This window comes from Hypanus sabinus, chromosome 17, assembly GCF_030144855.1.
Source record: "Hypanus sabinus isolate sHypSab1 chromosome 17, sHypSab1.hap1, whole genome shotgun sequence".
NCBI lineage: Eukaryota > Metazoa > Chordata > Chondrichthyes > Myliobatiformes > Dasyatidae > Hypanus > Hypanus sabinus.
Window position 1 is genome coordinate 48,839,052 of NC_082722.1, and position 576,716 is coordinate 49,415,767.

A 576,716-nucleotide genomic window follows, 5' to 3' on the forward strand; every position below is an offset into this window, starting at 1 on the left:
CAATGTGAATGATCATGTGCCAGGAGCATCTATATTCATGTTATTTGGTGCCTCCTGTACCTAATAAAGTGGTTACTGAGTGTAAGTTCATGTTCTTCTGCTGCTGCAGCCTGTCTTCTTCAAGGGTTGACATGTGCGTTCAGAGGATGCTCTTTTGCACACTATCGCTGTAATGTGTGATTATTTGAGTTACTGTCACCTTCCTGTCAGCTTGAACCAATCTGGCCATTATCCTCTGATCTCTCTTATTAGCAAACTGTTTTTGCCCTCAGAATAGCCATTCACTGATTTTTTTTTGTTTGTCACACCATTCTCTGTAAACTCTAGAGACTGTTGTGCATGAAAATCTCCGGAGATCAGCAAATTCTAAGATACTCAAACCACCCTGTCCAACACTAACAGTCATTTCACAGTCAAAGTCACTTAGCTCACATTTCTTCTCCATTTGGCTGCTTGGTCTAACCAATAATTGAACCTCTTGATCATGTCTGCATGCTTATATACATTCAGTTGCTGCCACGTGATTGGCAAATTTCATGACACATGCCGGTTGTATTAAACCTGATTCTGATTTAATGAGCGGGTATACTTAATGAAGTGGCCACTTGAGTATGAAGCCAGTGCTGATGTTGCCCCTTTTCCAAGGAGATTTTGTGAATGTCGTTCAATAACGAACTAGTGCTCCCCCCGGTGTGTAGGACAAATAAATTCCTCTCAGGCTCCCAGCTGGGTACAGGCATCCTTGAATAGTTTTCTCCGTCCATTGCACAATCTCTAAGAGTCTGTTTTGGAAATCTGGTGTTGAGCCTGCTTTTCAGATAGACTGGGAGAAGACACTGATGTTGGTTGGCTTATCCAGTCAGTGAAGTTCGGTATTGTACATGTAACTTTTCAGTACATTGGGATGTATAGTAGTGCAAGAGGAGTTGCTGGTGCCTAGTTCATGAGTTTTGTGATAGGTTCACCGTGATGATCATGTACTGTTCAGTCAAAGTCTGCTGGCACACTGAAAGTGATGGTGAATATCATTATCAATATTCACCTCCATTGAGAAATATTTCTTGAAATCTGAGCAACAGTCCACATTTTCCTCATGTGGGCATTTGTTGCCAGTAGCAGTGCTGTACATTGGAGCAAATTGGTGGGGGGTCCTGATTTTTTTTTCGTGGACTTTAACAGTACGGCTGAATGTCTCATTTGCTTCAGTGAGCAAATTGAAAATGACTTGGTGTGTATATGCAAAGGTTACCTATATGTATCAGTTCAATGACTGAAGTTGACCTTGGTTCTTCAGAGGAGGGTGAACAGTTTCCCAGCAGTCCTAGAAATCAGCACTACTGCAGTGGTGGACTTGTTGGTAAGGGGCAATATTACAGGGAAAGAAATTGTTGCAGAGGTGAAGCTATTTTGTTTGACTGCCGGTTGCACTGAGATTAAGGTTAAAGTTTGCATACATTTATGAAGCAGACAAGATGAATATGTCATGTGTATGCTGCACTTTGATTTGACACTGGTTGAAAGTGTAGAATTTGTAGGGTACAGGAAGCTATCAATGAAATTCCAGGGAGGTGTTCCGATGTCCGGAGCGGGGGCAGGTGGACAGAGTGGAATTATGACTACTTTCTGCTATACTTCTGAATGAGAAGGGGGAAGAAACAAAATGCTGCCATCCTGTGGTTGATGCTGAAAAACGTAGGGACTTGTTAAAGGTAACACACACCAAATGTGGAACTCGGCAGGTCAGGCAGCGGATACAGAAATGAGTAACAGTTGATGTTCTGCACCAAGACCGGTCTTAGGAAGCGTTTCAGCCCGAAACATTGACTGGTTATTCATTTTCATAGATACTGCCTGACCTGCTGAGTTCTTCCAGCATTTTGTATGTGTTGCTTTGGATTTCCAACATCTGCAGAATTTCTGTGCTTCTTACTTGCCGAAGGTAGTAAAAGCCTAATTTGAGTGTGCATGCACACAATGACAGAGCTCTAAACCATCAAAGATTTCTTCACTGAAATGTGTGCAAGATTGAGCTTTAAATATCTATAAGACAAAGTTCCTTTATCAATCTGCTCCTGCATTAAAAATGCTGCTTAACTGCAAAAGACAGAAATATTTGTAAACCAAACCCCACACGATTTCATCCTCAAACAGGCAATTTAAAGCACTGGAGTAGCACCACCAATACTGCCTCTGCAAAACCCTTTGAATCCACCAACAGAAGAGTGCTATCAATATCTGAGGCTAATATCCCAAGAATAAGGTCTTGACTATGTTCAAGCATATTGTCTATTTGTATAACATTAGACTCCTGTTCTAATTTGACCGTTTTCTGTTCATGATTTCTTATTCTTCCTTTAAAATATTGAAAAAAAACATTGAGAGGTCGATTGTTCACCTCACCAGCATATTGAAATAAGTTATTTAAAAGATAAGAAAGGTGTGGCATAACTATTCTTGTTCTCCATTCTGTACCGAACTAGATTTTGCTAGAAATGCAATCAGTTCCAGGTAGAACTGAAAACATATACCTGTTTACAGGAAGCCCAGTCTTTCCTCTTGAGCAATGAAACAAGTAAGTCAAAACTTACTGACAGATTCCCCGGTCTATCAGTTTACTCTGGTGTCTGGTAGAGTCCAGTGGCACACCTTAAGTCTGCTTATATTAAGATTTTCACTTCTATAAGCAGGTATCATAGATAAGGTAGATGACGTTTGTACACACAACAGCAATGTTGTAGCTGTTACAGAGACTGTTAAATGAAGGAGAGGACTGACTGCTTGACTTTCTAGGGCTCAGATGTTTCCTAAATGATAAAGAGGACTATAAAAGAGAGTCAAATTTTAGAAAGCTGAAATCAGACATGACCTTTAAAAAAACAAAGGAAGCAGGAGAGTACCGAAACAGGGAACCTAGAGGCATTAAAGGTGTTATGCAAAGTCTTTGGCAATTAGGATTAATGAGAATCCCAATACATATACCAAAAATAAAAGAGGGTAGGAGGGAACTTAAACCTGGACCTAGAGGAAGAAGGCAAGGCATAAACAAATACTTTGCATCAGCATTCACCAAGAAGGTTGTGGAAAGTGAACCCGGGGAGATGTATGCTGATATTCAAGGGCATATCAAGAATGAAATGTTGCAGCTTTTATGGAACATTAAGGTGAATAAGTCCCCAAAGCCTGATGGGGTCTATCTCAAGGATTTTGAGAGACAAAAGGCCTTCTCATAAAGTAAGGTCCAAGACAACTAGAGAATAGCCAATGTTGTTCCTCTGTTTAAAGACAGTAGAGACAAACCAGGAAATTTTAGGCCAGTGAGCCATACATCAACAGTAAGGGAAATATTGGAGAAGGTTCTTTAGGATATGATCTACTTGCATTAAGAAAAGCATAGACCAGTTAGTCAGCATGGCTTTTTGTGGGGTAAGTCATGGCTTAGAAACTTGATTGAGATTTCTTGAGGTGATAAAGATAATTGATGAGGGCAAGGCAATGTATGTTGTAAACATGGACTTAAGAGTTTTAACAGGATCCTTTATGGTTTGCTGATCTATGGATTAAGGCATTTGGGATCCATGGAGACTTGGTAAATTGGGTTAAAAATTAGCTTGACCAGAGAAGATGGATTGGTGTAGTGCAGCAGTGTTTCTCTGTGATGTCTAACCGGTGGTGTTCTGTAAGGATGAGTTCTGGAATGTCTGTTGTTTGTGATATATATGTAGGTTGATTAGTAAGTTAGTGGGATTGTGGATTTCCTGATAGAGGCAACATAACTAGACAGTCAAAAATCAAAGTTAAAGTAAAATTTATTATCAGAGTATGTATATGTCACCATATACTACCTTGAGATTCATTCTCTTGTAGCCATTTACAGGAAAATAAAGAAATACAATAGGATTATGAAAAACTGACAACCAACTTGCAAAAGAGGACAAACTGTGCAAATAAAAGTAAACCGAGAGTGTGAATTGTAGAGTCCTTGGAAGTTCAGAGTTGAGGTGAGTGAAGTATCCATGCTGTTTTAGGAGCCTGATGATTATAGAAACATAGAAAACCTCAGCACAATACAGGCCATTCTGCTCACAATGCTGTGCCGAACATGTACTTACTTCAGTTCTAGGGTAATAAATGTCCCTGAATCTGGTGACATGGGACCTAAAGCTCCTGTACCTCTCGCCTGACAGTAGTAGCAAGAGAGCATGGCTTGGATGGTGGGGTCCTTGATAATTGATGCTGCTCTCTTGTGGCAGTGCTCCTTGTAAATGTGCTGGTAAGAAGATACATGGCATACTTGCCTTCATTGGTTGAGATGTTGTGTATAAAAGTCAGGAAGTCATGCTAGGATGTGGAGACTTTGGAGAAACTAAGAAGATATTCATCAGAATGTCACCTGGATCAGAGAATATTAACTATAAAGTGAGGTTAGACAAACTAGGATTGTTTCCCCCCGCTGCATCAGAGTCTAAATGGTGACCTGATAAAGATGTATAAAATAATGAGGCATTGGTGGGGTATACAGCAAGAATCATTGTCGTGGAAGTAGCTTCAAGGTGAGAAGAGGAAATGTTTATAAGTTTTTGTTTCTTACTGAGAATGGTAGGTACCTGGAACATACTAGCAGAGACTTTTAAACAGGCATGAAACTGAAACGATATAGATCATGGGATTAATTTGCATCATGGTCAGCACAGACTTTGTGGGCCAAAGGGTCTGTTCTGTACTGTTACCAGCTGAAATAGACCTGGTTCAAGATTGCAAATAAATTTAATATCCTTAGTTATTAGTTTTAGGGCACTTTCAGATTTTAAAAAAATAGCTTATTTTTCTTTCTTTCCATCAAAAAATGTATGAACTGTCTGAGCTCTCTGGCCGTGGATCTAGAGTTAAAATGTAGGTTTAGGCTGGGTGGCCCTTTTCAACCAGCATTAACATAATGGCTTATACTGATCATCTTATGTCATAAAACTTTCATTATTCTAGTAATTTAAGTTCTTTTCAAATGCTGAAGGATTTAATTTTTTTTAAACCCTCTCACATTGTCCAGTCTGTAGATTGGTGGATAAAGTTTTGGAGCTGTCATGGCCTTCTGGGTATTTTGAGGGCAAGAGTTCTTCAGCATATTGTATGATATCCACTTTGATCGATCTGGACATCAAATCTGCACCCAGTAATTGCAAGCCTTACAACATCAGTTCGTGAATAGTTTTCGAAATTCAATCCAAGAATTTTCCAATCCCCAAGTTGTCAGTGCCAAATATAAATCGGTAGCATTTCCGATCATGTTTAATTAGAAATATTAAGTAGATGATCAATCTGTTTCCTCCTGAGATTTCCATTGTTATAGAGACCTATCTTCAACTAATTTGATTTGCTCTTTTTGATACAAAGGACATTGGATACAGAAGAGACCATTCAAATTCTAATACTGAAGATATTCAGTACAGAATTAACTGTATTTCTAGTTATTTTAGTTACAGTTAAACAATGGGACCTACGTGGCAGGTTTATCCTGTACATAAAATCTCAGGCAAATACAATTTGGGCAATTGTCACGCTGTCTACTCACAAGTTATAAAATATATTGACAAAACTTTCAAGTCGCACTTGATTACCTATACACTTACTCATTGATGCACAATTTGTTTTAAAAATCAATGGAATTTTGCAATAGAAAAAATAACAGCATAGCCACCATTTTCAAAACTTCTGCAAGCCCAGAAAGCTCCAGACGGTACTAGGGTATATGCGTCCTGGACGATTGTGTCCTGGTCATTAGCGTCCCTGGACATTTGCGTCCGTTTTTTTTGCATTCCACTATATGTAACTATTACTGGGTAATAACCCTGTGTTATATATGCTAAGCCTCTTATCTCAGCTCAAAAAGCAACTGTCTAATCAATTAGGGTAATTGGAGGCAAATGAGGGGTGCCTTGTTTGCTACTGAGCTACTTATAAACAAACCCCCACATTTCCTATTGCAATTTGGCTTTAAATTTACATTTTTTCAGAAACTAAGCTATGTCACAGTTCTTGAAATCAAGCAAAGGTGGAAACATACTTGTTGATGACAGAAATTATATCTATCATTATCATTAGAAAAATGCTGCGGACACGAAAACTTATTGGAGTTGTGTGGTACGATCCTGCAAAGCAAGAGTTCATACCAAAAGTGATGTAATAACAAATTAATGAGCATTACCATGGTTCTTCTGCTGCTGCGATTAGAACAAAAGAATCTGGCAATTGATACTGGCATAAATAATGAAAATAGAATGCTTATCTTTGCTTCTGAAGAGGATTTGGATGACTTGACACGATTTCAGAACTGGGCAGCAGATGGCACTTTTAAAATTTGCCCACAAATCTATTATCAATTGTACTGCATCCATGCCCAAGATGGTACATTCAGTATTCCCCGTGTTTTTGCTCTTTTACCCAATAAGACTAAAGAAACATATGACCGCCTATTCACTCTTTTGTTGCAGACTCGCCCTCAACTGAATCCCAAATTAGTGCTGACGGATTTTGAACAAGGAGCAAGAAAGAGTATAGCAGAAACATATCCTAATGCAACAATAAGCTCGTGTATTTTCCATTTGTCAAAATCCATCTTTTTCTTTTTTCCAATATTTTTAATAATTAATTTACATATAAGAATACAGAGTACAGGTTAAAATATATATATCAGTACATTATACTAAATCACATACAAAGACTCCTTATCCTATATTCATACAGGTTAATTAATTTGTAACAGTGAAATACAGTAATTTTATTATATATAAAAAAATCAAACCCACTACCAAGACCGAAGCTGATTGGTAAAGAGAAAAAAGGGAAAAAAATTATTAGTCATCATATGTGCTTTAACAACAAATTAAAGGTTTTGAAAATAATTCAGAAAAGGTCCCCACAATGTTTGAAAGTCTTGACTAGATTCAGAGATTGAACATCGAACCTTCTCCAGATTTAAACATGATATCACATCACGTAACCATTGGGCATGAATAGGAGGGTCATAGGAGAAATAAAAGCCAAAGTGTGCAAGTCAGATGACTCCAAAACAATATCCTTTCCTCCAACAATACTAAATAAAGCAGTCAAAGGATTAGGCTTAAAGTTTACTTTAAAAAGTATCGAGAAAGTTTGAAATACTTCTTTCCAATATTTTCCAAGACTTGGACATGTCCAAAACATATGAATGAATGAAGCTTCTCCATTGTTACATTTATCACAATATGGAGATATATCTAAATAAAAATGAAACAACTTATCCTTGGTCATATGGGCCCTACGGACCACTTTAAATTGTAGGAGAGAGTGGTGAGCACATAACGATGAACCAATTTAAAAATTTGATTCTAAGTTTCCTCAGAAACTGAAGCCTGTAAATCTTGTTCCCAAAGATTTTTAATTTTATCTAAAGGAACACTTCTCATTCCCAGCAGCATATTATAAATATTAGATATAGATCCATTATAGAAAAGTTTTAAATTAAAAATTCCATTTAGTAGATTCTTATCAGGACTTTTAGAAAATGTACTTATTTGAGACCATAAAAAATCTCTTAATTGTAGGTATTGAAAAAAAAGTTTTGGGTAAACTATATATAGTTGACAGTTGTTCAAGTGAATAGACTTCCCTGTACAAACAGGTCCTGAAAGCATTTAATACCTAATCTATCCCATTCTTTAAAAGCCACATCAATCACAGAGGGTTTAAAAAAATTAGGAAAAATGGGACTCGAAAGAGAAAATCTCAATTAGCTAAAGTATTTTCGAAATTGTATCCAAATTCTCATAGTGCGTTTAACTACCAGATTATCAGTTAACTTACTCAAAGACAAATGGAGTGAGGATCCAAGAAGAGAGAAATAGAAAATTTATTAACAGAATTGGCTTCTGAAAAAACCCACATCAGGCAATCCTCATGATTTATGTACTATAACCAGAATGTAAGATTTCTTATATTAACTGCCCAATAATAAAATCTGAAGTTTGGTAAGGGTAGTCCTCCATTCTTTTTATCATTCTGAAGATGAATTTTATTTAATCTAGAATGCTTATTCTTCCATATATAAGAAGATATAATAGAGTCAAGAGAATCAAAAAAAGTTTTAGGAATAAAAACTGGCAATGCCTGAATAAAAGATATAAATTTAAGTGATATATTCATTTTGATAGAGTTATTCTGACCAATCAGCGATAACGAAAGAGGCAACCAATTTAATAGCATCCTTCTTACATGATTTGATAGGGTAAGAAAATTTTCTTTAAATAGACATTTATAGTTTTTAGTGATTGTTACACTTAAGTAAGTAAATTGGTTTCATACAATTTTAAAAGGAAGGTTAAAATTTGTTGGTATCAAATTGTTCAAAGGGAAAAGTTCACTTTTGTGTAGATTTAATTTTTATCCTGAGAAGTGGTTGAAACAGGAGAGTAAAGAAAGCACATAGGGTAATGAAGTCTCAACATTAGAAATAAATGGCAGCAGATCATCAGTGTACAGCGAGACTTTATGAATAGTGTCCCTCCTTAAAATATCAGTGATAGCATTAGATACTTGAAAGACAATGACTAAGGGTTCTAAGGCCAGATCAAAATGCAAAGGGCTCAATGGACAGCCTTGTCTAGTGCCACATTGGAGCTTAAATGGTTTGGAATTATGAGAATTAGTGATAATCCTATGGGAAGGAACAAAATAAAGTAATTTAACCCATTTAAAGAAAACGGGTCCAAAATTGAATTTTTCTAAAGTTTTAAATAAATAATTCCATTCAACTCTGTCAAAAGATTTCTCAGCATCTAGGAATACCACACATTCCGATATCATGTTAGAAGGAGAATAAATAACATTTAATAGCTAACAGATATTAAAGTGAGAATATCGGTTTTGATAAATCCAGTTTGGTTATCATAAATGACAGATGGTAAAATATTTTCAAACCTCTGGGCCAAAACTTTAGATAGGATCATAGTATCAACATTAAGTAAAGAAATTGGTCTATAAGAAGAGCATTCAGTTGGATCCTTATTCTTTTTCAGAATAAGAGAAATGGAAGCCTCATAAAAAGATTGAGGGAGTCTGCCCGACTTAAGTGAATCTGAAAAAAAAAACAACATAAATGAGGCATAAGCAGTGAGGAAAAGGTTTTGTAAAATTCTCCGGAAAATCCATCTGGACCTGGAGCTTTCCTCAAACATAATGAACACACAGCCTCAACAATTTCCTCAAAAGGAATAGGTTGTTCCAACAGTTTTCTGTTGTTGGCAGAAATTGTAGGAATGTTTAGTTGATCTAAAAAAATGTTCATCACAGTGTTATCCTTCAGAGATTCAGAACTATAGAGTTTAGAGTAAAATTCTCTAAAAGTATAATTTATTTCTAAATGATCAGCTGTCCTATCACTGTTAGCTTTGAATATTTCTTTAATCTGTTTAGCTATAAAGGTTTTAATTTGATCAGTCAATAATTTACCTGTTTTACCTCCATGAATATAAAATTGACTTTTATCTTTTAGGAATTGGGTTTCAATCGGATAAGTTAAAAGGAGATCATATTTAGTTTTAGTTTTAGTTTCAACACATCTTTTATATAAGGCAGGTTCTGGGACCAAGGCATACTCTTGGTCTAACTGTTTCAGCTGATTAGCTAAATCACTTCTCTCTTTAGTAGCTTTTTTCTTAATACTTGCAGTATAAGAAATAATTTGTCCTCTAATATATGCCTTAAAGGCATCCCATCTGATAAGACTAGAAGCCTTCTCTAACATATTCTCTTAAAAAAAAGTAATTTGTCTCTCCATAAACTTTAAAAAATCAGATAACAAAGTTAGATTAAATCGTCAAAATCTATTTGTCTGAAGAAGACCTGGGAGATTTAAAGATAGAAACACAGGAGCGTGATCTGAAACAGCAATCACTTTATATTCACAGGATCAAACTAATGGAATCACTTGGCTATCGATAAGAAAAAATCAATCCTGGAATATGTATGGTGGACATGAGAGAAAAACGAATATTCCTTGTCTACTGGATGAAAGAAACATCAAGTATCAACTATCATTAAAAAAGATTTAATAAACACAGATGATTTATTTGGTAACATTTGTTTAGAAGATGAATGATCTAAAACTGGATCTAAGTAACAATTAAAGTCCCCACCCATCACCAATAAGTATAGACTTAGACCTGGCAAAAATGAGAAAAAAAACACTCAAAGAAATCTGGGTCATCTATATTCGGAGCATTTACATTAGCAAATACCATTAATTTGTTTTTTTTTTAAAGAGTTTCCCTGACACTATAACAAAATTCCCATTAGTATCAGAAATTACTTTATGTTGAACAAAGGGAAGCTATGGAGAGGGTGCAGAGGAGATTTACCAGGATGTTGCTTGGTTTGGAGAACAAGTCATATGAAGCAAGGTTAGCAGAGCTGGGACTTTTCTCTTTGGAGCATAGAAGATTGAGAGGGGACTTGATAGAGGTCTACAAGATTATGAGAGGCATAGATAGAGTGGATAGTCAGTACCTGTTTCCCAGGGCACCAACAGCAATCACCAGAAGGCATATGTACAAAATTCAGGGAAGGAAGTTTAGGGGAGACATCAGGGGTAAGTCTTTTTTTACACAGAGGGTTGTGAGTACCTGGAATGTCTTGCTAGGGATGGTGGTGGAGGCTAATACATTAGGGATATTTAAGAGCCTCTTGGACAGGCACATGGATGAAAGAAAAATAGAGTGTTATGGGGTAGTGTGGGTTTAGTACTTTTTTAAAGGATTATATGGGTCAGGACAACATGGAGGGCTGAAGGGCCTGTACTGTGCTGTAGTGTTCTATGGTTTCAATCCTTATAGATAATAAAATTCCCTTTGTTCAACATAAAGTAATTTCTGATACTAATGTGCATTTTGTTATAGTATTAGGGGAAGTAAATAACAAATGAGATCCCCTCCATCAATTAGAAAAGTGTGAATTGTCACACTTATGTACATGGGTTTCTTGAAGAAAAACAATTGGTACCTTAAGTTCTTTAATATAGGCAAAAATCTTATTCCTTTCCACGGGGTGATTTAGCCCTTTCACATTAAAACTAAGTAAATTAATACTTTGATCCATTTTAAAACTATTTATAAGAAAGGTTAAAGTAGCAATCAGCAAAATGTATATTAAACCCAAATAGTAAAACTTGAGATATATTAGCTAAGCAACAGAATTGACTAGATTCCCAAATCAGCTTCAAGAAAAAATAACTCCCCATCCCCCTCCCTCTTCCCAAAGAGAGAAACTGGGTCAAAGAACAACCGCTATCTACAAACCCCATTTCCAGAAAAGCTGGGATATTTTCCAAAATGCAATAAAAACAAAACTGTGTGATATGTTCATTCACATGAACCCTTATTTAACTGACGAAGGTACAAAGAAAAGATTTTCAATAGTTTTACTGACCAACTTAATTGTATTTTGTAAATATACACAAATTTAGTATTTGGTGGCTGCAACACACTCAACAAAAGTTGGGACACAGTTAAAATAACATTAAAAAGTGCACAGAATATTCAAGTAACACCGGTTTGGAGACTCCACATTAAGCAGGCTAATTGGTAGCAGGCGAGGTATTATGAATAGGTATAAAAGTAGCGTCCATCAAAGGCTCAGTCTTTGCAAGCAAGGATGGTTCCTGGCTCACCCCTTTGTGCCAAAATTCGTGAGAGAATTGTTAAGTCAGTTCAAAAGGAACATTTCCCAACACAAGATTGCAGAGAATCTAGGTCTTTCAACATCTACAGTACATAATATTGTGAAAAGATTCAGAGAATTCAGAGACATCTCAGTGCGTCAAGGGCAAGGTCGAAAACCACTGTTGAATGTGCGTGATCTTCGAGCCCTCAGGCGGCACTGCCTAAGAAACCGTCATGCTACTGTGACAATTACAGCCACCTGGGCTCGGGAGTACTTCAGAAACCATTGTCACTTAACACAGCCTGTCGCTGCATCCAGAAATGCAACTTGAAATTGTATTATACAAGGAGGAAGCCATACATCAACTCTATGCAGAAACACCAGCGAGTTCTCTGGGCCCGAGCTCATCTCAGATGGACTGAAAGACTGTGGAACCGTGTGCTGTGGTCAGATGAGTCCACATTTCAGCTAGTTTTTGGAAAAAATGGGCGTCAAGTTTTCCGTGCCAACGATGAAACCAACCATCCTGATTGTTATCAGCAAAAGGTGCAAAAGCCAGCATCTGTGATGGCATGGGGGTGCATCAGTGCCCACGGCATGGGTGAGTTGCATGTAGGTAAAGGTACCAGTGACCCCGAGGTGTATATTAGGATTTTAGAGAGACATATGTTGCCATCAAGGCGACATCTCTTCCCTGGATGTCCATGCTTATTTCAGCAGGACAATGCCAGACCACATTCTGCATGGGCTACAACAGTGTGGCTTTGTAGATACAGAGTGCGTGTGCTTGACTGGCCTGCTGCCAATCCAGATCTATCTCCTATTGAAAATGTATGGTGCATCATGAAGAGGAGAATCAGACAACGGAGACCACGGACTGTTGAGCAGCTTAAGTCTTATATCGAGCAAGAATGGACAAAATTTCCAATTGCAAATCTACTACTATTAGTATCCTCAGTTCCAAAACGATTAAAAAGTGTTATTAAAAGGAAAGGTGATGTAACACAATGGTAAACATGCCTCTGTCCCAACTTTTGTTGAGTGTGTTGCAGCCATCAAATTCTAAATTTGCGTATATTTACAAAATACAATTAAGTTAGTCAGTAAAACTATTGAAAATCTTTTCTTTGTACTTTTGTCAGTTAAATAAAGGTTCACGTGAAATAACATATCACAGATTTTTGTTTTTATTGCATTTTGGAAAATATCCCAACTTTTCTGGAAATGGGGTTTGTACTTCCCCTAAACACATTCCCTTAGAGAGCATGTTGGAACCGCTCCAGATAATTCAAGGTTATTTACTGTTTCAAACAAGACTAAATAATATAACCATATAACAATTACAGCACAGAAACAGGCCATCTTGGCCCTTCTAGTCCGTGCTGAATGCTTACTCTCTCCTAGTCCCACCGACCCACACTCAGCCCATAACCCTCCATTCTTTTCTGTCTATATACCTATCCAATTTTTAAAAAATGACAATACCACTTCTACTGGAAGCTTGTTCCACACAGCTACCACTCTTTGAGTAAAGAAGCTCCCCCTCGTGTTGCCCTTGAGCTTCTGCCCCCTAACTCTCAACTCATGTCTTCTTGTTTGAATCTCCCGAACTCTCAATGGAAAAAGCCTATCCACGTCAACTCTATCTATCCCCCTCATAATTTTAAATACCTCTATCAGGTCCCCCCTCAACCTTCTATGCTCCAAAGAATAAAGACCTAACTTGTTCGACCTTTCTCTGTAACTTAGGTGTTGAAACCCAGGTAACATTCTAGTAAATCTCCTCTGTACTCTCTCTATTTTGTTGACATCTTTCTTATAATTCGGTAACCAGAACTGTACACAATACTCCAAATTTGATCTCACCAATGCTACAATTTTAACATTACATCCCAATTCCTATACTCAATGCTCTGATTTATAAAGACCAGCATATCAAAAGCTTTCTTCACCACCCTATCCACATGAGATTCCACCTTCAGGGAACTATGCACCATTATTCCTAGATCACTCTGTTCTACTGCATTCCTCAATGCTCTACCATTTACCATGTATGTCCCATTTTGATTAGTCCTACCAAAATGTAGCACCTCACACTTATCAGCATTAAACTCCATCTGCCTTCTTGCAGCCCACTCTTCTAACTGGCCTAAATCTCTGCAAGCTTTGAAAACCTACTTCATTATCCACAATGCCACTTATCTTAGTATCATCTGCATAGTTACTAATCCAATTTAACACCCCATCATCCAGATCATTAATGTATATGACAAACAACATTGGACCCAGTACTGATCCCTGAGGCACACCACTAGTCACCAGCCTTCAACGTGACAAACAGTTTTCCATCACTACTCTCTGGCATCTCCCATCCAGCCACTGTAGAATCCAAATATAATACAAATAATATACAGTGAAAAACAAGCTTAGACAAGTTTATTGAACAGAAATAGCAATTATTAATACTGAAAAATATTAGTTATTTTTTAATATGTAGTATTTCTATTTTTGCAAGATTTTAAATCTATTCAATATAAGTAGTTATTTTTTGAATTTAAAAATTCTTGCGCCTGCTCCTTCATATAAAACCATTTAAATGATCCATCTTCCATTGTAATTCTCAGCTGAGCCGGAAAACGAAGAGAAGGTTTAAAATTTTGCTTGTATAGCTCGGCCATAACTTCTTAAAATTTAACACGTTCTGCCTTAACTTCAGATGAAAAATCTTCAACAATACAAATCTTTTGATCTTGGTAGTCAATCACACCTTTTCCACAGGCAGCACAAATCATATGATCCTTTATTTGAAATTCATGGAAATATATAATGACTGATCTTGGTTTTGATTTTGACGTCGATCGGTAGATTGGCGACCTGTGGGTGTGATCAATCAAAGGCAGAGACTTTATAATATCAGGGAATAATTCCATCAAAAAGGTTTTGCAAAGAATTCTTTAGGATCATCTCCTTCCGTTTGCTCTTTAAGTCCCGAGATTTGTAAATTGTTCCTCCTACTTCTGTTTTCCAGATCAAAAATCTTCCTTCTCATTATTTCATTGGCCTTGGATTGCTTTTCATACAGCTTTTGCAAATAATCCATTCTCTCATCCAGTTAAGTAATAACATCTTTATGTTCCTTTATCTTATCATGCTGTTAGAATTGCTTCAATAGCTTCTAGTTTCATGCCTATTTATTTAATTTCAGTGCTGATTTCTTTTCTGAACTGTTGAAACTCCTCAGTAAGCTTTTGAATTGAGCCCGTAATAGCTTCCAAAGTTGCTTTGGTTGTCATAGTAATATAATAATCCGTCTAACAGTAGTATTTCAAAAGGTTGGAAAGAAAAGTAAGTTAGGAGCCCCAGCAGAGAGCTGTTACTCCATCAGCTGCCAGCAGGCAAATCCTCAAAATCCATCTTTAAGAAAATTGCGATTTCAGTTTAAGTCAATCACGAAGATCAAGAATTCAAATATTAAAATTAGACGTTTCTCTGCATTAGCTTCCCTTCCAGTAAGTGATGTGGTAACAGGCTTTTTGGATCTGAGTGATGATCACGACCTACCTTCCAAATGCATCACATACTTTGAAGTTACATACATTGGCCAAGCAAGAGGTAGAAGTGGGCACAGGATTGCAGTAACCTTTTCTACTGAATCTTGGAATATTCATGAACAAACAGTGAATGACTTGCTGAGATCTAACAATTGTTTATAGGGGTGGCATAATGCTATCCAAAATTCAATTACTTGTCAACACCCCTGTTTGGAAATTAATTGATGTGTTGAAGAAAGAGGAAGTTATGGCCACAAAGAAGAAAATTGACTACCAAAGAATATAAATAAGCGCCTTCAATCATTTATTGCACATTACAGACAGACAGACATACTTTATTGATCCCGAGGGAAATTGGGTTTTGTTACAGTCGCACCAAGGATAGGGTAGAAATACAGCAATATAAAACCATAAATAATTAAATAATAATAAGTAAATTATTCTTAGTGGAAATAAGTCCAGGACCAGCCTATTGGCTCAGGGTGTCTGACACTCTGAGGGAGGAGCTGTAAAGTCTGATGGCCACAGGCAGGAATGACTTCCTATGACGCTCAGTGTTGCATCTCAGTGGAATGAGTCTCTAGCTGAACGTACCCCTGTGCCTAACCAGTACATTATGGAGTGGATGGGAGACATTGTCTGAGATGGCATGCAACTTGTACAGCATCCTTTTTTCAGACACCACCGTCAGAGAGTCCAGTTCCACCCCCACATCACTGGCCTTACTAATGAGTTTGTTGATTCTGTTGGTGTCTGCTACCCTCAGCCTACTGCCCCAGCACACAACAGCAAACATGCATTACAATCCCTTTTATAATTAATAGAAGTTTTTGATTAAAAAATTACATGAATATGTAAATTTATATCTTTTATGAAATATACATATATTGGGACACAAATCTAATATGATATACATATATTGGGACACAAATGTCCGGGACGCAAAAGAACGGACGTTCATGACCAGGACGCATTTGACGGGACACAGTTGTCCAGGACACAATTGTCCTGTCACCGCTTCAGACTTCAAGGACATAAGAGCATAATGTTTAAGGGGAGGTAGATTCCTAAAAGGAGAGAGGGCAAGAGTGACAACTTGCTACATTAAGGCAGCATCTTAATAAATGTGGCAGAGGATCACTAATACAATTAAGGTCAATTGAATTCAAAAGGGAAAACACCTCAATGGTCAAAATAGAGTTTACTGCTGTATATACAAGTACATACACAAGGCAATGAAAAAAATTACTTGCAGCACCACTACAGGCACATAGCGTAAGCAATATTTACATGAAAAATGAATTATACATAATTTTACAAGAAAGACAGAACAAAAAACTATGTAATTTAGTGCAAACTGATCAGTGATTACATAACTGTAGCAATTAGAGTTGTGTTGGTTAGTTGGTTCAAGAACTGAACGGTTGAAGGGAAGTAGCTGTTCTTAAATCTGGCAGCGTGTATCTTCTGCCTGATGGTGGCTGCAAGACACATGGCTGTGATGATGGGGTTCTTTGATAATGGAAATGATATCAGCACCTCATGCAGATATTACCAATGGTGGGGAGGGATGTGCCCATGATGTGTTGGGCAGAGTCCACTACTCTGGCATCTTCTTACATTTCTGCACATCCAAACTGCCATACAAGACTATGATGCAGCCATTCTTGATACTTTCAACAGTTCATATGCAGAAGCCTGCTGGAGTGTTTGGTTAGAAGCTAAACTTCCCAAGAAGGGAAATGCATTGGCATATCTTCCTAGTTTATGTTTCATCAGCACACCCAACCACATCACTGAACATGTTCTTCAGTACAAGATACTTAGTACCAAAGGAAACTATTATAATGCTGCTAAGCAAAAACAAAAGCCTGTGGATTAGAAAAGAATCAGAATGTAGCAAAGGAAGATGAAAGCACTGATGAGGAAAGGGAAAATTAGATCACAAGATTAGTTTAATGAGAAAAAAACCATTAAAGCTTCTGTATATGTAAAAATAAAGGAAAAGATGAGCTAAAATTGATGACAAATAAAATCACCTGGCTAAAAATAAAAGCAACGGAGAAGATAATGGGACTTAAAACCTAAAAATACTGGGACTCTAACTTGGAAGTTAGAGTTTCAAAAGTAGTACCTTTGAAGTTGGTGAATGCATTGGTTTTCATGTTTTAAAATTCCATACGTTCTAAACCAGTTCACACAAATTTGAAGCAAGTGTACCTCACTACTGAAGACAGACTGAGAGGAAACAAACTGGGAACTATTTAGGCTTGCATCAGAAGTGAAAATACTGAAATTCATAAAGGAAATGGTAACAGGATGTAGACAGTCCTACTCCTGCCAACTATCTGTAAACAGATTTAAGTCAGAAATGTCTATGTGGTGAACTATGTGCCTGTCTGGACACGCCCCCTTCTGACTGCTCCTGTGGCTCCTCCCACAGGCCCCTGTATAAAGGCGATCTGAGGCCTATGCTCTCTCTCAGTCTCCAGGACGTAGTATGATGGTCACTCACTCCTGGTTCCTTCTTCCAGTCAATAAAAGCCGATATCTTGCCTTACGTCTCAGAGTGAGTTATTGATCTCACTCCTGGTTCCTTCTTCCAGTCAATAAAAGCCGATATCTCGCCTTACGTCTCAGAGTGAGTTATTGATGATGCATCAGTCTACTAATTTTGGTAACCCATATTGTATTCTACATGCATTTGCCATAGTTCATTTCATTGAATAATCATCCTAACGTTAGCCATAATTAAACTAATTGAATAAATATATCTAGTCATTAATAAACACCATGAACCAAATTTCTAATACTGACTTTTAAAAAGTACGAGAGAAATTTTGCAAAGTAAGATTTCCACAAGTCAGGTAATCCATAACCCTGCAAGTTTCTATACTTCAAAAATGATGGTCGAACATGGCATTGTGTTACAAGGAGAGAGGCAGAGAGGCTCTAGATAAATATAAATAGGTTAAGTGAATTGGTGAGAATATTGTAGGTGTTAAAATGTGGAAAAATATTACCCACCTTATTTTTAAAAAAACTTTTTTTCTAAGTTGAGAGTCATTGAAATGTTGCTACCTTTGTACACAAATCACAAAGTCTGTTCTCTGTATCTAGAGATAAACCTGTGATGGAGGGAGTGCAGCAAAAATTCATGATTGATTCTTGTGATTATGAACTTGACATATGAAAAGTGATTAAGCAGAATCAGACCTGTACTCTTGAGTTTAATGAGATCTCTAATTTTTCTAAAGTGCAGGTGTAGAAAAAAGGATAGGTGTGGAGTTCATATTTTCCATTGCTTAAGATGACTTTGGCTTTTCAGGATAGAGAAAAGAAATTTCACTGAAATTCTCTGTCCAAGGGAGCTATGCATATTCAGCTGCTGAATACTGTATATTCAGGTAAGATCGATAGATTGTCATATATCAAGAGAATCAAGACATATGGTGGTTAGTGCAGGAAAGTGACACAAAGACAAGAAATAATTTATGATCTTGTGCACGGCAGAACAAATAGGAGTCAAATGGCCTGCTCTTGATACTGGTAGAAGAACAAGAGGCAAGTTTTCATCCAATTGGCAACAGTGATTGCTGTAGCACCATTCTATCATGCACCTTTGGATGAACTAAACAGTTCCAGTCAACATTTTCTTCAACACTCTATAATTTTGAAAAAAATCCTAAATATTATATGAATATAGTTTATAAGCAATGTTCCACTGATAAGTATGAGACCAAGGTTTAGCTTTTATTTAGTGTTCTTTATAGAACATTGACATATTGTTCTGTCATTCTAAATGATACAAGCTCCCTAATAGATATAATTTTCATCATCAAATAATAAAAATTATAAATTTTAACTGTATCAAATTATAAAATACACTCAAATATATAAACATATTCTGAATTATGTCTAGCTTTTGATATATATTAGAAGATCCTCTATGTAAACTTTGAAGTTTAAGTTATTTCTTTTTCCAGTTCACCCAACCATAGAAGTTATTTAATGTGCATAAAGTATAAGAAAGGCGCTCAGGTATATTTGTTTAAACAGTTTTCCACATTCATGGATGTCTTTTCTGTAGAGATCTATTTTCATGGGATTGTTGTATAAACTGTGCGTTTCAACAAAGGCTGCAATTGTCTATAGTTGTCCACCATATGTTTTTGCTTTTCCCCAGGAGCTGTGCTAAACAAACTACGAAACACAGCCAGCTGTTGAAGAGAAAAAGAACAAATAAAACAATTGTATGGCACAATGATCCCCACTATGGGGATAATTTCAACAGGAAAAAAAAACAACCAGTTTGTATTTTTCAAGAAAAAATGGACAAAATACCCCAAAATAAAAGGAATTTCCATTTTCTAATTATTAATACAGTACGCAGCTGTGAATATGTCACAAAGTGCTCAGGTAACTATGTTATCAGCAGTAAATAATCATTGCATCTAAAGCACACATACCTCAGAATCACAGAGATGAAGAGAAAAAGATAAAAGTTTTATTCAAAGATTTATAGTCTTTTATACAGATAGTACTCAATTCTGCAGATAGCACAACACTATACAGTGTTATGAAATTTGGTTTTGATTATATTAGAATGATTTCCTAACACAGTAGTTAACAACTTACTACAACTTTATAATGGCCTAGAATTATTTTTGGTTAGTAGCAAATTTGAATGAAACTTTATATAGCTAAATGAGAATACAAATTAAAAACAGTACTGATACAGAAGTCCCAAAGGGTTGGAAATATTAAGCAGGGTTGGTCAATAACCATGGAGAAACAAACAACTATGAAGTTAACGGTGAGCTTTGATGACACATCATCAACCCAAGACATTACAATTTATTTCCCTGTTTATTGCTGTAGCTCAAAAGAGGGGAGCCATGGAGTCATAAGTAGCTAGCCATCACTGAAGATGTCACCAGAGGCATCAGTAGATGTATGTACACAGCTTAATCAAATTTTATTTTAAAACTACTGATGTCTGGTTCCATACAGCAACATTTTTCCATTTGAGATTCAGCGCAAGTTGTGGAAAAATTCTGCAATTCTTCTCTGGTTTCCACAATTGCAATGTTTGAGTGTAGTCATGAAAAATATTGCCAACAGTGCAAAGTGGTTTAGAGACATCTGCATTCATGCAATATCCTGAAATTTCTGCCACTTATTTGGGGAACTGTAGACAAAATCTGGACCAAAACAAAGTATCTATAAAAGTATTCACCCTTCTTGGAAGTTTTCACATTCTATTGTTTTACAACATTGAATCACAGTAGATTTAATTTGGATTTTTTGACACTAATCAACAAAAGACTCTTTCGTGTCAAAGTGGAAACCGATCTTGACAAAGTGATCTAAATTAATTACAAATATAAACAAAATAATTGATTACAAAAGTACTCATCCCCTTTAAAATGACACATCAAATCAACACTAGTGCAGCTAGTTGGTTTTAGAAGTCACATAATCAGTTAAATAGAGATCACTGTGTGCAGTCAAGGCATTTCAATTGATTGTAGTAAAAATAAACCTGTATCTGGAAGGTCCAACTGGGTTGGGAGGGTATAGACGGACTCTTTTGCTCTTGGCTCGGCTGGAGGTTGGAGGAATGGCGAATGGTGGTGCTGGACTGTTAATGGTGTGGGAAAGTTGGGAAATAGTGTAGGTTTGGGTTGGAGGAAGGATCTGGAAAAGGAACCACAAAAGGCAGGTTTGAGTGAATGTGGGTTGGTGGGAGGAGATTGGAATGAAGTTGAATCTTGATCTGTAACATGGATAAAGAAACATAATACTGGAGTGATTTCAAGTGATGGAGAGGAAGGGCGGGATATTTTGAAAAAAAGGAAAGACTTCAAAGTATTGTTTAAATTTGATCCAGAACAGCCTTCTTCTACCAATCCCATTAGATTAACTACAGAGTTAAAGTCGGCTATAGGGAATATTGTACTTTAAGAGGAGGTGATGTGTTAATTATTTGTAATGATAAGAAAGTGTAAGAAAGCATTACCTTTGAAGGTGTTACTTGGCAAAAAGATAGTATCTACATTGCCTAATGAAAATAGAGGTATTAGGGGGTATTATAATAGGTGCTGCAGTAGAGATTTCGATACAAGAGGTTAAGTCTTATTTACAGGAGGCAAGGTTAAGGAAGTAAAGAGATTGCAAGTAGTCAGAAATGGGGAAAGGATGGATAGTTTATCTGTATTGATATTTTTGTAAAGTGAAGCTCCCTGATAAAGTTAGTTTAGGGTATGTAGTCATAATGTATAACCTTATATTCCACCTCCACTTAGATGTTACAAATGTCAGAGGTTTGGGCATGTTGCGCAGTATGTCCTGGGAAACTAAGATGTAGTAAGTGTGCTGGGGCACATAAATATGAAGATTGTGAAGGCATAATGTTTTATTGTTGTAATTGCAGAAGAGAACATGGTGTAGCTTAGGGGGTGGCACGGTAGCTTAGTGTTTAGCACAATGCTTTATAGTACAGGTAACCCGGGTTCAATTCCTGCCACTACCTGTAAGGAGTTTGTATGTTCTCCCCGTGACTGCGTGGGTTTCCCCCAAGATGCTCAGGTTTCTTCCCACAATACAAAGACATACTAGCTGGTAGGTTAACTGGGTATTATAAATTGACTCATGAGTAGGCCAAGATTAAGTTGGTGGTTTGTTGGGTAGCGTGGCTTCAAAGGCCAGAAGAGCTTCCATCATGCTGTATCCCAATAAGTAAATAAATAAAAAACAGAGGATGTGAAATGTTGAAGAAGGCAGCTGAAGTTCAACAGGTAAAAGTACAGTTACATGTCTTATGCAGAGGCTGTATGTTGGCATCACATTTCTCTTACTAAAGACACTTGACTAGTTGATAAAATGAAGTTTGTGATGGTTATAATATTAATGGATGTGGTGAATTGTAATGCTTGGACACCTAGTCATACTAAGAAAATTAAAATCATTGTGAAAGCTGCTGAAAAGCTTCTGGGTATAACTGGTGTTATATGTGTAGCTATAAATAAACCTCTGATGATGGGGTATTTGTATATTTCAGTCTCCTTGTGAAGGTACATAATGGGTTTAAGAATATTGGAGTGGAATGCGAGAAGCCTGATTTGTAATGGTCAAGACTTTCAGAAGTTTATTTCTGATTTATCAAATCTACCCGATGTTATATGTATTCAGAAAACCTGGTTATTACCACATTTAAGTTTGTTCCTTGCAGAATTATATTGTAATTAGGCATGTTAAGTTTTTTGTTGGTAGAGGGCAAGTTTTATAAGTAAAGGTATAGGACATAGACCTGTAGATGTGAATGAAGTATATGAGGCACTTGTAGTAGAAGTATTTGATTCAGCACGCAGGGGTGGTAAAGTGGTAAATTTTTACAACCCTTGAGAAAAACTTTCAATTGATTTATTGGTAAGCATACATAGTTCTAACTAAGAGTTCCATGGTGTGGGGATTTTAAAGCACATAGTTCACTGTGAGGTTGTTCGCAGAATGATTATAATGGTTTGGCTGTAGAAGAATTTTTAGATATTTCCTATTTTATGTGTCTTAATGATGGGATGAGTACAAGACTTAATGTTCATAATAGTTCTGAAACTGCTATAAATTTAACTTTAGCTTTGAACATTCTGGCTGGAGTGAGTGAGTGAGTGGGATGTCATGGGAAATGAAACATTGGGGGATGATCATCTGTCAGGCCTGAATGTTGATGATTATGTGGATTTCTGCAATGAAAGGTTATGCCACATTATTCAAACTGTGGTGGAAGTGATCCCTATTAAAGTGGGCACTAACAGAAGAAAGGCTGTATCATGGTGGACTGGGGAGTGTGCAGAAACAATTAGGAGAGAATTAAGGTGTTTAGGAAAGTTAAGAAGTATCGCTCTCCAAGTGACCTTACTAAGTATAAAAGGGCATAGGCCATGGGGAGCAAAGTAGTGAAGGTTACAAAAACGGTTTACTGGAAGTCATATTGTGATAGACTTATTAAACTTGGAGATGTTGGGGAATGACTGAAAAAATGGAGAGGAGGATTTGTAGGGATAATAACATTCCAGTATTGATTAAAGAAGGTAATATGATTGTTACTGAAATAGAGAAGGTTGGGTTAACGGCTTGTTCATTTGCTGCAATTCATAATCAAGCTAATTTAAGTGAATATCCTGATTTGTTGGAACCCAGCTGTAGCAATTATAGTATTAGTAATGTGGAGTTTTCTTAGTATGGATTTAAGAAAGCTATTAATAGTACAGGTCAGACAGCTCCAAGAAAGGATAATACATGTTATTGTATGTTTAAACATATGGCCGACAACTCTTGAGATAATATTAAAATTTTTGAATCATATTTTGAGTTTAGGCCAACTTCCCTCCCATGGAGACTGGCAGTACTAGTGCCTACTCTAAAACCTGGGAAACCCCTATCGGATCCTTCTAGTTATAGTCACAAACATCCACTTGCATAAACTATGGAACATACTGTAATTTTGTAAAAAAAAGGGAGTGTTTTATCAGAGAGGATCCCCCACCCCCCCAAGGCAGTATTTGTAGCCCTTTATTGTTTAATATTATGATTAATGTTACTTTCTCTGAGATAGGGACTGGGGTGGATAAATCACTTATTGCAGATGATGGAGCTTTATGGATTCGGGTTAGAAATTTCAATTTAACTGTATATAGGATACAGTTAGTGATTAATAGGATCGAACAATGAGCAAAAAGATGGGGTTTTAAGGTTTCAGTAGCTAAAACACAAGTTATGTGTTTCACAAAGAGGCTTAATAGACCTGCATTTAACTTGAAATATGGTAAAACTCTTGAAGAAGTGTCAATGGTAAGATTTCTTGGCATGTGGCTGGATAATAATCTGACATGGAAAGACCATGCTGGTAAAATAATTGACAAATGTAAAGGGTCATTAAATATCCTTAGGTGTCTATGTGGGTATTCTTGGGATGCTACACAAAAATCTCTGTTGACCATTTATATTTGTTTAATTAGATCTGTACTTGATTATGGCTGTGCGGTTTATGGATCAGCTTCATCTTCAAATTTAAAATGTTTGGATGTGGTACAAGTGTTTTTAGTTTTGGGTGGCTGGGTTCTTATCACGCTAGCTATATGGGTTTGCTGGATGACACAGAAACTTTTTCAGTAACCCCACCACAGTTTTTTCCAACAACTTTAGTTGATTTTAGGTTGCATGATTTAATGAGGTCCAGGTATCCTGTTATTCCCGAGAGTCTGTTGGTTCATCAAAATATTAAGGAAAATTATTGTGGTATGTTAACCATTTAACAGGAAATGTTGGTGTGGCTGTTTTTGCAGCTGAGTTACAAGTAACAATAAAGAAGTGTCTTACTAACCATTTATCAGTATATACAGCAGAACTAGTTGCCATCATTTTGGGCTTACAGTGGGAGGAGGAACTTTGTCCTTGTAAAGTTGTAATTTGTTCAAATTCTTTTGGTTTCGACCAGTCTTAAAACAGGTCATTCCAGCAGGAGGTCAGATTTACTGCTGGAAATTCTTCTAACTTTATTATATATTCAAAGTATTGGTTTACATGTCTGCTTCTTATGGGTCCCTTACCATAGAGGTGTTGAAGGAAATGAACAGGTTGATTGGCCAAAAAAGCTGTTAAAAATTCATCTGTGGATAAAGATCTTCCACTTAGCAAATCAGAAGCTAAGGGGTTGGTGGGGCTAAGAATTAGGGGATAATGGCAAGATCTGTGGGATAATGGGCGTAAGAGGAGATGCCTTTACAGAATACATAAAACTGTCAACAAATTGATGGGAGAAGGGGGTAAAACATGAAGGGAAGGAATTATAAACAAGAGAAAATCTGCAGATGCTGGAAATCCAAGCAACACACACAAAATCATGGAGGAACTCAGCAGGTCAGGCAGCATCTATGGAAAAGAGTACAGTTGACATTTTGGGCTGAGACCCTTCGGCAGGACTGGTGAAAAAAGGCTGAAGAATAGGTTTAAAAGTGGGAAGAGGGGAGAGAGAAACAAGGTCACAGGTGAGACCTGAAAGGGGAAGTATGAAGTAAAGAGGGCTGGAGAAGGGGGAGTCTGATAGAAGAGGTCAGAAGGCCATAGAAGAAAGGGGTGAAGAGGAGGAGAAGCACCAGAGGGAAGCAATGGGTAGACAAGGAGATAACGTGAGAGAGGAAAAAGAGGATAGGGAATGGTAATGGAGGTGTGTGCCTTTACTGGAAGTTCAAGAAATTGATGTTCATGGCATCAGGTTGGAGGCTACCCATATAGAATATAAGGTGTTGTTCCTTCAACCTAAATGTGGCCTTGTCACGACAGTGGAGGAGCTCATGGATAAACATATTGGAATGGGAATAGGAAGTGGAATTAAAATGGGTGGCCACTGGGAGATCCCGCTTTTTCTGGTGGATGGAGGGTAGGTACTTGGCAAAGCGGTTTCCCGATCTACAATGGGTCTCACCGATATATAGGAGGCCAAAACTGAGAGCACTGGACACAGTATATGACCCCATCAGACTCAACAGGTGAAGAGTCACCTCACCGGGAAGGACTGTTTGAGCCCTGAATGGTAGTGAGGGAGGAGGTGTAGGGGGCAGGTGTAGCACTTGTTCCACTTCCAAGGCTAAGTGCCAGGAGGGAGATCAGTGGGGAGGGACAAATGGATAAGGGAGTCGCATAGGGAGTGATCCCTGTGGAAAGCAGAAAGTGGGGGGGGGGGCAGGGAGGGAGGGAAAGATGTGCTTGGTGGTGGGATCCCATTGGAGATGGCGGAAGTAGTGGAGAATTATGTGTTGGACTCGGAGGCTGGTGGGGTGGTAGGTGAGGATAAGAGGAACCCTTTTGCTGGTAGGAAGGCAGGAGAATGGGGCAAGAGCAGACATGCATGAAGCAGAAGAGGTTTGGTTGAGGGCAGTGTTGATGGTGAAGGAAGAGAAGCCCCTTTCTTTGAAAAAGGAGGACGTCTCCATTCTAGAATGAAAAGCCTCATCCTGAGAGCAGATGCAGCGGAATTGAGAGAAGGGGATGGCATTTTACAAGTCGGACGAGGCAAGTCCAGGTAGCTGTGAGAGTTTGTGGGTTTGTAACAGACATCAGTGGATGAGCTGTTTCTGGAGATAGGGACAGTGAGATCGAGAAAAGGAAGGGAGGTGTCTGAAATAGACAGGGCAGGGTGGAAGTTGGAGGCAAAGTGGATGAGTTCAGCATAGGTGCAGGAAGCACAATCAACACAGCTGTGGATGTAGCAAAGGAAAAGTGAGAGATGGTCACCATTGTAGGCTTGGATCATAGACTGTTTCACATATCAGACCAACAGGCAGGCATAGCTGGGATGCATGCGAGTACCCATGCCTTTTGTTTGAAGGAAGTGGGAGGAGTCAAAGGAGAAACTATTTAGAGAGGACAAGTTCTGCTAGGTGGAGGGAAATTGGTTGGACCTCATGTCCAGAAAAAACAGAGAGCTTTAAGGCCTTACTGGTGGGCGATGGAGGTATATAGGGACTAGACATCCATAGTAAAAATATGATAGGGGTCAGGGTACCTGAAATCATTGAAAAAATCCAGAGCGGGTGAAGTGTCATGGATGTAGGTAGGAAGGGACTGAACTAGAGGAAAACAGAATTGAGGTATGCAGATATGAGTTTAGTAGGGCAAGAACAAGCTGAAACAATGGGTCTACCTGGACAAGTGGGTTTGTAGATCTTGGGTAGGAGATAGAAACGGGAGGTGTGGGGTGTGGGAACTATGAGGTTGGTGGCGGTGGATTGGAGATCCCCAGAGTCAATAAGGTTGGTGATGGTGTAGAAGACAATGGCCTGGTGTTCTTTAGTGTGGTCCTGTTTAAGGGGCAAGTAAGAGGAGGTTTCTGAAAGTTGGTGCTGGGCCTCAGCAAGGTAGAGATCAGTACGCCAGACTACAACAGCACCTTCCTTATCTGCGGGTTTGATGGTGAGATTAGGGTTGGTGTGGAGGGAGTGGAGAGCAGTGCGTTTGGAAGGAGAGGCTGGAATTGGAGAGAGGAGTGTTGAAGTCTAGATGGTTGATGACCCGTCAGCAGTTAGCAATGAAAACATCCAGAGCAGGCAGAAGACCAGGGCTGGGTATCCAGGAAGAAGAGGGATGAAGACGGGAGAAGAGGTCATCCGTGCAGGGTGGAGAGTCCTTGCCAAAGAAATAGGCTCAGAGATGTAGGCGGCGGAAGAAGAGCTCAGTTTTGTTGCGAGCGTGGAACTCACTGAGGTGTGAGCGCAGGGAAACAAATGTGAGGCCCTTACTGAGAACAGAATGTTCTGCCTCAGAGGGGAAGGTCAGAGGGGATGGTGACCCCAATAGATGACAGCTGGGATTGGAGGGAGGAAGAGGGCTGAGGGTAACTGAGGTTGGAAGTGTTCAGGCATGGTGGGGTGAGAGGAAGATGGAGCCTCCGAGGACCCAAGAGCTAGTAGTGGAACCTGAAAGAAGCAGGTTTGTGGAGTGGTGGTGGAAGGAGGAGAAATGGGGGATCCAGTGGCAGTGCGTGAAGACCCGGCCTGGAGGTCAAGGTTGGAGTCACAGTTGGAGGTCGCGCAATCAGCACTTCAGAGGTGTCCAAGGTCGTTGGAACTGTCATTGATGATGGTAGAGTCTTTGTTTGAATCTGCTCTGGATCGTTAAAGCTGTTGAGGTCAGCAGCAGGGATTGTGGTCTGGAGACTTTTGGGCCTGCTGGCAGTGGATACAGCAGATTCTGTGGTCTGCGACGGGTGATTTTCCAATCCATGCAGGATTTAAGAAAGTCAAAAGAACCGGTGATTGAAATCATGGATCTGGCAGAGAATAAAGTAGCATACAGGTCTATTACAGATGGCAGAGAGAGAATCGTGGAGTTGACAAAGTGACTGGGATAGGGACACCAAGTACCTCCTCATTGCGGAAAGTGTGGCATGTAGAATGCAGTGGGAGAAGCACTCAATTGAATGTGAGTAAGATTTAATGTTGTAAAACAATTAAAAATGAAAAGTCCTGCAGGGGTGTTGGGGGAGGGGTGGGTTGACTACTTTTTAATCAGCATGGTATATTACCATCATACACTTGGTGTTGAGTTAGTGAGGATGGCCAGTTCTGCTTCTCCTTGGCCTCTCACCAATTAACAATCTGAGCTGGAATCCCTCGACTTTGCATTCAATAGAATCTCCATTGATTCTTCTGCTCCCAGTACAGGTAACTTCTAATATCTAAATGGGTTCTAGATTTAGATACAATATAAGAGTTTCCTAGTTCTGCTAAATCTAATTAAATAATGTATGAAATTATCTAAATCCAGTCATTTTGTTATTTCAATCAAATTGCACTGTTCTCAAATTATAAGCTCCTATTCTCTCTATATCTAATGGCAACCAAAGATCTTAAATATTTAGAATTATTAGCACTCTTTAATTCCTTATGATGGCTTTTGCAATTGACTCTCATGCAGATGACAAGCCATGTTCAACACAACTGTTCATGATGCTCCTGGCATTGCACTCCAATGTTCTATGATTCCCTTTGTTTATTTGAGAAACTATGCCGTTTAACTGGTGCAGGAGACTGTTGCCGCACAGTTTCTAACTAGTGTCAATTGAGTGCACATTGTATGGCCATTAAACACTACACTGCTTAGACTGAACGGTTTTTAAATAGCATAACTTACAGGTGCTTGTGTTCAAAAAGCAGTGTCTTTTGTCACTGATAGTTGGCAAATAATAAGCCGTGAGAAAATTCCAAACCGTTTTGTTCACTATGGTTTTAAGCATTCAGGCTTGGAGATGGCTAGGAGTGAAAATGAAATGATTTCACTATTTCAACAAGTTAGGAACTATGAAGAATTTGAAGACATCCAACAATCATTTTGAATGTTAGATTTGGAGGATGCAATTGTTGAAAGCATTATTTGAAGATAGTCCTTTATCTATATTAGGTGTTAATTCCTCTGTCGACAACTATTAGGAACTAATACACAGTTTTATAGTATTGTAGTGGTGTTGGTAGTGTTGTAATTCGTTTTGTATTCTATTTAAATACATAATTTATTAATCAGTTGAACGGTAGTTTGTCTTTTTTAACTATTTCCATGAAACTTTGGTTAATTGTTGCAGCGATTTAATTGGGCCAAAATGTAGTGGCCCCAGTGTCCCAATTAACCAGAATTCACTGTATTGAGTAGACATAGAGCCAAAAAGCATTGCAAATGCCACCAATTCTCAACGAAATACTGAGATATAATATACAAAATGAACAAATGGAAACTTTAGTAAATTAGATATCCTGATTTGTCTCAGAACATCAGGTGATTATGTATCGTGACCTTGACAAAATTATATTTTGCAACTGGTTGGCAGAGTCAAATGAAATCATGCTATAAATAGTGAAACAATTGTGTACATTTAAGTACAGCATTAACACAAACAATATTTTTTCTGATTTGGCATTAATATCACCTTTGGAAACACAGACTTGCAATTGTAAATATTAATCAATTTTGCTTAGCATCTTTTTTTTAAAGTTTGTTCCTTGCCCATGGTTATTTCTTATTCTAATGCTACTTCAAGTATGTACCAGGATAAGAAATGGATTAAAGAGCTTTAAGAGTTCAATATGAATGCAGCCTGATAACTAAATTAAATTTCATTAAGAATATTTATAACTTGGAGAGAGCCATTCTGTCTAACACATTCAATTGGGCTTATAGCCCTCCCTTTCTCTAGTCCTAACACTTCTATTTCTTTGTCCCTTGTGATGACTTAACTTTTCTTTGCATGCATTATTGTTACTTGTCTCAACAACTCCTTATGGTATTCTCTCACATTTTAAGCTCGCATTCAGAATGTTAATCATATCATTATATAATGAGGCATGATATGATTAGGAATAGTCAGCGTGGCTTTGTGAGAGGCAGGTTGTGCCTTATGAGCCTGATTTAATTTTTTGAAGATGTGACTAAACACATTGATGAAGGTAGAGCAGTAGATGTAGTGTATATGGATTTCAGCGAGGCATTTGACAAGGTAACTCCATGCAAGGCTTATTGAGAAAGTAAGGAGGCATGGGATGCAAGGGAAAACTGCTTTGTGGATCCAGAACTGGCTTGCCCACAGAATGCAAAGAGTGGTTGTAGACGGGTCATATTCTGCAAGGAGGTTGGTGACCAGTGGTGTACCTCTGGGACCCCTATTATTCATAATTTTTATAAGTGACCTGGATGAGGAAGTGGAGGGATGGGTTAGTAAATTTGCTGATGACACAAAGGTTGGGGGTGTTGTGGATAGTGTGGAGGGCTGTCAAAGGTTACAGCAGGACATTGATAGGATGTAAAACTGGGATGAGAAGTGGCAGATGGGAGTTCAACCCAGATAAGTGTGTGGTGGTTCATTTTGGTAGGTCAAGTGTGATGGCAGGATATAGTATTAATGATAAGACTCTTGGCAGTGTGGAGAACCTGAGGGATCTTGGGGTCTGAGTTGTGGTTAAGAAAGCATAAGGTGCATTGGCTTTCATCAATCGTGGGATTGAGTTTAGGAGCTAAGAGCAGCTATATAGGACCCTGGTCAGACCCCACTGTGCTCAGTTCTGGTCGCCTCACTATAGAAAGGATGTGGAAACCATAGAAAGAGTGCAGAGGAGATTTACAAGGATGTTGCCTGGATTGGGGAGCATGCCTTATGGGAATAGGTTAAGTGAACTCTGCCTACTTTCCTTGGTGCAACGGAGGATGAGAGGCATTGACCGTGTGGATAGTCAGAGGCAATTTCCCAGGGTTGAAATGGCTAGCACAAGAGGGCACAGTTTTAAGGTGCTTGGAAGTAAGTACAGAAGAGATATCAGGGGTAATTTAAAAAAAACACAAAGAGATATGAGTGCATGGAATGGGCTGCCAGTGATAGTGGTGGAGGTGGATACGGTAGGGTCTTTTAAGAAACTCCTGGACAGATATATGGAGCTCAGAAAAATAGAGGGCTATGAGTAACCCTAGGTAATTTCTCAGTTAAGGACATGTTCAGCACAGCTTTGTGGGCTGAAGGGCCTGTATTGTGCTGTAGGTTTTCTATGCTTCTGTATTGTGCTTTGGAATATAATATGGAACTAATCTCTCTGTCTGTAAAACCTTTTAACAATCCTGAAATGCTGTCACATTTCAGTCTTTAATCCAGAGTGAAATCCAATTCCTGACAGGTAGGAACTCTCTGTTCTGATATCATTCCAGCACATTTTTCATACTTCTTTTCTAATTTCATATATAAGTTTGCAGATGATACTACCATAGTGGGTCATATTTAAAATAACGACTTGTTAGAGTATAGGAAGAAGATAGAGAGCATAGTAACATGGTGTCAGGGCAACTTTTTTCTCGTTAGCAAAAGAAGTGGTCATTGACTTCACCAAGAGGGCAGTCTACATGCTCTACCAACATCAACAGTGATGAGGTTGAGAGGATTGACAGCTTCAAGTTCCTAGGATGGAACATCACCCGTAGCTTGTCCAGGTGTAACCGCATAGTCAAAAAACCTAACTAATGCCTCAACTTCTTCAAAAGGCTAAAGAAACTTGGCATGTCCCCTTTGAGCCATTCCAATAAAAAAAAATTGAACTATATTTTATTTGGATGCATAATGGCTTTGTATGGCAACTGCTCTGAATATGACCACAACAAACTACAGAGAACCACCCGCCAGCTTGTACTCCTTTCCTTTCCCATCTTGTTCCGGCTTCTTCCTCCTTCCTTTGTAATCCTGATGAAGGGTCTTGGCCCAAAACTCTGAATGTTTATTCCTCTCCATAGATGCTGCCTAATCTACTGAATTCAACCAGCATTTTGTGTTGTTCTGCATTTTGTTGTTTTACTTTGTTCTATCTCAATGCATAGTGTAAGGATTTGATCTGTATGAACAGTATGCAAGACCAGTTTTTCACTGTATCTTGGTACATATGACAATAATAAACAGATTCTAATTGTGCCTGTATACTCTTCCTTATTTTGTTAAAGAGATTTGAAATTCCTGTAAGGTAAATACTAATCAAGCAATTTCCTTCAGGGAATAATTTCAAGGAGATATAGGCAGAGTTGTAGAATGGACTGGCAAGTGAAACAGTGCTGAGAAAGTCCAACTGTTACATTTTGGTAAGCAGAATGACAACAGGTCTTTCAGAGTGTACAATTTGAAAAGGGCAAAGGGACAAAATCAAGGGCTGTGATGTGCAGAGTTTGTTGTGACAGGTAGGTTGAAAAAGTGGTTTAAAAACCATGGGGTAGTGGGCTTTACAAATAGAGGCATAAAGTGCAAGAACAAGAGTTTCAAGATAAACCATCATTAAACACTACATCAGCTACAAATGGGCACCATTCTTTAGTGAAGATGTAAAGGTTTTGGATAAAGAAATTTACACCAATGACTCCAAGAATGAAAGATTTTATTACATGAATAGTCTGAGAAAACCAGCAACTAGAGAACAGTTTTTGTGAGGGAAAGTGACAGAAGATTGAGCCTGAAAGGTTGCAGAAAAGATTCAGAAGGCTGTTGCATGGACTAAAGCGCTTGAGTTATCTTCTGCTAAGATGATGGGTGTGCTTTGATTGAACCCAGAATGACCACGGCATCTAAGGTGTATTTGTTCGTCCTATACATCTCTCTCACAATTGCAAGTCACTGCTGGATACTAAGAATATCAAACACTGCAGGTCCACCCCATCAACGAGTTACTTGACAACCATGGAGCTGGACTAATTGTTGTTTTGTTGCCTGGGCTTGTTGTATATTGTCGTGCCGAGATGGTGCATGGTTTAATAAAAGGTGCAAGCGATTGTTTTGGTTAATTTTATTGTAATCACTAGACCCTGATGGAGATTGATAATATAAAATGCTGCCAAGTCCAGTTCAGGATAAGGGAGTCTAAAACTCAATGACACAAGTTTAAGATGAGGGAGAAAGATTTCAAGGGATCTGAGGAGCAAGATAGTTCCACACAAAGGGTAGTGGATATATGAAACAAGCTGTCAAAAGAAGTGGTATTGGGAGATATCATTGCAACATTCAGAAAATGTTTTGACATATGTGGATATGAAAGATGCACCAAATGCAAGCAAATGGGATTAAGACAGATAAGCACCTTGGTCAGCATGGATGGGCTGTATAACTCTTGTGATTCCATGGAGAACCAAAGAAGGTAGTAAATTCAGATTCAATTATAGGTTAAAAAAAAGACCAAGTATTTTAGAGTATTAAATTTGCACAAGTGTGGGTCAAAAGAAGAGAAGAAGATTAAATTGATTTTTCTTCAGTAAATAGTTTGGGTTCTATGAGTAACATCCTTTGCTACCACAACTACTCTGTAGAAGTATTTTTGTTTAGAACTTAGCAGAAGGGAGTTTTTAAACTCGTACATGAAATTTGAATTCAAGCATGTAAAGCCACAGAAAATGTGAAATGCCAGAATTCTTAGAACGCATTATAGATCAATTCATAGTCTGAACTATAACATTTACAGTTCTATGACTTCAAAGTCCTTTGTAGAAGAAGATGCACAGCTGCACACTGCTATGATTATAGAGGCTTGGTATATTTGTTGTTAATATAAAGATTTAGAATTAAATGTAGTTAAAAGACAGTATAAAACATTACCTGTTCAAGACCAATTTCAATTGGATCCTTCATAATGACCCAGGTAACAGATTCGGTCAGTGGTGGTGTTGTCAAAGAACCAGGATATGTCCAGTATTCAGAACAAGATGGAATGAAACATCCAGGATCAAAATTAAAGAAATCAATTGCTGAGTCCTGCAGATACACATAATTATAAAGAAATAAATAACATTTCACATTTGACTTCTTGACTTTAAAACATTTAACAATTAGGTCAATTCAGTTGACCTTAAAAATACCCAAGAGATTGGTGATTTTCAGGGAAGTTAACAATTTAAGTTTCTTTTTGCTGTACTTAAATGACAAGGCAAAGTAGACAAGGTCTTTTGACCTCTTTGCAGAAAATGTACTTAAAACACAATATTATAAACAAGTTCATCAAATGAAGGCATCATCAATTTGCAAAGCAAAATATCTTCCGCTGGAAATAAATTTGTAGCACAGACTGTCATCAATCTACTGAATGTCTGTCAACTCTTTGCTAATTCTTTTTTCATGAAGTGAAACATAATATACAAACATAGATTAGTTACGGTGGAACTATACAAAAACATTAGATAACAGCATTATGAAGAGTTCTGTTCATATTACAGGAAGGCTGTGACTTTGAGAAAGATTTGCAAGGAAGTTGCTAGGTCTGAAGAACAACCAAGAGGAAAGATATCTATGCCATTGGGTATTTTTCTTTGAAATAGTGGGAGATTTAATTTGAATGCATAATTTAATAGATCCCCAGAATAACTAGAAAATATTTTACTTTTTATTGTAGAGGTTCCAGAGCACAGTTTTGGAGTAAAATGGCAAAGGAATCCAAAATTCATCCTCTTAGAGTATTGGCAAACACTTTCATGTTATTGAAAAAGTTTGTGGATTGTGTGTTGTGCTGTAACATGTAAGATTATCGATCAAGGTTTGAAAAATTAGGCTTGGCCAGGGAGCTCATTTTCATCTCTTAAGGCCACAATGGACAAATGACCTTCTTCCATGCTATTCTAAGATATCATTGCCCAGCAAGAATGATATTCTAATCATATATTGTTTTAAAGATACAATGCAGAGGTTATTGGTAGAAGTTGCCAGATTGTGAATTTATTTGTAGTTGTTCTTCAACTACAGATGAAACACAATAACAGATTATGCAATACTTCAACTTCAGATATGTACTGTACTAACCTCTAACCTAGAATGGGACAGAAAGTCAGATGGAATTTGGAAACGTGAGAGTTAGGGTGATTTTTAAAAGAATGACTGAGTGTAAATGGCACGACGAGCATTCTAGGTCCAAAATCCTGAATGTGCTGCTGAAAATTATTTCTCCACAAATGGCAGCGCCACTAGTCAAGAAGTTACAATGCAGCTACAACACCAGTCATTACAAGACAATGTGGAAAGCTGTCCAAGCAAAACACAATCAGAAAAAGCAGGGCAAATCCAATCTGACAATTTGTTTGTCTTTTCCCTGGCCCGAGCATCAGCAAACTGAGGAATGCAGACTCAACAAGTTCTATCAAGCACGAACAACTCACCAAGAACCCTTTAACTGATACTCAGTTTGGATTCCAACTTCATTACAGCTTTGGTACAAGTACAGAGCAGCTGAATTCTAGAGGGAAGATCAGAATAATTGCCATCGGCTTCACGGTAACATTTAAATGTGGCACAACGGAGGAATGGTAAAATGGAGGGGAATTGAGGGCAGGAGAAGCAGCTAGACTGGGATTGGTGATAGAAAAAAGGGAAAGGTTATCCTGCATTAATGCTCCTACTCAATGGATGAATAAAACAGTATTAAGATTTTTTGTATAATCGAAGTACAAAATGGTAGTGTTACTTGCATCATAGAAATTGGGCAAAACACTAAACTGATTCCCCCCAAAACAACGGAATTGAATTGCTCAAGTACAGTCTTTGCTGTCCTCTAAAGTTTGATTCATCCATGTTTCACAGAAAATCATCACAGAAAAATAATATTCATTAGGTAAATGAAGCACTGGAAAAAATAACATTAGTCACTTTACTTACCTTATATTTAATAGCTGGTAATGCATCCACAATTTTCTGCAGCCTATCATGCCTTCTGCCGAGCTTTCAATAAAATATAATAAAAATTATATAAATAAAAAACATATATACTGTCCAAATATTTGAAATATTGATATACACTTCCAATGTTCAGATGGTTTTTCAGAAGGTTGAATTTCTTCTTCCACAGTGAATGGTAGGACATTAAAGCAGTTAAACAGAGGCATCTGGGAATTCTTTGAAAGCGGCCTCACAAGTAGATAGGGTATTAAAGAGAGCTTTTGGCACATTGGCTTACATAAAACAGTGTACAAATATAGGAGTTGGGATGTTATACTGAAGCTGTACAAGCTGTGAGACCCAATTTGGAAAATGTGTTCAGTTTAGGTCACCCAAATACAAAAAAAGATACAAGAATGAAAGAGTACAGAGAAAATTTACCAGGACATTACCAGGACTGGAGGACCTGAGTTATAGGGACAGGTTGAATAGGTTAGGACTTAGAACTATGGAGCTTGGGAGAATGAGGAGTGTACAAAATGATGAGGTGTATAGATGGGGTAAATACAAACACGTTTCCACCAAGGTTGGGTGAAACTAGAATTAGAGGCCAAGGGTTGAGGGTGAAAGGTGAAATATTTAAAGAGAACCTGAGGGGGCAATTCTTTACTCAAAGGGTTGTGCAAGTGTGGACGAGTGGCCAGCAGAAGTGGTGAATGTGGGTTTGAATGCAATATTTAAAAGAAACTTGGAGAAGTACATAGATGGGAGGGCGATGGAAGGTTATTGTTTAGATGCAGATCGACAGGACTCAGCAGAATAATAGTCGATATGGGCTGAGGAGCCTGTTTCTGTGCTGTAATGCTCTATGACTTTATGTACGAAATTATATCCTTGGTTGAAGAAAGTAGGAAAGGGGATGGAAGATATTTGCATTTAGCTTGGTGTATTCATTGCAATAAAATTTCATAGAAATTCTACACAGTGAAAATCCAGTATAACCATCATTATTCTTTTAATCCACAGGAACCCTAGCAAAAAGGGACTTCCATGGAGATGTGCTTGCTCCAACTGTTTGATTTGTGAGTGGGGTTCTTGAAGCGAGGCTGAAAGCAACTCAGAGTGATTTTCCAATGTTCTTTTCTTCTTTCCAGAAATTAGCAGTTCCCAGGATCCTTGGCTGCTGCCTTCCATAGTCCAAATCTCAAGCCCCAGATTTGTGGCTGTGCTTAGATTTCCCTTCTAACTTCCCAGCACTCAGGTGACAGAGTATGTATGGGCTGTACAGCTGATTACAGATAGGTAAATCAGGGATACCTTACAACAAAGGCGTTGGTTAGTCTAGACAGCACTGAGACCATTTGAGGGAAAAAAACCCATCATGGTTACTTAGACAAAACACATTACTGATATTGCTGTCAATTCGGCATTTCTCTGCATAGTCACTGCCTGGTCTGCTGAGTATTTCCAGCATTTTGCATTTTTCTTTGCAATATTTGCAACTACAGTATTCAGCCTTTTAACAATTACTGTACACTTGATTTACCTTTAAGAATACTCCTATAACTGCAAGACCACCTTCAGATAGAATAGCTTCATCACAGTTCTTGTATTTCACTGGATTCCAGTGAACCAGATGAAGCTAAAAAAAAGAAAACAAATGTGGTAATTGATAGAATTTTAAATGTTAATATATTAATGACTTAAAGGAAGTTATAAGACCATGAGATATAGGAGCAGAAGTAGGCCATTGGGCCCATCAAGTCTACTCCACTATTCAATCATGGGCTGATCCAATTCTTCCAGTCATGCTCATTCCCCTGCCTTCTCCTCATACCCTTTGAAGCCCTGGCTAGTCAAGAACCTATCTATCTATCTCTGCCTTAAATGCACCCAATGACTTGGCCTCCACAGCTGCTCACGGCAACAAATTCCACAGATTTACCACCCTCTGACTGAAGTAATTTCTCCGCTGCTCTGTTCTAAATGGACGTCCTTCAATCCTGAAATCGTGCCTTCTTGTCCTGGACTCCCCTACCATGGGAAATACCTTTGCCATATCTAATCCGTTCAGGCCTCTTAACATTCAGAATATTTCCATAAGATTCCCCCCTCCCCCCATTCTCTTGAACTCCCAAAGAATACAGCTCAAGAGCTGTCAAGACGTTCCTTATATAGTAATCCTTTCATTCCTGGAATCATTCTCGCAAATCTTCTCTGAACCCTCTCCAATGTCAGTATATCCTTTGTAAAATAAGGAGCCCAAAGCCCAAATACCTCTAGAAATGAATGCCAACATTGCATTTTCCTTATTCACCACCGACTCAACCTGGAGGACAACCCAAGTCCCTTTGCATCTCTGCATTTTGAATTCTCTCCCCATCTAAATAATAGTTTGCTCGTTTACTTCTTCCACCATAGTGCATGACCATACACTTTCCAACATTGTACTTTATTTGCCACTTCTTTGCTAATTTCCTAAACTAAGTCTCTCTGCAGGCAGTTTCCTCAACACTACCTGCTCCTCCATCTATCTTTGTGTCATCGACAAATTTAGCCACAAATCCATTAATCCCATAGTCCAAATCATTGACATATATCATAAAAAGCAGTGGTCCCAACACTGACTCCTGTGGAACTCCACTGGTAACCAGCAGCCAGCCAGAATAGGATACCTTTATTCCCACTCTCTGTTTTCTACTGATCAGCCAATGCTCCACCCATGCCAGAAACAAAAAAAAAACATCAAGTATTGTTCTAATCACAAGCAAGAGAAAATCTGCAGTTGCTGGAAATCCAAGCAACACACACAAAATGCTGGACAAACTCAGCAGGCCAGGCAGCATCTGTGGAAAAGAATACAGTTGACACCCGAAACAATGACTGTACTCTTTTCCACAGATGCTGCCTGGCCTGCTGAGTTCTTCCAACATCTTATGTGTTGCAAGTATTGCACTAGCTCACTTTCAAATATCCATTTCATTTTCCTGTGAGGCACTGCCAAGAAGAGTAAAATACTCTCTAAAGAAGAATAGAGAATAGTGAATAGAGGCTGTCCATGAACCCGGATATGTCCTTGTTAGCTGGCTTCTTGAGCAAACAGAAGCTGTTTTGAAAGTTTTGTCATATTTTTAATATAATTAACATTTACGTTAAAAGTATTCTATCTCCACAACTGCTTTCACATTTATGTCTCATTTTCTAAATTTAAAATATATTGCAGTAGGATTTTTGAGCTAATCTACAGAACATTATGCATCATGTCAAATCAAAAGAAAAATTCCAAAACCTGTCAATTTATTAAAAATTAAAAACCAAAATTGAGAGGCTGAAAAAGTATTCATCCCCTTTGTAATTACTACAGTCTTTCCTCAGGTGCACTAATGTATATCACCTTACCAACTCACCCAACTTGTTGATGTAGAAAATTTAAAGATTACCTGTTTTCAATGAATTTTTTAAGAATAAATACACCCCGTCTCTCTAAGGTCTAACAGTATGATAGATTTTCAACAGACCAAACCAAAATAAAGACAAAAGAGCATTCAAAATAAGTCAGGGAAACGTTAATAGAGAAGCATAGATCTGGGGAAGGGTACAAGACCGCCTCAAAGGCACTGAACACACCTTGGAGCTCAGTGCGTCGTAAAAAAGTGGAAAAAAATATGAAACCATAGCCATATTGCCTAGGTCAGCCACCCCTTTAACTTAGTTGCTGAAGAATGGCTCTTACTTGTATGAGAGGATACTATGACACCAAGTTACACTAAGTGAGTTGCATAAGTTAATGGCTGCAACTGGAGATGAAGTTCATGGCTCCACAATCTCTTAAACTCTTGCACAAAAAGGTTATTTATGGAAGAGTGGCAAGGAGGAAGCTCTGGCTTAAAATAAAGCAAATTGACCATAAAGACTTTGCAAAGCTTCACTTAGAAGATACTGTAAAGATGTGCTGTCCACCACCGCTCCCCAACTAACCTGGCACAATTTGAACAATTCTGCAAGGAGTAATGGGAAAATCTTGCTTCATCACATTGGGGAGAACTAATACTTATCCAAAAAGGACTATTCACTTTAATAGTTGCGAGAGGTGATTCAACTAAGTACCGAGCAGAAGGGATGAATACTTTTGAACTGCTGACAATACAGTTTAGTTTTTCATGCTTTACAATTTTTCCTGTTGTTTGGGTCCTTCTGTGAAAAAAGGAGCATGTGAAATGCAAATAAAAATTCTCAGTTAAATTGATTAAAGTCCCTGGTTGTAATACTCATTTATGTAGATAATGGGTTGGGGGTTGAATACTTTTTCAAGGCACTGTACAATAGAAAAGCTATGTTTTTTCACTGCAGTGAGTTTTGGTCTTGTCAATAAATCCCAGTCTCGAATACATAATTAAAGGCTGGATCAGCAAGCACATGGATATTGGGCCAGAGAATGTTGAGAATTATGACATCGGCAATTGTGAACTTTGAATGTTTGAATGAGCTTAGCTTGACAAGCAGTATTAAATAGGAGTCTGGCCAGGTAACTGTAATCAAAGCTAAAGGAAACAAAAGCACAGGAGAAGATTCTGGCAACTTTTTTTTCTATTATTAATACACTGTGTGTGAAGATCACTGGTAAGATTGCTAATTGCTGTTTAAGCTTAGTGGTCCTCTAAAGCAATTCAGATACCAGTTAAGAAGTAACCACATTCTTAGGTGTGGTCACATTTAGTGAGGCTAAATGGCAAAAATGTATCAGCTGGCTTTCACAACAACCCCACAGTTTTTGCTTACCCTTAATGATGCTTGTGTTTGTTCCAAATTTATTTACAATTTACATTGAAGTTCCCCAGCTGCAAAGGTGTCAACATTACTGGCAAATCATCCGATTACTAGGACAATAACATAATTCTACAATCCAGGAGCTGAGCACCAGATACCTGTCACCTTTTAAATGCAAATTAATACTCAGTACATGTCTGCATTGCAGAAGCCATTAGTGTTAACATGGTGTGTTATGCAGGACACAGGATTTCTCCTTAAGTCCTGGTCAACATGAGCCATCAATGAATTATTCCAAACTCAAAGTCATGCCCTAGTCATAGAGAAGTACAGAATCAGAATCATGTTGTGAAATTTGTTAATTTTACAGCAGCAGTACAATGAAATACATGTTAAATAAATAGAGGAAAAAATGATAGTTAAGTTAAAATAAGTAGTGCAAATGACAAAAATATTAAAAAATTTAGTGAGGTAGCATTCAGGGGTTCAATGTCCATTTAGATATGGGATGGCAGAAGGAAAGAAGCTGTTACTGAATCATAGTGTGTGTGCCTTCAGGTTTCTGTACCTCCTTCTTGACAGTAACAATGAGGAGAGCATGTCCTGGGTGGCAAGGATCCTTAATGATGGATGCCGCCTTCTTAAGGCACTGATCCTTGAAGATGTCTTTAGTACCCATGATGCAGCTGACTAATTTTACAAGTTTCTGCAACTTACTTCAATTTTGTGCAGTAGCACTCTCCACCCCATACCAAGACGGTGATGCAGCCAGTCAGAATGCTCCCCAAAGTATATTTGTAGAAATTTGAGTGCTTTAGTTGACTAACCAATTCTCCTCAAACTCCTAATGAAATCTAGCCACTGTCTTGCCTTCTTTATAGCTGCATCATTATGTTGCTTCCAGGTTAGGTCCTCAGAGGTACTAACACCCAGAAACTTGAAATCGTTCACTCTCTCCACTTCTGATCTCTCCAGAGGATTGGTTCGTGTTCCCTCATCTTACACTTTCTGTAGTCCAGGATCTGTCCTTTGGTCTTGTTGACTTTGAGTGTAAGGTTGTTGCTGTAATACCACTCAACTAACCAGTGTATCTTGCTCCTGTATGCTGTTTTGTCACCATCAGCACAGGAACTGACCCTTTGACCCATTTAGTCCATGCTGAAGCCAGTTAAACTGCCTACTCACATCTACTTGCAAACCAGAACTATGGCCTTCCATATCCCTAATATCCATGCACCTATCCAAACTTTTCTTAAATGTTGAAATTGAGCTCACATACACCACATGTACTGGCAGCTCATTCCACACTCTCACTACCCTCTTAATGAAAAAGTTTCCCCTCATGTTCCCCTAAACTTCTCACCTTTCACCCTTCACCCATGACCTCTGGTTGTAGTCCCACAAACCCTCCGTGAAAAAAGCTTCCTTGCATTTACCCTTTCTATATCCCTCACAATTTTGTATACCTCTATCAATCTTCTACATTCTAAAGAATATCCTAACCTATTCAATTTTTCCTTATAACTCAGGTTCACCTGACCCAGGAGCATCCTTGTAAAATTTCTCTGTACTCTTTCAATCTTATTTATATCCTTCCTGTAGGTAAGTGACCAAAACTGAACTCTATACTCCAAATTAGGTCTCATCAACATCTTATACAACTTCCATATAACATCCCATCTCTTGGACTTAATATCGCAAGCTCTTTCATTGGAACTTTTACGTACTGATGAAGGAAACTTTCCTGAACATATTTGACAAACTCTACCCCATCTCGTCATTTTACTGACTGGGAATCCCAATCAAAATGTAGGAAGTTAAAATTATCTACTATAACCACCTTATGTTTCTTGCATCAGTCTGCAATCTCATCACAAATTTGTTCCTCTAAATCACTAGGACAGTTGGGTGGTCCATAAAATAGCCCATTTAACATGGTCATACCTTTCTTGTTTCTCAATTCCACCTATAACACTTCACTAGTTAAGTTTTCCGATCTGTCCTGACTGAGCACTGCTGTGACATCTTTCCTGACATCACCCCTTCTCCTTTAATCCCTCCAGCTCTGTCATGTCTAAAACAATGGAATCCTGGAATATTGAGCTGCCAATCCTCCCCCTCCTGCAACCAAGTCTCACTAATGGCTACAACATTATAATTCCAGATGTTCATCCATGTCCTGAGCTCATTCGCCTTTCCTATGATACTCTTTGCATTGAAATAGACGTAGCTCAGGACACTAGTCACACCATGCTCAGTCTTTTGATTCCTGACTTTGTCGGCGATCTTAACAACACCTCCTTCCTCAACCTCCCCACTAACTGTTCTGGTACACTGGTTCCCATTCCCCTGCAACTCTAGTTTCAACTCCACTGTGCAGTATTAACAAACCTTCCCACTGGGATATTAATCCCCTTCCAGTTCAGGTGCAAACCGTCCTTTTTGTACAAATCCCACCTTCCCTGAAAGAAAGCCCAATGATCCAACAATCTTACTCCCTCACTCCTGCACTAATTCCTTAGCCACCTGTTAAACTATATGATCTTCTTATTTCTGGCCTCAGTAGCACATGGGATGGGTAGCAATCCTGAGATCACAACTCTGGAGATCCTGCCCTTTAACTTAGCATCTAACTTGCTGAACTCCCTATGCAGAACCTCGTCACTTGTCCTACCATGTCATTGGTACCTACATGGGCCACTATTCTGGCTGTTCACCCACCCACTTGAGAATGCTGAGGACTCAATCCAAGATGTCCAGAACACTGGCACACAGGAGACAACATATCATCTGTGAATCTCAATATTGCCCACAGAACCTCTTGTCCATTCCCTAACTAAAGAATCCCCTATCACCACAGTGTACCTCTTCTCCCCCACTTCTATTCTGAGTCACAGAGCCAGTGGCCTGACTGCTGTGACTTTTTTCTCTAAGGTCACCCCCCCCCCCCACAACAGTATCCAAAATGGTATACCTGTTGAGGGGGATGGCCACAGGGGGACTCTGCATTGGCTGTTTAACCCCCTTCCTGATTTTCACCTAGTTTCCTGTGTTCTGTAGCTTGGGTGCAACTACCCCTCCACATGTCATATGTGTCACCCCCATCTGACTTCCAAATAATCCCTAGCCTAGTTCATCCATTTCCAGCTCTAACTCCTTAAAACAGATTGTTAGAAGCTGCAGCTGGATGTACTTCTCATTGTTGTAGTCATCAGGGAGACTAGAGGTTTCCCTGCCTTCCCACATACTGCAAGAGGAACATTCAACTACCCTACTTGACATCTCTACTGTCTCAACTGAGCAGATATAATGAAGGGAAGGAAAAATAAACTTTACCTAGAACTTTTTTGCTTTCTCTGACTGAGCCTTAAGATCACCACTCTAACTCTGTCCACTCAGACGATGGCCGCAGTGCTTGCCCCACCTTCCTTTAATCTGCTCTTGCTAATCAATCCCAAATTCCAATTGGTTGCTGGTCAGAACTCAGTTACGTTGCCGCGATCCACCACTGCCTTTTTCTACCCAGTCAGTGGACCTGAGTGAAACTCCCTCTCGTCGTTTGTGGGGCTGGACGTACAGCTTGGTTTCTATACTGTGCTATGTTATATTCTTATGCTGTTAATTGGTTGCGGTTTTTTCAATGCTGCAATGTTGTGCAATTTTTAAAAAATGAATGCCAGCTCTAACAAAAGGTCTTTAACCTGAAATATAAACTGTGTTTCACTTTCTGCTGAGCACTTTGAGCATTTTCTATTTTTATATAATCTGAACTTCAAAACCATATCTAAATTCAAGATATACTGTATGTCTACATAAGAAAATAATCCCAGCCATCTCTATTACATTCTGTAAACAGCTTACAACAATGATCAATGACAAGAGCACAGTCCAAAAACTGAATGAACAATTGTTTTTATCGATTATTAATTTTGGATCTCAGTATTCAGTCTTGTCCTATGATAATTGCCTTTCTTGATTACCTTTTATGTAGGAATAGTGGCAGAATCTGTACCCATGCTTGCCCTGTTGTTTGGATCTTGGACAGCATAAGGAAGGAGAAAACAAATTCAAAATGATATTTTTCAGGCATATTCTCTTCAACTTTTCTGAACTAAGTTTTATCAATAAAATTTTAGACAACTGTGGAACTGGAAAAATCATACCTCAGCAGGATAGACCTGATTATTAACTGTGTGCTCTGATCCACGATCATTTTCTGCACCCCAATGAAAATGGAATTGGTTTAATCTGTAATGGTTTTGCAGTGGTCCATTGCTTATAACTAGAAAACAAAAAAATCCGAAGTATATTTGAATACTTACTGTCGTAAACATTAAAAGAAAATCAATCAAGTGTGAAGCAAAGTCAAATAATACTTTTGAACTCCCAATTTGGTGTTGCTAATGGATTATCTGGACCTGGAGCACAGATTACCATAAAAGATATATCATAATTGGCGTGGATCATGTTCCTAAGAATTGTATGTGCCTTGGCAAGCTAATTATCTCCATGGCTTACATGGTTTCCCCCCAACATTATTCTGCCAAGTTTGAAAGAAAACACTGATGAATGAGCCATTCCATTCAATGTTTAAAATTTGTGTAATATTATAAGTTAATGTCAGAAATTTCACTTTTAATAGACATGAAAGACAATGCATTCAAAATTACCTATGGAAAATTACTCCTGGATTTTTACTTATTCTTAAAATGTGATGAATTCTAAAAGACCAGATTACCAGACAAACCAAAAAATTGCCAAGTTATTTTCTCAAAAGCTTCAAACTTACTCTTAGGACCAGAATATACCCATTTCTCAACACAAATATGAAGCTAAATCTATATACAGTACTACTAAAACTCTCACGCTCTGTCTGTTTGTCACCTCCAATTAGCGCAAATAGTCATTACAACGGCACTATTATTTTGGCTAAATTGACTTAAAATGCACTAACTTACAGAATGCAGGCAAAGGTCAGGGTTATATATTTGTATAAGATTGTTCACACGCCAAAATCAACTGCTTCGTTTTCACCCGAGAGCACAGCCGCCATCATGGAAATCCGAACGTGACACCATGACGCACGGCCAGCCTCAGCATCGACACCAAGAATGATGCTAATCACTATCACCGTGTGCAGGATTGGGATAGATCTAACTGCCACCCATCAATAAGAGATAAATAAATCTTATTGCAATGACATGCTTCAAGACACCCATAAAACCCTTTGCTGCAGTCAAAGGACAGCAGTCACGTCCATTTAGGAGAGAGCTAACCACATCATCAAGAATAATCAGCTTTAGTGTTACTGCTTTGTATCTGAATACAGTGAAAGGTTTCAACGGGACATTCAATCATGTAGAAACACTATCAGGGCGGCTGGAATCCATCGATGCTAGCTAATTATTGTTAGATATGTAAGCGAAAGGACTCACTCATTGAGTACAAACGAAAATGATCAACATTTTTAGCTTAGTTGAACTATTACAAAGCATCAGCATCATTGTGCAATTAAACACATTATATTCAATGAAAGTTAATTTCTTGTTTCTCTTAATTCCTATGCAATGCAAGTGGTCTAAAATTATATTTGTGTTCAGCTTCAAGCCGATTATCATAAACGAAAAAAATCTGATGGGACACCACTTTTAAAAAAATTGATGTTGGAGCTGCAGGGTAGAAATGGGTCCATGATTGAAAAGCAGACTGCATTCGGAGCTAGGGACAAAACGTGGAAAAACTGAACAATTTTCCCAAAAGTTTAAACTGGGAAATGCTCAACTTCTCCAAATTTATCACGTGATAACCCGTCAACACCACCCACCCCTACCAGCGGAAAGGGACTATGTCTGCATTTGGTCCGTAACTCCCGACGTGCATTGTAGGAGCTGTAGTTCATATGGTTGAGTTGAAACCCGGGTTAGACGGTAAATAGGAATGGTTGATAGCGGTTCCACAGAGGGAGGGGGAGTTGGGGTGAGCTGTCAGTCGAGCCTCCGATCCGTCAGAGGAAAACTAGAAATGTTGCCATCAGAAGTGTCCGTCGATAAACCAGGAGGAGCTATATTTGCCTATATTCGTCTTTCTCCTTTAATAAACTGAATTTTTCATTTTCAATTTCCAAAGCAAAGCAATACCAATAGCATTCTTGAAAATTTAACGTTCATTCTGGTCACATCAGACTGCAATACCTTTCTCTAAAAGGATGCCCCGACGGGTTACCCCGTTGTCTAGGATATGACTAAACCTTGTTTTTTAAGCTTGAAGCTAGTATAAATTACCATTATTCTATCAATGCCAGTAAGATCTGCTGCAATGTATTCCTAGAATTATTAGCATGCTAAGAATTATTACAAAGTACACCTAATTTAATTGCTGAACCTAGGAACCAGAAGGAGGGAGTACACAATGTTCAATTATATTCACAACTACTAAGAATAAGTAGTTCATCATATGTGTAAAGAACCAGAGAACCTATTCAAACATAGGCTGATCAGTAGCAAGCAATGTTTATGCTCTCCGTGCCAAGCAACTACCATCTTTAAGAACAAATCAAGTCAAGTTTATTGTCATTTAACTATATATATTATATATAAAACCATATAATGTATATAAAAATGAGCCAACCTTTCACTATACCAGAGTGTCAAGCACAGTAGTACACATAACACGTGATAACCTATGAAGGCAAGGATAAAATCTACAGGTGAATCATACATAAACAAATTAAAATACATTAATATGAAATATTGTAAGGTACAGAAAAGATTAACCAGTAATACTTTGAATACTTTGAAACCTAATCGCCTTGGAGAAGAAACTGTTTCTCATCCTGACCATTTTTGTTTTTATGCACTGTAGACTCCTGCCTGGTGGTAGAAAGTCAAAGAGGATGCTGGATGAATGATTGTGATCCTTAAAAAATACAAAAACTCCTGCATATGCAGCACTCCTGATAAATGTCCTTGATGAATGGTAGGGAGACACGCATGATCCTCTCAGCTGTTCTCACAGTCCTTTGTAGGGACTTCTGGTCCGACACTTGATTACTCCCATACCTGTCAGGATTCTCTCAATGGTGATCCTGTAAAACACAGTTGAGATGGGGGGGGAGATGGCAGGGAAGAGAGCCTTGCTTGGCTCAATCTTCTTAGGAAGTGGACGTGCTGCTGCACCTTCTTGTCAGGGAGATGATATTAAGGGACCAGGTTTAGTCAGCCTTGTTATTAACTCCCAGGAACTTGGTGCACTTAACTCTCTCTATGGAGAAGCCACCTATTGGTAGAGTGGGTGGTTCATCTGTAGTTCATGAAGTCCACAATAATTTCCTTGGTTTTATCCACATTCAGGCTTAGGTTGTTCTTCTCACACCAATCCACCAGCTGATCCACTTCCTCCCTATACTGTACTCTGTCTTGTCATTGTTCTTGATAAGGCCAACCACTGTTGCGTCATCTGAAAACTTGATGACACGGTTTCAGCTAGATTCTGGAACACAGTCATGCATCTTCAATGTAAACAGCAGTGGTTGAACACACTTAGGAAGCGCCAGAGCTTAGTGTAATGGGATGAGAAATATTGCTGCCCACATGGACTGATTGGACTATGCCTGTTTGATGTGCAGGACAAAATGCTGGCGAGGAAGGTCTTGTGACCCTGGTATGCAGGAGTGGCTATAAATTCTCAGAATGCTCCCATTTTGCTTTCCTGGTGGAGCACGAAAGCACAGTTCTTGCTTTCACGAAAGCTGTAGCATTCCGCGATCTAAAGGCAGCATTACAATCCCTCAGCAGTAAGCCATGGCTTCTGATTTGCCCTCACATATGCCTCTGAGTACCTAAAATGGTCATTCAATGGCATTACCATTTTCTCCACCACCAAAATCAGAAATTCAACTAGATTAGCCAAAACAGTATGAGCAGAATCGAGTCTGAGAGTTTGATTCACCTACTGATTCCTAAACCTTTCCACCATAAGTCACAAGGTAGGATTGCGATGGAATAGACTCCACTTGTCTAAATGCATGCAATTTCAGGAACTCAATACCATTCAGAATTAGACTTCTCCTTCTGGCCAATACCCAGAACACCAGTCTAAACATACAATCTCCCATCAAAGGATGGGATGTGGCCATCACTGAGACGTGGCTAAAGGATGCATGTCTCTGGGAGCTGAACGTCTAAGGATACACAGTGTATCGGAAGGATAGCAGATAGGTAGAGGGGGTGGCATGGCTTTAATGGTAAGAAATGATATTAAATCATTAGAAAGAGTTGACATAGGATCAGAAGGGTACAGAATCTTTATGGGTTGAGCTAAGAAACTGCAGGGGTAAAAGGCCCCTGATGGCAGATATCTACAGGCCTCCAAACAGATGCTGTGATGTGGACTACAAATTACAACAGGAAATAGAAAAAGCTTGCCAGAAGGGCAGTTTTATGATAATTGTAAGGGATTTTAACATATGAGTGGATTGGGAATATCAGGTCAGCACTGGATCTCAAGAGAGAGAATTTGTAGAATGTCTACGAGATGGCTTTTTAGAACAGCTTGTTGTTGAGACCACTAGGGAATTGGCTGTACAGGATTGGACATTGTGTAATGAACCAGAGGTGATTAGAGAGATGGAAGTGAAGGAACCTTTGGAGGCAGTGATCATAACATGATTGAGTTCATTGTGAAATTTGAGAAAGAGAAGCCAAAATCCGATGTGCTGGTATTTCAGGGGAGTAAAGGAAATTACAGTGGCATGAGAGAGGAACTGGCCAGGGTTGATTGGAAAGGGACACTAGCCGGAAGGACAGCAGAGGCTGGAGTTAATCCGAGAAGTGAGGAAGGTGCAAGATAGATATATTCCAAAGAAGAAATTTTCGTATGGAAGAAGGATGCAACCGTGGCTGACAAGAGAAGTCAAAGCCAAAGTAAAAGTAAAGCAGAGGGCATACAAGGAAGCAAAAATTAGTGGGAAGACAGAGGATTGGGAAGTTTTTGAAAAGCTTACAAAAGGAAACTAAGGAGGTCATTAACAAGGAAAGATGAACAATGAAAGGAAGCTAGCAAATAATATCAAAGAGGATACTAAAAGCTTTTTCAAGTATATAAAGAGTAAGACAGGTGAGTGTAGATATGGGACTGATAGAAAATGATGCTGGAGGAATTGTAATGGGAGATAAGGAGATGGCGGAGGAACTGAACGAGTATTTTGCATCAGTCTTCACTGAGGAAGACATCAGCAATATACCAGACATTCAAGAGTGTCGGGGAAGAGAAATATGCACAGTCACAATTACGACAGAGAAAGTACTTAGGAAGCTGAATAGTCTAAGGGTAGATAAATCTCTTGGACCAGATGGAATGCACCCTTGTGTTCTGAAGGACGTAGCAGTGAAGATTGCAGAGGCATTAGCAATGATCTGTCAAAAGTCAATAGATTCTGGCCTGGTTCTGGAGGATTGGAAGATTGCAAATGTCACTCCGCTATTTAAGAAGGGGGCAAGGAAGCAAAAAGGAAATTATAGACCTGTTAGCTTGACATCAGTGGTTGGGAAGTTGTTGGAGTCGATTGTCAAGGATGAGGTTTCTGAGTACAGTACCTGGAGGCATATGACAAGATAGGCAGAACTCAGCATGGTTTCCTTAAAGAAAAATCCTGCCTGACAAACCTGGTGCAATTTTTTGAGGAAATTACAAGAAGGCTAGACAAGGGAGATGCATTGGATGCTGCGTATTTGGATTTTCAGAAGGCCTTTGACAAGGAGCCACACATGAGGCTGCTAAACAAGATAAGAGCCCATGGAATTACGGGAAAGTTACAAACGTGGATAGAGCGTTGGTTGATTGGCAGGAAACAGAGAGTGGGAATAAAGGGAACTCATTCTGGTTGGCTGCCGGTTACCAGTGGTGTTCCACAGGGGTCCGTGTTGGGGTCGCTTCTTTTTACGTTATATATCAACGATTTGGATTATGGAATATATGGCTTCGTGGCTAAGTTTGCTGATGATACAAAGATAGGCGGAGGGGCCGGTAGTGCTGGGGAAACAGAGAGTCTGCAGAGAGACTTGGATAGATTGGGGGAACAGGCAAAGAAGTGGCAAATGAATGACAATGTTGGCAAGTGTACAGTCTTGCACTTTGGTAGAAGAAATAAATGGGCAGACTATTATTTAAATTGGGAGAGAATTCAAAGTTCTGAGATGCAACAAGACTTGGGAGTCCTCGTGCAGGATACCCTTAAGGTTACCTCCAGGTTGAGTCGATGGTGAAGAAGGTGAATGCAATGTTGGCATCATTTCTAGAAGAATAGATTATAGGAGCAGGGATGTGATGTTGAGGCGCTATCAAGCACTGGTAAGACCTCACTTGGAGTACTGTGTGCAGTTTTGGGCTCCTTATATAAGAAAGGATGTGCTGATATTGGAGAGGGTACAGAGAAGATTCACTAGAATGATTCCGGGAATGAGAGGGTTAACATATGAGCAATGCTTGACCGCTCTTGGACTGTACTCCTTGGAGTTTAGAAGAATGAGGGGGGACCTCATATAAACATTTCGAATGTAGAAAGGCATGGACAGAGTGGATGTGGCAAAGTTGTTTCCCATGGTGGGGGAGTTTAGTATGAGAGGACATGACTTGAGGATTGCAGGGCACCCAATCAGAACAGGGATGCGAAAACATTTTTTTTAGCCATAGGGTGGTGAACCTAGGGAATTTGTTGCCACGGGCGGCAGTGGAGGCCAAATTATTGGGTGTTTTTAAGGCAGAGATTGATTGGTACCTGAGTAGACAGGGCATCAAAGGTTATGGTGAGAAGGCAGAGGAATGGGACTAAAGGGGAAATTGGATCAGCTCATGATGAAATGGCAGAGCAGACTCGATGGGCCGAATGGCCGACTTCTGCTCCTTTGTCTTATGGTAATATGTCACATCTGCAAAAATGCACAGCAGTTAATCATTGACTTCAATACCACCTCTCAAACTCACAGCCAACAGCACGAGGTCAAGGTCAGTAAGTAACCGGGAACACAACTGCCTACGGAGTCCTCGCCATGTTCAGCATTCAGTCATAATCACCAGAATTGAATTCTGCAATTCCCTCCTCAACAGTGGAAACCCTTAAAACCAGAAGTACTGCAGTGATTCATTGCCATTTTTGGAAGGATAAACATGAACAACTCACAATGATGACACATTCTCTTATTTTAATAGTCTTGTTGTTATACAGCAAAGCTGATCTAATATAAAATGACAGGAAGTAGAATCATGGCAAATTGTAGTTTATTAAAGTGATAGGAGTAGACAATGACCCAGGGACCGTTGCTCTTATTAATAACTTGGATTGGGTGAGCCAAAATTTCAAAATCTGTAGATCACACCAAACTTGTAATGAGCTGTGAGGAGGATAATTATTGACTTCAGATGAAATTTAAAGAGAAAACGTGCAGTGATATCTTTATAACCCAAATAATACAAACAGGACAATATAATCCAAAGAGGACAATTCCAGTCAGATTCTGGAATAATACAAGAACAGGGTAATAAAGTAGAAAGGTTACACTACCAAAATGGTACTTAGGCCACAACTATCGTACTACATTCAATATTGGATATCACAATTAAGAGTGCAAAAGGCCTAATGAATTAATGAGTATTTTGTTAAGAATGGCCCTAAGATAAAGGATTACAGTTACAAGGTTAGACCAAAGAATCTGGGATTGTTCTCCTGGGAGAAACAGGTTGAAAAGAGATTTGATGGAGATGTTCATGATGTCCAGAAATTGTTGATAACAGGTAAATAGGAAATATTGTTCCAATAGTTGTAAAGCAAGGACCAGTGGCACGGATTTAAAATGGAAGCACAATACATATCCAAGGGAAAAATATGGGTGGAGCTTAGTATTGATTGGGCACTCTTTATGTCTACATAGACATATGATATATGAACATAGTACAATATTAAATACAAAAAGGTTTATCGTTGAGAATAGTCTTCCCACGCAGAGTAATAGATTTGAGGTTGATGGTTTTGAAGTATAAGGGATGTCATTCCCATATGCATTGATTTCATAGTTTAATTAAACAAAAGCTGACCATCCAGTAAAAGGTAGCAGCTTTCTCCTCTTCATTAAAATTAAATGTGGCAAACATTTCATTTTGTCTGCAGTGCTTCAGCCACCATGCGGGGAATAAACATCCAATCAATCAGTATGGAGATTACTGGCAGAATGAAAAATTTAGTTTTCTACCAGCCCAAAAAGGCAAGACATCAATTTTGTCTTTGTGTTGGTAACCAATATTTAGATTGTTAATCTGCTTTGCGCCAATGCTCTATCCGTAACCTTTGACGAGATTCATTTTTTATATTGTTACTTTTGCCAGTACCCTCAAGGCCAGGTAGACAGAACTACAGAGGAAATGCAAGAAACATCCTTTCAACATATAATAAACACAAGCGAATCTACAAAAACTGGAAATCAAGAGCATCACACACAAAATGCTAGAGGAACACAGCAGGTCAGGCAGCATCCATGGAGAGGATTAAAAGTCAACGTTTCAGGATAAGACTCTTCATCAAGGCTCATGATGACAGGTCATGGCTCAAAATGCTAACCATTTATTCCTCTCCACAGAGACTACCTGACTTTCTAAGTTCTAATTGTGTGTGTTGCTCCTTTCAACATTTGCTAGCATTAATACAAATAAAGCTACTCAGTGGAAATTATATAAATAGATCAAGAAGGAACACTGGGTGAAGGAGTCAACATTAGCATGAAGCACAATGTAGGAAAGGATTCGATCCACAAAGTGATAAAAAGGAGGTTTATTCGGAATCTACACTGTCAAATTTTACAGCAGTCCAATTCCAAATTGCTTTATATCCACCTAAAATTGCTTAATTTTTATATATACATATTTGGGAATTTTTGGTGTTTACTGCACAGGTAATACAAATGCACATGTAATACATTGGTTTAAGACTATGCTTTATTGTATTAATACAGTTATGCTATTGATTATTTTATTTTCTGTAGATTTTCATCAGTTGATTAAGTTAGGCTTGTTGTAATAGCCAATAGGAGTTGTCTTGTTAACACCTTGTCTAATAAGATGCCCTGGAATAATCTAGAGATTGGGGGGGGGGGGGTTACCATTTTCTGGGGAGAGGCAGGAATTTTGGAAGAAGAAGGAGGAGAAAGATGAAAGAATGGACACATAACAAAAGTGAACATGGTGAAACACAATTTGGAATGACAGCTACTGCTGTCAGAAAATCTTCAGGGGGACAATGGTCTCAAAGAACGTACAGATAACTTTAAATTACTTAATTATCACACAACCTTAGAAAATGTTTGATGCCTTGTCCTTGGAGTGGATATTTATTTATGTTTTTGCATGAACTGTGTTTTCAGGCAGAATTGTTCGGTATCATAAGTAAACAAAGTGAAGCAAACCGCATTGATAATGCAATGACATCCAACAATTTTAACCATATAACAATTATAGCATGGAAGCAGGCCATTTGGCCCTTCTAGTCCATGCCGAATGCTTACTCTCACCTAGTCCCACTGACATGCACTCAACCCATAACCCTCCATTCCTTTCCTGTCCATATACCTGCCCAATTTTACTTTAAATGACAATACCGAATCTGCTTCTATCACTTCTACTGGAAGCTCGGTCCACACAGCTAGCACTCTGAGTAAAGAAATTCCTCCTCGTGTTACCCCTAAACTTTTGTCCCCTAACTCTCAACTCATGTCCTCTTGTTTGAATCTCTCATGCACAGTTAGACTAATATACATGCAAGGGGCTCTTTTTCTTTATTTTGTTCATTATAGTTTAAAATGTTTTGTCAGTACAATTTTAATCTAAGTTTATACTGGTGTGAGCTAAATTATTGCTTCCTGACAAATGGTAAATCTGCATACAAGTGATAGACTCATTATTGATCATGTCCTCCCAAAGTATGTAATTTCCAGGAACCCAGCAAAACCTCAGAGCTTTGGCTTTGTTTAGTCTAATAAAGGAATAAGGTTCAGAATAGTTAAACTTTCTGTGGAAGTAATGTCTTCAAATATAGTAAAGATAACATTTCCACAAAATCAAATAAACAATCCAGTTCTTTGAAGAATACAATCCACCCTACATACCAACTCTAGGTCATATATAATACCAGACAACTGTTACACAGTTACACAGTTGTCTCTTAATTGTCTTTTGAACTAGTAAGTATGCAGATGATACTAAGGTAGGTGGCGTTGTGGATAATGAAGTAGGTTTTCAAAGCTTGCAGAGAGACTTAGGCCAGTTAGAAGAGTGGGCTGAAAGATGGCAGATGGAGCTTAATGCTGATAACTGTGAGGTGCTACATTTTGGTAGGACTAGTCAAAATAGGACATACATGGTAAATGGTAGGGCATTGAAGAATGCAGTAGAACAAGGTGATCTAGGAATAATGGTACATAGTTCTCTGAAGTTGGAATCTCATGTGGATAGGGTGGTGAAGAAAGCTTTTGGTATGTTGGCCTTTATAAATCAGAGCATTGAGTATAGGGGTTGGGATGTAATATTGAAATTGTACAAGGCATTGGTAAGGCCAAATTTGGAGTATTGTGTACAGTTCTGGTCACCGAATTATAGGAAAGATGTCAACAAAATAGAGAGAGTACAGAGGAGATTTATTAGAATGTTACCTGGGTTTCAACACCTAAGTTACAGAGAAAGGTTGAACAAGTTAGGTCTTTATTCTTTGGAGCATAGAAGGTTGAGAGGGGACTTGATAGAGGTATTTAGAACTATGAGGGGGGATAGATAGAGTTGATGTGGACAAGACTTCTTCCATTTAGAGTAGGAGAGATTCAAACAAGAGGACATGAGTTGAGAGTTAGGGGGAAAAAGTTTACTGGTAACATGAGGGGGAATTTCTTTACTCTTTAGAGTGCTAGCTGTGTGGAATGAGCTTCCAGTAGAAGTGGTAGAGGCAGGTTCGATATTGTCATTTAAAAAAATTGGATAGGTATATGGACAGGAAAGGAATGGAGGGTTATGGGCTGAGTGAAGGGCAGTGGGACAAGGTGAGAGTAAGCGTTCGGCACGGACTAGAAGGGCCGAGGTGGCCTGTTTCCATGCTGTAATTGTCATATGGTTATAAATACTAATCTTCCATCTTGGAATTAAACAATAATTATCGTCATGTACCTCAAAGCACAACGCCCCACAAAAAAAATGTAATATCTTATCAGCTAACTGCATACATAGTCTGGAGTTCTTAAGACAACAACTAGAGTTTAAATCAATTAGTTTCACATGAAATTATTTCTCTAATCTGAATGTTCAAAAATGGGAGCAAGTTGTCTTGAAAACCTATATAAATTTCAGTGTAATTGAAGTTTTCATTTGCACTCAACAGTCAAAATTCAGAAAAGTTGATAGTTTTTGGAAAGTGTTGACATTTGCTTTGAAGAGAGAAATTGATGTTCAATCTCCAAATTCTATAAAGGACATATTACGCTGGTGAAACCAAAGCAACTGGCCATAATTACCACCAGATAACCTTGGCCAGATTCTCACACAGATACAGCTGGCAAAAATCACACTAACGTCATCATGCAGCTTGGTCAATTTGTCAAGGACACATTACAAACTCATATGCTCTGATAAAATATTTTTCAACCAAGTACACATACAAGTTAATTATTCACATTGCAAGTTGTTTACATAATTGTGCCATCCTAAGTTAACCATTAAAACGAGCAGGACAAATATTTGAGAGCAAGATCCATAATTCAAGTTACATTTGATAACGAACCATATAAACACAGAAGTCCTGAACTCTGATAGGTTCATGATGTAGGCATGAAGTGTTTCATAATTATAGAACTATAATCAATAAACACATTGATAATTAAACTTCATGAAGAAGTTGTGAACTTATACACTTAGTGGTCACTTTATTAGGTACACCTGCTTGTTAATGTAAATATCTAATCAGTCATTCAAGTGGCAGCAACTCAATGCACCAAAGCATGCAGCTATGGTCAAGAGGTTAAGTTGTTGTTCATACCAAACCCCAGAATGAGGAACAAATGTTACTTAAGTTACTTTGACCGTGGAATGATTGTGGTGCCAGATGCAGTGGTTTAAGTATCTCAGAAACCACAGATCTCATGAGATTTTCTTAGACTGCAGTCTCTAGAGTTTACAGCTTATACTGCGAAAAACAAAAACAAAATCCAGTGAGCAGCAATTCTGTAGGTGAAAATGCCTTGTTAATAGGAAAGGTCAGATGCTAATGACCAGACTGATTCAAGCTGACAGAAAGGCAACAGTAACTCAAATAATCATACATTACAACAGTGGCGTGCAGAAGAACATCTCTGAATGCACAACATGTTGAACCATGAAGTGGATGGACTACAACAGCAGATGATCACGAACATGCACTCAGTGGCCACTTCGTTAGGTACAGGAAGTACCTAATAAAGTGGCCACTTAGTGTATAATAACAGACACAAGGAAATCTGCAGATGCTGGAAATTCAAGCAACACACACAAAGTGCTGGTGGAATGCAGCAGGCCAGGCAGCATCTATAGGGAGAAGCACTGTCGACGTCTGGTCTTGGCCCGAAATGTCAACAGTGCTTCTCCCCATAGATGCTGTCTGGCCTGCTGCATTCCACCAGCATTTTGTGGGTGTTGTATAATAACAGAGTTGTTTAACATGGAAACAGGCCATTTTACACAACTTAATACTTTCCTGAAGATATTAAGTAGTAAAATATCCTAATGCTAGAAATGCCAAGCTAGGTAGCATCAGTGAAGAGGGAAAAACTGAGTTATTAGTACTGGCCTGTCCTGATACAAACTGGAAAAGCCAGTAATCTGAAACTGTTCAATGTTGATCATCAGATTATGTTTCTCAAGCTTGCACTGGATTTTGTTGCAATAGTGCAAAGGGCCAAAGGCATAGATTAGAGTAGGACAGGAATGATGAATTAAAGTCACAAGCAAATTGTATAAAAATACCTTGCTTTATTACAACAGTAAGAGAATATTAAAAAAAAGTTGTGAATTTGACTTGTAATTATTTGGAAGAATGACAATTCTACCAGCTCTTGAGGAATCAAAATGTGATTCCTGTCAAATTTGAATTATGCCAATTCAGTATTAAGCTAATTATGAATGGCTATTTTGAAATAATACTCAGGTTTGTGATTAAGGATAAGATATGGGCCCAAAATTAAATCATTGACAGAAGACTGACTTTAAATTATGAGATTAGTGGTTTTAAAAAAACACAATTTCAGCAACAGCAAATACTTGAAAACATTGTGCCATTTAGCCTTTTCAAGTACAAAGCAAATTCTGAAATGTACAGTATTGTGCAAAAAGTCTTAGTCTTAAGCCTAGGGCTCCTAAGACTTTGCACTGTAGTGTATTTATCAACGTAGTGCAGAGATAATAATTTGTAAAATCTGGTGGGAACAAACAACATTAGGAATGGCAAGGGCGAAGTGCTGCAGGAGGGATGTGGGATAGGTGGCAGAGGAATGCCGGGCATGGGACAGGTAGCATAGGAATGCTGGGTGTGGGATGGTGCAGGTGCAGACACACCCAAACCTGAGACACCAGGCAAGGTATCTTGATTCCAAACATTTGGTTTATTGATTAATATAGAATGTCTCGCTGGCACTTCCACTCCATCCCCATTTTCCCAACCACGATTGCCCTCTCTCTGCCCCATTCCCAGTCTCAGTTCACAATAAAGACCCATATCAGAGTCAGTTTTATCATTACTCACGGCATGAAATTAGTTTATTTTTTGCAACAGCACTGTAGTACAACACATGAAATTACTACAGTACTGTGCAAAAGTCTTAGGCATCCTAGCCATATTTCTGTGCATAAGATACTTGCACAGTACTGTAATTACTAAACACATGTAATTTAAGAACATTCAACTCATTACATATTTTTGACCACAAATTTAGCTTTGTCCAGCTTTATTACTTACAGCACAAAAATAGGATGATCAAACATGCATAGAGAAACCCTGAATTTAAAAATATAAGTCTAAATTTTGTTAACCATATTCATAATAGTTTGTGAAGGACTCTAAAATACGTAAATATAATCCTGTATATTAATTGGCCCATAAATTTATATGTACCTACATTTTGGGTAATAATAATGGCAAAATGAGTGTTTTCTATTAGTACTCCATTAAATCAATTGCGACATTCAATTCTGTATGTGTATCTTAATGCAGCAATGTCCATGTTACTCTCAGTGATCCACTGCACATTCACTACATGTACTGTTACATGCTCTTACGACAAAAATTAAACTAAACAACACAAAAACAATATGAATCTAAAGTACTTATAAATGGTTCTACTGTAAAATGTTTGGAAAAATCATGCTAAATTAGTGATTTAACAATCTATTCCACCAAATCTAATTTTTTGAAATGCGACTTTCTTACACCACTGCAAAACAAAAATTAAAGTGTTCAAATCTAAACATTCGACATTCTGTACAATGTTTAAAATATTAAATGTAAATTTATTCCATTATGGATTTATTGAGTATGCATGAAAAAAAATGAATCTCAGGGTTCTATATGGTGATATATATGCACTTTGATTATAAATTTACTTTGAACTTTGAGTTCTTTTATGTGAATGGCTACTCTGTGATATTAAAGCTACTTTGAAAGAGGCACCTTCTTTGATCCTATGTCCATCACCACAAGTTGGAGAATAGGGGTTGTCAATGGGGTTATCTCAACCTTGTATTGCTAGGTTAGATAAAAATACTCTTTGGGCACAACACTCAAGTTACAGAAAAAGCAATCCTTCACAGCTGATGTAATAAAGATCATGCAATCAATGCATTGATTAGTAGTTTTGCACAAAATCTGTTTGTAAATATGCTCTCATTAGAAATAAGCATGCTGCACAACCTGTTCTACTTTAAGAAATAACTGTTTAAGCTTGCAAAAAGAATTTTAATATTCTTCTGCATTCACAGGTATTGTGAATAAAGTGAGAGTCTGGACTTGAGGGTTCCTAAACTGAATAGTCTAACAACACCTCATCTGCTTGGATGGCTTACAATCCAATGGCATGAATACTGAATTTTCAAATTTCAGGTAATGTAGGAGAGTCCTTAAGTCAGGCATGGTAAGACTCGCGGTGGCGGTGTGTGTGTTTACATGACATGGAATGGTGTAAGAACTCTGTGCTGGTTTCCAGACACTGCTCATCATTAGTGGAGTTTGTGACAGTTCGATGCAGACCATTTTATTTGCCACGGGAATACACCTCTGTCCTTATATTCGGTGTCAACATTCCCCCCAGCGCTAATGCTAAGGAGGTGCTCTGTGAACTGTACGGGGCTATTAGCGAACTGCAGAACGCACACCCTGATGGTCTGTTTATTGTCGCTGGTGATTTTAACCACGTGAACCTTAAGTCAGTGCTCCCCAAACTCCATCAGTATGTGGACTTTGCAACGAGGGGGGAGAACGCATTGGACCTGGTTTACACAAACATCCCCGACGCATACTGGCAGAGCCCCGCCCCCACCTCGGATACTCAGACCACTTCTCTGTTATGCTAATCCCAACATACAGACCGCTCGTCAGGCGCTCCAGACCAGTTCAGAAGCAGGTGAAAACCTGGCCAGCAGGAGCCATCTCTGCTCTTCAAGACTGCTTTGAGAATACAGACTGGCACATGTTCAGGGAGGCTGCAACCGATGGCGACTCTATCAACTTAGAGGAGTACACAGCATCAATGACCAGCAAGTACACTGATGATGTTACTCTGTCCAAGACCATCACTATACGTGCCAACCAGAAGCCATGGATGACCGCAGAGGTGCGTGCACTGCTGAGGTCCCACGACTCTGCCTTCAGATCAGGCAACAAGGCAGCTTTAACAACAGCAAGGGCCAAACTGTCCTGAGCCATCAAAGGGGCAAAGCGTGCACATGCCCAGCTAATCCACAGTTACCTCCAGGACAGCGGTGACACGCGGCACACGTGGAAGGGCATCCAGGACATCACCAATTACAAGACAACATCACCTGTCTGTGCAGGTGATACCTCCCTCCCAAATGCACTGAATAACTTCTACTCTCGGTTTGAGGCAGAAAAAGACGTGGCGGCGAAGGGAGTCCACCTCTCCTATGAATGACCAGGTGTTGTGTCTCTCCGTGGCCGACATGAGAAGAACCCTGTGCAGGGTCAACCCACGGAAGGCTGCTGAACCAGACAACATCCCTGGTAGAGTGCTAAGAGGATCTGCAGACCAGCTAGCAGATGTTCTCACTGACATCTTCAACATCGCCCTGAGTAGCACCACCATTCCAATGTGCTTCAAGGCCGCCACCATCGTCCCCGTGCTGAAGAGGTCTTCAGTGTCCTGCCTAAATGACTACCACCCTGTTGCACTTACATCCATCATCATGAAGTGTTTCGAGAGGCTCGTCATGAGGCATATCAAGACCCTGCTGCACCCCTCACTGGACCCCCTGCAGTCTGCTTACCATCTCTACTGCTCAACAGATGATGCCATTGCCACCACCCTCCACCTGCCCTAACCCACCTGGACAAAAAAGACCTGGTTCGGATGCTGTTCATAGACTTTAGTTCAGCATTCAACACAATCATCCCTCAGAAACTGATTAGAAAGCTGAGCCTATTGGGACTGAACACCTCCCTCTGCAACTGGATCCTAGACTTCCTGACTTCCTGATCCGTCAGTCCGGATCGGGAGCAGCATCTCCAACACCATCACATCGAGCATGGGGGCTCCCCAGGGCTGCGTGCTCAGTCCACTGCTGTTCACTCTGCTGACCCACAACTGTGCTGCAACACACAACTTGAACCATATCATCAAGTTCACCGATGATACGACCGTGGTGGGTCTCATCAGCAAGAATGACGAGTCTGCTTACGGAGAGGAGGTGCAGCGGCTAATGGACTGGTGCAGAGCCAACAACTTGTCTCTTAATGTGAACAAAAGAGATGGTTGTTGACTTCAGGAGGGCACGGAGCGCCCACTCCCCACTGAACATTGACGGCTCCTCGGAAGAGATCGTAAAGAGCACCAAATTTCTTGGTGTTCTCCTGACAGAGAATCTCACCTGGTCCCTCAACACCAGCTCCATAGCAAAGAAAGCCCAGCAGCATCTCTACTTTTTGCGAAGGCTGAGAAAAGTCCATCTCCCACCCCCCATCCTCATCACATTCTATAGGGGTTGTATTGAGAGCATCCTGAGCAGCTGCATCACTGCCTGGTTCAGAAATTGCACCATCTCGGATCGCAAGACCCTGCAGCGGATAGTGAGGTCAGCTGAGAAGATCATCGGGGTCTCTCTTCCCGCCATCACGGACATTTACACTACACGCTGCATCCGCAAAGGAAACAGCATTATGAAGGACCCCATGCACCCCCATGCAATCTCTTCTCCCTCCTGGGAAAAGGCTCTGAAGCATTCCGGTTCTCACGACCAGACTATATAACAGTTTCTTCCCCCAAGCTGTCAGACTCCTCAATACCTGAAGCTTGGACTGACACCTTGCCCTACTGTCCTGTTTATTATTTATTGTAATGCCTGAACTGTTTTTGTGCACTTTATGCAGTCCAGTGTAGGTCTGTAGTCTAGTATAGCTTTCTTTTTGTTTTTTTTTATTAAGTAGTTCAATCTAGTTTTTTGTACTGTGTCATGTAAACCATTGTCCTGAAAAATGTTCTCAGTTTTACTATTCACTGTACCAGCAGTTACGGTCGAAATGACAAAAAAAGTTGACTTGACTTGTAGTCCAGGGATAACATGTACAGTTAAGATGCAATTAAAGTCACATATTTGAGTAGTTGACTTCGGTATCAGTTTAGTTAAAAATTCTAAACTGTGAAAATGGTATCACCCTTCCACTAATAATGGCATTTCTTCAAAATAACCAATTAGGAAGATACAGCCGGGGGCTATTAGCATTGTTACTTTGTGCCAGTTACAACCGCTCTTGAAATAAGTCCAATGCTCCCTCAAACAAGTTGCACAAGTACAAACTTGAAACCTACCCAAACTAAGCAGATAAAAAACATGGAAAAAAAAAAGAATTACAAAACAATTAAAAGATGTCTTGGCCTGAAATATTGACTATTTATTAATTTCTATAGATGCTGCCTGATATGCTGAATTCCTCTAGCATTTTGTATGTTTCTACAAGCAAGCTAACTGGACACTGATTTCCTTTAACTATTTATGTAATAAACAAATTATGTAATACATTTTGGAAAAATAATCTCAACAGTTCAAACAAAGATATATAACCCTGTAAAGGGATTTTGAAACATTTTAATCATTCACTGCCTGCACAATCTGACAATTCTTCAAAATTGAGAATTTCAAATACACTTAATACAAATATACCAACTTCAAATGAGATAGCATCTTTAAATTTGCTGAAGTGATCTGAAATGTTGCAATGGTAAATTCTAGTAATTAATTTTGCTAATGTAATTTCCTCTAATATTTTTTAAACTGACTACATTAAGAGATAAATAGCATATTTTATACCCAGAATCTGCTTGGGAATGACAAATAAAAAAACCGGGAACTCTCAAAAAGTTTGGCAATAAATGTGAGGAAGGGCTATCTTAACATTTCAAATGCATGAACTTTAATAGAATGACAGATTATATTCTTTGGAATTTTACCCCAAAACTCTGATCTTTGCATTCAACGGAACTATTTTTACACATTAACAACTCAAGACGACCAATATAGGTAGTTTCCCATACCTGAGTTGTCTTTTGAGTCTTCAAATTCTACCTGGAAAAAGTAGCCGTTGTTCCTGAGTAGAAGACAACTACTGGGGTCATAGGAGATCTCTAAAGGTTTCAGTTGCGGGTCGTACACACTCTTGTCAGAGCTTAAGTTAATAGGAGACTGTCGGGTTCCATTTGAGGCAAATGTGCAATTCTGCCAATCTTGTTCTGGAAAGAAATATGAAACATTAAAGATGACGACAACGGCAGAGATCAAATAAGTTTGGTAAACATATCAAACAAAAGCGCTGAAGATACACAGATTTTACGATAAAACAAATGCAATGAACTTAAGGAGGTTGAAATCCAGGCTTTGGGTCAGTTTAATTTATTATAAAGACCATGTTAAAATTAGAAACCAACTGAATAATGATTTAACATGAAAACAATATTTACCTACTGTAACCTGAAGACAATTAATTGCAAATGTAAAATGATAGGAATGCTAAGGCGAGTGCTTACCTCTTGGTTTTGTGTTCCGGGTGCAAGAAGCAAGATTGCAATTTCTAATCGGGGTCCAGATATGCCTTTTTGGGAATCGTTTTGCAAAAGCAAAAATTGACTTGAAAGCCATTTTGGTTCAACGCTGCTACAATTCAGTGCAAAGCGGATGGAAATCTGATTCGAAATAGTCAAAGCAGAATTGTAACTGATACAACCGGTTTGTGCAGGAATATATCTATTGCAAAATATTTTGCTCTTCTATTGGTTTCGTGTTTCATCGCCCGGCTAAACTGCTTCTGTCACATGAACCCACCCATTCATGTTTAGCGAGATAACACGGCGCATGCGCTTCTCCCTCAGCGAATCGAATTACGAAGCCCTTAAATTTCAACATAAAGGTCTTTCGTCGCCGGGAAAAAGAGGGTAACATTTGTTGTCGATGATTTCATGTAGCCTGAAAGCAATTAAAAGCAATATGAATTTCATTAAGGTAAACAAACCGCTAAGAGCAATGAAGGCGAAATTATGTTGATGTTTGTTAACTAGTCCACAGTGAATATATATTTATCAATACTGCATTGTGCCAAAAACTTGATGTATGACTAAACTTAACGTAAGATCTGCTAGAGAGCCATCCTTTGTACAACTGAGTGTCAGCATAACTGAACTACTAAACATCTGGATTGGGTCATGAATTTACAACTATCAAAGGTGGGCGTGTAAGCTGTCATCCAAGGCTGTTTTCTTAGCCTTGTGCTTTAGTAAACATCTTATTTGTGGACCAGAATTGTCAACTTGCTGTTAACAATTCACACAACCGAATTGGGTGGTTATGAAATACTTACAATTCTGCCTCAACCAATTAAGTAAGTCTAATCATTAATATTTTTTAAGGTTTCTGACCCAAAAGGATAACTGGTTTCTTTTTCCACAAATGATGCATGACCACCTGGGTTCTTCCAGCATTTTCTGATTGTTAGATTCCAACATATGTTTATTTATTTGTTGTACTTTCTTGTCTATGAACATATTTTGATTCTCCCCTTTTAAACATGACAACTAGATATTATAAAATGTAGATCAAAGTTCAAAGTAAATTTATTATCAAAATACATATATATCACCATATAAAACCCTGAGATTCATCTTCTTGAAGACATACTCAATAACCCAACAACAGAATGAAAACTGTGATAAAATAATTATAGAATAGTAAATGGGATTAAACATTGACTTTGCATGAGAAGCCAGAGAGTGCAAGTAGATGGTTGCCTCCCTGACTTACCAGTGGAGTGCCGCAGGGATTGGAGCAGGGTCTGTTGTATTTTGTCATCTAGATGTATCATCTAGAATGTTTTATTTTGCTTGCATTTACCTTATCTATACTCTTCATGATTTTGTATACTTCTATCAAATCTCCTCCCATAATTCTATGTTCTAAAGAATACAATCCTAACCTATTCAATCGTCCCTTAAAATTCAGGTACTCTGGACCCAGCAACATCCTCGTAAATTTTATTTGTACACTTCCAACCTTGTTTACATCTTTCCTGACCAAAACTTCTCACAATACTCTAAATTAGGCCTAATCAATGTCTTGTACAACTTAAACATAACATCTCCATCCTCAGGCCTTCATAAATCAATGTATTGAGCACTATGTGCCAAAAGCTTTCTTCATGACCCTAATTATCTGTGATGCCACTTTCATTGAATTATGAACCTGTATTCCTAGATCCCTTTGTTCTACCACACTTAGTGCCTTACCTTTTACTGTGCAAGACCTACCCTGATTGGTCCTACTGAAGTGCAAAACCTCACACTTGTCTGAATTACATGCCATCTGCCACTTTCAGCCCATTTTCCCAGCAGCTGCATATCCTCTGCAAGCCATGATGGTCTTCCTCACTATCCACTACACCCCTAATCTTCATGTCATCTGCAAATTTACTGATCCAGTTAACCACATTATCATCCAGATCATTGATACAGATGAGAATCAAAGGACCCAGCACTGATACTTGTGGCACACCACTAGTCACAGGCCTCCAGTCAGAGAGGCAACCCCCTATCACTCTTCGGCTTCTCTCACACAGCCAACGTCAGACAATTTACTACCTCATCCTCAATGCCGAGCGACTGAACCTTTTTGACCAGCCTCCCATGTGGGACCTTGTCAAATGCCTTGCTAAAGTCCATGTAAAAACATCCACTTTACTGGTAACTTCTTCGAAGAACTCCAAGATCAGTTAGACATGATACCATGCACGAAGCCATGCTGACTAACCTTAATCAGTCAGACTCTATCCAAATACTTACATATTCAATCCATTACAATACCTTCCTATAACTTTCCAAAACTGATGTCAGACTCATCTGCCTATAATTTCCTGGTTTTTGTTTACTTTTTTTAAAAAAACGCAGAAACAACATTGGCTGTCCTCCAGTCCTCTGGTACCTCTCCTGTCGGCGAGGATGTTTTAAATATCTCTGCTAGGGATCTGGAAGTTTCTGCACTTCCACCCTCAGTGTCCAAGGGAACACCACAAAAGGCCCTGGGGATTTATCCACCCTGATTTGCCCCAGGGTAGGAAACACCCTCTTCCTCTGTAATCTGTACAGGGTCCATAAAGTTGATGCTGCTTTGCGTCACTTCTACAGAATCTGTATCCATCTCTCGAGTAAATAAAGATGCAAAGAATTCATTTAAAATCTTCATCTGTTTTGGCTCCACATACGGATTACCATTCTGGTCTTCCAAGGACCAAATTTGTCCCTAGCAATCCTTTTGTTCTGAACATATCTGTAGTATCCCTTAGCATTCTCTTTCACCCTGTCTGCTAGAGCAACTAGCAGGGGAAATTTGATATGAATGGGTATAGATAAAGTAAATGCAAGCAGGTCGGGTGAGGTCATGGATTAAAGATGTCACAACCTCAATCAGTGTATGACCCAGTCTTAACACTATGTTCTTAACACGATAGGAAACTACCTGTAAGAATCATTTTACTGATATCATATGTGTTCCTCTTTTACAGATCTTCAGAAGTACTATTTATTCACTAAATACCATATCTTCACCCTCTTTTATCTGATTCCTTTTTCTTATTTAATCTCCACCATCCTTCACATTTCATTTCCTCCTACGCTGGACCCTTTCTTTGAATCATTAAAACTTTTTTTAATCATAGATAATCACAAAGTCATATAGTCCGCCTGCTTGGCGTCTTTAAACTAATCTTACATTCCATCAATTACCTACGCACTGTGGTTATTTATAGCTAATCAACCTCCTAACCCCATACTTCAGGGATATAAGGAGGAAAGTACCCAAGACATCTTCAAGGAGCGGTGCCTCGGAAAGGTGGTGTCCATTATTAAGGACTCGTATCACCCAGGATATGCCCTGTTACCATCAGGAAGGAGAACCAAAAGCCACCCACTCAGCGATTCAGGAACAGCTTCTTTCCTTCTGCCATATGATTCTGAAATGAACATTGCCATGAACACAACCTCACTTTTTAAAAAAAGTGTTATTTCTGTTTTGCACTATTTTTAATCTACTGTAATTGATTTATTTATTTTTTTTCTTTCTATACTATCATGTATTGCATTGTACTACTGCTGCTAAGTTAACAAATTTCATGACACATGCTGGTGATAATAAACCTGATTCTGAATTAAACTTAGTAAGGAACATAAAGCCAAGTAATTTCAAAGATTAAGTATCCTATAAATGATACAAAAAATACTGCTACTTAAAATTGCTGGCACTAAAAATTGATTACTGTAAGTATGAAATCCAATTACTTTTAATTATTAACTTTAAGATAAATTTCATTGAAATTTAAATTTACCAGTCTTGTTTTCTTTCCATTTGAAACAAATCTTCTTTCCTCTATTTCTTTTGTAGCTGATTTTACATATAATTCCCCTATTCAAATCTGCACCATCTCTTTTTACCTTCTATCTTTGTTTTATAATTGTTCAACCTAAATAAATGTTTCAGATCCCACGGCATTCAGTTCCCTCAGTGTATAATCTTCAATTTGCACTTCCAACAATGTGACATTAAATATTTCAAAATCTAAAGGTTCAAGGGCAGTCTTGCTAAATGGAAGCTTGTTTGAATTTTCCCCTTGCTGTCCTTGGCTGAACCTGAGAAAGTTTTAGAAAGCTAAGGGTTAATCTGATGACCTTTGCCAAAAATATATTTACAGACCTACTTTGTTCCCCTATTACGCAAGGGAACTAGAACAAAATTCAGATGTCAACTTTGAAAGAGAAGGTTGCAAGGTTAAATCCAGCTCCAGAAGTCAAAGCAAAAGCAATCTGGGGTATTACACCATTCTATCAGATTAATTCTTTGTTTTCTAATGGCTGGGGTCACCTGTCTTGCAAAGACACTGCCCAGAAGAAAGCAATGCTGAACCACGTCTGTACAAAAATTTGCAAGAACACTCATGATCATGGAAAGACCATGACTGCCCATGTGATATGGCATGGCACATAATGAATGAACAATCACCTGCATTGCCATTTTCAGGTAACTGTGAAAATAATATATACAGTAAATGGCTTGGACCTTAGGATTGTATTTCAATGCTCCTAATGTACAGCAAATAGTAGGGACATATCCTGCTACTATTCAGCATCACACAATGCATTACCTCACACTTGGCTGGATTAAATTTCATCTGTTGCTGCTCCGCCTGACTCCAGTTGATCTATGTTTCATTGCATTCTCAATCTTCCTTGCCATCTGATTCTAGCAATTTTAAAATTGTCAGCAAATTTACTGATCAGACCATGACAAACAACAAATATCTTAACTCCAATCCCTCCAGTACAGCACTGGTTTTAGACTGAGTTAGAAGATCAACTTCCACCACTACTTTCTGCTTTCATTAAACCAATTTTGAATCCATTTTGCCAACACATCTTGAATCCCATGTGCTTTAACCTTCTGGATCAATGCATCATGCAGAACACTTTTTGACAATCCACATATACCATGTCTAGTGTTCCACCTTCATCAATTTTCCAGGTTAAAGTCATAAAAATTTATAGCACCGAAACAGGGCCTTCAGTCCATCTAGTCCACTTTGAACCATTTAAACTGCCTACTCTAATCAACCTGCACCTGGACCATAGCTGTCCCTACCTCTACCATCCATGTGCCTATCCAAACTTTTCTTAATGTTGAAATTGAGCTTGCATGCAGCACTTGTGCTGGCAGCTTGTTCTACACTCATGACACTATGAGGAAACAAGATCCCCTCATGTTCCCCTTAACTTCTCATCTTTCACCCTTAACTCATGACGTCTACTTGTCCCACCCAACCTCAGTGGAAAAAGCCTGCTTGCATTTACCCTATCTATAACCCCTCAATTTTGTATACCTATGTCAAATCTCTCCTTAGTCTTCTACATTCCAAGAAACCTACTCAATCTTTCTTTCACTCAAGTCCTCCCAATGTGCCAAAAGCTTTCTCTATGATTTTAACTACCTGCACCACTTTCTTCTTTGGCTGTCCATCGATTTCGATGTTGACTGTGCTGAGAGTTTAGTCTCTGCAGGCACGTTTATGGGCCACAAGATTGGCACTGTCTCCCACATTGGTTGCATTCGTGATTTGGCTAGTCTAGCACCGAATGTCTGCGTGCATGACCTGCTTCATATTTCATCTGCCTTTTCTCCTCGATAGCTGGGATTGACTTATTGACAATGCAGCGCCAACTTCTTCTGTCAAAGCATCTTTCTCCCATGTGTTGACATTCATGTCAGTGTTCTTCATATGGCGCTCGAGCAAATCTTTGTAACGCAGCTTCTGACCACCATGCTTCCTCTTTCCTTCATGTAGCTCGCCATAAAAAACAGTTTTGGGTAAACGATCATCGCTCATTCTTGTGACATGACCAGTCAACACAGCTGAGAAGTTGGGATGAGTGATTCTGCGCTGACTGTCCCAGCACTTTTGAGCACCTCCACATCTGGTACCCTCTCTTGCCACCTGATGTGTAATATTTGGCGTAAATGCCTGAGCTGTGTCTTCACCACTTTCAATGAATTGTGGACCTGTATTCCCAGATCCCTTTGTTCCACCGCACTCCTCAGTGTCTGACTGTTCACTGTGCATGACCTACCCTGATTGGTCCTACTGAAGTGCAAAATCTTGCACTTGTCAGCATTAAATTCCACCTGCCCCCTTTTCCAGCTGGTCCAGATCCCTCTGCAATATTTCTTCATCGTTGTCGACTAAACCTCCAATTTTGGTGCATTCCACAAATTTGCTGATCCAGATAACCACATTGTCAATATAAATGTTAAACAATAGACCCAGCACCAATCCCTGCGGCATTCCACTAGTCAACGGCCTCCAGAGAGGCCCCCATCTACTACTGCGTTGACCCTGCCTTGTGCAGCTGGATCCTGGACTTCCTGTCAGATCACCAGCACGTGGTAAGAGTGGACTCCCTCATCTCCACCCCTCTGACTCTCAACACAGGAACCCCTCAGGGATGTGTACTAAGACCCTCCTTTACTCCCTGTTTACCCATGTAGCCACCCACAGCTCTAATCTGCTATTTAAATTTGCCAATGACACTGCATTGATTGGGCTAATCTCAAACAATAACAAGGTGGCGTACAGGGAAGAAGTCATCTCCCTGACACAGTGGTGTCAAGAAAACAACCTCTCCCTCAATGTTGCAAAAACAAAGGAGCTGGTTGTGGATTACAGGAGGAATGGAGACGGGCTAACCCCAAAGGATCAGGGGTTGAAAGGGTAAACAGCTTTAAGTTCCTTGGTATCCACATCACCAAGGACCTCACATGGTCTGTACACACTAGCTGTGTGGTGAAAAAGGCACAACAGTGCCCCTTTCACCTCAGATGGTTGAGGAAGTTTGGTATGGGCCCCCAAATTCTAAGAACTTTCTACAGGGGCACAATTAAGATTATCCTGATTGGCAGCATCACTGCCTGGTATGGGAACTGTACCTCCCTTAATCGCAGGATTCTGCAGAGAGTGGTGCGGACAGCCCGGTGCATCTGTAGTTGTGAACTTCCCATGATTCAGGACATCTACAAAGACAGACGTGTAAAAAGGGCCCGAAGGATCACTGGGGACCCAAGTCACCCCAATCACAATCTACTGGGAAACAGTACAGCAGCATAAAAGCCAGGACCAACAGGCTCCAGATCAGCTTCTTCCACCAGGCCATCAGACTGATTAACTCACGCTGATTTGAGTGTATTTCTATGTTACATTGACTGTTCTACTTATTATAAATTACTATGATTGCACATTGCACATTTAGATGGAGACCTAATGTAAAGATTTTTATTCCACATGTATGTAAACGATGGAAGAAGTAAATTCAATTCAATTCTCTGGGCTCTCCCACAAAGCCAATGTCTAATCCAACTTACATCCTCACCTTGAATGCTGAGGAACTGAACCTTCCTGACCAACCTCCCAGGCGGGTCCTTGTCAACTATCTAGCTAAAGTCCATGTAGACAATGTCCACTGCCTTGCCTTCATCCACTTTCCTGGTAACTTCCTTGAAAAACTCTATTAGATTAGTTAGACATGACCTACCACACACAAAGCCATGCTGACTATCCTTAATCAGTCCACATCTATTCAAATACTCATATATCCAGTCCTTTAAATACCTTCCAATAACTTTCCCACAACTGATGTCAGGCTCAGCAGCCTATAATTTCCTGATTTATTTTTACAGCCTTTTTTAAACAGCAGAAAAACATTAGCTATCCTCCAATCCTATGGTGCATCTCCTGTCATGAACAGTGATTTAAATATCTCTGCAATTTCTGCATTTGCCTCCCACAGGGTCTGAGGAAATATCTTGTCAGGCCTTTGGGATTTATCCACCTTAATTTGCCCCAAGACAGCAAACACCTCCTCCTCTGTAATCTGGAAAGGGCCCTGGCTGCTGTTTTGCCTCACTTCTATACACTCTGTGTCCATCTGTGTCCTAGATTTAGTGTTGTGCAATGAACCGGATTTGATCAGGGACCTCGAGGTAAAGGAGCCATTAGGAGGTCGTGACCATAATATGATATGTTTTAACCTACAATTTGAGAAGGAGAAGGGAAAATCAGATATGTCAGCATTACAGTTGAACAAAGGGAACTATGGAGCTATGAGGGAGGAGCTGGCCGAAGTTCAATGGAACAAAACCCTAGCAGGGAAGACAGTGGAACAACAATGGCAGGTATTTCTGGGAATAATGCAGAAGGTGCAGGATCGGTTCATTCCAAAGAGGAAGAAAGATCCTAAGGGGAGTAAGGGGAGGCTGTGGCTGACGAGGGGAGTAAAGGACAGTGTAAAAATAAAAGAGAAGAAGTATAACAACATAGCAAAGGTGAGTGGGAAATCGGAGGACTGGGAAGCTTTTAAAGAGCAACAGAAGATAACAAAAAAGGCAATACGCTGAGAAAAAATGAGGTACAAAGGGAAACTAGCCTAGAATATAAAGGAGGATAGTAAAAGCTTCTTTAGGTATGTGAATAGCAAAAAAATAGTTAAGACCAAAATTGGGCCATTGAAGACAGAAATGGGTGAATTTATTATGGGGAACAAGGAAATGGCAGATGAGTTGAACAGGTACTTTCGATCTGTCTTCACTAGGGAAGACACAAACGATCTCCCAGATGTAATAGTGGCCAAAGGTACTAGGGTAATGGATGAACTGAAGGAAATTTATATTAGGTAAGAAACAGTGTTGGATAGACTGTTGAGTCTGAAGGCTGATAAGGTGGTCTGCATCCCAGGGTACTTAAGGAGGTGGCTCTAGAAATCGTGGACGCATTGGTAATCATTTTCCAATGTTCTATAAATTCAGGAACAGTTCCTGCGGATTGGAGGGTGGCTAATGTTGTCCCACTTTTCAAGAAAGGAGGGAGAGAAAAAACAGGGAATTATAGACCGTTTAGGCTGACGTCAGTGGTGGGAAAGATGCTGGAGTCAATTATAAAGGAGGAAATTACGACACATTTGGATAACAGTAGAAGGATCAGTTCGAGTCAGCATGGATTTATGAAGGGGAAATCATGCTTGACTAATCTTCTGGAATTTTTTGAGGCTGTAACTATGAAAATGGACAAGGGAGAGCCAATGGATGTAGTGTACCTGGACTTTCAGAAAGCCTTTGATAAAGTCCCACATAGGAGATTAGTGGGCAAAATTAGGGCACATGGTATTGGGGAGAGAGTGGTGGATATGTGGAATGCTCTGCCCCAGAAGGTAGTGGAGGCCAAGTCTCTGGATGCTTTCAAGAGTTAGATAGAGCTCTTATAGATAGCGAGGTCAAGGGATATAGAGAGAGGGCAGGAACGGGATACTGATTGTAGAATCAGCCATGATCACAGTGAATGGCGGTGCTGGCTAGAAGGGCCAAATGGCCTACTCCTGCACCTACTGTCTATCTCCCAAGTAAATACTGATGTAAAAAAAATCTATTTAAGATTTCCCCCATCTCTTTTGGTCCACACATTACCATTCTGATCTTCCAGAGGACCAATTCTTGTCCCTTGGAATCCTTTTCTCTTAATGTACACATAGAATCTCTTAGGATTTTCCTTCACCTTGTTTGCTAGGGCAGCCTCATGCCTTCTTTTAGCCCTCTTGATTTCTTTCTTAAGTGTTCTTTTGCATTTCTTATACTCCATAAGTACTTCATTTGTTCTTATCTGCCTGTACCTGCTATGCACCTCATCTTTTCCTAAACAAGGCCTCACAATCTCTGGAAAATCAAGATTCCCTATTCCTGTTATCCTTACCTTCTATTCTGACAGGCTCATACAAGCTTTGTACTCAAGATTTCACTTTTGAAGGCCTCCCATTTACCAAGTGCACCTTTGCCAGAAAACAGCCTGTCACAGTCCACACCTTTCTGACACCATCAAAATTGGCCTTTTACCAATTTAGAATCTCAACCTGTGAACCAAATTCTGTATTTTTCCATATTTACTTTGAAACTAACAGCATTATGATCACTACAATGGGAGAGATGCAGTGTTCCTCTACAGTGGGACTTTATGTACAGATTAAGAAAACTTTCCTGAACACATTTGACAAATTCTATCCCATCTAGTTCTTTTAGAGTATGAAGTCCAAGTTCCAAACATAAAGCCTCACTAGACAAGTTGTCCTGACTAAGCACTGCCATATTTCCCCTGAATAATTATGCTAGCCATTCCCCTTTTATCCCTCCTGCTCTGTTGTGCCTAAAACAGCAGAACCCTGGAATAATGAGGGGCCAGTCCTGCCCCTCCTGCAACTGTCCCACTAATGGTTACAGTATCATAATTCTATGTTGATCCATGCCCTGAGCACACCTGCTTTTCCTACAATACTTCTTCCAGTGAAATATACACAGCTCAGGACATTTGCTGTACCATGCTCAACATTTCAATTCCTGACTTTGTCTGAGGTCTTGACAACACGTCTCCACAACCTCACCATTATCTGTCTGGCACTCTAGTTCCCATAACCCTGGAGCTCTTGTTTAAACATCCCCATGCAGTATAAGCAAACCTTTCCACTAGGACATTAGTCCCCCTCCAGTTCAGGTGCAAATCGTCTCTTCTGTACAGGTCCCACCTTCCTTGGAAGGGAGTGCAATGATACACAAAAAAAAATCGGCCACCCTTTCTCCTTCACCACCTTCTCAGCCATGTGTTAAACTGTATGATCTTCCTAGTTCTGGCCTCGCTAGCACGTGGCATGGCCAACAATCCTGAAATCACAATTCTAGAGGGCCTGCCCTTTAACCTAGCACCTAACTCCCTGAACTCATTTTGCAGAATCTCATCTCTCTTCCTACCTATGTCATTCGTACCTACATGGACCAGGAGCTCTGGCTGCTCACCCTCTCATTTAAGAATGATGAGGACTCAATCCAAAATGTCCCAGATCCTGGCACATTGGAGGCAAGCTACCATCTGTGAATCTCGTTCTCACCCTCAGAACTTCCTTTCTGTTTCCCTAAACAAAGAATCCCCTATCATCACAGCTCACCTCTTCTCCCCCTTGTCTTCTGAGTCATAGAGTCAGACTCAGTGCCAGAGATCTGATGGCTGTGACTTTCCTCTGCTAGGTTATTCCCACTCCACCCCCAACAGCATCCAAAGTGTAGACCTGTTGTTGAGGGGAAATGGCCACAGGGTGACTCTGCACTGGCTGCTTATCCTTATTCCCCTTCCTAACTGTCACCCTGTGTTCTGTGTTCTGCACTATGGGTGCAACTATCTCTTTTATGTCCTATTCATCACCATCTCAGCCTCCTGAATAATCCAGAGTTCATCTAGTTCCACCTCCAAATCCTTCACACAGAATGTCAGAAGCTGTAGCTGGATGTAGTTTCATAGCTGAAGTTGTCATGTACACAGAAGGTTTCCCTGCCTTCCCACATCCGCAAGAGGAGCATTCAACTATCCAACCTGGCATCTCTATTATTCTAACTGTGCAAATACAAAGAAAGAATACAATAAATAAACTGGGGGGGGGGGGGCAAAAAAATCCACCTACGACTTTTTTGTCTTCTTTCACTCAAGCCTCTTCTCACTAAAGCCAAGAGCCAAAGCCTCAAAATCCCTACCCTAACACTATCCACTCCAACAATGGCCGCTCCACTTGTCCCTCCATTATTTTATTTTGTTCTTGCCAATTAATTTCGATTGCTGACTGACTACTGCTCAAAACACCAAACTGCCATGACTCAATGCATTACGTACTCAATTGGCGAACCTGAGTGAGCTGCATTTTCTCATGTTTTGGATCACGGACTGCCAATGCTCACAACAACTTCTGAAATAAACTCAAATTTGACTTGAGATATAGGATTTGTCTCGTAAAACAAAACACATGCCAACTCTCTCTAATTATTCCCAGCTTTGCTAAGTCAACAACTGTTTGTTAATAATTTTCCTACTACTAAAAGGAGGCTTTTGGTCTGTAGCTTCCAGTTTAACCTATATATTTTGAATTAAAGAACAATCCCATTTTATAAGCAGTTGTGTACCATTTATAATCTTCTAATAGCTTTGCTACTATCCCCACATTACAAGGCAATTAGAAGATAATGTCTTTGGCCTCTGGCATTTCCAGTTTATGTAATTCAATAATCTAGTGAGCATTACAGCTTTTTCAGATAATTCCGTTTGAGGACTTTAAACATTTAAATATCTCAATCTGTTTTTATTCAATCCAACATTGCTACTGCTTCCTCCTTCACTGTTGCATCAGCAGCACCCTCTCCTAGTGAAGCAGATAGAAAATACCAAAGTGAATATTGTGGATGCTAGAAATCTGAAAATAAAACAAAAACTTGGTAAATATTCAGGTCAGGTAAAATCCACAAAGAGGGAAATCGACTTATCGTTGGAAGTTATCAGAATAAATGCAAATTAAATCATTGACCACCCGTTTCTGGTTTGTATAATTACAAAATTCATTCATTTTATCTTGTATTTTAGCTACTATTTTCATTTCCATTTTAAAAAATCTTATATTTTGTCACTGTCTTACTTTTTCTGGCTTAGTTTAATCTCTGGGAATAAACCTCAGTTAGTCTGGGCTTGGATGTCATTTGCTTCTCATTAACTATGTCAATTCTCCTCTGCAAAATCCACAATTTGCCTTGCAATTTTTGTTTCTCATTTTAACTGAATCATATTTTCTTTCCAACTCACTGGTTAGTTCTTCTTTATATTTGTATTTGTCTGTCCTAATTATTCTGAATGTGATTATATTCTAACCGAAACCCTCTCGAGTACTGCTCCATTTGGCTTTTCTGAATGCCTTTCTTCCTCTTTGAGAGATAACCTATTTCAAGAACATAAGAACATAAGAACTAGGAGCAGGAATAGGCCATCCAGCCCGTCGAGCCTGCCCCGCCATTCAATAAGATCATAGTTGATCTGTCCATAAACTCAGCTCCATCTACCTGCCTTTTCCCCATAACCCTTAAACCCCTTACAATGTAAAAACCTATCTAACTGTTTCTTAAGTATATTTAGTGAGGAAGCTTCAATGGCCTCTCTGGTGCAGAGAATTCCACAGATTCACCACTCTCTGGGAAAAACAGTTTCTCCTCATCTCCATCCTAAATCTTCTCCCCTGAATCTTGAGGCAATGTCCCCTAGTCTAGTCTCACCTACCAATGGAAACAACTTTCCTGCTTCTACCTTATCTATCCCTTTCAAAATTTTGTATGTTTCTATAAGATCCCCTCTCATTCTTCTGAACTCCAGAGAGTATAGTCCCAGGCGATTCAATCTCTCATAACTTAACCCCTTCATCCCTGGAATCAACCTGGTGAACCTCCTCTGCACTGCCTCCAAAGCCAGTATATCCTTCCTCAAGTACAGAGACCAGAACTGCACACAGAACTCCAGGTGCGGCCTGACCAGTACCCTGTATAGTTGCGGCATGACCTCCCTGCTCTTGAATTCAATCCCTCTAGCAATGAAGGCCAACATTCTGTTTGCCTTCATAATAACCTGTAAGCCAACTTTTTGCGATTCACAAACAAGCACTCCCAAGTCCCTCTGCACAACAGCATGCTGCAATCTTTCACCATTTAAGTAATACTCTGCTCTTCCAAAGTCGATGATCTCACATTTACCAAAGTTGTATTCCATCTGCCAGACCTTGGCCCGCTCACTTAACCTATCTATATCCCTCAGCAGACTCTCCACATCCTCTGTACAATTTGCTTTTCCACACAGTTTAGTGTCATCAGCTAATTTTGCTGCGCTACACTCAGTCCCCTCTTCCAAATCATCAATGTAAATGGTAACCAGCTGTGGTCCCAGCACCAACCCCTGCGACACCCCACTCACCACTGACTGCCAACCAGAGAAACACCCATTTATACCAACTCTGTCGTCTATCGGTTAACCAATCCACTATCCATGCCAAAACATTTCCTCCGACTCCATGCATCCGTATCTTATTTAAAAGTCCCTTGTGCCCCTCCTTATCGAACGCCTTCTGGAAATCCAAGTATATGACATCCATCTGTTCCCCTCTATCCACTGAACTTATTATGTCCTCAAAGAACTCCAGTAAGTTTGTCAAACAGGACCTGCCCTTTCTGAATTCATGCTGCATCTGTCTAATGGAACTACTCCTTTCTAAATGTTCCACTGTTTCTTCCTTAGTGATAGCTTCAAGCATTTTCCCAACTACAGATGTTAAGCTAACTGCCTGTCTTTTGCCTACATCCTTTTTAAAAAAGTGGCGTGACATTTGCTGTCCTCCAATCTGCCGGGACCTGCCCAGAGTCTAGAGAGCTTTGATAAATGATTACCAACGCGTCTACTATAACCTCCGCGAATCCCTTCAGCACCCTGGGATGCATCCCATCAGGACCAGGGACTTACCTACCTCCAGACCCTTCAGTTTGCTCATCACTATCTCTTTAGTGACAGTGATTTTATCAAGGTCTTCTCCTCCCATTTCATCCCTAACATCCTTCTTTGGCATATTAGACATGTCCTCCACCGTGAAGACTGACACAAAATAGTCGTTCAATGCCTCAGCCAGTTCCTTATCACCCAAAGCAATTTCCCCTTCTTGTCTTCCAAGGGACCTACGTTAACTTTAGCCACCCTCTTCTGCTTTATATATTTATAAAGACTTTTGCTCTGTTTTTACATTTTGTGCTAATTTACTTTCATACTCTATCTTCCCTTTCCTTATTTCTTGTTTAGTTGTTCTCTTACACTTTTTAAAGTTTTCCCAATCCTCCAGTCTCCCACTACTCTTTGCGACTTTGTACTCATGAGCTTTTAATTTGATACTATCTTTTATTTCCTTAGTTATCCAAGGCTGGCTCTCCCCACACTTACTGTGCTTTCTTTTGACTGGAATATACTTCTGTTGAGTACTGTGAAAAATCTCTTTGAAAGTATTCCACTGTTCCTCAACTGTCCTACCAAATAGCCTGTGCTCCCAATCTACATTAGCCAACTCTTCCGTCATCCCACTGTAGTCTCCCTTGTTCAAGCATAATACACTAGTTTTAGATCTAACCATTTCATCCTCCATCTGTATGTGAAATTCAATCATACTATGATCTCTCTTTCCAAGAAGATCCTTGATTACAAAATGGTTAATCTTACCTGTCTCACTGCACAGGACTAGATCTAAGATAGCATTTTCCCTCGTAGGTTTACTAACATGCTGCTCGAGAAAGCAATCACGGATGTATTCTATGAAGTCTCCTCAAGACTTCCTTGACCAACCTGATTCACCCATTCTACGTGGAAGTTAAAATCCCCCATGACAACTGCTGAACTGTTCTTGCAAGCCTCAGTTATTTCTTGGTTAATTGCCTCTGCCACTACAATATTTTCATTAGGTGGCCTTTAGACAACTCCCACCAGTGATTTTTTCCCTTTACCATTCTTAATCTCTACCCAGATGGATGCAACATTCTGCTCAGTAGATCTTCTATCATTTCTCACAATTGCCCTGACCTCATCCCTAATCAAAAGCACCACTTCTCCTCCTCTGCCTTCTTGCCTATCTTTCCATATTACCAGAAATAATTGCCATCTTCATTCATGATACTGTTACTAGGACAGTCCATTGAAGAATAATCTCAATTACTCATTTTCACAATCATGTTCTTGTAGTTTGCATTATGTCTTTTCTCTGCTTTTCACTTTGGAATCTTATTGTATAGATAGCTCCTTAGTCATTAAAAAATTCTGTTATTTTTAATTCCCCATCTACATTAATTCTTTTTCTACTATTGAACACTTAAACTAATTGATTTAGCTTATTGATAATATGACAGTGTTAGGCAAGTATTCCGCCCAGATTCAGAGGACATACCAGAAAACATTTCTGACAGGTCTTTTGGACCCAGGAAAGTACCAAATCAACTAACAATTGATAACGTGTATCGATAGATTTATCCGTTAAGGAACTGAAACAATATAACAAGTTTAACCTAACCAAATTTATGAGGAAGTAATCCTTCAAAATGAAATTCTAAATGTCACATTTCAGAATCTAACGGAACCACATCAAACAAACACCAATATAAACAAAAAAAAATCGGCAGCATTCATTTAAAATGGTTCGGCACCCGCTGCGTTTATTAAAGTTCCCCGATGAAATGCAAACCGGAAATAAAACAAACAGAACAGTGAACATCACTTCAAACAAAATCTCAGTTCAGTAGATTTAATGACAAGAGAAGGAAATGAACCTACATTTCATTTTTTGTTTTGTGAGTGTGCTGCTTCATGATTTTTCTTTGATACTTATAAAGGATTTTTAACATATTGGTGGGGACGAGGTGATAAAACAAGTCTTAACATAAAAATTACCAGTAAAGTTCAGCTCGCACGCCGCCGAGGTTCGCTGCTTGCGCCGACTGTGGGCAGGCAGCCTCGCTCTCCCCCTGCGGGAGCGTCGGGCAAAGCACAAAGAGCGAGCGAACGCGCGACCCGCAGCCCGCCCGCCCGCCCGGCCAGCCGGCCGCCATTTTAGTTGCCTGCCGCCAAGCCGTTGCTGTGCCGGAGCGATTCTCTCGCGAGGAAGGACGCCATTATCGGATTTTAACAAGCAAGAAACGAGAACTGAACGGTAATAACCACCGCGATAGTGCGGCTCTCGTTTGTAAACTGTGTCTGCTCTGTTCGCCTGTCTTGGCCAGGGAAATGACTGGAATGTGCCGATTTTTATTAGAAATATGCCTATACGAGCGCCGCATTTTCAGGTGGAGCGGCCTACAGGAGATACGCCCGATTTTAATAATTCTTGGCTGTAGTCTTGTTTTATGTTTCATGTAACAAACAAGGTAATAATGATTGAAGACGGTAATTACGGCTAGGGATAGCTTGCCGATTGCGTATTCGTTCATTCTCTATTAGTGAAAACTGTTACGGTACCACAGAATTCCAATTTCGGTCTTTTGTATTTTACATCGGTGGAACTAGAAATAATGTTTCATGAGGTGAAAAGTCCAGGTTGGCGTTAAACATTATTTTTTGAATGTGTATATATTTCTAACTCGGATCATGTATAAATTCGAATAAATTCGGTAACTGCATTATTATTGTACACAACTAAAATGGTTTGATAATGTGCTGAAATTTAAAAAAAAATTAAAACCGCAGATTCGTCAAGGATTTAAATACAATGCTCTTTTTATAGATGAAGCACCGAGGAGTTGTATTAGTACCGGAATTCAAGTTATTTGAAATGAACAAAATAATTTGCCAATTTTCACATGACGAATGATATGCTAATACAGTCCATGAAGACAGAAAGAGCCATGTCCGCTGATGCTTTTATGTTTATGCAATTATGAATCCTCTACAGTCTATAACTATATATAGTATTTTGTAACTACCGTAGTTTGGTGCTCGTAGTATCGGCAATTTCAGTATCATTCAGAAACCAGAGACCAAAGGAGAACATGTGCTGGTTTTGCATGGCCATGACAGCGAAGGCTTACAGGCCTTGAGAGTAAAGTTGTTATTCCTGCTTGCAGTTGCAGATATCTGAAGTGGGTCTTGAAACGCTTCTCACTTCTAATGTAAAAATATCTTAAAACATTGGATTAATTGCAATTAGAAAATAATGAAAAAAAGATATGTTTAAAAAAAGCCCAAGATTGCAATTTGTTTTGAAAAAAACAGCAAACTGTGAACATGAGTTGGTGCACCAATCCTTTCGACCTGGCATTGCCGGTGTTGGAATTTGAAAAGGATGCGTTTGTTTCACTTGGACGATTTTACTGTTTCAAACACTTTCAGTTTTTTTTAATGTCTGTATTTCTTGGATTAGTCTTTACAGTGATGAGAAATCTTATTCCCAATGCACAACGAGTAAACACTTTGTGTTTACGTTCTATTGAGAAATGGGTAGTTCCTGTGAGAAATGCCACTTCAATTAGTGTGCATATAATGTTTTAGGTATTTGAATGCAGATATTAAATTGCAGCCTGACTGGTAAATTTTTAATCTATTGGTCCCATTTTTAAAATATTCAAGTGAATATCTAAAATTGGATGGCTTTGTTTGAAATTAATAAAAAGCAGACTTTTGTCTACATTGTGATATTAATTGTAACATGCAATAAAATATCCTGCATTAGAACTGGGGATTTATTTTCATTGACGGTTAAACAGGATGGTGAAGAAACTGATTCAACAGGTCATGAAAATCTCTATGCTTTCAAATCCATTTGCTTCTGATTAATCTTTTTCTTCATCCTATTCAACCCTGTCTCAAATCCATCTATAAATTTTAAAAAATGAGCTTTAGTTGCCTACAGGTTTGACTTTTCAAATGTTGCATTTATTAGTACTTGTTTTATTTCATTTCCAAAATTGTTGGTCCAGTGCATGACTATTTGATCTACCAAAGACCTAAAACTCTGGAATTCTTACTCTTGCCTTGCCTCTGGAATGCCTCTCTTTTCCTGGTTTGGACAAAGGGTTGAACAAAATTGGAAGCTGGAGATCTGTAGAGTATTCACTACCATTTATTAGAAATACTCACAGCACCTTCCATTTGTTTATTGATGAATGAAGGTAGACTGATTGGGAATTGTCTAGTTTAGCTTTGTTCTACTCTTTGGATCATTGATATTCTTCAAGAAAGGAAATCAGAATTTCTATATTGGTTTAATCTATGTGATACTGTAGAGAGAGGTGGAGTGGCTGACAACACTGTTTCTTTATTAATAGACCTGGTGGGCTAAATCTGAAAAGTGACAGCTGCATTGTTTATCTTAGTGTAAAGCTGATCTTGAAATGGAGAGAAAATATGAATACAGTCAAGTTAGCCTTGAGTCAATTCATTGGGAAAATGTTTGAATGTATTGGTAAGAAGAATTACAACATGTTAAAATATAGCTTCGTGAGTTTGGGTTAAATAAAAAAGCTTAATGGACAAAAAAAATGAGGAATAAAGCAGTCAGTTTTAAGTTGATCAGTACTTACTAGTAAGTGATATCAGAATCATAAGCTATCAATAATTATAAGATGATAAGGATTCTGAGAAAGATTGGGTAGATGCTAGGGGGTTCTGAATGGAAATTGTTGAACTAAAATCCTCAAGACTGAATCTAGAATTGGGCCATTCACCCCACTGAGTATGTCATTCAGTCATTCATGGTTGATTATTTTCCCCCTCAACCCCATTCCCTTCCCTTCTCCCCATAATATTTAACATCCTTATAATAAAGAGTTTTTGCTCCATTTTATAATTTGGTTCTTTTGCTTGGTCAATAAATTGGTTCGTCTAATGGAACATGGACTATTTTGACTTCTATTATGATTCATGTTCTTTGTAAGTTCTCTGTATGAGAAGGAGTTGTCTAAATTAGTGCAAAACTAGCCAATCAATATATCAAGAGTATTTTGCAATAGTTCAGGAAAAATTGTTTTGGAAGCTAGTATGAAATCAGCCATACTTACAACTAAAGTTAAATATATTTGATGATCTGCTGCCTTTGTAATTTATAGGAAATCGAGGAGACCCCTGAATTTTACACAGCAGGATTTAGGAGCTTTGGTTCAAGACTACTGATGGGTTTTAAAAGTTTCGAGAGGCTTTTATAAATATCTGAAATGATAATGAACTCCTTTGTTTAACCAGCCTTTCTATTCAGTGACTGTTAATGCAATCAGTTGTTGTATATCATTTAACAAGTTTTCAATGATTAGCCAGACAAAAACCACATAGTTATTAAGTTAGAATCGTGGATGTATGAATAATTATGTAGTAGGTGGTGGATTTCAGGAAAAATGTAGCATTTGGAAAACAGGAAAAATTTAGTAAAACTGGGGATGGTAAATCTATGTAATCGCCAAATTGCTTTACTGTTAAGAAAGCTCAGTATTTACAGGAAGATGCTGATCTGGGCGGAGCTAAAGCTAATGAAATCAGTGGACTTTTGGTAAAGTCAACAGATAGATGTTGATTTGAGCAGTCCTTGTTTCGGGATATAGAACACACAACACAGGAGCAGGTCATTTGTGCTGATCATGATGCTAATTAAACTGTTCACATTCCTGTATGTGACCTGTATCCCCCAGTTCCTACCTGTTCATATGCTTGTCTAAATGCCTTTAAATATTGCTATTATAGGATTGAAGGCTAAAGTTAAGCACATAAAAGATAACACCAAAAACTTAAAAAATGTTTGTACCTCAATGTGCTTAGCCTTTTTTTCCCCATGGTATGGAAGTCTAAAACTCAAGGGCATGGTTTTAAGCTGAGGGAGGAATTTAAATAATTCAAGATATGAACTTATTTATCAGGCGTACATCGAAACACAGTGAACATACCAAAATGCGTGCTGGGGTGGGGGCAACCCGCAAGTATTGCCTGATATTGCGGCACCAGCATGGTATGTCCAGGAGACTCGAGGGGCACACAGTGTAGCGGTTGTATTGAATAAGCCTACCGGAAGTTGTAGAAACAATATACATTGATATTGTTTAAAAGGTATCTAGATAGGAAAGGAGTGGAAGGAGACAGCCTAATGCAGTAAAACGGAATTAGTGTAGATGCATCACAGTTCCCATAGGCAAGTTGGGCTGAAGAGTCCATACTTGCACTGTACAACTCTGACTCTATATAATGCTGGTTTAGATTGGGGTGCCCAAACTTGGGCAACCATTTCTGGTTGAGCAGAAGGCCACGACCAGATATTCTTCTGATAGGTCTTGGTGCATGTTACAGAAGTGCACTAAAGCAAAGCATATGCCTAATTTATGTGTTGCCCTTTGTACAAAATTCTACAGTACAAATGAGGCCTTGAGAACATGAAAGGGGGTCTTGGTTGCTGAGACTTGCGTGTTTATTATTTAAAGGACATCACCATAATTTAACAATTGTTACTGGTCCAAGGTACCCATTATCCTTCAGATATATTTTACAACAGGGGTTTCCAATTGTTTTTATGTCATGGAACCTAACCAGGTTGGGGACCCCTGGTCTACAGTATTAGTTTGCTCCCACCTTTCCTGCTGCTGATTTCCTCAGCTTTTCTGTTCTATCTTACCTCTTCAGTGATCGGGCATCTGTTAAGACCATCTGTTAAAACTATCAGTGATAGTTTTTAAAATATTCTTTTCCAGGAAATCAATTAAAATTGGAAAAATAATTCTCTATGAACTCATTTTAGTCATTTTTGTGGTAAATGTGTTGCTTTATATCATTTGTAAGAATTATTTGTGCTGTTTTATTTTACTATCCATTTTACAATGTCCTGTATATTATTATCAATATTGGACAAGAACGTCAATAAAATTTAAATTGATTTGTGACTTGTTTTGCAATTATTACCACAATTTCATTTTACTATTCCTTTTTATTTGTTCATTTTGGTATTGATCTTGTGATTGGGGAAGTTAAACTTGTCAATTCTTCTTACTGTTGTTTAACTTTTTTAATTCATCAAAAGAAGTGTGCAAAGCCCCAGTTGTCCATCTGATCAATGGGAAATCCTGCTAGTTGTATATCTGACTCAACTGATACTTCAATATGAGCTGGGTTATTCAGAGCACACACAAGTTATATGGTTGTAGTTGGGGTTGTGGTCTGAAACACGAGTCAATCTAAAACGAGAAAATCTGCAGATGCTGGAAATCTGAGCAACACACACAAAATGCTGGCGGAACTCAGCAGGTCAGGCAGTATCTATGGAAAACAGTACAGTCAACATTTCAGCCTGACCACTGTTTTCCATAAGCTGCTGCCTGGCCTGCTGAGTTCTCCAGCATTTTGTGTGTGTGTGTGTGTTGATTGAGTCAAGAATTTAAGTAGGTTTGTAGCCAGAGCTGCTCCCTTTATTGGGTTCACTAAAGAACATATTATCCAACTGTTCTGTTTTAATAGTATCACCCAATGTGTATGGAAGTTGAGCTAATGTACACCATCAAAGTTCCAAACATGCCAGATTATCATAGTTTTACTGTATATTGGGATGTTTTTGCCTGTTGTGCTATCAGTTGATTTGGGATTGGTTGCCAGTACTTAAGGGACCTGAGAAGAAGAGTGTATAAAGCTGTCCTGAGCAAAAAGCTTTTGTTTTAGAGATTCTTGGTTTGGAGTCTGTTCCATGTGTAAGTGGAGTGTGAGAGATAGTGGTGTTGAGACTGACCTAGAACTGAGTCACAAGGAAGCTGTAACTGGGAAATCTAAAAGTATTCACAAAGCAAACCTTCAGGAGAGAGCCCAAAAAATCGCTCTCCTGACAACGTTTTGTATTTCTTCAACTAAAAGCTATGAACAATAAGTCCTTAACTACAGTTCAGATTACTAGAATGTTGAGACGAAATAGCTGTCTGCACTACATTAGGAAGGGGTGCACATTTTAAAAATGTGCGAAGAGCAGGAACATTCATCTTTTGTCTTACCCTATGTAATTTCAATGGGACAGAATTAGTGTTTCATTAAATTGTGTACAACTTTTATTTTTGCTGAAGGGTCTCTGCCCAAAATGTCGACTGTTTACTCCTTTCCATAGATGTTGCCTGGCCCGGTGAGTTCCTCCAACATTTTGTGTCATTTGCTTTGGATTTCCAGCATCTGCAGAATTTCACATGTTGATGATTTGATCACATCCTCTTCAAACTTTTGACCTGTGTCAACCAGTCTTTAAAATGCTGCTTTCTCATTCATGGCACTTGGTTGCCTCCTTTCCTGCTGACTCATTGCAGTGCATATCATTCCATATCTGCTGAAGTGTTTGGGCCAAAATATCGATTGTACTTTTTTCCATAGATGCTGCCTAGGCTGCTGAGCACCTCTAGCATTTTGTGTGTTGCTTGGATCTCCAGCATTTGCAGAGTTTCTCTTGCTTGTCATTCCATATTTTCACCCCTTTGTCTTTGCTAACTAAAACCATCAGACATGGATGTTTAGTTACCATGCAGGTGGCCCCTGCCCACAGAGTAACTTTTGCTTTCTATAAAACTCTTACTCCAAAGTTTGAAACTTACTCTTACTGTACACATGCACTCACTAATATCTATACTACTATACAGCCACCCGAACAAATACACAAGCATCCCTCTGGTGTCCTGAATGGACAGTAACCATCTTTTGCAACTGTTGGCCCTGTTTCACCAAACTACCCAATATGGTTATTTAACCAAACACAAATGCACATACGCCACACTTTCATATCTACCAGTTCAGATCACCAGCGTGTTCTTAGAAATTTCATGGTTTTGCTAACCTGAACAGATCTAAGCATGGGGTACTACTCTTTAAAATAAATAAATTCAACCCCTTAAACTGTTAAGGTCGCTGGCCAAGTAGCGGCTCACAACTGTATCTAAGGCGAGGCTGCAAATCTGACTGCCTAAAGCTGAGTCACATGGAAGCTCTAACTGAAATATAGAAATCTTTGTTCACACAGTGAATCATCAGGTGAGCAAGTCTCAAATTAAATACATCACACAAACCAATCTTTCATCCTTGGACTCACTTTACACCGCATGCTGCCAGGATAATCAAGGACACGACCCACCCAGCCAACGCACTTTTTGTCCCTCTTCCTTCCGGGAGAAGGTTCAAGAGCTTGAAGATTTGTACGGCCAGATTTGGGAACAGCTTCTTCCCAACTGTGATACGACTGCTGAACAGATCCTGACCCGGATCTGGGCCGTACCTTCCAAATATCCGGACCTGACTTGCACTACCTTACTTCCCCTTTTCTATTTTTTTAATTATGATTTATAAGTTAAATTTTTATTATATTTACTTTGATTTGTATTCCAGGGATCTCAGAGCACAGAATCAAATATCGCTGTCTTGATTGTATGCTCTAGTGTCAATTGCTTGGTGACCATAAAGTAAAGTAGAAAGTAGTAGTAGTAAGTATTTACTGCTGGTGTCTTCCAAAACCTAGACACCCAAAGTATACCCCTTTTGTTACAGTGTTGAGGGATGGCTCTAGGATTATACAAATAACCAGAACAGGCTAAAGGACAAAACAGATCTGTCCTGCACTGCATTAAGTGGCACGGATACACCTTTAACAATTCTTTAACAATGTGCTAATAGCTAGAACATTCTATTGTCTTATTCTATGTAGTTTCAATGGGATACTGATTCTTATTTTAGGTAACCTATAATTATGCTATCTTTAATGTCATAACTTCAGAATGATCTCTAACAGTAGCCTTTCTTTGGATACTTAATGGGATGCTCCTTGATCTTGTTCAAGTTTATTATAATCTGACTCCACATACTGTATATACAACCAAAATTTAAGTTGTAATACCATTTAGAAAATTTAAATCAAACAAAGCCCTGCTTAATCTGTAGAAATCCATTTAGGAATGCAGAGCTTTTGCACCTTGTAGCTTCCAGAGGACGTTCATCTGTTTTTACAGTTTTTTGACTCTATCTGCTGTTTTGATGTTTTCTGATTCCCCAAGATCACAGTGTTTTATGTGTATAAAGCGAAAAATGACAAGCTTAATTGAACAACATTCAATTGATTTGGACAATTTGAGAAAATTATTTGTATCCCTTCTCTTTGGCTTACAACACTTTATTTCTGAAGTTGTATTTTTCATCTGTTTCAAAAGCAATTCTTAAAATATTGGTCAAACAACCAGTCTTTTTAGGCACCCTTCCACATTCCCAGACCAACTAGTCTGTCCTCGGCCTCCTCTATTACGAGAGCACCTCATATTCCACCTGGATAGTCTACAGTCCTATGGTGTGAACATTGAATTACCTCATTCCCCCTCTGAACCCACTGTATCAGTCCATCACACACATTCTCTTAATTCAGCATCTATGGAGAGGAATAAACAGTCAACATTTCAAGCTGAATCATCGAAGTCAAAGGACTGATGAAGACTGGTTTCCAGGAAGGATTTGTGGTTGTGATATTGAGTCTGGGTAAGCATATTGTCGAAGAGTCGGAGAGCAACCAATACCACAGAGGGAGAGCAGTGAGAGGATCTCACATAGTTCCTAAGTAAGAGATTTAATCTGCAGGGTGAAGGGCTTCTTCAGCCCTTTACCTTTTACACCGATTACCTCCCAGTTTCACTTTATTCCCCCCCTCCCCCATCTTCCCTCACTCACCACCATCTCCCTCACCTGGCTTCAGCTATCACCTGCCAGTTTGTACTCCTCCCCCTCCCCCCACCTGCCTATTCTGGTTTCTTCTCCCTTCCTTTCAAGTTCAGATGAAGGGTCTTGGCCCAGAACATCCTCTATTTATTCCTCTCCATATATGTTGCCTAACTTGCTGAGATCCTCAAGCATTTTTGGGTGTTCCTCTTAATTCTTCAATTAGGATTCCTTTAACTCCACTATTTCCATTTTCCCATCCCACCTGATTTCATGCTGCCTTCCTATCACGTGGCAGTCATCTGACTCAGCTTGTACTCTTCTTCCATCTGCCTATTACTCTTCCTTACCTGGATATTGCTTGTCAAATCTTGCTCTTCCTCTTTGCACTAGCTATTTCTCCTTGGTTCTTTCAGTCCAGGTGGATCAACCCAAAAAGTTGACTGACTGTTTGCCTCCAAAGCTGCTTGACCCACCAAATTCCTCCAGTGGATTTTTTTCCCTCCATATTTTAGCATCTGCAGTTTTTTATGTGTCCTTTTGTTTGCTTTCTTCCTGTTTCTACTTTTGAAAATAATCTCATTTATTTTCTATTTTATTAATAAGTTATTGCCAGTGATAGCTATTTTTATTGCCCATCTTAACTGCCTTTGAGAAAATTATGGCAGGCTGCTGACTTGACCACTGCATAATTTTTGAAAAGAAAATTTTTTGAAAACTGAAAACAATTGTAGAGTGAAACCACATGGAAATGGTTCTTTAGCTCATTATTTATGCATAGACTACCAAATATTTATCTATATAAATACTGGAGTGGCCAATTTTAACTAACCAATTGCTGCAGATGGCAACCCCCACAGATTTGTTATACTTGTATGATGTGCCCTCCAGTTACTCCAAAAATGATTGTTCCAAAAGTCAAAGGTATGTATTCGATATTTTATTGGCAATTAGCAAAGATACAATATTGAAACAATGAAGCTTAAGCATACTTCAATGTAATTAAGCATAACTAAGAGGCCAATAAAAGATATGACATCCATCGCCCATAGCTCCAAAATGCCCTGAACAAAGCACAAATATGAAACTTATTCCCTTTGCTTTTCCCACATTCCCATTCGTGACTAGCTACCATTATAAACATAATAAATGCACAACACAGAATACAATGCAGATAGAGAACAGATACATGGCTCCTACATTCCAGCCCCCTAATTATTATAGTATAATAACTACAACTATATGCTACTGTGGCACAGGTTTCAGGAAATCTCAACATTCATACAAATGTCCTCTCTTTTGGTAAGCAGTCTTAAAGTCTTACAAGTCTTGACAAACCATGTTGTTCCAATTGACCACATTCAGGAAATTCTGTCTTGAATGGCTGCTGCCGAAGCTAATTTATTTTTAAAACTGGAATCCTGTTGCCTGTCAGTTCTGTCTGAGCGTAGTTTCTTCAACCACCATGGTATTGGTCCATTAATAATCCAATCCAGTATTGCTCTGATTGCATAGGGTCCATCATTAACACAATGAATCACTTGGAACAGCTCCAATGCCTTGGGTACATTCACCTGGATCAGCAGCTCGATTTCTGACTCAATTTCCAGCAAATGAATCTGCTTCAGGTGAGACCATACCTAAAGATCTTTCTGATGAGGAACGTTCTCTTTCTAGACGCATACTTTATTGCTTATAGATGCTAAGCAGTTCATAAAATTTACACTTTATAAGCCAGCCATTTCTAAACCTGAAACGACGTAGCTACTCACGACCTTCTCTTCACCCATGGTGCGTAAAAGAATGTGTGTTTCTTTTTCCTGTCTGGCTAAGCTTGTCCGTGAGCGTGCTGTATAGAACGTTGCTGTAGTACTTTGATCTAGGAAAGCGTAAGGAGCCACTGTCTAGTTAGACTTGAACTGGAATTGCAGCAAGTTTACAATCATGATCACCAGCCCCTGTAAGGGCATCAAATACCAGGGCTTACTCACTGCTGTGTTTGATTCTGTCATGCTTGTTTCAAATTTGTATCAGTTTCATCATTCCTGAGCTCATTTGTAGCTTCATTCTTCACAGTAGCCGCACTAATGGTGTGACAGCCTGTCCCAGTTCATGCTTGCCAGATCCTTTTTGATACCATCAAAACTGGCCTTTCTCCAATTTAGAATCTCAACCTGCAGACCAAACCTATCCTTTTCCATATTTGCCTTGAAACTAATGGCTTTGTGAGCACTAGATGCAAAGTGTTAACCTACACAAACTTCAGTCACCTGCCCTATCTCATTCCCTAATAGCAGATCAAGTATCACACACTGTCTTGTTGGGACTTCAATGTACGATTAAGGAAACTTTTCCTGAACAGATTAGACAACCTATCCCATCTAATCCTTTCACTGTAGGGGAGCCCTATTCACTGTGTGGAAAGTTAAAATCACCTACAATACCTTATGTTTCTTACAGTAGTCTGTAATCTCTCCGCAAATTTGTTCCTCTAAATCCCTTGGACTGTTGTGTAGTCTGTAATTTAGCCTCATTAATGTGCTTATTCTTTTCTTCTTTCTCAGTTCCTCCCATAGCACTTCACTGAGTACTCCAGACTGTCCTGACGGAACACTGCTATGACACTTCCCCTGACAAGTAACACCACCTATACTCCTCTAATCCCTCCCACTCTTTCGCACCCTGGAATGTTGAGCTGCAAATCTTGTCCCTCCTGCAACCGAGTGTCACTAATGGCTGCCATATCATAATTCCAGATATTGATCCCACCCTGAGCTCATTTGCCTTTCCTACTATTCTTCCTGCTTTGAAGTATACATAGCCTTGGACACTACTTGCTCCATGCTTAACAGTTTGGTTCCTGTTTTTGGTTGAGGTCTTACCTACGTCTGTCTCCACAGCCTCTCCGCTAACTGTGGCATTCTGGTTTCCAACACACTGCAACTCTAGTTTAAATTTCACTGTGCAGCACTAGCAAACCTTCCCACTAATCCTCTTCCAGTTCAAGTACAACCCTTTCCTGGAAGAGAGCCCAATGATCCAAAAATCTCATGTCATCCCTCCTACACCAACTCATTAGCCACATTATTAGGTACTTGCCAGTGAAGTGACTTTACTAGAGGCACAACTAGTTTTGAAGAGCAGGTTTCCAGTACTACAACAGCAATGTTGTCAGATACTATAGCCAATTCCACATGAAGTGCTATCAGCCATTTCCAGATATGCAAGAGAAAATTAAAGTAAGGCGGGGGCCAGTGCCATGGCCGTTGTTGGATGGGACAGAGTCAGAGAGGTGACCTTGAGGCTTTAGCTCTTTGAGGTTTCAGTCAGAGAAAGCAAAGGAAAGAAAAGCTCAAGGTTAAGTTTTTTTTCCCTTCCTTTCTTTATATTTGCTCAATTAGGACAGTAGAGATGCCAGGCAGGATAGTTGAATGCTCCACTTGTGGGAAGACAGGGAGACCTCTAATGTCCCTGATGACCTCAACTGCAAGAAGTGCATCCAGCTGCAGCTTCTAACAATCTGCATTAAGGAATTGGAACTGGAACTGAATAACCCCTGAATCATTTGGGAGGCTGACAGGATGATAAATGGGACATATGGAGAGGTAGTTACACCCAAGGTGCAGGACACAGGAAGGGGAAAGGGTTAAGGAGCCTGTGTAGGGTACCCCTGTTGTCATTCCTCTCAACAACAGGTATACCACTTTGGGTACAGTTGGGGAAAAATACCTTACAGGAAAAACACAGTAATCGAGCATATGGCACTGAGTCTGCCTCTGTGACTCTGAAGGGAGAAGAGGCACACTGTGGTAATAGGGGATTCATTAGTTAGGGGAATGGACAGGAGGTTCTCTGGGTGAGAATGAGATTCCTGGATGGTATGTTGCCTCCTGGGTGCCAGGGACTGGGATATCTCAGATCATGTCCATGATATTCTTAAGTGGGAGAGTGAACAGCCTGAGGTCATGCCAAATTTAGGTGCCAGTGATATGGGTAGGATGAGGGAGGTTCTGCAAAGGAAGTTCAGGGAGTTGGGTGTGGAGTTAAAAGGTAGGACCACCAGGGTTGTGATCTCAGGATTGTGATCCATTTCATGTGCTAGTGAGACCAGAACTAGGAAGATTATACCATTTAATATGTGGCTAAGGTGTTGGCTTAGGAGGGAGAGCATAAGATTTTTGGATCATTGGGCTCTCCTCCAGGGAAGGTGGGACCTGTACAGAAGGTAAATGAGAAAATCTTCAGTTGCTGGAAATCCAACTAACACACAAAATACTGGAGAACTCAGCAGGCTGAACAGCATCAATGGAAAAAAAGTACAGTCAACCATATAACCAAATAACAATCACAGCACAGAAACAGGCCATCTCGGCCCTCCTAGTCCGTGCCGAACTCTTAATCTCACCTGGTCCCACCTACCTGCACTCAGCTCATAACCCTCCACTCCTTTCCTGTCCATAAACCTATCCAATTTTACCTTAAATGACACAACTGAACTGGCCTCTACTACTTCTACAGGAAGCTCATTCCACATAGCTATCACTGTCTGAGTAAAGAAATACCCCCTCGTGTTTCCCTTAAACTTCTGCCCCCTAACTCTCAAATCATGTCCCCTCATTTGAATCTCCCCTACTCTCAATGGAAACAGCCTATTCACGTCAATCTCCCCTACTCTCAATGGAAACAGCCTATTTACGTCAATCTCCCCTACTCTCAATGGAAACAGCATATTCACGTCAAATTTACGGTTCTTCCAGCATTACGTGTGTGTTACCTGTACAGAAGGGACAGTTTGCACATGAAATGGAGGGGGGGGGGGGGCTAATATCCTAATGGAAAGGTTTGTTAATGCTGCACAGTGGGTTTTAAACTGGAGTTGCATGAAGAAGGGAACCAGTTAGTGGAGACATGGAGGCAGATGTTGGTAAGACCTCAGATAAAGTTAGGAATCAAAAGGTTGAGCATTGTGTGACGGTTGTCCTGAGCTGTGTATATTTCAATATAAGAATTATCGTAGGAAAGGTGTATGACAATGCTGAAGATGAGAAAACTAGTTTACAAACAGAAGCACTTAATAGTGAGGGGAAGCTGTTGATGGGTAAGATTGTAGTCAACAAGATGAGTTGCAACATAAAAAGTGGACAAAATCACAAACAGTCAATACAGGACTGAAGGTGTTATACTTGAATGCATGCAGTACTGTGTACAGAATAAGGTAGATGAACTTGTAGCACAGTTGCAGATTGATAGGTATGATGTTGTAGTCATCACTGAGTCATAACTGAAAGAAGTTTCTAGCTGGAAGCTTAATGTCCAAGGATACACATTGTATCGAAAGTACAGAACGGAAGGCAGAGAGGTTGCTCTGTTGGTAAAAAACAAATCATTAGAAAGAGATGACATAGGGTCAGAAAGTGTTGAATTATTGTGGACAAAGTTAAGGAACTGCAAGGGTAAAAAGACCCTATGGGGCCTGTATACAGACCTCCAAAACAGTAGTAAGGGTGTGGGCTAGAAATTACAAGAGGAGCTGGAAAATGCTTGACAAAAGAGCAATGTTAAGAGTAGTCATGAGGGATTTCAATATGGAGGCAGATTGGGAAAAGCAGGTTGGTGCTGGATTCCAGGAGAGGGTATTTCTAGAGTGCCTTAGATTGTTTTTTTTAAGAGCACCTCATGATTGAGCCCAGTAGGGGTTCAGCTATTCTGGATTGGATGTGGTGCAAAAAACCAGAATGGATTAGAGAGCTTAACGTATAAGAACCTTTGGGGCGAGTGATTAATATTGAATTCACCCTGAAATCTGAGAAGGAGAAGCTAAAGTCAGATGTATCAGTATTACAGTGGAATAAAGGGAATTACAGAAGGCATGAGAGAGGACTTGGCCTGAATTATTATTCCACTTTTCAAGAAGGGAGAGAGGCAATGCAATAGATAATGTAGAAGAAGAAGAAAATATTAGTAATAAATAAGTAAATCTATTACAGTATATGTATATTGAATAGATTTAAAATTGTGCAAAAACAAATAATATATATATTTAAAAAGTGAGGTAGCGTTCATGGATTCAATGTTCATACAGGAATTGGATGGCAGAGGGGAAGAAGCTGTTCCTGAATCGCTGAGTGTGTGCCTTCAGGCTTCTGTACCTCCTACCTGATGGTAACAGTGAGAAAAGGGCATGCCCTGGGTGCTGGGGGTCTTTAGTAATGGACACCGCCTTTCTGAGACACCACTCCTTGAAGATGTCCTGGGTACTTTGTAGGCTAGTACCCAAGATGGAGCCAACTAAATTTACGACCCTGTGCAACTTATTTCAGTCCTGTGCAGTAGTCCCCCCCCCCCCGTACCAGACAGTGTTGCAGTTTGTCAGAATGCTCTCCACGGTACATCTATAGAAGTTTTTGAGTGTTTTTGTTGACCAAATCTCTTCAAACTCCTAATGAAGTATAGCTGCTGTCTTGCCTTCTTTATAGCTGCATGGATATGTTGGGACCAGGTTAGGTCCTCAGAGATCTTGACACCCATGAACTTGGAATTGCTCACTCTCGCCCTTCTGGTCCCTCTTTGAGGATTGGTATGTGTTCCTTTGTCTTGCCCTTCTGGAAGTCCACAGTCAGCTCTTTTGTCTTACTGACATTGAGTGCAAGGTTCTTGCTGCGACATCACTCCACTAGTTGGTATATCTTGCTCCTATATGCCTTCTCGTCTCCATCTGAGATTCTACGAACAATGGTTTTATCACCAAATTTATAGATGGTATTTGAGCTATGCGTAGCCACACAATCATAGGTATAGAGAGAGTTGAGCAGTGGGCACCAGTGTTGATCGTCAGTGAGGAGGAGGTATTATCACCAATCTGCACAGATTGTGGTCTTCTGGTTAGGAAGTCAAGGATCCAATTTCAGAGGGAGATACAGAGGTCCAGGTTCAGTAACTTCTCAATCAGGATTGTGGGAATGATGGTGCTAAATGCTGAGTTATAGTCGATGAACTGTATTTTGACCTAGGTGTTTGTATTGTCCAGGTGGTCTAAGGCTGAGTGACGAGCCATTGAGATTGTGTCTGCTGTTGATCTATTGTGGTGATAAGCAAATTGCAGTGGGTCCAGGTCCTTGCTGAGGCAGAGGTTCAGTCTAGTCATGACCAACCTCTCAAATCTCAAATCATTTCATCACTGTAGATGTGAGTGCCACTGGATGATAGTCATTAAGGTAGCTCACATTATTCTTCTTAGGCACTAGTATAACTGTTGCCTTTTTGAAGCAAGTGGGACCTTCTGCCCGTAGCAGTGAGAGGTTGAAAATGTCCTTGAATACTCTTGCCAGTTGGTTGGCACAAGTTTTCAGAGCCTTAATCAGGTACTCCATTGGGACCTGTTGCCTGATGAGGGTTCACCCTTTTTAAAGACAGTCTAACATCAGCCTCCAAGACAGAGATCACAGGGTCACCGGTTGCAGCAGGGATCTTCACAGCTGTAGTTATATGCTCCCTTTCAAAGCTGGCATAGAAGTTGTTGAGTTCATCTGGTAGTGAAGTATTGCTGTCATTCATGCTATTGGGTTTCACTTTGCAGGAAGTAATGTCTTGCTGTAGTTGTCATACATTCATACATGTCGCCTCCAATCTCATTCGAAATTGTCTCTTCGCCCTTGAAATAACCCTCTGCAAGTCATTCCTAGTTTTCCAGTCCAGACCTAGGTCGCCAAACTTGAATACCACAGACCTAGCCTTCAGCAGACGACTATCTCCTGGTTTATCCATGGCTTTTGGTTTGGCAATATCCAGCAAGTCTTTGTAGGCACACACTCTTCCTTACATGTTTTAATGAAGTCGGTAACAACTTCAGCATGCTCATCCAAGTTTGAAGATGAATCCCTGAATATGGTCCGGACCACTGATTCAAAGCAGTCCTGTAAGCACTCCTGTGCTTCCCTTGTCCATACCTTCTTGGTCCTCACTACTGGTACTGCAGTCTTCAGTCTCTGTCTGTACTCAAGGAGTAGAAGTGCAACCAGGTGATCAGATTTCCCGAAGTGGGAGCGTGGTATAACACGGTAGGCATTCTTGATGGTGTGTAACAAAGGTCCAGTGTCTTGTTTCTTCTGGTATTGTAAGTGATCTGTTGATGGTAAAGAGTCTATCTTATTGTGATAGGGGACCATTCAATCATCTTGAAACAGTGCTGTAGAAGCTGTCCATGAGCCTGGTGGTACATGCTTTCATATTTTTGTATCTTGAGTCTGATGAGCAGGAGAGAAGAGAGAATGTCTGGGGTCAGTAGGACCTTTACGTTGGCTGCTTTACTGAAGCAGCAAGGTGTCGACAGAATGTATAGCATTTCCTTGATGTTCTGAGCTTTGTCCACAACTCTGCTCATTCTTACGATCAAAAGTTCAGAGCAGTTCAAAAGATCAAAGTAAATTTATTATCAAAGTATTTATATGCCACCACATATTAATTTTTTTATGGGCATACTCATTAAATCTATAGAATAATAAGCATAACATAATCAATGAAAGATTGCACCAACTTGGGCGTTCAAGCAGTGTGCAAAAAAACAACAAAACTCAAATCCAAGAAGAAAGTAAAAAAATATATGAATGAATATTGCAAAGATAGATGAAATGTCCTTGAAAATGAGTCCATTGGTTGTGGGAATATTTCAAAGATGGGCAAGTGAAGTTGAGTGATGTTATTCCCTTTGGTTCGAGAGCCTGGTGGTTGAGGGGTAGTAAATGTTCTTGAACATAGTTGTGTGGGTCCTGGTGCTTCTGTCCCTTCACAGCGAGAAGAGAGCATGTCCTGGGTGGTGGGAATCTCTGGTGATGGATGCTACATTCCTGTGATAGTGTTTCATGTAGATGTGCTCAGTGGTGGGAGGGCTTTATCCGTGATGGACTGGGCCATATCCACTCATTTTTATAGGATTTTTCATTCAAGGGCGTTGATGTTTCCATACCAGGCTGTGATGCAGCTAGTTAATATACTCCCTAGTACGAATCTATAGAGGTTTGCCAAAGTTTTAGATGTCATGCTGAGTCTCCACAGGCTCCAAGGGAAGTAGAAGTGCTGCCGTACTTTCTTGTAATTGCACTTAAGTGCTGGGCCTAGGACAGGTCCTCCGAAATAATAACACTAAGGAATTTAAAATTGCTGACCCTCTCAGCCTCTGGTCCTCCAATGAGGACTAGCTCATAGACCTCTGGTTTCCTTTTCCTGAAGTCAATAATCAGCTCCTTGGTCTTGTTGCCACTGAGTGAGAGGTTCAATCACAAACAAGAAAAAAATCTGGAGGTGCTGGAAATCGAAGCACCACACACAAAATACTGGAGGAACTCAGTAGGCCTGCTGAGTTCCTCCAGCAATTTGTGTGTATTGTTTGAGTAAAAGATTGTTGTTATGACACCCCTCAACCATATTTTCAGTCTCCCTTCTGTATGCGGTTCCTCATCACCTTTGATTCGGCCTACAACAGTGGTGTTGTCAGCAAACTTGAATATAGCTTTGGAGGTGTGCTTAGCCACACAGTCATAAGTGTAAAGTAAGTAGAACAGGGGACTAAGCACGTGGACCCACATGGATCCATGGTCCCAGGTTGGGAACCCCTGATCGAGATGATCCGGGTAATAATTCTCTAAGATCCCTTAATTTGACTCCACTGTGCTAATCTTTGTTTTTATTTGATGTGTTTCAGATCCTAGTTGATTTTGAAGTTAGTAGATGCTGGATGATAACTAGATGATGTCCGAACACGATTTGACAGACGTGGTTCAAATTGCTGTTGAGGATTTGACACAAGATCAAACAGGTAAGTGCAGTGTTACAGCAGAAATTATTAGACAAATAAGTAATTTTGGAAAAGCATTTACATTTTTATTCATTTTGAGATATGGGCAGTGCTATCAAGGCAAAATTTATTGCCCACCCAAAATTGTGTTTGAAAATTTGTTTGAATTGTTGCAATCTCTGTAGTGGAAAATGGAATTTCCAGGATTTGCACCCAGCAAGGATGAAGAGCAGTGATATATTTCCAGGTCAGGATTTTGAGTGATTTACTGAGGGAACTGTAGGTACTATTGTTTTCATCTACCTATCACTATCAGCTTCATTTTCCAGTGGCCTGATATCCACTTCTTGGTGGTTGAGCTTGCAGATTTGACCCTTCTCATGAGCTGTTCGGATGAGTAACTGCAATACATTGGTAGATAGTAGATACTTCAGCCCCCATGCTCTTTGATAGAGTGAATTAATGTTAAGGATGGTTAGTGAGTTGCCAATCAAGAAGATGCTTTATCCTGGGAGGTGTGATCCTCTGTGGAATTGTTGATGTTGCATACCTCCTGGGAAGTAGAGAGTATTCCTGACTTGTGCCTCATAACAAGTCTTGTGCAATCATTGCAAGATCCCCAGCCTCTGACTTACTTTTTTAATCTCAATCTTTATGTGGTTGGTCCACTTGAATGGCTTATTCCTCTCAACCCCATTCTCCTTGCCTTCTCCTTATAACATTTGAAGTCATGATTAATCAATAACATATCAAACTCCTCTAAATATACCGAATAATGGCCTCATATTGTGGTTCTAAATTCCACAGATACACCCCCCTCTAGTTAAGGAAATTCCTCCTCATCTCTGTTCTAAAGGGACATCCTTGTATTCTCCTGTGCCCTCCTGTGCCCTCTGGTACAGACTGCTCCACTACTGGAAATGTGTCTTCCATGTCCACTGTCAATATTCTTTCAATATTCTATAGGCTTCAATGAAATTTTCCCACATTCTTTTAAGCTCCAGTGAGTACAAACCCAGAGCAATCAAATGTTCCTCATTTGCCAAACCCTTTCATTCATTCCTGGGATTATTCTCATGAGCCTCTTCTGGGTCCTCTCCAATGCCAGCATTTTTTTAGATAAGAGGCCCAAAACTGCTCACAATATTCCAAGTGCTGTCTGATCGATGCCTTATAAAGCCTCAGCATTACAGGCTTGCTTTTATCTTCTTGTCCTTTGAAAATGAATGCTAACATTGTATTTGCGTTCTATAGTAAGGTGCATGACCATACGCTTCCCTACACCCTGTCTGCCACTTTGTCCACTCTCTTAATCTGTGCAGATCCTTCTGCAGACTACCTGCCCCTCTACCTATCTTTGTATCATCTGTAAATCCAACAATTCTGTCATCTAAATCATTGACATGTACTGTGAAGAAAAGCCGTCCTAATACCAATCTGTGCGGAACACCACTAGTTGTCAGCAGCCAACCAGATAAAGTCTCATTTATTTCCATTCTTTGCCTCCTGGCAGTCAGCCAATCTTCTATCCATGCTAACAAGAGCATGTTTGTGATTGGATTACTACACTGAGAAGTCCCTTCTAGGGATGCCTACCCTGAAGAAGTTTAAATCTTCTCTTCGATGGGAATTCAGAGAAATCCTCTCTCACTGCTCCCCCTCTGTGATCTCTGTGGCCCTCCTGTCCTGGTGAAGGGTCTTGGCCTGAAATGCCGACTGTACTCTTCCATAGATGCTGCCTGGCCTGCTGAGTTCCTCCAGCATTTTGTGTGTGTTGCTTCTATCCATGCTAATATATTTCCTACAATACCATGGACTTTTATCTTGTTTAGCAACCTCATGTGATACCTTCTGAAAATCTGAGTAAACAACATTCACTCTATCTATCTATCCTTCCTGTTATTTCCTCAAAGGATTCCACCAGATTTAACAGGTAAGATTTCTACTTGAGGAAACCATGCTGACTTTGGAGGCATGTGATAAAATTAGCCAAGTACCCTTAGGCCTCATCCTTAATAATTGATACCAATATCTTCCCAACCACTGAAGTTGGGCTAACTGGGCCCTGATTTCCTTTCTTTTCCTCCCTTTTTTAAAGAATTGTGAGGCATTTGCAATTTTCCACTTGTACATAAACATTACAGAATCTAATGATTCTTAAAAGATCACTGCTAATCTTCCACAATCTCTTCAGCTACCTCTTTCAGAACCATGAGGTGTAGTCCATCTGGTCCAGGTGTCTTACCTATTTTCAGATCTTTTAGTTTCCCAGGTACCTTCCTCTTAATAATGATACTTATTCCTACCCCTGACATGCTTAAATTTCTAGCATTCTGCTGGTATCTTTCATGAAGACTGATGCAGAATATTTATAAGTTCATCCACCATTTCTCAATCCCCCATCACTATCAGCTTAATTTTCCAGAGGCTTGATATCCACTCTTGACTCTTTTTAATTCTTTATATATCTGATAAAAAGTTCTGTTTTTAATATTATTGACTAGTTTACCTTCACACTTCATCTTTTTTTTCCTCATTTAAGGCTTTTGTAGTTGCCTTCTTTTGATATCTAAAAGCTTCCCAGTCCTCTAACTTTCCATCAATTTTTTTGCCATATTATATGCCCTCTCTTTTGCTTTTATACGGTCTGACTTTCTTTCTCATTCATGGTTGCCTCATTCTCCCTTTAGAATATTTTATCTTTGGGATGAACTAATCTTGTGTCTTCTGAATTATTCTCAGAAACACTAGCCTGCCATCATCCCTGCTAGTGTTCCTTGCAAATCAACTTTGGCCAGCGTCTCTCTGATGCCTCTGTAATTCCATTTACTCCATTGTAATACGGATACATTGAAATTTAGCTTCTCTATAGTATTTCTGTTTTCGCACATTTTTAAATGACCTATTCAATATATGTAATTGATTTACTTGTTTATTTGTTATATATATTTTTTTATTTATTATTATTATTTTCTCTCTCTCTGCTAGATTATGTATTGCATTGAACTGCTGCTGCTAAATTAACAAATTCCACGTCACGTGCCGGTGATGATAAACCTGATTCTGATTCTCAAAATGCAGGATGAATTCTATCATATTATGATCACAGCCTCCTAAGGGTTCCTTTACCTTTATCAAATCTAGTTCATTATATAACATCCATTCTAGAATTGCCTTTCCCCTAATGAGGTCAACCATAGGCTGCTCAATAAAGCCATTCTACAAATTCCCTCTCTTGTTATAGAGCACCAGCTATCTGCATATCCCAATCCACCTGCATATTAAAATCCCCCATGACTGTCATAACATTGGCCTTTTTACATGCATTTTTTAATCTTCCTTTGTAATTTGTACCCCACATCCTGGCTACTTGTTCAGGGGCCTGTATATAACTCGCACTCCCAACTGTGATCTTCTTTCAGCCACAACTGCCAATCTGCCATACTGCCAATCTCTGACTGTGGTACAAGATTATCTACTTGGGTCAGAAGTAGTTAAGATGCTGTCTTGTTGGAGGTGGTTTTCATCAGCAGTTCCTTGCAAAAAAGTTAATATGGTGCTGTTGACTGTTCAGCTTCGGGACTAGGTTAAGAAACTTACTACACAATGCTTAATTAATTGAACCTTGCACTTTATTGTCTTTGCACAAACAACCACATGACAATGTTGATCACGAGCTAACAACTTAGAACATCAATTCTACTGTTCCCTTTGTACCAATACTTACTCAGTCCACTTTTCCAATTTGTAATACCAAAATAGGGGATCTCCATTGGCCAGATGATCAATCCTTTCTTCTCCCACCCCCTGGCATGGGGGTTCTTCCTTGTGATGGTTGGTCTTTTAAGAGAGTTATTGTTGGTAGCACAATATTCATTCGTTATCAATTTAAATGTAGCGTTCTAGTGTTATTGGATATACATCACCTGGTCAATTCTTAACACCTTTTTATTAGCTCTGATTCATGGCTACAACCCACATTGTTCTATGATTTCTGCCTTTCCCACCCCACCCCCTCCAGTCTTATGTATTTGTTTCTTTCAACTCCACGACTGGTCCAAACTAGTCAAACTAGGGGACCTAGACATTAACAAGATTACAGATTGCTTCTCTGGTATGTCTGGCATTTTATAAGAATTGAAAATACACTTGGACTAAGACGTTAACTGTTCTGTGCTATCACCAGTGGGATCATCAATTGATCTGCAACCTGTCTTCAGGAGTTTCGGCCCACTTATGATCAGACTCCCTGGAACTGGTGGGCTAAAGCACCACCTCCCACTGGTGAGCTTAAAAACTTAACATCTGCCTCTATCACAGTTGTTGGTCGCTTCCATCCACCAGATAGTCTACTTTTCAGGTGTCTATGCAACTACTGAAGGGTTTGCAAAAGATGGTACCCTGTCCGATTATCTGCCCCTCTGGACATTCTTGGCCCACACCCATAATGATCCTGCCTCTGCTGTCTCAGCTACAGGCCTGCTGGTTGACTTGATCTCTCTTCTAGTGAAGCCAAAGTCATGCAGCCACTGGAAGGGGGGAAGGGGGACTGCAAGGACAGTCTCACAAAATGGGTGTCTCTATCCCATTGTCCTTGACCCATTTGAGTTTGATATTTTCTTTCATATTTCAAATATGCCATGACCAACAGCACTACCGAATGCGTGTGACTACTCTCTGGTAGTTTAAAAAAAAGATAAGAAAACTGACTAAAAATAACCTTTTCTGAGGTAATTTCTGTTAAATTGTCACTGCAAATTGTGAAGGGGCAAGCGATGGTAAAGTGAGTTCAGGGGATGATCTGAGATGGTGCGGTGTAGAATTGTTGCAGATGGAGTTACAATTGGCCCGGGTGTGAGATTGAATTGCTCTGGGCACTGAAAGGAGAAGTCAGGACCCCGGCAGAGGAGATTCAGTGTCTGTATGAAACTCCGCTGGTTTCCTTGACTGTGTAAGTCTAGGGAATACACACCACCGATCCTGTTATACCCATGACATTGACACAGCTCTCCCACCCCAAACTCCGGTTTGTGTGGATGCTGTGCAATTTACAACTCAGTGCCAAGAAATAACAGACAATAGACTGCATACAATTAAAGGAATTATATTTATGAATTTTAACTTAACTAAAGGGTTAGTAAAGACAAGAAAAAAACAAAGAAAAAGGGCCCATTATAATTAAACAGTCAAATGTGCCCAAGTTGGAGCTTAACTCTTCCGAAAGTCACACATATTCACCGATGCTCAGTAGTCCCTCGGCACCTTGCTCCATCGAATTGTGGTCCCCACTGGGTTGAAGCCTATTACCGATTCTCTCCGGCGTATTCTCTCTTCATCTCCTGCTGAACAAAAAACAAACCCAACATCGACCTTGGTGTCCCTCACTAAAACTATCAGTTCCACCAGCCTAGTTGGATGACAGCATCCCTCATCTTCAACAATAACCCAAACAGGCTGAAAGCAGGACAGGCTGCTCTTACAGAACTGCTAAAATGAAATACCTACAGCATAGCAGTAAAAATTTTAACCGGGGTGTTACACGTACAACTGGCTGGGGTGTGAGGTTGGATTGCTTTGGGCACTGAGCTGATTTGAAGAGCTTGGGAGTGGCTTTGAGCTGGGTGACAAGATCTGGGTCTGGAGTGAGTCACTGGGCGACATCTAGGCCAGGGGCCTTTTACGGCAGCTGGGTTCTAGTGTGAGGTGCGATTTGCTTTTTAGACAAATTAAACACCGGCCCAGATTAGAGGTGAGAGCCAATTTCACTCACTCTCTATGATGTTCACTCTGCTGCTGTCAAGGGACTTCTGCTGTTTGGTCAATTTAAACAGCAGCCCAGATAGACTGAAAAGACAGGATGTCAGTGTCCAGGACGAGAGCTGAATTCACTCCTTCCCTGTGATGGTCACTCCTCTCTCCATGGTGCTAAGCTATGAAGACTGCCCCGGCTGCTGTGCCTGCTAATATGATGAGATAAGTGAGACTTTGGGCTTAATCCAGGGTTTGGATCTAAGGACTCAATTTTGGTTCTGAATGTTGTTTTTTGCTTTAATTGTATTTTTGCTTAAATTTGTATTTTTTCTTTCTTTTGCTGTTGCTGAGTGCTGGTCTTTTCTCTTCCTTTTTTTTAATTGGTCTCTTTCAAATTTTTGTGGCTCCCTGTGAGCAAGCAAATCTCAAGGTTGTTGAATCTATACAGTCTTTGATAATACATGTACTTTTTATTGAATCTTGAAAGTTACTTGCCACTTCTTGGCCCTTGCCAGAATGTTATCTAGGTTTTGTTGCTTACGGGCATGGGCTGCTTCATTTCCTATGGGATTGAAATGCCAACTAAACATTGTGCATCCTTAAGCTGGAAGGAAAGACATTTTCACATTGTCAGTTATATGCCAGTGTCATAACAACCCAGGGAAGAGCTTGGCTTGAGGCACAGCTATCTCTGGAGCTCAGGTCTTCATAACTGCAGCTGTAAGTTGTCTGTCCCATAGTATTCACTGATTCCAGATATCATCTGGAGTGAAATATATCTGTTTTGGTGGGGAGCTCAGGAAATTAATCATCTATCCAGCATTTTAAGCTGAAAATTGTTGTGAATGCTGTAGCCTTTTCTTTTAATGCTCACATGCTAGTTCTGTTGTAATTGAGAATCCGCCCAGAGCTGGATGTAGTCGAACTGCAGAGGTTTGTTCTAATCCTCAGTTTTGAGCTGCAGCTTTGCTAGGTAGGTACCTGATTATTTTAATGGACTGTATGCTCACTGCTACTCCTGAACCAGGTTTGATACCAATAGTGGAGTGAGGAATATGCTGACAGTGTGACATTCTGCTGCTTCTACTTTTAGGTCACAGCTCCTCATGGATGCTTATTTTTGAGCTGTGAGACCCTTCTATCCCATTTATCACTTTCATCGTGTCAGATAAATTCTTATTTGCCAGGCATACTGTACTTTCTTGGGTCTTAGGAGCAAGGAAAAAGAGACAAGTCAATGAAAGAAGAGGGCAAGGGAGTGTTCACCTTTGGATAAGCGATGAGGGTTTAGGTGGGATTTGAAAAAGAAGTCTTTCAACTCCAGGATGTTTGGATGTGTGTGAGGAGCTGGTGTCTGCAGTTACTCTCAAAGCTTAGAAGTACCTCGACAACTCTTAAATCATCAAAGCATTTATCAGTTGAGTGTAGGTAATTGGGATTTGTACTTGATGGTCAATATAGAAATGTTTCTATGCTGTGAAAATCTGATTCCATGACTAAGCTTTCCACATTGGGTGTAAAGGCCACTGCTGCATTAAATCTGTGGCAATTTTTTATATAAATTAATGAAAGCAATTAATTTTACGTAATTTCCCAATATTTAACATAATTTATGAAATCACAGGGTAAAGATAGTTGGACATCCTTTGGTCACATCTGCAATTTTGAGCATGTCTATCAAATTTCATCTATTTCAGATGTTTTGGAGAATCATCAGCCTGAAGATGGAGCTGTACAACCAGCTATTAAACGCCCACGTGTAGAAATTACAAATGGGCAGCCTATCCAAGATGCCACAATAAAGGTATCCTTATGTTAATGCAAGACTTTAAGATTATCTTTTTGAATTATTGTTCAAAAATATGAATCTGTGCATGTCCCTGGAATTTTCTTAATTTTGAAACAGGTGCAAAATAGCTTTTTGATTCATCTTTATGTGTATGTTTCTTCAGAATTTAAATAAAAATAACCTAATAAGTTAGTCACCTTTTTCTGGATTAGAGAAGGCAGTGTGTTATTGATTTTTAGCTAACAGCTCCTTTTAGCATATTATTGTTACCCTTCTCTCTCCATCTAGAAGCATTCATTCAATCCACAAATGCAGTGATATCATTGATTAAATATTACCCATGGTTTAGCAGTCACAAGTGAATGGTTTGGTTGTGATTTTCTGTGTAAAAGTGGATAAAAAGGATAATTGGCCTTTAATTGGTTTTACTTTGGCTAATTTCTGTAACTAATCCCTATTACCATTCCTGGCTGTCCTCAAGTGACATAACTTTTCTTGTAATCATATTTATTAATATATCAATAACCCATAATTTGTTAAAGTAATATATTAATTTTTCTTGCACATTTGTAGATTTATTTCCTCAGTCTTAAAGCTTAAATTATTTGCATCCCAGTTGTTTGATAATGTGAATTGTTTATGAAAGAACTGGATGTATCGGATAAAGCAAGACCAATGGTTTCTGTTTAATCTATTCACATTCTAGATGGGTAAAGTATCAGAAACATGACAAAGAACTGGAATGAATTAGAAAACAAAAAGCAAAGGGTGGATGTTTGAAATAAATTTACAATTTTTAGAAGTGAAACACCACAGTTTCATTTGTTCATTTTGTGGGTTGAGTTGTTTTGCAAGAATATTAATCTCATTATTAATTCACAAAATGTCCCTTTCCTGAGGGCTTTTCAATTATATAACTTGTGCTTTCGTAGCAAACTCTGAACCCATTATTATTTTGATTGTAACAGTGGTTGAATAAAGGTGCGGTGTTAAATATGAGTCCACTAGATGGCGACCTTGCTCCTATTCCAGATTAGTTTTGCAAATATTTTTTAAAAGATTTCTTTCCTTCCTAAATATACTATCTTCTGTCATATTCTATGAAAAGTAATTACAAATTACTATTATTTTTGCTGTCATTAAAACATCTAATGGGCTGTAACTGTTAAAAGAAAATTTAAAACCTGACAGTTTTGCATTCTACGTTGCAAGTAAGTTAAATAGTTTGCAATATTTATGATCATCAGCAAATATTTATCTTTTAATTATTTTACTGGCATATTTGGGCAAATGTTATTAGACCCTTAACCCTTTATTGTGCATTTAACATTGCTGAGTAATGAAGAATTTTCATAAACATAATAGCTCAAAATAATATTTCATGTTTTAATTTTGAGAAATTAGATTTTCTCATGTTTTATTCTCATTAGTTTTGTTCTGGTTTATGAATAACTGTACCATTTTGAACACTTTAGGGACATTAATGTTTGCTTCCTATTTTTGGCTCAAAGTTAAGAATGTTGAGATACCTTTAAACTAGCAAAATAGTCGATGAACACAATTTGACACTAAATAACAGAAGTGAACTTTAGGGTAAATGAAGATGTAGTGTTTAAAGAAGAAAACAAATAGAGGGCCGTAGAAGTTTAGGGAAGGTATATAAAACCGAGCACTTTAGCAATTAGAAGAACAGCAATCTTTGGTGAAGCCAGGAAATGAAAGAAACCAAGAAATGGAGAAGCACTGATACCTAAGAATTGCCTTGCAATTGAAGCAGAAAAAAAAGCACAGAATCAGAATTAAGTTTAATATCACTGGCATATGTTGTGAAATGTGTTGTTTTGCAGCAGTAGTACATTGCAATACATAAAAAAAACTATGAATTTCAGTATATGCATGCACTCAAGCACTCATACATTTACACACTCATGCACACAATTAAATAAATAGTGCAAAAGGAGAGCAAAAACTAAAAAATATATATATTTATATATTCAGGTAGTGTGCGTGGGATCATTGTCCATTCACAAATCCTATGGCAGTGGGGAAGAGGCTGTTCCTAAAATGTTGAGTGTGTGTCTTTGTCCTCTTGTACCTCCTTGATGGTAGCAATGAGAAGATGGAACGTCCGGGGCGGTTGGGTCCTTAATGACGGATGCCGCTCTTTTGAAGCATCGCCTTTTGAAGATGCCCTGGGCTGAATGGCCTAATTCTGTTCCTATGTCTCAAGGCCTTATGGCTAGTGCCATGATGGAGCTGGCTCAGTTTGCAACTTTTTGCAGCTTTTTCTGATCTTATGCCATGGTTCCTCCATACCAGACAGTGATACAACCAGTTAGAATGCTCTCCACAGTACATCTGTAGAAATTTGTGAGAGTCTTTGGTGACATACCAAGTCTCCTCAAACTCCTAATGAAATATAGCCTCTTTTGTAATTGCATCAATATATTGGGTCCAGAGTAGATCTTCAGGGATGTTGACACCCAGAAACTTGGAACTGCTCATTTTTTACACTAGCTGATCTCTCAGTAAGGACTGGTGTCTGTGATCCCTCAACTTTTTTTTCATGAAGTCCACAGCAACTCCTTGGTGTTACTGACATTAAGTGCAAGCTTGTTGTTGTGACACAACTAGCTGATCTGTCTCACTCCTGTATAATCAAATACACCATCCACCCTGGACTTTCTCTCTCTCTTCTCTCCCACTAGGCAGAAGGTACATAAGCCTGTAAGTACGTATCACCAGGCTCAAGGACAGATTCCGCCCCACTGTTACGAGACTATTGAATATTACCCTAGTGTGATAATTTGAATTCTTGACCTCACAAGCTACCTCATTATGATCTTGCACCTTATCATTTACCTGTAATGCCCTTTCTCTGTAGCTATGGCACTTTATTCTTCATTGTTTTCATTTTACCATGTTCTACCTCAGTGCACTGTGGAATGACCTGGTCTATATGAACAATATAAAGAAAAATCTTTCACTGTATCTTCAGTACATGTGACAATAATTAACCAATAGCAATTCTAGTTGCAAAGATGACCTTGCATGATATCTGCTCAGATCTAATACAAATAGGGAAGGCTGGTAATCTGAAATTGTGGAATTGAGAATCAAAACGACGAACAACTGAAATTCAGGAACATTCTTACTGAAAGTAGTTCCCAGAAATGTGCTTGATATCACCAAAAGTATTTGCCACTTAAATTCTCCATTCCATTCCCATTCTGATCTGTCCATTTTCAGATTAATGCTTATCTGACCCATGGAGGCTTGGTAGATTGGATACAAAATTGGCTTGGCTATATAAGACAGAGGGTAGTGATGGGTGGATGTTACTTTAATTGGAGTTCTGTGATGACTGATGCTTCCCAAGGATCAATGCTTGAACCTCTGTTTGAGATATATTTGGATTAAAATGTAGGTGGGCAGATTAGTACATTTGTAGACTACATAAACATTAGCTAAGTTTTAGATAGTGAAAAAGGTTGTCAAATGATTCAACAGAGGTAAGTGGAAGAGGAACATGTACAGCTAATGGCAGGAACACTGATGTACAGGGGTGCAACTCCAGAACTTCCTGCAAGTGGCAACATAAATTGGTTAAAAAAGTGTATGCCATACTTGCCTTCACTGGCAGCAGGTTGAGTTTAAAAGTCAGGAACTCATGTTGCAGTTGTGTAAAACTTTGGTTCGCCTACATTTAGAGTAAAATGTACATTTCTGGTTGTGACAAGGCAGGAAGAATGTACAGGCTTTGGAGAGGGTGCAATAGGGGTTCACCAGGATGTTGCTTGGATTAGAGAGTATTAGCTATAAGAAGAGGTTGGACAAACTTAATTTGTTTATTCTGGAACATGGAGAAGTTGAGGAGCAACCTGGTGGAAGCATATAAAAACATATGCATATGAAAACATAGATGGGGTAGATTGTCAGAGTCTTTGTAATGGCAAGTACTTGATGGCATTGGTTTAATTTGCAAGGGAGCAAGTTTAAAATGGATTTAGAGCATAGACCATAAGACAAAGGAGCAGAAGTTGGCCATTCAGCCCATCGAGTCTGCTCCACCATTTTATAATGAGCTGGTCCATTCCCCCATTTAGTCCTACTCCCCCACCTTCTCACCATAACCTTTGATGCCCTGGCTACTCAGACCTATCAATCTCTGCCTTAAATGCACCCAATGACTTGATCTCCACTGCTGCCCGTGGCAATAAATTCCATAGATTCACAACTCTGTGGCTAAAAAAGTTTCTTCACATCTCTTTTCTGAATGGGCGCCCTTCAATCCTTAAGTCATGCCCTCTCGTACTAAACTCCCCCACCATGGGAATCAGCTTTGCCACATCCACTCTGTCCATGCCTTTCTACATTCGAAATGTTTCCATGAGGTCCCCCCTCATTCTTCTAAACTCCAAGGAGTACAGTCCAAGAGTGGTCATATGTTAATCCTCTCATTCCTGGAATCATCCTAGTGAATCTTCTCTGAACCGTCCAACGTCAGCACATCCTTCCTTACTATAAGGAGCCCAAAACTGCACACAGTACTCCAAGTGTGGTCTCACAAGTGCCTCATACAGCCTCAACATCACATCCCTGCTCCTATACTCTATTCCTCAAGAAATGAATGCCAACATTGCATTCGCCTTCTTCACCATCGACTCAACCTGGAGGTTAACCTTAAGGGTATCCAGCACGAGGACTCCCAAGTCCCTTTGCATCCCAGAACTTTGAATTCTCTCCCCATTTAAATAATAGTCTGCTATTACTAGGCAGTTTTTTTTTTTAACACAGAGTGGTAGGTGCCAGGGGAAGTCTTGGAAGCAGATACAAGGGTGGCGTGGTAGTATAGTGGTTAGCACAACGTTTTACAGTACAAGCAACTGGGGTTCAATTCCTGTCACTGCCTGTAAGAAGTTTGTACCTTCTGCCCATGGCTGTGTGGGTTTCCTCTGCTCAGGTTTCCTCATACGTTCCAAAGACACGATGGTTGGTAGTTTAATTGGTCATTGTAAATTGTTCTATGATTAGGCTAGGATTAAATCAGGGGATCACTGAGCAGCACGGCTCGAAGGGCTAGAAGGACCTACTCTGCACTGTATGTCAATAAATAAAATATCAAAATAAGCATTTTGCCGGTCGTATGAACAGATAGAGAATGGAGTGATGTAGACCATTAGTTCTGATGCAGTGTTTCAACCTGAAACATATAATTGCTTTCTCTCCCACAGATGCTGCTTAACCCACCGAGTTTCTCTAGCAGATTGTTTATTATTTTATTATATTACCTAAATTAACACTGGTCTCCACTCTTTCATAGACATTCCATCTCTCCCCATACGACTGTCTGATATATAATTTGCTTTTTTTTCTCTGATGAAGGGCTATTGATCTGAAATGTTCATTCATTTTTACTTTTCTTACTCTTATCTTTCTTAGAAGATTGTAATATTTAAGTCAGGACAGATCAGTAAACTCACAAATGATTTGTGAACCAAACATGCAAGTTGGGACATGGTCATTAGAGTTTCAGATATGATCGTATCAGAATGACTGAGGCAGACTAGGTTTTACATAGGCCAAAATTTCCATCTAAATATATGGTCTAAAGTAGTGATTCTCAACTGATTTTTGGCCATGACCCCCTTAGGAGCTCTTCTCAGGTTCCAGGGCCCCCCTTTCAAACAGGGATACAACACAAACAGATAGACAGAAAATCATTTATTATTGAACGCCAAGAAAACTTGAACATTCCAACATACTGGACAAAACTTAAAAGGAGACTGTGTGAAATTAAACATCAATCAGGCCTAATGCGATCCTTGAGCTTGGTGCTTTTCTGCAAGTTTCATGATATCGGGCTCCAAATAGACAATGACAGTCGGAGGTCACCTCTTGTTGCGATATCAATTCTGTTCCTGGACTTTGTCAAGGAAACTACCTTGCAGAATCCGCTCTCAACCAAATATGTTGAGGGAAATAAAAAATCTTTGGGCTTTTTCAAAGTGTTGTAAATTTATTCGGCAGATCACTCTTGATCCAAAAATCTTTCTGAAACTGACCGAAATGACGACGTACAGTTATATAACCATATAACAATTACACCTCAGAAACAGGCCATCTTGGCCATTCTAGTCCGTGCTGAATGCTTACTCTCATCTAGTCCCACTGACCTGCACTCAGCCCATAACTCTCCATTCCTTTCCTGTCCATATACCTTTCCAATTTTACTTTAAATGACAATACCAAATCTGCCTCTACCACTTCTACTGGAAGCTCTTTCCACACAGCTATCACTCTCTGAGTAAAGAAATTCCCCCTCGTGTTACCCTTAAACTTTTGCCCCCTAACTCTCAACTCATGTCCTCTTGTTTGAATCTCCCCTACTCTCAATGGAAAAAGCCTATTCACATCAACTCTATCTATCACCTCATAATTTTAAATACCTCTATCAAGTCCCCCCTCAACTTTCTACGCTCCAAAGAATAAAGACCTAACTTGTTCAATCTTTCCCTGTAACTTAGGTGCTGAAACCCAGGTAACATTCTAGTAAATCTCCTCTGTACTCTCTCTATTTTGTTGACATCTTTCCTATAATTTGGTGACCAGAACTGTACACAATACTCCAAATTCGACCTTACCCATGCCTTTTCCAATTTTAACATTACATCCCAACTCCTGTAATCAATGCTCTGATTTATAAAGGCCAACATACCAAAAGCTTTCTTCACCACCCTATCCACATGAGATTCCACCTTCAGGGAACTATGCACCATTATTCCTTGATCACTCTGTTCTACTGCATTCTTCAATGCCCTACCATTTACCATGTATGTCCTATTTTGATTATTCCTATCAAAATGTAGCACCTCACACTTATCAGCATTAAACTCCATCTGCCATCGTTCAGCCCACTCTTCTAACTGACCCAAATCTCTCTGCAAATTTTGAAAACCTACTTCATTATCCACAATGCCACGTACCTTAGTATCATCTGCATACTTACTAATCCAATTTACCACCCCGTCATTCAGATCATTAATGTATATGACAAACAACATTGGACCAGTACAGATCCCTGAGACACACCACTAGTCACCGGCCTCCAACCTGACGAACGGTTATCCACCACTACTCTCTGGCATCTCCCATCCAGCCAATGTTGAATCCATTTTACTACTTCAATATTAATACCTAACGATTGAACCTTCCTGATTAACCTTCCGTGTGGAACCTTGTCAAAGGCCTTAATGAAGTCCATATAGACAACATCCACTGCTTTGCTCTTGTCAATTTTCCTTGTAACCTCTTCAAAGAATTCAATAAGATTTGTCAAACATGACCTTCCACGCACAAATCCATGTTGACTGTTCCTAATCTGACCCTGTCTTTCCAGATAATTATATACCATCTCTAAGAATGCTTTCCATTAATTTACCCACCACTGACGTCAAACTGACAGGCCTATAATTGCTACGTTTACTCTTAGAACCCTTTTTAAACAATGGATCCACATGAGGAATACGCCAATCTTCCGGCACCATCCCCGTTCCTAATGACGTTTGAAATATTTCTGTCAGAGCCCCTGCTATTTCTACACTAACCTCCCTCAAGGTCCTAGGGAATATCCTGCCACGACCTGGAGATTTATCCACTTTTATATTCCTTAAAAGTGCCAGTACTTCCTCCTCTTTAATCATAATAGTTTCCGTAACTTCCCTACTTGTTTCCCTTACCTTACACGATTCAATATCCTTCTCCTTAGTGAATACCGAAGAAAAGAAATTGTTCAAAATCTCCCCCATCTCTTTCGGCTCCACACATAGCTGTCCACTCTGATTCTCTAAGAGACCAATTTTATCCCTCACTATCCTTTTGCTATTAATATAACTGTAGAAACCCTTTGGATTTACTTTCACCTTACTTGCCAAAGCAACCTTGTATCTTCTTTTAGCTTTTCTTATTTCTTTCTTAAGATTCTTCTTACATTCTTTATATTCCTTGAGCTCCTCATTTACTCCATGCTGCCTATATTTATTGTAGATATCTCTCTTTTTCCTAACCAAGTTTCCAATATCCCTTGAAAACCATGGCTCTCTCAAACTTTTAACCTTTCCTTTCAACCTAACAGGGACATAAAGATTCTGTACCCTCAAAATTTCACATTTAAATGACTGACATTTCTTTATTACATCCTTCCCATAAAATAAATTGTCCCAATCCACTCCTTCTAAATCCTTTCGCATCGCCTAAAAGTTAGCCTTTCTCCAATCAAAAATCTCAACCCTAGGTCCAGTCCTATCCTTCTCCATAATTATATTGAAACTAATGGCATTGTGATCACTGGACCCGAAGTGCTCCCCAACACATACCTCTGTCACCTGACCTATTTCATTCCCTAACAGAGGATCCAACAGTGCCCCTTCTCTAGTTGGTACTTCTACGTATTGCTGCAAAAAACTATCCTGCACACATTTTACAAACTCCTAACCATCCATCCCTTTTACAGTATGGGCTCCCCAGTCTATGTGTGGAAAATTAAAATCTCCCAAAATCACAACCCTGTGCTTACTACAAATATCTGCTATCTCCTTGCTAATTTGCTCCTCCAATTCTCGCTCCCCATTAGGTGGTCTATAATACACCCCTATAAGTGTTACTACACCTTTCCCATTCCTCATTTCCACCCAAATAGTCTCCTTAGACGAGCCCTCTAATCTACCCTGCCAGAGCACCACTGTAATATTTTCTCTGACAAGCAACGCAACACCTCCCCCTCTTGTCCCTCTGATTCTATCACACCTGAAGCAACAAAATCCAGGAATATTTAGTTGCCAATCACAAGCCTCCTGCAACCATGTTTCACTAATAGCTACAACAACATATTTCCAGGTATCAATCCTTGCTCTAAGCTCATCCACTTTTCTTACAATGCTCTTAGCATTAAAATAAATGCATTTAAGAAATTCTCCACCTCTTCCTCTCTGTTTATCCCTAACAGTACAAAGAACTACTGTCTTCTTTTTCTTCCTTCTCCCATACATCTGTTCCTACACTCTGGTTCCCCTCCCCCCCATATCTAGTTTAAATCCACTGGAGCCTCTCTAGCAAACCTACCTGCAAGAATACCCACCAGAACTGGTCCCACCTTCCCTGGAAAACTGCCCAATTATCTATAAATCTGAAGCCCTCCCTCCTGCACCATGTCTTCAGCCAGGTGTTGATCTGCACTATCTTACTATTTCTAAACCCACCTGCACGTGGCACTGGAAGCAATCCTGAGATTGCTATCCTGGAGGTCCTGTCCTTTAACTTGGCACCTAGCTCCCTAAACTTGCCTTTCAAGACCTCCTCACTCTTCCTACCCACGTCATTGGACCCTACATGGACCACGACATCCGGCTTCATCCTCCTTCTTGAGAATACTGAGAACTCGATCCGAGATGTCGCGGACCCTGGCCCCAGGGAGGCAACAGACCATCCAGGATTCTCGATCTCTTCCACAGAACCTCCTATCTGACCCCCTAACTATCGAATCCCCTATCACTACTGCTCTCCTCTTTTCTCGCCTTCCCTTCTGAGCTGAAGGTCCAGTCTTGGTGCCAGAGACGCAACAACTGCAACTTGTCCCTGATAGGTCGTCCCCACCAACAGTATACGTATTGTTGATGGGAACGGCCACAGGGGTGCTCTGCTCTTCCTGTCTATTCTTCTTCCTTCTCCCGACAGTCACCCAACTACCTGTCTCCTGACACCTAGGGGTGACTATCTTCCTGAAACTCCTGTCGATTTTTGCCTCTGCCTCCTGAATGATCCGAAGTTCCTCCAACTCCAGCTCCAGTTCCCTAACACGGTTTGTCAGGAGCTGCAGCTGGATGCACCTTTTGCAGGTGTAGTCATCAGGGACAACAGTGCTCGCCCTGACTTCCCACATACTCAAATGGAGCACTCAACTGCCCTAACTGCTGCCTCCATTACCTACTCCTAAGCTAATTAGATTAATTAAAGGAGCTTACCAGGCTTTACCTCACCCGGAGTGAAGCTCGTACTCAGCCTCTGCTTGCTTTTTGAACTCTCCCGCTGCCTCACGGGCTGACTTTCACACATTTGCGCAGTTGTGCCCTGTTCAAACCTCACCTCTGCTTGTTCTTGCCGAAGCCTGATTGAACCAAAGCCGACCCACTCTGCCTCAGTCCACTCCGACAATGGCTGCTACAACTATGGCGGCTATATATGGTGATCTTCCTTTTTAACTCTTTGGCGTGCTATGTCACGCGCTTGCGCAGTCTAGCCTCTTTGCTGCGATCAGTTTTTAAAAAAAAGCTTCTCTCCTGGCTTCTTTTACCTCTTCCCTCTCTGCCTCTTGCTGTGATTTAAAGTTATATCATTCTGAAGATCAATCAAACTCTCTTGACGTTGTGCCTCAATCCGGAGCTAGGGATTTCTTTTTCAGTGATTTCATATGCAGTAATAAACACTTTTCACAACCTACCTTAATGTATGATATATCCAAACACATACACTTTAAAGTTACTAGGCTAAAAAAGGCCTAGCAAAACACGCTGACCTTCGGAGAATGAAGTATGGCAATAATGGATGTGAGAACCCTTGATTGAATACCTTGACCCAACAGTCTGATTCGCGACTGACTCTGAAATGAGGTTGTGTGGGAGGAGCTTAAGCAATTAATATACCAGGTGCACCAAATTCAAATGGTGTATTGGAAAGATATTATAAATAGGAGGGAAACTATTGACTCCAGTGAAGGTTGCTGCTTGGGTATTTCATCAGTTCAGTTACCAGGACCCCCATAAACATTTGGGGCTCCCCTTTTCACAGTTTTTAGTCAGTGGCCCCCTTCAAATGTGCCAGGGCCCCAAGGGGGCCATATGACTCCCATTGAGAATGGCTGGTCTGAAGCACAATCTGTAGTCAAAGCAAACATTTTGTCAAAATTTGTCTGTATAAACAAAATGAGCTGCTTTGCGATTATTTTAAGTGAGCATGTAACTTGGACCAAGAAAATACTAACTTTTGCTAGTATGCTGAATTATATATTTAATCATTTTTATTAATTCAAAGATAAATTGTTGTAATATGCAATCTTGTTTTTCTAACAAAAGCACTTGTTGATTTTTTGTTCTCTTTTTTTCTGTTTTTACAGTCCATTCTCTTTGACTTTAATCAGGCCATTTGTTTCCGTCTTGATAGTATTGAAGCCAAAATTCAGGCGGTCGAAGCAACTTGTAAAGCTATTGAAGAAAAGATAGATTTGGCTCTTAATAAACATAATACCCCGATCCAGGTCCCGATGGTGGCAGGGTCACCTCTGGGAGCAACACAGACATGGAACAAAGTACGCAGGTGAGCTGCATATTTTGGAGGGCAAAATATTGAAGTTTTTTTTAAATGTATCTTTATTATAGTGTGAAAGTGGGAGCTCTTACCATGAAAAATGATTATATATGGTGAAAAAAGTGGACACTGTCAAAATAATGGCTACGACTTTAAATTTAAAGCATGTGAGATCAAATTCTGTTCCGTTCATTTGATTCAGATTGGCAACTTCCAAAAAGTTGAATCATATAAGTTTTTATAATGTAATATAAACATAAATTTTCAGATGAATTTTTAGTACATAAAATCTGTGATTTCCATATTGGTAATTTTTGCTAGAAGTATAAAGAAACAGGTTGTAGTCAATAATTAAGATAATTATGAAAAATATTTATGATGCAAAGTGCTTTCATATTTTCCAGAAGTTATTCTAATCTTCTAATTGAATGCCTGACAGAAAACATGCCAGTTTACATGGGCCTTATTATTCCTAAACACATCTTCGTATAGTTGCCAGCTGTCTATATTTGTAGTAGGCTATGTGCTTTTTTGAGATCCTGGTTTAAATGTGAATAGTTATTCCACAATACTAAATTACTGGTTTTGTCTTAACCTAAGTATTACTCCCAAATATTTGAAATTTGCTGTTTCTGCAAATAGGAAGTGTACTCACTAAGGGGGGCAGTCTTCTGAGATTTGATTTTCTCTCGGCTGACAAATAGTTAAGGAGTGGAATGAAAATGGTTGAAATGAAGAGGAAACAGCTAAAAAGGAGAAAACGTGTTTTCTGTAGAGTTCTGAATTAAAGGTTGCCCACTAGGGCAAAAATGATGTGCAAGAATGATTAATAGACAATGATTAATAGAGAGTCTAGGTGAAAAAGACTGAAAACATCCTATTAAGTTCTTTGGTTTCTTGGATATTTTGTGTTGTTTTAAAATGAAAATCCTGTTTAGATCTTCTGGTTGGACAATATAAGTTCTGAATTTTGTCTTTAAAACTTAATTAAATTTACTTACAATAAAACTGGAGATCTGGAACCCTTGAGTAATGTCAGACCAGCAGATTTTCAGCCTTCTGGATATTTATTCCTATTAATGTCCAAACATCATTTTGTTTCTCTAAGGTTGTTATAGTTGAGGTGGGAGGAGGGTAATGGGGAAAAATTCCCACTACCTATTAAATACTCCTGATAGCATGAGGCTCAAATAGCCTCTGACAACCAAGTCCAGCTCCTGGCCTTCAAGTGTGACTTGGTTACTAAGCCCAGCAGAACTGTTTCTACTGACAGGAGAAGAGGCAAAGGTGGGTTACTGGTGCCTTAAAACCAGTTGCTTGGGGCAGATGGAGCTTGTGAGCTGTGATTTACAGCTCGCCTAGAAGAAGGAAATCTCTGATCTCAAATCTCTGCTACCTTGCGGCTATACCCACTCATGGTGAAGGCTTCAGGAGTAAACCCCGAGGGAAATATCAGGAGCTGGAGACCCTGAGGCAGTCCTACATTGAGTTCCATGTTGACTGGCAGTTCCTGTGTAACTGCTGGTACCAAACTGTATTAGTCTCTGTCGTTCCTTGGGTTCGTCAGATGTGTAGAGAGGGGGAGCTTGCTACATGGGCAACAGCTTGCTCTGCACATTGTACCACCCAGGCTTGCGTATCTAGACAGCTAGGACACACTATCTATGATCAACTCTGAATGAAGGTGGCCCTCACCTCCCAGATTTGTTTCACCCATTTTTCCCATGTTCTGTAGCAGTATTGTAAATTTTCCAGAGATCAAGTTCAAGTTTAAAGAGAATGGGAAATTCACAAGCACTTTGGATTCTAGCTCTAGCTGCAAACCTACTTGTTCCCGTAAAAAGACTGGTTAGCCTGTATCAGAGGATCATGCACAGTTCTGGCTGAAACATTATCAGACTTTGGGGAAAATTGTTGCCTCAATAGGAAGTATTAGCTACCAGGAGAAGTTGGACAGATTTGGTTTATTTTCTCTGGCTTGTCAGAGACTGAGGGGAGACATGACAGCAATTTAAAATAATATGAGAAGCATAGAAAGTGTAGATTGTCAGTCTGTTTTCCAAGATAAAAATTAAAGGTTAACTTGATTTGTCTCATGAATATTCCAGGATGGGATATCATATACTGGAAGCCATAGCTATAAGGAAGTAGGTTCATGTGTTTTGTGAGTGAGACGGAAGACACTGATAGCAAATAAGCACATTGATAATTTATTTACTAACTGTAAAAGATTTGACCAAATATCTGAGTGCCTCAAGTTACACAAACTACAAAATGAAACAGATACTTAGCTAAAAGTGCGTGTGGGCCCTTTAATATCTGCAGCATAATTTTCCAATGGTTCTTTAGCACTGGTGGTGACTTCAGTGTGAAAATGAGTGCCTGGGGACAAAAGGAAAAGAGGCTCACCCTCTGGCACGTGACATTCTTATACCCCTGAGGTGGGTGAAACCAGACACCAGTACTGTGGCACACAAGCCAATCAATGGGGAAAAGCAAACTTCAAACAAGATAGAAGTGGCTTTTGACCAACAAGTAAACTACCTCCAACCTTCACCACATAACAGGAGAATGTGCAAGGCTTGTTTTTTTTTGCACAGTAATAGATGCCTGGAACACACTGCTAGGAATGAAAGCAGATAGATTAGTGATATTTAAGAGACATTGAGCAGGCGCATGGCCATGCAGGAATGGAGGAATATGTATTATGTGCAGGCAGATAGATTTGATTTAATTCTGCATCATGCTCAGCAGAGACAAAGAAGTGACAAAGGCCCATGAAGTGCCTGTTCCTGTGTTCTATCACTCTGTGTTCCATGTTCAAATCTTTGCTGAGTGGGCAGTGTCTATTCCATTTGCAACTCTTCAGACAATGGATCTATTAGTGCCAAAATGAGGCATGACGTGGGCAATCTTCTTGCTTGAGTTGATATTGAGTTGAGTTGATATTTGTCAATGAATCATTTTACTCACATAAAAACCAGCTAAAAATAAAAATTTTCATTAAGAATCTAGCTACTTTCTATTGAAATTCAATCATATTGACTATTTGATTTGCTCTGTAGTTAGCTGTTCTGTGAGATCCTTTGAAGATTAAAAGGCTCTCAAATTTCCATGCAGTAGATAAATGCCAGATAGCAGTGCCTTTAACCAAGATATTCCAGCATAGCTACAATACTGCAACCCGGTGCAGACTCGAGGGGCCGAATGGTCTACTTCTGCACCTATTGTCTATTCAATGAAACAGAAAGTTGTGTTTTGTTCACAAGAAGAAAGCCAAATATAGTCTAGCCGATTACTACATCATCACCTGTAACATGCTTACCAAAATGCCATTTAACTTCTTTAGCCTTCAATTGAAGAATTTGTGAGGAGAATGTAGAGATTATGCAAAGGAATGTAAACAAGTTAAATGTTTGGACAACAAATGATATGTGGAGTATAATGTGTTGAATTATTCAGTTTGGTTGGAAAAATTAAAGAAAGGAGTTTTTAATGGTGTAAAGTGTTGGTGTACTGTAGTAGGCTATTTGGCCCCTTGAGTGTCCTTTGCCATTCAATAAGATGATGACTGAGCCAATTTTCCTCAAGGCCACTTTCTTGCCCTCTGCCTATGACTCTTGAGTCATACTCTAATGATTAAAAATTAGTGTTTGGGTTTTGGAGGTTCCTTGATGATGGATGCTGCTTTTCTGCAGTAATGCTCCTTTGTAGAGTGTGCTGCAGCTTCCCACTCTTCTTTTCCATTTACGTAATGGCAGTTGGAAAGAAGCTGTTCCCAAATCTGGTCGTACGAATCTTCAAGCTCCTGAACCTTCTCCTGGAGGGAAGAGGGACGAAAAGTGTGTTCGCTAGGTGGGTCGTGCCCTTGATTATCCTGGTAGCACTGCAAGATTGGTTTGTGTGATGTGATGGGCTGTGTTCACAATCTTCTGCAGCTTCTTCTGGTCTTGAACAGGACAACTTCCATACCAGGTTGTGATGCACCCTAGAAGAATGCTTTCTACAGTGCACCTTTAAAAATTAGTTAGGGTTTTAGGGGACAGGCCAAACTTCTTCAGCTTTCTCAGGAAGTAAAGGCGCTGCTGGGTCTTCTTGGCAGTGGACTCTGCTTGGTTAGACCAAGTTAGGTCATTTGTGATGGCCACCCAGAGGAACTTAAAGCTTTTGACCTGTTCCACCTGTGCACCACCAATGTAGATGGGGTCGTGCGGTCCACTACTGAAGTCAACAACCAATTCCTTTGTCTTGCTGACCTTGAGGAATAGGTTATTGTCTTTGCACCATGCCACCAGGTTCTTAATTTCCTCTCTGCACTCAGACTCATCATTACCCAAGATACGGCATACATAGATACAGTGATTGCATTGGAGGGGGTGCAGGGTAGATTCAGCAGGATGATGTCTGGGATAGAAAATTTCATTTGTGAGAAGAGACTGAATAGGCTTGTTTTGTTTTCGCTGGAGCAGGGGAACCTGAGGTGGCATACATGATAGAGCTATATAAAATTTTGAGGGGTATGATAAGATAAATAATGAAAATCCTTTCTCCCAAGGCGTGGTGCCTAAAACTAGCTGGCACAGATTTGGGTAAAAGGCGAGACATTCAGGGGTGACAATGAGGAATTTATTCCCCAGTGGTTGGACCTGGAAAGCGCCCCTCAAGGGGTTAATGAAAGCAGAAAACTGCTTGTTTGGGATGTACCTAGCCAAGCACATTCTGACTGACAGGTCAGTCTTGTCATGCTTTTTGTATTGTTAACTTGTTGCATAGGTCTAAGCTGGCAGCCTGGACCTGTGCCTCAAGATAGCAATGAGATTGTTTATATGTGAGTAATTGGTCTTAGATGGCAATGTTTATGACTATATTGATCCCTTGGGTATGGCAAGTTGTCTGTTATCAATAAAGGGTTGATATAACTTAGAACAAAATATTCTGATGTTTTTCTCTAGAAATTTCCTACAGCTGAATTTCTATAATTTTAATGTTTTCTCTATTTGTCCATTTTTATGCAAAAGGATACCTGGACTGTTAAGTGTCTTTGTGCTTATAACTTAGACATTTCAAATAGGCAATCCAATTGGCTAAAATGGACCTACCTATTTGTTCTTACAAATATAGCAGCAAAGATATGTTACTAACATTTTAAGGGACAAAAATATCATATCACCTTCAAAAGCAATTTTACTATTACATTCCCAGAACTTTTGAATTCCTTGCTATATCTTGTTATTCAGTTGAGTCTTAATTGCCTCCAGTGTATGTTCTTTCTAAAATTGATGTTAAATTGAGAAAAACTAAGTGTGTAGAAAATTATTTCTCAGAGTGTAAGTTTTTTTTTATGACATTGGGTGCTATCTCCCTTTTGAATTTCATTTCCCTTAATTAGGTAGGATAATTTGCATTGTTTCCTCTCATTCCCCACTGTATCATGACATACAACCAAGCGCCTTTCAGTTATGGCATTCAGAAAAAATGGGATTTAGTTGTTGTATCTGTTCAAATATATAACTCCTAAATTGCACATAAAATAGATTTCGAGGCATTCCTTTTGTCTCTTTCCCTCTAACCATGAAAACATTGTTCATTACTGCTCCTATCTGCTTGAAAATTTATTTTTCTTCTTTTATTGGGGGAAGGATTTTATTTGGTGCCACAGTAGCATAGCATTTAGCATGGCACGGTTGCATCTTGGGGCGTTGGAGTTCGGAATTCAATTCTGGCGTCCCTATAAGAACGTTTGTGTGTTCTTCCTGTGTGCATGTGGGTTTCCTCTTACAGTCCAAAGCCATACATTGTCCTGTGATTAGGCTTGGGGTTAAATTGGTGGGTCACTGGGCAATCCGGCTCATTGGGCTGGTTCTGTGCTATATCTTTAAATAAATAAATAGTTCAGTTTTGTCACTCCAAGCTTTATTCAGTATTGCCAAGCTTTTGAGTGAGAAGATAAATCATACAGCAGTTTTCAGATATTCATGTTTAATTGAGCATGTACAGACTCTGGTTGTTGCTCTTCCATATTCTAGTAGGGATAATTTCATAGCTGCTAAGTTCCAAATTTAAGCCATAATTACAGTTTACAAAGTACTTTCCAGAGGTATATTCCAACATTTCAATATCTAAAGCAATGAAAACTTTTGACTTGTAGCTTCGGTCAATATAAAACAGATTTGAGCTCATCTTTCATTACACCAGTCTGAAGAAAAACGAAGTATTGACCATAAGTGGCCTAGTAGCGAATGTTCTTTTTTATTTTTTTGAAAATGTATTCAAATATGATTTGGAGATGGGCTCCATGAGACTTTTTCTCAACAAACAACTTCTTAATCACAAAATCCTGATCCAATTACTAATATTAAGGAAAACTGCCAAGTCATGAATGGTTTGCAAATTCAGTGTACAGGTGAGATAAGAATAAATCTTGGGTTCTCACCAGTACTTGAAAACTGCTTCAGAACAAGAACAAATGAACTGTTGGAAATATTGCTTAATGTTGATCTATATATTTAGATATTTGTAGTTTGTTTTATGATAATAAAATAATCATAGATATTTCTTTAGTGTTTGTACCATACTAAATATATTGAATTATAATAATTAAAGGAAGATGATGCCTTTATAATATGTAATTTTAAAGAGAATGTAATTCATAATTTGTGTTTTGGTACAGCTTTTTAGTTTAGACTTGGTAATGAATGTAGCTTAAAAGCACAAAGCATTCCGGATTGTCATCAGCATGAAGGCAAAGGATGAACTTGTGTTTGAGGAGTAGATTTATACTGGAAGTTTTACAACTGGTAGCAATAGGTACCAACCACAAAAAGTAAGATGCTCTTGAGTTCAACTTGCTTTCTACTTTCTTCATAACAAGTTTCATGCACTATTAAAAGATGTTTGCTTGGGAGAGGACACTAATGTTCTTTTGCTTATCTTGCCAGTGGATTTGGAAAGTTTTATGAAGACTGTATTTTGTCACTACCTTGACTGTAGTTTGCTACCGTCATTTGTCACCAGCAAGAGGCCTTCATGATCAACTGTGCTACACCTACAGTAAAATACAGATCGTGCATAATAAAACTGCATGAACACCCCCCCCCCCCCCACCATACACACATACAAACTTTTGCTCCATCTAGCTGATAAATGGAACGTAAGCAGATGTCTTCAGTGTTGCCAAGGCCACTGTGACCCAGCCAATAACAAAAGAAAACCTTTGAGAATGGTGTGGTAGCTACTGCCTGCAGAAAGAAGAACTTCTGAACCAAGATACTACCCTTGACATGAATGCCCTTGGTTCCAAAATGCCATGGTTCAGTTTTGCTAGCACCCTAGGGTGATGAGAGATAGAAAGGCTATATCCCATTCTAAAAATCAATAAGATTGTTGGAGCAGGAGTTTTAAAGCTTGGCATTTTCATTGCCTAATTTCCTTAGTCTCGGAAGAGGGGATATATATTCACAATGCTACTGGCTGTGGAGTTCCAGTATTTAGGTTGAGTGATGAAGACATCATACCAGTTCATTTTAAAGTTTAGATGGTTTGTGGGAAGGAACATGCTGGAGAAGTTCCATGTTTTCCCACTTATTATTAAAATATATATGTATATCATGTAGAGCCTTTCAATTCATCTTCCTGCAGGCAACCATAAAATAAAGAAACACAATAAAATCCACATTTTAAGAACAAAAACCCACACAACAAAGGCTGTCAAAAATCTAATGTGCAAAGAAAAGAACAATTGTGCATAAAATTACAAAAAGCAAATGATACGCAGAACAAAATTGCATAATTCCCGAAAATGAGTCCATAGCCATGGAGCCAGTTCCGCGCTGAGGCAAGTGCTGATGGCTGCATGCAGCAGCTGTCATTTCAGCACTGAGGCAAGTAAAGCCGGAGTAGTGAGTTGAACACTGATTCATCCTTCGCCTTTAGTCTCAATGTCTTAATCTTTTTAATCTGGTTTGGCGCTTAAATCAGCTAACGTCCGTTTATTTTCTGCTCTCGAGCCCAAAGTTTCAATCCAGCCCAAAGTCTGCTCCAGCAATGGCTGTCCCTGCATTTTTGAGAGTCCAGTTTGCTAATTCCTTGATACCGTGAAAACACCAAGTCATACAGACAGTTCAAAAATACAACTCCCAGTAGTGCTGGTAAAGTAAATTGAATGCATTTTATAGTTGGAACGCTGGGTGGTGGTAGTAGATCACAGTTAGTAAAGATTCACCATCTTTTAATCCAACATTTGAAGATGGCCTAGGTACTAATTACATACATGAGTGAAAAGTATTGTGGAGTCAGGAAATGTATTGGAAAGTGGCTTCATATTCAAGTTCTTAGTAGAAGACTCAGATGAGGAATTTAATGGATGGATTAAGGAAGATTACCCAGTGGTTTTGCATTATGGAATACTTGGTGTATTAATGGGCCTATCCAAAGGCATGTGTACATTTTGTAGTACTGTACAGGGAATGATGCTGGAACCAGCTTTGCACAAGACTTTTGGCATGACTTGGAACTTGCCCTTTCCTGCATAGAATTGAAATGCAATTCAAATAATGTTTTAAAAAATACTTTGCCGTATCAGGTTACCTGATACCTAATAATCAGACTGCAGGCATAAAGTATCGAGCAGTTCCCATCCAAGATTAACACATACAAACACGCTGGAGGAACTCAGCAGGTCTCGGCCCGAAACATTGACTGCTCGTTTCCACGGATGCTGCCTGACCTGCTGAGTTCCTCCAGCATGTTTGTAAGTGTTGATTTGACCACAGCATCTACAGTGTACTTTGTGTTCCCATCCAAAATCAGCTTGCTGTCATGCAAGACTACTACCATTATAGCAGTTGATAGCCATGTTCAATAGAGCTTTCAGGGCAAAGTTCGAAGTAAAATGTGTTATCAAAATATGTATATGTCACCATACATATTCAGCAGTAGTAACTATAACAGGATCAATGAAAGATCAACTAGAGTGCAGAAGAGAACAAAATGTGCAAATGTAAATATAAATAAATAGTAATAAATAACAAAAACATGAGAAAATGAGATGGTCCTTAGAGTGAGAAATTGATTGTTGGAACATCTCAATGGATGGGCGAGTGAGTGAACATGGTTGTGGGGTAGTAACTGTTCTCAAACCTGATGGTGCCAGGCCTAAGCTCTTGTACCTTTACCTGACGGCAGCAGTGAGAAGAGAGCATGACCTGGGTGGTGGTGATCTCTGATGATGGATGCTGCATTCTTACAACAGCATTTCATGTAGATGTGCTCAATGGTTGAAAGGGCATTACCTGTGATGTAATGGGCTGAATCCACTACCTTTCGTGGGATTTACCATTCAAAGGCATTGATATTTCCATACCAGGCCATGATGTAGTCAGTCAGTGTACTCTATACTGCACATTTATAGAAGTTTGTTAACGTTTTAGATGTTATGTAGATTCTCAGCAGACTCCTAAGAAAGTAAAGATGCTGTGGTGGTTTCTTCACAATTGCATTTAAGTGCTAGGCTCAGAATACATGCTCTGAAATAGAAACACCCAAGAAATTAAAGTTGCTAACCCCTGTCTACCTCTGATCCTCCGATGAAGGTTGACTCTTGGACCTCTGGTTTCTCTCTCCTGAAGTCCACAATCAATTCCTTGGTCTTCCTGACATTGAGTGAGAGGTTGTTGTTGTGACACCACTCAGTCAAATTTTCAATCTCCCTCCTATATGCTGATTCATCACCTCCCTTGACTTGGTCCACAACAGTGGTGTCATCAGAAAACTTGAATATGGTATTGGAGGTGTGTTTAGCAACAGTGCTGATGGAGATCATGGAGAAGATCTCCAACATTGGAATCCAGCAGTCTGCATGTCAATAGTTTTGGATTGCTGATGTAGTGCCCTGGAGGAGTAGTAGTACTTTGTGCAGCACAGATTTACTGTCCTGGTTTTGGATGTCAGCATTTATATTTGTATTGTAGATTATTCAATGTGTGGTGTCCAGATATAAAGGTGAATTATGGGACTGCTAGTGAATTGGGAACTGGGTTTGCTTGTACTGATTTTGTTGCCTGCCCAGAAAAAATGAATCATCTTTTTGCATTCTAGCTCTCTTTGCTATTTCATGGATCTTGCTTGTCAGCCAGTCAACCTTGCTAGTCTTTTTGGAAAAAGTAGACTTTAGACTTCAGCCCAGAACTACTAATAGTCACCTTCAGCTACAATCTGTTCAATTGAGCCAGTTACCATCAATTTGACACACTTCAGCCTCTGGAGAAAAAATGCAGTGAAGCATGAAACAGATGAATTCTGTGAGAAATGGGCACTAAGGAAAAGCATAAGGTTACTATTTACACCCACTGTATCTGCAGATGTGCTTAATCTACATGGTGTCATGGTTTTCTGTGCAGCTTAATTGACAAATGTGCATGATTGCTTATTGGACAATACTTTACAAAAGGCAAAGCCTGGAAAAACAACAATTCACTATTCTCTTAACATTAACTGGAAAACCGAGGAATGAACTGTCTTTTAAGTACAAGATTTTAAGGATTAATATTTAACTTATGAATGTGAACCATTTTTGTTTTCTAATTTGAATCTTTTAATAGAACCTGACGAAAGTCACAGATTCTTTTTAGTCTTCAACTACCAATTATACAAGAATGCCGTAACACCTTGCATTTCCTACAAAGTGATAGCATGCTTCCTGTAAGCTAAAGAATGTTTTCTTAGATTTCCTATCTTCATTACAAAAATAAATTTGAGAATATCAGTTTATACTAGATGCATTTATTCTTCTTGCAGGTTTAATTCAGGATCACACCTGAGATCAAAAGTATTTAACACCAAGCTAGAACTGCCTGGCAATATATGATCCCAAATTAGTAGAGATGAAATGCCTCAATGGATGCATGCTCCAGATGATTTGAGATTATTCCAAACACTGATTATTTCTCTTTAAATTTTGTAACTGTGTGTACTTAGAATAGAATTTTTACCCATGAAAATTAAATGATGCCAGATTTGTCTTAGGAATACATGGTATTTAAATTGAAGTTGCTACCTGTATGAAAACCTCAAGGAAGTATTTTGTCAATTCATTTTACAGTCTTTAAATGTGAGAAATCGAGAAAGCAAACAATTTGTAACTAAGAACAGCAGATCTTTTTGAAATTTTTTTTTCATAGCTGGAAATCATTAAGTCATGCCACGCTTTGTGCATTAGAAAACATAAAGTTTTAAGGCAAACACGAGGAAATCTGCAGATGCTGGAAATTCAAACAACACACGCAAAATGCTGGTGGAATGCAGCAGGTCAGGCAGCATTTATAGGGAGAAGCGCAGTCGACGTTTCAGGCCGAGACCCTTCGTCAGAATTCTGACGAAGGGTCTCGGCCTGAAACGTCAACAGCGCTTCTCCCTATAAATGCTGCCTGACCTGCTGCGTTCCACCAGCATTTTGTGTGTGTTGCACAAAGTTTTAAGAGGTTTGAGATGAGTAAAAGGTAATATGCTGTATAATTTATGTTTTATGAAAAACATTAATAATTCATCTATGCGTCATGTGAAGAAAATATATTTAGTCACGAAAAAGGTTTTGTGAAAGTAGCACATAGGTTAATTTTGCACCTTGTCACTATTGTGGCTTTGAGTTTAATAGAAACCACTGTGTACAAAACAAAACTGAAATAGAAGTATGCTGTGTATTAATTCAGAGTAACTGGAAAATTTGCCAGTCCAACGCTATTAAAATCCGCATGGTGCCAGATAATCGGAGTTTTACTGAATTCTTAAATCAAATGCTTCTTGGTTATATAATATACTAGACAACGGGATGACCTGTTGGGGCATCCTTTGAGAGAAAGGTATTGCAGTCTGATGTGACCAGAATGAACATTAAATTTTCAAGAATGCTCTTGGTATTGCTTTGCTTTGGAAATTGAAGATGAAAAATTCAGTATATTAAAGAAGAAAGATGTGTAGCAAGGCAAATATAGCTTCTCCTGGTTTAACGATGGACTTTTCTGATGGCAACATTTCTAGTTTTCCTCTGAAGGATTGGAGACTCGACTGACAGTTCACCTCAACTCCCCCTCCCTCCGTAGAACCACTACCAGCTGTCCCTACTTACCATCTAACCCGGGTTTCAACTCAACCATATGAACTGCAGCTCCCACAATGCACATCGGGAGTTACGGACCAAATGCAGACACAGTCCCTTTCCGCTGGTAGGGCTGGGTGGTGTTGAAGGTTTATCACGTGATATATTTGGAGAAGTTGAGCATTTCCCAGTTTAAACTTCTGGAAAAATTGTTCAGTTTTTCCACATTTTGTCCCTAGCTCTGACTACAATCTGCTTTTCAATCATGGACCCATTTCTATACTGCAGCTCCAACATCAATTTTTTAAAAGTCGTATCCCCTCAGATTTTTTTCGCTTATGATTGTTGGGTTGAAGCTGAACACAAATATAATTTTAGACTACTTGCATCAATTAAGTGAATTAAGAGAAACAAGAAATTAACTTTCATTGAATATAATGTGTTTAATTGCACAATGATGCTGATGCTTTGTAATAGTTCAACTAAGCTAAAAATGTTTTTTCGATCATTTTCGTTTGTACTCAGTGTGCGAGTCCTTTCGCTTACATATTTAACAATAATTAGCCAGCATTGATGGATTCCAGCTGCCCTGATACTGTTTCTACGTGATTGAGTGTCCAGTTGAAACCTTTCACTGTATTCAGATACAAAGCAGTAACTCCAAAGCTGATTATTCTTGATGATGTGGTTAGCGCTCTTCTATATGGACGGGACTGCGGTCCTTTGACTGCAGCAAAGGGTTTTATGGGTCTTTACGCATGTCATTGCAATAAGATTTGTTTATCTCTTATTGATGCGTGGCGTTAGAGATCTGTCCCAATCCTACACATGGTGTTGGTGATTAGCAGAATCTGACCGCTCGAAATCGAGCTTTTGTTCTAGTTAGTGTCACTGCTGAGGCTGGCCGTGTGCATGCGTTGTGGTGTCGCATCCCGATTTCCATGATGGCAGATTGGCTCTCGGGTGAAAATGGGGCAGTTGATTTTGGTGAGTGAACAATTTTTTTACAAATATATAACCCTGAACTTTGCCTGCATTCTTTAAGTTAGCTCATTTTAAGTCGATTTAGCCAAAAATAGTGCCACAGTAATGCATCGTTTGCGCTAATTGGAGCGTGAGAGTTTTAGTAGTATACTAGACTAGACAACTGGGTGACCCGTTGGGGCACTCTTTGAGAGAAAGGCAGTGCAGTCTGATGTGATGTGCTTTGGAAATTAAAGAAGAAAAACTCAGTTTATTAAAGAATAATGATGCATAGCAAGACAAATATAGCTCCTCCTCGTTTAACGAAGGACACTTTTGAAGACAAAATTCTGGTTCATCTGCCACCCTTCAAGAATACTGGAACATTTTCATTTCTTTTTCCCCGGCTTAAAGCCACATACAGCTGACCATGCTGGAATACCAGTTTCTCCAGATAAATCAACACACTGTCCATGGTTTGGCCTTGCGCCTTATGTATACTCATAGCAAAGCATGACTGTATCGGGAACTGGCTCCGCTGAAGAGGGACATCTTCCCCTTCTGATAAATTGAGAGTAATTCTTAGGATCATGACAATGTCATTATTGAATGCACCAATGTTTATCTTTGCTACGATGAGATTGTCATGCAGTTTTTCCACCATCATTCGCGTTCAATTGCAAAGCCTTGATGGATCCAACTTCATCATTAGCCATGCGTCTAATGTATGTGAAGATAACTTTTCGCAACATTTCATTGAGAGGAACCAGGATAGAATTCCTCAAGAACAGTTCTGCAGGATTGTCGAATGTCCGGTAGATGAAATCAATGCATTCTTCCATAGTTTTTGCTGGCAAAATCATATCTTCATGTAATTTGATTTCATCGTTTTCATTTTTCTTAATCTTGTCTTCTCCAACATCCAATAAGAACTCAGAATATTGTCCTTCTCCCTCACTTAATCGCATGTTTCTCTTCAATTGAAACTTGAAGCTTCTCCATAAGTAGGATTTTTTATGCATGAATTCTCCACATCAGCATCATTTCCACGTTTTACAACTGCTAGAAGCTGACAGAAATCGCCACAGCAAATGGTTAAAATACCCCGAAGGCCTCATTCTTGCCACATACATCACGAAGAGTCCGGTCCACAGCTTCGAAGCTCTCCCTCCTAATCATGGGGCACTCATCCCAGACAATAAGCCTCGCATTTTGGAGTAAATTTGCAGTATTGGTGTTTTTATTGATATTATAGACAATAGACAATAGGTACAGAAGTAGACCATTCAGCCCCTCGAGTCTGCACTGTCATTCTGAGATCATGGCTGATCATTCACTATCAATACCCAGTCCCTGCCTTGTCCCCATATCCCTTGATTCCCCTATCCATCGGATATCTATCTAGGGTATCTTCATTGACTTTGAAAGGTATCTTGAATGTGCTGTCCTACCACCAGGCATCAATGTTGCTGCAAAACCTGATGATGCTACAACAATAGCAACACCTCCATCTCCCCTAACTTTAGTGAGGATCAAGTTGATGATAAATGTCTTGCCTGTTCCTCCTGGTGCATCAATGAAAATCACTGAAGAGAGATTCCTTTCCAAGCAGTCGATCACATATTCATATACTTCTCTTTGCTCATTAGTCAATAGGGGCTCTTTCTGCGAAACAAATTCCTGCTGTTCATCTCTGTTGTATTGCAGTTCATGCAGTAATTCCAGATTGCTAGTACTTTGAGTAATTGTACCATTTGTTGGTGTTGACAAGTTATATTCTTCAAGTGTTTTGCCCAAGTTCTCAAGTTTCTCTTGGAAATACAGAAGGGCTTGTTCATGATGCCTCTCATCGATCATGATACTAGGATCATTGATAGTTCTGCTTTCCATTTGTAAGAAATCTTCAGACATTGCATTCTTGAACCAGTTCCATAATTGCTGTGGATTGTTGATTTCAGTGTTTGTTAGCAAGACAAGAAGCAAATCTGTCATTGCTCTGGGCATTCTTGTTCTCTCTGCTTCTTCCATACTTTGCTGCCAATGATCGTCAGCTTGCAACACTCCTCTCTCTCTCTCTCTCCAGATGTCTTTGAATGATGAAAGGATATCTCCATCATGTGTTTTCAATGATTTGAAAGATACTGGTTCTTTTATGTGATGAAGAACATGTGTCAGAGTACTCCTCCACTCTTCTCCCCATTCTCTTTCTTTCCCATCTGTTATTAGTCCAAGTGTAGAATCTGGGAATATCCGCATAGTTCTTGCAAGTGGATCGTGAGTGCAAAGATCCATGAATTCCGTTAAAGTGGTTCTTGCCGCATCGTTATTGAGTTGCACAGCAGCCTTATCTTGAAAGAATAGTTGATGCTTTTGGGGAAGGTGTACTTGAAGGCGAACAATGGCTGGTTCCCTCTCGTGAGTTGGAAATCCAAGTATCGATCCGACAGCTTCAGAGGGCCCGATATATCTGCCTGTCAAATACTGTGTGATTTCATCTTCTTTATTCGCTGCAAAACTTGCCTGATCACTCAAGGGTGGAATTGGCTCTGTGAGCATCGTGAGGCACTGCTGAGGCTGGCCGTGCGCATGCGTCTTGGTGTTATATCCGGATTTCCATGATGGTGGATCGGCTCTCAGGTGAAAACAGGGCAGTTAATTTTGGCGAGTGAACAATTTTATACAAATATATAACCATGAATTTTGCCTGCATTCTGTAAGTTAGTGCATTTTAAGTCAATTTAGCCAAAAATAGTGCCGCAGTAATGCATCGTTTTTGTGCGAATTGGAGGTCACAAACAGACAGACAGAGCATGAGAGTTTTAGTAGTATATAGATATATTTTCCAGTCCGTGCCTCAGTCACATGTTTGAGCTGAGTGGATTTCACCTTTCCTGATTTCATTTGTTGTCTTGTGTCAGTTTGATGTCATATGTCTCATGTCTAGTAACAATAAGGCTATTAAGCAAATTCTGTAGTCATTGACAGGGAAATTGTTATAGGTGCAGGTCAATGGGACTAGGCACAACAATAGTTTGATGCAGACAAGGTGGGCCAAAGGGCATGTTTCTGTACTGTAGTCCTCTGCGACTAAACAAGCAACTAAGTCTCATTGTGCTGTGCGTGAACATATATTAACAAAGATTTAAAGATTTGTTTTAGTTTTGGGATGAGCAAAAGCATGAGATTGGCATGAAAGCTGAAATACATTTTTAAAATTTAAAAATTTTGGTAGACGGTATTTGTCAAAGGTAATTTTTAAAATAATATCAGACCAACATACAGTATTTCTTTTGGATGTTAACATTCAGAGAGGTTGTTGAGCAATGATTTTGACTCAGTAAGCCATTTAAAGATTTAAATAATCTTTCTGGGATGATGGGCAGCATCTTCAATGGCACATTCATTAATAAACTTTATCAACCCAACAACTACCAATCTGAACACACCCCAGCCCTAGTGCTTAAGACTTCGTCCACAGCTGACTGGACAATAATGATGAATATAACAATTTCACACATGCTTTTAATCTGTTTGGGAATTAGATCCAAATATTGAGAGGGCATGGCAGGAATTCAGATAAATCACTATGACCTTGATAAACTACTGACCTAGTCAGCATAGCATAGTTTGACCTGACCTATAATGGTTTTTCAGTATAATGCCCAACCCAAATGTGACATGTGATCTTTTGAATTAAGTCTGGGAATATGTTCTTAAACACTTTAAAAATTCATGAGTTTTGCGATGAGAATAATTGGTAAATAACTGAAGTTCTATTTTGTGCAAATTAAAGGAAAAAAAGAATAACTAACAACAAATGAAAGATTTCTTTGTTTGTGTATCTGCACATCTTGGAGTTTGCTGCTAGATCTGTGCTGCGATTGCAAACACAAACCCTTTTGTCGAGATTGGAATTGCTGTTACAATATCAAAATTTAAAAACAAAAGCACTTAATTTTCATCCTGCTTATATTGGAATACAGAGCACCACTGAATGATGTGGCATGAGATTTAAAGTCACTTTTCATACTGCTCTATTCATAAATTTAGTTGATTTTCTTCAAAGGGAAAACAATTTATTTTCTTAGAAATTGGAACAGTTTTGATCTTTGAAATGTAAACTACCCATTAATTAAATAATTATAGATTTGTGCACAGAAGGAAGCCATTTGGTATATTTGCAGTTACTTGCAAAATGTAGCTTCATTCCTAGCTGGAAGAGAGTTCAAGCAGCTTCAGGGCAGTTGCAAACATTTGGTTTTTGTGAGTATAAAGAACCAGAATCTACTCTGCATACATTAATGTTATTGCAAGAACTTCAAGTGGCTTCCTGTAAAAGTGGATGCGAAGACCAAAACCCAGCTGGATGAATGGAAGGCTAAAAGGAAAGGAGTCAATGGAGATACGAAAATGGAGGATTTGTCAGATGATGTGAATTGTAAAGAGTGCAATAAAAGGATTATTAAGAGAATACTCCTGTGAATTGAATGGACTTTTCCAAGATCAAGATGTGCAAATTGAAGATAAAGTAGGGACGAGATGGAGAAAAAGAATATGAACAGGAAAGAAAAAGGTATAATAGGGAGAAGGAATGTGAGAAAGTAAAAGAAAGGGATTGAAGTAGATCCAGAGAGAGAAAAGGAGAAGAAAGGTGCCCAGAGCTATCAGAACCACTTCTTACGGTCTCAGAATCAACTGCTATAACCACCACAGATACAGCCCTAGGGCCTGAGATTGCTTTCACAGCTACAAGTCTCACCTGCCAAGCAGGGTGATACCCCTTGTCATGAAATATGTTGTTTCACATGAGTAAGAAAGCCTCTGCAACTATTAAACCTTTAAGCCTGAATGGTACAAGTTAAATTACTATGCTGTGGATGTCTATATATAGTAGTTATGTTATCTAGTATATTGTGTTAAGTTGCATTCTGTTTTGAGATAGAGTTTCTAGTTAAGAAGGGAGGATTGTTGTAAATTTCATATTTCAATAATATTTGAGTAATCTTGTAAATACGTTGATTAAGCATTCTTGGTTATTTAAATAATTCATTACAGTTATGTGATATGTAATATACCTCACTTAAAGTAAACATGAAGTTTGTCATATTTCAAACTCCTGAATCTTCCTTTGAGTTAGTTTAATGTTTTGAAGTTACAAAAGGCAGCACATAAGATGAAAAAAAAACATAGTTCCCCTGAAATTGATCAAACTAATGATACTATAATAACTCATGTTGGTTGAAAGCAGGTTGGGACCATGATATTGTATCCTTTGTAAATATTGTACTTTATTCTGTTAGTACTTGTCCTTGTACTACCTCAATGCACTGCTGTAATGAAATGATCTGCATGGATGGATTGAAAAGCAAAGTTTTTCACTGTACATATGATAATAATCAATTTACCGATTTAGCAATTTTCATATCAGAGGTACTGATGGAAATGCATTTGTTCTCAACAAAGTGCAAACAAAATTCTCTTTATATTGTAATAACGTTTAAATTTACCAGATGTGAACAGTTTTCTAGAATTATTAGAGGCCACCAAAGTTGGAAATCTGGAGAAGTACACAAAATGCTGGAGGAACTCAATAGGTCAGGCAGCGTCTATGAAAATGTCTATTTATCTTTAGAAGCTGCTTGACACATCAGTTTCTCTGCCATTTTGTGTGTTGCAAACAGTTGTTGCTCATGTTTCTAAACTTGTAAACATTGTAGAAAATGTCAAATTCACGAGTAGAAAAGCAATTACTGAAACTCAGCAACTTTGAATAGTACAACCACTATTACATGAGACCTAATGATTTTCCATATTTTGATCAGAGTAATGTGGCAGTATTGCCATTAATTGCATCCTGTATCATGGTACTCTGATACTTGAAGGGAGCCTGAGTGCTATGGGAATTTAAATTCACATTTGTATGTTACAGTTAAGTTTGAATCTTACCAATAAATTGCTGGCCAGCCTAATACTCACTGCTGTAAATGTTAGCAACAGAATGGAAAAATGTACTCTCTTCATGTTTATTGAATGCTACAACACAGAAGAGGTCAGCAGTTCTGTAGTCGTACTTGCCAGCAATACTCTTCCTGTTGTTCTTTCCCCGTTGCTCTATCTACATTTTATATTGCAGATTAGAATAATACAATTCATTTGCAAGAAGAGTTAAGGATTTGATTTTAAAGTCATCATCTTAATCATGTTTCCTCTGGTTGTTGATCCCCCCCCTCATAGATTATTTATGATTTTGAACACCAATATGAATATATTCTGCTCGAAGGAGAGCAACTCTAGCTTTTCTGGTCTTTCTACAAAACTGAAATCCTGCTAATTCTGTTTCAGTAAGTTTTTTTTGTATTTCCTCTCTAAGGCCTTGACATACTTCCTTAAATATGATGTCCAAAGTTGACCATGATATTCCAGTTTTGACTTAATTAATGTTTTTATAAGAACTTGACTTAATTTCCTTGCTTTTCATCTCCTAATTCCTTTAAAACAAATCTTTTCTCAACCTGTTTCATCAATTTGAGACACTTTATGTAACCTGTTAAAACTATGTCATTCTGTTTATAATTACTCTCATGACAGTCAAATGAAAGAAAAAGTTTCCTACACAGAACTGTTTGAAATTTCATTTGCTTATTTTACATTTGATCTTCTGAAATTTCTTGCTTTTTTTTATTTACATCATCCCACAAAATTGTTTTCAGCTTTAAAAATTGTGGTTCTTATTTATTTGTCTTGATCAGTAATATATTTAAAAAGATCAATAATTATGATTTGTTTTAATCTGAATATCAACTATTTTGCTTTTTCTTCCATGGGAAATTTTATATCGACGTTTATCACTATTGCTTTAACTGCAAATCCTCGAGGACTCTGGTTAAAGGAATACTGATGGTGTAAAGATAAAAGCTAGAGGCCTATTACATGATACTTAGTCAGGCAACTTCTGGAAGACTACACACGTACCTAATGCATTACTTTAACCCATTCTATTACTTTGAACAACTCAATCAGGTTTGTCATACACAAACTGCTAGTCAATCCTCGACTAAATCTGTGTGATTTTCACCTATTAGGCAAATGTTGAACTGACTGGCCTAATGTTACCGGGTTTATTCATCTCACAGTTTTTAAGTAGAAATATAATATTTGCAACTCTCCAATCCTCTGGTGCTTACTTCTTACTGAAGAATGTATGGAAAGTTGCAAGAAGAGCATATCTACTTTTGTTTTCTTCATTAATTCAAATGAATCTCATCATGGCTTTTTTACCTTTAGGTATCTTTATTTTTAATAAAAAATTTATCCAACATTTCTGCATCTGGATCTTCACTGGCATGTTATTGGTATTACTTTCACGAAAAAAAAGCTTAATTTATCTCCAAATCATACCATTTGCCTCCAGCAGAATAGAATCAGAATCAGGGTTAATATCACTATATGTTATGAAATTTGACATTTTGCAACATCAATAGATTGCAATGCACAATAATAAAAAAAACTAAACTATAAAAAATACAAGATGTAATATTCTGACACCAGGAACTTTGGAGTCTGACACCGCAGGGGTCAATGGTTCAGGTCCCAGTGGTGGTGGCCCATTAAGCGTCTTGTGCTTATGCTATATCTGCTCACAAAAATCTCTGGATGAGAGTGACAAGAACAAGAAGAGTCATGCCAGATTGGATGTCGCCTGGATTAACAAGAACTGCACCAGTGGTTTGGGAGCTGGGACCATCCAGTGATTGGTTACTGGAACAAACCATAAATGGACGAGACTGGACAGAATGGAATTAATGGAATGCTACTTTCACAGTAACCTACCTGAAAGAGGATACATCAAGCGCATGCGGGCACTCTGGCAACAACGAAGACTGTTGTCCACATTCACGGGTCATGGGGGTCCTTAATGATGCAGCCTTCTTGAGGCATCATCTTTTGAATTTGTCCTTGATGCTGGGGAGACTAGTGCCCATGTTGGAGCTGGCTGAGTTTGTAGTTTCTGCAGCTTTTTCCGATCCTGTGCAGTGGCCCCTTCACACCAAAAGGTGATACAACCAGTTAGAATGCTCTCCACGTTACAGCTATAAAAAATTGTGAGAGTCTTTGGTGGCATACCAGGTCTCCTCAAACTCCTTTGTAATTGCATCAATATGTTGGCCTAGGATAGATCTTCAGAAATGTTGACACCCAAGAACACCCTTTCCACTGCTGATCCCTCAATGACAGCTGGTGTGTTACTTTGACTTCCCCTTCCTGAAGTCCACAGTCAGTTCCTTGGTCTTACTGATATTGAGCACAAGCTTGATGTTGCAACACCACTCAACCAGCTGATCCATCTTGCTCCTGTATGCCTCCTTGTCACCATCTGAAATTCTGCAGACAATAGTCATGTTATCAGCAAATTTATTGATGGCATTTGAGTTGTGTCTTGCTGCACAGTTGTGGGTATAGAGCAAGCTCCTCATTTGTTCCCAATTGGCCCCATCCTATACTTTATAAATAAAGTTCTGTCTTCCTTTTATGTTGTTTGTTCATCTTTTCTCATATTTCAGGTTCCTTGAGATTAATATATTCATACTTTGTCTGATTTGCTTCTCTATTTTTTAAAATATAACCTTACTCTTTGGGTCTGATCTTTCTATATCTGTTAAATAACTGTCGTTTGGAAAGCAAGTTTCAGTAGTAGTGATTATGAAACTTCTGGATAATTGGAAAAATGCAACTGGTTCACCCAAAAAGAAGATCTACCACTCCTACTTCATTCAGCCTGTATGTGACGCTATATGCATCAATGTGGTTTATTCTTAACCGCCCCTGAAATGACTAAACAAGGCATTTAGTTCATGTGTAAACTTAAGGACAGTAATTGATAATCTTGCCATTGATGTCCACCTTCTGTGAATGAATAAATGGTTTTAAAAACCAACTCTTCTGCCTTTGAGACAGGTCAAGCATCACTCACCCTGCCTTTCACTTTAATTTGAGTGTTCTATTGTGTACTTGAATCTTTTCCTATTTGGAAACCAATGTCTGTTTCAGTGCGTTTTTGAGTTCTGTGTTTCTGTCTATCTGTCTATTGGTCAGTTAGTGACAGGAGTCCTCTGAGTATAGAGAAGCAATGTCTAGAAACTGGTTTCGTTTATGAACCTTCAGCCATCTGAATTAAAGAAAACTTGCAATCTGTGCAGAACAATTATAAATTCAACAGTTGCAGATTCCTCTGAAACTCGGTTTGGAGGTAATTTTTCATACCTGACAATCAATTGATTAAGTTAAAAGTTTGATTTTGTTCAAATGTTAGATTTAAGGAAACTTCTTTGGATAACGACGAAGCTATGAATCTATTCAATTTTAATTTGCAAAGATGTTGGCATTAATCAACAAGTAATCTATATTATGCAAAGCAAATGGGCGATCTCATTACTGATATCAACATCATTAGTTAAGAATACTTTGTACATCTGCCGTAGAGAAAATCTGCTCCGGCATGGGTGAAGGAGAAATCTTGCATTCTTTTTCCAGGAGATGGAAAATTACTTTCATCTTGAATAACAGACATTTTAAAAAGAGCTTAGAAGTTATTATTTTTAATATCTCTGGAGATCCTGATTGTGACACTAGACTGATCATGTGAACTTTGCCTGTTTCATTTGGTGATTCAATCTGCCTTTTACTGGTGTAGTGGTTTGCTAGTTCAGGCTACAGTCATTTTAACATAAAGGTTAATGCTTCATCATTATTACAAAAAGAAAATTCTAAAAACCCTGAAAGGCAAATGAACATTTACCTGAATTTTTAATAATTTGTTTAATCACCCTGCAGTTGGTTTAATTGTGCTGCAAATAGTAAAGTAATAGTTGACTGAAGTTGCCTCATTGCTTTTGTGGTAGTAAAGTTAGCTTTCTTCAATGTGTTGAGGTATTGATATTAATTTGACTACTTTGCATATACATACTGTAAGCTGAATGGAAAAAGCATCACATGCAAAAGCATAGAGTAGAGTGATCAATTGTAAACAGTGGTGATTGCAAAGGAAATAAATTGCATATCAGATTAAAAGTTTAATTGGGCAATGTATTATTTTAGTTATTTCTAACATTCTTCAACTGTAAAAATAGTGAATGCATTAAGGAAAGAAAAGAAGATCTTGTCAAATGCCAAAAACTGCTCTGGCTGACCACACGTCTATGTCATTTTCAGTTGAGTTTAGAGTGGTTAAAGATCTGAAATAATAGTGGTAAGGATATCAAATCAGGGATTAATATGCACAGTTTTCAATGATAAACACATTTCTCAAACTGTTGATGTCTATGTACGTGGGGTTTTATATTATGATCTTGTACATATTTGGTGTTCAAGTGTCCTCTTTAATTTTCTTTGCAGCACTGTACCACAGACTACTGTAATATTAAATAGTGATCGCCAGAACCCACTTCCTTCCAAGATTTCCGGACAGGAAGAAGCTATACCCCGAGGAACAGACACTATTGATAATATTCTCAGCAAGTTAGTAAACCTTTTTGTTTCTTCTACAGTTATTATTTAGATAATTTAGATTATTTACTGTCCAACTTGTTGAACTCCTTAAGATTGTTCCATTCTTTTTTAGTTCATCAAAGTTGTTATCTAACTTGTTAAATACAACATATTGGCATCAGTTAGAATGTCTGTAGATGTTACTGTTGATATTTCAAACCTGACATAAAACGAATTGCACTTTTAAAGAGAAATAGGAAAAAAAGTAAATTAAATTAACATAATAAAAAGGGAATGTCAGATTGATATAAGCAGGGAGTTATTACTCCTTAACTTGGCTGCTTGTAGAACTAGTGTCAGGAAAAAATGACATAATTTAAACCAAACTATACATTTTCCTTATTCTGCATCTGGACTGTGATTGCAAATGCCTTGTTATCTGAGAGAAAGTTCATAGGGAGTAAAAGTCTTAATAAAGAAATCATTGTTAAATAGGATGACATTAGTGAAATGTAATTTTGTGTGAATTTGAAGAATACTAATTTGCTATTTTTTGTATTATTTGGCTATAATTTTTGAATGATCTTTTGTTGCCAAAGTTTAAAAAAAAATGAATTGTGTTTTGTAAAATGAAACTTAAAGGAACCAAACTTGAAGTAGCCTAAGTCGGTTGTGTCACAGATTGTAATGATCTTTGAAGAGTATACAAATATCCTCAGGAAGACATTCTTGTTAATTACTCAGATCCTTGAATTCTACCTGTAATGTATGATAAACAGTCAGATCGATGTTTTCATTGAACAATACCAGATATAACTTGTTCTAGTTTACCATTGATAAGTGAGCTTATAAAATACAGATAATTTCAGTTAGAAGCAATTTTGAACTTAACTATAGATTAATTTTAAATTATTTGATCAATGATTGAAACAAAAAGTCTACCCCATTCTAGTTCCATAGTTCCAGAATCATATGGAATAAGCCTATCTTGCAGGTATCTCTGCAATCATGTAGATATGTGCCCTGCTTGCGAAACGGGTCTGCCAGAACATCCAGTGTTTAATGGCCTTTCTTCGAATCATACTCAGACAAAAAGAAGAGCAAACTTCACATTTTGTGGTGTTGTTGTTCATCCTGAAATACTGTTTTGAAATTACAAAGAAGTCCACAATGAAATTCAGTTGTGTAAGAAATGAGCATGCATGAAGAAACTGAAGAAGTGTGTATTTAAGTACATTTTTGTTGATTCTTGGGTACTACTTTCAAATTAGGGTAATTCACCTTGGAAACTATGCCATCCAGCCCAAGTCCTCACTGGCCAGTAAAAATCCATTCATATTAATCTGATCACCCACCACTTGATCTAAAGGCTTCCATGCCCATCCATCCAGATACTACTTAAATGCTGTTGATGACTCTACTTCCACCACTGTCTCAAGCAGTGCATTCCATCAAATTGCCACTCTCTGGGTGAAGGACCTATTCACATCTCTAAATCTCTTCCACCTTAATTGAACCTTTGTCCTCTAGTTTTATTCACCTAAAATAGGGAAGAATTTTCTGCAGCCTTCCCTATATCTACCCTTTATAATTTTATATACTTCAATGACACCCTCTCTTAACCTCCTCCTTTCTAAGGAAATGCAACCAATTTCTCTAGTTCTCCTCAGAACGGAAATGCTCCATTCCAGACAACATTCTGATAACTCTCATCTGCACTCTCTTCAGCCTTATGAGAACTGCATGCAATTCTTCAGCTGAGATCCAAAATATATTGATCTAAGCCTTCTTAACCAAATTACGCACCTGTGCTATCAATTATGAGGACTTGCTGTTCTTCATTACTTAATACTACCATTCATGGTGTATGTCCTATCCTCATCATTACTTCTAAACTGCATAACCACACATTTATCTATATTAAACAGCATCTGTCATTTGTCAGTCCATTTTACCAGCACATGGTATTGCCCTGTAGCCTGAGACAATCCATCGTCAACAATTCTACCAATCTTAGTGTCTTATGAATTTACTGATCACATCATTTTGGGTGTACATAATTGTATGTTAATTTTAACAGTATCTTTCTCCAGAAAGCTACTTCATTCACTCTATTTGTTTTGTGGATTTATTCACACTTAATATTTCTCTGTAGACTATGAATATGTTCCTTAGTTATGAACTTAATATGCCATTATTTTTATGAAATACCAATATTTCTTTCTGTTATTCTTCCTTTTGCTGTAATTCAAAGGGAACAAAGTAAAACAATAGTACCATGTAGAATCTGTAACGTTCTGATGGTATTATCATCTTAACCAGTTGTCAAAACTTTGTCATTTGAGTTTAAAAGTTTGGTATGAAATACTTTTGCTGGTTAAGTGGAATGTGAAACAAGTAGAATGCTTTATAAGAATGTTTGAACTTCAGTGCATTGTACTGTCAGTGCCTGTAATTTGAAACATTCAGTATTTGAATATATTTTTGCAGGTGTTTTATGAAGGTGAAGTGAATTTAATTATGTTTATTTTCATAAGGTGATATATAATTTCTATGCTGCCCAGTGAGGAGAGAATTGAAATGGCACATTAAGAGAGAGTTCAAAAATAAGGTTGTGTTGCCACATACAATTTTGGTTAATATGTAATGTGAAATTTGTAAAACTTAGGTATACTAATGAATGTAAAAAGTTGTAAATTGGTTGTCATTGATTTACTGTACAGCTGCATTGATTTATTTGTTTCCTATTTATTCTAATGTAAGATAGCGACTTTCGGCCTAGAAAATTTCCCTAAATATTTCTGCATTTTTTTCCTATTTTGGGTACCAAGTTCTATGCCAGGGAGGAGACAGAACACAATAATTGTGAAGGTTCCTGGCCATGAAGATAGCCATACAGAAGATATTGAAAGTGGATCTGAAACAAGTGACACCATCTCTAATAGTGGTCAATCAGGAGGTCAGAATTTGGCACCCAATGTCACACTCATCACATTGAACTCTGAAGGTAGGCAGGATAATATAAACTTTCAAAGAGCATAGCACAGTCAATGCAAATAATAACAATAAATACAAATAAATTTGCTATTTAATAAATTATTAAGACTGCAGAATAAGTTCATTTGGAAAACCCTGATCAATGTTCAGTGTGCTATAGTGAACAATTCATAGAATAGAATGATCTGCTAATGCATAAATTATGTAATTCTGTTGTTTATTTTGTTTCTCCATTCAGAAGTTTCCTCTGGCTATCCATAACCATAAGGCAGTATTTCAAAATAAGTAGTTAGTTATTCCTTTCTGTTTTGATTTCCCCAAATAATCCTCTAGCCAGAGTAGTTGTGTTTTTTTTTCCCTATTCTTCCCATCAATTTTTTTTCCATAGTTGTTGAGCCCATCTATTTATAGACCTTTTTGGTTCTCCTATTATCTTGCTTTCTCATTTATCTTTGTATTGTCAGCAAAACTGGCTATAATACACTTGATTCTTCCATCCTGCTATGAATATAGATTGAAATTAGTTGAAGTCCCAGTATCAATTCCCATGGAATCTCTTCAGTTACAACTTTTCAAGCTAATACAGACCCATTTGCCAATAATTGGTCAGTTGGTCCTTGCAGATATATTTTTAATTTGCCTGTCCTCAGAAATTCATTTTCATTTTATTCAACTACATGATGACATGAAAGCTGCATCCACACTCCATGCTTTTACCACTTTCTTGATCCCAGTGTAGATTGGCACTCCAATAAAATGGATGTAAATGAAGAAACTATCCTGAAATTAAACAAGTCCAAACATCTTCAGTAGAAGCAAGCAAACTCAGATGATGTGTACATAAGTGCAAGCTCAAAGGCCAAGCATTATTTCTTCAGTGAACCATTTAAAAGGAAAAGCCTTGCAGTAAAAATTAAAAAGACATTTTTCCATCCTGCCTGACTGCACAATACAGTTCATGGCAATCAAGGCCCATGACAATTGATTTCCATATTTTGGGTGTCCCATGCTGGCAAAGGTAAATAATGATGCAAAATGTCATCACTGCACCTGAAGTGTACACAGTTCTGGTCATCAAGGCAGAGGAAGAATGAGATGGCACTGTAATGGGCGCAGAGGGTATTCACAACGTGGATGGAATTTTATAACGACACACTGGAGAAGGTGGGCCTGTTTCTGTAATGGAAGAGGTTAAGAGGAAACTCTATTGATGCATTTAAAATTATGAGGAGTATCGATAGAGTAAATGAAAAATTCCTACATACCTGTGGTGGATAAAACTGAAAGATATAAGGTTAAGGTAAATGTTTAGAGATCTAGGGACCTGCTCCATGGTGTATGATTGTTCTAAAAAGATGAAAATGCAAGGAAAGAAGAACCTGCTGTACTGCACTCTTATTGACTCAGGTAATTATTTAAATTAGATACCTCTTCCAAGGGAAAGGAACAGAAGTAAAATCAGTACAGGATTCTTGTCTGAAAAATTTAATGAGAGCATCCCAGATTTGTCTGTCCAAAATGTTAAATGCAAATTACCTGGTTGCAACAATGGCACGTTAAGAGTGCAATTTTCAGTTGGAATAAACATCTGATCAGACAGAAATCCAGCTCACTTTTGAATTGCCAGGTGTTATTTTCACATAATTTTGTGATGTGTAGTACTGTCTGGGTGTCTCAGACTTTTACATTATTTACACCCTTGGGTACTGAAATTGTTTGCCAGATGTAGGTTTTGGATCTTGGCCTGGTTTTCATTTCCTGATCTGTACTTCATTTGGATTTTATAAAGGAAAATATTAACCCAATGCTTTCACTCATTTTTTATTTGCTGCTTCTATGATGAGGTTTAATATAACTACCTTTCCTTTCACAAAAGTATCCAGTGAAGATTCTCTGGAGTAGAAATTCAGCTTTCTACCTAGAAATAATACGGGTGCTTTCAGATTTCTATAAAGAAGACAGGGATTGTAAATGGGAAAAAATATAGACAAGGTCAGATGCCATGTAGGATGAAGGATAAATAATTTGAAAAACAGGACATTCTGATATTAAGAAGATAATGTTGGTATCTTGAAAAACATTAAAGTGGATAACTTTACAGGACCTGATAGAGTCTATCTGTATACAGAAGGAAGTAAGAGAGTAAATTGCTGTGGGTTTGACAGAAGACTTTGTATCTTCTTTAGCCATGGACAAAGTGCCAGACAACTGGAAAATATCCCACATTGTTCCTTTGCTCAAGAAACAGATAAAGGACAATCCAGGGAAATTATTGGAGAGGATTCTTAGGATGAGATTTACTTGCATTTGGAAAAGCTTTGACTAATTAATGATAGTTAGAATGGCTTTGCAAAGGGGATGTCCTGTCTCACAAATTTGAATCAGTGATGAGGATGATTAATAAGGGTAGAGCTATAGATGATGTCTGCATGGAATTCAGTAAAACATTGGACATGGTAACCTGGTCCAGAAGATTAAGTCATTTGGAATCCATGGTGAGTTGATAAATTGAATCTAAAGATGGTTTGGATAGGAAAGATCAAGGGTGATGGTGAAAGTGTTCTACAGGGATCAGTGCTGGGTTATCTCATGTTTACAATATATGTAAATGCTTTAAACAAAAATGTAGATAGGCTGATTAAGTAAGTTAGCAAATGACATAAAAATTGGTGGAATGGTGGATAGTGAAAACAATTTTAAAATGATGTAGCAAGATCAGAAATTTGGGGAGAGGAATAACTGATAGAGTTTAATCCAATCAGTATGAGGTGTTGTATTTTGGAGATCAAATGCCAGAGGAAAGCATATAGTAAATGGCATGGTCAGTGAATTTAGATTGACATTTAATTTACTGACATGTGCTCCGACAATTGGCCTGACGTGGCAGTGTAGTTTTTGCATCCTGCAGCTGTTGTGTTGTCTTGATGATTCAATGGTGCTATACTTCTAGAATTGAGCAGGTCTTATATTTATCCTTTGGCAATTAAAAGTGTCTTTATGTTTACAGGAACTGAATTAGAAATATTTAAAATGTGAAATATTTTTGTATTGTATAGTACCTTTGGTTAGAGGGGAAAAATGAAAGGTCTAAATTGCCACATCTGTGGATTTGTGCAGATCCACTGTAGATCTGGGATATACTAACTATAATGCTTTTGTGTATCTTACTCTCATTCATTATTGGAATCCACAAGCAAATCCATGATAGATCCCTTTTGTTTTGGTGATTCCCAGTATAATGCTCAGGCTTCTCCTGCCCTTTAACAGCCTGATTGGAGGGGTTTGTAAGCCAGAAGTGTAGGAGGAATAAGTTGATAATTATTCTTTACCCATTTTGTTTTAATACTATTAATTGAGTTTGAAATTTTTAAAAATCATGTTTTAGGGTCATACAGTTGTACAACTTGCAAATAGGCCCTTTTGTCCAATGTGCCTATACTAAGCATTGCACCTATTTGTACTAATCTCACTTGCCTAGATTAATTCCATTCCCACGATTCCCACTTTTTCAAGTGCCTATCTAGATATCTGTTACCGTTCCTGCCTCCAGAATCTCTGGCAACACATACCAGGGATATAAATGGGATATGTCAAGGAGCCAGTATTTCAAATCCACACATCTTTGTAGTAAGATGTGGAAAAAAAATTGGAAATTCAATAAACCTCCAAGCTAGGGAAATGCTTTGGCCTTTATTACAAAGAGGTCTCATTGTTCTCCTGGGTCCTGGTTTCCCTTTCTGCAGCTTTATAGAGTTCTGGTTACAGTGAATTTATTGAATTAGAACTGGCATCACACTATATTTTGAACTGTGGAAGCTGCTGATACTCTATAAAACATTACTACCTGTGATGTTGAACAGTCATCAAGTTGACTTCAGTTTTTCTACTTTTTGTGTAAATATTTGACTTTGCACAGAATTAAATTATATTAATTACAGCCACCCTGTCATTTGTCCAATTAAATGAGTACATGTATGCATTGCTAGCCCTCTCTGAGAGAGGCTATGGCTCATCCCTCCTTGTAACTGTTATGCCCAAGCACTCATGCACACATTTTTTTTCTTGTTTTGCATTTTCTGTTTGGGCATTGAGTAAATCTACTATTGTGATGTAGCCATTCTTTGTAGCATTCTTTTTTGCAGCTAACAGGAATATGTGATAATATTATAATAGAACGTGAAGTACTGATCTAATAGTAATAGCCTATCTTCTATTTGTAGCTCAATGGTTTTAAATTGGGTTCATGTATGTTCAGTCCTTTTCATATGGAGAAATTTCAAACTCTTCTCAATATCAATTAATGTGAATCAAGACAGAATACTGATTGCATTTAAGTGGGAGAGTTTTACAAATCAGGGCAAGCCACGGCAGCATGACATTCATAAATCATGACCAGATTTTGGCTCTTTGGTGTTTTGAAATTTGATACCTGTTACAGAATCCTTTGAGAAATAAGTGACTGAATGACAAGATAGATGTTATTATCCTTGAGCCATTCCTTTGGCTCAAGGATGACTTGCTTTCACTCCAGCCATGCTTATTTTGAGGTGACTCATGAGACTAGTGTTGGGCTGATGGATTTTACTAGTTTGGTAGATGTGAAACGCCTACATGAAGCTTCAGTATACTCCTGATGCATGCACTGAAGAGTCTACATTCCATCCCAAATGCTCTTTCTCCAATTCCAATGGTTATAGGCCAGGAATTCCCAAGAGTTAGTAGGATGTTGAGCTTTTTCAAAGATAATATCTTTGGGTCTTCTTTCGTCCACCTGGTACTCTTGCTTTGGGATTGAGTCATTGTCCTTATAAATGACATATACTCTCCAACAGATCAGTGCAAGTACACGTAGGATCTTAAAACAAGAACTGTTGGTCTTAGAGAGATCACTGACATTGATTTACCTTCTAAATAGATTCAGAGAATTTTGCCGAGGTAGTATAGTGCTCCTCTGCATTGACTGGAGGTGTTTGCTGTAGGTAATGCACAGCACACAAACAGGCTTTTCAGTCTATCTAGTCTATGCCAAACTGATCTTCTGCCTATTCCTATTTACCTGCATCTAGATCATATCCCTCCAAACCACACACCCTATCCATGTACCTATCCAAACTTCTCTTAAATATTAAGTTAACCCACATCAACCATTTCTACTGGAAATTTGTTCCACACTTGCACCACCCTCTAAATGAAGAAGTTTCCTCTCAGATTTGCCTAAATATTTCATCTTTCACCCTAAACCTATGACCTCTAGGTCTTCCAACTTTGGGGAAAAAGGTCTGCTTGCAAGTCCCAACAACATTCTCAAAATCTTTTCTGTGCTTTTCCATCTTACATTTTTCCTGTAGGTTGGTGATCAGAGCTGCAGACAATACTGCAGCTTCACCAACATCTTATACAATTTCAATATAACATCCAGATGGCTGTACTCAATACTTTGATTTGTGAAGGCCAGTGTGTCCAAAGCTCTCTTTAGTATCCTATTTGTGACACCACTTTCAAGGAATTATGGATCTGTATTTCCAGATCCCTCTGATGTAAATCTCCTCAGTGCCCTACTCTTCACAAAGTAAATCTTAGTGGTTTTTCCTCCCAGAGTGCAACAACTCACACTTCTCTGCATTAAGTTCCATTTAGCAATTTTAGCCTATTTGTTCCAGCTAGTGCTGATCCTGCTGCAAGCTTTAATAGCTTTCCTCACTGTCCACTACCCTCCAGTCTTGGTGTCATCAGCATATTCACTGATTCCATTTACTACTTTATCATCCAGACCATTGATATAGATGATAAACAACAATGGACCTAGCACTGATCCCTGTGGCCCACCACTAATCAGCAGCCTCCAGGCAGAGAGGTAACCATCTGTTACCGCTTTTTGGCTTCTCCCCTGAAGCCAATGTGTCCCCTGAGTCCTCCTGGGATATGGGTTGTGATCCATGTTTCTTGGGTCTCCTTGTGACCTTTATTTTCAAAATGCAGCTTTGAATGTTGATAGGTGACTTTTGTATTACCACTGCATCTGGGAATAAGTTGATGAATTATTTGAATCTTGGACTCTGAAATGCATATATGCATATATTGTCTGCACATGAGTTACTGAGATCATGGTTACATTGGTTTTGGAGTGGAGTTGTAAGTTTCCCAAAAGTCTGTAGATTAGTTTCACTCTGAAGGAAGGTTTGTTGAAGATGAGTTAAAGCCCTGGTGAGAAAACCTCAAAGTTATCAGAGTAATACTGCAGCGTTGTTTGATACTGGACAATAATCTGTTGTAGACATTAGTTAGGATCACAGTTTGCTTTCATTCATGAATCAAAGCTGAAGTTTAGTTATTATTCCACCATACATGGAAAAAGGTAAACAAAACAGTGTTCCTCCAGGGCCAAGGTATAAAATGCACTCGGCATACTGCACTGCTAATAGCACAAATAGCACATATGGTTACAATTGCAGAAAAATTTGCATCACAAAGAAAAAATATACAGTTCAAGTTCTTGAGTGCTTGACTGCAGATTGATGGTTATGTCTTGGTCCAACATGTTCTTACACTGAGCACTGGAGGGCAGCAGTGATGGGAAGAGCCAGCCCCAACCCAGTCCAGATTCCAGCATGCCCACAGAGGGATCTGCTCTCTCCCACTCTGCCTCCAGCGTCTCTTCCCTGGGTGACCCCGCAGTGAGAGCCCAGTCCTCACCACAACCGAGGAAACAATTGTCGGTCTTGTCAATGAAACAGCGAGCCAGACTTGCGGTATTCTACGTTACCTGTGTTCATCAGGGTCTTGTGATCGCAATACAAACTCCAAGACACACACTCGCATCATGCACCATCTTGATGCAACAACAGTACACAACAAATGCAGGCGACAACACAACAATATGTCGCAATAATTTCAGCTCCATTGCTACCAAGCGGACTTCAGTTGAAGACAATTTCTGCAGGCAGCTGAATTTATCAGTTTTGCAGTATTTTATTTTTGGTTAAACTAATGCCTTGGAACACAAGTAATGCAGATATTTTAATGGACAGCATGCATTGGAGCACTGGAGGTAAAAGGTGATTGGGAGACATCCTTCAAAGCCTGAGTTACTTGCAGAATGCAAAATGATAAAACTAGGCAGTTAAAAAGTTTCTTTCTTTCAAAGTTCAAAGTAATTGTTATTATCAAAGTACAGATATGTCACTGTATATAACCCCGAGATTCATTTTCTTGTGGGCATACTCCACAAATCTATAGAGTAAAAACTACATCAGAATCAGTGAAAAGCTGTCTAACTATGGCATTCAATCAGAGTACAAAAGACAACAGACTGTACAAGTACAAAAGCAAGAAACAACAACAAAAAACAAACAAACAAATAAATAAATAAACAAACAAGTAAACAAACAATATATACCAAGAACATGAGATGAAGAGTCCCTGAAAGTGAGTCCCTTAGTTGTGGGAAAATTTCAGTGATGGAGTGAGTCAAGTTATCCTCTTTGGTTCAAGAGCCTGGTGGTTGAGGGGTAGTAACTGTTCGTAAACCTGGTGGTGTAAGTCCTGAGGCTCTCAAATGAGTTTATACGGCTTCACAAGCTGCAGTATAAAAAGAAAGATATTTTTCTGTGTGGGCAGCTTACTGAATATCTGCCTAATTCATCCAAATCAGAAAATGAATCAGAAATGCTCAATCATATCAACAATTTTAATAAAACTTCACAATCCTTGCTTTGAATACAACAACTCAGTACCTAGTCTCTATCATAATTTGGTTAACTGGACCAATTTGACAGTGAAAATAGTTTAAATTAATTTCATACCAACTTGAGAAACAATGATAAAGTTGCTTGAAAATACTTAAGATAGTCTCCTTGATTAAATTCCATTTTGTGTTGTTATTATCTTGTTTCTTCCTATTCCAGATCATAAAATATGAAAATTGGAAATGCTGGAATCACTGAGGAGATCCCACTATCCCCTTCTAGGCACTCCACCTCCCTTATTTGCTCCAACCTCCTGTCGGATTTCATCATCCAAAGATCTTTGTTGCCTCCACCTTTCACCTACCAGCTTCCATTGCAATTTCACTATTCTTCCTTCATCTGCTTATCACTCCTCTCCCCAGCAGCTACCTATCACATGCTAGCTCTTGCTGCAGCCCCTCCCTTCATCTTTATATGCTATCTCCTCTCTTTTTTTTTAAGTCTACTTGAAGGGCTTTGACTTAAAACTGTGACTGTCATTTCCTCCACAGATATTGCTTGACCTACTAAATGCCTCTAAAATTTTGCTTTTTGCTCCAAATTCTTCCATCTTCAATCTCTTGTGTCACCATTCAGCAGATCGGGCAGCATCTGCTGTAAGAGAAGCATAATTAATATTTCAGCGTTAAGACCCTTGGCAAAATAGTTCTAAGGAAAAATGAATCACTTGAGCCATTAACAACAATAAAATTAAGAGCAATATTTCTGGTTCATATTTTGGACATCAAGTGATCCATTGAGATGAGGTACATTCCTTAAACCATCTGTATTATTGTCAACTGAAGTAAAACAATGCATCAGCTTCTTGCTAGCAGCGATATTTTAGTGGTTTAGCTCTTTTTCCAGTGCTTGAGGCCAATAGGTACAAAATGAATTTACAGGAATTTTGAACCCAGTAATATTCTCTGGATACCAAAATTAATATCCGGAGCAGCTGAATACAGGGACTAATCATAATGTGCACAATTCTGCACCTTTTTGATTATGCCATTCACATTCTTCAGGGAGCAATACAATTTATGATGTATTTATTGGCTGCTGCTGTACTTGTGATTAACAATAATTTTATTTTGCGTTGTATTTTTGACAGTAAAATGTGCTCGATTTGATATGAAATTATTGCAATCTCTATAGAAAAATACTCTTCGCTTTTGAAAAAATGCTATATTATATGGTATGTATTTTTCATGCAGTATTTTTAACTGTTGAAACTTCAAAAAGAATTCTTTCGTCCTTTTGGTAGATTATGGGTGATGGTTCATGTTTGACCAGCCCATTGTGACAATAGTTATCAATATCTAATGTAGATATATATGAGTATAGTATTGTATCACTCTTTGGTACCAAAGTAATTTGCCTATACATGTTTATTATAGTAAATCGGAATGAAAAATATTACGGCATATAAATTGTTTGAGGTGATGGATTATTGCCAAGGTGTTTAAATTGTTTTTACATCTACTAGTTTCCCTTATCACTGTTAATATTTTTTCTTCAATATCTCTATAGAACTTAGTGTTATGTTAATTTTAAACACACTTGGCTAATTTTTATCTACTTATCTAATTGAGACACAAGATAAAACTCAATACATAATTCTAAAATGACTTATTTAATAGAAATATGTATTTATGAGCATTGAAAACTTTTCATTGTTATACATATTTTATTTCTTTACCTTAAAGTAATGTACTGTTTTATGTTGACCTGTTGCTATCATTTCACCATAACTTAGTGATGAATCTTAAAAATGTATGGGTTAATCATGATTCTTTAAAAAAAAATCTAACTTTTATAGGTACCAAGGTCAAGTTAGTCTCTAGTGAGTGGAAGATATCAGAGGGAAGTCTGTTTGGGAAAAGTTGTGGAAAACTGCCAGAAAGCCTTTAGCAAAAGCATGGAAGGAAGTTTTAGAAAAGCTATGCAGAAGGAGGTCATTTAGATTTTTGATTCTGGATCAGCTGATTCACTTTTAACTCACTCCTTCTACCCACAACACTTACCCCGTATCCCTGTATTTTTTTTTCTCCAACAGATATTTATCCAATTCTTTTTGAAGTATACTACTGAATATGTTTGCATCACCTTGTGCAGCAGTGCATTACAAATCTCCATGAAATGTGGAAGACAATAAGTATCGCTATACTGTATAAGATATTTTGAATAAACCTTGGAGTCTTGAGAGAGTAAATGACACTATTCTCCTCCCTCTTAGGTATTGTGAAATGATTTCCACTATAGCAGTTCTTCTGTAGTCAATTTGTTCTCAGAATTGATCCCTTTTAATATTCATCCATTGTCATTGTTGTTCCTTTTCGCACCTTGTGGCACACCGGGCGGCATTCTTAATGCTGTTTCCTTAGCATTTCTCTGGGTTTTTTAAAAACAAGACTGAGTTGCTAGCTTGACACTCAACCCAGCTGTATTATTATAAGGCAGCAATTCCGTGAAATTGTGATTTTTGTCTTTACGTACACACTACAAAAGTTCATAGGAAACTATATTTCCCTATCAATATACTCATTGTAAATATCTAACAGCTAATTAACTGCACACCTGTAGGATCCAATATTCATCACATCTTAATTAAAACAGGTATGACATATCCTTTATAAGGTCACATTAGTTCTTTCTGATCAGATGATAATTTTAAAAGTGTTCAGTCATTCTATCCAAGATTCTAAGCAAAGACTAATTTTCCAACAAAATGGCTTTAAGCCAACTTGTGTGTGATTTGTGGCTCTGTCCTTGCCCTTTTTAGAAAGAGGGGTGTGAATAATGTTTTAAAATATAAAGAATATTTCCTGCTTCATAAGACATTGGAAGATTATAATTACTCATCTGCGTTATTCTCATCTGCCTCCTTTTATATTCTGGAAAATCATCCTATTTTTGAGATATGGCACTTATTAGTGCTATAGTTTAGAATCAGTATCAGATTTATTATCACTGGCATATGTTGTGAAATTTGTTGTTTTGCAGCAACAGTATTTTGTAGTACATAATAAAACTATGAATTACAATTAAAAAATATTTATATATAAAAAGAAAACTAAGTAGTGCAAAAAGAGAAGGTAATAATACCAAGGTAGTGTTTATGGGTTCATTGTCCATTCGAAAATCTAGATTGTGCAGGGGAAGAAGATGTTCCTGAAACATTGGGTGTGTGTCTTCAGGCTCCTGTATCTCTTTCTTGATGGTAACCGTGAGAAGAGGGCATGTTCTGGGTGATGGGGATTCCGTAATGATGAATGCTGCTATTTTAAGGCATCATTTTTGAAGGTGTCATGGATGCTGGGGAGGCTCGTGCCCATGATGGAGCTGTCAGAGCTTACAAATTATTTCAGCTTCTTCAGAATCTGTGCAATCATCCATCCATACCAGACAGTGATGCAACCATTTAGAATGCTCTCCACAGTAGAAATATAGCTGCTGCTGTGCCTTCTTTGTAATTGCAATAATATGCTGGGCCCAAGGCAGATCCTCAGGGATGTTGACACCCAGCTTCTTGAAACTACTGACCATTTCCACTTCTGAACCCTCAATGAGTACTGGTGTACCTTTCCTCGGCTTCCCCTTCCTGAAGTTCACGATCAATGCCTTGGTCTTATTGACGCTGAGTGCAAAGTTGTTGCTGCGACACCACTGATCTATCTTGCTCCCGTATGCCATCTCTTCACCATCTGACATTCTGCCATTAATAGCTGTGTATGATTGTGTTGAAAGCTGAGCTGTAGTTAATAGACAACTGACTGATGTAGGTGTTGCTATTGTCCAGGTGGTTTCATTATAGCTTTCATCTATGCTTTGTTTTAGCTAATTTTAGAGAATCTTAGTCCTTAATTTAGTATTAATTTGCTTGGGATATTTGACAAGATTTTAGACAAATTCTTATGCACGGTAATGATCCAAAATGGTTGCCATTATCTAAATTTCAGTTTGGAGAGTTGAATTAGACACACATGAGGTGTTACATTTACCAGTGACAAATTAGGGCAGGACTTGCACAGGAAATGGTTGGGCCCTGGACACTATCAAGTCAAGTCAACTTTTATTGTCATTTCGACCATAACTGCTGGTACAGTGCATAGTAAAAATGAGATAACGTTTTTCAGGACCATCAGTGATATGAAACAGAGAGACCAAAGGCTGCAGGTGCATATTTTGTTGAAAATGACAATCCAGGTAGACAGGGCAGTAAAGAAGGCATTTGGCATGCTTGCCTCCATTGGTCATGTTAGTGAGTACAGGAGTTGGGATATTTTGTTAGAGCTGTATAAGACATTGGTAAGATTTGTAGTAAAGTTCTGATTATCATGCCAAAGAATGGATGTGATTAAACTGGAATGGATACTAAAGAGACTTACCCAGATTTTACCAGGAATGGATTGTTTGATTTGTAAGCAGAGGCTGGATAGGCTAACAGTTTTGTTCCTGGAGCACAGCAGGGTGAGGGGTAACTTTACAGAGGTTTATAAAATAATGCGACGCTAAGATAGGTGAATAGCCACTCTTCCACAGGGTTATGGGAGTCCAAAACTAGAGGACATATTTTGTAAAGTAAGAGGGAAGAGACTTAGGAATCTGAACTTTTACCACAGACAGGGTGGTGGGTATATGGAGCAAACTGTCAGAGAAAGTGATAGAAGTGGGTACAATTACAACATTTAAACAGCGTTAGAGCAGGGTATATATGGATAGGAAAGGCTTGGAATGATATGGGCTAAATATAAGCAAATTAGGCTAGACAACTTGGTCGGCATGGTTCAGCCATGGTGAAATGATGGAGCAGACTTGAGGGCCCAAATAGCCTGTCTTATGGCGTAGACAAGTTGAGCCAAAGGGCATATTTTCCATGCTGACTCTGACTCCACAGTACCTCTCGAGCAGACTTGATATTTAATTTGATTTTGACCTTTTTTTAATAGAATAATAAAAATGTTAAAAAATTCTATTCATTATCTACTTCTATAGCTCAAATTATCTGTTGTCACTTTTTACGCCCTTGCCAGTCAAGGATCAGTGCAAACTTAGGCATTTTTGGGTATCTTTTCCCTCTGTTTCTTTTCACTTTAGTTGACTATAGCTGTTTACTATTGCACATTATCATATTTATACTTTGTGGTCCAATGGATTGTATTAAAGAAGCAAGTTTTAAAAAAAAGTTTACGTTCCTGAGCAGCAGATAAGGAAAGAAAATTGCTGAAAATCCATGTCTGAATCAGCCCATTCAAGAGTTTTTCATGATAAGTTTGCAACTCTAAGTACCACCAACTTTCAAATAAAGTAGTTGTCATTCTATACTTAAATCGTAACTATTAACTTGTGTTGCATTCTATTATTGCCCCTTTCTTCTCTTGCCGTAATAGCTCAATTTCACTTAGAGAACCTCTCTAGCATTGCAATTGGAGTCATTTTTGTGGATCTGATTGAAAGAAGAACATGACTATGTTTGTCATTGTGTGATTATAGCACCTTGTGTCCAGTCAAATTCTGCTATTGATCAGCATACTAAAGCTCAATTTTAAAGCTGGAAAACATTTACCCTGAAGATTTGTGTATATCTTCAGTGAATAGTCTAATTTGTCAGCTGTGCAAGTTGAGATATTTCTGCTATTATTAAGTCTTAAATTATTAACCTGTTACTTGCTCATAGCACACTATTGATAGATTTATATGTAGTCTGATTGAAAGTTTTCACATCTTTTAAATGAAATGTCAGTGACTTACTGTATGTTTACTCTTTAAATATCTAACTGTTCAGGGTTTCTTATACAACAAATTCTGGGCTACGGAATTAATATAGCTGTGCAATGTTTATTTTGTTAGATATTTGCTTAATTAAAACTGAAGTAGTTACTTAATTTTCATTCAGTACCAGACACTCTTTTCCAGTAATTTCAAGGTGAGCTTCTTTGAGAGAATATGCTCATTCTGAATCGCTTGTGTTTATGTACTTGACACAATTTTTTTTTCTATGAAGATATTCATAGATGGTTTCATTTCATTTCCGAGTCACAACTCTTTGCAGGTATATATTCTAAATATTTTTTCCATTGAGGATTGATGTGGATTCCTAACTGGAGGAATGAGAAGCACAGTTGCCTAATTTCCAACACTACTTCCTCTTATGGCAGTTGCAGCAAATGTTAGATCAATAAAAATATATTTTTTTCCATTTAATCAACTTAATGAAGTTGGGAGTTTTTGATCCACTTCTGACACCTTTTTTTGTTACATCTAATGTAATTTACACAGGTATTGAATGAACCCACTAGGTTTAATGATACTCTTCATTTGTTCTTGCAGCCCTCTGACCCAGGTGTACATTGACTGAATAACAGCCTATTTTGCCCATTGCCAGTGTATTATTTTATTTCCTCCCAGTTTATTTAAAAAATATTTACAGCAATTTCATATTTAAATGTCTGTTTATTATTGACATTAGAGCTTTTCAAAATAAAGCCTCCAAGCTTTTGTGTCCTAGTTATGGAATCAATGCCATAATTTCCATTGATGTCAGTGTTTGATGTTTCTGCATAAGCCTTTAATGGATTGTATTAAATGTATACAATTGAGACTATTTTCAATACATGATCAGATTTTATGAAGTAATATTTGTGAATGTTTAAAAAAAATTTTAACTTGCACTGTTGTATATTGCTTCTGCATTCTGATTTTTTTAAATGTACTTTTTTTTCCAGAGGATTTCCCTAATGGAACCTGGTTAGGTGATGAGAATAACCCTGAGATGCGAGTCAGGTCTCCTATTACACCAGCAGATATGCTACATGTTGCCACAAATTGCAGAACAGCTGAAAAAATGGCATTGACACTTTTGGATTACCTTTTTCATCGTGAAGTTCAAGCTGTATCCAATCTCTCAGGGCAAGGGAAACATGGCAAAAAGCAGCTGGATCCTCTAATGATCTACGGAATTAGATGTATGCATAATGACATTTATTTGTACATCATCTGTGAAAATGTTACTTTTGTTGTTAGTTACTTACCTTTAAATTTATTTAGCAGAAGTGAAGTACAGTATTTCATGCCAAGTTTTTGTTAACATTTCAATATATGTTTAATGTACAGAATGTTAGTAACTATGTTTACAGCAGTACAAAGAATGAATTATTTGTTATCAACATAATTTACGTGTCTTATAAGTGTGAAGGACCATTTGCTGTGATAAGTAGCTGTATTGCTCTAGATATTTGTTATTGTTTATATCTATTAATCAAATAGATGAAAACTGAAAGAAAGAAAGCTGTTTGGCTTTAAATGATTTCAGAAAATTTATGTTAATCTGCAACCTGCTGAAATATTGTCCTAATTGGCAATTCCTGTGTGGTAGAGTTTAAAAAAAATAGTTGTCCTCTTGTCTTGCCTACTAACTGGAATCATCATATTTCATGTGGATGTAAAAGATGTCTTAGCAATTTTCAAGAAAAAAGCAGGGGTTTCTTGTACAGTTTATTATTCAACCAACACAGAAGTGGATAACAGGTTCACTTATCAGATTTCAATTTGTTGGATCTTGCTGCATTAAAACAAATTGGTTTCAATGTGATTTGGGCATTGAGATTATGAAAGGGAATATTTAGATTCAAATCTTCCTTTTTGTTTTTCATTTAATTCTTTAGGTAAGGTGCAACGTAATTAAATCATCTTATGTAAAGTGCCTATTTTAGACATTACCAATGGCGGTTGATAAAAACCTGCCTTAGTATCGAGAAGATGGAATGGGTTCAAATTTCATGGGAAAATAACACCAAGGATGCTTGTACCTGTGCAATTAAGTCTCAAACATCAATTGACCACCAATTGGATTTTGTAGACAGCATGCTTTTCCCAGAACTAAGCAACTGGAGAATCTTTGACAGTATATCTTAAACATCCAAATCTCTGGATTGAATGTTCTTGAGAGACGATTGAGCAGCAGCAGCCATTTGTTAAATTTGTTTCTGTCCACGGGATTTCCATTGGCTTTAGCATGCCAAACCTTAAACAAAATGCAACTGATTTAAGGTTTTGGACCTTTTTCATCTTTCTTGGATGTCTTAATGTTAGTTAAATTCCAGAAACAAAACATCTGATTGATATAGATATTGACAATGTGATAGAACAACACTAACAATAAGTGCGTTATTAAATGAAGTTGATTGACAATATTAAGTTGTTCTAATTTCATACTACACATCAAGTACCAAATGACTGCACACTGTGGCTGGCATTTAAATATCCATTCTTATTCATGGGGTGAGCTGGCATGGTGGTTAAGATACTGCTCCAGTACCCACAATAGCGGATCATTAATCCAAACGTGTGAAATCGAATTGCATCATGTTAGATGAGGTATTTAAATAAATCATCTTCTTATCAATGTTATTATGCAACTTTTCAAAAGTAATTTTTGTTTTAGTGTGATTTTTGTTTGGGTGTGAAGGATAGAGCAAAAGATGGGTTGAAATTTACCTGCTTATGTGTGAAAATTGGTGACGATACTTTGCACTGATAGGGAGAAGGCAGGGGAGTGGGGATGACTGGAAGAAGATGATTAGCCCATGATTGAATGGCGGAGCAGACTCGATAGGCTAAATAGCCTACTTCTGCTCCTGTGTCTTATGGACTGATCAATTTTATGTCAATTTACAGGTTTTCATTTAACCCATACAATGTTTAATTTTCAACATACTTCTTAACATTTGTAGGTCATCTTTTCCACAAATTTGGAATCTCTGAATCAGACTGGTATAGAATAAAACAGAGCATAGACTCTAAATGTCGAACAGCATGGCGCAGAAAACAGCGTGGGCAAAGCCTGGCAGTAAAAGGTTTTGCACGAAGGACACCTTTATCATCAGTAACAAATGGAGCAGGTAAGAGAAAGATTAGGTAAATTTTAGCTACTTATTGAAATAATTCCATAATATCTATGTTTTAGTACCATTTTTACATGAAGTTCTTAAGTGATTTTTCCTTGTGACTGACTTCCAATCTACCCATGCTATTGAGAATGACTTGATCGGAGACAGTTGCTATTCCTCCTAGTCTCCCTGTTGACAACATTGTGACTTTTACATCATCAGCAGAAAGAAAATAACTAAGTTGCTGTCAACTGCAAAGGAAATGTTAGTAATCAAGTCCGTGTTGGACTGATTGGAAGAACTCAATGGGTCAGGCAGCATCTTTGGAGGCAAAGAGATTTTGAGTTAAGACCCTGAATCAGGATTATAGAAGCGAACATGTTAAACCTTATAGATGGACTCCCAGTGCAATTAGGGTGCACATATGAGAATGCAGGAAAGTCTTGCCAATTCTAAATGGCAATCCTCCAGTGAATCCTCCAGGACACTGCTCTATGTATTGACAATCACAGGACTCCAATCCCTTATTCCACCATTGCTTCTCACTGAGGAAAGACACTGCATAGCTGTGCTTGTCAGGATAAATACTGGATAGCAATCATGCAGTATAGGATGAGTGTGGGAATTTATTTGGTTATGACTGCAATGGCCTACAATCTGGTTCATTGTTAGTTCTACTTCTGGTATCAAATTCCCACAAAGCAGTTGGCCTGCAGACCCAAATGTGTTGTAAAAAGTTGGATAGAAATTAATTAATTGCTTCCTTTTAGTGATTCCCAAATACACAAAATCTAATATGTTTTTAGTAAAAGATGTAATGTCTAAAACATACTAAATGGGATTTCTGTCATTAGAAACATAGAAACATAGAAAATAGGTGCAGGAGTAGGCCATTTGGCCCTTCGAGCCTGCACCACCATTCAATATGATCATGGCTGATCATCCAACTCAGAACCCTGTACCTGCTTTCTCTCCATACCCCCGATCCCTGTAGCCACAAGGGCCATATCTAACTTCCTCTTAAATATAGCCAATGAACCGGCCTCAACTGTTCCCTGTGGCAGAGAATTCCACAGATTCACCACTCTCTGTGTGAAGAAGTTTTTCCTCATCTTGGTCCTAAAATGCTTCCCCTTTTATCCTTAAACCGTGACCCCTCATTCTGGACTTCCCCAACATCGGAAACAATCTTACTGCATCTAGCCTGTCCAATCCCTTTAGAATTTTATACGTTTCAATAAGATTCCCCCCTCAATTTTCTAAATTCCAGTGAGTATAAGCCTAGTTGATCCAATCTTTCTTCATATGAAAGTCCTGCCATCCCAGGAATCAATCCAGTGAACCTTCTCTGTACTCCCTCTATGGCAAGAATGTCTTTCCTCAGATTAGGGGACCAAAACTGCACACAATATTTTAGGTACGGTCTCACCAAGGCCTTGTACAACTGCAGTAGAACCTCCCTGCTCCTGTACTCAAATCCTTTTGCTATGAATGCCAACATACCATTTACCTTTTTCACCACCTTCTGTACCTGCATGCCCACCTTCAATGACTGGTGTACAATGACATCCAGGTCTCGTTGCATCTCCCCTTTTCCTAATTGGCCGCCGTTGAGATAATAATCTGTTTCCCTGTTCTTGCAACCAAAGTGGATAACCTCACATTTATCCACATTAAATTGCATCTGCCATGAATTTGCCCACTCACCTAACCTATCCAAGTCACCCTGCATCCTCTTAGCATCCTCCTCACAGCTAACACCGCCGCCCAGCTTCGTGTCATCTGCAAACTTGGAGATGTTGCATTTAATTCCCTCGTCTAAATCATTAATATATATTGTAAACAACTGGGGTCCCAGCACTGAGCCTTGCGGTACCCCACTAGTCACTGCCTGCCATTCTGAAAAGGTCCTGTTTACTCCCACTCTTTGCTTCCTGTCTGCCAACCAATTTTCTATCCACATCAATACCATACCCCCGATACCGTGTGCTTTAAGTTTGCACACTAATCTCCTGTGTGGGACCTTGACAAAAGTCTTTTGAAAATCTAAATATACCACATTCACTGACCCTCCCCTATCCACTCTACTAGTTACATCTTCAAAAAATTCTATAAGATTCGTCAGACATAATTTTCCTTTCACAAATCCATGCTGACTTTGTCCGATGATTTCACCTCTTTCCAAATGTGCTGTTATCACATCTTTGATAACCGACTCTAGCATTTTCCCCACCACCGATGTCAGACTAACCGGTCTATAATTCCCCGGTTTCTCTCTCCCTCCTTTTTTAAAAAGTGGGGTTACATTACCACCCTCCAATCCTCAGGAACTAATCCAGAATCTAAGGAGTTTTGAAAAATTATCACCAGTGCATGTTATATCACTAGTGCATATCACTATGTATATTAACTAGCGGAGGGGCAAGTAATGTTGAGGAAGAATCTAGTCTGCATTAGGAATTGGACAGATTAGGAGAATGGGCAAAGAAGTGGCAGATGGAATACAGTGTAGGGAAGTGTACAGTCATCAATGTTGGTAGAAGGAATAAAGGTGTAGCCTGTTTTCTAAATGGGGAGAAAATTCAGAAATCAGTGATGCAGAGACTTTGGAGTTCTCATGCAGGAGTCCCTGAAGGTTAACTTTCAGGCTAAGTTCATGTCAGAAAGGCAAGTGTAATGTTAGCATTCATTTTGAGAATACTAGAATATAAGAGAAAGGATGTAATGCTGAAGCTTTATAAGGCATTGATCAGATTACGCTTGGAGTTTTGTGAGCAGTTTTGTTCCCTGTATCGAAGAAAGAATGTGCTGGCATTGGAGGGAACCTGGAGGAGGTTCACGAGAATGATTCTGGGAATGAAAGGAGTGTTTGATGGCTCTGGGCCTATACTCACTGGAGTTTCGAAGATTAAAATGTGCCAAATATTGAAAGATTGCAATATAGTGGGCATGGAGAGGATAGTTCCTAAAGTGGGGGAGTCGAGGACCAAAAGCCACATCCTCAGATTAGAAGGATATCCTTTTAGAACAGAAGTGAGGAGGAATTTTTTCAGCCAGATGGTGGTATTCCGTGCCACAGATATCTGTGAAGGCCAAGTCATTGTGTATATTTAAAGAGGAGGTTGATATGTTGTTGATTAATAAGCATGTCAAAGGTTACTGGGCGAATACAGTAGAATGGGGTTGAGAGGGATAATAAATTAGCCATGATGGAATGGTGAAGCAGATTTGATGGACCAATTGACCTAATTCCGCTCCTATATCATTTGGTTTTCTGTATTATCCAGCATCCTTTTGAATGCTGCAGTTGGATCTAATTCCACTGCCTGTCAGATTCTGATCATTTGATTCATAAAAATGTACTGATGTTAGTTTTAGTATGTTTATTATATATCTTTGTTATATGATCCTGTGTCCTTGACAACTCTGCAAATGGGAACAGTTTCTGTCTACACTATCTATACCCTTCATGATTTTAAACACAAGATACCTTTGCAGCTTCCTCTGTTCTCAGGAGAGTAACCATAGTTTTTCCAGTTTATCTACATAATTTACATCTGTTACCCCTGAAATTATTTTAGTAAATCTCTTTTGCACCCTCTCTGATGCCTTTATATTTTTCCTAAAATTTAGCATCAAGAACTAAGCACTATTCAAGTGGTTAGACCTATGTTCATCATGACTTCCTTGCTCTCGTACTCTATTCCTCTATTTAAAAAACCAAGAATACCCAATGATTTCACCTGGTTAATTAACATTTCCTGCTAATAGCCATAAGTGGCTTCCAATTTCCCTGTTCTTGTACCCCATTATGACTGCCCCACTTGTTTATATTGTCTATTCTGATTCTTCCAACCAAGATGTTACACTTTTCACCACATTAAATTACATCTGCTATATGACTGCCCATTCTACCAGGTTTCCATACCTTCTTAAAGCCCATTACTCTATGGCTCATTTTGTGGTTTTGTGTCACCTGCAAATACGAAATTGTACCCTTCAAGTTATAGTATATTAAGGACAACAATAGTGTGATTGTGTTAAGTCAAACATTCACGAAGACAAATAACATTGTTAAAACTCAACATTATTTGTAAAGCAACTTTGTATTTAAAGTGAAGCATTTGACTATTCAACCATCTTTTTTAAATTGATGATGTGGTAGAAAACAGTACTAAACAGTTAATCACAAACAAGAGAAAATCTCCAGCATATTGTGTGTGTGTGTGTGTGTGTGTGTGTGTGCGCGCTGCTAAACAGTAATCTGTGAAAAGGCATTAATATAGACTGGAAGTTATTAATGGCTTTATTCTATTCGTCTCATTATCAGTTTAAAGAAAGAAATAGTTTTCTTCACCAGTTTTGCAAAGGTCTGGGGAAAAAAATCATTAGAGAAGCTGAATGTTGCCTTGTATACTTCTGAACCTGCAATTATTTTATGAAAGGTGATATTTGAAATATTAAAGATGGACAAGTAAGGACAGATGGAACTTTGCTTTGATATTTCATTTAATAACACTGGCACTCCATAAGTGCTGTGTTAGTTACAGCTTAGATTATCATTTTAAATATTTGAACTAAGTTTTAAACCATATGATTCAGCAATTCTCCAACCGATTCTTTCTTAAAGATGTGAAATTGGATGTGTATTCGTTTCCTTACTACAGAAAGTAATGCTGAAAATCCATTTGACATTTAAATTTGTACTTGAGAAAATGCAAAATACTAAAGTGTCAGGCGTACAAATAATCTTGTTCACATATGAAATGATACTACTTATTTCATCCCACATGAATTTGAACACTGTTTTGCTTTGTTGAAGATGGAATGCAGGAATCAGTGCCATCATCAGGAGATTTGCAGCAAAACCAGGCCCAAACATTGCACTATGCATTGGCAAATGCTCAGCAAGTTCATATCCATCGCATTGGAGAGGACGGACAGGTTCAACAAGTAGTGAGTATTGTCAGGCTATACCACAGTAAAACTTATAAATGATAAGATAGATTCCTACCAATCCTTATCAGACCAATCACTTGGCATTTCAGTGCTGTGGCCTTATATTTGATCTGTTGCTCCTTGAATTTCGGCAATCCACTGAGAAAGTGCAAAATAAGTGACACAATTCCCCAGGCTAAATAGATTTCCATCTCTGGGTTTTAGACAAATATGAGAACATCACTGATCATCACTTGTGATCTTTAAGGTTCTTTTGATTTTAGATGGTTCATTTAGATTGGAAAGTCATCTTGTCAATTCAGTGTTTACTTTATTGAAAATTAATTAACAGGATTCAGAATCACGATGACACATGGACAGCTGGCATTGCAAATCACGTAGATGGGAGCATTTCAATCATAAAGAGAGGTTAATTGATTGAGAAACTAGACAAAACTGACATTGTTGTTAAATGTGATGTCATTGAATCACATTGGACCTTAATAGGAGCGAACAAAATTGCAAAGTTAGATGTGGTGGAAGCCAAAAGATGGTCCATTGTATGTAGATTATTAAAAAGATCATGATGGGAAAGTAATTAGAAATGCTGGCCTTTATATTCAGAGAACTGGCATTCAAGTGGATGGAAACTATGGTGCAGGTATCCAAAGCTATAATTCAAGTGGTACTTTTGGCCGTAAATCCAAGCACTCAGAGAGATCCCATGTGTTTTTTTTAAGGACATCCAATTGAATATGCACTGTTATGCCAGGAACCTGTTGTGTTCCTACTGCTGCTGCTCGGTGCTGTGCTGAAGACCTAGTGTGAACCATTGTTGCTGTTGAGGCATCTCCTTCACATGGTTAATTACTAGCAGTTGGTGGGGTCCAAAGGACCCAGGTATTTTTTTAAGCATATGAAGCAGTCACTGCCAGTCCCCAGTTATGCCCAGAGCCTAACACTTCAGTGCTGAGCAGTTGTATTGCATCGTTTGCCCCAGCGTGTTTAACACCAGTCCTTGTAAGTAACCAGGGATGATTTATTACTAGAGGAAAGTCATGTTCCTAGCACAAGACCTCACAGCAATGGATCTCTCATAATAGTGGTTTGTTCTACAAGCCTCCAAGAGGCAATTTTCCAACACACCAGTGTGTAGTAAAATGAAAGGCATGGACTTCTGCTCGGTTACTGGTACAGTAACAGTATCCCATTTTAATATTGAATCTACTAGTACTCTGATACTTGGGAACACAACCTATCTGCTAACTGAGGTACCAGTACAGAAAGAAGTGAATTCTTCAGTTTTAGTAGTCTAGAGCTTGAAGTCAGAGTCTGGTCTTTCAAGAGTTAGTTGTCTGCAGATGGTAAGAGAACTCTGAAACACTCCTTAGAATACATCCAATCAACTGTTAATTTTAAATCCAAAGTTGATCCATTTATGTTAACCAAAGCTATTAAAGATTTAAATGGTGAAGAATCTGTTACAGATCAGACATGTTAGAATTGGCTCAGCAGGATAAGAAACCAATTTGTATTTTTAAGTTCCAAATCAGTTAAGCAGTAGCCTTGAATTGAGCATTACTGGGAATACTGCCATTTACTATCCAAATTAAATTGTCATTTCAAAGGATGTTGCTGGTTTTCATTTGTACCATGAATGGCATTTGATCAAATGGACAGTTTATTGAAGGAATGCTAGGGAATTTTCAAGATATGTTTTCCAAAAACTGAAATTCCCAGAATTGGCGTTTTAACTTGTACCAATCTAGACATTGTTCATAACCTTAAATTAATTTCATTTTGGTTTATTTATTCTTTTAGTATTTCTCCTATTTTAAGCAATTAATGCCTGAGGTATTTTATGAATCAGTAATACTTTTTCTCATCCTTCGTCGTGTCTTTTCTGTCTACTGGCTGTACAGGGGCACCTGCATATTGCACAGGTACCACAGGGGGAGCAAGTACAAATCACTCAGGATAGTGAGGTAAGGCTGCAGAGAAAATCTTATGATTTATGTGATCACTTTTCTCCAAGATCTTTAATTTGACCTCATTGCTAAACCCCAAAAATCTAGGTAATGAATGTTGTTTACAATAACGTTCATGAGGACTATCTGTAGATGTTGTTGACAGATTGGTGTATATATAACAATTATACTCTTAGTATTGGTGTTAGGTATGGTCTTGGGTATTCTCTGTGGCACTGGCATACATGAGGTTTATTGATTTGTATGGGTCACAGTATGATTCACAGTGGAGTGATTTTTACTTAATATTTGAATGTGCTAAAGGTTATGATATATTTTAAACTGATGAAATTCTATAGTATCTCCTTGACTGGACATAATTACACTATTTTAATATTCTGTTTGAGGCACGGAATAGTAGGCATTGTACGAAATCTATATAATATTCAGTTCACATGACTTCAGTGTTTGGCATCATTGCTGATTGTAATGGATCACATGCACAGTATATGAGTCATGTTGGACATCTCTTTTTCACAGATCTACTTCAGAATCAGTCAAAATCAGAATCAGGTTTAATATAACTGGCATATATTGTGAAATTTGTTGCTTTGCAACAGCAGTACAGTGCAATACATCATAAAACACTAAATTACATTAAGAAATATATTAAATTATTAAGTTGTGCAAAAAGAGATGGAGAACAAATAGTGTGGTTATATAAATGAATTAATTGACCATTTAGAAATCAATGGTGGACGGGAAGAAGCTGCTTCAAAAATGTGTACTGTGTGTCTTCATGCTCCTGAACCACCTCTTTGATGGTAGCAATGAGAAGAGGGCATGCCCAGGTGATGGGGTCTTTAAAGATGGATACTGCCTTTTTTTGAGGCATTGCCTTTTGAGATACCCTTGATGCTTGGGAGGCTAATGCCCATGATGGAGCTGGCTGAATTTGTAACTGCAGCTTCTTCTGATCCTATGCAATGGCCCCTCCATATCGGATGGTGATGCAACCAGTTAGAATGCTCTCCATGGTTCATCTGAAGAAATTTGCTAGTGTCTTTGGTGACATACCCAATCCTTTCAAACTTGGAATGAAATATAGCCTCTGTTGCATCTTCTTTGTAATTGCATCAATATGTTGTGCCCAGGAAGATTGTCAGGGATGCTGACGCCCAGAAATTTGAAACTGCTCACTCTTTCTACTGCTGATTCCTCAATGAGGACTGGTGTGTGTTCCCTCAACTTTCCCTTCCTTAAGTCCATAGTCAATTCATTGGTCTTTCTGACGCAGGGTGCAAGGGTCCTATTTTGTTTTATGTTTGAATGTTTTAAGGATCAATGGTTTCTACATAACCTTTTATATAAGTGTTTGAAGTACTGGGCCTGGAATACACATTAATGCTGTCAGATAGTTTATCAGACAATAAGTGTAAAAAATAATAATAAGCACATTACACTAAGTTAGGGATCGAATGCTCACAGAAGGACTTTTATGAAGTCAATGAGCTAGTGTTTCTGCTAATTAGGTATATTACTCTAAAGCTTTTATTTACTTGCATCACTATATATTTCTGTAGAAGTGATAACAATGACTTGTTATACCAGGATGGGAATGATTGTTATATTTAACTGGGTCAAATTTATATTGCAGCACAATCCCTGTCAGGAGCTCTCAGTGCTTTGTAACTGTACCCTCAGTTTAGCTGATATTTTCCACTGTCACTTTCCTTTATCTCATGCTAAGTTATAAGACATTTTACTAGCCACTGTAAAGACTAATACATGAAGTAAAACTGCATTTTAATTCAGTTCATGTTTATATGTTCACCTTTTACATATTATTGCATTTTTTTTACATTGTGGTAGATAGAAAATTATTTTGTATTATTTCAAAAAGTGTGTGACTCTTATAAGTTAAAGTAATTTGAATTCTTCATCCACCAGGTAATGATTATTCTAACTTTGAAATTAATTGCAATTACAATTGCTGAAATAATGATCTTTTGTGATGCTTGATGGAGCAGTAATTGTACATTTTATGATGGTATTTATTTAATTTTGCTTTCATTTTATTTGATAGAATTTCTATTGTTGATGAGTTTTAATTCAGGAAAGTTCCTTCTTCTAGTGGGTGTCTACAGATTTCCTTCATTACTATTTCACAAAATACTTAAATATTACAGATGATGGCTACTTTTTCAACTTTTACAAACACAATTGTATCATCTGTGGTTCCCCTCTTTCTCTGTTTCTTTCTCTCCCACTCTCCCACTCTCTCTCTCTTCCCCCCTCTCTCCAACCTATCATTATTTTGGTATTATCAAACTACCACCAGTTTTAGTACATAAATTGAAATCAAAAATGGAAAATACAGTGCAAAGTCTTTTTAATTAAATTACTTCATATGGATATATTCCTTCTTAAATATATTCCAAAGTTCCTTCTCGTTTTTGTTAATTTTTACACTATTATAGCCAGAGGCAGCTAATGGGACAAGCTCTCCCTACCTATTAAATGTTCCCAATGGTGTGTGACTCAAATAGCATCTGACAACCAAGTCTAGATCCAAGCCTTCACATGTGACTTAGGTTGGTGGAATTGTTCTACTGACGGGAGAAGATGGAAAGGTAGGTTACTGGCACCTTAAAATCAGTCGCTTTGGGCAGATAGGGCTTGTCAGCCATGGTTGGCAGCTCATCCAGAAGAGGAAAACTCTGATCTCAAACCTCCACTGCCTTGCAGCTAAATTCACTCACCAAGAAGGCTTCAGGAGTAAACTCTGAGGGAAAAATAAAAGCTGAGGTCCCTGAGGCAGTCCTACGTGGAGTTCAGCATTGACTGGCTACTCCTGTGATGCAGCTGGTAGCAGATTGTATCTGTCTCTGCTGTTCCTTCGGGTTCAACAGATGCGTGGAGAGGGGGAGTTTGCTACAAGGGCAACAGATTGCGCTCCATATCGTACTGCCCAGGCTTGAGTATCTGGACAGCTAAGATGCAACATCCATTGTCAACCTGACTGACAGGGGCCTCATTTACTCATACAAGTAGCAGCTTTTGTCAGGTTTTCTCTTGCTCAGTAATTCCACACATTTGATTTGAAAGTTTTACATTACTAGAAGGCTCTGTAGACTTACTAGTTGGTTATCATAGTTGTAACTAATATTTTTGTCTCTGACAACCCAAGGAAAATATGTATTTTTTATATACAGTGGATTTTGGTTTTCTGGGCCATTGGTTAACTGAGGCAGCCATTTATTTGGAACAGCTCTTAAAGAACAAATACTAATTGAGAAAAGGAATCTATAACCATTAGGAACTTGTGCACAATTTTATAGTACTGTAGGGGTATTGGTAATATATATTTTTTTCTCTGATTAAAATTATGTGACAGACAATTTAGATTTGGTTTGGAGATTGCACTTGCTCCTCTTCAATGGAATGAGAATCAGGTTTATTATCTCTGTCTTATATATTGTGAAATTTGTTGTTTTGCTAAAACACAAAATAATTATAAATTACAAAATAAATAATGCACATAAAAAGGAATGATGAGGTAGTGTTCATGGACCAGATGACAGAGTGGTTGAATCAGTATCCTGTACTTCCTCCCTGATGGTAATCCTGGATAGTGAGAGACCTTAATGCTTGATGCTGCTTTCTGGAAGATGTCCTCCATATTGGGGAGGGTTGTGCTTATGATGGAGCTGACTGAGTCAATAATGTTCTTCAGCTGATTCTGTGCTGGCCAGGCTGTGAGACAGTCAGCCAGAATGCTCTTCACAGTATATCTGTAGAAATTTGCAAGAATCTTTGGTGACGTAGGAAACATCCTCAAACTCCTAATGAAGTAGTACTTCTGGTATGCCTTCTTAATGACTGCATCTGTGTTTTGGGCCTAGGGCAGATCCTCAGGTATGTTGACCCAGGAGACTGGAAGCTGCTCATTCTTTTCACACTGACCTCTCAATGAGGTTTGGTGTGTGTTCCCCCAGCTCCCCCTTCCTGAAGTCCACAGTCAATTCTTTAGTTTTGCTGACATTGTTTCTTAATCAACTGATCTACCTTACTCATGTAGGGTAGATTCTTGTTGCCATCTGTGATTTTAGCAACAACAGTGGTGTCATTTGTGAATTTATAAATGCTGTTTGAACTGTGCTTAGAATGAAGAGAGAATAGCATCCTTGAGCTGCACCAGGTGTTGATTGTCAGCAAGGAGATGTTATCACCAATCCATTTTGACTGTTGTCTGATGAGGAAGTTGAGGATCCAATTGCAAGGGGAAGTACAGAGCCCACTTTAGAAGCTTCGTGATTAATATTGAGGGGATGATTGAACTTAATACCAAGCTGTAATCAATAAATGGCAGCCTGACATGTTTTGCTTTTGTCTGTGATGCACCATCAATAACTCACACTGAGACGTAGGCGAGATATCGGCTTTTATTGACTGGAAGAAGGAACCAGGAGTGAGTGTCTATCATACAAGGTCCTGGAGACTGAGGCCGAGCGTCAGGCCGCAGGTCTCCTTTATACAGGGGCCTGTGGGAGGAGCCACAGGAGCAGTCAGCAGGGGCGTGTCCCGACAGGCACATAGTTCACCACAGTCTGGATGCCCTAAACTTGACTGAGGAGCCAGTGAGATTGTGTTCGTTATTGACCTGTGTGACGAAGTAAAATTCAGCATGTCCAGGTCATTGCACAGACAGAAGTTAATTCTAGCCATAATCAACCTCTCGAAGCACTTCATTATGGCAGATGTGAGTGCATTAAGGTAGCCTCCCTTGCTCTTCTTGGACACTGGTATGATTGATGCCCCTGTGAAGTAGCTGGTCACCTTAGACCACAGTGAGAAGTTGAGGATGTTCTTGAATGCTCCAGTGAGTTGGTCAGCACAGGTTTTTAAGTACGTACCCGGCCAAGTACACCATCAAGGCCTAATACCTTGCAAGTATTCACCCTTTTTAAGGATATTCAGGCATTGGCCGTAACAGAGATCACAGGGTCATTGAATGTTGTGGGGATTTGTGAAGGTGTATTATTCTCCCTTTCAAATTGTGCATAAGATATGCTGAGCTCATCGGAGAGTGAAACATCACTGTCATTTATGCTGAAAGATTTTGCATTATAGAAAATAATGGTAATCAAACCCTGGCACAACTGTCGTGCATCCATGTGCCTCTGAGGTTTCACATGGTTTCGCCTTTTCGCTCTCATGATGGCCTTCTGTATGTCTTACCTGGATTTCTTGTAGGCTTCTGAATCACTGTTCTTGAATGCCACAGATCCAACCCTCAGCAGATTGTGAATCTCCTGATTCATCCAGAGTTTCTGGTTTGGGTATGTTAATTGTGTTTTCGAAGGCACACGCTTATCCACACAGGTCTTGTTGATGGCTTTGGCATATTCACTCAGATCTGAAAATGAGTCCTTGAATATGGTCTAGTCCACTGATACAAAGCAGTCCTGTAAACACGCCCCTGCCCCTTTCGCAGTCCTCAGTACTGATGCTGCAGTGTTCAGTCTCTGTATGCTGGGAAAGGAAGTACAGCCAGATGTTGCACAGCCTACCGAGTTCCTGCAGCAGATTGTTTATTGCTTCAGATTTCGACATCTGTAGTCTCCTGTGGCTACATTTATCTGCTTGTCATACTGCCAGATTTATCCCTCTGCTTCCAGCTCCAGTTCCTTAAAATCTATGTTCTATTTGCAACCTCACAAATAATTCCTCCATTGCCTTCATCTGAATCTTTACAGTGAAGGCATTCTTGTCCCTCAGTAAATTGCTGCCATTGATAGCAATTTTCTCTCTAGGAAAGTAAAATGTTTTGGCTTCAGTCATATTTACCCTTAATTTAGCTCTGTACTTTCTGTGCTCTATATTCTAGGTGTTGAAATGAATGAGGGGGGCTTATTAAGATTCTGTTGGAGCTGTGAGTGACAAGACTTTGGATCCTGATGGACTTTACATTCGCATCTTGAAAAAAGTAGCTAATGACAGAGTTGATGCATTGGTTTTAATTTTTCAAAAATACTAGTTTTGGGAAAAGTTCAAATAATTGGAAAATAGCAATATAAACTTTGTTCAGAAAAAAGAGCAAGATAAAATAAAGGAAACTGCAACTCAACTAGCAATGTCTGGCAGGGATATGTTAGTGGCTATAATTTAAGTCGGGTTGTTTTTATGAAAGGAAATTAATTTGATTATTTCTTTAAATTGCTATGGATAAAGTGGCCAGCTGGTGGCGTAGTGGCATCATTGCTGGACTTCGGAGCGAAGGCTCCTGAGTTCAAATCCAGCCAGCTCCCGTGCACACTTTCCATCTGTGCTGGGTTGAGCGTTGAGCTAACATCTAACTTGGCCTTGTAAAAATAAAAAAGCCTGCTAAAAACAACGGCGTCACAACGTCGTCCCGATGTCTCCAACCAGAGTTAAGGGCTTTCTTATTCTTGTTCTTCTTCTGCTATGGATAAAGAGAACCACTGAGTGTACAATTAGATTTCTCAAAGACATTTGATCAGTTGCTTCTGTGATTATTGTGAAAATGTAAATTCGTAGTGTAAGATAATATAGGTGTCAATAGAAAATTAGTTCGCAACCAGGAAACAGTAAATAAAATAGCTTCTTCAATGGTTGACAAGAAGCAATGAGTGGTGTGCCGCAAGGCTTAGAGCTGGTGTTTCTACTTCTTACTATTTATATAGATGACTTGGATGAAGGAATGGAAAGTTTTGTTGCTAAATGTTGATGACATAAAGATAGGTAGGAAAATATCTCAAGAGACCCATCCTGAGGAAGGGTCTCAGCTTGAAAGATTGACTGTTTAACTCTCCATAGATGTTGCCTGACCTGCTAGGTTCCTCCAGCGTTTTGGGCGTGTTGCTTTGGAATTCCAGCATCTGCTGACTTTCTTGTGTTTGTGATAGGTTAAGTTGTGGCTTTAGACCACCTAGACAACAGAAACACCCACGTCAGGATGCTGTTCATCGACTGTAGCTCACCATTTAATAACATCCTTCCCACAATCCTGATTGAGAAGTTGCAGAGCCTGGGTCTCTGTACCTCCCTTTGCAGTTGAATCCTCGACTTCCTAATCGGAGGAGGACCACAGTCTATGCAGATTGGTGATAACATATCCTCCTCACTGACGATCGACACTGGCTCACCTCAGGGGTGTGTGCTGAGCCCACTGCTCTACTCTATATACCCATGACTGTGTGGCTAGGCAAAGCTCAAATACCATCTACAAATTTGCTGACGATACAAACCGTGTTGGTAGAATTTCAAGCGGTGACGAGAGGGTGTACAGGAGTGACATATGCCAACTAGTGGAATAGTGCCGCAACAACAACCTGGCACTCAACGTCAGTAAGCCGACCGAGCTGATTGTAGACTTCAGGAAGGGTAAGATGTAGGAACACATACCAATCCTCATAGAGGAATCAGAAGTGGAGAGAGTGAGCAGCTTCAAGTTCCTGGGTGTCAAGATCTCTGAGGATCTAATCTGGTCCCAACATATTGATGTAGTCATAAAAAAGGCAAGACAGAGGCTATACTTTATTAAGAGTTTAAAGAGATTTGGCATGTCAACAAATACACTCAAAAACTAATATAGTTGTACCGTGGAGAGCATTCTGACAGGCTGCATCACTGTCTGGTATGAAGGAACCACTACACAGGACCGAAAGAAGCTGCAGAAGGTTGTAAATCAAGTCAGCTCCATCTTGGGCACTAGCCTACAAAGTACCCAGGACATCTTTAGGGAGTTGGGTGTCTCAGAAAGTCAGCGTCCATTATTAAGGATATTCAGCACCCAGGGCATGCCCTTTTCTCACTGTTACCATCAGGTAGGAGATACAGAAGCCTGAAGGCACACACTCAGTGATTCAGGAACAGTTTCTACCCCTCTGCCATCTGATTCCTAAATGGACATTGAAGCTTTGGACACTACCTCAATTTTTAATTTACAGTATTTTTTTTGCACATTTAAAAAAAATCTATTCAATACACGTAATTGATTCCCTTGTTTGTTTATTATTATGTTTTATTTTTTTTCTCTCTGTCTGCTAGGTTATGTATTACATTGAACTGCTGCTGCTAAGTTAACAAATTTCAGTCATATGCCAGTGATAATGAACCTGATTCTGATTCTGAATAGGATATAGAGGGGCACTTAAGGGTTTATTTGAGTCACTTGAGTTGGCAAATACTTGGTGAATGTGAGGATAATTTGGGAAAATGTGAAATTGTTCATTTTGACATGAAAAGTGAAAAGAATAATATTTAAATAGTGAGTGCTCTAAGAAGCAGAGTATACAAGTGTATGATTTGCAAAAGTTGAGTATCTACTTACAGCAAAAGTTAGGAAAGCTATCAGAACTTTGTTGTTTCTTGATAGGAGGTTTAAACACAAAAGTAGTAAAACAGTATACTTTATTTCGACAAGATTTGCCTGAAATACTATTCTGATGATTATTCTCTTGTTAACGGAAAAATGTAAATGTTTTGAAAGCAATTCAGAAGTGTAATATACTGATCTCTGGAATGGTCAGGATAAGACTTGTAGCTGCTAGAATTTAGAAGAGTGAGAAGAGATTTGATTGAAAAATAAGTGATCCTGAGGGTTCTTGACAGGGTAGCTGTGCAGGAGATGCTTCTTATGGGGAGAATCTAGAACCTAGATTACTATTTAAAAAAGTAAAAATAATCTATTTAAAACAGAGCGGAGGCAAATTTTTCTTCTGTCAGAAGATTGTGAGTGTTTGGGGCTACTTCCTCTAAGTGCAGTGGAAACAGTCTTTGAGTATTTTAAGGCAGAAGTAGAAAGATTTTGATGAGGAGGTGACAGATGCATGGAAACATATATTTGATTATTTAATTAAATCAGTTATGATCTCATTGACTGGCAGAGCAGGCCAGAAAGGGCCAAGTGGCCTTCTCCTCAGCATCCAGATAAATATTGGAGAGAGTTTCCGTGTTGATTATGTCATTATCCACAGCCTACTGAATCAGTCATTTCAAGTTGAGTTGTCATTACACTAGGGCTTTGTATCTATTTTTGACTGGTCTGGCTGGTTCTATTTGTTCATGTTTATTGGGGGGGGGGTTTGTAACTGGTATAAAATGGTTGATTGTATTATAACATATGTTAATAAAAATACTTTGAATAAAAAAGTATAGTAAAATCTGATTCAATTAAGTGTAAATTTTTAGCAACATTGGATTGAATGATTTAAGTTTGATTTCATACTGTTATGGTGTAACCAGAGAGCTGTGCCTGTCACGTGACAGACTCGCCTGGTCGGAGGTCACACCACCTGCCAGTGAACATTTCACCCTCCCAACTAATCAATGCACACTTAACCATTGGCCACCTTAATTGGATTAACCTGTCTAGCACCAAGCCGTTGGCCCCCTGACTTATGAAGGGTGCTACATGTGCTTGGCTCGCTCTCTTTTTGCCATCCTCGAGGGACTACCCTGCTTCACTCCAGGCTGAAGACTGCAGAACAGCGCTGGAGACATGTGGTAAGGTGTGCAATGAATAGGGTTTTGGGAGCGTTTGTTGTTGTCCCTTTAGCAAAGAGCCGTGCTTTCCCATAGCCAAGGGGGGCAAGTATTGTAGTTACTTTTCCCTTGCTTGTATTGTGTACCTGTACACATCCCCACATCCCCACATCGTTTTCCCGTGTATTGTACTACAGACCCGACTTTTCCCATGCTCCTCTATTCTAAGCGCATTTGTACGAATACTAAAGCCGCTTATGTTGTTCCCAAGCTTTTTCTCCCCTTGTAAATAAACTCCTTATTATTAAAACTGTGTGTCCAGTGCTCTTGCCTATAAGACCCAAAGAATCTTTCTCATTTCCATCACAACATATGGATCTGTTGTCCAAGTGTGCCCCCTATAAAGGTCACTACTAGATGCTAAATAAAATCACTGATCACTTTAGTTTCTTCTTGGCATTTTGTACAAGGAAGTTATTTTTAAAAATTACTAGTACAAATTATTTGGCTATCTATTCCTCTATATTAGATGATTCATGGAGTATTAAAGTGAATGGTAGTCATTTGTGAGAATAAACCCATCTTATCCAATCTCTCCTCATTGCTATATGCCTCCATTTCAGGCAAGATCCTAGTTCATCCTTCTGTATACTCTTATCGAATGCTACCATATCCTCTTTGTAGTGTGGAAACCAGAACTGTGCACAAAAAAATCCTAAAGTTGTTTAACCGATGTTTTGTACAGCTGCAACATAATGTCCCAGCTCTTATGCTCAGTGCCTTTATATTTGAAGGCAAGCATACCAAATTCTGGCTTCAGTATTCTCTCAACTTGCGTCAGCATTTTCAGTGAACTATGGATTTGCATCCCAAGATCCTTTGGTACATTAACATTTCTAAAGCCCCTGCTATTTATCTCTGTTTTACTAGACTTGACTACCCAAAGTTAATTACCTCACACTTGTCTGGATTGAATTCCATTTGCCATTGCTCCATTTAATTTTCAGCTGTCCTGCTGAATCCTCTGATAAACAATTTCACTGTCTACAGCTTCAATTTCTGTACCATCTGCAGATTTACTAATCAGGCTACCTACATTTTCATCCAAACCCTTTCTATATATTAAATCAACAAAGGTCCCACCATCGACCCCTGTGGAATGCCACTCACTACAGACTTCCACATATACTGTCTACCTCCTATCACTAAATGAGCTGATTGGGCAATCGAGGTCAGGTGACCAAGCAGTTAGAAAAGCTCAAACAAATAAATATAGGGTTACCTCAAGCGGAGCGGCCTGTGGAAAGCAGCCAGTGAGTGAGTGGACCAGTGAAGGAGTGGAGATTTGAGGCTTTGACTCAAGAGGCTTCGACGAGAAGATGCTGAGGACGAGCTTCACTCCAAGTGAGGTAGGGCCAGGTAAGTTCCTTTCAAAGGAGAAAGTTTCAAAAGTTTAGGCAAGTATTGGGTAGGTCATGGCAGCTGAGATCGGCCCCATGGTTTGTTCATCCTGCAGCATGTGGGAAATCAGGGATACTTCCAGTGTCCCTGACGACTATGTGTGCAGGAAGTGTGTCCAACTGCAGCTTCTGGCTGTGATTGGATTCATACTGGAGCATCCGTGATGCTGAGAAAGTCGTGAATAGCACGTTCAGTGAGTTGGCCACACTGCAGGTAAAGGCTACACAGGCAGAAAGGGCAGGGGTGGCCACTAGACAGCATAGCAGTAGGCAGGTAGTGCAGGAGTCCCCTGAGGTCATCTCCCTCCTAAACAGATATTGGGGGAGATGTCTCATTAGGAGAAGGTAGCAGCAGCCGAGTTCATGGCACCATGGGTGGCTCTGCGGCACAGGAGGGAAGGAAAAGGAGTGGGAGAGATATAGGGGATTCGATTGTAAGGGGAATAGATAGGCGTTTCTGTGGCCACAAGCGAGACTCCAGGATGGTATGTTGCCTGCCATGTGCAAGGGTCAAGGGTGTCTCTGAGCAGCTGCAGGACATTCTGGAATGGGCGGGTGAACAGCCAGTGGTCGTGGTGCACATAGGTACCAACGATATAGGTAAAATACGGGATGAGGTCCTACAAGGTGAATTTAGGGAGTTAGGAGATAAACTAAAAAGTAGGACGACAAAGCTAATAATCGCTGGATTACTACTAGTGCCACGTGCTAGTCAGAGTAGAAATAGGAGGATATTTCAGATGAATACGTGGCTTGAAAATGGTGCAAGGGGGAGGGATTCAAATTTCTGGGGCATTGGAACCAGTTCTGGGGGAGGTGGGACCGGTATAAACAGGACGGTCTGCACCTGGGCTGGACTGGAACCAATGTCCTAGGGGGAGCGTTTGCTACTGCTGTTCAGGAGGATTTAAACTAATGTGGCAGGGGGATGGGAACAAGTGTAGAGAGACAGAGGGATGTAAAATGAGGGTAGAAGCAAAAAGTAGTAAGGTGAAAAGTAAAAGTGGCAGGCAGGCAAATTCAGGGCAAAAAGCAGAAAGAGCCACTTTTCAACATAATTGTATAAGGGCTAAGAGTGTTGTAAAAACAAGCCTGAAGGCTTTGTGTGTCAATGCGAGGAGCATTCGTAACAAGGTGGATGAATTGAGTGTGCAGATAGTTATTAATGAATATGATATAGTTGGGATCACAGAGACATGGCTCCAGGGTGACCAAGGATGGGAGCTCAACATCCAGGGATATTCAATATTCAGGAAGGATAGGGAAGAAAAGAAGGTGGGGTAGCATTACTGGTTAGAGAGGAGATTAATGCAATAGAAAGGAAGGATATTAGCCTGGAGTATGTGAAGTCGATATGGGTAGAGCTGCATAACACTAAGGAGCAGAAAACGCTGGTGTGAGTTGTGTACAGGCCACCTAACAGTAGTAGTGAGGTTGGGGATGGCATTAAACAGAAAATTAGAAATGCGTGCAATAAAGGAACAGTAGTTATAATGGGTGACTTCAATCTACATATAGATTGGGTGAACCAAATTGGTAAGGGTGCCGAGGAAGAGGATTTCTTGGAATGTATGCGGGATGGTTTTCTGAACCAACATGTCGAGGAACGAACCAGAGAGCAGGCCATTCTAGATTGGGTATTGAGCAATGAGGAAGGGTTAGTTAGCAATCTTGTCGTGTGAGGCCCCTTGGGTAAGAGTGACCATAATATGGTGGAATTCTTCATTAAGATGGAGAGTGACATTGTTAACTCAGAAACAAAGGTTCTGAACTTAAAGAAGGGTAACTTTGAAGGTATGAGACGTGAATTAGCTAAGATAGACTGGCAAATGATACTTAAAGGGTTGACGGTGGATATGCAATGGCAAGCATTTAAAGATCGTATGGATGAACTACAACAATTGTTCATCCCAGTTTGGCAAAAGAATAAACCAGGGAAGGTAGTGGACCCGTGACTGACAAGGGAAATTAGGGATAGTAGCAAGTCCAAAGAAGAAACATATAAATTAGCCAGAAAAAGCGGCACACCTGAGGACTGAGAGAAATTCAGAGACCAGCAGAGGAGGACAAAGGGCTTAATTAGGAAAGGGAAAAAGGATTATGAGAGAAAGCTGGCAGGGAACATAAAAACTGACTGTAAAAGCTTTTATAGATACGTGAAAAGAAAAAGATTGGTCAAGACAAATGTAGGTCCTTTACAGTCAGAAACAGGTGAATTGATCATAGGGAACAAAGACATGGCAGACCAATTGAGTAACTACTTTGGTTCTGTCTTCACTAAGGAGAACATAAATAATCTTCCGGAAATAGTAAAGGACCGAGGGTCTAGTGAGATGGAGGAACTGAGGGAAATACATGTTAGTAGAGAAGCGGTGTTAGGTAAATTGAAGGGATTAAAGGCAGATAAATCCCCAGGGCCAGATGGTCTGCATCCCAGAGTGCTTAAGGAAGTAGCCCAGGAAATAGTGGATGCATTAGTGATAATTTTTCAAAACTCCTTAGATTCTGGATTAGTTCCTGAGGATTAGAGGGTGGCTAAAAAAGGAGGGAGAGAGAAACTGGGGAATTATAGACCAGTTAGTCTAACATCGGTGGTGGGGAAAATGCTAAAGTTGGTCATCAAAGATGTGATAACAGCACATTTGGAAAGAGGTGAAATCATCGGACAAAGTCAGCATGGATTTGTAAAAGGAAACTCATGTCTGACGAATCTTATAGAATTTTTTGAAGATGTAACTAGTAGAGTGGATAGGGGAGAGCCGGTGGATGTGGTATATTTAGATTTTCAAAAGGCTTTTGACAAGGTCCCACACAGGAGATTAGTGTGCAAACTTAAAGCACACGGTATTAGGGGTATGGTATTGATGTGGATAGAGAATTGGTTGGCAGACAGGAATCAAAGAGTGGGAGTAAATGGGACCTTTTCAGAATGTCAGGCAGTGACTAGTGGGGTACCGCAAGGCTCAGTGCTGGGACCCCAGTTGTTTACAATATATATTAATGATTTAGACGAGGGAATTAAATGCAGCATCTCCAAGTTTGCGGATGACACAAAGCTGGACGGCGGTGTTAGCTGTGAGGGGGATGCTAAGAGGATGCAGGGTGACTTGGATAGGTTAGGTGAGTGGGCAGATTCATGGCAGATGCAATTTAATGTGGATAAATGTGAGGTTATCCACTTTGGTTGCAAGAACAGGGAAACAGATTATTATCTGAACGGTGGCCAATTAGGAAAAGGGGAGATGCAACGAGACCTGGTTGTCATTGTACACCAGTCATTGAAGGTGGGCATGCAGGTATGGCAGGTGGTGAAAAAGGCAAATGGTATGTTGGCATTCATAACAAAAGGATTTGAGTACAGGAGCAGGGAGGTTCTACTGCAGTTGTACAAGGCCTTGGTGAGACCGCACCTAGAATATTGTGTGCAGTTTTGGTCCCCTAATCTGAGGAAAGACATTCTTGCCATAGAGGGAGTACAGAGAAGGTTCACTGGATTGATTCCTGGGATGGCAGGACTTTCATATGAAGAAAGACTGGATCGACTAGGCTTATACTCACTGGAATTTAGAAGATTGAGGGGGGATCTTATTGAAACGTATAAAATTCTAAAGGGATTGGACAGGCTAGATGCAGTAAGATTGTTTCCGATGTTGGGGAAGTCCAGAATGAGGGGTCACAGTTTAAGGATAAAGGAGAAGCCTTTTAGGACCGAGATGAGGAAAAACTTCTTCACACAGAGAGTGGTGAATCTGTGGAATTCTGTGCCACAGGAAACAATTGAGGCTGGTTCATTGGCTATATTTAAGAGGAAGTTAGATATGGCCCTTGTGGCTGAAGGGATCAGAGGGTATGGAGAGAAGGCAGGTACAGGGTTCTGAGTTGGATGATCGGCCATGATCATACTGAATGGCGGTGCAGGCTCGAAGGGCCGAATGGCCTACTCCTGCACCTATTTTCTATGTTTCTATGAGTTCTGAATCCAGTTTACCAACACACCTCATGCCTTGTGTCTTAACCTTTTGGATCATACTACTAAGTGAGACATTTACCAAGTTTAACCAGATTATTGTCACAAGAGATTCTGCAGATGTTTGAAGTGTTGAGTAGCATACAAAATGCTGGAGGAACTCAGCAGGTCAGGCAGTATCTATGGATAGAAATAAACAGTTGATGTTTTGGGCTGAGACTTGTCATGGGGTGCGGGATTGTATGTGTAAGTTTGATTGTTTGGGGTGGTTGGAGTAAAGGGTTTTCCTGTGAGATTAAATAGAGTGAGACAATAAGTGACAATCGAAGAATGGCAAATAATCTCATTGAAGCTTTCAGAATTCTCCTGGGGTCTAACAGGGTAGTTGTGGTGACGATGATTTCATAGGCTGGATTGTCTAGAACTTGTGGGTACAATCACAAAATAAGGGGTTGGTCATTCCGGGCTAAGATGAGAGGAGATTGTTCACTCATGATGCTGAAGTTTTGAATTCATAACTCAAGGGAACTATGAAGGACCAGAGGCTGAGAATATTCTAGAGAAAGATGAATAGAGTTTTAGAATTTAGGAAAAATCAAAGAATATCAAATTAGTGCTGAGGTAAAAGATCAGACATGATCCTGTTGAATGATGATTCAGCCATACGGACTATTCCTGCTTTTATTCTTGCTTTCTTGTATCCTTAAAAAAGCTTCTTTTGTACTTCCGATGGATTTTCTTAATGAATATCTCCTAACAATACCTTCTGGTTAAGTTGCTCACTTTTTCTAAGAATCTGCTCTAGCTAGTTAGTTCTCTACCAAGTCTCTCCTTTCCTTAAATAATATTTAAAAAAAATAAAACTTCTGGCACTTGTACATCTTCTATGCACTCTCTCCAGTGCTTCCATTTTCCTTCTGTGATATGGTAACACAGAAATGTGTACAGCATTTTAAGTGTAGTCAAGTCAAAGTTCTTTCTGTATAGTATAAATCACTTCAAGGTTGTTCAAAGTGTTCTCCCATTCAGTAAGGACTATAATACTCATTTAGTCTTTCAATTCTGCATTAATCCTGAGGACTACAGTAGGTTCAATTCCACTGGCTCCCCACTCAGCCTTGTATCACCTCGACAATAGCAAACACTGCTGCTGTTTTTTGATTACAGCTCAGTGTTAAACATGATCATACCCTCAGTTCTAACCAACAAGCTCCAAAACCTAGACCTCTGTATTTCCCTCTGCAACTTGATCCTTGATATCCTTACTGGGAAGTTTTAGGCAGTGCGATCAGAAATAACATCTCCTTGCTGATAATCAACAGTGGCACACATCGAGAATCTATGCTTAGCTCACTGTTCTATTTTTTCTACACTCACGTCTGTGTGGCAGTGTACAGCTCAAATGTCAATTGTACATTTGCTAATGACGCAACTATTGTTGGCAGAGTTTAACATGATAATGAACTGGCATACGGAAGTGTGATAGATCAGTTGGTTGAATGTTGTCGCAACAAAAACATTGCACTCAACATCAGCAAGACCAAGGAATTGATTTTGGATTTCAGGAAGTGTAAGTTGAGGGAACACACTAGTCCTCCTCAAGGGATCAGCAGTGGAAAAGGTGAGGTGATCTCTGAAGACCTCTCCTGGGCCCAATGTATTAATGCCATCACAAAGGCATGACAATGGCTATATGTCATTAAGAGAATGAGGAGACTTGGTATGTCACCAAAAACTTCCATAAATTTCTGCAGGTTTACACTGCGAGGCATTTTAACTGGTTGCATTACAATCTGGTGTGGATAGACCACTGCACAGGATCAGAAAAACCTGCAGAAAATTATAAACTCAGATATCGCCATCATGGGCACCTTCAAAAGGTGATGCCTCAGAAAGGCGGCATCCATCATTAAAGACCCCTATCACAGAAGATATTTCCTCTTCTTATGGAGAAGGTACGGGAGTCCAAAGACACACAATCAATATTTCAGTAACAGCTTCTTCTTCCCCATCAGATTACTGAATGGACAATGAACGCATGGATTTTCCCCTCTCTCTTTGTACTGCTTACTTAATTTAATTTTTATATTAAATTAAGGCCACAGTAAATTGGGTGCTTTGATAATGTAGAGTTTAGTGCGACACTATTACATCTCATGGTGTTCTGGATTTCCAGTGACATTCTATAAAGAGCCTCTGTATGTTATCCCTGTGGAATGTGTGGGTATTCTACAGGTGCTTCAGCTTCCTCCCATAGTCCAAAGACGTGCTACTGGATGCTTAATTGGTCATTGTCAATTGTCCTGCAGTTAATCAGGGTTGTGGGGATGCCGAGGTAGCATGGCTCAAAGGGCTGGACAAGCTTACTAAACAAATAGATAATAAGTTTGTGTGTATTTATGTGTGTGTACATGTGCGTATTAATTGTGCATATGTGTGTTTGTGTGTGTGTATACACACACACAATTTATTAATTTATTGTTTTTAAAACTGTTTATTGCAATGTATTGCTGCTGCAAACAACAATTTACATGAATATGCCAGTAATATTAAACCTGTTTCTGATTCTGACTGTACATGTGTATGTATGCACAGGAAAGCAAAGACAATAGATATATAGAATCTCTAAATTTTGCAAATTTGCTTTATTTTCTGTTGTGTCATTTTTAAAGTGGATTTTGCCTATTTCTCAGATTGATACACCTTGCCTTAAATGAAATCTGGCAAGCTTTCTTAAATGATTCTGTATACTTGAAGTTTGCATGAAGTACATTTACAGGAAAGTGCCACTATCTGTACATTCTCCTTCAAGCTTCATTCCATCTTTACTGAGAATTATTCTGATTGCCTTCTTTGTTAACGGATCCCAATCATGGAAGTCTCTACTGGGCTGGTCAAAATGAATGTTTTTCACTGTACCTGGGTACATGATAATAAATCAATTTACCAATCAATGGCATACCTTCAGCTGAAGAACTTCAGCTTGTGAAAGTGGCACATCACTACTTTCTCAAAGGCATTTGGGAATGGGTGATTTTGTTAGCCAGTAATGTCCACACTTTTTAAATGAATAAAAATATACTTAAAATAACTTCTCATGAGAGTATTCTGGGTTTATATAGTGAACGTAGCCTCTATGGTGCTGCCAGGAGCAGACAAGTAGTTTCAGCATCCTAGGATTCCAAAACGATTAGGCGAAGGCATTTGTTTTCAGTTATTGTTGAGAAGCTCAGGCTGGAGTGACTGGAAACAGGATTGATCTCAGCTTTGACAATTTTGATCATTGCTGGGCTGTGTAGTTTTGGCACTCTGTTGAGGTTTGCATATGAACTTGAGGGCAGCTAAACCCAAGGAATAATAATAGAATTAAAAACAACAGGGGAAGAAATGAGAAAAAATCCTGGCTATTAAACACTAACAAGTAAAAAGGTATTGTTTATTTTAATTTAGACTACTCATGCCTTTTGTTCTTGATTGAACAAAAATTTTAAAACTTAAATATTTTAAACATCAGAATTCTGATATTCTGATTTGGCTTTATGACATTTTAACTTCAGTTAATTCCAATGTTCGGTCCCTGTTACTTTGCAGCATTTAAACTAGATCAGAGGTACTGATTTTATAACTTGCATTTTACAGCATTGTTGCCTCCAGGTACTTCCGCAAGTACAGGTAAGCAGACCTAATGTTAGGACATTGGGTATCATTGATTTAATCAACTTTACATAAAAAATATATTTTTTGCATTACCAATTATTATTTTTTTTACCATGAAAGTTAAAATTTTTTTTTATATATTGAATTTTCAAATAGTTACAAAAGGAAAAAAAATATCAACCCTTCCCCCCTCCCCTTAACCCCTCCCCCCTAACATATCCTTGTAGAGAGAGAAGAAAAAAGAAAGAAAGAAAGCGTACCTGGATATCGGAAGATCCCCACATGCTCCACGGAGTTCGTAATAACTTTTGTATATATATTTCTTTCCCCAAATAACCAATAATTTTATCTTCGGAGCACCTATATATTTAATCCTATCTTTTGTAAATAAGGGCGCCAAATTTTCAGAAATATTTCATATTTATCTCTTAAATTATAAGTAATTTTTTCAAGTGGAATGCAGCTGAAAATTTCATTCTTCCAACGATCTATACTTAAGTATGAATCTGATTTCCAAGTAACTGCAATAGCCTTTTAGGCTACTGCCAATGCAATTTTTATGAATTCTTTCTGATATTTATTCAGTTTGGATTTTGGTTTTATCCCTTCAATATCGCCTAGTAAAAATAATGTTGGATTATGTGGAAGTTGTGTTCCAATAATTTGTTCCAATAAAACTCTTAAATTTGTCCAAAAAGGTTGAATTTTAAAACAAGACCAAGTAGAGTGTAAAAAAGTACCAATTTCTTGATTACATCGGAAACATTGATCAGAGAAATTTGGGTTTAATTTATTTATTTTTTGTGGTGTAATATATAATTGATGTAAAAAATTATATTGCACTAATCTTTCTTTCTTTTTACAATATTTTTATTCAGAAGAAAAAAGATTTACAGAGTGCAACACATAGCTACATCTCAACATAACTTGTGTACATTCATATATTGTAATAAAATTGATCAAAATGTTATAGCATAACACATAAAGATATACCACTCTGTAATCAAAAATTTAAAGATAGGTCATACATCATAAAAGAAATTTTTATATATATATATATATATATATATATATATATATATATATAAAAAAAGTCAACCCCTTACCAACTACCAAAGAAAAAAGCTGATGGATGACAATGGATAATTAGGAAAAAAAACATATTCACTTAAGAAGAGAAGATAAAAATATACATAAAAGTCTGTGCACTGTTAAACTTTATAGATTGGAAAAGTAATTTAGGAAAGGTCCTCTTTGTCCTTTACTTTTTGCTTTAGCTATAGAACCCTTAGCAATAGCACTTTGAGAAACTAAGGACATTTCTGGTATACTAAGGGAAGGTATGTCTCATAAAATTTCTTTATACACTGATGATATTTTACTTTTTATCTCTAACACTGAAACTTCTTTACCTTTGGTTCTTTCTTTAATCTCCCAGTTTAGTTCTTTTTCAGGATATAAGCTGAACCTACATAAAAGTGAGCTATTTCTTTTAAATGACTTCATCTCATCAAATGCCAAATTTCCGTTCAAAGTTGTTACAAATCAATTTACATATTTAGGTGTAACAATTACTAAAAACTTCAAGAATTTATTCAAAGAAAACTTAAACCCCTTATTGAATTATGTGAAAAAGATGTTTTCTAAATGGTCCCCTCTTTCTTTATCCCTAATTGGCCAAATTAATTCGATTAAAATGAAGATTTTTCTGCAATTTTAATATCTTTTTCAGGCCTTACCTATTCTTATTCCTAAGATGTACTTTGATTCTTTAGATTCAATTTTAACCTCTTATATTTGGAATAATGAACAAGCTCCTTTAAGTAAAGTTTACTTACAAAGAAATAAAGAGATGGGTGGACTAGCTCTATCCAATTTTAGGTTTTACTATTGGGCTGCCAATATAAGGAATATTACTTTCTGGTCCTATTATATTTATCGTAAAGATTGCCCATCATGGGTCTCCTTAGAAGTTAATTCTGTAAAAAATTCCTCTATTGTCTCTCTTCTTGGATCATACTCTTCTTTTTCAGCAAATAAAACAACAGATAACATAATTGTTAAGCAAACTTTAAGGATCTGGTCTCAATTTAGAAAATTTTTTGGTTTAGCGAATTTTTCATTATCATCTCCCATTCTCCTTAATTTTTTTTTATTCCTTCCATGACTGATAAAGTCTTTAAAGATTGGGATGAATTAGGTATTAAGTGTTTTTGGGACCTGTTTATCTCAGGATCTCTTGCTTCATTTGACCAATTGGCAAATAAATTTGCACTCCCAAAATCACATTTTTACAGATACCTTCAAATTAGAGATTTTCTACATTTCCAATATTGCATTAATCTTAACCGGACATTTATTGTATTTGTCATACTGTCAAGACATATTCTTGACCAACTTGTTAATTCAATTTTAATATTCAAATCACTTTCCCATTTTTGTCTTGACTTATGAATTCCTTGTTTAATTGCCTGTTTTTGAATTAAACTATACATACAAGAAATAAATGTTTTAATTTTTCCTTTTTGAATTAAAGTTTCTATTTCATTAGGTTTTGGCAATAACATTGTTTGACCCAATTTATCTCTTAAATAAGCCCTTAATTGGAAATAACAAAAAAGTGTTGTTTGATATTTTGTATTTATTCTTTAATTGATCAAATGACATTAATATACCTCCTTCAAAACAATCTCCTATATATCTAATCCCTTTTTGAAACCAATTGTATGAAAGTTGGTTATCCATTGTAAAAGGAATAAGTTTATTTTGAATTAAAGGTCTCTTTGCTAATAAAGATTTCTTTATCTCATCATCAACATTTATCTTATCCCATAAATCAATCAAATGTTTTAATATAGGAGATTCTTTCTTTTCCCGTAGCCATTTAGATTCCTACTTATATATAAAATCTTCTGGTATATTTTCTCCTATTTTATCTAATTCTATTCTAATCCATGCCGGTTTATCTTCATCAAAAAAAGATGCAATAAATATAAGTTGATGTACTTTATAATAATTCTTAAAGTTTGGAAGTTGTAACCCTCCTAGGTCAAATTTCCATGTCAATATTTCCAACGATATTCTTGACATCTTGCCTTTCCAAAGGAATTTCCTCACACATTATTTAACTCTTGAAAAAACTTCTGTGGTAATTGTATTGGTAGTGTTTGGAATAAATATTGTAATCTAGGGAATAAATTCATTTTTACAGCATTTACTCTGCCCTCTAATGTTATTGGTAATGTAATCCATTTATCAAGATCTTCTTGAATTTTTTTCAATAATGGTAAATAATTTAATTTATATAAATTCTTTATATCATTATCAACTCTTATACCATTTATCGGCCATCTAAATTGAATTATTAGTTGACATTGACTATAATCTCCCTTAGTAAGGGGGTAGAATTTCACTTTTATCCCAATTTATTTTGTAGCCTGATATTTTCCCATATTCTTCCAATCTAGAAGATAATTTGTGCAGCAAATACAATGGGTTTGTTAAATAAAGCAAAACATCGTCAGCAAATAAATTAATCTTGTATTCCTCCTGGTTAACTCTGAAACTCATAATACCTGGGTCTTTGTCTGTTCGGTATGTCTGAATATTGTAACTTCATGTTAACAAGTTGTCTTTGTTTTTCTTCTGTCATATATCTTTGAGATTCTTTTTCTAATTTTGTAATCTCTTTTTCCAATTGATCTATTTCTACCATATATTCCTTCTTAATTTTAGAAGTATAACTTATTATCTGGCCTCTCAAATATGCCTTCATTGCTTCCCATACTATAAATTTATCATCAACTGAATGTAAATTTGTATCTTAAAAAAAACTGAATCTGCTTTTTCATGAAATCACAAAAATCTCGATGTTTTAATAATATTGAATTAAATTCCCAACTGTAAATCGATTCCTCTTTATCCATCATTATCATTGCCATTGTCAAGGGGGAATGATCTGACAATATTCTTGCTTTATATTCGATATTTTTCACTCTGTCTTGAATATTCGTTGATAATAGGAAAAAATCTATCCTTGAATAAGTTTTATGTCTATTTGAATAAACAGTAATCTCTTTAATCTCTAATAAAATGAGGGGGGTGATGTTCTGTTTTTTTTATTCACAACATTAGTAGGGGTGTATTTTGTTATTTTTTTCTTTATAATCTATTTTTCTTTAATCCTTCTTTCTTTGCCTGGACAATCGGGCGGGTGGGGGGGGGGGGGGGCGGGGGAGAGACACATAGCAACACGGAGAATTTTAAAAAGATTCCCCAAGGTACAATGAAAGTTGAAAAGTTAGGTATTACTATAGACTGGAGTATCCCTGTTAAAAATAATGACTAATTTACTGAATTTTTAAAGTTTTAATATTAATGGGATTAATGGACTGGTGAAAAGAAAAAGAATTTTAACATGTAGAAAATGAAAATAGAGATAGCTTTTTTTTATAAGAAACACACTTAACAGAGATAGAACATCAGAAATTAAAGAGAGATTGGATCGGAAATGTTACTTCATTTAATTCAAAGGCGAGGGGAGTTACAATTTTGGTAAATAAAACTTTACCAAATAAAGTACAAAATGTATTAATTGATTCTGCAGGGAGATGTGTAATTATACATTGTCAAATTTTTTCAGAACTCTTATGAATATTTATGAATGGACTCATGAATATTTATGCACCAAATGAAAATGATGTAAAAGTTATACAAGAGGCCTTTTTGAATTTGGCTGACGCACATGACAAAATATTAATAGGTGGAGATTTTAATTTTTGTCTAGACCCAGTTTTAGATAGATCAACAAAGGTTGTTACAAAATCAAAAGTAGCAAAATTAACTTTATCATTGATGAAAGATTTAAATTTGATTGATATATGGAGAAGAATTAATCCAAAAGAAAGAGATTACTAATTTTATTACCAATTATTCTTAAATGCATAACTAGTTGTTTCATTGCATACTCTATTTCTAAATACATTTATTTTAGAAGCTACTGTGATCCCCGTCTATGTCAGTTTACTTTATTGAACAATAAAGTTAAACCCTTCAAAACTTTGTGTACTTAATCAGCTGTAATTTACAATTTTTTGACTTGGTGTCTGTGAAAAATAAAATCTCCACTACAGTAAATCAGACTCAAATTATACACAGTATGTTTAACTTCAACTTGATGCCCATCTCTTTTGGTGTGGTTGTAAAGAATTCACAGATAATTTAGAGATAGGCTATAGCTTGAATTGCATTAGAAGTATACATGAAACACTTTTTCAAATGATTCAGAAGCATCTTTAATTAGTGTAAAATTTAAATATTTGTGAGTCTGCTGTGCACATCTTCTGAGTTGGTGACATTAATGATTAATAGCCTATTCATTGTCTATTTCAGAATGATAGCAACTTGTAACATCAAGAATCTGATTTAATTTATATTTGTTTTGAAGCTTATGATGCAAAGGAACTCAGATAATTGACACGTTGAATCTTTTTGAATGAATTGTCTTTCCTTCTTTTGAATGTCTTGAAAGGTCCACCTCAGTGTACCTAAAATAAATATAATATGTATATATGTCATTGTTCACATTGTTTATGAAATCAAGTTGATCAGTTTTAAGGAAAGGGGATTGTAGTTTCCCCTTCCATTAATTACAAAAAAGGAGAAGCCCAGTGAAATAGTGCGAGTGTGTATGCGTGTATTACATTTTGGTAATCATTTTTGTTAGTCTGTCAAGCTACATGACAATAAACAAACTTGGATCTCAGCATGTCAAGCAGCATCTGTGGAGGCAAAGAGATGGTCAACATTTTAGATTGAGGCTCTACATCAGGACTGTGAGTGTAGATGACAGATTGCTAGTGTAAAGATGTGAAAGGGAGGAGTGAGGCAGGGCGGGAGTGCAATATGTGAAACCAGATGTAGAGGCAGATGTTGCCAGGTGGGGAAGAAAGGAGGGGTGGAATTGGTTGACAGTGGTGGTTGGGCAATAGGTGGAGATAAAGAAAGAGAAAGATAAAAGGAGGCAGATAGAGCCAGTGGCCTGTAATGGTGTGCAGATGGGAGGTCAGGATGGCCATTGCAAGCATAGCATAGGTTTCCACAAAGCAGTTGTCTAGTGTACAGCTGGTTTTACCACTATAGAGGGGACCACATTAAGAGCACCAAATGTAGTAGCTGAGTTTGGAGGAGGTGCATGGAAAGCTTTGCTGGACCTGGAAGGGCTGTTTCTGTCCCTGGGTGGTGGTGAGGGAGGAAGTGGAGGGTCACGTGTTCATCAGGAGATTACACAATTTGCATAACATTTTGTAGTTCTCTGCCAGTGTGTAAAAGAGATGAGGGAATATTTTAGCATATATTTTGTATGAAGTCATGATGAACAGGATACTTTGTTACAGGAAAAAACAGTAGCTGTTAATGCAATCTGTTTCTTAAGATTCAATAACAAGTATCTTGTCCTTTATTTTTCTTTACCTGTGCGATTTTACATGACTATATATGTCTTTATTATCTCTTTTTTGATCATTATCATCTTTTCATCTTGCATTTGATTCTCCATTCCAAGTCTGCACACCATTTGAAACCTGCTACAAGTTGCCTGTTGAATGATTTTAAGTTCTAGTAATTTTTGAATGTTCATATTTACATGTTGGTCTATCATTTTATAATTACAGATAAACTTAATTTAATGGCATCTTAATTGTACCAGTTATGCAATATAATTTCAATTTCCTCACAACTATTCTTTCCACTTAGTGTGTGGTTCTGTTCCACAGCTGGAAGCACCGAAGGAACTTATTGTCTTATTTGGGTTTGTTGCTTAATTCAAAATGCAACTTTAATGACTGACACCCACTTCTAACTGGCTAGTGCTTTATCTTTATAAACGCTGATTTACTTGCTGTGTATTTCCAATGTGTTCTTTTTTTATTTCATTCCAGAAGTTGCAAGCTAACAGCTGGCTTGTCAGTGTTACACCAGAGTTGACTCACCATTATAGATTAGTGATTTGTGTTGTAGCTTCTTGAAATGTTGAAAAATTGAATACATTGATGATATTTATTTTAAGTTTAATTGTGATTCATTAACAATCTGGTCTGAATGATACTTGAATTTTTCATCTTTCCTGCTCCCAAGATGCAGGAAGATTATTCTCCAGGAGCAGGAAGCTTCTAATGAGATAGAGCAAGTGTGGTCCTGCACAGGTTTTGCCACCAGAATACTTTGACAGGAGGCAAGGTTTGGGATGGAGCTTTGTGACCTGTCAAAATCCATAGGCTTCTATTTTAAATTTTAAATGGCTCTGGACATATGAAGTTATAGAGAAATAGAGCAAAGAAACAGGCTTTTCAATTCAATCAGAGACTATAAAGGACATTAAAATTGTTTATAAACCCTTGAAAGCATTTTAATTGCTGAAAAAGTAATTAAAATGCATTAAATCATTTAGAAATCAATAAAATTGTGAAAATAATACATGCTAAGCTTTCTCATTCTCCAGGCTGAGAAGGCCAATTGAAATATTACTATAGTAGATTTGTTTGGTACAGGCTCAGGGAGGCAGATTCCCCAGCATAATGGTGACTTCCAGCAGGACAAGGCAGTGCCACTGTATTCTTCATGGTGACCAGAACCCAGCATTGTGACAGATGCTTGGCATCCACAACTCAGTGCTTTTTATACCCACAACATGAGAGTGGCAGAACACCAACTGTTACTTTTGGAATCACCAAGCACTGCCAGCATTATTTAGCCCATTGTCCTGACAGTGAACGTCTTGTTCATTCTGAAATGATTCCCTTAACTTTGTTTCCCATGTGTCTTTTTCTGATTAAGTTTATCTAAAGGGTAAATAGACTGCCAAATAAATCACAAAAAGAAGAAAACAATGGTTTGATGAATAGAGCAATATGCACACAATATGAATGTTAAAATAAGTATTTTTCCTTTCTTTATCTGTAGGGTAATCTTCAAATACATCAAGTCCATGTTAGTCAAGATGGCCAGGTAAGTTCTTTGAAAGATTATTTTTAATATTTTGAAGAAATACTCCACAGTAAATAGTTCATTGTTTCAAAATGTATTTTGCCAATTGTTTAAGTTTTCTATTTGAATTTCCTGGGAAGTCACTCACATTTATAGACTGAAAATGACAAGTTAAATGAAATGAGACTTCATCATAGCCTTGGTGCAACCTTGGATTAAAAAAATGAATTTTCAAAAGAGTGTCATGTACTTGCCTTCAATGTCAACTCATTATTGGATTGTTTTTTGGCTTCTAATGAAATTAAGATCAGCAAAGATCAACAGGAAAGCTCTTCACGTGGATTTTATGTGTAGAAAGACGATTATAATTGTCAGAAGACAATAATATTAGCTCAAGTGCATCACTGCGAGTGTTCTTTTCCAAGGTATGCCATGTGTAGGTACCCCCAGCTGCTTAGTCCAAGACAAATTGATCATAAAAGTTGCTTTTATTGTATATATGCATAAGTACAGGCGCAATGAAAGCCCTACCTGGAGCACAGGCACGTAATACTAGTGACGTAGTATTCACAAGTAAAAGAAAACATGGATTGTACAAAACTGTACAAGAAAGAAACACAATTGGAACAAAAAATCAATTATTGTACAAAGTGATCAAAATGTTGCTATGCAGAGGTAGTGATTAGGGTTGTGCTGACTGGTACAAGGACTGAATGGTTGAAAGCAAGTGGGGACCCAGGAGAATTGTGATTGATCTGTGTATGGAGCTGTTAATGGGGAATAGTATGGTTGGGCAGTAAGTAGTGAAAGATGGAATAGATGTGTGTTTGAAGATCCTTTCTTTCTTTATTTCCATCCAAAGAGTGAGTCAATAGGTTCTTTATTTCCATTCAGAGTGAGTCATTTGTGCTAAGAGAATATGCATAATGTGAATGGGGCATTAACAGCAAGATAAAAAGGCAGTATTTATATGTATTATCAAGTTATTTCAATGTTTTAGTGAAGAGTTCTACTACTGTTTCGAAACTAGGAACTTACTATTTTAGGCAGGGTGAAAAGAATACTGAAATACTTGATCAAGTGTAGAGTATATGATCCGTAAAGAATGTGACTTCATCCCTAGAGGTGTCTTAGGCTACATCCACACTAGACAGGATAATTTTGAAAACGCCAGTTTTGCGTAAAAAAGATAGGCATTCACACCAAGCGTTCTTGAAAATATCTCTATCCACACTGAAATGGAGATTTCGGCGAATCTCCTCCTACTGTGCATGCGCAGGACGCATCTACCGAAAACAAGCCATGTGTTTGGTGTCGAATCTCTCTGTGAAAGACGGTGCAGGTTTGTTCAGTTACAGACTAGAAAAACTTAAATGATGGACAGCTGTTGGATCTTGCGCAGGGGGACTTAAAACTTAAAATAAACGAATACTGGAGCATATGGAGGCAACCGACAGGGAGTTCAAGGACAGTATGACCTGGCTGATGACGAACATTGAAAAAACTGACTAACTCTGTTGCATTAATAAAGCCCCTTGTTAAATATATAAAGCATGACTGCATCAGTGTTATCTTGTTACATTAGGCTGTTACACATCTATTGTCAGAGAAGTGCTTGCATAAATAGGTAAATCACCTTCATACGAGCAAGGACAGAAGACAGGGCAAAGAGAGTATACTTATTTATTCGATAAGTTGTGGGTCAAAGTATTTGGTGAGTACATTTTTAACTCTTCTGACTTCAGTCTCGTTGCCGTCTATTCTGAAATTGTTAGGTTGCATTCAAGAAAACAATGAAATAGCGCGCTGCTGCCAGCATCTATTCCGGCACGTCATGACAGCGTTTTTAGATTTCTCCAGTTACCCTGTCCACACTGCTTTGGCTGATCCAGTGTTTTCAAAATTACACACCCTGGAGAGCATTTTAGAAAAGCTCCATTTTCGGTGGATGAAAACACCGTTTTAGTGTGGATGGAGGGTCAAAATGAAGAGAAAAAGCTTTGATCACAGATTTATCCAGTGTAGTGTGGACGTAGCCTTACTTTAGCCATTGAGGAATTTTTTAAAAATGACATTGAAAGGCTGGAGGGCACAGAAGTGAATTGCGTTGACTTTATTACTTATATCCTTCACATACATGAGGAGTAAAAATCTTTATGTTACATCTCGTGTCTAAATGTGCAATATGCAGTTTATAGTAATTTGTAATAAATAGTATGTACAACAGGACAGTCAATCTAGCAATATAGGCTGCAGCTCCAGTGTATTGAATACTGAAACAGGCCCTTTGACCTAGCTTTCACTACTTACTGTTTGACTATGCTGCTCATAGAACATAGAACACTACCGTACATTACAGGCTCTTGTGCTGACTTTTTAACCTACTCTAATGTCAATCTAACCCTATCCTCCTACATAGCCCTCCATTTTCTTTCACCCATGTGCCTATTGAAGAGTCTTTCAAATGCCCAATGTGTTTGCCTCCATCACAACCTTTTGGTAGAGTGTTCCATGCACCCACCACTCTCTGTGTAAAGGGGGATACTCTGGTATGTACTTTCCTCCAATTACCTTAAAATTATGTCGTCTGCTATTAGCCATTTCTGCGCTGGGAAAAAGTCCCTGGCTGTCCACTCAATCTATGCCTCATCTATAAAGTCACCTCTCATCCCCTTTCATTCCAAGGAGACAAGCCCTAGCTCGCTCAACCTTAGATCATAAGACATAGGAGCAGAATTAAGCCATTGTTTCTTGACTGATCCCGGATTCCACTCAACCCCATACACCTGCCTTCTCACCATATCCTTTGATGCCCTGACCAATCAGTAAACGATCAACTTCCACCTTAAATATACGCATGGACTTGGCCACCACCGCACTTTGTGGCAGAGCATTCCACAGATGCACTGGCTAAAAAAATTCCTCCTTACTTCTGTTCTAAAGGGTTGCCTGTCAAGTTTGAGGCTGTGCCTTCTGGTTCTGGAAACATCCTCTTTGCATCCATCCTACCTAGTCCTTTCAACATTCAGTAGGTTTCAATGAGATGTTGACACATTCTTCTAAATTCCAGAAAGCACAGGCCCAAAGCTGCCAAACACTCCTCACATGTTAACCCTTTCATTCCTGGAATCATACTCATGAACCTCCTCTGGACTCTCTGCAGTGACAACACATTCTTTCTGAGATACGGGGCCCAAAACTGTTGACAATACTCTAAGTGCAGCCTGATAAACTTATAAAGGATCAGCATTATCTCAGAATCAGAATAAGGTTTATTATCACCAGCATGTGTTGTGAAATTTGTTAACTTGCTTTTATATTCTAGTCCCCTTGAAATAAATGCCATCATTGCATTTGCCTTCTTTACCACAGACTCAGACCTGTAAATTAATCTTCTGGGAGTCTTGTAGGAGGACTCCTAAGTCCCTCTGCACATCTGATGTCAGCGCCTTCTCCCCATTTAGGTAATAGTCTGCACTGTTGTTCCTTTTGCCAGAATGCATTATCATACATTTGCCAACACTGTATTCCATCTGCCTCTTTTTTACCCGTTCTTCCAATTTGACTAAGTCCTGCTGCAATCACATTGCTTTCTCAGCACTACCTAGTCCTCCACTATCTTCATATCATCTGCTAACTTTGCCACAAGGTCATCAATTCCATTATCTAAATCATTGACAAGCAATGTGAAAAGCGGTGGCCCCAATACTCACTCCTGAGGAACACTACTAGTCACTGGCAACCACCCAGATAAGGCCCCTTCTATTCCCACTTGCTGCCTCCTGCCTGTCAACCATTCCTCTATCCATGCCATAGGATTTTATCTTGTTAGTAGCCTCATATGTGCCACCTTGATCAAAGGCTTCTGAAAATCCAAGTAAATGACATCCACTACCTCTCCTTTATCCACCCTGCTAGTTACTTCCTTGAAGAACACTAACAGATTTGTCAGGCAAGATTTCCCTTGGCAGAAACCATTGTGAGTCTAACTTACTTTATCATTAGTCTCCAAGTACATCGAAACCTCATCCTTAATAATAGACTCCAACACTTTCCCAACCTCTGAGGTTAGGTTAAATGGCCTATAGTTTCCATTTTTTTGCCTTCCTCCCTTCTTAATGAGTGGGGTGACATTTGCAATCTTCCAGTCTTCTGGGATCATGCCAGAATCATGTGATTCTTGAAAGATCATGACCTGTGCTTTTGCTCTCTCTTCAACAACGTCTCTCAGAACTCTGGGATGTAGTCCATCTGGCCCAGGCGATTTATCCAGCTTAAGACCTTTGTGTTTGCCTAGCACTTTTTGCTTTGTAATAGCAAGGGCACTCACTCCTGCTCCCTGAAACTCATGGACCACTGACACACTGCTAATGTCTTCCACAGTGAAGACAGATGCAATGTACCCATTAAGTTAATCTAACATTTCTTTGTCCCCCATTACTACCTCACCAGCATTATTTTCCAGTGGTTTGATATCAACTCCCTTTTACTCTTTATAAAACTGAAAAACCTTTTAGTATTTTGCTTTATATTATTGGCTAATCTGTCCTCATATTCCACCTTTTCCCTTCTTATAACTTTTTTAGTTCTCTTTTGTTGGATTTTAAAAGCTTACCAATTATCCAACTTCACACTCACTTTTGCGACCTTTTATGCCCTTTCCTTGGCTTTTATGCAGTCCTTAACTTCCTTTGTCAGCCATGGTTGCCTACCCCTGCCAATTGAGAACTTCTTCCACTGTGGGACATATTAATCCTGTGCCTTGTGAACTATACCCAGAAACTTAAGCCATCTCTGCTCTGCTATCATCCCCTCCAATATCTTCCTCCAATCCACCTGGGATTGGATCCTCCTCTCTCGTGCCTCTGTAATTCCCTTTATTCCATTGTGATTCAGATACATGTGAGTTATGCTTCTCCCTCTCAAATAGCAGTATAAATTCAATCAACCTTTCTTCATAAGACATATTTTCTAATCCAGTTAGCATCCTGGTAAATCTCTTCTGCACCCTCTCAAAAGCTTCTGCATCCTTCCTAAAGAATGAGGCAATCAGAACTAAACACAATATTACAAGTATGGTCTAACAAGGGTTTTATGGATCTGAAACATTACCTCATGGTTCTGGAACTCAATCCTCTGATTAACAAAGGTCAGCATATCATATGCCTTCTTAACTACCCTCTCAACTTGCACAACTTTGAGAGATCTATAGATATGAACCCCAAGATCACTCAGTTCCTCCAATCAGAGTGTTAACTGCCATTAACCCTGTACTCTGTCTTCAAATTTGACCTTCTTGGTGAATCAGTTCACACTTCTCCAGGTTGAACACCATTTGCCACTTCTCATGTCCATCAGTCCTTTACCCACACACTGTTCTTCTGCATTCACACCATCAACCGACTCAGTATCACATTTATTATTGCTGACATGCCATGAAATTTATTGTTTTATAGCAGCAGTACAAAAGAGGAATAAAGAGGAATATGTTCATAACATTTTCAAGCAATCTTACGAGAAAGAAGGAATTATTTATCATATCTATTCCTCAATAGAGGAACAACAAAGTGGTGTTCATGAGTTCATGGACCATTCAAAAATCTGATGGAGCAGGATAAGAAGCTGTTTCAAAAATATTGAGTGTGGGTCTTTGGGCTCCTTTATCCCCTTCCTGAAGAGGAGGAGGGGTATGTCCAGGATGGTGAAGGCCTTTAATGATGAGTGCTGTTTCTCACATTTGTAAATGTTCTCTCACTTGTGCCCTGGGACATGTGTTGAATTCTACATAGTTCCATCACAATATTGAGAAATTACTTTTTACACTGGGTAGTGTTAAGTGCCCTTTATCACTGAAGATCATCCATTAGTCAAATATCACACAAGTATGTCCCCTGCAACCAGGATAATGTCAATCGGAAAACTGCTCAGAAAAATAAAAAATTCTTGTGACTGCGGTGTGCATTCTGATTATATGATAGCACCCGGCCAGCATCCTCCCAACCACGTGAAACAATAGAACAAATAATTAGCAGAATCAAGTGGGACCTACTGTGACTCATCAAATTATGTAGTGTCTGCTTCAAAAACATATTAATACCTCTTTTTTTTCCTCTGGTAAAAGAGTCAAGACTGAATGATGTTAATATCCTCTTACTCTTTAGTGTTGAGTCACACTGCACACAGTCTGGAGTGAGATATGGTAGATCTAAAACCTATAGGGAATTTCTGGTTGGCCTTAAATTAAAATTAAATCTAAAATTTGTTTTGATGCCATTCTGATTTTCCAGACAAATCAGGAAAATGGTTGGAACATTGCATTGCCTGACTTGGCAATTGTTCATGCAAATAATTCCTTCTTTCTCGTAAGATTGCTTGAAAATGTTATGAACATATATGAGCCCTTGTGCTTAATAGAGTGCTAAAACGATGGAATGTTGATGCATTGCTTGACTAATTTTTTTAACAAACAAAATTAACTGATTTTGCTAAAAACTAATAAAACCTGAAAGCTGAAATGAACCAAATATTTAAAAAAAAAATTGGCAGCCCTGAAAATCATTGAATATTTTTTACTTACTACTGATCAATAGAATCAACCTTCAAGGATGCTTTATTTCATGTTCTTGACGCTTTTTCTTAATTATTTATTATTATCGTTTAATCTTTATGTATTTACACAGTTTGTTTTCATCTGCATTTTGGTTGATTGCCCTGGTTGGGTGATCTTTTACTGATTCTGTTATAGTTATTGCTCAAAGGTTTCAAAGGTACATTTAATGTCAGAGAAATGTATACAATATACATCCTGAAATGCTTTTTCTTCACAACCATCCACAAAAACAGAGGAGTGACCAAAGAATGAATGACAGTTAAGTGTTAGAACCCTGAAGTCCTTACCAGCTCCCCTCCCTCCCCCATGCGTAAGCGGCAGCAATCAACGATCCCCCCCCCCCCCCCCCACCATACCGGCAAAAAAAACATCGGCACCCACCATCGAGCACTCAAGCGTGCAGGTAAAGCAATAGCAAAGAAACAGACTTGCAGTACTCCAAAGACTACATGTTCACCTGGTATACAACATACCACAGGCTCTCTCTCTGCCTAATAAGGAAGAAAGAGTTGTCTCCATTTCACAGTGAGAGGGGAGACATAACAAACAGCTTGCTGGTTTACGATGTTAAAAGTCCTTAGTGTTACTTTTTCCGTTCTCTGTGCCCAAAGATCTCAGGTCTCTAGGCACACAGCCAAAGATCTTCCTGCTCCCACAACACATCAGACTGTCAGGACACCAACCTTTGATCCGCCCATCTCCAGAGCCCCCAAAGGCAAGCCGAACTCTTAGGCTGAGCCCTTGGCATGTTGGATAACGGTCAGTCATGAAACCCCGAGAGTGGGTCCCATTCCTGCAAAGAACCAAAGTCAGCGTGTAACTCCAGGTCAGGGTCTCCAAAAGAACCCTGAAAGAGAAACATAGAGATATTGAAGACGGAACTAAACTATTTCTGAACATGCAAGCAAAGGAGTGCCGTTTAGGGCTATTTTGGCTAAGCTCTGCCCTCCAGATTTTTCTATAGATTTGTTGAGTATACCACAAGAAAATGAATCTCATAATTGTATATGGTAACACATAGATACTTTGATAATAAAATTTATTTAATACTTTGATCTTGAAAAAGGCAAGCTACAAATTAAATGACTTGGAGGAAAATCTGAGTAGTCTGATTGGTAAGTTTGCAGATACCACAAAAGTTGGTGGAGTTGTAGACAGTGAGGAAGGTTGTCAAACGATACAGTAGAGATTAGATCAGTTGGAGGTGTTGCATTTTGAAAGGTCAAATGCAAGTACGCAGTTCGGGTAACGTAGCAGTTAGGGAGACTCTATTACAGCTTAGAGTGTCGGAGTTTGGAGTTCAATTCTGATGTCATCTGTAAGGAGCCTGTACAGCCCTCCTGTGGAAAATGTGTTTTTTTTCTAAGTACTCCAGTTTCCTCCCACAATCAAACACATACTGGTTGGGAGGTTAGTTGTCATTGTAAATTGTGCCATGATTAGGCTAGGGTTAAATTGGAGTTTGCTGGGTGACGTGGTTCGAAGGGCTGGAATGGCTATTCTGTGCTATCTCAGTAAATAAATAAAAATAAGTGGCAACACCCTTTAGAGCACTGAAGAAAAGAGAGAAGATGAAAGTGGCAATAAAACTTAGGATAGGTTGGTAAAGAAGATGTTTGACATACTTGCTTTATTGGCTGGAGGAGTGAGTATAATACTTGGAACTATAATAATAGTTGTTGCAGTTACTTTTGGTTTGGGCCATTTGTAGTGTTGTACCCAGTTCTGGTCTCAGCATTATAAGAAGGTTGTAGAGAATGCAGATGTAGTTTGTCATGATACTTGTTGGATTTGTTAGAATTAGTTATAAGGAGAGTTTGGATAAATGTGAGTTGTTTTCCTGGAGTGTAGGAAGCTGAAGGGCAACTGATGAAGTGCTTAAAATTATGAGAGGCATAGATATAGCGGGAGATCAGAGATGGAAATGTCACTGAACTGTGCAAGTTTAAAGTGAGAGGAGAAAAGTTTGAAGCAATTTACGAGGCAGGTTTTGTATGTAAAGGTTGGTAGATATGTGGAATGCACTGCAGAGGAAGTGGTAAAAGCAGATATGGTTTGAGAAGTATTTAGGGAGACACATAAATTGCAGGGAATAGAGGAATCTTGCCCTTGTGCAGACAGAAGGGATTATGGGATTAGAACTCCTAGGCCTAGGACTTAGCTCCCCTTTCTGCAACTGGTTCCTTAACTTCCTTATCAACAGACCACAATCACTCCAGATTGGCAGTAACACCTCTGTCACGATTATCTTCAATATCAATGTCCTCCAAGATTGCATCTTTAGCGCCTTACTTTGCCTTCTATGCAGTTACAACCACGTGGCCAGATTCTGCTCTACCTCCAACAATTTTGCAGATGGCATGAGTCATGAGCGATATCTGAAACAATGATGAGACAGAGACCTGGTGGCATAGTATCAAGACAAGAATCTTTCCCTCAGCAAAACAAAAGAGATGGTCATTGACTTTAGGAAGTGGGATAGAGTACATACCCCTCTCCATAGCAGTAGTACTGAGGGGGAGATGATTGAGAGCTTCAAGTTCCTAAGTGTAAATGTCACTAACACTTTGTCCTGGTCCAGCCACATAGATGCTATGAGCAGCAAAGAATTCCAGCATGTTTACTTCCTCAGAAGGGTAAGTAAACTTGGCATGTTCCCGATGACCCTCAGTATTTTTTACATATACATTGGATAAAGCATCCTATCCGAATGCATCAGAGCTTGGTAGGTAGCTGCTCTACTTAAAATCACAAACATTGCAGAAAAATGTGAATGCAGCCTGGTCTATCATGAAAATCAGCTCCCCCCCGCTCCATTGACTTCATTTTATACCTCCTGCTTTGGGAAAGCAGACAATCTAAGAACCCTTTCACCGCAATCATTCTCTCTTGTCCACCTTCCATTGGGCAGATGATAGAAAAACTTGAGAACACATACCATCAAGATCAAGGGCAGCTTCTGTCCTGGAAGTACTCAACAGGATAGGCTGCATCTGCAGGAAGGGAAACTGATCTTAATCTGAACTGGGAAGGTTGCAGAGAGGCTGGGTGAGGGGCATATTTCTGACAGAATAAAACTGAGTTGACCATGGGAATAATCTGTAAACAAGGTTACCTGGTACATGAGTGAATGGGAGTAGTGAGAGAATAAGAGCGTAGACAAAAGGATGTAGAAGTTGCAAAATGCAGAGCAGGGAAATATATTTGTATGTCAGGCAGAGCATGTTCTTCAGCAACAGAACTAATATCTCAGATGACTGATAGAGACATAGATTAGGTTACTTGAAATTCTAGAATTCAGTATACGTCCAGAGAGTGCAAGGTGTCCAGATGGAAGATAGGGTGCTTGTTCTAGGTCTTATTGTAACAGTAAAAGGGGCAACAGATGGAAAGGTTAGAGATGGGAATGAGATAGAGATCACTTCTATTCCTATTTGGACACATTATTGTTTGCTGCTCAGTTCTTCACTACAGTGGAGAATGGATTGTATTGAAGAGTGTTGGTACATTGACAATCTTAGTTCCTGTTGCAGTCTCAAGACATCACCAATATTAGAAGTGAGAGCTAGCTTTAAATAATACTGCTGAGGTACCCAGCCACTCTACATTGTACACTGTTGTTAGCACTTACTGCACACAGTTATTGTGTAAATAAGCAGGCAGCACAAAACACGGATGGAGGTTAATTGCACACTGCCATCACTAGGGCTATTTCAAGAAGCTAACCGGTTTTGTGTCTCATGTCAGATTTGCATTTGCACATCATTGTTTGAGTAATACAGAAACTTAAACTGCCACTAAAGCATTCGGGTTGGGAGGTGAGTGGGGATGGGAAGCAATGGGGATGTTATGACTGAGGAGCAGAGATCCAAAAACCAGATTGTTCTTGAAATAGCTAATCTGTCTCTGAGGTCTGAAGTCTGATCCTTATCCTCCTATGGAAAGACACATTCTTCATAATGCCAAGGTCGACAGGTCAATTGTTGGCCTGTCTGCAACTCCGTCCTTGTATTTTTGTACTTGTATCTCTGTTAATAAGTGCTTTGATTTCTGCATATCCAAAGTTATGTAGAAAATGATGACCCAACAGTAAAGCTGGAGAATTTCAGCTGTCATTTCCAGATAGCTCATCAGTCACTCTTATCCTGCTTGAACCCAAATTGTATTAAAAGATGAAAGCCACTTATTCTAGAGTTTCTATGAACATTGTTGATGCTAAAAAATGGATTTTAAATTTTGATTATGCTTTTCTAATTTTGACTAAATCTGTCCGATCTGAATCTAGACCGGAGCAGGAATCTGAGTTTGCCATTCTGATGCAATTTAACTTACAAGCTTTATTTAAAAGTTGCCAGAGTTAACCCTACCTGAAGTGAGGGTGTTATGGAGATAGACTGAAGGACTGGCATCACAGGTACTAATAGCACTATATAAGGAATCTATGGTACAGTAGATCCAGAGCAAATTTTCACCACGTTTGCCACAATTGCTTACCTGGCGCTTTCTTTTGACTGTTTGACTTGTTGCCTCATACTGGAGATAGGGATTATACAGGTTATTATTCAGGTTATAATATTATAGGATATTATACAGGCCTCATACTGGGATTATACAGGTTATTCTCTACATACTCAGCGTAATCACATCTTTCTCATTGTGTTCATTCGTCCATTATTCAATGATGAAATTTGTAGGGGCTGGACTGGTCCGTGGGTATGCAGATGGTGGGAGAGGCCAATTTACACAAAGGTCTTCGGCAGTGTGGACAAGATTGCAGCTATGTTGGGTTGGGGTCACTAGCTCAGGCTTTCCTGGCCAGCCTATGTCTCTCTGCTGGAATTGTCCTTTCTGTTTCATGTGTTGCTCTGCCCTTATGGAGGGAGGAGCGCCACTCAACCCAATCTTGGGTGATATGTTCCCATGTGCCTTTGATGCCAAAGGCTTTTAGTAAAGTTTTCGGAGTGTCTTCATTGCATTTTACTTGGCCTCCATGTGAGCATTTTCCTTTCTGTGGTTCACGGTAAAGCAGTATGGCGTATGAGCGACGTGGCCTGAGCAGCATAACTGGGACTGCGTCAGGATGGTGCAGATGTTGGGCAGGTCTACCTTGGTAAGTATCTCAGTGTCAAGGATTCTAATGTTGTGGAGCTTTCTGAGGCAAACTGAATGGAAATGGTTTAGTTTCTTGGCATGCTGTTGCTACACTGTCCACGTTTCGCAGAGTAGAGTGGGAAATACTATGGCCCTATTACCTTCAGCTTCGCTTGTAGACTCTTCTTTCCAGACTTTGGTGATCCTGGTATTTACTTCATCATTATTGAAAATGTTCTAGGACAGTGCGCTGTCAAGATATGTCAACCTGTTTACTGGGTTGAGTATTTTAATGTTAATTGTGATATTTGGGTCAACATAAGATTTCTTGGGAAATGGCTGATGCATCACTTCAGTCTTTGTGTTGATGGTAAGCCCAAAGTTGGTATATGCATCAGAAAACTTGACAACACAGTGCTGCATATCATCTTTTGAACCAGCATTAAGGGCACAATCATTAGCAAAAAGGAGATCTCTGATAATGTGTGTCATAACCATAGTTTCTGTTTCAATGTAGAATCTGCTGCCAATGCCCATGTCACCATCTCTAATGGCATCAGTCAACATGGTGGAAAACACTAGACTGAACAGTGTTGGTGCGAAGATGTAGACCTGCTTGACCCTATTTGAGACAGGGAAGGATTTGGATGTCCCACTATTGTCCTGAATTACAGCTTGCATGCCATCATGAAATTGCTGCCCCATGGTGATGAATTTCCTTGGTGAACCGTACCTCACCATGATTGTCCATAGACCCTTTCTGCTGAAAGTGTTGAGGGCTTTAATCAGATCAACATATCAGGAGGAAGGTTAGCGGTTTGCTCCTGGGATTTCTCTTGCATCTTTCCTTGTCGCAAACACCATGGCAATAGTCCCACACTCTTTCTAGAATCCATACTGGCTCTCTGATAGCAAGGAGTGATGTGAGATGGTTGAGAAGTTGTCTGGAGAAGATCCTGCCTGCAATACATAGCAAGGATATTCCCTGCTAGTTGTTGCAGGACTGTCTGTTTCCCTTTCATTTGTACAGGTAAATCCTTTAAATTCTTGTGGAATTGTCTCTTGTTGCAACATGAGTTGGAAGAGTTGATGACGCTTTTCTGTTTGCACTGCATCATGTTCCTTGTAGGCCTAGCTGGTATTGCATCTGATCCTGCCTCTTTGACACTAGAGAGCTGATGTATTGCTTTCTGGGTCTTAGCCAAGATCAGTGGAACATACAGTGGTTCATTGACAGGAACTTGGGGCAGGTGATTGATGGCTTTGTCATTTATAGTCAAAGGACAATTCAGAACACTGTTAAAGTGCTTAGCCCACCTATGAAGAATTTTCTCTTTGTCCACGATCAGTGTGTTTCCATCAGCGCTAAGTAGAAGGGATGATCCATGATGATGTGGAGCTGTAGATTTCCTTTAGTGCAGTATGGATGTTCTGTAAATCATACCTATCTGCATACACCTGGATTTCATCAGCTTTATTGCTCTGCCAGGAATCCTGCATCTGGCACAGTTTGTGTTCTACAATCCCCGTATGTTAATGAAGGCATCCTTCTTTGAGATGGACTTGGGGTCGCTGAGGAAAGCTTTGACGAGACAATATTTCTCATCCAGCAGTTCTTTGATTCAACACAGTTTTCTTCAAATAAGTCCTTGGGCTTTTTGGTAGCAGATCCCAAAATCTGTTTTAGATCAGCTCTTGAAAAGTTGACTGAGCATTTTCCACATTCTGATTGTCCAGAGTGGTGGATTTCAAGCTGTCCTCCAGTGTTTCAACTAAAGATTGCTTTATGTTGCTGCTTTTCAGCTTGGAGACATTCAGCTATCTTTGTGCTTTCTTTCCTTGTGGGCATCTCTTGGGCAAATATGGATGTTCAGTTTAGAAACGATGAGGTGGTGGTCTGTCCAGCATTCAGCACCTCGCATAGATTATGTCACCCTTACATCTAGCTTGCGAATGATGAAGTTAATTAGATGTCAGTGTTTAGAGTAGGGATGCAGCCAAAAAATTCTGCTAATGGTGGGAATCCAGAAGATGGTAGTGGTGATCAACAATTCATGTTTGGCACATGTCTAGAGTAGTAGAAGACCATTGCTGTTGCAGCAATGTCGTATTTCCCAACAACTCTATCCTAGGAGGTGTTGCCAGAGCCTAGCGTGTCCCATTTTGTGAGCAATGGCAATAACTGCGTGCAATTCCTCATAGAACTAGTCCTTGACATCATCTGGGCTGGTCACACATAAGCATTGATGATGGTGACATGCTTCCTACCATGTGATAGGGTAGGCTTCATGGTCACAAGCTGGTGATTCACATCCTTTGGAGGTCCAGCAAGCTTGTGAGCAATCTGTCTTCACTGCAAATCCAACCCCACACTCACGTTGGTTTTGATCTCTTCCTCTTCAAAAGAATGTATTCTGTACTCCTCTCACAAAGTTCACCCTCTCCTGCAAGCCAGGTATCAGTAAGGGCTGTGACGTCAATGTAATAAACAGCCAACTCTCTGCCTATTAGGCTATCTTCCCCTGAGGTTTGTCAGCATTGACTCTAACCAACAGCGTGCACACATTCCATGTATTGAGTGTGAGATGAATAGTCCCTAATGTATTTTGTCTGCTGTGGTAGGCTCTGCTGTGGTAAACTGGCCAGGGAAAGAATGGAGCAGGCAATGTTCAATGCACTTTTTGTAGCTCCTTGCTCATACCATGGGAGCGAACAGTGTATTCCTGGAAAAGGCTACTCAGTCACTCAGGTGGCTGCCGAAGGTCACTGATGCTCCTTGTCAGTGGATGACGACCCTGTGGCCTGATCCAGTGTGCAGATTTGTGGTACAGCTGCTAGCGTACCCACACTCGCCACTTTGTCGCTAGCCTGTCATCACAGGACTTAACTACTAGTTAAGTCCTGTGACGACAGGCTAGCAACAAAGGATGAATGACAAGAATGACTTGTCAACCATCCTTCCAAGTTGAGGAAGAGTTACATAGCATCAATCTCACTAACTCGTCTGGGATCATCTGTATTCAGTGGTAAGACAGAATCAAGACGGCTGGAGATGGAGTCAGATGTAGTGGATGACTATGAAGTCCTTAGTGCCTTGTCACGCTCTAAGCCCTCCATGGCGTCTTGCTGGGTCTGCCTTTCTGCCTGTTGAGCTAAACTAATGGTTCCCTCCATGCAGTCTGCTGGGTCCAGTTTTCACAATTGTGCCCAAACTCAGCAAGACTTTAGGATCTTTCAGTTACCTTCACCTGCTTTAGCCCATTTGTATCCTCTGCATGCTCTCCAGCACAATTGCACTTTTCCCATAGTAACCAGACAGCAGACATTACTTCAGCTGAAGTCTTGACAAGGAAAAAGTGCTTTATCAGACATATTTCTTTGTCTTAACAATTTTCCTCCAATCTTCTGCAACCAAAAACTAACCTGTTTTCTCTCTTTCCCAGATCTGAAACAGTAACTTTTCTTTTATCTTTCAGGACTTGCTGATGGATTTTCTGACAATTCCCTTCATTTACTGTTTTATTTCACTTCATATATTTGTACTTTAATTGTATACAAATAGCTTGAGAATAGTGTAGAAAGAGTGCAGAAAAGACCTACCAGGATGTTGCCTGAACTTGGGGCCTGAGTTGCAAGAGGAGGTTATTTAAACTAGGACTATATTCCTTGGAATGTAGGAGATAGGAGGGTGACCTGATAAAGGGATTTATGATCGTGTGAATCATAGGCAGCGTGAAAGCACATAGTCTCTTTCACTAGGAGGGGTGCTACAAATATGAGGACATGGGTCTAAAATCAGATGTAATAGATTTAAAAGGGATACAGGATTCCCCCGCAATTCGAAGGTGGAGTGTTCCTATGAAATGGTTCGTAAGCCGGAATGTCATAAAGTGAAGAAGCAATTACCATTAAGTTATATGGGAAAAATTTGTGAGTGTTCGCAGACCCAAAAAATAACCTACCAAATCATGCCAAAGAACACACAAAACCTAAAATAACAGTAACATATAGTAAAAGCAGGAATGATCTGATAAATACACATCCTATATGAAGTAGGGATACTTTTCTGCAATTATTGCAGCACTGTCCACCGCAGCAAAAATCTCACGCAAGCAGTCTCGGCAGCACTTGCGGCAAAAGCACTCGGCACAAGCGCTCTCAGCAGAAGCACTGTTTCCAGTAATCTTTAAGCTATGAAGCTGCCAAATCATACCAAATAACACATAAAAATACACTGTCTATATAAAATAGAAATAATGTATGTCCAGTGTAGTTTCACTTACCGGAATTGGGAAGACAGTGAGCACACTGATGATGATGTGTTAGGCTGAGTTGTCAGAGGTTGGCATGGTGGGACTCTGGGGTGTCGTCTCATTGTCATCTGCTTCCATCAGGGCAGGCAGGTCACCTTCTTCTATGTCTGCCTGCCTCGATGTCAAAGGTTGAGGTTCGTCGTCTGCTGTGGCTGGAAGGCTTGAAAAACAACAGTATGCTTGACTGCTTAGCCTCGCGCATTTTTCTATCATACAGTTCTTTGTAAGCACTCACACCATCCTGCAAATATGCTCTAAACCTACGTACCCTTTCAAAATTAAAATCATACATACTTTTCTGCAATAATTGCAGTGTTGTCAATCGCAGTGAAAATCTCACGCAATTGCTTCACGTTCATTCCTGGACAACTTCACTTTCGGGCTGTTTGCTACTGCGTTCAGCTTCAATTGTTATCCTTTCCTCTTCATCAGCTCTTCATCTGTCAGTTCTTGGTCATGGGATGCCAAAACCTCTTCAACGTCATCTTCGTCAACTTCCACAAACCCTTAGCCAAACTCACTATATCCTTACTTCGTTCACCATGATCAAAATGTTTTATTATGTCTAGTTTTACACAAAGTGTAACACCCTTACGTGCTCTTTTAGGCTTTTCCGATACCTTAGAACAGTGAAAACACCTTCTGTTACTGAAAACAGGTAACTAATGTAGGTCTTTCATAACAGTGAGGTGTTGTAAAGCGAATGTTTGAAAAATGGGGGACACCAGTATCAAGAGCTGCTTTTTCACATGAAGTGTGATATGCATTTGGAATGAGCTGCCAGAATAAAGTGGTTGGGGAGTAACTAACAACATTTAAAACTCTCATCTAGATCTAGGAGAGGTTTAGAGGGCCATGGGCCAAATGCTGGGAGATGGGATTAGTTCACTGGGCAATACAATTGGCATGGGTGAATTGAACCAAATGGCTTGTCTCCATGTTATATATCTGATGACTGACTGACTGACACGTACCACCAGGCTCAGGAAGAGTTTTTGTCCTACTACTATTAGGCTCTTGATTGGGTGTTTTATACACCGAAGATGATTTTTTAATAACATCTACTCCATTTTGGCCTTTTCACTTCTTTTGTCTATCAGCACTGTGCTTTCTCTGCAACTGTAGTACAGGTTGAGTACTACTTATCCAAAATTCCAAAATCTGAAGACCGAAATTTTTTTTGAGCACTTACTTCATGTCACAGATGGAAAATTCCACAAAGCGCTGGGAAATGCAGGTCTCTGCGTAACACAGACAGTTCTGAGAGGTGATCTCATATGTAATGAATAAAAATAAATGAAAAATAGAAAAGCACTGCATAAAGTGAAAAATGAAGATCTTGAGAATGTATTGAAAGAGTGGATTCATCAGCGTCAAAGTGAACATATGCCACTTAAAGGTATGCTGATCATGAAATAAAGCTAAGATTGATCCTGGAGCTAATGGAAGGGAAGTGGCATCATCAGCCAGAGGGGTTTGTCTATTCTTTTAGGGTGAGCATACTTTGCATACATGTCCTCAGCTGGAGAAAAAGGCTCCTACTGAGAAGATTGCCTTCCTAAAGGAAAATAGTGTCTGCTTTTGGTTGCTTCTGTACAGGCCACATCAGCAAGGATTGTAGGAAGTGTCTTTCATGCAAGATATGCAGTGGCAAGCATCCCAGCATACTTCATATTCATTCTGATGATAGGGTTGCAGAACCAAAACAAGCTGTGAAAGAATCAGACATAGCAGTAAGTAGTGCCCTGGTCTTATAGGGGCTGATTATAAACCTCTCATATTTCCAGTACCAATGAAGTCCAAGAAGGGTAACAGGACAGTGGTTGTTTTTGCTTTGCTAGATCACTGAAGTACAGCAGTGTTCTGCATAGTGGGTCCTGTGAATAAGCTCAGCTTCACAGGAAAAAGGACATGCATTCTCTTATGCAACATTGTTCAAAAGAAGGTCATGACTAGGTACATTGTATCAGGATTGTGAAGTACTTAATATCTATATGAAGGAAGGTATTTCTGTCCACAAAGGGAACATGCCATGTTGGATGGATCTCTAAGGATGGTCTTACCTGAAACATGTTCATTTGCAAGGGATTGATTCAGAAATTGAGCTGCTGATAGGAACAAATGAACTAAAGCATTGAAGCTATTGCAAGTGATTGCAGTGTTAATAATGGACCCTATGCAATTTGAACAATGTTGGGTTGGGCTGTGAATGGGACCACTGAAAGGAGACCGTGGTTTTTGGAGAAACTGTGCTCAGTTTGAGCTGACAGCTAACAAGATTTCAATTTTGAATTTGGATGAGCTTTGGCAACAGCAATTCAAGGCAGACTTCCTGGAATGCAGTCAGAATGAACAACCTGGTTTGTTAAGAGAAGACCAAAATTCATAGAGGTGGTTGCAAATTCTTCAAAACTGGTTGATCTTCAGTACCAGTTTAATTTACCTATGAAAAAGGAGGAAGTTAACATGACTAATAATAGGAAGGTTGCTGAACAGTGTGCTCTAAATCTAAGGAAGAGGTTTAAGAAGGATTCATCATTGCACACTGATTACACAGATTTCATGAAGGATGTCATCTCCAACGGCTATGCTGAAAGAGTGTCAGCAGAAGACCTGGAATGCATTGAAGGGAAAGCCTGATGAATTCCACATCATGGTGTTTACCACCACCAGGAAAGGGAAATTTTGTGTTGTGTTTGACTGTGGAGAGACTTTTCAGGGAATATCACTTAATGCTCAGCTTTTATAGGGACCACATCTTACTAGTTCACTGACTGGAGTCGTAACCACATTCAGAAAAGAACCAGTGGTGACCATAGTGGATATTGAATCAATGTTTCATCAGGTTAAAGTACCAGTGGAAGATGCAGATCTGCTGAGGTTTCTCTGGTGGACTGTTGATTCAACATATCGTGGACCTTAGAATTGTGATACATCTCTTTGGAGCAACTTGATCACCAGGCTGTGCCAATTTCATTCTTAGAAAATGTGGAGAAGACAATGAAGAACAATTTAACCACGAGACAGTGGATAAGGTTTTGCATTCCAATATGTCTTGTGTAAGTGTCCTCGGAGGAAGAAGTGGGGTCTCTCTGTCATGACTTTGTATTCATTTGTGCTAGAATCGGATAAGCAACAGACATAGTGGGCAATCTGTGATACAGAAAGAGCAAAGAGTGGAAGATGCAAAGTTTTTGGATTTGGATCCAGATATACCTTCAGTGGAAAGAGCACTGGGTGTGCGACGGTGCATTCAGACTGATACTTTCAAGTTCAAGATCACAATTCAAGGTGGACCATTCGCCAGAAGGGTGATCCTTTAGGAATCTTGAGTCTGGTGGTGCTATCTGCTGAGAAGATCCAGCAAAATTTAAGTAAGAATGGGTTTGGCTGGGATGACACTTTACCAATATCAGTTGCTCATAAGTGGACAAGATTGCTGGAAGAACTCTGCCAGTTGGAAGACTTCAAGGTTACCAGATGTTTGAAACTCTTGGGATTTTGGAGGAATTACTGCTGCACATTTACACCATTTTATAGATACAAGTGAAGATGTCTATGGAGCAGTGACTTGCCTGTTGTTGCACAACATGTGTTCTCAGGTGTACAGTGCTTTTGTCACTGGAAAATCTAGAGGAGCTCTGTTGAAGTCAGTGTAGAAGAAGGAAGTGCACATGCAGCAGGTTCAGGACTCAATTTTTTGAACTGATAGTACTTCTGAGCTGAAGTATATCAAGAATGAAACTTACAGGTTTCAAACCTTCATTGCTAACAGAGTTTCAGAAATTCTTAAGGTCTCACAAGCATCCTTCGATCCCAATGATTTGGAAACATTACACCCGACTATCTGTTGCTGCTGAAGACCTCACCATGCTTGCTACCAGGAGAGTTCTAAAAGGGAAACATTTATGTTCATCGTAGATGGAAACAAGTCCTTTACATGTCAAGCAGCACACCAAAATGCTGGAGGATTTTCAGCATCTGTAGATTTTCTCTTGTTTGTGATTGAACCAATACATGTTAAACCTGCTTTGGAAATGGTGGGTCACGGAGTTGTAACACTTACCCAACAGGCTGGTATATGTCTAGGGGAAAAGGAGATCCAGCCACTCACCAACCCCACCTCCTGTACACGCAGGTGCTGTGAGAATCAAGTTTATGCCGTGCGTACCACACAATATCAAACTCACACTAGATACCATTACAGAATACACTTTAAAGATTTTACTAAAACTAAAAGAGTACTATGCAATACAGTATATATGAAGGAAAAGAAAATAAAGCAAAAGGTGCCAACTTATCAAAGTTCAGTCAGTTTAGTGCACATCGTTGGAGCTCAACCATCGAACCATTCGACCCTTCGTCGCTTCCCTCCTACCTCCATGTCCTCGCACCTGGGACCACCCCGGTGGTCAACCAAGCAGTGCAGCGCACGTCCACCTTCCTTGGCATCTTCCTCCCGACTCCCTCAAAAGACCACGAAACCCTCCAAGCTCCCAACCCCACAAGACAAAATAACATTCCCCATTGGTTAACAAATGAATATCAGCAAGTCCAAAGCTAAACAACTGCGAGAAAAAAACACTTTTTAGACATAAAAGCATTCCTACTCTAGCAAACCAAAGAAGCCATTTTGATTACATACACAGTACATTGTACATTCTCCCCCCACCAGCAAATGTCATGCCCTCATGACATTACCAGAGTTCCCCAAGGCTTCTTGCAACACACAAAACCCAACCCAGGTGCAGAAAGCAGCAACATAACTACCCAGAGCAGTAGAAATCATACTCGGTTTTCCTGGCACCACATATGTCAACTGCTCTGGGGGGACACCTACTCCTCTGAGATCTCCGTACCCCTTCTGCCGACCCTTCCACCTCACTGGGCTCCCTCTTCACCTGCGAACCCTCTGCCTCGGACACCCCAGGTCTACCTGTCAGATCCTCAGTCCCTCCCTCACGGGGTTCCCCCTTCAACTGAGAACTCTCTGGCTCATGTTCGGGTTCCACCCTCTCTCTGCCCAATGCTGGCTGCCTCTCCCTCTGACCATCAACACCTTCCCTCCACTCGCCCAACTCAGTAGTATTTACCGTAGCTGCAGGAACATCAGAAATGGTCAGGTATAAAATACAGTTTTCTCCCAGAAGACATTGTACTTATAGTTGACAACACAGCACTTCTAAACTTATGGGATGAGTGATTCAAGTCTTTCCAGACAGAAGAGGATTCAACTGACCTATAACCAAGATCTGTCTTTTACAGGAGGCAGACATTTGAGGAGGTACAGCTCTAGTAGCTTCATGATTTTGACTTACTGACTTGGCAGTAAGAGCGGTGGTAAGATCACTCTGTACTGGGATTAGTGCTGGTCAACTCTGGTCTAGGTGACTTGCATGATTCATATGGAAGAAGAAAGAACATTTGTGTGAATGTTAAGATGTTTATCCTTGAAGGTTTCATTTCTCCTATTTTTAGTAGTGCGTAGTTGTAATTATAGTGTAATAATTAGGGGCTGGGATATAGGAGCCATGTACAGTATCTATTTTCTGTCTGTATTGTATTTTGTGTTGTGCATTTATTATGGGTAATCTGTCATTTTAGTTGGGGCATGGTAGACGTGAATGAGTATAGTTATATGTTCATGCTTTGTCTAAGTTCAGTTTAGTCTGATTAGAGCCAGGGAGTGAGCTGGGAATGATAGTTTTTGGTTGACCGCTAACGCTTAGTACCATTAATGCTACCACGAGATTGCTATTATATTGTTATTAGGCTGTTTATTTCCTTATTTCATGTTTTATTTTCATTAGCTTTTTTTTATCATTGCAAGATTGTTTGTTTTGGGTGGTTTCTTAATAAAGGACCAAATGTACTCTTTTGAACTTTGGAGCTTTGTTAGCGTGGATAGCGCATCATACAGTGTCAATCCCCAAGCTTAGTCTGAATGCTTTTGGTTTGTTTTTAAGTAACCACTACATCTATATTCCATCTACCACTTTGCCCATTCTCCTAATCTGTCTAAGTGCTTCTTCGGACTCCGTTTCCTTAATGCTACCTATCCCTCCGCCTGTCTTCGTGTCGTCAGCAAAATTGGCCACAAAGCCATCAATTCCATGAGCCAAACCATTAACATACAACTGGAAAAGAGGTGACCCCAACACCGAACCACACAGAACACCACTAGTCACCAGTCTCTTCAGCCCCTCTTTCATGTCCTGATGAATTATCTTTCCACAGATCTTTCAGCTTCCTGAGCACCTTCCCTTTAGTAATAGTAACTCTACTCAGTTCTGCCCCCTGACACTCTGAATGTCAGGCATACTGCTGGTATTTTCCACAATGAAGACTGACACAAAACATGTATGAAGTTCGTCTGCCTTTTCTTTGTCCCCCGTTGCTACCTTTCCACCATCATTTTCCAACAGTCTGATATCCACTCTCACCCCTCTTTTAGTCCTTACATATCTGAAAAAACTTTTCATATCCTCTTTTATATTATTGGCTAGTTTGTCTTAATATTTCATCTTTTCTCTCCTTATTGCTTTTTAGTCGCCTTCTGTTGGTTTTTAAAACTGTCACAATCCTCTTAGCTTCTCATTAATCGTTGTGACATTGTATGCCCTCTCTTTTGCTTTGCTTTGACTTTGACTTCCCATGTCTCTCTCTCGGATACTTCTGATAGCTTTCTCCCTAGTGGGCTCCATCAGAAGCTACTCTTAAAAAGCCATCTCATAGGTATTTTACAAATTACTTCACTTGGTATCCAGCACCAACAAGATTTCCCCATTCTACTTGCATACTGAAATCCCCCATGACTATCATATTATTTTTACATGCCTTTCCTGTCTCCCTTTGTAAGTTGTAGCCCACATTCTTGCTACTATTCAGAAGTCTGCCTCTAATTCCCATCGTTCTTTTTCACCCTTGCATTTTCTTAACCCTATCCTCAGGTATTCTACATCTTCCAATCCTTTGTCACCTCTTTCTTAGGATTTAATTTCACTTTTTACCAACAGAGCCACCCTACCAGCTTGTCCTTTCAATGTGACATGTATCCTTGAATGTCAAGCTCTCAATTCTGATCTTCTTTCAGCCACTAATCAGTGATGCCCTCATTATCATACCTGCTAATCTAACTGCTACAGGATCATATACCTTATTCAGTATACTGCATACATTCAAAAATATAACTCCTCCTGTCCTGTATTCATTACCCTTTTCACTTTTACTCCCATGTTACTGGAAGTTAAATTCTCATACTTTTCAAAACCTTTGGTCTTTCTATTTATTCTGGAGACTTCTGTAACTTCTCCTGCACTGTCCTTTTACTTTTCCCTCACTTTTCCAAACTGTTGAATTGTTGAACATACTATTTCGTTCAACCCATCCCACTGGCTGCAATTCTGCCCTTTCATCTTCTGTCCTTCTTCACAGTTTCACTACACACTGCATCTACTTGCATACCAACTGTTCCATTCTGTGCTCTATCACTCTGGTTTCATTCTCCCTGCCAAATTAGTTTAAAACTTCCCCAAAAGTTTGAGCAAACCTACCTGCAAGGATTTTGGTACCCCTCCGGTTCAGGTGTAATCTGTCCTTTTTGTTCAGGTCATACCTTTCCCAGAAGAGATGCCAGAAATATGAAACCCTGTACCCTGCACCATTTCCTCACCAAGTCATCCATCTGTCAAATCATTCTACTCTTACCTACCTCACTGAGTCTATCATAGGGAGGACTTCAGAGATTACTACCCTGGAGTTCCTGCTTTTCAACTTTTCCTCATCCATTTTCCCACCTATGCCATTGATGCCCATATATACGATGATTTCTGGCTATTTCCCCTTTCCCTTTAGAGTGCTGTTGGCCCAATCTGAGGCGTTCCTGACTGTGGCAACATACAATCTAAGAGTGTTTTTCATGTCCTTAAAATCTCCTGTCTCCTTTAAGCCACTACTGTACTCCTTTGCTCCCCCTTTCCCTTGTGAGCCACAGAGCCAGAGACCTGGTTGCTGCAGATTTCACCTGGTAGGTCGCCTATACTGTTATTTGTTTATTATTATAGATCATGTATCTAAGGATCACCTCGGTCTACATATAAACATAGAAAACCTGCAGCACAATACAGGCCCTTTGGCCCACAAAGTTGTGCCAAACATGTCCCTACCTCAGAAATTGCTAGGCTTACCTATAGCCTTCTATTTTTCTAAGCTCCATGTACCTATCTAAAAGTCTCTTAAAAGACCCTATCATATCCGTTTCCACCACCGTTGCCGGCAGCCCATTCCACTCACTGACCACTCTCTGAGTAAAAAAAACTTATCCCTGACATCTCCTCTGTAGCTACTCCCCAGCACCTTAAACCGGTGTCCTCTTGTGGCAACCATTTCAATCCTGGAAAAAAAGCCTCTGACTATCCACACAATCAATGCCTCTCATCATCTTCTACACCTATATCAGGTCACCTCTCATCCTTCGTCACTCCAAGGAGAAAAGGGTGAGTTCACCCAACCTATTCACATAAGGCATGCTCCCCAATCCAGGCAACATCCTTGTAAATCTCCTCTGCACCCTTTCTATGGCTTCCACATCCTTCCTGTACTGAGGCAACCAGAACTGAGCACAGTACTCCAAGTGGGGTCTGACCAGGGTCTATATAGCTGCAACATTACCTCTCAGCTCTTAAATTCAATTCCACGATTGATGAAGGTCAATACACCATATGCCTTCTTAACCACAGAGTCAACCTGCGCAGCTGCTTTGAGTGTCCTATAGACCACAACCCCAAGGTCCCTCTGATCCTCTACACTGCCGAGAGTCTTACCATTAATACTATATTCTACCGTCATATTTGACCTACCAAAATGAACCACTTCACACTTATCTGGGTTGAAATCCATCTGCCACTTCTCAGTCTAGTCATGCATCCTCTCAGTGTCCCGCTGTAACCTCTGACAGCTCTCCACACTATCCACAACACCTCCAACCTTTGTGTCATCAGCAAACTTACGAACCCATCCCTCCGCTTCCTCATGCAGGTCATTTATGAAAATCACAAAGAGTAAAAGTCCCAGAATAGATCCCTGAGGCACTCATGAAAGCAAATTCCCTTTAACTAATTCTAAATGATCTTTCTTTTATCCTGTGATAATGATCCCTATTTCTTAGCCAGGAGAAATGTCCTCCTGACATCCAGCCTATCCCCCCCCCTTACAAAAACATCATTTATTTCAATAATATCCCCTTTGCATTTTTCTAAGCTCTAATACATAAAGGAAATTCTCCTCATACAGCAAACCTGCTAGCTAGGGAACCAGTTGAGTGAATTTTCACTGCACTCCCTCAATGTAAGCAAATACTTTTTTATTTAAAGAGAACAAAATTAATACCAAAGTCCAAGTCTGCTCTATGTAATGTCTATAAGGCATCTTTACTCCTGTAGTCAAATCCACTTATAATAAAGGGCAACACACCATTTCCCCCCGTATCACTTTCTGCATCTGCAAGATGGCTTTCAAAGATTTATGTTTACGCACATAGCTTTACTCAGTCACTTAGAGCAGATTGAAAAGCTTGAGCAATGAATTACAGCGGGCTGAAAGGCTTGAGCATGTAGATATTAAGAAAGAGGATACGCTGGAGCTTTTGGAAAGCACCATGTTGGATAAGTCTGTGGGATCGGATGATTATTATTCAAGAAAGGCAATCATTATTCAAGAAAGGGAATAGAGATAGCCCAGCAAATTATAGGCCAGTGAGTCTTACTTCAGTGGTTGGTAAGTTGATGGAGAAGATCCTGAGAGGTAGGATTTATGAACATTTGGAGAGGCATAATATGATTAGGAATAGCCAACATGACTTTGTCAAAGGCAGATTGTGCCTTATGAACCTGATTGAATTTTTTGAGGATGTAACTAAATACGTTGATGAAGGAAGAGCAGTAGATGTAGTGTATATGTATTTCAGCAAGGCATTTGACAAGGTACCCCATGCAAGGCTTACTGAGAAAGTAAGAAGGCCTGGGATCCAACGGGACATTGCTTTATGGATCCAGAACTGGCTTGCCCACAGAAGGCAAAGAGTGGTTGTAGATAGATCCTATTCTGCAAGGACCAGTGGTGTGCCTCGGGGATCTGTTCTGGGACTCCTACTCTTTGTGATTTTTATAAATGACCTGGACGAGGAAGTGAAGGGAGGGCTTAGTATATTTGCTGATGACACAAAGGTTGGAGGTGTTGTGGATAGTGTGGAGGGCTGTCAGAGGTTACAGCAGGACATTGATAGGATGCAAAACTGGGCTGAGAAGTGGCAGATGGAGTTCAACCCAGATAAGTATGAAGTGGTTCATTTTGGTAGGTCAAATGTGATGGCAGAATATAGTATTAATTGTAAGACTCTTGGCAGTGTGGAGGATCAGAGGGATCTTGGGGTCAGAATCCATAGGACACTCAAAGCTGCTATGCAGGTTGACTTTGTGATTAAGAGGGCTTACGGTGCATTGGGTTTCATCAATCGTGGGATTGAGTTTAGAAGCTGAGAGGTAATGTTGCAGCTATATAGGACCCTGGTCAGACACCACTCAGTTCTGCTCGCCTTACTACAGGAAGGATGTGGAGACCATAGAAGGGGTCCAGAGGAGATTTACAAGGATGTTGCCTGGATTGGGGAGCATACCTTAGGAGAATAGGTTGAGTGAACTCAGCCTTTTTGCCTTGGAATGACAGAGGATGAGAGGTGACCTGATAGAGGTGTATAAGATAATGAGAGGCATTGATCGTGTGGATAGTCAGAGGCTTTTTCCCAGGGCTGAACTGGCTAGCACGAGAGGGCACCATTTTAAGGTGGTTAGAAGTAGGTACAGAGGAGATGTCAGGGTTAGTTTTTAATGCAAAGAGTAGTGAGTGTGTGGAACGGGCTGCCAGCGATGGTGGTGGAGGTGGATATGATAGGGTCTCTTAAGAGACTCCTGGACAGAAAAATAGAGGACTCTGGGTTACCCTAGGTAATTTCAAAGGTAAGGACATGTTCAGCTCTGCTTTGTGGGCTGAAGGGTTGTGCTGTAGGTTTTCTATGTTCCGTGTTCTATTTACCATTTAAAAAGGCCTTACTTTTTATTTTCTATGCCAAAGTGGATAATTTCACATTTTTTCACATCTGCCATGTTCTATTCCATTAACTCAGCTTATCTATAAACCCCTTAAAACCTCTTTACTTTATTCTCCCTACTCAGAATTACAGCTAATTCTGTATCACCAACAAACTTGGAAATGTGACATTGTTGATTATGGATCATGAATAGCAAGGGGTCTGAGTAAAAAATCTCTTTGGTACCACTGGCCATAATTTGCTAAAATGAGAAAGATCAGTTTATTCCACTATTTGTTTCTTGTTCAATGCTGTCTAAGCAATTAATTAAAAACTGTTTTTGTTATTGTTTGTGAGGATGCTTTAATTAATTGGCTTGATAATGTTACATCTACATATAAAAAAATCCTTTTTGTAGAATATTTTGACAGATGATATATTTTGCCTGGTTTTAGTTTTTGGCTAACTTCTAATGCACCAGAATGTGAAAAATATTATATGGTAGTCAATTAACCTTTCTGAAATATGTTGTATTGCAAAATGTCATGAACACAAAAGTAACTTCAGTAATCAGAGTGAAACAGAATTCATACCAAAGAAAACCATAACTGAAGAGTTGAATGTTTTGTTCACTCTTATCATGTTGCAGAAGAACTTCATGAATTCCATTAATTTTCTTCCATCTCCTTCAATGGTCATGTCAGTAGTGTCTATAGCTTGTCCCTTTGGTAAACCTATTCTGTCCAAATGCAATCATATAACATAGAACATAGAACTGTACAGTAAAGGCCTTTCAGCCCACAATTTTGTGTCAATCTTTTAACCTACTCCAAAATAAATATTTCCTTCCCAGCCCTTCCTTCCCACATAGCCCTCCATTTATTCTGACAGCAAATCCAACCATATTCCAGACTTCGGCATTCTCTCATCACTGACTAGTTCTTCATCACATATTTTTCCCTTTTTCCCTACATCACATATTTTTCCCTTTTTCCCTACTTCACATCTGGCTTCACCACTACCTGATCATGCGTCTGAACACCCATCATCACTCTGCTGCAATCCTAACCAAGTGCCTCTTGACCTCTTGAATCTAGGCAATATCTTATGTACTGTGAAAAATTATTTCTGGAATTTTAATCATAATTAATAATGGCCTCCTTAATTAGACCCACATTACACATTTTCCAGGAACAGAGAAGTTTATAGTCTAGAATTTATTTGCTTCATAATCAGTACTACGTAATAAATTCTGAACTTTCTCCAACTTATGATTAAAGTTATATCAATGGCTAAATGATATTTTATTGTCCATTCTTAATTAGTTCTGTAGAGAAAATATACATTTACAGTGGATTTTGGTTAATTGGGACACATCGGCCCAGTTTTTGGCCCAATTCAACAGCTGCCCCAATTAGCCGAAGTTTCATGGAAGTAGTTAAATATAAAAAAAAAAGGTATTGAAATAAAATACAGAACCAGAACACTACCAATAACACTACAGTACCATTAAACTATGAATTAGTTCCTAATAGTAATCAACAGAAAAATTTATCCGCTGTACGCTGATGTGTTCTTTTAATTGACTTTAATTGAATAAAATCAGCGCAGACACCTAATGCAGATAATAAACTGCCTTCATACAATACTTTTGACAATTGCATCCTCCAAAACTTCATTTTCATTGTAATGTTGTTCTGAATTGTCTCACTGCTTATTTCTTGCCAACTATCAGTGGCATAGAAATTACTGCTTTTTGAACACACATACATGCAATTAATGTTAGTTAGAAACTGTTCGACAGCAATCTCCTGTCCCAATTATGTGGCAGAGTGTCACAAATAAATGAAGGAAATCCCAGCTATTTTCTCGATTAGCTTTTGTTCCTTAAGATTTACCCCAAATAAACTGTTGCCCTGACTAACTGATGGTCCAATTATCTGGAATCCACTAAATCAAGTCAAAGATATTAGTAATTTTTAATCATGGAAAGGTAGTTTTACCAAAATTATATGTTCTATAATTAGAATTGGATGAAAATTACATTGAACGTGGAACAGTCTATGTCCTAAGCCTACACTGGTGTCACTCCCCAACTCTTCCTATGCTACATCAACGGCTACATTGGTGCTGTCTACTGCACCTACGTGGAGCTCGTCAACTTCATCAACTTTGCCTCTAACTTCAACCCTGCCCTCAAATTTACCTGGTCCCTTCCCCACACCTCCCTCCCCTTTCTCAAATCTCTGGAAACAGCTTATCTTCTGATGTCTATTATAAACCCATTGACTCTCACAACTAACTGGACTAACCTCTTCCCATTGGGTTACTTGTAAAAAGGCCATCCCCTTCTCTTAATTCCTTCATCTCGGCAGCGTCTGCTTGCAGGATGAGGCCTTTCATTCCAGAATGAAGGAGATGTCCTCCTCCAAAGAAATGGCTTTCCTTCCTCCACCATCAATGCTGCCCTCAACTGCATCTCTTCTATTTTGTGCATATCTGCCCTCATCTCATCCTCTCGCCTTCCCTCCAGAGGTAGGATTCCTCTACTATCACCCCACCAGCCTCTGCGCCCAGCACATAATTCAACTTAACTTCCACCATCCCCAACAGGATCCCACCACCAAGCACATCTTCCCCAGCCCCACACTTCTTGCTTTCCACAGAGATCACTCCCTACACGACTCCCTTGTACATTCAACCCTCCCCACTAATCTACCTCCTGGCACTTATCTTTGCAAGTGGAACAAGTGCTAGACCTGCCCCTGCACCTCCTGCCTCACTACCTTTGAGAACTTCAAACAGTCTTTCCAGGTGAGGTGACATTTTACCTGTGAGTCTGTTGGGATCATCTATTGTATCTGGCGCTCTAAGTGTGGCCTCCTGTATATCATTGAGACCCGACGTAGATGGGTAGACCGCTTCGCCGAGCACCTATGCTCCATCTGCCAGAAAAAGCGGGATCTCCCAGTGGCCACCTGTTTTAATTCCACTTCCCATTCCCATTCTGATATGTCAGTTCATGGCCTCCTGTACTGTCGCAATGAGACCACACTCCGGTTTGGAGGAACAGCACCTTGTATTTTGTCTGGGTAGAGTCCAACCTGATGACATGAACGTTGATTTCTCAGGCTTCCAGTAATGCCCCCCCCTTTCACCATTCTCCATCCCCTTTTCTCTCTTGCACCTTATTTCCTTACCTGCCCATCACCTCCCTCTGGCTCTCCTCCCCTTTATTTTCTTCCATGGCCTTCTGTCCTTTCCTATTAGATTCCCCTTTCTCCAGCCCTATATCTTTTTCGCTAATCAATTTCTCAGCTCTTTAACTTCACCCCCCCATCCCACCATCCCAGTTTCACCTATAACCTTGTTTCTTTCTCCCCTTCCCCTTCTAATTCTGACTCCTCACCTTTTTTTTTCTAGTCCTTATGAAAGGTCTTGGCCCGAAATGTCGACTCTACTCTTTACCATATAATGCTGCCTGGCCTGCTGAGTTCTTCCAGCATTTTGTGTGTGTTACTTGGATTTTCTGCAACTTCATATTTACTCTTGTTTGTGAAAATTACATTCATTCCTTTTTGTTTCTTACGGTTATGTAAATCATGGTTATTTTGTGAAGGCAGAATTAGGCCTTAGTATAGATTATATTTGAAGTTCTTGAACAGGATAGTGAATTCATGATTCAGTGCTTGTATTTCAATATAGAGATTGGGGTCCAGTAGTATCAACAAAGAGTGGTATCACAGCTCCCCTGTCTTAGCTGATTAAATCATAGAAATACTCTTTTGGACCCAACATCTAGGTTCCTCTTTAGTTTGGCCTAAAACCCTTCCATTTACTCAATTGCCAGAAACCAGTCCTGAGAATGTTAGGTTGTAGCTTTCTGTTGTCTGATTTCCAGCTCTACTTCCAACCAAGTACTTCATATAGACTTGTTTGGGAATGAGAATTTTTGAAGTGTTATTTTGACTACTCATGTCAGTCAGATCAGCAATAAGCTCTATAAGCTTGTGCTCATGGTACTCATTTCTAGTTTAAAATCTGGACTTAAATATGTACTGATTAATTAAAATAAACCTGACATATTTTAGTGTAATAGCGGTAACCTAGATTTAATTGCCTGTTATTAAGGTTTTGAAATGGTAACATTGTCAGATGGATGAAGAAGAGCAAGGTTATTCTAACCAAAATATCCTTATGCTAGTGTTGGATCTCAGCTGATGTATAGGAGGCCACATTGGGAATGGGAGCACTAAATACAATAGATGACCTTAATTAACTTGCAGGTGAAGTATCACCTCACCTCGAAGGACTGTTTGGGACCATGAATGGTGGTGAGGGATGAGTAGTCAGTTGTCCCACTTGCAGGAATAAGTGCCAGTAGAGAGACCAGTGTGAGGGACAAGAGGAGAAAGGGGTCATGTAGAGAGTGATTAAAAGCATTTAACTGATGTAAGATAACTGGAACACCATTTTATCCTTAGTTAGTGATCTTTATAACATGAATCTGCAAAAAACTAGCATGAGAGGGCACAGTTTTAAGGTGCTTGCAAGTAGGTATAGCGGAGATGTCGGGTAAGTTTTTTTTTATGTGGCGACGGTGGTGGAGGCAGATACGATAGGGTCTTTTAAGAGACTCCTGGATAGGTACATGGAGCTTAGGAAAATAGAGGGCTATGGTAACCCTTGGTCAATTCTAAGGTAAGAACATGTTCGGTACAGCTTTGTAGGCCAAAGGGCCTATAGTGTGCTGTAGATTTTCTATATTTAAAAAAAAGATGAAGCAGAGTGGAACAGACATTTGATTGTTTTGTCAGGATCTCCAAGATTCAGCTGTCTATGGCCTGGACTTGAGTGTGACTTGGGTTCTCATTCACCACCCAGCATTCTTGTAGCATTCCAATCATGCTGTATTCCTCAGGTTGTGATTGACCCTCTAAGGTGATTCCTTACAGTCAATGCCAAATATCCCAGGAGGTCATACAATTTCCTCATAACTGCCTATCAGCTTTCATGGAGCACTGATCTCTTAGAAAATGAGGCATTAATGGCTATCTTCTTAATGAACATCCCACCCCAAGTGCTGTACACTGCAAAACTTGAAGACACTACAGTATGAAGAACTTAGTGGAGACCTCTATTGGCTTTGCCTGAATCAGATTTCATATTGCACAGCTCTATTTTCATGGCACCCTTGGGTATCTATCAGTTGGAGAATGCTATTCCTCAAAGTAATAAAAGCAGCAGATGCTGGAAAAAATACTGGAACCACTCAGTAATTGGATAACATCTATGGTGCTGTACAGAGAATTAATATTTCTCGTTTATATTCCTGAATTTTCAGAAAAAAGATTTAAAAAGCAACAAGTGTTTAGTAAGTTACAAAGAAAGATGGAGGGTTAGTGAAAACAAAGGAAACATCTGTGATGAGGCAGAGACAAAGTTTATATGGGTAGCATTATTTTCAGTGCTGGTAAAAGGAGACACAAAAGAAAAATATTGTTGTTTAGTTTACCCGTACCTTGACAAGTTAACAATGTAGTGATGGGAAATCAATGGAGCATTTTTTGATAGCGATTTTTATACAATTTGTCTGTGTCAGCTTTGGAACAACTACTGCTTCGAATGAGCACTCATCATTAAATTCCAGTTTTTAAATTTGATAAATGGTTATCAATGCTTATAAGATGTATTTTCTCCAAACCCAACCAATAATGTGAATTGCCTTTTTTCAGTCAATATCAGCATATTAAACTTTAAGAAATAATTCTCTTTAGTTCATTTTCAGGATGTGGTGTCCTTATTTATCTTTGCTAGGTGGTGTTGAGCAGCTTTCCTGAACAATTCTGAAACTGTTCTGAAGCTGATAGGTTGAAGGTTCTTACACACTTCGATAGGAAGTTCCTAGATATAGACCTAGCAGCAGTAAAGGTCAGATGGGTGATATCTTTCCAAGTCAGTATTGTTCATGACTTGCAAGGGAATCTGCAGTTTGTGGAGTTTCCCTGCATGGGCTGCCCTTGTCTTTCCAAGTATCAGGTTGGGATGTGATTTTGGAGTAACCTTAGTGATTAATGGCACATACAGTAGTTCCTGTGGAGGAAATGGATGTTTAAGATGGTTTATAGGATGTCTTTCGAGTGGACTGCTTTGTCCTGGATGGTGCTAAGATTTTTGACTGTGTTGTCACTTCACTAATGCAGATAAATGGAGTGTATTCCGTCACATATGGAGTGTATTCTTGACTTATGCATGGTAGATGGTGGAAAGGCAGTGAGGCTTAGACATTGGGCATTTGCTATAGGATACCCAGCCTCTGTCCTGCTCTGGTATTGGTGTGGCTGCTCCAATGGAGTGTCTGGTTAGTGGTGACTCCTAGGATATTGACTATGTCAATTCTGCAGTGATAATGCCATTGAGCGATAAGGACAGATGATTATACTCTGTCGGGAATGATTAGAACTTGGTTCTTTTGTGGTTAGAATGTTACTTGTTGCTTATCAGTTCATGTCTGAATGTTGTTTAGACACTGTTGAATGTGGGCACTGGCATTTTCATTTCCTGAAGAGTTGCATCACTTCATCATCAGTGAACTATTTTGGCTTTATACAGGTGGATCATTGATGAACCAGCAGTGGCTTGTTGGCACTAGTACATTGTACTGACGAACTTCTGCAATGATGTCCTGAAGCTGGAATGATTGAACTCCCGTCATCACAACCACCTTCACTAATTGTGTTTTCCCTTTGGTGAACAATGACTTGAGACACTTCAAATTCTTTTTTTCTTTCATTGTTTTAATCATCTACTATTTCAACAGAAGTCACCTAATGAAGAGTAGCCTAAAACTATAATAAATGAATTATGCTAATGACTGTTAATGAATTTGTATTTTGTAGGTGTTGCAAGGTGCACAGTTAATTGCAGTAGCTTCTGCTGAACATCAAACCAGTGGAGTAGATGGATCACCATTGCAGGGAAGTGACATCCAAGTGCAATATGTACAGCTTGCACCAATAGCAGATCATGCTACAGCAACGCAAGTGAGTAAGAATGTGGATGAAGTCAGCTGATAACTTTTCATTTTTGTTATTTGCCTTAATGAAGAAACATTGGCTCCAGTAATGTAACTTAAGTTTAAAATATACTGACTAGATGGGTCAAATGGGTTGTTTCTGTGCTGCAGTGTTCTGATTCTTTCCAGATTTGAATTGTATGATGATCGAGTGATTATTAGTACTGATTTGTAGGTAAAGGAGCATTCTTTTTAATCTTCTGGGAAGAATTCTGAAAAAAATATTATTTTAATGAAAAGAGCAGAAAAAGAAGCAGAGGGAAGGGAGTTGGCCCTACTCCTCTTTAGACAGAGACCTCACTATCCTGGAAGAGATTTATAACAGGAGGGAGGACTTTTTTTGTTTTAGTTGCACCAGAAAACAGTCGACAGGAACAATTACACTCTCCTAGGAGGAGATGATGATAGAAACGAGCTTTAAGAAGTTCTGGTACAAAATGACGCAAGGTAGGAAGAAATCTCATAACTTGAGCAAACTGTGAAAGGGAGAGCTCAACACCTATACTTGCTGTACAGCTTTTAGCCACAATATCATGACCAATAAGGTACCATACTACCTTCATCTGATTACCACTCACCACCACCACCATCTTCAAAGACAAGCAAGCAGTCTCCTCCCTTCATTTCACAGTCAGAACCAGGGAGAGGTACTTTCTCTTCCTCTCCAGCATTTACAGAGAGACATGTCCTTTCTCTTCCCTCCCACAGATGTGGATAGAACCCCTTTCCTTCTTCCACACATGTTTGGAGACCCATTCAAGTAAGACAGCTTAATTTTATAAATGTACAGTCTTTATCTTAGCCTCAGGTGGCAATGAAATCAACCTTCGTCACTTTGGACAGAATGAGTAGCCTCAATGGGGAATGCAATGGACATTGCCAAAATGGATTTGGGAAATTTAAAAAGCTGGTTGACATTTTTGTGAGTTTTATGTAATAAGAGATTTTCTGTTAGCATGGATGTTTGGAATCTTAGCACATCCCCTGGTTTGTGAAATTTTCAGTTTCATAACATTAACTCCACCTTTCAATTTTTTGACCTCATTGAGCTTTATGTGTTTTTAAATGAACCCTCTTTGAGATGGAGCTAGGTCAACAAATTGTTCCGTGATCATTTAAATATGCATTAGGACACATCAGATTTAAAATTCACAACTCTCCATTTCAAACCAGTCATCAAAAGCACTGGTATGAATTAACTTACTGGTCAAGTGTGCTGGCTCCTTGGGTTCCACAGGTGGATATATTGGTGGTAGTTGTACCACTATCAAGAAAACTTAGCATGTTATCCCACGACTGCACTTTGCAAAGTCTGATTATCTGTCTGTACTTGCAATTCCCAGCATTTAGGCAGAGACTAAAGACCGCAACGTTAGAGTCAAGACTAAGAAGGTAACATCAAGGGAGACAGAGGGACACTTACAGTCGGTGGACTGGATAATATTCAGGGATTCGCCTTTGAGTCTGAATGGATATGCTACAGTTGTCACTGATTTCATTAAAACCTGCGTAGGTGAAGGTGCCTTCGAGAACGTACTGGACATACCCAAGTCAAAAGCCATGGATGAAGGAAATTTGTAATCTGCTGAGGGCTAGATCTGTGCATTCAAGACTGGTGATCTAGATCTACAGTATACAAGGAGTCTAGGTATGACCTGTGGAAGGCTATCTTGAGAGCGAGAAATAATTTTGGTTGAGGATGCACATCAGCTCTAGCATGGTTTGCTGGCCATTTCTTCCTACAAAGTGAAACCCAGCATCATGAACGGCTGTGATGCTTCACTCTCAGATGAGCTCAGTGCCTTTTATGCATGCTTTGAAAGGGCGAATAAAACCACATGTAAGTGAATCCCTGTAGCATCCAGTGACCCTGTGTTTTCTATCTCAGAGGCCAATGCCATGGTAGCATAGCAGTTAGCACAACATTATTACTGCTCAGGCCGTTGGAGTTTGGAGTTCAATTCTGATGTTCTCTGGAACGAAGCTCTGTGCATCCCCCCATGGAATATGTGGGTTTTCCTCTGATGTTCCAGTTTCCTCCCTAAGTCCCAACATGTACTGGTAGGGTGGATTAATCAGTCATTGTAAATTTCCCTGTGATTAATCCTAATCCCCTAACCCGGATTATATCAGGGTTGTCAGGGGTTGCTGGGGCTGCGTGGCTCAAAGAGCCAAAAGGGCCTATTCTGTGCTGTACCTCTAAATAAATAAACCTCTTTCAAGAGGGTGAACGCTCGCAAGGCGTCAGACCCTGATGGTGTACTTGGTAGGGCTCTGAAATTCTGTGCCAATCAACTGGCAGGAGTATTCGAGCATATCTTCAATCTCACTGCTGCAACTGGAGGTTCCCACTTGCTTCAAAGAGACAACAATTATACCATTGCTCAAGAAGAGCAGTGTGGTCTGCCTCAATGATGATCACCCAGTGGCATTCACATCTACTATGATGAAGTGCTTGGGTCATGGCTAGAAACAACTCCTGCCTAAGCAAGGACCTAGACCTGATGTAATTTGCCTATCACCACAATATATCTACAGTGGATGCAATCTCACTGGCTCTCCATGAGACCTTGGACGACCTGGTCAATTATGTCATGCTGCTGTTTATTGACTGTAGCTTGGCATTCAACACAATCATACTCTCAGTTCTAATCAAAAAGTTTCAAAACCTGGGCCTCTCTGTACCTCCCTCTGTAACTGGATCCTTGACTTCCTCACAGGGAGCCCATATTCTGCAGATCAGAAATAACATCTCCTCGCTTTCACCTCAAGGATGTGGCTTAGCCCACCGCGCTACTCTCTCTACACCCACGGTTGTGTGGCTAGGCACAGATTAAACACCATCTATAAATTTGCTGATGACACAGCTTTTGTTGGCAGAATTTCAGATGGTGGTGAGGAGGTGTATAGGAACAAGATAGGTTAGTTGATTAAGATAGGTCACAGCAACAACCTTGCACTCAGTGTCAGTAAGACCAAGGAATTGACTGTGGACTTCAGGAAGGGAACATCACAGAAGTACACAATTCATCCAGGGATCTGAAGTGGAGAGAATGAGCAGTTTCAAGTTCTTGGGTGTCAACATCTCTAAGGATCTATCTTGGGCCCAACCTGTTGTGGAAATTACAAAGAAGACATGACAGTGACTATATTTCATTGGGTGTTTGAGGAGAAGTTGTATTCACCAAAGACTCTAACAAATTTCTACAGGTGAACCGTGGAGACCATTCTAACTGGTTGTATCACCACCTGGCATGGAGGGGCCATTCCACAGGGTCAGAAAAAGCTGAAGAAAGTAGTAAACTCAGCCAGCTGCATTGTGGGCACTACCCTCTCCAGCATCGAGGGCACCTTCAAAAAGTGATGCCTGAAAAAGGGTGGCATCTTTCATTAAGGTCCTCCATCACCCAAGACATGCCCTCTTCTCATTGCTACCATCAAGGAGGTGGTACAGAATCAGAATCAGACTTTAATTGCCAAGTACCTGTGCAGATACAAGGAATTTACTTCCGGCAGATGTTGTCTCTCTGCTCATAACAATAAAATGATAAATATAAATGAAAATATAGATTATACATACAGGTAGTGCAATCCAAGTAATATTTAGCCGACAGTTAACTGGCAGTTAACTGTTCAGCAAAGTGACTGCAGTAGGGGAAAAACTTCTCCAGTGCCTATTAATCTTGGTCTGGAGGGATCTGAAGTGCCTACCAGACGGAAGCAGTTCAAACAGTCCGTGCGCAGGATGGAAGGAGTCCTTTATGATGTTCCCCGCCCTCTTCTTCAACCTGGAAGAGTACAGGTCCACAATAGAGGGCAGGGAGGCTCCAATGATGCGCTCGGCAGTCCTCACTGTGCGCCGTAGTCTGGTTCTATCCTGCTTGGTGGCGGCTCCAAACCACACAGTGATGGAGGTGCATAGGACAGACTCAATGACTACAGTATAGAACTGCAGCAGCAATTCCTGAGGCAGACCATATTTCCTCAAGAGCCGCAGGAAGTACATCGCTGCTGGGCCTTCTTCAGGATGGAGCTGATGTTCTGCTCCCACTTCAGATCCTGAGAGATAGTGGTTCCCAGGAACCTGGAGTTCTCCACGGTGGACACTGGGCTGCTGAGGACTGTGAGGGGAGACATAATGGGGGGATGTCTCCTGAAATCCACTATCATCTCCTTTGTCTTGAGCGTGTTCAGCTCCAGATTGTTCCGACTGCACCCGAGCGCCAGTTGGTCCACCTGCTGTCGATATGCAGACTCATCATTGTTCTGGATGAGTCCGATGACGGTGGTGTCATCTGCAAACTTCAAAAGCTTCACATAGGGGTTGGAGGAGGTGCAGTCATTGGTGTAGATGGAGAACAGCAGTGGAGAGAGGACATACCCTGGGGGGCGCTGGTGTTGGTGATTCGAGTATCCGAGGTGACCTGTCCCATCCTTACCTGCTGACTTCTGTTGGTCAGGAAGCTGTAAATCCAATCACAGGAGCTTGAAGACACACACTCAATGTTTCAGGAACAGCTTCTTCCCCTCAACCATCAGATTTCTAAATGGACGATGACCCATGAACGCTATCTCACTTCTTCACCCTCTCTTTGTGCACTATTTATTTATTTGTTAATATATAAAATATATTGCAATTTATAGTTTTTATTACCATATATTGCAATGTACTGTTTCTGCAAAACAACAAATTTCATGAAGTATGCCAGTGATATTAAACCTGATTCCGATTGAGATTTATTTAATGTAAAATGATTATGATAAATACAGATCTTTGTTTCCCATGCATTCTAGTTCTCATCAACATATTAAGAAGGTGACAAATTGAATTAGAAAATCTAGATTATTGTTTTCCACCTATTAAGTAATTGAATTAGTTCAGCAGGTAAACTATTTTAATATTTCACAGGATTAGGAATAAACTTCATGTACTAGGTGTGGGCATCCATGGTGAAGCTAGCATTTATTGCTCACCTCATATCAGCTTGAGGATGTTGCGGTGAGTCATCTTGATTCCTTGCAGTTGATCTGTTGATGGTACACTTACATTGTTGTTGGGTAGTAAGCTGCACAACTTGGAGACACTGATAATGAAAGAGCAGCTACCGTAAATGTTTCCAAGTCAGGACTTTGTAGATCTTGAGAGGGATATTAATAGTCTGTAGCATATTCATGTACCTGTTGTCATGTACTTTTAGATAGTAGAGGTCATGCGTTTGTGAGAGAGTGGATTAATTTTGAGCACAGCTTTAGCTCTATAATCATTGCTTATAGTACCTTTCTGTTTTATTTTCTTAGCCTAATCTAATCATTTGCCCCAATTCACCCTCCAGTCACCCTGTGATTTCTCCCCAAATTTATTCCTCCTTGATATTCCCTCTCTGTAATGGGTGTATTCAATGGGCCAAGCTGTGCATTGCCTAAGGTCCTAGAGTGACAACTTGAACATCCCTTGTTTAGAGAAAAAGCAAATCAGTTCAAGCAGCATACGCATTCTTTGATAGGGTGATTGACGCACTCAATAATGGGTGCAAACAGGAATTAGAAAAGTACTTAGTGAAACCATTGCTGATATGGGGAAAATACAAGGAAATTGAAGTGCAGAGGGATTGACTAGATTATTCTTTGAAAGAACCAGTGCATATAAGATGTACTGAATACCCTTAATCTTTTCTGCACCATTTCATAATGTGATGTTTACAATTAAAGGAAAATTATCACAATGAATAAAAAGTAAAATCTCTCAGAATTGGATAAGTCTATGGATTATAGCAGCATTGACTGGTTCTATAAATAAACAAGCTTTGGGTCTTTGACAGAAAATTAAAATGGTTTATTTTTGTAAACCTATAATTTACCCTCTAGCTAATATACGTTTAACATTTTAAAGATATATATTTAAAGTAATGCTTATTTGATGAATAACAGTTGTGGTTTCTATCAAATCCATCTGTATGGTAATGTGGCCATGTTTTTTTTGCAACTGAGCTTAGTGTATTTCAAAATATAGATTTTTTTTAGGCTACTGCTTTTGGCATGATTTTATCAATAAAGAACAGAGAGTACAGATTACTGGCAGATGTAGCAGACGTGCAGTGTTCCAAAGTCTGTGGAGGTGATTGTAAGCCTTTGCCAAAATACTGAGCCAATTGGAATTTCACTAGTTTGATTGTACTTGTGCATAGTCAGCTTATCTTGGTGTGAGGTTTGGATTAGTTTTCAAAGTGATTAAACTCTGTCTTTTCTGCCTGGAATCTTTTTTTTTGCTTTTGTTACCTTTCAGGAAAAGAAATATAAATGCATAAATCTGATGACAGTATTTTTATATATTCTGTAACTTCACTCTCTGGAGTTTAAAAATGAGTCTATAAGTTCAAGATGAACCCCAAAACACCTTACAAGTTTTTTGATAAGGATTAACTTTTGTATTACAGAGGTTAGGAATGTAATTCAAAAACAATGCTCAGTCATGAATTGGAATTGGTTTACAGTATTATTGTCGCATGTATTAAGGTACAGTGTAAAGCTTGTCTTGCATACTGTTCATATCATTACACAGTGCATTGAGATAGTACAAGGAAGACAAATAACAGAATGCAGCTACAGAGGGAGTGCAGTGCAGGTAATCAATAAGGTGCAAGATCATAACGAGGTAGGTTGTGAGGTCAAGAGTTCAAGAATGAAGTCTTGTCCGACGAGGGAACCGTTTAATAATCTTATAATAGTAGAGTAAAACATGTCCTTGAGCCTGGTGCTGTGTGTTCTCATGCTTTTTGTATCTTCTACCTAATGGAAGAGGGACGAAGAGAGAATGTGCAGAGTGGGTAGTGTCTATGATTAATGTAGCTGCTTTACTGGAGTATAGGCAGAGTCCATGGAGGAGAGGCTGGTTTCCCTGATCCGTTGAGCTGTGTCCACAATTTCCTGCAGGTTTTTGTGGTTACTTGCAGAGCAGTTGCCATGCAAAGCCATTATGCATCCAGATAGGATGGTTTGCATGGCACACAATTAAAATTAGTATGGGCTGTTGGGACACGATAAATTTCTGCAGCCTCTTGAAGAAGTAAAGGAATTAGTGAGTTTTCTTGGCTGTGACATCTATATGGCTGGATCAGGACATGCTATTAGAGATAGTCAGTCCTAGGAGCTTGAAGTTCTCATCGCTCTCAGCATCTACAAAGTACAATGTTGATGTAAACAAAAACATATACAGTGCCTCCTTCCTGAAAACAATGACTGGCTCTTTTGTTTTGCTGACATTGAAAGAAGGGTTTTCTCATAGCACAATATTACTAAATTCTCTATGTCCTACCTGTACTCCCCGCTTATTATATTTGAGATAGGCTCCACTACAGTGGTATTATTTGAAAGTATAGGTAGTTTAAACCGAATTTGACCATGCAGTCATGAGTAGAGTAGGGGGCTGAGCTTGTAACTTAGTGGATCACCCGTGTTTAGAGTAATCAAGCTAGAGGTGTTGCTGTGTATCCTTACTGACTGTAGTCTATTGGTCAGGAAGTCAAGGATCCAGTTGCAGAAGGAAACCTTGACTCACATGGTCTGGTGCTTGGTGATATTTGGAATTATAGCATTGAAGGCAGAGTCCATAAACAATGGTCAGTGTTTTTACTTTTCAGATACTCCAGGGATGAGTGTAGTGCTAGGGAGATTGTGCCAGTGAAAGATCTGTTTTGGAAGCAGGTGAATTGCAATGGGTTGAGGCTGTCTGGAAGGCTGGACCGAATATGTTGGGATGGGTGATCTTCATCTTAAGCCCCCCCCCCCGCCCCCACTGACAGCAGCTCACCAGAGTCCTCTGCCCTGTAACAGTCTTTCAAGTTGTCCTCAGGTGAAGCTCTTCTTCAAAGATCCTCCTTCTCCCTGGGCTGAGGTGCTTGGAGCTTCTGTTGGCATTTCAGTAACTGGGATTTTGCAGGATGGGATTGCTAGCCCCATGCCCAACCATCCTCCACTCCCAGCCTGGATTGGGACCATCCATGGAAGAGTTGGGATGGATGGTGACAAACCCATTTCCTTCTGTTTGAAACATGCATAGAATGTGTTGAGCTCATCAGAAAGCTTATAAAATGCTTTAAGCACAGAAAGTGTTAAATTACTCCAATGTGGTAGAGCATATTGAGTGTTGGTGAGAGGGATTATAAAAAACAAAGTGGTGTGTTGGAATAGTTTTAACGGTTTTGAAACTCTGGAGGGGTAGTAGAGTTTAGAGAGTACAGAGAGCCAAGGCAGGATGGTGGCACTCATATTGACTTTTAATGCAGTATCCTGCTGAAGTCCCATTTTCCATGGCTGGTGATGGCTGCCCCTGTAATGCTCTCTTTGTGGAGTTCAATGCAGAAGCTGATTATTTCCCAGCTTAAAAACTGTCAGGCAGGGAAACCTGCTACTGAGTCGTCTACTGCTAGAAAAAGCCTGGTGTAATTACATTCAATATGGAAATTCAGATGCAGGAAACGTGACAGTTTATTTATTTGTTAATTGAAATTAGTGTGCAAATATGTCTTTAATGTTTAAAATGGTCAGACATTTGTAATCAATAAGAAAATACAAATGGCTGAGCACGTGGCTGACTGGGCAGTGGTTGCTGCATTCCTTTTCCACTCACTGTGGCTAGGTTTCCCACACTACCTACCCCCTCACCAGGGCCCCAGTTACCCTGCTCCCTTTCCACTCACTCGGCACTCTGTTCTTGCACTCCCTTCACTTGCTGGAGCCCTGGTTTCTGAGCTTCAATTTCTTTGATTCCAGAGAGGAGGGATATTTTTGATAAGATTAGCTTGGAGAAACTGAGCTGTTTCCTTTCATATGAAGAAAGTTGAAAAGAAATGCAAGAAAGATATACCAGATTACTAAAAAAATGGATTACAAAAACAAAGAAAAACTATTCTCAATAACTGATTGTACAGTGCCTGGAACACAGCTTTAAGCTTTTGTTGACGAGATTATGGGGAGTACTGGCTCTTGGAACTCTTGGGGAGTTTCTTGGAACTCACTGCCTACAAACTGGTAGAAGCGAAGAAAAGGAAACTGGATGTGCATGAGCAAAATAAACTTGCAAGGCTGTGAGGTTTAAGGGAGAGAATGGAACCAAAATACACGAGAAGACTGTAGCATCTGTAATGATAAAAGGATTGGCAGAGAGACAGACGTAGACTGCTTCATATTATTAAGAAATTTGGAATATTGGGAGCAATGTATTCAAGATTGAATGTAGGAGAAATAAACAAGTAAGTAAGCCAAAACATTTTACAGAGAGAATTTTGAGCTATCATATTATTCCATTTCTAAAGTTAGTGGTTGAAGCAGAAGCTTTACTAAAGTTCATATTAATTGAATAGTCAAATAAAAGGGAACAGGATAAATGGATATAGGAATGGAACACAAACGACTCTGAAGGTCTGTACAAGGTGGTGGCATGCTTGGACTCAGCAGCCACTCTGGCTCCAACCAACGGTGAAATTTTTTGTCATGTTCACCTTTTCCATGACCCCAAAACAATCTGCAAATCTACTTCACCAGCAAGTGGAGTAATACAAGTGCTGTTCAATTGTGGATGAACGCAGGGAGCGGGCTCTCACTGCACGACTTACTACAGCTACTTGTGAAGAGCCCATTGGAAGCAGCGTGCTCGAACACTAAAGCACAGTAAGTGCACCAGAATTAAAGTGAGTTTCAAAACAAATCCCTGCAAGCTTGCACTCTCACCAATTCTACTCGCTAATGTCCAATCGCTCGTAAATAAACTGGATTACCTGCGTCGGAACCAGTAGGAGATGAAGGACTGTTGTACAGTCGTCCTGACAGAAACATGGCTTTAAGACACTATTCCATATTCAGCCATCCAGATAGAAGGCCTAATCTCCTTTCAGGCGGACAGACTGGACTCGTGAAGGGGGACCGTGTATCTGCATAAATAAAACACTGGTGTGTGAACAGCCAGGTAGGTGGTAATGTCCCACTGCTTATCATGTTAGAGTTTTTAATGGTGAAGTGCACCCCTCTCCCCACATGCTAGTGCCTGGGAATTGTTGCATTGCAGGAGTTCTCCAGTGCAATCTGCAATCTTGAAGTCACTCACCCTTCATTGTCGCTGGTGACCAATCATGACAGTTTAACAGTCCTGCCAAAATTCTACCAGCACAAGGACCTTGCAGCCAGAGGAGAGAATATACAGTATTAGACCTGGTTTATACCAACATTCGTGGAACCTACAAGGTTATCTTCCACCTTCACCTTGGATACTCAGACCACATATCAATTTTGCTAATCCTTCAATGCAGACCACTGGTTAAACAAGTCAAATCTGTTGGCAGGGAGATCAGGACATGGCCAGAAGTTGCTACCTCAGCACTGCCAGACTGCTTCAAAGGCTCAGACGGGAGCATATTGAGAGAGGTGGCTACCTATGATGATCACGTCAACATTGATGAATTTGCGGGATTGGTGACTGGCTACATAAAGTGCATTGAGGACGTTACCGTGATTGAACACTACTGCACTGCTTCGGGATCGGGATGCTGCTTTTAACTCGGGACAGGATGACTAAAGTCAGCAGGAGCTGCACTCTCCTGTGTCATCAGGGAGGCAAAGGCACTTTTATGACACCAGGGACACATGGTGTATGTGGCAAGGTATACGAGCCATAATTGATTACAAGTCCACAGTGACGACACCTCACTTCTTGATAGGTTGAATGCCGATGTTTTTGTTGAGTGGTTTGCCAAGCTGGTTTGTTAGCTTGCAGACATTTCATTACCCAGCTAGACAACATCATCAGTGCAACTTCGAATGAAATGTTGGTAATTGCTTGTCTTTTATGTGTCCTGTGATAGTCAGTTTGCATGTGTGTGCAGGTATATGTGCCCTTTCTATTGGTTACCGATTATGTAATCTGTGATTGGTTGGTTAAAATCTGATTGGATGATAATTGTTGTCCGAGCTGTGTTAGTTAACCGTTATGTAGGATTAATGTCATCCTCTTTAATTGACGTGTGTTATCAGTTGTGAATTGGCTCTTGGCTCTGGACTGATGACTTAACGCTGAAGTGGGACGTAAACTGGGTTCATTTCAACGTGCTTGTGGAGAACAAAGCCTCTAAGAATTCTCGGGCTTCTTGTTGATGGGCTTGGTCTGGGATAGTCACAATGGTCCAGTCGAATTGATGTGCTTCGCTGTCACAATGTATAGATGCGAGGGAAAGCTGATCATGATGGCTTACAGCTAGTTGGTGTGTTGATAGCTTCCGACCAGTCTATCCAATATAATGCTTGTTGCATTAAGGTTTACATCCCACTTCAGTGTCAAGTCTTCAGTGCAGAGCCAAGAGCCAATTCACACCTGATTACACACGTCAATCAATGAAGACAACATTAATCCTACATAACAGTTGACTAACAGAGCCTGGACAACAATTATCATCTAATCGGATTTTAACGAACCAATTACAGATAGAAATGGCACATACACCCACACACACATACAAACAGACACTGGACACATAAAAGACAAACAATGTAGATCACCAACATTTCATTTAAAGTTGCACTGATGATGTTGCCTAGCTGAGTAATGAAACGTCAGCTCGGCGAGCCATTTAACAACAACATCCTCAACCCGAGCTACAAATCTTTTCCAACATCTTAATGATTGAATGCTTTTTATGCATGATTTGACCAACCAAGTGATGTGACATTGAGGAAAGCCCCCTCTCTTCCTGAGGACCAGGCACACTGTCTGACCACATCCAAGGTGAGGAAGACCTTAGCCAGGGTAAACCCACACAAAGATTTAGGGCCAGACAACCTACCAGGTTAGGTGCTGAGGGACAGTGTGGCCCAGCTAGACGAGGTCTTAATAGACATCTTTAATATCTCTGAAATAGTTCACTCTTCCTGCAGAATGCAAGGCAGTCACCATCATTCCAATATCCAAGAGAGCAATGGTGGCTGGTAATGGATAATATGAAATACCACCTTCCAGCTACATTGGACCATTTCCAGTTTGCCTTCTGCTCAAACTATTCCACTGATGATACCATAGCCTCAGTCTCCTACTCCGTCCTGGCTCACCTAGAAAATGATGCCTTGTATGCCAGGATGTTGTTCATCAACTTCAGCTCGGCATTTAACACAATCATTCCTTGGAGGCTAGTGGGTAAACTGAACTTGTTGGGATCCAACATCCCTCTTTATAAATGAATCTTGGACAACTTATTGACAGAAAGACCCCAGTCAGACCTAGTTGGCAGCAGCATCTCAGTGCTTGTTACCCTGAGCACTGGTGCCCCCCAGGATTGTTTGCTCAGTCTGCTGCTGTTCATGCTGCTGACTCATGATTGCACTGCTAGAGGTGGGAGAGAGTCTTGTCAAATGGTGTGAAAACAACAACCTGAGTCACAGTGTGGATTAGACAAAAGAGATGAGTGTGGATTTAGGGAGGGTGCGGGTTGATCACTGTCCATTGCATATCAATGGTTCTGCTGGCAGAAAGAGTAAAGACCATAAACTTCCTTTGTGTGCACATAATGGACGATCTAATGTGGACCCACAGCATCTCCTCACTACTCATGGCACATCAGCGTCTACACTTTTTGAGGTGACTGAGACGTGAAAGGCTCCCTACCCCCATTCTAACAACTTTCCATAGCAGTACCACCTAGAGCAGGCATGGGCAAACTACGGCCCAGGGGCCATATGCGGCCCGTTAAGCTTTTTAATCCGGCCCGCAGAACTTGATGAAATTATATTAATAAACCTTGTTAACGTTTTTTTCCCCGCAATTCTGGCGTTTTCCCAATAGATGACGCACTCTATATACATTGACCTTTGTTGAGGTGCAGCGTATTACTCCACATTTGCGCTTTACTCTTTGTTCGGCTCGACCTATTTGTGTGAACAGGCGTTCAGCGTCATGAACATCAACAAAGCCAGCCACAGATCCAAGTTAATTGACCAACACCTCAGATCCATCCTGAGAATCGCCACAACAAAACTAAATCCAGACTTTGATGCGCTGGCTAAAAAGGGAGACCAACAACACTGTTCCCACTGAAATTAAAAATAAGTTTCTTCGTTGTGTTATGTAAAAAATGCATTTGAAAATATTTTTTTTCAATAAGCCTTACATGTTACATGTCATTTCTGTTAAGTGATGGACATGAGTAGTGCGCAGGTGTACGTACGTTCTCAAAATAAAAAATGCGCTCCAGATCAAATAACGTGCTCCGCATACTGGCGCGCTATCACTGTTCTGTCCTTGTGCTGGTTGTTGTTGAGTTTTGGCACAGGGGACAATTGAATAAGAAGGAGCAGGACAAGTAGACCTGCATCTCCTACCATTTTTGAAATAAAAACAGTCAGGAGGAGAGTGATAATGATAATATCCTGAAGGATAACAGAATTTTCAGTGCTTTAAAATAATAACTGTTACTATTAAAAAAAAGCTGTATCTTATTCATTTAATTTTCAGTGTTTTAAAAGTCATTTCAATAAATAGCTAAATACCATGGGACTTCAAAGACAAATATTTTGTTGTAATGCATTTGTTCATTTTCAATTGAAATTAAAGCACATGTTTTCTACATATCCCATGATATTTTATTTTCTCTTATGAAGTGTATTACCAAAACATTCCGTCCATCTGCTCCTGGTCCGGCCCCCCTGTCAAATTTTAGAACCCTTTGTGGCCCACAAGTCAAAAAGTTTGTCCACCCCTGACCTAGAGTGTCCTGTCTGGCTGCATCATTATGTGGTATAGAAACTGCAAAGCAGTGGACTGCAAGATCTACAGAGGACGGTAAAAAAAAACACTGAGAGGATCATTTGTGCCTCCTTCCCCTTTATTTGTGACATTTACTGGGAGTGTTGCAGATGAAGGACTCAAAACATTGTTGAAGATCACTACCATCCATAATCTCTTTGATCCATTACCATCAGAAAGAAGGTTTAGAAATATCATCGCTAGGACTACCAGACTATGTAACAGTTTATTTCCTCTGGCCGTGAGACTAATGAATACCCTACCACCACCAAGGTCTTGTCGCTAGAAAAGTGAGCTGTCTGCTGATTACTGTGCTGTGCTTTTCTACATGCATTCTGAATTATATTTTATTCTTATTTATAGTATAATATTTTGGTGTATGTGTGATGGGTGTTGTGTGGGTGCACTGTAGTCCAGAGCAATGTTGATTCATTTAGTTGTGTATGTTATGTACAGTCAGATGGCAAAAAACTTGAAGAACTGACAGGAGAGGGATTTGACTTGTGGAAAATGGCCCATATTACAAATTTCCAGGTCATCCATTCATTCATCAAGAAACATGAGTTGGAAAAATAAAACTTTTTGTTGATATATTTGCTTTTTTTCTCCACGAGTTCCTCGAGAAGAATTTTTATTCTGTACATCAAATATTTAATGATTGTGAATTCTATAAGGGTGAATTTCCACACCCTGAAGGCTGTAACACAGGAGTCACTTATTGGTAATCATCATGAACAGTTATTCAAGCACAAGGAAAACATCGATTTGTTTTTTGAGCAGAATGGCCAGCCTCTTTGTTGCAAGCTTAGAAATTTCCATGTGTTGGGGATAATTTCTCATCTCTTGTTATTCTGATTATAAATCTTGCTAATAAGTGGAAAACATTCCCTGAAATGAATTGTAAGTTCAGAAACTTTGAATTTCTTAATGTTAAAGAGTGAATCTTAAATTAATCACCCATTGTGCAAAACAATACTTTGAAATGGTAACAACACAACAAAATGCTGGTGGAACACAGCAGGCCAGGCAGCATCTATAGGGAGAAGCGCTGTCGAAGTTTCAGGCCGAGACCCTTCGTCAGGACTAACCGAAAGGAAAGGTAGTAAGAGATTTGAAAGTAGTGGGGGGAGGGGGAAATGCAAAATGATAGGAGAAGACCAGAGGGGGTGGGATGAAGCTAAGAGCTGGAAAGGTGATTGGCTAAAGTGATACAGAGCTGGAGAAGAGAAAGGATCATGGAATGGGAGGCCTCAGGAGAAAGAAAGTGGGGGAGCACCAGAGGGAGAAGGAGAACAGGCAAACAACTAAATATGTCAGGGATGGGGTAAGAAGGGAGAGGAGGGGCATTAATGGAAGTTAGATAAGTCGATGTTCATGCCATCAGGTTGGAGGCTACCCAGCTGGTATATAAGGTGTTGTTCCTCCAACCTGAGTTTGGATTCATTTTGACAATAGAGGAGGCCATGGATAGACGTATCAGAATGGGAATGGACGTGGAATTAAAATGTGTGGCCACTGGGAGATCCTGCTTTTTCTGGTGGACTGAGCGTAGGTGTTCAGCGAAACGGTCTCCCAGTCTGCATCAGGTCTCACCAATATATAAAAGGCCACACCAGGAGCACCGGACGCAGTATACCACACCAGCCAACTCACAGGTGAAGTATTGCCTCACCTAGAAGGACTGTCTGGGGTCCTGAATGGTGGTGAGGGAGGAAGTGTAAGGGCAGGTGTAGCACTTGTTCCGCTTACAAGGATAAGTGCCAGGAGGGAGATTGGTGGGAAGGGATGGGGGGGGACAAGTGGACAAGGGAGTCGCATAGGGAGCGGTCCTTGTGAAAAGCAGAAAGGTGAGGGGAGGAAAAAATGTGTTTGGTAGTGGGATCCCATTGGAGGTGGCGGAAGTTATGGAGAATTATACGTTTGAAATGGTTATTTGGTTACTTATTTTAGAAATTTATGTGAAGGAATCCTTTTAGAGCATTTTGAAATTTGCAGATTTGAAATTTGGAAAAGTAATTCTTGATGTTTGTCTCTAATGACCAGTCAACTGAATGATGGCATTGGTAGATGTAACTGTAGATCTTTAAAGCACAGGAGGTGAAAAATGGTACACAATCTATTTCCTGATTCTATTCCTGCAAAGAACGGGTCTATTTTATTGTATGGAGGTAATATGCTACTGAAATAGGCAATATAGTAATTTGATATGTTTTGGTGGAGCTGTCATGAATTCTATTCTTGTCTGCAATAAAGAGAACTACAATTCATGCCTTCTTTTCATTCCTGCAAAGGAGAACTATGCATTCCAAACTGTTAAATGCTACATTTTCTCAAAAACTAATGTTATGTTAGTATGTAGGTGTAAAATCATGAAATATTTCATTTTGTACAGGCAGTCCCTGGGTTACGTATGAGTTATGTTTCTGAGTCCGTCTTTAAGTCGGATTTGTACGTAAGTCGGAACAAGTACGTCCAGTATTATTTAGCGTCAGTTCGTCACACATTTGTCTTAGTATATAGTATATATTTTACCTTTCTATGCATATAAAACACTTAAGAAATGTATGTATTCCAATAATTAGACCACTGAACTGCATAGTAATAATTGTAGCTTTCATTGGGGCAGGGTGTTTCACATGCTCCATTATTCTCACTTTATCTGTTATCCTTTAAAATTGTTCTGATTGTTGACTGACTGTAGCCTGACGCTTTTCCAATGACCAATGGTGTTTCACATCTTTCCAAACGCTTTATTATTTCCACTTTATTTTCAATCGCGATCGCTTCCCATCAATGGAACAGAAACACTGCAGGCGGCGGGTCCCAACCTGCGCCGGCTCCCGAGGTCCACTGGGTCCTAAGGTCCACTGCACTGAGACAGGCTAAATGGGACAAGTGGGGGTTGTGCTGAGTTTGGGTATTTGATCCTCCACAATATTCCACATGGGTATTTAAACTGGAGGTGGCAGTGTTTTTTTTTACGAGGTTGAGTTGCAAGCTCGACATCAACCCGGCACAGATGGTAAGGGAGTCACTAGATCGACATCAACCCAGCACGGGAGCAGACTGTCACTGGATCGAACCTCCGTTCTCGAGCCCGACTCTGATCTCATTGCGCCACCAGCTGACCAGAACGGGGGGGGGGTCAGGTGAAACTTACTGAGAAAAATTTAAGCCAAATGCAAAATTAAACTCTTAACACAGTGTCAGTGGCAATGATTTAAAATGGCGGATGGGGTTCTCCTTCCTCGGTTCGTAAGTACGAGTTGTCCATAAGTTGGGACGTTTGTAACTCGGGGACTGCCTGTATTTAAGTATTCATGAATCCAAAGCCTTTGACATTTTCTGTTGGTCTTCACTGAAAGTTAGCATATGCTTACTCTGTCCCTGTCATTTTGATACTCTGAGTAACTTAGTGCAACATGTTTGGTCATATCATCTAATAATCTATGAATTGATTCATAGAAATGATGTGGTGTGATAAAAAGGACTGAGGAACTGAATAGATTTTTGTTCCATGGATTTTTATTCAGTGCATATTCAGCATCCTCTTTCTTTATCTCTCTATTGTCACCAGTGGTATTGTGCTTCCCTTGATTATCATTATTTTCTTCCAGATAGGAGCCAAGTTCAAATTTAATAGTCACTGAACCACACTCATGAATACAGCCAAATGAAACTGTGTTCTTCTGGGGGTCAAGATGCAAAACACAGAACCATAGTCACCCACCTCACAAGCACATAACATTATAATAGCAGAAAACCATACAGTTCCAAAAAATACAGAAAAAAATAGCCCTGAGTGTAATGGCCTGTATATTGATGATGCGTGCATGTTCTGGAGCCATGTTTCTGCAAGAACAGCCTACAGCAGGTCCTCTTATTGTGCAGTGTAGCTGCAGTCAGATACAATCCAGCTTGTCTCCCTCCGAGTGAAAACTGGACAGTAGCACTGATGGGGGCAACAAGCCTTCAAACCAATGTGGAATTCAGTGGCATACAGCTCTGGCATCCTCTTCCTCAGCAGCTGCAAAAGGTGGCCACCAAGGCATGAATGAGGACCAATCCGCACTATAACCGAGGCAATGCCGCTTCCCCGCCTTTGGTCTCATCAAAGAACCCGTGAATCAGGCTCGCAGTTTTCTACATTACCAATGTCACAACAAAAATGTTCAAGTCAATCACCCTCTTCCATTGGATCGTGCACCACCAGTGATGCCTTTTACCTTGGATGGCTGATGCAGGCTTCAATATGGTGCGCAATAGTCGCTATCCAGCAGCTTGCTAGTGGACTAGACCTGCAATTCTTTGTGTCTTTGATATCCAACAGTGTATTATGATTGTGAAAAAGGCATAAAGGATGATCAATCACCTTTCTTTGGATCCAGAGAAGCTGCTGTGTCTGAGCGCACCATCATCTTATGGATATAGACTCGACCATCAGTGGCATTTCACTGAAATTACACACCTTTAAAATAGTCTCTAATTGAAAATACATAGATTTATACATTATGAAAAAAGTTAATGAGGCTGAAAGTTTGAAGTATCAAATGAAAATAGTGTAAATGGGCAAGAGATCAGGCAGCAATTTTAAGTTGAGAAACAAGCTTGATCTGTCAAGTCAATGACCTATCATTGGAATTTTGTAATGAAAAGTCAACAACATTAAAAAAAATGGCATACCATCCACTTGCATGCTGGTGTCTCTAGCAAAATTATCTATATTTATTCATTGAAGCCCCAAATCCAGTATTGCCATGGGCTTAAGCAAGTATCAACATCTTCTACTGTGCATGCATGTTGCCAGCTCCACTTCTGTCACACTGGTGGACTTATGAAACCCTGCACAAATTACTGTAGACTTCGAAGTTTTCATCCTGATAATCTGACTCATGGATCCTGTGCCAGGTTTAGCCTGGTTCAAGTACAATGAAATTAAACAGAAACAAAAAAAAATTTTTTCATCCCACTTCCTCTTGCAATTTGATTTATGGCTTTCTCATGTATCAAGTCCTTTTGTTTGAGTAGTCTGATGGTTAGTTTGAGGCCACTTCACTCCAGATTTCAAGTGATTTTCAGAGTTGAGTTTGTTTTCCACTTAATTATAATTCGGAGGGTTATTTCAGTGAAGCCATGACAGAAGCATTAAAACCTATGACAAGTGCCCTGTCTGCCCCTCTGCTTCAGAAGCATTGTTTCCTTCCTCAGTGCAGAAAAACAGTCTACTCTGGTGACAGTAGGATTTGAGAGTAGATTGCCTACCAGCCTCAGTCCTGGAGGCCAAGATGCATGTTATTTTCTTGCCATGCTTTTGAGACATACAATCTGTCATAATACCATCCAGGTGTTAATGAATGGAGTCAAGAGTCCAGATATATGAAAGTTAGACATTAGACATGAGACATAGGAGCAGAAATAGGCCAGTTGGCCCATTGAGTCTGCTCCACTATTCAATCAATGCTGATCCTTTTCTGCCCTCCTTAGCCCCACTCCCAGCCTTCTCCCTGTAACCTTTGATGCCAAGTCCAATAAAGAACCTATCAAGCTCTGCCTTAAATACACCCAATGACCTGGCCTCCACAGCTGCCTGTGGTAACAAATTCTACAAATTCACCATCCTCTGTAAAGATATTTCTCCACATCTCTGTTTTGAATGAACACCCTGCTATCCTGAGACTGTGCCCCCTTGTCCTGGACTCCGTCACTATGGGAAACACCCTTTCCACATCTACTCTGCCTAGGCCTTTCAACATTTGAAAGGTTCCAATGAGATCTCCTGTCATCCTTCTATATTCCAGCGAGGGCAGACCCAGAGCCATCAACCGTTCCTCGTATGATAATCCTTTGATTCCCCAAATCATCCTTGTGAACCTCCTCTGAACTCTTTCCAATGGCAGCACATCTTTTCTTAGATAAGGAGCCCAAAACTGTTCACAGTACTCAAGGTGAGGCATCACATCCTGCTCTTGTATTCAAGGCCTCTTGAAATGTATGCTAACGTTGCATTTGCCTTCCTCACCACCAACTCAACCTGCAAGTTAACCTTTAGGGTGTTCTGCACAATGATTCCCAAGTTGCTTTCATTAGAGGTTTTTTGATTTTCTCCCCATTTAGAAAATATGCACATTTATTCCTGCTACCAAAGTGCATGACCATGCATTTTCCAATATTATATTTCATTTGTCCTTCCTTGCCCATTCTCCTAATCTAAGTCCTTCTGCAGCCTACCTGTTTCCTCAACACTATCTGCCCCTCCACCAATCTTCAAATCATCTCCAAATCTGGCAACACAGCCATCTATTCCATCATCTAAATAATTGATATATAGCATAAAAGGAAGTGGTCCCAACACCAACCCCTGCGGAACACCATTAGTCACTGGCAGCCAACCAGACAAGGATCTTTTTATTCCCACTCGCTGCCTCCTACCAATCAGCCAATAGTCTAACCATGCCTGTAACTTTCCTGTGGTACCATGGGCACTTAACTTGGTAAGCAACCTCACGTGTGACTTCCTGAAAGTCCAATTGTATGACATCCACTGCATCCCCTTTATCTATCCTACGTGTAAACTTCTCAAAGATTTCCAACAGGTTCATCAGGCAAGACTTTCCCTTAAGGAAACCATGAGGACTTCTCCAATCTTGTCCTGTGTCACCAAGGTTACCAAGTAACCTGATCCTTAACAATTGAGTCCAACATCTTCCCAACCACTAAGGTCAAGCAAACTGGTTTGTAATTTCCTTTCTGCTGCCTTCCTCCTTTCTTAAAGAGTGGAGTGACATCTCCAATTTTTCAGTCCTCTGGCACCATGCCAGAGTACACTGATTTTTGAAAGATCATTTCTAATGCCTCCACAATCTCTACCACTAGCTCTTTCAGAACCCTAGGGTGCAGTTCATCTGGTCTTGGTGACTTATGTACCCTTAGGTTTTCAGCTTATTGAGTATCTTCTCCCTTCCACAGTGTCTTCCACAGTGATGCAAAATACATATGTAGTTCATCTGCCATCTCCTTGTCCCCCATTATAATTTCTCCTGCCTCATTTTCTTACTGTCCTTTATCCACTCTCATCTCTCTTTTATTTTTTACATACTTAAAAAAAGCTTTTACTATCCACCTTGATATTATTTGCTAGCTTGCTTTCATATTTCATCTTTTCCTTTCTTATGATTCTTTTAGTTGCTCTTTGTAGGTCTTTAAAAACTTCTGAATCTTCTTTCCACTAATTTTTGGTTTGTTGTATGCTCTCCCTTTTGCTTTTGCATTAGCTTTGACTGTCATAACATTGAATGTTTCTTCATTTTTGCAATACATCAATCCTGCACTTTCCTCATTTTTCCCAGAAACTCACACCATTGCTGTTCTGCTGTCATCCCTACCAGCATGTCCTTCTAATTTACTTTGGCCAACTCTTCTTTTATACCACTGTAATTCCTGTTACTCCACTGAAATACTGCTATGTCAGACTTTACTTTCTCCCTATCAAATTTCAAGTTGAACTCAATTATATTGTGATCACTGGTTCCTAAGGGGTCTTTTACCTTCAGCTCCATAATCACCTCCGGTTCATTACGTAACACCCAATCCAGTGTAGGCGATTCCCTAGTAAACTCAACAATGAACTGCCTTAAAAAGCCATCTCGTAGGCCTTCAGCAACTTCACTGCCTTAAGATCCATTATGAATCTGATTTTCCCAATTGACCTGCATGCTGAAATCCCCCATGACTACCGTAACATTGCCCCCTTGACAAGTCTTTTCTATTTCCCTTAGTAGTCCACATCCCAGCTACTGTTGGGAAGCCTGTATATAACTATCATCAGTGTCGTTTTATCTTGCAGTTTCTGAACTCAACCTGCAAGGATTCAATATCTTCCAATCCTAGGTCACATCTTTCTATAGATTTGATGTCTTTCTTTACCAACAGAGCCATGCCACACCCTCTGCCTACCTTCCTATCCCTCTGAAACAACGTGTAACCTTGGACATTCAGCTTCCAAGTACAACCATCCTTCAGCCATGAGGCAGTGATGTCCACAACATCATGACTGACGATCTGTAATAGTGCAACAAGATCATCCACCTTATTTCTTATACTCCATACACTGAGATATAACACTTTGAGTACTGTATTTGCTACCCTTTTTGTTTGCCCTGTCATCTGCTTGTCCTTCCTGACAGTCTGACTGCATGCTATCTTTGCTTTCTACTACCTGTGCTATCCTGAGTCCAGTTTTTCATAGACTGGCATAGTTTTTCAGCCACTCGTCCTTTTTCCCCAGAACGCCAGATGTGTCATTACTGTAATGATAAAATTGTAGACAAATTATATTTCAGTGACAACCTTTGACAGACAGTGAAATTGCAGTGAGAATGGCCATGGGATACTGTACAAGATCAGAATGCTAAAAGCAAATCCTTCAAGCAGAAAATGACGTCAAGGACCCCACATTTAAAAAAAAAACAGCGTCATCCAAGGACAGACAACTGGTAGTCTAAGGCAGCAGCAAACCTACAAGAGTATTTGAGTGGGAGAGTGGAAGTAACCTGGGACAATGACCCGAAGGTCAAGTCACCTTCTGCAATTGGTTTGCTTTCTCTGTCCATTGATGCCCATTTATTGAGAATATTTCTGAACTTAATTCTACACTTACATTTTCTCAACGAAATAAGCAATCTAATCAGCAAGGTGAATTTTATGCTGAGAGCCAGCTCACTATATTGGAACCTTGCAGTGAGAGATTTAATGGCTATTTTGACTGCGGTTACAAAACAGCCATAAGTTCATTAAGTGGCATTGATCGTGTGGATAATCAGAGGCTTTTTTCCAGGGCTGAAATGGTTGCCACAAGAGGACACAGGTTTAAGGTGCTGGGGAGTAGGTACAGAGGAGATGTCTGGGGTAAGTTTTTTACTCAGAGAGTGGTGAGTGTGTGGAATGGGCTGCTGGTAATGGTGGTGGAGGCGGATACGATAGGGTCTTTTAAGAGACTTTTGGATAGGTACATGGAGCTTAGGAAAATAGAGGGCTGTGGGGAAGACTAGTAATTTCTAAGGTAGGGACATGTTCGGCACAACTTTGTGGGTCAAATGGCCTGTATTGTGCTGTAGGTTTTCTATGTTTCTATGTTTGACTCTGAAGACTAAACAACTTAAACAGCACAGAAAAAGGCCCTTCATCTGGAAATGTTTAGGCACTTAATTAATTGTAATTAATTAATTATTCTGTTATGATTATTATTCTAATGATTTATTGTGTATGTCTGAAAGAAGATGAATCTCAGGGTTGTATATGATGATGCATATGTACTTTGTTGATAAAATTTACATTGAACTTTGAATTAACCCAATAAATGTTTAGATATTTCAAGTTCAATATGCTGTAGCATGGCCATCTTTCAACAACTTTTAATTTGGAGCAACTAAAATGAAATTAAAGTCAAGGTCCTGGCTTTCCAGAATTTTTTCATTAGTTTGTAAGGATGGCTGAAGGGACTGGCAGAAGACAACCTCTGTGCTGAGTAATCATACTTTTTCAGGCTCAGTGGTTTTATATATTGTTTTATGTTTAATGCTGGTATGTCAAGGTGTTCTGGCTTGCAGGTAAATAAAAGTACACCCAACTTATATTCTCTGAAGTTTCTTTGGACCTTAACAATGTTAGCCTGATTTTGAAAGGTACCAAAGAATGTTCATATGGTTATCCTGTCAGACACTATGCCTCTGCTCTTCACTTGGCCGTCAATCAGCAGTGTGTTCTGCGTAGTGGAGGAAGTGTGGTTCCTAAGATGTACAAGCAATGGCACAAATTACTTTCATCTGCTTGCAGATGAAGTGTTTTTGAAATGACCAAAGACAATGATTTGTTTACACTGGGCACAGATAACAAAATGGGGACATGGAATGCAATGATCATTTTTGGGGTGAAGGTCCTTTACCTGTGGTGTATGACTCAGTGTGAACAATACTAAGTCATTTACATTTAGAGTTCTGTCATTTAAACATCTTATGGCTTTTTTTGTAACCTGCCTGCAAATAGTTAGTAAGAACTTTGGTTAAAATCGATCCATCTCAGATTTGAAAATTGAAAAATAATTATACATTCGTATTTGATTGCAGAAGAGAGATTCAAGCCGCTAATACCATATATGGGTCTAAATGTTTCCTCTTGATTATGCCCCAAATCCTAAACACGCCAATGAGCAAAAATCGAAACACAAATCCAGTTTCATTAATTACTTTACAATTTAAACTTTGAGGTCTTCGTAGGCTTCTGAAAGTGTAGTCCCTCTAATGTCAAAATATCCCACCAAAGGTGCTCACCTAGGTTCATGTAATTTTGTGTATTTGAATCCAAATGTTTTTGTTCTTGAATAGTACTGCACAATCAGTCATCATCAGGTGTCATTATTATGTTTTTAATTAACTAAATTTCATATGTCAATAATTTTGGATCTTTTCTTGAATCAGCAATGTTTAATCTTCATTATTCAGGAAATGAATGAAAAGTAAAGCCAAACACATTCACAATATTTTGTAGTCTGTGTAAACTACATTCTGTAGTTTTTATAGCAGAATTCTTCAGGTATTTTTGGTACATTGAGGATGGAAGGATTTTTGTTTGTAATTTTTGTTATTCTGTAACTTAAATATACCATTTATAATGTGGATCCTATAGTACTTCAATTATTTATGAAAAGTAAAGGGAAATAGAAAATATAATTAAATTTGTATTTACTGAAATATACTTTGTGTTTCATCATATTTAGCAAGATATATAAAACACAAAATTGCAAAGTTTAAAAACACTGAGTTATATACTTATGATTTTGAACTATTTTGCGAATAATACTGTAGAAAATTGACTTAACTTGCATTTTCTACCTTTTTTTCCAGGGAACAGAAGCTCTTGCAGCCACAATTCAACCTGAAATAAAGATTGAACATGGAGCAATCCAAATTCAACAAGGAGAGAATGGAGAAGTTGTTTCAATCCAGATGCCAGTTAATACTGTCAGCAGTTAAAAATAAACAAGTGGAACTATAACAGAGGGAGTAAGAGCAGCATGTAAAAAAAAAAGTTCAAGCAACGGAAAATCTACAGATTACATAATATAGCAGCCAAATCTGAAGCTCCTGACATGACAAAAAATAAAGCATTTATATGCTCTGTTGAGAAGAATAAAAACATTTTGTATCATTTGAAGAATTTGCTTTCTGTTTGAAGTTGCACCTGTTTTGAACATTGGGATCAACTGTACAAAGCAAGAAAGGTTCTTGTATTTGAACAGTACCATGTTAGTTTTTACTATTCATTATATTTTCAAGGAGTCTGGTTACAGGTATAAAATACTGAATTATACATATGCTTTGAATTTTTGAAGAGATATTTATGAATTATATACATTATATCCAGAATTCAGGGAGTTTATTTTGTTATTATTTTCAGTTGCATAACCTTGGAGGCAAAACCCGATAAAGTTATATTGGTAACTAAACCAACACACACAAAATGATCGAGGAATTTGTCAGGTCAGGCAACATCTACGAAGTGTAGTAAACTGTTGACATTTCAGGCCAAGACCTTTCATCAGGACTTCATTGAAGGATCTTGATCCAAAAGGACAACTGTTCATTTCCCTCCGTAGATGCCTCTTGACCTGCTGACTTCCTCCAGCATTTGGTGTGTTTTGTTCTAGATTTCCAGCATCTACAGAATCTCTTGTGTTTATTTTTGCTATTGTATCTAATTTTGTTCAGAAAATATGGCAGTTCATTGAGGAAAGTCATTTCAATTATTATGAAGAAAGTGTTAACAGTGTTATGGCAGTTATCTCTGCCTTAAGTGAAAAACATTTTTTTGCTTGTTTAGGTGTAGCAACAAGGTGATACTTTCAGCCCAAATCATTAAGAAAACAGCAGATACTGTTTTTGCACTATTTGGCCTTTTGACTTAATGGCCACTGTGCTGTAGAACCATTCAAGTAAAGAGCCAATTATATCAGTGGAAGCACAGGCTAATGATCTTGACTTTTTAACATGGATAACCTGGAGCAGGAACATGACCTCAATAATAATTGTGGAACCATTGTTACAATTGTTGCTCTCTGTTTAGATGATCTTGCAGAGAAGGATGCACTGTTTTTGTTTATCATTACTATTTCTAAAGATAAAAATATTTATTTTCCTGAGTATTCCAGATGTATAATTCTCAATATCTGCAATTTAGAGTCACCTAGTATTACACTTAAGTTCAAGCTCTTTAAACTTAGACCTTTTTATTTAAATTACCGGTTGGATTTTATCTAAAAATTAACATTCAAAGGTTGCTTGTTGATGCATAATTTACCCGATGTTAAAGAATGTGATAAAAGCAGTGGAAAAAAAGGATGAGACTTAAGAAACAAAATACTTAATTTGAGTAAGGAACAGCAAATGTTGGAAAACATTGGTGAGAGTTTTAAATTAATTCCTAGGGCATGGTTTGAAACAAAATAGTAAATTAGAATGACGTAACATTGACACTACTATAATCATTCGGAGCTTCATTCGGATATAAACTTGGGCAAATTAACTGAGCAGTAACTGTGGGAAGCAATAACTCATGGACTCTATAAGAGAGTTTGGGAAATCAATGTGGAACAAGCAATTTTGCATCTAATATTCTGGAATGAAAAAGGAGTTAAGGGTTCAGGCATTAGAAATGAATTGGGTGTACATGCAATGTCTAACTTTCAAAGAAGTACTAAATAGTTTACAGGTAATAAAATATATTTTAGGCAGATAAAGCAAATCAGGAAATTTGGTCCAGCACTGCTGATTGTATATTTTTAGATCAACAGAAAAAGCATATAATGATGCCAACAAAACAGTAAGCTTGAGGAATGGGAAATGCCAGAATTCAGCAAAGGAGGACCAAGGCATTAATAAAGAAAGTATATGAGAGAATGCTTGTAGAAAACATAAAAACTGATTATCAGAATGTTTACGGATATGTAAAAAAATAAGGTTAGCACACGATAATGAGCTTCACTCAGATCATGAGATGAAGTTAATATTATTGGAGAATAAGAAAAAGGCGGAGAAATAAATACGTTGCCTCCACACAGAAACTCCCAGAGATAATGAAGCACTACAAGTCTGGTGTGTTTGAAGCTCTCAAGAGAATTAGCAGTGGTAAAAAACTAGCATTGGAAGAATTAATAGGAATGTCTGGGAAATGAGAATTGCATTTTAGGATTTTGGAGAAAGTGGCGCTGAGGTAAAAGATCAACTGCTATCTAAATGCATGTCAAAGCAGGTACAAGGGACTGTGCGGTCTAGTATTGCTTCTGTTTTTATGTTCCTACTGAATTGCCTCAGTAACGTCTCACCAGATTGGTAAGGATTTCCATGATTTGATGGGTTCATGGCACAGTAAAAGTGTATATTAAAGTTGAATATGGCACACAAAGTTTTCAGTACAGAGTGTAAATTTATCCTTGCACAAGCTTATTTATAGATTTCAGGAATAATTAATTATGTTTTATTTCTGTTACATGGGATTGCATTGGGAATACAACACAGTTACAGTCTATGTTGGTGTGATGCTCCACTCAAGTATCCCCCCCCCCCATCTAAATCATCTGAGTTTTTATTCCAGTGTTCTGCACGTATTTGTTATTTGTTTTCTAAAAGTGAATATGTTATTTGTTTTATTTACTCCCTATGGGAGTGTTTCCCATAGATGAACATAGAAATTGGAGTGGTGTAGTTATTTTGCCCCTTGAGCGTGAATTCAATAATATGGCTGATCTGTTTGTAGCCACCTATCTACCCCAGTAATCTTTCTGTCCCTTGCTTGTCAACAACCTATTTCCCTCTGTGTTAAAAATATTTGCAGAAGAGTTCTAAATGCAAATGATCCTTTGAGAAAGAAATTTGATCTCAACTGTATCTTAGATCGATTAACCCTTTCTTTTAAGCAGTAATGCTCATTCTACATTTTCCCACAAGAGGAAGCATAATATTTATGTTCACTCCATCAAGATCCTTGAAGATCTTGAGATAATAAAATTCTTTTTGATTTTATTGGTGGCTATCTTTGATTGATGGCCTCCAAGTAATGCTGTTCTCCACCAGAGGAGAATGCATATCTTATTTCAATTTTTCTATATTTTTATGCCTCTTATTTGGTCACCCCTCACATCAATTTTTCTTGTAAGAGACCTGGTCTGTTTGTTCATATCAAACTCCTACTTGCATTATCTTTACAAATCTCTTTTGCACCCTCACCTCTATCATTTTTCATAAAATGGCAACCAGAAATGATATATGTAATACTCAAAATGTGATGCAACCAAGATTAATCTAACTTATCTAATTTTCAGTTCTGTTCTGGAAATAAATGAAAATGCTTCATATGCCTTTTTAATAGTCTTGCTAATCTTTGTTACAGTTTTTAGTGATTGGTGCATTCAGAAGAGTTAAAGAACACTGCAATACAGAAAGAGGCCCTTTGTCCCATCTGGTCTGTGCTGAAACATTAATCTGCCTGATCTCACTGAATTGCATCTGCCCTATAGCCCTCCATACCCCATTCATCCAAATATCTCTTAAAATTTGAAATTGACCCCACATCCACCACTTACACCTGTAGCTTGTTCCACACTCTGAGTGAACAAGTTCCTCCTCATGTTCCCCTTAAACATTTCACCTTTCACCCTTAACCTACAACCTGTAGTTGTAATCCCAGTCAATATCAATGGAAAAAAAAATCTGCTTGCATTTAACTTACCTATACCCCTCAATTTTGTTTACCTATATCAAATCTCCCCTTACTCTTCTACGTTCTAGGAAATACAGTGCTAACCTCTTCATCCTTTGCCTGTAACTTAGGTCATCAAGTTCTGGCAACATCCTTGAAAATTTTCTCTGCACTCTTTCAATCTTGTTTACATCTTTCTTGTAGGTAGGTGACAAAGACTTCACACAATACTCCAAATTAGGCCACACCAATGTGCTGAAAGTATTCTTTATGGCCCTATCTACCTGAGATGCCACTACCTAGGAATTATGAATCTGTCTTCCCATATCCCTCTGTTTTATCATACTCCTCAGTATCCTACTGCTCACAGTGTAAGTCCTACCTGGTTGGCCCTTCCAAAGTGCAGCATTTCACACTTGTCTCCATTAAATTCCACCTACCATTTCTCAGCCCATTTTTCCAGCTGGTCCAGCTCCCACTGCAAGCTTCAATAGTCTTCTTGCTGTCCATTACACCCCCAATCTTCTTATTATCTGCAAATTTGCTGATCCAGTTTACCATATTATCATCCAGTTCATTGATATAGCTGACAGCACCAATCCCTACAGCACACCATTAGTCACAGGCCTCTAGTCAGAGAGGCAGCCATCTACTACCATTCTCTGATTTATTCTGTGAAGCCAATATTTAATCCAATTTACTACCTCATTTTGTATGGCAAGCAATTAAACCTTTTTGACCATCCCTCTATGGGGAACCCTGTCATAGTTCTTGCTAAAATTAACATAGACTATCTCCACTGCCTTACCTTCATCAATTTTCCTGTTAACGTCCTCAAAATACTCTAAGATTGGTTAGACATGACTTATCATGCACAAATTATGTTGTCTATCCTTAATCAGCCCCTGTCAATCCAAATACTTGTATATCTGTTCCCTTAGAATACCTTACAATAACTTTCCCACTACTGATGTAAGTGTGACCAGCATATAATTTTCTGGCTAATTCATAGAGCCTTTCTTAAGCAACAACATCGTTAGCTATCCTCCAATCCTCCAGCACCTCACCTGTCACTAATGTTGTTTTAAATACCTCTGCCAGGGTCCTTGCAATTTCTGCACTAGCCTCTTCACAGGGTCCGAGGGAATATCTTGTCCGGCCCTAGGGATTTATCCACCCTAATTGGCCTCAAGACAGCAAACACCTCCTCCTCTGTAGTTTTTATCAGGTTTATGAACACAATGCTGCATTGCCTCACACCTTATAGACTCTATGCCCATCTCCTAAGTAAATACAGATACAAAAAAATCTATTTAAGATCTCCCCCATCTCTTTTCACTCCACACAGATTACCACTTTGATCTTCCAGAGCACCTGTTTTGTCCCTTGCTATTCTTTTGCTATTAAAATATTTGGAGAAGCTCTTAGAATTCTCCTTCACCATGTCTGCCAAAGCAGCCTCGTGTTCTCTTTTAGCACTCCTGACTTCCTTCTTAACTATTCTCTTGCATTTCTTATACTCCTCAAGTACCTCATTTGTTACTGCCTGCCTGCTGTGCACTCCTGTTTGTTAACCAGGGCCTGAATATCTCTTGAAAACTAATGTTCCATAAACCTTGTTCCATGTTCCTTGCACTTTATCGTAACAGGAACATACAAACTCTGTACTCTCAATTTCACTTTTGAAGGCTTCCAAATACATCTTTGCCAGAAAACAACCTATCTCAATCCATTCACAAACAAGAGAAAATCTGCAGCTGCTGGAAATCCAAGCAACACACACAAAATGCTGGACAAACTCAGCAGGCCAGGCAGAATCTATGAAAAAGAACACAGTAGACATTTCAGGCTGAGACCCAATGTTCCAAAAATCTGAAGCCCTCTCCCCTGCAACAACTCCTTAACCACATATTAAACTGTATAATTTTCCTATTTCTGGCCTCACACGTGGCATGGATAGCAATCCTGGGGCTTGGGGGGGGGGCTCTGGAGGTTTTCTACTTTAATTTAGCACCTAACCCCCTGAACTCACTTTGCTGGGCCTTGTCACCCATCCTACCCATGTCATTGGAATTGACGTGGACCACGACCTCTGGCTGCTCACCCTTCCACTTAAGAATGCTGACTCAATCTGAGTTGTGCCTGACTCTGGCACCCAGGAGGCAACAAACAATCCAGGAATCTCATTCTCATCTACAGAATTCCTTTCTGTTCTTCTTAACTAACAAATCCCCTATCACTACAGCTCACCTCTTCTACCTTCTTCCCTTCTGAGCCATGGAGCCAGACTTTGCCGGAGATCTAACCTCTGTGGCTTTCCTCCATTAGGTCAATTCCTCCAACAGATCCAAAGCATTATACCTGTTGTTGAGGGGAATGGCCTCAGGGATATTCTGCTTACCCCCTTCCCCCTTCTTAATAGTCACCCAGTTACCTTCGTCCTGCACCTTAGGTATAATTACCTCCCTGTATGTCCTGTCTATCAACCCTCAGCCTCCCGAATGATCCAGAGTTCATTCAATTCCAGCTATAACTCCTTAACATGGTCTGTTAGAAGCTGCAGCTGGATGCATTTCTTGGAGGTCTCCCTGTCTTCCTACATCCCGCAAGAGGAGAATTCCAGTATCCTGTCTGGCATAGACATTGCTCAAAGGGTGCAAAAAGAAAGGAAAAATAAAAAATGAAAAAAATCTACTCATGGCCAACACCGTTCCTTGCTGAAGCTTTCATCAGCCAAAGCCTCGACTCCTCGCTCCAACAATGGTCCAATTGCAGTGTCCGCTCTGCTTAAACTTAACTTCTTTTTATTGGCCCTTGCCAAGTGTCTAATTATGCACAATCCAATGTCTCCTTGGGAACTGTGACATGCAAATCTTGCTGACTGCCCACGCTCACTATATATATACACCCCCTCTAAACACACACACACACACACACACACACACACACACACACACACACACACACACACACACACACACACACACACACACACACACACACACACACACACACACACACAAAATCCAATACTCCTTAGGACTGTGACAAGCCAAATTTATGCTCCATAATCCTATTGTGCATATTCTGCACAATACTTGATTCCTCCAAGTAGTAAGTGGGCTCCCTATTCTTCATACCAAAATTTAGTATCAAATGTTTATCTGCACTGGACTTCATTCTCCAATTACTTAGTCATTCTTAAAGTTTATTAATGTCATCCTGTCATTTTTGTAGTTATTTTAGATTCTGGCTATGCTGCACTTCCTTTCTCAAAAGAAAAATTTGAATCGCTACCAAACTTAGCAATTATTTTCTGGAATTGAAAGTCCAAAACTGAGTTTATGTGATGTATAAACAGTTAAGATTGCGGTCCTCATCCTAGCACTGACCGTTATGAAACACCGCTACTGACCTATTCAAAATTTAAAGTACTGTGTAGTTTTTCTCAAAGTGCATACTGTATCTGTCACTATACCTAAGATTCATTGACTTGCAGGCTTACATAGTAAATTCAAGGAATCAATGGCAGACCACACCCAACAGAATGGACGAACAACGCGATGTACAAAAGGCAACAAATTGTGTAAATACAGAAGAATAAATAAATAAATAAGCAATAACTATCAAGAACATAAGATAAAGAGTCCTTGAATGTGAGTCCATAGGTTGTGAGAACAGTTCAGTAATGGGCAAGTGAAGCATGTCTTAAGGTTCTCATACCTTCCTCCTGATGACAGCAGCGAGAAGAGAGTATGGCCTGAATAGCGGATTCCTTGATGATGGATGCTGCTTTCCAGCGACAGCACTCCATGTAGATGTACTCAATAGATGTGGGGTGGTGGGGGGGAGGCTCTCTCCATGACGACTGGGCCATATCCACTACTGTTTGTAGAAATTTCCCTTTGAGGACATTGGTGTTTCCATGCCGGGCAATGACACAACCAGTCCATATACTCTCCACCACACATCTATAGAAGTTTATCAAAATTCTAGATGTCATGCCGAGTTTTCACAGACTTCTATGGAAGAAGAGGTGCTGCTGTGCTTTATTAATAATTGCACTTATGCACTGGGCCCAGAAGAAATCCTCTGAAATGGTTACACCAAGGAATTTGAAATTGCTGACCCTCTTCCCCTCGGATCTCTCAATGAGGACTAGATTATGGATCTCCTGTTTTCTCCTCCTGAAGTCATTAATCAGCTCTTGCTGATATTGAGTGAGAGGTTGTTGTTGTGGCGCCACTCAGCCAGATTTTCAATCTCCCTCCTTTATGCTGATTCGTCACCACCTTTCACTTGGCCAATGACAGTGGTGTCATCGCAAACTTAAATATGATATTGGAGCTGTGTGTAGCCTCAAAGTCATAAGTAGTAAGCGAGTAGAGCAGGGGGTTAGGCTCCCAGCCTTGTGGCGCCCCTGTGCCTATGGAGATTGTGGATGAGATGTTGTTGTCATGTCGTGATGTGTTTATGGTTGCTCCCTTTTTGTCGCTATTATGCAGTTTTGTGGGGCAGACTGGTGCTGCAGCCTGCAGTAAATGAAAGGTGCAGCGCAGGGTTGAACTGGATTTTCCAGGATTGTTTCAATGACTTGCAGTTTACTGTTTTATATTATGTGGGTTTTTTTTTGCTCGTGCCATTTACAAGATTTGTTCTTTGCGCGTTGGAGGGTTTGATGTTTTTTCTTTGACCGGATTCTGTGCTTTTCTTTGTTTCATGGCTGCCTGTGGCAAGACAACTCTCAGGACTGTATACTGCATACATATTTTGATAATAAGTATCCTTCGAATTTTTTGAACTTGCGATTTGGAAAAATGATTGAATGACTGATGGCTGGGGAAAGAGCAATATGCATCTGATCTCACCGGGCAAATTAAAGACTCCAATTCAGAATTTGAGAGGAAGCTTTGTAACTCAATGCAGCAATGATTCTTAGGGATTTGCAAAGATGAAGGAAAGCTGAAGTTATTCACTGATACATTTTCAGCTAAGCCAGAGGCTTGAACTTACTGACCCATAATGTTCTGACTCATTTTGCAACAAGTACCGGGAAGGAAATCTGCTTAATTTCTATGGTCTAGACTCAGAACAGCTTTCAAAACTATGACATTTCGCCTTGAAGTTGCTTGTTTTCCTTGGCAGTACATACACTTGTAAGCATGCCTTCCCTCTACTGAAGTTCAACCAATCCAGAATATATAATCAAGTTACAGAGAATGACCTTGAAGCAGTGGCAACATTGGCAACATCAAGACTAATGCTTGATCTGCACAAAACTAAAGTAGTATTTCACATTAAGCTGAAGAAAACATCCACTGTTAATAACCTGTTTTAACAAACAGCAACATTTGTGTTTTAACTTATAGTTTGAGCACAGCTATCTTCTGAGTGAAAGTCTTAGTGAGAGAGAGGTGAGTTACTTTAATTCTATATTAAATTATCAGTAAAGTTAAGTTTAAAGTCCCCAACACTATTGTAATTATGGGAAGCCTAATGAATTTCATTGATCAGGGTTTAGCCTACAGTGACATGTTAGTGAAGCAGTTAGCTTGATGATGTGGTTCAATTCCGCTGCTGTCTAGAAGGAGTTTATATGTTCTCTCTGTGGCTGTGTGGGTTTCCTCCCCCAATCCAAAGCCTTACAGATTAAAGTTGTGGGTCTATTACATTGGCGCTGGAAGAATGGCAATCGTTGCAGGCTGCCCTCAATGTATCCTCAGACTGTGTTGGTCATTCCTGCGAACAATACATTTCACTGTATGTTTTGATGTATGTATGACAAGTAAAGCTAATCTCTTTCTTTAGTCTTTAAAATGGAATTCCATAAACCAAGTGTGTGGATACATGGATGCTCAAGAACTTTGATGTCCTAGATTTAGGTTTTGGTGAGTTATGGATAATGATCAGTGAGGTTGGTAGGTAATAATACATGAAAAATAAACCAACTTATTATTTAAACCAACTAATTAGTTAATGATTACAAATTACAGATGGTGCTGCAGGTGATCTGTTACATCTGCAGCAATTTGGTTTACAGAAGAGTTTGCAGTGGATAGGGGGAAGATCCATTTGGGTTGTGGCAAATTACTTTATTGCCACATGTACTGACATGCAGTGAGAATGATTGTTTTGCATTCCATCTGTACAGATAATTTTATTAGAACAGTGCATTAAGGTAGTTTAGAGAAAATAATAACAGAATTCAGAATAAAGTATTACAGAGATAGTGCGTTGCAGGTAGACAATTAGATGCCTGGCCACAGAGAGGTGGATTATGCAATCGGGGCCCACCTTACTATGCTAGGGAACTATTTGGTATTCCTATACAGTGTGATAGAAGCTGTCCTTGATCCTCATGCTATGTGTTTTCTGGCTTTTGTATTTTCTACTGAATGGGAGAGAGGAGTGTGGGTCTAGGATGGGTGGGGTTTTCAATTATGCTGCCTGCTTTACTGAGGTAGTGAGAAGTATAGATACAGTCCATGGAGGGAGGGTCGTTTCTGTGACATGCTGAACTGTGCCCACAAGAATCTGCAGTTTCTTGCAGTCTTGGGCAGAACAGTAAACTTGTGAATGAACTTATATCTTGTTTAAAAGTAGGTTGCCATACCAAGCCGTATCTGGATAGGATAATTTCCATGGTGCTTCAATCAGAATTGGTGAGGATCAAAAGGAATAGGCCAAATATATTTAGCCTCCCAAAGAAGTAAGAGGTGCTGATGAGCTTTACTGGCTGTTGCATTTAATAGTTGGACGAGGTCAGACTATTAGTGATATTCACGCCTAAGAACTTAAATCTCTCACCCCTCTTACTCTTTCAACTCTCTTGACCTAGGCACTATTGATATAAGCAGGAGTGTGTGCACTGCTGAGCTTGCAGAAGTAAATGACCAATTCTTTGTTTTGCTGACATTGAGGGAAAGGTGGTTGTCATGACACCATTGTCACTAGGCTCTCTATTTACTTTCTGTAGTGCGATTCATTGTGATTTGAGATTCAGCACACTGTAGTGTCATTTGCAAACTTGGAGTTAGAGCAGACTCTGGTCACGTAGTCAGGAGTGGATATGAATGCTTATGGATTAAAACAGGGGGGTGAGAATGCAGCCTTGTGGCAATCTAGTGTTGAAGCTAATCGTGGCGAAGTTGGCTCTGCCTATCCTTATTGATTGTGGTCTTTCGGTCAGCAAGTCAAGGGTCTAGTTGCAAAGGGAGGTGTTGAGTCCCAGGTTTAGGAGTTTGAAGGTGAGTTTGCTTGGAATTCTAGTATTAATGTTTCATTGCTCCTGCTTGTGGTAGTAATTGGAATGAGATTTTCAGGAAGCGGAGCATGTTGCCCAGCTGGGTTGAAGAAATGCTGTCTTCTCGCTTCTACCATAGGAGGTCTAGGTGTCTGAGGTGCCACACTAACAGGTTCAGGAACAGTTATTACCCTACAACCATTAGGCTCCTGAATCAGTGATGAATTCACTTACCTCAACTCTGAACTGATTTCCAGCCTACAGAATCACTTTCATAGATTCTATGATTAATTTTCTTAATTTTTTTGCACATTTACAAGGATGTTGCCTGGATTGGGATACATGCCTTATTAGAACAGGTTGAGTGAACTTGGCCTTTTCTCCTTGGAGCGATGGAGGATGAGAGGTGACCTGATAGAGGTGTAAAAGATAATGTGAGGCATGTCAGGGGTAAGTTTTTGACGCAGAGAGTGGTGAATGTGTGGAATGGGTTGCTGGCGGCTGTGGTGGAGGCAAGAACGATAGGGTCTTTTAAGAAATTCCTGGATGGATACGTGGAGCTTAGAAAAATAGAGGGCTAAGGGTAAGCCTAGGTAGTTCCAAGGTAAGGACATGTTCAGCACAGCTTTGTGGGCCGAAGGGCCTGTATCGTGCTGTAGGTTTTCTATGTTTCTATTGTTAGTCAGTCTTTGTTTCTGTATAGTTTTTCATAAGTTCCATTATATTTCTTTATTTTCCTGTAAATGCGCCTCAAGATAATGAGTCTCAAGATCGTATATGGTAGCATATATGTACTTTGATAATAAGTTTACTTTGATTTTGACTTAAAACTGAGAATGTTTTGTGCATTTCAGAATTAGGTTGTAATGACTGAGTGTTCACTAGAAAGTAAATACCATGGAAGTCATGACGTTTTCAGTTTTTTGGCCAGATTTAATGTCTTGGACAATCAAAAGGAGAAATTGTGCTGGAGGGGCTATTTAATCATCTTATTCCCTTTTATGATGTTTGGACTGATATGGAATGCTCTCCTATATAGAATATCAGTAACCTGATGCACAAATGTTTTTGATCTCTCCAACTTGCAATGCTGAGACTTTTATGATTACCCAATAAAGTTTGAGCATTAAAGTTGAGAACAGGGTTAATCAGCACTATCAATGTGAAGATGGCACGGACAATTAAGTGCAACATGAGATTTTCATCAAACAGTTTATGGAATTGTCTAATAGCATTGCTTCAGAAGCTTAGCCTTTTCAAAGTGAGTGTGAAGTAATTTGAAGGAATGTACTTTCTGACGGACGGGCCTCTCTCCTGTGCTGTGCTGGGGTTGTGAAACAATCAGTAAAAGGCAATACTGAAAATACAATGGGTAAAAAAGAAGTAAATTCAAATTATATTGAAGTGGGAAACCATTCCTAGAAGTAGCAGTGTGCCCTTCACAGATATTTTATGATAAATTGATTGTATTCAGCTTTTTGTTTTTATCTCTAGCTCTAACATTTAATGTAATTTTTTCCCCTCTATTTGTTCTAGTTATATTCAGGAGGTGAGCCAAGGAAACTTCAGGTGCTGTGGTCACTTAGACTGAAAATCAATTTATAGACTTAGCAGAACACTATCAAAGACATTTGAAGAAAATCACTCAACAAAACTTAAACATTCTTCAAATCAGTGACATGTGATGTGTTCAACTTTTGGTTTTTGCATTTCGCTAGGGCACCACAGTAGTGCAGTGGCTACCATGATGCTGTGACAGCTCAGGGAGTTCCATAGAGTTCTGAGTTCAATACTGGCATTGTCTGTAATGTGTTTTTACATTCTCCCCATGGGTGCATGGTTTCCTTCCACTGTTGAAAGATTAGACTAGTATTAAATAGGTGGGTTGCTGGGCAGAGCAGTTTGTTGGTTCAGAAGGGGTTGTTCCACACTGTATCTCTAAAATTAAAAAAAATACTCAGAGTATAAATTAAATTGATCTTTAAATTGATTCACAGATTTATACATATAAATACAAATTACAAAGGCATAAATCCAATTAGCATTAGGTTTCATCCTTCAAGAATATCCACATGAATAATTTTCTGTCGTAATTTAACCTATATCTTAACAGTAAGTAAAACAGCCGTGGCTGTCTTGGAATGGCAGCCTATTTGACATATTTAAGACTTGATGAGACCTTCTGATCCATTAAAGAAAACTATGACACAGTTCTATGCAACATTAAAACCTGTACTGTTCAGTGTATAGATGTACTCCAGAATACGAACGACTAAAGTAAAATAAAGGATATATTCCTGTTATCAATATTTTACTAAAAGGTTGAAAATCTGTGTTCAAATTTAACCATGGGGATTTTTCAAAAAAGGAAGCTAAAAAGAAATCAAGTGAACAATAATTAGATGCTGAAATTCATTAACTTGTTATTAATGTCCTGAAACATAACAACATGAAAGCTAAAATAATTAGATAATGAAAAACTTAACACTAATGAAAAACATATCTAGTGAAAATGCACTGCTATCTAAGCGCAGGATTAACACAATTCTGAAGGAATTTCATTTAGACCGTAAGACATACAGTGATGTGCAAAAGTCTCAGGCACATATATATAGCTAGGGTGCACAGCACTATAGTAATTTTAAGTATTGTGCTGTACTGCTGCTGCTGCAGCAAAAAAAAACAAGTTTCATGATTCTGATATGGGGTCTCTATTGTGGGGAAAGGAGCAGGAAGAGGGTTGGGAAAAAGGAAAGGAAGGGGGGGGGGAGTGGGAAGCAAGAGAGAGATTTTCTGTAATAATCAATAAACTAATTGTTTGGAATCAAATGACCTTGCCTGGTGTCTCAGGGCTGGGTGTGTCTGCACCGTCCCTGCCACTCCTCTGCCCTGGTCACTCCCAACATTGTTTGCTCCTGCCAGATTTACAATTGTGCTCTCAGCTGTACATTGACAAATGGAATAGTGTTTAAGTCTTCAACACCCAAGCTATATATAGTATCTGCCTAAGACTTTTTTACAGCACTGTTGGAAAGGAATTAGGTGTCTTGGGCCATCGGGTCTGCTCTGCCATTCAATCATGCCTGTTCTATTTTCCCTCTTAACCTTATTCTCCTCCATGCCTTCTCCTCGTAACCTTTGACACCATTACTAATCAAGAGTCTATCAACCTCCACTTTGAATAAATGCAATGACTTGCCTTCACAGCCATCTGTGGCAATGAATTCCAGATTCCCCACCCTCTGGTTAAAGAAATTCCTCCTCATCTCCATTCTAAAAGGATATCTTTGTATTCTGAGGCTGTGCCCTCTGGTTCTAGACTTTCCCACTGCTGGAAACATCCTCTCCACATTCACTCATTCTAGGCCTTTCTACATTTGAAAGGTTTCTATAAGATCACTCTGATTCTTCCAAACTCCAGCGAGTACAGATGCAAAGCTATCAAATGCTCCTCATACATGATTCCTGGAATTATTCTCATGAATCTCCTCTGGATCCTCTCCAATGCCAGCTCATCTTTTCTTAGATATAGGCCCCAAAAATGTGAAAAATACTCCAAATATGGTCTGACCAATGCCTTATTTTAAACTTAAGAATTATATCTTTGCTTTTATATTCTTGTCCCCTTGAAAAGAAGGTTAACATTGTATTTGTCTTTCACACTACTGACTCAACCTGCAAATTACTCTTTAGGAATTTTGCACAGGGACTCCCAACTCCTTTTGCAATTCCAATTTCTGAATTCACTCCTCGTTTAGAAAACAGTCCATGCCTTAATTCCTTCTACTAATAGAGCATGGCCTGAAACTGTATTCCATCTGCCACCTCTTTGCCCATTCTCCCAATCTGTCTAAGTCCTTTTGCAGACTCCCTGGTTGTTCAACGCTGTCTGCCCTGCCACCTGTCTTTATATTGTTTGCAAACTTGGCCACAAAGCCATCAATTCTGCAATGATGTAAAAAGTGGCGGACCCAAAACTGATCCTTGCAGAGCACCACTAATCAGAAGCGACCAAACAGAAAGGCCCATGTTATTTCCAATGTAGGGCCATGTTTCTATTTTCTATCTGCTGGTACACCCACTGTTTGCCTCCTGCCAGTCAGCCAATTGTCTGCCCATACTAGTATCTTTTCAGTAATATCTCAGGCTTGAATATTGTTTAGCAGCCTCATGCGTGGTACCCTGTCAAAGATCTCTAAAAATCCAAGTAAATAGCATTCTCAGTTCCTTCATCTCCACCACATCTGTACCCAGGATGTGTCTTTCCTTTCCATGTCCTCCTTCATCACCCATATCACCTCCATTTCCCAAACATCCATACTCACCCCATCTTCACACTGCCTTAACAGTTCCTGTTGTCCTTACCTACCATCCAATGAGCCTCTTCATGCAACACATCATTCTCTACAACTTCTGCCATTTCCAAAGGGATCCTACCACTAACACATCTTTACATAAATGTGCATAGAAATAAAAAGCAAAAATCACATAGGTCACTAGATTCTAAAAGGATAATGAGTATAAGGGCACTTTATCTAAATGCCTGTAGTATTAGAAACAAGGTTAGTGAACTTGTGATACGGATCAATATCAAGGGATATGATTTGGTGGCCATTACAGAAACCTGGTAGCAAGGTGGAGATGACTGGGAATTAAGTATCCAAGGGTATCAAGTAATACGGAAAGATAGGCAGGAAGGCAAAGGAGATGGGGTGGTGCTCTTAATTAAGGATGAGATCGGGGCGATTGTGAGAGATGATATAGGATCTACTAAGCAGAATGTTGAGTCCATCTGGGTAGAGATTAAGAATAGTAAAGGAAAAAGAAACTGGTGGGAGTTACATTGCAGTAACAGAGGTGTTTAACCAAGAAATAACTGAGGCTTGTAAGAACAGAATGGCAGTTGTCATGGGGGATTCCACATAGATTGGGTGAATCAGGTTGGTCAAGGAAGTCTTGAGGAGACTTCATAGAATACATCCATGCTGGCTTTCTTGAGCAGCATGTTAGTGAACCTACAAGGGAAAATGCTATCTTAGAACTAGTCCTGAGCAATGAGACAGGTAAGATTAACAATCTTGTAGTCAGGGATCCTCTTGGAAAGAGTGATCATAGTATGATTGAATTTCACATACAGATGCAGGATGAAATAGTTAGATCTAAAACTAGTGTATTATGCTTGAACAAGGGAGACTACAGTGGGGTGAGGGAGGAGTTGGCTAATGTAGACTGGGAGCACAGGCAGTTTGGTAGGACAGTTGAGGAACAGTGGAATACTTTCAAAGAGATTTCTCACAGTGCTTAACAGAAGTATATTCCAGTCAAAAGAAAGAACAGTAAGTGTGGGGAGAGCCAGCCTTGGATAACTAAGGAAATAAAAGATAGTATCACATTAAAAGCTCATGTGTACAAAGTCACAAAGAGTAGTGGGAGACTGGAGGATTGGGAAAACTTTAAAAAGCAACAAAGAACAACTAAACGAGAAATAAGGGAAAATAGAGTATGAAAGTAAATTTGACAAAGTATAAAAACTTATAAAAAAGTATAAAAGATAGCAAAATTATTTATAAATATATAAAGCAGAAGAGGGTGGTTAAAGCCAATGTAGGTCCCTTGGAAGACAAGAAGGGGAAATTGATATTGGGTGATAAGGAAATGGCTGAGGCATTGAACGATTATTTTGTGTCAGTCTTCATGGTGGAGGACATGTCTAATACGCCAAAGAATGATGTTACGGACAAAATGGGAGGACCTCGATAAAATCACTGTCACTAAAGAGATAGTGATGAGCAAACTGAAGGGTCTGAAGGTAGGTAGGTCCCCTGGTCCTGATGGGATGCATCCCAGGTTGCTGTGAGAGTTGGCAGAGGTTATAGTAGACGCGTTGGTAATCATTTACCAAAATTCTCTAGACACTGGGCAGGTCTGAGTGGACTGGAAGACAGCAAATGTCACTCCACTTTTTAAAAAAGGCAAAAGACAGGCAACTATAGGCCAGTTAGCTGAACATCTGTAGTTGCGAAGATGCTTGAAGCTGTCATTAAGGAAGAAATAGTAAAACATTTAGAAAGGAATGGTTCCATTAGACAGACGCAGCATGGATTCAGAAAGGGCAGGTCCTGTTTGACAAACTTACTGGAGTTCTTTGAGGACATAATGAGTGTGGTGGATAGAGGGGAACAGGTGGATGTTGTATACTTGGGTTTCCAGAAGGCGTTCGATAAGGTGCCACACGAGAGACTTTTAAATAAGATATGGATGCATGGAGTCAGAGGAAATGTATTGGCATGGATAGTGGATTGGTTAACCGATAGAAGGCAGAGAGTTGGTATAAATGGGTGTTTCTCTGGTTGTCAATCAGTGGTGAGTGGTGTGTCGCAGGGGTTGGTGCTGGGCCCGCAGCTGTTTACCATTTACATTGATGATTTGGAAGAGGGGACTGAGTGTAGCATAGCAAAATTTGCTGATGACACTAAACTGAGTGGAAAAGCAAATTGTACAGAGGATGGGGAGAGTCTGCAGAGGGATATAGAGAGGTTAAGTGAGAGGGACAAGGTCTGGCAAATGGAATACAACGCTGGTAAATGCGAGATCATCCACTTTGGAAAGAATAATAGAAGAGCAGATTATTATTTAAATGGTGAAAGTTTGCAGCATGCTGTTGTGCAGAGGGACTTGGGAGTGCTTGTGCATGAATCGCAAAAAGTTGGCTTGCAGGTACAACAGGTTATTAAGAAAACAAATGGAATGTTGGCCATTGCTAGAGGAATTAAATTCAAGAGCAGGGTGGTCATGCTGCAATTATACAGGGTACTGATGAGGCCACACCCAGAGTACTGTGTGCATTTCTGGTCTCCATACTTGAGGAAGGATATACTAGCTTTGGAGGCAGTGCAGAGGAGGTTCACCAGGTTGATTCCAGAAATGAAGGGGTTAACCTATGAGGAGAGATTGAGTCGCCTTGGACAACACTCTCTGGAGTTCAGAAGAATGAGAGGGGATCTTATAGAAACATACAAAGTTTTGAAAGGGATAGATAAGATGGAAGTAGTAAAGTTGTTTCCATTTGTAGGTGAGACTAGAACTAGGGGACATTGCCTCAAGATTCAGGGGAGAAGATTTAGGATGGAGATGAGGAGAAACTGTTTTTCCCAGAGAGTGGTGAATCTGTGGAATTCTCTGCCCAGGGAAGCAGTTGAGGCTTCTTCACTAAATATATTTAAGAAACAGTTAGGTTTTTACATAGTAAGGGAATTAAGGGTTATGGGGAAAAGGCAGGTAGATGGAGCTGAGTTTACGGACAGATCAGCCATGATCTTATTGAATGGTGGGGCAGGCTCGATGGGGCCGGATGGCTTCTATTTCTTATGTGCTTATGTACTTTCCCACTCCATTGTCCATAGGGATCGCTCCCTCTGTCATTCCTTTGTCCATTTGTCCCTCCCCACTTATCTCCCTCCCAGCACTTACCCCTGCAAGTGGCCAAAGTGCTACACCTGCCCATTCACCTCCCTTCAGGGCCCGAAACTGTCCTTCCGGGTAAGGTAAAACTTCACCTGCGAATCTGCTGGAGTTTCCTATTTGTGTCCGGTGCTCTCACTGCATCCTTGGTGACACCCATCATAAATTGGAGGACCACTTTATTGAGTTCCTGTGCTCCATCTGCCAAAAGCGGAACTTCCTGGTGTCCAAACATTTTAATTCCCATTCCGGCATGTCAATCCATGAAGTCCTCTTGTGCCACGATGAGGCCACTGTCAGGGTAGAGGAGCAACACCTTGTATACTGTCTGAGTATTCTCCAACTGGATGGCATGAATATCGATTTCTCCTTCTGCTAATTTTTTTCCCCTCACCAACCCCACTTCTGTTCACCACTCTGGTCTCTTACCTCTTCTCACCTCCCCTGGGTCCCCTGCTCCTTCCCTTTCTCCTCTCCAATTCCTTCCTCTCCAGCCCTTTACCCTTCTATCCACCCAGCTTCACATATCACCTTCCAGTTGTCCTCCTTTCCCTCTCTCCTCCGTTTTTATTCTGGCATCTTCCCACTTCCTTTCAAGTCCTGAAAAAGGGTCTTGGCCTGAAACGTCAACTGTTTACTCATTTCCACGGGTGCTGCCTGGTCTGCTGAGTTCCTCCAGCATTTCATGTGTATTGCTCTGGATTTCTGCAGAATTTCTTGTGTTTATGAGTCACCAACTCTGCTTTCTCTATCCTGCCTGTTACTTTCTTAAAGAATTCCAAAAGATTTGCCAGGCAAGATTTCCCCTGATGGAAACCATGCAGATTTTAGCCATGTGTTTCCAAGTATTTTAAAACCTCATATTTTAATAATGGACTCTAACATCTTGCCAACCACTGAAGGTGGGCTAACTGGTCTCTTATTTCCTGTCTTTTGCCTTTCTCCCTTCTTAAAGAGTGGAGTGACATTCGAAAATTTCCAGTCCTCCAGAAACATTATAGAATATAGTGATTCTTAAGTACTAATGCCTCTACAAAACTCTGGGGTGGTGTCTATTGGTCTAGGTCAGTGGTTCCCAACGTGGGGCGTATGCCCCACAGGGGGTAATTTGATTTTTAAGGGGGGCAATTCGAAAATGAGTTATTAACAGTGAATTTTTTCTAGTAAGTCTGTGTGAGTATGAGTGTGTGTGCGAGTTAATACATATGTGTATATGCAGAATGCATACATAAAAATACTTGTGTGTATGTACATGTGTAATTGCGTATGTACTGTATATATAGTGTATCACCATCATTACAACTATCAAATGGCTTTCATAATTAAATTAATGAATTGACTGATGTAGGAAGGAACGAATGAACAAGTCCAAACGCGTAAGAAACTCGTACGAGGTCACGCCAATGCTGCTTTTCGCAGTAGCTTTCGGTTCTTGGAGGTGTGAAGGTGTGTACATTGCATCATCTCTTTTAAACGGTGTATCTGTCTTTGTATGCTGTAGAAACGAATCGGCATTGTTTTATTTATTATTATTATTATTATTTTAATATCACTTAATGTTCTTTTTTTTACAATTTCTTAGTAATTTCTTCCTCAGAACTTTAACAGTCCTTTGGTTCTTTTATTTTTCTCTTTCATGAATGCCATGTTCTTTGGAAGTTTGTTTAAACCAAGTTCATGGTCTTTTAGGCTTCCTCCAGGTGAATAGGAGTTCACTTTTTGAATAATAAGAATTATATATCACCACACGGGGCATCAGGATTTTAGAGGTGATTAGGTGGGGCATGGCCAAAAAAAGGTTGGGAACCACTGGTCTAGGTGATGTATCTACCTTCAGACCTTTCAGCTTCCCAAGCTACTCCGTAATAAAAGTGACTACACTCACTTCTACCTCCTGATACTCTTGAATTTCTGGCACACTGTTAGTGTCTTTCACAGTGAAGACTGCGGCAAAATAGCTATTCGGTTTGTCCACCATTTCTTTGTCCCCTTTACAACAGTTTTCAGCAGTCCAATATCCACTCTTGCATCTCTTTCACTCTTTCTATATCTGAAAAAATCTTTTGGTGTTCTTTTATATCATTGGCTTGCTTATCTCCATATTTCATATTTATTATGGTTACACAAAGATTGATTTCTATGTCCTTAATGTCTCGACAACACATTCTGAAGCAGGAGTAAATCTATGTGGATTCAGTAGGAGATTTCCCTATTTCTGAGTGTGGTTACAGATTGGACACTATCACAAGTGGCTGAGTACACCCACATTTTGATTTGATTGTGATTTCAAAGAGACTGCTAAACAGGGGATAGTTGTTTTCCCTCTGGAGAGTTCTTTAAAACAGGAACATTAATTAATATGTTCATATCTACTGTTGTGATATGGAAAGAAGTTTGCACACAGTTGAAGTTGGTTACTGTTCTTGCAAACCAGAGGCCACGCAGGTAAATAGAGTAAGGATAATGACACAGAGGCCTCGGATGTGCAAAAAATCGATACTGAGCCCTTGGAAATATTTGTGACTTTTATGTGAATTTGCATTCCACTGGTTCTACCTCATGTTTATCTATTTGTTTAGAGTTACAGCACAGAATAATCCCTTCTGCCTTTCAAGCCATGCCATATTGTAACCCCCGAGAACACTAGATTTAACTCTAACCTTATCAGGGGACAATTTACAATGACCAGTTAACCTACTAACTGGTATGTCTTTGGACTGTTTGAGGAAACTGGAGCATCGAGAGAAAACACACACATTCCATGGGGAAAGTGAACAAACTTCTTATAGAGGACGTCAGGATTGATCAGGACTTTGACGTCACAAGCTGTAATAACGGCACACTGACCGCTACACTGCCATGGCATTTATAAAGGTGTCAGGTGAGAGATGGCTGGTGTCCCAAGAATCTTTCAGAATAGTTGCCATGTGAATCTCACTCCACCATTGCTCATAAGTAATTGGGTTAACTAGAGACCAATGAGCTTAACATCTTTTGGTGGAAAAGAACTGAATATGTTAAATTTTCTGTTCATTTGAGAGGCTATTAAGTTAAAGTTTGTAGAATTTGAAGAAATTATTGACCACGGTAAAAATTGAGGCAGAAGGGAAGGTGGGCAAATTGCTTGGAAGTGACTAGTTTCTCTCAAAGAACCTTTTCTGGGCCTGCAACTATTCACAGTTTTTAGTATACAATATAAATGATCGGATAAAAAAGTCAAGTATTCAATTTTTGTCAAAAGGTAGGTGATGCTGTTGATGGATATGTTGGATTATTGCTAAGTTTGCAGAATGGGTAAGTATGTAGAACATTAGTTTCAATTTTGGGACTTCAATTTCAATGTGTACTCCCTAAAAAGGAAAAGAAACCTGCAGATCCAACTTGCCTGAATTGCCAAAAGTGTAGGAGCAGCCGGCCAATGCAATTTAAGCATGGGCCTGGTGGATGCTAATCTAACATTAATGGCCATTTTGTAGGACTTTTCAGACCAAGAGAGTCTGAATGGCTCTGGGCCCACATATGACTGGGTCAACTTGACTGGTTTAGCAACCAGGTGGTGAGTGGCTGTGAGCATCCGGTAAGTGTCCATGGTGTAAGTGCCAAGTTGAGTGGATGTTCAGCTAAGTTGGTGATTTGGTCACCGTGGACAGGAATCTCTCTGGTGTTGGATTGCCGTGCAAGAGATGAGTGGTGGTGATTATAGCCCAGGTTAGTGTCAGTGGGGTTGGGGACTGTTAAGAGCTGGACCGATGGGATAGGTTACTGTGAGATAGTGATGGGGTGAGCCATAGGGCATTCCCTCAATGTGATTGCTGAAGCCAAAGTTACTGCCCCTCAGTGGATTTATTACTTTTATGCCAGAATAGAGGTTCAAGGAAAGCAAAAACACCGGCATTTCCTTCAGCTGACAACTCAGTATAAAAGTTCATCACAAAGTCCCATTGTATGCTCGGATTGTGAAGATTGGTCAGATTTTATACATGAGGATTTTAGAGTTCAATTGTCTAACCATTTCAGTGCTGCTTTGAGTTGGATGCATTCTTACTACTGACTTGGCCACAAGATCCTCAACGCATACCACTCTCAACTTCAACCCTCTAAATTCATTTCAGTGGGCCACAGGAGACTTCTGTCTCATCAGTCAATTTGCTATGCATTCCCCAAGCAGCAACTCACCAATCTGACTCTGGCAGACTGGCTCAATTTATATAAATTTCAGGCTTTGCAAACTTTGATTTGAGCCCAACAAGTTGTAAGCATTGCCAGTTTCTCCAATGATATCGATTGCGACCATATGGCATTGCATGCTTCAAATATAAACCCCATACTCACATGATGCAGATAATTTTCCAGTCACAAATTGTGCTGTTTATTTGTGAAGACAGACTTCTTGCATTTGAAATCAAAAAAATTAATTAGATCACAGTATTGTTGAGAAATGATGAACGGTACTGACTATTCTATTGAGAATATAACAAATTAGAGAGCAGGAGTAATGCATTCAGTACCTTGAACCCATTTTGTCATTCAACACCATAACAGAAACATGCCACCTCAATGGTATTTTCCTGTCTAGTCCCTATATACTTTGATCTATAGGTATCTAAACATCTATAAATCCCTGTTTTGATTGTATTCAGTTATTGATCCTCCACAATCCTAATGAATAGACAATTTCAAAAGGGCACTATGCTTTTGGTGAAGAAATTTCACCCTACATGATTTGCCCTTTAGTTTGATCTTTCGACCCAAATTCTAGACTCCTCAGCCTGGGGAAACATCCACCCTCATCTACTTTGATGAGCATTATTTTTTTTCTATATTTCAATGAGGTCACCTGAAATTCTTCTACACTCCAGAAAATTGTGTCTTAGTCTACTCAACCACTTCTCATCTGACAGAACGGCCATCCCAGAACTGGCAGATCTAGAAAAGGGGAGGAAGAACTGGGGAAATTCGGGGAAATAAGCTCTCAGCAGGAGGCCGTATACAGTGAAGGTTTTCAGGGAGCAAATCTTTCACATGCAGCTTGGATTGAGAAATGCAAGAAGTGATTTTACCTTAGTAAGGTGCACCCAACAAAAAAATGCTATTTCTGTGGTTACAACTGTACCAAAGGACAGGAACTGAACATCTATCTACAGCAACTTAGGCATTCTGGCTGTTAACTTTTACACCTCTCTCTCTCTTTCTATGCTGAAACATAAATAGTTAGCAATATTTTTCTACTTACAGCACGTTGCACTGGGAAGATAGTGGAATTCATGCAGAGCAGCTGCAAAACTTGAATATCATTTTCCTCTGGCACCAAAGACAATGTGAACACACATTTACAAGGATAGCAGGTAATTTTTATAATATTTATAGGATTAAATGCAGTCATATTTCAAGGAACTCTGCAGGTCAGGTAGCATTGATGCAGAGGAATAAAGAGTCAACGTTTTAGACCAAGATCATTCATCAAGACTGGAAAGAGTGACGAAGCCAGAATCAGAAGGTGGGAGAAGGGGAAGGAGTACAAATCTAGTTGTTTGATTATTTTCATTTGGAGCTTTAACAAATTGATATAGTGTACATTTGCTGTCAAGTTAACACAGTCTTTGCAGGGAAAGTTGCTAAGTTTATAATTTTAAATGATAGAACATTTTAAAATTATAACAAAATAATTTTTGAACTTGCCACGCAGAATACAGAAGCTTATTTAGTCTATATAGCGTACTAATGAACCAAAGAGTGAGACCATGTTAAGCACATGGGCACAAACACACACACACATGTGCATGGTGTGCAGTTAGTGCATGCGCAGCCACTCCAACCTAGGTGCAGCGCGGGGTCGAGAACTGGACAGTGGTATTTGACTGTCACAAGATACCCATCAACGTTTGTGGTTGACAAGCAGTCACTGGTTTGGTGGTCAGTCCAGGGCAGGTAAGTGTTTTCTTGAGTTATTTCCATGTATTCTGCCTGCTGTTGTTAACTGAAGAAAAAATAAAAGTTGGTTGGATAATATGGTCCTGAATATTTAAATTCTATGTATATGAGAATAACAAAATAGTTGTGGAATGTGCAACAGGTCTTGTAGGTAGACGCCAGCTTAAATACAAATGATTTGCTGGAGAAAATGTAGAGGGAAGTTACTTTCTCAGGGGTTTTGGTGCTCTGTCCTTCTCCAGAAGTCCTTCCCACTTATTTTCACATGAACAACATATGGTTTAAAATGTCTAAAAAAAATAATTTCAAACTAAACCTAAATTATCAGGAAGCAAATACAGGCATGCATATCTGATTATTCCAAATGCTGTCTCTGCAGTTGCAGATGGTGCATGTTTGGGGCAACTGTAAACTTTTGCATAGTAACAATATTTGAAGTCAATCCAGGACACCTCTAATCCACACGAGTTGTCCAGCATTTCCAGTTGTCTGTTATTCTAATTATTCATCCCACTTGCACTCTAACATTTCTGTATTTCCCCTACACTCTCATAAGACTCAATATGAGACTGAAGAACAACATCTCTGTTGTTCATGGCATAGCCAAGGATAGGAGCAGAAGATATGGGGAAGTAATTAATTGGAGAAGGGCTAATTACAATGGAATTAGGGAGTGTAAATTGAGAACAAATATTTTCAGGGAAATGCACAGCAGAAGTGTGGTGATTGTTTGGGAACACTTGCATGGGGTTCTGGATAACTTGTCCCAGTGAGACAAGGTTGACAAGAGGTGTATTATTTAGTCAAGAGGAAGAAGGAAACATATTTAAGATTTAGCAAGTAAAACTCAGACATAGGTTATAAGGTAGCCTGTCATGGTCCCTTTTGGCAATCGCCCATCTGTCTATTTACCTCAGGAATTGGGCCTCAATTACCTCGTTTAGTTCCAATCATTCCCAGGTTCCACTAACTACAAACACCTGTTTTCCATCAGCAAATGCAATATAAAACACCTGTGACCACAATGAGGAGCTGCTAGTTTGTTGGTTGACTCTGGTGTGAGTAACCTTGTTTCATGGTTCTTAGGACTACCAGTTCTAGGTCTAACACCGCTCCTAGATGCTGACTCTATGCTTGCTATGTTAATAACACCTCCCGACTCTACCTCCACGCCCGTGTTCTGCACTTGGGTTTGTCCACTGCCATGTTCATGTAACATAGCCAGGAATGAGTTTAAGAAGGGACTTAGAGGAGAGCTTGAAGGGGATGTGAGAAGATTTTGGTGAGAAGATTTTGGCGAGAAGATTTTGGCAAGAAGGATAAAGGAGTTTTACACATACATGAAGAATAGGGGGATGACTCTAGTGAAGGTTGGTTTGCTCAGAGATAAAAAGTGAAACACACGCCTGGAGGCAGAGAAGGAGTAGGAGTGGTCCTTAATGAATACTTCATCAGCAAGAGGCACTTTGACTAATGTGAGGCGAGTGTTGATATGGAGCTGTTGAAATTAAGAAAGGGGCAGTTGAGTTACTGCATGCCACCGTCACCAAACAAGGAATAGTCCACCCCAATGCATTTCAAATCATAGTTGGGGACTTCAATCAGGCTTATTTGAAGAAATCTCTGCCCGATTACCATCGGCATATAACCTGTAGCACCAGAGGTCCCAACACACTAGAACACTGCTATGCTACAATAAGGAATATTTTACCATTCCATGCCCAGACTGCATTTTGGGAAATCTGGTTGCATAGCTAGCCTTTTCCTACCTGCATACAGGCAAAGGCTGAAGAGAGAGGCTCCAGAGTTACGGATAACAAAGGGGTGGTCGCGGGAGGCCTGGAGTGGTTAGGGGATTGCTTCGAGTCAGTGGACTGGGCTCTGTGCAAGGGCTCATCAATAGATCTGAATGATCAATCTTGCATGCGAAGTGGCAGTTCCTGACTGAACTTGAATCAATGAAGGATGCTTGACAGATTGAATGCTATTACTTTTTACAAAGCAAAATCAAGTGACATAGGTGAAAACAGGGCTTCACTCCCAGGTGAGATCAATTTGACCATCAAAACATTCACATACTCCAACAGACCCCGAAGATCCAGTAATTTTGTCTCTGAGGCCAACATAAGAATATCCTTCAGGCGAGTGAGCCCACAGGAAGCATCGTACCAGGTGGAGTACCTGGATGAGTACTAAATTCCTGTGCTGATCAACTGGAGTGTTCACCGATATCTTTAACCTCTCACCTTGACAGTCTGAGATACCCACCTGTTTCACACAAGCTTCAATGATACCGGTGCTTAAGAAGAATGTGGGGTAACCTGCTTCAATGACTATCGTTCAACACTTCCATTCACAGGAATGAAGTGTTTTGAGAGGATAATAATGAAACACATCAACTCCTGCCTGAGAAACAACTTAGATCTTCTCCAATTTGCCTACTGGCACAATAGGTCCAGAGCAGATGCCTTTTCAGTGGCTCTTCACTCAGCCCTGGAATATCAGGATGCTCTTTTATCTACTACAACTTGGCATTAAATACTATCATCCCCTCAACAAGCTTCAAGACCCTGGCCTCAATAACTCCTTATACAATCGTATCCTTGATTAATTATACAATTATCCTTGCCTACTCCTGCACCTATTTTCTATGTTTCTATGTTTTTTTTACCTTATTTGCAGACCCCAGTCAGTCTGGATTGGCAACAACTCCTCCTCTACGACTCCACCGCTGCCTGTGAGGAGTTTGTACGTTGTCCCCGTGACCCCACGGGTTTCCTCCAGGTTTTCCACTTTCCTCTCGTAGTCCAAAGACGTACGGCTTGGTAGGTTAATTGGTCACTGTAAATTGCTCCATGATGAGGCTAAGATTAAGATCAGGGATTGCTGGGCGGCACAGCTCAAAGCGCTGGAAGGGCCTGCTCTGCGCTGTGTCAATAAATAAATTTAAATAAAACAATTTCCATCAACACAGGAGAACCATGAGGTTGGCTGCTTATCCCCTGCCCTATTTGCTTTCCACTTATGTCTGCATGGCTAAGCGTAGCTCCAATGCCATATTTAAGTTGACAGATAACACCACTGATGTTGGCCGAATCAAAAGTGGTGATAAATCAGCATACGGGGCGGGGGGGGGGGGGGGAGACTGGAAATCTGGCTGAGTGGAGCCACAGCAACAACTCTCACTCAGAGTCAACAAGAGCAAGGAGCTGATTATTCACTTCTAAACTATTTTCTAAACAGGAAGCAAATTCAGAAATCAGAGGTGCAAAAGGCCTTTGGGAGCCCTTGTGAAGCATTCTCTAAATTTGCAGGTTGAGTCTGTGGTGAGGAAGACAAATGCAATGTTAGCATTCATTTCAAGAGGACTAGAATATAAAAACAAAGATGTAATGTTGAGGCTTTATAAGGTATTGGTCAGACCACACTTGGAGGATTATGAGCAGTCTTGGGCCCCATATCCAAGAAAGAATGTGCTTGCATTGGAGAGAGTGCAGAGGAGGTCATGAGAATGTTCTTGCGAATGAAAAGAGGGACCTTGGGTCTCTACACTCTGGAGTTTAGAAGAATAAGGGGGAATCTCATTGAAACCTATCGAATATTGAAAGATCTGGATTGAGTGGATGTGGAGAGGATGTTTCCTATATTTGGGGAGTCTAGGAACAAGAGGGCACAGGCTCAGAAAAGAGTGACCATCCATTTAGAACAGAGATAAGAAGGAATTTTCTTTAGCCAGGTATCAAGATTGTTTAATGTCATTTCCATTACACAAGTGTAAAGAAGAATGAAGCATTTGTCATTCCAGATCTGGTGCAGCACAAAATAACACAATTAAGATGAAGATCACAATAATAGTAGGAAAAAAAACAGTAACTGGAAATATGTAAGATACATATATAAATTGATTGTATGTCAAAGTTTATGGGGAGAAGGCAGGAGTAAAAGGTTCAGAGGGATAGTAAATCGGCCACAATGGAATGGCAGAGCGGACTCGATGGACTGAAAGGCCTAATTCTGCTCGTGTGTCTTATGGTAAGGAAGTGCATGGTTGTGGACTTTGGTGGAAAGAATAAAGGTGTAGACTATTTTTTAATCAGGATGAAAATTCAAAAATCAGAGTTGCAAAGTGACTTGGGAGTCCTTGTGCAGGATTCCCTAAAGGTTAACTTGCAGGTTGAATCAATGTTAAGGGAGGCGAGTACAATGTTTGCATTCATTTCCTGATGTCTAGAATATAAGAGAAGGATCTAATGCTTTAGAGGCATTGGTCAAGACTGCATGTGGAATATTGTGAGCGGTTTTGGGCTCCTTGTTTAAGAAAAGTTGTGCTGGGATTGGACAGGATCCATATGATGTTCATGAGGAAGATTCTGGAAATGAAAGGGTTAACGTATGAGGAGCATTTGATGGCTCTGGGCCTGTAGTTTCTAGAGTTTAGAAGAATGGGGGGGGGGGGGGGGGAGGTGGTGGCTCTTACTGAAACCTATTGAATATTGAAGGACCTAATTTGAGTGGCTGTGGAGAGGACCTTTCCTATGGGAGGTGACTCTAGGACCAGCATGGACAGCTTCAGAATAGGGAGTCGTCATTTTGGAACAGAGATGAGGATGGATTTCTTTAGCCAGAAGGTGGTGAATCTGTGGAATTCATTGCCACAGATGGCTACAGAAGCCAAGTCTACAGTATATTTAAAGGGAAGGTTGATCGGTTCTTGGTTAATCAGGATTACAGGGAAAAAGAAGAACAGTGTTAAGATGGATAATATATCAACCGTGATGGAATGGTGGAGCACACTCAGTGGGCTGAATGGCCTAATTCTCCTATGGTCTTCAAGGAATGCACAATTGACTCGCTCCTCAACAACAAGTGAGGCAAAGCTGACTGTGGTAACTAATGATTGATCTCCCTCTTATCCACTGCCAGGAAGGTCCTGTCCTGTGTAGTTGTCAACTGCCTAATTACCAGCATATCAGAAGCGAGCATCCCTGAGACAGAGTGTGGTTTTTGTTGGGGTGATGGCACTATAAACATGGTTTTCGCTGTACATCAGGTTCAGGAAAGGTGCACAGAATAAAACTTGAACGTATGCCATTTTCATAGATCTAACCAAAGCGTTCAACGAAGATGTTCTGTGGGCAGTGTTGTTGAAGCTAGGGTGCCTTTGCCGATTCATCAACTTCATTCACCGCTTCCATGACAATGTGACTGCCCTCATCCTGTCAAACAGAGAAACTTCAGACCCATTCAACATTTCAAACAGTGTGAAACAAGAATGTGTGTTGGCCATCAGAGATCTTGAACAGGGAGTGTATCTGAAGTACAGGCTCAATGGATCACTCTTTGACCTGTATTGTTTGAAAGTCAAAGATGATTGATGTGCTTGTCCTTGAAGTACTTTATGCTGATGACTGTGCCATGATGGCCCATACAGAGTCTGATCTCCAAATTACTGTCAACAGCTTTGCAAAGTCCTCTCGTCTCTGGCCTCACCATCATCTTGGTAAAGACAGAAGTCCTATTTCACTTTCCTGCTGGATCTGCTGTTGCTTCTCGTTCCATCACCATCAAAAACATTGAATATGGTAGATGGGGTCAGGTACCTTGGCAGCATCATCCCTTGTGATGGCTTCCTGGACGAGGAAGTCAAGTCCAGGATTTGCCAGGTCAGCTAGAACTTTGCTTGCCTGTGTTCACCCGTGTTGAACCAAACCAACAGTGAACTATCCAGAAGCTTAAAGTTTACAATACTGTCATTGTTGCAGTCTCCTTTATCGCTCTGAAACATGAACTGTTTACAGAAGACATCTCGGACAACTAGAGCGCTTCCACATTCGTAGCCTAAGGTTGACCCTGGGCATCCACTGGCAGAACCAAATCACAGACCTAGAAGACCTTGACTGAGCCAAAGTCACATGCATTGAGATCGTGATGCTGAAAGTCCAGCTTTGATGGATAGGACATGTCACACACATGGATGACTCCAGAATCCCCAAACAGCTACTGTATGCTGAGTTATTTCTGGGCGAGAGGAGCCAAGGTAGGCCCCTCAAGAGGTTTAAAGATGTGAAAGGCTAAGCTCACATCTGCTGGACATACTCCTAAACAGCTGGTACAAGACCAGAACAAGAACAGCACAAGACCAGATTGGACGGTTTACCTTGGCCACGACCATACTGAGGAGAGGCACCATGCCCAAGAGTGATGAAATACTGCCACAGTAATTCCTGCAGCTGACTCACGGCACATCCCCTGCCCTCACTGCCAATGAACTTGCCACTCAAGAATTGGACTCCAAAACCACATTCAGGTTCATAACAGAGGAGCTGCACAAGAACACTCATCACCGTCAGACACAATATATGACCACCACAGAGGAGAGATGGAACTGGAAAGGGAATGAAGGATCTGGTGGGTGAAATGTATGGAAACATAGATAAAAATACAGCACAATACGGGCCCTTCGGCCCACAAAGCCATGCCAAACATGTCCCTGCCTTAGAACTACTTAAGCTTTACCATAGCCCTCTATTTTTCTAAGCTCCATGTAGCCATCCAGGAGTCTCTTAAAAGACCCTATCGTTTCTACCTCCACCGCCGCCGCTGGCAGCCCATTCCACGCACTCACCACTCTCTGCATAGAAAACTTACCCCTGACATCTCCTCTGTACCTACTTCCAAGCACCTCAAAACTATGTCCTCTTGAGCTAGCCATTTCAGCCATGGGGAAAAGCCTCAGACTATCCACAAGATCAATGCCTGTCATTATCTTGTACACCTCTATCAGGTCACCTCTCATCTTCCATTGCTCCAATTTAGAAAAGGCCGAGTTCACTCAACTTGTTCTCATAAGGCATGCTCCCCACTCCAGGCAACATCCTTGTAAATCTCCTCTGCACCCTTTCTATGGTTTCCACGTCCTTCCTGTAGTGAGGCAACCAGAATTGAGCATAGTACTCCAGGTAGGGTCTGACCAGGGTCCTATATAGCTGCAACGTTACCTCCTGGCTCTTAAACTCAATCCCATGATTGATGAAGGCCAATGCACCGTATGCCTTCTTAAACACAGAGTCAACCTGCGCAGCAGCTTTGAGTGTCCTTATGGACTTGGACCCCAAAATCCCTCTGATTCTCCACGCTACCAAGAGTCTTTATATTAATGCTATATTCTGCCATCATACTTGACCTACCAAAATGACCAACCTCACACTTATCTGGGTTATCTGGTGTGAGTGGTAAGTGGATGGAATCAGGAGGAGGGGGAACAAATATGGGTTTGAGGGGCTTGGGGAGGGTGGGATAATGCTTACTTTCTTCTCTCTCATTTTTCACATTTATTTGGGATCTTATTATTCTTTCACCATTTTAGCCCTGTTTCATCTATTTTCTCTGATGGTTTTACTGAGGCAGTTATAGCAATCATAAGTATGCTAAATTTGCCACAGATTTGAGGTAAATTACATAATAACAATTAACATTCTCTTTAGTCTTTTAAAGTTAATTAACACTAACTTAGAACCAAAAGCTGTAACTGTAGGGGAGAAGGAAAATATCTAATTGTAAAGGCAATACAATTTGAATCACGTTAACTGATATCCTGGCAAAGCTGTTTTTTTTCTGATTATAGCAATCTGCCTTTCAGATAAAACATCTGGTGAAAGCTCTTTTCAGATGAGGGGAAGTGCTGACTCTATACAATTTTTTATGAGCTGGCTGATAAAATATACAGCTCCAAGTAATTCATCAGTTTCCCTGGGAGTGGGGGATGTAGTAGTATGGCATTTCAAAGAATATTCAAATCCCAGAACTGGCAGCTAGTTTTGTTATTCTTCTGTTGACTTCGCAGTGTGTTTTGAAATGTCAACATCTGTAATATAACTATGGTCTGTTGTGGCAGTTGTGGTACAGATTGACAAACAGAAGTTGAAAAGCAAGCAAATGGTAAGACTTGGCATCTCTTCTATTCCCAATAACAATTTCCTTTTGTATGGCACCTTCAAGGTATTAAAGCTTCTTAAGGTACTTTAGAGGATTTTTGCTGATGGTCAAAACCACTTGTAGTTATTAGGATAGGTCCCCAGAATCTTGGTCTAAGAGAGAGGTTCTTTCCACTCAAAGAATGAACAAGAAAGGTGACAAAAACATTTAGGGAGCATCTGCAGAGCTGAGAGACCAAATAACCGAAGACATGACTGCCAGTAGCATAGTTATCAAAGTCAGGAAAGCATTCTTTTTGAGTTGCAAAGTTCACAAAGGCTTTAAGAGGTAATAGGTATTGAGCAGCTAAAGGATTTGAACTAATGTGTTGGTAATGCTATAGACTCCAGAAATATTGAAAAATATACGAGGGGAAAATGCCCACCTTAGCCACATAGGGGGTAATTTGTGACCTTAATAGTGCTGAAATGCTCAATTATATTGGAAAGTTTTAATATGTTTTAGGAAATACGTTCAGCAATTTGGAAGGTGTCACACATCTGGAAGGCCGGGAAGTGGCCTGGTCGAGGGAAGTGCCTGGTGTGAAAAGTGCTAGTCTTTGACTCGAGAGTCTTCGGCATGGAGACTACGCCAGGCACAATTGGAGAGGGTGAAGACATGACCGCTAAGCTGATTCAGTGTGCTACGTGCATGATGTGGGAGGTCAGGGACACTGATGGTGCCCCCGGCTGCTACAGCTGTGGAAAGTGTGTCCAGATTCAGCTTCTGAAGGAGCATGTTGCAGCACTGAAGAAAGAACTGGATGACCTCAGGTTTATCCGTGAAAACGAGGGTTTTCTGGACAGGACCTACAGTGAGGTCATTACGCCGAGGATACTGAAAGAGAGAAAGGAGGCGCGATGAGGAAGGAAAGGATGCTTGAAGTAAAGGAGACCCCAGGGGATGTACCTCTCGTAAACAGGTTCACCTTCTTGGAAGCTGTCAGGACAGAAGATACTGCCAGTCTGAGAGGTGGACAGGTCTGCGAGCCAAAAATTGGTGCAGAAGCAGAGCGGAGGAGTCGGACATCAGGAAGAGCCGTGGTAGTAGGGGACTCCATAGCAAGAGGTACGGAAAGGGGTTTCTGCGGCAACAGGCGAGATTTAAGGATGGTGTGTTGCCTCCCTGGTGCTAGGATCCAGGACATCACGGACCGATTGCAGGGAATCCTCAAGGGTGAAGGTGAACAGCCGGAAGTGGTAGTGCATGTCGGCACAAATGACATCGGGAAGAAGAGGAAGGACATTCTGCAGCGGGACTTCAAAGAACTCAGAAGAAGGCTGAAAAGCAGGACTTCCTGGGTGGTTATCTCTGGTTTGCTTCCAGTTCCTCGTGCTGGAGAGGGCAGGAACAGGGAGATAATGGATCTGAATGTGTGGCTGAGGAACTGGTGCAGGAAGCAAGGATTTACATTCTTGGACCACTGGGATCTGTTTTGGGGTAGGGATGAATTGTACAAAAGGGACAGGTTGCACCTTAATAGGCGGGGGACCAGCACTCTGACAGACAGGTTTGCCACTGCAACACGGATGTGTTTAAACTAAGTAGTGGGGGGGAGGGGATGAACTGGAAATATAAGGATGGAGTTAAAGGGAAAGTGAAAATAAGAAAAGTTAAAAAGGACAACAGAATCAATGGAGTAGAAAGCTCAAGAAGAGATCATACAGTATGGCCAAGTGAAATAGGAATTGATATGAAAGGAGAGGGGAGTACCAAATTAAAAGTATTATATATTAATGCAAGAAGTATAAGGAATAAAGTAGATGAGCTTGAGGCTCAGTTGGAAATTGGCAAATACGATGTTGTGGGAATAACTGAGACATGGCCTCAAGTAGACAGGGCCTGGGAAATGAATATTCAAGGATATACATCTTATCGAAAGGACAGACTGACTGGCAGAGGGTGTGGGGTGGCTCTGTTGGTGAGGAATGATATTCAGTCCCTTGCGAGGGGGGACATAGAATCTGGGGATGTAGAGTCAGTATGGATAGAACTGAGAAATTCTAAGGGTAGAAAGACCCTAATGGGAGTTATCTACAGGCCCCCAAACAGCAGTCTGGATGCAGGGTGTAAGTTGAATGAAGAGTTAAAATTGGCATGTTGCAAAGGTAATGATACAGTTGTCATGGGGGATTTCAACATGCAGGTAGACTGGGAGAATCAGAATGGTACTGGACCCCAAGAAAGGGAGTTTGTGGAGTGCCTCCGAGATGGATTCTTAGAACAGCTTATACTGGAGCCTACCAGGGAGAAGGCAATTCTAGATTTAGTGTTGTGCAATGAACCAGATTTGATCAGGGACCTGGACGTAAAGGAACCATTAGGAGGCAGTGACCATAATATGATATATTTTAATCTACAATTTGAGAAGGAGAAGGGAAAATTGGATGTGTCAGTATTACAGTTGAACAAAGGGAACTATGGAGCTATGAGGGAGGAGCTGGCCAAAGTTCAATGGAACAATACCCTAGCAGTGAAGACAGTGGAACAAAAATGGCAGGTATTTCTGGGAATAATGCAGAAGGTGCAGGATCGGTTCATTCCAAAGAGGAAGAAAGATCCTAAGGGGAGTAAGGGGAGGCTGTGGCTGACGAGGGAAGTAAAGGGCAGTATAAAAATAAAAGAGAAGAAGTATAACATAGCAAAGATGATCGGGAAACCGGAGGACTGGGAAGCTTATAAAGAGCAACAGAAGATAACAAAAAAGGCAATATGCCAAGAAAAAATGAGGTACGAAGGTAAACTAGCCAAGAATATAAAGGAGGATAGTAAAAGCTTCTTTAGGTATGTGAATAGCAAAAAAATAGTTAAGACCAAAATTGGTCCATTGAAGACAGAAACAGGTGAATTTATTATGGGGAACAAGAAAATGGCAGATGAGTTGAACAGGTACTTTGGACCTGTCTTCACTCGGGAAGACACAAACGATCTCCCAGATGTTATAGTGGCCAAAGGAACTGGGGTAAAGGGTGAACTGAAGGAAATTTATATTAGGCAAGAAACAGTGTTGGATAGACTGTTGAGTCTGAAGGCTGATAAGTCCCCGGGACCTGATGGTCTGCATCCCAGGGTACTGAAAGAGGTGGCTCTAGAAATCGTGGACACATTGGTAATCATTTTCCAATGTTCTATAGATTCAGGAACAGTTCCTGTGGATTGGAGGGTGGCTAATGTTGTCCCACTTCTCAAGAAAGGAGGGAGAGAGAAAACAGAGAAGACCGGTTAGCCTGACGTCAGTGGTGGGAAAGATGCTGGAGTCAATTATAAGAGGAAATTACGACACATTTGGATAGCAGTAGAAGGATCAGTCTGAGTCAGCATGGATTTATGAAGGGAAAATCATGCTTGACTAATCTTCTGGAGTTTTTTGAGGCTGTAACTATGAAAATGGACAAGGGAGAGCCAGTGGATGTAGTGTACCTGAACTTCCAGAAAGCTTTTGATAAAGTCCCACATAGGAGATTAGTGGGCAAAATTAGGGCACATGGTATTGGGGACAGAGTACTGACATGGATGGAAAATTGGCTGGCTGACAGGGAACAAAGAGTAGTGATTAATGGGTCCCTTTTGGAATGGCAGGCTGTGACCAGTGGGGTACCGCAAAGTTCGGTGCTGGGACTGCAGCTGTTTACAATATACATTAATGATTTAGATGAAGGGATTAAAAGTAACATTAGCAAATTTGCCGATGACACAAAGCTGGGTGGCAGTGTGAAATGTCAGGAGGATGTTATGAGAATGCAGGGTGACTTGGACAGGTTGGGTGAGTGGGCAAATGTATGGCAGATGCAGTTTAACGTAGATAAATGTGAGGTTATCCACTTTGGTGGCAAGAACAGGAAGGCAGATTACTATCTAAATGGAGTCAAGTTAGGAAAAGGGGAAGTACAATGAGATCTAGGTGTTCTTGTACATCAATCAATGAAAACAAACATGCAGGTACAACAGGCAGTGAAGAAAGCTAACGGCATGCTGGCCTTTATAACAAGAGGAATTGAGTATAGGAGTAAAGAGGTCCTTCTGCGGCTGTACAGAGCCCTGGTGAGACCCCACCTGGAGTATTGTGTGCAGTTTTGGGCTCCAAATTTGAGGAAGGACATTCTTGCTATTGAGGGAGTGCAGCGTAGGTTCACAAGGTTAATTCCCGGAATGGCGGGACTGTCATATGTTGAAAGATTGGAGTGACTGGGCTTGTATACACTGGAATTTAGAAGGATGAGAGGCGATCTGATTGAAACATATAAGATTATTAAGGGATTGGACACACTGGAGGCTGGAAGCATGTTCCCACGGATAGGTGAGTCCAGAACTAGAGGCCACAATTTAAGAATAAGGGGTAGGCCATTTAGAACAGGGATGCAGAAAAACTTTTTCACCCAGAGAGTGGTGGATATGTGGAATACTCTGCCCCAGGAGGCAGTGGAGGCCAAGTCTCTGGATGCATTCAAGAGAGAGTTAGATAGAGCTCTTATAGATAGCGGGGTCAAGGGATATGGGGAGAGGGCAGGAATGGGGTACTGATTGTGTATGATCAGCCATGATCACAGTGAATGGCGGTGCTGGCTAGAAGGGCCGAATGGCCTACTCCTGCACCTACTGTCTATTGTTTATCTTTGGAGAACAGGAGACTGGCAACGTGTTGATAGCTTGCATGGAGTAATGAGTATAGGTACATTTCTTGAGGAAATGATGTCAGATTTGAAAGGTGCTGGTGGTTTTGGAAAGGCAGAACTTTTGCTAACATCGATGAAATGGAAGCAAATGAAGGAAGTTTGGTGGGAACTGGGTAAAATATCAGGAAGTTGAGCTTATTGAGGGCTTAAAGTGTGATAGGGGAAAAATACAATATGATGATGCCAGGAGAGGAGGGAGATTGTGTGCTTGAAGGCCAAGGGGAAGTAACATAGGAAACTGAAACAATGGTATTTATTTCAGGCAAAGTATTCTATAAAACTTCACCCATTTTGCTGCGACAGGGTTGGAAAACTTGGGAACTTTGTATATAACTTGGGAGCATTACATACAACTCGGGAGGATTACATTTTACTCGGGAACATGGAATAGTTCTTGGAAATCTGGAGGGCCATGGGAGACCCAGGAAACCTTGACAGCCTTGAATGAAGACTATATAAGCTCAGAACATAGACTCGGAAAGTAGCCTTGGGGAAACTTGAAACGTAGTCTTGGGACAAGCACTGAGAATAGAAGGGACTCTTGCCTCCAGCCAACCAATAGCCAAGCCGCTAGCAAACCTCCACTAGATCCATTTATTTCACGGGGTCCTACTGTCACAGTGTGTGCTGACAGACGTCTGAAACCAGGTGTGGAGGAACAATAGACTCCCACATAGAGACAGAAACAAGAGCTTACTCATGGGAATACAAACAGAACATCAGAGGCTTGACTGAGTGAAACCCTGAGACAAATCATTCTCAAAACACACAAAGTCCCCATGATAAGTGCCAACTGGGAGACTGCTTTAAATAATCATAGAAAACCGAAAACCCGTGCCAGTCAAAATAAGCTCGACAAAATTGAACAGAAAGCAGAAGGGCTTAATGACTCTAGATAAGACAACAATAAACAAATTCAGGCCCAATGGGCTCGTCACAGTTCTTACATGTGCCATTACTGAAACTCTTGATTGGACAGAAGAAAGTGCATCCTTCTGCATAAACATAAGCAACCTAAGCTGCTTATTCACAGTCGTTTCAAGAAACACTTTGGAAAGTAAATTAACTGACTATATTTGCCCTTATTCAACTGAGACAAAAGAAAAGAACTCAGCCACGATGCACATTATATGTACACGTATCAAATTTCTTCTGTCGAAGCACGATACTGAGTATGGCAATTTTTCTTCATGTGAAATAGGATTGATCTTTATGTACACTGAAATGGACATTATTCTAGGATTTTTATTGGGATGGTGGGAAGATTTTGATCAGAATTGATTGAGCAGAGAATTCTATATAAGAATTTGATTTATTTGCTGTTTATTATCTATTGGCAAATTAGTAGAGCTAACACAGAATCCTGTCCTAGGACAGAGATGGACCAGGAATAGAATTGTGAGAGAGCAATCAGTTATACACAGGCCTGATGGCCGAAGAAGATCACATCACAATACAGTCAGATAGAGAAGGGCAGCACAAGGTATAAGGGAAAGGACTTTACTGAGACCCAGACACTCATTCCAAAAGTTGAACTTCAGCATTCTGAGAGAAGTTGGACAACTGAGTGGAGTTTTTTCCACATTTTTTTTAACTTATTCATATTGGTGGAAACTTGACGTCTTAACTTTGGCAAAGTGGCTATGGTTCTGTGTCAAATAGTACACTCTGGATAAACATATATTACATGCGTAGTTTAACTTGAATTGAGCTGCCCTGTTAGTGATTATAAAGCCTCTCATAATCTCAAGTTTGCTTAGTGAGATGTAATTGAATTATAAACATTTTATTAAGCCATGTTTTCCATAGAACAACTCCTATGTTCCAGAAAGAGAAAAGTGTTACAAGGCAGGAACGGGAGCATAGTACAGATTGTACTACATGATAGTCCAGTGGCTGAGGGAGTGGTGCAGAAGACAGAGTTTCAGATTTCTGGATCATTGGGATCTCTTCTGGGGAAGGTGTGACCTGTATAAAGAGAATGGATTACACCTGACCCTGAGAGGGAACAATATCCCTGTGGGACAGGTTTGCTAGAACTGCTGGGGAGGGTTTAAACTAATTTGGCATGGAGACAGGAACCAGTTAAAGATTAGCAGGTATGACATTGCAGACATCACTGGGTTGTGGCAGAGAGATCAGAATTGGGAACTTAACATTCAAGGGTAACATTGTGGCAAAAGGACAGGTAGGTAGGCAGAGGAGGTGTGATGGCTCTCTTGATAAAGAAGTAAATCAAATCCTTAGGAAGAGGTGACATGGAATTGGAAGGTGCAGAATCCTTGTGGGAAGAGTTAAGAAACTTCAAGGGTGTAAAGGTTCTGATGGGAGAATTTACAGGCGACCAAACAGTAGCCAGAACATGGAGTACAAATTACAATGGGAGATAGGGAATGCATATAGTAAGGGCAATATTATGATTGTCCTGGAGGATTTCAATGTGCAGGTAGATTGGGGAAATCAGGTTGGTGCTGGATCCCAAGAGAGGGAATTTGTAGAATGTCCATGAGATGATTTTTAAGAAAGGCTTGTGGTTGAACTCAGTAGGGGAAAGGCAGTTCTGGATTGGGTGTTGTATAATGAACCAGATTTGATTAGGAAGCATAAGGTAAAGGAACCCTCAGGAGACAATGATCATAATATGATAGAATTCACCCTGCAGTTTGAGAGGGAGAAAAAGTCGGATCTATCGATATTACAGTGGGGTAAAGGGAATTAGAGAAGCAAGAGAAGGGAGTTGACCCAAGTTGATTGGAAGGGGACACTATCAGGGATGATGGCAAAACAGCAGTAGCTGGAGGGTTTTGGGGGCAATTTGGAAGGCGCGGATAAACACACCAAAAAACGTTTTCTAAGAGGAAGGTGAGGTAACCATGGTTGACAATGGAAGCCAGAGAGGAAGCAGGGAGTCTGCAGATGGACTTAGACAGATTGGGAGAATGAGCAAAAAGTGGCAGATGGAATATAGTGTAGGGAAGTGTATGGTCATGTACTTTGATGGAAGGAATAAAGGCATAGACTATTTTATAAATGTGGAAAGAATCTAATGTGCAAAGGGTCTTGGGAGTCCTCATGGAGCATTCCCAGAAGGTTAACTTGCAGGTTGAGTTGATAAGGAAGGCACATGCAATATTAGCATTCATTTTGTGAGGATTAGAAAACAAAAACAAGGATGTAATGCTGAGGCTTTATAAGGTATGGGTTAGACTGCTTTTGGAGCATTGTGAGCAGTTTTGGGCCCCTTATCTAAGAAAAGAAGTGTTGGCATTGGAGGGGGTCCAGAAGAGGTTTACGAAAATGATTCCTGGAATCAGAAGGTTAATGTACAAAGAGTGTTTGAGTGTTTGATGGCTCTGCGCCTGTACTTGCTGGAGTTTAGAAGACTGAGGGTTGGGGGGGGGGTAGAAATCTCATTGAAACATCAAATATTGGAAGTCCTAGAGAGAGAGGATATGGAGAGAATGTTTCTAGGACCAGAAGGCACAGCCTCAGAATAAAGTGATGTCTATTTTGAACAAAAATGAGGAGGTATTTTTTAGCCAGAGGGTGGTGAATCTGTGGAAATCATTGCCATGGACAACTGCAGAGACTAAGTTATTGAGTATATTTAAAGCTGAGGTTGATAGGTTCTTGATTAGTCATGGCATCAAAGGTTATGGGGAGAAGAGAGGAGAATGTGGTGGGAGGGAAAATAAGTTAGTCATGATAGAATAGTGGCACAGACTCGATGGGCAGAATGGCCTGATTCTCTGTCTTTGGCATGAAATCTTTTGCTTTCAACAACAATACAGTGCAAGTCCCTAAAATAACTATAAATTACAAAGTAAGCAGTGTGCAAAAAAAGAAATAATGAGGTATCATTCATGAGCTCATGGACTGTTCAGAAATCTCTGAAAAGTGAGAAGAAACTTCAGGCTCCTGTCCCTTGTCTTTGATGGCAGTAATGAGAAGAGAGCATGTCCCAGATGGTGATGGTCCTTAATGATTGAATGCTCTCTTCTTGATGTACCTCCTTCTGAAGACGTCCTCAACGCTGAGGTGTGGTTGTGTTTGTGATGGAGCTAGCTGAGACCATAACATCTGCAGCCTCTTCTAATCATGGTATGAAGCCTTCACAACAGGACTGGTGGAGGTTCTCCCATTTTCCAGCTTTCTGAGGTCCATAATCAATTCCTTATTCTTGTTGATTTGAGTGTGAGGTTGTTGTTGCCACACCATTTAGCTAGCTGATCTACCTCAATCTTGTACATTACTATGTTGCTCTCTGAGATTCTACCAGCTACGTCATTGAGGTACACTTGTGTTCTTTGTCAGCATGGAGGAACTGTTATCAGTAAACCTTGCTGACTGTGGTGTCCCAATGAGTAAGTCAAGGATCTACTTTGTATAGAGGCCCCTGTTTAGATGCTGGGTGATTAATACTGAGAAGATAATGGCACTGAACACTGAGCTGTAATCAATAAGAAGCTGCCTGGTGGATGCATTGCTGTTGTCTAGATTCCAAAGCAGACCGGAGAGCCAGTAAGATTGTATACACTGTAGACCTATTGTGACAGTAGGCAAATTGCAGGTCCTTGCTTAAGCAGGAGTTATTTTTAGCCATAACATCTCCTTAAAGCATTTCATTACAGAAGGTATGAGTGCTACTGGTCAGTAATCATTGAGGCAGCTCACCCTGCTCTTTTTGGCTATTGGAATGATTGCTGCCCTTTCAAAACAGGTGAGACTTTCAGTTGTGAGAAATTGAAGATGCCCTTGAACACTCCTGCCAGTTGGTTTGTACAGATTTTCAGCATCCTGTCAGGTACACTACTTTGGTCCTGAAGCCTTGTGAAGGTTTGTCCTCTGGAAGGGTATTTTGACATTGGCCTCCAAGACAGAAATCATAGTCACCAGATGCTCTAGGGATTTCCATAAATGTGTTATTTTTTTCCTTTCAAAGAGTGCATAGAAAGTGTTGAGCTCATTGAGGACCAAAGCCTCACTGTCATTTATACTTAGGCTTTGCCTTATGGGAAGTAATGGCATATAAACTATCTTTACATGTCAATAAAGATGATGACCAATGCATCTGTTATCTCTTCAGCAACCTCTTTCAGGACTCTCGGATGTAGTCCATCTGGTCCAGGTGACTTATCCACCTTTGGGTTTGCCTAGCACTTTTTCCTGTGTAAAGCAATGGCACTCACTCCTGCTCCCTGACAGTCACGGACCTCTGGTACACTGCTAGTGTCCTCTTCAGTGAAGACTGAAGCAAAGCACTTATTAAGTTCATCTGCCATTTCTTTGACCCCCATTACTACATCACCAACATCATTTTCCAATGGTCCGATATCAACTCTCATCTCTCTTTTATTCTTATATAGGTTTGCTCCGCTATCCAAGGGTAGAGCGTTCCTATGAAACCATTCATAAGCTGAAAAGGCATAAAGTGAAGAAGCAATTACTGTTAACTTATATGGGGAAAACTTTTGAGCATTCCCAGACCCAAAAAATAACTTACCAAATAGCACATAATACCTAAAATAACACTAACATAAATACACAGCTATATAAAGTAGAAATAATGTATGTACAGTGTAGTTTCACTTACCAGAATTGGGAAGATTGAGCCAAAACCAATTTGTAGAAAAAAATTGACACATACATGCATGCACACACCTGCCTGTGCAAAGCTTCACGGTCATGGTAGTCTTTCTCGGGGTAAACACAAGTTTAAAGCGGTCGTCTTTTTTAGTAAAAGCGAAAATCCTCTTTTGGTTAATGAAAACAGGTACTAATGTAAGTCTTTCGTAAAAGCCAAGTTATGTAAAGTGAACGTTTGGAAAGCGGGAGACACCTGAACTGAAAAAACTTTTAGTGTCCTACTTTATATTATCAGCTAGTTTGCCATCATATTTCATCTTTTCCCTTCTTGTAGCCTTTTATTTGCCTTTTGTTGGATTTTAAAAGCTTCCCAATCATCCAACTTCCCACTCACATTTGCTATTTTATATGCCCTTTCTTTAGATTTTAAGTAGACCTTAATTTCCCTTGTCAGCCATGGTTGCCTAGCCCTGCCATTTGAGAACTTCTTATTCTGAGGGACATGGAATAAGAAGTCCCTCAGAAATTCCCAGAAACTTCAGCTACCTCTGTTCTGCCATCATCCCTGCCAGTATCCTCCTCCAATCTGCTTGGACAAGCTCCTCTCTCATGCCTCTGTAATTCCCTTTATTCCATTGCAATACTGATACATGTGACTAATGCTTCTCTCTCTCAAATTGCAGTATGAATTCAATCATATTATGATCACTGCCTCCTAAGGATCTACGTTAAGCTGAGTAATAAAATCCGGGTTATTACACATCACCCAATTTAAGGACAGCCTTTCCCCTAGTTGGCTCAAGGATAAGCTGCTCTAAAAACCGTCTCGTAGGCATTCAACAATATTCCTCTCTTGTGATATGACATCAACCTGATTTTCCCAATCCCCTTGCATATTGAAGTCCCCATTACAATTGTGACATTACTCTTATTACATGACTTTTCCAGCTCCTTTTGCAAACTCAGCCCTACATCTTGGCTACTATTTCGAGGCATATATATGATTACTGTAATTTTTTTTACCCTTACAGTTCCTTAACTCCATCCACAAAGATTCAGCATTCTCTGACCCTATGCCTCTTCTTTCTAAAGACGTAATTCCATCTCTTACCAACCTAAGGCTAACACCTATGCCATCCTGCCTGTCCTTTTGATACAAAGTATATCCTTTGATGTTAAACTCCCAACTATGACCTCCTTTCAGCCACGACTCTGTGATGCCCACAACATCATACCCACCAATCTCTAATTGCACCCCAAGTTCCAACCACCTTTTCCAAATGCTACACATATTTAAATACAGCACCTTTAGTCCTGCATTCTTTTCCCTTTTGAATTTTGCCTCTGTGGTACAATTTAACTCTTTACTCTGTCTGCATATGTATCCAATCATTGGCTTGTCCTTCCTCACATTCATATTGCATATTACATTGTCTACTTGTAAACCTGCTGGCTGATCCTCAGTTCTATCATACTGGTTCCCTTCCCATTGCCATATTAGTTTAAACCACTCCTAACAACTCTAGTAAACCTGCCTGCAAGAATATTGGCCCCCCTTGTATTCAAGTCCAACTGGTACCTTTTGTACAGGCCACACCTGCCCCAGAAGAGGTTCCAATGATCCAGAAATCTGAATCCCTGCCCCAGCTCCAATTCTTCAGCCACGCATTTATCCACCATCTCATTCTATTCCTATCCTCACTGTTGTGTGGCACAGGCAGCAATCCCAAGAGTACAACCCTTGAGGTCTTGCTTCTCAGCTTTCCGTTCTAACTCCCTGTTTTCTGTTTTCAAGACCTCCTCCCTTTTTCTACTTATGTCATTGGTACCAATATGTACCATGACTTCTGGCTGCTCACCCTCCCTTTTCAGGATATTGTGAATACTTTCAGAAACATTGCGGACCCTGGCATCTGGGAGGCAAACTACCATCCATGTTTCTTTTTTGTGTCCACAGAGTCGCCTATCTGTGCCCTAACTATCGAGTCCCCTAATACTGCTGCTATCCTCTTCAGTTTCCTGGCCTTCTGAACCATAGGGTCAGAGGCATGGCCACTGTTGTTTCTCCCAGTAGATCGTCCCCCTTCAACAGTATTCAAAATGGAGTACTTATTTTTGAGAGGAACGGCCACAGGGGTGCCTTCCACCATCTGACATTCTCCTTTCCATCTCCTGACAGTCACCCATTTATTTGTCCACAGTAGCTGTGGGGTGACTACCTCCCTGAAACTCCTGTCTATCACCTCCTCATTTTCCCTAACAAGCTAAAGGTCATCGAGCTGCAGCTCCAGTTCTTTAACACAGACTTTAAGGAGCTGCATCTCAAAGCATCTGGTGCAGGTGTGGCCATTGGGGAGGCTGGTAGTCTCCCAGAAATCCCACATCTGAAGCACCTTAAGAATGAGGAGTGTTGTGGTATTATCAGTAAATAGTCTCTGATAACCTGGAAATTCTGCTAATCTGGCACCATTTTCCTGAATATGCTGTATGACTGGAATTCTACTGTACTGGGGCAGCATAATAAAATCAGTTATTGAGTCACTGATATTCTGAAGAAGGTGGTGAAAATGGGAAAATTATACCATCAGGCCCAATGGAGTTCTTCAATACTGTAACAAATGCCTTACCTTTCCAGACAGCTGTATAATCCAACTACTGTTATGCCTGCAGCCCCCTCCTTTGTGAGAATCGCAAGATCACTGTTGGGTTGGGTCAGGGGGCCCAGAAAATGAGAGAGAGACGTGCAGAATGTCTCGTTTCCCCAGCGATGTAAAGCTACGGGACATGGCCATTGTCTCTGGAAGACGAATTTGTGGATTGAAGATACTGTGCTACGTGGACACCCTCAGGCAAAGTGGGCTGGTTGAGGGAGAGATTGCATCACCCCTAACCTGATTGACATCTACGACCCTGCGAGTCAGGATAAAAGAGGGTCTGTGGGAACAGTCCCTCAGATGCACCAGAAGAAACCTAGCGATCCCGTAATAGCGGGAAGCCATTTGAAGGAGGCCACGTGCGTTCAGTTCCGTTGCCTGGGACTGGTGGCTGGTACCACGGAAAACGGCTTTTAGCTAACAACGGGGAAACCCACTCCCCCGACTCAAAGGATTGGCATCATAAAAGACCTGGGCAAGTTTAAACTGTCTCTCTCTTAAACCCAAAACGCTGCAGCTTGAACGAACTAACAGTGACTTTTATATTTCCATCAGACAATACATTATCCCCTAGACAACGATAGAGCTATTTCTTATTGGTTATTATTGTACCCGTGCTTTTAGATTTAGTATTGACGATGTATATTATCTGTATGTTTGCATTAATCTTATTTTTGTGTCCCTTTATCAATAAATACTTTTAGAAATAGTACCATCAGACTTCAAAGGACCTCTCTATCTTTGCTAGTAATTGACCCAGTTATGGGGCTTCATAACACTACTAATTTACAATGTAAGGGTAATATTCTTAGTGACTTTGCTTGAGTTAAGTCAGTTTCATAATTTATAAAAAAAAGTTCTTCCCACTATTCAGAACATTCACAACAAAACTTGGGTCTTGATTTTCTTTGAGAATATTGACAGAACTAGTTTGAGAGAAAGTGATAATGTGTATTTCCAAAAAATAGACGATTTGGTTCACTTTTTCTCTTCAAGTAGTTAAACATTCCTCACATTGTAGTTACTATTAAATCACTATTTGCAATTCAAATCACTTGCAAAAAGGGATCAATTTTTCTGCTTCACATTCCCATTCGGATATGTCCATACATGGCCTCCTGTACTGCCATGATGAGGCCAAGCTCAGGTTGGAGGAGCAACACCTCATATACCGTCTGGGTAGTCTCCAGCCCCTTCGTATGAACATCGAATTCTCCAAATTTCGGTAATTCCCTCCCTCTCCCTTCCCCATCCCAGTTTCACTCTGCCTCCTCTTCCAGCTGCCTATCACCTCTCTCATGATTCTGCCTTCTTCTACTACCCATAGTGCTTTCCCCTTACATTCCTTCTTAACCTCTCCTGCCTATTCTCTCCCTGCTTCCCCTCCCCCACCCCTTGATCTTTCCTCTGATTGGTTTTTCACCTGGCACCTACCAGCCTTCTCCTTCCCATCCTCCCCCCACCTTCTTTATGGGGCCCCTACCCCCCCTTCTTCAGTCCTGATGAAGGGTCTCGGCCCAAAACGTTGACTGCTCGTTTCCACGGATGCTGCCTGACCTGCTGAGTTCCTCCAGCTTGTTTGTACGTGTTGATTTGACCACAGCATCTGCAGTGTACTTTGTGTTTACTTATTAATTTTACTGATGCCCAAGAAGACTGTGGTAAATTCCCTCAGTGACTACCATCCAGTAGGGCTTTCATTAAGAGTGTGGTTGAAATCCTGTCTCAAAAATTATTTAGATCTGTTTCATTTTGCCTCCCACCTCAACACATTATCAACACATGTGATGTCTCTGGCTCCTCTGCTCTGGACCACTTGGACTACAAGAACACATACATCAAACTGCTGTTTATTGACCAGCTTGTCATCAAGCTTCATTACTTGGGCCTCTGTACCTCCCTGTTGAAACGGATCCTTCACCTACTCCTTGGCAGACCATAGTCAGTGAAAATTGTTGATATCATATCCTCCTTTCTGGCCAACAACACAATCCATCCCAAGGCTGCACACTTAGCTCCCTGCCCCAGTCCCTATTCACATGACTGTGTGGCTAAGCACAGCTCCAATGCCATACAGAGGTTTCTCAATGGCACCACAGTTTTTTTTGCACAAATTACAGGTGTTGATGAGTGAGTGCTGTAGCAAGGACCTCAAGCTCAACATTAATAAGTCTAAAGAGCTGATTGTTGGCTTCAGGAAGGGTAAGAAAGGCAAACATTTGTCATTTTACATTGGCAGATTGGTGGTGGAAATGGCCAGCAGCTTTAAATTCCTGGGTATTAATGTATCAGATGACCTGTCCTGGGCTCAGCACATAGATGCCATCACAGGGAAGGCACATCCAGCATTTTTACTTTCTTAGAAGGCTAAGGATGTGCGGCTTGTCATCAGGGACTCTAACAAACTTTTATAGATTACTTTTGAAATTATTCTCACTGGTTTCATCAGGGTCTGGTATGGCTATTTGAGTGTGCAGGAATGAAAGAAATGCAAAGACTAGTGTACTCAGCTCAAATACATCAAGGGCACAATTCCCCACCATCCGTAGTACGTACACTAGGGGCTGCCTCAAGATAGCAACATCTGTCATTAACAATACCGACTATCTTTATTATTTTATTAAAGAATATGACCATTCCATATTCTCACAGCTACCATCAGGCAGGCGGTACAGTGTCCTGAAGCCCACATCACCAGGTTCAAGAACAGCTATTTCCTTTCAACTATTTGGTACTTGAACAGCCTTAATCACTATCTCAGTACAGCAAAATTGTGATCAATTTGACTACTTAGCACTATGATGTGTTCTTTCTTGTAAAATTGTATGCAATTGAATAATTGGTGTTCAATTGTTTTGCTTGTGTATGCTGCTTATCTGATGCTGTGTATGCAAATAAGTTTTACATTGCACTTGTGCAAAGGACAATAAACTCAACTTTGACATTGAAGTGCTAAAGTGTGCTTTGTGAGTGCAAGGTGCTGGTTTTTAGCAGTGCGATCTCAGGTGTAGTTCACTAGCATGAAGCAGGGAAATAACGCTACTTGAGCAAATTTCTAGTTCCAGGCATCTGGTTAGTTAAGACTACAAATGATTTAGGTATAGAAGATTTAGAGGTGATTTCAAAAATGCTTTACTTACTAATGTGAACTTAAGTTAAAAGAATATTTGTACAAAACCATTTAAAATTTGTGAACTTATTCTGCACATTCAGTTTGCCACCTGGTGGCAGTATTTGCAAGCAATTAATTCTCATTTTTTTGATAGCTGTTAAAAATAATAAAGGTAATTATCAATGAAAAGGAAAGAACTATGTTTTCAAGGCAAGGACTTCTGTGAAGTTAGGAGCCGTTTCTTCAACCTGCAACCTTGAGGGGTTTCCAAAAAAAATACCCACAGCTTGATTCTGGTAATCAACACATTGAAATTGGTCTACTATCGTCATATGTAACAAGGTGCAGTGAAAAACTTCTGTTTGCATGCCATTCAGTGAGGTCATGCCATATAAAATTACATCGTTAGTGAAAGGAAACAATGCTGAATATCGTGTGGCTGAGACAGAGAAATTGCAATGCAGCTAAACAAATAAAATCTGACAGCCACAATGAGGGAGATTGAGAGATCAAGGATTTATCTTTAGTATATGAGCAGCCCATTCAAGAGTCTGATTATATCAATATCTAGATCTTGAGATTACAAGCATAATTTCAAGATTTGCAGATGAAGTTAAACTTTACCAAGATAATATGAATACCAGAATTAATCGATGGAGGAGATGTTAGTTTTGTGATGTGCTGAGCTGCATCCACATCTCCCTGCAGTTTTGTGTAGTCACTGGCAGAGCAACTGGTTAATTATCCACCTGAGGCATTTCAGCAGGCTGACAAGACCTCAACATTATGCCCTGTCGGAAAAAGTACACTTCCAATTACTGCACTGTCTAAGTACAATTCTGTAATTGCACCTTTCTTATAGTTTTTGGGTCCATAGTTTGTTCTGCATTGGTTGCCTTTTATGGTGTTAGAATTCAGTTTTATTTATAAATAGGAACCAACAAAGAATTTAATTTCATTTTAACTAAAATATGGTTTCAAAACATACTTGAAATAAAACTTTATTTTCCTCAAAACTGATTTCTCACTCTGAGTCCTAATGATCTTGCCGTCCATGGAATGAAACTACAAATGGAGTCTTATTATATTGTATTTGTATCAGAACAGTAAAGAAATTATGTAGTTACTTTCAAGTTTACTTTTTATTCATGTCACTTTATTTTTGCTCTGTAAATGCAATAGGAAAATAGATTATGTTGAAACATCAGAAGAAATATTACAAAATGAAGGATTGGTTTATTTTTCACCAAAACTGAAAGGAGTGGAAAAACAGAATGATGTCTGATAAAAGAGACAGTAATATCTTACACCCACCTGTGTCCTGAGGAAGTAGCCCAAAATAGCACTCGAAAAAAGCATTCATAAGAAGGATTGATGTAAGGAATGAATGCAAGCTATGATGATGGGTGGGGCTGCACAGTACTTGACTGAAAGTAAAATACTTATTTGTTTCAGTTATGTTCTAATAGAGTACTCTACAGTTTGCAGAATTTTACTTTACAATACTAAAATTGATATTTTAATATATCTTAAAAATGTATGCAAGTATCACTCTCTCATTAATCTCTAAAATTAATCTTGATCCTTTTTCTTATATTTTATACAGTATAGGACTCCAATATTGTAAAAGGACTATATGGGATAGAGTTTGTCAAATGTGTTCAGGAAAGTTTCCTTAATCAGCACATAGAAGTCCCAACAAGAAAGTGTACGATATTTGATCTGCTATTAGGCAATGAGACAGGGCAAGAGACAGAAGTTTGTGTAAGGGTACACCTTGCAACTATTGATCATAATGGTATTAGTTTCAAAGTGAGTATGCAAAAATATAGGTCTAGTCCACGGGTTGAGATTCTAAATTGGAGAAAGGCCAATATTGATGGTTCCAGAAAATTTCTGGCAAGTGTGGATTGGGACAGTCTGTTTTCTGGCAAAGGCGTACTTGGTAATTGGGAGGCCTTCAAAAGTGAAATTTTGAGAGTATAAAGCTTGTATATGTCTGTCAGAATAAAAGATAATAACAGGTGCATAGATACTTGATGTTCAAAAGAGGCTCTTGTTAGGGAAAAAAAGGAGGTGCACAGCAGGTACAGGCAGATAGGAGCAACTGAGGTGATTGGATGTCTAAGAAATGCAAGAGAACACTTATGAAAGAAATAAGGAGGGTAAAAGGAGGCATGAGGTTGCCCTAGCAAATAGGGTGAAGGAGATTCCTCAGGGACTCTAAAGATATGTTGAGAGCAAAATGATTGCAAAGGACACAATTGACCTTCTGGAAGATCAGAATGGTACTCCATGTGTGGGACCATACGAGATGGAGGAGATCTTACAGTAAATGAATATTTTGCATCTGTAGTTATTACTCAGGAGATGGACACAGAGGCAAAGTGGACTCAACTTCATGGGCCCTATACAGATTACAGAGGATGAGGTTTTTTTCTGTCTTGAGGCAAATTAGGGTGGATAAATCCCCAGGGCTTGACAAGGTGTTCCCTCGGACCCCGTGGGAGGCAAGTACAGAAATTGCTGGGGCTCTAGCAGAGATATTTAAATCATCCTTAGTGACAGTTGAGGTACCGAAGGACTGGAGGAGAGCCAGTGTCATTTTACTGTTTAAGGAAGGCTCTAGAAATAGCCTAGGAAATTATAGGTCAGTGAGCCTAACTTCAGTAGTGGGAAAGTTACTAGACAATTTTCTAAGGAACCAAGTATATGAGTATTTAGAAACACATGGACAGATTAATGATATTCTCCATGGCTTTATGCATGGTAGGTAGTGTTTTGAGGAAATTATCTGGAAAGTTGATGAAGGTAAGGCAATGGACTTTAGCAAGGCATTTGACAAGGTTCTGCATGAGAAGTTGGTGAAGTCACTCGACATTCAAGTTGAGATAGAAAATTGGATTAGACATTGGCTTTGTGGGAGAAGCTAGAGAGTGGTAGTAGGAGGTTGGCTCTTTTACTGGAGGCCTGTGACTAGTGGTGTGCCATGGGGATCAATACTGGGCCCATTGTTGTTTGTCATTTGTATCAATGAATTTGATGATAACATGGTTAACTGGATCATCAAATTTGTGGTTGTTACCAAGCTTTAGGGTGTAATGGACAGTGAGGAAGACTGCTAGAGCTTGCAGTGGCGTCAGGACCAGCTGGACAAAATGGCAGATGGAATTTAAGACAAGTGCAATGTATTGAACTTTGGTAGGACCAACCAAGGTAGGTCTTACATACTGAACAGTAGGACACTGAGAAGTGTGGTAGAACAAAGAGATCTGGGAAGACAGGTCACCGACTCATTGAAAGTGGCATCAGTAGTTGAAAGGGTTGTTAAGAAAGCTTTTGACATATTGACCTTCATAAATCAAAGTATTGAGTACAGGAATTGGGATGTTATATTGAAGTTGTATAAGACATTGATGAGGCCTAATTTGGACTATTGTGTGCAGGTTTGTCACCTACCTAGAGGAAAGATGTAAATAACATTGAAAGCATACAGAGAAAATTTACAAGGATGTGTCAGGGCTGGAGGACCTGAGTTATAAGGAAGGATTGAACAGATGAATATGTGGGACTGAGTAACAATTGGGGGTGGTGGTCTCTTTAGGGTGGCTGTAATTGCTGCATGGACAGCAACCGCCATTGGATTTAGGGACCATTTGGAGGGGTGAAGCCCAAGGGCTATTTGACCTGTGTAGAATGCCAAGTTAGCAAACTCAGCCTTTGCTTCGGCCAGCTTTCTGAGTCCAGTCTACAAGCATGGGCATGGGCTAGCGAGCTAATTGTGGAAATATGGTGCTCGACCCTGCACTTTGTGACTGTATTGGAAAATGTGGGCTTGGCGAGACTTGGAATCTGCCCAGCAGGTGAGCGAATTCACATGTGCTGGTGCATGCACTCGATCGAATCATCATGGGGAACTTAACAGGGGTAGAGGGGAATGCCCCAAGGTCCTTTGCTTTCATAAGCCTGCAGTTCTTAAGATCTATTAACAGTCTTTGGTGCACAGGAAATCTGTGCTGAGCAGAGGTGTGGCAACTTTATCCAGGACAAAGTCCCATGTGTAGTGTCACTCACTGAAGCAGAGCGTCACACATTGTATCCCATAAGTCCAGATCCTACTGCCATTGGCATCTTCCAGTGAGGGCCTGCTCTTTGCTTTCTATTCAATGGACGATGCTGGTAGCACACTCACTTGAGGACCTGTGTCACACAGGAAGCGTCGCCCTGAAAGGGTGTCCTTGATGAATAATAGATGACCCTTGTAGATGGAACCCAAGGTGCTCACACACCACCGATGCCCCAATGCGCTGGCACTCTTGGAACTGCATGGCAGTTGGCACTGGTGCCGAAGCGTGTGTGGTAAAAACACAGACCCGGTGTTATCTGGTTCAGAGCCATGGCCGTGAGTCTGCTGGAGGCTCTGCCGGGTTATTGAGGCAGGGAAAGGAGGAGGCACAATGCACCTCTGCCTGGCTGAGTGTGGACCATTTTAGCAAGCTCCTATAGCCCTTCATGAGTGCATTAACAAGGGCTATGTGAACTTGATCAGGCATTTGTTGCATGAAGAGATCTTTAAGAATAAAACAAGGATGGTGATTGCCCAGGTGAGATAGCATGTGGTTCATTAGCTCTGAAAGATTAGCATCACCCAACCTGGGCAAGGAGAGCAATTGTTTTGTGAGCTCAGACTCGTACAATTCAGAAGTCTGTAACAGGTGAGTTTTCAGAGTGACATATTTATCACATGCAGCCGGGTCTTCTAGTAGACTCATCACTCTGGCTAAAATGCTGCTGAGGCATAGTAAAATTTGGTATTGTCTGTGGTGAATTCTTGCTGTGTGAACTGGGCTTCCACCCGTGCAAACCACACAGTAGCACGATGCTCCGAAAACTCCAACAATGTCAAAATGACTGCATTGGTTGACATGTCATTGAGTAAATCTGGAATCATCTGAGCATCATGGTCACTGCTGTTGGATTTTGTCAAGAAAACATGCGAAAGTTGTTTTATGGGCTAAACAAAAGCGCAGCCCTTTACTTCTTTCACTGAACAATCCAAAAGCAGTGGCCTTACATTGGTGTCATTACATCAAACATCTCTTAAAGTGAACACAGTAACTTAATGATGGTGTTTGTGAATTATATAGAACAGTTTCTATTGTGAACAATACGTGTAATTGTCACCCATTACATTATCCTACAATGAGGATAATGCTTTTGCAGTGCATATGTACATCCAGAAAGCTTCTGCTAAGGTGCCACTTAGTAGGCTTATTGGGAAAGTTGAAGCACATGCTTAAAAGAGACATTGACAGCATTGATTAAGAAACAGATAATTAAGGTTGTGGTGTGTTACTGTTCTTTAGACTGGAAGAAGTCTATTGTGGAATTCCTAGTGATTTGTGTTGGAGCTGTTAATATTGTATTATCTAAATTAATTAAATGGACCCGTGGGCACAAGCTGCAAGTTTTAAATAATGTGGATGATACAAAGCTTAGAAGCATTGTGAACTGTGTAAAGGTTATTGATAAATTGCAGCAAAATATTTATAGCCGGAGAAAGAGCAGGCAATGATAGATGCAGAGACTCTATTGTATGTGTATGTGGCCATGTTTTTTTTGAGTGACTGCAAATGAATTGAATCAGATGATGGTCTGCCTTCATATGATGCTTTTAATGACTGTATCCTCCAAATCTTCATTTTCATTGTAACTTTCAAGATGATTGCCAATACCTTCAAATTCTTTGTATTTCTTAACTTGTCGAAGTAGTGAAATGGTTTCATTTTCATTCTTGGCTGTTCTGACATTTCTAAGTTTTAATGCTTAGAATTACAGTCAGCAAAACAGTTCTGAATGGTCCTCCTGCTTATTTCTTATAGTGGCAAAAATCACTGCTTTTGAACAGAAATGCACACAACTGATGCTATTTAAAAACTGCTTGCTCTGGCATGGTGTAGATTCTAATGGCCTTGTAAGTGCACGTGAGTGATGCTAGTTAGAAACTGATCAGTAACAGTCTCCCATTGCAATTAAGCAGCATAGTGTCCCAAATAAAAGAAGGTAATCCTGGCTATTTTCTCTATTAGTTTTTATTCTTTAAAGAGTTGTCCCAAAAAGCAGTAGCCCAGATTTTACGACATATGTGAGTGATGGTAAACCCAATTCTGTTATGGGTCTCTATTGTGGACTGAGAGTGGGAAGGAGACAGAGAGAGGGTTATCATGTTTGGTAAAAGGGGAAGGGAGAGGGGAGGGAGTGGGAAGCATCAGAGAGACATTCTGTAATGATCAATAGGCCATCAAATGACCTTTCTTGGTGTTTCGGGCTGGGAGCGTCCGCATGCATGCCACCCACTGACCCCTGCACTCCTTTGCCACCTGTCCCGTGCTTCTCCCACAGTGCTCCACCCTCACTATTCTCAACATCCTTTCCTGCTGTCAGATTTACAAAATCGCTCTCTGCTCCTTTCTGTCAAATACAGTACTGAGCAAAAGTCCTAGGCACCTTAGCTGTATATATGTCCCAAAGAACTGAGAGCATGAATTGTAGAGGTGTGGTGAACTACATATACCTGACTGGACACGCCCCCTGCTGACTGCTCTTGTGGCTCCTCCCACAGACCCCTGTATAAAGGCGATTGAGGCCTGAGCCCTGCCCTCAGTCTCCAGGATGTAGCATGGTGGTCACTTGCTGCTTGTTCTTTCTTCCAGTCAATAAAAGCCGATATCTCGCCTCACGTCTCAGAGAGTTATTGATGGTGCATCAAGAGGCCAAGAAAGCGAGTCTGTGGGTTGTGGTGAGCAAGGTTATCCATGTCATTTCAGGAGTCTAAAGGATGTAGGGTAATAACTGTTCCTGAACCTGCTGTGAGGGAACTAAGGCTCCTCTACCTCCTGTCTGACAGTAGTAAGAAAAGAGCAGTGGATAGAGGGGGTCCTTGAAAGATGGATGCTGCTTTTTGCAGCTTCTTGTAAATGCACTCAAAGGTGGGGAGAGACTTATCTGTGATGGACTGGGCTGTATCCACCACTTTCTGTTGACTTTTCCATTCCTGGGCTTTAGTGCTTCCATACCAGGTTGTGATGCAACCAGAAAGGACACTCTCCACTTTGCATCTATAGAAGTTTGTCAAAGTTTTAAGTGATATACTGAATCTATGTAAATCTCTAAGGAAGTAGAAGTGCTTCTTTGTGATGACACATGCTGATCACAGGACAGATCTTCTGATATCCTAATGCCAAGGAATTTAATGTTACTGTTCCTCTCACCTCCACCTCCAATCCCCTCATGAGAATTGGCTCATGCACATTTGGCTACTTCCTGTAGTCGATAATCCTCTCTTTGGTTGTCACCGAGTGAGAGGTTGTAATTGTGGTACCTCTCAACCAGGTTTTTAATCTTCCTCCAATCTGCTGATTTGTCATCGCCTTTGAGTCTGCTAACAACAGCAAACTTAAATATAGCACTGGAAATGTACTTAACCCTACAATCATAGGTATAAAGTGAGTAAAGCAGGGGGCCATGCCCATGCCTTGTGGTGTACCTGTGTTGTTGGTGATTTTGGAAGAGATGTTGTGGCCAATCTGAACTGACTGGGGTCTGCAGGTGAGGAAATTGAGCACCCAGTTGCACAGGGAGGTATCAAGGTCCAGGTCTTGGAGCTTAGTGGTGAGTTTCGAGGGGAAGGTAGTGTTGAATGCTGAGATGGAGTCAACGAAGAACATCCGGATGTATGCATTTTCATTGCTCGGTGTTCCAAAGCCGGCATCTGCTGTGACTATAGGCACACTTGAACAGATCCGTTAAGTGCTGTGCTAAAGGCACTACAACTCAGTCTGAAATATCAACTGTTTATTTCCTTCCATAGCCTGACTTGCTGAGTTTGTGTTGCTTTGTTCTTTGCATCAGAGATCAAAAGTGATCAAGTCTTGGTGAAAAAACATGGCAAATGGAATATAATGTGGAAATTAAGAAGTCATCCACCTTGGTGTACAAACTAAAATAGAAACACACTGAGAAATGTTGATGTTTAAAGGGACTTGGTTGTTCTTGTGCACAAGTCACTAAAAGCTCACGCAGGGGATACAAGAAATTAGGCAGTCAAGTTACAAGAAAAAATGTGTACAAAGTTACAGTGTGTGCAGTTTTCACCTTTCTCTAAAAGTTGATGTGCTTATCATAGAGGGGCTACAATATACATTAATGATCTGGATGATGGGGTGGTAAATTGGATTAGAAAGTATGCAGATGATACTAAGATAGGTGGTTTTGTGGATAATGAAGTAGGTTTTCAAAGCTTGCAGAGAGATTTAGGCCAGTTAGAAGAGTGGGCTGAAAGATGGCAGATGGAGTTTAACGCTGATAAATGCGAGGTACTACATTTTGGTAGGACTAATCAAAATAGGACATACATGGTAAATGGTGGGGCATTGAGGAATGCAGTAGAACAGAGTGATCTAGGAATAATGGTGCATAGTTCCCTGAAGGTGGAATCTCATGTGGATAGGGTGGTGAAGAAAGCTTTCGGTATGCTGGCCTTTATAAATCAGAGCTTTGAGTAAAGGAGTTGGGATGTAATGTTAAGATTGTACAAGGCATTGGTGAGGCCAAATTTGGAGTATTGTGTACAGTTCTGGTCACCGAATTATGGGAAAGATGTCAACAAAATAGAGAGAGTACAGAGAAGATTTACTAGAATGTTACCTGTGTTTCAGCAGCCAAGTTACAGAGAAAGGTTGAACAAGTTTGATCTTTATTCTTTGGAGCGTAGAAGGTTGAGGGGAGTCTTGATAGAGGTATTTAAAATTATGAGGGGGATAGATAGAATTGACGTGGATAGGCTTTTTCCATTGAGAGTAGGGGAAATTCGTACAAGAGGACATGAGTTGAGAGTTAGGGGGCAAAAGTTTAAGGGTAACATGAGGGGGAACTTCTTTACTCAGAGAGTGGTGGCTGTGTGGAATGAGCTTCCAGTAGAAGTGGTAGAGGCAGGTTCGATATTGTCATTTAAAAAAAAATTGGATAGATATATGGACAGGAAGGGAATGGAGGGTTATGGGCTGAGTGCAGGTAGATGGGACAAGGTGAGAATAAGCATTCAGCATGGACTAGAAGGGTCAAGATGGCCTGTTTCCATGCTGTAATTGTTATATGGTTATATGTTTATAACGATTCACTAGGTTGGTACCAAGGATGGCAGGATTATCATATAAGGAGGAATTTATCATTGGAATAGAATTTAATATGAAAGCAGTTACACTTTGCCTTTCGTGCAGTTCACACATTACTTCTGGATCCTTTGGACATGAAGGGCTAATGCTCAGGTGGGTAGGGTAGCCCATAGCACACAATACATATTTGTAGATGAGTGCCTAAAATTTCTCCTTCACAGCTTTTTCAATTTCTGGTCCCATTTCTGCCAAATTTAAGGATGTACATTGGCTCACAGCAGATTGTTGCAAATACAGGAATTACAACTAACATGGGATCTGCTTTTATTTTATTAACAGTGAATTATTTGAGAAGGACTGAGCCTCTGTAAACCCCTTAAAACAGGAATGAATCAATCATTGGGACACATCCTTGATTTTCCTTCTACATATTGTTTTTGTAAAGCAAGGACTGCATTCAATTAATTTTTGAACGTGAAGCCTTGTACAAGAATGAGAAATAGACCTTGCTAAAATGGAAACATGAGGAAATCTGCAGATGCTGGAAATTCAAACAACACGCACAAAATGCTGGTGGAACACAGCAGGCCAGGCAGCATCTATAAGGAGAAGCACAGTCGACATTTCGGGCCGAGACCCTTCGTCAGGACTAACTGAAAGGAAATATACTAAGAGATTTGAAAGTAGTGGGGGAGGGGGAAATGCAAAATAATAGGAGAAGACCGGAGGGGATGGGATGAAGCTAAGAGCTGGAAAGGTGATTGACAAAAGTGATACAGAGCTGGAGAAGGGAAAGGATCATGGGACGGGAAAGAAAGGGGGAGGGGAGTACCAGAGGGAGATGGAGAACAGGCAGAGTGATGGGCAGAGAGACAGAAAAAAAAACAAACAACTAAATATGTAAGGGATGGGGTAAGAAGGGGAGGAGGGGCATTAACGGAGGTTAGAGAAGTCGATGTTCATGCCGACAGGTTGGAGGCAACTCAGCCGGTATATGAAGTGTTGTTTCTCCAACCTGAGTGTGGCTTCATCTTGATAGTAGAGGAGGCCATGGATAGACACAACAGAATGGGAATGGGACGTGGAATTAAAATGTGTGGCCACTGGGAGATCCTGCTTTCTCTGGTGGACCAAGCGTAAGTGTTCAGCGAAATGGTCTCCCAGTCTGCGTCAGGTCTCACCAATATATAAAAGGCCACACCAGCAGCACTGGACGCAGTATACCACACCAGCCGACTCACAGGTGAAGTGTCGCCTCACCTGGAAGGACTGTCTGGGGCCCTGAATGGTGGTGAGGGAGGAAGTGTAAGGCTCTCAAACACATCTCTCCCATTTCCTGCACATCTGCCCTCACCCCATCCACCTGCCATCCCACTAGGGATAGGGTTCCTCTTGTCGTCACCTACCACCCCACCAGCCTCCAGGTCCAATGTATAATTCTCCGTAACTTCCGCCACCTCCAATGGGATCCCACTACCAAGCACATCACTCCCTTCCTCCCCTTTCTGCTTTCCGCAGGGATTGCTCCCTATGCGACTCCCTTATCTTCTTGTCCCCCCCATCCCTTCCCACCGATCTCCCTCCCAACACTTATCCTTGTCAGTGGAACAAGTGCTACACCTGCCCTTACACTTCCTCCCTCACCACCATTCAGGGCCCCAGACAGTCCTTCCAGGTGAGGCGACACTTCACCTGTGAGTCGGCTGGTGTGGTATACTGCGTCCAGTGCTCCCGGTGTGGCCTTTTATATATTGGTGAGACCTGACGCAGACTGGGAGACCATTTCGAGGAACAACACTATATATACCGGCTGGGTAGCCTCCAACCTGACGGCGTGAACATTGACTTCTCTAACCTCCGTTAATGCCCCTCCTCCCCTTCTTACCCCATCCCTGACATATTTAGTTGTTTGGTTTTTTTCTCTCTTTCTGCCCATCACCCTGCCTGTTCTCCATCTCCCTCTGGTGCTCCCCTCCCCCTTTCTTACTCCCGATGCCTCCCGTTCCATGATCCTTTCCCTTTTCCAGTTCTGTATCACTTTCGCCAATCACCTTTCCAGCTCTTAGCTTCATCCCACCCCCTCCGGACTTCTCCTATCATTTTGCATTTCCCCCTCCCCCACTACTTTCAAATCTCTTAGTATCTTTACTTTTAGTTAGTCCTGACGAAGGGTCTCAGCCCGAAACGTCGACATTGCTTCTCCTTATAGATGCTGCCTGGCCTGCTGAGTTCCACCAGCATTTTGTGTGTGTTCTTGCTAAAATGGGCCTGTCATCAGCAACACTGCATGGTTACATAGAAACATAAAAAACCTACAGCACAATACAGGTTCTTTGGCCCACAATGCTGTGCCAAACATGTCCTTACCTTAGAAATTACCTAGGGTTGTCCATAGCCCTCTATTTTTCTAAGCTCCATTTACCTATCCAGGAGCCTCTTGTTGTATCCACCTCCACCACTGTCACCAGCAGCCCATTCCGCACACTCACTACTCTCTGCATAAAATGCTTATCCCTGACTTCTCCTCTGTACCTACTTCCAAGCACCTTAAAACTGTGCCCTCTCGTGCTAGCCATTTCAGCCCTGGGAAAAAGCCTCTGACTATCCACACAATCAATGCCTCTCATCATCTTATACTCCTCATAATTGAGCTTACTTGCTTACTTGCAGAAGGCCTGCCTTGCTGGTTCAAAGCATCCAAGCCTTCAGCAGTGTGGTCTTAGCAAAATCACAACCTATAATGGCACACAGAAGAGACTTTGCCTCATGCCTTCAGCCCCACTCCCAAAACACCCTTGATTGCCTACAAAGCTTTGCCGTTCATTCAGTTGGAAAAGTGTGAAAGTTAAAAATTCTGATGTTTTAATATTAAAATTATTTCAAATAGTTTAAAATGAAGTCAATAGTTAAATATTAAAGATGATTAAAATGAGTTTGTTTCTCTACACCATAAAGTGTATTTGAATTATCCCCAGTTCTTCTGAAAGGCCATTGATAATCTCTCAACTAAGAATCTATCTGACCACTAAGTATTTCTAGCACTTTTTGTTTTTATTTCAGATTTCCAGCCTTTGAACTTTTACTTTTTGTGATGGCTTGGTAACTATTTGTTTTTCCATCATCTTACTTCCATTTTCCAATTGTGCGCTACAGCAGTTGTATTTTTATCATTTTAGAATTTCTAGTAAGAGCACCACTCTGTGTTGGAAAATTGGTAATTTTCCAAACTTATCTGATTGCTTGAAATTAGGGGAAATCATTGGATTATGAATTGATTCAAACAGAAAATTTAGGTAGAAACATGTGGTGCTTGCATCATGTAAATATAACAGTTGAATTATTATTTGCTGACTGAAAGTGAAATTGATTCCAGATACATATATTGGCAACTTAATTTGGAAGAGAGTTTATCAATAAGGATGTAGTTTAAGTTTGGAAACCTGGTTGTTTTGGTTAAAACAGCAGCCCGTGCATAGCAGAAAGTATTTGATTAGCTCCTTCAGTACTTGAGAAGCACTATAATTCAAGATTCCTTGTCTAGATGTGCTGACCAGTAGCTGGTTAAAAATGACAGAATTTGTTTAGACTGTTGCCAATCATTAGTTTCTTGAAGTTTTCTTAGAATGTGGAAATAGTATATTGTATTGACCCAAAAAAGGAGCGCCAAGGCCGAACAACTATCAGCACTTGAACCAGTGGGGATAACTTCACTCATCTTCACTTGCCCCATCACTGAGCTGTTCCCTCAGCCTCTGGACTCATTTTCAAGCACTCTTCATCTTATGTTCTTGATATTTATTGCTTTTTTTCTTTTGTATTTGCACAATTTTCCTTTTGTACATTGATTGTTTGCCCATCCTGTTGGGTGCAGTCTTTGATTCATTCGTGTTTCTTGGATTTACTGTGTATATCTGCAAGAAAATGAATCTCTGGGTTGTATATGGTGACGTGCATGTACTTTGATATTAAATTTACTTTGAAAATAAAAAAGGTTCTTTAGGTTTGCTCGTGTTTCATCCAATTAAACAGTCAAATATATTTGATCAATTTCTAGTTCTAAAGTATATAAACAGGAAGTTCTGAGTCTTGATGTCAAACTCAATAGTCTAGTGATTACACTGGACAACAAATTTTTTTGGAAGTATTGCTTCTTCAGAAATTTCTTTTGTTTATGCTAGACCACTTGAAGCTGAACACAAATATAATTTCATACTACTTCTATCATGTAGGAATTTGGAAAAACAAGAATTTAACTTTTATTGAATATAATTGCATAATGGAGGCAATGCTTTACAATAGTTCAACTAAGCTAAAAATGTTTTGTTGATGATTTTCATTTGTATGCAGTGTCTGTGTGTCCAACAATAATCAGCCAGCATTGATGGATTGCAGTTGCCCTGATATCATTCCTCCATGACCACAATGTTGTGGTGAAACCTTTCATTATGCTTACCACCAAATGGTGCCAAGATTTGTAGGGAAGAGGTCTAAATGGGAATGCAGGAAATTAATCTTTAGTGACATGTTACACTTTATGGTTTTGTATGCTTGGAGCATGTTGTCAACCAGTTGCACAAAGTTCGGTGCTCTGTAGTTGCCAAGAAAATTTTCAACAACATCCTTGAATGCCTTCCATGTAATTTTCTCCAGTCCCACTAGAATTTCTTTAAATTGCCTGTCATTAATGACCTGTTTGATTTGTGGACCAACAAAAAAAAATCTTCCTTAACCTTGGCATCAATTATTCAGAGAAGCATCAATCTCAAATGTTAAAATCCTTCACAGAAATTTAGAACCTTTCTAAAACCTGTCCTGTCATGCAGCATCTGTCCTGATTAAGCATGCCCACACAGAGTCAAGACAGAAAACACTTCAGCTCACATTGTGGGCACCATTTTAATTGAATTGAATTATGAATGAAAATAACAATTACAGGCAATTTTTAAAAAAATGGTGCATGATAGGGAAATTTCATGTTGATTTTCATGATTGACAGCCCAAAATCCATAAAATATACCAAATCTTAGTAGAACTATGATCACATCAAGCTGAATGTTTGTTTTTCTTACTATTTAAAGGGATACTCTGCTGATATCAAGGTTTCAGATAGGGCAACCTTTGAAATGACTGCAGATAATTCGAACATTTTGCAAGGTGCACAGAGTAGTTTGCAAAATGAGGAAGTGCTATTTTCCCCCACCTTTGAACTGTTGAGCTACTAATTCAGTGGATGCCTTAGAATTGACCTTGCTGATAGAACTTGATTGATGGAGGCATTTGCATTGAGATGGTATGGACCTCGAGGCAAGAGGCAAACACAAGCGATTTTGCAGATACTGGAAAACATGAGCAGCACACAAAAATTGCTGGAGGAACTTAACAGGTCAGGTAGTATCTATGGAGAGAAATGAACAGTTGACATATTGGGGCAAGATCCTTCATCAAGACTGTTGGTGAAGAGTTTATTTCCTTGGTCTTCAAAGACAATACATTCTACCGGGATCTGTTTTGAAGTGCACGTTTTCAAAGACTACTATCATTGAGATAAGTGACATTTTGCTGGATAGTCTTCAACCATTCTCTTGTCCCTGTTTAAGGTTCAGCTGGATACATGAGTGACAGACAGGAGGTGAAAACAATTAATATAAGAGTCTCCTATGGCTGTTTCTTTTTCAAACTGGTATATCATTTTGGATACTGTTTGAAAGGGGCAGGTGGCTGCTTGAAGGAAAGTATCAGAAGCAGTTGTATCAGAAGGTTAATTTCAAGACAAGCGGTTGTGATAAGAACTCTATATGCAAGTACAGATGTACGTTTCTATGGCCATCAGTGAGGCTTCAGGATGGTGTGTTGCCTCCTTGGTCAAGGATATCTCTGAAGTGGTGCAGGACATTCTGAAAGGGGAGAGTGAGCAGCCAGAAGTCATGGCCCACAATGGTACTAATATCACAGGCTGGGGGAGATATGAGGTCCTGCAAGTTGGTTAGAGATCAGGACCTATAAGATCGTAATCTCAGCATTACTCCCTGAGTAGCATGCAAGCTCAGGATAGGAATAGAAGAAGGAGGTAAATGAATGTGTGACTGAAGGGCTGGTGCAGGCAAGAGGGTTTTAGCTACTTGGACCATTAAGATCTCTTCTGGGGCAGAATGACCTGTACAAGAGGAAGGGGTTGCATCTGCTCCAGAGTGTGCCCAATATTGTTGCATGAAGGTCTGCTAATGCGACTTGGGAGCCTTTAAACTAGCCTGACAGGGTGCAGGAGTAGTAGTATATCAGATCAGGAGCAAATGTAGAGGTTAAGGCAAACTGACAATTTCAGTGGACGGGCTAGGCAAGCACAGGACAGCTAGTATGGAAGGCCTGATAGGCTAAACTGCCTTTACTTTAATACAAGAAGCCTCACAGGTTAGTCAGGTGAACTCAGAGCATGGTTCAGTGCATGTAATTGTGAAATTACACCTATTATGGGATAGGTAGGAGTAGCAGCTCAGTGTTCTGGGATACTGATGCTTCCAGATTGGCAATGGTCAAGGTAAGAGGAGGGAAGCAGCACAATTGATTGAGGAGACCATCATGGACGTACTTTGAGAGAATATTCCAGGGGCAAGTCCAGCAAGGATATAAGGGTAGAATTTAGGAATTAAAAAAAAATAGGTGATGACAAGAGTATTATACAATAAGCTCTCCAATGGTCAGTGGGAATTAGAGGAGCATATAGGTAAGGAAATGACAGGTAGATGTTAGTTGCAATCATAGGTGATTTTAATTTCCCTAAAATCAAATGGGACTGCCTTGGTGCTAAAGGATTAAATGGGGCAGATTTGTTAAGTGATATATAGATATCCCTACCAGAGAAGGGGCTACTCTTTGGAAATGAGCCTGGGCAAGTGGTTGATATGTCAATGGAGAAAAGGGGTACCTCAGAAGAAATGATCATAATTCTTAGTTTCAAGATGGTCAGTCATGGGAAATAATAGGACTGGTCTTCAAGTTAAAGTTCTAATTTAGGGGGAAGGTCATCAGTCAGGAATTTTCAGGAATTAATTGGGAAAGGCTTTTTTTACACTTACAGAGATGTCTGGTAAGTGAAAGACATTTTAGAGTGCGATGGAAGAGTTCAGCGCTGATGTGGCCCTGTTAAAATGGAGGGCAAGGCTGGCAAGTTGAGGGAATCTTGGTTGACAACACATATTGAGGGTGAAGTCAGGAGAAAGAAGGAAGCTTACAGTATATCAGGTACTAGCAGCTGGGATCAAGCTAGTCCCTTGGGGAATAAGGGATGTCAGAGTATATTTAGGGACATTAAAGGGCAAAAAAGTTGCTATGAGATATCCCTGGCGGATAAGATAAAGGAGGATCCTCAAAGATCCCTAAGTATATTAAAGGTTAAAGGGTAGCTAAGGTGAGGTGCAATCCCTTAAGGATGATGTGGTAATCAGTGTGTGTTGTTGTGGGAAATGAGCAAGGTGTAGACTGAATGCTTCTTGTCTGCATTTGTCACGGAGAAGATCACGGAAGCATGTGATTCATAGGAGGGAGCAGTGATTTCAGGAGAATACTAGCATTTTGAAGGAAGAGGTATTGGGGTTTTGAAATCCCGAGGGCCTAACCAGGTGTATTTTAAGATGATATGGGAAACCAGGAGGAGATCGCTATAGCCCTAGCAAATAATTTTGAATCTTTGCCATGCGTGAGGTACTGGAGTACTTGAGGATAGCTAAAGTTGTACATTTACTTATGAAGGGCAGCAAGGAAAAGCAAGGGAACTGAAGGTTGGTTAGCTCGACTCCAGTGGTAGGTAGCTTTTTGAAGGGATTTTGAGAGACAGGATTAATTTCCATTCGGAAAGGCAAGGAGCATTTATGAATAGTCAACATAGCTTTGTGCATGGGAAATTGTCTTAAACATAGAAATATAGAAAACCTACAGCACAATACAGGCCTTTCAGCCCACAATGCTGTGCCGAACATGTACTTACTTAGTAATTACGCAGGGTTACCCAAAGCCCTCTATTTTTCTAAGCTCCAGGTACCTATCAAGGAGTCTCTTAAAAGACCCTATTGTATCCACCTCCACCACCGTCGCCGGCAGCCCATTCCACACACTCACTACTCTGCGTAAAAAGCTTACCCCTGACATCTCCTCTGTACCTACTTCCAAGCACCTTAAAACTGTGCCCTCTCATGTCAGCCTGTTCAGACCTGCATATCTTGCAAATTTTATTGACTTTTTGAAGAGGTTTCCAAGAGGATTGATGAGGCATGGTGTTAGACGTTGTCTGCTTGTACTTTGTTGGGCCTTTGACAAGGTTCCATCTGTTAGGCTACTCGGGAAAGTTAGAACACATGATATCCAGCAAAGCTGGCCAATTGGATACAAACTTGGCTTGGTGGTAGGAAATATAGGGTGATAGTGGTCGGTCGTTTTTCCAGATTGGAGAACTTTGACCGGTGGTGATCTGCAGGTATCAGTGCTAAGTCTTCTCTTGTTTGTTATAGATATTAATAGTTTGTGTAAGGATGTAGATGACATGATTACATAGTTTGCATATGATAGCAATACTAATGGAGCAGTGGAGAGTGAAGAAGCTATCTAAAGCTACAACTGGATACGGATCTATTGGGAACATGGGGAAGTCAGATGAAGCTTCGCTTAGACAAATGCAAAACAATGAGCATTGGGAAGTAAAACCAGGCAGGACATACTCAGTGAATGGCAGGGACCTTGTTGAACAGAGCATCGTTCCCTGAAATTTGAAGAGTAGGTGAGACAGGTGAGAGAGTGGTGAGAAAGGTTTAAAGATCAGCTTTATTTGTCTTATGTATATTGAAACATGGAACTGTACAGTGAAATGTATCATTTGTGGCAAATCCAGTCAGAGAGGATTGAACTGGGAGCAGTCTGCAAGTTTTGCCATACCATGCCCACAGAAAAGTCATTAGGAAATGCTTTAAAGGAGAATCAACATAGGCAACATACCATATCCAACCTGACAACACCAACTAAAAGCTATCAGAGTATCCATTGTTTCCAGTCTGATGGCTAAGATGTCATCCTGGCTCACTGTGATGAGCATTCACTTCCAGGGCCCGAGAGGCTTATTACTAACCTCAGCTTTCTAGTACAGCAGCATGACCTTTCCAAAGGGTCAGAGTTGTTTGTGACAAAGTTCTAACAAATACTCCTTGCTCAGCTTCTTGTTGTGAACAAGAACTAATTTTCAGTTCTTAAAGTAAATTGCAAGCAGTACTCAGTCTGAAGTTTAAAAAAATAGAGCAATGCTGCAAAATAATATCACAAACCCATCACATATTGGTTCATTGTCCTCAAAGTCCTAAACTCAAAAGAAGATTTTAAGTTCTATTTGATGTAAGTGTAACACCCTGGGAAAGGTTTCACTCCTAACATAATGGTCTTACTGTAAAAGCGAGGGTTTGGATTGTGGTTAAGAGATGATGGGTGCTTTGGAATGTGAGCTCAGTCTTTTGTTTGGTGGGAAATGAAGAGAGAAGATGCTGAAGAGAACCAGTCATAGGGTGCGATCTGGCGGGGAGTTCGTAATTTGATGGAACCAGGCGCCGAGATAGACTGAGGTTCAGTGAACTGACCTCCAATTGGTACACATTTGACTGTTTAATTATAATGGGCCCTTTTTGTTTTTCTTTCTTTCTTTACTAACCCTTAAGTTAAAATTCATAAATATAATTCCTTTAATTGTATGTAGTGTTCTGTCTGTTATTTTGTGGCACTAATTTGTAACAGGGCAGCAAATTAAACAGCACCCACACAAACCAGGGTTTGGGGTGGGAGAGTCATCTCAATCTCATGGGCTTGGCAGGACTGGAGTGTGTCTTCCCTAGACTTACGCAGCCAAGCTAATTATACCCCCATAAGGTCTTGGCCCAAAACATCAATTGTTTGTTCATTTGCTGCTTGACTTACTGAGTTCCTCCAGCATTTTGTGTGTATTGCTTTGGATTTTCTGCATTTGCAGATTTTCTTGTGTTCATGATATTCTTTGCCCGCATTGCCCAAACACAAGAAAACGGAGTTATGTCACAGCACATCAAACATGGTTGCAGGTTTGATCAATCAATGGTTTGGATATTTGTGTACTCAATGAGCCAGGCTTCGCAGCATTGATTGTAGGAGTCTGGCATCTCTGCCCCGGAAGTTTTAGGCCATCTGTGTGAATTACTTTGTCACTGCACAGGTGTCTGAGAAGCATCACATGCAAATAATGTCAACTAGTAGCAAAACAGTATGAGTATTAGAAAACTTTGGGGATTGTCAAGAATGACAAGGAGGATGACAAAAAAAAGAAATACAATTTATTCCTCAATCATCAGTTTTTGCGACAGATGACTCGTTCGGCTGCAATTTGTTGGCATGTTCTTCTAGTTCATAAGAATTGTACCTGTGTTTGGGAATCCTTTTAGTTTGTAAATCTTTTGTAATTTTGAAATCTTTTATAAATCAGAAATCCTCTGTGTTAAATGAATGTTAAGAACTATTTGTCTGAATTTAAACATGTATCATTAAAAATTAAACAAACTGTGTTTAAAAGCTTTGTTAGCTGAAAGCATCTCTTCTTGGTAAGGAGGGCAGTTGGTATTGGTAGCTGGAGTTTGCCACAGAGACTAGACAGCTAGAGTTTGCTGAAGAGACTAGACTAGATTGTGTTCCTAACAGAGATTTTTGAAATGTCTTCTTATTTGGAAGTTCTGGCTGTAGGTTCTTGGAGATCTTTATGCCTTCTTTTATAAAAAGGGCCTTTCTCTCAGATAACTTTGTTCATTGGTCTGTCAAAATACCTTTTAGAGAAGCAGGGAGTGTGCTCCTTCACTACATTTAACATTCTCAAGCCTTTCTTTGCAAAGCATTACTCTGTCCACATTAGAGGTGCAGTGTAGGTGGGATGTTCCTTCTGTTGAACTGAGTTAAGCTTGGGGCATGAAGCACCAAATTGGGCATTTGTTTCATTACTTATTTTACTTAGATTAAATGTTTAGCCTATTCTGAATGCATGCAAAATATATTTTATGTTGTGAAGCAATAATACTTCTGAAATATAATTAGGACTAGGAGCCCCAAGACTATGATCCATGTTTTGGGGTTCTGATTATGACAGCATTCACTGTTGTTACTGTTGAAGTTGTTCATAAATTTTGGAGAGTACCTGTACAATATTAAAGACATTAAAAGCTGGAACAGGCATAATGGACTAAATAGTGTTTTGTCTTTTATAATTATCTGAATACTCTTATTTTTATCTGAAGGTAATCTAGATGTTGTTTCCTCTGTAAGCTGCAATGTTTTACTTAGTGACCTAATGAAATACCCTAGTACTTTTGTTGCCGTCAGGTATTGTGACTGCAACAAAAGTGTTAAAAATGCTTATTTACGTCTTATTCCTTGTTGCATACAACATAACTGAGCTTTTTTTTGTAAGATTAATTAAGCCTTATTTATTGCTTAGTCATTACTTAAAAACTGTGATTTGTTATTCACAGGAAAATAATTCAAAGTAGAATTGTTTCAGATTTTTAGTATTAATGAGAATGAGCATCCCAATCTTTATCTTTCATTCTGAAAAATTGCTTAGAATGTTACTTTAAAACAGTGCCATTTTACTTCCTGGTTTGTTAACTGAGAATTCATTAAAATAATTAGTCTCTTAGCCTATGAAGACACCACTGCTACTGAGCGACAGGGATTCCCTAGAAATGACATCAGATGGTAACGAACACATGAAAAGAGAATGTTCATACCTCACAGGGCACGAGATCTTTGTGGAACAATTTCCTTCAAGGTCAGCAGTAAGCATTATAAACACAAGAGATTCTGCAGATGTTGGAAATTCAGAGCAACACACATACAAAATGCTGGAGAAACTCAGCAGGTCAGGCAGCATAAATGAAAATGAATAGTTGATGTTTTGGGCAGAGAAAGGAAAGGGAGATAATGCTAGAATAAAAAGGTGGGGGGAGCAAAGGAGGACAATGTAGAAGGTGATAGGTGCAGCCAGGTGGGTGGGAAAGATAAAGGGCTGAAGAAGATGGAATCTGATAGGAATCTGAAGGAGGTGCATTGGGGGAGGTGATGGACAGGTCAGGTGAAAAGGTAAAAGGCCAGAGTGGCGAATAGAAGAAGAGGAAAGGGGGAGGGGAAAGAAAGAGAAATCAATGTTCATGCCATCAGGTTGGAAGCTGCCTAGATGGGATATGAGGGTGACCTTATAGTGGCAGAAGAGAAGGCCAAGGGCAGAGATGTCAGAATGGGAATGGGGATATGAATTAAAATGATTGGCCACTGGGAAATTCAGCTTTTGGCAGATGGAGTGGAGATGCTTGACAAAGCAGTCCCCTATCTAGACCGGGTCTCACCAATGTGGAGGACAATAAACGACCCTAACAGATTCACAGGTGAGGGACTGGAAGCAGTCCTTCCTCACCTTGAAGTACTGTTCAGAGCCCTGAATGGAATGAAGGGAGGCAGTGAATGGGCAGGTGTAATATTTCTCTTGATTGCGAGGATATGTGCCATGAGGGATGAGTGGACAAGAAGATCACAGAGGGAGCGATCTCTGCAGAAAGCAGAGAATGAGGGTGGGGGAGAAGTAAAGATGGATCTGTTGGTAGGATCCTGTTGAAGATGCCTGAAGTTGCAGAGAATGATGTGTTGGATGTGGAAACTCATGGGTGGTAGGTGAGGACAAGAGGAACTCTATCCCTGTTAAGGCAGCGGGAAGGAGTGAGAATGGATGTCTATGAAACGGAGGAGATGCAGGTGAGGGCAGCATCAATGGCAGAGGAAGGGAAACCCCATTCATTGAAGAAGGTGGACATCTCTGAAGTCATATCAAAGAAAGCCTCATCCTCAGAACAGACTTGGTGACGATAAAGGAACTAAGGAAAGGGAGGGAAGAGCAGTCAGCATTGTCACTTTGTCAATGACTGTAAACTTAGGCAGCTATGTTTATTCACTTTAATGAACAGGTGTGCTTTCCCATGTTAAATGACTACATGAACAACTGTATGATGTTTCATTGCACAAAATGCCTGCAATAGGGAACTTCAGGATGTGGAAGTGTGCCACAAATGTTGAGGTGATTGGAGAAGCTGGTATTATCTAAGGAAATGTCAGAGGCATTGTGATTGCTGGGATCTTTGATTTCCAGATTACAGCAGAGCAGCTTTTGTTGAACACAGTGAATCTATAACATTGCCAACACCTTTTCTGTTATAATTGTTTGGAGCTGCAAAACAGAATGCACTTGTTTAGTGAAGATTGTATGTAATAATTTTCTTCCTCTACTCATTAGTGGTCTCCCCAATGCTTGCATCAGGTTTTAACCGGCTTCTCTAGATGAAGGAGTTGTTAGAAATATTTCTCAGTTGGCTGTGTTATCTTGACTTTGTCACTCTGGTGGAGATTTAATTTTTCTCCAGTTGGTTCTGTTATGGATTTAATATTTGAGTAATTTTGTACATATATTAATTAATTGAGCATTCTTATTTGTTTGTTAATTCATTACAGCATATATATATAAAATATATGTGAATTGTATACGTTATCACACTACCATGTGATAAATGCATGTGTCACTTAAAGTAAACACAAAATTAGACTCATATTTTAGATGTCTGTATCTTTCTTTGAATTAATTTAATGTTTTGAAATTACAATACATAATAGTGCAGATGAGGTATTTTTAAAAGGAACCTGAGATGACTACTGTCCTATTGAAGCACAGTGAGACACTTGAGCTAAAAAAAAATTCAGCGAGGATTGGCCAGTAAAACACCAACACAGTATGTGCTGACACAACTGAGTTTAAAAAAAAGGCATAAAATGGAGGAATTCACTGTTTCTTATACAGTGAGTGTCAGGCGATAATAATCATTAAAAAAAGGAGAAGCAATGGTTGGCTACATCAGAAAGATTGACACATTTGATTGCGTTAACAGCTAACTGGTTCATGCATATGTAGTTAATTGAATAATATTTTGAAGCAAGTGAAATAGCCAATGAGAAATGAATACTAGTTTTGCTGAGTGATTTGGGTTTCAAGGCATACACTTTTCTTCAAAGTTTAACTGCTCCAACCAAAACAGCTGAAATGAGATACTGTGAAAGTAAAGCAGGAACACTTAGAATGGATAGCAGTTGATTGCAGTATGCCTTTGGATTCATAAGCAGAATCAAAAGGAAGGGGAGTCCATTTCAGAGTTCATGGCTGAATTGAAGAGATTGTTTTGTCAGCTCGATGATGAGCTTAATGATGCACTGATAGATCTTTTAGTTTTTGGAATCTTACAAGAAAGCATTCAAAAACAGCTCCTAACTGAAGCACAATTTACATTTAAAAGAACAGTTGAAATTGCTGTATCAATGAAAACAGCAGGCAGAGATAATTGAGTTGCAGTCAGGAATGAAAGTGAGCAAAAACAAAATTGCAATGTCTAATCAGAAACCTGTGTGGCTGAACAAATTGTTTTATTGTTAGGGCTGAGGTTCATGTACACCAGAACAATGCTGATTTAAAGGCGAAATTTGCAGAAAATGCAACAAAGTAGGACACAAACAAAAAGCATGTCAGATAGACACAAATAAATGGACTGCACAGGGAAGAGGAAAAGCTAAATGTGAGGTGACTTTCAAAAATAAACTAATCTGCATGCTGTTGATAAAAAATCTGACAATGATGAGAATGACACAGGTCTGGTGAGCTTTGAGATTTTCAATGTGAAAACTAACAATAGCCAAGCAATATGGTTTACACCAGAAGTGAATGACAAATTAATTAAAATGGAATTGGACACTGGTTTGGCTGTTTCAGTCATTCCACAAAGTAAGTTTGAATGGCATTTCAAATATTGAAATGCCTGCAGATACCCAACTCAGAAATAATACTGGAGAAAAGATAACTCCTGTGGGAATGACGTTTGTTACAGTGAAATACAACAACCCACAAGACGCATTAAGCTTGAATGTGGTTAAAAAAAAAACAGGAGGACCAGCACTGTGGGGACATGATGGCTGAGGGAACTAGAACCATTTGCATTTGGATCCATCCACCATTTACAGCCACGTTCCCTGCAATAATGTCATCTGGAAGCAAATTAAGAAAGGTACTGGATATTGCCACAACTGTCTCCATGCTGTACACCATTGCTCACAGAAGACAAACAGGTCAAAAGAAAGGAGTCAACGGAGGTATGAAAACAAAGAATTTGTCAGGTGATGTTGTGGATGAGGAAACCAAGAGGAGAGATCAGATTGTAAAGGGAACAGTAGAAGGATTAGTAAGAGAATACTCCAGTGAGCTAAATGCACCTCTCCAAGATCAAGATGCACAAACAAAAAAAAGAAAAATGAAAAGAAGCATGGTGGCTACAGCTTCCAGATCCACTTTCTGCAGTCTCTGAGTCAACTACAACCACCATGGAAGAAGCCCCAGAACTGCCACGAGTCTCACCTACCAAACAGAGTGACCCCCTTGTTAGGAACAATATTATTCCACATGAGTAAGAAATCCTCCACAACAATTAAATCTTTAGGCCTGAAAGGGACAATTTAAAATATACTATGTGGTGGATGTCTGTATATAGCAGTTGTATTATATAGTACACTGTATGTATGTATAATAGTTCTATGTTCAACATTCTATGTTGAGTTGGAGTTTATAGCTACGCAGGGAGGAGTGTTGTATATATAATATTTCAGTAGTATTTGAGTAATCTTGTATATATTGGTTGATTAAGTATACGCGTTCATTTAAATAATTCATTATGGATTATATATAAAACTTACATGAATTGTATACGTTATCACGCTACCTTGTGATACAGGCATGCCTCACTTAAAGTAAAGATGAAGTTAGACATATTTTGGACTTCCATATCTTCCTTTGAATTAGTTTAATGTTTTGAAGTTACAAAACTTAACAGGTTACAGTACGCATAGCCTGCAAAATACTCTAATAATGTATGTGTCCCTGCTAACCAAGCTGCCAGGTGCTTAGAGTAACTTGCATATACGCAGGCTGAATCTTATGAAAATCTCATAGGTTGATCTGTTAGTTCCAAGTGTTCACAGAAATAGCAATCTCTGTTCCTGCGTAAAGAGAATGACCCCGCTTTTACTGATGTAAAGCAGATCTCTGACGATATGAGCCTACTAGACGGGGAATGTTTTAGTTTATATAAGCTAGGTTTACCAGATGAATGAATCACAGGTTTAGTATCATTGATATATATGTTGTGAAATTTGTTGTTTTGTGGCTGCAATATGAGAGCAGCTTTGCTGATACATATGTCAAATTAGCAGTAAATTGAGTTAAGATAGAAGTAATCTACGCTATCCAGAGCTTCATTATTAATGTAAATATTTCATGTGTTGGGTCACTGTGACATTACAATTGTGTTTGTGAAACAGATAAAGCTAAGCTTGAGGTATCCATCAGAGAAAATATTCATGGAGAACTGTAATTTTTCAGGTACATTTGAGACAAATGCAGCATCATTGACAGAGACAAGATGGTAGAAAATGAGCTATGTGCTTTTTGCTGAGAATCCAATATAAATGTAAATATTTATAAATTATAACAGTTTATGCTTATATGAACATTTAAATATACAATGTCCTAACTCTCCTGAAAGGGATTCTAATATTCTATCAAGCACAAGGCCTAGGGCATTGAGCACAGGAATACAGATAATTTGCCTATATTGTAGACGTCCCAGTGGAAGTGGATCAGGGGCAGGTTAGGAGGGGTGAGGTTTTAGAGAGTCGATAACATGGTTGAACAGGGGAGAAGGCTGAGAACTGAGGAGGAGAGTACTTCTGACTGCTTGCATCAACTCTATTGCACAGGTATGCGAGAGGCAATAGAGCACAGTAGGCTCAGGCCGTCCTGTCATATTACAGCTCTCCCTGCCCTCCTGGACGTCTGCAAGAAATAATGTCTCAGGGAGGTAACGTTTATCACCAGTGACCCCCTACTGTTGGTGGACTGTCCCTCTTCTGAGTGCTCTCTTCAGGCAGGAGGTAAAGGTCCTTGAAGATCCAAAACTTAAGGATGGAAAATGTCTTCTTTCACACTGTCATCAAGGACTTGAACTGACTTTAAAAGCCCTGAGACTATCTCAGACTGTATTTTTTGACCATTCCTCAACTTGTACTAATTTCATTTAGTTTATTTTGTTACATAAGTTATCTATCACTTACTTTAAGTTAAGCTGTGTTTGTAATGCAGTGTGGTGCTGCAAAAAAAAAAAATCATGGCATTTATATCCTATATATGTAAGTCCAAGACAATGAACTTGAACTTGGAGTGATTACTCAAGCAAAAGAATTGGAACTGAATTTCAGGTACTCCATCAGTAGAAAGACATCTGTTAAAACGACTTTTGGTCTTTGGTTGCTCAATGGAATTTTGCATAATTGACATCACATCTTCTGCCAGGCAGTTCCAAATTGCAGGGACAATAAACAGCAATTTCAGTTGGAGGTTTAGCTCCAAAGTTCAAAGTACAAAGTAAATTTATAATCTATGTTGCGCATATTGTCACCATTTGCAACCCTGAGATTCATTTTTTTTTGCAGGCAATCACAGTAAATACAAGAAATACAACAGAATCAATGAAAGACCACATCCAATCGGGTCTACAATAACCAATGTGCCAAAAAAATCCAATAAACAGTGCAAATACAAAAAGAGAAATCAAAGTAATAACAATAATAATACAAACTCATAAATGAAATTACACCTTACTATAAATCCCATTTTAGAGTCAGAATACCACAAATTAAATTATGATCAATCAGTTATTACAGCTAGGACAATCCATAATAACTGTCCAGATATACTAATACAGGATAACCAAGCAAGACAACTTATTTAATAGATGTAGCCAATCCAAGCACACATCATGCATAGAAATCAATGAGTGAAAAACACCAGAAATAGGTTGAATTAAAAAATGAAATTGAAAGACTTTGGAACATGAACAGGGTATATATACATTGTCCTGATAGTAATATCTACAAGTGGTGTCACTCCAAGGGCACCACACAATAGCATTAAACAATTAAGGCTACACAGCAATATCTATGTAAATTTTCAGAAAGCCACAATGCTAAACATTGCTAGAATGGTCCGAAAGTTCCTGGCAATAGACAAATGAGTGTGCATGGCTATGCTCATACCTCAGCTTGAGTTGAAAAAAATAAATAAAATACTACCACCACTACCACTACCACCACTACCACTACTACCAGTACCACTACTACCACTACCACTACCACCACTACCACTACAACCACCACTACCACTACTACCACCACTACCACTACCACCACTACCACTACCACCACTACCACTACCACCACTACCACTACAACCACCACTACCACTACTACCACCACTACCACTACCACCACTACCACTACTACCACCACTACCACTACAACCACCACTACCACTACCACTACTACCACTACCACTACCACTACCACTACCACCACTACCACTACTACCACCACTACCACTACTACCACTACCACCACTACCACTACTACCACTACTACCACTACCACTACCACCACCACCACCACCACTGCCACTACCACCACTACCACTACCACCACTACCACTACTACCACTACTACTACCACCACTACCACTACTACCACTACCACTACCACCACCACCACCACCACTGCCACTACCACCACTACCACTACTACCACTACCACTACTACCACTACCACTACTACCACTACCACTACCACCACTACCACTACTACCACTACCACTACCACCACTACCACTACAACCACCACTACCACTACTACCACCACTACCACTACCACCACTACCACTACTACCACTACTACAACCACCACTACCACTACTACCACCACTACCACTACCACCACTACCACTACTACCACTACTACAACCACCACTACCACTACTACCACTACTACAACCACTACTACCACTACTACCACTACTACTACTACCACCACTACCACTACTACTACTACCACTACTACCACTACTACCACTACAACCACCACTACCACTACCACTACTACCACTACCACTACCACTACCACCACTACCACTACTACCACTACTACCACCACTACCACTACTACCACTACTACCACTACTACCACCACTACCACTACAACCACCACTACCACTACCACCACTACCACTACTACCACTACTACCACTACTACCACCACTACCACTACAACCACCACTACCACTACCACTACTACCACTACCACTACCACTACCACCACTACCACTACTACCACCACTACCACTACTACCACTACCACCACTACCACTACTACCATTACTACCACTACCACTACCACCACCACCACTGCCACTACCACCACTACCACTACCACCACTACCACTACTACCACTACTACTACCACCACTACCACTACTACCACTACCACTACCACCACCACCACCACCACTGCCACTACCACCACTACCACTACTACCACTACCACTACTACCACTACCACTACTACTACTACCACCACTACTACCACCACTACCACTACTGCCACTACCACCACTACTACTACCACCACTACCACTACTACCACTACTACCACCACCACTACCACTACTACCACTACCACCACTGCCAGTACTACTATTACTACTACCACCACTGTCACTACTAATACTACTTCCACCACCACCACCACTACCAACACTGCCACTACTACCACCACTACTACCACCACCGCTGCTGCTACTACTTTACTACTAGTGGTACACTGCCAAATAGGTGGGCAGGCACTGGAAACCCAAAAAAGATGCTGCCAGCATTCAAAGTAGGCCGTCAAAACCACAGGCTGCGACTGCTGCGAGTGGTTCTCAGGGGAGCAGTCCACGTACAACTGAGACCACCCAGGCAGCCAAGAGAAGAAAGTCATGCATGAAATGGTCATTAGAAGTAAACACATTGATAATGTGTGTATATTACCAAGTAATGGAACTTGAGACGGATTTGAGAAGATACAGGGACAAACTTCATTAGCAGCTTATAGCACAATGTCATCTGTGCAACTAATATAATAGGCATCCGTTAGTCTCGAGAGATCATGGATTTGTGTCTTGGAAAGTTTCCAGGGCACAGTCCTGGGCAGGGTTGTATGGGAGACCGGCAGCTGACCATGCTGCAAGTCTCTCCTCTCCACGCTACCGATGTTGTCCAAGGAAAGGACAAGGGCCAATACAGCTTGGCACCGGTGTTGTCGCAGAGCAGTGTGTGGTTAAGTGCCTTGTTCAAAGACACAACACGTTGCCTCAGCTGAGGCTCGAATTAGCGACCTTCAGATCACTAGACCTACGCCTTAACCACTTGGCCACGCGCAACAAGTAGCAGATCAACATAGAGTGATAGTAAAAATAAATTTAATCCCTATAGACATGTTAAACAAAATAAAGAGTAGAAAGAAACCATGCCAATACTACGCAAGAAAATAATGAAGCTGCAACCCACTGAACCACTGAAGAAAGTATGATTATTTCAACTGCTTCACAGCAACAGCACTGATCGAGAGCCTCTGCAGAATACTGACAATGAAGCTAAGCTTACAGACAAAATTATCCCAATATTTGACACCACACTAACAGAGTACGTGGGCATTGACCCAACAAAAACACCCTACATACCAAAACAAAACAAGTTATCAAAGTTTGCAAAAATTGTTAATACTCTCAACAATATTATATTACCACAACATTTAGGAAAACTTGAAACATTTGAAGATCTACACCCAATAACATACTGTGCACCATTAATGGTAGTGTAGAGCAATGGCTCCAAAATAGAGGCACTCGTTAATAGAAACCCAAAACTGAGTAATGAAATTAGAATACTGAAATGGCAGAAGAGGTTAAAAACCAAAATTGAAACTTTAAGAGCAGAAATAGTGCAACTAATGGGGTATAAAAAGGATAACCTAAGCAAGAAAGTTAAGAGTAAAGCTAAAAAATTGCTAAGGAAATATAAAGTCCATACAAGATACAATCAGCCTAACAAAAGCATTGTAGAGTTTATGGATACACTAAAACAAAAGCTTGCTGCATACAAAGCCAGACTAAATAGATACATGAAATGCATCAGACAAAGAAAACAGAATTATGAGTTCAGAAGCAATGAAAAAAATTTAAAAAGGACATTAAAACTAAATTCAATGCACCAAACTTTCACCAGCCCTAGCACAAAATTAACAACAAACACAGAGATAATGAACTTTTGATTTAATGTCTGGTCAAACAGTGTGACACACAATCAAGAAGCAAGTTGGATTAGGGAGGAAAAAGAGTGTGCACATACGATTGAAGAAATGCAAGTACTTGAAGTTACAATGGATTTAAAAATACCCACAACTGGAAAAATACCCGCAGTGAAAATATTCATAGTTATTGGTATTAAAAAATTGCTTGCCTGCATCTGTGCCTATTAATGCATAATAACAACTTACTTAGAAATCCTGAAAAAATGCCTGAATTTTTGACAGAAGGTAAAACAGATCTTTTAGCTAAAGGGGAAATCACAAATGAGCCATCTAACTATTATCCTATAACTTGTTTATAAACTATATATAAAATTGTAACATCATGCATCTCGTAACTAATCACCACTCACTTAGATAACTACAATATACTTACAGAAGAGCAGAAGGGATGCCGTGAGGGTATGAAAGGATATAAGGAACAACCGATAATAGATTCGGTAATTTTAAATCAAGCCAGTGGAAAAGCAGAAATCTTTCATGTTACTATATTGACTACCAAAAGGCATTTAACTCTGTCTCAAGCTCATGGTTAACAGAAGTTTTCAATATATATAAACTACACCAACACTTATGAAATTCCTGCAACATCTGATGAAGCATTCGCATATTATAATCACCATATCTATTAACAACCAAAAAAGAACAACCGCCATTATCAAAATAAACTAAAGCATTTTCCAGTGCAACTCTCTAAGTCCACTATGGTTCTATCTAGCTTTAAACCCACTCTCTTTCTTTCTTTTTCAATCTTTTTATTGATTTTCATATATACATATATAAAAAAACATAACATAATAATGAGTAAATTATGAATACAATAGACTTGAAGTCACGTTGATAATAAGAGAACAATATCCTATTAAGCATCAACAGAAAAAAATACCTTAATCAATCAAGTCCATATGATTATATATGAAAAAAAAACAAAAATAACCATTAAACTCTCTAATTCTCTAATTTACTAAACTGGATGAAAATAGGATATCAAATTGGAGGCAATGAAATGAGCTCTACTTTAACACACCTTCTATACATGGATGATTTGAAATTATATGCTCATTTATCAGTTAAGCGCAAGCAATTAATTCGAGTAATCAAACTATTTTTGAAAGATAAACATGAGCTTTGGACTGGATAGGTGCAGAACATCAAACATAAAAAAAAATGCAATAGCTCAAATAGAATGTAAAACAGAGCAGCAGAATACAATGCAACCAATGGATGAATGGATAAATATGAAACTTTTAAGTATCTGGGACGTTAACAAGTAAGGAAAGTAGATCATAGTGCAATAAAAGAAAAACTTTTAACAGAGTTTACTTCAAGGCTTAAGAAACTCTGCTCAGTAGTAATAATAAGACCAAGGCAATAAACATTTCAATTCTACCTGTAGTGATGTATTCTTTTGGCATAATACCTTGATCTGAAACAGATCTGGAAAATTTGCAAAGAAAAATAAGAACTGAAATGATAAATTTCAGAAAACATTCTGTACATTCGAATGTGCTTAGATTAGCACTAGCTAGGAAAGAAGGGGGAAGAGGAATAACAGACATTAAAAATCAATACAACAGTCAGATAAAACTTCTAAGGATACTTCAATGAAAACAGGATTCAGCACTCCACACAAGCATTTGCAATTCCGATAAGAAGTGTACACCACTAAACTTAAATGAGGAAAATGAAGGCAAAGTTAACCAATGGAAGAGCATGACGCTGCATGGAAGAACTCCTATGATCTGAGCAGACTAGATGTTGACAGGGAATCGTTGAATACCTGGCTCATAGTTGGAGACCTCTTCCCAGCACCAGAGGGATTCCTTCTGGCAATACAGCACCTGGTGGTTAACATAAAAGTTATCAAAAATACATAACTAAAGACCGACAAATTCGAGATGCTAAATGGGAAAACACTGAGGAAAAACCAGAAACAATGCAACACATTATAGGATCCTGTAGCAGAGTAAAATAATCTGATTATTTGCACAGGTATAATCAAATGGAAAACATCATTAATCAACATCTTGCTTTAAAGTACTAACTCATAAAAGAAATCATAGCTTACTATAAATATAAGCCTGATCCAGTTTTAGAGTCAGAATATCACAAATTATGTTATGACTGATCAGTTGTTACAGATAGGGCAATCCATAATAACTGTCTGGATATAATAATACGGGATAAACAAGCAAGGACAATTTATTTAGTAGATATAGCCATTCCAAATATACATAGCTTACAGAAATCAGTAAGTGAAAAACATTGGAAATATGCTGAATTAAAAGAGGGAATTAAATGCCTTTGGAACATGAACAGGGTATACGTTGTCCCGATAGTAATATCTACAACTGGTATCATCACAAAGGCACTGCAAAATACCATTAAGCAATTAAGCCTACACAGCATTATTTATGTAAATCTTCCAAAAGCCAGTATAGTAAACATCACTAGAATAGTTCATAAGTTCTTAGTACTTGAGAAATGAGTGTGTTTGGCTATGCCCATGCCTCAAATTTCACCAGTTAAGCCGAGAAAATTTTTTTAAAAAATTAAATAAATAAGCAATTAATATTGAGAACATCAGATGAAGAGAATGGCTTAGCCTTTCAATTGCACTAATTTGGGCACTCCTTGTGTCAGCGTTTGATTGTTATTGTAAATCTTTTTTAAGTGTCTTCTGCTGGTATTACTATCTTACCATGAAACAACTGCAACAATTTCTTTTTTTTTGTCCGCTTCAGCTCAGTTTATCTACTCACATCCACTGGTGCTGAGTGCCTGCTGTTTCTGCTGACTATTTGCTCCGGGGACCCACCCAGATATGTGCTGGCTTTTATGTAGACAAGATTCATGAAGATCCAGTTATCAGATTTTGTGAACTACTGCCAGATTAAAAATGCAGCAAAATGGGAAACCTGGACACTCATAAGCACTAAAAATTTGAAGTGCGATTTTAATATTTTAATATGACGCCAGAAATGGAGAATTCCACAAGGTGCTGAGAAGCAATCCATAGGCTTTGCACACCACAGGCAGTTCTGAGAAATGAGTGCACATACTCTGAGCGGAGCCCATTTGGCACCAGGGGTTTGTTTTCAGCAGTTGACATAGTCAGATCTTAGCAGAAGCTCTCAAATTCTGAGCCGAGAAGGACAGCGATGTCCTACAACCACCTGTGTGGCCAAAGTAGTGATAGCTTACTTTTCAATGCATAATACACATATTTGTTTAATGTACACTTACTTAAAATATTGTATAAGACTATCTTCGGGGTTATATACAGCATACATCAGAATCAGAATCAGGTTTATTATCACAGGCATGTGTTGTGAAATTTGTTAATTTAGCAGCAGCGATTCAATACAATACATGATAAATATAGAAAGAAAAAAAATCAATCAATTACAGTATATGTATATTGAATAGATTAAAAATAGTGCAGAAACTGAAATAATATATATTAAAAAAGTGATGCAGTGTTCAGGGTTCAATGTCCATTTAGGAATCATCTGGCAAAGGGGAAGAAGCTATTCCTGAATTGCTGTGTGTGTGCCTTCAGGCTCCTGTGCCTCCTTCCTGATGGTAACAATAAGAAGAGGGCATGTCCTGGGTGATGGGGGTCCTTAATAATGGACATCGCCCGTGTGAGGCACCACTCATTGAAGATGTCTTGGATACAACAAAGGCTAGAACCCATGATGGAGCAGACTAATTTCACAACTTTCTGCAGCTTCTTTTGGTCCTCTGCAGTAGATTCCCCATACCAGACAGTGATGCAGTCTGTCAGAATGCTCTCGACAAATATATCAATATAAGTTTTCTGGTGTTTTAGGTGACAGATCAAATCTTTTCAGACTTTTAATGAAATATAGTCACTGTCTTGCCTTCTTTATAGCTTCATTGATATGTTAGGACCAGGTTAGATCCTCAGAGATCTTAACACCCAAGAACTTGAAATTGCTCACTCTCTCCACTTCTGATCCCTCTATGAGAATTGGTTCATGTTTTTTTTTGCTGTAACACCACTCAACTAGCTGATATACCTCACTTCTGTATGTCCTTTCATCTCCATCTGAGATTCTACCAACAATGGTTGTATCATCAGCAAATTTATAGATGGTATTTGAGCTATTGCTAGCCGCACAATCATGCATACAGAGGGAGTAGAGCAGTGGGCTAAACACACAACCCTGAGGTGTGCCAGTGTTGATCGTCAGCAAGGAGGAGGATTATCACCAATCTGTACAGATTGTGGTCTTCCTGTTAGGAGGTTGAGGATCCAATTGCAGAGGGAGGTACAGAGATCCAGGTTCAGTAACTTATTGATCAAGATTGTGGGAATGATGGTGTTAAATGCTGAGCTATAGTCAACAAACAGCATCCTGATATAGGAGTTTGTATTTTCCATGTAATTCAAGGTCATGTGAAGAGCCATTGTGATTGCGTCTGCCATTGATCTATTATAGCGATAGGCAAATTGCAGTGGGTCCAGGTCCTTGCTGAGACAGGAGTTCATTCTAGCCATGACCAACCTCTCAAAGCATTTCATCACCATAGATGTGAGAGCTATATATAAGCTGCATACATAATGTAAGTGGATTTTGTGTTTAGTCCCATCTGCAAACTATCTCATTATAAGATGCAAGTTTTCCAAAACTCGAAACACTTCTGGCCCCAGACATTTCAGATAAGGGTTGATTAAACGGTATTGGTATACATGCTTCATTCAATGCCTCCATCGGATGGCACTCTCAGCCATTCCCGCTGCAGAAAATCAATACACCTGTTTTTAATGGGGTTCATCAATCGCATTGTGACACTTGCCCATCCCACAAAGATATAGTATTTTTACAAAAGATTAAAGAGCATCAGAAATATATTAATATCAAATACTCATAAAATGTTTATTTCTACTTCATGTTTTGTGCAAAGTAGCATTTTTTTCCCATTGAGCAGATGTTCTGATTGGTTTTGCTAAATGCATTCATTTTCATCAAATTTGGATGATGTGAAATTGTTAATGGAAAATTGAAAATTGGAAGTTCTCCAATGTTATTGCCAACCCCAGACTTTCTTAAGCAGCTTTGGACACATGATGTTATTGTACTAAAATGACACATTTCACTTGGCGTGGAGAAAGCAGATATTGCCAAAGTAAATGTACTGAATATTTCTCCTGGAATAATTTCCATGTTGCCAATTTTAGTGAAGCTAAGGAAGTGATTGACATATCTTAAAATTATTTACTTAAAAGATTTACACCTACAGGTAGCCTAAGTGAATAAGTTGCAACGTAGTTTGCCTCTCAGGAGAAAATTGAGCATTTAGATTTAAGTCTATTTATCACTTTTAACTCAGTTTGTACATTAAGGTCAGGAACTAGAGTATTTATTGTCGTAAAATGAACAAATTATAAGGGGAAATGTGCACAACACATTGCTAGGTAACTTAATTGAATAGTGTTTTCATCATTTGTTTTATGGATTTGTAGAATTGCATGATAGCTACTGCCTTGTGTAGCTGGATCCTGGACTTCCTGTCAGATCGCCGACAAGTGGTAAGAGTGGGCTCCCTCACCTCCACCCCTCTGACCCTCAACGCAGGAGCCCCCTCCTTTACTCTCTGTCTATCCGTGACTGTGTTGCCACCCACAGGTCCAATCTGCTAATTAAATTTGCTGACGGCACTACACTGATTGGCCTAACGTAGAAACACGGAAAACCTACAGCACAATACAGGCCCTTCAGCCCACAAAGCTGTGCTAAACATGTCCTTACCTTAGAAATTACCTAGGGTTACCCATAGCCCTCTATTTTTCTGAGTTCCATGTACCTGTCCAGGAGTCTCTTAAAAGACCCTATCGTTTCCACCTCCACCACCGTTGCCGGCAGCCCACGCACTCACCACTCTCTGAGTAAAAAACTTACCCCTGACATCTCCTCTGTACCTACTCCCCAGCACCTTAAACCTGTGCCCTTTCATACTAGCCATTCCAGTCCTGGGAAAAATCACTGACTATCCACACGATTAATGCCTCTCATCATCTTATACATCTCTATCAGGTCACCTCTCATCCTCCAACCTTCCAAGGAAAAAAGGCCAAGTTCACTCAACCTACTCTCATAAGGCATGCTCCCCAATCCAGGCAACATCCTTGTAAGTCTGCTCTGCACCCTTTCTATGGTTTCCACATCCTTCTTGTAGCGAGGTGACCAAAACTGAGCACAGTACCAAGGGGGGTCCTCTATAGTTGCAACATTACCTCTCGATTCCTAAACTCAATCCCACAATTCATGAAGGCCAATACACCGTATGCTTTCTTAACCACAAAGTCAATCTGCATAGCAGCTTTGAGAGTCCTATGGACTCAGAACCCAACATCTCTCTGAACCTCCACACTGCCAAGGGTCTTACTATTAATACTATATTCTGCCATCATATTTGACCTACCAGAATGAACCACTTCATACTTATCTGGGTTGAACTCTACCTGCCACTTCTCATCCCAGTTTTGCATCCTGTCAATGTCCCGCTGTTACCTCTGACAGCCCTTCACACTATCCACAACACCTCCAACCTTTGTGTCAAATTGCAAATTTACTAACGCATCCCTCCACTTCCTCATCCAGGTCATTTATAAAAATCACAAGGAGTAGGGGTCCCAGAACAGATCCCTGAGGCACACCACCGGTCACCAACCTCCATGCAGAATATGACCCATCTACAACCAAATAATATTTATTGCACATTTGAATGAAGATGTAACATAAAGATTTATGTTCATGTTAATAAACATTACATAATGTTTATTATGTAAACATAATAAACATAATATATTTATTATAATAAACATAATATATTTATGTTTATTAAATATAAACATATTTAATGTTTAATATGTTAAACATATTTGAAGGATGTAGATAATAAAGTCAATTCAATAATGATATTTGGCCAAATGAAGTGACTTTAATAGGTTAACTTACAAATGGTGTGTTGTTAAGTACTCTGAGCCATGCACTGTGTATTACTGAGAAATCAGATTGGGTTGCTGAAGTATGAGCCAATGGTAATTTTCCATTGCTGCATTTTAGCATTCTTCCCTTCCCATAGGTGCAATTGTGATCGGCTGTTGCAACTGTTACTATTGCAACTCTTAGCTATGACTGTGTAACGAGCTTTAAAATGCAAACCCCGATGCAAAGGATTTGATATGGAAAGCCTGTAATCATGACGTCTGATACCTCAGTCTGTGAGATTGCAAATTGATCTGGTCAAGGACTTACACTGAGTCCCATCTGGAGTAATTTCCATGAGATCTGTAGGACTTATGTCAACCTCCCTGAGATGTTTTTTGAAGACGTTATTACTATGATTCATTTTCTCTTTGAACTGGATATTGATTATTGTATCTTTGAACTGGATCCAGTTTTATGGTAGATTGTCTTTTAATTGTAAGTATCATCCAGTGATTGGTGAAGTTATACCTTGTGGTCAACATGCTTAAAATTTATTGAATACTGCTCTGTAAAGCTTTGAGTTCACTTGGTATGAACTGGCTGTAGGCAGATTGAGCTCTTACAAGTTTATGTTCTGTCCACTATTCTGCATCATGCAAAGCTCTGGAAATTCTATTGTTGTACATATATCATTATTGTGTGATAGCACAGAAACGGGCAGGCTTTCCCCCTCAGGTTAGGTGAGAAGAGAACTAAAGGTCATAAGTTTAGGGTGAAAGGTGCAATTTTTACGAACAATCTGAGGGAAAATTCCACCTTCTGAGGGTGGTGCGAGTGTGGAACGAACTGCCTGTGGAAATGGTCAATGCAGATTCAATTATAATATTTAAGAGAAGTTTAGATAGGTACATTGATGAGAGGGGTATGGAGGGCTATGGTCTGGGCGTTGGTCGGTGGGACAAGACAGAAGACTGGGCTGGCATGAACTAGGTGGGCCAAAGGGCCTGTTTCTGTGCTGTATTGCTTTAAGACTAAACTTCCAGAGCAGCCTCCCATATGGAACCTTAAGAAAGGCCTTATTGAAGTCCATTTAAACCACATCTACTGCCCTGCTGTCAGCAACATTCTCAGGCACCTCATCAAAAAAAAAATCAATCAAGTTCCTACGACATATCTTCCATTAACAAAACCATGCTGACTATCTCTAATTAATCCTTGTCCTTCCAGATATATATATATATATATATCTTATTGCTTCTCCAGTAACTTATCCACCACAGATTTTAGACTTATCGACCTATATTACCTAGGTTTTCCTTTGCTGTCCTTTTTAAATAAAGACACAGCAATTATTACTCTCCAGTCTGTTGGCACACCACCCATGGATAATGATGATGCAAATGTCTCAATCAGGGCTCCCAACATTCCTTTAGCTTCCCACAGCATTTTTGACTAAACTTGGTCACGCCCTGGAGATTTGTCTACCTGCATACCTTTTAAGACATCCAGTACTTTCTTTACTGTAATGCAGACTATTCCCCAGACATCCCCATTTCCTTTTCTTAGTTCCAATGTCTTCATGTCTTTCTCCACAGTAAAAACAGAGGAAGAATGTTCATTAAAGACCTGGGGCTCCAAACAAAGGTGTTCCCTTTGTTCTTTGAGAAGACCTGTATTCACTATAATTACTCTTTCCCCTCAATGTATTTATAACATTTCTGTGGATTTTCCTTAACCTTCTCTGCCAAAGGCATCTCATGAATCCACTATGCCCTCCTGATGTCCTCCTTCTGCATTCTTTATAATCTTACAGGGATTCACTTGATCCTAGCTGCTTCCTTTTTTCTAGCCAGGGCCCCAGTAATCCTCCCCATCCATTTTTCCTAACTTCTATCAGCCTTGCTCTTCACTCTAATGGGAACACGTAGATCTTGAGCTCTCACTATCTCACCTTTAGAATACTCCTACTTGTCCGTGGCCCCTTTGCCCTCGAACAACCTTCTCTAACCAATTCCTGTCTTTGTCTTGTGTGTGCCATACTCTGCCAGAGCCTTGGCGACCACTTTTTTTCCCAAGCGGTTGTCTAGGGGGAAAGATTCTGTGAGTGCTCCCCCACGTCCTTCTCACAGCGCAGTTGTGTTTTTTACGAGTCGGAGTTGCAAGCTCGACACTCAACCCGGCACAGGTGGACCCAGTCCGGCGCTGATGTCACTGCGCTACCAGCTGGCCCAATTCCTGTCTAAAGCTGTCAAAATTTCCCTCGCTCTAATTTAGAACTTGAAGTTGTGGACTGGTTCTGCTCCTTTTCATAACTATTTAAAAACTTATGGAGCTCTGATCCCCCACTATCACCGCAGTCACTTACCTTACCCGGTTACCCAAGATTATGTCAGTCACCCTGTAAGTTTGTTCTCCTAATTTCCATTAACTATTTGGGAGCAAATAATACAATCCCAACAATGTTATCATTTTCTTCTTATTTCTCAGCTCTACACATAAGCCCTACCAAATGCCTCTCATTCACCCCACCCCCCGATGCTGAGGATCCCTCCACTTGGACCCTTGCACCAACACACGATTCCAGAGTCCCTCTTGGCTGCTCCCCTGACCATTCTGTCCCCTATCACTAGCATATTTCTGCCACCCTTCCCCGCTGAGACTCAGAGCCAGCTGCCTTCTGAACAACCATCCCATAATGCCCGTGCTCCTCAACCCCCAACACCACCAACAGTATTCAAACACTCACACCTACAAACTGCTGGAGGAGCTCAGCAAATTGGGCAGCATCAGTGGAGGGGAATAAACAGCTGACATTTGGAGTAAAGACCCTTCATCAGGACTAGCCAGGAAAGATTGCTTATATGGCAGGTGAAGGTGAGGGGAGGGGAGGGGTAGTAGCACAACCTGGCAGGTGATTTGTGAGAGCTAGTGAGGGCGAAGGTGAGTGTGTGGGTAGGGGAAGGGGACTGATGTAAGAAGCCGGGAGATGATATGTGGAAGAAGCAAAGGGCTGAAGCCTCCCCACTCCCAACTTAATTCTGTTTTCTGCTTCCTTCCTTTTCAGTCCTTATGAAGGGTGTGGGCCCAAAATGTCGATTCTTTATTTCCCTCAAATAAATGCTGCCTGCCAAGCTGATTTCCTCCAGCAGCTTCTGTGAGTTGCTCAAGGTTTCCAGTATCTGCAGAATCTCTTGTGTTTATACAAAACTTGGCTTGTTTTTGAGGGTATTGGCCACAGGGGATTCTGGCTCTACCTATTCCCTTTTCTTTTCACCTTGCTGAATCTCATGTCTATCAAACTCTCAGCATCTCAGATGATCCTGAGTGCATCCAGTTCCAACTCTAGCTCCTTTGCATGGTTACGTCTCTAGGACACTAGATGTCTGCTTGATCTCACACATCCGGCAGGTGAAGCATGTCACTGTCTTATCTGAGTTCTCTAAGGCTAAAATGGAAATTACCTGCACTATTGTTTGCTGAAACTCCATGAGCCAAACCCTCTCAACTCAACACTGGCCCACTCTCACAATGGCTGTTCTGCTAGAGTCTGCTTTATTTTTATTGGCTGATGTGTCTCACAATTTGCTGACAATAAATGCTTTTCCTGAAAGATTTTTTTCCAAAATAGTCATCGGGATCAATGTAGTCTGAGGATGTTTTTTTACCTCCTCCTTTCTTCACTCTTTGTCTGTGACTTATACATGGTATTCATACAAGTATGGTTACTGTGAACCTCCAAATTGAAAGATTGTTTGAGTAGTTGTGGTGATGATATCATGAAGAATGGTAGACTTGGGTCACCATAATGAAAATATTGCATTACTCTGTTCTTTCTGATTGTAGTAATAAAATATTCCACCTACTTAAGTAACTTCTGTTTTGCAATTATGGATTATTAATTACAGTTTTAGTGTGGCTCAGAGCTGCTCTAATCAGATCACCAAGAAGATAGAAATGGAGACAAAAAGAAATAAGCTCTCACACTTACAAGAACATGTTCTGATCTCTTCTGACCTCTGAGTCCAACTTTAAACACCAATAGATGGTGATAATGTTGTGGTATGATTGCTAGTCCAAAGTAATGATGTAGGTAACGTCCATTCCATTGTCTGGAATTGTCCACCTGCTGATTTTTGTGTTCCAATGGATGCACCAAAAGGGTTGCACCATCAAGCAAATAAGACTGGAGAGAGAAAGAGCAGACTTGTCTGACTCTAGCTGTAAGCAAAAAAACTCTAACTTTTTTTTTGGATTACATTGCTGATATTAGTAGAGGCCTCCTCTTGGACTTAATCATGGATTCCTTCTTGAACTCATGAACTATCACAGTGGTGAGCTTGTCCATAATATGCATGTGGGATATTCTCTTGAAAACATTCTCCTGTTCTAGGCTGATCACAACAGCAGATGCATTGGAAAAATGCCATTTGCAACTCTTTTTCCAAGTTGAAAGAATTTTGATTTGGAAATAAAGCCATTCCTTCAATTTCACTTGATCTAAAATCTCAAATTGCATGTCCAAGTGAACTGTGAGTGCCCTTCAAAGGTGGACAGCAGTGGTCCAAGAATACAGGTGACTGTTGTTTTCTTAGGAAATCAAGATGGACAGTGACACCAGTGTTACAGTAATACATTGATAAGTATACATTTGTGTGCAAATTTTGAAAAATGCAAACTTCTCTAGATGTGTAATGGAGAGTATATTGACGGGCTGTATCACAGCCTGGTATGGAAACACCAATGCCTTTGAACGGAAAATCCCTCAAAAAGTAGTGGACATGACCCAGTCCCTCATGGGTAAAGCCCTCTCCACTTTCAGCACACCTACACGAAGTCTTGTCTCAGGAAAGCAGAATCCATGATCAGAGATCCCCACCACCCAAGACATGCTCTCTTCTCACTGCTGCTATCAGAAAGAAGGTACGGGAGCCTCAGGACTCACACTAGCAGATTTAGGAACGGTTATTACCCCTCAAGCATCAGTCTCTTGAACGAAAGGGGATAATTTCACTCAACTTCACTTGACCCATTACTGAAATGTTCCCTCAATCTTTGGACTTACTTTCAAAGACTCTTCATCTCATGTTCTCGATATTTGCTGTTTATTTAATTATTATTCTTTCTTTCTTTTTGGACTTGCTCAGTTTGTTATTGTTTGCACACTGGTTGAACGTCCAAGTTGGTGTGGTCTTTCATTGATTATAGTTAATATTCCATTATGGATTTATTGAGCATGACTGCAAGATAATGAATCTAAATACAGTGAGATATATAGTATGTACTTTGACAATAAATTTACTTCAAACTTTTGAACTTTGAATTCTTTTCTGACCAAGTGGAAGGTGCTGTAGAGTGTTCTGAGAAACCCATGTTTCTATGTGCACAAAGAATAATACTCTTAATGTGAGGTAAGATTGATGAATTATCCTGAGGCTCTGGACAGGTGATGTCTTGTCTTTAATGATGAATGCCTTAACCTAAAATTTTGTCATAAAGGACCCAAGGCCAATGTTACACTCAAAAGGGATTTGGTTACCAATTTAAAAATTCTTAATGATTAAAGCACATATCAGACTTCTTCAGAGTTGCCTTCAGAATGATGAAGTTCTCTGCTGAATAAATAAGATCTATCTTTTTCCCCCAAGTATTTGCATCTTAATTTGTCACTTTAATACATATTGTTAGTTCATTTTACAGCTCCCCTCACCTCTTCCAAATTCACATAATCTAAAGCATCATTACCCTCCATTCTCTGACCCTCCACCCTCCTAACCTTACCATCAAACCTGCAGGAAAGAATGGTACCACTGTAGCCGGGCAGAATGGCATCTACCTTGCAGTGGCCAGATGGTAGCACTCAGCCACTTCTTAATTACCCATGAACCAGCACTTCCCTCCGGTGCTCCTCCCCCTTTCCTTTCTTCCATGGACTTCTGTCCTCTCCTATCAGACTCTCTTTCACCAAGCAACTTCCCAGCTCTTTACTTCATCCCTCTCTCTCCCGGTTTCACCTATCACCTTGTGTTTCTCTCTTCACTCCCCCACCTTTTAACTCTACTCCTCAGCAATTTCTCTCCAGTCCTGCCAAAGGGCCTCAGCCTGAAATGTTGACAGTACTCTTTTCCATAATTGCTGCCTGGCCTGCTCAGTTCCTTCAGCATTTTGTGTGTGTTGCTTGGATTTCCAGCATCTGCAGATTTTCTCTTGTTTGTAATTGGATTTGACTCCTCATTCCCATTTTGACATGTCTCTGTAAGGCGTCCTCCTCAGCCACGATCAGTTCGGAAGAGCAACACCACATATCCCTTCTGAGCAGCCTCCAACCCGATGGCATGAATATTGATGTTTCTAATGTCTGGTAATTTCTCACCACTCCCCTTCTCTCTCTTTCCATTCCCCTTTCTGGTTTACCTTCTCTTCCCCTCAACTGCCTATCACCTGCCTCTAATGCCTTTCCTCCTGGCCTTTCTTCAATGCTCCAGTGTTCTCTCCTATCAAATTCCTCCTTTTCCAGCTTTTTAACTTCATCCCTCCTCCTGCACTCACCCACCTACCCCCTCCCCTGGCTTCATCTGCCACCTCTACCCCCCGCACCACATTCTTATTCTGCTTCTGCCTACTTCCTTTCTAGTCCTGATGAAGGGTCTCAGCCCAAAGTATTAACTGTTTATTCCCCTCCATAGACACTGCTTGACTTGCTGAGTTCCTGTAGCATTTTGTGTGTGCTGCTAAGATTTCCAGCATCTCAAGATGGCGATATATGGCAACGTTCTGCAGGCAGCTCACAGAACTACTAGCTATTCCAGATATATTTCTGTTGGACTATAATCACTGCAATCCGAAGCCTGTACTTTTCCTTTGGGACGTGTGCTTTTGAAGTGTCTGAACGATCGAGCATTATCGTGGTCTCCAGAAAGATTTGGTGAACTGGACTATTGCATATGCAAGTACGCCTGACTGGAGCAAGTGCAAAAAATGAACTGAGGTTTAGCCGATTTAAGTACTGAGCCAGACTACAAAGATTAAGGTGTTGACGCAGAGGGTGGAGTGCAAACTGGTGTTTAGCTCACTTCTCCCTGTCAGCCAAAATCCCCCATCTGAGCCCGTCCCATCTGCTACCATCAGCTGGTTGGTGCAGTCGTGTTGGTTCCAAGCCTGTCGGTTCACGAGAAGATGTTACCCTGCAGCCGCCAGGTACCGGACCAACTTCTGAACTGGGTCTGCGGCTGCGAACTCATGTTCAGGGATTCTACAGTTCTGTTCTGTGTATTATATGTTTACTTCTTTATTGTTTGCACAATTTGTTCTTTTTTTGAACATTACATGTTTGTTGGTCTTCATTGTGTGGGGTTTTTGGTGGATTCTATTGTGTTTCTTTGTTTTGTTGCTGCCTGCAAGAAGATGAATCTCAAGGTGGTATATGTTGTGTATTTGATGTTTCAGTAACACTTGAGTAATCTTGTGTGTGTGTGTGTGTGTGTGTGTATATATATATATATGATTAAGTTTCCTTGATTGTTTAAATAGTTCATTGAAGTTTTATGTATAAATACATGAATTACTTATGTCATTATGCTACCACATGATATGTGCGCACCCCACTTAAACTAAACATGAACTAAGACTCACATTTTGAACTCCTGTGTCTTCCTTTGAATTAGTTTAATGTTTTGAAGTTACATAACAGTACAGTATACATACTTCAATAATAAATTTGCTTTGAAATTTGAGCATCTTTAGAATCTCTTGTGTTTATAAAAACTTTTGAGTTCAAGAGCCATGAGGTAATGTTACAGCTACATAAGACCTTGGTCAGACCCCACTTAGAATACTGTGTTCAGTTCTGTTCACCTCACTACAGGAAGGATGTGGATACTACAGGGAGAGGGCAGAGGAGATTTACAAGGACGTTGCCTGGATTGGAGGGCGTACCTTATGAGAGTAGGTTGAGTGTACTTGGCCTTTTCTCCTTGGAGCAACGGAGGATGAGAGGTGACCTGATAGATGTGTATAAGATGATGAGGGTCATTGATTGTGTGGATAGCCAGAGGCTTTTTTCCAGGGCTGAAATGGCTAACATGAGGAGGCATTGTTTTAAGCTGCTCAGCCACACGTTCGTCTGCTAGCTCATGTTATTCTTGCCGTCAGTAGTGTGAGGCACGGGCAGCAATCCAGAAATTACTATCCTTGAGGTCACAAACAAAAGAAAATCTGCAGATGGTGGAAATCCAAGCAACACACACAAAATGCTGGAGGAACTCATCAGGCCAGGCAGCATCTATGAAAAAAAGTACAGTTGATGTTTCAGGCCGAGACCCTTCATTCCTGCTTTTCAGCTTTCAACCGAGCTCACTATATTCGATTTTCAGGACCTCTTCCCTTTTCCTACCTATGTTGTTGGTACCAATACGTACCACAACATCTGGCTGCTGAGCCTCCCTCTACAATGCTGTGGGCCTGATCCAAGACTTCCCTGACTCTGGCACCTGAGAGGCAATATACCATCTAGTTTTCTTTCACATTCACAGAATCTCCTGTCTACTCCTCTAACTGTTGAATTCCCTATCACTACTGCACTCCTCTTCTCTACCCTTCCCTTCTGAGCCACAGAGCTGAACTCTGTGCCAGAGACCTGGTCACTGCATCCTTCCCCTGATAGGTTATCCACCCAACAGTATCCAAAGCAGTACACTGATTATTGAGGGGAACAGCTATTGGGGTACTCTGTATCGTCTGCCTATCTCCTGACTGTCACTCAGCTACCTGCCTCCTGCAGCACAGGGTGGTCCTTTCACCTCCTCAATCTCCTGTGTGAGCTGAAGGTCATCCAGCTGCAGCTCCAGTTTAAAGCAGAGGTTGGTAGGGTCTTGATTACTATGTTGAAAGTTGAAAGTTATGGGACGAAGGCAGCAGAATGGAGTTGAGAGGGAGACTAAATCAGTCATGTTCAAAACAGTGGAGCAGATTCAATGGCCAGATGGCTTAATTCTGCTCCTATGCCTTAAGGTCCAATGCAGGCAAGTGGAATTGGTCGATACAAGTGCCTCGATTGGCATGGTTGAGTCAGGCTGAAAGGCCTGATTCTGCCCTGTGTTATTCTATGACTTTTCCATTCCATATTTTCATAATCTTCCATTCATCAATCATTTATGTATTTAACTACCTTGTCCTAAAATATCTCTAATGATCTTGTCTCCACCACCTCTGGGAAAGTGAGAAGAGTGAAAGAGGTTGGGTTGATGATAATGATGATATATACTGTATCCTCCTCTTCCAACCTCTCAACCAGCTATGAATCTGAAAGTTTAACCTCAAGCCTGACTGGGCATTTTCAAAGTAAAAATGGTTCAATTTCTTCAAAAATGCATTACCTGACAATGGTCCCAAAGGTGAACCAAAATTCATCATAAAAGGTTCTTTTCAGTAACATTTACATTTTTACATTAGTTTACTATTTGCTATTTTGCATAATACATCCTTTGCAAATTTCTCAACACTTGATACAGTGCAACAAACATCTCAATAGCATGCTCCCCCAGGAGGCAATTATAATAATGATCAGATGATGTTTTTCATTAATGTTGATTATATGATTACCAGCTGGCTATAACACATCACAAACTCTGTAATTAAGTAACGTCATATGTTATCCATACCATTTAATGTTTCATCTAGAAGACAATGCAGCACTTCCTCAACGTTGTACTGGAGTGTGTAATTGTCCACAGTGGGACTTAACCCACAGCTTTTTCACTTCAAGATACAAGTCTTATCATTGTTATCAACATCCATTTGCTTTTGGATTGCATATAGTTTTATTTCAGTAGCAGGAAATACAGAAAACTGCTTTTTGATCATTCAGATTGAAATACAGTTATGAAAGGGGAGTGTGAGCTCCAACTCACAGTCCTTAACATTACTCCTTTTTTATTCTCCTGATATTCTCCTCAATTCCCCCTGATTCTACCACTTGAGGGAATTTAAATGCTCAGTTAGCTACCAACATGTAAATCTGTGCAATGTGGGAGGGAACTGGAAACCCTGGAGAAAATCCACATGGCTGCAAGGAAACTGAGGAAGCTCAGCAGATGGTACAAGATATCTGGATCAAGTACAGCCTGCTGAAGCTAAGAGGCAGCAACTCAATTAGCCACGCTTCTGAGCTGCCCATTTCTGTTTTTTATTTCAGTTATCCAGCATCTGCAATTTTCTTCACTTCCACTTATTCTCAAGTTGCATTATTTTTAACAACCTTTACATGGTAACTTTTCCTTTCCCATTCTTCACGTTACTTGTTACAGCAGTGTAATGTGGATTTTGGCTTTTAAATTGTATTTTTTGACCCAGTTGCCCTTTCCTCATGAATGTTTAGACACTTCCAGGGAATTTACAGATATTTCCTGATTGTATACAATTTTCTGTGGTGAGTTTTTATTATAGTTATCCATTGTTCTGTTGGGTGCAGCTGGGATACGTGGAAGGAAGTAGCCAGATTGTGGGGATGGACAATTACAGGATAAGTGAAATTTTCATTTCTGTAGCCATTTAAAGAAAGTAGAAAAATGGACTATAATTCTTGCCCTTTTACAAAAGGCAGAAAAGGCATTTCAATCTGCAATAAACAACACACACAAAATGCTGGTAGAACACAGCAGGCTAGGCAGCATCTATAGGGAGAACCATCAACAGCGCTTCTCCCTATAGGATGCTGTCTAGCCTGCTGTGTTCCACCAGCATTTTGTGTGTTTTGTTGTTTGAATTTCCAGCATCTGCAGATTTCCTCATGTTTGCTCTTCAATCTGCGATAGCTATGTTTGGCATGTAAGCTGTAACCAAGAAAGGTAAAGCAAAATTATCCACCTTATCCTTTTAAGAGGCTGTTTGATGTTGTAAATTACCTCTTGTGCATAGGCAAGTCTGGGGATGATGTGGTACTGACGAGTATAAGAAGAGAATAAAAAATGGGATTAATATAGGGTTAGTGTAAATGTTTGGTTGATGATTAGTATGAATTTGGTGAGTGGAACGAATGACTTCCATGATTTACCTCTCTATGATAATAACTTCATCATGATCTAATCACTCAACTTGCTGCTCCTCTTCTCCCTCTCCTCAATGACTGCATCCTCATTCTTTCTGCTGAAGGACTTCAAGCAAAGGCTGAGAAAACTGTGGGTAAATATCCAATCTTAATTGAAGAATTGTGCATGGTAGTTAGCAATTGTAGTTGCCCAGAACAGAGGACACTGAGCTCTGAATTTGAAGAGCAGATAGGAATTCTCCCTAGCATCTAACTTTCTCAAGGCTCTCTGCTGCACCAACAATCCAAATCAGGTTTACAGTCACTGACGTACATTGTGAAGTCTGATGATTTGTGGCAGCAGTGCAGTAAAAAACATAAAAATTATTATAAATTACAAAAACAATAAATAAACAGAGCAAAAGAGGAATAATGAGGTAGTGTTCATGGATTCATGGACCATTCAGAAATCTGATCCTGGAGTGGAAGAAACTATTCCTAAAAATGTTGAGTGAGGGGTTTTAAACTCCTTCTGTACCTGCTGCCTGATCGTAGTAGTGAAAATTAATGCATATATTCATACAGCACCTACAGTAGAACCAAATGCATTTATGTCAAAAAAAATGAAACATATTGGAATGGCAGTCCATCTCATGCAAAGTTCAAAGTAAAATTTATTATCAAAGTACTGTACATACATGTCACCACATAAAACCCTGAGATTCTGTTTTTGCAGGCATACTTAGCAAATCTATAGAACAATAACTGTAAACAGGATCAATGGACAATAAACTGTGCAACTACAAATCTAAATAAGTAGCAACAAATAATGAGCATGAAATAACAAGATAAAAGAGTCCTTAAATGAGTGCAGTTATCCCCTTTTGTCCAAGAGCCTGATAGTTGAGGGGTAGTAACTGTTCTTGAACCTGGTGGTGTGAATCCTGAGACAGTTGTACCTTCTACCTGATGGCATCAGTGAGAAAAGAGCATGGCCTGGGTGGTGAGGATCTTTGATGATGGATGCTACTTTCCTACGGCAACATTTCATGTAGATGTGTTTAATGGTTGGGATGTACTGGGCCAATCCACTACGATTGTAGGATTTTCCACTCAAAGGCAGTGATGTTCCCATACCTAGTCATAATGCAGTCAGTCAGCACACTTTCCGCCATACATTTATAGAACTTTGCCAAGGTTTTTGATGACATATCGAAGCTCCGCAGACTCCTGAGAAATTAGAGGCACTGTCATGCTTTCTTCACATTTATGTTTATATGATGGGCCCAGAACAGATCTTTTGAGATAGTGACACATAGGAATTTAAAGTTACTGATCCTCTCCACCTTTGATCCTCTGATGATTATTGGTTCATGGACCTCTGGTTTCCCTCTCCTGAAGTCTGCTATCAGTTGATTAGTCTTATTGTCATTGTGTGAGAGGTTGTTGTTATTACAACACCCAACCAAATTTTCAAACTCCCTCCTGTATGCTGATTTGATACTGCCCACAGTGGTTTTATCAGCAAGCTTGTGTATGGTTTTGGAGCTGTACCTAACCACACAGACATAGATGTAGTGAGTAGAGCAGGGGGCTAAACACACATCCCCATGGTCCTCCTGTGCTGATAGAGATTGTGGAGGAGATATCTGCCAATCTGGACTGACTGGGGTCTACAAGTGAGGAAATCCAGGATCCAAATACACGAGGGGTTATTGAGGCTCAGGTCTTGGAGTTTACTGATTAGTATTGAGAAGATGATGGAGTTAAATACCAAGCTGTAATCAATGAAGAGCATCCTGATATTTGCATCTTTGCTGTCCAGATGTTCCAGGGTTATGTGAAGAGCTAAGAAGACAGCATCTGCTGTAGCCTTGTTGCTCCAATAGGTCAATTGGAACGGATCCAAGTCTCCACCCAGACAGGAGCTGAATTACTTCAACACCAGCCTCTCTGTGGATGTAAGTGCCACTGGGTGATAGCCATTTAGACAGGTTACCACACTCTTCTTGGGCACCGGTACGACTGAACCCTACATGAAGCAGGTGGGTACCACACACTGCCAGAGCAAGAGGTTGAAAATATCTGTGAATTCATCAGTACTCCGTCTGGAATGGATGCTTTCCTTGGATTCACTCTCTTGAAGGCAGCCCGCACGTCATCTTCAGATACTGAGGATCATCGAGAGGCATGGGGATGCGCAATGGTTCCTCCCTGTTCTAATGATCAAATCAAGCATAGAAGGCATTGAGCTCATCTGGAACCGAAGCTCTGCTGACCCCATGTCGCAAGATTTAACTTTGTAGAAGGTTATGGAATTCAAACCATGCCACAGCTGTTGAACATCCCTTGTTGATTCCAGTTTATTCCAGAAGCTCAACATCGCCCATGAGGTGACTTTCTGGAGATCATAAATTTGCCTCATGTTCAGATGTGAATGCCTCTGATCTGGCTCTCAGCAGGTTCCGGATGTGTTTGTTCGTCCAGGGCTTCTGATTGTGGAAAAGTCTGAATGATTTTGTGGGGACACACTCATCCACAGCTGTTGTAATAAAGTCTTTACTGATCCTGGTGTAGTCATTCAGGTCTTCAGATGTGTTCTTTAACACAGCCCAGTCCGTTGACTCAAGGCAACCCTGTAACCATTCCTCTGCCTCCTGTGACCACCTCTTATTTAGCTTGATCTCTGGAACCTTGCTTTTTAGGCTTTGTCTGTATGCAGGTAGTAGGAGTATAGCCAAATGATCTGAATCGACAGAATGCAGTCTCGGGAAGGAATGATGGGCATTCCTTGTCACAGTGTAGCAGTTGTCTAGTGTGTTGGGACCTCTGGTGCAACAGGTTACATGCTGGTGATAATTGGGCAGGGTTTCCTTCACAGACCTAATGCCTTCCTGAATTTCCAGAGAACCTCTAAATAGGACAGCAGCAGATTTCTGGTGTAAGTAGATGAGGAGTCATTTAAATAGCATAGTTCCTGAGGATAAAGTGCCATTGATGTTTCTAAAGCAGGAAACATGACCCAGTTGCTGCAAATAAGCCACAAACAATCTCTTGAGGAACTCTGTGGGTTGAATAGTATCTGGGGGGAGGAAAGGACTTCAATATTTCAGCTCAATATCCTGTGTCAGGTTTCGAAGTGGAGAGGGAAGATGACCCAAATATAGTGTAAAGAGGAGAAGGGGAATGGTGAACTGAGGAGAGGTGTAAGGTGACAACACGAGGAAATCTGCAGATGCTGGAAATTCAAACAACACACACAAAATGCTGGTGGAACACAGCAGGCCAGGCAGCATCTATAGGGAGGAGCACTGTCGATGTCTTGGCCCGAAACGTCGACAGTGCTTCTCCCTATAGATGCTGCCTAGCCTGCTGTGTTCTACCATCATTTTGTGTGTGTAAGGTAGGTGTGTGTAAGCATTTTGTGTGTGTTTCATCAGGTAGGGAAAGGACTCACTTCTATGAAGGAGCTTTGCACAATGTGACACAACACTTCTAACAATGTGCCAAATATCAGGAATATGCTGTTGTCAGGAAATGTAGAGGAGGCTCGACCCAAAAGCAGAGCAGCAATGATGATTTAGCAGTGAACAGAGTTCAAAAGCTCAAAGAAAGTTTTATCAAACTGTGTATAAATTATACAGCCTTGAGATTTGTCTGCTTACAGGCAGCCACAAGGCAAGAAACCCGAAAGAACCCAATTTAAAAAAAAGACCAACACCCAATGCGTGGAGAGAAAAAAACAAATCAAATCGAGTGATGCAAGCAACAAGCATCAGCGTTCAGAATGAAATCGAGTCTATAAACCCGAAGCTGGGAGCAGCCAGAGTGGGCCCATCGTCTCAGTCTCAGTGAAGCTCACAGTCACTAAGCCCAGAGCAGCCGGGCATGGCACACGCTCACCCTCAGTGCCAAGGACAGCAGAGCAGAACCAGCTTGACCCTTGTCTCTGGCCCTGACATTTGGCCTTTGGAGTCCACCTAGCCTGGCATTTAAATTGTCCAAACACCGGCTCACCTCCTGAACCCAGGCCAGATCCCACCACAGCGATATGCCCTGGCCTATATCTGGCCTGTACACAACCTTTCCAAATCAGCGCAGTGCTTAGGTGGATCAAACCTTGCTCCCGGTTTAGGTGGACACAGCTCCACTTCAGCTTTTCTCTTACTACGCCTCCAATTCTGACTCAGACTCCATATCCTCCTGGAACGTGCCTTGACCTCACTCCAGCCCTGTCTTACACCCACTTGCCTCGATCGGCCTCCCCTTCACTCGCCTACTCATTGTTTGCAGTGATTGTTTACAATTTTGAATATAAAAAGTGTTATTAATTGAGTATTTAATCAAACTCCTTGCCTTGAGAACCACCAGTGAGTTGTCAGTAGTGCCATCTTAAACCAGAAGTTTCGATAATTTACCAGTAAATTGCAAAATAACAAGCAACAAGGGAAAAAAGATACTAAAGACAACAGACAGCAAGGTAACTGAAGTCTCGGAACAATTGGTTGAGACTGGCTGGCTCGTATGATTGAATAAGGACTGTGAATGAGAGCTGACTCGGTCTATGATATACAGAGTTGTGACATTGAGTTAGAGATCTATCAAAGCATTCAGGCACTAGAATCTGGGGCTCTGAGGCAGGAGGTTGACTAGCATGGGGTTGCTCTTTCGAGACGGAGAGTTGTTTGCACGTGGTGAGCAGAGATGGTCAATGGTTTCCTGCTATTTCGAGGTTGATGGACAACTTCATTTAGGCAAGCGTATTCGGCTGGGTCAATCGTTGGTTTACTCACCTTGTCAGGCATTGTAGAGGAGGCTTGATCCAAAAGAAGAGCAGTAGAGATGATTTAACAGGAAACAATCATTTACTAATGAACTGCAAAATAACAAGCCACAAGGGGCCAAAAAACAAGAGAGAACAGATTCTAAACACAGCAGGCATCAAGGTAAAACTGAAGGCTAGGAGCAACTGGTTGAGGCTGATTGGTTCGTATGAGTGAGCAAAGATTCTTCTTCTTATGACTTTTAATGGCATTTGGTCATCCAACTTAAAGGTGCACTCCAACTGGACTGGAGTGTGATGCAGAGAGTTGGGAAATAAAACCCCTATCAAATGAAAACTAAATTACTCCAAAAACCCTATGGATTGTAAATAATAAAAGATAATATTGTGAATTAAATTAGTCACTTCTATATCTTAGTAAAGTTTTAAATGAAAACTTAGTACCAAAGTTGGTAGTGAAGCCTGCATTTGATTTCTTTCAATATTAAATGCTTCACATTGTAATAGAATGTGTTCAACTGTTTCATAAAGATGACAAAATCTACTCCCCAGAGTGATGTTTTCCAACAAGATAAAAGGAATAATTAAGCACAGTATGCCTAATTCCAAGTTGAGTCAATAAAATTCCTTCCCTTCTTGTTTTACTCCTTTGTCCCATCAACCCAACAATTTTGTGCATTCTGTAAAGGTGTCTCCCCTTATTCCCGTTAGCCGACAAGTCTTGCCATAATACCCTAATTCTTAACCCAGCAACTCCTTAGCTACTGATTTGCTAAGTGGAAGGTTTATATCCACAGTTGAATTTTAATAGCTTTTTTGACCAAACACTCAACCTGTTCATTCGCCTCAACACCTCTGCATGTAGGGACCCAAAAGAAATAGATGTGTAAACCAATAAGTTGAATATGAAATAAAGTTTGAAGAGCTTCCAGCAGTCAATCTGACCCATGCTAGAATGACCTGTTTTTTTATCACTAATTTTTATTGCAACACCAACAAGTTACATTCAATACAACCAGTTGTTGATTACATTTTGACTGTTTAACCCAGCCAACCCCCCCAACCCTCATTCCCACACCCCTCTCCCCTCCACCAACCAACTGCATACACAAACAGAGCCTTCCTATTTTAATAGAAGATCTTTTAAGTTAGATGTCAAATTTGTCCACATTTAGATTGTGTTTGGTCGTGCATCATTTACTCTTGCTGATGATAATTCCAGGTAAGAAATGTCCAAAAAGCTCAGAAGACAGTGAGCACTTGAAATATCATGAGGAGGTTTCCAATGCTGGGTACAATCTTCTTAGCTGCAGTCAGGCCTGCCAGCCAGATTTTGCATGTTTTTTCCGTAAGGGAAAGGTGGTAGTCAACATTTAGAAGGTGTACAGCAGGGTTCACTGGCAATTCTACCCCCATTAGTTCTGTAAGACTATTGATAACCTTCCCCCACAAACCAAAAACCCCTGGACATTCCCATACAAAATGTATAAAAGAGCTAGGTACCATGGCGGCAAAATGAGCAATATGGGTCAGGAACCAGTCCCATTTGACGTCTAATTCTCGGTGTTAGATATGCTCCATGACAAAATTTCAAGTGTGTATACTGATGATTTGGGTTTTTCGAAGCACTGGCAGCATTATCCCAAATCACATCCCAGTCTAAGTCTTGTCCCAATTCAGATATGTCCCTATCCCAGGCTGTACAAGGGGTTGGTGAGACCACACCTGGAGTATTGTGTGCAGTTTTGGTCCCCTAATCTGAGGAAAGACATTCTTGCCATAGAGGGAGTACAGAGAAGGTTCACCAGATTGATTCCTGGGATGGCAGGACTTTCATATGAAGAAAGACTGGATCGGCTAGGCTTATACTCACTGGAATTTAGAAGACTGAGGGGGGATCTTATTGAAACGTATAAAATTCTAAAGGGATTGGACAGGCTAGATGCAGAAAGATTGTTCCCAATTTTGGGAAGTCCAGAATGAGGGGTCACAGTTTAAGGATAAAGGGGAAGCCTTTTAGGACTGAAATGAGGAAAAACTTATTCACACAGAGAGTGGTGAATCTGTGAAATTCTCTGCCACAGGAAACAGTTGAGGCCAGTTCATTGGCTATATTTAAGAGGGAGTTAGATATGGCCCTTGTGGCTAAAGGGATCAGGGGGTATGGAGAGAAAGCAGGTACAAGGTTCTGAGTTGGATGATCAGCCATGATCATACTGAATGGTGGTGCAGACTCAAAGGGCCGAATGGCCTACTCCTGCACCTGTTTTCTATGTTTCTTTGTTTCATTCCTGATGTGGGCATATATTTCCGGGAGTTTAATTTATCATAGGTATATGACACTATCTGTCCTGGAGCACTCTGTATCCAACTTAAAATGGGATGATCCTTTAAATCAGACCCCCAGGGAACTCCATAGGCTTTACAAGCAGAACTTACTCTAAAGTAGAAGAAAAGAGAGTGTTTATCAATATTATATCAAGATACCAGTGCTTGAAAGCTAAGGATAGTACTTATCCCATTAATATCTTGAAGAGTAGTAATATCTTTATCTTGCCAAATTCTGTTAGTGAATGGTTTCCCCCAATAGAAGAAGATTATTGTTCCATAATAGAGATGATTTGCACCATGCGCTTTTAAATTTTAGGAATTCTTCTGCTGCTCTAAACCCTTGTAGCATATGGGTTAAAATTGGACAAATCACATTTTTTGGTAGACATACCTATAAGGCTTAAGTCCTTCAACCTTATTGGTGCTATTAGAGAATGACCTGTTTTAAGACTAATCAAAAACAAATTAGAATTTGAACAAATTACAACTTTCCAACTTCTAAGTTCCTCCACCCACTGCAAGCCCAAAATGATGGCAACTAATTCTGCTGTATATACTGATAAATGGTTAGTAAGACACTTCTTTATTGTTACCTGTAATTCAGACGCAAAAACAGCCACACCAACATCGCTAGTTAAATTATCATTTGATCCATCAGTAAAAATCATTAACATATCACAATAATTCTCCTTAACATATTGATGAACCAATAGAATCTCGGGCCTACCAGGATTCTCGGAATTCATTAGATCATGTAACCTAAAATCAACCGAAGTCATTGGCAAAAACCAAGGTGGGGTTACCAAAAAAATTGAAGTGTAACCCAGCAAACCCATATTCCTAGGTGATAAGAACCCAGCCACCCAAAACTAAAAACACTCTTCTTATAATGTTCCAACCGTCTTCCAACACACTTATAACAAGGTGATCATTTCTCTGCCCCCTCAAATTAATCCAGTATGTTAACACCTACGTCATCCTCCACATCTGTAAGGGTTATTTCCCATTTCACCCAATAAAGTCGAAACAGGAAATGACCTTACTACACTACAACACAGTCTTTAAGCCTGTGCTTGTATCACATCCAAACGTTTTATATTTGAAGAGGAAGCTGATCCATAAACTACACAGCCATAATCAAGTACAGATCTAATTAAACAAAGATAAATGGGCAACAGAGATTTTCGTGTAGCACCCCAAGAATACCCTGAGGATATTTATCAATTCTTTTACTGATATGGTGCGTCCATGTCAACTTATTATTCAGCCACACTCTTCAAAGGTTTGATCACATTTCAAATTAAGTGCAGATCTATTGATGCTCTTCGTAAAACAGATAACTTGAGTTATAGGTACTGAAACCTTAAAACCCTATCTACTTGCCCATTGTTCCACCTTATTAATCACTAATTGCATCCTATATACAGTTAAATTGAAATTTCTACCTTTGATCCATAAAGCTCTATTATCTGCAAAAAGTGATTTACCCACCCTGTACATATCTCAGAGAAAATATCATTAATTATAATATTAAACAATAAAGGACTACAGATACTGCCTTGTGGGGTCCAATTCTCTAACTCATAGAGCCCCAAAACAAGGATTGTGGGTGGGATCTGGGTTTAAGTAGGTTGCAGGCGATGAAACAAGTGACAGGTCACTGCTATTAATTGGGTAGAGATTGGGAGGTGCCTACCTGTGCAGGTTTGACACCTATCATGTATAGCACCATAAATGTGCTAATTTCTAAACCGAGTAGAATTGAATGTATTTTGTGATTTATTCAAAAAATGTCAAAAAACTTTTGCTCTGAAAAATTGAGCACTCAGACCCAACTTCTAAGAAGTAATGTAAATCCATTTTTATCTCCACATATCAATAGGAAATAATGCAGTAACTGTTTTATTATTGTCACATGTACTGAGATACAGTGTAAAGTAAGCTTCTTGCAAGTAGTGTGAGTTTTAGTTACAAAAATTTTATTGAAAGTGGTTAAAACATGAAGCAATGATTAAAAAATTTATTATTCACATCACATCCAAAATCACAAAACACAGATGTTTCCAAATACAAAGCATAAAATGGAGAGATAACAAAATGTGTTCCAGCTTCTAAAGGTCTCTATTTTTGAAATGTTCATTTTGTACATGATTGAAAAAATCAGTGAGCAGCCTGTAGAAGAAATGAGATGCACTTGTAAATATAAGCAGAGCATAACTTAAGCTGAAGCAATTTTTTTAAAAAAATTTTCTCTTGTTGCAGTACTCAGTTTGGGAAAATTAGATTGGAAATTTTCCCTAATCCCTATTGTCTATCTAAATGACTGTACCTTGACTACCAAGTGAATAAAATTGAAGATTTTTTAAATGTGATGTATTGTCTTGAGAAATAAAAATAAGCATCACAAAATTCTGTTTTTAAGAATATAAAGACATGAAGAAGCTGCTGATAATTTACCAGTAATAAGTGACATTTATTTGAAAAAAATTAACAAATGTGTTTCAAGGAACTTTGGACTTAAAGTCAACTGAGAAGTTCTATACTGTGCCTTGTAGAAATTGAGGCATAAAACTCAATTTACGATCTTATGATCTTAGATTTATGAGATGTCTAAGATTTATGATCTTAGACATAAAACTGTATATTGTGAATGCTGGAATATAAACAGGAAATTCTAGAAATACTCACAAGATCAGATGGCATTTGTGTAGAGAGAAACTGGATTAGCACTGCAGGTCAATTATCTTCAGCCAGAACTGTAAAAGTTAAAGAGAAACATTTTTATATTGAAGAGAAATTTGGACGTAGGAAGGTGGAAAAGAGAGAACCAAAGGCATGGTTGTTGATGGAAGGCAGGAATGGCTAAATTAAAAAAAAGAATAAAATTGCAGGATGAAGGAAAATGATAATGAAGCAGATAAGTGATTGTCTGGAGGTGACGTAAGAATGACAAGTAGTGCCATCTGAAATTACCTTAATGAAGGGCATAATGTGAGTCCATAGTTGCGTTGAGGTCTCAAGAGAACTTGCTCAGTCAGTGCAAGTTTAGACAGGCAGAGACTGCTCATGCTCGTGTTGGGCAAGGAAATGTTACTCTGATGGGTAATGTGGATGTCGAGGGTTTGGGTTGACCATTTCTAAATGCAGGCATTCAAACTATTTCAGTCTCCTATGAGATATAGATATTCTTTGTTTAAGTTCCAGCCCAGTCTCCTGCATGATGCCTGTATTGGTGACACTCCTCCTTTCAAATCAATTGGAACATTTCAGCATATTTTCTGTCACCTTCATATGGTTCACCTCCAAGTCTCCCCTTTTCTTCCTCAACTTCTCTATCCCAATTTTATAGAATGGGTTAGGGACTGACAGCCACCATACGCACACCAACACCCACAGTATTCCAGACTGAATATCAAATACATGCCCAGAGGTCAAAGGAGGAGTGACAAACATGTAAAATGGGCTCATACAATAGAAAGGAGAATGTTTGAAATGCTTTTGCAGTTGAAAGCCCTTGGACAGGATTTAGTATGTAAGTCTTGCTCTGATTCGGCAGTGGAAATTGTCTACATCAACTCTGATAAGGTGTCTGACAAGGCTTATCATAGTAGGTTGATCAGAAAGACAGGCAGTGAATTGGTAGTTCGGATTCTGAATTGATTTGGCCATGAAAGGCATAAGGTAATGGTAGAAGGGTATATTATTCTGGCTAGAGGTCTGTGACCAGTAGTGTTCCACAGGGATTAGTGCGATGACCCTGTTGTTTGTGACACATAAATGACTTGGATGAAAACCTAAATGGATTATTTGGGAAGTTTGCTGATGGTGTAACTGCAGGCAGTGAAGGAGGTCGTCAAAGGGTACAACAGCTTCTAAATCAGTTATGGTTATGGGAGGGGAAATGACAGTTGGAGTTTAATCTAAATGAGTGTGAGGTGTTTACATTTTGGAGGGTCAACTGTAAAGGGGAAGCATATATTTAATAGCAGAATCCTGATGAGTATTGATGTGCGGAGGCATTTTAAGTACAAGTCCATAGTTTCCCTGGAGGTAGCAATGGAAATAGATGAGGTGGTAAGGAATAGCATGCTTGCCTTTATTACAAGGGGCAAAGAATATCAGAATCAGGAAGTCATGTTGTATTTTATAAGATTTCTGTTAGGCTGCTACATGCAGTCCTAGTTGCACCATTACAGGAAGGATATGAAGCCTTGGAAATGGGATTGATTTATTATTGTCAAATGTACTGAGAATCTGTGAAAAAATTTTTGTACAGGTCTAAAAATTACACAGTGCGTTGAGGTAGAACATGGTAAAACTATAATAATACATAATAAAGTTCAGAGAAGGTGCACAGCAGATAAACAATAAGGTGCAAGATCATAATAAGACTGTGAAGTCAAGAGTCCAACTTATCATACAAGAAAACTATTTAATAGTTTTATAACAGGAAGGTAGAAGCTGTCCTTGAGCCTGGTGGTATGTGCTTGCAGGATTTTGTAACTTCTGCCTCATCGAAGAGGCGAGAAGAGAGAATGTCTTTGTGGGGGTGGGGGTATCTTTGATTATGCTGGCTGTTTTACTGAGGCAATGAGAAGTATAGAAAGAATCCATGGAGGGGAGGTTGGCTTCCATTATGTGCTGGGCTGTGTCCACAACTCTCTGCAGTTTCCTGAGGTCACGTGCAGAGTAGTTGCCATACCAAGCTGTTATGCATCCAAATAGGATGTTTTGTATGGTGTTTTGATAGAAATTATTAAGGGCTGATGGGGACATTCCAAATTCCTTCAACCTCCTGAGGAAGTAAAGGCTTTGAAGAGCATTCTTGGCCATGACATCTGCATGGTTGGACCAGGACACACTCTCAATCATCTTAACCTCAACACTGTTGATGTAAACTAGAGCTTGTGCACTGCTCCCCTTCCTGAAGTCAATGACCAGCTCTTTTGTTTTGCTGACATTGAGGGAAAAGTTGTCTCCTTCCTGTACTCCGAATGATCATTATTTGAGATATGGCTCACTAAGGTGGTATCATCTGCAAACTTGCAAATGGAGTTAGGACAGAATTTGGTCACACAGTCGTGAGTGTACAGGACCCTGGTGAGGGTTCAGAAGAGGTTTACCAGGATGTTGCCTGGATTTGAGGGTATTGCTATAATGAAAGATTGACAAACTTTGGAGCTTCAGGGGCTGAGAGGAGACCTGATAATTTAGAAAGTTGTGAGCGAAAGGATAGATACCAGAAACTTTTACCTGAGGTAGAAATGTTGAATACTAGAGGGCATAACTTTAAGGTGAGAGGGGGAGAGTTTAAAGAAGATGTGCTTGGGAAGAATTTTTACACAGAGAGTGGTAGATGACTGCACCACACTATCAGGGCAGTAATGGAAGCAGATGTGATAGTGGCATCCCAGTAGCTTTTAGATAGGCACATGAATGTTGGGATAGTGAATTGCATGCTGGGCATAGTCATTGTGGGCTCAGGGCCTGTTTCTGTGTTGTATTGTATGCTATATGTAAAAGCTGCTAAAATAAACTAACCCAGCTCAGGGAAAATGTTACCAACCTTGCTTTCAAAACATCAAGTGTAATGAATGGCGGAAATATTTCCTAGTACTGAGTGTGGTGAACTACATTTCCTTATCTGGATAATATCACCATCTGTGGTCATGACAGGTTGGATCACAACGCCAACCTCCAATGATTTTTCCAAGTGGCCAAAGCCCTGAACCTTACTTATAACAGGGACAAGTGTGTGTTCGGAACCACCCGACTCGCTATCCTTGGGTATGTCGTGGAGAACGGGGTCATTGGCCCTGATCCCGACCGTATGCATCCCCTGTTTGAACTCCCTCTTCCCACCACCCTCAGAGCCCCCTGACGGTGCCTGTGCTTCTTTTCCTATTACGCCCAATGGGTCCCCCATTACGCAGACAAGGCCCGCCCCCTGGTCAAGTCTACCCCTGGTCAAGTCTCTGCCGAGGCCTGCGCGGCCTTCAGCCGCATTAAAGGGGACATTGCCAAAGCAACGATGCATGCGGTGGACGAGACCATTCCCTTCCAAGTAGAGAGTGACGCCTCCGATTTCGCGCTGGCTGCTACCCTCAATCAGGCAGGCAGGCCAGTAGCATTCTTCTCTCGTACCCTTCAAGGCTCTGAAATTTAGCACTCCACGGTGGAGAAAGAAGCCCAGGCCATAGTGGAAGCTATTAGGCACTGGAGACACTATCTCGCCAGCAAAAGGTTCACCTTGCTGACCGACCAGCGCTCAGTTGCATTCATGTTCAGCAACCAACAGCGGGGTAAAATCAAAAATGATAAAATTTTGTGGTGGAGAATAGAACTCTCCACCTACAACTATGATATCCTGTACCGGCCTGGAAGGCTCAATGAGCCCCCTGATGCCCTATCCCGGGGAGCATGCACCAGCGCACAGCTCAACCAGCTATATGCCCTCCATGCACATCTTTGCCACCCGGGGGTCACCCGATTTTACCATTTCGTGAAAGCCCGGAACCTGCTGTACTCCCTTGAGGACATCAGGATGATGACCAGGGACTGCCAAGTCTGCGCTGAGTGCAAACCGCACTTCTACCCTCCTGAAAAGGCACAACTTATCAAGGCCACCCGCCCCATTGAGCGACTGAGTGTTGACTTTAAGGGCCCCCTTCCCTCCACCAACCGCAATGTCTACACTTCAACATTATCGTCAAGTACTCACGGTTCCCCTTTGCCTTCCCCTGTCCTGACACAACTGCCACGTCCGTCTTAAAAGCCCTGCGCCAGCTCTTCACTCTGATAGGATATCCCTGCTATATCCACAGTGATAGAGGGTCCTCCTTTATGAGTGACGAGCTGCGCCAGTACCTGCTGGCTAGGGGCATTGCTACTAGTCGGACCACGAGCTATAATCCTTGGGGAAATGGACAAGTGGAGAGGGAGAATGCAACAGTGTGGAAGGCCACACTTTTAGCCCTTAAGTCAAAAGGGTTGCCGGTCTCTCAATGGCAGGAGGTCCTCCCCGAGGCACTCCACTCTATCTGCTCCCTGTTATGTACGTCCACCAATGCCACCCCTCACGAGCGCCTATTCTCTTTTCCCAGGAAGTCTGCCACTGGGACCACCCTACTGGCTTGGCTGACATCCCCAGGGCCAGTGCTGCTCCAGAAACATGTGAGGAGCAATAAATACTCCCCGCTGGTGGTGGTGAGGGTTCATCTTCTACATGCGAACCCCCAGTATGCCTACGTGGTCTTACCTGATGGGCGGGAGGACACGGTCTCCGTCCGCAACCTGGCGCCTGCAGGAACAGCAGACCATTACCCCGAACACTCCACGGTAACTATGAACCCTGTGCCCGAGGTGACACCGCGCACACCAAACCCTACACAGGCTCCTCATGACACTCCTATACCGGGTGTCTTGAACGTGTATATACCAGGCGCCTCGCACACGCGTGAGGGATCACTGACGCCTAGTGGGCTGACACCTCCAGTTAGGCCGGAACCAGCACAACCACCGTCTCCGGTGCAATCACCACCAGCACCTGTGCAATCACAGCCGGTGCAACGTAGATCGCAGCGACAGATTCAACCACCTGATAGACTTAACCTGTAAACATACTTGTAAGAAACTTTGCCCCATGGGGACTCTCTTTAAAAACAAGGGAGGGGTGAATGTGGTGAACTACATATACCTGTCTGGACACGCCCCCCCCCCCCCCCCCCCCACCCTCTGCTGACTGCTCCTATGGCTCTTCCCACGGACCCCGGTATAAAGGCGATTGGGGACTCCGCCCCAGCCTCAGTCTCCAGGATGCAGTGTGGTGGTCAATTCCTGTTTGTTCTTTCTTCCAGCCAGTAGAAGCCTATATCTCGCCTCACGTCTCCAAGTTTAAAGAAGATATGCGTGGGAAGAATTTTTACACAGAGAGTGGTAGATGACTGCACCACACTATCAGGGCAGTAATGGAATCAGATGTGATAGTGGCATCCCAGTAGCTTTTAGATAGGCGCATGAATGTTGGGGTAGTGAATTGCATGCTGGGCACAGTCATCGTGGGCTCAGGGCCTGTTTCTGTGTTGTATTGTATGCTATATGTAAAAGCTGCTAAAATAAACTAACCCAGCTCAGGGAAAATGTTACCAACCTTGCTTTCAAAACATCAAGTGTAATGAATGGTGGAAATATTTCCTAGTACTGAGAGTAATGTTCAGATAGGAATACAGTGGATTTCAGTTAACTGGGCCGTCAGTCAGTCAGCACAGCCACTTATTTGGGACAACTCTTAAAGAACAATAAGTAATTTAGAAAATAGCTAAGATTTGCATTGTTTATTTGGGCAGGTGTGTTGCTTAATTACGACCGGAGACTGTTGCCAAACAGTTGGTAACTAGTGTTGGACGTGCGCACTTGTGTGGCTGTTAGACACTAGATGCTGCCTGGCCTGCTGTGTTCCACCAGCATTTTGTGTGTGTTGCTTGAATTTCCAGCATCTGCAGATTTCCTCATGTTAGATACTACACTATGTTTAGAGTAAACAGTTTTTAGATAGCGTCAGCTGTGTGTGCTTGTGTTCAAAAAGCAGTGATTTTTTTTGTCACTGATAGTTGGCAAGAAGTAAGCGGTAAAACATTCAAAACTGTTTTTCTCACTGCGGTTTCAAGCATCCAGGCTTGTAGATGATAGAAAGAGTTGGAGTGAAGACGAAATGATTTCACTACTTCAAAAAGTTGTTAGGAATTACAAAGAATTTGAAAGTACCGAACAATCATTGTGAATATTACAATAAAAATGAAGATTTGGAGCATGCAACCGTTGAAAGCATTGAATGAATGCTGTCCATTGTCTATATTAGGTGTCTGCACTGGTTTTATTCACTTAGAGTCAATTAAAAGAACACGTACACTGGATGAATTACTGTCAATGACCATTATGAACTAATACCAAGTTTTATGTTACTGTAGTAGTTTTGGTAGTGTTCTAATTTTTTCTGTATTTCATTTAAATATATAATTTGTAACTTAGTTATATTGTAGTCTATCTTTTTATACCTTTTTAACCATTTCCTTGAAACTTTGGATAATTGGGCCAAAGCGTACTGGTCCTGATGTGTCCCAATTAACCAGAATCCAATGTACCTGTATCACACAGATCTACTTTAATTCTTATTGAGGGGAAAGCATAACCTCCGCTAAAAATATTCTAGCAGCGTGCAACTGCAGAGGCACAATGGATGGAAGATATTTCTTGGGCCCATACAGTAATGATGAATCCCTTGTGGGTGAAAAGTACCAGCAAATGTTTACTTAAACAGCAGAAACTTAGTTTCATAAATTTTAATGAATACTCTCTTGAAACCTCATTTTTTATTGGTGGAAGGAATATTGGATGTAAACATTAGTTTTGAGAGATACTTGGCAAGAAACTAACTCAGGAAATGCTATGCTTGTCAGTGTTCTGCAACTTAATTTCATAGCTTTTGTAAAAACATCACAAAAGTACAGTTAATCTGCAGTCTGCGTGGACTGAGTAATTGGTGAGATTTGACAGCAGGTTGTGATACGTGCCAGGTGTTCTGCACCTAGGAAGTAACAAGTAATGTTATCCATCAAACAGTACTTGTTCAGCTTTTCAAGTTGAAACTGGGTTACAAACTCCTTTGTTGAAAAATCATTGGCACTCAGAGGGAGAGCTTATTTTCAGAGTGCTCCGTTCACTGCAGCTGAGAGGATTATTCACCATAGTTAATCTTTAACAGGCTGCCTCAGAACTCCTCTGGAGATTACCTGGTGATTCAGATGCCAATAATATTGGATGAGGTCGCCCTTTTCCCACTTATCTTTCTTTGTCCTGGATGCTTCTGCACTAGTCACTCAGAACTGTTGTTGCAAAAGTATTCTGCAGGGCAGAGAATCAGAAATTTGAATACGTTATTGACCAAACTGACAGAGATGCATATTGGAGTTTTGTTCATTGTATCAAGGCTGTGAGTCACTCCAAAGTTACGGAAAATCACCATCATAGATTGCCAAGAATTTACCGCACATATTGCATAAACCACATGTGCTGAATTTCCAAACCTGTTGAGCAATTGCAAATTAATATTAGAAATTAGAAATTGGATCTTTTCTAATGTGATTTTCAGCAATGTTGACAAAACTAAAAGAAGGCAGAAGACTTTTTAAAATGTCAGAAGATTGATAAACCTTGATGTTCAGATATCCTTGCATGTGGATTACTGAATATTAACAATCAGGTATGACAAGTAATTTAGGAAGGCAGGAGGATTTGGATGCAGGAGTAAAGACTTTACTTCACATGAGTGCTTCAATTGTCACTGTGCTTTGTTGAGACTCTACCTGAAATATATTTGTGCAAGAAGGATTGCTGGAAAAATTCATCAGATTCACTCTTTGGGTGGCATGTTTATTTAAATTAAAGATTAGAGATTAAGTTCAGCAAGCTAGGTTGATATGCTCTGGAGTTTAGAAGAATGCAAGATGATCTCAATGACGTACAAAATTCTTAAGTGGTTTGACAAGGGTGAATCTAGATTTGTTTTTTCCCCTGGCTACTGATGTCTCAGGCTCCCTTTATTTCTTTACTTAATTACAATAAAATAATTTTTATCAATAATTTTAGAGTGTACGTTAGTTCAACTATTCACAACTTCATTGCTGTTTCACCTTTCAGTGAGATGGATGGGCTTGGTGCAGTGATATCAGCTTCTCAATATCAGGCTGTATGTCACTCAGGAGGAGTTTCCGAGCTTCAAGTTCAGTAATTTGCAGTCTCTTTTGTTGCTTTGAAATAAGTTGGTTAACTGCACTAAAACCGTGCTGCACTAAATATGGTTTTGGAAAGGCAATAAAGAATACATTGACCTTTTTCCACAGTACAGTACAGCATTCAGAAATTTCTTTCTACAACCAAAAGTCTTAGTATGACTTTTTGAACCTTGGCTTCAGCTCAAAGTATAGCAAGATCAGTTCTTCCCCCTTCCTTCTGTTGACCAGTCATCAACTATCTCGGTTAGGGAATTCACTGCCCAGCTCCTAATTAATCAAAGCTTGTACTTTATTTTCACTGCACAAACAGCAACGTAACTATGTTGACCACAGGCCAACAACTTAAAACATGAATTCTACCATTCCCTCTGTGCCAATACTCACTCAGACCACTTCTCCAAATTATAACACCAAAGTAGGAGGTTTTCTGTTGGCCAAACAGTTGATCCTTCTTCTCCCAGCCCCTGGCATGGGGATCTTCCCTGTGATAGCTAGAGTCCTGAGTTCTTGCTGCTTTGCATTCAAAGCCCCTCTTTCTTATACCCTTTCTTCATCAGTTCAAATGTTGTGGTTCAATCTCATTGACTCTGGCCCATCTGGCCAATGAGTGGCAGCAGATAAAGCCAGTATCAATTTATTGTCCTTCTGCAAGTGCCAACTTGTAATTAATGTCTCTTTGTTTTGAATCAGCCAGCTGCTAGGTCCAAGTTACTCAGGTTAGACAGAGACTCCCCTATTCATAAACCTACATGTTCTGTTATACCTCTTATTTGGAACTAAATCTTGAGTTCAGCAGATTATCAGGATCATCATTATGTTCACTTTCAAATACTTTGATTGAACTATTCCTGAGCAAAAACTGTTCACCAGACAGCTCACAGAACAGCATCATCCAATCCCTCAACCTCATGGCAAGAACAAAAACAATCGGTTTGTCTACTTCCATTGTCCTTGACTCATTCAATCTCAATATTTTCTTCCATATTTTAATTCCTTCATGGCCAAACATCCTGTTAATTTCTCAATACAAGTGTTCAGTAATGGAGTTATTAGTCAATCTGGAACTTGGATCAAGAAAAGATCCTGAAATCTTTCTGATATGTCTTCATGCAGCTCTCTCAGGTGGGTACAGTATACCTGAAGATCATCATTCTTCTCTTCCAACTCAGGGAGCTTGGAAATTGAAAAAGATCAAGTTGTGCTTAAATAGGGTTAACCTGGACAGAAATATGGAGATGACTAATTTGATTTTGATAGGATTCACACATAATTTCCTTGCAAATGAAGACTGATTTCATTAAATTTTGCAAATAATTCTGACAAATAAGCAATGTCATGCCTAATATTCTTGAGTTGATTATCGAATGAACTATTTGAGTCATCAAAGAATTTTATCACCATTTCAAAAGCACATAAAGGTTCCGACACCTCCCTCCCCTTTCTTGATCTTTCTGTCTCCATCTCTGGAGATGGCTTATCTACTGATATCTACTATAAGCCTACAGACTCTCACAGCTACCTGGACTATTCCTCTTCCCACCCTGTCTCTTGCAAAAATGCTATCCCCATCTCACAATTCCTCCGTCTCCGCCGCATCTGCTCTCAGGATGAGGCTTTTCATTCCAGGACGAAGGAGATGTCTTCCTTTTTTAAACAAAGGGGTTTCCCTTCTTCCACCATCAACTCTGTTCTCAAACGCATCTCTCCCATTTCCTGCACATCTACCCTCACCTCATCTGCCCGCCACCCCACTTGGGATAGAGTTCCCCTTGTCTTCGCCTACCACTCCAACAGCCTCCAGGTCCAACGTATAATTCTCTGTAACTTCCGCCACCTTCAACAGGATCCCACTACCAAGCATATCTTTCCTGGCCCCAGCTTTCTGCTTTCCGCAGAGATCAGTCCCTACGTGACTCCCTTGTCCACTCGTCCCCCACATCCCTTCCCACCGATCTCCCTCCTGGCACTTATCCTTGTAAGCAGAACAAGTGCTACATCTGCCCTTACACTTCCTCCCTCACCACCATTCAGGGCCCCAGACAGTCCTTCCAGGTGCGGCGACACTTCACCTGTGAGTCCGCTGGTGTGGTATACTGCGTCCGGTGCTCCTGGTGTGGCCTTTTATATATTGGTGAGACCTGATGCAGACTGGGAGACCGTTTCGCTGAACACCTACGCTTGGTCTGCCAGAGAAAGCAGGATCTCCCAGTGGCCACACATTTTAATTCCATGTCCCATTCCCGTTCTGATATGTCTATCCATGGCCTCCTCTATTGTCAAGATGAAACCACTCTCAGGTTGGAGGAACAACACCTTATATACTGGCTGGGTAGCCTCCAACCTGATGGCATGAACATTGACTTCTCTAACTTCTGTTAATGCCCCTCCTCCCCTTCTTACCCCATCCTTGACATATTTAGTTGTTTGCCTGTTCTCCATCTCCCTGTGGTGCTTCCCCCACCTTTCTTTCTCCTGAGGCCTCCCGTCCCATGATCCTTTCCCTTCTCCAGTTCTGTATCACTTTCGCCAATCACCTTTCCAGCTCTTAGCTTCATCCCACCCTCTCCGGTCTTCTCCTATCATTTCACATTTTCCCCTCCCCCCACCCACTTTCAAATCTCTTACTATCTCTCCTTTCAGTTAGTCCTGACAAAGGTTCTTGGCCCGAAACAGTGCTTCTCCTTATAGATGCTGTGTTCCACCAGCATTTTGTGTGTGTTGTTTAAAAGTGCCTCAGGCAGTTTCCGTTTGAGAGGCATTTGACTTCTGTATGAAACAACAAGCATTCAAACTGTTCATCATTCTCAATACAAAGCTCTCAAAATAGTGAGAATTGAGAGCATGAGGCTTGATTTTATTTACTGCCATGATAACAGTATTTAATGACTTGTGTAGCAGATCACTTAGGTTTTTTGGCTGCAAGATGTTGTCTGTGAATTACACAGTGAATGATAAATATGTTAGGCATGGATTTTTTTTCAAGAAAGTATTAGCTCCATGGTAGTGTCCTGTCATTGTTGCACAAGAAGAATATTAGTCACTGGAATATACTTCACTTTGAAAAACTGCACAACAACCCAAAATATTGACTCCCCCCCCTCCTGTTGTGTCTGTTTCTAGTCCCTTTACAAATAACAACTCTTGAACCATTTTTTCATCTTTTATGAAAGGAACATAACCAAGAAGCAAAGGTTCATTATATGATAAACTTGACTTAACTAATTGCAGAGCAAATTCTTTGTCCTAATATGTTAGCTAATGAATCTTCCACATTTTTAGTCACTTAATCTATTTGGCTTTGAACAGAGTTATCGCTGAGTGGAATCACTTTAAATAATTGGTCTGGTGACTTATGCAAAACTGCTCAGAAGCTCCCTTACTGCTGGTAGAATCAGTTCTGCTCCAGTTGTATGGGGCCTTCCAGATTTAACAACAAGCAATGAAATGTTGTATGAAACATAAAAACCATCACTGTTTTGTTGTCAAGTGTTGGAAAACGTGCTTTGATGTGTTTTCTATTTCACAAAATCTTCATGAAGTGACTGAAAATAAGGCATTCTTGTTTGCTTTATCAGAGTGTATCCACTTCAAATTTCAAAGAGCCTTGAGATTTGGTCAACACCATTTTAAAGAGCAGATTCTGAACTTCACACCATTGAATGCCATATCCTAATTCACAGCAATGTTTCACTGCATGATTAGAGTATGGGAATCGTGCAAGCTAACACTGTACTACAGCAGTGAATGGCAATAATGTGCAGGCCGAGCCCAGAAATAATACAATCTTTTCAGTCGAGATTTCTCATGATATGCCAAATGTAGAAGTGCCATATTGCTTTTCAACAACCATAACATGCTTCGAGCAAAGTCTAAGAGAACGGTGGGTTAGCAAGAGAAGAGGGGAGTACATAATCATTGTAATCAGTTATGAGACACTGAGGATCAAATGCTTATAATAAGTAATTCATTTCTTAAATTGAGCCTGTAATCCCTCAGCTTTCCTCCTTGCTACTAAACCCCACAACCCCTTTAGCACTGCCTTAGACACTGCCATCACCCCCAGGGAAGGGGTCAATACTGCCAATTTTCAGAATCACTGTGATAGATGTTAATTGCACTGATAATCGTTATTTAACTGTCTCTGTGTAAATTACACTTTCACATAAGTTTCTCACCTGTTTTCCTATAAATATTATTTCCAGCACGTGCCTTTTGTAATTGCACCCATTCTCCACTAAAACCTCTGCTTTGCACTGCTGTAATTAGTGCTTTTTATTGATGCTCCCTCAGGAGCATCAATAACCTGAGGGTTAGTTGTACTAAATTCAACTGATCAACTTTGATTTGTTGAGCAACTTTGCAAAATGTATTTCTTCATCCAAAAAAGCCAATGAGAAAGAAGAATCAAAGAGCAGGAGGCTCAGTGGCTGATCTCTGCATTTACAACTCTACCTAGACAAGGCAACCTTAGGTGAATTAAACTGTGCATTGTAGGTCAGATGGTGTAAATTTTGTAAATGTTCAGTCTAAAATTGTTAAGCATACAGGTTTATTATTAATCAGCCAGACTTCCAATCTTCATGAAAAGAGCAACAAAATAAGCTGAAGGATTTAGTTCTTGGGCACAATCTTCATAGTAGCTTTTAGTCAGAAGGCAGCAGGAAAAGCTTTTGTACTGAAACAAAGTAACTACATGAGCACAAGTGGCAGGATTTTTCCATTTCAGATGCAAGGGCAGTCATTCACTGCGTGTCCTCTTCAAGACGTAAAATATGATGTGTGTCAAAACAAAGGCTCAATTGTGAAAACAGGTAAATCCAAAGACTGTTCAAACGTATTGATAAAGATTATATATGATCAGGACAAAATAGCATCCTTCAAGGCCAGGGCAACTATTACCATCAATTGGCATTCACTACTATTGCCATCAATCTGTTGTGTGTGTGTGTGTCATTACTGACAGTCCTTGATCTTTTTTTGTCCAGTAGACACCAAACATGTAAGTATTTTAACAACTGAAAAGTCATCTGTCAGGTCCCACACCATCCCAAGTGAATGGCAGAAGCTGAGACTTCCACAGCAGCATTCAGCTTTGGCTCCAGTGTTGACACAGAACCGGCCACTGCATCTACACTGGAAAGCAGAGGCTCAGGTTCCGAGCAAAACCTTGTCCAAAACTAAAGCTGAGCATATCAAGCAGGTTCTGAATGGCAAGTCTCTATAGATTGTCTGATTTGAATCCTTTGAAACGGAACTGATGTGGGCTCTTACCATTTGTTTGGCTGGTGCAATCATTGCTATTTTTCCCTTTCTCCCAGCATCTTGGCTGCACTCCTTCATGCCTAGACATTTATTATGTGTCAACCACAATCCTAAACAATCTGCACAAATGCTGGAATCTGGAGCAACAAACAATCTGCTGAAGGAACTCATTGGGAGTGAGCAGCATCTGTATGATGAAGCACAGATGCTTCTCAACCTGGTGAGCCCCTCAGCAGGTTGTTTGCTGCTAAGCAGTCTTTAACATCTTTAACATCTTAACATTCAGACGTTAAGTGCCAGGATCCAAACTGATGTCTGCAGGTGCCAGATGAAATGATATCGTCTTTTGACTCCTCAAGTTTGCAGCAAGGCTATCTTCAAATAGGATTTCTTGAATGCTTAAAAGCAGAGGGACATGGTCGCAGTGTATTTAGTAAGTGAAAGGAAACTGTAGGCTGAAGGGAAGTGGAATGCAAGATGGATTAAGTCAGAGCATATCATTATTTTCAAAAAAAGTCAAATCCTCTGCACATGACTAAGCCTTTAATCATAAGCCCGACTCAAAGTAACAGTAAGTTTCACAAGCAGATTAGTGACAAGCACAAGCACCAGAGCAATATATACCCTTCAGATCATAAACTCCATAGAAACCTCTGACAACCAATCAACCCATGCCTGCAGGATGAGCTGACATTCCAAACTGTCATTTTACATTTCAGTTAAGATGCTTTTCGCTTTAGTTAACTACTTAACCACTTAACCATGGCAAGCACCTGGATTTACTGGAATGCTGTCAGGATTAGGGAGCATGAGTAATCAGTAGAAATAGGAAAAACTTGTGTTTTTTTTCTCTCTGGAGTGATGGAGGCCAAAGGAAGACTTGATAGACATTCCTAAGATCATGAGGGGGCATAGATGGAGTAAACAGCAGGTATCTTTTTACCAGGGTCACACTGCCTATTACTAAAGGGCATGTCCTTAAGGTGAGAGGGGATATGGAGGGGAAGCTTTTATTTACACGGCATGGTGGATATCTGGAATGAGTTGCTAATGGTGGCAAATATGATAGAGATGTTTAAGAGGATCTTATAAAGGCTCATGAGTTTACAGAGGAATATGGAATATGGACATGTATGTGAAAGGGACTAATTTTGTCTGCTTTTAAGTACTAGCCTAATTATTTTGGCACATCATAGGCAGTAGGGCCTGGTTCAGTACTATACTCCTCTATGCTTTGCGTTTTCTCACAACCCCTGCCCTATGGTCTTTCTCATTATCAGCTTTTGCTCATAATAAGTAAGACTTTTAAGGTTCTGCATCTAGGCCACTGGGAACAATTTTATCAGAGGAAGGATATACTTATGCCTGAACATCAGCCACAAAACACACTCATTAAACATCCTTTCTGTAAAACGGTTTTAGATGTCCAGATGCTCCCTGATATTGTCTAATTTGGCAAGGGAATTAGATTCTTCCTGTTCACCTTGTCCAGGCCTCTCATGATTTTGTATATCCTATCTAAATCTTCATTTAATCTTTTTTGTTTGTTTCAAAGCAGACAACCTAACCTGGTCAGTATATCTTCATACCTACAATTTATAATTTGGGATGACATGGTGATAGAACCAGCAGAACTGCTGCCTTCCTATTACAGTGACTTTGTTCAATCTGTCCTTTGCTGCTGTTCATGTAGAGTTTAACAAGTTCTTCCATGACCACATGGATTTCATCTAGGTGCTCCATTTTCTTCCACATCCCAGCTTTGTGTGGTTTAATAGATTAATTGACCACTGTAAAATTGCCTCTAGCATGAGGCTGACTGGCAGAATCTAGGGGGATATGTAGGAACGTAGGGGGAATAAAATGGGTAGTGCAGAATGAGTGGAAACTGGGTGCTGGATGTATGCATGGACTCCGTTGGCTGAAGAGCTTGTTTCCAAGGTTTTGCATTATATTATTGTCTAATTCACCAGCTGTGATGGGGCCCTCATAAGACTCCACTACACTCTCTCTGCAGTTGCTTTTCTTTTTTAGATAGAAAATAATACTTTTCTTATACATTATTTGCAATTTCTTTAATAATTTTCAATCTAGTCAGAAATTGGCTTTTGGCTCTGCATGTTGTACATATGTGTCAAATTTCATGAATACAGATTTTTCAATGTAAAGACATTCCTATTTTTTTTTGTTTTTGTTTGTCTTTTTTTCCTGAATATCACTTCTTTTGGATATAGTACAGACGGCTTTTCTTCTTTGACACAGGCAGAAAAGATCAGATATCCTGCAATAATAAATTAGCTGTTAATATTTTGGTTTGTCATTTAATTTGATAGGCACCCAATACATGAACTTGATTAATGGCAACACTGTCATATCAGATTGGAAAGAAATCAGTGATCAAAGTTCTACTGCCTGCAGTTGATAAATCGGTATAATAGAGTAAATGCTTCAGATCCTTTATCTTGATTGATCACAATATTTGGATCAGTGTTAACACGAAGAATGCGGACAACATAAGGGAATTAACACTGTTCTGCCTCTGAAACATTCACTAATTAATATACTTATTGAAATGTCAAAATCAGATTTTTCCCTTATCATCAATAACAATCCTGTTCATTCTAACTTCATGTTTTTCTCCAAACTTTTAATGTCAAAACATAGGAATTACCAGAAGGAGTAAGCTCTCTAGCCCATTAAGTTTGGTCTGCCATTCTTTAAGACCATAAGCTGACCCTTCCTGCAACTTCCTCATATGCCCTGTGTGGTGAACTACATCTACCTGTCCGGACACGCCCCCTGCTGACTGCTCCTGTGGCTCCTCCCACAGACCCCGGTATAAAGGCGATTGGAGGCACTGCTCCTCCCTCAGTCTCCAGGATGCTGTATGGGGATCTCTTGCTGCTGACTGCTCTCTTCCAGCGAATAAAAGCCTATATCTCGCCTCACGTCTCTGAGAGTTATTGATGGTGCAACACCCTGAGTCCTTTATTTGTAGAAAGCCATTGATTGTTTTTTTTTGGATAAATCAAATGACTGAGCCTTCACAATTCTTGAGTGTACAGAATTCCAATGATTCATCACCTTTTGAGTGAAGAAATTTCTGCTCAATTTAAGTGATCTACTCAGATCCTGGGACTTATCCTGGATTTCTCAGATGGAGAAGCATCCTTCCTATATCCACCCGATTGAACTGTGTAGGATTTAAAAAAAATCAATTATATAATTTCTCATTCTCTTAAACTCCAGTCTACTGCTGACATGGCAAATCCACCATCTGGGGAACCAGTCTGATGAATCTTTGCTGCGCTTACTCTATGGTAAAGTACACCTTTAAGGAGACCAAACTGTAAACAGTGCTCTAGATTCCCTTACAACTGATATTAATCTGATAGGTCAGTATTCCTCCTAATTTTATATCACCAAGATCCTATTTAATTGCAATGAGATTCTTTGCTCTGTATTCAAGTACTCACTCTTGCTCTATAATAAATTCCGGAAATACTTCTTTTTTCGCAGAAATGTTGAGTCAGGATAACTTAAAATAATATTTAAAAAGAGGAGGTTAAGTTTTAACATTACGTGATGAAGTTGACACATTCTTGAGTTGCCAGCTGTAAATTGCACGGGGATGTTAAATAAAACATGAATGAAAACTAAACAAACAAGTCTTGCATTTATATAGCACAGTGTCAAGTTGGTTGAAACTACCAATCAATTGAGTACTTTTGAAATGCAAGCGCTGTTGCAATTTCTGAAACAGGATATCTAGTACTGTACAAGGAAAGAAAAAATAGTATCAGTACCTTGGCATAAGCAAAAAGCTGCACATCAACTCATATGTATCTTGTGACATCGTTTGCACTCATAAGATAGGTTTCTGTTTGTCTGTTAACTGCACAATTTGTTTTCCCTTAAATTTTTTTGATCCTGCAACTATTTAAACAGTGTCAGAAGATCAAAGCAAACAATGATAAACTGAGCAACACACACAAGATGCTGGGGGAGCTCAGCAGGTCATGCAGCGTCAATGGAAGTGAGCGAACAGTTGTTGTTTCTGGCTGAGACCCTTAACCAGGTCTGGAATGGAAGGGAGAAGATGCTCGAACAAGAAGCTGGGGGAAGGAGGACCAGTTAGAAGGTGATAGGTGAAACCAGGTGGGGGGAAGAGGGGATGAAATAAGAAGCTGGGAGGTGATAAGTGGAAATGGGCTGGAGAAGAAGGACTCTGATAGGAGAGGAAAACGGATCATGGGAGAAAGGGAAGGTGGTGCACCAGAGGAGGTGATGGGTGGGTGAGGAGAAGAGATAAGAAGTCAGAGTGAGGAAATGAAGTACACTGAACTCCCATCGAATAGAAAATTTAAACTTCTTCAGGGTTTAGGCATACCTCAAAAGCACTCTGCAGTGGAGCAGCAAATCAGAAGCACATTCATAAACTGATCCAGGTTCTGTGTCTGGTTCAGGCTAAGTAGGTGCAACATACTCCGTGCAAAGCTCATCTACCTTGCCCATTCCCGTACACCTCATGTTCACCTTGTTTTATTCTCACAACTTGTCTATATGCTACGATTGCATTTTCTCAATTGTCTTCTAACCCGGGGTTCAGGGCAGCAAAGCTTTCAGGTTTAGGGAACCTTAGTTTTCAAGAGATATTGAGACCTGGTTAAGGGGAAGAAGGAGGTGCAGAGCAGGTAGAGGCAGCAAGGACTAAACCAGGAGTATAAGAAATGCAAGAAAACACTTAAAAGGGAAATCAGGAGGGTTAAAAGGAGACATGAGGTTGTTTTAGCAGACAAGGTGAAGGAGAATTTCAAGGGCTTCTACAGATATATTAGGAGTAAAAGGACAGCAAGGGATAAAATTGGTCACCTTGAAGATTAGTGTTATCTATGCATGAAGCCGATAGACTTGAAGAAGATACTAAATGGATTTTTTTTTTGCATCTGTGTTTACTGGGAAGATAGACACTGAGTCTAGAGAACTGAGGCAAAACAGTAGTGAGGTCATGGACCATACAGGGATTACAGAGGAAGAGGTGCTTGCTGTATTGAGGCAAATTAGTGTGGATAAATTCCCAGTGCCTAGCAAGATAGTTCCTTGCACTATGGGGGAGCCTGGTGCAGAAATTGCGGAGGCCCTAGAAGCGGTACTTAAAACATCTGGTGAGGTGCTGGAGGATTGGAGAATGGCTAATACTGTTCATTGTTTAAGAAAGGCTCTGAGAATAAGCCTGGAAATTAAAAGCTGCTGAGTCTGACTTCAGTAGTGGGGTAGCTATTGGAAGGTACTTTAAGGAACCAGATATATAAGTATTTGTTTAGAGAGGAATTGATTAGGGATAGTCAAAATGGCTTTCAGCATCGTAGGTTGTATCTAACCAATCTTACAGAGTTTTTCAAGGAGGTCACCAGGAAACAGTGAAGAAAAGGCAGTGGATGTTGTCTACATGGACTTCAGCAAGGTCCCGCATGTGAGGTTGGTCCAGAAGGTTCAGTAGCTTGGGATTCAAGATAAGGTAGTAAATTGGATTTGACAGTGGCTTTGCAAGAGAAGACAGAATGAATGATGGTTGCCTCTATGACTGCAGGCCTGTGACGAGTGGAGTGCCACAGGGATCAGTGCTGAGTTGTTCGTCATCTGCTTCAACAATCTGAATAAAAGCATGGTAAGCTGGATCAGCAAGTCTGCATATGACACCAAGATGTGAGGCACAGAGTACAGAGAGAAAGGCTATCAAAGCTTGTAGCAGGATCTGCACCAGTTGGAAATATGAGCTGAAAAAAGGCAGATGAAATTTAATGCATACAAGTCTGAAGTGTTGCACTTTGGGAGGGCACCCCATTGTAGGATTTTCATAGTGAATTGTAGGACACTGAGGAGTGCAGATGAACAGAGAGATCTGGGAATACAGATTCATTATTCCTTGAAAGTGGCATCACAGGTAGATAGGGTCATAAAGAGAGCTTTTAGCAAATTGGCCTTCATAAATCAAAATATTGAGTGCAAGAGTTGTGATGTTATGTTGAAGCTGTACAAAACGTTGGTGAGACCTAATTTGGAGTACTGTGTGAAGTTCTGGTCACCTACATACAGGAACATTACCACTAAGGTTGCAAGAGTACAAAGAATATTTGCAAGGATGTTGCTGGTACTTGAGGATGGGAGTTGCAGGGAAAGGTTAAATAGGTTAGCAGTTTATTTTCTGGAGCGTAGGAGAATGAAGTGAGATTTGATAGAGGTATAATAATAATAATTATTATTAGACTTTTGGTCTACTCTCTGGTTAAACAGGGTGACGCACAATCAAGAAGCAAGCTGGATTAGGGAGGAAAAAGAACACACACAAAAAAATGAAGAAATGCAAATACCTGCTGTTGCAATCAATAAGCTAAAAGTGGTTATAACAAATACTCACACTGGCAGAGATAATATTCATAATTATCAGTATACAAAATGTGCTTACCTTCATCGATTTTCTTAAAAATCCCCAAAAAAGTGCCTGAATTTTTGACAGAATGTAAAACATACTTATTTAAAGGAGAAATTACAAATGAACCCTCAAAATGTCATCCTATTGCTTGTTTACAAACTATATATAAAATTGCCACATTATGCGTCTCGTAGCTAATCACAGCTCATGCAGGTAGCCACAATATACTTCCAGAAGAGCAGAAAGGATGCTGTGAGGATGTGAAAGGATGTAAAGAACAACTGATAGTAGATTCTGTAATTCTAAATCAAGTCCGGCAGAAAAGCAGAAATCTTTTATGTTGTTATATTGACTACCGAAAATACAAGATCTAAATATGAACTTTTGACTAGGCAAGTACGGAACATTAAACATAACGAAAGGTGCAATAGAGTTAATGGAATACAAAATGGAGCAGCAGGATACAATACAACTGATGGATGAATACGAAATGTGTAAGTATCTGGGTTATCAACAAGCAAAGAAAATAGATCATAGTGCGATAAAGGGAAAACATTTGACAGAACTTACTTCAAGGCTTAAGAAAATCTGCCCAACAGATCTCAATAGTAAAAATATAACAAAGGCAATAAACACTTTTGCTATAGCCACATTAAAGTATTCTTTTGGCTTAATATCATAGTCCAAAGTTGATCTGGAAAAATGACAAAATTTAGAAAACACTATGCACATGCAAACACACTTAAATTAGCACTACTTAGCTCAAAAGAAGGAAGAAGAATAACAGGCGTAAGAAGTTACACAACAGTAGATAATATTTACAAGGATATATTTTCATCAACAAAAGCAGGATTCAGGACTTCACACATGCATTTGCAATTCTGATAAGAAGTATAAACCACTAAATTTAAATGAAAGTACATCCCAGAAAAATGAAGAAATTATCACTATTGAAGAAAAAGTTAACCAATAGAGGAGCCTGACCCTCCATGGAAGACATCCCCATGATCTGAGCAAACGAGATGTTGACAAGGAAGCATCGAATGCCTGGCTCAGAGTTGGAGACCTCTTATCAGAAACAGAAGGGTTCCTTGTGGCAATACAGGTCCAGGTGGTTAACACAAAAATGATCAAAAGTACTTCAAAAAAGACCAACAATTCAAGATGATAAATACAGAAAATGCCATGAGAAATCAGAAACAATCCAACTCATTACAGGGTTCAGCAGCAATTTAACTCACTCAGATTACTTACACAGGCACAATCAAGAGGCAAACATCATTCACAAAAACTCACTTTAAAATGCAAACTCAAAGAAGTTACCATACTTTACTATAAATACAGGCCTGATCCAGTTTCAGAGTCAGAATCCCACAAATTATATTATGGCCGCTACTTTATTACAGATAGGACAATCCATAATAATACTCTGGATATAATATTACAGGTTAAACAAGCAAGAACAACTTACTTAATAGATATATCCATTTCAAACACACACAACATACAGAAATTTGTAAGTGACAGACACCAGAAATAGGCTGAATTAAAAGAGGAAATTGAGAGACTAAGGAACATGAACAGGGTATATGTTGTCCCAATAGTGATATCTGCAACTATTATCATCCCATAGTCACTGCACAATAGCATTAAACAATTAGGGCTACACAGCAATATCTATGTAAATTTACATAAAGCTGCAATATGAAACACCACTAGAATAGTCCAAAAGTTCCTAGCAATTGAGAAATGAGAAATTGGCTATGCCTATACCCCAGCTTTTACCTGAGCTGAAAAAAATACAATAATAATAAAATAGTAAGCAATAAACATCGAGAACAGGAGATGAAGAGTCCGTGAAATCGAGTCCATTGGTTGTGGGAAAAGTATACCGATGGGACAAATGTAATTGAGTCAAGTTACCTCCTCTGGCTCAAAGGTCTGATGGTTGAGAGGTGATAACTATTCCTGAACCTGGTGGTGTGAGTTCTGAGGCTCTTGTGTCTTCTACCTGATGGCTGCAGTGAGAAGAGAGCATGGCATGAGTAATGGGGGCCCCTGATGATGGTTCCTGTGACTGTGTGCTCTGTGTAGATGCACTCAGTGGTGGGGAGGGCTTTACCCATGTTGGACTGGGCCATACCCATTACTTTTTGTAGGGTTTTTCATTCAAGGGCATTGATGCAGCCAGTCAATATACTTTCCACCACACGTTTACAGAATGGTATATAGTTTCAGTTCTAAACAATGTTTTCTCTAAGATGTGCACATGTGTGCGGACACACATCTTTTGCTACTAACACACAAAGGAATTTAAATTGAGCACAAAAGGTTGTCACCATCTACCTCATTGGCATTGTAAGTATATTTCATAATAGTTCACAATCACATTTCTTTTTCTGATTTCTGATGCGGATGATGTTGACAACATGGAATTTGCAATGATTTGTCTGCAGATTTCAGAACTGGCTAATTTATACTATATTAATCGAAGAAATTATTGATTCACTAATTTGAATTCCAAACAAAACAATGATGTGAAGCGCAAAAGAGCTGCTAGTTCACTTGAAGCGGAATAGCTTAATGAAACAGTAGAAACTGCTACACTGAAAGTTCATGAGGTCAGGAATGTGCAGCTACGAGAAATATTTATGTACAACAGAGAAACTGGTGTTACCTGCCTGTATTGTTGTGATGCAAAAATTGCTGGAGAATTTGCAAGCGGGCAGAAGTGGAGTGATATTTGGAAACTTGATTTTTTAAAGCGTCATTTAGCAAGCAAATCACTTGCGGATAGTGTGCAAAAGCTCCATCAAGAAAATCCTTCGTTACTAGCTACAGGCCTACTAAGTACAGTATATGTTTTGTGAGAGTTTAGATGAACGAGAATGAAAACAGTCAACTCCAGAGGAGATCAAAGTTCTTATTGAGTGTTTTGCTAGCTGTTAAAATGAATACAGTAAAATACAGTGCACATATTTTGTCACTGAGCAAAAAATTGCACAGATCTTTGCACACATCGATCATTACAAATTAGAGGGAACATTGATTCTAAATGTTCCTGTGTTATGTTCATGATATCAGCAAAGCTCATTTTGGCTGGTTTGGTTGGAGCAGTTAAACTTCTAAGCAATCTGTATGCTTTTCCACTTATTGCACTCAGCAGCACTGGTATTTGTTTCTCATTGGCTATTTCATTTGCTTCAAAATACTGCTCTGTTCATTCAGTATAGAACATCCAGATACCTGTTGTGCAATCAAACGTGTCTATATGTAGATCGCCAATTCTGTTTTAAAATTTTAAAAATTATTTTCACTGTTTATATTTACTTTTTAAGAATCCATGAATTCCGTCCATTTTCTTACCCTTTTTTAAACTTGAGTATCTCGCTGTGCTTCCAAAGAGAAGAACATGCTGCACTTTTTTAAAAAAAGCTCAAATGTCTTTCTTTCCCCTGTAAAGAAAAAAATGTGCTGCTTTTTTAAAAATTTATTTTTTATTGAAGTTCATCATCAAACAAACATTTCCATCAGATGTATTTCAGACATTGTACATATATATCATATAATCATATTGTTACGAAACCCCGTAACTGGGTCACTTACCAGCAAAGATAGAGAGGTCCATTGAAGTCTGATGGTACTATTTTTAAAAGTATTTATTGAAAAAGGGGCACAAAAGTAAGATTAATGCAAACATACAGATAATATATGTCGTCAATACTAAATCTAAAAGCGTGGGTATAATAACAATCAGTAAAAATAGCTCTATCGTTGTCTAGGGGATAATGTATTGTCTGATGGAAATATAAAAGTCACTGTTAGTTCGTTCAAGCTGCAGTGTTTTGGGTTTAAGAGAGAGACGGTTTAAACTTGCCCAGGTCTTTTATGAGGCCAATCCGTTGAGTCAGGGGAGTTGGTTTCCCTGTTGTGAGCTAAAAGCCGTTTTCCAAGTTCCAAGCCACCAGTCCCAGGCAACGGAACTGAATGCACGAGGCCTTCTTCAAAATGGCTTCCCCGATTAAGGGAGCACTAACGTTTCTTCTAGTGCGTGTGAGGGGCTGTTCCCACAGACCCTCTTTTATTCTGACTCGCAGGGTCGTAGATGTCAATCAGGTTGGGGGTGATGCAATCTCTCCCTCAACCAGCCCACTTTGCCTGAGGGCGTCCACGTAGTACAGTCTCCAATCCACAAAATTCGCCTTCTGGAGACAATGGCCATGTCCCGTAGCTTTATATCACCGGGGGAACGAGACATTCCGCATGTCTCTTTCTCATTCTCCTGGGGCCCCTGACCCAACCCAACAGTGATCTTGTGATTCTCACAAAGGAGGGGGCTGCAGGCATAACAATATATGTCACAAATCTCAACATAGTATTTATCTGGGGTATACACTTATAGAAAAGAGTGGAAAGAAAAACAAGCAAAAGGAAAAAACTATGTACAAGTAGGGAGTGATCTTTTTTTTTTTACAAAATATTCATTGATTTGTGAGAATAAACTCAGGCCTATGAGGCATTATGTAGTTAAACCATTTTTCCAAGTATGAATCAAATTGTTCCAGCTTATGATTAACAGATGCTGATTTTCTCCATTTTGTAATTGTCCATTGTAATTTCCATTCATGCATTTAAAGTTGGGCTCCCCTGTGATAACCATTTCCTAGTAAGAGTCTTTTTACCAGCCACCAACAGCATATTCATTAAATATTTATCTCTTTTCAACCATTCTTGAAGTATATATCCAAAATATATGGTCTTACCCTCTAAGGGTAATTCAAATTTAAAGATGTCTTGTAGGGCATTGTGTATCCCCCTCCAACAGTCTTTGATAACAGGGCAGTCCAAAAAAATATGCTAATGATTTGCATTTTGATTTCCACAATTTCTCCAGCAAACAGGGAGGTTACTATCATAATGGGATTTCTGAGAGGGTGTAATAAAATATCTTATCAAGTTTTTCCATCCAAACTCCCTCCATTTCTGTGAACTGGTACACTTCCATTGATACCTCCATATTATTGTCTATTCTTCCTTAGATATAATTATCCCTCCTTCCTTCTCCCATTTTATTTTAATGTATGAAGTCGAATATGTTTTAAGATTTGACAAACCCTTACACACGCTTGAAATGATTCTACTACCATTATCTGAATTATAAGCTTTTCTAAATAGCTCTATCAAGCATGTACTTGCCTTGGTTACATTTTTAAGCATCCTATTAACATATTGTTGCATCTGTAAATACCAATAAAAATCTTTTTTTTCTAGTAAGTGTTTCTCTTTAAGCATTTCAAAACTGAACAGTGTTTCTTCTTTCATTATATTGCAAAGAACTGTTATTCCTTTAGCTGTCCAGTCCTTAAATCTAGCATCCAGTTTATTCTGCGTAAAATCCGAGTCATATGCACACCATTTAAGAATTGCAATATCTTCCTCTAGATTATATTCTTTTATAGTAGTTTTCCATATTTTAAGAGTCAATTTCACCCATGGGTTATCAATAGTATTTATGTACCTTTGCAGGTTGTTATCAGCCAAAATTGCTTGTATGGGGATGGGAAATACCCTCTCCTCAATGTTTTTCCATTGAGCGTCATATGATGGGTTACACCAACATATCACAGCTCTCAACTGTGCTGCAAAATAATAATCTCTAAGAGAAGGTAGGCCCTATCTCCCCCCTTTTCCTTTGCTAATTGCAAAGTTTTGAGACGAGCTCTAGGACTTTTACCTTGCCAAATATACCTTGATAACATCTTGATCCATTCATTGAACTGATTTTGGTTAATGTGGGCTATACTTATATGAAAGTAATTGGGCTTTATCTATGTTGATCTTGTATCCTGATAATTGACCATATTGTTCAAAGGATTGCATCAATTTAGGTAAAGAGTATGTTGGTTGCCCTGGATAGATCAAAATTTCATCCATGTAACAAGCCAATTTATGCTCTGTCCCTTTATTAGTAATTCCCCTGATATCTTCATTTTGTCTGATGTATTGAGCTAATGGTTCCAGATATAATGCGAAGAGTAGCGGTGACCATGCACAACCCTGTCTTGTGCCCCTTTCTAGGGTAAGACTATTTGATAAATATCCATTGATTTTAATCCTAGCAGTAGGGTTGTCATATAGTGACTGTATAGTTTTAATCATTGTGTCTTGGAAACCAGATCAATGTAAAACTCTGTAAAGAAAATTCCAATTAACCGAATCAAATGCCTTTTCTAGATGCTGTCCATGCTTAACACCATTGCTTTGATTTAATTTTTTTGTATATGATCCATAATGTGAAGTGTCCTTCGTATATTGTCTTGTGTTTGGCATTGTCGTATAAAACCTGTCTGATCTTTACGTATCAGTATGGGTAGAAACTCTTCTAATCTTTTGGCCATGATGGAAATAAATAATCTATAATTTACAAACGTATGTTAAGAATGGATATTGGTCTAAATGACCCACATTTCATTTTATCCTTGCCTTCTTTTGGTATAACTGAAATTATCGCTTCCTTCCAACTGGGTGGCATTTGTGCCTTTTTTAGAGCCCAGTTCAATGCAGGGAGTAAATCAGGAATTAACTCATTTTTAAATTCTTTGTACCACTCTGCCGTATACCCATCTGATCCTGGTGACTTGCTTAATTTAAGCCTACTAATTGCAGCTTTTAATTCAACTTCAGTTATGTCAGCAGTCATCGCTCTATTTTGTTCTTCGCTTAAAGTGGATAACTCTAGAAAATTCAGGAAGGTGTCAATTTGGGCTATGCTTCCCCCTAGAATATAGAGTTTTGTAAAACACTTCAAAAGCTTCTTGAATTTCACTTAGCTTTTTTTTTTATCATTTTTGTTCTTGGATCCCTAATTCTATCAATTGTATTTTCTGCTATCTCTTTTTTCCAGTTTCCACACCAGTATTTTCATAGACTTAGATCCACTTTCATAATGTTTCTGGTTCAGAAATATTAAATTTTTCTTGATTTCTTGCATAGCCAAACTATTAATTTCATTCCCAATTTTTAAAATTGTAACATATTCAATTTGTGTTTTTTCTCTAGTTCCTTCAGTCTATTTTGTAATTCCTCTAATGTTTTATTCCTTTATTTTTCTAATATGATATCGCTATAATTTTCCCTCTTAAGACAGCCTTCAGAGTATCCCATAGAATGGGAGGTGAAACCTCTCCATTATCATTGAATTCTAAGTAGAGACCAATTTCTTTTTTAATTTGTTACTTGAAGTACGGATCATTGAGTAGACTTGAATTTAGTTTCCAAATAGTATTCTTTGGTTGTAGGTCAAAATCAACAGATAAATATATAAGTGCATGGTCACTTACATCTATTGTCCCAATTCCACAGATGTTTATTTTGTCTTTGTCTTTTCCAAATGTTATGAAATAGTCTATTCTTGTATATACAGAATGGGGAGCAGATTAATGAGTGTAATCCCTTCTGTTGGGTAAAGGTCCCTCCATATATCAATTAAACCAACATCTTCAAAATGTGTATTAACTTTCTTATGTAAGGATTTTGTTTCATAGGTTTTTCTATTGGAAGAGGCTGCCTTTTTTTTAAACTTGTATTTCTCTCTCTTCCCCTTGTGAAGAAAAAAAATGTGCTGCACTTCAACAGGTAGGCAAGCGTCTTTGGGTTTGTTTTAAAACGTACTCATTGCCACTATCGTGTTTTGTAACTCCAAAAACAAATCGAAAGAAAAACCCGGGAGCCCGGGGATAACTCGAGTACACTTACTTTTACTTCAGTGAGGTGCGTGCGTATGATGTGCTGGCATAATGTCTTATGTGATTCACGTATTTTAACCTGTAATGAATTATGTAAACAAACAAGAAATGCTTTATCAAACAATGCATTGACAATATTACTTAAATATTACTGAAATATCACATACACAACAAGCTGTCATAGAGATTGCATTTGAGAGATCATTAATATGAATATTGAAATCAGCAGTGATGATGATCCTGTCTTAATTCTATTTAATGGAGGATTAGAATTCTGAGAATTCTGAGGGAAAGCAGGCATAAATAATAATGCAAAGGATAGGATCTGTACCACAAATTTTAAACATATTTACCCTTAAAAATTGTTGACAGACAATAGGTTACACCTAAAATGTCTTTTGGACAGAGTGGCAAGCCTTCCACCTCATTCACTAGGCCTTGGTACATGGCAACTGTCAGGGGACGCAGTTGAGATAACTGCCTGTATTTATTTGGCTTTAACCAGGTATCAGTTAAACAACATAAAGTCAAGGTCTGCACATGTAATATAATTATTTAACATAGAAGTCTTATTTGAAAGGGATCCCACGTTGAGATGAGCTAATTTAAACTGAGTTGTCTGGATTGGTGTAGATTTGAAGAGCAGAAGATAAACAAAATTATGATGGCTGCAGACAGAGTAAATACCAGCAGGCTTTGTTTACTTCAGGTTGGGTAAGACTAGAGCTAGAGATCATAGGTTAAGGGGGAAAGGCGAAATGTTTAAGGGGAACATGATGGGGAGCTTCTTCACTCAGAGGATGGAGAGAGTATGGAATGACCTGCCAGTGGAAATAAAGGTATGAGTGACATGGACGATACCCTGATATGGGTTTGATTCCAACATAGAAGTTTGGATAAATAAAGTGCATGGAGGGGAGGGCTGAGGAGGGCAATAGGACCAGGCAGAATAATAGTCTGGCGCAGACTAGGTAGGTTGCACGGCCTGTTTCTGTGCTGTAGTGCTCTATGACTTTATGACCCTATAAGTAGGGTTAGGATGTGAATCACTTCATCCTGCCACTTTGTTTTGGTCCACGTCTTCATTTTCCGGGTCCCCCACTTGCCTTTATTGGGATCTTCCTCCTCATTAAAGTTTAAGGCTAATGAGGTAGGGTACTTGTGCTTAATGTTGGAGGGGTTTAATATAGGGAATGGGTGCTGTGATTCTATAAATAGAGTTAGGATCACGGTTAACCCTGTAAATAGTTTCATTGCTTAAGGGGATACAGATCTACTCTTTAGGCAATATTGTTTTTGTGTATTCACTTGCAAATACTCCAGTAAAATTATGTACTCATTCAATAAGTGGGATATAGTGTGCCTATTTGTCCAAGTTACTTTATTGCAGAATGAAGCAGTAAAATTACCTTCATTAGCTGCTGAACATCACACTCAATTTGTCAGCCAAAATTGTTCTTGCATTTATTTCTTTGCCAGCTTACTTGCCAAGGTGACAGTTTGATTTCTTTTTAATACTATGATTGCTGATTCAAGAAGGATAAATATTATTAATTCTTCCATGCAGTTTGTGTGAGGTAGTTCTATGATGTGACTATGGGCATCTTTCAACTAATTACTGCTGTAATATAGCTAAGGCAATGAAATGATAAATTGCAAAAGCAATGATGTTTATTCATAGCATGTATATGCTTACCAAAGAATAGTCTGAAAGTCTGTGGCCCAGCATAATATTTATAAGTACCGGGCAATTGAACTGATGTGAAAGAACTTCATGTAAAATGAGATTCTTACTTCTTAGAATGCAAAGTCTTTGATTTTCCTCATGGGTGACTTAGGGTAAGCCCTTGCCTGCTGTACATAACAGTCTGGAGCTCTAGTGTAACACACACACACACACACACACCTACTTTCTTCTTCGGTTGTCTATCAAGATCCAATGATGACAATGTCCACTCCCTTAACGGTGAGATCTTTGACCTATCCTGGACCCCAAGTTCAATTGCAGGTGGGACATCTATATGTGGTAGTGGTGGTAGTGATGGCAACCGTGGCTGCATTACTCCTGGCTCTCTTCTGCTGTCTTCTGGTTGTTCTTTCCATCTCCAGAATATGAACCCCATCCCTACACAGCTGTCGCCAAGTGTTACGGTCAGCAGCAACATCCTCCAGGTCCTCGGGTCTGATCTTGCACTTCCTTAAAGCATTCTTCATCTGATCCTTATAGCGCTTCTTCAGCCCTCCAGCTGAGCATCGACCATGATGTAGCTGGCCGTATAACACTCTGTGGGGTAGCCGACATGGGGGCATCCTTATCATGTGTCCCAGCCACTGCAGCTGACGCTGGGTGTTCATGGCCTCAATACTTCTGCAGTTGGTCTTTACAAGTATTTCAGTGTGAGGCACCCGCTCACACCAAATAATTCCCAGGATGCACTGAAGGCAGCTTATGTGGAAGTGCTCCAAGGACTTGATGTGACAGCTGTAGGTTACCCAAGCTTCACAGCTGTAAAGGAGGGTGGTGACACAGACCGCTTGGTACACAGTGACCTTTGTGGAGGGATGAAGGCTCCTGTTCTGAAAGACTCTACGCCGAAGTCTCCCAAAGGCAGCTGATGCCTGTTTAATGCGGCTCTGGATGTTGTTGTCAATGCTGCTATTCTTGGAGAGAATGCTTCCCAGATACTTGAAAGATGACACTACTGACAGCTTTTCATCACCAACAGTGACGGCAGGTAGGGTGGGTGGGACACTAGTACTCCATTGGCAAACCACTTCTGTCTTGGTGGTATTGACAGTCCGGCCCATCCTGCTGTACGCTCTCATCTCCACAGCAAGGACAGTCTGAAGATCCTCCGGAGTATGGGCCACAAGAGCACAGTCGTCTGCACACTGCAGCTCCAGGACCCGTTCTCTATGGAGTTTGGTGGTTGCGTGGAGCCTCCTGATGTTAAAGAGGTCGACATCTAATCTGATGTCCACTGCCACACCGCTGCTATCCTCAAACTTGCCGTGCAGAAGCTTGGTAACACACAAGAGGAAGATGTTAAAGAGTACTAGCACACACCCCTGCCTCACCCCCGTGCGTACAAGGAAGGGCTCGGACTTTTGTCCTCCTATAATCACCTGATCAGTCATCCCATTGTGGAACTGGCTGAGGATGTTAACAAATTTATTGGGACAGCCAAACCTGAGGAGGACATCCCATAAGAGCTCTCTTTGCACAGTGTCGAATGCTTTGGAGAGGTTGATAAAGCCATAAACAGGTTTTGATGTTGCTCCCGACACTTCTCCTGAAGCTGCCAGGCTGTGAAGTTCATGTTGATCGTGCTCCTGTTCTTCCTAAATCCACACTGCGATTCGGGCAGCAATGACTCGGAGATGTTGCTGATGAGCCTCTGAAGCATCATCTTAGCCAGGACCTTTCCAGCAACAGGAAGGAGTGGTATGCCCCGACTATTGCCACAGATGGCCTTGTCACCCTTGTTCTTATAAATGACAATGATGTTTGCATTTCTCCATTGCTGTGGGATGTTCTCGTCGGTCCAGGCCTTGGTGATGTACTGGTAGAGGGTGCGCATACACATGTACCCCTCCGTTTTCCAGTAACTCGGCAGGGATATGGTCAGTGCCAGGGCACTTACTATTCTTAAGGGAATGAAAAGCTGATAGAATCTCCTGGAAGGCAGGTGGTAGACTAAGGTCCTGGATAGGAGGAAGTTCAACCAGTTTGTCCAGGATGGTGGGGTCTGCGTCAGAATCCTGATTAAGCAGAGTGTTAAAATGCTCAGCCCATCTCAGCAGAATGGTATTCTGATTCTTCAGAAGTGTTAGACCATCTGCTGTTTTCAGAGGAGTAACGCCTCGATTTATTGGGCCGTAGATGGTTTTGACAGCATTGTAAAAATTATGCATGTTGTTATGATCGGCAAAGGACTAGTTTTCATGTACCTTTTCAGTCAACCACTCATTGTATGGCCCGTATTGCCTTTTGCTGTTTCCTCCGAGCTGCCTGCCAATGCAGTCTGATGCTGTTGTGTGGTGGGTTATCCAAAGTTGGTTGGTATGCTTTGTGCATGTCATTAAGCAAGTTATGGATGGTATCTAAGTTATCGTCAGACCAGTCTTGGTGGTTTCTGCTCTTATGGCCGACGGATTGGGCTGCTGCCTCACAGAGCGCAGAGCTGATACAGGTCCACTGTTGTTCCATGGTATTTTCTGAACTCAGACAGGGTTCCAGCTCCCTTAGTTTCTCAGCTAGGAAACATTGAAACTCACTTCTTGCTTCTGTGTTTCTCAGGCAGTTGCAATTTAGCCGCTTTTTATTGGGTTTTTGCAGCTGCAAGGGGGGACGCACTTTCTTATGGAGCTTGGCCACAATCATACGATGGTCAGTCCAGCACTCAGCGCCTCTCGTGGCATGGATGATGAGAACATCCTTGATGTCACTATGTCTCACAATGATGAAGTTGATGATGTGCCAGTGTTTAGAGCGAGGGTGCATCCATGAGGTCTTATATTTGCCTTCTGCTGGAAGATGGTGTTGGTTATGGTAAGGCTATGCTCAGAGCAAAGAGTAAGTAGCCTCACGCCATTTGCATTGTCCTTGCTAATACCATGCCTACCTAGCACTCCACTCCATATCCTGTTGTTCTGTCCCACCGTAGTGTTGAAGTCCCCAAACAAAAGGATCTTATCATTCTTAGAAATCTGGCAAAGAACTTCATCCAATGTCTGATAAAAGCATTCCTTGGCCTCATTCTCAGATGGCAAAGTTGGTGCATAGGCACTGAGAAGCGTGGCATAACGTTTCTTTACCAGGGGGATACAGAGGGTCATTAGTCTTTCACTAATGCCAGCAGGTGTTTCTGTGAGACTTGGTAGAAAGGTGTTCTTGATGGCCAATCCTACTCTGTGGAGATGTTGTCCACCTGGGGGGAAACCTTTCCAGAAGAAGGTGTAACCCATCCCTTCCTCTGTTAAAGAGCCTTCATCCAGGAGCCTGGCCTCACTCAGGGCAGCAATGTCGATGTTGTAGTGCCTCAGCTCAGCAGCGATCAAGGCTGTTCTCTGTGAGGTCTGTCAGAGATGCCATATGAGTCCAGGAGAGTCCTCACATTCCACGTTGCCAGTTTTAGGTTGTATTGTTTCTTATTTCGACTGCAGTACTGGAATAGCCCAATAGGTGTGGTAACCTATCCAGGTGAGTGATTGAATGGGCGATTTTTAGGCCACCTTTTCTAGGCCCTTCCCCAGTTAGGGTGAGCAGTGCGGTCCCTAAATAGGGCTGCTCAGTCGCACAGGAGTCTGCCGAAAACAGCTGCCCCTGAGTCCCAGCTGCTAGCGACCAAATACCCTGTGCCACTGCCATTCGGGTTTCTGACTAGGAGCTCCCAGTCCATTCGTACCTGCTCCCGTTGCCAGACGCCCCATCACCATCAGACTTCAACCAAATGTAAAGTCCAGGTATTGTTCACTGTGATCAGAGGTGGAGACCTGTGCAAGGATGATATTAAAGTGCCACAGGGGTGCGCCATCCCCAGTAACACTATCTTCATCATGATGGGGTAAATCCCGGTGGCAAGGGTGAACCCAGGACAACCTGTCCGACATCTTGGCTGCAGGAGGCTGCCGGGTCCTTGGTCTGTTAAGGCCCGCCATTGCTTTTCTGTCAGGGTGTGCTCCCTTAGCCTTGTCTCAACAGACTTAACACAAGGCAGTGGGGATATTTACCCATAGCTGGGACAGTGGTTGATGGGCGCCAGGGCGTGTCCACACGGCGGTGGGCTTGCACGCCACGTCTCTGGGGCCCACTGCTGTTCCGAGATCCCCTGTAGTTTAGCCTGGGACCGTAAGATACCCAGTTTCCGCGTGTGGCCCCGAGGAGGCACTGCAGGAGTCTTGGTGGTGGAGAGGCTCTGTAATGGCAGGAGGAGGCTTACACACTCGGCTCCTCTTTCCACCCTCTGTTGAGACGGCTAGCCAGCAGCAATAGCTGTAAGCAGAGAGCACCATGCGGCCTACAGCATGCAGCAAGCACTAACTACAAGCACTACTACACCAGACACTTCACACACACCCCGTGAGCAAATACTCCACACACACAGAACACGCACACGCACACACACACACACAGAACATGCACACTCACATACACACAGAGAACACACACACACGCACACACACACACAGAACACACACACACAGAACACGCACACTCACATACACACACACAGAGAACACGCACACACACACACGCACACACATTTGCTGAATCAGTATCAAGATCAAATTTATTATCACTGACATATTTTGATAAATGTGCTGTTTTGCAATAGCAGTATTGTGCAAAACATAAATAATTACTATTTTTGCTGTGCTAACTTCTACTTTGAAAAAGGACCACTCAACGACTTTATGCCCAAAGGAACAACTTTATCTGGGACGGCAAAACCGATATTTACATACAGAGGCTTTCACTGAACCATACTGCGTGGCAGAGAAGTGATACACATGCACACCAGGCAAGAAAACAGGAGTAAACCCCCTCCCCCAAACCCCAGAACCAGCCTTTCTTCACAAACAGCTTCCTCTAGCAGGAGTATTGCTATATTACCATTATCCAAATTAGTATCAACTTATTTTTATAATGCTCACATTACAACAGTAACAATACAAAAATATAAAACAAATAGAGTAAAAAGATCAGAACAGTGAGGTAGTGTTTAATGGACCGTTCAGAAATCTGTGGTGGAGGGGAAGAGACTGCTCCTGAAACATTGAGTGTGTATCCGCAGGCTCCTGTGCCTCCTCCCTGATGGTGGTAAAGAGAAGAGGGTATGCCTTTTGTGGTGAGGGTCTTCAATGATGGATGTCAACATCCTAAGGCAACTCTTTTTTGAACATGTCCCTTTTTGTTCACACCAATACAAAAGCAAACTCTTGTAAAGTTATATTATAAGAAAAGATATAAAATCACTGCTATTCCACTTCCCCACCCATTCTCAGAGATTTATGCTTTGCTGCAGTGTGTTACCATGGTTGAACAGTTCTAAGTGTTGCACTTACTGTAATGTCTCCAACATGCAATTTTCTACCACCCTCTGTACTTTAATCACCCAGAAGGGTAACAGTTTCGTCTCTATATCCCTGGATGCAGATGAATTGCTTATTTTGATGAATATTTTCATGAAGATAATTTCTCATCTAGAGGGGCAAGAAATTAAAAGGGCACAGTCCTGATTCACAAAAAGCAAGTTCAATTTCTGGCGCAGTTTTAATTAGAACTCTAAAAGAAGATGAAGGGTTATACATGAGCTTGTCTGCTTAGAATCAAGCCTGGCCCACCTGATTTTTTCCTCATAAGATGACCTGCCTATTTCAAGCATTAGATTAGCAAATCTCTGAATTTTTTTCCAATCAGTTAACATTCTTCCTTAAATAAGACTCATTCTGTGCATATTGATGTAGTCACACCAATGCTTTGTGCAAGATCATAATTATCATTATATAACATCATCATTAAAATGTTAATACGTGCCACACAACATGATGAAGCTTATCCTGAGTGTGAAGATGATGCTGAGTGTCCCTGGTGTGAAAGGTATGGGAGTGTCACTATAGACAAATCACAAGGCTACTAATCTGAAGATCTGAATTCAATTTCCTAGTAATCAGCAATTACACTGTGTTACCTTTCCTAATTACTTGCAGCTTCTGGGTATTAGTCATTTGTGAATCATGCGTTGGAACACCAGACCCTTCTGCATTTCAGAGCTTCACAGCCTCTCACTATTCAGACAGTGCAGCTTTTATGTCTTATCCGCCAAAGATGATAGTTTCACATTTTCCTACATTATATTTGATTTGTTACATCTTTACCTACTCACTAACCAAGAATGATAAAGCTCAGTTTGTCCAGCACTCCAGGGTCTTCAGTAGGGTAGTGTCATGGGTGATAGATGACACAAATTACTCATAACAGAAACTTTTCTACATAATTCACAAACACTGTCATTGAATTATTTGTTTACTTTAAGAGATGGTGTCTGACGTAATGACTTGCAGGTAAGGTGACTGCTTTTGCTTTGTTTATAATGGAAGTAAAGGGCTGCGGTTTTACTCAAAGCCAACTTAAAAGCCAAGGAGAGGGCATGTCATACAGCAAAAAATTGGTGGTAAATTAGAGGATTAGGAAGCTTTCAAATAACAACAGAAGGCAATTAAAAATCATTAAGTTAAAGATGGAATACAAAAGTAAGATAGCCAATAATATTAAAGAGGATACCAAAAGTTTCTTCAGATATATAAAGTGTAAAAGAAGGGCAAGAGTGGATATTGGACCGCTGGAAAACGACTCTGGGGAGGTAGTAATGAGGTGGGGGAAATGGCGGACACACAGAATAAGTATGTTGCATCAGTCCTCACTGTGGAAGACACTAGCTCTATGGTGGAAGTTTCGGGTGTCAGTGGTCATGAAGTGTGTGAAGTTACTATTAACAGGGAGAAGGTTCTTGGGAAACTAAAAGGTCTGAAGGTAGATGGACCAAAGGGGTACCCCCAGGGTTCTGAAAGAGGTGGCTGAAGAGATTGTGGAGACATTAGTAATGAATTTTCAGAAATCACCAGATTCTGGAATTGTTCTGGAAGTCTTGAAAATGGCAAAAATCACTTCACTCTTCAAAGTACTAAGAGATAGGATCTACAAGTATTTAGATAGGCAGGGACTTATTAGGGAGAGTCAACACAGCTTTGTACGTAGTAGGTCATGTTTAACAAATTTATTAGAGTTTTTCGAGGGGATTACCAGGAAAATGGATGAAGGGAAGGCAGTGGATATTGTCTACATGGACTTCAGTAAGACCTTTGCCAAGGTCCCGCATGGGAGGTTAGTTAGGAAGATTCAGTCGGTATACATGGATAGATATTAAAATAGATTAGACATTGGCTCAATGGGAGAAGCCAGAGAGTGGTAGTGGAGGATTGCTACTCTGAGTGGAGGCCTGTGACTAGTGGTATGCCACAGGGATCAGTGCTGGGTCCATTATTATTTGTCATCTATATCAATGATCTTATTGATAATGTGGTAAATTGGATCAGCAAATTTGCTGATGATAAAAAGATTGGAGGTGTAGTGGACAGTGAAGAAGGTTTTCAAAGCTTGCAGAGGAATTTGGATCAGCTGGAAAAATGGGCTGAAAAATGGCAGATGGAGTTTAATACAGACAAGTGTGAGGTATTGCACTTTGGAAGGAAAAACCAAGGTAGAACATACAAGGTAAATGGTAGGGCACTGAGGAGTGCAGTAGAACAGAGGGATCTGGGAATACAGATACAAAATTCCCTAAAAATGGTGCCACAGGTAGATAGGGTAGTAAAGAGAGCTTTTGGTACATTGGCCTTTATAAATCAAAGTATTGAGTATAAGAGTTGGAATGTTATGGTGAGGTTGTATAAGGCATTGGTGAGGCTGAATTTGGAGTACTGTGTGCAGTTTTGGTCACCAAATTACAGGAAGGATATTAATAAGGTTGAAAGAGTGCGGAAAAGGTTTACAAGGATGTTGCCAGGACTTGAGAAACTGAGTTACAGAGAAAGGTTGAATAGGTTAGGACTTTATTCCCTGGAGCATAGAAGAATGAGGGGAGACTTGATAAAGGTATATAAAATTATGATGGGTATAGATAGAGTGAATGCAAGCAGGCTTTTTCCACTGAGGTTAGGGGAGAAAAAAACCAGAGGACATGGGTTAAGGGTGAAGGGGGAAAAGTTTAAAGGGAAATTGGGGGGGGGGCTTCACACAGAGAGTGGTGGGAGTGTGGAATGAGCTGCCAGATGAAGTGTAAATATGGGCTCACTTTTAACATTTAAGAAAAACCTGGTCAGGTATGGATGAGAGGTGTATGGAGGGATATGGTCCAGGTGCAGGTCGGTGGGACTAGGCAGAAAAATGGTTTAGCACAGCCAAGAAGGGCCAAAGGGCCTTTTTCTGTGCTGCAATGTTCTCTGGTTCAAGATGGGAGAAAGGCAGAAAAAAGAAATGATAGGCCAGTTAGTCTGACCTCAGCGGTTGAGAATATGTTGGAGTCAATTGTTAAGGGTGTGGTTTCAGGGTACTTGAAAGCACATGACAAAATTGGCCAGTCAGCATAGTTTCTTCAAGGGAAAATCTTGCCTAACAGATCTGTGGGAATTCTTTGAAGAAATAACAAGCAGGATAGACAAAGGACAATTGATGTAATGTATTTGGATTTTTAAAGGCCTTTGATGACGTGCCAAACATGAGGCTGCTTAACAAGTTAAAGAGCCCATGGTTTTACAGGGAAGACTCTAGCATGGGTAACGCAATGGCTGACTGGCAGGAGGCAAAGAGTGGGCAAACCCGGTACAGTGCTCTAAGTTCGTAGAGAGGAACATAAGCAGATCCAGCGTCAGTGGGACATGCCACAGAACTATCTGGCAGTGTACTGTCAGGTCCCAGAACAGTACGTGGACCTAGTGTCATGGGTGCAGGGACAAGTCACACAGTACATAGGACTGGGCATTTGGGAGACGGGCAGACTGGATGGAAATTGATTTGCCACCGCTGCGGGGTTGCAGGTACCTTCTACTGAGTGGGTTCTAAACACTTTTGTATGTTTCACTTGCTCAGTCACTGATTTGGTGGGGCTGACTTCAAGTTGTTAACATAACTAGAGAGAAGTTTCTTGGGATACTGAAAGGCTTGAAGGAAGATATGTCAGATAGACCAGATGGTATATGTCCCAGGCTTCTGGAAGACGTGGCATTAGTAATGATCTTTTAAGAATCACTAGATTCTGGAATGGTTCCGGAGGACTGGAAAATTGCAAATGTCACTCCACTCTTCAAGAAGGGAGAGAGGCAGGAAAAGAAACCATAGGCCGGTTAGTCTGACTTCAGTGATTTGGAAGATGTTGGAGAAGATTATTAAGGATGAGGTCTCTGGGTACTTGGAGGCACATGATAAAGTAGGCCATAATCAGCATGGTTTCTTCAAGGGAAAACCTGTTGGATTTCTTTGAAGAAATAACTAGCAGGATAGACAAACGAGAATTGGTGGGTGTTGTGTACTTGGACTTTCAGAAGGCCTTTGACAGGGTGCCACGCATGAGGCTGATTAACAAGCTACGAGCCCATTGTATTACAGGAAAGTTTCGAGGATGGATAAAGCAGTGGCTGATTGGCAGGATGCAAAGAGTGGGAATAAAGGGAGCCTTTTCTGACTGGCTGCCAGTGACTAGTGATGGGTCTGTGTTTGGACTGATTCTTTTTATGTTATATGCCAATGATTTGGATGATGGAATTGATGTCTTTGTTGCAAACTTTGCAGACAATATGAAGATAATTGGAGGGGGAGGTAGTTTTGAGGAATTAGAGAGGCTGTAGAAGGACAGATAGGTTAGGACTATGAGCATAGAAAATGCAAATGGAATATAGTATCGGGAAGTGTATGGTCATGCACTTTGTTAGAAGAAATAAAAGGGTAATCTATTTCCTAAATGCAGAGAGAATTCAAAGATCCTTGTGCAGGATTCCCTAAAGGTTAATTTATCCCCCTTGAACTTCCCTCCCCTTACCTTAAAGCCATGTCCTCTTGTACAGAGCAGTGCTGCCCTGGTGCCCTTTATCTAAGAAAAGTGCTAACATCGGAGAAGGTTCAAAGGAGGTTCACGAAAATGATTCAGCGATTCAGTTGGCTTGTCATATGAAGAGCGTTTGATGGCTCTGGTTCTGAATTCGTTGGAATTCAGAAGAATGAGGGGTGACCTCATGAACCTACCATATTATGATATGGAGGGAGAGTCTAAGACCAGAGTAAACAGCCTCAGAATAGAGGAGTGTCCTTTTAGAACAGAGAATAGGAGGAATTTCTTTAGCCATAAAGTGCTGAATCTGTGGAATTCTTTGCCACAGGCAGCTGTGGAAGCCAAGTCTTTATGTATATTTAAGGCAGAGGTTGATAGGTTCTTGATCGGTCAGGGCATGAAGGGATATGAGGGAGATTGGGGATGAGAGGAAAATGGATCAGCCATGATGAAATGGTGGAGCAGGTTCAATCGGCCAAATGACCGAATACTGCTCCTGTATCTTATGGTCTTGTGGTCTTATTCTATAACATTGCTAAGGAATACATTGTTTGGGCAAGGTAAAGCATTTCTCGATCAATTGAGTAGTGGAGCAGGCTCATAGCTGCTCCTTCATCTTTTTTGTACTCTTGTGATCTCAACTTGTCCTATCATCTCCATTAGTTTGTGCACCGATACACTTAGATTCTTCTACCTTGTGTTTCCTTCACATATTTCCTTTCATGGCTCTTCCTGTGACTGAGATATGTCACTGTTCACTACACACATGAAGTTGTTTTGTGCACTCCCCATGTCGACCTGTCTCTCTTCCAGAGCCCTTTAGATTCAGACCCTGGAAATAATAGTCAAACGCAGTTTACTTAAAATTACATACTATTTATTAGCAAGTTTGCGTCCCTCAGTTGAACTACAGAGTCCCCACTCACAGAGCCTGGGAATATCTGCAACCCAAGTGAGCACTCTAGTACTGTCTGGGCTGCTGTTATACATGTATATTATCACATATATACTTTGATAAGGGTAGACAGAGAAGCTTTCTCATGCAATAAGCACCTCTTTGTTCGTACATTATTCTTACGGCATGTCTTGTAAAGCTGCCAGTAAGTCAGTTAGGTTTTAGTCCTTTTAATTCTGTATATAATTCCTCACCTACACCAAGTCATTAATAACAGATGATGGGAACAGTACTGTGATGCCTCTGTACTTCCCACCTCCTCACCAATTTTTGCCATAGAAAGCATTCTACCCAGATGAATCACAGTTTGGTTTGGCCTGGCAACTGCTCAGCTTGAGATGGCAAGAAACAGTTGCAGGGAAAAAGGCTTCCCCTCTGTAGACAGTCTACACTCTGGTTGCCTCAGTAAAGTGTCAAGATAATCAAGTACATGGTCTATTAGTGGCATCAACAGAGCTTTACCAAGAGGGATTTCTCACAGGTTGGCGGCGGTTATTTAAAAAGGGAGCTTTGAGAGTGTCCATTGTACGTGGCTATCGGCAGCTGTAACCAAAGCACCTGTTGTGAGTCAGTCAGCAGGGAAGGATCAGCCGTAAAAGGGAGACACTGCCTAGCGGAGCGGTCATCAAAGGAGAGATCATTGAGGGAGTGATCTGAGGCAGAGTGGGAGGGCTTGGGCTCATTCAGGCTTTGCCGATAACGGGTCAAGGCAAGGGTAGTTACCTGTGAGGAATAGAAACAGGAAGTATGTCTGTGAGGCCGGTGTCCTGTACTGGGTGTCAGTGGTGGGAAGTCTGGGAGACTCCCAGCCTCCCGGACGGCCACATCTGCGCCAGGTGTGTTGAGCTGCAGTTCCTTAGGGACCGCATTAGGGAACTGGAGATGCAGCTTGATGACTTTCATCTGGTCAGGAAAGTGAGGAGGTGATAGACAGGAGCTAAAGGCAAATAGTCACACCGGGGCCACAGGAGACAGATAAGTGGGTAACAATCAGGAGAGGGAAGGGCAAGAGTCAGATACTAGAGAGTACCCCTGTGGCTGCCCCCTGAACAATAAGTACTCCTGTCTGAGTACTGTTGGGGGGGGGGGGGGTGGCCTACATGGGGGAAGCAACAGTGGCCGTGCATCATCTGGCACAGAGTCTGGCCCTGTGGCTCAGAAGGGTAGGGAAAGGAAGAGGATGGCAGTAGTGATAGACGACTCTATGGTTAGGGGGTCAGACAGGCGATTCTGTGGATGCAAGAAAGAAACTCGGATGGTAGTTTGCCTCCCTGGTGCCAGGGTCTGGGATGTTTCTGATTGCGCCCACGATATCCTGAAGTGGGAAGGAGAACAGCCAGAGGTCATGGTACATATTGGCACCAACGACACAGGTAGGAAAAGGGAAGAGGTCCTGAAAACAGACTACAGGGAGTTAGGAAGGAAGTTGAGAAGCAGGACCTCAAAAGTAGTAATCTCGGGATTACTGCCTGTGCCACGTGACAATGAGTATAGGAATAGAGTGAGGTGGAGGATAAATGTGTGGCTGAGAGATTGGAGCATGGGGCAGGGATTTAGATTTCTGGATCATTGGGACATGACCTGTACAAAAAGGATGGGTTGCATTTGAATCTGAAGGGGACCAATATCCTGGCAGATACAGTATGTTTGCTAAGGCTATTGGGGAGAGTTGAAACTAGAATTGCAGGGATGTGGGTGGGAATCGAACTGAAGAGGGAGGAAGGGGCTGTTGGCTCACAAATAGAGAAAGCTTAGAGACTGTGCGAGAGGGAAGATAGGCAGGTGATGGAGAAGGGATGCACTCAGACCGATGGTTCGAGATGTGTCGATTTCAATGCAAGGAGTATCATGAACAAGGCGGATGAGCTTAGAGTGTGGATCAGTACTTGGAGCTACGATGTTGTGGCCATTACAGAGACTTGGATGGCTCAAGGGCAAGAATGCCAGGCTTTAGATGTTTCAGAAAGGACAGGGAGAGAGGCAAAAGAGGTGGGGGCATGGCACGGTTGATCAGAGATAGTGTCACAGCTGCAGAAAAGGAGGAAGTTGTGGAGGGATTGTCTACTGAGTTTCTATGGGTGGAAATTAGAAACAGGAGGGGGTCAATAACTCTACTGGGTGTTTTTTATAGACCACCTAATAGTAACAGGGACATCGAGGAGCAGATAAGGAGTCAGATTCTGGAAAGGTGTAATGATAACAAGGTTGTTGTGGTGGGAGATTTTAATTTCCCCATTATTGATTGACATCTCCCTAGACTAAGGGGTTTAGATAGGGTGGAGTTTGTTAGGTGTGTTCAGGAAGGTTTCCTGACACAATACGTAGTTAAGCCTACAAGAGGAGAGGCTGTACTTGATCTGGTATTGAGAAATGAACCTGGCCATGTGTTAGATCTCTCAGTGGGAGAGCATTTTAGAGATAGTGATTACAATTCTATCTCCTTTACCATAGCATTGGAGAGGGATAGGAACAGACAAGTTAGGAACGAGTTTAATTAGAGTAAGGGGAAACATGAGGCTATCAGGCAGGAACTTGGAAGCATAAATTGGGAACAAATGCTCTCAGGGAAATGTATGTCAAAAATGTGGCAAATGTTCAGGGGATATTTGCGTGGCGTTCTGCATAGGTGTGTTCCAGTCAGAAAGGGAAAGGTTGGTAGGGTACAGGAACCATGGTGTACAAAGGCTGTTGAAAATCTAGTCAAGAAGAAAAGAAAAACTTATGAAAGGTTCAAAAAAACTAGGAAATAATAGAGATCTAGAATATTATAAGACTAGGAGGAAGGAGATTAAGAATGAAATTAGGAGATCCAGAAGGGGTCATGAGAAGGCCTTGGTGAGCAGGATTAAAGAAAACCCCCAAGGCGTTCTACAAGTATGTGAAGAGCAAGAGGATAAGATGTGAGAGAATAGGACCAATCAAGTGAGACATTGGAAAAGTGTGTATGGAGCTGGAGGAGATAGCAGAGGTACTTAATAAATACTTTGCTTCAGTATTCACTATGGAAAAGGATCTTGGAGATTGTAGGGATGACATACAGTGGACTGAAAGGCTTGAGCATACAGGCATTAAGAAAGAGGATGTGCTGCAGCTTTTGGAAAGCATCAACTTGGATAAGGCTCCAGAACCGGACGAGATGTACCCCAGGCTACTGTGGGAGGCGAGGGAGGAGATTGCCAATCCTCTGGCAATGATCTTTGCATCATCAATGGGGATGGGAGAGGTTCCGGAGGAGTGGAGGGTTGCGGATGTTGTTCTCTTATTCAAGAAAGGGAGTGGAGATAGCCCAGGAAATTATAGACCAGTGAGCCTTACTTCAGTGGTCGGTAAGTCGATGGAAAAAATCCTGAGAGACAGGATTTATGAACATTTGGAGAGCCATAATATGATTAGGAATAGTCAGCGTGGCTTTGTCAAACGCAAGTCGTGCCTTACGAGTTTGATTGAATTTTTTGAGGATGTAACTAAACACGTTGATGAAGGTAGAGAAGTAGATGTAGTGTATATGGATTTCAGTGAGGCAATTGACAAGGTACCCCATGATAGGCTTATTGGGAAAGTATGAGGCCTGGGATCCATGGGGACATTGCTTTGTGGATCCAGAATTGGCTTTCTCCTAGAAGACTAAGAGTGGTTGTAGACAGGTCATATTCTGCATGAAAATCAGTGACCAGTGGTGTGGCTTGGGGTATTGTTCTGGGACCCCTTCACTTCGTGATTTTTGTAAATGACCTGGATGAGGAAGTGGAGGGATGGGTTAGTAAATTTGCTGATGACACAAAGGTTGGGGGTATTGTGGATAGTGTGGAGTGCTGTCGGAGGTTACAGCTGGACATTGATAGGATGTAAAACTGGGCTGAGAAGTGGCAGATGGAGTTCAAACCCAGATAAGTGTGAGGTGGTTCATTTTGCTAAGTCAAATATGATAGCAGAATATAGTATTAATGATAATACTCTTGGAAGCGTGGAGAATCACAGGGATCTTGGGGTCCGAGTCCATAGAACACTCAAAGCTGCTGTGCAGGTTGACTCTGTGGTTAAGAAGGCATACGATGTATTGGACTTTATCAACCATGGGATTGTGTTTAAGAGCCGGGAGGTAATGTTACAGCTATATAGGACCCTGGTCAGACCCCACTTGGAGCACTGTGCACAATTCTGGTTGCCTTACTGCAGGAAGGATGTGAAAACTATAGAAAAGGTGCAGAGGAGATTTACAAGGATGTTGCCTGGATTGGGGAGCATGTCTTATGATAATAGGTTGAGTGAACTCAGCCTTTTCTCCTTGAAGCAATGGAGGATGAGAGGTGACCTGATAAAAATGTATAAGATGACGAGAGGCATTGATCATGTGGATAGTCAGAGGCTTTTTTCCCAGGGCTGAAATGGCTAAAACGAGAGGGCCCAGTTTTAAGGTGCTTGGAAGTAGGTGCAGAGGAGATGCTAAGGGTAAGTTTTTTACTCAGAGAGTGGTGAGTGCGTGGGCTGCCGGCGATGGTGGTGGAGGCGGATACGATAGGGTCTTTTAAGAGACTCCTCTGTAGGTACATGGAGCTTTGAAAAATAGAGGGCTATGGATAACTAGGTAATTTCTAAAATAAGTACATGTTCGGCATAGCATTGTGGGATGAAGGGCCTGTATTGTGCTGTAGTTTTTTTCTATGTTTTCTAAAGTGAGCCTTTTCTGGTTGGCTGCTTGTGATGAGTGGTGTTCCACAATGGTCTGTGTTGGGACTGATTATTTTTATGTTATATGTTAATGATTTGGATGATGGAATTGATGGCTTTGATGCAAAGTTTGCAGACAATTTCAAAGATAGGAAGAGGGGCACGTTGCCTTGAGGAAGTGGAGAAGCTACAGAAGGACTTAGAAAGATTAGGAGAACGGACAAAGAAGTGGCAGATGGAATACAGTGTCAGGAAGTGTATGGCCATGCAATTTGGTAGAAGAAATGAAAAGGCTGACTATTTACTAAATGGAGAGTTATGCACCATCAATAATTCTAGGAGATTGGAAATGAACACCAGGCTTTTATTAACAGCAAAAAGGGAGCACGACATCTCGAAGACTGAGGGAGGAGCAGTGCCCCAATCACCTTTATACCGGGGTCTGTGGGAGGAGCCACAGGAGCAGTCAGCAGAGGGGCGTGTCCAGACAGGTATACATAGTTTAACACAGAGAGAAAATTTAAAGTATATCTGAGGTGCAAAGGAACTTGGGAGTCCTTGGGCAGGAATCCCTAAAGATTAATGTGCAGGTTGAATATGTTGTGAGGAACACAAATGTGATGATGGCATTTATTTCAAGAGGTCTAGAATATAAAAGCAGGGATGTAATATTGAGACTTTATAAAGCACTGGTGAGGCCTCATTTGGAGTATTGTGAGAGTTTTGGGGCTCTTATCCCAGAAAGGACCTGCTGAATCTGGAGAGGGCTCAAAGGAGGTTAATAAAGAAGATTCCAGGTTTTAACAGCTTGTCATATGAAGAGCTCTGGGCCTGTATTCACTGGAATTCAGAAGAATGATGGCTGACCTCTTTGAAATCTATTGAATGGTGAAAGGCCTTGATAGACTGGATATGGAGAGGATGGTGGGAGAGTCTAAGACCAGAAGACACAGCCTCATAATAGAGGGTTCTCCTTTTAGAACATAGATTAAAAGTAATTTCTTTAGCCAGAGAGTGGCGAACCTGTGGAATTCTTTGCTGCAGGCAGCTGTGGAGGCCAAGTCTTAACGTATATTTAAGGAAAAATTTGATAGATCGTTGATTGGTCAGGGCATGAAGGGATATGTGGAGAAGGCAGGAGATTTGGGCTGAGAGGGAAAATAGATCAGCCATGATGAAATGGCAGGGCAGACTCCTATGTGTTTTTGTGCTTTAGTTAAGCACATAAAATGACTTTCATATGCTTTATTCACAAAATCCTGCAACGGTGATGATCTTGGAGGATTCCAGAGTTATTCAGTGACATGCCGATCAATGCTGTTGCTTTGAAGTTGCTGGAGTTTTGGGAGCAACACACTATCACGTGGTTTGCACAGTCAGAAGCCCAGTCCACTCTGAGGGAAATCACCACCATCAATACCAAACTGTACTACAGCGTAGCAATGTCAATTATTTCTTCTGCAGCCAGAGTGATGAGTCTACTAGAAGACCTGGCTGCATGTGATAAATATATCACTCTGAAAACTTACCTATTACAGACTGAGCACACCTAACTGTTGCTCTCCTTGCCTGGCCTGGGTAACACAAGGCCTTCAGAACTAATGGACCATGTGCTATCTCTCCTGGGCAATCGCCATCCTTGTTTTCTTAACTCTCTGCAACAACACCTTATCAAGTTCACATAGCCCTCACTAATGCACCTGTGAATGACTATATGGAGCTTGCTAAAATGGCCAAAAGTCGACACTCAGCAGGCAGAAATGCATTGTTCCTCCTCCTTTCCCAGCCTCAATAAGCCCTGTAGCAGAGCCTCAAGCAGACACGCTCCTGTGAGTCTGAACCAGACAAGACCGGATCTATGTTTCTACCACGAATGGCAAGAAGTGCCGACCACCATGCATTTTTGACTGTGCCTGCCTGTTGGGACTTTGGAGGCTTGTGAACACCATAGATTCCAGCAGCCAGATTTGTCTGTTGCTCATTATGAACATCCTTTCAACGTGACACTTCCTGTGTGACATAGGTACTGAAGTGAGTGAGCTATCAGCATCACCCATTTATTATAAGGCAGAGAGTGCAGAACCAGTGCTGGAGGCTGCCCATGGCAGCAGAATCCGGATTTACATCACACAGCGCATAATGCTCTGCTTCAGTGAATGACACTACAAGTGGGACTTTGTCCTGGCTAAAGTTGCTAGACCGCTGCTTGACATAGATTTCCTGTGCACCAAAGGACTGTTAGTAGATCTTACAAACTGCCAGCTTATAGACACAAAGGACTTTGGGTTGTTACCCTGTACCTCCAGGAAGTTTCCCATGACGACTTTGTCTAGCACATGCACCAGCACTTGAATCCCTTGCCTGCTGGGCAAATTCCCAAATGTCACCAAGCCCATACTTTCCAATACAGTCACAAGGCATAGGGTCAAGCACCACGTTTCCACAATCAGCTCACTAGTCCAAGCCCATGCGCGTAGACTGGACTCCAAAAAGCTGGCCAACATCAAGGCTGAGTTTACTAACATGGGAATGCTTGGCATTGTACACATGTCGAACCTGTCCTTGGATTTCACCCCTGCACATGGTCCCAAAGCCCAATGGTGGTTGCCATCCATGCAGCGATTACCACCACCTTAACGAGGCCACCAACCCCTATCATTACCTGGTTTCACATATTTAGAAACATAGAAAACATACAGCACAATACAGGCCCTTCAGCCCTCAAAGCTGTGATGAACATGTCCCTACCCTTGAACTACCTAGGTTTTACCCATAGCCCTCTATTTTTGTAAGCTCCGTATAGCCATCCAGGAGTCTCTTAAAAGACCTTATCGTTTCCACCTCCACCACCGTTGCCGGCAGCCTATTCCACGCACTCACCACTCTCTGTGTAAAATAACTTACCCCTGACATCCCTTCTGCATCTACTTCCAAACACCTTAAAATTATGCCCTCTTGTGCTATCATGCTAGCCAATTCAGCCCTGGGGAGAAGCCTCTGACTATCCACATGATTAATGCCTCTCATTATCTTGTGCACCTCTATCAGGTCAGCTCTCATCCTCCTTCGCTCCAAGGAGAAAAGGCCGAGTTCACTCCACCTATTCTCATAAGGCATGCTCCCCAATCCAGGTAATATCCTTGACAATCTCCTCTGCACCCTTTCTATGGCTTCCACATCCTTTCTGTAGTGAGGCGACCAGAACTGAGCATAATACTCCAAGTGGGGTCTGACCAGGGTCCTATATAGCTGCAACATTACCTCTCGGCTTTTAAACTCAAACCCAAGATTGATGAAGGCCAATGCACTGTATGCCTTCTTAATCACATTTAAGAGTTTTATGGCATACTTAGCCAAAAAGACACTTTTCAATAAAATGGTTTTAGTCAGAGGCTACCATCAGGTGCTCTTGTGCGTTGAGGACCTTTCCAAAACTGCTGTTATAAGCCAGTTTGGCCTACTTGAGTTTCTGTGCATGCCATTTGGGTTGAGAAAATGCAGCAGAGACTGCCACAGTTTCAATTTGCAAAAGAAAGGCCATTATTCCTTTAAAATAAGTAAACGGCAGCCCATGTTCAACAACCAATTCAAATTAACTATTCCATTTTCTAAGTCAACAGTGGAAACGGCCAGTTTAATTGACTGTTACTGGCTTATACAGTGGTTTAGTCCACAGTGTAAGAGTAAGATGTGATTCTCTATGACTGATGCAGTTTTGGCCAATTGGTTTTTTAAGTCTTCACCTGGAATACTGCAGCCCTTCTGCATGTTGCCACTTCCCCATTGTTCAGACTAATATCTAAGGTGAGAAAACACAAGGATGTATGATAAGGTGAGGAGGAACAGAAGTATTCTCCTTTACCTTATTTGTCAAAGCTAACTTGTGTCCCCTTAATGCTCTCCGAATTTCCCTCTTATGTATATTTCTACATCCTTTATAGTCTTCGAGGGATTCACTTGATCTCAGCTGCCCCCACCTGATATTTGTCTTCTTTTCTTGACCTGAGCCTCAATATCCCTTATCAACTAGGATTTCGATCTTTCTATTATTGCCTTTCATTTTAGAAGGAACATGCTGACCCTGAATTTTTAACAGCCTCCCACTTGCCATATGTTCCTATTAAAAGCCTCTCCCACTCAACCTTTCCAAGTTCCTACTTTATGGCATCAAAAGTCTCCTTACCCCAGTTTAGGACTTAAACTCAGGGACCAATCCTATTTTTCCCTAATTATGTTAAAACAAATAGAGTTATGGTTACTGGTACCAAAGTGCTCCCCACTGATACCTGTGGAGAGTATTACTGAATTCTTCTCTTCTAAAATCTTTAACACTTATTAGCCTTCACATTTCTAAACATGAGAACATGAGACAATAAGAATAAGCTAAAGGCAATGGAGGAGGCAGACATTACCCTGCTTGCGAGAGTCACAGTAAACTGGTAGTTCTTTGACGACTTTCATATTATTGCATCCTGCTCACATGGACATCTGATCACCAGGCACATCGCCCTGAGACAGCCCAACATCCACGGATGAATTTTGTCCCCTTTTCACATCACAGGACTTTGAGCGTGGAGTGGATGTTCTTTGTCACCCACCCATGTTGCTGGCCTTTGAGCGTGGAGTGGATGTTCTTTGTCACCTGCCCATGTTGCTGGCCTTTGAGCGTGGAGTGGATGTTCTTTGTCACCCGCCCATGTTGCTGGCCTTTGAGCGTGGAGTGGATGTTCTTTGTCACCCGCCCATGTTGCTGGCCTTTGAGCGTGGAGTGGATGTTCTTTGTCACCCACCCATGTTGCTGGCCTTTGAGCGTGGAGTGGATGTTCTTTGTCACCCGCCCATGTTGCTGGCCTTTGAGCGTGGAGTGGATGTTCTTTGTCACCCGCCCATGTTGCTGGCCTTTGAGCGTGGAGTGGAGGCCCAACCACTAACTGCTCCACCTCCCTGTCTCCAAACACTAATCTGACCTCTAACTCCTTATCATCATGACTGCCATCTTGATGCCAATTAATAGTCAAAAGCCACTTTCTCTGAAGGGTTGTAACATGGTCGAAGTCAAAGTATATTTGTTATCGAATTATGTATGCAGAATACAATGCTGGGAGCTGACCTCCTACAGTCAGCCAGGAAACATAGAAACACCATGGAACCCATTCAGGAGAACAATGAATAACCAACATGTGAAAAAAAAACAAAAAGCAAGCAAACAATACATAGAGTATCAGAAGAAACAGAATTTCAGGATGTATATTGTATACATTTCTCTGACATTAAATGTACCTTTGAAACCAGTGGTGTCCAGTTTAGTTCAGTTGAACACCACGCCACTATCCAATGCACGCCAAAGGGCCGTTCTTCACTGAAGTGCCCCAGTCTGCATCGATCACTCCAATGAAATCACTCAAAAACAGCAAAATAAAAAACAACCAGAATCCAGGAACACATGCAACATGAACCTCAAAGTCCTCCAAATCGAATCCACAGCCTCCCTCTGATCATTCCCGGCCATGTGGATACCTAGACTTCTGCACCTTCCTCCAATAGCAGCTAGCGGGAGGGAGGGGAAGGCCAGTCAAATTCAGGCTGATGATACCAAACACCCACTTGTCCTCTGTTCTTAACCTCGTTGACTTCAACCTTGCCTGAAGCCTCAATCGAAGAGAAGCAATGGAGTTGATCATATGTTCGTGGTCTCCAGGTCTCCAGGCCACACGCTCTACTCCAAACCACATCGAACTCCCTTGGAGACAGCAAAGTGCCAGATCACTCAATCAGTCCCAAAACACAGCATCAAAATGTAAATCACAGGTTCCAATTGCACACAGCTTCATAGTAGAATAATATTTGAAAGAAGAAGAAGTGAAAGAAGTAGTTTCATGAATTGTCAGCAGTATGTCACCTTTGGTAACATTATTCACTGGTGTCATCTTGACTGCTATCATTCTAAATCCCAGTATTGAAGATGAATTGAATTATATGAAAGCAAAGGAAGCATGGACACTCAAAAGATTGGTTTATCAAAAATGTTATTTATCACTGACAAAGTAACAGTCGACATTATTTTGATCAGTATTTATCTGATGACTCTAAAGCAAGATCTATGACTCCTTCCTTTTCCTATTGCAATCATATGACAAACTCCAGGTATGGATTCAAGTGTGTAAATTAAGGCACATGACAAAAAGTTAAACCTAAAGTGGTTGGTTGTTCAAGAAATGTATTTAAAAGTGTTTGGCCTGTGGAAGTGGCTCTCTCAGCACAACACATGTACTCCGTTTTATTTATAGTTCTCAGGCACTGGGTTTGAAAATATTCAAAAACTATTCAGAGGAGTACTAAACTACTGAATTGTTGGGAAACTGGATGAGTAGAAATCCTTGAGTTCTGAATATTCTGTTTGAAATCATATTCTTGAAAACACGCTAATTTTCCCCATGAAAATGAACATTTCAATTTGAATGTTTACCTCTATATTACTGCATCAATTTTATTCTTTTACTCTCATTATTGTATAGTTACCTCTGTCATAGAAAGTAATGGGAGCCAGCTATGTATATTTATAACTTTCTCATTCAAGAGCACTGGTGAGTTTAACAAAGGATGTTCAACATTACTAGGTTTATAATTGAGTGAGCAATTCACATAATGATAAAATGAAAGTACACCACACTGACAAACTCATTAAGTTTTTCAATAGTGCCTTAATAATCTCCTGCAACACACACAAAATGCTGGAGGAACTCAGCATCTCTTTCCTTCTTCCTTATCAGTTGAATGACAATGCCTGTACTGTAGGGGTCTGTGCTATTTGTGATCTGATTTTGCGTCGGTTGCAAAATCATGTTACTGCATTGTAAATTACAATCCTGTTTAAAGTTGGCAGCATGCTTCTTTGATGTTTATGAGTAAGGTTAAGATGATTTAAAGGAAAACTCCTGTGACAACTTTGAGTTTAAACGTTTTGGTTGTTCAATGCAAAAATACCATCCATCAAACTAAGTAGCAATGGAATTAATGGTTTTCAATTGTGAAAACATTTGCAGAGAAAAACAAGAGAGAGAGAACAAAATTACAGTCTTTATCAAGGTATAAAAAATTCCATCAAATTATGTAAATTGACTGGGGGAGCAAGTATGGAAATTACATTCAGGAAAATATTTCAGAAAATAAACTGGTGCTATCAGAGTTGCTAAGAATTACTTAGGGATACAAGCAGGTTTAATTGGATATTTATTTAAAATCTAACCAGAATTGAATACTTTTTCTCTATGCTAACTCAAAACAATGGTATTTATTAAATCTTTCTGCAGAACTCTCAAGTGCATTCAAGTGAATATTAATCTCAGCTGAATGCAGAGGGCTAAATGATTTGTCTTTATCCCCCAGAACTGAGCAATAAAAGCATTGGAAGCAACTGGAGCTCAACCAATCACTGAAGCTCCAATCCCAAAATGGCCTTGGGTTGAAGATGAGACAAAGGAACAATGCTTTAACCCCTGTCACAGTTTCTAATTGTGTTAAATTAGTAAAAAGTATCAAACTTATTAAACTAAATAATTACAAACACTGCAACCATGTAAAATAATTTAAAAAAGTGAAATAACTGAACTTACTTTTCCAAACTTCAGGCTGGAAATCCCCATTCTTCTTCTCTATACCAGATCTGGCTGACACAGAATTACAAAGGTGGATCTCCCTACATTATGCACTGAAATCATCCCAAACTTATGACAGGTCTGTGTAAGTCCAAAGTACACATAGCTGGGAGCACCTGGGGCAGTTACTTTCAGAACCACAGGCCACAGCCACCATGTTTTGAGCACAGACAACAAAAGGTTTAATACAATTTCCTTGCTGATTACTTTAATTACAATCATCAAAAGTTTTTATCTTTTGGCAACAATCACCCTTCATCTTCTGTAATGATGTAAGTACCATCTTTATATTTTACTGGGTTGTTTTCAGCAATGTTGCAGACATATTTAATTTATATGTATCTTATTGAAGCTCAAATTCTTCTCATAAATGTTATCTAAATGTTTTGGGCCCTTTATTTGTTATTAGAAGTGGTCTTAAGACCTAAATTATAAAGCACAAATTAAGTTATATGTTACTAATATATCAATAAAACTATAGTATTTAATTTTACATTCAACAAATAATATTACTAAAGGGGAAATAGGAAAACTGATTTCAAATCCTCTTAAAATATTAAATTGCATTCATTGTTACATCACATTACTACTTCATCAGTTTCAACAGGCTCATAATGGTATAAACTTGTTTATAGTCACATGTAATTTTATCTGAATCAGATTTGCTGAAAGACAATAGCTATACCACATCAAAGCTAACATAAGGAGCATACTTCAAGCAGTAAGCCAAGTGTGTTGAGCAAAAAATGTGGTCAACCAAAACTAAATTTCTTCCTTTGGAGCTATACTTCAAAAGATAAGGCTGGAAACAATTTATGAACTTGTTTGAAAGAATGTGATGCCATTCAATAATATATAAAAAAAGATTTCTTTGCATCTGTGGGCCGCAGCTGCTACGTACAATCAGAATCAAAGTTTGTCTTGAGTGCAATGACTAACTCTAAAGCTGTTGTCAATCAATGATCTGAAAGAATAGTTAAACAGTTTTGTTTGACTAAATGTATAAATCACAAATCTTAATGTGAGGAAGTAGAAGTTACTAAATAACAAACATTGCCCACTCTGATTAAATGGTTCCACACAGTGTTTGTACTGCTGTATCCTTCAAGGTTCGGTATTTTAAACTTTGATGTTATTATCAACATTTAAACTGAAATAATACAATATTTTTTTAGTTTACCCCAATCAGTACCACAAATCAACTCTATATCTAGGCATGCCTTTTTATAATTACATTTAGCCCTTACAATGACTTCATATTTTAATTATATACTTCAGTCTTCAGAGTGAACAAAAAGCCTCTGGAAACCAGGCAGAACCATCAATTACTGTATACTAGTTTTAAAAAATTTGTCAAGAAATTGTCTTAAGACTGAAACCATGTCTTGTAAAAATTTATTCATTTACAGGATGTGGGTGCTCCAGCTAAGCCAGCATTTATTGCCCATCCCTAGTTGCCCTTGAGAAGGTGATGAGTTGCCTTCTAGAACCACTGCAGTCCCTGAGTTGTAGGTACGCCCACACTGCTGTGAGAGAGGGAATTCCATGATTTTGACCCAGCAACAATGAAGAGATGGTGATATGTTTCCAAGACAGGATGGTCAGTGACTTGGAGGAGGATTTACAAGTGGTGGCATTCCCAGGTATCTGCTGTTCTCTTCCTTCGAGATGGTAGTGGCTATAGGTCTGGAAGAAGCGGCCATAGGAACTTTGATGCGTTGTTGCAGTGCGTCTTGTAGACGGTACCCACTGCTGCAACTGTTCATTGATGGTGGAGGGATTAGATACTTGTAGAAGGGGGACCAATCAATGGGCTGTCTTGTACTGGATGGTGTCAAGCTTCTTGAGTGTTGATGGAGCTGAACTCATCCAGGCAAGTGGCGAGTATTCCATTACACTTCTGACCTGAGCCCTTGGAAATGGTGGACAGGCTTTGTGGAATCAGGAGGTGAGTTACATGCTGCAGAATTCCCAGCCTTTGACCTGCTCTGGTAGTCACGGTGTTTATATGACTAGACCAGTTCAGTTTTCTGTCAATGGTAACTCCCAGGATGTTGATAGTAAGGAATTCAGTGATGCCGATGTCACTGAATGTCAAGGAACGATGGTTAGAGCCTCTCATTGTCTGGCACTTGTGTGGCTTGAACATTATTTGCCACTTGTCAGTTTAAACCAGGATATTGTCCAGGTCCTGGTGCATTTGGGTATGAACTGCTTCACTATCTGAGGAGTCACGAATGGTGCGGAACATTGTGCAGTCATCTGCGAACATCCCAACTTATGACAGAAGGAAGGCGATTGATGAAGTAGCTGTAGATGGTTGGCCCTAGGATACTTCCCTGAGGAACCCCTGCAGTGATTCCTGAGGATGAGATGATTGACCTCCAGCCACCACAACTATCTTCCTTTGTGTCAGGTCTGATTCCAACTAGTGGAGGGTTTCCCCCCTAATTCCCATTGACTCCATTTTAGCTAGGGCACCTTGAGATCAAAGGTTATTACTCTCACCTCTTTGGTCCATGTTTGAACCAAGAAGTTGATGAGGTCAGGAGCTGAGTGGCCTTGACTGAACACAAACTGGGTGTCTGTAAGCAGGTTATTGCTGAGTAGGTGCTGCATGATAGCACTGTTGATGACCCCTTCCATTACCTTGCTGATGATTGAGAGTAGGCTGATAGGGTGGTAATTGGCTGGGTTGGACTTGTCCTGTTTCCTATGTATAGGACACCTTCGGGCAATTTTCCACATTGCCGAGTAGATGCTGGTGTTGTAGCTGTACTGGAACAATTTGGCTAGTGGCGCGGCAAGTTCTGGAGCACAAGTCTTTAGGATTATTGTTGGGATTTTGTCTGGGCCTATAGTCTTTGCAGTATCCAGTCCTTTCAGCCATTGCTTGATATCACATAAAGTGGATCGGATTGGGTACATACTGACATCTGGGATGCTGGAGACTTCTGGGCGAGGCCGAGCTGCATCATCTACTTGGCACTTCTGACTCCCTGATAGCGAAGGTAACACAAACCAGAGCTTAATTGAACATCAATGACAGATAAACAATCAGCTTTCCCCTTTTCTTCCCCAAATGCTGGTCAAACAGGTCAGAGATATTTAAAACAACAGATCTGCAAAACGTTGAATCAGTTATGATATTTAGTCTTTTGGTTGCTTTGCAAATGCCAAACATGGAAAAAATTTAATTCATTACCCTCACATAATATCAAGAAGTGGTTTCAAAAAGTAATTTTTCTTCTACTTTAATAAACAAAATAATTCATCAAATTCCTGAGTCAATTTGCCTTCATTATTTTATCTTAATGACCTTTAGTCGGTTTCAAAAACCAAAATGTAAAAATTTCTTCCTATATTTAATTAATTTACGGTCTCTAATTCTGAAACTATTGGTAAAATCACCAGAGAGATTTCAGAACACTGCTTTTCCATTCGTTGATTGGTTGTGGATATTGAAGGCATTCCCAGCATGTATTATCCATGCCGACTTGATTCTGAACTAAACAGGCAGTCAAGATTCAACACGTTGGTAGTTCTGGAATTGCGTATAGGTTAGACCAGATAAATGAGATTTCTTTTGCTGTAGGATAGTACTGAATCAACTGATTTTTTTCAGAAATATAACTGTTTTCTGGTTGCCATGACTAAGTATTCCTTTCCTAAATTAATTATTTGCATTTTAAAAGGTGTGAGATTCAAACTCTAGATCCAGAATCAACATTCTAAATGTCTAGCTATAACGTAAGAACATAAGAACTAGGAGCAGGAGTAGACCATCTGGCCGGTTGAGCCTGCTCCACCATTCAATAAGATCATGGCTGATCTGGCCACGGACTCATCTCCACCTACCTGCCTTTTCCCCAATAACCCTTAATTCCCTTACTATGCAAAAATCTATCCAACCTTGTCTAAAATATATTAACCGAGGTATCCTCCACTGCTTCATTGGGCAGAAAATTCCACAGATTCACCACTCTCTGGGAAAAGCAGTTCCTTCTCATCTCTGTCCTAAATCTACTCCCCCGAATCTTGGAGCTATGTCCTCTAGTTCTAGTCTCACCTACCAGTGGAAACAACATTCTTGTCTTATCTATCCCATTCATAATTTTATAAATTTCTATAAAATCTCCTCTCATTCTTCTGAATTCCGGTGAGTACAGTCCCAGGCAACTTAATCTCTATTAATCTTGTAGCTAACACACACTCTGTCTACGTCACATATTTTTGCACCCAGCCTCAACTTTGGAGTAGTACAGATGTCACAAAGAGAGAAAAAAGTAATTAAAATGTAAAAATAAACAAGAGAAAAAATATCACTCTTGAATTAGTACAGCATTAGCTCAATCAAGTCCTTGCATCCTGCAGCAAGAATTTCAACCTAAGCACACTAGCCTTAGAGCAAATATTCAAAAATTAATTGTGACACGTTGCATAATAGAGAGTATTAATCTATCAGAATTACATCAAAATGAAGCTTTGTTGATGCAGTTGTAAGTATGCTTTTTACATTCTATGAGGAATACTGAAATTGCCAGCAAAATTGTGCAAGTCCATCACTGTGGATAGGAAAATTTTCAACATATTTGAAAAGTCATGGACTATGATCATTATCTTGCATTCTTTTATATGAGTTTAAATTAACATGCTGTTGCAACAGCTTTTAAAGGAGGTTGTTGATACAAGTAGACTTATTAATGCTTATTTATAGAGTCTATTGTGAAGCACAGAGTAAGTTAATGAGAGTATAGCAAAATTAAACAAGGCATTATTACTGACTGTGAGAGGATATGTTTTCACAAACAATAAAAGCAGAGGTTTAGAACCCATTGTTTGTTTTACCATCAGGCAGGAAGGAAGATGTCAGGAGAAGTATTGAAAGGCAAAAGTTTGAGAGAGGGGCAAGAATGGGTTACTGATGATCCAGGTCTTTGGAGTTTTAGAAAAGATAGAGAAGAGGTGGAGGGAGGGGGGTGGAGTTGCTCTACTCATGAGGGACAATATCACAGCTGCACTCAGGGGAGGCTTAATGAAGGATTCTGATACTGGTGGAGCTTAGGAGGGACAATGGCACCTAACGGCAACTCCTTTGCTTGCATCTTCGGAAACAGCTCTATTTCCATCTTTAGTATCTTTATTTTTCCCTTTCAGGGTTCTTTTGAAGACCCTGACCTGGAGTTACACGCAGGCTTCGGTTCTTTGTGGGAATGTGACCCGTTCTCGGGGTTCCATGACTGGCCATTATTCAACATGCCCAGGGTTTGGCCTGAGAATCTCTGTTTTCGTGGAAGTTTGTGAAGCAAAATCATTTCAGGATGTATACATTTCTCTGACATTAAATTTGATCTTTGAACCTGAGACTATTTGGGAGCTCAGGAATAGGAAAGGAGCAATCACACTGATGGGATTGCACTACAGACACCGCCCCCCCCCCCAATAGCCACTGGGATATTGAGGAACAGATATGTAATCAAATTAAGGAGATGTGCAAAAATAATAAGCTTGTTGTCATAGGGGATTTCAACTTCCCTAAGATAAACTGGCACCTTCTTAATGCAAGGGGCTTAGATGAAGCAGAATTTGTTAAGTGTATCCAGGAGAATCTATTAAATCAATATGTAGATGGTCCAGCGAGAGGAGGGGCAGTACTGGACCGGTTGTTGGGTAATGAGCCTGGCCAGTTGACTAACCTCTCGGTGGATGGGCAGTTAGGGAGTAATGACCACAGCTCCTTAACTTTCAGGATAGTGAGAGATAAGGACAGGTAGTTTTAGGTGTGTTGTGGGTGAGTTTTAGATCAGATCCCACTTTTTCAAGCGGACGGAGCATAAGTGCTCGGTGAAGCGGTCTCCCAATCTGTGTTTGGTCTCACCGATATAACCCTGCTCTGCCTGCCCTTTCCCCTTCCCTCGCCTGACGGTAACCCAATTACCTGTGCACTGCTCCTTTGGCGTAACTACCTCCCTGAAACTATCAATAAACTTGTTTTTCTCCCGAATTATCCGGAGGTCATCCAGCTCCTGCTCCATTTCCCAGTGCAGTTTGTTAGGAGCTGCAGCTGGATGCACTTCTTGCAGGTATTGTCAGGGACACCGGAGGTCTCCCTAACTTCCCACATCCTGCAAGAGGAGCATTCCAACATCCTGCCTGGCACTCCCTCTACTCTAAACAAAACAAAACTTACCGGAACCTACCCTTGCCTCTGCCCGTTCACACCAAAGCCTGTTGAGCCAAAGCCGTCCCACTCTGACTCAGTCCACTTTGATGATGGCCGCTGCATATGGCAGTGTTTTTTTAAACCTTTGGCACACTACGTCATATGCCTGTGCAGTCTAGCCTCTTTTCCCCAAGCAGCAAAAAAAAAGACTTCTCTCTGAGATACACTTTACTCCTTCACTCCCAGCCTCTTGCTTTGATTTAAAGACCGTTGAAAAATTCCTCTACTTTTTAAACCCTTGCCGCGTAACGTCACGTGCCTGTGCAGTCTAGCTTCTTTTCCCCAAGCAGTCAAAAAAAGACTTCTCTCTGAGATGCCTTTACTCCTTCATGCTCAGCCTCTTGCTTTGATTTTAAAAGATTTTAATTCGATTTTAATTGCACTTCCCATTCCCATTCCGATATGTCCATCCATGACCTCCTCCACTGTCGTGATGAAGCCACACTTAGGTTGGAGGAGCACAGCTTATATTCCGTTTGGCTAGCCTCCGGCCTTATGCTGTGAACATCGATTTCTCAAAGCTCTGGTAATGCCTCCCCATCCCAAGTCACCCCCCTCCATCACTCACCTTATCTCCTTGTCCACCCATTACTTCCCTCTGGTGTTCCTCCTTCCTTTTCTTTCTTCCATGGTGCTCTGTCTTCACCAGCCAACTTCTTAGCTCTTTACTTCGTCCCTACCGCTTCAGGTTTCACCTATCACCTTACATTTCTCTTTCCCCTCCTCACCTTTTAAATCTACTCCCCCCATTTTTTACTCCAGGGTTTCGCCCTGAAACGTCAACTGTACTCTTTTCCGTAGATGCTGCCTGGCCTGCTGAGATCCCCCAGCATTTTGAGTAGGACAGTGGATGTTGTCTTGATGGATTTTAGTAAGGTGCTTGACAAAGGCTAATCCAGAAGATTAAGATGCATGGGTCTGCAGCAAATTGGCAGCTTGGATTCAGAACTGGATTGCACATAGAAGACAGAAGGTAGTAGTTGAAAGGACTTATCTGAGCTGGAGATCTATAATCAGTGGTGTTCTGAAGGGATCTGTGCTGGGACTTCTGCTGTTTGTGATGTATATAAATGACCTGAATATAAAAGTAGACAGGTGGATTAGTAAATTTGCAGGTGATACCAAGGTGGATTAGTAAGTTTCTGGTTGAGTAGTGGATAGTGTAGAAAACTGCCAAAAAATGCAGTGCAATATAAATCATTTGCAGATATGGGCAGAGAAATGGCAGATAGAGCTTAACCCAGACAAATGGGAGGTGTTGCACTTTGGTAAGGCAACTGCAAGGACACTGATGCTGAGCAGAGAGATCTTTGAGTACAAGTTCATATTTCCATGAAAATGGCTATAGAAATTAATAGTGTGATTAAGAAGGCTTATGCAATGCTTTTATTGGTCAAGGCATTAAGTTCGAAAGTCAAGGGGTTACGTTGCACTGTTGCATACTGTTCTGGTCACCACAGATAGAGAGAATGCTGAGGCTTTGGAGAGGGTGCAGAAGAGGTTTACCAGGATGCTGCCTGCTTTAGATGGCCTGTGCTGTCATGAGAGACTGGACAAACTGTTTTTTTTCTTTGGAGCTGTAGAGGTTTTGGAGAAATCTGATAGAGGTTAATAAGATTATGAGAGGCATAGATAGAGTAGACAAGATCTTTTTCCTAGGGTAGAAATGTCTAAAACCAGAGGGCATGCATTGAAGTTGAGAGGGGGTGGGTTTAAGAGGGATGTGAGGGGCAAATTTTTTTTACTCAGTGAATCGTGGATGCCTGGAATGCGTTGCCAGGTTTGGTGGTCGAGGCAAATACATTAGAGGCTTTTAAGAGATGTTTGGATAGGCACATGAATGTGAGGAAAATGGAGGGATATGGTAAATATGTAGGAAGGAGGGATCAGTTTTGGGGGGTTTTTGATTTACTTTTTAGCTGGTTTGGTACATCATTGTGGGCTGAAGGGCCTGATTCTGTACCACACTGCTCTATGCTCAACTAGTTTGGCATTTCAAAATTCTCCTGACAAAATAGGCACAGTTGTATGGTTTTAGATTTCCCCAAAACACTGCAGATTAGAAATTGGATCTCTAAACGGCCATTTTATGTGAAAATAACACATCAATGTACTCACAGGCTTGGGTTTATCAAGGCTGTCTTCATAGGGCAGGCTGTTCTTTGAGTATGTTCTCACGTACGGGCTGTTCTTTCCTTGGGGATCAGGATTACCGTAACTCTCAACATTCCTTTACCACAGGAGCTTTCTCAATGACTTTAGCAGACCCCTCTCAACTTACTGCTCACTTCAGCACCAGAAGTTACCAGATACTGGATACTCATAAACAGTTGAGTTCAGCTACTTCAAATTCATTCATGCCAAAATGACATCTGAGGCATTGAGAGTGTGTAGCCATTAATTCTATTTATGTGCCCATGGCCTGTGTGTTCTTAGAGAAGATTTCCACCCTCAGAACGTATCATTGGTGTTGGGTCATCAGAAATGTTTCGTAATATTCAGTGCCCCATTTCTAGGAAGAACGCATTCTTTCTCAAGGAAGGGGATTTCTCACATCTAGTGAGAGATGAAATATAGTTATGCTGAGTGGGGTTTCACAGGAGAACTTAAGCCATGTTGTCAATGCATTCCCTAGGACACACAGCAACGCACACAAAATGTTCGTGGAAGTCAGAAGGTCCTATGGAAATGAATAAACAGTTGATGTTTTGGACAAAGACACTTCATCAGGACTGGAAAGGAAGGGGGAAGAAGCCAGAATAAGAAGGTGGGGGGAAGGGGAAGGAGTACATGATGGTAACCTAAGAAATCTGGGTCAGAACTGACGTGTAACCTTCCTCTGAAGCTTCCTGGCATTCTACTTTTCCTCTCATTATTGGCCTGTTGCGGCCACCCGGAGACTAATGATTTCCTGTATGAAATCTGTGCCTCTAACTAGCCTTGGCAGCCTTCTCTCCCTCAATGTCCCTAATGAACACTGGAGGTAGCTGGCTAGGCTGTGGATGTTTCCTGCTGTTAAGAAATCGTAATATCAAAAGAACAAAATATGGCAGGGTGAGGGCATCAAATATTGTAGGGAGTGGCTGACAAATATACATATTTACATAGATAATTAGCCATTTAAGAAAGGCATGAGCCATTTAAAATGGCCTGTTACAAACTTGGGTTTCTCTTCATCCTATGAAGATTGGTAGCCAATTTCCCTTCAAGGAGGATTCCTCTTTCCCCTAGTATCTCAATCCTACATACTAGCAAAACTGGAGGTCGTAGACAATCTACTATCACAAGGCTTGAGTGAAAGATTGAAGTGATGGTGCTGTTACTACAGAACTGATTATTCAATTGCTGATGCATATTGTAATCTGTGAGGTTTGTGAACGCGAAGGAAATTTGCAGTTTAGGAAATTAGGACTACTAGGGGCTCAGCTGCAATGAGATGGCTGTTTGTGTGAATCTGTACCTGTGGTTTGTTTTATGCATGCATGTAGCTCTGTGGTTTGTCTGTGACTCTGAATGCTGTGAGTCCAATTTGTTCAACACATGTGCATCAGAGCAGACAGTGAAATGCCATGTGTGTGTTGTCAGCCTTGATGTTGCAGGGTGCATCTGTTGCAAACTGTATTCATCAGCTAGATTTAAAAGGGTCAGAATTCTTGAGTGTAGAGTGCCAGTTAGTATGACGCTATTTCAGCTCAGGGTGTTGGAGTTCAGAATTCAATTTTTGCACCATCTGTAAGGAGTTCGTTTTTTCTTCCCGTGACCATGTGGGTTTCCTCCAGGTGCTCCAGTTTCCTCCCAAAGTCCGAAGACATACCGGTTGTTAGGTTGATTGTTCATTGTAAATTGTCCTGTGATTAGGCTACTGTAAAATAGACGGGTTGCTGGACAGCGCGGCATGTTGCACTGGAGATCTAAATACAAAAATAAAATAAACCTCCTCATCCTCCTCCTGCCATAGCTGCTTCACTGTGGACATCTGAAATTGCTGGCGCAAAGCACAATTACCCACTGTGCACCTGGCATACATGACGGTTCGTGAAGTGGATGCCCAAACATCTTTCTGAGGCTTCTTTTGACATAATCCCTAGTTAATTGGTCAGGTATCTTTTATGTGGTGGTGTGCTGGAGCAATGGCATCAACACGGGTGGTGCCAACAGGCTCAGTAAGCTGATTTGCAAGGCTGGCTCTGTTACAGAAGTCTACCTGGGCACACTGGAGGCTGTGGTAGATCAAAGGTCCCTGCAGAAAATCCTGGCAATTCTGCACAATGTCTCTCACCCTCTGCATGCCCCCTGGCTGAACAGATGAACACTTTTAGTAATAGACTAAGACAACTGCGCTGCTCCGAAGAGTGAGGTCATTTTTACCCGCAGCCGTTAGGCTCTATAATGAGTCAACCAATAGCCGGGGAAGTGATGACCCCCCCACCCCCCCATTAGACTGTTTGAGGTAAATTATTTTTTATTCTTTCTTACTTCTCTTCTAATATTAGTGAATCTCTGCACTTGTAATGCTACTGTGACATTGTGATTTCCATTGGGATCAATAAAATATCTGTCTATCTTTAAGATCGAGACCAGGGATGTTTATTCATGACTGAATGGATAACAATATGCCCACTTGCTAATGAACATGTGCACTCAAAACACACACATGCATTTGTACTAAGATCACAGATGAATACTATGGCTAGCATACCTACTTACGTGTGGATGAAATTCTAGGCAAGTATGTCTTTTGATCACAAAAATCTAACAGCAGCCAAAAGCTTTTTATGGAGACACAAGAGAGAGCAGCCTTTTTTTTCAGTTTTTAAAACTAACTACAAGACAAATGAATTGAAGTCCATATATAAATCCTCACTGAAGGAAATTAATTCTACCAAAATGTGAGAGTCCAGTGCTGAAAAAAAGGGAATCTTAATGTAGGAACCCGATAGTGATTGAAATTCCAATTTCACAGCAAAAGCAATGAAGACTCGTGTTGCTTTTTTAAATCAATAAAATTGTCAAAGCTGCCTAATAATATTTGTATTATCAGTGCAGTCCAGTAACTGTAGTAGAGACAGCTGATGAAGATGGCCGAGTTTTTCATTGAAATATTGGTTATAAGCGATACTTCTACCCAGCTAGAAGCCCAAGAAGAGATTACTTGTGTTTTTTAGTTTTCATTTTTGATTGAAATTATTCTTAGTACATTTCAAGGCTTTATAAGATGATGCTAGCTGTATAAATACTATGGTTGATGAAAACTGTTGCTGTGATGCATTCCATTGAGAAAAAAAGTTATCATCTGCATTGCCTTGTTAGAACATTGATATCTCAGAAGAATGTCTTTCAACAAGATGCTAATAATTCTATACACATTCAATAGGAACCTCAGATGTTAACTAACTCCACACATTATTCCGAAATGAATGCCCCTGACATATATTTTCTAGTCATGTCTATTTAACAGTGGCCCAAGATGAGGTTTAAGGATCCAGGCAAAATCTGGTGCTGCCTCAACTGCTTATTTATCAAGATTTATGATTGAACTTAAAAAAGGTGAAGTGCAAACAGCTGTTCTTGCAGATGCCTTAAAGAGAATTTAAATTTTCTTGGGTGGAGTGGATTTCTTCATAATAAGTAAAACATTCAAAAAATTCAGCAAAGATTTTAAAGTAATAGACAAAGCATATGTTGACTAAGACTATCTCGGAAAATGTTGTGATGGCCTTCGTTTTGCTGCTTAGTGAAAAATATTCAAAATATTCTTCAAAGTTAAAAAGTTATAAAAGCTTGCTGTTTGCCTCGAACTTGCATTACGTTTTCTGAAAATTAATTTTGAATAGTTAAGTTTTTGTTATCTAAGCAATTGCTAGCGTATTGTCATTTTCTCAGTGAATTGATGACCATTCCCTTCCATAACAAATAAGCAAATAGTTTTCAGAATACATTTTCAGTTTTAACTACACGTAACACTTACCCACAGGCTGGTATATGTCTAGGGGAAAAAGGAGATCCAGCCACTCACCAACCCACCTCCCGTACACACAGGTGCTGTGAGAATCGAGTTTTATGCCTCGCGCCCGCCAACAGTATCAAACCCACAACAAATACCATTATGACATACACTTTAAAGAGTTTACTAAAATTAAAAGAGTAGTAGGCAATACAATATATATATATATATATACAAGGAAAAAAACAAAAGGCGCCAACTTATCAAAGTTCAGTCTGTTTAGTGCACTCGTTGGAGCTCAATCAACGAACCATTCGACCCCTCGTCGCTTGCCTCCGACCTCCACGTCTTTGCACCTAGGACCACACCCGGGGGTCTTCCGAGCAGTGCAGCGCACGTCCACCTTCCTCGACGTCTTCCTCCGGCACTCTCCTCCCACCAAAAAACCCGCGAAAACCCCTCCCCCAAGTTCCCAGCATCACAAGACACAATAACATTCCCCATTGATTAACAAATGAATACAATTACCATATCAGCCATTCTAAGGTGAAACAACGGCGAGAGAAACACTTATCCGACAAAGAAGCATTCCTACTTGTAACAAACCAAAGAGGCCATTTTGAGTAACATACACAGGACATTGTACATACATAAACCATAGAGTGCATCATTTATGTTTGCAATTTCGTAAGCCATGTCCCATTGCAAATCGCTATTTGTGACAACATTCACAAAATGCTGGAGGAACTCAACAGGCCAGGAAGCATCTATGGAAAAAAGTACAATCGTTGTTTCGGGATGAAACGTCGACTGTACTTTTTTCCCATAGGTGCTGCCTAGACTACTGAATTCCCCTCAGCATTTTGTGTATGTTGGTCAGATTTACATCATCTGCAGATTTTCTCTTGTGTTGTGACATTTGTTCGGAAGAACAGATGAATTATCTATCCTAAAGCCATCCAGGAACTTGGTGATTATAAAATTTGCAGAAAACAGTATAATTATGAATAATTTTCATGGAACATCTTAAAACAACATATTGTTCTGATTCAATCACCACACTTTCGCTGTTTCCATCCATTTTAATAGCACAGTTCATTCAAAACAAATTTAACTAGTTGTCTTTAAACTCTTCTTCATTATAGGCCAATGTGAGTCTCCCATTAAGCTTGACTGAATGTGATCTCACGTTTACCATTTTGCCTGGTATTCTGCAAACAATGTTTTGCATAATTCTAAATTCTCTTTCTTTCTCCAACATCTATTCTTTTGGGGGCAGGCAAAAATTATTTTTAAAAAGTTAGCTAAAATTACCTTAAATAATTCATGAATAATTTAAAAACATTTAAAGTACAGAGAGCAGTTGTCTTAATTACTAAATTACCTTTTTATTTGCTTCCTAAATCTTTGTTAAAATCCCTATTAAAATTTCAAACGATCTCTGCACTAGCCTAATCTAGCACAGACCCGCAAGGTGAATTCACCAGCTTTATGCCAGGGAGTCCCAGCAAGACTGAGATCCATTGCTGGAGTCTAGCTGGAAAATAAACTGACAGATTTAATCTTTTGAATATTGCAGTAAGTTTCAAACTTCTGCATCTGACATTGTAAATGCAGAATTTGCTGCACTGGCAGTGGCAGAACACCTGCACTTCCAACTGGAACAGATGGCAACAGTCAGCAAGATTTAGCCTAAAGCTTTTCTGAACACTGTTCTAATTCACACTCATCTCTGTACTAAACAACATTCTTCTTTGCACTATAGTACTGTTGAAATGAAGATTTATCTCCTACCTGAATTTCTTATCTAGCACCTAGGAATAGAAATTTCTTACTTTTTTGAATTTAACTTCCCTTCCACAAAGTACAACTTTGAAACCATCAGGATAATCCAATTATTACCAATTAATCTAACTTTCTCTTTTGCAATTTCTTTAACATTTTATGTATTGATTTTAGTCTGAAGCCATGAATAATGATATGTGAAATATAATATTAATGATCCACAACAGTTGAAGAAAATAGTTTTGTGAGTGGAATGAATCTTAACATGAATTATTGTAAACTTGAAGTAAATGTGGAAAGAATGTACTTCAGAAACAATACTTTACCTAGCAACAGCAAAGGCTTGTAGCTGTAAGTCCTTTAGGGAAATGGTAGATTGACTGAATGTTGCAAACATATTATCCAATAAACGTCACATAGTGAAAGACAGGATGGATGGAAATGTTTGCACTTGAAGAATGAAAGACAATAGAACATGGATGCAAAGCCAAAATCCTTCATAAGGCTTCACACACAAAATGCTGGTGGAACGCAGCAGGCCAGGCAGCATCTATAGGAAGAAGTACAGTCGACGTTTTGGGCTGAGACCCTTCGTCAGGACTAATTGAAAGAAAAGATAGTAAGAGATATGAAAGTAGGAGGGGAAAATCTGAAATGATAGGAGAAGACAGAGGAGGAATGAAGCTAAGAGCTGGAATGGTGATTGCCAAAAGGGATACACATCTGGAGAAGGGAATGGATCATGGGATGGGAGGCCTAGAGAGAAAGAAAGTGGGAGGGGAGCACCAGAGGGAGATGGAGAACAGGCAAGGAGTGATTGTGATAAGGCTTCATTCCTTTCTACTGATCCTGATTTTGACCTCTTTTTCTAGACTAACAAGAAAGCTTGCATGCTGGAAACAGGTGTTGTCTTTTTAGGGTTTGCGGTTGATGTCTGATCACAAATTTGAGATGGGATTTTTTTTCTCTTAAAGACTTTGTTTTGATACTTGTAGGTGGAAAAGGTTGGCATTTGTTGTCCTTCCCTAGTTGTCCTTGAAAAGTGATAGTGAGTCTTTAAATTGACACATTTAGAATTCCCACAAGGTAGTTACCCATATTGCTCTTGTATTTTGACCCTGTGGCAATGAAGATATTGTGATGTATTTTAAAGTCAAGGTGATGTATAATGTGGAGAAGAACAAGAGGGTAATGTTACTGCATGCACCTGTTGCTTTTGCCTTCTGGGCATTAGAAGCTGTGTACTCAGGATGTGCTGCCAAAGAAGCAATGATGAGTTGCTGTACTGTATACAATGCCTCTATAGATGCTCATTTTGAATGGTGAAACCTTTGTGGCTTGACTGCCAGGTTTGTCAGGAAGGGGAGTCAAGCTAAAAAGGATGAGATTTATCACTTTACGTGAGGCAAATGAGAATGTGTATTCCTCAGCTGTCTGCTTATCATCTCCTAATATTAGAATCGCTCATTTTTACATCCACACATGGTCCTTGTCTAATATAAAACAGCCCACCCAACACCGCTCATCATAAGAATCATAGCTTTCAGACTGCCAGGTTCCTGGAGAAGCACAAAGGAGGCCAAGCAGAGAGAAATGTACAGGAAGACCAAGTCCACTGTGGCAAATTAGTACTCTCCAAGCCACTGCTTAGCAGGGTACCAGTTTATAAGTATGAAAATTAAGTGTAAGTAAAACCAGACAAGCCAATAAACATTTTTATACAATGAAATATTAAATGGGTGGCCACTGGGAAATCCTGCTTCCTGCAGATGGAGCGGACGTTCTCAACAAAGCGGTTCTCCAGGCTAAGTCAGGCCTCACTAATGTAGAGGAGGCCACGTCAGCAGCACCGGATACAATAGACGACCCCAACAGATTCTCAGGTGGAGTGTTGCCTCAACTGGAAGGACTGTTTGGGTCCTGAACAGTCGGCCATTTTAAATGCAACCCCTATTCCCATTCAGTCATGTTGGTTCATGGCCATCTGTACTGCCACAATGAAGCCACTCGCAGGCTGGAGGAGCAACGCCTCGTATTCCATCTGGGTGGCCTCCAACCTGATGACATGAATATCGACTTCTCCAATTTCCAGTAATTTTACGCCATACTTCCCTCTTCTTCAATTCCCCACTTTGGCCCCCCTCTTACCTCTTCTCTTCTCCTCACATGCTTATCAACCCCCCACCGTGCCCCTCTTCCTTCCCTTTGTCCCATGGTCCACTCTCCTCTGATATCAGATACCTTCTTCTCCAGCTCTTTTCCTTTTGTACCTATCACCTCCCATCTTCTTCCTTCATCCCTCTCCTTCATTATTCTGCCCTTTCTCAAGAGTTGCCCCATTTTCCTAAACTAGGCAGATAAACTCCAGTCCCAGTGTAGTTGGAAGGGGGTTTTATTAATCACCAACGCGTTACAGTACTCAAAGCTCTGAATAAAAGGACAGTACTTCGCAATGATCTCAGGAAAGATAGATTCAAATATTGAATAAAATTCCCTCGACTCGCTTCTGCCAAATGAATATACAGGCGATTATATAATAGCCAACATAGTGTCAAAGAGTAATTGCTTAATAATGGAATAATGTGCTATACACAATAGCTGTAAACTTACAGTGAAGCAATTGAGAATCTGTAAAAGATGCCACCATAAAAGAAATCATTAAACAGAATTAGAGTTGATGCTCCTGATTAATGAAGAGCACAGTCAAATGCTAAAGTAATACGGCTATCAACTAGATTTGAAATGCAGGAGGAAAGTTCAGTCCGCTAGAGGGATCAGTACCCGCTGGTTATAACAGCTGCTCAAAATCAACACATTTAAAAATAAAATGGTCATGATGTAATGGCTTGGACAGGTATTCTTTTAAACTGAGGATTGTGTACCATGGGCATTATACATTTCACAACATCTCAGAAAATCACGTTTACAATAAACTGACAGAAAGCAACTCAACATACTAGTTTTAAAGAAAAGCAAATCACATTCCCAACATAAAACCCCTTTTATAAAAAGTGCTGAGAATATATCTTCTCTAGCTGCCTATAGTTTTGGTCCACATTATTTGAGGGGTGATTGATAAGTTTGTGGCCTAAGGTAGAAGTAGTCAATTTTAGAAAACCTAGCACATTTGTTTTTCAACACAGTCCCCTCCTACATTTACACACTTAGTCCAGTGGTCATGGAGCATACGGATCTTGGACCTCCAGAAAGGGTCCACAGCAGGGGTGATTGATAAGTTTGTGGCCTAAGGTAGGAGATGAGTGATACAATTCTCTTTACATGCATGACCGCTGAATTAAGTGTGTAAATGTAGGAGGGGACTATGTTGATAAATAAATGTACTAGGTTTTCTAAAATTGACTCCTACCTTAGGCCACAAATTTATCAATCACCCCTCGTACATGTAGCAAAGCATGGCTGGAGAAAGACATGTACAAAACACGATCATTAGATGAATCTATAACAAATCCAGTATCTGTACAAATGAAATATATTGGCTTAGTTTTTACAGATTAACAGCTTGAGTTCAGGTTTCAATCACTTACAACAGTCTATTTTCCATTTATCCATCTTAAACTTCTGGTTTAAGATGGTACTACTGAAATTTGTTGGTAGTTCAAAAGCAAAGAAATTCGATTAAAACATTATTAATAACACTTGTTTTGTGGTAAATTGTGGTAAACTATCACTGCAAGCAATGAAGAGGCAAGTGAAGGCGAAGCGAATTTGAGGGATATGCTGCAAAATCAATGGTTGGAGTGAAGCCCCCCTAACCAACCTGGGTGTGAGACTGGATCGCTCTAAGCACCAAACAGATTTGGAGAGGTTGTGAACAGCTTTTTTGGCAGCAAAATCTAGGCCTAAAGTGTGTTGCTGGGCGGCGTGTTCTAGGCCCGTAGCAATTTGTCGTGATGGAGCCTGGTTCCTAAGCAAGGCGTGATCTGCTGTTTGGATGATTTAACCAACGACCGAAATAGACTGGGGAATCCTCTCTCCATGACGCTGAGACTGTGAGACTGCTGTGTCTCATGTCTATGAACTTTGTGGCAATTTGCCCCGTAATATTACCAACTGGTGCTGAGGCTTTGGGCCTACTGCGGGCTGCTCTGGGGATTTGGATCTGAGGACTCAATTTGGATTGGAATGTTGTTGTTACGCTCACTTCTATGTTCGCATGATTTGCGTTTTTTTCCCTCTTTGCATTGGGGTTGGTCTTTATGCTTTTTAAAAATTGGGTTCTTTTAGATTTCATGCTTTGTAGCTGTCTGTAAGCAATCAAATATCAAGGTTAATTTATACATTCTTTGATAATAAATGTACTTTGAATCTTTGAACCTTATTCTGTTTGTTGTCTTCCTGAACACATCATGTTACAGACTGTGGGTGATGGTGGTCTTGGCTTGACCCTACTTGACCCTAAGCCGTCCAGGGTGCAGGGACCATTGCAGATATCCCTCAGCGACAAACACATTGCAGCTCTTCATATTGGCCTGTCTTCCTGGTCTATGAAGAACAACACAAGCTGGGTAAGTGGCCTTCACGTTTGGCTGCGTCCAACTCCAACAGCAAGGTTCCTAGCTTTCGCAGACATTGGGGGTCCCTTGTAGAAATCTTGGGAAGGACTTGAGTTTGTTAAAGAGAGAAGCCTCAGTTGCCTCTGAGGATCCATACCAGTCTTTGCCAGAATAAAGTGAGTGTGGCATTGGGGTGTTTGATGTGATCTGACCTTAATCTGCTTGCATGTTCAGCAGATCTGGGTCCAAACCACTTCACCGGCAGATCGAGTTCTTCACTCAGCTTGAGGTTGAGATCTTCAGTAGCATTGGAGATTATGGACTTCCAAGCCCAGTAATTTTCTGGCTTACCATCAAATTTAGTGAATCCAGGCGTCAGCAGGTCACAATTGGCTAGGAATCGGGGGGACAAACTCCCACCCACTCGGCTTCACCTCTCACCTTCTAGCTTGCACTCCTTCCCCTCCCCTACTTTCTTGTTCTGGCTTCTCCCCTCCTCCCTACCAGTCCTGAAGAAGGGCCACACTCTGAAATATCAACTGTTCATTCATTTCATTAGGTGCTGCCTGAACTGCTGAGGTCCTCCAGCATTTTGTACGTTGCTCTGGATTTGCAGTATCTGCAGATTGACAATATCTGTGTTTATAAAGTATAGCATTGCATATTTCACCAGTAAAGTGTACCCATCATTCAATTTCACCAGAGTATCTATAATTCCATCGAGTCTCTAACTATTCTCCTCATAATTCACTACACTTCCAAATTTTGTAGCTGTGTGCTCTACATCCAAACGTAAGTTATTAATGTAATGTGTATAAAGAGAATAAGTGATCGAGTATTGATCCTTGAAGAACTCAGTATTATTTTTTCCCAAACAGAAAATGACTATTTACGATTGAATTCAATTTCTTGGTATTTAACAATTTCTTGTTTTTTTAATGCATTCTGATGCAGCCATCAAATTTCATGGATTCAGTCTTATTACAAACTTCTCATATGCCACGTTACGTTGAACAGTACTGATGAAGTTTTCCAAACAAATTCAGCAAACATACGCATAGCAAAATCCAGCCATGATAGAAGGAACCTCATTTAACTGAAGGAAGATCATGATCAAATTACAAGGGGATGAATACAGGTGGATGAACAGAAGAAAACAAAGAGTGCATTAAATAAGTATCGAAATATTGCTTTCGGAATCAGGTTTATTATCACTGACTTGTATACCATGAAATGTGTTGTTTTGCAGCAGCCGTACAGAGCAAAGACATAAAAATGCCTATAAATTACAGAATAAACAAAGGAATAATGAAGTTGAGCAACACACACAAAATGCTGGAGGAACTCAGCGGGCCAGGCAACATCTATGGAAGAGAGTACAGTCGAGGTTTCAGCCTGAAACGTTGACTTTTACTCTTTTCCATAGATGCTGCCTGACCTGCAGTGTTCCTCCAGCATTTTGTGTGTGCTGCTCGGCTTTTTGGCATCTACAGATTTTCCCTTGTTTGTTTGGAGTAATGAAGTTGATTGGTTCGAGGACCATTCAGAAATCTGATTTCGGAGGGGAAGAAACCGATCCTAAGGTGTAGGTTTTCAGGGTCCTCCTCCTCATGGTAGGAGTAGAAGTAGGCTTGTCCTAGAATTGTAACTATCTTCAGAGATGGATGCTGTCTCCTTGAGGCACACCTCTTTAAGATATCCTCGATGGCATGAAGGTCTATGTCCTTGATGGAGCTGGTTTAGTGTACAACCCTCTTTGCATTCCTGTGCCTTCAAGTCTCTATACCCAGCTCTGATATGACTAACTTTAAACTGTACACCTATCTAACTGTACGTTTCATGACATATCACATCTTTGTCCCCAGGTTTGGATTTACATTGTTTGATGTAAAGTGTACTGAAAACAATGAGACAACATAGCAATAAGTAATGCAAAATTATAAAGTGGTTTGTTTGAAATCTGTATAATAATTACTGTATTTCGAAGAGCAATGCAACACAGTTAAATGAGTTACTCAAAGTTATCTAATAAAATTCAAAATATGTTTTTAGTTTAGGTTCAAAGAGGAACACATAATTGGCATGTTGATATCAAAATCACCCACTCAAGAGGAAGAGGTTCCAGATTCAACAGTTGCCTTCTTTGTGACCACTTTGATCACTGCACTAAAATAGACTTCACTTTTTTTTTGTTCTAATCACATTCTTTCTTGGAAAATGTATATACCTGTGCAATTTATGTTTTTCTTGTTAAGACTGTTCATGTGATGCTGCTGCAAGTATGTTTTTCATTGTACTTGTGCAAATGACAATAAACTCAATTTTGACTTTGTCTTCAGCAATTCTTCAGGGTCAAGTGATTTGCTTCCATTACGGTTCTGTAGGCTCAGAAATGGTTGAAGAGGACAATGCAGAATTTCCAAAATACTTTGGTCTATTATCTAACCATCCTAAATTTTAGATGCTTCTTAACTTCACTAATTTAGAGTTATGTAATAAAAATGTGACTCCATTGTACACTGTAAGAGGCAATATATAATTGTGTCTTTATATCTGTAACTGAAAGAACTTCAACATGTCTCACCTGGCAATGTAAGTCAAAGTTCTGACAACTCCCTGTAATCCAATACCTAAATCAAAAAGATCTGAAGGCTTCATTGATGATCAACCAGTCTTGTGAATTACTGGAGCCTGAAGGTTAGATCGTCATTTGTAGATGGAATTCATCACACTGGGTTTGACATAAATTTCAAGCTTTCAGCATGTGTGGATGACGCCATATTTACAAGGACCAGCAGAAAATATATCGTGCACGGGGCTGAAATTGATACTGAAGAAAAAGTCAGGCAAAATAAAAGAAGCAGCAGTTGCGGAATAGGCTAAAATAGAGATAATAGTGAATTGTCAAAACTATTGTGAATAGCTACCTTTTAGCTCGATGCTTTGCTTCTGAATTTTAAATTAACAAAATTTTGATTTTGCGATTTTCTCTTAAACCTTTATAATGTGATCTTAATTATCAACACACTATGTGGCATCTTACCAAATATCTTTTTGGAAATGTATTTTGAGCAAAGCCTTACTTTTTGCAAAACATGCTAAAAATTTATCTTCCCATTAGTTTTTTTTTGGAAGCAATCCCAAAATTTTTTTCTGCCACTGATATTAGTTGACTGGTCTTGGTTTGCTAGACATGCTACACCTTTCTTCTAATGGAATGGTATCATATTAGCTAAATAGACCTGTCTTTTGTGTTACTAAACAGGTACATATAAATTAACTTGCACCCCCCATTATAGTACATTTTAGAAACATAGAAAAATAGAAAACCTACAGCATAATACAGGCCCTTTGGCCCACAAAGTTGTGCCGAACGTGTCCTTACCTGAGAAATTACCTTGGATTACCCACAGCCCTCTATTTTTCTGAGCTCCATGTACCTATCCAGGAGTCTCTTAAAAGACACTATTGTATCCACCTGCACCACCGTTGCTGGCAGCCCATTCCACGCACTCATCACTCTGCGTACAAAAATTTCCCCTGACATCTCCTCTGTACCTACTTCCAAGCACCTTAAAACTGTGCCCTCTCATGCTAACCATTCCAGCCCTGGGGGAAAAAAAAGCCTCTGACTATTTTCCTAGAGAACTAGGGGATTTATCCTGTTTGAATTTAATTAGTTCTTTTTTTCTCTGCAAATTCTATTCTTAATGATGCTATCTCAATTATATGCAGTCCTGTGATGTCAGCACTAACTGATATGCCATCATATGATGTAACAAAGCATTATTTAAGGTTTTTTGATGAACTGTTGTTAAGACTGTTGTTTACCTCTGTTAGATACTAGTCTCAACTCATGCTGTTGTACAATGTTCAGAGAGGTATGCACATAGCTAAGGTGAGGACACATGAGTGGGTAGAGATCTGCAGTATTTTTAAATGCTTCTTTGGAAATGAGTAACAGCTTGTGGGAGATTAGGTGGCCCACTCCTGCTGACATTTTATGTTTTTTTTGTTCTCTCTTGCATACGTCTCTTGCAATGTCTAGGCTGCTGCCTAATGCAACCACTATACTGAGTTACTGTTAATAAGCGCAGAGAACCACAAGAGATACAAAGTTTGATGAGTTTCTTCTTTTTCTTTAAAACCCACTGTCAAGTTATGTGTCAGCTATAGCATGGAGAATTCCAGTTCTCCATTGCAATGTATCTTAGTTCACAAGCACACTATGATGGTGGATCTATATCTACAGTTCTAATTTAGATAGAAGTGTCAATGATTAAGCAGGTTAGTGTAGTGAAATCTGAACAAAAAATAGATTAGTTTATCAAAAAGCCAAATGTTTCAGATTGATCAAATTTCATCAGAACTGAAATACACAATGCAATACGATAATAGAAGATCTGATTACTAAGTGAATGACAAGGAATTAGAGATGGATGGTAAAATAGTTAGATAAGTAAGGAGAGGAGATGCTTGATTGGAGCAAATACTCCAATGAATAGGCCAACAAGGTTGGTTCCATACTGGATGTGTCACCCTCTTGACTCTCCCATGACCTTTATTTGCAAGATCCCTGATTTCCAGCCCCCTCTGAACCACTACAGGGGTCAGATATTTCACTAACCAATCCCAAATTAGGTCATACTTGTTCCCAAATTATATGTTTGTAAACCACTGCAGTTAATTAAAAAAATGCTGTTCCGAATTCTTGTCTGATTTTTTTTGCAGCTCAGCTGGAATTTTTTGAAATTGTTCATCATATAATTCAAGCAAGGTCTTATGCCTAGAAATTCTAGTTTTTAAAAGCATTAATAATTTCTAAGTCATTGATTTGAACTACCGATTTTTCCTCTGTCCTTAGATGCTGACTGTACTGGTACTTATTTCAGCCATTTACTGTTTATTGCACTTTCAGTTTTTTAATTTTTTTTAATGAATTGATACAGTAAGTTTAGAACACTATCTCTTAATACCCCTTAATACTAGTTTGCAGTTGTATAGAGAGAAAAGATACTACTTTTTCTTTTAATCTACTTCTGTTCTGTTGTGGCTATTATTCAGTTTGATGTGTGTGTGTGTGTGTGTTTTAAAGTGATATATTTTAAAAAAATGATCAGGCAGAATACTTGGAAGTAATTCTGTTTCTCTTGTAAAAATAGTATCCAACAAGGAAAGGCAAAATGTAAAGCAATCAGTGAATATTTTTTATAAGCTTTTCAGTTTTCTCATCTGTTGGAAAATGATTTAATAATTCTCTTGAAATAAGCTGGCCACTGGGGAAATTTTATTATTTAGTACAAGTTTATTTACTCAAGTTCACATGGGATGTGTTTATAAATTTTAACAATGTTCTGCTATCCAGTCTGGAATTTAGGCAAATTCAGGCAAATTTACTAATGCATTAAAATCATTGGCAGAAACAGGAAAATTAATACTCAGAATCTGACTTTGGGTGAGAAGCACTGAGGTGCATAACTTCAGTATTCACAAAAATGACTGTGAAAGAACTCCCAGTTATACTGCTAGGTTCGTAGAAAACAGACAGGAGTAAGAATAATCAATGAAATGTCAGTTGCAATCAGAATAATTCTTCATAATCTGCTGCAAGGCAGATCATAACTCCTATGGTCTTTCTTATTTTGGATTTCAGGATGTACTGTCACTGGCCAGACCACCATTTATTACAATTGAAAAGATGGAAATGAATTACCTTTTTGGGCCACTAGAGTACTTGTGGTTAGTGTACTCCCATAGATAGGGAGTTGTAGGATTTAGATACAGCATTTTGGAAGAAATAAGGATCTGCTTCCATGTCAGGATGGTGAGCAAGCTGGAGGAGAAACAGCAGATTTTGGTGGTTCCATGAGCTGCAGCTATAAGTGATAGAAATCGCGGGGATAGGGCCATGATGGAACAAGTCCATATATACCCACCACACACTGATACACTGATAGAAGTTCATCAAAGTTTTAGATGGCATAAGCCTTACTGAAGTACTTTGAACTGAAGGATGATATATCAGAAGCATAAATGACTTTTAAGTAGACACTAATCTAAATTAATGTTATCTCATAAAATTATACAGCAAAGGGACTTCAGCCTAATTCATCCATGCTGTCTGAGATATTTATCCAAGCTAGATCCTTTTGCATGAGATATCCCAGATGCTTCTAAACCTTTACTATTCTTGTACCTGTCTAAATGTCCTTTAAACTCTTTGGTTGTACCTGTCTCTACAACTTGTTCCTTACACCTATTGCACTCTCTGAAAAAAATAGTCCCTCAGATCCAAATCAATTTTTTTTCACTTATCTTAAATCCATGTCCTCTAGTTTTAGACTTCACTATACCAGCAAAAGACTATGACCTTATCTACACCCACACAATTTTATTTCTCTTCCATCAGCCATCAGCCACCTACAGTCCAGGGAAATATGAGCCTATCGTATGTCCCAGCCTATCCAGCCTCTTTTTATAACTCAAGATCTGTAGTCTCAGTACCATTGTTGAGAATCTTTTATGCATCATTTCCAGTTTAACATCTTTCCTTTATGGGCAACTAGAACTGTACACAATACTCTAAGTGTGGTCTCACCAACAATGGCAACAACAGTTTCAGCCACTGTACTGGATTCCCTAACCTGAAGACAAGCATACCAAATACCTCTTCACCCTGTGTTCAGGGCAACACTATCTGTGTTGCCACTTTCAGGAAGTTATGTACCTGTGCCCCATTTCCCTTCTGTTCTACAACATTCTCCAGAGCCCTACCATTTACCGTGTAAGTACAGCCCTGATTCACGTATCAAAATGCACCATCCCACACTTGTCTGAGTTTAATTCTATCTGCCATTCATTCACCCACTTCTCCAGTATTTCCAGATCCTGTTGTAATCTTAGAAAACCTCTTCATTTTCCACTACACCACAAATTTTGGCATCATCCACAAACCTATTATTACTATGGATGACAAACAACAGTGTACCCTGCACTAATGCCTGTGATATAGCTAGCTCATTCAGTTGGATCCTGTTGTCTTGGCCTGTTCATCCAATTGGATTCCATGTGGTCTAACCTTACAACAGGACCTTGTCAAAGGTTCCGTTAAAAACTTCACAACAGAAAAATTGCTAAACCAGAAAAGCTGCTTTATAGAAACATAGAAAACCTACAGCACAATACAGACCCTTCGACCCACAATGCTGTGCCGAACATGTGCTTACTTTAGAAGTTACCTATGGTAACCCAGAGCACTCTGTTTTTCTGAGGTCCATGTACCCATCCAGGAGTCTCTTAAAAGACCCTATCATTTCCGTCTCCACCACTGCCGCCGGCAGCCCATTCCATGCACTCACCACTCTGAATAAAAAACTTACTCCTGACATCTCCTCTGTACCTACTCCCCAGCACCTTAAAACTGTACCCTTTCGTGCTAGCCACTTCAGCCCTGGGAAAAAGCCTCTGACTATCCACACGATCAAGTCACGTTTTACGAACTTTCATTGTATGGCATTGTACCAAATAGGTCTTCAAAGGCCGAGATATTCTAAAGGATGTAGAGATATCCTGATCATTCGTGTGCAGTGAATCGTGGCTGAAACCATCCAATTTTAACATGTCCAATTTGATCATGCAGTATAAAAATGATAGTCATTAGAACATCTAAAAAGAGCTAAAATTGCTTTGCAATGTTCATGTGTAAATTGAACACAGATGTATGCTCTTGGCAGTTTACAAGGGGGTGATAAATACCATGTAAACACATAATTTAAATCACTTACTGCAAAAGTTTTGTTTATTATGGTTTGAGGTTCAACGAAAATTCTAAAGCCTCCTGGCAAATGGGAATATTAGATTTGATTGAAGAGCAACTGAAGATTGAATGAAGAATTCCTTTTCTTAAAAAAATTTAATAAAGGATTCCTACTGAAATTAGTTTGGAAAGCCTGAACTTGATCTCAGCCCACTGGCAATGACAATCATTTAATTTTAGATTATCTAAAGTACTCAGGCAAGTCTCTGACTTGAAACTTTCCCCTAATGCCTCCTAAGTATCATCAGACTCTGTAAAATAAACACATGTATCATTTTGTGTGATGGATATGCTGCATTTTCACTCCGGTTGGAATTGGCGGAGCTTCTGCCAGTATGATAGCCACACCTGCAGTGGCTTCTATCTAAAATATATCATGGTTTTCATTCCACAGTTTGATTCAACATCACATCCAGCGTGACATATGCCCACTTTGTTTCATTGTCGCTTAATTGTATGACAAGCCAAAGAAAGAACAAACAAACAAATTTACATTTCTGTATTTTTAGGTGATCTTCAGATTTTCTGTATTACTTTTTATAATGTGTCTATCATCCATGTATGGACAAACACGAGACTGTTACAGGAAAAACATGGAGGTAAATTATTCAGATTGGATAAGAGTTTTCTTGATTTGGGTGAAGTTCCATGTCTCTTCATATTTTATGATATTAAATCTTTTGCATTTTGGAACTATCAGTTCTCTTTCTTAGGATCAACCTTTCTGCTCTTGACTGGAGTTTGAATTTTAACACTTCATTCATGCCAAGGTTTCATACATAGGTTAACTATTTTCACTCTCATGACAATTAACATTTGGACCGTAATGAATATGCATTAACTTTTTAATTATTTATGGCATGAGAGTGCTATCAGCAAAACTCCTGTTCCTGTCTCAAACTCCAGTTATAGGTGTCTGATCTGTCTTTCTAAGTCCAAGTACAGATGTGCAGTGTCTGAGCAGATGCCACCCGTCCCCAGCTATCATAATCAGTTCTACAAAGAAAGACTGTTTAAAAAAATCACCAGCTCTAATGAAGAAAATTAAGAAAGCTTCTGATGTGGATTTTTACTGAAGAAGGAACTTCAGAATCTTAAAGGAAAGAATAAGACTTCAAAGAGTGGTGTGTAAGTTGAACTTTCATAAAGCTGTTAGAATTATTAGAACTGTATTAAGTTTCAATACAATTTCTGGCCAAACTAGCAACTTTCTTCTGAAGACAGGGCTGTCCCTGGGCAACTGGGACTAGTAGGGAGGATGTTGTGGCTGGCATGAATATGATGGGCAGAAGGGCCTGTTTCTAAGCTGTATTCCTCCAGGACTCTATGCTGCATGTGTCGCAATGTGTGCTGGCAATATCAGAACCCAAGCGCGGAGGAAAGACAGACCCTGATGTCGAGACGGTGACAAGAGTTTATTCATAATATTGCCAAAAAAAAAATCAGTGGCTTGGCTATGCAACACCTCAAGAAATAACATTCTCAAAACTGCCACCCAGCAATTAGCACTAATCAGGTGTCCACTTAAATAATCCAAGAATCCCTGATTCTATCAAAATGAACTTAACAAGCTTAAAGAGAAAGCACCAGGAGACTGCATTTCACTTCAGAAAAACACAAGGAACCCTAAACAACTAACGACTCTCCTTAAAGAATAATTAACCACTTCAGGGGCTCTAAATATCCTCAGAGCCCAATGCTATGTGGCACCCTGCAGAGACCCAAAGAGCTCATTACAGAATCACCCTCCCTGTGGCCAGCGGGGAGCTGATTACTCGAGATCCAGGGATAATTCAAGAGGGAGACCTGGGGTGGGAGAGGGAGAGACTCAGATGCCTTGGAAATCTAGAGAAACTTGACCACCTGGAGAACCTTGAGACCTGAAAACATGAAACTTGAAACCTAAGGAAGGATCCTGAAAGGAGCTTGCTCACTGTGTTTTACCCTTCACTGTTTTTCCAGGGGCGATTAGGATACAGAAGGCTCAATTTTATAGGTTGAGATGGCATAGACAGGCTCTTCTTATCACTGAGCTAGCTGGCTCTTTGTAGATCTGTTTCATTTGTTACTTGAAAGTTCAATTTTCACAGTCTGTACCATGATTTCCATCAAGAGATTAAATATAAGGCAGCCTACTCTTGATAGGGTTACTTCACTTGTGTGTTTGCACACTCCAGCCAGGATTAGTTTTTGGTGCAGGGTTCTTCAGGGCTGCAAACAGAAATTACTATTTCAGAAGACACTTGTACACTGGAACATTTGCTACTACTTGCATCACTATAGGAAATTTCCTGTATGTCAAAGTAAAATTCTAAAGACAAAAGTGAATAGGATTATAATTTTAAAAAGTAGGATCCTTTTCAAATTCATGGCTTGTGTGGAGGCTGGTTTCCTTTAACTCAGCTGATTATCTATTACAGCTGCACATCATGACTGCAGAAGATGTCAATGAAGAAAGGTCACAGGCAGAGAACAAGTTTCATTTCAGCTTAATATGGGGTGGAAGATGATGCCATTTAGCATGTCCCCTAAAAATGAGCTTACAAGAAAGATGTGTTCTTAGGAAGACATTGCAGGCTAAGTTCCACAAGCAAGAGGAAATCTGCAGATGTTGGAAACCCAAACAACACACAAGTGCTGGAGGAACTCAGCAGATGCAGCATCTATGGAAAAAAATACATTGTAAGTTTTGGGCTGAAATGTCTTTTTTTTCTCTCTGGTCCTGCTGAAGGGTTTCAGCCTGACGAGTCAACCATATGTTTTTCCAAAGATGCTGCCTGGCCTGCTGAGTTCCTTCAGCCTTTTGTTCCACCATGTCTTCTGAAAATCGGTGGGTTAAGTGGTATCTTAAAATCAGTACTTGATCTTGAGGTCTTTCTTATCCCTAAAATCACAGACAGAGCTTTTCAAGGTGGATCCCATGAGAAACTTGACTTGATCAATTCTAGAATGTGACAAAGGAAAAGAAAACCACAGCTACATTTTCCCAAAGTTAATCTGTCATTGCTTGTTAGACATTTCATTCCATCTGTAACTGATCAGATAATGTATTTTATGTAATAGTGTTACTTAGAGTAGCTGTTGCCTCTTTGTGAACTGATAAACTACACTGCTCTGTAGCCTTAACCAAGTCTTCAGATGGAGTCATTATCTCAAGAAAGTTAGCTTTGAATTACTTATGACTTTGAATTTGAATGCCACTGTTCTTACCAGCCAATAAGGAGGCTATACCACAATGACTGAGCCTCTAAAGATTTATTTTGAGCTTCGTTGAAGCTCTGCAAGAGACTACATGTTGACCAGGAGAGCTATGGAGACTGTCTATGGATGAAAAATTGGGTAACAGTAAGGAATTGGCTGACAGACTTGCTCAGGTGTCAGGCCCAATAACTGGATTATTTCAAGGCTTAGTCTTCAAGTCTCATCTTTGATGGGCTCAGTCTTTGACACCTTCTTTATTTCAGGCCCAATCCACTCATTAGGATTTAAGTACTGACCCTGATCCAGTTCCTGATAGAGGGTCCTGCATTGGTAGCACAACTCTGTGCTACAGTATCGATGCTATAGAGCTCTATTGTGTGAGTCTGGGGTACCAGTGAGTGCAGGTGTGTCACTGGCATTAACTTCAATTTAAAAGTGCTCTTTCTTTCTTTCTTTTTCAATCTTTTTATTAAATTTCATATATAAAAAAAACAACACATAATAATGAATAGATTACAGATTCAATAAACTTGAGATTACATTAGTAATAGGATAATAATATCCTATTAAAACATCCATCAACAAAAGGTACATAAATCAATCAAGTCTATATAAATATATATGAAAAAAAACCAAAAATAATCATCAAAAAAAGAAAAAAAAATTGAGATTATATATGAGAAAAAATATATATTGAAAAAAAATACTAAACTATAACTAACATGGGCAATAATAGTACTTTATAAATATATGAAGGTGTCAAGAAAAGAACTCCGGAACTCCATACCTGAACAAGGATAAGTAGAGAAAAGGATCTGAAATAGGCCAAATTAATTCATATGAAAGTGTCGAATAAATGGTCCCCAGGTTTCTTCAAATTTAATTGAAGAATCAAAGATAGTGCTTCTGATTTTTTCCAAACTCAAATAAGAAATAGTTTGGGAGAACCACTGAAATGTAGTAGGAGGATTTACTTCTTTCCAGTTTTGTAATATAGACCTTCTGGCCATTAATGTTACAAAGGCAATCATTCGTCTGATTGAAGGGGAAAGCTGATTGCCATCTTCATTTGGTATACCGAAAATTGCAGTAATAAAATGGGGTTGTAAATCGATATTCCATACTGAGGAAATGACATCAAAAATGTCCTTCCAATAGTTATGTAAAGTGGGACATGTCCAAAACATGTGAGTCAATGAAGCCACTTCTAAGTGACATCTGTCACATTGAGGATTAATATGCGAATAAAATCGGGCAAGCTTATCTTTAGACATATAAGCTCTATGTACAATTTTAAATTGTATTAAAGCATGTTTAGCACAAATAGAGGAGGAATCAACCATTTGTAAAATTTTTTCCCATTTATCTGTTGATATATTACATCGAAGTTCTTTTTCCCATTCTTGTCTAATTCTATCCGATATTTCTGGCTGTATCTTCATAATCATGTTATAAATAAAAGCTACTAATCCCTTCTGACAAGGATTAAAAGTAAAAATCAAATCTGAAAAATCCGATGGAGTTGAATTAGGAAAAGATGGAAGAATTTTATGTAAGAAATTTCTAATTTGTAAGTATCTAAAAAAATTAGATTTAGGTAATTCAAATTTGTTGGATAGTTGATCAAAAGACATCAAAGTACCTTCAAAAAAAAGATCACGAAAACATTTTATACCTTTCCTTTTCCATATACTAAAAGCTTGATCTGTCAATGAAGGTTTAAAAAAAAAATTACATAAAATAGGGCTGTCCAGAGCAAAGTTTTTCAGATTAAAGAATTTGCGAAATTGAAACCAAATTCGTAGTGTATGTTTAACAACAGGGTTAGATATCTGTTTATTGAATTTGGCTAAATCAATAGGAAGAAAAGAACCAAGAACGGAAAATATAGAATATCCCTTAACCTCACTACATTCCAAATTTACCCACTGTGGGCACACAGGTGAATCCAAATCTAGTTTCCAGTACATTAGGTTACGAATATTATTCACCCAATAATAAAATCTAAAGTTAGGTAAAGCTAGACCACCATCTTTTTTAGACTTTTGTAATTGCCTTTTGCTTAACCTAGGATTTTTATTTTGCCACACAAATGAGGAAATTTTTGAATCAATATTATCAAAAAAAGATTTAGGAATAAAAATTGGTAAAGCTTGGAATAAATATAAAAATTTCGGTAAAATCATCATTTTAATAGCATTAATCCGACCAACTAATGATAAAAATAAGGGAGACCATCTTGTAGTAAGTTGCTGAATTTGATGAAGCATAGGTAAAAAATTCAGTCCAAATAAATCTTTATATTTCTTGGTGATTTTTATACCTAAATAGATAAAGTTATCAGTAACAACTTTAAATGGCATCCTATCACTCAATAAAGTTTGCGCGTTTAAAGGGAATAACTCACTCTTATCTAAGTTTAACTTATAACCAGAAAAGCTACCAAATTGAGCCAACAAGGATAAAATAGCAGGAATAGACCTACTAGGATTAGAAATATATAACAACAAATCATCAGCATAAAGCGATAATTTGTATAACTTCTCATTACGGGTAATACCAAAAATATTAGGAGACTCACGAATAGCAATAGCTAAAGGTTCTAATGCAATATTAAATAATAAAGGACTTAAAGGACAACCTTGTCTCGTACCACGAGATAATTGAAAAAAAGAGGATCTATAATTATTTGTAAGAATAAAAGTGCTCTTTCTAAGTTTGAAATATGCAAAACGGGTTGGAACATATATTTAATTACCATCCTTGTCTCAGATCATCTGAACTTTTTACCCTTGTTGGAGACAGGCATGTAGAAACTAATTTGTGCAGAAGTTATCACAGACAAGAAATATTTCCAGTTCCTGATCTAAAAGGCAACTATAAATGTGATTAAACTAAATCTTGACTTTTTTGTAATTTTTTTCTGAACACTCTTCGGTTTTACTTTTAGGATTTACTTTTGAAATATCACTGCTTTGAAAACTGCAATTCGTCAAATAAAATGGCCATGTTTTAGGAAAGGATAAGCTGTAGATTTTATTGATACTATCTCCATTTAACCCTTTGAAACAATGCTGGTCTGAGATCTTATGTGGCACAGTGGAGATTGGGGCCTGAACCCAGCCCTCAGTCTCCAGGATGTAGCATGGTGGTCAATTGCTGCTTGTTCTTTCTTCCAGTCAATAAAAGCCGATATCTAGCCTCACGTCTCAGAGAGTTATTGATGGTGCATCAATTTTGTTCTCCACATTTCTAATATTTTATGTTTTCAGTTCCGATTTTCACCACTTGTAATTTCTTGATTCCATATTACCATCTTTTCTTTCATTTATTAACCCAGAGGTAGGGCAATGAAATAAAGAGTATAACATTTTATATTACCCAACATACTAAATGAATTTAACATACTCATTTCCTGATGCTTTCAGTTTGTATTTTTTTTGTTAAATTAAAAAATGTGTTGAACTCAAAGATGAGAAAATATTTCATATCAAAATGGGATAGGGATAAAAAATATGTTTACAAAACAATTGCCAGAATACTTGGTAATTTTCAGTTGGCACAAAATTAGTTTAAATTTCAGAGTGCAGTGCAAATTAAGGAATGCGTCAGAAACAGGAAGTGATAATTGAGCATTAGCTCAGAATGGATTCGATCGGTACATCCAGGCTAGGAGTGGTTCTGCATTATTTCTCATTATGTTGGATGTCATCATTTGGAGTTTCCACCACTGTTCAATCAAACATACACACCAGTTCTCAATTATGGAACTCTATGCTACAATCCCAAACTCCACACTTACCAGCAGAAGCCTGTCCTTTACCACTAAAACTGCTCGCTGACAAAAAAAGTGGATAGGTAGATGGAGGAAGATGCACACTGCTATATTCTCCAGCTGAGATGAAATATAAAATCCATGCACCATTGAGAGAAATTGATGGTCATCATCCCCCTCTTTCTTCCCCCCCTCCTCATCAGTCATCTTCACCATCTCCCCAAAGGAAGTGTGCTGGTAGTTTTACCCCCAAATATCCACACTAGATTCCCTTTTTTGCCTTCATCTCTCTTCCCTTCTTATGTCATTCATATCCAACCCATCCAAGAGTTTCCTCCCTAGGCGCAAATTCATTCATCTGCTTCTTCTCCCACTTCCTTCCCCTCCACCACTGGACATTTCACTTGCCTTCCATTCATTGCTACCTGGATACCCTCCTCAATTCCTCACCCAATTCATTTCTTGCTTCCTACCTCCCTTGCCACCTTTCTTCACCCTATGGAACTTGCCATGTCCATTTATATAAGTGGTAGATGAAAGTTCCAACATTATGCTTCCTAAATTTATCAATGGCACAGAGGTAAATAGGAAAGTTATTTGTAGAGAAGAGATAAGAAGACTACAAAGGTGGAAAGTTAGATTAAGTGAGTGGGGTAAAGATCTGACAAATAGAGCAGATCATGCAAAATTAAGCTGTTGTTAATTTTGGCAGGAAAAATAAAAATATGCGAATAAAATAAATGGTGAGAGGAGCCAGAACTCTGAGATGTGGACAGACCTGGGTATCCTAGTGCACAATTTGTAAAAGGTTTGTATGCAGGAACAGCAAGTAGTCCAGAATCATTAGCTACCCTTTATGGGGGATTTGGGGAATTGACAAGTTGTGCTTGAGTTATGGTGGAGCTGAGTGGTGATAGCATTGAACGGCGACTCCTTTGCTCACATCTTTTGAAGCAGCTCTATTACTGTCTCTGATGTCTCTTCTTTCCCTTTTCGGGGCTATTTTGGAGACTCTGCCCTGGAGTTACACGCTGACTTTGGTTCTTTGCAGAAATGGGACCCGCTCTCAGGACCTCACGACCAGACGCTTTTCAATATGCCAAGGACACATCCTAGAAGACTAGCGTGCCTTCAGGGTGCCAGATTTTCATGGCCCTGGAGGTAGGCAGATTCAAGGCTGTGCCACCGCCACTGACTGATGCGTTGCAGGAGAACAAGGAACATCAGAAGCAGCGGGCTTGCTGTTGGCTGTGTGTCCAGAGGTGCAGATCTTGGATGTGTATTGTATACATTTCTCTGACATCAAATATACCTATTAAATACTGTGTATAGTGTTAGTCTTATTATTTAATGATAATGTTTTTCTTCCAGCTCAGAAAAAGGTTTACTTGACTAATATCTGGATAGGGTGGGTTGTCTTCTGAGAAGGAGTTGAACAAGATTGGCTTATATCCATGACAATTTACAAAAACACAAGAAAATAGGAGCAGGAGGAGGACAGTTGACCTCTCAAGCTTTTCACCATTCAATATGGCCATGACTCAGTGATACAGCACAGAAACAGGCCCCTTGACCCAATTTGTAGATTCATTCTAAGCTGGTGTCATTTGCTCACATTTGACCTTTATGCCCCTGAACATTTCCAACCAAATATCTGTCCATATGCATTTTCAAAGTTATTATTGTACCTACCTCGACCATTTCTTTTGACAGCTTGTTCCATATAGAGTATGTACCCACCAAGTTCCTCCTAAATATCTCTTCTATCACTTTAAACCTACACCCATCAGTTCTTGACTACCTAACCCTAAGGAAACAGCCTGTGTACATTTACCCTATCTATGCCCCTCTTACACTCCAAGGAATAAAGTCCTAGCCAGCCCAACCTATCTCTAAAACCGAGCCCCATGAATCCTGGTGACATCCTCATTAATCTGTCCTGCACTCATTTCAGTTTAACATTTTTCCTATAACCAGGTGATCAAAACTAAACACAATATTCAAGTGCAGCGTCGATAACATCTTGTACAGCTGCAATACAGCATTCCAACTCCTAAGCTAAATGGTCTATGATCTATGCTGGTGTCAACTCCTTTTCAGTGCCAGTTCTTTATAATGCTCAATTCCTTGAGTTTTCAAATATTTATCTATCTCTACCTTACATACATCTATTGATCTGGTCTCTACCACCTCCAGGGCAGAGAATTCCAGAGATTCATCGCCCTCTGAGATAAGAAATTTCTGTGCACTTCAGTTTTAAATGTCTAGCCCCTTATTTTCTTGCTAGTTCCTCATTTATAACTCTCTTTTAGTGAAGACATTTTAACATCCACCCTTTAAAGCCCCCTTGGGCTTTGAGTAAACTCTAAATACAGATCTGGCCTTTCTTGATAGGATAATTATCCCAGAATTTTTCCACTGGTGGATCTCCTTCAGACTGCCTGTAGTTCTACCAGCACATCATGGGAATCAGCCTTCCCTCTGTGGACTCAGTCAATTCATCTCACTGTCTCGGTAAAGCAGCCAGGATCAAAGACCCTGCCCGCAGCTAACATTCATTCTTCTCTCTTCTCCCCTCTCCCATTGGGTAGCAGATACAAAAGCCTGAAAGCATGTACCACAAGGCTGAAGGACAGCTCCTGTTCCATTGCTACCAGACACTTGAATTGCCCTTTGTATGATAAGATGGATGCTGGCCTCACAATGTACCTTGTTATGATCTTGCACTTTATCATTTACTTGCGCTGCACTTTTTTCAGCAGCTTTTTTATTTTATTTTGCATTGTTATTGTTTTACCTTATTCTACTTCAATGCAATGTGTAAGGATTTGATCTGCATGAACAATATGCAAGACAAGCTTTTCACTGTATCCTGGTATGTGTGACAATAATGAACCAATACTCTAATTGTTTTTAGTTAAGTGGACCGAAACAGCTCACCATTTTCCAGGTCTAGCTACACCAACAGTCCGTAAGCTCCCATCCCTTCCCCGGCTGGCTTCATCAGTTCACAAACCCCTCCTTACCTTGATCTATCTATTGCCTGCCAGCTCCTTCCCAATCTCCCCATCACCTCTTCACAATGTCTATCTCCCCTCTACAGTTTCAGTCCTGATACTGGGTCTTGACCCAAAATGTCAACTATCGCTCTGCTTCTGTAAGTGTTGCCTGACCCTCTGAGGTCCTCCAGCAACTTATTTTCTTTTGCTGCTAATTCCAGCACCCATAGCCCCATGTCTCTCCTATAACAAACCCACCCCTTTAAACTCTTAACCCAATGCAATAAAGACCAATATGCAGTTTACCTTCTTAACTACGTGTGCCTGCCTGATGTGCTTTTGTGATACATGCACTAACACACCTATAAAACTTTAAACTTCACTTTATTTCCAGTTGTTCTCTATTTAGATACTTACCTGTCTTTTGATTCCTCTTGCTGAACTGTACTACCTCACATTTCTACACATTAAATTCCGTTTGTCAGGTTTTTGCCAAATCTCTCATTCTATCTTTATCCCATTGCAGGATCAAATTGTCCCCATTACAGCCTGCCATTCCACAGATCTTTGTATCAATGGTAAAATTGCAAACTTTATATTTTGTTCTCTCCTTTAGGTCACTAAAGTGAAAAGGAACCAACTGATAGCCAAGAGCCAATCCTGGGGTACTCAATTATTTACGTCCCTTCAGTCGGAAAAATAACAATTTATTCCAACTCTGTTTTCTATGTAGCAATCAACTTTCAATGTATATTTCCAAACCTGGCATCTGAATTTATGCACTGACCTCTTATGTGGAAATTTGTCAACTGCTTTTGGGAAATCTAAAAATACCACATCTGCAGATTTTCCGTCACCAATTCTCCCTGTCACAGCCTCAAAGAACTTGAGCAAAATTGTTAAACATGATTAAAACCATGTTGATTATATTCAGCTTTACTAGATGATTAGTTGTTTAGAATATAGAACATAGAACAGTACAGCACAGGAACAAGCCCTTCAGCCCACAAGATTGTGCTGAAGTCGATGATACCTAATCCTTTCTGTCTGTACATGGTCCATATCTCTCTATTCTCTGCATGTTTGTGTGCATATCTAAGAGCTTCTTAAAAGGCTCTATTGTACCCGCCAACACCACCACCCCTGGCAGTGGATTGCAGGTATCCACTACTGTGTTTTTTAAAAAAACTTGTCTAATTCATCTCCCTTGAACTCCCCCCTTCCATCGCCTTAAATGAATGCACTGGCATTAAACGTTTTGATCCTGGGAAAAGATACCAGCTATCTACTCTATCTGTGCTTCTCCCCTCGCTTAGCAACATTAGAGAAAACTGTTGTGTATTTAATATTTCAATAATGTTTGAGTAGTCATGTATATATATTGGCTGAGCAAGCATTCTTGTTCATTTAATTAACTCATTACAGGTTATATGTATAAATACATGAATTACATACATCATCATGCTACCACATGATACATGCGTATCTTGCCATAAGTAAACTTGCTTAGACTCACATTTCGTACTCCTGCGTCTTCCTCTGAATTATTTTAATGTTTTGAAGTTGCAAAACATAACAGAAACAACCCTAGTTTGTCCAGCCTCTCCTAGCACACACCCTCTAACTCAGGCAGCTTCACTATAGCCTGCATTTCCATCATACGAGGAGCAATAAAATTTGAATGCAATACTCCAGAAGCAGTCTAACCAGAGTTTTATAAAGCTGCATCAAAGCTTCCTGATTCTTCCTGATGTAATTTCTCTTTGATTAATGATTCCAGCATTCTGTTGTTTTTTTAAAAAAAGGTGTTAAAACTAATTGGTACTAATAGTTTCATGCCTTCTGTCTGCCTCCCCACATGAACAAGGAAGTCAAACTGGCTGTTTTCCAGTCTTCTGATTTTTACAAGTTCCTCCTTGATGTTTAAAATTAGCCCATGTTACCTTCAGGATATTTGCAGTGATCTGTGCATTGAAGATTAATGCGATAAATTAATTTAAGCTATCTGCTTTTATTTCTTGTTATTAATTCTCTAAAGCTCATACACCTTACTTAGCCCCCAATTTCCTTTTTATGTATCAATAGAACTCTCTTAGTTTACCCCTGCTTACTGATTGGTTCTTCTAATCAATATATAGTTTTAAATCTTCCATTGCAGTTTCCTTCAAACACACCCTTTTTATTTCCCCATTTATATTCTGCCTGATCAATAGGTCTTAATTGAGGGGCCTACAGTCCATAACCACCTTTGTTTTCTTTCCCCCGCTATTCCACTGCCTGTTTATCATGACTCAGCCCCACTGTGATTGACAGTTTCCTTTCTCTTTTGACCTGTTCCTTTACAACATCACGGAGGCTGGTGTATGATGCACACAATCCTGTCTCCCTACAAACAAGTCTTCATAATAATTATCAGACTCCAGTACTCGTGCGTTTCTATTGTGGTGTCAACTCATCCACCCTATTGGAAGTACTACCTGAACTTAAGGAAAGATTTTTCAGCTTTGACTCTTTGATTTTTTTTTAAACTAACTCTGATTTGCTTTGTGCTGCATTTTTTTCGTTCGTAGCTTTGATCCACCTAATCAGACCTTCCTTGTCAATTTCCCCTTCACTGTTGTATTTCCAGTTCCACAGTTATGTCATATCCTCTTGATTAATTAAACATCCCATTCTCCGTGCTCTTCCCCCCCACCCCACTATTTACCTTAAAGAAGGGCAAGAGTTGCATTGAATATGAAGTTCAGATTGTAATTGGATCAGCTACTTGACAGATCAATGGCCTTATTCTTTTTCCCAGTTCATATTCTCATATTCCCACCTCTCTTTTGTCAACTTTTCCTTACCTCCCATCTCCCTTTCCACCCCAACACCTTTTCCCATCTGACATCTTTACTCCCTTTACCTCTTCTACCTCTTCATTTCCTTCTCCTCATCATCACCTCCCACCTCCACCCTTGTCACCTCTTCTTTCTTATCATCCCTTCCACCTTACTTCACCCTTCCCATCTCATCTCCTCTCCATCACATTACCTTCTACCCTGCTTCCTTCCTTACTTCACTGTCTTTCTCCCCATTCCACCTCCTTTCTCCCCATTCCACCTCCTTTCTCCCCATTCCACCTCCTTTCTCCCTTACCATCTCTCTCTCTCCTGAAACTCCACTTCCCTCCTTGTTATTTCTAACCTTCCTTCTCTTCTCGCATTTTATTCCCTTCCTACTTACTTTGACCCTTTCCACCTCCACCCTACCTCGCCTATCCCTTCACCTCTTGATTCTCCTCCCAATTCCATCACCCCGTCTGTCTCCTTTCCTCCGCTTTAATTCCTGTGGACTTCCTACCTTTCACTTTACCATCCAGCCTTCCTGTGGCTGGTTGGTTTGTAATTATCAGCTGGCAGAAGTCTGTTACAAATGGAGCCAAGGAACTGAGACGATAAGAGGGTTTGTACAACATGTATGAGAAAAACCTTGTTTCACTTCACAATGGAGCTTGTGGCTTGCAGAAGAATGAATAACAGAAAGAATAAAATCAGGTTGGGATTGAGAGGGAAGTTTGGTACTGAGATTGGAAGAATTAGCAGAAATGGTGGAGTGATTTAATACTATTTAGAAGTTATTCTCTAACTTGTACTGTAGGTGTTATCAATTTATTGAGTGCATTTGGGTGTAGACCATCAATGGACTGATGATGGGTGAGAGTGCAGGGCTGAACCAATCACAGTCTGAATGCAAAGGGATGTGCAAGCAGGGTCTCAAAGGACATCAAAATATGCATCAAAATCAATCTAAGGAAGGATTACACACATGAGAAGAGGCATCTCCAACTCCTGACCAAGTAAGGTCAGTTCATTTCAAATCACAACGAATGAAGCCTACTTTCATGAAAATGGCCAAAGTAATGGTGAAGCTTGAAGATGACTTATTTTTATGCAATACACACTGGCATTCTTACTTGCATGCATACTAAGCCCTTGATATACATATTCTGTATAGCCCTCAAGTCTGCTCCACCATTCCATCATGGCTGATCCCATATCTGTTGCATTTATCCATCATAGTTGCAAGATTCAGTCGCACAAACATATTGCATTGTTTGAAAGGTTCTGGCCCTATGTGTCTTATGAAAAAGTAAAAATGCTGGTATTTCTTGAGGAGCAGACATTATTACCTCATCCATACTTCCTCAGTTTATTCACTAGAAGGTCATTATTGACACTGCAGACCACCAAAGCAATATTTTCATTGGAAATAATTCTAGTGAATCAAATCAAGACCAAAAATCCTTGTAATAACTTATGGGTAAGCCCATTGAGAACTGTCCTCTAAATAACTTTCTGTACTACCCTGTTTGATTTGTTCTAAAGTAATTAAAGAAATCCCACTGAAAATAACTTAATGTACTTCAGCCATGAAACTTTGGTGCCAAAGCAATAAGGACTGGTATTCAAGAAAACAAAGATAAATGTGTTTCTTTTGACTGGAACTTACAATGGTGCTATTGCAGTTAGTGCAAAATTTATTTTCTATTTTATTGCTATTGGTTGTTAACTCATTACTCTTTGTCAGACTTTCATTGGCATAAATCAGCGAGTCATTTTATCTATATTACGAAAGCAACTATACTGCAAAGAACTTAATTAAATGTAAAATACTTTGGGTTTTAAAATATGCTAGAAAGTTCACATTCTTATGTTTCAAATCTTGCAAGTTATACTGCTATGTTTTCATGAAGAGAAATGTATTAGCATCCCTTATGTAAATTTGGTGCCCAATGATCCTTAACACTGCGAAAACCAAACACACAGTGTGGCTCATACCAGCTTTACAGAGACACACACAGACCCCAACACAATTCCAACCACCATGGAGAGTGAGGAGATTGTGAAGGCTAAGAAAATGTAAAAGGAAGACCCCCTACTCGTCTCACGTATCACATAGACAAAAAACAATATATTTGAGAGGCACTTTGGACCTGGAGAATGCTAGGCACTACTGGGTTTTCATCATGCAAGAAGTGAAGAAAATCTAATGTAACTGATGTCCAGGCAAAGAATGCATAAATCAGTAATTTGCCTGAGGACTTCGATAGCCTGCAAGAACTACAGAAGTTTGGTGCATATGCCTACTGAGATGATAGCTATTTTGTCCACCTTGCCTTACCAAATGCATGGGATTGAAATGGTAAAGAGTATGGTAAAGTTCATTCCAACATCTCACAAAACAATGCTTTCACTCTGGAGATGAATCATGCTTCTGTGGCTGGATCTGTCAACACGTCCTTTATACAATTTCTGACAGGTCATACTTTAGCTTCTATGTAATCTTCATGTTTTGAAAAGACATAAAAATAGGAGCATAATTAGGCTATTTGGCCCATCAAGCCTGTTCTGTCATTCCACAATGGCTGATTTATTATATATCTCAAACACATTCTCTTGCTTCTCCCCATAAACTTTGACACCCTTGCTAGTCAGGAACCTATCAAACTCTGTTGTAAATATACCCAATGTATTGACTCCACAATCGACTGTGGCAATGAATACCAATAGATTCACAACTCCCTTGAAAAAGAAATTTCTCCTCATCTCAATTTTAAAGAGTAATCCCTCCCATTATTGTAAACATCCACTCTATCTAGGCTTTTCAATATTCAATAGGTTTTCAATGAGATCCCTCTCATTCTTCTAAACTTCAATGAGTACAGGCCCAGAGCCATCAAATGCTCCTCATACACTAACCCTTTCATTCTTGGAATAATTCTTGAGAACTTCCTCTGGACCCTCTCCTATGCCAGCACATCCTTTCTTAGATTTTTCTTAGAAAACTAAATATTTCTAACATAAGGGCCCAAATCTCCTTATAATAATTGAAGTGTGGTCTGACTAATGCTTTATAAAGCCTCAGCATTACAGCCATGCTCTTATATTCCGGTCCTTTCAAAATGAATGTTAACATTGTATTTGCCTTCCTCACCACCAACCCAGCCTGTAAGTTAACTTTTAGGGGATCATTCATGAGGACTCCCAAGTCTCTTTGCACCTCTGATTTCTGAATTTTCTCCCCATTTTGAAAATAGTCTATATCTTTATTCCTTCTACCAAAGTGCATGACCATTCACTTCCCAACACTATATTCCTTCTGCCTTTTGTCTTAATCTATCTACAATATATCCTTCTGCAGACTCCCAGCACCTCCACCTATCTTTGTATCATCTACAAACTTGGACAGAAAGCCATCAAGTCTGTTATTAAAATCATTGACATATAACATGAAAAGAAGTGGTCCCAACATCAACCTTTGCAGTACACCACTTGTCACCATAAACCACTGAGGTCAAGCTAACTGACCTATAGTCCCTCTTTTTTTGTCTCTCTTTTTTATTTTGTAATTTATTTTTTATTGAGGTTCATCATCAAACAAACATTTCTATAAGATGTATTTCAGATACTATACATATATACCATATATTTATATTTGCCACAAATCTCCACATAATATTTATCTGAGATATACACTTATAGAAAAGAGAGGAAAGAAAGAACAAGCAAAAAGGAGAAAACTACATACAAGTGGGGAGTGATTTTTTTTACAACATATTCATTGACCTGTGAGAATAAAATCAAGTTTATGAGGTGTTATGTAGTTAAACCATTTTTCCCAATATGAATCAAATTGTTCCAACTTATAATTAACAGATGTTGTTATCTTCTCCATTTTGTAAATGTCCATTGTAATTTCCATCCATGTGTTCAAGGTTGGGCTCTTCTGTGATAACCATTTCCTGGTAAGAGTGTTTTTACCAGCCACCAGCAGTATATTCATTAAATATTTGTCTCTTTTCAACCATTCTTGAGGTATATACCCAAAATATATGCTCTTACTTTCTAAGGGTATTTCACATTTTAAAATGTCTCATAGGGCATTGTGTATCCCACTACAATAGTCTTTGATAATGAGGCAATCTCAGAAAATATGGTAATGGTTTGCATTTTGATTTCCACTATTTCTCCAGCAAACAGGGAAGTTACTATCATAATGGGATTTCTGAGAGTGTGTAATAAAATATCTTATCAAGTTTTCCATCTAAACTCCCTCTATTTCTGTGAACTGGTACACTTCCATTGATACCTCCATATTATTGTCCTCAGATATAATTATCCCTCCTTCTTTCTCCCATTTTGTTTTAATGTAGAAGTCAAATGTTTTTTAAGATTTGACAAACCCTTACACATGCTTGAAATGATTCTACTACCATTATCTGAATTATAAGCTTTTCTAAATAGCTCTATCAAGCATGTACTTGCCTTGGTTACATTTTTAACCCTCCTATTAACATACTGTTGCATCTGCAAATACCGATAAAAGTCTTGTTTTTCTAATAACTATTTCTCTTGAGGCATTTCAAAACTGAACAGTGTTCCTTCTTTCATTATATTGCAAAGAACTGTTATTCCTTTAGTAGTCTAGTCCTTAAATCTAGCATCCAGTTTATTTGGCATAAAATCTGAGACATATGCACACCATTTTAGAATTGCAATATATCCCTCTAGTTTATATTCTTTTATAATAGTTTTCCATATTTTAAGAGTCCATTTCACCCATGGGTTATCAACAGTATTTATGCAACTTTTAGGTTGTTTTCAGCCAAAATTGCCTGTATGGGGATGGAAAGTATCCTCTCCTCAATGTTTTTCTATTGATCATCATATGATGGGTTGCACCAGCATATCACAGCTCTCAACAGTGATGCAAAATAATAATCTCTAAGAGAAGGTAGGCCCCATCCCCCCCTTTTCCTTGGCTAATTGCAAAGTTTTGAGATGAACTCTAGGCCTTTTACCCTGCCAAATATACCTTAATAGCATCTTGTTCCATTCATTGAATTGATTTTGGTTAATCTCTTGATCTTGGTTAGGTCCGAAAGAGATATAATAGTCTGGGCAATATATTCATTTTAATGGATTCAATCCTTGAACTGAGACTGAAAAAAGGAATTAGGTTCCATCTTGTTATATCTTTCTTAGTTTTTTTATATATAGGTGGATAATTGCATTCTGATAATTTTGCCAAATCTCTTGGCATAATGATGCCCAAATATTTGAAAGACTGTTTGCCATGCCCAGGAATATCTACTTTCAATTTCTCTTGGAGGGCTATAGTTATATGAAAGTAATTGGGTTTTATCTATGTTGATCTTGTATCCTGATAATTGATCATATTGTTCAAAGGATTGCATCAATTTAGGTAAAGAGTATGTTGGGTGCCCTAAATAGCTCAAAATGTCATCTGCATAACAGGCTAAATTATGCCCTGTCCCTTTAATAGTAATTCCCCTGATAATTTCATTTTGTCTGATGTATTGAGCTAGTGGTTCCAGATATAATGCAACAAGTAGCCGTGACCATGCACAACCCTGTCTTGTGCCCCTTTCTAGGGTAAAACTATTTGATAAATATCCATTGATTTAATCTTAGCAGTAGGATTGTCATATAGTGCCTGTATAGTTTTAATAATTGTGTCATGTAAACCAAATCTATGTAAAACTCTATAAAGAAAATTTCAATTAACCGAATCAAATGTCTTTTCAGCATCCACGCTTATCACTATTGCTTCAATTTTATTTTTTTGGATATGGTCCATAATGTGAAGTGTCCTTTGTATATTGTCTTGTGTTTGGCATTGTTTTATAAAACCTATCTGATCATTATGTATCAGTTTGGGTAGAAACTCTTCTAATCATTTGGCCATGATGAAGGTAAATAATCTATAATCTACATTAAGAACAGATATTGGTCTAAATGACCCACATTCCATTTTATCCTTGCCTTCTTTTGGTATAGCTGAGATTATTGCCTCCTTCCAGCTGGGTGGCACTTGCGCCATTTTTAGAGCCCAGTTCAGTGTGGGGAGTAAAACGGGAATTAATTCATTTTTAAATTCTTTATTCCACTCTACCATATATCCATCTGATCCTGGTGACTTGCTTAATTTAAGCCTACTAATTGCAGTTTTTAGTTCAGCTTCAGTTATGTCAGCAGTCATCGTTCTATTTTGTTCTTCGTTTACAGTGGGTAACTCAAGACAATTCAGGAAGGTGTCAATTTGGGTTATGCTTCCCCCTGGAATATAGAGTTTTGTAAAACACTTCAAAAGCTTCTTGAATTTCACTTAGCTTATTTTTTATCACTTTTGTTCTTGAATCCCTAATTCTATGAATTATATTTTCTGCTATCTTTTTTTTTTCAGTTTCCATGCTGGTATTTTCATAGATTTAGATCCACTTTCATAATGTCTCTGTTAGAGTCATAAGATTTTTCCTGATTTCTAGTGTATCCAAACTGTTAATTTCATTCCTAATTTTTTTAAATTTCCTCTAATGTATCCTGTGCCAAACACAATTTGTGTTTTTTTCTAGTTCCTTCAACTTACTTTGTAATTCCTCTAATGTTTTATTCCTTATTTTTTTCTTTGATGCAGCTATCGCTATAATTTTCCCCTTTCAGAGTATCCCATAAAATAGGAGGTGAAACCTCTCCATTATCATTGAATTCTAAGTAAAGGCCAATTTCTTTTTTAATTTGTTCCTTAAAATAGGGATCATTGAGTAGACTTGAATTTAGTTTCCATATAGTATTCTTTTTCCATCTATATTCCCCCTTACCAGAATATATCTGCCCTCCTTATTTCCCATTTCGAATACTTTTTTCAAAATTTAGCTTGCTTGAGATGAGAATAGCAACTCCTTTCCTGTATCCTGATTTATATGAGGAGAAAAACAAATTAGTGAAGCCCATTCTCTTTAGTTTTCCATGCTCATTATCATTTAAGTGAGTTTCCTGTAAATGTACTACATGGGCTTGTTCTTTCTTCATTTTTGATAGAATTTTACTGCGTTCGATTGGATTTAACAGCCCATTGGCATTAAAAGAAATGAATTTTACTTTGTCCTTCGCAATGATATTTAGCTGTCAGTATATCATTAAAATTAGCAAAATAGAACTTAATTGATCTACTCCTTGAAGAAATAAGAACCAAGAAACGCGAATGAGAAAGAAGGTACTGAAGGTGTGATTCCAAGGCTGAGGTCTCTAGTAGATGACCCTGGGTTGAGCTAGAGGAAACGTCTACCTCTCTCTCTTCTTAAAGAGTGGAGTGACATTTACAATTTTCCTGTCCGCTACTAATGCTTCCACAATCTCTTCATCTACCACTTTCAGAACGCTGGGGTGTAGTCCATTTGGTCCTGGTGACACATCTATCTTTAGACCTTTCAACATCCCAGGCACCTTCTCGTTAGTAATAGCATCTTCACTCATTTCTGCCCCCTGACACTCTTGAATTTTTGGCATACTGCTGGTGTCTTCTGCAGAGTTGTCTGATGCAAAATATTGATTAAGTTCATCCACCATTAATTTATCCCCCTTTACTACCTATCCAGCATAATTTCTCAGTGTCTGATATCTACCTTTGCCTCTTTTTATTCCTTATGCATCTGAAAAAATCTTTTGGTATCCTTTTATCCTTTTATTGGTGAACTTAGCTTCATATTTCATCTTTTCTCTGCTTATTGCATTTTTAGTTGCGTTCTGTGAGTTTTTTTAAATGCTTCCCAATCCTCTAAGCTTCTACTAATTTTTGCTATATTATAACTAAGCTCAAAAGTTCAAAGTAAGTTTATTATCAAAGTACATATATGTCACCATATACTACCCTGAGATTCATTTTCTTGAGGGCATACTCAGTAAATCCATGATAGAACAATAAACATAACCAATGAAAGACTGTATCAACTATGGCGATCCACCAGTGCGCAAATGGCAACAAACTACACAAATACAAAAGAAAAGAATAATAATAACAATAAATAAATAAACAATAAGCATTGAGAATATGAGATGAAGAGTCCTTCAAAATGAGTCCATTGGCTGTGGGGACATTTCAACGAAGGGGCTAGTGAAGTTGAGTGAAGTTATTCCCTTTGGTTAAAGAGCCTGATGGTTGAGGGGTAACAGCTGTTCCTAAACCTGACTGTGTGAGACCCGAGGCTCCTGTACCTTCTTCATGATGGTGGCAGTGAGATGTCTTGGGTGGTGAGAGTCCCTGATGATGAATGCTGTTTTCCTGCAACAATGCTTCAACTAACTGTGTTCAATGGTGGGGAGGGCTTTACCCTTGATTGTCTGGGCCATATTCCCTACTTTTTGTAGGATCTTCTTCATTCAAGGGCCTTGGTGTTTCCATACCAGGTTATGATGCAGCCAGTCAGTATACTCTCCATTACATGTCTATAGCTGTTTGTTAAAGTTTTAGACATTATGCTGAATCTTTGCAAACTCCTAAGGAAGTAGAGACACTGCTGTGCTTTCTTTGTAATTGCAATTATATGCTGGGCCCAGGAAAAGTCATCTGAAATAATAACACCAAGGAATTTAAATCTCCACCTCTGATCCCCATATGAGGACTGGCCCATGCACTTTTGGTTTCCTCCTCCTGAAGTCAATAATCACTTCCTTGGTCTTGCTGACATTGAGTAAAAGGTTGTTGTTGTGGCACCACTCAGTCAGATTTTCAATCTCCCTCCTATATGCTAATTTGTCACCACCTTTGATGTGGCCAACACCGGTGGTGTCATCAGTAAACTTGAATATGGCAATGGAGCTGTGCTTAGCCTCACAGTCATAGGTGTCAAGTGATTAGAGCAGGGGACTAATCACACAACCTTATGGTGCACCTGTGCTGATAGAGATCATGGAAGAGATGTTGTTGCCAATCAAAACTGACTGGTCTGCAAAGGAGGAAATCAAGATCCAATTGCACAAGGAGATATTGAGATAAAAGTCTTGAAGCTTATTGATTAGTTTTGAGGGGAAGATGGTAACGCATGCTGAGCTGTAATCCATAAAAAGCATCCTGATGTATGCATCCTTGCTGTCTAGATGTTTCAGGTGAGTGAAGAGCCAACAAGGGCATTGGCTGTGGACCTGTTGCTCTGGTAGGCAAATTCGAGCATATCCAAGTCACACCTCAGGCCGGAGTTGCTATGTTTCATCACCAACTTCTCAAAAGACTTCATCACTGTGGATGCAAATGCTACTAGACAATAGTCATTGAGACATCTTATCACGTTCTTCTTAGGTACTGATGTAATTGAAGCCTGCTTGAAGCAGGTGGGTACCTCAGACTTCCAAATTGAGAGGTTAAAGATCTCAGTGAACAGTCCAGCTGGTTAATCAGCATAGGTCTTTAGTACTTGGCCAGGTACCTCCTCTGGGCCGGATGCTTTTCATGGGTTCACCTTCCTGAAGGCTGCCTACGTGATGGCTTCAGAGACTGAAATCACAGGATCATCGAGCTCTATGGGAGTTTGTGATGGTTTCTCCATGTTTTGACAGTCAAAGAGAGCATAAAAGGAATTGTGTTTATCTGGCATGGAAACCCTGCTGTCACCTATGTTGTCTGATTTCACCTTGTAAGCAAGTCCTGTCACAACTGAAGAGCATTCTGCATTGATTCCAGTTCAGTCTGGAATTGCCACTTTGCCTGTTAAATGGCTTTCGGGATATTGTACCAGGACTTCCTGAAACTTTCTTGGTCACCAGACCTGAATGCCACTGATCTGACCCTCAATATATTGTGGTTCATCTGGGACTTCTGGTTGGGGAAGACTCGGAATGCTTTTGCGGTGACACACTCATCTGCATCTGTTCTATTAAAGTCTATGACAACCATGGTGTATTCATTCAGATCCATAGATAAGTCCTTGAACAGAGCCCAATTGACTGACTTGAGGCAACCCTGTAGCTGGTCCTTTGCCTCCTGCATTGGCCTCTTTGTTGTCCTAATCTCTGGACCTTTGTTCTTTAGTCTCTGCTTATATGCAGGTAGGAGATTTTCTGAAATGCATAGAACAGTAGGCATTCTTTATCCTAGTATGAAAGTGGTTTAATGTGTTGCAATCTCTGGTACTAATGTTGACAGTAATGGAGCAGGGTTTTCTTCAAACAAGCCTGGTTGTAGTCTCCAGCTATGATGAAATTCATTGGTATGGGCTACTTTTGTTTGGAGAGTGAAGGAACTTATAGAATGCCTACAAGATGTTTTTTAGAGTAGCTGGCGGTTGAGCTCACCAGAGAAAACAACAATTCTGGATTGAGTGTTGCGTAATGAACCAGATTTGATGAGAGAACCCTTAGGAGGCAATGATCATAATATGAAAGAATTTACTTTGCATCTTGAGAGGGTGAAGGTATGCTTCTCTCACGACAGCCCTACTCACCTTCAATCTGTTTGACAAGTGTCATTCAAGAGAAAATAAAACATTGGCTCTCTTGTATCCAAATGTTAAAGAAGAATACATTTCCACAGCTCTCTCCCAACTTGGAAGATCAGGTCACAACCTGGTTCACCTCATGCCCTTGTATAAGCCCAAAATGCAGTAACAGCTAGCTTCCACTAAGATAAGATAGTAAAGAAATGGTGGACTTAGGAGGACGATGGTGCTTAGCAGCAACTCCTTTGCTTGCATCTTCAGAAACAGCTCTATTTCCATCTTCAATATCTCTATGTTTCCCCTTCAGGGTTCTTTTGAAGACCCTGACCTGGAGTTACACGCTGACTTCGGTTCTTTGCGAGAATGGGACCCACTCTCCAGGTCTCACGACTGGCCAAGGATGCCATGACATTACGATATGCCAAGGACGTGGCCTAGGAGACTAGTGCATCTCCGGAGTTCTGGGATTTCATGGCTCTGGAGGCAGCCGGACTTGTGGTTGGTGCCACTGCGGGAAACAGCGTGTCGTGGGAGATGGAAGATCGAAGGCAGCGAGCTGGCTGCTGTCTGTGTGCCCAGAGACCTGAGTTCTTTGGGCACAGAGCTTGGAAAAAGCGATACAACAGACTTAAAGCATCATATTTCAGTGAGTTGTTAGTTATGGCTTCCCTCTTGCTGTGAAATGGAGATACCTTTTATCAGGGAGAGAGAGAGAGAGTCTGTGGTTAGTCGAATTACCGGGTGAATGAGTATTCTTTGGGGTACTGCAAGTCAGTGTCTTTATTGATGCTTTGCTGCACACATGAGTGCTCAGCGGGGGGGTTCCAAAGCTTTATGCTGGTGGGGGAGGGGATCATTGCTTTCCTGCTGCTTATGTGTGGGAGGGGGGAGCTGGTGGTCTTTGGGGTTCTAACATTTAACTGTCATTCATTCTTTGGGGCACTCCTCTGTTTTCATGGATGGTTGCGAAGAAACAGAATTTCAGGATGTATATTGTTTACATTTCTCTGACATTTAATATAAGTTTGAAACCTTTGAAATGGTCTGCAGAGGCCATTGAGCCTTGAAGGACGACTTTGAGGTTACTGACCAGAATGTGCTTTGTGAATCATATGGGGAGGACATTAACGGACTTACTGATTACAGGAATGTCTACATCAGCTTCTGTGTGGACACTGTAATCCCATCAAGGACTGTTTGCTGCTTCCTTAACAACAAACTATGGGTCACCAGTCATCTAAAGGCTCTCCTCAACCACAGAAAGTGAGCCTCTAGGTTTGGAGATGGTGGGGGAGGGGGGAATTGGAAAATTTGCAGAGGGAGTTAAAGGAGAAGATCATGCTGACCAAAGAGGAATACAGGAGAGAGCTGGAGAACAAGTTTGGGCAGAGTAGCACACGGGAGGTGAGGAAAGGCATGACGAACATCACTGGCCTCAATCAGCCTGGCTGTAGAGCCTTGGAATGGAGCAATAAATCAGCTAATCAGCATAAACCAATTCTTCAGTAGGTTTGACAATTGCCCTTCTGTTCACACCCCCCCCCCCCCCTCAGCACACCAGTCCAGGTGCAGAGGCACCCAATGCTCCCTCAGCACCAATGCATTCCCTACTCCCTCCTCCAGTTCAACACATGGATGAAGAACACTGGCTACCACTGTCTACATCTCCTCCTTCCCCTGCACTTACCATCTACACCTCCACATACCAACTACTATCGTCCCAATCTTCACCTCCCCCAGCCCCCACCTTCCATCAACTCCCCAGTCATCATGGACAACTGAGCAGGTGAGAGGGCTTGGGGAAACTCAAACACAGCAAAGCATTGCGACTGGATGGAGTGATCTTCAAGGCCCTGAAGGAGTGCACTGAACTGTTGTGTGGAGTTCAATCTGAGACTCAGCCTGGAAAGGGTTGTGACTGTGTGGAAAACATCATGTGTGATCCAAATACCCACGAAAGGCCAAATGAAAGTCTTGAATGACTACTATCCAGTGGCCCTGACCTCACACATCATGAAAACCCTAGAGAGGCCGATCCTGGCTCACCTCCGACCCCTGGTCAGATCAACCCTCAATGCCCAACTGTTTGCCTACCAGGAGCACATTGGAGTCGATGATGTTGTCATCTACCTGCTGAACCAAGCCTACCCCCATTTGGATAAGCAGGGCAGCACTGTGAGGATCCTGTTTTTTGATTTCTCAAGTGCCTTCAATACCATACAACCCTCATTGCTGTGGGGAGAAGCTTCGTTCGATGCTGGTTGGCACTTCCATTGTATCCTGGATAATGGACTACCTGACTGTCAGACCACAGTTTGTGCGGCTTCAGAGCTGTGCGTCAGACAGGGCTATAAGCAGCACTGCGGCCCCACAGGGGACTGTATTGTCTCCCCTCTTGTTTACCCTGTATACCTTGGACTTTAGATACAACATTGAGTCATGTCATCTGCAAAAATTCTATGATGAGCCATCAATAGTTGGGTGCATGGGAGGATGAGAGGATGAGTACAGGGCCCTGGGGAAGACCTGGTGCAAGCTGAGTTATCTGTAGCTCAACATCAGTAAGACAAAGGGGATGGTGATGGACTTTAGGAAGACTAAGTCTGCACTGCTCCCTGTCATTATTGATGGTAAGGATGTGGATGTGATGAGGACCTACATGTATCTGGGGGTGCACCTGGATGACAGACTTGAGTAGAGTACCAACTCAAAGGCTGTGTACAAGAAGGGCCAGAGTCTCCTCTACTTCTTGAGGAGGCTGAGGTCCTTTGAAGTGTGCAGGTCCCTCCTTCACATGTTCTATCAGTCTGTTGTCACCAGTACGATCTTCTATGCAGTGGTGTACTGGGCCAATGGCATCAACACGAGTGATGCCAACAGGCTCAAAAAAAAATTAGAAAGGCTGACTCTGTTATAGGAGTCAAACCGGACACATAGGAAGCTGTGCTAGAACAAAGGACCCTACAGAAAATCCTGGCAATTCTGGACAATATTTCACAACCTCTGCATGCCACCTTGGCTGAACAGAGGAGCACTTTTAGTAATATTCTAAGACGAATGAGCTGCTCCAAAGAGTGCTATATGAGGTCATTCTTACCCTCGGCCATTACACTCTGTAATGGGTCAATCTATAGCCAGGAAAGTGATGACCCCCCCCCCCCGTTAGACTGCTTGAGGTAACTTATTTTTTTATTCTTTCTTGCTTCTCTTCTAGTATCTGTCTATTTTATATCTGTGCACTTGTAATGCTACGGTGACACTGTAATTTCGTCCGGGATCAGTAAAGTATCTATCTATATACAATATCCAGTTATTTAATGTAACGCTTCAATCTGATGTGGCTCTTTTTTTAAAGGTTAAAACCACCCGGCACTCATTGTATACGAAGCTGTGAGTTCTTACGTTTTCCACCATTTTTTAAAAACTCGATTGTGTCTTCCCTTCTAAAGAACACGTGCTGTGCTGCTTTTCTTTAACTCAGATGTCTTGCCGCATTTCCGCAGGTAGGTAGTCACCTCAGGTTCATTTAAAAAATACCTCATGGCCACTGTTACGTTTCGTAACACCAAAACAACAAACTAATTGAAAGAAGAAGTTGGGATTATGAAATGAGAGTCTAAATTGGTTTTACTTTAAGTAAGGTGTGTACATATCATGTGATAGCTTCATGACATATGTAATTCATGTATTTTTACATATAACCTGTCATGAATTATTTTACAACAAAAATACTTAATGAAACAATATATTTACCACATTACTCAAATACTACTGAAATATTAAATATACAACAGGGAGGTTAAAGAACCCTGCTATTATAGAAACCAGAAAGCTTATTGTGCTAATCACTACTCCTATTAAATAATTTTGATTCACCCTGTCAGAGACAATCCCTCGATTCATGGAAACAGGATTGTTCCACATTCCCTCTTCTTCCACCTACTTTCTGATTGAAAACTAATTTGTCTTAATGTCCAATACTACAGAAGGTTCATAGACCTGAACTGTTGACATTCCACAAATGAGGCCTAACCTGCTAAGTTACTCCAGTATTTTCTATTTATACATAAGTAATATTTTTATTGTTCAATAACTTTGAAGCAATTTTTTACTGTATTTTGCCTATACTTGTTGTGACCCATATTCAATTCTCTCATAGATCTCTGAAGTAACATTATGTAAAACCAATACTTAAATTTGGGACCTCAGAATCCTTGAAGGTCAAGGACAATGGATATATTTAGCATTCCCAGAAAATTTCTTCCCAAAAATATATTGTAGGTTAATTGGTTACTGTAAATTGGTTCTAATGTGTAGATGAGGGATAGAATCCGGGGGCAGTTGATGGAAATATGGAATGAATTGGTTACTGTGAAAGTTAGTAGGAGAATGTGATTACTCTGTGAACCGGCATACACTAGATGTGCCAAAATAGCCTCCTCCTATTTCATGAGGAAATATAAAAACCACCCTGACTTGCAAATGCATCAACTGTGTCAACTCTACTGTGGAGCTGGCAGGAGTATGAATAAATTTACTCATCTGTCTTCAATAAAGATCTGCAAAATCCTCACAGGGTTACAGCCATCCATTGCAAAGATTGGCATTGTACTTTGCAAACTATAGCTTAGAAATTCATCCCTGGCTAGTAGCACTGGATACAAGATACAATCACTGTTGTAAGCTGCCAAATGAAAAAAAATTCCTGTGGAACAACGTGCACAAAAAAAATACATAAAACATACACACAAGCATAAGGTAGTATCACTACAAACAAATTAACAAATAATAATGTGCATTTATGACACCAGTTAAAAAGTAAACAGTATAATTCTCACGTCTTCCTCTATAGCCAGGATGAAGGCACTCTTAGGTTGGAGAAACAACACCTTATATTCTGTCTGGGTAGCCTCCAATCTGATGGTATGAACATTGATTTCTTGAACTTTTGGTAATGCTCCACACTTCTCCTTCATGATTCCCCATTCCTGTTTCCCTCTCTCACCTTCTCTCCTTACCTGCCCATCAGCTCTCTCTGGTGCTTTCCCCCTTCTCTTTCTTCCATTGTCTTCTGTCCTCTACTATCCGATTCCCCCTTCTCCAGCCCTTTATCTCTTTCACCAATCAACTTTCCAGCTCTTTTCTTCATCCCATTCCCCCTCTCTTGGTTTCACCTACCATCTGCCATTTTGTGCTTCTTCCTCTCCTCCCCCCTTTTTACCCTGACTTCCTTTTCAGTCCTGATGAAGAGTTTCGGCCTGAAACGTTGACTGTTTACTATTTTCCATGGATGTTACCTGGCCTGCTGATTTCCTCCAGCATTTTGTGTGTGTTACTTTGGATTTCCAGCATCTGCAGATTTTCTTGCATCATGTGAGTATAATTACATGGTGGTGGCAGGGAGTTCAGTCATCTAACAGCCTAGGAAAAGAAGCTGCTTCCCATCCGAACAGTTCTTGTTTTCATGGTAAGGTGCCTCACTCCTGTTGGTTAGGGGGTCAACAAGATTGTTGGACAGATGGAAGGTATCACTGATGATGCTAAGGACCCTGTGTGTGCAGCACTCCTGATAAATATCCCTGATGGGTAGAAGAGAGACCCCGATGTTTGTCTCAGTAGTCCTCGCAATGCTTTGTAGGGACTTTCGGCCAGATGCCTTATGATTCCCATTCCAGATGGCAATGCAGCTGCTCAAGACACTCTCAATGATGCTCCTGTAAAAAATTGGTTAGACGTGGGGGGAGGGGGATGGTGGTTACCTTCACTCAAGTCAATCTCTTCAGGAAGTGGAGGTGCTGCTGTGCTTTCTTGACCAAAGAGGTGTTGTTGAGGGACCACATGAGACTGACCATTATATGCCCTCCCAGAAACTTGGTGATCCTAACTCCCTCCACCGAGGATTCATTTTAAGTAGAGTGAGGAATGGTTCTTTCAGCCTGCACCTTTCTGAAGTCCACAGTCATTTCTTTGGTCCCGTCCATGTTGACAGTCAAGTTGTTGTGCTTACACCATTCTCTGAACTGCTCTTCCTCCTCCCTGTACGTTGTCTGATCATCGTTGATGAGGCCAGCCACTGTTGTGTCACCAGCGAACATGATGATTCAGTTTGAACTGGATCTAATAATGCAGTCATGCATCAGCAGTTCCAACAGCAACGGGCTGAGCATGCAGCCTTTGGGAGTGCTGGTGCTCAGCGTGATGGAACTGGAGATGACTTCTGTCACCGTGGACTGACTGTGGCCTTTCTGTCAAAAAATCCAAGATTCAGTTACAGAGAGAGGTGCTAAGATCCAACGAGGACAGTTTACCCACCAGCTTTTGAGGGAAGATCATACTAAACACTGAGCTGAATTCGATAAACAACATCCTAGTGTATGATTTTCCAGGTGGGACAGGGCCGAGTGAAGTGCAGAGGCTATGGTATCATCAGGGACCAATCTGACTGATAAGCAAACTGGAAAGGGTCCAATATGGCAGGAAGATGGGATTTAACGTGATCCATAACCTGCTGCTCAAAGCACTTCATTATGGTTGAGATCAGTGCTACTGGATGGTAGTCATGAAGGCAGTTTACTGTCACCTTCTTGGGCACCAGGATAAATAATGAAACCGAAGGGGACAGTGGACTGATCCCAAAGATGTTGAAGATGCTTGCTAGAACCTCTGTCAACCGGGCTGCACAATCCCTTGGCACCTGACCGGGAATGTTATCAGACCCTGCAGCTTTATGTGGATTGATCCTGGCTAGGGCTTTCTCAGATCAGCTGCGGACAGAGAGCGTGCATGTTCTTTGGGGTGGGGGCCTTCCTCACCAGCATTTTGTTCCATGCATCAAACCGAGAGTAAAGTACAGTCAGCCTACTGGGAAGAGAGGAGTCACTATCAATCACATGCAGAGTGGACCTGTAGTCTGCTATGATCTCAATGCCCTGCCACATGCACCTCATGTCTCTGGTCTCACAGAAATGACTGCATATTCTCCGTGAATAATACCATTTTGCCTTCCTGTTGGAGCTCTTGCTGACTCAAGTGCATCATCCCAATCTTTCAGCCATGCCCAGAACTCTGTTGTTAGCCATGGCTTTGTCATGGTCTGGTCCATGAAGTCCGCGTTCTGGTTCACGGTCCAGTCCATGAACTCCGGACTCCGGGTCTTCTGGCTGTCCCTTGTTTCAGTTGGGCTTAATTCTCATATTGAGGCTGGAATATAAGTGGCCCTGGGTTCACATGTGGGTCTGGTTTGTCTGTCAGTTTCCTGTCCTTGCCTCCTTGGGGTAAGTCAGGCTGTTACCCTGTGGTTGGATCTGTCCCTTCCTGTCCTTACCTCTGTTAGTAAGCCAGGCTGTCTTTACTGTCACCCTGAGGCTGGACTGTTCCGATCCCTTCCCCTTCTTTCTGGAGCCCCGCCTGCTACCTTTCACCTGGAGCCCTGCCTGTGTCCTTGACTATTCTTGCAGTCAAGTTCTACCACTGGAACAAGACCGGAGTCTTGCTGTGTCCCGATAATGAACTGTCTCTTTGTGTCCATGCCTTCACTAGGTAGGTCTGGCTGTTTACTGTTACCTGGTGTTGGGAACTGTCCTGTCATGTTTAGGGTTCTGTATGAGTCCTGGCCTTACGTCCTATACCCAAGGAGGGGTCCTGGCTCTGTGTTCTATGTTCCTTGTCCAGGTTCCACTTTCCCAGTCTAGCCCTAGCCTGGACCCTGTATCCTCGTCTTGTCCAGGGTCATTCTTCCTCAATTCCCTTGCTTCCTTAACACACCTAGTCCAGTCCCTAGTACTTTAGTGTCTGTGTCTTGCATTGGGTCTGCTCTCAATGCCCACCTTATGACAGACTTCTAATTTGCCCTCACATAGATGTGTTTGATACAATGATGTCCTCAATGCACATCTATGTAGCCTGCCACAGATCTCACATGTTCATCAATGTTAATGTGATGGTCAGAGGTAGCAGCCTCCCTGAACACCCTTCAGTCTGTGTTTTCAAAACAGTCCCACAAAGCTGAGATTGTTCCTTTTGGCCAGGTCTTTTTCTCCCTCTGAACTGGTCTGACTCCTTTAATCAGTGCAGGGATTAACTTAACAGATAAGTGGTCAGCGTTACCGAAGTGGAGGGAGCAGCTTTGTATGCACCATATCTAATGTGTCCTCAGCTCTGGTCCAAAAGACAACATGCTGATAGAATGTAGACAAGGTTGTTTTTAAGTCAGCATGGTTGAAGTCGCCAGTTCAATAAATAAACCAGTGGGGTGTGTGGTTTTGCTGGTCACTGATGGCACCATACAGTTCACACAGTGCTTTCCCAACATGGAAGTGTTGTGTATATACAGACACAATCACAATAGCAGTAGACTCTCTCGGTAAATAGAAAGGCCTGCACTTCACCATTGACAACTCTACCAAAGGGGAGCACGACCAATGCGTTCACACAACAGTTCCTAACATAGGTACACACACCTCCAACTCGGGTCTCGCCAGAGATCACAGGAATTCTATCAGAAGTGAGAGAAAACTGGCAGGTGCTGGAAATCTGAGCAACACACACAAAAAGCTGGAGGAACTCAGCAGGCCGGGCAGCAGCTATGCAACAATACTGTATTTGTTTTCCATAGACACTGCCTGGCCTGCTGAGTTCCTCTAGCATTTTGTGTGTGTTGCAGGACTTCTGTTGGCCTGAAAAGTGAGGAAAGCCTCCAGCTGAATGGCTGCTTCAGGGATGGTAACCTGGAGTCACGTTTCGGTCAGAATGAGTGCACAGCGGTCCTTCATCTCCAGACGCAGGAAACCTAGCTTGCTTTCAGGGAATCAACCATTTGAAAGCAAAGTCAATGGGAGAGCTGGCCTGTAGGTTTTTTGCCTTTAGTCTCGCACAAATACCGGCGTCTTTTCCACATTCTATTTACTTGCACACCATTTCCCACGTCTTCTCCCCGGATGGCTGTAGCAGGTGAGACACGGTACACAACAAGCCCATGCTGTGGAGCTCGTGCTAACCAGCAACTTGCTAGTGAGACAGACTTGCAGTATTTAGTGTTCTTGATATCCAGCAGTGTCTTGCGATCATAAGAAAGACATAAAGGACGAACAATTACACCATTAGATGGAGCCAGAGAAGCCGCTGCGACTGAACGTGCCACCACTTGATGTTGAGAGTCATCAGTTAGAACAAAAGGCATTGCAGGTGCTGGAAACCTAGAGCAATAGCCGCAGGAACTCAGCAGGTCAGGCAGCATCTGTGGATGGGAATAAACAGTCAAGGTTTTGGGCCAAGATCCTTTTTCAGGACTGATAGAATAGGTATACAGGTGGTGGAGGGGAAAGGTGAAGTTGGTTAGAAATCAGAAGAATAGACTGCTTAGTCCCTCAAGCCTGCTTTCCCATTAAATAAGGTCACAGATAACCCAAATGAAAACTCAGTTCTGCATTCCTTTCTACCTATAGAAGACCTACACCACCTTGATCATCACTAAAACTATAAAATGACCATGCTTCCATCCTCTTAAGGAGGTAAATTCCACAGACTCTCAAACCTCAAAAATCACCTCATTTCAATCTTAAATGGGTGATCTGCCTATTTTTAAACAGGGCTTCCTGGTACGAGATACCCCACAGAAGAAACATCCTCCACATTTAGGTATCTCAGAATTTAATACGCTTCAATCAAATAGTAACACCTGCTCCAAAGTACTAGGGCTGATTACACTGGAGAAGGTGACAAAGAACATAGGCTATGAAGGTATGTTGATTACCAATAATGACTTGGGGAATTTCAACATAAGCCACACATACAAAACAAACCAGCTAGGTAATGGTTTCAACAATATTACTCATGCAAAATCTGGGCTATACTGCAGTTTGGATATACGTAGCAGGGGAGAATATTATATAACATCTTGCTTCCTTTTTTAATGGAGTTTCAATGTGCATATGTGGTCAAATGAGCTGTCATATTTGGGGTTCAGCCAATAGCTACAGCAAACAAAAATTACATCCACTTGCTCCTGCCTCATATTAAAATTGCATTTTGCTGCAAGTGTGTTCTTAAAAACTTGGCATACTCAAAGCATTTGTCATTTTTACAAGGGGTAAAATTTTGCAATGGAGTCTCAAGCTACTTATAAATAGTATTATATTTACTTCGATCAGTAAACCAGACAAAGGATATTATTAATTCAATGCAGGAAGAGAGAGAGACTTGTTTTGAGGACCTTATTAGCCTTGCAATTAATAATTAGAAAGTTACAATGGACAGATCCGCATGCAGCAAATTTACAATTTGCTAGAATTGGAATATGGAATATTAAATATGTTGAATTACCCTGTTTAAGATGTATCCAAAATTATATGTATCCAAAAAATGGTTTTGTATCATTGAAAGCTATGGCGATTAGTAAACAAAATTGAAAAATTGAGACCGCATGAGTTTATCAATTAATATATTGTGGCAAGCATTCGGTCCATGATGACAGACAAGAAATCTTGTTTAACTCAACAGCCATTCTTATTGTGACAATCAAAAAAACAGACTAGGCACTCTGACCTGGGGAGGGCACCCACTCAGTCACATACAAGGGGAGGTGATTGTTACACACCCTGGTTACGGTCAGGGTGACCCACAAACACGCATGCCAACAACTGTATAAAAAAGGTACAATAAATGAACTTGAATATCCCTCCATAATCCCACAAATGCATCTTAACACAAGAATAATAAATAGTGCTGGTCATTAGGAATGCTGGGTGGGCTGTTGACCACAACCCCCACCTTCCCCCAGAGTACCACAATATTCAGCAATCACAACTGGAAATGCATGGAAATCCTTCATGTTCAAATGCATGTACATGTTCCTTTATGCTCAGCCTGCTGGACCATTAGGTGGGGCATTGAGTATAGGAGTTGGGAGATTATGTTGTAGTTATACCACAGCACAGAAACAAGGCCCTGTGGCACATCTAATCCATGCTGACAAGCTTCTGCCTAGTCCCATCTACCCTCATCTGGACCATATCCTTACAATCCCCTCCCTTCCAAACTTCCCTTGAGCATTACAATCCAACCTGCATCCTCTGACAGTTCATTCCAGACTCCCACCACCTCTGAGTGAAAAAGTTTCCCCTCAGATTACCCTTAAATTGTTCATCTTTTACCCTAAACCAATGGCCTCTAGTTCTAGTCTCACCCAACCTGAGGGGGAATAGCCTGCATGCATTTCCCTATCTTTACTTCTCATAATTTTGTATACCTCTACAAGATCTCCCCTCATTTTCCTGTAGTCCAGATATTAAAGTTGAAACCAAATTCAATCCTCCCTTATAACCTGGGTCCTCGTGTTCTGGTAACATCCTTGTAAATATTTTCTGGATTCTTTCAAGCATATTGTTATCTTTCCTGGAGGTAGGAGACCAGAACCTTAGAAACTTAGGCCACCCTGTGGTCAGGGTCAACCATATGTGATACAGAAGCCAGGGTAGAACGATACAGAGGGCAAAGCATTGCCATGCAGCAAGTTCCCCCTCTCCATGCAGCTGATGAATCCAAAGGAAAGGCAAAGAACGATACAGTTTGTCACCAGCGGCGTCACAGGAATTGCCAGTAGACATTGAGACCAGGAGACCAGAACTGCACACAATACTCTATATGTGGTCTTGCTGATGTCTTGTACAACCTCAACATAACATCCCAACTCCTGCACTCACTGCCCTAATTTATAAAGGCCAATGTGGCAAAAGCTCTCTTTATGACCCTGTCTATCTGTAATGCCACTTGAAAGGAATAATAGATCTGTACTCCCAGGTCCCTTTGTTGTACCACACACCTCAGAGCCCTACCATTCATTGTGTAAGAATTACCCTGGTTTGTCCTCCAATAGGGCAATATCTCAGACTTGTCTGCATTAAACTCCACCCGCCATTTTTCAGCTGCCCATTTTTCTGTCTGGTCCAGATCACGCTACGAGCTTTGTTAGTATTCATCACAGTCCACTGCACCCACAATCCTGGTGTCATCCGCAAATTTGCTGATCTAGTTTACCGCAGTAAATATAGATGATAAACAACAACAGGTACAGCACCAATCGCTACAGCGCAGTCGTCACAGGCCATACAGCCATCCTTTTCCTGCTAAGCCAGTGCGGGATTCAGAATCAGAAGCAGGTTCATTATCACCAGCATGAAATTATTGTGAGATTTGTTAACTTAGCAGCAGCAGTACAACGCAATACATGATAATATAGAAAGAAAAAAATGAATAGGTAAATCAATTACAGTAAGTGTATATGTACATATATACACTTATATTAAATATACACATTTATATATGTATATACAGATATATTAAATAGATTAAAAATATGCAAAACAGAAATAATAAATATAAAATGTGAGGTAGTGTTCATGGGTTCAATGTTCATTTAGGAATCAGATTGCAGTGCGGAGGAAGCTGTTCCTGAATCGCTGAGTGTGTGCCTTCAGGCTTCTGTACATCCTTCTTAATGATAGCAATGAGAAGAGGGTATGTTCTGGATGATGGGGGTCCTCAATAATTGGACAGCACATTCTGAGGCTCTGCTCCTTGAAGATGTTTTGGATACTATGGAGGTTAGTTCCCAAGATGGAGCTGACTAATTTTATAACTTTCAGTGGCTTCTTTCGGTCCTGTGTAGTAGCCTCCCCATACTAGAGTGATGCAGCCTGTCAGAATGCTCTCCACGGTACATCTATAGAAGTTCTTGAGTGTTTCAGTTGACAAACCAGATCTCTTCAAATCCTTAATGAAATTTAGCCACTGTCTAGCTACATCGATATGTTGGGACCAGGTTAGATCCTCAGAGATCTTGACACCCAGGAACTTGAAATTGCTCACTCTCTCCACTTCTGACCCCTCCCTGAGGATTGGTTCATGTTCCCTCGCCTTACACTTCTTGAAGTCCACAACCAACTATTTTGTCTAACTGACATTGTCAGGTTGTTGCTGTGACACCACTCAACTAGTTGGTATATCTTTCTCTTTTACGCCCTCTCATCTCCACCTGAGATTTTACCAGCAATTTTATAGATGCCATTTGAGCTATACCTAGTCATGGGTACAGTCATAGGTACAGAGGGAGTAGAGCAGTGGGCTAAGCACACACCCCTAAGGTGAGCCAATGTTGATCGTCAGTGAGGAGGAGATATTATCACCAAACCGCACAGATTGTGGTCTTCCAGTTAGGAGAATCCAATTGCAGAGGGAGGTACAGGGCCCTCATTCTGCAGCTTATTAATCAGGACTGTGGGAGTGATGATGTTAAACGCTGAACTCTAGTAAACAAACAGCATTTTGACATAGGTGTTTGTGTGGTCCAGGTGGTCTAAGGCCTTGTGAAGAGCCATTGAGATTGTCTCTGCCATGGACACTGTGGCGATCAGCAAGTTGCAGTGGGTCCTGGTCTTTGCTGAGGCAGGAGTTGATTTTGACCATGACCAACTTCTCAAAGCTGTAGATGTGACTGCTATTGGGTGACAGTCATTAAGGCAGCTCACATTATTCTTCTTAGGCACTAATATAATGGTTGCCTTTTTGAAGCAGGTGGGAATTTCCGACCATAGCAGTGAGAGGTTAAAAATGTTCTTGAATACTTCCGCCGTTTGGTTGGCACAAGTTTTAAGAGCATTACCAGGTACACCATCAAGGCTTGCTGCCCTGCAAGGGTTCACCCACCTGAAAGACAGTCTGATATCAGTCTCTAAACCGAAGATCCCAGGGTCATCTCACAGCTGTAATTATATTCTCCCTTTCAAAGTTGGCATAGAAGGCATTGAGCTCATCTGGTAGTGAATCTTTGCTGCCATTCACAATATTAGGTTTCGCTTTGTAGGAAATAAAGTTTTGCAAACCGTGCTAGAGTTGATGTGGATCCGATGTCGCCTCCAACCTCACTCAGAGTTGTTTCCTCGCTCTTGAAATAGCCTCCACAAATCACACCTGGTTTTCTTGTACAAGCCTGGGTCACCAGACCTAAATGTTACAGATTTATCCCTCAGCAGACAACAAACCTCCTGGTTCACCCACACACCTTTTGGTTTGGGAACGTACAGCAAGTTTTCATAGGTACACACTTGTCCACACAGTTTCTAATGAAGTCAGTAACAACTGCAGCATACTCATCCAGACTCAGAGAATGGTAGCTGTGTGGAATGAGCTTCCAGTAGAAGTGGTAGAGGCAGGTTCGATATTGTCATTTAAAAAAAAAATTGGATAGGTATATGGACAGGAGGGGAATGGAAGGTTATGGGCTGAGTGCAGGTCGGTGGGACTCGGTGAGAGTAAGCGTTCGGCACGGACTAAAAGGGCCGAGATGGCCTGTTTCTGTGCTGTAATTATTCTGTGGTTATATGATTATATGAATCCCTGAATACAGTTCAGTCTACTGATTCAAAGCAGTCCTGCAAGCACTCCTGTGCTTCACTTGTCCATTCCTTCTTGGTCCTCACTGCTGGTGCTGCAGTCTTCAGTCCCTGCCTGTTCTCAGGGAGTAGAAGTACAACCAGGTGATCAGACTTTCCGAAATGTGGGCATGGAATAGCACAGTTGGCACGTGTGGTGAACTACATATACCTGTCTGGACACGCCCCCTGCTGACTGCTCCTGTGGCTCCTCCCACGGACCCCAGTATAAAGGCGATTGGGGACTCCGCCCCGGCCTCAGTCTCCAGGAAGCAGTGTGGCGGTCAATTGCTGCTTGTTCTTTCTTTCAGCCAATAAAAGCCTATATCTCGCCTCATGTCTCAGAGAGTTATTGATGGTGCATCAGCATGCTTGGTCCAGAGTGTCGTTTCCTCTGCTACTACAAGTGATTTGTTGATGGTAATAATTTAGTGACTTTTTCAAGCTGGCTTGGTTAAAATCCCCCAAGATGCTGGTGAGGGCGTCAGGGTGTGCTGTTTCACGTGTGCCTCACATCAGTTGGCTACTTCATCCTGAATGCCAAGTATCTTAACCTTCTGGGCCAGCCACTCATATGAGCCTTTGTCAAAGGCCTTGCTAAAGTCCATGTGGTCACCACCCACTGTCTTTCCTTCACAAATCTTCTTCGTAACCTCATTGAAAAATTGGTTAGATGTTCCCTGCCACACACATTGCCATGTTGACTATCCCCAATCAGGCCTTGTCTATCCAAATACTTCTATATCCTGTCATTTAAAATACCTGAGAATAATTTATCCATGACTGACATTAGGCTCACACAATGGAACATTAGCTATCATCCAGTCCTCCATCACTTTAACTGTTTTAAATATCTCTCCTAGAGCCCCAGAATTTTCTGCACCAGCCTTCCACAAAGTCCAAGGGGACACCTTGTCGGGCCTGGGAATTTATCTATCCCAATTCACATCATTACAGCACTTCCTCTGCTGAAATTCAAATATGGTCCATGACCTCTGTACTCTTTTCCTCTGTTCTGTTGTGTCTGTGTCTGTCCCCCCAGCAGAAACCATTATCTTCCTGTTTTAATGAGCTAGAGAATCATGAGACATTCAATAATACTCAAGAGAGAATTGTTCAAACAAAAAACTGGCTCAAACCCACAATATGAAAGAACTTTGTTTCTCATCTGCCCTTTCAGAAAATGTGTGGAGTAAACAGTTTGAAAAACTCCCTTAGCAGTCATTCTGTCATTGTACTGTCTTTCCTGCTCCTGGTCCTCAGCAGCCTCTCAGTAATGGCCTGGGTACAATATCGCTACACCAACAGCAGCAGCAGCAAAGCCAGCAGTGCGGCTGGAACAGGGGGCATTGGTGCATCTGGCAGCTGGGCAGGAATGCAGCAAGCGCAGGACAGTGGCCAGAAACAGAGGAAGGAACCTGCAGCAGAAAATACTGACAGCAATGATGCCTGCATTGGAGGGTTGGAATTATAAGGAGAAATTAGAAAGGCTGAACCTGTTTTCCCTGGCCAAGGAGGTATACAAAATTATGAGGCATATATCGAGTAGCTAGCTGGCGTCTGCTTCCCATGGTAAGATTTCTAAAACTAGAGCGTGTAGGGTGAAGATGCGAGAGAAAATCTGGAGGGGATCAGAGGGTCCATTTTTTCACACAAAGACAAGTTGGTATCTAAAAGGAGCTGTCCAGGGGAATGGTAGATAGAGCTAGGAACAGAACCACCATTTGAGAGACATCTGAACAGATAGTTGACTAGCAAGGTATCAAAAAGATGGAAATAATGCAGGTAAGTGGGATTAGTATAGATGAGCATTGGGGTTAGCATAGACATGATGAGCCAAAGGGCCTGCTTCTGTACTGTACAGCTCTCTGACTAGGAAATCTGAAAGTATCATGATTATATTTGGGGAAGTAGATCAGCAATACAAAGGTCTTTAGCTCCAAACGTTGTGGAATTAAAATTTCACTGGAAATTTGCAATTGTAGTTCGAAAGTATTCACAGGAAAAAAAAGTCAGTAACCATAGACTGGCTTATTGATCCTTGGTTGGGAAATGTTTCAAAACAATAATCAGGGTCAAATGAGTCACTTGGAACATTGATTTATGGACAGAGATAGATAGATTCTTGATTAATCAGGCAACAAAGGGACAAGAGATGGCAGGAGATTGAGGGAAAAAGGATCAGCCATGCTGAAGTGGCGGAGTAGACCCAATAGAGCAAATGGCCTAATTCTGCTCCCACAGCCTATGGGCTTTAGTCTGATTGATTAGAGGAAGCTAGTAAGGTTTTGATAAAGGCAAATCCATGTCCAACCGACTTGGGGTCTCTTCTGGGGAAGGTACGAACTGTACAAAAGGACGGGTTACACGTGAACCTGAGGGGGACCAATATAATTTGGCAGGGGCATGTGACCTGGACTGATAGTGCTGAGAATAGGGTAGTCGGGTTTACAAACAGAGGCTGTGTGCAGTGAGACTGCCAGCAAGGAGAGGCTGATGATGGGGCAAAATTCCAGTCAATGAGATGATGTTGCGATGTAAAAGGTGGATAAAATCAAAAAGAATGAATACTGGACTGAATGTATTATATTTGAATGCATGCAGTGTATGGAATAAGGTACATGAACAAGTTACAGATTGACAGGAATGATGTTGTGGGCATCACTGAATTGTGGCTGAAAGAAGGTTATAGCTGTGAGCGTAACGTTCAAGTATACACATTTTATTGACAGACAGGCAGGTAGGCGGAAGGGCTGGGGAGGCCCTGTTGGTAAAAAATGAAATCAAATCCTTAGAAAGAGGTGACATAGAAACAGAAGATGTAGAATCATTGTTGGTAGAGCTAAGGAAAAGACCCTGATTGGCGTTGTATACAGACCTCTGTACGGTAGTAAAGATGTGTTCTACAAATTAAATCGGAAGATACAAAATACATGTCAAAAAGGCAACATTACAGTAGTCATGAAGGATTTCAGTATGCAGGTAGATTGGAAAAGTCAGGTTGGTGCTGGATCCCAAGAGGGTGAATTTCTAGGATGCCTATGAGATGGCTTTTTAGAGCAACTCATGGCTAAACCCTCTACAGGGATCAGATATTTTGGATTGGGTGTTGTGCAACAAACCGGAATTGATTAGAGAGCTTAAGGTAAAGGAACCCTTAGGAACAAGTGATCATAATATAACAGAATTCACCCTGCAACTTGAGAAAGAGAAGTTGAAATCAGATGTATCAGTATTAAAGTGGAGTTAAAGAGGAGTAAAAGAGGCATGAAAGAGGAGCTGGTCAAAATTGACATAAGTGGACATTATCAAGGATGATGGCAGAACAGCAATGGTTGGAATTTCTGGGAGCAATTTGGAAGGCACAGGATAGATACATCCCAAGGAAGAATAAGTATTGTAAAGACAGGATGACACAACTGTGGCTGACAAGGGAAGTCAAAGACAACATAAAAGCCAAAAAGAGTATATGATCGAGCAAAACTTAGTGAGAAGTTAGACTGGGAAAGTTTTAAAAAGCAACAGAAAGCAACTAGAAAAGTCATAAAGAGGAAAAAGATGGAATACAAAGGTAAACTAGCCAATAATATTAAAGAGGATACCAAAAGTTTTGTCATATATAAAGTGTAAAGAAAGGCATGAGTAGATATTAGACCACTGGAAAATGATACTAGAGAGGTAGTAATGGAGGACAAGGAAACAGCAGATGAACTGAGTAAGCATTTTGCATCAGTCTTCACTGTGGAAGACGAATGCCAGAAGTTCATCAGTGTTAGGGGTCAGAAGTGTTACTAGAAGGTTTTCGGGAAACTGAAAGGTCTGAAGATGGATAAGTCACCTGGACCAAATGGCATATTGATGCACCATCAATAACTCTTGGAGACGTGAGGTGAGATATAGGCTTTTATTGGCTGGAAGAAAGAACAAGCAGCAATTGACCACCACATTACATCCTGGAGACTGAGGGAGGAGCAGTGTCTCCAATCGCCTTTATACCGGGGTCCGTGGGAGGAGCCACAGGAGCAGTCAGTGGGGGGCGTGTCCAGACAGGTATATGTAGCTCACCACATTCACCCCCCCTTTGTTTTAAAAGAGAGTCCCCACGGAGTGAAGTTTCTTACAAGTATATTTACAGGTTAAGTCTATCAGGTGGTTGAATCTGTCGCTGCGATCTACGTAGCACCGGCTGTGATTGCACAGGTGCCGGTGGTGATTGCACCGGAGACGGTGGTTGTGCTGGTTCCGGCCTAACTGGAGGTGTCAGCCCACTAGGCCTCAGTGATCCCTCATGCGTGTGTGAGACGCCCGGTACAGGAGTGTCTTGAGGAGTCTGTGTAGGGCTCGGTGTGCGCAGTGTCACCTTGGGTACAGCGTTCATAATTACCATGGAGTGTTTGGGGTAGTGGTCTGCGCCAGGTCGTGGACAGAGACCGTGTCCTCCCACCCATCAGGTAAGACCACGTAGGCATACTGGAGGTTCCCATGGAGAAGGTGAACCCTCTCGACCAGCGGGGAGTATTTATTGCTCCTCACATGTTTCCGGAGCAGCACTGGCCCTGGGGACGTCAGCCAAGCCGGTAGGGTGGTCCCAGTGGCAGACTTCCTGGGAAAAGAGAATAGGCGCTCGTGAGGGGTGGCATTGGTGGACGTACATAACAGGGAGCGGATAGAGTGGAGTGCCTCAGGGAGGACCTCCTGCCATTGAGAGACCGGCAACCCTTTTGACTTAAGGGCTAAAAGTGTGGCCTTCCACACTGTGGCATTCTCCCTCTCCACCTGTCCATTTCCCCAGGGATTATAGCTCGTGGTCCGACTGGTAGCAATGCCCCTAGCCAGCAGGTACTGGCGCAGCTCGTCACTCATAAAGGAGGACCCTCTATCACTGTGGATATAGCAGGGATATCCGAACAGAGTGAAGAGCTGGTGCAGGGCTTTTAAGACGGACGTGGCAGTGGTGTTAGGGCAGGGGATGGCAAAGGGGAACCGCGAGTACTTGTCGATAATGTTGAAATGTAGACTTTGCGGTTGGTGAAGGGAAGGGGGCCCTTAAAGTCAACACTCAGTCGCTCAAAGGGGCAGGTGGCCTTGATAAGTTGTGCCTTTTCAGGACGGTAGAAGCGTGGTTTGCACTCAGCGCAGACTTGGCAGTCCCTGGTCATCGTCCTGATGTCCTCAAGGCAGGTTCTGGGCTTTCACGAAATGGTAAAATCGGGTGACCCCCGGGTGGCAAAGATGTGCATGAAGGGTGTATAGCTGGTCGAGCTGTGCGCTAGCACACACTCCCCGGGATAGGGCATCAGGGGGCTGATTGAGCCTTCCAGGCCGGTACAGGATATCATAGTTGTAGATGGAGAGTTCTATTCTCCACCGCAAAATTTTATCATTTTTGATTTTGCCCCGCTGTTGGTTGCTGAACATGAATGCAACTGAGCGCTGGTCGGTCAGCAAGGTGAACCTTTTGCCGGCGAGATACTGCCTCCAGTGCCTAATAGCTTCCACTATGGCCTGGGCTTCTTTCTCCACCGTGGAGTGCCAAATTTCAGGGTCTTGAAGGGTACGAGAAAAGAATGCTACTGGCCTGCCTGCCTGATTGAGGGTAGCAGCCAGCGCAAAATCAGAGGCGTCACTCTCTACTTGGAAGGGAATGGTCTCGTCCACCGCATGCATTGTTACTTTGGCAATGTCCTCTTTAATGCAGCTGAAGGCCGCGCAGGCCTTGGCAGAGAGGGGAAATATGGTAGACTTGACCAGGGGGCGGGCCTTGTCTGCGTAATGGGGGACCCATTGAGTGTAATAGGAAAAGAAGCACAGGCACCGTCAGGGGGCTCTGAGGGTGGTGGGAAGAGGGAGTTCTAAAGGGGGGCGCATACGGTCGGGATCAGGGCCAATGACCCCGTTCTCCACGACATACCCAATGATAGCAAGTCGGGTGGTTCCAAACACACACTTGTCTCTGTTATAAGTAAGGTTCAGGGCTTTGGCCACTTAGAAAAATCATTGGAGGTTGGCATTGTGATCCGGCCAGTTGTGACCACAGATGGTGATGTTATCCAGATAGGGAAACGTGGCCTTCAGTTGGCGCTGGTCCACCATCCGGTCCATTTCCCTCTGGAAGACAGAGACACCATTTGTGACACTGAAGGGGACATGCAGGAAGTGATAGAGCCTGCCGCCTGCCTCGAAGGCGGTGTAGGGGCAGTCCTCTGGATGGATGGGGAGCTGGTGATAAGCGGATTTCAGATCTATAGTCGAGTACACCTTATACTGAGCTATCTGGTTGACCATATCCATGATGTGGGGTAGGGGGTACGCATCAAGCTGCGTGAACCTATTGATGGTCTGGCTATAGTCCACGACCATCCTATTTTTCTGCCCCGTCCGAACAACTACCTGGGCCCTCCAAGGACTCGTGCTTGGCTCAATGATCCCCTCCCTGAGCAGTCGCTGCACCTCTGACTGAATGAAGTCCCTGTCCCCCACGCTGTACCTCCTGCTTTTAGTTGCCACAGGTTTACAGTCGGGGGTCAGGTTGGTGAACAGCGGTGGAGGAGGGATCTTGAGGGTGGAGAGGCTGCAAGTGGTGTCAGTAGCGCAGCTGTCAGCATGGTGCTGGGCGGGACGTGTGGTTCGGTGTGTGTGTGTGGTCAGTAGCGGGATATATGACGAAGTCCCACAAAACTGAGGATTCCTGACAGTGAGTGGTGGGAGGGGCCCGTCATATGCCATAGTCACACTTTCGAGGTGGCTCTGGAAGTCCAGCCCCAATAGCACAGGTGCGCACAGTTAAGGCATGACCAGCAGTGCAAAGTTCCGATATTCTGTGCCCTGCACCACCAGTATCGCTACACAACCCACCCGGATGTCTGTGGAGTACGACCCAGAATCCAAGGTGACCCTCTGACTTACCGGCCGTGTCATGAGTCCGCAGCATTGCACTGTGTCCGGGTGAATAAAACTCTCAGTGCTGCCCGTGTCAAACAGGCAGCTAGTCCTGTGCCCCTTCACCAGGATGTCCATCATGGACCGTGCAAGCTGGTGTGGGGCGCTTTGGTCGAGGGTTATGGAGGCCAGAGTTGAACCACCGTCTTGGTACCCGGTAAGCACCGGTGGGTCAGGGGCGGGGCGAGGTGGCACTGACAAAGATGGCCGCCCCCATGTCTCGCACAAGGTGGGCAGACAAGATGACGGCCCCCATGCCTCGCACGAGGCGGACAGGCAATATGGTGGCGACCAAGATGGCGGCCCCCATGTCTCACACGCAGTGCTGCCTGACCCCGCTCGTGGTTCAGACTTACAGACCTTGGTGAATTGGCCCTTCTTCCCGCAGCTGGAGCAGGTCGCTTCTCGGGCCAGGCAGCGTTTTCGGGGGTGCTTTTCGAGTCCGCAGAAGTAACACCGCATGGACTTGCGACTGGCAGCAGCTATGGTCAGTTTCGAGGAGTTCGTGGACTCGCGAATGGCAGCGGCGGTGGTGAATTCGCTCACGGGAACCAACGGGGGATCGCAGTGTCTGCAGTGTCCACGGAACCGGCAGGGGATCACGTGGCTGGACAGCGTCAGCGTTGTGCAGAGCAGCCTCCAGCGTGTTGGCTGTCTCGATTGCCAAGCGTAAGGTAAGATTGGCATTTTCCAGCAGCCGCTGGCGCATGTACACTGACCTGATCCCCATAACGAAGGCATCTCGTACTAGCAGCTCCGCATGTCATTCAGCTGTCAGTCCTTTGCAGTCGCAAGCTCGCACGAGTGTCTGTAGGGCTCGGAGAAACTGCCCGATCGACTTGTCGGTTACCTGTCGCCACATCGCTAAGCGATGTCTTGCGTAGATGGTGTTCACCGGCCGCAGATACTGTCTTTTGAGGGCATCCAGTGCCCCTTGGTAGGTCCCTGATAAGGGAGAATACTTTCAGACTTACTCTGGATAGTAGTACTTTGTACATTGTGGCAGGCTCAATCACTGGAATCACTTGCAAGTATGATTGGAAGCATGCAAGCCAGAGTTCAAAAGCAAGAGCTGCTTCTGGAGCTTGGGGGTCCAAGTCTAATTTTTCCAGACGTAAGATATTTCCATGTTTTCAAACTTCCAGCCAATAAAATTGATGCACCATCAATAACTCTCGGAGACGTGAGGTGAGAAAGCAGCGATTGACCACCACACTACATCCTGGAGACTGAGACTGGGGCTGTGTCTCCAATCGCTTTTATACCGGGGTCCGTGGGAGGAGCCACAGGAGCAGTCAGCGGTGGGGGGGGGGGGGGGGCGTGTCCAGACAGGTATATGTAGTTCACCACACGTATGTAATAATCTTTCAAGAATCAACGGATTCTGGCATGGCACCTGAGGATTGAAAATTGCATATGTCACTCCACTCTTCAAGAAGGGAGAGAGGCAGAAGGAAGGAAATTATAGGCCAATTAGTCTGACCTCAGTGGTTGGGAAGACATTAGAGTTAATTGTTAAGGATGTGGCTTCAGGGTACTGGAAGCACATGATAAGATAGGCCATAATTCTCATGGTTTCCTTAAGGGAAAACCTTGCTTGTCAGATCCGTTGGAGTTCTTTGAATAAATAACACGCAGGGCAGATAAAGGAGGATCAGTTGATGTTGTGCACTTGGATTTTCAGAAGGCCTTTGACAAGGTGCCACACATGAGGCTGCTTAACAAGTTAAGAGCCCATAGTATTACAGGAAAGAGACCAACATGGATAGAGCAATGGCTGATTGGCAAGAGGCAAGCAGTGTGAATAAAGGGAGCCTTTTCTGGTTGGCTGCTGGCGACTAGTGATATTCCACAGGGGTTTGTCTTGGGCCCACTTTTTTATGTTATATGTCAATGACATTGGGTGATAGGCTTTGCGGCCGAGTTTGCGGATGGTATGAAAATAGGTGGAAGGGCAGGTAGTTTTGAGGAAGCAGAGAGGCTACACAAGGACTGTCGAGAAGTGTACAGTCATGCGCTTCGGTAGAAGAAATATAGGTGTAGACTGTTTTCTAAATGGAGAGGAACTTTAAAAAATTGAGGTGCAGAATGACTTGGGAGTCCTTGTGCAGGATTCCCTAAAGGTTAATTTGCAGGTTGAGTCGGTGGTGAGGAAGACAAATGTAATGTTAGCATTCATTTTGAGAGGACCAGAATTAAAAAGCAACAGTACAATGTTGAGGCTTTATAAAGCTTGGGCAGGGCCTCACTTGGAGGATTGTGAGCAGTTTTGTTCTCCTTATCTTAGAAAGGATGTACTGACATAGGAGAGGTTTCAAAGAAGGTTCATGAAAAATGATTCTGGGATTGAAAGGCTTATCATATAAGGAGCATTTGATGACTCTGGGACTCTATTCATTGTAATTCAGAAGAATGAGGAGTGACCTCATTGAAGCCTATCGAAGGTTGAAAGGGCTCAATAGAATGGATGTGGAGCGGTTGTTTCCAATGGTGGGGCAGTCTCAGACAGGAGGATACACCCTCAGAATAGAGGGACATCCTTTTGAATATTCAGATGAGGAAGAATATTTTAGCTGGAGAGTGGTGAATCTGTGGAATTTATTGCTGCAGGCAATGTGGAGGCAAAGTCATTGTGTATATTTAAGATAGAGATTGATAGATTCTTGATTACTCAGGCAATGAAAGGATAAGAGAAGGCAGGAGATTGGGGCTTAGACCAAGTGGCCTAATTCTGCTCTTATAGTTTATGGTGTTTAGGCTTGTGGAAAAGTATTGATTGATTAGCGGAAGCTGGCAAGGCCTTGATAAGGGAAAATCATAACAAACCAACTTGAAGGAGTCTGTTTTTACTGAAATAACACAGAAAGTATATGAGAAAAGATGCGATTGATGTAAATACAGACTTCCCAAAAAGCATTTGATAACATGCCACTTAATTGACTTGTTATTAAGAGAAAAGGCCATTGAATAACAGGGACTTGCAGCTTTGCTGGGACATTGGCTGTGAAACAGAAAACAAAGTCATTACTGTGAAACAAAGCAGGAAAGTGTACTATAGTTGATATGAGGGCCTCTGTTCTTCTAAATATAAATGATTTATACATGGGTGCATGTGACTTAGATGGTACAAAACTAGGAGGCATTGTGATTTAAACAGACTGATGGAATGAGCAGATTGAGTTTGATGCTGCAAAATATAAAGTGTCATAATTTGGTAGGAAGAATGAGTATGAAAACTAAGGTAGAGGGCTTCTGGTCAAGATGGCGCCTGCGTACAGAGCTCATTCGGTCGACATCTTCTGGATTGATCATAAAACCACATATTTCTCTTCTTTTATGTCTTTTACATTTGTTTCTCATCTTGAAAGTGATTCTGGAACTGTAGGAGCCTGTGGTTTGCTGCTTGGGGATCGTTTGGGAGTTTCAGTTGTTTCAGCGCTCTGAGAGGATTCCGGGAGACAGAGGCAGCCTGCAGGAAGCTCATGGTGAGCAGGCTGCAGGATAATGCGCAAACCGATGTTCAACTCTATTTCACCGAGTAAGGCTTCTATTGTTCGACAACTAAAGAGACAAATGAGATAGAAACATCGAGATGAACGCGGAAGGTGAGCACCGACTGTCTGCCTCTTTATTGCTGGGGGATCGCTCTGCTACCGAGACGGGATATAGTCTGTTTATCGCTGGTGAGATCACTCTGCTACAGAGAAGGAGAATGTTGCCCAGGTTTTCTTTGTTTTCAATGTGGACTTGGACTGCGGGCATTTTTTTCAGTCTTATAGTATTTTTTCATATTCTGTGTTTTTTCACCTGATCTCCCTCATTTTTTTTGCATGCAGGGGAGGGGGATTTGGGGGTCGATGTGCCTGTTCCATTTCTGTTCATATTTTGTGACGGTGGGGGCTGATGATCATGTTGCCGTTCTTTTCTTTCTTAGCTTTGTGGCTATCTGAAGAAGAAGAAGAATTTCAGAGAAGTATACATTGATAATAAATGAATCTTTGAATCTTTGAATATGTGCTTTGTTTATGGAAAATGACAGGCCCAGTAAAATAAGTGGTTAAAAAGCATAAACTATACTAAGCTATAAATAGAATCATTGAGGGGTTCTACCACAACTGTAATATTGTGTCCACCACACATTTTTGGCACACCATATTTTAGGAAAGATATGAAGGATCTGGAGAAGGTACAAAAGCCATCTACCAAAACTTATTCCAAGAAAGAAGGATCTCAATTTTATGAATAGACTGTAAAAAAAAATAACTGGACTGTTCTTGGAATGTAAGTGATTGAAAGGCAATCAAGTACATATATTTCAAATCATGAAGACAGAGTAAAACACCAAGAAGTTGTTCACTTTCATAAAGAGGTGAGGAACTAGGAAACCTGAAATGAAAGTGGCTGACAAAAAGAAAGTTTCATGCAGCTAACAATCAGAGCATGAATTGTATGGCAGTGATGAGGCAGGTTCAATTCTAGTATTTAAAGGAAAGCAAATATCTGAAAGGAAAGTTGCCGGATTATTGTAAAAGAGTTGATCCTATTGTATGTACAGTCTTTTATTAACAATGGACTGAATGGCCTCCTTCTGTACTGTAGTCTCCCTTTGTTTTTTTTCTTACAGATAATCAAGTTGCAATGATTTATAGCGTTTTCTGGTTTTATTTTAAAATTGAAGTTCAGCCAGTCGCTACGTGCCCTGGTGTTAACTACTTGGCTGTATCTTCAGTCTCTCTTAATTTGTTCCTCTTTTTCTGGTGGCCATCTGCATCTTATTAGATATAGTGAGGCATTGTATTTATAAAAAAGACCGCTATGTCTATGTGCTGTGATTATTTGTGGTATATATCAGAGGCACACAAGATAATTAAGTAAAGCCTGCACCAATGGTTCTTAACCATGTCATCACTGTGGACTGAAGCAAAGAAGAAGAGTTGATAAATGGCATATAAATCCCTCAGAAATCTCAATGAAAGTACCCCTCAGTCAATGAATTTAACTGGTGTTGTCTCAATAACTTGTGGAAAAGATTGATATGGAGCAATGAGAGAGTATTGGATGACTAGTAGGATGCTGCTCCTTTTGAAAATTCTTCCTTTTCAAGATCTGGATGTCCACCAGCAAGACCAACATTTATTACCCCTGCGGAAATTTTGGTGAGCCTTCTACTTTCCCAACTGCAGTCCTAGTGAATGTGGTCCCAAAATGCAGTTGAACAGTAGGTTTCAGAATTTACACCCAATGGCAATGAAAAATTGGTTGTCACACACAAAATGCTGGTGGAACACAGGAGGCCAGGCAGCATCTATAGGAAGAAGCACTGTTAACGTTTTGGGCCGAGACCCTTTGTCAGGACTAACTGAAAGAAAAGATAAACTGAAAGTTTCTTCCTATGGATGCTGTCTGACCTGTTGTGATCCACCAGCATTTTGTGTGTGTTGCCTCAATTTCCAGCATCTGCAGATTTCCTTGTGTTTACTTTTGAAAAATTGGCCATCCTTTTCCAGTTCAAAATGGGCACACCATGGAGGTGAATCTGTGGTTGTTAGTATTAATCAAACTGGCTGTTTTGTCTTGGATGGTGTCAGCTTTCTTAAGAGATGCTACACCACCCCGATGATTACAAATCGTGACAACCAGATATCAAGTAGGAGAATCCAAAAGCCATTCAACATTCCCTCAGCAACACAAAAACAAGAGCAAAAGAAATAAAACTCCTAATTTCTCCTTGTAGATGGTGGAAGGACATTGAGATGCTGGGGTGCAAGTCATTCACAGTAAAACACCCAGCTTCTGAAATGGCCTTGAGGTCACGGTGCGTATTTAGTTAATTCAGCTGAATTTCTGGTCAGTGCTGAGTCCTGTGATATTTGTGGAGGGAAATCGGATGATGGTAATTTAATTGAATGCAAAGGATAAATTATTACATTCACTCCTGTTAGAGGTGATCAACACCTACGAGTTTTGGAAGGCACATGTAACTTTTTAAGCCATGCCTGAATAATTTGTAGTTTGTCTGAATGAAAAAAAATGGACTGCCTCATTTGACAAGGAGCTGTGAATGGAACTGAATATACTGCAATCGATGTTAGTGTCAATCACGGCTGACATTATGATGGAAAGAAGGCCTTTGATCAAGCATGTTTTGCCTACGTGTTTGGACCTCCTGCAGTCATGTCCTGGGGCTGGGCTCACTGATATCTGGCAATTGCAGATACCTTCCATGAGAACACAGAGCAATATAGCACTAGAATAGGCCCTTAAGCCCACCATACTTGCACCAGCTAACTAAGCCCATGTGCCTGCTTATGCCACTTATGCATACCTTTGACAAGTGAGCATTTCTAAGTTGTACCATCAAAGACAGTGTCCATCATTTTGCTGGTAGTAATTAGCCCTGATTTTTATAAATGAGACACACCTGGGTAATTTTTTACTTTCTAGTGCCGGACTGGAACAGCTTGGCCTGAGGCAGAGCCAGTTCTAGGGCACAGGATGTTGTCTGGTCCCATGGCCTTTTACTATGTAAAATGCTCTTAGCCCTTTCTTGTTATTGCATGGAGACAATCATGTGGCATGTAATAAAATGCCACAATTGGAAGGATTTATATGTACTGTATATTTGATGATAACTACAGTGGACATGAATGTCAGCTTCTCTTCTCCACCCTGATCTTTTACCTTTTCTCACTTGCCTATCACTTCCCCTTGGTCCCCCACATCCTCCCCTTTCTCCTATGGTCCACTCTCTCCTATCAGATTCCTGCACCTCCAGCCTTTGACCTTTCCCACCCACTTGGCTTCACCTATCACCTTCCAGCTGGCCTCCTCCCTGTCCCCGTCCCCACCTTTTTATTCTGGTATCTTCCGCCTTCCTTCTCAGTCCTGAAGAAGAGTCTCAGCCTGAAATATTGACTGTTTATTACTTTCCATAGATACTGCCTGACCTGCTGAGTTCCTCCAGCAATTTTTGTGCATAGCTTTGGATTTGCAGCATCTGCAGACTTTCTCATGTTAGAGATTACGGTTAAGGAATCGTTGCTGTAACTTTTAAAGGTGGAAAACAATACCTGCTGAGAATGACTAGGAGAGGATATGCATTCTGTGGCCACTTGGTTAGGTACACCTGTTCATTAATGCAAATATATAGTCAGCCAATCATGTGGCAGCAACTCAATGCATGCAGACATGGTCAAGCAGTTCATCTTGTTGTTCAGATGAAATATCAGAATGGGGAAGAAATATGATCTAAGTGACGGACCGTGGAATGATTGTTGGTTTCTTGAGTATCTCAGAAACTCCTGATCTCCTGGGATTTTCACTCAGAACAAAGATTCAAAGCATACTTATTATCAAAGAATGTATAAATTATACACCTGGGAATCTGTCTGCTCATAGGCAGCCCCAAAGCAAGAAACCTGACAAAAATCTCTGCGCAGAGAGAGAGGAAAAGAAGCACACATCGTGCAAGCCAAAAACATTCCGAACCTGACTGTCTTCTTGGAGCAGCTGGAGTAGGCCCAAGCCTGGGACCCTAGTTCATCACACCAGTAGCACAGAAATGCACAGCAGACAGATCAGTTCACAGCCTCAGCTCTGCGGAGAAAGGAATAAACATTTGTGGGGAGTGAGAGAAAACAGCCCAGCCCCTTCCTCTGTCCCCAACTCTCGGACTTCCAGTCCGTCTAGGCCAGGGGTCAGCAACCTTTACCACTGAAAGAGCCACTTGGACCCGTTTCCCACAGAAAAGAAAACACTGGGAGCCGCAAAACCCGTTTGACATTTAAAATGAAATAACATTGCATACAACGTTTTGTTTTGCCTTTATGCTATGTATAAACAAACTATAATGTGTTGCATTTATGAAATTGATGAACTCCTGCAGAGAAAACGAAATTACATTTCTGCATGCAACAAAAACATTTTGACCTCCGAAAAAAAGACGTTGGGTTGAAGGTTACTTTTAAGTAAAATACTCAACGTCTATTTGAGTCCTTCTTGTATTTATGAAAAACGCCAAACTTAAATTTGCCGCCAGCAGCAAACCAAAAATAACGTCAGCCAGCTGTCAACCTGAAAAATAAAAGGACTATTTCACTGAACAATGAAAACATATGAATATACGTAAAATAATAGGCAATTAAAATATTTATCATCCTTGTTCAGGTTGACTCACACCTGACAATGCAGTCTATTCAGTAGGGATGGATCGATGCTTAGGGGAGTGACAAGGAAGGATAATGTGTTTTTTTTTCCTCTCTGAACTCACAGAAGCGTTTCCCAAACGATGTTTGCATTGCGATGATTGCAGAATGTAAATACTCTGAATTTATCATGTCGTGACCTTTTTTGAACTCTCTCAAATTGGGGAAGTGAGACAATGTGCCTTTCTGTAAATCTCTGGCAAGCAACGTCAACTTGCGCTCGAATGCCAAAACATCCTCCAACATGTGCAGGGCTGTACGTCCTTACCCCGTTGAAGAGCTGTGTTCAGCGTGTTCAGGTGCGCTGTCATGTCTACCATGAAGTGTAGCTTTTCCAGCCACTCTGGCTGTTCCAGCTCAGGAAAGGTGAGCCCTTTGCTGCCCAGGAAAGTTTTCACTTCTTCCAGACATGCGACAAAGCGTTTCAGCACCTCCCCTCTGGACAGCCAGCGATAAAAACACGTTGTAGCGGTGTGCTACACGCAGTCAGTAAACTGCAGTCAAAGATAGCTTTATTCGAACTAAACAGCCTTGCTTTTAAGCCTCCCTCAACCCGCCCCCCATGGGCGCGGATGCTGCAAAAGACACGTACTCACAAACCCCCGTAGGCTATCTCCCTTAGCCTGAACGCTGGCTAATTGTGAGCCGGTTCGGATGTGTCAGGAAATGGGTCGCCACAACGTCTTATTTAGATTGTACAAGATCACCATAATCTTCAAATTTAGATTTACATTTCAAAAACTAACGAACTAACATAAAATACATTTTAATTAAATACTGACCATGTAGCGGTGTGCTACACGCAGCGCTAAAATTACGACACGGAGTCGGTAACTGCAGTCGAAGGAAAAAACTTTATTCGAAATCTTCAGCCTCACTTTTAAGCCTCCCTCAACCTGCCCCCCATGGCGCAGAGGCTCGAAAGCTCTGTGCTCGCAAACCCCCGTAGGCTATCTAATTGTGAGTCGGTTCGGATGTGCCAGGAAAAGGGTCGCTACAACCAATTATTTCCCAAAGCAACAGGGAGCCGCAGCACAGACGTAAAAGAGTCACATGCGGCTCTGGAGCCGCGGGTTGCCGACCCCCGGTCTAGGCCAATGTTTAAATTGTCCAAGCACTGGGTGGTGCCATGTTCCTCACACCCCAATCATGGCACCCTGATGCGCTTGGGCCACCCCACCCGAAGCCAATATTGGCCTCACCAAGTTGGCCCGACACTTGGAACAATCCAACCTCACACCCAGGTTAGGTGGATGGGCATCAAAACTCTTCGGCGTCAATTCTTCCCCAAATTGGTCACTCCATCTCCAGCAGCAATATGAACCTTGGCTTGAACACGTTACATCTCGCAATGCCTCAGCATGGCTCATCCCCCAAACCAGCCTTACTTTCGCCTGCCTCCTCACCGTGTGTGGTGATAGTTCACTACTATTTGCTTCAGGAAAGATGCTACAAGTAATCTTTCTAGTCAAACCTCTTGCCCTATGACCTACCAGTAAGTTGTCACACGGCAACTCGGCAGCGCCATCTTAAATCAGAAACAGTCTCTAGAGTTTACAGAGGATGGGTGTGACAAGCAAGAAGACATCCAGTGAGTGGCAGTTCTGTGGGCAAAAGTGACTTGTTCATGAGAGAGGTCAGAGGAAGAACTGCCAGGCTCTCTCAAGACGACAGGAAGACAACAGTAATTCAAATAACCGCATGTTACAATGCTGGTGTGTCGAAGCACACTCTGAATGTACAACATGTCAAACGTTGAAGTGGATGGGCTGCAGCAGCAGAAGACCACGAATAGACACTCAGCGGCCATTTTATTCAGTACAGGAGGTACCTAATAAAGTGGCTTCTGAGTGATAATGTGTTTAAGGCCAAGGTGCAGTGATTAAATGATAAGAAACTCAATTTGAAAGCATTGCAGGAATTATAACCTTCAAGTAATAGTCATTATTTATAAGGTATTCATTGGAGAGAATGAATTGAAAATGAGAATAAGTATTTTTGCACCTTCAAGATAGCATTGACGATATGTGGTGATGTTTTGCGGACAGCTCACAGAACTACTAGATATATCATTCTGGACGACAATCACTGCAATTAGCAGCCTGTGATTTCCCTTTAAAAATGCACTTTTTACGATTTTACAATCTCCTGAAGGACTCGGCGAACTTGGCTCTTGAGAATGCAGGTCATGGTCACTGCAGGGCCAGATGCTGCCCCAGGACCCAAGAACAGAAAACTGATCCCTGCTTAGCTCTGCTTCTCCAAGAGAAATAAAGCGGCAAGCCAGGTGAAGGCAGTCCAAGAGCAGAGCACAAGCCAGCGTTGAGTAACATCTGCCTGGTTTTGACCGTCTCCCTCTCTTCTCGCTACAACCATCTGGAGGGAGGTGCAGGGCTCTTGAATCCCATGAACCAGGTTTTGGGGTAGCTGGTGCCCTACAACCAGCAGACTCCTGGACTGGCATCAGCGATGAACTGACTCGGCTGCTATGGACTCAATTTCAGGGATACAGTAGTACGCATTATTTATATACTGATGATGCACTAGCCTCTGCCCTCCACTCTGTTCTGTTCTACCTGGAAAATGGGGTCTCCTATGCCAGGCTACTGTTCATAGGCTTCAGTTTGCTGTTGAGCACCATCACACCCCAGAAACAGTGGTTGGCCTTAACAAGAACGATGGAGTACAGAGAGGAAGTGGATCGGCTGGTGGATTGGTGTGAGAAGAACAACCTAAGCCTGAATGTGGAGAAGACAAAGGAAATCACTGTGAACTTCAGGAAGGTGCAGATGAACCATCCCCCCTCTGAAAATACATGGCTCCTCCATAGAAAGAGTTAAGTTCTCCAAGTTCCTGGGAGCTCACATCATGGATGACCTCACCTGGTCCCTTAATATCACCTCCTTGAACAAGAAGGCACAGCAGTGTCTCCACTTCCTAGGGAGATTAAGGAGAGGAAGGCTCCACACCCCCATCTTAACTTTACAGGAGCACCATTGAGAACATCCTGACCAGTTGCATCTCCATCTGGTCTGAGAGCAGTTAAGCATCAGACCAGAAGTCTCTACGAAGGACCGTGAGAACAGCTGAGAGGATCATAGGGGTCTCCCTACCATCCATCGAGGACATTTGTCAGGAGTGCTGCATTCTCAGGTCTTTAGTATTATTAAGGATTCCCCTCATCCATCCAGCATCCTCTTTGACTTTCTACCATCAGGCAGGAGGCTACGATGCATAAAGACAAAAATGGTCAGGATGAGAAACAGTTTCTTCCCCCAGGCCTTTAGGCTTCTGAATTCCTTGCTGCATCGTATTCGAAATGTCACTGGTCAAACTATTATGTACCTTACAGTATTTAATTAATGCAATTTAGTTCAGTACTTCTGTGTGATTCACCTGTAGATGTTATTCTTACCTTCAGAAGTTATTATGTGTTATGTGTACTAACTGTGTTACACCTTGGTTCAGAGAAAAATCTCATTTCTGAATACATCATATGATGATATATGTTAAATACGTATATAATTGAATGACAATAAACTTGACTTGACTTTCTTACTAATTGTATGATCTGTTCTCTTTTGCACATTGGATGTTTGTCAGTCTTTGCTGTGAGTGGCTTTTCATGGATTCCATTGAGTTACTTTGTTTTGTGGCTGCCTGCAACAAGATGAATTTCATGGCTGTATGTGGTATACATACCTGAATAATAAATGAGAGCTTTGAACGAGTTGCACCGAAGATCTGTAAGCTCAGAATTGGAATAGGGGAATGAACTTCAAAGTTAATGCAGATTTTCGCTTCGGTACAAATTTAAGGATTAAATAAAACTATAAACATCTTGCAGTGAATATCGATGTAGCGATACTGAACTCAAAGGATGGAGCCAAAGAAGGAAGTTCATTGTTGGGAAAGATTTTGGAATTTCCTTTATCCTCCAGGATGATCCTGGAATAATATGATTCAACTTAAAACTGGGAGTGGTAATATTTTTTCAAGGGACAAAGCCAGATTTCTTTGGTGGATGGCCAATATTGTATGCAACCTCAGAGGGTCCTTTTATCAGTATAGAAATTTGGAATCAAAGGTATACTGCGTAGAAAACTATTGTCTTCAAAATTTAAAGCATGTTATCACAATACCCTTGGTTGGAATTACATTAAAGTTCCTAAAAAGTTGCAACGTATATAAATGTACATTCAGAGTTCTCTTTCTTCACAGTACAACACAATATATTTATGGGATTTGAATACATTACATAAAGCTTTGGCCTGCATAGAGGCTGCCTGAGGGAGTTTCACACAGCTGAAAGTAATTTAAAGGGCTCCAAAGCCATTTAAACCATTTCATATTTCTCTGCAGAGGAAACGAAGAGTTTTTGAGTTGCCAATTTTCTTCACAATGGAGTGTTTTCACCTACACTTGCCCTGATCACAGGCCACTGTCAGGGCTTGTGCTGGATAAGGAAGGGAATGAAATTCTTGTCTCTCTGGGTCTGAAGATGATTCACTTGAGAGAAAATCTGGAATTAGAAGCTCAACACCAGACAGCTGACTTCTTCGATGAGTACCTGGTGTCCCGAAGTTTCTGGAACAATGCACATTTAGTTTGAGTCTTCATTTAGCTCTGGCCTTAACTGGGTTTTGGTTTCTTTTTCCATTTTTTAAAATTTAAACTTGTGTACCTGCAATAAATAGTAGTCAGTGGCAATATTGCAAAGCAAGCCTTCTGATTGTTGAAATATGTGCTGCTTCAAGATGCTAATTGCATTTTCTATTATGATCTTGCATCTGCACATCTTCATTATATCTGAAAACTGCTTGTCCTTGTGAGTGTGAAAATCATTAGCTAGAACAAAAGTAGACAGACTGGTGCGGTTCTACTTGTTTTCATTTTTTATTAGAACATAGAACAGGAGAAGACAATTCAGGCCTTTGGCCCGCAATTGAGTACCAGCCTCTTAACCTACTCCAAGATCAATCTAACCCTTCCTTCTTAAATGGCACCCTCCATTTTTCTTTCATTTATGTGTCTATCTAAAAGTCTCTTAATTGTCCCAAATGTATCTACCTCTACCACCACCCCTGGCAGCACATACCATACATCTACCACATTGTGTGTATTTAAAAAAAAACCTTCCTCTGACATCCCCACAATCATTTCTTCTCAACACCTTAAAGTTTGCTCCCTTGTATTTCCCATTTCCTCTCTTGGAAGTATTTCTGCTTGTCTCCTTGCTCTATGTCTCTGATTATCTTGTACACCTCTAGCAAGTCACCTCTCATCCTGCTTCTCTCCAAAGAGAAAAGTTCAACCTATCTTCATAAGACATGCTTCCTGATAAATCTCCTATGCACCATCTCTAAAGCTTCCACATCCTTCCTACAATGAAGCAACCAAAACATACCAAGTGTGATTTAAGCAGTGTCTTATAGAGCTGCAAAGTAAACTTGCAGTTCTTGAACTCAATTGCCCAACTAGTGAAGCCAACACACGTTATACCTTCTTAACCACGCTATCAACTTGTACTGCAACTTTGAGAGATCTGTGGATGTGGATTTCAAAATTCCTCTATTCCTCCATGCTGTTAAGAATCCTGCCATTAACCCTGTACTCTGCCTTCAAGTTAAACCTTCCAAAGTAAATCACTTCACACCTCCTTTTGGAGAGATCTTCCACATCTCTTGTCAACCATGGTTCCTTCACCCTCTAATCCTTTCCCTGCTTAGAAGGCACAAAAGCTATCCAGAATCCCATGCAAATGTTCCCTAAACAATGTCCACATTTCTATTGTGCATTTCCTTGAGTACATTGTTTCCTAATTTATGTTTCCAACCTCCTGCCTAATAGCATCATAATTTGGCTTCCCCCAGCTAAATACTTTCCCATACTGTCTCCTCCTGTCCCTGTTCAAGGCTATGGTAAAAGTCGGGGAGCTGTGGTCACTGTCTTCAAGATGCTCACCCACTGAGAGATCTGTCACTTAGCCAGATTCATTGCTTAGTATCAAATTCAGTATGGCCTCTCCTCTAAATGGTCTCTCTGGAAACGGTGTCAGGAATCCTTTCTGGGCACACACCTAACAAATTCTGTCCCATCAAGGCCTTATGAACTGAGGAGGTGACAATCAATATTGGAGAAGTTGAAGTCACTCCAAGTACAAGTTGTTATTTTTACATCTTTCTAAAATCTGCCTCTTGAACTGCTCCTCTCTGCCTTCGTTGCTATGTGTGTGTGTGTGTGTGTGTGTGTGTGTGTGTGTGTGTGTGTGTGTGTGTGTGTGTGTGTGTGTGTGCACACGTGTGTGGGGGGGGGGGGGGGTTCTATATAATACTCCTGATAGAGTAATTACTCCTTTCCTGTGTTTTACTACCCCACACTGGCTCAGTAGATGATCCCTCCAGGACATTTTCGCTTTCTGCAGCTGTGATACTACTGCTGATTACCAATGCCATTCCCTCATCTCTTTTACCTCCCTCCCTATCCCTTCTGAAACATCTATACCCCAGAGCATACTGTGCTTGTGACAGCCAAAACTCCGTAATGGCCACAATTTTGTGGTTCCATGTACGGGCCCTGCTTTAATCCAAAAAGTATTTCTGATACTTTTTGGATCTAAGTAAACGCATTGTAGTTTATCCAACTGACTGAAATTATGCCCTTTCCATTGCCTATCACCTAACTGTACACCAACTTCTCCGTTCTCTGACCTATCACTCTGATCCCCAACCCCCCCGTCAAACTTCCCTAACAGCTCTATGAAACTTGCCTGCAAGAATATTGGTTCCTTCGAGTTCAGGTGTTACCCATCCTCTTTGTACATGTCATGCCTTCCCCAGAAGAGATCCCAATGAGGTTTGCTACACTGGCTGCTTATCCCCTTTTCCTCTCCTAATGGTCACCCAGTTAGCTGTGTCCTGCATCTTAGGTGTAACTCTCTCTATATTTCCTGTCAATTTACTTCTCAGCCTCCACGATGAACCAAAGTGCATACCGCTCCAGCTCTAGTACCCTAATGAGGTCTGTAAGAAGCTGCAGATTGATCTGCTTCTTGCAGGTGTAATCATCAGGGGCACTGGTGGGCTTGCCAGCTACTGCAGTCTGGGTGAGGAGATGCCAGAGGCGGTGTAACATGGCCTTTGAGCTCGGCTGGGGGCTGCCCTCTACTGACAGTGCTGCCCTCTGGTGTTCAATCAGTGGAGTGACAGGTTAGATTGCTGGGACCTGTACCACCAGTTTGCATGTCCCTCAGGGACTTGGACTATACTTGTGTTTTCTTGAGTAACAACGTATGTTTTTTTTCCTCTTGCTATTTAGGAAATATGTTATGCACCTTGGCCTGAGATTCGACTGTATCTACGTATGGTTTGAATGATAATTAAACTGGATTTGATTTGATTTCCCTGTCTTCCCACATCTCACAAGAGGAGCATTTCATTGTCTTGACTGGTATTCATTCCTACTGCTCTACCTGTGCAATAAGAAAGAGAGAAGCTTATCAGAAACTTACTTTAGCCTCTGCGTCTTCTCGCCAATGCCTCTTGAGCTAAAGTTTCAATCTTTCTGCTCTACCCCTGTCTCACTCACACATTGTCCACTCCACCTAAACCTAACTCTTTTATTGTTCCTTGCTCAGTGCCTAATTAGCAAATGATCTCAAGCCCGTTGAAAAGTCCTGACCAGTTCTGCTTGCTAAAATCTGAAAATGTCGGAATTTTGACATTATCCACAACATGACCATTAATTTATATAAAGCAATGAGCATTTACTGATTGTTGCTTTGGATTTCAGGCATCTGCAGAATTTCTTGTGTTTATCATTTACTAATTGCACGTAGTTAGAACTTGCAGTTATGTACCAAAGGTCCAGGTTTGTCTATCCAGCAAATTCCATCCTTGACCAAAAAAAATTCCATTTTACAGAGTTAGAATGGTGCTGTCCTATTCTGACAGATATGAACATCAGACAAGGAACATTTCACCACAGGAAGAGGCCCTTTGCCCCATGAAGTTGTGCCGAACAAAATAAAATAGTAATGAAAGGCCTAATAATGCTAATCCCTGCTGTCTACACAACGTCCATATCCCTCCATTCACTGCATACTCATGTACCTATCTAAGAACTTTTAAAATCCCTCTATCATTCTTAACTCTACTACCACCCCAGCAACATATTCCAGACATCCTTCATTCTATGTAACAAAAACACTTGCCCCTCACTCTTTCTTTGAACTTATCCCTTCTTACTTTGAGTCATGCACTCTGGTAATAGACATTTCAATCCTGAAGATAAGATTCAGGCTACCTACTCTATCTATCCCTCTCATAATCTTGTGAACTTCTTTCAGATCTCCCCTCAGCCTCCACAGGTCCAGAGGAAACAACTCAAGTTTGTCCAACCGCTCTTTATAGCACATGCCCTCTAATCCAGGTAACATGCTGGTATCCCTCTTTTGCATCCTTTCCAAAGCCTTGATACCCTTCCCATAATGAGATCATCTGAACTGATTGGAATACTCCAGATGTGATCTAACCAGAATTTTATAAAACTGCATCAAAACTTCCTGACTCTTCAACTCAGTTAATAAAGTTAACTCAGATTCATAAAGTCCAGCATAAAATGCATTTTCTTTCCCAACCTATTGTTGTGTTTAACCATTTTCAAGGAGATATGGACTTGGACCCCAAGATCCCTCGGCACACTAATACCGTTAAAGCTCCTGCTATTGATGGTACTGTCCCTTTGCGTTTGATCTCTCGAATTGCAACATCTCATGCGTGGCCAGATTATCTTCACATACATCTACAACTGATCTATATCCCTCTATATCCTTTGCCAATCTTTCCCACCTTCCACATGTCAACAATCTTCGTATCATCAGCAAACTTACTAACCCACCCACCCGTGTTTTCATCCTAGTCATTTATATACATCACAAACAGCAAAGGTCCCAGAATGGATCCTGCGGAACACTGCTAGCCATGAACCGGATAAGACCTGCTGACCATAAAGACAGGATCTTATTCAAAGTCATTAATTCATTTGCAGCAATCCATTACTTAGTTATATGTAGCAACAAAATGGCTGATATTCAAGATGCGTTATGGTAGCCTAACAGAGGCATAAACATTGATTGTGTTTATGCTGACTACCTGAGACAGAACCCCATTAAGTTTGCAATGATATGCTGATTTTTGATTCCTTATTTAGCACTCCATGAATATTGTCATTCCTAACTCTGCTGGTTTATTCATTTATCACTGACGTTCTTCATAATCCATACTGACTCTCCCATACCCTGACAAGTTTTTGAAAGGGAGCGCAAGGGGAGTACTAACACTCTCAATTGAATGGCCCGAGGGAAAGTTGATGAACAGATGAACCTGGGGGTACAGCCCTTAAATCCCTGCAAGTGGCTGCAGAAGCAGTTAAGCTGGTGATGAAGGGATATTGAAGCTTGCCTTCATCAGATATGATGTAGAATAAAACATTAGTGAGGCTATTACTGAAATACTGTGTGCAATTCTGGCCACCATACTATAGGAAGGATGTGATTGTGGTGATGAGGCTGCAGAGGAGATTCATCAGGATGTTGCCTAAGTTGAAGGGACTCAATAGATGGGGTTTGTTTTTCCTGGCGGGAGCTAAGGGAGCTAAGGGATGACCTGATAAATGTACATAGAAATATGAGATGACAGGATTGACAGTAAAAAATATTATCTCAGTGGTGGAGGTGTCAAAAAAGGAGAGAAGCTATGGGTTTGAGGTTTAGAGAGGATCTGAGAGGGGAATTTTCTCACAGACAATTGGAGTCTGGAATACACTGCCTGAAGATGTGGTGGAGGAAAACACCCTTATGATATTTTAGAATCATTTGGCCATGTACTTGAGCCATCAAGACATAGAATGCTGCAGACGTTATGCAGGTAACTAGGCTGAGTGTAGATAGGTACAGTGGACAGCATGGATGAGGTGAACTGGAGGGTCTTTTTCTATGTTCTATGATTCTATATTGACTGTGACATTCTTACTTTTGATTTCAAATTGATGTAGGAGTTTGACCCTTTGGAATCTCAGAGCCTCACATTCACGGAGTAATACATCGTGGAGATAGGCCCTTTGGCCTAACTTATCTATGCCAGCCATTTTAAGCAGCTCCATTTGCCTGAGTTTGGCTCATATTCCTCTAAACCTTTCCTATCCATCTTTAAAATGGAGCTTTTGTTCCTCTCTCAACTACTTTCTCCGGCAACTTATTCCATGTTACATGCCCACTACCCTTTACATGAAGAAGTTGCTCATTAGGTCCCTTTTAAATCTTTCCCCTCTTAAATTATCCTAAGCACTTTAGTTTTTGGTTCCCTTTCCTTGGGGAATAAAGTCTGTGTACAATCCACTACGAATGTCCCTCATGATATTATACAGCTCTATTGGATCACCTCTCAGTATCTGATTTTTCAAGAAGTTCTCTTTCAACCCGCCCAACCTCTCAATATTGTTCAGGCCATCAAGTCCAGGCAACATTATTGTAAATCTTCTTTGCACTCTTTCCAGCTTAATGACGTCTTTCCTATAAGAGGGTGACTAAAATTGCACACAGTACAAGTGCAATCTCGCCAGTGTCTGCATAACTACAACCTCACATTAGAACCACTATACTCAATGTCCCGACCAATGAAAGCCAGTGTTCAAATCACTATCCTATCTACCTGTGATGGCTCTTCCATTGAACTATGTACTTGTAATTCTAAGTGCCTTTCTTCCACAGATCTACCATGGCTCGACCATTCACTGTGTAAGTTCTACAACAGTTTGACTTCCCAGAATTAAATACCTCACATATTTACTAAATTGAAAGCCATTTACCAGTCTGTGGCCCACCTACCAAACTGCTCAAGATCTCCAGTAAATATTGATAACTTCATTCACTGTCTACAATACCACTTATTTTATGCAGATTCTCATACGAATCCTTTAATTGATGAACATTGAAGCACCAATCTATGTGGTACAGAACCCCAGACCAAGGAACCCTTTGCTTCCTACCATCCATTATGCATCCAGTCATCTAATGCTCCCTGAATCCCTTGCAATCTAATCTTGATAAACCTCTATTAGCAATGCAAAACTCAAAAAAAATCTGTGATCCCCCAATTCTCCAAAAAGAAATACATTGTACACATTAAGGGATCCCTTTACAGTGTATAAGAACTTGACCGCCAGTTAACAAGGTTGACATAATATGCATAAACCAGGAAAACTAAATTTTTGCATTATTTAAATATGCAATTAAGCTCTTACATTAAACACTGAGAAGAGATATTGCTGGAGTAACTCAGATCAGGATTGTCCTATTGAGCAGAGGAAGTAGTGAATGAGTTAATAAAATTGTAATTTTCTGGAGCAGACTCAAACAATTCATGCCGACAAAAATACTTCAATTGGAAGGAATCTCCTGGCTAAATTTTAATGGCTATTTCTTTTTTAATATAGATTGTGTTTCAATTCTGAGTGCACCAGTATATATATGTACATAAAATTTGACTTACCTTCAATATAAGTTGAATTGGCACTGAATGTTGGATAGAAAGAATTTTCTTTCTACTGTAAGACAGACAGACAGACATACTTTATTGATCCCAAGGGAAACTGGGTTTCGTTACAGCTGCACCAACCAAGAATAGTGAAGAAATATAGCAGTATAAAACCATAAATAATTAAATAATAAGTTAATCATGCCAAGTGGAAATAAGTCCAGGACCAGCCTATTGATTCAGGGTGTCTGACACTCAGAGGGAGGAGTTGTAAAGTTTGATGGCCACAGGCAGGAATGACTTCCTATGACATTCAGTGTTGCATCTCGGTGGAATGAGTCTCTGGCTGAATGTACTCCTGTACCTAACCAGTACATTATGGAGTGGATGGGAGTCATTGTCCAAGATGGCATGCAACTTGGACAGCATCTTCTTTTCAGACACCACTGTCAGTGAGTCCAGTTCCACACAACATCACTGGCCTTACGAATAAGTCTGTTGATTCTGTTGGTGTCTGCTACCTTCAGCCTGCTGCCCCAGCACACAACAGCAAACATGACAGCACTGGCCACCACAGCCTCGTAGAACATCCTCAGCATCATCCGGCAGATGTTAAAGGACCTCAGTCTCCTAAGGAAGTAGAGACGGCTCTGACCCTTCTTGTAGACAGCCTCAGTGTTCTTTGACCAGTCCAGTTTATTGTCAATTCGTATCCCCAGGTATTTGTAATCCTCCACCATGACCACACTGAACCCTTGGGTGGAAACAGGGGTCACCGGTGCCTTAGCCCTCCTCAGGTCCACCAGCAGCTCCTTAGTCTTTTTCACGTTAAGCTGCAGATGATTCTGCTCACACCATGTGACAAAGTTTCCCACCGTAGCCCTGTACTCAGCCTCATCTCCCTTGCTGATGCATCCAACTATGGCAGAGTCATCAGAAAACTTCTGAAGATGGCAAGACTCTGTGTTGTAGCTGAAGTCTGAGGTGTAGATGGTGAAGATAAAGGGAGATAGGACAATCCCCTGTGGAGCCCCAGTGCTGCTGACCACTCTGTCTGACACACAGTGTTGCAAGCACTCATAATCACTTAAAGATCACTTTTTTTCTTGGTGGACTTTAAGAGTATATGCAAGGAAGGCCAGTTCAACCAACACTGATTTCATTTACACGCCTCTGAGAAATAATCCCTGTGGAGTAGATAATCAGTTTCTCCAAGATTGTGTGCTGGAGATCTGACAGATGCTGCATGGAGAGCTGTTGCAGTAGAGAACCATGCCGGAACCAACTTGCCCTACGCTGCTGCCTGGGGAAGGCTGTGAGCACTTCATTCTCAAGGCGGGCAGAATGCATCACTTTTCCTTGGTGCTGTCAGTACTTATGGACATCACTGATTTTTCACCGTGATGCAAGGGATGATAGACTAAATGCATATTGTGCAAAAAGGCTTCAGCAAAAAACAAAAACAAAGTTTCGTCAGACTACTGGGGGTCCCAGTCCCTTATTATTCAAGGTGGGTGCAACCATGCCCAGGTGATGGTGAAAGCAGGGAAGACAATTACAAATTTTATTAATGCACCAGCAGTCAATTACTTCAGTCACGTTCCAGCCTCCACGTTGGGGAAAAAAAAACAGGTTGCTGGTGATCCAAGAGAATGCAGCTCCCTGAATATGGAGCAAACTGCTGGAGAGTTTAGTGGATTGCACAGCATCTGAGAGGGGAAAGGAACTGGATGTTTCAGCTCAAATTTGAGAGTAAAGAGAGAAGATAACAATTACAAATAATAGAGGGGGAGAGGTGAGACTGGAGACAACTTACAATAGGCAGACTAAGGAGGGGTGAAGGATGACAGGTGGATGAAGCTAGGTAATGGAGAGTCAGTGGTCTTTCATCATGGCTACACCAAAGTTATTCATTTTTAACAAGAGCTCCAGAGCAGATGTTTATATCAGGTTTCCTGGACCTATCTAACTCACGTTCATCATGGACATCCAATCTCTCTGTTCCTCTTTCCCATCCCAGGAGTTTTTTTTAAAGAATCCTTCACTTTTTCCTAAAACAGATGGTCAACCTACTCACCTTTGCTGACATATTTTTCACCCTGCTGAACTTGTCTTTAACATTGAACAATTTCTCCAAATCAAAGACCTACCCACCAAATCTCAAAAGGGCTTTAAGTCATGCCTCAATTTGACTCACTGAATTCCCCCAGCAGGTTGCTTATCACTTCAGATTCCAATATCTGTACTCCCTTGTGTCTCCGAGTTATCCCTCTATTTGTGAGGCAAACGAAGCTGTTGTTTCAGTCTATTCAGGTCCCTTCCCCAAACTCTGTTCCATGACATTGCTATAACATTAAAAGTGTTTCCTGCAGTTGTACAGACCTTTATAACATTATTTTTCTGAAAATTTCATGGATACATAGATGCAAGTTGGTGGCAAGCATTCATAGGAACATGAAAGGCACGTTTCAATATTTTCAAACATTAGTGGGGGATGTAGGGGTGGGAATGTTTTTGTAAAAATGGTTCAGCACTTATTTTTGGATGGATGCTTTTATGGATTCAAAGGGAATCTGGTAATATATGGTTTCATGAGGGACCCTTGGTGATACATTATTTTTAGTGCTCTGTTTTTCCTCCTCCTGCAGTCTGTACATTAGAATATTTAAAAGGGTAACATCATTTGTGTTGTGTTTTGTAACTTTAAAACATTAAGGTGATTCAAAGGAAGGCACAGCATCCAAAATGCAGGTGTAGTTTGAGTTTACTTTAAGCAAGGCACACGTTACCATGTGATAGTGTGATGACATATGCAGTTAGTGTATTGTACATTAATTATTTAAACCACAATAATGCTTAATTATGCTTAATTAACCTAACCACACACACACACACACACACACACACACAAGATTACTTAAATATTATTGAAATATTAAATACTCTTTAATATTAAATATTAAAAAATAATCTGTTCCTTTTCGGGTTGAAAATTTGAAGTCATATAATGTTTAGAGTATAATTCTGAAGGTGGATCTCTTCAAACACCTGAGGTGCACCTTGTGGCTTGTCTAACAAATTATTTGCTGGTGATACAACATTCATTGGGCCTTTCTTGTGTCTCATTGCCTGGGATTTGTCACAGGTAGCGTGTCGTATTTTAAGCTATCTTGGATTTGAGAACTCAGGATAAAACAGACCTTATTCCAGCAGGCTAAAACCTTCTGCCACTACGGTTCCTGAAACACTGCTGTTTGTAGTTGCTAAAGAATCCAATCTTTGCTTCTAAAACTTACATGCTAGGAGAACAATGTTGAGTCCTGTACTTGCTCATATCTGCTCCTTCTCCTGAGGAGATGCATACACACAATTCATTCTGTTCCAGGGAAATATACAAGAGCATGGGTTCACGCCTGATTCCTGATGCACTGATGTTTTATGGTTTTAACTGTATGCAGCCCACATACACTTCCAGGTTAAAATTTATGAGCAACACACACAAAATGCTGGAGGAACTCAGCAGGCCAGGCAGCATCTGTGAAAGAGAGTACAGTCAACGTTTCGGGCCAGAACCCTTCTGTCCGAAGCGTCGACTGTACTCATTTGCAAACAAACTGATCCAAAAATCCAAAATGCACTTTATAATAATGTTACTGAATTTAATCTCAGAACATTGAATAAATTATAGAAAGATGATTAATAAATGCAAATTGTTATGCCGAAATATTTTTTGCAAATTGGCATTCTTATGGAAGTCACTAATGCACAATAAGTAGTGTTAAATAAATGTAGAGTTTCATCTTGCCCTAGATCCCATTGTGACCTGTACTTCCAGCAATTAGATAATGCGTGCAGTGTTGTTTTATCTGAGTAATCGACAGGCATTCATACGGTAACTCTTCGGCACATAGAATGAATTCACTAAAATAGCATCTGGACAAACATCTGCCACAGATGTGCATTTATGAATGATTGCTAAAAATAGCCCATTTCCTGTCCAGGAAATGGACAGCTTTGTTGTACTAGTCCCTGAGAATGTCCACTTGATTGTGTGGAGCCCATGTGTGGATTGCTAATAAAGCATCGAAGGTAAGTGATGTAAAATGATCTCTCACTGACCCCACACAGAGCTGACACAAGACAAGAGAATTATATGTACTCAAAGTCAATCTAGCAACATCTGAGCATCTACAGCTGCAGTTATAGGCAGAATTTGGATGTGCCCATCATGATTGTGAGTAATTATACAAGTACCATAGAAATGCCTTTCATTGGGTGTAATAGTTGACTGGAACTTTGTTAACATGGTGGTTATTGTACAGCTGTAATTTACGTTTCATTGCAAATTGGGTGTGCATGATTGGTCTGACTAGGAGAAACAAGTTGTGGCATTTGTAATCCATTTATCCATTTGCTAAAAAAATATGAATTGAATAAAGGAGCACATCTGTGCATAGTCCTTGTTTTATTATCTTAAGGAGTTGTTATGTAGAACCTGAAAAAATATTATACTGCTAGAACAATTCTCCATCTATAATTTCAATCTTATAAAAACAGCTGACAGATTTGAAAATACTTCTATATTCTGGATCTGTTGCTACTTGTTAATATGTCAGTTCATTAGAAAATGTATTGATGTCCATAATTTACAACATGTCAAATAACATATTTTGAACCCCTTGAACAAAGTTCCACAAGGCTGCTTGTCACAATGATTATTGCATTGAGTAAGAGAGGTTGCACCAACATTATAATATCTCCTCATTTGATGAGGGGTCTGCTTCCCTCCTGTTGAGACTTGTGCATGTTTAAAATTTGTTCATGTGCTACACACCTGCATTCGAAACCTGGCCCCTTACACCCCAGCTCCCACATTGCTATTGTAAAGCCGCACTGTCAAGGCAAATGAGTAGCCTGGAGAAATATATACCCTTTTTGCTGAAATATTGCCTTCAATTTACTGCTTTCCGTGAGCAACATGGTCGAGCTCTAAAACAGATTAGGGAATGGAATCAAATCTGTTTTTGTGTTCAGACATGTTGTCCTGCACTGGCCGACCAGATGGACAAGAAGAAACCACTTAATTTATTTATAAGTATTTATAAAGATATATTGAAATATTTATGTGGTAAAGAAGATTCAAGACTATAAAAGATATAAATTACATTTGTTTATGCAGTATATATTCAATGTAGAGATAAGACAAGACAATGGAGAAGAGTTTTAATGTTTGAACTTAATAAGGGCTCTGATCATTATTTGACTGGTGACCAGCCCAAACATAAGTTTTTGACACCGACAAGCAGGCAATCCTTTGAATGAAAGAATGAACATATAACTAGTACTTGATGGCTCTGGATTTGCACTCATTCAAGTTTAAAAGAATGGAGGGGGTGGTTGGGGGAATCTCATTGGAACCTGTTGAATATTGAAAGGCCTAGATAGAGTGGACATAGAGAGGATTTTTAGAATCAGAGGGCATAAGCTCAGAACAGAGGAACATCTCTTTAGAACAGAGATGAGGAGAAATTTCTTTAGCCAGAGGGTGGTGAATCTATAGAATTCGTTGCCACAGGCAGCTGTGGAGGCCAAGTCACTGGGCATATTGAAAATGAAAGTTGATAGGTTCTTGATTAGTAAGGGTCAAGAATCATGTTGAAAGGGATAAATCAGCCATGATCGAACGGAACAGCTGACTAGATGGGATGAATGGCCTAATTCTGCCCCTATGTGTTATGAACATCATTATTCTAATAGTAATTTATTGCTACAATAATATTTGAATTACATGTTACTGCAATTTTTGTAAACACCATCGGTGGGTAATTTTAAAGACTACAAAGAGAGCAAGTAATTATAAAAGGATGCTATTCTCTTAACATTAGTTTCAATTTATAATGTACTTGTGATGTCAAATAAACTGTCCTTTAATGGATTCATTATTAGAAATCACAATCTCATGACAAATAAGTAGTTAAATGGACAATTGAGAGTATTTTAAAGGGGCAGAATAAGAAATGCAAAGTTGTGTAGGGAGGAAGTTCCAGAATGTATGCCTGGTCATAGGTATCATAATGTAATGTAATGTATCAGGTAAGAATACACAGCAACCACAGGCCGAAGAGTGCAGATCAGGGAGGGTGGAGAAAAAATGCAAAGTGAAGTTGGTTTACATAGATGGAGAAGGGAAAGGCCATGAAGGTGCAAGAAGATTTAAAGAAAACCAGAAGAATTTTATGGTGTAGACTTTTGAGGAATGGGAGAGAGTACAGGCTAGCAGAGATAGAATAAATCAGCAAAATGGGTTTGGAAACGAGCAGCAGAGTTTAAAGTAATCTAAACTTTACAGAACAATAGGAGCACTGGAATAATGCAGAGTGTGTGTAACAAAGGCAAGTATATAAGTTTCTACAAAAAATGGGCTTAGGGTATTCATAAAGAATTGAATCTGCAGATGTTGGAAATAAATAAAAACAGAAAATGCTGACAGAACTCAACAGGCCAGACAGCATCTATGGGAGGAGGTAGGGTTTCGGCCTGAAACATCATCACTACCTCCTCCCATAGATGCTGTCTGGCCTGCTGAGTTCTGCCTGCATTTTGTGTTTTTATTCATAAATGATGTTAGAAATTACTTACAGTGTATAACAGGATGGATATAGACTCAGAAACTCAACTCCATCTCTCCAGCAAAAAGGTTAAAATAGGTGCAAAAATATGGAGTTTATGAAAGGGAGGCAATGACTCACAGTTCCATATATAATTGGAAGAATGCATGGTTCATTCTGTGGCTAGATCTTGAATAAGCAATTTGACCACAGTGGAAGAGTGAGCTAGGTGTTAGAAATGTCAAATTTAATTAGTAGAAGCGGATATCATTGCTCCAGATAGTGCTGGCAAAAGTCAGCTCAAAGATAAACAAGAGAATCAGAATCAAGTTTCATATCAGCAGCACGTCATGAAATTTGTTGACTTTGCAGCAGCAGTGCAATGAAATACACGATAAATCTTTAAAAATGGAATTACAGTGTGTGTGTGTGTGTGTGTGTGAATTAAATAGTTAAGGTAAGTAGAGCAAAAAACAGAAATTTTTAAAATGTAGTGAAGTAGTGTTCATGGATTCAATGTCCATTTAGAATTTGGATGGCAGAGGGGAAGAAGCACTTCCTGAATCGTTGAGGGTGTGCCTTCAGACTTCTGTACTTCTTTCCTGATGGTAATAATGAGAAGAGGCCATGTCCTGGGTGGTGAATGTCCTTGAATGTGGATCTAACTGATTTAGAAGCATGGAGTTTCCTAATGGAGCGAGATAGGTGGTGTATAACAACTATACACCAAAAAGGGAGATTTTTAGTTCTAATAAGTAGAAATTTAATTCTAAAGAGTGGGCATGATTTGGTCAGGTGACAGATAAAAGAGCTCAAGTGATTTTAAACTTGATCAAAGCATGTAACCTGTTGCCTCGGGAGCTGGGTCATCTAAATATTTTATGATGGCTGCTGTCCTGATCTCTTCTACTGCGATCCAACTTTTAACAAGAGCCAGCCAAGTTTCCGGAGGTGAGGAAGTCCATCGGTTTCTGAACGGAGGATTTTCTGAGCCTGCATGAAGCCAATGCCATGTCCAGGAATTTCAAATCATGAAGCACTCAGCCTCACTGACGTCAGAGACCAACCTCTCCCAAGCGAGTTAAATTTTGTTTAAAAAGCTACAAGGTTCTGGAAGTGTGCAAAAGTGTACAAAGAACAGAAAATGTTTGAAAAATTCAGCATGTAAGGCAGCATCTGTGGAAATAGAAATGGAGTTAATGTCCTAAGTTAGAATCTGAGTGAGTTACCTTGTTATTCCTCCTGCACCTCACCCCCCCCCCCCCAACAAATTTATGTAAGGTCGGAAGAAAGTAGATTTGCAGTAGAATGGATGGGGTTTTTGCATTTTTGTTACAATTATAACCCTCCCTCACTCACCTTTTGAATCCATTCTTTAGGAAGTGTTAAGCCTCTTTGTGTTCAAAAAGTGTTAATCTATTTTAGAGGAGAAAAGAAATCACAGCAACATATAATGCGTTTCACTAGTGTACAGAGAACTTATCCTTTAGTCATGGACAGGAGAACTTGAACTTCGTTGCAATCAACAGATTGAGAATTAATTACTGGACAGAAAGCAGTCTGTGACCAGTGAGGTACCACAATAATAGTGCTTGGACCCTACTCTTCATGATCTATCATCACTGCAAAAATTTCTATCTCCTAGTTTGCTGACAATATTGAATGAGTGAGGAAGTTCAAGGATGAGTGAGTGGGAGAGAACATGGCAGATGGAATATAAAGTGTGGAACAAAAACGTGAGGTTGTCCACTTTTGTACACATACTGCAAAACAGACCATTTACAAAATGATGAAAGATTGGGTTATATTGATACTCACAGCAACTTTGTCGTGTCAGTAACAGAAGGCTAAAATACAGATGTCTGAGATGATTAGAAAGGTAATAGCTTTTATTGTGAGAGGCTTTGATTCCAGGAAGTCCTACTTTATTCAATGTTGCTTTCTGTACCTAAGACAGGATGCATTTGTCATAGAGGAAGCACATAGTGAAGATTGGTTCCAGGAATGAGTGATTTCCTATATGAAGAGGAATTAAATAAATTAGGATTGTATTCTCAGGAATTCAGGTTAAATGCAGGGAGATTATGCTCTGGCTCAGGGGAGAACGATAAGAGTGCACAGCCTGAGAATAAATTGTAGTGTAGGCTGTATGTAACTCGGAAGAAATGTTTTCACTCAGAGGGTGGTGAACATTAGGAACCTTCTGCCCAAACAAGTGCGGAAATTCAATCGTTATGTTTATTAAAAACAGTATTGATTGGTTTCTAGCCGTTAAGAGGATCAAAGAGTATATGGATAGTGCTGGAAAATTGGCCTCAGACATGATCTTGATGAAAGGCTGAGCAGACAGGAAGAGTTACATGGTCTGTTGCTGCTGGTATTTTGTATGATCTGTAACAATGAGACCAATTATAATGAAAAAAATCTTAAAAATGGGAACTTTAGCATTTCGGTCCACAGTGGCTCTTTTATTAGGTACACCTGTACACCTTATTAATGCAAATATCTAATCCACCAATCAGATGGCAGCAACTCAAAATGCATAAAAGCATACAGACATGGTCAAGAGATTCAGTTGCTGTTCAGATCAAACATCAGAACGGGGAAGAAATGTGATCTAAGTGACTTTGACCATGGAATGATTGCTGGGATGGTTTGAGTACCACAGAAACTGCTGATCTCCTGGGATTTTTATGCAGAACAGTTTCTAGAGCCTGTAGAGAGTGGCGTGAAAAACACAAAAAAAAATCCAGTGAATGACAGTTCTGTGGATGAAAGTGTATTGTTAATGAGAGAGGTCAGGGGACAATGGACAGACTGGTTCCAGCTGGCAGGAACATGACAATAACTCAGACAACTACCTGCTACAACAGTGGTACACAGAAGAGCACCTCTGAATGCACAACATGTCGAATCTTAAAGTGGATGGACAACAGCAGCGGAAGATCACAAACATAGTTCAAATTCAATTTAAGTTTATTTTCATCTGCCTGTACACGCATACAACCAAGTGAAACAACATTCCTCCAGACCTCAGTGTGCCCGCAAAGCATGTAGCATACACAGCACATAAACCAAAATACTACGTTAACTAAGTAAATAAAGTATAATTCAAAATGCATGTGTGCAGCACAAGTAAACAGTAAACAGCTTGCTGTCCTGGTGACAAGATCTTGTGCTAGCAGGGTTTTCATTAAGCTCAGAATCATCGCTGGCATGTGTTATGAAATTTGTTGTTTTGCTGCAGCAGTACATTGCAAGACATAATAACTATAAGCTACAATCATAAGTGTAAATAACAAATGAAAATTAAATTAAATTAATTAAAGAGTGAGGGGGAAATACTGAGGTAGTGTTCAAGGGTTCATTGTCTATTCCAAAATCTGATGGCAGAGGGAAAGTAGCTGTTCCTTAAACATTGGATGTGTGTCTTCAGGCTCCTGTACCTTCTCCCTGATGGTAACAATGAGAAGAGGGCATGTCCTGCATGATGTGGGTCCTAATGTTGGATGCTACCTTCTTGAAGCATCGCCTGCTGAAGGTATCGTGGATACTGGGGAGGATAGTGCCCATGATGATGCTGTCTGCATTTACGACCTTTTGCAGCTTAGAATGCTCTCCATGGTACAGCTGTAGAAATTTGTGATTGTATTTCTGTTGTTTGCACGTTTTTAAAAATCTATTCAATATACGTATACTGTAATTGATTTACTTATTATTATATTTATTTTTATTTCATTTATTACTTTTTTCTCTATGCTATGAATTGAATTGCTTCTGCTGTTAGCAAATTTCATGTCACATGCCGGTGATAATAAACCTGGTTCAGATTCTGATTCTGACATACCAATTATCCTCAAATTCCTAATGAAATACAGCCACCGTCGTGCCTTCTTTGCAATTCTATCAATATGTTTGACCCAGGTTAGATCCTTAGAGATTACACCCAGGAACTTGAAACAGCTCACTCTTTCCACTGCTGATCACTCAATGAGGACTGGCATGTTTTCCCTCAATTTTCCCTTCCTGAAGAGTCCACAATCAATTCCTTGGCCTTATGATGGTGTGTGTGTGTGTGTGTGTGTGTGTGTGTGTGTGTGTGTGTGTGTGTGTGTGTGTGTGTGTGTGTGTGTGTGTGTGTGTGTGTGTGTGTGTGTGTGTATGTGTGTGTGTGTGTGTGTGTGTGAGTGTGTGTGTGTGTGTGTGTGTGTGTGTGTGTGTGTGTGTGTGTGAGTGTGTGTGTGTGTGTGTGTGTGTGTGTGTGTGTGTGTGTGTGTGAGTGTGTGTGTGTGTGCATGCGTGCGTTGTCACTTAGGGCAGGAATGAACATCCTCAGTCTCTGGCGATGTTCAGAGTTTCCTTCATTATGTCTGCAGCTTCCTCTCAGTTTTCACTACTGTCCATCATGCAAGTCCCAGGTGGAAACTCAGGAATACCGTCGCACTCAGATATAGAAGGATTCTTCATTGCTGTTTCTGTAATAATTTCTATTAACAGTCAAGGTTGCTAGCCCTAAGCTGAACCCCCAAACCTGGAGGACTGGTGGACCACACTTAGTCTGGCCTCTGCCCTTTGACCTTTTTGGCAAGGGTGGACCTGCCAACGGCCAAAGAATAAAATCCTGACTCCAGCCAACAAAGCTCTCTGGGTCGATGAGGCACATGAGCCTCCAAACCACCACGGGTTTGTTGCCCTCAGAGGACTAATATTGAGTGAGGTGACACCACTCAACCAGCCGATCTATCAATCTCTTGTACATCTCCTCACCACCATCTGAAATTCTGCCAACAATAGTAGTGCCATTGGTAAATTTATAGATGATGTTTGAGCTGTGCCTACCCACACACCCCTGAGGTGTGCTAGTGTTGAATGTCAGTGAGAAGGAGATGTTATTTCTGATCCACACTGACTGTGATCTCCTGGTGAATAAGTCAAGGATCCAGTTGCAGAGGGAGGTACAGAGGCCCAGGTTTTGGAGCTTGTTGATTAGGGCTGAGGGTGTGATTGTGTTGAACACTGACATTTAATCAACAAGCCGGACATAGGTATTACTATTGACTAGCTGATCCAAGGCTGGGTGAAGAGCCCATGAGATTGCCTACACTGTGGCCATAGGCATACTGCAGTGGATCCAGGTCCTTGATTCTAGTCATCATCTACCTCTTCATCACAGTAGATGTGAGTGCAACTGGGTGATAGTCATTGAGGCAGCTCTCCCTGCTCCTCTTGGGCACTTCTATTATTGAAGCAGGTGGGAACCTTTGACTGCAGCAGTGAAAGATTGAAGATGTGTCACAGCCTGAGGAAGGAAGCTGTTACCCCGTCTGGCAGTCATAGCCCAGGTGCTCCTCCACCCCTTTCCTGATGGTAGTGGGTGAAAGAGATTGTGGGATGGGTGGGAGGGATCCTCAACTATGCTATAGGCCCTTCATCTGCAATGCTCCCAGTGAGTGTCATGAATCGGGGGAGGGAGACCCCAGTGAGCCTCTTGGCAGTTTTTACTGCCCTCTCCAGGATCTTCTACACTACACAATGATGCAGCCAAACAGGATACTCTCAACGGTGCTCCTATAGAAAGTTATTAGAATGAGGACAGAGAGCCTTGCACACCTCAGTTTCCTCAGAGTGTAAACACAGTATGTGTCTTCTTGACTAGTGGCTTCCTTAAGAGGGAAATCTTGCTTGACAAATTTGTTGGAATTCGTTAAGGAAATAACAGGAATGATAGATAAAGGACAGTCAATGAATGTTGTTTACTTCAATTTTCAGAAGGTCTTTGACAAAATGTCTCACATGAGGCTGATAAACTATATAAGACCATAAAACCATAAGATATAGGAGCAGAATTTGGCCATTTGGCCCATCAAGTCTGTTCTGCCATTTCATCATGGCTGATCTAATTTTCCTCTCAGCCTCATTCTCCTGCCTGCTCCCCGTTTCCCTTCATGCCCTGACCAATCAAGAATCTATCAACCTCTTCCTAAATATAAACAAAGACTTGGCCTCCACAGCTGCCTGTGGCAAAGAATTCCACAGATTCACCACTCTCTGGCTAAAGCAATTCTTCCTCATCTCTGTTCTATAAGGATGCCCCTCTATTCTGAAGCAGTGTCCTCTGGTCCTAGGCTCTCCTACCATAGGAAATGTCCTCTCCACATCCAGTCTATCAAGAATTTTCACCATTCGATAGGTTTCAATGAGGTCACCTCTCATTCTTCTAAATTCTAGTGAATACAGGCCCAGAGCCATCAGACACTCTTCATATGACAAGCTGTTCAATCCTGGAATCATTTTCATGAACCTCCAGTTTCAGCACATCCTTTCCAAGATAAGGGGCCCAAAACTGCTCACAATACTCCAAGTGAGGCCTCACCAGTGCTTTATAAAGTTTCAACATTATGTTATATAAGAGCCCATGGTATTATAGGAAGGATACGAGCATGGATAGAAGATTGGCTGACTGGCATGAGGCAAAGAGTGGGAATAAAATGGACCTTTTCTGGTTGGTTGTTGGTAATAAGTAGTGTTCCGCAGGGGCTGCTGGTGAGACTGTTTCTTTTCACATTATGTGTCAATGATGTGGCTGATGGAATTCATGGCTATGTGGCCAAATTTGCAGATAATACAAAGATAGGTGGAGGGGCAGGTAGTGTTGAGGAAGCAGGGAGTCTGCAGAAGGACTTAAAACAGATTAGGAGAATGGGCAAAGAAATTACAGACGAGAATAGTGTGGGGAAGTGTATGGTCATGCACGTGGTAGAAGGAATAAAGGCATAGACTACTTCCTAAATGGAGAAAAAAATATGTAATTTAGAGGTGCAAGAGGTTAATTTACAGGTAGAGTCAGTGGTAAGGAAGGCAAATATGATAGCATTCGTTTTGAGAGGACTAAAATACATAAGACAGGTTGTAATGCTGGGGCTTTATAAAGCATTGATCAGACGACACTTGGAGTATTATGTGCCGTTTTGGGCCCTTATTTAGCAAAAGATGTGCTAGCTTTGGAAAGTGTCCAGAGGAGGTTCACAAGAATGAAAAGGTTAACATGTGAGGAGTGTTTGACAGCTCTGGTTCTACACTTGCTAGAGTTTAGAAGATGGTGGTTGGGGGTTCTCATTGAAACCTATCGAATATTGAAAGACCTGGTACATAGAGTATATGAGGAGAGAATGTTTCCTATCATCAGTGGAGTCCAGGACTAGAGGACTCAGACTCAAAATTGAGTGATGTCCCTTTAGAACAGAGATGAGAAGGAATTTCTTTAGCCAGAGGGTGTTGATTCTGTGGAATTTATTGCCACAGACAGCTGTGGAGACCAGGTCATTGTGTATATTTAAAGCAGAGAAGAATGAGAATGGGGTTAAGAGCCATAATAAATCAGCCATGACGGAATGGTGGAGCAGACTCAATGAACCAAATGGCCTAATTCTGCTTCTGTTGTATGTCTTAAAGTCTTGTGGTGTAATACCTTGGCATACATGCCATCATGGAACAACTGTAGAGAGGATTCTGTGAGCAACCAAATTTGAGAAGACCATATCTCTTCAGCATTGATGGAGTTGAATGCTCTAGTACGTGCTACACCACGTATTTTATTAGAGTTACTCAGGCATCACATGGAACCCATGTGAGAAAAAGTTGTTTAGAAGAACTCCATAATGACTTCCCATCATGGCAGACAACAAGGGAGATCCTCTGCAGTCACAACTGTCAGGCTATCTCCATCATATCACTGTGCCTTCTGACAAAAACATTACATTTTACCAGATAAAAAATATCTAATACTGGAGGGCAAGCATTTAAGGTGAGAGAGGAGAAGTTCAAATGATGTGTGGGGAAAACGTTATACACCGACGGCGGTGGGTGCCATGACTGCATTGCCAGCTGTGCTGGTGGAAGCATTATTGATGGAGGTGTTTATGAACATGGCAGTGCATGGAGGGAGGTGAATCACATGCAGGCAGAAGGGATTAGGTGTCATTGGGTTAATTAGGTCAGCACAGCATTGTGAGGCCAAGGACCAGTTCCTGTGCTGTGCTCTGTGATATTCTACATTGAAACCCTGGAAGATGTGGACCACCCCCATAAAGTGGGAGCCACCTATCAGAAAAGGATGAAATTGATGATGAACATCAGCCCCTGCTTTAATGCACTGGTAAAGACTTTGATCAACTGAGTTAAAAGGTATTTGAAAGATTAAGACTTCCAACATGGTACAGCACTCATGCAGTTTACCATGCAGCACTGATCCTTGCCCTCTAACCTGCTTTTGCAATCTGGCTTGGCTATATTAGGCATCCCAAGGCTGTGGAATGTCACTACCAATGCCAGCTCCAGAAAATCCTCCCGGTTCACTGGAAAGAGAAGCAAACCAACATCTCTGTCTGTGAGGAATTTGTTACATTCTCCCTCTGGATACTCTGGTTTCCTTTCCTATTCCAAAGATACACGGTTAGGTTTAGTGAATTGTTTACATGCTACGTAAGTGCCGGTACAGTGGCGACACTTACAGCCTGCCCAGTATGATCCTCGCTGCTTTGACTTGATATAAAATGATGAATTTCACTGTCTGTTTCAATGCTATGATGTACATGTGACAAATAAAGTTAATTTATTTTAAATTCACTGTAATGGATAATTAAGTATTTTTACAGTATGACTGGTCAATTAAATATGTAAATTCATATCAGTTCAATAATTTTAGTTTTCTCTTGCTTGAAAAGCAAGCAACTGCTGCACCCTGTGAAGACACATTGGATCGTTAATACCAAACAAGAAGTTGCTTTCAATTGTACTGAGTAATAACTGTAAGGGTGGCAAATACTAATTGTTTTGCCATCGTTACTACCGCAGTACAAGAGTCAACCATTATATCACATATTTCAGAGATGTAATTAAGCATATATTTCTACCTCTATGTTTTCTATCTGACTTATGTTTACAGGTCTGTAAGTGTTGACGATTCTTTCATGCTTAGACAGATTATTACTTACATTTCTACTAACATATCCCAATAACCATTCAATCTTCACAGCCATGGATAATGAATAAAATAGTATCAGTTTACATGTGCAGATTCACCATCTCAGAATTCTGTACTGTACAAGTCTAAGACATTATGATTTCAAAATCATATTTCCCAAATCAGGAAGGAGATAACATCATTTAACGACAATGATTAAGTACATCCTCACACTGATTATTACTTGTTATATATATATTTATTTATATTTTCTATTTGTACTGACTTGTGAATTTGTCCTTCATATTAATGATTGTCAAGATGTTTGGCAAGCAACAATGAGATGACTTGTCAAACAGTAATGATATGACTGTCAATTGGTTGAACTCTGCTCCATTTTACATTAGCAACCTTAAGTGAGGTCTAAGTCTGAGCAGAAAAAGGTTTCGTGAAAATCTAAAACACTTGCTATTTGTATGTAATGCATTTTATCTCGCATAATAACATCATTTAACATAGAAATAAGTTATCTTTGCATTATGAGGATAAAAGAAATGCTCTGTCACATGAAAGAAGAAATTAGAATGGCAAAAGTTGAAAGTAGCAGACTAGGGTCCATCAATGGACAGAGAAACCACTAATTTTCAGCTCAATGACTTTTTATCAGAATTCAGTTACAATGCAAGTTCTTTAGGTGAAAATTGTAATTGTTTCGTAGCAGCTGTCTAACTTCCTAATCCAGCATCTGTAATATCTTGGTTTTATAAGATTATAATAAAATGTTGACTGAAAATGTCATCTGATTTGAAATTCAAATACAGTGCATTCCAGTTCATTTGGGCCATCAGTTAATTGGGGCAGCCTCTTATTTGGGGCAATTCTTAAAGAAGGAAAATGAATTGGAAAAAATAGCCAAGACTCGCTTCGTTTATTTGGGACACTATGCAACTTAATCAGTCCAAGAGACCAGTGCCCAATTAGCCACATACACTTCTGTGGCCGCCAAACACTAAACTGTGCTTCAAGCAAACAGATTTTAAATGGCGTTAGTTATGCTCAAAAACTCAGTGTTTTTTTTATCACCCGTAGTTGACAAGTAAGAAGTTGTAAGACATTTCAGAGCTGTTTTATTCACTGCAGTTTCAAGCATTCAAGCTTGGAGATGTCAGAAATAGCTGGGAGTGAAAATGAAATGACTCCACTACTTCAAGGTAGGAACTATGGAGTATTTGAAGGCATCGACAATTATTTTGAATGTTACAATGAAAATGATATTTGGATGATGCAAATTACATTGTCAATTACATTGTATGAAAGCAATTCATTATCTGCACTATGTATCTACACTGATGTGTTCACAGTCATAGAGTAATGGAAAAGTACAGTACAGAAACAGGCACTTTGGCCCATCTAGTCCATGCCAAACCTTTTAAACTGCCTACTTACTTTGACCTGCACCAGCACCATAACCTTCCATACCCCTACCATTCATGTACCTATCCAAATTTCTCTTAAACAGTGAAATTAAGCTTACATGCATCACTTGCACTGGTAGTTAGTTCGACAGTCTCACAACCCTCTGAGTAAACAAGTTTCCCCTCACGTTCCCCTTAATCCCATCCAACCTCAGTGGAGAAAACCTGCTGGCATTTACCCTACCTATACCCTTCATAATCTTGTATACCTCTATCAAATCTCTCCTCAATCTTCTACGTTCCAAAGAATGAAGTCCTAACCTATTCAATCTTTCCTTATAACTCAGGTCCTCCAGTCCTGACAACATCCTTGTAAATTTTTTCTGTACTCTTTCAACTTTCCTGTATATAGGTGAACAAAAATGCACACAACACTCCAAATTAGGCCTCACCAATGTCTTCAAAATATTATCCCATCTTCTGTATTTAATACTTTGATTTATGAAGCTCAATGTGCTTCATAACAAATAATGGATCTGCTTTCCCAGATCCCTTTGTTCTACAGCACCCTTCAGTGACTGTGTAAGACACTCACTGGTTGGTCTACTTGCCTGCATTAAATTCCATCTGCCATTTTTAAGCCCATTTTTCCAGCTGGTCCAGATCCCACTGCAAGCTTTGCTAGTCTCCCTCACTGTCCACTACAACCCTGATCTTAATAAATCATCTGCAGTATATCAAAAGAACACAGCAGTGTATACTGTGGATGAATTCCTCCATAGACAGCTATTAGGAACTACAGTTTTTATGGTATTGTATTAGTTTTGTTATTCTTTTAATTTGTTCTGTATTTCATTTGAATACATAACTTAGCTTTGGGGAAACTGCTTAATTAGGCCAAAATGTACTGGTCCCAATGTGTCCCAATTAACCAGAATCCACTGTATTCTTCTCTGTATTCTTACATAATTTTTATGTTTCCAGTTCTACTGCTTAAAGAAATGGTAATGTATGCTCACTATAAATGCATTAAACAAATATTTAACCCGATGTCACCTATCTTTCCATGAATATTAATTTTGATTTGTTGGGAGACTTGGGTTGTTATTTAAACATCTTTTGGGCTATCAACATATAGTTAATAATTACCGAAATATGGGCACTTGATTATTTAATTTTTGTATTGAAAATAATATTCCTACTTAAACCATATTAGAAAAATACTCAAAATGACTTGTCTTTATGTGAATATTACAAATGGTGAAAGAATTGCAAATGTTTCCTCATATGCCTTTAAAAGCTTTGACTAAAGTAATTATCTGAGATAGTGTCCACACAAAACGCCTGAGGCTGCCCTGGCATGATTTACAGTTTAGCGAATGGTTTGTTATTTTCTGTTTGGCAATATGTCTAAAATATTCGGTAAAAACAGCTTAAAAAGTATCGATTGTATCACAGGTTAAAAGAATGCCTTTCTAATTAACTATTTTTCACCTGTTGCTGGTATATTAATATTGTGTGTGATAGTAACTATATTTTATGCTAACCTAGATGGTATATTTCATCTATCTCATGCCTATTTTAAATGAGATGTTACTTGCCCTGTGAATCCAAGTTTATCTGAAGATAATGGTTTAAAACCATTAACCTCACTGCTTGTAGCTTCCTTACCTCCCTTGCAGATGTCCTTTTAAGCACTGCATACAACTGAACCCTGGTTATTTTGAGAGTTTTATAAACTAATCCTAATCTTTTAAATAGATATAATCCCAGAATAAAAAAGTAAAGGGGGAGGTGAATATCCATTTGTTATGGGACCAACAATATAGATAGTGTCCGGAACAAGATCCTGCTGAAAGAAATGAAATGAACTTAAAACACAGAACCTCACTGTTAATTACTCCTGAAATGTTACCTGAGCAGCATACCTTGGTCAGAAGTACTTGCAGATTTGAATGTGTCTTTGAAAATATCACAATAATTAGATTCCATCATATTGGACTCAGCGGAAGCTGAACCCTTGAAAAATACTTCGTATAACCAGTTTTGGGAGTTGTGCTCTGGGAAATTAAGTAACTAGAAAAGTTGGATTTATTTTAAATAAATGACATAGGAATTGGCCACTCCAATTGAGAGGCACATATTGCCACTCAGGTTTGCGGAACAACACCTTATATTCTGTCTGGGTAGCCTCCATCCTGATGGCATGAACATCGATTTCCGTTAATGCCCCTCCTCCCCTTCTTACACCATCCCTGATTTATTTATTTCCCACCCCCCCTCTCTTTTTCTCTCTCTCTCTGCCCATCACTCTTTGCCTGTTCTCCATCTCCCTCTGGTGCACCCCCACCTTTCTTTCTCCCGTCCCGTGATCCTTTCCCTTCTCTAGCTCTGTATCCCTTTTGCCAATCACCTTTCCAGCTCTCGGCTTCACCCCACCCCCTCCTGTCTTCTCCTATCATTTTGGATTTCCCCCTCCCCCTCCTACTTTCAAATCTCTTATTACCTTTCCTTTCAGTTAGTCCTGACGAAGGGTCTCGGTCCGAAACGTCGACAGTGCTTCTCCCTATAGATGCTGTCTGGCCTGCTGCATTCCACCAGCATTTTGTGTGTGTTGATAGGAATTGGTGGTGGGGTGGGAAGGGGAGCACTTTGAGGTACTGTAGCTAAATTCAAGAGAATACTCTTGAATTATATTTGGGCTGCTGAGCCATGGTGTGATCTACATTAATAACAGAATACTTTGGGATGGAACAGAACTTAAACAAAGATAATAATATATTATTGACAAATGTACCCTCAGGGAAGAATAGATAAAGTCAAGGCTGAAGGCATGGATGCATAATCATTTACAATAAGGCTGATGATGCAAGAGTTCAGATAGAAAAAAGATATATTTGATCATATAGCCATAAAGGTGACACCCCAACAGTTTAACCAATAGAAAATGCAAAGGATACTCAACATATTCACCATTATAAATGGTAGCGGAAATAGTTAAAATTTAAAATCAATGAACCTTCTTCAAACTGGAAAAATGAGAAAGAAAGCTTGCTCTCGGGGTTGAGACAATAGAGTATGAAACTGAGAAAGCTACGCATTCCATTTGCAGGATTCTTAGTAAATAAGATGATGTAATTACTCAGGAGATCAAGTAGCATCAGTGGAAAGGGACAAAAACAAAAGAGTCTAGTTACCTCAATTGTTAACTTCAATATTGAAGCCAAAGTTTTCAGCATGCCGGGAAATAAAGTGAGCTAATATTCTTTGAGGTTACATTGGTTTTCATTGGAACAGCGTAGGAGATCAAAAATGGAGAGATCAACGTGGGAGTAGGAGAGAGAATTAAAGTAATTCTTGTCATTGGACTGGGAGCTTCAAATTATTCTTGTGGACTGAGAGTCCACATCCCAGTAACTTCACTGCACTTCTTCTAATGCAAGTTTATTCCGGCTTGCAGAGAGTTAGTATAAATGGGTGTTTCTCCAGTTGGCAGTCAGTGGTGAGTGGGGTGCCGCAGGCGTCGTTGCTGGGCCCGCAGCTGTTTACCATTTACATTGATGATTTGGAAGAGGGGACTGAGTGTAGCGTAGGAAAATTTGCTGATGACACTAAACTGACTGGAAAAGTAAATTGTACAGAGGATGTGGAGAGTCTGCTGAGGGATATAGATAGGTTAAGTGAGTGGGCCAGGGTCTGGCAGATGGAATACAACTTTGGTAAATGTGAGATCATCCACTTTGGAAGGAATAATAGAAGAGCAGATTGTTATTTAAATGATGAAAGTTTGCAGCATGCTGTTGTGGAGAGGGACTTGGGAGTGCTTGTGCATGAATCGCAAAAGGTTGGCTTGCAGGTACAACAGGTTATTAAGAAGGCAAAAGGAATGTTGGCCTTTATTGCTAGAAGGATTGAATTCAAGAGCAGGGAGGTCATGCTGTAACTATTCAGGCCGCACCTGGAGTTCTGTGTGCATACTGGTTCCTTACTTGAGGATGGAAATACTGGCTTTGGAGGTATTGCAGAGGAGGTTCACCAGGTTGATTCCAGGGACGAAGGGGGTTAATCTATGAGGAAAGATTGAGTCATTTGGGACTATACTCTCTGGAATTCAGAAGAATGAGAGGGGATCTGATAGAAACATACAAAATTTTGAAAGGGAAAGATAAGATAGCAGTCGGAAAGTTGTTTCCATTGGTGGGTGAGACTAGAACTACGGGACATTGCCTCAAGATTCAGGGGAGAAGATTTAAGATGGAGATGAAGAGAAACTATTTTTCCCAGAGAGTGGTGAATCTGTGGAATTCTCTGCCCAGGGAAGCAGTTCAGGTTTCTTCACTAAATATATTTAAGATACAGTTAGAAAGATTTTTACATAGTAGGGGAATTAAGTGTTATGGGGAAAAGGCAGGTAGATGGAGCTGAGTTTACAGACAGATCAGCCATGATCTTATTTAATGGCAGGGCAGACTCGATGGGCCGGATGGCCTACTACTGCTCCTATTTCTTATGTTCTTAACTTGGTGTAAACTCAGTAGCGGGTTGGAGATACATCTCTACCAAAGGAGGTGTAAGGCGCTCCTTCCCTTTGCTAGCCTGGGTCACCCTTGGGCAAGGTGCAGCACCTGCTCAGCCTCTCCGATCAGGGTCGCACAAAGCCAAAGGAGCAGGTGGTGGGTGGTTGGATGAGCTGCTGTTTCATGTCATATGTCCCGGTTTATGTGACCTCTGATACATGAAGGGTAGTGTCAAAAGAAATGGTTAGAACAGCATCGCACACTTCGGTCCATTCTAGAACGGATTTGAATTTTTAACTGTGGGATGTGAGAAGACAGGGGGGCCTCCAGTGTCCCTGATGACTACAGCTAGGAGAAGCGCATCCATCTGCAGCTTCTAACGATCTGCATTAAGGAGTTGGAGCTAGAAACGAATGGACTCTGATCATTTGGGAGGCCGAGGGGGTGATAGATAGATGTTCGGCTGTAGTGGGCAGGCTGTAGGATGAGGCTGTAGTAGATGTTCGGCTGTAGTGGGCAGGCTGTAGGATGGGGCTGCAGTAGATGTTCGGCTGTAGGGGGCAGGCTGTAGGATGGGGCCGTAGTAGATGTTCGGCTGTAGGGGGCAGGCTGTAGGATGGGGCTGTAGTAGATGTTCGGCTGTAGGATGGGGCCGTAGTAGATGTTCGGCTGTAGGGGGCAGGCTGTAGGATGGGGCCGTAGTAGATGTTCGGCTGTAGGGGGCAGGCTGTAGGATGAGGCTGTAGTAGATGTTCGGCTGTAGGGGGCAGGCTGTAGGATGGGACTGTAGTAGATGTTCGGCTGTAGTGGGCAGGCTGTAGGATGGGGCTGTAGTAGATGTTCGGCTGTAGGGGGCAGGCTGTAGGATGGGGCTGTAGTAGATGTTCGGCTGTAGTGGGCAGGCTGTAGGATGGGGCCGTATTAGATGTTCGGCTGTAGGGGGCAGGCTGTAGGATGGGACTGTAGTAGATGTTAGGCTGTAGGATGGGACTGTAGTAGATGTCCGGCTCCATTTCACCAATTAAAGCTCCCATTGTTCACTGATTATAGCGACGAGGGAGATTGAAGCATCGAAGTGTGTGCAGAGGGTGAGCACTGGCTGCCTGTCTTTTGATCGGTTGCTCTGTACTGGAGAGGGAAAGGCCTACTGTCACATCCGGGCCCAGAGAGTATTGTCCAGGTTTTTTCTGTGTTTTGAATATGGACTTTGGACTATGGACTCTATTTTTCTGTCTTACAGTTTTTCTATTCTGTGCTTTTTGCCCAATCTTGATTTCTTTTTGTGGTGGGAGGAGGGTTTGGATGTTGATGTGCCTGGTCCATTTTTATTATTTTTTTGTGTGGGGAGGGTGTTTTTGGGGGTCGATGAGTCTGTTCTGTTTTGCTCCGTTTTTGTGTGGGAGGAGGGATTTGGGGGTTGATGTGCCTGATCCATTTTTATTAATTTTTTGCGGGGAGGGGGGATTTGGGGCTTGATGATCGTGCTGCCTTTCTTTCCTTTCTGGGTTTCATGGCTGTCCAGAGAACTGAAGAATTTCAGTGTTGCGTACTTTGATAATAAATGAACCTTTTGAACTGAATCTGGCTCTGTGTCTCAGAAGGGAAGGGGGCTGAAGAAGTGCACTGTGGTGATAGGGGATTCATTAATTAGGGGAATAGAAAGGAGGCTTTGTGAGTGAGAACAAAATTCCCAGATGGTACATCTCCTCCCAGGTGCCAGGGGCTGGGACGTCTCAGATCAAGTCCTCAGCATTGTCAGGTATGAGGGTGGACAGCCAGAGTTCATGGTCCATATAGATACCAATGACATGGGTAGGACAAGTGAGAGGTTCTGCAAAGTGAGTTCAGGGAGTTAGGTGCCAAGTTAAAGGGCAGGACTTCCAGGATTGTGATCTCAGGATTGTTTCCCTCATCACAGGTTTCGGAGACCAGAAATAGGAAGATTATACAGTTTAACACATGGCTAAGGGGTTGGCGTAGGAGGGAGAGCATAAGATTTTTGGATCATTGGGCTCTCCTCCAGGGAAGGTGGGACCTGCATGGAAGGGATGGTTTGCATCTGAACTGAAAGAAGATCAATATTCTAGTGGGAAGGTTTGCTAATGCCGTGTGGCGGGGTTTAAACGAGAGTTGCAGGGGGATCAGTGCCTGAGTGTCAGAACAGGTATTGGAGAAGTTGTGGAGACAGATGTTGATAAGACCTCAGACAGTTAAGTATCAAAAGGTTGAGCATGGTGCAACATGTCCTGAGCTTTATATATTTCAATGCAATAAGTATCATAGGAAAGCCAGATGAGCTCAAGGCATGGATCAAAATTATGATATTGTAACCATTAGTGAGACAGTTGCAGGAGGAGCAGGACTGGCAGCTCATTATTCTGGGATTCCATTGTTTCAGGTGTCACAGAGTGGGAGAGATTAAAGGGGGGGGAGGGAATTAAAGGAGGAGGGGTGGCATTACCAGTCAGGGAAAATATCATGGGAGTGTTCTGTCAGGGGAGACTGGAGAACTTGTCTAGTGAGGCATTATGGGTGGAACTGAGAAATAAGAAAGGTATGACCATGCTAATGGGGCCATATTACAGACCACCCAACAATCCTAAGGATTTAGGGGAACATATTTCTAAAGAGACCACAGACCATTGCAAGAAACAAGAGGTTGTTATAGTAGGTGATTTTAACTTTCTACAAATGGACTGGGAACCCCACACTGTAGAAGGACTGGATGGGATAGAGTTTATCAAATGTGTTCATGAAAGTAAATATTCAAAAAGATAGGTCTGATCTGCGAGTTAGGATTCTAAATTGGAGTAAGGCCAATTTTGATGGTTATCAGGATTTGCCAAGTGTGGGTGACCTGGCAAAGGGATACTTGGTAGATGGAGGCCTTCAAAAGTGAAATTTTGGAGTGCAAAGCTTGTATGTCCCTGTCAGAATAAAAGGTAAAGATGAGGTGTAGGGAACCTTGGCTTTTAAGAGATATTGAGGCCTGATTAAGAAAAAAAAGGAGGTGCATTGGAGGTATAGGAAGGTGAGAAGGAATGAGGTGCTTATGGAGTCTAAAAATGCAAAAAAAACACCAGAAAGAAATTAGGAGGGCTAAAAGAAAGTATGAGGTTGCCCTAGCAGACAATGTGAAGGAGAATCCTAAGAGATTCTACAGATACGTTAATAGCAAAAGGATTGCAAGAGAGAAAATTAATCTTTTTGAAGACCAGAATGGTGATCCAAAAGAGATGGGAAATCTTAAATGTTTTGTTTTGTATCTGCATTTCTCAGAAGACAGACACAGAGGTGAGGCAAAGCAGCATCAACTTCATGGGTTGTATGGATTACAGAAGAGGAGGTGTAGCTATCCTGAGGCAAATCAGGGTTGATAAATCCCCAGAGACTGACAAGGTGTTCCCTTGGACATTATAGGAGGCAAGTGAAGATCTTGCTGGGACTCTAGCAGACCCCACATAGCCCTGGTTTATTACAATGTGTTTATTCAATTCTTAATGAATCTTTTTAAATGACAAAAATTCATTCTAAGTGACACTTTACACTTCTCAAGAGTGGCTGCCATTACAGTAAACATTCAATCAGCCAATGAGAGTGCTTTACATATACTCTGAGCCTTTCACAGCCAGTCACTCTCTGCCTCCCTCACGTATGTAAACATTCTCGCTTTCTTGCCAATTTATTCCATTTTTTTCAGCCATAATGCTTGGAAATTAGCCTATAGCTTCCAGTGAGGGGAGTACATCTAAGATGTCTAGGAAGAGCTTTCGCATGGATGTGAAACTGCCAGTGATATGATATTTGGAAGCTGGAGAGCAACAGGCTGATGTTGCCCCCTCCTTGAAATCAGCTGTCCCGACGATCTGAACAATGATAAAAAATGCAGACACGATAAAAGCTACAACAATGACCTCAAAATTATCATCAATTAAGTTGACTCGTTCACTGAGACATTTGCTTGAAAAAATTGGAAAATAAACTAAGTATATGGGTGGATGATCAGACACAACGAAAGATGCCCCTAAGCCAGCTGATAATAGTGGAAAAAGCCAGAAGCAGCTTCAATCATACTCAAGAAGAAGAAGGTACGTTGGTAACATTCACAGCCAGTAGAGGTTGGTTGATAGATTTAAACAGCGCAGTAACCTCCATGGCATTCGTGTCTCTGGTGAAGTGGCAAGCGCTGACGCAGGCATCCCAGGATTTTCCCGCAATACTGAAGGCCATGATCACAAAGGATGCTTATCCTCCTGAACTTGTGCTCTATGTGGATGAAACGGGCCTATTTTGGAAAAGAACGTCCACAATCCTTTCTTATCTATGTGCCTGCCTCAAACACTTGCTCCGGAAATGCATTCCACACTCACACCACCCTTTGTGTAAAAAAGCTAACCCTAAAGTACATCCTTTGTCTCTCACCTTGCGGCCATGCCCTCTTGCTTTTGATTCTCTAGTCTTGTGAAAAAGTCAAATTGCATTCACCCTATCATGGTTTTATACACCTCAATAATATGCTCCAAGAAAAAAATGTTGTAACCATTCCAACATCTCCCTATATGTCAATCCTTCAAGACCTGCAACATATTTGTAAGTATTTTCTGTACTCTTTTAACAATATCTTTCCTCCTGCAGGATGACTAAAACCAGAACATAATACTTCAGGAGTGACCTCAAAAGCGTCTTGAACAACTACACCATGACCTTTCAACTTTTTTACTTAATGCCCTGACTTATGAAGGCAAGTGTGCTAAAAAGCCCTTATCACCACCCTGTTCACCTGTGGCTATGCTTTCAGGGAGCCTGAATATTCATCCAGTAAATTCCATTAGTTTGATAAAGGTTATACTTAAAGTGTATCAACTTTTAAAAATAATTTGAAGGTATAATGCAACTGAACTGATTTAGTAATGGATTACTAGCATATAATATTTTTTAAAAGTTTTTATAAACAAATACTTGGGAAAACAATTGCTAACTTACATCACCCATATAAATTATTTTGAAAGAGCCTGTAATTGATTCTCTATAACAATGCTGCACAACAAAGCAACAAAATATACACCTATTTGCTCATGATGAACATTTTTTATTTATCTTCATCTGAGCATACTCAGTTAATCCCATGTTATCTTTGTCTCTCTGTGGTGAACTATGTGCCTGTCTGGACATGCCCCCTGCTGACTGCTCCTGTGGCTCCTCCCACAGGCCCCTGTATAAAGGCGATCTGAGGCCTGACGCTCGGCCTCAGTCTCCAGGACATAGTATGATGGACACTCACTCCTGGTTCCTTCTTCCAGTCAATAAAAGCCGATATCTCGCCTTACGTCTCAGTGTGAGTTATTGATGGTGCATCACTCTCACAGAGCAGTCAAAAGGGTAAGAATTACAAATAAATCAGATAGTATGATTTATTGGCTGCAAAAGAATAATTGGGGTGAGTCATTTGGAATTGGAGTTTACAAAGGAATAATTAGTCTTTGAAAACACTGGCAAAGGTCATCACCTGCAGTATTCCAAGCATGTTGGCCTGTACAGCCAAGGAGACAAAGTAGAAACATTGACAATTATGCCGATATGCTGACCTGACATTCTGAAATTATGCTAGAGTGAAAAAGAAAAACCATGCACTTCACAGGCTGAGTATGAATGGTGAAGTTAAATCTGTTTGGATATCAAGAGGACTGACAAAAATATGAGTCAACATATTGATAAGGACAAAATCTTAAGTGGAGATTTTGATCTTACACTAGGCCACAAGCCTGCTTTATCTGCCCAGCACTACATCACAAAAAAGTGCTTTTGGTTCCTGCATTGTTATTGGTCTGCCATTTCGAAATCTGAGCACAGTACAATGCAGTGGGTTAAAGTGTCTGAGGTTTACACCTAAGTGACAAATGATTGTGCTTTGAAAATATGAAAACAGACAAAACCAGAAGGAGCACACTGACAGGATCTTAAACTGCAAATTATTCTCAGAATATGATGGCCAGTGTAAACTATGTCATTAATTTGGAGAAAAATAACAAGTACCTGCCTCTCAATTTGCTTAACCCCTGCTTTCCAGATTGTGGGATTGTCCCATCAAAATGCACACATTCTATTCAAATCTTCCTTTGTGGCAGACAACAAAGTATCTGGCTGAAGAAATCATCCGCTCTTAACTGTTAAATGTAGTGTGGCGACCCATTTCCTGGCACATCCGAACCGGCTCACAAAGATAGCCTACGGGGGTTTGCGAGCACAGAGCTTTGGAGCCTCTGCACCATGGGGGGCAGGTTGAGGGAGGCTTAAAAGTGAGGCTGAAGATTTCGAATAAAGTTTTTCCTTCGACTGCAGTTACCGACTCCGTGTCGTAATTTTAGCGCTGCGTGTAGCACACCGCTACAATTGGTGACCCCGACGGTCCAAACGATTTTTGGACCAGAAATGACCGATGCCGCCTCTGTTCATGCGGTTCCGTTGAAACTGCCGGGTTTCTGGACACAGCGCCCGAACCTATGGTTCCAGCAAGCCGAAGCCCAATTCCACGTTCGCCAGATCACCTCAGAAGACTCCCGCTACTACTACGTGGTGAGCTCCCTCGACCAGGACACAGCAGCCCAGGTCGCGGAGTTCATACAGTCGCCCCCGGCAGACAGCAAGTACATAGAATTCAAAGCCCTGCTCCTCAGGACTTTCGGACTCTCACGGCGCGAGTGGGCTGCCCGTTTACTGCACCTGGATGGCTTGGGCGACAGACCCCCATCAGCTTTAATGAATGAGATGTTGTCTCTCGCCGACGGACACACACCCTGCCTCATGTTTGAGCAGGCATTCCTGGAGCAGCTGCCCGAGGACATACGCCTGCTGCTGTCCGATGCGGATTTCAGTGACCCCTGGAAGGTGGCAGCCCGGGCGGACTTGCTGTGGAACGCCAAAAAGGTGAGCAGGGCGTCCATCACACAGATCTCCCAGCCACGCTCCCGGCAGCAAACCAGTCCAGGCCCGGCCGCAGAGCCCGCCAACCCCCGGCCCAATGAACACTGGTGCTTCTACCACCAGCGGTGGGGCGCAGAAGCCCGCCGTTGTCGCCCGCCCTGCATGTTCCCGGGAAACACCAGGGCCAGCCGCTGCTGATGGCTACGGCGGCTGGCCATCGGGATAGCCTCCTGTATGTGTGGGATAGCAGGTCGGGACGCCGCTTTTTGGTCGATACTGGGGCTGAGATCAGCGTTTTACCTCCGACGAGTTACGACACCCGCAGCAGGGCACCGGGTCCCCCCCCGAGGGCCGTGAATGGCAGCACAGTAAGGACCTATGGCACCCATCAGGTGCAGCTACAGTTCGGCTCCAGCCAGTTCACGTGGGACTTCACACTGGCCGCCGTAGCCCAACCGCTTCTGGGTGCGGATTATTTGCGAGCTCACAGCCTGCTGGTCGACCTGCCCAGGAAGAGACTGGTACACGCCAAGACCTTTCAGACGTTCTCCCTGGGTGCAGCCCAGTTGCCAGCCCCTCACCTCAGCTCCATCACGCTGTCCGACAACGACTTCACCAGGGTCCTGGCGGATTTCCCATCGGTTCTGGCACCGCAGTTCACAGCGGCCATGCCCAGGCACGGCGTACAGCACCACATCCCGACCCAGGGACCACCCCTCCATGCCCGCGCTCGGCGGCTTCCCCCGGACAAGCTCCGACTGGCGAAGGAGGAGTTCCAGAGGATGGAGGAATTGGGGATCATCCGGCGGTTCGACAGCCCATGGGCCTCCCCCCTGCACATGGTGCCCAAAGCGACGGGAGGCTGGAGACTGTGCGGCGACTACTGCAGGCTGAACGAGGCTACCACACCGGACCGCTACCCTGTGCTGCACATTCAGGACTTTGCAGCAAACCTGCACGACGCACGGATCTTCTCCAAGGTAGACCTCGTCCGAGGGTACCATAAAATCCCGTTGCATCCGGACAACGTCCCCAAAACGGCTCTCATCACCCCGTTTGGCCTTTTCGAGTTCCTCCGCAAGCCGTTCGGCCTGAAGAATGCCGCACAGACGTTTCAGCGGTTAATGGACGCGGTGGGACAGGACCTGGACTTCGCGTTCATCTATTTGGATGACATCCTCATAGCCAGCAGTAGTCGTCAGGAGCATCTGTCCCACCTCCGTCAACTCTGCGCCCGACTGAGTGAGTACCGTCTTACAATCAACCCCGCCAAATGCCAGTTCGGACTTGATACCATTGATTTCCTGGGCCACAGGATTACTAAAGACGGGGCAACCCCTCTGCCCGCTAAGGTAGATGCGGTCCGCCACTTTCCCCAACCCACCACGATCAAAGGCCTTCAGGAATTTGTAGGTATGGTCAATTTCTACCGCCGCTTCCTCCCTTCAGCTGCCCGGATCATGCGCCCCCTGTTCGCCCTGATGTCGGGTCCGAGCAAAGACATTACCTGGGACGAGGAGTCTGCCGCCGCTTTCGTTCAAACGAAGGAAGCTTTGGCGAACGCCGCAATGCTAGTACATCCCAGAATGGACATCCCTACCGCCCTCACAGTGGATGCATCTAACACGGCAGTCGGTGGGGTGCTGGAGCAACTCATCGCAGGTCGCTGGCAACCCCTGGCGTTTTTCAGCAAACACCTGCGGCCACCCGAGCTCAAGTACAGTGCTTTCGACCGGGAACAGTGGGCGCTCTACCTGGCAATCCGGCATTTCAGGTACTTCCTAGAAGGTCGGCCCTTCACCGCGTTCATGGACCACAAACCGCTTACCTTTGCGTTTACGAAAGCGTCTGACCCCTGGTCGTCCCGCCAGCAACGCCACCTGTCCTACATCTCTGAATACACGACGGATGTCCGGCACGTCTCGGGTAAGGACAATGTCGTGGCGGATGCGCTCTCTCGCCCTACTGTTCATGCCCTTTCCCAAGGGGTAGACTTTGAGGCGCTGGCAAAGGCGCAGCAGGTGGATGAGGAGATTCCGAGTTACAGAACCGCAGTCTCCGGTTTGCAGCTCCAGGACCTCCCCGTGGGCCCAGGTGAGAGGACCCTACTCTGTGACGTCGCCACCGGCCAGCCCCGTCCCGTCGTCCCGACAGCCTGGCGGTGACACGTTTTCATGTTATGAACTCCATTCATAACTTGGCGCATCCCTCCATCCGGACAACTGTCCGGCTGGTTTCCAGCAGGTTCGTTTGGCACGGACTCCGCAAACAGGTCAGTGAATGGGCCAAAACGTGCATGCACTGCCAGACGGCCAAGGTGCAGCGGCACACCAAAGCCCCACCGCAGCAGTTCCATCCCGCCCACCGGCGTTTCGACCACATTCATGTGGATATCGTGGGCCCCCTGCCAGTGTCGCGCGGAGCGCGGCACCTCCTGACTATTGTGGACCGGTTCACAAGATGGCCAGAGGCGGTCCCGCTCACCGACACCACCTCCGAATCTTGTGCCCGAGCCCTGATCACCACCTGGATATCTCGCTTTGGTGTACCGGCCCACATTACCTCCGACAGAGGCGCCCAGTTCACCTCCAGCCTGTGGTCAGCTATTGCCAGCCTTTTGGGGACTCAGCTGCACCACACCGCTGCCTACCACCCACAGTCGAACGGGCTAGTGGAGCGTTTCCACCGTCACCTGAAGTCGGCCCTCATGGCCCGTCTGCGAGGAGCCAACTGGGTGGATGAGCTTCCCTGGGTCCTACTCGGCATCCGCACAGCGCCCAAGGACGACCTGCATGCCTCATCGGCCGAGTTGGTATACAGCGCGCCCCTGGTTGTCCCCGGGGAGTTCCTACCAGCCCCACGGGGGCAAGAGGAAGATCCCGCAGCAGTCCTGGGCAGACTACGCGAGAAGCTCGGTAACCTGGCCCCCATACCCACTTCACAGCACGGGCGGCACCCGACCTGTGTACCCAAAGACCTACAGAACTGTAAGTTTGTGTTTGTACGAAGGGGTGGGCATCGGCCACCGCTGCAGCGGCCATACGAGGGGCCGTTTATGGTGCTCCGGAACAACGGGCCCATGTTCGTGCTGGACGTTGGGGGGAAAGAGGAGGTTTTCACGGTGGACGGCCTCAAACCAGCCCATGTGGACCTGGCACAACCGGCCGTGTTTCCAGCACCTTGGTGCAGAGGCCGACCTCCCAAGTGGTTCTGGCCCAGACTGCGGACATTGGGGGGTGTACCGCCGGTTCTGGGGGTTATGTGGCAACCCATTTCCTGGCACATCCGAACCGGCTCACAATTAGATAGCCTACGGGGGTTTGCGAGCACAGAGCTTTGGAGCCTCTGCGCCACGGGGGGCAGGTTGAGGGAGGCTTAAAAGTGAGGCTGAGGATTTCAAATAAAGTTTTTCCTTCGACTGCAGTTACCGACTCCGTGTCGTAATTTTAGCGCTGCGTGTAGCACACCGCTACAGTAGCATCATATCATGTCCCTGGTTTCGTCATTAACTTCCAGCACTTGTTGACGTCATAGAGTCATTGACAAATACAGCACAGAAACATGCCCTTTGGCCCATCTAGTCCATGCTGAAACCATTTAAACTAGCTATTCCTATCAACCTGTACCAGCTCCATAGCCCTCTATACCCCCACTATTCATGTACCTATCCAAACTTCTCTTAAACATTGAAATCGTGCTCACATGCACCACTTGTGGTGGTGATGCATCATTAATAACTCTCGGAGACTGGAAGTGAACGATAGGCTTTTATTAACAGCAAAAGGGAGCACGACATCTTGAAGACTGAGGGAGGAGCAGTGCCCCAATTGCCTTAATACAGGGGTCTGTGGGAGGAGCAACAGGAGCAGTCAGCAGAGGGGCGTGTCCAGACAGGTATACATAGTTTACCACAGGTGGCAGCTCTTTCCACATTCTCATGACCCTTTGATTGAAGAAGTTGCTCTTCATGTTACCGTTAAACTTTTCACTTTTCACTCTTAACCTATGACTTTTGGTGTAGTCCCACCCAAACTTAAAGGAAAAAGCCTGCTGCATTAACCCTGTTTATACCCCTCTTAATTTTGTATATCTCAATCAAATCTCCTCTCAGTCTTCTATGTTTTAAGGAAAGAAGTCCTAACCTATTTAATCTTTTCTTCTAACTCAAGTCTTCCAGACCCAGCAACATCTTTGAAAATTTTCTCTGTACTCTTTCAACCTTGTTTACATCTTTCCTGTGGGTAGGTGACCAAAACTGCACACTATACTCCAAATTAGGCCTCATCAATGTCTTATATGACTTCAACATAACATCACATCTTCTGCACTCAACACACTGATTTATGAAGGCCAATGTGCCAAAAGCTTTCTGTACAACCCTTTTAGCTGTGATGACACATCCAATGAATTATGAACCTGTATCCTCTGATCCCTTTGCTCTGCTACACGCCTCAGTGCCCTTCCATTCACTACCCTGGTTGGTCCTACCGAAGCGCAAAACCTCACACTTGTCTGTATTAAATTCCACCTGCCATTTTTCAGCCCATTTGCCCAGCTGATGCAGATCCCTCTGCAAGCCATGATAACCTTCGTCGCTGTGCTCTACAACCCCAGTCTTGGCACCATCGCAAAGTTGATGATCCAGATCATTGATACAGATGACAAACAATAAAGGACCCAGCACCAATCCCTGCTGCACACCACAAGTCACAGGCCTCCAATTTTGAGAGGCAACCACCTGTTACCATTCTGTAGCTTCTCCCACAAAACCGGTATCTAATTCAATTTACTAACTCATCTTGAATGCCAAGTGGCTGAACATTTTCGACCAGCTTACCATGTGGGACCCTGTCAAATGCCTTGCTAAAGTCCATGCAGGCAACATCCACTTCCTCAAAAAACTTCTTTTTAAGATTCCAAGCATGAATCCATGCTGACTATCCTTAATCAGTCCATGCTCATCTAAATTCTTATATATCCAGTCCCTTAGAATACTTTCCAATAACTTCCCCATATCTGATATGAGACTCACCAGCCTATAGCATCCTGGTTTCTGTTTAGAGCTAGTTTTAAACAACAGAAGAATACTGGCTATCCTTCAGTCCTCTGGTACCTCTCGTGTCACTAAGGATAGACTCAGACCCCGCTTAATGCTGAGGATGCATTCCTCGGAGGTGGACTGCTTTGTAAATCAGCGCTATGCAGAATCATTATAACTTTACATAAATGGACATGTTGCCTGATAAAAAGAATCAAACCTGAGATATATGATATATTATTTTATGCATACACAGTAATTCACACAGTAACAAGCACATAAATAGGCCTAACCTGTACCTCAGTGGAGCAGCAACGCATTTCAGCAGTGGAGGGACGTAGGTGGTGGTTATGCCTTAGAGGGGGGACCAGGCTGTGGGCCCTCCTCTCACTTTGGCTTCTTCTTCAAGTAGGCATCAAGATTTGACTGCCTTTTCTTAAGTTTCCTCTCATGAAGCAGTTCTCAGTACCGGAGAATCATGTCGAGAACACCTCTCTGCCTTGTTGCTTCGCTCCTCGTCAGGGTCACTGTCGATGAACTGCTCCATGATGTGTGTGATCATGGTGATGCTGGTGCTGAGGAGTTTTGCGGTGAATGTCCACATGAAACAGAACAGGTCAGTAAGGCAATGGAAGGGATAATCATAGCGCTATCAAGCAGCACTTGTTTAGCAACAATATACTCATAGAAATTCAGTTTGAGATCCACTATAAATCCTTTGCTCCTGACCTCATTACAGCTCTGGTCCAAACATGGACAAACAAGCTGAATCCAGAAGTGAGGTGGGAGTAACTGCCCTGAGACAACATGGCCGAATTTGACTGAGGAAGGCATCAAGGAGCTATGCCTAACCTGGATTATAGTGGTGGTTGGAGGTGAATCACCTCAGCCACAGGACCTCTGTCGGAGTTCCTCAGGGTAATGCCCTTGCCCAAACATCTTCAGCTGTTTCATCAACGATCTTCCATCAAAAATAGGGTTATTCACTGGTTATTGCCTAATATTCTGCACCACTGAAACTCCTCGGAAAATGAGATAGTCCACATCTAAATATACCAAGAACTTGATAATATCCAAACCTGTTAAATAACGTGCATCCTGCACAAGCCAGACAATGGCAATGCACAAGAGAAACTCCCTGAATTTCTTTGTTATTTCTATCACTACATCTCCTACTCTGTTTCTGGAGGGTTGCCATTGACCAGAAACGGAACTGAATTAACCATAATGTGGTTGCAAGAGCAGGTCAGAGGCTAGGATTCATCTGACACTCAGAACCCTCCAAAGCCCGTCCAAGTCAGGATTGTGACTGAATACCCACTTGGCTGGATGAGTGCAACTTCAGCAACACTCAAGAAGCCCGATACCTGACATAGCAGCCCACCTAACAGGCGTCCCATCCACAACCAGTCACTCATTTCTCCACTGCAGTTTCCACGATTTACTATGGCATTCTTCAATCCCAACCTCTACTGGCAGGTAGAACAAGAGTAGCAAAATCCTGGGAATACCACCCCAAGGAAATTGCCCTCCAGGCCCACACAACACCCCTTGGAAATATGTTACCATTACTGTATGGTCGGAGGGTCAAAACTCTGAAACACAGCATTGTGATTCAAGAAAGCAACCCGAGATGGTCAATTTAAAACTTGTTCAGCCTATAAAGCCCACATTTTGGATTCATATATTCAAATATAAATTAATGGATCAATATTATTTTTGCCTTTATTCTTTATAATTCTCTAGCCCTTCTCTTTTCATTTTCCTGGAAAGAAATATTTTGAAGCTGGACATAGACCATTTTTTCCAAAGGCAGATCATCAGAAAAGTACTGGCTTCAGGGAATAAAGGTGCTTCATATACCAGTGGTGTTCCCTGACTCTCTATCATTAGAATTAGAAGCTGCAAAGTCTATCCCTCTGAAAAGGGGTTAGAAGCGACAACATCATCTTTATTCCAATCTCAAACATGAGACATCCCTGCCACCGCTCCTCCACCAGGGCTAAGGAAGCTGTTCCCTGGCTGATCCCTGGCTCTGTGGCTGACCTAAGGGCACTGTTGGGGTTGCAGCAGGCCGCAAGCAACAATGCCAAGCAGGAAGCACCATCTTCCTGTAAACCTCTGATGAAAAAATTCGTACGTCTTAGACGTTGGAAATCCAGCAGAGGAAGTAAGATGAAAGATTAAGCGGAGAACTTTAGAGAAAGGTACCTTTCAGTGCTTTGTTTCTTCAGATAAGCTTGGCATTCTTTACTTTCAAGCTTCAGTCAGTGTTATAGAATGATGTAATTTCTAATTCAAGAACAATATTTACTTCAAAATGACTATATTTACTGTGGTTAGAAAATATTTTCCAAGTGGTTTAACTGATTTCTTTTTAACTGCCATCAAAAGAAAATATTACAAAAAAATCAAAGGTACTACATAGATGATGAAAAGTTAAGGAATAACTGTATTTAAAATTGCAGACAAATCTATACAAACTTTATAAATAATCTGCAGCATCATTGAAAGGACACTATTGAAACCCAAATGGAAAATGGAGGTGAGCATCAACATTTGGAGCAGAAAGAAACTGAAAATGGGGATGTGTGGCTTCAGATCTCACCACAGCTGGATCTAAACATGATCAAAGAGTGAAATTCCAGAGATTTGATGAGAATGACTGCCCTTGACGTCAAGATAAGGGGTTAATCATTGTGGCTATTAACCTATGAGAAGAATTTGAGTCCCCAGCGACTATGCTTGCTGGAATTCAGAAAAAACGATAGATCTTACTGAAACATAAAATTAAGAAAGTACTTTGTGAAATTCCTTCCAAAGTAAACATGGCAAAAGGTAGGACTTCTCTGCGGGTTGAGATTCTAAATTGGAGGGAGGCCAATTTTGATGGTATCAGAAAGGATCCGGCAAGTGTGGACTGGCAAAGGTGTACTTGGAAAGTGGGATGCCTTCAATAGTGAAATTTTGAGAGTACAAAGCTGGTACGTGCCTGTCAGAATGAAAGGTAAAAATACCAGGTTTAAAGAACCTTGGGTTCAAGAGAAGCCGAGGCTCTGTTGAAGAGAAAAAAAGGACGTACTTAGCAGATATAGGCAGATAGGAACAAATAAGGTACTTGAGGAGTATAAGAAATGTAAGAGAACATTTAAGAAAGAAATCAGGAGGGCTAAAAGAAGGCATGAGGTTGCCCTAGCAGACAAGGTGAAGGAGAATCCTTAGGGATTCTACAGAATATGTTCAGAGCAAAAGGATTGCAAGGGACAAAAGTGGTCCTCTGAAGATCAGAATGGTAATCCATGCAGAGAGCTAGAAGAGATGGGGGAGATCTTAAATGAACTTCTGCATCTGTATTTATTCAGGAGATAGACACAGAGTCTATAGATGTGAGGCAAACCAGCATCGACTTCATGGACCGGAACAGATTACAGAAGAGGAGGTGTTTGCTGTGCTGAGGCAAATTAAGGTGGATAAATCCCCAGGGTTGATAGGCAGCTCCCTCAGCCCCTATGGGAGGTGAGTGCACAAATTGTAGGGGCCCTAGCAGAGATATTTAAATTATCCCTATTAACAGGTGAGGTACCGGGGGATAGGAGGATAGCTAATGTTGTTCTACTGTTTAAGAAAGACTCTGGTGTGATTCCAGAGGACTGGATAACTGCAAATGTCACTTCACTCTTTAAGAAAGGAGGGAGGCAGCAGAAAGAAAATTATAGACCAGTTAGCCCGACCTCAGTGGTTGGAAAGATGGAGTCAATTGTTAAGGATGAAGTTATGGAGTACTTGACACAAAACAAGATAGGACAAAGTCAGCATGTTTCCTAAAGGGAAAATCTTGCCTGACAAACCTGCTGGAATTCTTTGAGGAGGTGCTAGGGACTAGTGGTGTTCCGCAGGGGTCTGTGTTGGGACGGTTTCTTTACATGTTGTATATCAATGATTTAGATGATGCAGTAGATGGCTTTGTTGCTAGCTTTGCAGATTATATGAAGATTGGTGGAGGGGTAGGTAGTATTGAGGAAACAGGTAGGCTGCAGAAGGACAGACAGATTCAGAGAATGGGTAAGAAAGTGGCAAATGAAATACAATGTTGGGAAATGCATGGTCATGCACTTTGATAGTAGAAATATATGTGCAGACTATTTTCTAAATGGGGAGAAAAATCCAAAAATCTGAGATGCAGAGGGTCTTGGGAGTCCTTGTGCAGAGCTCCCTAAAGGTTAACTTGCAGGTTAAGTCAGTGGTGAGGAAGGCAAATGCAATGTTAGCATTCATTTCAAGAGGTTTAGAACACAAGAGCAGAAATATGATGCTGAGGCTTTATAAGGCACTGGTGAGGCCTCACCTGGAGTATTGTGAACAGTTTCGGCTTCCTTATCTAAGAAAAGATGCACTGGCATTGGAGAGGTGTGGTGAACCACATATACCTGTCTGGACACGCCCCCCTGCTGACTGCTCCTGTGGCCCCTCCCACTGACCGTGGCTCCTCCCACAGACCCCGGTATAAAGGCGATTGGGGCCTGAGCCCTGCCCTCAGTCTCCAGGATGTAGCATGGTGGTCAATTGCTGCTTGTTCTTTCTTCCACTCAATAAAAGCCGATATCTCGCCTCACGTCTCAGAGATTTATTGATGGTACATCAAGAGGGCTCAGAGGAGGTTCACAAAGATGCTTCCATGAATGAAAGGGTTATCATATGAGGAACATTTGATGGCCTTGGGTTTGTAGTCACTGTAATTTAGAAGAATGAGGGAGGAAGTCATTGAAACCTTTTAAATGTTGAAAGGTCTAGACAGAGCAGATGTGAAAAAGATGTTTCCCATGGTGGGGGAGTCTAGGATAAGATGACACTGCCTCAGGAAAGAGAGATTTAAAACAGATGCAGAGAAATTTCTTTAGCCAGAGGGTAGTGAATTTGTGGAATTTGTTACCACTGGCAGCTGTGGAGGCCAGGTCACTGGGTCTATTTAAGTTGAAGATTGATAGGTTCTTGATTGGCCACAGTATCAAAGATTATGGGGAGAAGGCTAGGGGAAAGGGCTGAGGAGGGGAGAAAGCATCAGCTGCGATTGAATGGTGGAGCAGACTCAATGGAGCAAATGGCCTAATTCTGTTCCTATGTTTTATGTTCTAATGGTCTTATAGTCCTACAGAATTTTTCAAGGAAGTTAACAGGAAAGTTTATGAAGGAAAGGTAGTAGCTGCTGTCTACATGGACTTCAGCAAGGCATTTGACAATGTTCCACGTGGGAGGTTGGTCAAAAAGGTTCAGTTGCTCAGCATTTAAGACAAAGTAGTAAATTTGGTTAGACTGGCTTTGTGGGAAAAGACAGAGAGATGTTTTCCTCTCTGACTGGAGACTTGTGTCTAGTGGAGTGCTGCAGGATTTGGTGCTGGGTCCATTGTTGTTTGTCATCTATATCAGTGATCTGGATGATAATTTGGTTAACTGGATCAACAAATTTGCAGATGACAGCAACATTGGGGGTATAATAGACAGTGAGGAAGACTACTGGAGCTTGCAGCAGGATCTGGACCAGCTGGAAAAATTGGCTGAAAAATGGCAGATTGAAGTTAATGCAGACAAGTGTGAGGTGTTGCGCTTCAGCAGGACCAGCCAGGCCACGATATGTTTTACACAGTAGGGATTTGAGGAATGCTTTAGAACAAATGGATCTGGGGAATACGGGTCCATAATTCATTGAAAGTGGATGCTTCTGGCACATTGGTCTTCACAATTCAAGGTATTCTGTACAGGATATGTGATGTTAGATTTGTTATGCCTGTGCCCCAACTCTGAGGGGCCGAAGGGTACAAAGTCGCCCCTTCTTTTTTGAGAATCACAAGATCGCTATTAATTCGGGTCTGGGACCCAGGAAATGAGAGAGAGACACGCAGATTCCTCAAGGTTTGGAATGTGTCCTGGGCCTCCGAGAGACAAAACCACAGATAACGGCCATTATCTCTTGGAGACAGAATTGTGTATTGAGTACTGTACTATTCATCAAAGCCCGCAGGCAATGAACAGAGGGGGTTGGTGGAGGGATTGCATCATCCCAACCTGATTGACATCTGAGACCCCGTGAGTCAGGATAAGAGGGTCTGGGGAACAGCCCCTTTAGACGCACCAGGAGAAACGCTGGAAATCCCGTGACAGCGTTTAATAGCGACAGCCAGTGGAAGGCCCACGTGTGTCCTTTCCCATTGCCCGGGATTGAGGCCTTACCATGGAAGACGGCGTAGCTAAAGAAGAGATCACCACCGACGACATTTCAAAGGATCGACATCATAAAAAGGAAAACGGGCAAGTTCTAAAAACATCGTCTCTCTCTCCAACCAAAAGCTGCAGCCTGAATGAACTAAAGTGACTCTTATATTTCCATCAGACAATACATTATCCCCTAGACAACGATAGAGCTATTTCTTATTATTATTATACCCGCGCTTTTAGATTTAGTATTGACGACGTATATTATCAGTATGTTTGCATTGATATTATTTTTGTGTATTTTTATCAATAAATACTGTTAAAAATAGTACCTTCAGATTTCAACGGACCTCTCTATCTTTGCTGGTAAGTGACCCAGTTATGGGGTACGTAACACATTGAAGTTGTATAAGATTTTGGTAACGACTAATTTAGAGTATTGTGTGCAGTTTTGGTTGCCTACCTATAGGAAAGATGAAAATAAGGTTGAAAGAATACAGAAAAAATTTACAAGAACGTGCCAGGTCTGGAGGACCTAAGTTATAAGGAAAGATTGTTTTCCACTGTATAAGTCACAGGCAGATAGATTTTTGCATTGCGGAAGAAATAAGAGTTATGGGGAAAAGGAAGGCAAATAGAGAGTCGAGTCCACATCCAGATTAGCCATGATCTTATAGAATGGTGGATCAGGCTTGGCGGCCCCAGTTCCTATTTCTTATGTTTTTATTTTCCTATGAATTGTGCATTAGGTGAGAAATGAAGAGATTAATGGAAATATCCATTGGATTTTTCTAAATGAGGAAAAATTGCTTGCTGATTAGAAGTGAGAGGATGATGATGTTCAACATTGTGCTGTAATCAATTAACAGATGAAAGTATGTATTGCTGTTGTCCAGGTGCTCCAAAGCCAAGAGGAGAACCTGTAGACATGTTGTGGCGCAGGGCAAATTGCAGTGGGTCCATGTCCTGCTCAGGCAGAAATTAATTCTGTTAATTACAATGGATGTGAATGCTATCAGGTGATCGCCACTGAGGCAGCTCACGCTGCTATTCTTGTGCAATGGTATGAGTGATGCCCTTCTCAAACAGATCGGAATGTCTGTATGCTGCAATGAGTAGTTAACGATGCTCTGGAACACTCCATCTAGTTTGTCGTCATAGGTTTTCACCACTGGGATCTGAAGGATTCACCCTCTTGTAGGATATTCTAACATCAGCCTCGGAGACAGAGATTACAGGATCACCAGATACTGTCAAGATTAGCACATGTGTTGATTTTTCACCCTTTGAAAGCATGCATAGGAGGGTTGGATTCATCAGGGAGTGAAGCATCATTGCTGTTTATGGTATTAGGTTTTTTGCCTTATAGGAGGCAATGGCGTACAAACTCTGCATGGCTGTCATACATCCAACTGTGTCTCTAATTTCATACAGAAACACCTTTTTGCACTTTTTGCACTCACAGTGGCTTTCTTAGGTTGTACCTGGACTGTGCGTAGTGTTCTGGATCTCTAATGTTAAATGCGACAGATCTAGCTCTCAGCTTCTGGTTTTGAGTATGTTTGGCATGTTCTTGAAGGCACACACTCATCCGCACAAGTCTTGGTGAAGTCAGCGCTGATTGTGGCAAATTCATTCAGATCTGAAAATGAGTCTCTGAATTCTGACTTGATGGGCCATCTGGCCTAATTCTGCTCCTAATCTTTTGGTCTACTGATGAAAGTTGAAGGGTAAATGGAAAAAAAAGAGAATAGAGAAAGCGCTAAGATTGGTAATGCAATAAATTAAATAAATGTAATACAAACAGAAAGTATTTGAATTTATTTCAACAGGAAAATATCAAAACTATGAAAGAGAATTGGAATGGAAGATAAAGGTAGTGCAACAAAGATTATTTTACATTCTTTCTTTCCTTTGGCAAGAATCTTATTTCTTTTGTAACATTTATTTCCATTAATTTCCCTTATTCCTATATATTTAAAACAGGCATTATTATTGCAATTTGACACGCATACTACCTTGTAATATATTTGGAATATTTGCTCACAATGGATTATTTAAAGACATAACAGAGTCTGTCTAGAACTGTGTCAATGTCAGTAATAAACCTACCTCTCGTTTATAAGTGGATAGATCTAGAAATGTAAACAGAATTTTTTGCATAATTGTTTTGGTACATAAAAATGATCACAAGGCATGATTGGAAATTAATTGTTTTGTAGCACATTTCATCCAGCACTTTCTCTTTGTGTTATCCCCATGCATAAAGGAGATGGAGCATGCAGAAATGAAGTTCAATCACATGTCCGGCTTCCCTGTGAAGTTCAATAATGGAAATATAATTTACTATCAACCAATTATGGAAGGAAAATGTAAACAACAAACTTCTGTAAGTTATGTATGATTTATTTTGGGCAGGTGGGGCTCGTCAGCCATGGTTGGCAGCTCATCCAGAAGAAAGAAAACTCTGATCTCAAACCTCCACTGCCTTGCAACTATACCCACCCATGGGGAAGGCTTTGGGAGTAAACACCAAGGGAAAAATCTGGAGCTGGAGTCCCTAAGGCAGTCCTATGTTGAGTTGAACGTTGACTGTGATGCTGCTGGTGCCAAATTGTTTCGGTCTCTGGCATTCCTTTGGGTTCATTAGATGCATGAAGAGGGGGAGCTTGCTGCATGGGCAACAGCTTGCTCTCCATATCATTCTGCCCAGGCTGACATATCTGGACAGCTTGGACACAACATTCGTGATTGACCCCGACCAACAGAGGCCTCGTATTACTTTTGTCATTTTAGCTAAGTGCATAGTGTGTGTCAACTTCTGTTTGCCCTCATCTTGTAATGTACTGTGTGGCTGTTGCAAAATGGTAATTTTCATGGCATTTATACCCTGTGTATGCATGCCCATGCTACTGGTGAACTTGAACAGTGAATCTGTGCCTTGATATAATCTCCATACACTACATAACAGGGGTATTAATCACTTGTGGGCTTGTGTGGGAATTATTTGGATCATTCTGTAAGCCAGAAGACTCTAGGTACATGTTACAGATGGGGTTTGGATGATTATTGACTGTATTGTGCTTCTTTACCCCTCTTGCATTCTTCATTTTAGGTTTCTTTGAGGCTCAATCATGAGGAGGAGAAGGGCTGAAAGACAACAAGGGAGAAGGAAAATGAATGAAGAGAAGAAGAAGGCAATGAACTTCAGCTGGCATAACACCAGCCATGCACCCATGGCTGGACTGCACTGCCGATAGAGATAAACATAGTTATTTGTCTAATTTCTTAGCCTCCATATCTTTCCAAAGCTTAGCTCTGGTGAATGCCATGTTTCATTTTGGGACTTCCATACTGACCTTATTTATTGACCATATTGACCTCTTTACTTTAGGGTATGATCCCCTAGAAGACCATACCATGTATCCAGGAAGCATGGATGACATACTCATCCTCAGAGAGTTTGCTATGCCTATCATCTTTCAGCCACTGCTGATGGATGATTGTGTGACATTGCCACTATTGCCTTTGACCCTGGCTCCTGAATGCAGTTTATGTCCTAATTGTGCCAGATAGTGCGGTTCCAATGAGCCACTAGGATTTCGATGGAGAATGTCATCAAGGTGCTTAAAAGGGATTCTTCTGGCTTCCCTACAGCTCTGTCACTCTCATCATCATTATCATCTGTTACACGATATGCTGCATTATTTTGCTGCTACAAGGGTACAGCCTGTGCCCTCTGTAGCTGCGCGAACAGATAAAAAGCGACTAGTGGCAGATAGTTATGAAGAAACGATCCTGTGTTGTTATCTGCTAAATTCCTTTTCCTTTCTGGATGAACTGTTAGCGCATACCATAAAACCTTGTGATTCACTTAAGGACCTCATTCTAGCAGCTTCAAGAGCAAGTAACCCATGTTCAAATACAAGACCTTTGTCCATCATGTAGCCTTGAAATTTTAAGTGGTAGATTACAACTACACCATTTAATAATGATCAAATCCATCAAGCGAAAGCTGTACCATTTCTCCTTGACACTTAATAGCTTTACTGTTGCTCATTTCTCTGAATAGAAATATTTTGAGAATCACCATTGATCCGAAAATAATCTTTGAGACACAAGAGACAGCAGCTATAATCTGGAGCAAATGTATAAACTGCTGGAGGAAGTCATGCATGTTGAGCAGCATCTGGGGAGTGAAGGAACTGTCAGCATTTCTGATTGCATCCCTTGAGACGTAGCATCAGGGCTGAGAGTGGAGAGGGAAGGTGGCCAGTGTAAAGTGGACAGAGGGAAGGGTGAGACAGGGGCTGGTGGACAGAGGAGTGGTGAGTGGTGGGAGGATGGAACCCGGTGGGGGAAAATGGGGATTAAGTGGAGTAGACAAAGGGAAAAAAAGAAGAAAGGAAAGGAGAAAATGGGGGACAGATGGCATCAGATGAAAGGAGGGGAGAGTAAAGGCAGAGACAGAGGTTGGAGAGCGATAAGTGGGGACACATAGACCAAACTTGACAGGAAATAGCAGAATCTTATAAAATAAAGAAAGTGATAATTCAAGAGATGGGATGATGGGGGCAGGGGTCTGGTGGGGGAAGGAATTGGCGGGTGAAGTTTGGATATTCGGTGGATGGAAGCAGAATGGGTGGAGTGATGAAAATTGGTGATAGGGGCTTATGGGGGTGGATAATGAGAACTGAAAGAAAAATGGGAGGACCAAGGGTTGATTGAAAGAGGGGAACACAGGAGATGAGGGTTGCCTGAAATTGGAAAAATCAATGTTGATGCCATTGGGCTGTAGGCAAACCAGGCAGAATATAAGGTGTTATTGTCCTAGCTTGCGTTTGGCCTCACTCTGGCAGTGCAAAAGGCCTAGAGGATGGACAGGTTGGTGCAGGAATGGGAATGGGACCCTTCAGTTTGAAAATATATCTTCCTTTCTCAGTTGGTTGCTTATTGATATAACAGCGATGTGAAGCTTTCTCAGTACTTATAACTTAGGAACTTAAATTCATCAGTGTTATCACTTCAGAGGACCTGTCCTGGTCCCAGAACATAAATGCAATTATAAAGAAAGCACAACAGCACCTCTACTTCCTTAGAAGGTTAACAACATTTGGCATGACATCTCAAATTTTTACAGACTTCTATAGATGTATGGTGGAGAGTATATTGACTGGCTGCATCACAGCCTGGCTTGGAAGCACCAATGCCCTTGAATGGAAATTCCTACAAAAAGTAATGGATACGGAGCAGTCCATCGCTGATAATGCCCTCACCACCAATGACAACGTCTACACTGAGCACTGTCACAGGAAAGTAGCATCCATCATGAGAAACAACCACCACCAACGTCATTGTCTCCTCTTGCTGCTGTCTCCAGGAAGAAGGTTCAGGAGCCTCAGGACTTGCACCACCAGGTTCAAGAACAGGTATTACCCCTCAGTCATGGCTCTTGACCAAATCATTGCTCAAACTCTTGAGCAAACTAGAACAAGAACACTTTGTAGTCACTCAACCTCACTCGCCCCATCACTGAACTGTTCCCACAACTTATGGGCTCACTTTTGAGGACTATTCATCATATGTTCATGATATTTATTGTTTATTTATGATAATTATAATTATTACTATTATTATTTCTTTTTGCACTGTGTTGTCTTTTGCACACTGGTTGTTTGCCCTTTTAGTGTGGTCTTTCATTAATTCTATTATGGTTATTGGATTTACGGAGTATGCCTGCGAGAAAATTAATCTCATGCTTGTATCTGGTGATCAGGTAATGGGGAAGACAGTTAGAGCAGTGCTGTGCTCCGTATGCAGTACGTGGGAGGTCAGGGTCAACACAGTTGTCCCTGATGACCACACCTGTAAAAGGTGCATTCAGCTCCTATCAGACCGAGTTAGGGAATTGGAGCAGGAACTGGATGAACTACAGATCATTCGGGAGGCAGAGGCAGAGATAGATATGAGTTATCGGGAGGTAGTCACACCGAAAAGTCAGGAGGTAGGCAAATGGGTGACAGTCAAGAGAGGCAGGTGGAGCAGACAGAGAGAGCAGAGCACCCCTGTGGCCGTTCCCATCAACAATAAGTATACCGTTTTGGATACTGTTGGTGGGGATGACCTACCAGGAATAAGTTGCAGTGGTCCTGTCTCTGGCACTGAGGTTGGACCCTCGACTAGGAAGGGGAGGAGGGAAGAGAAGAGAGTGGTAGTGATAGGGGATTCTATAGTCGGGGGGAAGATAGGAGATTTTGTGGGGAAGATCAGGAGTCTCGGATGGTATGTTGCCTCCCTGGTGCTGGGGTCCAGGACATCTCAGATCAGGTGCAGGTTATTCTCGAGAGGGAGGGCAAGAACCCAGATGTTGTGGTCTTTGTAGGGACCACTGACGTGGGTAGGATGAGTGAGGGGGTCCTGCGTAGGGAGTTCAGGGAGTTAGGTGCGAAGCTGAAGAGCAGGACCTCCAGGGTAACAACCTCAGGACTGCTACCTGTGCCACGTGCGAGTGAGGCAAGGAACAGAAAGATTATAAAGATTAATATGTGGCTGAGAGGACGGTGCAGGAGGGAGGGTTTCAGGTTTTTAGATAATTGGGCTTTGTTCCAGGGAAGGTGGGATCTGTTCCGACGGGACGGTTTACACCTGAACTGGAGCAGTACTAACATTCTTGCAGGGAAGTTTGCTAGTGCTTCTTGGGGGGGGGGGGGTTTAAACTAAATTTGCAGGGGGCGGGGATCCAGAATGCAAGACAGGATAGCGCGAGGAAGAATAAAGGACAGGTGGGGACTATGCGGTTCCGGAATATTAAGTGTGTAGTAGAGAAAGGTGAGGCGGAACAAGTGATAAGGAGGACACATATACAGAGGGATGGTCTGACGGATCATGGAGTTAAATGTGCTGAAAAAATAAGAAAATTTAGAAAGGACAACAAAATTCAAGGGGTGTATAGCCCGATGGGAGTTCAGGGAGCTGGGTTAAGCACAATAGGCAGCGATTTAAACAGAGAGCGGAAAAATGGCTAAAACTTCTATATATGAATGCACAAAGTGTCAGAAATAAGGCGGATGAGCTAGAAGCTCAGGTGCAAATGGGTAACTATGATATTGTTGGGATAATGGAGACATGGCTGCAGGGAGATCAGACCTGGGAAATGAATGTACAAGGGTATACATGCTACCGTAGGGACAGAAATGTGGGCAGAGGGGGTGGGGTGGCCCTGTTGGTGAGGAATGAGATTCAGTCCTTTGCAAGGAGAGACATAGGATCAGGAGAAGTAGAGTCTGTGTGGACAGAACTGAGGAACAGTAAGGGCAAAAAGACCCTAATGGGTGTTGACTACAGGCCCCCAAACAGTAGCATGGATATTGGGTGCAAGTTGAATAGGGAGTTAACATTGGCATATGGCAAAGGTAATGTCGCAGTAATTATGAGGGATTTCAACATGCAGGTGAACTGGGAGAATTAGGTTGGTGCTGGACCCCAGGATAGGGAGTTTGTAGAGTGCCTACGGGATGCATTCTTGGAACAGCTTGTACGAGAGCCGACCAGGGACAAGGCTATTTTGGATTTAGTGTTGTGTAATGAACAGGATTTGATAAGCGATCTTGAAGTAAAGGAACCATTAGGAGGTAGTGACCATAATATGGTAAGTTTTTATCTGCAATTTGAGAAGGATAAGGGCAGATTGGAGGTGTCAGTGTTGCAGTTGAACAAAGGAGACTATGGAGCCATGAGGGAGGAGCTGGCCAAAATTAACTGGATGGATATCCTAGCAGAAAAGACAGTGGAAAAACAATGGCAGGTATTCTTGGGAATAATGCACAAGGTGCAAAATCAGTTCATCCCCCGGAGAAGGAAGGATTCAAAGGGGGGAAAGGGGGGCTACAGTGGTTGACAAAGGAAGTCAGAGATTGTATAGCATTAAAAAAAAAGGAAGTATGACAGAGCTAAGGTGAATGGGAGGACAGATGATTGGGAAGTTTTTAAGAAACAACAGAAAACTAAAAAGGCAATACGGGGAGAAAAAATGAGGTACGAATGCAAGCTAGCCAGGAATATAAAGGAGGATAGCAAAAGCTTTTTCAGGTATGTGAAGAGAAAGAAGATAGTTAAGAACAATGTTGGGCCCTTGAAGAATGAATTGGGTGAAATTGTTATGGGAAACAGAGAAATGGCAGAAGAATTTAATAAGTACTTTAGATCCGTCTTCACTAGGGAAGACACATGCAATCTCCCAGATGTATGGATGGGCCAAGGACATAGGATAACAAAGGAAATGAAACAGATTGACATTAGGAAGGAAACGGTGATGAGTAGACTGATGGGACTGAAGGCTAACAAGTCCCCAGGTCCAGATAGTCTGCATCCTAGGGTACTAAAGGAGGTGGTCCTGGAAATTGCAGATGCATTGATAATCATTTCCCAATGTTCCTTAGATTCAGGATCAGTTCCTGAGGATTGGAGAATGGCTAATGTTATCCCACTTTTTAAGAAAGGAGGGAGGGAGAAAACAGAGAACTATCGACCTGTCAGCCTGACATCGGTGGTGGGAAAGATGCTAGAGTCCATTATTAAAGATGAAATAGTGGCATATCTAGATAGCAGTGATAGGATTGGGCCGAGCCAGCATGGATTTACCAAGAGTAAATCATGCTTGACTAATCTAATGGAGTTTTTCAAGGATGTAACCAGGAAGTTAGACAAGGGAGATCCAGTGGATGTTGTGTACCTCGATTTTCAGAAGGCATTTGACAAGGTCCCACATAGGAGATTGGTGGGTAAAATCAGAGCTCATGGCATTGGGGGGAAGATATTGACATGGATAGAAAACTGGTTGTCAGATAGAAAGCAAAGGGTAACGGTGAATGGGTGTTTCTCGGAATGGTAGGTGGTGACTATTAGGGTGCCACAGGGCTTGGTATTGGGACCACAGCTGTTTATGATTTACATCAATGACTTAGATGAAGGCATTGAGAATAACATCAGCAAGTTTGCTGATGATACTAAGCTGGGTGGCAGCGTGACATGTGATGAGGATGTTAGGAGATTTCAGGGTGACTTGGATAGGCTGAGTGAGTGGGCAGATACTTGGCAGATGACGTTTAATGTGAATAAGTGTGAGGTTATCCACTTTGGGAGTAAGAACAGGAAGGCAGATTATTATCTGAATGGTGTAGAGTTAGGTATGGGAGAAATACAAAGAGATCTAGGAGTCCTTGTTCATCAGTCACTGAAGGTGAATGAGCAAGTGCAGCAGGCAGTGAAGAAGACTAATGGAATGTTGGCCTTTATTACAAAGGGAATTGAGTACAAGAGCAAGGAAATCATTTTGCATTTGTACAGGGCCCTGGTGAGACCACACCTGGAGTATTGTGTACAGTTTTGGTCTCCAGGGTTAAGGAAGGACATCCTGGCTATAGAGGAAGTGCAGCGTAGATTCACGAGATTAATTCCTGGGATGTCCAGTCTGTCTTACGCAGAGAGGTTAGAGAGACTGGGCTTGTACACGCTGGAATTAAGGAGATTGAGAGGGGATCTGATTGGAACATATAAAATTATTAAGGGATTGGACAAGATAGAAGCAGGAAATATGTTCCAGATGCTGGGAGTGTCCAGTGGCAGAGGGCATGGTTTGAGAATAAGGGGTAGGTCATTTAGGACAGAGTTAAGGAAAAACTTCTTCTCCCAGAGAGTTGTAGGTGTCTGGAATGCACTACCTTAGAAGGCAGTGGAGGCCAATTCTCTGGATGCTTTCAAGAAGGAGCTAGATAGGTATCTTATGAATAGGGGAATCAAGGGATATGGGGACAAGGCAGGAACAGGGTATTGATAGTAGATGATCAGCCATGATCTCAGAATGGCGGTGCAGGCTCGAAGGGCCAAATGGTCTACTTCTGCACCTATTGTCTGTTGTCTATTGTCTATTGATATATATGTACATTGATAATAAGTTCACTTTGAACTTCAGAACATCACATACTGGTACTTCAGTTCATAATGCTGTGCCTAACTAATAAAGAAAATGACACCTAATTCCTTCTGCAAGTTCAACTGTCTTTATCATCTACAAAAAGTTTGATAACCAAATATAGACTATTTGACCATGCCACCATATGTAAGAGCTAAAAAAAAAGAGAGAGAATCTCAAATTACATTGTTCCACATTGCGAAAACCATACAGTCGTTCACTAATCATCTGGTGCTTGCCTTATGGTTCAGTCTTGCAAATGCCTTTGTCTAACCCTTTACTCTTGAATAGTGTACAGGTTGTGGTTGTAGCCACAATGGTGGATGTTTGTTGTCAAGCACTGAAAGTGGTTGCATATAACTATAAGGTATAGATGTTTACAATAAAGTATAACTGAACAACTGTGAACCTAGTTGGACTGCACCATCTGATGATAAGTGGCAGCCATTTGGAAGAGGTATTGGTGGGCACTGCCATCAATGTCCATCACTGCACAAGTTGCCAGTCTTGGAAAGGTAATAGTTTCAGACTCTGGATCCAGTCATCATTTCCTTTCGTAATGGATGGATTCCAGAGAGAGCTCAAAGTCCCTGGCAGCATTGAAGTCCAGAGCATGGCCTGACTTTGCAAACTTAGCTGGCAGTAAGCCAAACATGGATGATAGCATTCAAAGCTTCAAATGCAAATCAAAATGTTGGGCAGTTTCCATGTTTGCTCCAGTGCTGGCAGGAGCTGTTTCATGGTTGAGTCCATCAATGTTGCATTAGAGTTGGCCACTGAGAAGAAGAGGCCAAAGCCTTCACTGCTCCTTTATAGCTCATGTGGAGTTTTGAGCAGGCTGACCATTGCTCCAGGCAACTTCCTGCACATGTGCATCAAATTTTCTTTCAGTCTTTCCTACTGAGGTCATAATTTGGTTCAGAGCTGATGTTCCAATTTGATCTGCAGGAAGCAAATGCATGCCCCTTTCCCTCTAGTTTGACTGCAGACTATTAGTATCTCACCATTCATCAACTCTTTATCTTATCTCCAAGTTGCCATTGAATGTACAGTATGTGAGATGCCAGGAACTGATCTACCTAAAGGCAGTGATGACTGTGGGAAGCCCGTGTGCAGCATGGAACTGTTTTACATTCAAATGGCAGCACAGACATAGGACTGAACATTCAGCTTTACCAGTACAGAATCTACATGATGGTGAAAGACATGGAGAGTTTTAGGTAAGTGGTAACACAGCAGAGACTCAGCTTCACTGCCTTTGGATGTGGCCCAAGTGCAGAGTGAGAGACACTGAAGTGGGTTGATAGTTCACAGACTTTAATGTGAACAGAGTTAGAAAGAAAAGAAAACAATAAACTCTAGGCCAAACAGGGCCATTAACTAAAACTCTCAAATGGAAAACGAAGCCAATCCTGCAGCTGAAATGAGTAACTAAATACAAAATGAATACCGCTAGTCTTCAGAGTCAGTTGACTGGACAGTCCAATTTCTCAGACAAAGCCGAATGCAAACTGGCAGTGAAACATTGCTGTGCTTTGCTCAAGTCTCGACAAGCACTATGACAGAAATAATGATCTTAAATACCATCATCATGAGATAATAATTAGCTGGCACGTGCATATTCACCAGTGCAATTGCTGTATTCGCTGCGCTGCTGAATTCGTGGTTGTGACACTCAGAAAAATCAACTGACCTATTGACTTTAGCAGATAATCATTTTTTTGTATCTGAAGTAAGTGGTTATGGTGACACAGATAAGAGGGTCCATCATCCCTATAGATGTTATAAAACAGAAAAGAATATTGGTTAGGAAGATGTGGGATGTGAAGATAGAGAATACATGTCTTGTTTAGAATTGTCAGCCTCAATAACCTCCTCTGCATTGCTGGGCACAAACAGCCAAGCCAGTGATTCCCCAACATATTTTTCTCCAACTGAGGGGGTAACACAGGCATCAAACTTGTGTGTGTGTGTGTGTGTGTGTGTGTGTGTGTGTGTGTGTGTGTGTAAGTCTACTCTATTAATCTGGAATTTATATCCCATCATGTCAAATCAGAACAGGATAGAAATGAGTCAAATCCTTTCATGAATGTTGGCGAACATAAGGTGAATTTTGATCATGTTTGGCAAGTTCTCCAGGAATTATGAATTCCTCAAAGATTGAGACATTCTGGATCATTTTCCTATCTCTGTATGTAAAATCCAATTAGACATTCGTGTTTTTTTCCAAGTTTATCTTTTAGAACATAGATGTATGAACAAGCAGAAAATATTAACTCTAATGCCAAACTGATTTGCAACCTATGCAAGTAATTTTACCTTGGGGAAATAATGAAAATACAATGAATTTGAAAGACACATGCTTCAGAGCTCCAGCTAGTGGTAATACAATGTCATAGAATAGAGTTCCAAGTTCTCTGACCAGTTCTGAATCATTCCTATGATGTTGCAAAACAAAATAGGGATTGCCCATTGTGTGAAGTTGAATCTTAATTACCACAATTTGTTAAACAATTATAATACCATTGTGAACGGTTGAATCTGAAGTGATTGCATTGATGAGGACAAGATAAAAAGAATTTCTTGTTTGTTTTATCCATCACCTACCACAGTATTAATTTGACAAATATGCTAACTTGGTCCTTGGTGGTATTGCTGAGTCACTTTTGCTGATGCACATTTAAGTATCCCTAGAAGCAACTTAATTATCAAGGTCATTAGACAGTTTCTTAACATCAAGCTTAGTTCTGAAACCAGACAACTCCATACACCAGAAACCTCTCGTCACAAAGAAAACAGAAGACTACAACTACCATGTCTCCCTGACTGGTATTATCCATCCTGATTTTAGTCCTTCCTTTCTTGCAAAATTACTGTCTCAATAAAACATGAACAGTCATGTGTAGTGATGATAGTATAAAAGCCTTTTAGTACCTGTGCCTTCCTTCTACATATTTCAACTTTTTAGCAATTGTTCAGATATTAACTCAGAAAGTTGCATTTGTTATATTTTAAAATATTATTACGAGTTGAGATATTTCTAAAAATAACTATCTGTACATAGCATGTTATTTGTAATACATATCTGTCTATTTAATTTATTCTGTTACCAGTTCAATCATTTAATATATATTTTTCTCTGAAGTAGGAATTATGTTAATATAAATTTTGTATATTTTAGATTGCTATTTCTTTTCCTCTCGTTTTTCTTTATCTGCTCTTTCTGTATTTTAATCATCTATTTATCTGGTTTTCTGTCTTTTTATTGTTTCCATAGCTTTTTCAAGATTTTTTTAAAGTTCTGAGTCAATTTATGACAATAATACTTCATAAATATTGACCAGAAATATTTCACGCTGATAAATAGTTTCTATTTTTATTTTAAAATTTTAATTTAATTTTTATTTTAAAATAGTTTGAAGAAGACGTTTTTTAAAATCAAAAGAAATATTTAATTCTGGATTAAAACTCCTTAATTTTTCAAACAGAATCTGAAAGTACTTGAAATGTACAAAGGTATATCTATTTATTATCCCCTTTAAGTTAGATTTTTAAAAAGAGATCAATTTGTTGTTTAAAATTGCTTTTGAGTAGTTGAATCAACAGCAAAGAATTCCAGCCATGATGTTGCTTTCTGTACCAATCCCATTTTCCAGCATTTTACTTTGGCAGTTCAGTTGTTCATCTAGATTCTCTTAAAATGTTGGGTGGATCTCCACCACCACCCCAGGAATCCATTCCAGATTCCAACCATTCTCTGAGTAGAAAGAAAACTTCAGGTCTCCTCTAAATCTCCAATCCCCTTAATTTAAGCCAACCCCCCCCCCCCCCTAATTGTATACAGTTGGGCTATGGAGAAGTACTTCTTACTACTTACCCCATTTATTCCTCTCATATTTTTATTACTCTATCCCTCTAGATCATCCTCTGCCTCAAGGAAAACAAATCCTGCTTTTGCAGTACCTTCTCATGACTGGAAAACTCAATCCCAGACAATATTTTGTTGAACCTCCTCAGCATCCTGTCCAGTGCAATCACAGCCCATAGTAGGATGACCAGAACTGCATGTAGTTACCCAGCAGTGACTTAATATTTTATATCTGCCCCAGATTATAAGGATCACTTATACCTTCTTAACCACCTTGTCCATCTGTGCTGCTATCTTCAAAGATTGCTGAACTCTTCTGTTCCCCAATGTTCTCTAACATCTTTCCATTCATTGCATCATTTCACAATAATCTGCCTTTCCTTTGCCTATCCTCTAGCCTAAGACTACACTCCCCAATATCAACATCATCAATTTTTGTGCATTTTGCAAACCTACTGATCATACTTCCTAAACTCACATCCAAATCTATAGCATGTATAAAACAAGTATTAAGAGTTATGGCTGTACACCATCCATCACAGGTTTCCAAACACAAAAACAACTCTCCACCATTATCCTCTTATTGGTAGATTAGTAGGGCAATTTTGGATCCATTTTGCTAACTTGCCTTTGATTCTATGACCTCTCACATCATGTAGATGACTGTACATCAACTGCACTGCTTTCAGTAATGTATTCTGTTATTTCTTTTAAAAATCAACCAAATTGATGGTTACTTAAATCTTGCATGCTTAGCTTGAAATAGTACATTAAATCAACATCACATTCTGAAATACACTGTTGTCCAGAAAAATATCTCTCATCTTGAATATCCTGTTGATAGAGTATGTTATTTTTGCCAGAATAACTTTCCTTGCATAGAAGCAGGTATGGCTTAGGCATTTGAGAAAAATCTTAGAAGTCTGTGTATTGACAGAAGAAACTGTTGAAGTCTGCTTGTATAAGAGAATTGACTAAGTTTGACTGGCAATTTTTCAAGAAATCAGCAAGTTTGAATTCTGCAGTTATTTAGAACCATATGTACTGTTTGCTGCCAGTTAGACCATAAGACACAGGAGGAAAATCAGACCACTTGGAGCATTGAGTCTGTCATTAACTTTAAATGGTGTATAGTTCTGAGTTTTCAGAAAAAATGTATTATCCAGTTAATCTGATGATGAATACCATTAAAATATGAATAGATAATTATAATTTCAAAAGTGATGTAAGCATATCATATGCATCTTTCAGTAGATCTGTTAAACGCTGAATATAGAAATTGTTCCTTGGGCAGTAAATGAGTTAAGACTGCAATCTTAACTGAGCTGTCTGTTTTTATCCCCTTGAGTTTACCTGTCTCAAGTTCCTTGTGCAATACATGTTGTAGCAAGTGCCCAAAAAGCCTGAAGGATAAGTACCAAGCAGGTGTGACTGGAAAAAGTGACCTGCGAATTTTTTTTTTTGTTAGCACAAATCCTGATGTTTTGTCTTGCAAAAAGAATTACGTGAGCTCATGACTTAATGTGATTCACAGCAGAATGCTATTATAAACTGCTATCAGCACACTGATTTTTATGAATATTTTTTACAAAATTAATATAATCGATACTGGATAAACTTGGTTATTCTTGCATAGATCAAATGCTTATTCAAGTTTGTTACTCGAGTATATATCTTGAATATACCGATGAATTTACCAGTTTATGCCTCATATTTTAGAAATATTATTTGGGAAACTGAATTTAAGATGGCAGTGACACCATTTGATGACAATTAAAATCACTCCATAATTGCACAAAAGCAAACATTTGTGAATTTTTGCATTTGTGAGAATAGTTGAAACTGAAATGAGAAAATGCTTAACTGGAATGTGAAATTACGTCACTGGATTTTTGATTTTTCTCGAGGCACTGCTATTGAATGTTTAACCAAACTGAATGCATGAAGAGTATACATGCTTAATGCATTAATAGCAAATTCATTGAACATATAAACAGAAATGTAGAAATATTATTTCTTGCTGTAGTCTTTCCTCTGGAAGAGTAAGGTCACTGGGCAATGATGCTTTACTCTTTGGTATGTTATCAGACCAGACTGTCCAATATTCAATTCAGGTCATAAATTAAGTTGATTAGAGCCCTTTGAATTTCATTCTGGAAACCTGCAATCACCTTATGTGTTCAAAGATTGAATTCCTTCCCCAATATCTTGCTCAACAGTTTATCTGGGTACCAAGCATTTAAAAAGTTGCATGCAGTTGTTTACAAGCCCTTCTGACTCAGGATGAGATGTGAGATGAGCAGATTATGTTGATTTTAGGGAAATGTATCCACCAGACATTAACACTGAACATCTGTCATAACAACATTAAAACAGTTAACTAACCAAACTTTGTTGAAGTTACCCCCACTATATCTGATTTTGTATTTGCTGATTCTAACTGAACTCATTAGACCATAAGACATACGAGCAGAATTAGGTCCCATCAAATCTACTCCGCCATTCAATCATGGCTGTTTTATTATCCCTCTCAACCCCATTCTTCTGCATTCTTCCCATAACCTTTGACACCCTTTCTAATCAAGAACCTATCAATCTCCATTTTAAGTACACATATTGACTTTGCCCCTGTAGCCATTAGTGGCAATGAATTCTACAGATTCACCCACTCTGTGTGAAGAAATTCCTCCTCATCTTTTAATCCTTTTGGCACATTGAGTCTGCTCCCCATTCTCCTGTCTTCTCCCCATAACCTTTGATGTCCTTACTAATCAGGAACAGATCAACCTCTGCTTTAAGTATACCCAGTGACTTGGCCTTCACAGCCATCAGTGGCAATGAATTCTACAGATTCACCATTCTCTGTCTGAAGAATGTCCTCCTCATCTCAAAAACCTCAAAGAGTTGTCCTTGTATTCTGAGCTGTTCCCTTTGGTCCTAGACCCTCCCAGTACTGGAAACATCCTCTGCACACCACTAGACTGTTCTAAATTGGATAGGTTTCAATGAGATTCCCCCCTCCCCTATTGTTCTAAACTCCAGCCAGTACAGGCCACAGCCATCAAAAATTCCTTGTGCCTTAACCCTTTTGTTCCCTGGATCATTCTTGTGAAATGATTCTGAACCCTCTCCAATGCCTATACATCCGTTCTTGGACTACGAACCCAAAACTGTTCAGAATACACCAATTATGGTCTGAAAATGCCTTATAAAACCTCGGCATTATATCCTTGGTTTTATATTCCAGTGCCCTGGAAATGAATGCTAACATTGCATTTGACTTCCTTACTACCAACTTAACCTTCAAGTTAACAATTAGGATACCTAGCACCAAGATTCCAATTTACGTTTCCAATTTCTGAATTTGCTCCCCATTTGGAAAAATAGTCAATGCCTTCGGGCGGAGAACCTTCATCTCAGCCTAAAATGTTGTTTGTTTATTCCTCTCCGTGGATGCTACCTCATATCCTGAGTTCCTTCAGCACTTTGTGTTGGTTGCTGTGGATTTCTAGCATCTGCAGAATCTCATGTGTTTATAGCATATGCCTTTATTCCTTCAACCAAAGTGCATGACCATTCAATTTCTTACTTTGTATTCCATCTGCCACTTCTTTGTCCATTCTCCTAATCTGTCATCATGCTTCTGTAGACTCCCTGCTTCCTCAACACTGCCTGCACCTCCACCTATCTTTGTATCACCATTGAGCTTAGACACAAAGCTATCAATTTTGTCATCTAGGTTATTGATATAACATGCAAAGAAGTCCTCCCAACACCAACCCCAGCAGAACACCACTAGTTACTGGCAGCTAACCAGAAAAGACCCCTTTATTCCCATTCTTTACCTCCTGTCAGTCAGCCGATCTTCTGTCTTATTATTTATTAATTTGAATGTATTTTTCTTTCTAAGTAACCAAACAGAAATAGAATGGTATTTTTAACTCTCATGCTTTTCTCATTTCATCAATTTTCTAATTGAATTATATTTTTATTACTGTTCCTCACAAAGCTGATTTTTTTTTGCTGATTAGGCATGTTCTCTGATTGAAATATTATGTCATAGCTCCTTCAACAATTAATGAAAATCACAAATCTGCTGATGCTGAAAATCTGAAATAAAACAGAAAGGGTTGGAAAAATTCAGCAGGTTAGGAGGCAGCTGTGAAGCAAAAAAAAATCCAGCTAATAAATCAGGTCTGGGACCCATTATCAGAACCAAGAAAGGGAGATTTAGTCAAGTTAACAGAAAAAGTGGAATGATTCTGATACTCTGAAATAATTTCATCTTTTAGTGGTATTAAATTCAGATTAATATTTTTTGAGTGTGTAATCTGAAGTTTATCTTTATGTGTGTGTGTGTGTGTGTGTATGTATGTGTATATTTTTTTATTTGTGTTTGGGATGCCAATCAAGCAGACTGCTATGTCCTGTAGGGTGTTAAGTTTCTTGAGTGTTGTTGAACTCTTCAAGGCAAGTGAAGACTATTCCTAACTTTAGTCTTGTAGATGGAGGACAGGCTTTGGAGAGTTAGGAGATGAGTTACTCATCACAGGATTCCCAGCCTCTGACATGCCCTGAACTCATTTCAGAGAGTGATAGCTGCATTTTTCTTTTGTTGGATATCTTCCTTAAAGGCACTGTGTGGTATGAATATTACTTGCCACCTGGATATTGTCCAGCTCTTGTTTCATATGGTCGTGGACTGTTTCATCATCTGAGGAATCGCAAATGTTGCTGAACATTATGCGATCAGTGATTATGACCTTATGATTGAAGAAGATCATTGATATGGATGGTTGAGCCTAAGGAGACTGCCCTGAGGAACTTCTCCAGAAAAGTCCTGTGGCTGGGAGAATATACTGTATACTACCACAACCAAATTCCTTTCTGCTGGGGATGATTATAACTAGTAGAAGGTTCTCACCCAATTCCCCTGTTTAGCCAGGGCTTTGCACTGCCATACTTGATCAAACATTGCTTTGATGTCAGGGCAGTTATCCTCATTTTACCTCTGGAGCTGAACTCTTTTGTCCATGTCTGGACTCAAACTACAATGAGGTCAATAGCTCAAACTGAGCTTCTGTGAGCAGGTTATTGCTAAGTAAATGATGCTTGACTACATTATTAATTAGCTCTTCCATCATTTTGCTGATGATTAGTTGAATAATAGGGGAGTCATTGACCAGCTTGAATTTATCCTCCTTTGTGTGGACGGGATATACTGGGCAAATTTCCACATGGTCTGGTAGACATCAGTGTTGGAGTCGTACTGGAACAACTTGATGAAAGTCGGCCATCTGGTGCATAAGTCTTCAGAATTATTGGCTGCATGTTGTCATGGTCCATAGCCTTTGCTGCATCTATTGGCTTTAGCCATTCCTTGATATAATGTGAGGTGAATCAAATTTGCAGAAGACAGGTTTCTATCAAGTTGGGAACCACTGACGGTGACCAAGAAGACTCATTCACTTGGCATTCTGGCTGAAGGTTCTTACAAATGCTTGAACTTCCTCTTTAGTACTGATGTGCTGGGTTTTCCCCATTGTTGAGAATGGTGATATTTATGACACTGCTCCTCCAGTGAGATGTTTAATTGTCCACCACCATTCCTGACTGGATATGGGAGGACTGCAGAGTTCTTCCTTTCACTGTGTGATTGCTTTCTCTATTTATGTTGTTTGGCATGCAAGCAGTCCTGATTTGTGGCTTCACCTGATTGATTCACCATTCTGAGGTATGCCTCTGCTACACTTGGCATGCCCTCCTGTCCAGTGGTTAGTCCCCTGATTTGATGGTAATGGTAGAGCAGGGGATTTGCTGGACCACAAATTTGCAGATTGTGGTTGATTTCAATTCTGCTACTACTGGTGGTCCAGAGCAGCTAATAAATGTCTCATCTTGAGCTGTGGGATCTGTTCACAGTCTTACCTACTTAGCGTGATGGAAATTCCACATGAAACAATGAAGCGTATTTTCACTGTAAAGACAGGACTTTGTCTCCATAAGGACTGTGTAGTGGTCACTACTGCTGATACTATTGTGGACAGATCTATCCGTACAGGTAAGTTGGTGAGAATGATCAAATAGTTCTTTTTTTCTTTTTTCCCTCTATTAGTTCCTCATCACCTGCCACAGACCTAATCTATCAGGGATATCATTAAGCACTTTACCATCTCAATCAGTAATGGTGCTACCGAGACATTTTTGTTGATGGATATTGAAGACTTCAACTCAGCGTATGTTCTACAGCTTTGCCATTCTCAGTGCTGCTGCCAAGCATAGGACTATATGGAGTACTGTTGATTATTCAGCCAAGGAAGGACAAGAGCATGACTCTATGAGTATGCCTATTTCAGATTTTTGCTGTGAGACAGCTTTGCCGACTTTGGTACAAACCCTCAGATGTTGGTGAGGAGGACTTTACTGGGTAAAAAGGGCAGTTTTTGCTGATCCTACTTCCAGTGCCTAAGTTATTTCTCAGTGATCTGCCCAGTTTTATATCCTTGAGGTTTTCTATTGGTTTACTACAACTAAATAGTTCGGTAGGCTATTTCAGTTAAGAATCAACTGCAAACCTGTGGTTCTGGAGTCAGGCAACTGAAGAAGTTTGGCTTGAGCTCCCAGATCCTCAGGACCTTCTACAGGAGCACCATTGAGAGTATCCTGACTTGCTGAATCATTGTCTGCTGAATCATTGCACCAGCCTTGATCATTGGGCACTGTAGAGAGTGGTACAGACATTTCAGTGCATCTGTGGATGTGAACTTCGCTCCATTGAAAACATTTACAGTAGCAGGTGCATAAAATAGGGCTGAAAGATCATCAGGGACACCATTTACCCCAATCATAAACTGTTTCAGCTGCTTCCGCCTGGTAAATGGTACCCATGCACTAAAGCCAGGACCAATAGGCTATGGAACAGCTACTTTCTACGAGTCATTAGATTTCTAAATTCATATGTCTGTACATTGCAACAAAGTCATAATGCAAAGTTTTTTACTCCCTCATGTGTGGGATGGATATAAGATTTAAATACATTCAAATGGAAATTCATGTACATATTCCAGATCATGTAAATATGGCAGATATTAATGCACCAGACAGGTCTTCACACAAACAACAATCATTTCATGGTCATCATTAGACCTTTCAATGTTATGGAGTGATTCAAACCCATGATTTTGTCCTCATATCCAGATTGATAATCCAGTGATAATACCACTGCGCGGTCACCATCCCATATGTCCTAATGTAACACTGGCTGTGCAATGTTGTGTAGTCTAGCTTACTGGAAAGTGTCCAGTAGGGCAGACCGTACAAAAAGAGAAAGGGATTTTTCACATTCTGGAAATCTTGAGCAACACACGCAAAATGCTGAAGGAACTCAGAAAATGGGGCAGCATCTATGGAGGGAAATAAATAAAGAGTTTATGTTTTGGGCTGAGGCTCTCCACAGGAATGGAAAGAAAGGGGACAGAAACCAGAAAAGGAAGGTGGAGGAAGGAAAAGGAGTACAAGCTGGCAAGAGATCCAAGGTTCAGAGGTTCATTTTATTGACAAAGTGCATATACAATACAACTCTGATAATTGTCTACTCCAGATAGCCAGTAAATACAGAAAGATCATGGGTGAGGAGGGTAATGAAAGGGAATGGTGTGAGAAGCTGTCAGGTTATAGGTGAAAGGGGTAAAGAGTTGAAGAAAAAGGAATCTGATAGGAAAGGACAGTGGATCATGTGGAATAAATGGAAGGAGGTGGGGAAATAGAGGGAGGTCATGGGAAGGTCATGAAGGCAGGGAAAAGAGAGGGGGAGTTTTGTTTTTTGCCTATTCTTGTGCTTCCGTAACCACTTCTCTTTGTCCCGTCCTCTGTTTCCAGTGATTTTATCACCCTTCCCTTTCCCTCTCAATGACTGGACTCCTGCCACTCACTGAGAATTGGCATAGGGGGAAGATTATGTAACTAATGGTGCAACTTCCTATGTCTCACATATGAGGCCCTCCATTGGTCGAGGTCAAGCATGGATGTTACATCCTAGCAGCTTATGTGATACGCAAGCCAGAGGTCTACGATGTGGAGAGCAAGCGTTGTCGTGCTGGAGGCTCCCCCTCTCCTTTGGCTTTAATGCATCACTAACACGCCTTTGCCCCTTCTGCTGTCCGTAGAAATGGTTCCGCCAGACCCAGTAGCTAAACCACACGTAAAGGCCAGGAGCCGGACTTGGTTTTCAGCAGCTATTTGAGACACATATCATTGAGAGCACTTTATAGGTAGTAGAAGCATATCCCCACTATCTCCCCCAGCAATGACAAAACTTAGTAACCACTCACATATGATTGAAGTGAAAATGCCTGGTGACATTTATCAGCTGTGCCCATTTTTGTAGTGTGAGGAATGGTCCCTTCATCTTCCCCTTAACCTCCCTCTCCTCAAAGAAGGAACAACTAAGAAATGTCATTAGGTTCCTGAATCAATCATATAGGAGGAAAAGAGAATCTGAAAAATTGAAAATATTTTAAGAATGTTCCAGCCAGCTTCTGTCATGATTTGATTGTTTGCCCAAAATACCTTTGTTTTGGCAGCTGATATGAGAATTGTACCTCCCTTAATCACAGGACTGTGCAGAGAATGATACGGACAGCCCAGCACATCTGTAGTTGTGAATTTCCCATGATCCAGGACACTTACAAAGACAGGTGTGGAAAAATGGCCTGAAGGATCATTGGGGACCCAAATCACTCCAACCACAGTCCATTCCAGCTGCTACGATCTGAGAAACAGTACCACAGCATAAAAGCCAGGACCACAGGACAACTTTTCCACCAGGCCATCAGACTGATTAACTCACAGTGATTTGAGTGTATTTCTATATAACATTGACTGTTCCATTTATTATAAGTTATTATAAATCACTATGATGGCACATTGCACATTTAGACAGAGATGTAATGTAAAGATTTTTATTCCTCATGTATGTGAAGGATGTAAGAAATAAAAATTCAATTCAAATTCAAATTCATCCAAACCCTGCATACACTCCCTCTCCACAACACCACACTCCTCATTTCAGTCTGTCTTGCTCCCCACCCGGACTTCCAAACCCAATCATAGATCTTGGGAGTGATCGGGATCATATTTAACTAGAGGCCCCCTACAGTTTACACCCAAATTATTATGGGAGGCTTCTAGATGAACTTACCAATTACCACAGCTCCCTCCCTGCCTTATTATCATCAGGCCAGTTTTCCAGGTTGGAGAGTTTTCTTTGAATGCAAAGTGTTTGAGATAAACAGTACTTTAGCAAGTCCAGAGCCATGGAAAAGGATAGAATAACAAAAGAGGTTAGAGTGTGAGGCAAAAAAAGAAAAGAAAAACTGTAGCAGTATGTTTAGCATGGGGGAGATGTCAGAGAATAGCAGATGGGAAATGATGTCTGTCTCACTCCCAGGGGCCTCAAGCCCTCTTTCCAGATGAAAATGATTACTTGTACTTTTTTCAACTCATGTCCTGTTTGTTTGTTTCTCACAGTACATTGGAAAGGCCACACACAGATTTGGGAGAGTGACGGAGGCACTAGCTTTGGTACTCTCATGTGATCTGTCGGAGAAGCACATGTCTCCTTTTTTATTACTTCTCAGCAAACATCAATCAGTTGTCCTAGCAATGAATGTACTTAAAATTATTCGGAATTTTCAGAGGAGAATACCCTGTCCTTCCTAGTAATTTTATGCCTTCAATATCCAGAATGCCCTTTTCATAATTTCTTGTATTTTCTTTCCATTTTTCATTGATAAAGCATTCATAATCCTTCAATAGTTCAGATAGCCAAAATTGCACAATAGGGTGCTTTTTAATTATCATTGTTTGGTATTGAGATATGCAAGAAATATGAAAGTGTGAGGCTGTTTTTTCTGCCATAGTTTCAGTTACAGTCTGTGAGAAATTAAGTCTGTATTTAGGTGTATAAGTGGCTCGAGAATTGCAACAATGTGGTCATCTTTTAATTGCCCACTGAAATGCCAAGCAAGTCAGTCAATTGTACCAAAGCTGTCATGGAATCAAGTCAAAAGAATCAAACAAACTACTGAGGCAAAAGATTTAGCATTAGCCATTCAAAATCTAATTTGCACCACAAAGTTCTTCCTAGTATCAGGAGATGAACTAAAATGGGGAAAGTTGTCCCACAAACTCACAGTAGATTGACATTGAGATGTCAACAAACGTCTTAACACAGTCAAACTCACATAATCATACCTTACAGCCAGTTTCCTTCTGGTTGTATCCCACCAGCAGTACACACTAACCAATAACTTAGCAGTCTCACAGCATTAAATCTAACATGTCAAGGAAATTCCTGATTTCCATCTCCTTCCCCTCAGTAAGTTGTTCAATGCTAAACATCATTTGGAAGAAGCACTGAGATACAAGCTTGCTCAATATATTCCAGATGGGACACTTCAACGTCCATTGCCTAAGGTGCTCAATAACACCATTGCACTCAGGATTGCCCAATATTTGAACAGGTAGCAACAAGTAGCTGTCATTGACGGTTCTAATAGGAATGACAAATGCATGGTCCTTGTAAAGAAATACTAACCTTTACATTGAAGACATGCTTCATTCTGGTGCAGAGCATTTCTGCATTCAAAACATACTCAGCAGCTCAAAAATGTGCAGCCATAAGGCAACTTCAAGTACTTGTAGATTTACATTGATCTGCAATCTGCAACCACCTGGACAGATGGATCATTTACAGTTAAACCAAGAGACCAATCTTATATCAATGAGAGATGTAACGAGAAGCTACCAATCAAATAAATTTACGCCACAGCGGTGCATATTTGTTCAACAGTGGAAGAGGCAAGATACAGATAAACAATTCTGTAATCAACAGATCAAATCCACTTGGTGAGCTTCCCATGTCCAGGTATGAATGGAGATGGTTGGTTAAACATCTATGAACTTTTTTTTCTAGCATTGGCTGAAATGGTGGCAAGAATAATCAACCAGTTGAGTGGATTGGACCTCTCAGCTGCATGGTTCTGAGTCTCGCCTTTGTCCTTTCACAGCCCAACATGATCACACCATGGCCTTCTGATGTCCTCTCTATTTTGAACTCTTTGTACATATATTCTTTCAATTCACATTATGCTCATTTTAAATTTTCTTCAGCAATGATTATAATGCACAATGATTGTGTTTATTGCATTGTGTGTTTATTGTGTTGTTTATGCATATTGTGCTTTATATGCCCATCGGATCTGGAGTAACAATCATTTCATTCTCCTTTACACTTGTGTACTGACAAATGACAATAAATCACCTTGAATCTTGACTCTCGAATACATGCAATATCTGAGCAACCTTGGCAGTTCTCACCACCAATGGTAGAAATCATCTTTCAACCATTATTGTGCGCATTATTTTCCATGTGAAGATCAGTGCTTTTCTCATAGATTATAAAACTCTATTCAATTGAAACAGCTTGGATTTATATAGCTCGTTTTAATGGAATAAATTGTCTCAACCCATATCACCTAAGGGGAGAAAAACACACTGCGAGTGTGAGTCAAAGTGATCTAAGAGTGAAATTTTAGCAGATCTTATGTAGGTGAAGGTGAAGGTAATATTATAAAGGAATTCCAGAACCTGGGCCCTAGCTGAGTATAGTCACCCAAAACCTTTGTAACAAATGACATGCATCAAAACTGATCCAGAACCATCTCGCATATTACATCATCTACTAATGAGTTCCATACACAGTATTCTTCAATTGGTTCAGCAAAGGAAGTATTTTTGGAACAGTTCAAGATGTTCCTTCTTAGGGTGTGTAAAGTAAATAAAACATGCAAGGAAATGGAAAATGTAAATTAAAACCATCAGATGTTTCAGTGCATCCAACCCTCAGCATTTATTATCTGTTTTTATTTAAAGTACAAGCAGCCTTGTATTAAACCCACAATTGGGTCTAACTTTGTGAATCTTTGCACTAGAATGTTGTGTGCAGTGTGTAATTAAAATAATTTTTACTTTTGGTTATTGACCAAAACCCAAACTAAATTAAAACTTACCTTGTAGCTGAATTTTGCCCACATGAATGAGTGATGAGACTTTGGGGATATACTGCACTGATGTTTACATCTCTGCAAACAAGCAGATTCACAGAAATGGATGACTTGGAACTTAGATTTAACTTGGAATTTGTGGTCACCAGTAAAATAAGACTACATGTTGCTGACCTAGAAGACATCCACCCATGAAGATCCAACAGTCACTGAGATATGCATTTCCCCATTTCTGTTAACAGTTGGTAAAGGCAGCAGTTCATGGGAACAATGCTTTCATTAACAGTCTGAGTAACCAATAATATTGCAAAATTCTTATGAACAGCAAACTAGGAAGTTAAAAACATTTATTTAACCTCTTAAAGATACTGTTGAATATAAAATAAGACAACAAAATAGGAAAGGCAAAATGAAGAAATTATGGTAGAAGCTTAATTGTCAACAGTGTTTATTTTTTAAATTCTTTGATTTGAAGATTTCACCTGTGGTCATGTCAAATCACATACATGTACGAGTATAATTAGTTTTCATGGCTAGTGCATAGGCTGCAGATGTAATGGCCTGGTACTCCATTAAAACCATATATTCAAATAATAAAACTATACTCAGTAGCCACACAAGGTATAGACCCATAAAACGTGTAACACTTACCTAGTGAAAAACTGAAGCTCAACTATAAGACCTCTAATAACCTTCTCACCAAAGAGTCTTTCCAGCACCGTTCAATCCAAGGCACCATTGCAGGCTTTGTTCAGACATGGACAAAAGAGCTTATTTCCAGAGAAGAGCTAGACTAACTGCACTTAACTGTGGACATCAATGAGTCGTGGCTAAAGGAGGATTATAGTTGGGAGCTTAACACCCAAGATACACATTGTATCGAAAGGACAGGCAGGTAGGCAGAGGAGGTGCCATCTCTCTATTGGTAAAAATTGAAATCAAGTACTTAGAACAGGTAACACAGGATTGGATGCAGAATTTTTATGGGTAGGGTTAAGGATTTGCAAGGGTAAAAGAAACCCTGGTGGGAGTTATATGCGGACCTCTGAAGAGTAGCCAAAATGTGGGCTATGCATTACAATGAGAGATAAAAATGCATGTCAAAAGTACAATATTTTGATAGCCATGGGAGATTTCAATATGCAGGTAGATTGAGAAGATTTTGGATTGGTGCTAATTTTTGATCCTAAGAGAAAAAGATTGTAGAATGCTTAAGAGATGATTGTTTTAGAGCAGCTTGTGGTTGTGGTTGAGCCCACTTGGATGATCAGTTTTTCTGGATTGGATGTTGTGTTTGAGGGCGAGAAGCTGAAGTTGAATTTATCAGTATTACGGTGGAGTAAAGGGAACTACAGAGGCATAAGAGAGGAGCTGGCCAAAGTTGATTAGAAGAGAAACCAAGGCTGGAGTTCCTGGAGCAATTCCAAAGGCAAGAGATAGAAATATCCCAAAGAAGTATTCTAAAGGGAGGAAGAGACAACTGTGGTTGACAAGGGAAGTTAAAGCCAACATAAAAGTGAAAGAGCGGGCACATAATAGAACAAAAATTAGTGGAAAATTAGAGGATTAGGAAGTTTTTAAAAACCAACAGAAAACAACTAAAATGCCAAAAGGAGGGAAAAGATGAAATATGAAGGTAAGCTGGCCAATAATGTCAAAGAGCATACTAAAAGAGTTTTCAGCTATATAAGGAGTAAAAGAAAGGTGAGAATAGATCTTGAATTCTGGAAAATGATGCTGGAGAAGTAGTAATGGGGACAAGCAAAAAGCAGATGAACTGATTAAGCATCAGTCTTCACTTTGGAAGACACTAACAGAGTGCCAGAAGTTTGAGAGTGTTGGGAGGAGGTGCAGTAGTGAGTTCAGATGCTATTACTAGGGAGAAAGTGCTTAGGGATCTGAGAGGTTTAAAGGTAAACCAGATGGATTACCCCAAAGTTCTGAAAGAGGTGACCGAAAAGATTGTGGAGACATTAGTAACGATCTTAAAAGAATCACTAGATTCTGGATTGGTTCCAGAGGAATGGAAAATTACAAACATCACTCCATTCTTCAAGAAGAGAGGGAAGCAGAAGAAAGGAAATGATAGGCCAGCTAGTCTGAACTCAGGGGTAGGGAAGATGATGGAATTGATTGTTAAGGATGAGGCTTTGGGGTACTTAGTGGTGCATGATAAAACAGGCCATAGCATGGTTTTCCTAAGGAAAAACATTACCTGAAAAATCTGCTGGAATTCTTTGAGGAAGTAACAAGCAAGTGAGACAAAGGAGAATCCATGGATGTTGTGTACTTGGATTTTCAGAAGGATTTTGACAAGGTGCCACACATGAGGCTGCTTAGCAAGATATTACAGGAAAGATAGTAGCATGGATAGAGCATTGGTTGATTGGTAGGAGGCAAAGAGTGGAAATAAAGGGAGCCTTTTCTGATTGGCTGTGAGTGACAAGTGGCATTCCTTAGGGGTTTGTTGTTAGGACTGCTTCTTTTTATTGTATGTCAAAGATTTGGATGATGTAATTGATTGTTTTGTAACCATTCGAGTTTGATTTCTACGTTTAAGAGAGGTCTGTATAGGTACATGGATAGTCGAGGTATGAAGGACTATGTTCCTTGTGCAGGTCGATGAGAGTTGGCAATTTAAATGGTCCAGCATGTACTCGATGGGCTGAAGGTCCTGTTTCTGTGATGTACTTTTCCATGGCTCTATGACTAGTTTTGTGGATGATCCAAAGATAGGTGGAAAGGCAGGTAGTTTTGAGGAAGTAGAGAGGCTACAGAGGTGGCAAATGGAATACAGTGTGAGGGAGTATATGGTCAATCACTTTGGTAGATGGAATAAAAGCAGACTATTTTCTAAACAGGGAGAAAAATCAAAGATCTGAGGTGCAAAGGGACTTGGAAGTCCTCCACTAAACTCACCCTACTTCTAAGCATATCCTTACTTCCTCTTCCTCTCCACTTTCTGCAGGGATCGCTCCCTCTGCAATTCTCTTGTCCATTTGTCCTTCCTCCCTCCCACCCTGCAAATGGCCCAAGTGCTACACCTGCCCATACACCTTCTCCCTCGTCTCCATTCAGGGCCCCAAACAGTCCTTTTAAGTGAGGCAACACTTCCATCTGCACATCTGTTGAATCTTTTGGGGTTGTTTATTGTGTACGGTGCTCCTTATATTCTGTCTGGTTACCCACCAACCCAATGGTATAAATATCAATTTCTCCTTCTGGTGAACAAAAGCCCCTCCCCAATTCATCTATTTCCTACTCTGACATTTTGCTTCTCCTCAGCTGCTTGTTACTTTTCTATTCTATCAGATTCTTTCTTCTGCAGTCCTTGACCTTTCCCACCCACCTGGCTCCACCTATCATGTTCCAACTAGCCTCTTCCCCAACCCCCATCTTTTAACTCAGGTATCTCGCTCCTTCCCTCTCAATTCTGAAGCCTGAAACTTCAACTGTTTACTCTCCTGCTGAGGTCCTTCAGCATTTTGTGAGTGTTGCTTTTTATTTCCAGTATCTGCTGATTTTCTCATGTTTGGGAGTCCTTGTGTGGGATTCCCTAAAGGTTAACTTGCAGGTTGAGTCAGTGGTGAGGAAGGCAAATGCAATGTTGATTTCAAGAGGACTAAAAATAAAATCAAGGCTGTAATGCTGTGGCTTGATAAAGCACTGGTGAGGCCTCACTTGGAGTGTTGTGAGCAGCTTTATTTAAGAGAGGATGAGCAGACATTGGAGAGGGTTCAAAGGAGATTCACAAAAATGATTCTGGGAATAAAAGGCTTATCAGCTTAGGAGCATTTGATTGCTCTGGGTCTGTACTTGTTGGAATTTAGAAGAATGGGGGGGGGGATCTCATTGAAACCTATTGAATGTTGAAATAGTTGGGGCGTCTAGGGCCAGAGAGCCTAACTTTAGAATAGATGCATGTCCATTTAGGATGAAGATGAGGAGGAATTTCTTTAGTGAGATGGTGGTGAATCTGTGGAATTCATTGCCACGGGCATCTTTGGAGGCCAGGTCTTTGGTTGTACTTAACACAGAGGTTGATAAATTCTTGATAAGTCAGGCTGTATAAGGTTAAGAGGAGAAGGCAGAAAAATGGGGATGAGAGGGAAATGGATCAGGTGTGATGAAATAGTGGAGTGGAATAGCCTAATTCTGCTCCTATATCTTATGGTCTTGGTCTTAACATCAATGGAAGTATCTGACCATTACAAGATTCCAGAAAACTCTTAAAACAAGGAGCGTCAGAAGGAAGGGACATGGATAATAACTAGAAATGTCAATCATCCCAACCCTGGATTTCATAGCAGAAGTTCCTCAAGACAGAGGTCTAGGTCCAACCACTTTCTAGCCATCAAAGATTAAAAGTGAAGATTGCACAATGTTCTGTTCAATTTGCATCTCCTCAGTAAATAAAGCAGTTAATTTTTCCACGTACATAAAAAGGATAACAAATGAAGACTAGTTGGCTCTCAAGCCTACTCTACCATTTAATGTGATCATGCCTTATTCAATCCTGATTCCAACTTCATTTTCCTTTGCTCTACCCATACCCCTTGAATCTCTTGTACCTTAACTGCCTTTTAGTCTTTATCTTGAACTTCACTTTCACAGCTCTCAAAAGTAGAGAATTCCCAAGATTCACAATCCTTTGAGAAAAGAAATTTCTCTTCTGTCTGAAATGAACTCCTTATTCTGAAACTGCCTCTTTAACCTCAATAGGAGAAACATCTCTCAACAACCACACTGTTGAATTTCTTCAGTAATGTATCAATTTCAATAAAATCAAAGGTTTCAAAGATACATTTAATGTCAGAGAAATGTATACAATATACATCCTGAAATTCTTTTTCTTTGCAACCATCCACGAAAACAGAGGAGTGCCCCAAAGAATGAATGACAGTTAAAGGTTAGAACCCCAAAGCCCCCCCAGCTCCTCCTCCCATGTGTAAGCAGCAGCAAAGTAACGATCCCTCCCCCACCAGCAAAAAACCATCAGTACCCCCACCGACCACTCAAGCATGCAGCAAGCATCAATAAAGACACAGACTTGCAGTACCCCGAAGACTACTCATTCACCCGGTATTCGACATAACAGACTGTTCAACCTTTTTTTTGTACTTAAAACCTTTCATCCCAGAAGTCAGTTCTGTGAATCCTCTCTTTGATGCTTTCAACACAAGTATATTCTTCCTTAAAAACAATGACCAAAATTGTTACTACGGCAGATACAGTCTCTCCACTCTCACGTAAAATATTTTTAATATTCCCAATAATACTTGCAATTCAACCCAACATTCTCCTTGCCTTCTTGATTATTTTCTGTCTTTACAATGCTACCCATTTGTGTTTCATGTGCTAGATCTCTAGATCTCTTATACTGTAGCAATTCGTAGTTTCACTTCTTAATTTGCTTTGTCAATCTTTTTCCCAGAGAGGATGACCTCACATTTTCCCAGATTGTGTGACAACTTCTTATTTGCTCACTTAGCCTACATTCTGTGGCCACTTTATTAGGTACACCTGCACACCTGCTCATTAATGCCCACATTGAATCAGCCAGTCATATGTCAGCAACTCAATGCAGACATGGTCAGGAGGTTCAGTTGTTGTTCAGACCAAACATCAGAATGGGGAAGAAATGTGATCTAAGTAGATTTGACCACGGGATGGTTGCTGGTGCCAGACAGGGTGGTTTGAGTATCTCAGAAACTGCTGACTTTCTGGGATTTTCACACACAACAGTCTCTAGAGTTTATAGAGAGTGACATGAAGAAAAAAACATCCAGTGAGCAACAGTTCTGGGGGTAAAAATGTCTTGTTAATGAGAGAAATCAGAAGAGAATGGGTCATGATGTTGCAGCACTGGGGCAGTGGTGAAGTAGCTCTGGGAATGCTTGTTCTGCTTCACTTGTCCAAGGGAATCCTGCAGGGGTCTTCTGGCTGAGTGCACTGATAGTTACTGCGATAGAACTAAAGTTTTTGATAAACTGGTGATAAAAGTTTGTAATGCCTCACCTACATGACTGTAGATGGTTTGGTCCACTCTGAGATTGCCTGCACTTTACATGCGTCCACTTGAACACTGGAAGGGTTGGAGATGTATCCCAAGAATGACACCTGCTGTTTGTGAAAATCACATTTCTCTGGCTTGGCATTAAAGGTTGTTCTTCAGCAGCCATCTGAGAAACTCTGGACATGCTAGATATGTACTTGGGAATAGATAAGAATGTCACCCAAATACACAAAAACAAACTGATTCACCATGTCCTGGAGCATATAGTTGACCAGGGCCTGTAAAACAGCAGGGGTGTTGGTCAGACCAAAGTCACTATGAAGAAGAAGAACCAGAAAGCTCTTAACTCCGAGTGGAGTCATCCAGACACCGTTGTGACGGCTTCTTTTTTAGCAAGTTTTCTTGTTTTTATGAGGCCGAGTTGCTAGCTCGATACTCAACCCAGCATGGATGGAAAACGTGCAAGGGAGCTGGCTGGATTCGAACTCAGGAGCCTTCACTCTGAAGTCCGGTGCTGATGCCACAACGCCACCTGTGGTTAAGTCATTATGAGGTACTCATTAATGGCTAATGGTAAGCATTGCTCAGATTTATCTTGCAGAATATGGTTGTCCTCTTAACATATTCGAATGCAGAGGCAAGTAGGGAAGAGTGAAGCTGTTGAGGAGCCAAAAATCAATGCAGGGACAGAGATTACCATCCTTCTTGCTCACAAAAAAGAAGTCCACTTAAATCCTAAGGCCAATGCCTCCTTGATGTTTTCTTCCATGGCCACCATTTCAGGAGGAGCAAGGGCAAAAAGTACTAGAACTAGGTAAGAAATCAATGGTGCAGTGTATGGTCAGTGTGGAGGCAGGTGGAGGCCTTCTTCTGACTGAAGACTTCAAGAAGGTCACGATATTCAGCTGGAACACCAGGCAGGTCGGAGGGGATATGCTGACAGGGATTTTAACTGGGACAGGGAGACAGGCATGACAGTCCCCACTCTTGGAGTGCCTTTAGGGATCAATGTTCTGAAGGTTGTATCGAGATATCCAGTGAAGACAAAGCACCAGCATCATTTTAGATGAATCTATAAGATAGAAGGAGAGCTGTTCCATGTGGTCATCTTCTAGCATGTTGGAGAGGTACTGTGGAAAAGGTGGTTCCTGCTGGTGCCCAGAGGCTGACCATCTAGAACATTGACATCAATATTCTCTCTCAGTTGTTGAGTGGGAACTCCCAATCTTTCAGCCGGAGAGATATCAGTGAGGTTCCTGGCTGCCCTGGAGTCCATAAATGGAAAGACAGATTTCTTGATTAGAGGAAGTTAGTTGCAGGAAGATTCGACCCATCAGAATTCCCCTCCTCGTTTACAGGTACCCTCTTTTACTGGGCATTTGGGACATAATGACTGGAAATGCCCTGGAGAGCCACACGAAAGGGAGCAACAGACTGTCCTGCACTGATCATGTTCCACCTGAGATGGGTACATGCCTCCCTCTTTCACGTGCTCATGTGTGTGGACCGTGTACCGGCTGATGGGAGAGGGGCGAAGATAGATGCTGATCTAAAGATGCAGGTGCAGTAGTCGGTGGTCAGCCTCCTGACCCCGCACTGGAAGATTAAACACTTTCTTGAACTTGACTACAAATTGCTGGGAAGACTGGGCTGCAGGGTAACCTTGTATTCGTAGAGCATTGGACAAGCTGAGCAGTACTCCATCTGAGGGATTCACCAAGTAGGACAGTTGAACTGACCTGGCTGAGCGTGGAAAGTCAGCTCACTCTGGGTAATAAAGTTCCTGCAGCTATCAGGGGTCACTGGAATATTTGCCTGCTGGACAAATACTCGCTGAAGGTGTAGAAGCTGCCTAGGGAACCGGGCATTAGTAGCTGAGGCAGGTGAGCCTTTTATAGAGGAGGATGAGTGAGATGCTGATGCTGGGGTGGAGACTGTCCAGGCAGAAGGCTGTTGAGTAGGAGAGTGAGAGCAGTAAAGGCTGCTTCCTGAATCTGGCTGGCTGCTGTCAG

General features: G+C 40.4%; 2 protein-coding genes and 1 long non-coding RNA gene across 10 annotated transcripts; 2 read left to right on the plus strand and 1 right to left on the minus strand.

Annotated features, from left to right (window-relative positions):
* Positions 1-16,423: 16,423 nt before the first annotated feature.
* On the minus strand, positions 16,424-64,138 carry ca5a (carbonic anhydrase Va). Its single transcript, XM_059993025.1, has 7 exons — positions 64,005-64,138; positions 63,516-63,710; positions 44,868-44,986; positions 37,484-37,579; positions 35,938-36,000; positions 33,895-34,050; positions 16,424-19,459 (listed from the first exon to the last, which is right to left on the minus strand). The coding sequence occupies exons 1-7, from the start codon at positions 64,114-64,116 to the stop codon at positions 19,340-19,342; spliced, it is 861 nt and encodes a 286-aa protein (XP_059849008.1). The 5' UTR covers positions 64,117-64,138; the 3' UTR covers positions 16,424-19,339.
* A 217-nt stretch (positions 64,139-64,355) lies between these two features.
* Positions 64,356-254,559, plus strand: banp (BTG3 associated nuclear protein). 8 transcript variants are annotated; one of them, XM_059993023.1, is made up of 15 exons: positions 80,499-80,624; positions 98,793-98,906; positions 106,334-106,440; positions 117,593-117,792; positions 141,230-141,352; positions 144,154-144,329; positions 158,769-159,008; positions 160,776-160,943; positions 165,754-165,887; positions 167,783-167,854; positions 186,413-186,445; positions 194,390-194,434; positions 228,410-228,553; positions 229,929-229,977; positions 253,264-253,329. In XM_059993023.1, the coding sequence occupies exons 2-14, from the start codon at positions 98,837-98,839 to the stop codon at positions 229,944-229,946; spliced, it is 1,530 nt and encodes a 509-aa protein (XP_059849006.1). In that variant the 5' UTR covers positions 80,499-80,624; positions 98,793-98,836; the 3' UTR covers positions 229,947-229,977; positions 253,264-253,329. The 8 variants fall into 8 exon arrangements, with proteins under 8 accessions (XP_059849002.1, XP_059849006.1, XP_059848999.1 ...); XM_059993019.1 differs by lacking the exons at positions 80,499-80,624; positions 229,929-229,977 and adding an exon at positions 64,356-64,476 and having other exon boundaries at positions 253,264-254,559; XM_059993016.1 differs by lacking the exon at positions 229,929-229,977 and having other exon boundaries at positions 253,264-254,559.
* Positions 254,560-262,364: 7,805 nt separating this feature from the next.
* LOC132407197 (uncharacterized) lies at positions 262,365-446,934 on the plus strand. Its single transcript, XR_009516398.1, has 3 exons — positions 262,365-262,527; positions 277,053-277,162; positions 446,794-446,934. It is a non-coding gene; the product is annotated as an uncharacterized LOC132407197 (long non-coding RNA).
* The last annotated feature ends 129,782 nt before the right edge of the window (positions 446,935-576,716 follow it).

Bases quoted from the DNA above. Each gene is read 5' to 3' on its own strand.
- banp (XM_059993019.1), top strand. From the start codon at position 98,837: ATGATGTCCGAACACGATTTGACAGACGTGGTTCAAATTGCTGTTGAG. The intron at 117,793-141,229 runs GTGAGCTGCATA...TTTTCTTTGCAG, and splicing joins ACATGGAACAAAGTACGCAG to CACTGTACCACAGACTACTG. The intron at 186,446-194,389 runs GTAAGCAGACCT...CTTTATCTGTAG, and splicing joins AGGTACTTCCGCAAGTACAG to GGTAATCTTCAAATACATCA.
- ca5a (XM_059993025.1), bottom strand. From the start codon at position 64,116: ATGGCTTTCAAGTCAATTTTTGCTTTTGCAAAACGATTCCCAAAAAGG. The intron at 63,711-64,004 runs GTAAGCACTCGC...ATTTCTTTCCAG, and splicing joins CCGGAACACAAAACCAAGAG to AACAAGATTGGCAGAATTGC. The intron at 34,051-35,937 runs GTAAGTAAAGTG...GTGTATCTGCAG, and splicing joins TACCAGCTATTAAATATAAG to GACTCAGCAATTGATTTCTT.